Here is a 576,716-nt window from a genome sequence, read left to right as displayed (position 1 = left end):
CAAGCATACTCTATGATGTAAACATACTCTAGGATGTTTGTATAAGCATACTCTACAGTGTTTGTGTAAGCATACTCTAAATTTGTGTAAGCATACTCTACGATGTTTGCATAACCATGACATCACCTAATGATACATTTTTCAGAATGTATCCTATTGTTAAACACACATGACAGTATTTAACAAATAATTAAATGACTACTGTATTCCAGGCACTGTACCATATGTTGGGGATACAAAAAAGAATGAAAAGTATATTTTAAATTTTTTGATGTGTAAAATTTAGTGTTAAATGATTGCAGATCCTAAAGCAAGTTATCATCTTAATGAGGAGAAAAATCACCTTTAGTCCAAGATGAACAGGAGCTCTGCCTCAACCCCTGGTTTATGTAGAAAGAGACTGCACAAATGTATTCAAGGGGAGTAGGTCCTTGCATACCTTAGGGGGGGCCATGGGTAGAAAGATGAGCCAAGTACTTGAGGGGACAGATTGAGGAAAATATAACTGGATTGAAGGTCATTCAACAAAGCCATTTTCAATCCATTTCAATAGATTAAAATGATAAAGAAAGGCTTCCATAGGAAATATTTTAAATAAAAGGTAAATAGATATTAAAATCATTATACAGCTATTTTAGCTATTTTAATTACATTTAAAAATATTATATGATGAATTAGGATTTCTACTCCTTGCAAATACTATTTATTTTGAACAATATTGTTAATAAAGATGTAAATTTGTATACTGTTTGAAGCATGGCTAAAATGATTTCATTCTTGAAAATAAGCCCTGAAGGAATTAGAGCTACTGTATATAACATTATCAAGTTCCCAGGAATTTAGTTACGTTTCACAGAAATAATTTTATTTCCCTCATAGAAAGGGTTAGCTAAAAATAAGTTTTAGGTAATAAAGACCAAAAAGGACACAAGGGAAAAATGCCATGGGAGAAAACTGGGTTTTAGTTCTGGCTCCTTCAGAAAATATCAAACTGTCGGGCTACTGAACATTTACTTGTCAACCTGAAGGTTTCTATGTGTATAAAGGGGAGTGGGGATGTTTTTGACTAAGTGTAACAAAAAAGTTACATACAGGCCTCACAAATTTATCTCTTCCATGATGATGATAGATGCTGCTTCAGGATCATTGGTCTCTTTTTCACTGAGGCAGAGTTGGCATGCAAAGTGACAACCTATGCCAACCCTAGACTAGATGATCTTCAATATTCTCTCAAGCTGAAGAATTCTATGAATCTACAATTTTTGAAATCCAAATGATATAATTGAATACAAAATGAAATTTAGCCTCTTAAAATTGTTGGTTTACTCATAAGCTACACATAAACATTTTATTCACATTTTGATGGTAAATCAAAATGTATTTGCTTAACAACTATTTTTGATATAAATTTTAGCCACTATCTTCCGTCTTTGTCCAATTAGATCCCTACTTGTTTATACTTTGTTTGTTCATTTTTTTTTCAGAAAGAGGAATGAAAAAGCTTATTAGATATTTAGTATTCAGGTTTATTTGACCAGCGTTTCTCCAAAATAATATTTTAAAATATAGCAAAACTCCATTTCATACTTTTAATTAATAATATATACATTCTCTACTCTAGATATAATAAAATATTTTTGTTTTTTGGAATGCTGATAAACAGGTGTATAGTGCCAAAATCAAATATTACATATTAAAGGCCAACTGTATACCCCCATCCTGCTATATCTGTTTGGGTTCTATTAACCCATCAGTCAACATTGGACATGCTTCCTGATAGGGAAGAAACTGAAAATATGAGAAGTCAGTCAACCCTCCTTCCTCTTTGTCAAAGTTTCTTAATGCCTATCTGAATTAGACTTACAGAATATTTATTTGTTTTCCATTTCACACCAATGTTTAATTCCCAAATTTTCATAGTATAACAAATAGAATAAAATTCAAAAAAAGTTGCTTTTTTCAGCTTATTTACTGTATGTCATTATGGTGTGAATAGCAGTATATAGTTTATTTGTTATTTCTTTTTCCTCCACAATTAAATTCTTATACTACTCTGGGGAGAGATGTCTTTTATATTGTTCAAAATATTTGTCATCAAACTTGGCACATAAAAATACATTAATGGTTAATGAAAATTTAACAAGTAAAAAGTAGAATTTCCTTTTTAATTTTCTCTTAGTGTAAATATTTCTTATGGTGACTTTTGACTTAATTTTCGTGGAATGAATTCTTTATAAAACAATAGAAAAAATAGTAAATGTATACTAATACTCCATGTAATGTAGATAAAATACTGATTTAACAGATATATAGACTCATTTGAACTCTATACTTTCAACAGAAATTTATTATTAATGAAGAAAAAACTGTTTAAGTAACAAAAATGTTCTGGGAGTGAGATTATAGTAAAAATTATAGTAAAATTATTTTGATTTTTTGATAATTCTTTTAGAGCAAAGCTAAAATGTTTAAGTCAAGTCTTTTTGGGGCCTTATAGTAGGTAGAGTTCATGGAGGCTCACAGGGTCTCCACACAGGCATAAATTTTACTTCTAAATATGATCAAAAAGGACAAATAAGGGTATTACATAATAATAAAGGGTTCAATTCAGCAAGAAAACTTAACTATTTTAAATATATATGCACTCAACACTGGAGCACCCAGATTCATAAAACAAATTCTAAGACACTTATGAAAAGACTTAGGTAACCAATAGTAGGAGACTTCAACACTCCACGGACAGCTGGACAGATCATCAGGGCAGAATGCTAACAAAGATATTTGGGATCTAAACTTGACACTTGACCAAATGAACCTTATAGGCATCTACAGAACACTCCACCCAACAAAAAATAGACTATACATTCTTCTCAGATGCACGTGGCACATTCTTTAAAACTGACCACACACTTGGCCATGAAGCAATTCTCAACAAATTCAGAAAACCTGAAATCATACCAACCACATTCTCAGACCAGAAGGCAATAAAAATATAAATAAATACCAAGAAGAGATCTTAAAACCATATAATTACATGGAAATTAAACAATCTGTTCCTGACTGACTTTTGGGTAAACAATGAAATTAAGGTAGAAGTCAAGAAATTCTTTGAAACTAATGAAAACAAAGACACAACATACAATAAGCTCTGGAACATAGCTAAAACAATGTTAAGAGAATTTATAGTGCTAAATGCCCATATCAAAAAGCTAGAAAGATCTCAAATTAACAACCTAACATCCCACTTGAAGGAACTTGAAAAAGAAGAGCAAACTAAGTCCAAAGGTAACAGAAGAAAAGAAATAGCCAAAATCAGAACTGAACTGAATGAAATGGAGATGAGAAAAAAGAAGAGATTAATGAAAACAAAAGTTGGTTCTTTAAAACAATGAAGGTTGATAGACTACTAGTTAGGCTAATAAGGAAAAATGTGGAGAAACACAAAATGAACAAAATCGGAAATACAAAGGGGGCCTTGCCACTGATCCCACGGAAATACAAAAAACCCTTAGAAACTATTGTGAACACCTCTGTGCACATGAACTAGAAAACCTAGAAGAAATGGATAAATTCCTGGAAACACAGAACTTCTGAAGATTAAACCATGAAGAAATTGAGTCCCTGAACAGAGCAACAATGAGTTCTGAAACTGAATTAGTAACAACATACCAACCAAAAAAAAAAAAAAAAAGCCCTGGACCAGATAGATTCATAGCCATATTCTACCAAGCATATAAAGAAGATCTAGTACTATTTTACTATTCAAAAAAAAATCAAGGAGAAACCCTTTCTTACTCATTCTATGAGTCCTTCATCATTCTGATGCCAAAACCTGGCAGAGATACAATGAAAAAAGGAAACTTCAGATTAATATCCCTGATGAAGTTAGGTGCAAAAATCATTAATAAAATACTAGCAAACCTAATCCAGCAGCATATCAAAGAGCTAATTCACCATGAATAATTATGCTTTATCCCTGGGATGCAACATTGGTTCAACATATCCAAATCAATAAATGTGATTCACTATATAGACAGAACTAAAAACAAAAACCACATGATCATTTCAATAGATGCAGAAAAGTCTTTCAATAAAATTCAATATACCTTCAAGTTAAAAACCCTCAACAAACTGGGTATCAACGATACATACCTCAAAATAATAAGAGCCATCTAACACAAACCCAGAGACAACATTATACTGAATGAGAAAAAGCTGGAAGCATTCCACTTGAGAACATGAACAAGACACAGAAGCCCAGTCTCATCACTCTAATTCAACATATTACTGAAGTCCTAGCCAGAGCAAACAGGCAAGAGAAAGAAATAAAAGGCATCCAAATAAGAATAAAGGAAGTGAAACTCTCTCTCTTCACAGACATTATGAAACTATACCTAGAAAACTTCATACTATCTGCCCAAAGTCTCCTAGATCTAATAAATAACTTCAGCATAGTTTCAGAATACAAAATTAATGTACAAAAATAAGTAGCATTTCTATACACAAATAACATACAAGCTGAGCCAAATAAAAAATGCAATCCCATTCACGATATCCACAATAGAATAAAATACCTAGAAATAGAGCTAAATAAAGGAGGTGAGAAATTTCTACAGTGAAAATTACAGTATACTGCTGAAAGTAACCAGAAACAACACAGACAAATGGAAAAACATTTCATGCTCATGGATAGGAAGAATCAATATTGTTCAAATGGCCATAGCTCCCAAAGCTATTTACAGATTGAAAGCTATTTCTAACAAACTACCAACCACATATTTTAGAGAATTAGAAAACAAATTCTAAAATTCATTTGAAACCAAAAAAGAGGCCAAATAGCCAAAAGAATCCTAAGCAAAGAGAAAAAAAGCTGGAGGCATCACACTGCCCAACTTCAAACCATACTACAAGTCCACAGCATGGTACTGGTATAAAAAAAGACACATAGACCAATAGAACAGGTTAAAGAATCCAGAAATCAAGCCACATACCTACAACCATCTGATCTTCAACAAAGCCAACAAAAACAAGGAATGGGGAAAGGACTCCCTATTCAATAAATGCTGCTGGGATAACTGTCCTGCCATATGCAGAAGATTGAAACTGAACCACTACCATTCACCGTATACAAAAATCAACTCAAGACAGAACAAAGATGTAAATGGAAAATCTAAAAGTATAAAGGCCCTAGAGGAAAATTAGGAAGTATCATTCTGGAAATCAGCCCAGGCAAAGACATGAGGAAGACTCCAAACCCAATCGCAACAAAAACAAAAATTAGCTAGTGGGACCTAATTAAACCAAAGAATTTCTGCACAGCAAAATAAACTATCGGCAGAGTAAACAAACACCCTACAGAATGGGAGAAAATATCTGCAAAGAATGCACTCAACAAAGGTCTAATACTCAGAATCTATAAGAAATTCAAATAAATCTATAAGCAAAAACCAAACAACCCCATTAAAATGGGCAAAAGATATAAACAGACAATTCTGAAAAGAAGACATACATGTGGCCAATAAGCATATGAGAAAATGCTCACTATCACAAATTATTAGGAAAATGCAAATTAAAACCACAATGAGATAGCATCTCATACCAGTCAAAATTGTTATTATTAAAAAGTCCAAAAGTAGATGTTTTCAAGGTCACAAACAAAAGGGAACACTTATACACTACTAATGAGAATCTAAATTAATTCAGTCATTGTGGAAACCAGTCTGGAGATTTCTTAAAGAACTTAAGCGGAATTACCATTCAACCCAGAAATCCCATTACTGAGTATATACCCAAAGGAACATAAATTGTTCTACCGTGAAGACACATGCCCTCATATGTTCATCACAGCAAAGATGTTGAATCAACGTAAATGTCCATTAGTGGTAGACTGGATAAAGGAAATGTACATATACACCATAAAATACCATGCAGCTATAAAAAATGAGATCATGTTTTTTGCAGCATCATGGATAGAGCTGGAGGCCATAATCCTGAGAAAATTAATGTGTGAACAGAAAACCAAATACTGCATATTCTCACTTATAAGTGGGAGCTAAACATGGACAAGATGCACATAGACACAAAGAGGGGACCAATAGACACTGGGACCTATTGGAGGGTGGAAGATGGAATGAGGGTGAGGATCAAAAAACTTCCTATTGGGTATTATGCTGATTATCTGTGTGACCAAATAATCTGTACACCACCCCCCAGGTCACTTAATTTACCCATGAAACAAACCTGTACATACATGCCTTGAATCTAAAATAAAAGTTGGAAAGAAAAATAAATACTGTCCAGAGATGAACAAAGAAAAAAAATAATTGTATATGGAGGCTTAGTGTGAAGAAGACTGTACTGTATGTGTGTTTAAGGCTGGCACACTCTCTGAACCTTTTTGTTTACTTAATTGACAGTTTTATTTGTTTATAACAAATCTCCATTATCAAGTCATATGAAAGAATAAACATTCTTAATGTAAATAGCTCAATTTATGCTTGTGTGTATATATTTGTGTGTGTTTATGTGTATATGTGTGTATGTATATGTGTATACATGTACATGTACACACATACATATGTGTATATGCACATATATACACACATATGTATATACACATATATACATACATTATATGTGTGTCTATAAACACACATGTATATAAAAACACATATGTATATATACACACACATACGTATATATGTATACACATATATATGTGTAACAAAACCAACAAACAAAATCAAACCACTGGTTTAAATCTCATCTTCATAATTAACTATTTGCATGATTATTTTCTATTCCTGTTACAGTGAGGTAGGTAATATTAAGCTATCCTTCATTCTAAGAACAACTATCAAAACTGGATAAAGTTTAAGGGAAAAAGCTTATGTATGAATATATTGGAGAGCAGACAGTAGCTAGGGCTTGAGGAATCATGATGCCAGATAGAGTCAGAGATAATGTAAACACATTGAGAGGAACTATGTATTTATGCCAAAATTTTCTCCTCAGGGAATTTGTTTTTAATAGTGATAAATAGAGGCTGAACATAAAATAGTGATCCAGATATTGCAATGGTTTCACTGAACAAGTGAAACTAAAATTTGAATTTAAGGCTGCTAAAGCATTTATAACTTGAAGGACCAAAGTCAAAGTAAAGAGAAACACAAATAAGTAATCTATGAATTTTAATAAAATTTATTTTTCTTTTTTTAAATTTTTCCATAAGTCAGTGGGGTACAGGTGGTATTTGGTTACATGAGTAAATTCTTTAGTGGTGATTTGTGAGATTTTGATGCATCCATCACCCACGCACCATATTTGTAGTTTTTTATCCCTCACCTCCCTCCCACTCTTTCCCTCAAGTCCTCAAAGCCCATTGTATCATTCTTATGCCTTTGCAACCTCATAGCTTAGCTCCCATATATCAGTGAGAACACACACGATGTTTGGTTTTCCGTTCCCAAATCTCTATTCTCATCCAGGTCACTTCAAATGCTATTAATTCATTTTTATGGCTGTGTAGTATTTCATTGTATGTATATACTACAGTTTCTTTATCCACTCATTGATTGCTGGGCATTTGGGTTGGTTCCACGATTTTGCAATTGTGAAGCTATAAACATGCGTGTGCAAGTACCTTTTTTGAATAATGACTTCTTTTCCTCTGGCTAGATACCCAGTAGTGGGATTGCTTGATCAAATGAGTTCTACTTTTAGTTCTTTAAGGAATCTCCACACTGTTTTCCATAGTGGCTGTACTAGTTTACATTTCCACCAGCAGTGTAGAAGTGTTCCCTATTCACTGCATCCACACCAACATCTACTGTTTTTTGATTTTTTGATTATGGCCATCCTTACAAGGAGTGAGGTGGTATTGTATTGTGGTTTTGATTTGCATTTCCCTGATCATTAGTGATCATGGGAAAACATTTTTTTTCATCTGTTTGTTGGCCATTTGTATATCTTCTTCTGAGAATTGTCTATTCATGTCCTTAGTCCACTTTTTGATGGGATTTTTTTCTTACTGATTTGTTTGAGTTTGTTGTAGATTCTGGATATTAGTCTTTTGTCAGATGTATGGATTGTGAAGATTTTATCCCATTCTATGGGTTGTCTGTTTACTCTGCTGACTGTTCCTTTTGCCATGCATAAGCTCTTTGGTTTAATTAGGTCCCAGCTATTTATCTTTGTTTTTATTGCATTTGGTTTTGGGTTCTTGGTCATGAAATCTTTGCCTAAGTCAATGTCTAGAAGAGTTTTTCCATGTTATCTTCTAGAATTTTTATAGTTTCACATGTTAGGTTGAAGTCCTTAATCCATCTTGAGTTGATTTTTGTATAAGGTGGGAGATGAGGATCAAGTTTCATTCTCCTACATGTGGCTAGCCAATTATCCCAGCAGCATTTGTTGAAAAGGGTGTCCTTTCCCCACTTGATGTTTTTGTTTGCTTTGTCAAAAATCAGTTGGCTGTGTTCTGGTTTCTCTAATCTGTTCCGTTGGTCTATGTGCCTATTTTTGTACCAGTACCATGCTGTTTGGGTGACTAGGACCTTATAGTATAGTTTGAAATTAGGTAGTGTGATGCCTCCAGATTTGTTCCTTTTGCTTAGTCTTGTTTTGGCTATGTGGGTTCTTTCTTGGTTCCATATGAATTTTAGAATTGTATTTTCTAATTCTGTGAAGAATAATGATGGTATTTTGTTGGGTATTGCACTGAATTTGTAGATTGCTTCTGGCAGTATGGTCATTTTTACAATTGTTTTTACCCATCCATGAGCATGGGATGTGTTTCCATTTGTTCTTGTCATCTGTGATTTCTTTCAGCAATGCTTCATAGTTTTACTTGTAGGGGTCTTTCGACTCCTTGGTTAGGCATATTCCTAAGCATTTTATTTTTTTGCAGCTATTGTGATAGAGGTTGAGTTCTTGATTTGATTCTCTGCTTGGTCGCTGTTGGTGTATAGAAAAGCTACTGATTTGTATACATTAATCTTGTATCCGGCAACTTTGCTGAATTCTTTTATGAGTTCTAGGAGCTTTCTGGAGGAGTTCTTAGGATTTTCAAGGTAAACAAATATATCACATCAAACACGACAGTTTGCCTTCCTCTTTACCGATTTGGATGTCCTTTATTTCTTCCTCTTGTCTGATTGCTCTGGCTACAATTTCCAGTACTATGTTGAAGAGGAGTGATAAGAATGGGCATCTTTGTCTTATTCCCATTCTCTGAGGGAATGCTCTCAACTTTTCCCCATTCAGTATTATGTTGGCTGTGGATTTGTCATAGATGGCTTTTATTACATTAAGGTATGTCCCTTGTATGATAATTTTGCTGAGCATTTCATTCATAAAGAGATGCTGGGTTTTGTTGAATAATTTTGCTGCATCTATTGAAATGATCATGTGATTTTTGTTTTTTATTCCTGTTTATGTGGTGTATCATATTTATGGATTTGCATATGTTAAACCATCCCTGCATCCCTGTGATGGTCATGGTGGGTTATCTTTTTGATATATTGCTGGATTTGGTTAGCTAGTATTTTGTTAAGGATTTTGGCATCTATATTCATCAAAGATGTCAGTCTGTAGTTTTGTTTTCTGATTTTGCCGTTTCCTAGTTTTGGTATTAGAGTGGTGCTGGCTTCATAGAATGAATTAGGGAAGGTTCCTTCTTCCTCTATCTTGTGGAATTATATCAAAAGGATTGGTTCTAATCTTCTTTAAATGTCTGGTAGAATTCTGCTGTGAATCTGAGTGGTCCTGGACTTTTTTGTTGTTGGTAATTTTTAATTACCATTTTGACCTTGCTGCTTGTTATTTGTCTGTTCAGGGTATCTAATTTTTCCTGATTTAAACTAGAAGGGCAGTATTTTTTCCAGGAATTTATCCATCTCTTCTAGTTTTTCTAGCTTGTATGTATAAACATGTTCATAGTAGCCTTGAATGATCTCTTGTATTTCATTGGTGTCAGTTGTAATATCTCCTGTTTTGTTTCTTAGTGAGGTTATTTGGATTTTCTCTCTTCTTTTCTTGATTAATCTTGCTAATGGTCTATCAATTTTATTTATCTTTTCAAAGATTCAGCTTTTTATTTCATTTATCTTTTGTATTTTTATTTGTTTCAATTTTATTTAGTTCTGCTCTGATCTTGGTTATTTCCTTTTTTCTGCTGGGTTTGGGTTTGGTTTGTTCTTGTTACCTCTAGTTCCTTGAGGTGTGACCTTAGAGTGTCAGTTTGTGCTCTTTCAGTCTTTTTAATGTAGGCATTTAGGGCAATGAACTTTCCTCTTCACACCACCTTTGCTGTATCCCAGATGTTTTGATAGGTTGTGTCATTATTATTATTCAGTTAGAAGAATTTTTAAATTTCCATCTTGATTTTGTTTTTGATCCCGTGCTCTTTCAGGAGCAGGCTATTTAATTTCCCTGTATTTTCATGGTTTTGAAGGTTCCTTTTGGAGTTTATTTCCAGTTTTATGCCACTGTGGTCTTAGAGAGTGCTTGATATAATTTCAATTTTCTTATAACTTATTGAGACTTGTTTTATGGCCCATTACATGGTCTATCTTGGAGAAAGTTCTCTGTGCTGTTGAATAGAATGTGTACTCTGTGGTTGTTGGATGAAATGTTCTGTACATATCTGTTAAGTCCATTTGTTCCAAGGTATAGTTTAAATCTATTGTTTCTTTATTGACTTTCTGTCTTGACCTATCTAGTGCTGTCAGTGGAGTACTGAAGTCCTCCACTATTACTGTGCTGCTGTCTATTTCATTTCTTAGGTCTATTAGTTATTGTTTAATAAATTTGGGACCTCCAGTTTTAGGTGTATATATGTTTAGTACTGTGATATTTTCCAGTTGGACAAGGCCTTTTACCATTATATAATGTCCCTCTGTCTCTTTTAACTGCTGTTGCTTTAAAGTTTGTTTTGTCTGATATAAAAATAGCTACCCCTGCTTGCTTTTGGTGTTTATTTGCATGAAATTCCTCTTTTCATCCCTTTACTTTATGTGAGTCTGTATGTGCTAGGTGAGTCTCCTGAAGGCAGCAGACGGTTGGTGAATTCTTATCCATTTTGCGGTTCTGTATCTTTTAAGTGGGCATTTAGGCCATTTACATTCAATGTTAGTATTGAAATGTGAAGTACCATTGCATTCATTGTGCTCTTTGTTGCCTGTGTACTTTGTTTTTTTGTTTGGTTTTTGCTATTTAACTTGTATTTTTGTTGTATAGGTCCTGTGTGATATATGCTTTAAAGAGGTCTTATTTTGATGTGGTACCAGGATTTGTTTTAAGATTTAGAGCTCTTTTTGCAGTTCTTATAGTGGTGGCTTGGTAATGGTGAATTCTCTCAGCATTTGTTTGTCTGAAAAAGGCTGTATCTTTCCTTCATACATGATGCTTAGTTTTGCTGGTTACAAAATTCTTGACTTATAATTGTTTTGTTGAGGAGGCTAAAGATAGGGCCCCAATCCTTTCTAGCTTGTAGAGTTTCTGCTGAGAAATCTGCTGTTAAACTGATAGGTTTTCCTTTATTGGATACTTAGTACTCTGTCTCACAGCACTTAAGATTCTTTCCTTCGTCTTAACTTTGGACAACCTATTGACAATGTGCCTAGGTGAAGATCTTTTTGCAATTAATTTCCCAGGTGTTTTTTATGCTACTTGTATTTGGATGTCAAGGTCTGTAGCAAGGCCATTGAAGTTTTCCTCAATTATTCCCCCATATATGTTTTTCAAGCTTTTAGAATTCTCTTCTTCCTCAGGAACACTGATTATTCTTAGGTTTTGTCATTTAACATAATCCTAGACTTCTTGGAGACTTTGTTCATACTTTCTTATTCTTTTTTCTTTGTCTTTGTTGGATTGGGTTAATTTGAAGACCTTGTCTTTAAGCTCTGAATTTCTTTCTTCTACTTGTTCAATTCTATTGCTGAGAATTTCCAGAGCATTTTGCATTTCTAAAAGTGTGTCCAACGTTTCCTGAATTTTAGAGTGTTTTTTTATGTAAGCTTTCTATTTCCTTGAATATTTCTTCCTTCACTTCTTGTATCATATTTTGGGTTTCCTTGTATTGGGCTATGCCTTTCTCTGGTCCCTCCCTGATTAGCTTAATAATTAACCTCCTGAATTCTTTTTCAGGCAAATCCTGGATTTCTTCTTGGTTTGGATTCATTGCTGATGAACTAGTGTGATTTTTGGGGGGTGTTGATGAGCCTTGTTTTGTCACATTACCAGGGTCATTTGTCTGGTTCCTTCTCATTTGGGTAGGCTGTGTCAGAGGGAAGGTCTAGGGCTCAAGGCTGTTATTCTGTTTCTTTTGTTCCATGGGATATTCCCTTGATGTAGTACTCTCCCCCTTTTCCTATGGATGTGGGTTCCTGTGAGTTGAACTGCAATGACTGTTGTCTCTCTTCTGGGTCTCCCCGCTCCGGGCTGGTGCTGGGGGTTGTCTGCACAGTGCTCTGTGACGTGAACTATCTGTGGGTCCCTCAGCTATGGGTACCAGCACCTGTTCCAGTGGTGTGGTGGGGGTGCGATGGGCTACATGGGGGTTCTTAGCTTTGGTGGTTTAATGCTCTATTTTTTGTGCTGGTTGGCCTCCTGCCAGGAGGTGGTGCTTTCTGGAGAGCATCACCTGTGGTAGTATGGGAAGGAACTGGTGGTGGGCAGGGCTCTAGAACTCCCAAGATTATATGCCCTTTGTCTTCTGCTACCAGGATGTGTAGGGAAGGACCATCAGGTGAGGGCAGAGCTAGGCATGTCTGAGCTGAGACTCTCCTTGGGCGGGTCTTGCTGTGGCAGCTGTAGGGGATGGGAGTGAGATTCCCAGGTCACTGGAATTGCGTACCTAGGAGGATTATGACTGCCTCTGCTGAGTCATGCAGGTTATTAGGGAAGTGGCAGAAAGGTGGCAGTCATAGGCTTCACCCAGCTCCCATGCAAACCAAAGGGCCAGTCTCACTCCCACTGTGCCTGCCCCCTCACCCGCCAACAGCCCCCAGTCTATTTCCAGGTGGAGAGTGAGATGGGCTTGAAAACCTGCCCCAGGCTACCCACCTCCCAGCTGCAAAAGAAAAGGGCTTGGTTCTTCCCCAACCTGTGGAGTCTGCACACCAGAATCGCATCCTCCCCTGAGTTCTGGCCAGGAGGCTTCTCACCCAGTTAAAACTTTCATGAAGTTCAGCTAGAGATTTCCTTCTCCCTGTGTAGTTTTACTCCCTGCTCCTCTCCTGTTGGGTCCCTGTGGTGCCAGGCAGGAATAGCCTGCTACGGGACCCAGTGAGCTCCCAGGGAATTCTGCTGCTTCCTCTACCCCTGTATTTCACTAGGCTCTCCAAATTGACTCAGTTCCAAGTAAAGTTGGAAACTTCTCCTGCAAACAGACTGTCAGCTTCTCCAGTGGGGGTGTATATTCAGGAGAGGAGGGTCTCCCTTTCCCACTTCTGCCGTTGGGGCACTCGCAGTCTTGGTAGGGTCTCCTGGGTCCTGCAGGAGCAGTCTACTTCCTTCAGAGGGTCTGTGGGTCCTCTCAGGATTGCTGATTTGTTCTTGCAGTTGATGTGGAGGTAAAATTCACAATGTGAGCCCCCTCCTGCTGTTCTGTCCAGAGCTGCAATCTCTGATGCAATTTCTTCTTGAGGCATTTTTTTGTTTCCTAAATTGAACATGGGCAGGGCAAGATGCTCAGCTACTGAAAATAGTTAATCAATAATTTAAAAACAAGCAGATATTTTAGCAGTTTTACTGTGCTAGAGAGACAAAAAATTTGAGTTGAAAGCCTACCCAGGAAAAAGGTCCTGGTATATATGGAAGGCTTTCCAGTTATGAACCCAAGAAAAAAAAGACTTAGAAGTAATGGTACATTGGAAATAGACTGGTTAAGATCATGCTGCCCATTGTCTTCATGGGCTTGAAGAAAATTAGTTTACTACATCATATATACCCTTGATATTTTTTCATATAAATTTCTAAAATTCAATAACAATTGACGAGAATAATAAAAATAGATCTACATTGCTAAAAACTAAATTAAAAACTTAAACTTCTATAATTAATCCAAATATTTGTGTTATCTGATATGGTTTGGCTATGTCCCCACCCAAATCTCAACTTGAATTGTATCTCCAAGAATTCCCACATGTTGTGGGAGGGACCCAAGAGAAGGTAATTGAATCACAGGGGTCTGTCTTTCCCATGCTATTCTCATGATATTGAATGGGTCTCATGAGATTCGATGGGTTTATCAGGGATTTCTACTTTTGCTTCTTCCTCAATTTCTCTTGCCACCACCATGTAAGAAGTGCCTTTCACCTCCCACCATGATTCTGAGGCCTCCCCAGGCATATGGAACTGTAAGTCCAGTTAAACCTCCTTTTCTTCCCAGTCTCAGGTATGTCTTTATCAATAGTGTTAAAACAGACTAATACAGAAAATCGGTACCAGTAGAGTGGGACGTTGCTGAAAACACACCTGAAAATATGGAAGCAACATTGGAACTGGGTAACAGGCAGAGGTTGGAACAGTTTGAAGGACTCAGACGGAGACAGAAAAATGTGGCAAAGTTTGGAGCTTCCTGGAAACTTGTTGAATGGCTTTGCCCCAAAAATGGCTGATAGAGATATGGACAATAAAATTCAGGTTGAGATGGTCTTAGATGGAGATAAGGAACTTGCTGGGAACTGGAGTAAAGGCAACTGTTGTTATGTTTTAGCAAAGAGACTGGTGGTATTTTGCCCCTGCCTTAGAGATTTGTGGAACTTTGAACTTGAGAGAGATGATTTAGGGTATCTGGCTGAAGAAATTTCAAAGCAGCAAAGCATTCAAGATGTAACTTGGGTGCTGTTAATGACATTTAGTATTATAAGGGAAGCAGAATATAAAAGTTTGGAAAGTTTGCAGCTTGCCTCTGTGATAGAAAAGAAAAAAACATTTCCTGGGGAGAAATTCAAACCAGCTGCAGAAATGTGCATAAGTATCAAGGCACTTATTCTTAATCCCCAGGACCATGGGGAGAATATCTCCAGGCCATGTCAGAGACCTTCACAGTAGCCCCTCCCATCACAGGCCTGGAGGCCCTGGAGGAAAAAGTGGTTTTTTGGGCCTGGCCAAGGTTCCCCCATGCTGTGTGCAGCCTAGGGACTTGGTGCTCTGTGTCCTAGCTGTTCCAGCCATAACTGAAAGGGACAAAGGTACAGCTAAGGCTGTGGCTTCAGAGGGGGGAAGCCCCAAGCTTCCATGTGGCATTGAGTGTGTGGGTGCATAGAAGTCAAGAATTGAGGTTTGGTAATCTCCACCTAGATTTCAGAAGATATATGGAAACACCTGGATGCTCAGGCAAAAGTTTGCTGCAGGGGCAGAGCCCTCATGAAGAATCTCTGCTAGGGCAGTGCAGAAGGGAAATGTGGGGTCAGAGCCCCCACACAGAGTCCCTACTGGGGCACTGCCCAGTGAAGCTGTGAGGAGAAAGCCACAATTCTCCAGACCCCCAGAATGGAAGATCCACTGATGGCTTGCACCGTGCACCTGGAGAAGCCACACTTAATGCCAGCCCATGAAAGCAGCCAGGAGGGAGGCTGTACTCTGCAAAGCCTCAGGGGCAAAGTTGCCCAAGACCATGAGAACCTACCTCTTGCATCAGTGTGACCTGGATGTGAGACCTGGAGTCAAAGGAGATCATTTTGGAGCTTTAAAATTTGACTGCCCTGCTGGAGTTTGAACTTGCATGGGCCCTGTAACCCCTTTGTTTTGGCCAATTTCTGCCATTTGGAATGGCTGTATTTACCTAATACCAGTACCCCCACTGTATCTAGGAAGTAACTAGCTTGCTTTTGATTTTACAGGCTCATAGGCAAAAGGGACTTGACTTGTCTCAGATGAGACTTTGGACTGTGGACTTTTGGGTTAATGCTGAAATGAGTTACAACTCTGGGGGACTGTTGGAAAGGCATGATTGGTTTTGAAATGTGAAGACATGAGATTTGGAGGGGCCAAGGGCAGAATGATATAGTTTGGCTCTGGGTCCCCACCCAAATCTCATCTTGAATTGTATCTCCCAGAATTCCCATGTGTTGTGAGAGGGACCCCAGGTGAGGTAACTGAATCATGGCGGCCTGTCTTTCCTGTGCTATTCTTGTGCTAGTGAATAAGTCTTATGAGATCTGATGGGTTTATCAGGGGTTTCTGCTTTTGATTTTCCCTCATTTTTCCTTTCTGCCACCACATAAAATGCGCTTTTCACCTCCCGCTATGATTCTGAGGCCACCTCAGCCATGTAGAACTCTAAGTCCAATTAAACCTCTTTTTCTTCCCAGTCTCAGGTATGTCTTTATCAGCAGCATGAAAACAGACTAACACATCATCTATGGACTTTAACTGCAATTACAATAGCAAGGACATTGTATCAACGTAAGTGCCCATCAGTGATAGACTGGATAAAGAAAATGTGGAACATATACACCATGGAATACTATGCAGCCATAAAAAAGATCATGTCCTTTGCGGGGACATGGATGGAGCTGGGGCCATTATTATTAGCAAGCTAATACAGAAACAGAAAACCAAATACTGACTGTTCTCACTTATAAGTGGGTGCTAAATAATGAGGACACATGGACACATAAAGGAGAACAACATGCACTGGGTTCTTTCAAATGATAGAGGGTAGGAGGAGGGAGAGGATCAGGAAAAATAATTAATGGGTAGTAGGCTTACCTAGATGATGAAATAGTCTGTACAACAAACTCCTGTGACATGTTTGCCTATGTCACAAACCAACACTTGTACCCCGGAACTTAAAAGTTTTAAAAAAAGAAAAAGAAAAGAAATAGAAATATAATAAAATAAAATAATTATGATTAATATGTGGGTAGGAGGAGGGAGCAGATCAGGAAAAATAGTGGGTACTATGCTTACTTGGGAGTTGGAATAATCTGTACAACAAACCCCATGACACGCTTATATCCCTGAACTTAAAGTTTTTTAAAAAAGGAAATAAGAAATAGAAACAAAATACTATAAAATCATTGTACTAAATATGTTTGAGAGAATATATGGGAAAGATAATTTTATCAGAGAAATTGAATATATTAAAAATAAATCTAAAGGTAATGGAATTGAAAAGCAGAATAACTGAAATTAAGAATTGGATAGATTTAGCACATTTATAGAACAAATAATTATTGAACTGGGAGTTATGTTGGTAAAAAGAAAAACCCAGCTTAGAACATACATGAGAAAAAAAAGATACAAATTAGAAAAATGAGAGTAAAAATTATGTAGATCCCTGTAAAAATTTTTAACTTAAATGTAATTTGAGTCTCAGTAAGGAAGTAATAAACAGTAAGTGGGTCAGAAGCAATATCAAGAAGATAATCATACTAACTAATGAGATATTTCAACTCAGAGATTCAAGAAGCATTGCTAACCCAAAACAGAAAAACTTCAACGAATAACCATGCTTAGGTCCGTCATAGTAAAACTGGTGAAAACCAAAGGCAAGAAAAGAGCATCCAGAGATAGAAGATACACTAGCTTCAAAACACTAAAACTCACATGTAACTTTTCACTATAAACAGTGGAAGTCAGAAGATAAGAGAATGGCATTTTTAGAGTACTAAAGTAAAGAATATTTCTAATACGCTAATATTAAATATATAGTGAAAATATTTTTGAAATGAAGGTAAAATGGCCATCCTTGCCTGCTCCTACCAAGAAAACCCCACAAAATTAGGTTTTCAACCGACAGATTCATAATAAAGAAATTATTAAAGGAAATACTTTTTTTAATGTTTATTTGAGATGCTTTTTTATTTATTTATTTATTTATTTATTTTTATTATTATACTTTAAGTTTTAGGGTACATGTGCACAATGTGCAGGTTTGTTACATCTGTATCCATGTGCCATGTTGTTTTGCTGCACCCATTAACTCGTCATTTAGCATTAGGTATATCTCCTAATGCTGTCCCTCCCCCCTCCCCCCATCACACAACAGTCCCCAGAGTGTGATGTTCCCCTTCCTGTGTCCATGAGTTCTCATTGTTCAATTCCCACCTATGAGTGAGAACATGCGGTGTTTGGTTTTTTGTCCTTGCGATAGTTTACTGAGAATGATGTTTTCTAGTTTCATCCATGTCCCTACAAAGGACATGAACTCATCATTTTTTAAGGCAGAAGAAAACTAATCCCACACAGAAACATAGTAGTACAGTAAATGAAGAGTGCTGGTAAAAGTAAATGTATAAGCAAAACATATATCTATATATACACAAATAAAATGTTTAAAGCAACAATGATTTCGAAGGTAGAATAAATGTAAAATAAAATACATGAATAACAGTACAAAGATTATATTTGCATGGCTAAGAATTGAGAAAAATACTAATTTAAAGTAGATTCTTATTTGCATTTTATGCTAGTATTTATAATATTAGCATTTTTCTCATGTCTAGGGCAGCCACTAAAGGAGTAATTGAAAGATAGATTTATAACAAGTCAATAAGAGAATATTATAGACTACTTCATCCTAAAATTTGGAAAATGAGTAGAAATAGAAAAATTTCTAGAAAAAATAAAATTTCTCAAAATTGACACAAAAGAAATGAAAAATGTAAATAGCTCTAACTTCATTAAAGCTATAATCACAATCTACAGCCTTTCAACAAAGGAAACTCCTGGATTAGATGGTTGCACCTGCAAATTCTTCCAAATAATTAAGGAAGAAATAACACCAATAATACATGAAATTGCAGAAAATAAAGATGGAACATACACCAATAAATTTTTTGAGAGAAAGAGCCATAAATTGGAAAAACAGATGAGGATATACAATAAAGGAAAACCACAGACCTATCCATCTCAAAAGATGAAATAAAAAATCCTGAACACATTATTAGAAAATTGGATCTAGCAATTTATTGTATGTAAAATTATATATCACAAATAAATTGGACTTTCCAAATATGTAAAGTTGGTTTATTGTTTGGAAATATATCATTGTAAGTCACCACATTAGTAGAATATAGAAGATGAATCATGTGTTCATGTTGATTGATACAAAAAGAAATTGATAAAAATTCAACAGTCCTTCTTACTAAATTTTTTTAGCAAACTGGACATAAAATGAAAATTTGTTAATCAGTGAAAATTAAAGTTCAGAGCAATTACAATATTTAATAGTGAAATATTACAAACTCTTGTCCAAAGATAAACAATTTGACAGGATGTCTGTGGTCATTGCTTCTATTTAGCATTCTGATGGAAGTCTTCCTGGCTAGAGCAATAAAAACAAGACAAAACAAACGAATGAATTTTATAAGAATTTTGCAAGGAGCAGTAAAATGTTCATCATTAATAGACAAAATCATTGTGTATTTAGAATATTATGTATGTATACAGATATATACTTATAAATATATATCCAAGTATGTACTTATCTGAGTTTAGCATTGCTACTAAATACAAAGTCAATATGACACAATCAGTTTTATTTCTACTTGTAGCAATGGACACTGAGGAACAGATATAAAGAAACATGAGTGAGATCTCTATGAGGCATTGCCACCTTTAGGCAAGGGTCTAGCATCTTGTTTCCTAGTGTTAGTTAATCATTAAATGCAGGCTGTCTCTGCCTTTACTGCACAGTGGTGGTTTGGAGACAAATCCTCCCAATATGATCATTTTTAAAGACAATAACCTACAGAAGCAGCAGATGTGAGCAGTTATCAGCCCAAACTCACAACTATCACTAGCTGAAGTAGGGGTGCACTGGCTTAGTAAATGGGATTTGAAGGCATCCCAACAGAGTCCTTGGCATTTGAGTTTCTGCCAGTTGCCTTCCCATCAGAAAACAGTACTAATATTCCTCTCACCATAATTTATTATATCTCAATCAATAGTTTAGAAGATTACTAAGAGTCCCTTTTGATATGTAAGAAAATTTAATATAGAAGAAAATTTCATAAAGATGAGAGTACAGGGGTGAAATGCAGAAACAAACAGCATGAGATGCAAAAATGAAAGTTTTTGAAAATACAATGCTCATATTTTTAAAAATACTGTTATAATACAAGAATGCTGGGCTAGATTATTTAAAAAGCAGAAATAAAATTCAATGTTGCCCTCTTAAAGATAACATCTGACTAGCAGAATATAGTCTACAAAATAAAAACTAAAAATCTCATTACAAAACTAAAACATAGAACCATGAAAACAGAATCAAACAAAATTTTCTGTAATGATGAGTTTGAAGATATGAAATGAAAATCACCACCAGTCATTGAAGCTAAAACAAAATTTTGTTCTAAAGGAAATAAAATTTGGGGAAAGAGATGAGAAGACATCTTTGCATTTTATTTTTGTATTTTAGAAATCAAGATCTCCACCAAGAAAACTAGTTGTCATGATTTTAATCCCTTAAGGCATTTGTTTATTCTGTTTCTAGTAATGTAATAAAGAAATGTGTAAATAGATGCTAGCCCTCTTATTCTAGAATTTGAAATCAAGCAAGTAATAATTTGTGACAGAAAAAGTAATGGGGATGGTACTGTTTTCAAATTTTAGTTTTGAAATTTTAGATTTTTTCTCCGGCTTTCTGGCCAGAGGAAAATTAAGCATTATAGTTGGCCCTTGATAAACAGAAGGGTTAAGGTTACTGATCCCCCACCATGCAGTCAAAAATCTGCATATAACTTTAGACTCCCCCAGATCTTAACTACAGCCTATTCTTGGCCAGAAGCCTTATAAATAACATAAATAGTTGATTAACACATATTTGTATGTTACATGTATTTTGTACTGTATTCTTAAAGTAAGCAAATGAAAATAAAATGTTATTAAGAAAATTATAAGAAAGAGAACATATACTGTTGACCCTTGAAGAACATGGATTTGAACTGCATGCCACCACCATGAGTGCATTTTTTTTTTTTTTTAAGGTGGGTTCTCACTGTGTTTGCCTAGGCTGGAGTGGAGTGGTGCGATCGTGGTGCACTGCAGCCTCAAACTTCCTGCTCAAGCAATTCTCCTACCTCCAACTCAAATACCTGGGTCTACAGGTATGCATTTCTACACCCAGCTAATTTTTTAAAATAAATATTTTGTAGAGAGAAGGTCTCACTATGCTGCCTGGGCTAGTCCCAAATTTCTGGCTTCAAGCAATCTGCCTCAGCCTCCCAAAGTTTTGGGATAACAGATGTCAGCCACTAAGCCCAGCCTGGATTTTTTTCAATAAAAGTCAACGGGGTGGCCGGGCGCAGAGGCTCACGCCTGTAATTCCAGCACTTCGGGAAGCCTAGGCGGGAGGATCACGAGGTCACGAGACCATCCTGGCTAACACGGTGAAACCCCGTCTCTACTAAAAATACCAAAAACAAACAAACAAACAAACAAAAAACTAGCTGAGTTTGGTGGCGGGTGCCTGTAGTCCCAGCTACTCGTGAGGCTGAGGCAGGAGAATGGCATGAACCTGCGAGGCGGAGCTTGCAGTGAGCCGAGATCACGCCACAGCACTCCAGCCTGGGCAACAGAGGGAGACTCCATCTCAAAAAAAAAAAAAAGTTAACGAGGTGTTAACGGGGATCTCTTCTGCCTCATCTTCACCTTCTTTACCTCTTCTGCCACTCCTAAGACAGCAAGGCCAGTCTTACCTCTCACTCCCACTCCTTAGCCTACACAACGTGAAGATAATGAAGATGAAGACTTCTATGACGATACACTTCCATTTAATTGATAGTAAATATGTTTCCTCTTACTTGCAATTTTCTTTGTAACATTTTCTTTTTTCTAAGTTACTTTATTGTAAAAATAAGGTACATAATACATATACAAAAATATGTTTATGTTATTTGTAAGGCTTCTGGTCAGGAGTAGGCTATTAGTAGTTAAGTTTGGGGAGAGACGAAATTATACACAAGATTTTTACTGTGTGGTGGGTTGACGCCCTAGCCCCTGCATAGTTTGAGGGTCAACTCTGGGTAATATTTATTAAGTGGAAGTGGATCATCATAAAGGTCTTCATTCTCATTGTCTTCACATTGAGTAGGCCAAGTAGGAGGAGGAAGAAGAGGAGTTGGTCTTGTCTCAGAGGTGGCAGAGGTAGAAGAAAATCCACAGATAAGTGGACATGCTCAGTTCAAACCCGTGTTGATCAAGTATCAACTCTATTTTCAATTACTGACAAATAATTTTCACTTTTCTTAATTCAATCCAGAGAAAGCTGATGATCCCTTCCCTTAATTCTGTTAAGCCATATTTGATAAACTAGACACAATTTTTTTTTCTGAAAAGCTACATATTAATACATCTGCTGGCTCTCTAGCTTAAGTCCTGAGAGGAAACACTGATACCCAACCAGTAAACAGGAATAGAAATGAAGGGAAATGACAGTTTATGGCCAAGTACTATGAATGACTGAATCTCTTCTCATTCAAAGATGTGTAAACAGAAATACAGAACCAAAAACTGACCGTAAAATGATTATGTACTCAAGTCACAGAAAAAAAATAAGGAACAGAGCTTACTTTAAATATTATAAATATCAGTAACAAAAATATTAAAAATACATTTGCTTTGGTTCTGGAATATAATTAAATGAATTAAGAACTTTATAAATCTCAAATTTTGACAAAAATAAACTAAGGTTTTTTAAAAAGAGATGTTGTTGAATGGAGAATGGGAATACAAAGGCAGCCATTTTATATGTGGGATTATTAAAATAAAATTATTTATGGATGCACAGATACACGCAAACCAATACACACATGCAAAATTTTTTTAAAAATCATTAAAAACAGTAAATTTCAAAAACAATTTTAGAGGAAACATGTTTGATGATTTGTAAGATAACTTAGCAATAATTCCTAGAATACAGAAGTAAGAGTAATACAACAGGGCCAATAGGGAGAGAATATGATCACTATGGAAGAGTCAAAAGAAAACACAGATTGATCATGGAAGTGTTGCATAATAGACAAACTCATAATAGACAAACTCATAATAGACAAACTCATAATAGTTGCTAGTAGTGATAGTCAGTATGTTCATTTATTCAACAAATATTTAGCACCTATGATACATGAGGCATATATATAGATAACTGGAATACATCAGTGCAGGAAACAGTTAAAGATACCTACGTATGTAGTGTCCAGAGTGAGGAGACAGAAAAATTTTAAATATCACAATAAATGGTTAAAATATAAAGTCAGGACTTTCAGGGTGGAAGTTGCAGAAGAAAGAAGGTAATAAGGCTAGACTTCATTGAAGTCTTCATTGAGGCTTTACTTCATTGAAGAAGTAAAATTTGAGGAAAACATCGTCAGAGATATGGTAGACTCCAAGCAGGTAGCTGAGAGAAGAATAATTTACAAGAGGGAACTAAGAGGCTAGAACATGAATGTTGCATAAAAACAGCAGCCAGGAGGCCAAGTGTGTTCACAGCAGAATAAATGAGGAATAAAGTAGTGAAAGAGAGGTCAGAGCTTAAATAGTGGGCCACATATGTAGACCTTATAGGAATTTTGGCTCTTACTTTGATTGAAATAGGGAGCCACTAGGGTTCTAGACAGAAATTTAATAACCTTTCTAGAGAGAAATTTAATAAGGTGAAACAAGAGATTTGAAAACATTCATATTCATTGCTCTAGTAATTATATTTTATATAATTTACCCTGAAGACATAATCAGATATGCAGCAATGATTTATGTCCAATGATACCATAACAGCAGTGAATTTATTATAACGAACAATTGAAAACAACTTACTGTGTCAATGATAGGGTGGATTAAATAAAGTGTGGAATACTCTGCAAGCTTTATAAAAATATTGCTTTTTCCAAAAACAAAAGGAAAAAAATTTTAGAATAAAAGCTGGTAAAAATGGAGGTGGGCCTGTGTAAATATGCCTTTTTAAAATAAAAGGCTAATTAACATAAACAAATGAATTAATACATAAAGGGAACAAGAGGAAAATTCCAGCATAGTAGAAGGGAATGAATTGGGGTGCTGGTATTACAGATTTTTAAAATTTTTTTCTGTAGACATATTTATGAATTTATTTTTGGTAAGTTAGTATGCATATTTGAAAGAACCATTCTTCAAAATAAAAAAAGATTATGAAATAAATTACTTAGAAAAATCTATGTCAAGAGGTCAAACATGAAATATGTTATTTTAATGATGGGGATAGCAAACAGAGGTTTCTTATTATGATCCAGGCACTGCTTTAAATGTTCTGCCTTAATTAAGGCAATCTGCTTTCTGATCTGCTAGATTCAAATTAATTTTGTGGACTCTAAGGAGTTGTAGAAATCTATTTTATTTCATCTACTGGATCAAAAGAGGCACAACAAAGATCCCTTGATAGCATCTTAATGGCCAAAATTAGCATATTTTGCATGGTATTTCAGTCTAAGGCTCTGATTACAAACAAAATAAAACGTAACACTGTACCAACTATGGAGCATTTTTATGTTTCAGAGGTTTCATGAAATATTACCACACATTATAGTTTTTAATCTTTACAATAATGTGAAGTAAACATTATTCATAATTTACATGTCATAAAAGTGAGTCTTTGGGTGGCTACATTGTTCAAAAATATCTTAGCTGACAAATGCCAGAAGCAGGGTACCACCTCAGGCCATACCCAATACTCAATCTCATTTTTTTTTAACCGCTCCTCTGAACTTCCCAGGGCACCATTTTAACCCTTAAATTGCTAGATTTTCATTAAAATGTTGAGTACTTTTCTTTCACTAAATTTATCTAAGTTCATTAGCTTCCTAAACAATCTATTTCGTAATTTTTATTTTTTTTTTTCCTGAGGCTGTCTCGCTCTGTCACCCAGGCTGGAATACAGTGGCATGAACTTGGCTCACTGAAACCTCCGCCTCCTGGGTTCAAGAGATTCTCCTGTCTCAGCCTCCCTAGCAGCTTGGATTACAGGCATGCACTACCATGCCTGGCCAATTTTTGTATTTTTAATAGAGACGGGCTTTTGCCATGTTGGCCAGTCTGGTCTGGAACTCCTCACCTCAAGTGATTGGCCCACCTCAGCCTCCCAAAGTGCTGGGATTACAAGCATGAGCCACCGCACCCCGCCCTATTTAGTAATTTTTAATGACCACATTATATACTTAGAATTAGAGAATGCTAGACTCCAAAGAGAATTTATATATCTTGTCTAACCTGTTGACAACTCAGTACCAAAAATCCCATTTAAATATGCATCTGCTATGTCAGACCATAAATTATGATACTTCTGGTTAACGCTTCTTATTGGCATTGTCCTAACTCTACTTCCTGCTCAAATGGAACTGTTCCCACATTATTTTCAAGGACTGTTCTGTAGTTTCATAGCATCCTTCAAAGTTTTGGAAAATGTGAAGTGAGTTTAGACTTGGATATCTTTGCCTTTATAAGAAGGAGTGATATCTTTAGTAGCAAATTTAGTAATTGGGTAGAATATATTCAAATACCCAAATATATATTAAACACCTGAATGCACATGTGTGTGCACACATACCAACCTCTCGTACTCATTCATTTAGTGGCAAGTACAGGTGGCTAGAACACTTATAACATTCCAGGCAATATTCTAGATCCTAATGGTACACTACTAACAAAAAAAGGTGTGATGGTTAATACTGAGTGTTAGCTTGATTGGATTGAAGGATACAAAGTATTAATACCGGTGTGTCTGGGAGGGTGTTGCCAAAGAGATTAACATTTGAGTCAGTGGGCTGGGGAAGGCAGATCCACCCTTAATCTGGTGGTCACAATCTAATCAGCTTCCAGTAAATATAAAGCCAGCAGAAAAACATGAAAAGCAGATGATGGACCTAGCCTCCCCAGCCTATATCTTTCTCCCATGCTGGATGCTTCCTGCCCTTGAGTATCAGACTCCAAGTTCTTCAGTTTTTGGGTCTTGGACTGGCTCTCCTTGCCCCTCAGCTTGCAGATGGCCTATTGTGGGACCTTGTGATTGTTCAAGTTAATACTTGACTCCCCCATATATATGTATACATGTATATAGAAGATATGTCCCTCTGAGAGAACACCCCTGACCAATACAATAGGCAATGTTCCTCACCTTCAGACTTTAGGGAGGACACATGCCTGAAATAGCCAGGAGAATTTTTTGAATGGGGAAATGACTGGAGATTGCACAATTGCTAATAAAGCTAGACCCAAAGTAATTGTTCTGAAACTATTTAACTTTATTAATATAATTTACACTAATTTTATCTTTAGGCTGGTTGAGGCCAGGAAAATATGCATTATATTATTTTACAGAATTTTAGAGTTGAAAAGAACATAAATATCACCTATGCTCAATCTTCCTGCTTATTTGTAGGATTTCTTTAACTTTCTCCATTAATCTGGGTTCTGCCTACTAGACAATATAAGAACAAGAAAACATGACATGAGAAAGGTATTTTTATTATTACAATGCTCTATAATATAGGTCGGCATTCTTATTTTACAGATTTTATTAAAAAAAACGATGCTTAAAGAAGTAAATTTCCCGCCTAAGACATACAGTTATTAAGTGGAAGATCAGAGATTAGAGCACAGGTCTGTTTGTCTTGAGACCTGGGTTCCTGATCATACGATTCCCTCCCTAGTCAAGTTCCTCCAAGTTAACAAGTTCAGTCCTTCATGCAAAGACTCTGCTAGGTGACTTAAGAGAAAGAACTCTGTGTCTCATAGTGCCTGACTTCCAGGTGTTCACATGACAGCATGATCAACAGATATATGCTTGATTTTACTCTGCTAGATTGACCAATTTGTTAAAACAATTTGTTAAGAGATGTGCTAGGGGAATAGAGCTAAAAACATAATTAATGCCAAATAGGAGAAAATAGGCATGGTTTCACAATGATTATTTGAAGTTGCATTGAAGATAAATGGGATTTTGACAAATATAGATATGGTAAGGCATACCCTATAGTCTTATTATGATATAAAAAGTAAATAAGAGCTGACTTCCAGCTACCCGAGAATTCTCTACTATATTAGATCCATGCTGCCTACACTCGAAGAAGGACGAATATGACAAAAAATATGACTTTTAGTAGCAGGTCTCAACCAATAAGAAATGAGAGTTTGTCTTCTTTACTTCCCTTTTGGTGTTTCGTAGGATGTCTGACCTGCTAAACTATCTCATTTGAATCCTTGACTCAGGATCTGCTTCTGGAAAGCCATAAGAATTTACCTCCACTAATCTCAGCCTGCACACTAGAGTGGGTGGTTCTCAAGAGACTGAAGAGGCTACTGTCAGTCTCAAGGTCATCTAGTAAATTTCCCGTCAGTAAATTCAAAATCTTAGCAAATTCAAAGGCAAACTCAGACTGCAGCAGCCAAGAGAGTAGTTGTCAACTACTGACACCAACTGTGAATCTCAACTTTTGCCCATGTGGGGCCTCTAATATTGTCAAGACTGATTAGGTCCCTTGGTATTCTACCTTCCAAGTCTCACACTAATGCCTCCCTCAACACGTAATGCAAAAATTCTGAAAGCAGTGACGGTGATGTTGAATCATAAAAAAATCAGCATAATTTTAACCTAAACATTGTTTCACCATTTATGTGTATAAATACCACTACCTGCCACTGTTTTCATTTCATATCAACATTAGCCATGGTGAGATTTCTCACCTCTTCTTTTTCTCTCTGCAAAGAAAAATTTTACCCAGTCTTCAAAGTGCACTTTTATCACTCCCTTGTGGTAATGTTGGGCAGCTGGATGAGATTTGAATAAAGATCAGGTTCTCTTAGTGAGAATTAACAGAGAGCAATGCCAAACTTAAGGAAAATTAATGACAAAGAATTAAGGAATAAAAAGCTGAAGAGAATTAGGAAATTTATTCAAACCTATACGGCTAACTACTGATTTTAGAAAAGCATCAGCAAATATTAATGAATTAGCATTTTGAAGAGGTTACCAGCACTTTGCATTTCCTGTCTTTCTGACTCTGGGAGAGTTATCATTTCCAAAATGTTGTATCAGCAAGCTCCATCATTGAAATGGGAGCAGTCAGTGCTGCTGGAAAAGTTTTACTTAATTTAGTTCTGGAACCGAATATTGGCTTGATGACCTTCTTTGAAAGAATTTGAAAACAAAACCCCTTCTCAAACAATGGCATATTTTCTTCTTTCTGTTTTGTTTGTGTGCATAACCAAGGCATCTAACCAAAGATTTTCCCAAATTTTATTTGTCTGGGAAAAGCAAATTCAATCTTTAGATGTGTGTGTGTGTGTGGTGTTTGTGATGTGTTCCTCTATACACCAAAGGAAGAAAATATTTGAAATTATGCTCTGGATTATGTTCTTCTGATTGCTTGGGAATTGTGATAATGATTTCTCCTAAAAATTTATTACAGTTGTAAGGCTCTATGCCACGCTTCCATGCGTATTTTCTCTTTTAATCCTCACAATAAACCTATTGCATTGATACTTTTATTATCTTCACTCTTATAAACAGTTAAATAAGTTAAATAAGTTGTCTAAGAGCACAAATTATTAAGAGCTTGATTCAAGATCCAAGATTGTTTAGGTCCTGCTTTTAACCAAAAAATCTTCTGTCCCTAGAAGATATTTAATTTTGTTTAAGGGTTTATGGTTCAATATTGGAGTATTTCAATGACTCAGGCACAGGCTCTGAGGCCCCTAACATGGAAAGTGGACCAGGATGCTTGCAATTTTCTGTCCATTACCACACATGACTGTATATTAGCATACTAAACAAAAGCAGTAAACATCAGGCTTTGTTTGAATTTAAAATAACAGGATTTTCACCATAGGGACCAGACCTTCATTTTTTAAAGTGAAAATGTATTGAAATAGGTGGATATAATTAGAATCAACATTTCATATTTTGATCTCAAAGGCCACCATATTACCAGTTCTATCTGTCCTCCTTGAAATGGCTGTAGAACTTCCATGAACCTAGATAGGACGTGGTCAAATTACCATTTCCTGTACTAAATGTCCAAGTGACTGGAAACAAATAAGAACTCTCCAGATTATTGCAGTGGGCAGCCTTGACAAACTATGACTCTATGAGGAATTCCAGTGAGCAAGAATAAAGTAACCCTTAAGAACATGATTAAGTACTTGTTTGGTACTCCTGGATTTGATGACTATATACATGATAGTGTTCTGTTTGTGTTAAGCCTATAATATACAATCTTTATAAATAAAAAAGTCATATTGCAAAGTAGGGAAAGGAGTTGGAAGCCAAATCCAGGAAAGATATTACTACTGCAATGCTCACACGATGATAAGTCTGTACTGAGTGTATTATCTGCCTTCAGTAAAGTGATTTTTCAGATAGTCTTGATCCAGAAAGCATCTCTCTGCTTATGCTGTTTAGAGTGGTTACTATTTAAGTACATTTCTGCCTTAAATGTGAGCTTGGAAAGTTCAGATTACAAGAAAAACAAAGACAAAACAAGAAAATATTTCTCGGCCGGGAGCGGTGGCTCATGCCTGTAATCCCAGCACTTTGGGACGCTGAGGCAGGTGGATCACCTGAGGTCAGGAGTTCGAGACCAGCCTGGCCACCATGGTGAAACCCCATCCCTACTAAAAATAAAAAAAATTAGCCGGGCGTGGTGGCAGGCACCTGTAATCCCAGCTACTCAGGGGCCTGAGGCAGGAGAATCACTTAAACAAGGGAGGCAGAGGTTGCAGTGGGCTGAGATTGCCACCATTGCCCTCCAGCCTGGGCAACTAAAATGAAACTCTGTCTCAAAAAAAAAAAAGAAAGAAAAAGAAAAAATATTCTCTTTTTGGTACCTGTAAACAGGCCATGGATCATTTAAGCGTTGGTTGCAGTGACTAGAAGTAACATATACATGCATGAAATGAGATTGGTCTACTTGTAGAAAAAGAGAAATGCTAGATGTAAGGTCAACCAAGAACTGTTACAACAGTGGTTATTCTAAGTAAGACGGAATTGAATTATTTGAATGGAGCAATAAGTGAGACTGAGCTTCATTTAACACTTAATGAAGAGGTAACAAGGATGGACTGTCATAATAAGGTTTTACAGTGTTCATTTCTGGAGAATTTCTAAGCAATCCTGAGATTAATGGAATCGCAAAGAGAATTCCTGTTAAGAAAATAAATCTTAGGATATAGTTAAGAATAATCACTTTACGTTCTTGATTAGAAAGACGTCCCAGAATAAATGTATAAGGACCATTAAAGAGGAGAGGGGCAAAAATAATAACACCATTGAATCTATACTAGATTTTTAAAACCAAAAACACTTTGATAAGCTAAATAGATTTTTAAGTCATCTGAATTCTATTTTTCTTTAATTTCCTAGTGTTTTAGGAGGATAATAACCAATGTGACAGAGGCTTATCTTTGCTTCAACAAGCTCTTTAAATTGCAATGTTTCATTTAAATTTTATTTATATCAACCAGAACTTTAACAGCAGGGAAGAGAGATGTTTTATTATAAATTCTTATCCCTTAAAGAGACAACATATTTTCCTTTTGCCCAAATATCTTTCCTCATATTGTATTACCATGAGTTTCCAAAATATCTTGTGGTGTTGCTTATATTTGCACATGCCTGGAATTCCTTAACTCTATTGTCAGAGAATAAAGAATAATCACTGTTTAAACAGTTCTTGGTTGACCTTACATCTAGCATTTCTCTTCTGCTGCAACTATACCAATTCCATTTCATTCATTTATAAATTATAATTATTTTAAATATCAACCTTGGAAAGGTAGAAGTAAAATCATTTTAAGATGGTATGGTGTACATATTGTAATTCAATTGCTCTATTCAATTAAAAAATGCAGAATGAGAAATGACTATAGCAGTCTCATTTAGAAGAACAGATTCCATCTGGGAAATACAGCTAGTTAATTTCCCCAGGTTCAGCTGACTCCAATAGTTAAAAGCAATCCCTCAAGCTTCTCTCATCTCATATCTGATCTGTTATTCTTAATTTGCTTCTTAGGTGGTACACTCCATTTGTATCACGGTGACCAATGCCATTCTTGTATCAGTCAGTATATACTTTGGTAACAAGCAATGCCCCTATTTCAGTGGCTAACAACTTGTCTACACTATTTGCCCTAAACGTACAATAATAACCCTCCTCCATTCCCAGGATATGATGGTAGAAGAGACACAATGCCACTAGCTACTTGTGTTTGACAAGACCTCCAAATTCTTCTATATCTACCTCTTTTCTCTAACTTCATCTTCCTCCTCTCTACCTTATGGACCCTGTGCTATAGCCACACATCACGTGTTTGTAGTTCTTTGACTATAACAGACTCTTTATTAAACCCTGTTTTTTATTTTATTTATTTATTTGTTTATTTATTTATTTATTTGTCATATTGTTTCCTCTACTTGGAATGCATTTTTCTTCTCTGTTATCTGGCCAGTGCCTATTCATTCCTCTACACTCAGCTTAAATGTCGTCTTCTCTGGGGATGAATTTAGTCTGCCTTGCTTTCACACCAGCCAAATCCTTTGTGGGCCTCATGTGCCCTGCTGTTTCCTTGTAGCCTTCTTTTGGCCAATCTTTACCACAAGGATATGAATGCCTTGAAATCAGAAGTTCTACTCTTCTCTGAATTTGAGTACAGAATGTTATGTTTGCACAGCAAGAGTGTAATAAGTAAATAAGTTGGCATTAAATGTTTGGTGAGTTCCTCTCAGAAAAAGTGGCATTTTGATTGGGATTGTATGCTAAAAAAAAAAAAAACAAAAGAATGGTTTATGCCTGTCAACTCACAGGATAAGAAAGAGTCACATTCATGTTGTGACAAAAGGTTCCAACAACAGGAATCATAGGTCCAAAGAGATTCCAGACACTTTGTTAAAAAGCATAAATTACCTGTGTGCTATTCCGAAAAGATGAGTAAGTAGACAAATTTTTAACTGCAAAGATAACATCTTGCACAGTAAGCACTTAAAGTTTTAAAAGTTTTCAGGAAAACTGATGGCTATATGTTGGTAACAGAACTCTTTTTGTGCAAACAATGACAGTATGTCTAGATCTTCTAGTCTGTGAACTTAGTATTAAAATTTTCACGTTTAGAATTCTCGTGAAATAGAGTGTCCTGAGCAATAATATTTATTCATTGAAGAGTAATTTTGTAATAATTTTTTATATTTTATTCACTACTCTACATCAGTCAGGTTCCTTTAATATTGACAAGAACATTATGAAATGGAAATAATAATTATTTTTCACAGAGGAAAACTGAACTTAGCAGTTGTGTGAATGTTCACATTATATAATTACATTTTTTTCTACCATGTAGAATATCTTTGTAAAATGGGAAAATTATAACAATTTGAACTGGAAAATACCATTGAAATTATTTTTATTCTTACATCAAGCTAATTTCCTGCCTTGTGAAGAAGCGTTAAGTCTTGCTATTTGAAATAAATAATACTGTGTTCTTCACAAATATGCAGATTTATGCATTCCAGTATGTATAACTATTTGAAAAAAAACTTCTAAAATCATACTTTGAGAGTCACTAAATAGTCAGCAATGAATATAGAATGACAGAAACGAATATTTGACAAAATGATACTGGCAGCACCTTATCCTTATAGCATCCTCCTAGTACTGTGATTCAATTTTATGGCAATAAGACCTCAAAAGCAATTGCAGCAAAAACAAAAATTGACAAGTGGGACCTAATTAAACTAAAGAGCTTCTGCACAGCAAAAGAAACTATCAACGGAGTAAACAGACACCCTAGAGATTGGGAAAATGGGTTCACCAACTACTATGCATCCAACAAAGGTCTACTAATATCAAGAATCTATAAGGAACTTATACAAATCAACAAACATAAAACAAATAACTCCATTAAAAAGTGGGCAAAGAACATGAGTGGATACTTCTCAAAAGAAGACATACAAGTGGCCAAAAACATGAAAAAAATGTTCAACATCACTAATCATTAGAGAAAGGCAGACCAAACCCACAATGAAATACCATCTCACACGAGTCAGAATAGCTATTATTAAGCCAAAAAATAACAGATCCTGGCAAGCCTGTGGAGAAAAGGGAATGCTTATATAGTCTTTGTGGGAATGTAAAAGCCCCATTTCCACTGTGGAAAGCAGTTTGGAGATTTATCAGAGAACTGAAAACAGAACCTGTAATTCGACCTAGCAATTCCATTACTGTGTATCTACCCAAGGAAAATAAATCATTCTGCCAAAAAGACACATGCACTCACATGTTAATTGCAGCACTATTCACAATAGCAAAGACATGGAGTCAATCTAGGTGGTCCATCCATGGTTGATTGGATGAAGAAAATGTGGTACATATATATCATGGAATACTATGCAACCATAAAAAAGAATGAAATAATGTCATTTGCAGTAACATAGATGCAGCTGGAGGCCATTATCCTAAGCAAATTAAGGCAGGAACAGAAAGTCAAATACCATATGGTTTTGCTTATAAGTGGGAGGTAAACACTGGGTACATACGAACACAAAATGGGAAAAATAGACACTAGAGACTTTAAAAGAAGGGAGAGAAGGAGAGGAGAAAGGGCTAAGAAACTACCTATTGGGTATTATGGTCATTACCTGGGTGACAGGATCAATCATACCCCAAATCTGCGGCATCATACAATATCCCCATGTAACAAACCCACTGAATCTAAAATAAAAATTAAATAAATAAATAAAATACTTAGAAGTACATTTTTAAAAAACTAAATGTGTGGCTTATCAAAATTACACAATGCTAAACGTCATGGATATATGGGTTAATTTTGGAATGGCCCAAATCCTGAAGAACACATTTCAAGTGGCAATTCAGTGATGATACGTAACCCTTTATTTGACATTTGACATTCAAAGGATTTCCAGTGCTTTCGGGTCTTGATTCAATTCTGATTTCTGGTTCTGTGAAGGCATTTAGTTCCAACTAAAGGAGTGCAAATAGTAAGGGATCCAACCACAAGACAATTTTTTTTAACAGGCCAATTTTACCAATTTCTTTTTTTCTTCTCTCTCTCTCTCTCTTTTTTTTTTTTTTTTTTTTTTTTTTTTAGACAAGAGTCTCTGTCACCCAGGCAGGAGTGCAGTGGTGCAATCTTGGCTCACTGCAACCTCTGCTTCCCGGGTTCAAAGGATTCTTCTGCCTCAGCCTCCCAAGTAGCTGGGACTACAGGTATGTGACACCACGCCCCACTAATTTTTGCATTTTTAGTAGAGACAGGTTTTGCCATGTTGGCCAGGCTGATCTCGAGCAGATCTCAAGTGATCTGCCTGCCTCAGCTTCCCAAAGTGCAGAGATTACAAGCATGAGCCACTTCACCCAGCTCTTTTCTGGATTTTTATATTTCTGGCCTAATAACCAAATGTAATGAATAAAATTTGGTCAATATCTCCACCTCATTTCTTCTAACATGTTTTGCAAGATTCCCTAAGTAAGGTATTGAAGACTGAGACTATTGCAGCAAAGTCATGAGACCCTTAGCTGATCTCATAAAGTCCACCTCATGAAAGGAGATGATTCAACATCTCAAGCTAAGGTATAAAGTGTAGACATACAAAGACTTACAGGTTTTACACTTCCTTACATGTTACATGTTACTCCATACATATTACACATTATATAGTCAATGTCTCCTAATCCCTTCCCTGTTCAGCATGTCTCTCCCAGTTTGAATCATTGTTGCAACAACATTCTTTTAAAAGCAATGATGATTTCATCAGAAAAGAGAGAAGAAAAAACATAGAAATGTGGCCTTAGCCCTCAGTTCAGAGGTGTTTGCCCTGAAGGAATTGATTCTTGATATACACAGTGTGTGCATTGCAACTAAAAAGATTCAACTGGAATCAAAATCCTTTTACATTTTTGTACTGTAACTGCTTAGAATAATAATGCCCCCTACATTACCATTAGTTTAGCTTCATTCAGGCTTGCATAGGAAATAAAAGAGGAAAATAGCACAGCTCTAGCTACTTAAGTACTCTCTCAAGGTAATGCTGGGATTCACACTGATGGTAGCACTACCCAGAGAAAATAAGTGAGTGGAAGTAGACATTTTTCAAATTGTAATTAGGATATCTACTCACTTCCTGTCTTTTCCCTTAAACTGAAATTAAGTTAAATTTCATTTAAATAATTCTCTTTTTATGGTCATCTCCACTACAGATATTTGAGGATTATGGATGGTTGAATCCTGCTTAATCAAATTAAGATGCATCGTAACTGTGTACATTTACTTAATGAAAGATGGTCAAATAGGATAATGAGGGATTTGGACTGTTAATTGTTCACGGGGTTCCAGAGGGGATAAGACTAGGCATATTCAATTCTGAAGGTCCTAAAATTATGTACAAATATATATGTTTAACTATTTACATGAATTTTCTCAGAAGATATTCATTCCATAGATTTTTTTTCAAGGTATCAAAAGGATCTATTACTCAAAAGAGAGCCCTTAGTGACCTATAATATTATATGTTTTAACCTTTCTTAGGAAACAGAGCACTTAAAAGTCATTGTACTTATAGTGGGATCCCAAATATAGATATATTTTAGCTGTTTTATGAAATAAAAATTATTTTAATGGCATAAAGTATGACTTATGTACTACCCAGCTTCCGTCAGGTTGCTCAGGGTAATTCCTGTCTCCCATCTTAATACTAATGTTGGAACATATTAAGTGCAGTGACTTAAATTAGAAGCAAAAATACAACTATCCTGAGCAACATGGTGAAACTCCATCTCTACAAAAAATATAAAAATTAACCAAGCATTGGTGGCTCATGCTGATAATCCCAGCTATTTAGCAGGCTGAGGCTGGAGAATCCCTTAAGCCCCGGAAACAGAGGTTGCAATGAGCTGAGATCGTGCTACTGTACCACTCCCCTGGCAACTTGGGTGAAAGAGTAATACCCTATCTGAAAAAAAAAAAAAAAAAAAAAAAAAACAAAGCAAAAATACAACAATCTTTTGAATTTAGATTTACTTTTTACCACCTTTGGATTTGCTGCTTGTACTTGAAACATTCATGTCTTTCACCTATCCCTCTCTGTCCATAGTAATGCAATAATGTAAATATGGAACATATTAGGTAGTTTATCTTGATGATTAAGGGACAAGCCTAGTTGTGGGACTGAGAAAGGTATTTAACCACATTAATAGGATTGCTGTGGAGCTTGGATGAGATGATCCATGTAATGCATTTAGTGCAGTATACATTTTTAATCAATACTAGACATACTATTTTTTACATTGTAATGATTATATATGCCTCCTGTGTGGCAGTCACTTAGGTCTTATATTCATGAGAGCTCAACCCTCATGGACTAATGACCTTCCAAAGTCCCACCTCCAAATATCATCACATTGAAGATTTGGGTTTGATTATACAAATTTTAAGAGGACACAATCATTCAGTCCATAGAACATAACACATTTGTTATGGAAAACTACATTTGCTACAGTGTTTATTAGAGAAAAATATTAGTTGTTTACTTAGGATGACAAGCTATATCTGCCACAGGAGGATAATTTTTCCATCAAACTTAGTGATAATTAATGCAACCAACGTCACTAATCTAGCTCTAATTTACTCAGCTGGTTAAAAAAAGAATGTGAAAGTCCTTCAATTCATTAAAATTAGGAAATAACTGGAAGAATATTTAATCCTTCTAAAATATTTGCAAATAGAGGTAATTTAAAAATAAAGTGCAGAACCTAAATATTGTCAAACTAGTGAAATGTAATAAAAACATTCTGTTAGCCAATTAATTTTGTGAATTTCTGGGTTAATCAAAGTTAAGTTGGTTTCTTAATTACAGAGTTTCTCTGAGTCTTTAATTTAAATCTTTATGGTGCTTCTTAAGGTGAGGATAGTGTAAACTGCATTTAGTAAATTATCTGGACACACAATTCTTTTTCTTATGACATTCCCAAAGAATATGCTTAGGGATGCTGTTATAGGAATGTTTTTCATCTCTGTAATTCTACATTTTATGTCTTCAATTTACACTCTTAAGAATATGCCTGGAGAAGAAAAAGAAAAAGAGATAGACCCTTTTTAAGTTCTGAGGCAGGGATTTCAGCCTTAAACAAACAAGAAAAGAAAGGCTTTCAAATCTAGAACTATATGGAAGAGGACATATTCTTTGCACTTTCCTTTTCCCCAACCCAACTCTAAATTTGAAGTGTTACTCCTTTATGTAATATACACATAGGCATATGTGCTCTATCTCTGTCTCTCTTTCTCTCTCTTGCACGTGCGCGTGCACACACACAAACACACACACATAAACTTATCCTAACACTTGTTTGAATACAGATTGCTGAATATAGACAGCACAATGGCTAGTGATATTTTCATGACCTTGAAGGTAATCCAAAGGTGAACTTCGATATATAACTGTACACTGAATGTCCTTCAATAGGCAACTTTTAAAATTTAAATTCTAAACAAATTAAGCAGAATCTTTCCAGTGTGCACTAGCTCAAGTATCAAATTATATTAATTATTTAAGATGCTTTGTCAAGAAATGTGGCCAGTTTTAATTCATATTGCCAAATAAATTCAAAAGAACACATTCATTAAATTCTTCCATTATGTTCTTGTCATTGCTATTGGTATGAACGTTCTGACCTTTGAAAAGGATGAACAATTCAGAAATTCAACATAAAAAAGCAGTATTAAACTATGATTGAGGATACTGAAGAGGTGTTTTAGTATTATCGACTTTCAGAATTTGCTACCAGTTATTAATTTCATCTAGCCCTATCCTCAATAAAAATAAATAAGTAAAGACTAAGGTAGCTGTAAGGTTGATATATGGGCACTTTTATTGTAAAATCAAATATGAAGGCTGAGGAATTATTTTATAAATCTACCACCATGGAATAATAGCAAAACAAGTTCTGAACTCTGACTCATAGCATCTAGTCAGATGTCAGAGGTCAGGTTTTTCTATCTAACACGTTCTGCTGCCTTTAATTTGTAATTACCAAGCATCTACATAAGGGAGGAAGATGCTCAATTACCTTCTGAGAATCCAAAGACAAATGGGATGTGATATTTTTATCCAGGACCCACAGTACTTTTGGGTAGATAAACATACAAACAACTAACAAGTTATTCAAATGTTTAAATGGGGCATATTCATCAAGTGATGACATCACAGAAGAAGTGTTATATGTGGTTTTCAAGGAAGAATTCAAAAAAGGAGGTAATTTTAGTTGGGTTTTAAAAGATATGTAGGACTTCACAAGGGGAAATGGAGGTGGTGGGGTAGGGAGAAATGAGGGAGCTCTAGGATTGCCAGATTTAGTAAGTAAAAATATAGGATGCCTTGGAACTACTGTATTTTATTTGACATTCCAAATAAAGAGGAAAATGTATATATGCATGATTGAATAACATTAATGTTCATATTTAAGGAGTGATCTTGGTTAAATACAATCTTGAATTTATCAGTGATATGTAAAGCCAGTTCACCTATATAGAGTGAAATGGGAGTCAACAGGCCTATAAGTGTGTGTAGATTTTAAAAAATTAAAAACTTTAGAACAATCCTTATGGGAAAGGCAATGGTTAATGACTAGTATCTACTAAAAGAACGTCCTCTTGGCATTGAATTTTCTTCAAGTTAGAAATTCTGTCTACTATTTTAAATATTTATATACTTGATATAGTGTAAGAACACACAGAGACAAATATATAGTTTTAATTATACAGATGCTTTTTATATGTTTTATTATATATTGCATATACTTTATGATAAAATTAATACATATGCAATCCAGGACATTTAAAAATACATAATAGATAGATGTAGAGGAAAAACCATAATTATATCACCACACAGAAATAACATTATATTGTTTAATATATGAATATTAATAGATCTATAGATAAATGTTACATATATATATGTAGTTATAGATAGGAAACTTATACTGTGTTTGAAGTTTTGAACACTGCTCCTTGCACATAATATTACAGGGAGAGCATTTTATTTCATGAAAATATGAAAATATCATTTTTAATTGCTACTTAGTATTAGCATTGTTTGTATTGATCATTACTTACTTAAACAAGTCCCTATTGTTTAAGCCTTAGATTGCTTTTTAATGTGCACTGTTATAAATACAACACTGCAGTAAAAACTCTTTAGTGTAGAATTATCATTTTCATTTTTGATACATTCTTAGGATGAATTCCAAAAAGTGTAATTAGTTGGTTAAAGCATATGTGTCTTTTAGATTTGTAGATTCGTTTTGCCAAATTGCTTTCTAGAAAGGTTGTTTGAATTTAACTTGTTCTGGGAATGTAAGATAATATTTGCCTCAATATAAATTCACAAACATTCAATATTTTTAGAAATCTTGAGTATTTTTGAAATTTGCATTTGTTTATTGGAAAATTTTAATGTTTACATTACAGTAGGCATATATGTTTTTAATGTCATGACTTATCGACTCATGTTTTTCCAGTTTTCTCTTAGACTATTAAATTTCATTTTCTTAATGATTCACAATAAGTTTTGTTAGGTTCATTTAATTTATTGTTGGTCCTATCTTTTAAAATATTCCAAATTTGCATTTACTTTTTGTGATGTTTATGATATACAGTACATTTTTTTTGTTTTTTTGAGACAGAGTTTTGCTGTGTCGCCCAGTCTGGAGTGGTGGCGTGATTTCAGCTCACTGCAACCTCCAGGTTCAAGCAATTCACTGCCTCAGCCTCCTGAGTAGCTGAGATTACAGGCGCCCACCACCACACCCAGCTAATTTTTGTATTTTTAGTAGAGATGGGGTTTCACCATCTTGGCCAGGCTGGTCTTGAACTCCTGACCTCGTGATCCACCCACCTCGGCCTCCTAAAGTGCTGGGATTACAGGCGTGAGCCACCTTGCCCAGCCTACAGTAAAGTTTTATGTCATTAAATGTTTCAATATTTTATATCTTTACTACTTATATGCTCAGAATATACTTTAACCCAAAAGTAGATGGATATTTATTTGAAAGTCCTAGTGTTTTATGTCATATTTTAAAACTCTGAACCATTTTAAAATTTATTTATTTATTTATTTATTTATTTATTTATTTATTTAGATGGGGTCTCACTCTGCCACCCAGGCTGGAATGCAGTGGTGCGATCACAGCTCGCTGCAGCCTCGACCAACCCTGGGCTCAGGTGATCCTCCCACTTCAGCTTCCCAAGTAGCTGGGGTTACAGGTACATGCCACCATGCCCAGCTAATTTTTTAAAAGTTTTTTGTAGAGACAGGTTTTTGCCATGTTGCCCAGGCTGGTCTTGAACTCCCGAGCTCAAAGTGATCTGCCCATCTGGGCCCCTACTTCCCATGCCTGGGAATTACAGGCATGAGCCAAGGTGCCCAGCCACAATTTATTTTTTAATTTATCAGTGTATATGTAGATATAGATAAAAAAATATAGATACTACATTTGGGGGCTATGTATTGGTTCCTTTCATTTTATTATTATGTCTTGAACCAGTTCCACACTTAGTAAAATTGCCCTACCTGGGTAATATCAGATAGGTGCATGGTTATCAAGCTCAACCTCTGTCTCTGATATCATTACGCCTAAATGTCTAGAATAATTTTACTGTTGATTTCTTTTCCAGACAGCTTTTAGAATAGTTTTGTAAAATCCTTTCCTCGACAAAAGGAATTTTATTGAGATGACATCAGTAGTTAATTGGAATTTGGTAAGAACTAAGAATTTTGAAACAATTGTCTCTTCAAGGAACATAATAATAATAATTAACATTCACTGAGTGTTTATTATATTCTATCATTCTAAGTCATTCCCGCTTACTAACTCATTTTAAAAACAAATGCACTCACTTTGTTGGTGATTTGATTGAGTTCCAAGGCTTTAAATGCATTCTCTGTGAGCACATCCACATTTACTTTTCCAGTTATAAATACTCTCCTGAATTCTATTAAATGTATCATCTCCCTACTCAACACTTCCTCTTTGATGTCTAATAAGCATTTAAGGTTTGACATATCCCAAACTGGACTTCTCTGTTCCCTTCCCTGTCTAAGTTAATGGCCCAGTTTAAAAACCTTAGAGTCCGAATTCCTAACTGACTTTTCTCTTTCTTTAATACTGTGCATGCAATTGATCAATAACTCTACTTTCAAAATATATCAAGGATATATCTTAATATATATCCAGAATATATATCTGAATACTTTAGATATATTTGCTGCTGGATGCAATTCTCAAAAATTTCATTGCTACCATATTAGTCCAAACCATTTGTCATATATATAATGCTACAATAGCCTCCTTACTTAGGGATCTCCTTGCTTTGACCTTTGCTCCACTAGGGTCTTTTCCCAAAAGAATAGCTAGAAGGATCATTTTAATAAGTGACTCAGATAATGTCATTCCTATGAGAAAAGTGTCCTGTGGTTCCCCATCTGCTCACAGTAAAGCCAAAATTTTTACTGTAACCTAAAAGGCTATCTGAGAATTCTATGCAATTTTCTTACAGTTTTCCATGGCTTATTTCCTTTCCCTCTCAAGAATATGCTCCCAAAGGCAGAGATATTTGTCCATTTTGTTCACTGATATATCCAGGCACCCAGAATGGTATATTCTGGTTACAATATGTTGCTCAATAAATATTTTTCATAAATGCATAAACTTTAACATAATCTGATAGGAAATATGCTATTGTTGTTTTTACTTTTCTGATGAGGAGCCATAATTACAGCAAGGATATTTAGCAGCAATTTTAATAGCCAGGATTTGAACTCAGGTACTGTTTCTGGAGTCTGAATTCTTAACCTTTAGATTGGGTATTACAATTAGCTGTTGCGGGAAGTCAGGGACCCCGAATGGAGGGGCTGGCTGGAGCCGTGGCAGAGGAACGTAAATTGTGAAGATTTCATTTCAATATGGACGTTTATCAGTTCCCCAAATTAATACTTTTATAATTTCTTACACCGGTCTTTATTGCAATCTCTGAACATAAATTGTGAAGATTTCATTTTAATATGGACATTTATCAGTTCCCAAAATTAACACTTTTATAATTTCTTACACCTGTCTTTATTGCAATGTCTGAACATAAATTGTGAAGATTTCATTTTAATATGGACATTTATCAGTTCCCAAAATTAATACTTTTATAATTTAATTTACTTTAATCTCTTAATCCTGTTATCTTCATAAGCTGAGAATGTACCTCACCTCAGGACCACTATTGTGTTATCTGTACAAATTGATTGTAAAACATGTGTTTGAACAATATGAAATCAGTGCACCTTGAAAAAGAACAAAATAACAGTGATCTTCTGGGAACAAGGAAAGACAACCATGAGGTCTGACTGCCTGAGGGGTTGGGCAGAATAGAGCCATATTTTTCTTCTTGCAGAGAGCCTATAAATGGACATGGAAGTAGGGAAGATATCGCTGAATTCTTTTCCTAGCAAGGAATATTAATAATTAAGACCCTGGAAAAGGAATGCATTCCTGAGTGGAGGTCTTTAAACAGACACTCTGGGAATGTCTGTCTTATGAGGTTGAGATAAGGACTGAAATACACCCTGATCTCCTGCAGTACCCTCAGGCTTATTAGGGTGGGGAAAAACTCCGTCCTGGTAAATTTGTAGTCAGACCAGCTCTCTGCTCTCAAACCCTGTTTTCTGTTAAGATGGTTATCAAGACAATATGTGCACAGCTGAACATAGACCCTTATCAGTAGTTCTGTTTTATCTTTTGTCCTGTTTCCTCAGAAGCGTGTGATCTTTGTTCCCCTTTTGCCCTTTGAAGCATGTGATCTTTGTGACCTACTCCCTGTTTTTGCACCCCCTCCCCTTTTGAAATCCTCAAAAAAAAACCTGCTGGTTTTGCAGCTCAGGTGGGCATCACGGACCTACTGATACGTGATGTCACCCCCGGTGGCTCAGCTGTAGAATTACTCTCTTTGTACTTTATCTCTTTATTTCTCAGACTGGCCTACACTTAGGAAAAATAGAAAGAACCTACGTTGAAATATTGGGGGTGGGTTCCCCTGATAATTAGCCACCTTATTTTTCAGATAGATTGTGGTTAGTATTGTACTTCCTAAGCCTCTTTGAGATGAGGCATGGCATGTGCCTCGCTTTGGCCAATGAAATGTAAGCAGAAGTGGTACAGGACTCTGTTATGCAATCTTCCATCTTCCTTTTCCCTTGCCACAGATGCAGAGCATATCAATAGCCAGGACCTAAATGAGCACCATATGGAGCAGAGTTCTCTTCCAGCTAACCAACGATATGCAACAAGAATGAGAAATAAACCAAGGTTATTTGAGTAGGCTATTTGTCGCCACAATATAACCTAGCTCATTCTAAATAATACAAATATTTTATAGTTTTATTTTCCTTTTTTTTTTTTGAGAGATAGGGTCTCACTGTGTCACCCAGGCTGGGAGTGCAGTGGCGTGATAATAGCTTACTGCAACCTCAAATTCCTGGGCTCAGTGATCCTTCTGCCTCAGACTCCCAAGTCGCTGGAACTACAGGTATGTGTTACCATGCCCAGTTAATTAATTTTTTTTTTAGAGATGAGATCTTGCTATATTGCCCAGGCTGGTCTCAAACTCCTGGCCCCAAGTGATCCTCTCACCTCAGCCTCCCAAAGTGTGGGAATTACAGGTGTGAGCTACCACACGCAGCCTATAATTTTCTTCATGTAGATTCACACAGTGATATTCCTAGACAGTGGTTGCATGTATATGTACACAAATGATAGGTTGTTTTATGTTTTTTCATGATGGTACAATTTGAGGTTGAGAATGTTTACTTGAAAAATTTTTAACACATTTCAGTGATATAGTTTGGGTATTTGTCCCCACCCAAATCTCATGTTGAATTTTAATTCCTAATGCTAGAGGTGGGGCCTGGTTTGGAGGTGTTTGGATTATAGGGATAGATCCCTCATGGTTTGGTGCTGTCTTCATAATAGTGAGTTCTCACAAGATCTGGTCATTTAAAAATGTGTGGCACCTCCTCCCCACATAACTCTCTCTCTCTCTTGCTCCTGTTTTTGTTATGAGAGGTGCCTGCTCCTGCTTCATCTTCTGCCATGAGTAAAAGCTCCCTGAGGTCTTCCCAGAAGCAAATGCCATCATGCTTCCTATACCACCTGCAGAGCCATGAGCCAATTAACTGTCTTTTCTTATAAACCACCCAGTCTAAGTTATTTCCTTATGGCAATGCAAGAATGACTTAATACATTCAGGTACTGTATTTCAAGGATAGTAAAACATCTAAATTTTTAATTTTAATGTAGAATACAACCACTGTTCAGAAGATAAATTCAATCTAAAAGGTTGTCCGTCTTCCATTTACTTCTATACAATTCCACCACCTGCAAATAATGCTAATTTTGTCTCATATCCAATAGTTTTATCTCTGTCTCTTGCCTTATTGTTTTGGAAAGAACTTCAAGACAATGTTAAAAAATAATGATGTCTTTGTCTTGTTCCTGATTTTAATTGGAATGACTATAGTATTTCACCGTTAAGTATGATATTGGAAGTTGATTTTTTTTAAAAAAAATTATCATGTCAGGGAAATAATCTTTTGTCCTGGCATATCTACATGTTTCTTTTCTTTCTACCCAGAAGTGACTATTCAATGGCATGAAATACCTTTTTTGTTATTTATCGAAATCATCATTGGGTACTTTACATTAATCAGTAGAATTAATATTAACATATTAGTTTATTTCCAAATGTAGAGAAATGCTATTTCTGACATATTGTCCACTAGATGGCCTTTTCTTGGTGTGTGTGTGTGTGTGTGTGTGTGTGTGTGTGTGTGTGTTTACCCGAAGCCTTTCTACCATTAAGATGAGGGTAAGGCTTATAGCCCCAAAGAAGAATAGAAATACTGCTCTAGAAGGAGAAAAAAACATTAAAGTAGTTGCTTTCAGACCAGAAGGGGAGATGGAAGCCTCCGCTGTTGCAGAGATGAGTTTCTGGGGAGAGAGATGAAGACAGGTAGTTTCTAGGGGATTAGAGAGCACATGCTGCCAAAGATGCAGTTCTCACTATTCCATTTGCACAGATGACCCTAGGCATGGGGAATCAAAGCACTTTCTAATTCTCCAAAGCTTTATGTGTTCCTAGAATAAAATAACTATTTTTATTCCTCAGTAAAGGCAGAAGTTTAAAGCTTCCAAATGGAGACTACCAAATGTTTGCAATATAGGAGCTGAACGTTTTAACAGGCCTTTGTCCCTTATAATTTGGATGGTATATATGTTTAGTGAAGTAGTCAGAACTCTGGTTGCAAAAAACAGAAACTCAGCTTCAAGTAATTAAATAAGAAAGTTAAATTTGTTGGTTATATGTTTAACCTATTTGTGGTTTAATTTTGGGAACCCATCAATCTCCCTAATAGAACCAAATACCATTCAATTTTCCTCACTCTTTGCCCATTCTTTCTCATTGTTAATTTTCTCTATATATTACTTTATGTCTCCCAGGTCTCTTGTTATTATGAAAGTGACATCACGGCCACTGGTATTTGAATGTGGGGTGGAGGCAAGGAAAAACCAGTTGGTCTTGCTGGGGTCACATACCTCAATGGCATCAATATATTCTGTCCTGGAGATGAAATGCTGTGCAAATCGGTCATGTGTCTGTTCCTTTGACCATCGAGTTGGATTCTTTAATTGTTAGCTCCCACCTGAGATCTGTAAGTGGAGAGACTGCGGGAAGCATTTCACTAAAGTAATGGGTATGTGGTGACCGGGAGAATGCAGAAAGAGTTACTTGCAACGCAGAGCAGCAAATACCTATTGCAACTAGGAAATGGAAACCCATGACTAAATATGTTCTGATAAACAAAAAAGCAACATTAAAATGCAAAGTAAAGATAGGCTGAATTAACAGTTCAAGAAGGAGAATGTAATCAGTTGACAATTGACAACTGACAGTTGAAAAAGAGGAAGAAAAAGAATAGTGAGGTGTTGATAATACAAATATAATCGGAATTTGCCATCTGAATGGCAACAATGGAGAACTGAATCAAGAAATTGAAAACAATACAGTCTAGTAACTTAAATACTTATCAATAGATCTCAAATTACAAACAAATTTGCTATTAATGGAAAACAAAAAATACGCTATAAGGTTATGGTAATTTTCTGATTGAGAAAGAAAGAATACATGGAATCTTAAGGTGGTAATTGTAACTCTCTGCACCTGATTTGTGAGGAATCACAAACACTCCAGGCACAGGGAAGATACCCACAATCATGGCCTGTCACTACGGTCTCACCTGCCACTGTCAAGAGACCGTAAAAACAGAAGGTGGCTCATGGGGGATGGGTTAGCAATTAAGTAGTGATTTATTAATGAAGCAATTAAGTAGTATAGTTATTAAGTAGTATGTAATTATTGTTTCTATCATAAAACTTATGGAGATTAATATATTCAATAAGCATTTGAAGATATCAGGGTGACTTCATAGGAAAAGCTGAGATGAGCTAAGATTTTAAGTCAAGACAAACAAAGTATGTATTCAATAACTCTGTATCCATCCCCCATACTCTCTCAGCTTACCTGTTTATTCCAGCTTTTGCCATGGAATCCAGGTGTGCACCGCTGTAACCTTATAGCATCTCACCTCATCTGTACTCTGTAGCTCTCACTTTCTGCTTCCAAGCTTTCATTCAGCCATTTTGATGCATTTGCAAACAAATGCAATGTAGTTATAGGTCAACTTTTGACTAGTGAGAAACAGAATCTAGTGAATTAATACCACTGCTTTTCTTATCTTTGGACAGATAATTCTGAAGTGCATTCTACGTGTAAACCTCAGGGCTTTATAACAGGATCAAATCTCAACTACCCATGATGGGTTAGGCTTGCAACTCACCCTTTGGATAATTTTTCCCTCCTTTCTTGTTGCACACCTACTGGTACTTTACTCTTGTTCTCAAAATAAACCACCTGTAGAAAAGCCCCTATTTTAGGCTTTTCTTTCAAGGGAATCTAAAATAAGACAAATGAATACATAAGTGATACATATATGCATCATATGTAATGTACGTATATGATTGACACAAACCAATTCAAAGAGGCTAAGGGCCAAAACTGATAAAGTTTGCATGCTAAAGGGAAAAACTAATAAAAATACTGACTTTGTAAGTTATGATCTGGCCAATCAAGTGATAGTTCCACTGCTTGGTGAAAATGGTATAATGTTAAGGGATTCTAGTGGAAAAATAAGCCTATTTATTTTCAACTTTACTATGAGAAACTATAGTGCTTAGGACAATGTGACTAGGAGCAAGTTACTTGAGTTCTATTAGCCTCAATGTCCTTATCTGTAAAAAATAGGAATAATGATAATAAGTACCTTATTTTGCTGACATAAGAATGAAATTAGGTAATGACTATAAATAAGTAAGCTATTTTGAAAGCACAAGGGCCAATATTCCCTCCCTGAATGGAAAGAGAAACACCTTACATTACATTCTGATGAATCAATACCCACTCAGAAACAAGACAGACATTTCTCCCTACAGATGTAAAATCAATAATTTCAAGTTAGTTATCAGTTAGTCATCCTACCATTCCAAGAACTTCATAGAATATCCTATTGCTTTTACTAGCACTGTTTTTGCTTATACTCCCATCAAAACTATTACTAATCTATCATCAATGTACTTTTATTCACATTTATACTTCTCACATCTATCTAGTGTCTCACCTAGGTACTCAGTAAATATTTGTTGAATGTGTAAATAAACAATTTGCTAACTGTGAAGTGAAGAGTGGGAACAATTAACTTAAAGAAAGAGTTGATAGCTATACTGATGTGGAAAATCTTCTAGCAGCTTGGGCTCCTTGGTGGTACAAGTTTACTATAATGAAGACAAATATTAATATAGGGTACCAGAGCAGAGAGTACGTTATCATCACAATGTTTGTCTGCATCACAGGCATAGATAACAGGACATCTAAAGCTCAACTAGGAGGAGGAAGCATTTCCCATCCTAATATAACACTGTGTTGAAGAGTAGATAAACACCAAATTTACATGTATTTCACATAGTACATTTTAGGAAGGTAAATAATTTGATGACACTATAATCACAATTTAAAACTCTGAAATGATCTGAATCAAAAGCAGAATGTTGCAAAATGGCATTTAGCCATAAATACAACACATGTAGGCCTTTACCAGCAATATAACCATATCACCCAGGAACAAAAGGCAGTCCCCAGGCCAAGATAAAGGTGGTCAAACCATTGAGGCCAACTTAAAAATTTGAAAGAACACTGCTATCTTTCAAAGTCTCTGGACAACTTACAATTCTGTTTCTACCCAAATACCCTTATTTTTATTTTATTTTATTTTTTATTATTATACTTTAAGTTCTGGGATATATGTGCAGAACGTGCAGGTTTTTTACCTAGGTATACATGTGCCATGGTGGCTTGCTGCACCCATCAACCTGTCATCTACATTAGATATTTCCCCTAATGCTATCCCTCCCCTAGCCCCCAACCCCCTGACAGGCCCTGGTGTGTGATGCTCCCATCCCTGTGTCCATGTATTCTCATTGTTAAACTCCAACTTATGAGTGAGAACATGCTGTGTTTGGTTTTCTGTTCCTGTGTTAGTTTGCTGAGAATGATGGGTTCTAGCTTCATCCATCTATGTGGCCAACAAACACATGAAAAAAAGCTCATCATCACTGGTCATTAGAGAAATGCAAATCAAAACCACAATGAGATACCATCTCATGTCAGTTAGAATGGTGATCATTAAAAAGTCAGGAAACAACAGGTGCTGGAGAAGATGTGGAGAAATAGGAACGTTTTTACACTATTGATGGGAATGTAAATTAGTTCGACCATTGTGGAAGACAGTGTGGTGATTCCTCAAGGATCTAGAACCAGAAATACCATTTGACCCAGGGATCCCATTACTGGGTATATACCCAAACTATTGTAAATGATTCTACTATAAAGACACATGCACATATATGCTTACTGCAGCACTATTCACAATAGCAAAAACTTGGAACCAATCTAAATGCCTATCAATGATAGACTTGATAAAGAAAATGTGGCACATATACACCATGGAATACTATACAGCCATAAAAAGGATGAGTCCAAATACCCTTATTTTTAAGTCCCTTTAATAAAACCAAGTGTACATGAGAATATATTAAAAAAATAATGTGGTCACTCAGATTTAAAGGCCCAAATATATTGCATTTTAGTGTAAAAGTAAACTTTGAATTAAGATCTCAGTATCACGATGCCAATTTTGGAGAAACCATGATTTACTGAAGAACTGCCACGTGATTACAGACAGGCAGACATTTCACTGGATTGAAAGCAGAACAGAGGAAAATGGTGAAAAGTGTAATAAGTAAACCTGATGTCCAGCTTCAACAAAATTCTAGAGCAGACTGGTAAATACATACATACTAAACATTTAGAACAAAATGTGCCAACATTGGTTATCTAGGGAAAGTTATGTCAAACTAACCAAAGTGTTTAAACTATTGTGTTCATAATGTGCGATAAATCTAAAGTGCTTTAAGTTCATCAAAATACTTGATGAAGTGAGAAGACTTTGGAGGTGGCGATCCTAGGGTGAGCTGAAGCCTGAGTGATGTGAGAGTGCAGCATGTGAAACTCTGATGAAGTGTTTTTCAGTGAGAAAACAGCAAGGGCAAATGTCCTGGGGTGAGAGAATGCTGATTATGCTCAAGGAACGAGGACGTCAATTTGAATGAAGTGGATGAAGATTAGGTCAGAAATGAGAGGAGACAGACAAATTATGTAGGAGCATGATCATAGTACAGAGAATGTTTTTTATTTCATTGTGAGAGTAAGCCACTGGATTTTATAAGCAGAAGAATTAAGGGCATAATCTGATATTATTAAAGAAAGTTATTCTGGTTGCTAGGGGGAAAATAGATTATAGGGGGAAGAGTAAAATCAGGAGACAAGTTAGGAGGCTATTGCAATATTCTGATTTAAACACAGTAGTGCCATGGATATACTGCCATGGAAGTGGAGGTGGTGAGGAATTATTAGATTTGAAATCATTTTGAAGATCGGCCAATGGACTTGCTCTTAATTACATCTAGTGACAAGGCATATGGTTGGTCCTTGACAGATTTTTTTTAATTAATAAAATATTTTGTGATCAAGTGAAAGGGAAAAGTAGGAGCAAGCATCCTTCTTACTTTCAGATCTAACATGAATTGTAGAAAATTAGGAAAGAAGCAAACTTGGTTAGAAGAATCAGGAGTTTTACTTTAGATGCGTTAATTTAGAATATCTATTTCATATATATTCACCTGGGATGTCAAAGGGTCTTTTAATAAATAAACCCACATGTTTAACTAACCTTTATTCAGTGTCTACTAGTAGGAGACACTAAAGATAAAACATTCTCTCTGTTCTTGTCTTTACATTGGCAGATAAAATATATGCTCAGTGGGTCTAGAGGAGAAAGCCAACCTGGTGGGCTCAGTTCTGTAGAATTATTTCTTGTCAAGAATCAGAGCTACCAATTAGAGTAGCCCTTGAAATGTTCTGAAGATTTATTGTTTTTATAAAAGAAACAGTATTCTCTCAACATTTAGAGTGCTTCATTTCTTTAAACATTTCTTTCAAATGGTATTTTGTATTAGTTTCCTATCAATACTGTAATTACCATAAATTTGGTGTCTTAAAACAACTCAGCTTTACTGTCTTACAGTTCTGGAGGTCAAAAGCCCAAAATGGGTATCACTGGGCTACAATCATGGTGTCATCAGAGCTGTGTTCATTTTTGGAAGCTTTTAGAGGAGAATCCATTTTTTCTCTTTTCAAGTTCTAGAGGCACTCTTAGGCTCATGCCTCTCTTTCATCTTCAAAGCCGGCAATGGTGGTGGGAGTCTGTCTCAAAATACATCACCCTGACATTGACTCTTCTGTCTCTCTCTCTCTCTCCCGTATTGGGCTCAACCAGGTAATTCAGGATAATCTCCCAATCTTAAAGACAGCTGATGAGCAACCTTAATTTCATCTGCCACCTTAATCTCCTTCTTGCCATGTTAATATAACATATTCACAGGTTCCAAGAATAAGGATGTGAACATCTTTGGGGGATCATTATTCTCTCTATTACATATAAGTAATACCTGTACCTATTACATATACCTAAGGTTTCTCAGGTTGATATTGTAGAAAAGAAGGAGGCAGATATCAGGCACAGCTATTGCCCTATTGATTTCTGTGCATTTTATCACATTCTGGGAAAATACATCAAGAAAACCAAAACATTTGCAGCATTTTGGGGCATTTATTTAATCTTTATCAGAACATAGTCAAGTATTAATTACTAGATAAAGTGCATGGCTCAATATTGATCCATAGAAATGGGTACGAGTTCAAAACTTGGTTATCAGTGACACCACAAGGGTCAAGTTTGGTAGAAATTATCTCTTAATGGATATGATAATTTTCAATGGAATTTAAAACTATGTATGTTTGGCATTGGAAAATCCTTCTTGCACTCCTTTCTCTAATTTATACATGAATGACTTCATAACACTTTTGATAAGCAGGATGCATGATCCTTTCTTTTATATCCACTGTGAAAATAAAAAAACGAATGAATGTTACCTATAGATTTTTGTCACACACTCCCAGAACCACAGATCCTTATTTTAGTGAATGTTTCTGAAATTCTAAGCAGCAGCAAATATCAGATTAGATAGAGATGTTGTGTTAGGGTTCTCTTAGATGGACAGAACTAATAGGAAATCATATATGGGAGTTTATTAAGTATTAACTTACATGATCAGAAGGTCCCACAACAGGCTGTCTGAAAGCTGAGGAGCAAGGAGAGCCAGTTTGAGCTCCAAAATTGAAGAACTTGGAGCCTGATGTTCAAGGGCAGAAAGCATCCAGCCTGGGAGAAAGATGTAGGCTGGGAGGCTAGGCCCATCTCGCCTCTTCACGTTTTTTCTGACTGCTTTATATACGCTGGTGGCTGATTAGATGGTGCCCAACTGATTAAGGGTGGGTCTGCCTTCCTCAGCCCACTGACTCAAATGTTAATCTAATTTGGCAACACCCTCACAGACACACCCAGGATCAATATTGCATCCTTCAATCCAATCAAGTTGACACTCAGTGTTAACCATCACAGATGTCTTCCTTAGGGAAACTTTCTATGTGATCCTCACCTCTTGAGATTAGAGTAATTCCTTTAGTGGTGTCTCCTCATGAAACTTTGCACTTTTTCTTCATACTTATTACAGGTGGAAGGAATTAATTGTTTTAGTTATTATTTGCTTGATGTTTGTCTTCCCTGAGTTGGAGCACTGCACCTGTCTCATTGACCACTCTGCTTTATCACTGGTTCTTTGCACACTATCTTGCTACCAGATGCTCAATAATTATTTGGTGAATAAAGAAAGTCATCAGACTTAAGAATTAGGAGGTTTTTAAATTAAGCTAACTTATAGGTACTTTGTTTTATTTTGAATGTCATCTTGGGAATTCGGTAACATTTACTTTAAATAAAAGAAAACATCCTGACTAAAATTATTAGTCAGGTGAATTATTGTGGGCCTAGAAAAATTATTAGTCAGGTGAATTATTGTGGTCCTAGAACAGATAATTGCTACATATCTAAAAATGGATCAAAAATTATTTAGAAAGATTTTTGCCCTGCTGCATATCATATCCTTGGTTCACCCCATGTAGGCCTTCAATAGAGTACATCCCTCTTATTAAAAATACCTTTGCTGTCATAACTTACCTTTAGATATAATAGTGACTAACATTTATTGAATATTTACTATGGGCCAGGAACTATTCTGAATGTTTTTCATACCCATTTAATCCTGGCAACAATCCTACAATATAGGTATTATTATTACCTTTATTTTACATATGAACTGAGGCAACTGAGATGCAGAGAACGTACTTACCCAAGATTATACAATTGAAGGAGGTCCAGGATTTATGCCTGGTCTGATTTTCCTCCAATGTCCATGCTTTTAACTAATAAAATTTATTATCTATACTCGACCGTTAACGTGATAGAAATTGTCTTTATTTCAGGTATTTCTTAAAGGGTATAAACTCAGTGCACAGCTACCAAATAGTTTTCAAAGCTCAAAAATGGAAAACGATTTAAATATCATGTTATATTATAAATTAAATTGAGGACAGTCTAAGGAACCAATTGTCTGAGTGTTCCTTTAGATCAATGATTCTCAAAATGCAGTCCCCAGACCAGCCACATCATCATCCCATGGGAATTTGTTAGAAATGCAAATTCTCTGCCACATCACAGACCTACTGAGTTAGCAACTGTGGGGGTTGGGCCTAAAAAGTTTATCAAGCCCTCTGGATGATCCCGCATGTGTAAGCCTAGGAGCCTCTGCTCTCCTGCACAGTAAGCAAACGATGGCCTGTGGGCCAAATTTGGCATAGAAACTTACTTTTGTATCACCCATAAGCTAGAAATTGTTTTAACATTCATAAAGAATTTTAAAAATACAATGAAGAGTAATATTTTGTGATGTGAAAATTATATGATATTTAAATTTCAGCATTCATAAATGAGTTTTATTGAAAGACAGCCAAAGCTCATGAATTTACATATTATCAACGTCCGTTTTTACACAAAAAATGCAGAGTTGAATAGTAGCAGCCGAGACTATATAGCATGCAAAGACTAAGATATTTCCTTAATTAAAAAGTGTTTGATGGCCCATGGCCCAATGGAACATTGGTTTTCAACTGGGAAATCAGTGTCATGGTGATTCGAATCACCTGCGAGGCTTTGTGAAACTATAGGTGCAGCCAGCCATCCCAGAGCTACTGAATAAGAAACACCAAAGATGGGACTTAGGCATATGTTACTACAACAAAAACTATTGCAATCATGAGGTGAGTTTGAGATGCAGCCAGAATGGGAAACCCCGTTTCTAGAAACAGATTCATCTGTAGTATCTCAGACATTTCTTAAAATAATTCTGAGAGAGAAGTTATTTATTAATTTACTCCTTACTGATGGGAACACTCAAGTTCAGAGACATCAAGAACCTTGTCCAGTTCACATAATTGGTAGAGTTTGAGCACTGGATTTGAATGCAGGGCTGTACATCACAAAATCAATGTTTTAACTCCCTCCTTTATACTGCCTCTGTGCTTTTTTTGTTGAATGGTATTATTTCTGGGTTTCTTCCAAAGAATATCTTTAAATATTCTTTCACAGTCTCCTGGCTTCACTGCTTAGCAGGTGTCTGGTTGCCAGGTTTTTACAAGTTTTTACCATGTCTGAGTATTCCTTCTGGTTCTAAACTTACATTTATCTGTCCAGGCTCTGATCGTAATTTTCTGGCTTTGAGCTCATTTCCATTTGCCTGCTATTACCTGTAGATCCACCTTGATCTTGTACCTCTGTCAAGGTCAAACCTATTACTCTAGTTTTCAGCCTCAAAAGGAGGTGAGTGGTCCTTCACAAGGCACTGGACTGCTACATCATTGGTCGTACCCTCAGCTGATGTTTAAACACCTAGAATATATCAAGAAGGTTCTGTTTCCATTCAGAGGAAAGGTTGTTTCCAACTTGGATCTCAATCAGGATTATGACCAATCCTGCTGCAGAAGCACAAAATACTGCTTACAGAGTGATGGGAGAATAATGGCTACACAAACTGCATGGGTCAGAAAAATGGCATAGTACAGGAGTCTCATTTGTAGAGCTGTGCTTTACAAGGACTGCTGTTGGGAAGCACAGACTCCCTGAACTCAGGACTTGCTAGATTGATAGCTTTCTCTAATATATGAACTCTCCTTTTGTTGAGCACATAGTCAGACTATATTTCTCAGGATTTCATGAGTGAAGTGTGGCCATATGATTGTGTTCTGGACAGTGGAATGAGAACAAAAGCAATATATTCAACTTCTAGGCTTGACCCTTGGGAATCCCCATACCCAATCACGGTTTCCTCATCTGTCAAAGAGATAAATCTGAGGATCTAGGGGAGGGTAGAGACATAGCATGCTAGGAGCAGGAGTTTTGGTCTCTGAGTATCTGCATGGAGTAAACCCCAACACACACACACACACACACACACCCCAACAACCTGCCTTGGAATATGACATGAGCAAGAAATAGGATTGTGGCTGGACTCAGTGGCTCACACCTGTAATCCCAGCACTTTGGGAGGCTGAGGTGGGAGAATTGCTTGAGTCCGCAGGTCGAGGCTGCAGTGACCCATGATCATGCCACTGCACTCCAGTCTGAGTGAGAGAGTGACAGCCTGTCAAAAAAAAGGGAACGAAGGAAGGAAGGAAGGAAGGAAGGAAGGAAGGAAGGAAGGAAGGAAGGAAGGAAAGGAAGGGAGGGAAGAAGGGAAGGAGGGAAGAAGGGACGAAGGGAAGAAAGGAAGAAGGGAGGGAGGAACAAAGATGAGTGTGTTAAGCCACTATATTTGGGACTTCATCTGTCACAGAATCCAATGTTGTTCACCTTAAATAATGCTGTACTTGAAGTCAACTCTGAGTAATCCCATTAGTTGAGGTAATAAAAGTAGACGTCATAGCCTAGGACAAAAAAGTAACTAAGTACAGTACTCCCCTTTATCAGCAGTGTTACTTTCTTGGTTTTAGTTACCCATGGTCAACCATGGTCCAAAAATAAGTACCATAAGATATTTGGGTTGAGAGAGAGAGGTACTGATTTTCACATAACTTTTATTACAGTATGTTGTTATAATTGTTCTTTTTATTAGCTATTGTTGTTAAACTCTCATTGTGCCTAATTTATAAATTAAACTTTATCATAGGTATGTATGTATTAAAAAATATGGTATATATAAGCTTATTACTATCTGCAGTTTCAGGCATCCAGGGGGGTCTTGCAACATATCCCCTGTGGATACGGGATGACTGTTGTATAGATGACTCAAAGCAGAGAGACACTGCAGTTATAAAAACTTTTTATGTAATAACCTCTTTAATCTCCAAAGCACCTATTTTATGGATAAGGAAACCAAGACACAGGGAGGTTGAGAAACTTGTTTCAAGTGACACAGTTACAAGAAGCACAGCTGAGATTCAAACCCTGGTCACCTGACTCTAAAGTCTTCATTTATATTTGACTACTATGCAATAAAATATGCTATTATACTTTTGTAATCTTCAGATTATCCTGAGTTAAAGCTGGCTTCCACCACTGTTTTTAAAAGCCTGTTTCCTAGGGTGAGGTGGGTACAGTATTCAGTATTTATAGGTCTGATTTCATTGAATACCTTGTAACAGTGCTATTATCTCCACAGAAGAAACACTAAAGTTTGACAGTTTAATGGTCAAGATGCCAGAGCTGTTTTGAGCTGTTATTCTCATCCAAGTCTTCAGATTCCAGATCCTGTGCTCTCACAAGTATGCTCTGCTATCTCAAACCTGTCAAAACACCCCTTCTAGAACACTGTTTTCCTCCTGGCTGGATTCCTCCTCTCTAGAGGCTTGCTTTGTTAGTGAAATGACATAATATATGGGAATGTGTTCTGTAAACCAGGAAACACTGAACAAACATAAGGCATGATTATTACCAGTAGTACTTAAGACAGAGAACAAACCATGACAACCCAATTGCATGTACTTCCTTATTATTCAGAAAGGGAGCTCAGAGGAAAAGTCTTGCCTGGGGAATTCAGTACAATCTGAGTGTATACTATGCAGTTCATTCAGAAAACTGATTCCACAGTTCTCTTCCTAAGTTCTGCTTCCCAAGTAATTGGGTAATATCCACGTACGTGCAGTGCAGCAGGATCACCTCTGCCTCACGCATCCGTGCCTCATTTCCTCACTTAATGCCTTCTCAGTTCCGTTATTTATTTTCTTTAATATTACAGCAGTACAGCAGGATGAGTCACACTCCCTGCCATTCCCAGTAGCACCCTCAAAGGCCCACAAAACAATCCGGTGATTTATGAGGCCTTTTTCTACCCAAATAATACACAGTCACAGAAGCTGGCTTTTCACTGCCTCGGTCTCCAGATCAGGGACAGGTTTCAGATATCAGGTCAAAGAAGGGGTTTGGATCCTTTGGCGGAGCCTCTGCAATGGGGTCGTTCTAAGGCGGGGTGAATTGGATGACTGGATGGGGCAGACATGGTGTAAATGAGGGTTTGGAAGACAAGCAAATGCAGTTTCCAGGAAAAGGAGTCATAAACACAGGAACTCAGGCTGTATACTAATGCTGAGAATGAGAAGGCTGTATATCTAAACCAGTGATTCTCAACCAAGGAACCCTAAGGGGCACTTGGCAAAGTCTGTAAACATTTTTATTTGTCACTAATGGTAACAAGCAAAGTGGGTGTTGGTTGGGTACTGCTTACACTAATAGACAGAGGCCAGGGATGCTTTTTTTTTTTTTTTTTTGAGACGGAGTCTCGCTCTGTCGCCCAGGCTGGAGTGCAGTGGCGCAATCTCGGCTCACTGCAAGCTCCGCCTCCCGGGTTCACGCCATTCTCCTGCCTCAGCCTCTCCGAGTAGCTGGGACTACAGGCGCCCGCCACCACGCCCGGCTAATTTTTTTTTTCTATTTTTAGTAGAGACGGGGTTTCACCGTGGTCTCGATCTCCTGACCTCGTGATCCGCCCGCCTCGGCCTCCCAAAGTGCTGGGATTACAAGCGTGAGCCACCGCGCCCGGCCTGGATGCTTTTAAATTTATTTAGTTAACTCTATATATTTATAAGAATTATATATGTTTATGGCATACAGCATGATGTTTTGATACATGTATACATTTTGGAATGGCTAAGTTGAGCTAAGGAACATATCTACTACCTCACACACTTACTCTTTTTGTGTAGTGAGAACTTTTAAAACCACTTTTTTGGCAATTCTGAAGTATATAATGCATTGTTATCAACCATAGTCACCATCATGTTGTACAATAGATCTTCTGAACTGATCCTCCTTTCTAACTAGGATTTTGTATCCTTTTACCAACATCTCCCCAATCCCCAACCTCCACTCCTGATACCCAGCCCCTGGTAACCATCATTCTACTCTCTGCTTCTGTGAGTTTCAACTCTAGATTGCAGAAATGTGAGATAAGGCAATATTTGTTTTGCTGTCCTTGGCTTACTTCACTTAGCATAATGTCCTACATTTCATCTATGTTGTCACAAATGACAGGATTTCCTTATTTTTTAAGGCTGCATATTATTTCATTGTGTGTGTATATATATGTGTGTGTATATATATATACATGTGATATATATATATATATCATATTTTTTCATCTACTCATGGTTGATGGCACTTAGATTAATTCCACATCTTGAGAATTGTAAATAATGCTGCAATAAACTTGAGAGTACAAATATCCCTTAGACATACAGGATTGCTTTTAAGCTTTCTACAATGCACAGGACAGCCCTCTCACAACAAAGAATTATCCATCTGAAAGTCAATCGTGTGGAAGTTGAGAAAACCTGCTCTAAAACCAAGAGAAAGATCCTAGTTCCATTCAGACTTAGAGCTTGAACCATGGAACCATGATAAGGGGAGACATTGAGTCCCTAAACCCTTGGCAACACAAGTGTTTTCTTCTACCCAATGGTACCTGTTTCAAAAGTTTAATTATATCACCTTCTTAACTTAAAGATGGAGCTTTACAATTAAGCAAGAGGTGGTGACATTTGTGCTGGACAGACCCTAACTTGAATTCTTGGTCAGTTGCTTACTAGCTTTGAGACCATGCAGAATGTTTTTTAACCACTCTGTGTCTAAATTCCAACATCTGTACAATGAAAATAATAATAATTAACTTGCACAGTAGCATGAACATTTAATAAATTGCTGAAGTTTCAGATGTTTGCAGCTAAAGTTTAAGATCCTTGCCATCAGATCTACAGTCTAATATCCATGCCAGTGGAGAAGGCATTTTTGATGCTTGCTATGTGCTAGTGACTTTATACACATAATAATTTCACCTATTCAACAGCATTAAAAGTAGACTGTTGCAGTGGCTATAAAAAGGAGAGGATGGGCACCACATTATCTCATCTAGACTGAGGTTTTCCCAGCAGGGATCTTAATTGTACTTTTGTGATGAGGCATTTTCTTAGTGCAAAACAGGACAATATCTGACTCCTTAGAAAGACTGTTCACAAATTTTCCCTTTGCATCCTTGACATCATCCTCCCTCAGCTCCCACCTACCTCTTTTGACTTTTTTGTGTTTTGTTTGGTCAATCTCCTTAGATAATGCACTTTAAAGATTAATGTATTCCTGAAATTCTGTCCTTAATCTTCTGTACTTCTGACTCTCATTCATTCCTAATTAACACCCTCCCTGAGTGACTTCATATACATTCAAGATCTCAACTGCTTCTTCTAGGAGCAACATATCCAGAACTGATTTCTAGCTAAAAACGATTTTAAGTCCTACAGAGCATCAGCTTCACAAAGGAGGCAGTATTGTCTAGTGGTTAACAAATACAGGCTTGAAGATACATATAACTGTAGTAACGTTTGACTCTGGCACTTAACAAATGGAGCAAGTTAATTTCTATGAGACTTCATCTTCAAAATAAAAAAGAATAACACCACATTACATGACTTTTGTGATGATTAACATATGGAGGGTCCGGTAGAGTTTCTGACATTTAATTAACCCACAATATTTTTACTCAACATAGATACCTTAAACATAACTGTTCCCAATTGTAAATTACTTTTCCTGTATTTTCATTTGCCAAAGGAGAAATCCTTACTCTTTTTTAACTTCCACGTTGAATACCTATATGTTCTAATTCTAATTCTATTTTGGTTCTGACCTTTCCTTCCATTCTCAGTGTTCCTGACTTAGTTTGGGCCCTTATCGCTCCTTACCTGGATTACTACAATAGCCTCAAAATGTGTCTCTCTACCTCCCCTCTCCCCACTTCCCTAAATTCCTACTAAAAGAACTAATCACTTACATGAAAAAAAAAAAAAAAAAAAACTAATCGCTTACATTTCACAAACTCGTATTGGCTTCATTTGACTTTGAGAATAAAATTCAAACTGTTTAGTCTACAAGGTTTATGGTCTGGCTTCTGCTTTCTTCTTTAGCCCCATCACCACTCCACCTGATGAACTCTAATCTTGATTTTTCACTCACCTTGTAGCAGGCATTCTCCATCGCCTCCAAAGATAGTGAAGCGCGTCTTCCTTTATGTTCCTACACCACTGGAGCTCACCTCTGTCATAGTATGTATCACATTATTGTAATTATTTGCTCTGTGTCTTGCCAAATGTACTGAGTTCATACGAAAAATTTAATAAACATTTGTTTTTCAAAGGAATGACTGATGTATGAATTCGTCTTGCAATATGAAAGACAGCAGCTACTGGTATCCTTGCCCTTGGTGTGTAACTGTGATTTACTAGCCTGTATTGCCTATCTCTTTCTACTATACTGGACAAGTTAAATTGGGTTTATTCATACCTGAAGTTTAGAAAGAATATAGTAATAAGTCATGCATACATACATACAATCATATATACATACAGGTTCCCAGTATAAATGTAATCAGAGCAATTATTTGTTAAATAGTTATTTGATTAGTGAAATTATCTTTTGTATATGCGGCCTGCAAGTCCATTGGGTCATCAATGGCCAATAATTCTCCCTAATTCAGGCTTTAAAGGTGCCTTCATATTCTTATAAAACACATTTCTGAAAAAAAGACTACTGTATACGGAAAAGGTCAAATGCATCTGAAAACTAGCTTTAAGAGTTGTAGTTTCCTTTGCCAGGAAGGCTTGCCAGCACAGCCTGGTGCAGTAGAAGGGTCTAGCTTTTGCAGCTAGATAAGTCTGGATTCAACTCCAGATGCTTACTATGTGAACACAGGCAAGTTATTTAATTGCTTCCAGTGGCCTCATCTATAAACTGGCAGTATTAACACTTGTCTCAAACAGCTTTGTGGGATTCAGTTGCAGGGTTTCTTAACATCAATACTATTCAGATTTGGAGCTGTGTAATTCTTTGTTGTGGTAGGGGGACTGTCCTACGCATTGTAGGATATTTAGCAAACACTAGATTCATGACAGTCTGCAGACATTGCCAAATGTTCCCTAGGAGGTGGGTGGGAAGTGATTACACCTGGTTGAGAACCAAATTATATATGTTATAATATTTATGATATGCTCAGAATATAGTAGATGTTTCATGAATCTCCTTCTCCTTTCCTTCCCTATTGGGGCTAATGAAATTCCATACTTATATTTTCTTGGAAAAATACTTATATATAATAATAAGCACCTTCCTGTCAATGCTTAGTCTGAGATGTGCGATATATTTTTCAGCCTTACCTGGCTCTCCACAGCAGCTTTACTCAGAAAAATTTAATTACCAGTGCAAAGTCATGGTCTGAATTTTCCAGTGATGAAGCTGGGCTTCTAATAAGTGGTTTTTGTGAAGATGGAAAATATATACTCCTTTTAGTTGGAGAGGAAACAGAAGGAAAAGCAAAAGAAACTACAAAGCTGAAATAAATTTGAGGCTGTAGGTGTCATGGCAATGCAAGTTGAGAGATGATCGATTCCTCTAGATTCTGAGTGGCACATTCTGTGCACGGAGTGCTGGCTGACGTCAATCGGATTAAGTGGCCTCAATGCGAGCACTGCATGCAAGATGAGTGCAATGCAGGCCCCAGGATTTGTCATTGCCTCCAAAGGAAGGTTCCTACTTCATAGCAAGAAGAAGGACAGTCTGTGAATGAGTAATGAGAAGAGGCACGTTCTTGCTTAAGGAAAAGCTCTCCTGGTTTGTAAAATTGTTGCAATGCAGGTGAAATCTGAAAACACATAATTTTATTGCACATGCATTTATTCAGAATAATCGCTGCAGCAAAAATGGTGTACTTTTCTATTGGATCTGGGCAGTATAAGCTCCCCTGACTTCATTTTGTAAAACGGTGATAGATTTTCAAGGCAATATGACCTTAAGACATGAATTCAGGGAGAGCAGAGGCTCAGAGTTCAGTAATAGATGTTGCCACTTCTTCTAAATTAATAATTTAAGTAAATTAATCCATTCAATCCCTTAACATTGTGTTTGGCATAATACATTCTATATGAGTGTTAATTATTTTTATTACTATTACTTCTGCTACTGCTGCTACTTTCATTTTTTATAAAATACTATCCTTCATAGGTCATCTGAGGAAACATTTCTCAAAACTTCTAGGATGGATTAAGCTATTCTCTTCTGTGATTCCACAGATATAAGTTATCCCATTCATAACTTATTCTATTCTACTAAAATTGTCCACTTAAGCTGTTTCTCTTTTATTGCAATGACCTCTTTGGTTGAAAGGTCTTGTATTATTATTTTTATTTTTATTTTTTTGAATTTTTAGCATGAACACATTGCTTGGTTCACGTATGTTTGTGTAATTTATTGAAAATTGCTTCTCAGTAAGTACTCTTCATGATCTTTCTAGAATATTTCTTTTGTAAAGAATGCATGCCTGGCTAACCAATAAAAGTGAGAAGAATTGTTAGAAACTGTTCCAAAGCATCGTTGGCTTGCTTTTCATCAATGTCATTCATCTGAGTTGAACGGAGACTCTTTTTCCAATCCTGTGCAGTGAAGAATTAACCTTACTGAAAGAGAGGACTGGCCTTTTCCCTTAGCACCAAGAAGTGACCTCTAGGTCCCTGGAATGTTCTCTATAATAGGAGTGGTGTCTTTGTTGTCTGGGAGCTTTGGCCATCAGATACCCTGATGATATAATTTATGATGGGTACTTTGGGCCACACACTATTGGTTCTAACATCTGGGGTGATTCATAACTAAAGGAATTAATCTGACCTCTGGAAAGGGCTAGAAAGTAAGCCTGTGGATGGCATGTGGTCAAGCCCCAGTAAAATTGCTAGACACCAAAGACTCAAAAGTGCTTTCCTTGTTGGCAATACTCTTGTGTGTATTGTCAGACATCAGGGCCAGGAGGAGGTAACATTCTCCTCGACTTCACAGGAATAAAACAATTGGAAGCTCCATATTTGTACCCCTCCAAGACTCTACCCTATAAATCTCTTCTTTTAGGTACATTAGAGACACGCATCCTTTCCCTGTAATAAACCATAAGTGTCATAGCTTTCGGTGAGTTCTGTAAGTTCTTCCAGCAAATTTTCAAATCTGAGGGTGGTTTTGAGATACCCCTGAACTCAATGCCAGAAGTGAGGGTGATCTCATGGGTAATGTTCCATTTAACTATACAATTGGCTAAGACTACTGCATGCTGACTTGAGTTTGGGTCAATTAATGATGTTATCGTTTATGGTTTGGGTCAGATTGGTTTAGTATTTTTCTTGGAGATCATTTCTCTGTACCTAGAACCTTTGAGTCTACCCAAGACCTTAGCAGTAAATTTTTTCCCATCTGTTATTTGGCAGAATTGGGTGGGTACGGGAGTTGGGGTGCAGCACAGATAGAGTGAACACGTTATAAGGGTATTGCAGGATGGTTTACCTGAATTGTTTGCCCCCTTTTTACTTGAATGGATATAATCTTACAAAATTTCTTCACATGCATGTTATCCTTTGCTTGTGTTGTTCAAAGATGATCACTTTTTGCCAATCACTCAGGACTATACATTCATACTTAGATACATTGTTGGATAATAGACATCATTTGCCAGAGCTGAGTGAATCCAGGGACTGACAGTTGAATGACACAGGATAGTTTGCCAAGAGGAATAACTACCCCCCATATTTGGAAGCACGCGTTTTTTTCTACCTCTACACCTGAACCTTCTACCTTTCATCATCGGGCCACTAATAAGGCATATCCTTAGAATAAAACAAATTTGTAAGTCATGAATCAGAGAAAATCCTCAATCCTCAAATGGAAGTGTACAAGTATATAAGTGTACTTATGTAGTTACTTACTGATTCAACATAGCTTCTTTTTCAGGCCTTCATTCTCCTAGGCTGGAAGGAATCTTAAATCATTCTTTCCTGGGATATTTCATGATTTTAATGGGCACATGTGTAGTTCCAGGACTTTGTAAGAGATGACAGAAAATATATGGTCTTAGAGATATCTAGATACATAAGTAATCACCAAAATGTTCACATCTACCGTCAGTTTGGTGGCATACTCTGTTTCTGTGACACTCTGGGTCTGAAGAGTCTTTCTGTGAGCCTCGCATGATCCCATCTGTTTCAATTAAACAACTTTCTCTCTCAGATCTTACTGCCTTCAAGGGAAACTGCTGAGAAGTTGGTGGCTGCACTTCTTCCTCATTATCTGCCTCCTCTATGTCTTAGCTTAGAAGAAAAATTATTCTCCCGATGTTTAGCTCATACATACGTGTGTTCATGTATGTATAGAGTGTAATACATATATGTACACATATATACATGTGTATATGCAAGCATATGTGTGTATATGTATATATAAGAGAAACAAAAGTTTTTACAAAAATTCATACCTCTACTACATTGTATAAAGAGTATTCTTTAAAAAGGACTTATGTCTATCCTATTTTGTTATTGATGAGGGTCATTAACCAGATTGATTTTATGAGCACTGATGCATCACAACCTAGTGTTTAAAAAACGCTAATTCAGTCATGTGACAGTTCTGTTTTCACTGCTGAAATGAACTTTTGTGGGAGGTGCTGGATTCTCTTCAACTTTCAGGTCAGAGAGTCAGTGATCCATGAAACCATGCAATTGGAAGGATTTTCTTGCTGCGGATTACATTAAATAAATTCCAACTCCTATTAAGTCCTGTGATTCTGAGAATACATGTTTGGAAAACTAAAATTTAGGGCTTAATAATCATTTTTGAGTAAGTGATCCCAAGTCTCATGTAATCACTTCAGCACAGGTATCAGTGTTCCTATTTTATTGACAGAAGGAAAGAAAAGGGATGGGGAATGGGAAAGGGAAGGAGAAGGGGAAGGGGAAGGGAGATTCTGAGAGAATTAACATCCTTAGTGTCACACGGCTAATACATTTAAAAGTGGACCCAAATCCATATAATCAAATTACTAACCTCATTCACTTTATACTGTATCACTTTGCCTTTTCAAGGACTGTTAAGCTTTATAAAGTGCCTATTACAAGCTAACCACTATTCCAAGACCATTGCATGTAGTGACTAATTAAGCCTCACTGCAATCCTATGAAGCGTATGGAAATAATAATTTCCCCCATTTTATAGAAGAGGAAACTAAGGCAAAATAGATTAAGCCACTTGCTTGTTTGCTTGTTAGCATATCGCCTTTAAAAGATTGAACCAGAATTCAAGCTGAGATGGCTCAAGAAAAGCCTTTAGTGCAGAAGTCTGTAGGAAAAGTATGTTTACTCACTGGTCCAAAATAATAATAATAAAAAAACCTTGTACTTTCAAAGGTAAATTTTAATGTCAACCTGTGACTATGAATGTATATATATATATATATATATATACATATACTTTTTATATTTTGCTTGAGTACTTACACTTCATTATATATGCCTGTGTTTCACATATAGACAGAAAGTTTAATAAAATCTATATCATTAAATCATAATCTAAGAATGGTCAGGAAAAGGGCTGGACATTGTAATCCTAGCACTTTGGGAGGCTGAGGTGGGTGGAGTTCAAAACCAGCCTGGCCAACATTGTGAAACCCCATCTCTACTAAAAGTACAAAATAATGAGTCAGGCATGGCTGTGGGCACCTGTAATCCCAGCTACTTGGGAGGCTGAGGCAGGAGGATTGCTTGAACCCAGGAGGAGGAGGTTGCAGTGAGCCAAGATCACACCAATGCACACCAGCCTGGGTGACAGAGAGAGACTGTCTCAAAAAAAAAAAAAAAAAGAAGGAAAATAATGATAGGATAAATAATATATAGTTATTACGTAAGAATCATGATGAATGTCAGCCTTGGCCTTGACCACTTGGAACGGGGGGAGATGATTTAGTGCTGATATTCCCTGAAATTTTATTTTTGATTACAGACAGAATTTATTAAGTAAAATAAACTTCTATCATAATCTAACATAGAAAAGTGGTTCAGTTTATTAAAATGTTTGATTAACACCAAAGAGGATTTATAAAACTAGCCCAAAGACTTTATAGTTCTATGACTATATTAGGATTAAAGCCAAGTATTTAAAGTTTAAAAGCTAATAAATTGTTGGTAATATATAATAGGAAATAAATAGAAGTGGAAATAGTATAGATTAGAAATAGTATTGGAAATACTATTAACAGAGGCCCCATTAATTTAGTATAGCTGAGACTGGAAATAGACAATATTATATTATTTGGGTGACTTTAGATGAAGAGTTAATTCTGTAGACTGAGTACAGCAGCAGGTCTTGAAGCTTTTTTTGTTTTCGTCACCAATGCTTGCATAGCAATGATTCAGTGTTATTTGCAGATTTTGGTGAAACATCAAACAGTTTTTCAAAAAGTAAAGCATAGCAACAATTTATTATCTGAACCAGGAAAAGCTTGAAAATAAAAGAGGAGTTATTAATAATTACACTGCGACAATAGGCATTAAATGGGACTGTCCTAGGCAAATTGAGAGGTAAAGGAAGAACTTTCAGCCAGTATGGTTAAAATGTTGAAGTTCTTTTTCTATATCAGTTAGAAATTGTCCACAGACCCAAGTCTCCCAAATATCCCTCATTGTTTCTTGAAGCATTTCAGTCCTTCCCTTAGGACCCACCAGACCAAACCTTGATCCAGCAAATGAAGGGACAATGACTAGGCCCTCTTATAGCACTATACATCGGGGTCCTGGTATCCAAAAACAGGGCAACCATATTCCCAGTTTCTACCCTGATTTAACTATTAATAGTGCCCCCCCTTTAAATCACAAAAAAATGCTGTAAGTTGAATGAATTTGTTTTGACAGTCCTATCTACAGGACATTCTGAATGAAGGCAGCAATCCCGGTTGGAACAGGAAAAGAGAATGGAAACATTTCCCAGTTCCCAAATCCACCGAACTAAATAATGTAATAAGTACTCAAGTTGTGAAATATGGCATATAATAATAGCCTCCCAGTGTGAATGGTATCCTATGGTGTGGGTCTTGCAGCTTTACTCTAGAACACAAAGTTATTTGCCTTGAAGCTGTGGACTTCTTTGAATGAAGATGAGTCAGACGGTCCTTTGGGGCAGAAAAAGAGGATGTATAATACTGCACTGGAATTGATTCCATTTCCTCTGAATATTCTCTTTCCCAGAAACAGCCTTTTGTCTCCAATAATTATTTTATGATACTTTCTAAGTTGACATTGTGTTGGTTTCTTGGAACTTAAAATTGTGTTTATCTTGAAGCATAATGTATTTCAACCACCTATATATACAAATCTTATCAATGTCATACTAAGAGCGGTATTCTTCTGGAAGCTGAAAGTGATCAGAAAAGATTAAATTTGCCCATTCATAGATTTGGCCAGTGATTAAGTATTTATGAGTACCTCTTCTGTGTCAGGAACTGTCCTATGTACTTGGAACACATCAAAGAAAAAAACAGACAAAAGAATCTTGGGGAGAAGACTCTGCATTTTAAAATAAGGTGGCCAAGATACTTCTTATGAAGAAAATGAGATCTGAGCAATGAATAGAAAGAAGTGACAGATTTACCATTATGAAAATTCTGGAGAAGAGAATTCCCCAAGGTGGGAGTAAGCATTATACAGGTACTGAGATGAGGTTTTGGATAACCATTCAAAGAACAGCAAGCAGGTAAACATGACTGTAGCAGAGTGAACAGGGGAGAAAGTAGCAAGAGATGAGGCTCGGTGAGCCAGGAAACAAGAGCCAGATGATGTCAAGTTTATATAGGCCATTGTCATTACCTAGATTTTAATATAAGAAAAATGAGATTCCACTGGCTGGTTTTGTCCATAGTTGTGACATTACATGACTTGCATTTTATAAGGCGTACTTTGGCTATTGTGGGTTAGGAACAGGCTGTAGAGATGAAGGTTTGGAGCCCATGATAGTAATCCAGGAGACAGATGATGTTGAGTCACAACAGGGTAGAAAAAGTGGAGCTGGTGAGAATCGATAATATCCTCTCCACAGTTTGCAAGTTCAGAAACAAGAGTTCCTGAGGAATATGAAGTGTGAGAGAACGAGAAAAGGGAAAATTCAGCGATGATTCCCATGCATTTGTTTGTGTTACTAAGCATCTGGAAGGGTGTTGCTGCTATCAATTGATATAGAACAAATGGTAAGGAGGTAAGGATTGGAGGACTGAAAGCAGAACAAAAGTTTAAGTTATGTTTTGGACATCAAATTAATATGTCATGTGAGCATTTAAGTATATATGTCAGGAATTCAAAAGTTTCATTGTGTTCAAAATTGTGTTGTATCCTGGAGCATACAAAATTATGAAAGATACAATCTCTACTCTTTTTGATGCTGTAACTCCTTTACTACAGATTTATTTTTTGCCTTCACAGTCACATTCCTAAAAGGTAGTTTATACTTATTTTCTCTTCTTTACCACAGATCATACCACCCACTACAATAAGGCTTCTTCCTTTACCAGTTCCTTAAAACTAACCTTCCTAAGTTAACACAGAAGTTGTCACTCTAAAAGTTTTTATTTTGTTACTTGGCCCCTCTGTGATATGTGACACTGTTGATCACTTTCTCCTTGAAATTTGTCTTTCATTGATTAATGAGACAACTCTTCCTCTAGTCCCCTCCCATCTCACTATTATTTTTTATTTTCTCCTGATGGGTAGTTTTCTTCTGCTCATGGTTGAAATGTTAATATGGTCTCAAGTTCTAGTATTGGTCCTCAAATTCTCTAACTCAACGTAACTCTCTGAGAAATCTTTTTTACTGCCATAGATTCAATTTTCATTAGCTATGCTAATGGTACTTAACTATATATCTTTATTACAGCCTTTTCTCTTTAGCTGCAGACTCATTCAGACAACTCTTTGCTTGGTGTCTCCAACAATTTGTCCTATAGACACTTCAAGCCAACATAATTTCAATTTCCACACTCCCTAGACACACACACACATGCACACACATATGCACATGCACACACACACACACACACACAAATTTACCTTCTCAGCTAATGACATTTCCTTCATAAGAGGTCCTTCAAGCCAGCAAACTTAAGGTTACATTGATCCCTCCTTACCCCACTGAATTAATATTACCATATTTAAGTTTTTAATATATTCCAAATATCTCCCTTTCTGATTATTCTTTTAATTCAGCCTCACGTGCATACCTGCCAGATATTTCTGGACTTGTTACCTGCAAAGCTGGTATTATGTGCTAACTAGCTGAGATGATAAAGTGAATGCTAAGCTGTATTTGCTTCATTTTTCCATGAACTTCTTTTAAGCTCATGACTTTATTTTTGTTGCCCACTAGACATGAAAATTTATCATCCTAAGAAGAATGGTTCAGAGCAAAACCAAAGATCCCAACCCTGCACTTCTAATATGTACTTCACTTCTAATGTTTTAATGGTTTTATTTTTAATGATCAAAGAAGTCATCCTGTTATAGAGAGGATCAATTGTTGTAAAAATACTTCGTGAGTCTCTTTTTATTCTTTTCGGAAGTGATAAATACTCTCTGAGCTGGAAAAGAGATTTAGATGAGCGAGTAAATGAGTATGATTACTATGTCATCGATAGTTTACCTTTAAATACTTCTGTAAAAATGGTTTTCAAACTTTTAAAAACCTCAATTTATAGGTTGAAGGACTTTGTTGAAGTTCAGCATGCACAAACATGCAGATACACAAGTGTGTGTATAGTAACTAATATGAACATTTTAAGAAAAATATTTAGCCTTGTTTTTTATGTCCCAGTATTCTTTATTTTATATATCATTTTGTAAAAATTCTGTTCTTGGCACATGAAATTGTTTTCTTGACACATTAATGGGTCACTGAAATCTGTAATTTGAAAAACAATAGTAGACAGAGTGACACAGGCACATGTGTGTGTAGTTTAATTTTAATCTACAATCAAAAGGCAGCTAGTTAAAATTTGAATCACTGTAATAATTTATCTGCACTCATAGGTTGTTGATTAGCACACATAAAAAACCCTAATCAAGGGTCCATGTCCCTAAATTTTATAACAAGTATTTCAAAAACTTTCTAAAACTGCACTAGTATATTGGCTAATTAGACTAAATGATGTTGGAAATATATTTTCTATGTCAAAATAAATAGTATTCAAAATATGAGATGTCTACAAATACTGTTAAGCCATGTCTGATCTTGAAAACCTGTGAAAACCTGGTAAGTTCCATAGCCAAAACTTGGAATTGTACATTTGGTCTAAAAGTCCATGCTGTTCTAGGTTCCTACTCTTTCTCCTCACTAATGCAAAATCATCCTGTCTGATCTAATCTAACTAAAAGCATATCTGATTCTGCCACAGGGTCATTTCTACATTTACTTTGTAGTAAACATTTCACTCAAGGTGGCTGTTGGAGGGCTTAGGACAAAAATTTTAAAAATACTGAGGTTGTAGAACGGCTTGCTTGTATAACTGTCTTTGGACCTGTTTGTTAACAAATGTTTATGCCTGTGGCAGATTTCATTCTAGATTAGCTCACATTGTAAGAAAACACATAGTAGTGAGAAAGCTCAGGGAGCAAGAGCCTTCTGCACATCTAATCATCGGAGCACCCTCATATTACCAAAAAGGAACAACCTGAAACATGTCAATGGTCAATTTAGCCTATGTCAGTTTGCAATGTAGATATTAGCGGTGTTTGAGAAGTGCTACAATTTCTTAAGCAATTTACCCAAAGTCTCATAGCATAGACATAGTTATGTCTACATTAAAATTTGAATCTGACTTTAAAAGCCATCCTCCATGCTCCCACCTGATGTTGTCATGTTAAACAAAGCTGAACACTATGTGAGGAAGACTCAGTAGATTGTCTTAAGAATGAGGGCAAGTCGGCCAGTCATGGGGGATCACATCTATAATCCCAGCATTTTGGGAGGCCGAGGCGGGTGGATCACCTGAGGTCAGGAGTTCGAGACCAGCCTGACCAATGTGGTGAAACCCTATCTCTATTAAAAATACAAAAATTAGCTAGGTGTGGTGGCATCTGCCTGTAATTCCAGCTACTCAGGAGACTGAGGCAGGAGAATTGCTTGAACCCAGGAGGTGGAGGTTGCAGTGAGCCGAGATCATGCCACTGCACACCAGCCTGGGTGACAGACAGAGACTCCATCTAGGAAAAAAAAAAAACAAAAAAACACATACACACAATGAGGGCAAGTCATCCACACTACTTTTAGTAACATTTTGGAATATATGGAAGAAATAATTTACAACACCATTTTCCCAAAGGAAGTTCAACAAAGAAGTTTCAGAGATATTTTCAGGTAGAGGAAAAAAATGGTTTGAAGTAAAATCATATAAATATTTTTGCAGGATAAACAAGTAATTTTTAAGGTATAATTTTTTTTATAGCCTACCAGCATTAAAGTACACCAAGATTATATACTTCAATTAAAGCTGAACCAATAGAAATCTTCCTGCTTGTGTTTATTTTAGTAGATACCACAGAATAGTAAATGAATTAGAAATACAGGATTTGGTTGTTCCTGATTGTTATAATTTTTCTTGGAGTTGGAAATAAATTAATCTCCTTGGGAAATGCAGTAGCCTTTTATGAATACTGTACTCCACTGCAAAACTAATTTATCCTTTTTGGTTTATATGTAATTATTTAATGGAGGAAAATTTATGAATGGCCTGAACCAGTGTTATATTATTTATGTATCACCATAAGTACCTACTAAATGATTATACACCACCATTTATTGAAGCCAGATCATGATAAAAATTGCTCTTTGAGTTAGACAAAGCTATGAGTGGTATAAATGAATCACATATGCCACTTGGTCTGGTGCTTAGACAGACCTCAATAAACATTCTTAGTATTGTTAATGTTGTCATTTTAGTAGTAGTTGTTGCTTTTTTATTGTTATTTTACTATTATAAGGCACTAGAGAAAAATGATTCTATGGCATTTATATTCATAAAAATTATGTTTTATAGCTGTGGGTACCAACTTGGCATCATGATGATGACAATTATGATAATAATAATGATAAAAATATTAGCCAATTATTATTATTATTATTATTATTATAGATGGAGTTTCACTCTTGTTGCCCAGGCTGGAGTGCAATGGTGCGATGACTGCAACCCCTGCCTCACGGTTCAAGCAATTCTCCTGCCTCAGCCTCCCAAGTAGCTGGTATTACAGGCGCCTGGCACCATGCCTGTCTAATTTTTGTATTTTTAATAGAGACGGGGTTTCACCATGTTAGCCAGGCTGGTCTTGAACTCCTGACCTCAGGTTATCTGCCCGCCTCGACCTCCCAAAGTGTTGGGGTTAAAGGCATGAGCCACTGCACCCAGCCTAGCCCATTATTAATAATAATATATACCTTTAGATTTAAATATATTATCTCATGTCATTTTTACTATGATTGTATAAGATGCTTTTTTGTTAACTCCATTTGGCAGATGATGGAATTGAGGTTCATGGAAATTAAGATATATGTCTAATCTCATACAGCCATTAACAATCTGTTTCTGGGTCTCTTCAAGCTCCGTTTACTTTCCACTTCTCATGCTGCCTCTATTTTGCCAAAGTCCTTTAAATTCCCTGGGAGATTAGTCACTGGAAAGAGCATTCACCAGAAGAAACTCATGAGGCTTGAACTCAACAGTTTGACCAAACATCCCTATCGCCACCAAAATCAGTTTTATCGTTGCCTAACTATTCTAATCTTCTCTTAAGCAACCATTTGATGCCACCTTAAATACTCTCTACTTGGGAGATTTACTTTTTTGTTTTGATAAATTGTCTTCTGTTGCAGCAAGCCTTGCCTGCACCATTAGAAATGCTGCCAGCATATTTTTCACTTTTCAATAATCCTAACAAGGTTACTTGATGTTCTACAATAGGTACATTTATTCTTTATTGAGGAAAGGGGCTTGAGAAGAAAATGTTAAGGAGATAAACCCTTATTATTGCTTATCAAGTTTAGATGAAACAGTCTCACACTTAAAGTAAAATCGGGGCTTACTTTTTAAAGAGTTAGCATTGCCTTCAGATGATATTATAGAAAACTAGCCTCAGGGTTAATAAGCATAACAAAATCAACTCTATGTTTCTGACATCTTGTGGTACTATGGGTCTGAATTGCCCTTATTGTGAGTATCCATTCATCAGAGAACTTTAAGTATACTGGTAGCACTGCCATTCGCATTTTTCTCAATGCTTTTGTGAAGGTTGTGTCCAAGGAACCTCTTTGGGAATGGATGTGCGAGGTGAATGTGTTAAATCTACCACACTATTTCTCTCTCTGTCTTTAGAATCCTTTCTCTACATTATTCCAGGGAAGTTTTGATACATCAGCCTCATTCAATATAGGGCATTGCTGAATCCAAATTTCAATCAACAAACTCAGTCAAATGACAAAGTCACTTTTAGCTAAGTGAAGTCACACATTAATTCTGCAAACTCTAATATGTACACCCATATTAACACATTTAGCCCAGTGTATTATATTTCTTCTCCCTTTGTCTCTTACCCTTAGCATTTATTGATACATATTATCTAGTTTCTGCTGATATAGATTAGAAAATTCTTGCAAACTTTTTGGAGAATATTTCCTCTTATGTAGACATTGTACTACTGATCCCACTAAAGCATACTGGGATCTGACCCTGGTGTGTTTAGCGACAATGAACGATGGTTATAGTAGGTCCTGACAAGAAAGAGCACCCCTTGCAAGACAACTGCCCCAGCCAAGGTTAGAGCAGGGTCTTCAAAGAAGGAAAAATTGGCTTCTTCAGACATAGAATAGCAGGCCTCTTCCACAGACAAGGAAAGCTTTAAGTAACTCAGGGGTGCAGGATTTTCAGCTGCATGTCAGTCCAACCAGATACTCTTTTTCCAAATCTCAGGGTCGCACTCCTTCCTAAACAAAGCTCTATTTTGTACATGAGCAACTTGTGAGGCTGCGAAGTAAAACTTTCTTTTTTATTTTACAATATATAAAATCAAACTGTGTGTGATTTTCAATGAGGTCAGTTCCAAGCTTGCAATAAAAAAGAGTCTTCTAGGACCACCATAAAAACTCTCCGATTCTGTGATATTGATTGAGCTGAGACTGAAGAAGGAAGCTCATCAGTTTTTCTTCTGCAAGCTCTTCAGTGTTCAAACTCTACTAAGATGCATCTACCCCAACACAGTCTTTGTAGTAACTACTATTGCTCTATTAGTTAAACACAGCAATGACTTGATATGTGTAGACACTTACTTTTGTTGGCATTTCCAAACGCACAAAACACAAATAATAACTTTGTTAATTAGGATGCTACAGTATATCATGGATTACAAGTGTAGTGGTTTTAAAACATCCACAAGTTATTTGACTTTCTTCCTAAAGAGAGATGGAGTCCCCATTCCAATCTCTTAAATCTTAGCTGGGCTAAGTGACTTATGTGTAATCAATAAAATGCAAAATATTCTGCATGACTTCAAGGTTAGGCGAGAAAAAGCCAACCTGCTTCTACCTGGCTCTCTTGGTAATTAATTGACTTGTTGCTTTTCTGTGTGTCTCAGTGAAGACTGGGGTAAATATTATTTATTTATTTATTTATTTATTTATTTTTTATTTTTTGCTATTTTATTTTATTTTTTTATTATTATACTTTAAGCTTTAGGGTACATGTGCACAATGTGCACGTTTGTTACATATGTATCCATGTGCCATGTTGGTGGGCTGCACCCATTAACTCATCATTTAGCATTATGTATATCTCCTAATGCTATCCCTCCCCCATCCCCCCACCCCACAACAGGCCCCGGAGTGTGATGTTCCCCCTCCTGTGTCCATGTGTTCTCATTGTTCAATTCCCACCTATGAGTGAGAACATGTGGTGTTTGTTTTTTTGTCCTCGCGATAGCTTACTGAGAATGATGATTTCCAGTTTCATCCATGTCCCTACAAAGGACATGAACTCATCATTTTTTATGGCTGCATAGTATTCCATGGTGTAGATGTGGCACATTTTCTTAATCCAGTCTATCGTTGTTGGACATTTGTGTTGGTTCCAAGTCTTTGCTATTGTGAATAGTGCCGTAATAAACATACGTGTGCATGTGTCTTTATGGCAGCATGATTTATAGTCCTTTGGGTATATACCCAGTAATGGGATGGCTGGGTCAAATGGTATTTCTAGTTCTAGATCCCTGAGGAATCGCCACACTGACTTCCACAATGGTTGAACGAGTTTACAGTCAGACTGGGGTAAATAGTATTTAAACCTGGAAGTGGATATATTTCTTCTATTATCAAGTTGTTATTGTGAGGGTGTTGAGTCAATCTATTCAGGAGGTGTTTGGTTCAGATTTTGTCATTAACATTATTTCAGTATATTTTGTCTTTTAGAGGTAAACTGGTGTTGTTTTGTGCTTAAGATGAGCACTGGAGTGCCAAAGGGGTTGTTTTTAATGATTGTGCTCCATCTCTGTCCTTCAGCCATCTCTGCACATCCCTGCTACAGAAGAGATCTTTCTCTATGCTCTTGACTATAACCCAGCAGTAGAATATTATAGCTAACCTAGTCTCAAGGTGGGAGCTAAGAATTCTGTTAGTATAGTCCAACCTCTCTAGTCTGTTCCTGTGTCCCTGGACCTCTTGTGATAGAACTTTTTAGTATTCCTACCTCTCTTCAGCATAGCATCCAACTCTGCCTCGTATCTGTGGCTGGTCTCTAGTGGGTATTTCCTGCCCCAATGTCAACAGTAGCAGACCTTTGCTTTCTATACATTTAAAATATTGAACAGTTAAAGATTTCCTGCCATATGCCTCCTCCTCAATTAGATTTTTTTTCTACTTTCTCTCATGTGTAATGGGTCTTTGACATGCACAGAGCATGTTTGAGGTTGCTGCCTCTTCCCCAGCAACCTAAAGCTTTTTATTATTATTTTTTAAATAGAAAGAAAGTATCCAGGAAGTAGGTGAAGTGGGTACCTTTTCCTTAGCAGTTGCTAATTATATCATCTTCCTCAGGTGGGCGTTAACAAAAGGGATTTTTTTTTTTTTTTTTTTTGAGGTCTCCTATCCTATGCCCAATCTATCTTGTGAGCTTCTGGTGGATGCTCAAGGAAAACAAGTGTTGTGTGAGTGCAAGCTCCCCTGTGTCATGGTTTTCCAGCTCTTCTGGACTAACTCTAGCTCACATTTGGCCTTTAAAAACTCATTAAAATGTTAACTAATTTCCTCCTTTCCTGTTTATGTGGCAACCATGCGTTGGTTGCAAGTGATCCAGTTTATAAGTCCAATCTCTCCCTGGAAAGGCTTGTCTCTTTAGAAAAATTAATGATTTTTGTTAATTATTTATTTTAAGTGTCAGATTAGTATGTGTACATATTTCTTCCATATTTTTCTATATATGAGTGTCACAACAAACTCTATAGAATATGAGTGAATTGAAAATCATGCAAAGAAACTTAAAGTTCATCTAATTTGATGAACTATCCAATTCATAAAGGTCTATTACAGCATTCTACCAAGTATTCATATTGCCTTTAAATTTTAAAATAAACTATTTTACAACAGTTTTCGATTCACAGAAAAAATTACAAATATAATACAGAGACTTTCAATATACCAAAGGCCCATTTTTTCTATTTTTAATATCTTACGTATGAGACATTTATTATAATGAATAAACCAATATTGATACATTGTTAATTAAACTGAAGTTTATGCTTTTTAAGAGTTTCTTAGTTTTTATCTAATGTCCCTTTTCTGTCCCAAGATCTCATCTTGGATCCCACATTATATTTATCCATGTCTCTTTCAGCTTCTCGTCTCTGACAGTTTCTCAGACTTACCTTTTTTTGATGAACTTGACATTAAGGCAGCTCATGCATTTTATAGAATGGCCTCCAGTTGGGATTTTTCTGATGTAATCTCTTTTGGGGAAGAAGACCACAGAAGTATATTACCTTTTTCATCACATCATATTTAAGGTACATATAATCAACATGACATATTGTTGATATTAACATTGATCACCTGGCTGAGCCAGCGTTTGTCAGATTTATCCACTATAAAGACTTTTCCTCTTACTTCAGTGTACTTTTTTGGATGAAAGTCACTATGTACAGTCCACACCTAAAAAGTAGAGAGTGACATTCTACCTCTTTGAGGACAAAGTATCTCAATATTTAGAATTCTTATGCATGGGAAATTCATCTATTCTCCCAAATGTATTTCTTTTTCTCAATTGTTGGTATTATTGGATATCTGTATCAGTATATATTTATTTTATACTTTGGATCAAAAACCCAATATTTCTTTATCTAATCTGTTGATCAATATGTTCCATCTTTGGTCACTGGAAGCTCTTTCAGTGACCCCTGTGTCATTTTCCCTGCCTCCATCAGTGTTGTATACACATATGCATGTGTGTGTGTGTTTAGCACTTTCTACTTTTTGTCACTGCCAGGTGTTCCTGGTCATGTTGCATATTTCCTGCCCCAGTCTTAGATCAGCCATTTCTATAAGAACTTCTTAATCCTTTTGTGGGAACATGGAATTAGAAACCAAGACCTGAGTGTCAGGTGTGCTTGTTGCAACTGGGTTATCATTGCTTTTAGATCCCTCGCTTGACAAAGCAAGGAAATATATGTGCACATATTAACAAATGTATATATACACATCTATTAATATTAGTATATGCAACCATCTGTGTGTTTGTGTATACATACATATGAGCTCGAACATGAATTCAAACTTGTCTTCAACTCTAATCCGTTTACTCATGGATAATTCTAGATTCTTCCCCTTGGTTATCTCTAACTACTGTAACAGGGAAAACCTGGCTCACACATTGGCCATGTATTCACAAAATTGTTCAATTCTTGTATACATTTACAGTGTCAGAATCATGAAACTATACCTCAGTGGGATAATGCTTTATCAAGGAAAGTACTATTCTTACATACAATTCCTTTTCAATTTACTTTTAAAGATTTCTCTTACTATTACTTAGGTCGGTGCCTTTCCCTTCACCTCCTTCAGTGAGATGGTGTCACTGATGGTGTCACATTTTCTATATGGTTAGATTGTTTTGTCATTCTCTGCATTCCATCAAGAGATCCCGTAGCCTCCTAAATAGTTTTTTTTATATTTGCATACATTAAGCTTCCATCTTTGTGCTGTAAAGCAGTATGGGTTTTGACAAATGCATAATGTCATGAATACATCATTACAATATTATGCAAAATAATTTCAATACCCTACAAAAAATCCCCAGTGCTTCATCTATTTAAACATCCTGAAACATCTAGTTTTCACCAATAAATATGATGTTAGCTGTAGAGGATTTTTTGGTAGATATTCTTTATCAAGTTGAGGAGATTTCTCTATTTCTAGCATTTCTACTACAAAATTTTTATCATAAATAAGTGCTGGAGTTTATAAAATAATTCTCAATTATAATTTTTTTCTTTAATCTATTGCTATGGTGGATTACATGAATTCATTTTTGAATATCAAACAAGGCTTGGATAGTTTTTTTCTAACATATGCATTTAGTGTTATAAATTTCTCTCTAAGCGTTGCTTTCTAAACATCCACAGGTTTTGATAAGCTGTATTTTCATTTTTGTTTAAATTAAAAATATTTTATAATTTATTTTTCTCAAAGAAACTTCTATTTTGACCCATGGCTTATTTAGAAGTGTTTTCCTTAACTTTAAAATATTTGGAGTTTTTCTTGCTATCTTTCTGTTGTTCATTTCTAGTTGAATTGCACTGTGGTGTGAGAATATGCCTTGCCTAATTTCTATCATTTTAAATTTTGCTTAAGTATGCTTCATAGCCCAAAGTGATATCTATCTTTGTGAATCTTTCATTTGAGTTTGAAAAAAATTGCGCATTTTGCTGTTGTTGGAGGGAGTATTCTGTAAATGTGAATCAGGCCAAGTTGATTGGTGGTGCTCTTTAAGTCAACTATGTCCCAATTTTCTGCCTCCTTGTTGTATCATTTACTAAAAGAGGAGGGCTGAAGATATAAACTATCGGAGTTGATTTATTTATTTATCCTTTCCATTATATCAGATTTTGGCTCACATATTATGATACACTGCTGTTAAGGACATATACATTGAAGATTGCTATGTCTTGGACAATTTTCACTTTTATTATGATGTAGTAGTCCTTTTTAAACCTGATAATTTTCCTTGTTCTAAAATCTACTTTGTATGAAGTTAATATAGCTGCTCTAGCTTTCTTTTGATTTATGTTGACATGGTATATCATTTAATATCTTCTTATATTTAACTTGTTATTTTTATATTTAAAGTTGTTTCCTGTAAACAACATAGAGTTAAGTATCAATTTTTGTTTTTTTTTTAAATCCAATCTGACAATATCTGTATTTTAATATGTGTATTTTGCACCATCCCCCTTTAAAGTGATTATTGGTATAGTTGGACCATCTACCAAATCAGTAAATGTTTTCTATTTTTAGCATTTGCTCTTTGTTTATTTTTTCTCCTCCTTTTCTGCCTTCTCTGTTTTAGTTGAGCATTTCATACGGTTCCATTGTACCTTCTCTCAGCATATCAATTATGCTTCTTTTTAGAAAATTTTAGTAGTTGGTTTACAGCTTATAATATAGTTTTTTACCTAATGTATCTCCACTTTCAAATAACACTATACTACTTCACATGTAGCACAAGTATTTTATAATATAGTGTTCATAATTTCTTTTTATAGCACTGCTATCATTAATATCACTTGGACATATGCTATAGTGACCCAAAACATCATTAGTGCAATTATTTACACAGTAGTTTTTTAGATCAATTAAGATACAAAGAAAATACTTTATTTTACCCTTATTTTATATAATATGTTTACTCTGAGACCACCATGAGGGTGGTCTCAGGTGTTCCCATCAACACTCCCAGATTAACCCTCAGGTCATAGACAGCAGTAACTGCCAGTCATTAGAGAGACCTGTTGAAGATAGTGATTAGCAAACTATGGCCCACAGGCCAAATGGACCCTTTGTATATTTTTAACAAGTCCACATCTACTCATTGAAATATTGTCTATAATTGCTTTTGCACTACGATAGCAAATTAAGGTAGTTGTGACCAACTACTTGGTTTATAAAACCTAAATTATTTATCACTTTTCTTTTTGGAAAAACCATACACCTATGTTTAGGACCTCCAGCCTAGTTGAGCCTTCAGATGACTACAGCCCCAGTTGACATCTGACTGCAAGAGACACTCTGCAAGAATCAACTGGAAGACTGTTTCCCTAATTCCTGACCCACAAAATCATACATAAAACAAATTTTTTTATTGTTTTATACAATTAAATTTTGGAATAATTAGTTTCATGGTAATAGAAACAAGAACAATTTGTGCCTGGCTTCTGCTTATCAAGAAGCTTAGCATTGTGTTCAAGGTCAAGACCACAGTCTCAGGATCTTCTGTGAGGCTCTATTTGCTGCAACTGTTTTTGTTTGTATGCTTGTTTTTAGTAAATATTGTGTTATTCAGGTTTTAATAAAGAAAACAGGTACGCATGTGTTATTTTAAGAGCAAGAATTCTGAGCAAAGAATTGGCTGAAAGGACATGAAAGAACTGGAAATGCAAGCGAGGGTTCTGAAGTAACACAGAGACACTAACTGCCAGAAGCAGTTAGGGAAGTATACTTAGGGAAGAATGAACAAATAAATAGAAGAGACTATGAGAATTAGAACCTTACAGCTTAAAGGAGATGCTTTTCAGAACGTGGATTTTGACCTCAGAAGAGTTGGTGTTGTCTAATGCAGGTATCTCAGGAGATAGAAGAGACTGCTGACCGTGGCTCAATTTGAGTTGGTGCCTCAGGAGCTCAGAGGAGAGATTAGGCAGAGCTGGAGCTCAGAATAAACAGCAGGCACTGGTCAGCAGATGCTGCCTCTTGGGAAGGGCAATATGAAACTTGTTCTGTGAATATAAGAAAAACTGGACACAAAGAGGAAAAAGCCCTAATAGTATGAAAGAACAATTACTAGGAACCTGTTGACAGGGATAGAAAGCAAAAGATAGAAAGCAAAAGAGGAAGCAACAAGCCCCTCTTATCTCCTTCAACTATGTAGTCTCCTTCTAGCACCTCCTTTTTTTTTTTTTTTTTCTTTTTTTTTTTGACGAAGTTTTGCTCTTGTTGCCCAGGCTGGAGTGCAATGGTGCAAACTTGGCTCACCGCAACCTCCTCCCGCTGGGTTCAAGTGATTCTCTTGCCTCAGCCTCCTAAGTAGCTGAGATTACAGGCATGAACTACCACACCTGGCTAATTTTTTTTGTATTTTTAGCAGAGATGGGGTTTCACCATGTTTGCCAGGCTGGTCTCGAACTCCTGACCATAGGTGACCCACCTGCCTTGGCCTCACAAAGTGCTGGGATTACAGGCATGAACCATTGTGCCCGGCCCCTCTAGCACCTCTTATAGGCAGAACCTAGTAGGTAACAAGCTAGTGAAACACATATGCTTCATCAAGAACTCAATAAAGAAGGTGAGTTGAGTTTGAGCTCAGATATTATAACAATAAATATTATACTCTTATCATGGGACATCCAGCTCCTTCTCCACTGAAAGTATTCCCAGTTGTGTACATAAACAGTTCACATATCCTCTCAGGTACTATGTGACACCTACTACTTTTCCTTGTTTCTTGCTCTTTTCAGACATTTGCACTTGAAAATAAGAGATAATGATTTCCCAGATGCTATTGCTACTGGGGCTGCTTCCCAGCACTGGGTTACTTCTTACTGAAGGCTCACCTGGGATTTCAGGTGTGCTGATACTACACAGCACTAATGTCATTGAGCTGTGCTGGGATAATTATTGAGATAATTCCCATCCAGTCTACATTCATATTTTATCCCTTCTAGACCAATAATTTTTGTATATGTTGGGACTGTTAGGTTCAAGCCACAGGAACCTAGTCTTGCTAACTAAGGCAAATATGAATGCATTGGAAGAATATGGGAAGCCGAGGCACTGAAAATTCTTTTGGGTCTAGGTATTTGAAATTTGCAGTCTCTTTAGAGTAATACATGGCAATGTTAAAATAGTTTTCAGTTTTCGTGTCACATTGCTCAAGAATCAAATTCAGGCAGAAAATATCTAATTGGCTTAACTTGTTCATGTGTTCAAATTTTGGCCAAGGAGGATAGAGACACCTTCAATGACAGGTATAGTAAGATGATATACAACGGATGTGCGGTAGTTTCCTTAAGTAAAATAGGTATATTTCTTAAAGAATTAGAAGAAGAACTGGATTCTAATCTGACAAAAATAGCTTACCACCTCTTGGTTAGACACTTTGCCATGATTACTACCATATTTGCAAATGACTTCTTGTGGTATCCTTCTGTAGGTCTTTTTTGCCTTGTTTTCCATCCCTTTTCTCAGATAGACATGGTGTGTTCAATCTGATAGTACCCACACTCATACATTCATTTTGTCTTCCTACAACTGAAGCCCCATGTCTCCTATTAGTGATCTACCCCAAGTTATGTCATCACCCAATTTAACACAAGTCTACTTTAACATTTTACTTTGAAATTTTTTCCTTCTTTGGTGTTCCTGGATTTAAAAGGCCAACATTATCAAAGACATACTGTAGGCTGGGCATGTTGGCTCACACCTGTAATCCCAGTGCTTTAGTAGGCTGAGGAGGGAGGGTTGCTTGAGTTCAGGAGTACAAGATTGTGATGAGCTGTAAATGTACGTCTGCAATTCAGCCCGGGCAACAGAGTGAGACTCTATCACACACACACACAAAAAAGACACACTGTGAACACTATGAAAAGCATTTGGAAAAGTTAGAAAATTTGCATATGGATTGAGATTGCCACTCCTGGCCCAGAGTTCTTTCAGACCAGCAATAAATTTTGATAACATGCAAAAAACAAAAAAAAAAAGAATAAATGCTGGCAAGTTAATGGTACCTGAAAGAATGATGAAAATGTATATCAAACATGAGGGTCATTAGTTCTTTCATGAGCCAACAAAATTTTTTTTAGGCTCTGTGGCTTTAACACATGCTACCTTATTGCCAGATATTTTTCCTAATATGTCTGTCTAAACACTCACAGTCTCTCATTTTTCCTAGGTTTCTTCCTAAAGCAACATGACCATCTGATAGGGTCCAAATTTCTAACTAAGAAAATATTTTCTTTTCTGAAAAATTATTGGCTGAGTGACATATACATTTTGACTAAGCCAGAAACTTCCATTAAACGTTGATGACAGAATTGAAGAAGAAACAAATACATGGGAGATATTCTGTGTTAATGAATTGGAAAAATTGCTAATATGTCCATACTACTTAAAGCAATCTACAAATTCAGTGCAATATCTATAAAAATTCTATTGACATTTTTCACAGAAATAGTGAAAAAAAGAATCCAACATTCATGTAGAACCATAGAAGACTCACAATAGCAAAAGCAATCTTAAGCAAAAGGAACAAAGCTGGAAGCCTAATGCTACCCAATTTCAAAATATACTACAAAGCTTAGTAGTCAAAATGCCATGGCACTGACTTAAAAACAAACATCTTAACCAATAGAACATAATAGAGAGTCCAGAAATAAGTCCATGCATTGAATGTCAATTGATTTTCAACAGAGCTGCCAAGAAAACACAATGGGAAAAGGACAATCTGTTTAATAAACTGTACTGAGAAAACTAGATATCCACATTCTGAATAATGAAATTAGACCCTTACCTCACACTGTACACAAAAATCAATTCAAAATAGATTAAAAACAAAGTTTTAGTACAGGAAACTATTAAATCATTGGAAAAAACATAAGGGAAATGCTTCTTGACATTGGTTTAGTAGATACTTTTTTAGATATGTTTCCAAAATCACAAGCAACAAAACTGAATATAAGCAAATGGGATTATATTAAGCTAAAAAAACTTTTGCACAGCAAAAGAAACAATCAACACAATGCAGAGACAACCTCTGAAATGGAAGAAAATATTTGCATACCAGACATCTGATAAGAGGTTGATATCCAAAATATACAAGGAAACCAAATAACTCAATAGCAACAAAACAGGTAACCTGGTTTTAAATACGGGCAAATGATCTGAGTAGATATTTCTCAAAAGAAGACAGACAAATGGCTACAAGTATACAAATAAATGCTCAACATTACTAATAAAGAGGCAAATGCAGATTAAAACTACAATGAGATATCACCTCACTCCTGTTAGAATGGCTATGATCAAAAAGACAACAATGACAAGTGTTGGCAAGAATGTGAAGAAAAGGTAACTCTTGCACACTGTTGGTGGAAGTGGAAATTAGCATAGCCATTATGGAAAACAGTATAGAGATTTATTGAAAATTAAAAATAGAAATAAAACATGGTCTATCAATCCTACTTATTGATATATATACAAAAATGTAATTAGTATGTTGAAGATATGTCTGTATTCCCATGTTCCTTGCAGTGTTATTCACAATAGTCAAGATATGGAATCAACCTGTGTCTATCACTGAATGAAGAGATAAATAAAATGTGGTATTTATACGATGGAATACTACTCAGCCTTACAAAAGAAGGAAATCCTGTCATTCTGTCTGTCACTTGAGACAACATGAATGAACCAGAATGACATTATTTTAAGCAAAATAAGCCATTTAGATGAAAGGAATAAGTTCAAGAGATTCCATTCAAGAACACAACATGGTGACTATAGTTAATGACAATGTGTTGTATTCTTGAAAATCACTAATAGAGTAGATTTTAAATGTTCTCATCACACAAAAAACGATAAATATGTGAGGTTATGCATGTTATTTAGCTCAATTTAGTCATTCAACATGTATGCATACTTCAAAACATTGTGTTGTACACAATAAATATACACATTTTTGTCAATTAAAATTAAAAATAGTAAAGTAAAAAATAACATACATAATTGGATCATTAGAAAGAAAACTTCCACCTATTCCATTTTAATCCACAAGAACATATTAAGGGCAATAGTATATCAGGTACTGTATTAGTCCATTCTCACGCTGCTAATAAAGACATACCTGAGACTGGGTAATTAATAAAGGAAAGAGGTTTAATTGACGCACATTTTCACAAGGCTGGGGAGGCCTTAGGAAACTTACAATCATGCCAGAAGGGCATATTTATCGCTTTTTGTGTGATGAGAACACTTAAAATCTACTCTATTGGTGATTTTCAAGAATACAACACATTCATTAACTATAGTCACCATGTTGTATTCTTGAATGGAATCTCTTAAACTTATTCCTTTCATCTAAATGGCTTATTTTGCTTAAAATAATGTCCTTCTGGTTCATTCATGTTGTCTCAAGTGACAGACAGAATGACAGGATTTCCTTCTTTTGTAAGGCTGAGTAGTATTCCATCGTATAAATACCACATTTTATTTATCTCACTCAGTGATAGACACAGGTTGATTCCATATCTTGACTATTGTGAATAACACTGCAAGGAACATGGGAATACAGACATATCTTCAACATACTAATTACATTTTTGTATATATATCAAAAAGTAGGATTGATAGACCGTGTTTTATTTCTGTTTTTAATTTTCGATAAATCTCTATACTGTTTTCCATAATGGCTATGCTAATTTCCACTTCCACCGACAGTGTGCAAGAGTTACCTTTTCTTCACATCCTTGCCAACACTTGTCATTGTTGTCTTTTTGGTCATAGCCATTCTGACAGGAATCAGTACCCAGCGAAGGGGGGACCCTTTATAAAACCATCAAATCTCATGAAAATTAACTCACCATCATGAGAACAGGATGGGGGAAACTGCCGTCATGATTCAGTTATCTTCACCTGGTCCCTCCCACACACGTGAGGATTATGGGAACTACAATTCAAGATGAGAAGTGAGTGGGGACACAGGCAAACCCTATCAGGTACTATGATAGAAACTAGGAAAATAATGATGCATAAGACAGATATACCCTCTCCCTTTTAGATCCTAGAGATAGTGCAAGAGAAAAATATTAAATAAAAATTTCCAAGTCTGCTGGATCTTAGAGTTGCCAGATTTAGCAAATAAAAATACAAGACACTGTTAAATTTTAACTTCAGATAAGACCATATATTTTTAGTGTATGCCCTTTGCAGTATGTGTGACATACCAAAAAATTGCTGTTTATTGGAATTTCAAATTTTACTGGGCATCTTGTATTTTATCTAGCCACCCTAGATAAATGTTACAAAGAAAGAAGTATAATTTGAGGTATGTTTTCTAACAAGGACTGATCTCTATATCTTAAAGTCCTATTAAAATAATAATAAGAATCAGCCAGCTTGAAAAAAGGATTATGCAGTGCATTTCCATGGGACTTTTGTTCCAAATTTACATTGAGATAAACAATCAAAAGGGTTATCTTTTCTTTAGGAGAAAAATCTTCCCTGAAAAGGACATAGCATTCTACTTTATGAAATTCCATACAGCTTATGGAGTGTTGTCATCTGTGAACATTGTTGAAACTAACCATAAGCCTGCAAAGACTACCACATCAACACAGACACAAACTTCTCAATCAGGATGTGAAAACCTCAGCGTGAGAAACTGGAAAATTGGGATATAATGAGAAATGCAGTTGTACAGAAAGATAAAGTTCTGTACAGTCCCATGTTGTAAATGGATGACAGTCCCATGCTTTTCCATGATAGTCCATGCACTGACTGCCACTGTCTCACACATGGTAGGCTGTTGAGAGCTGTTGACTTTTAATTTGGGCATCTGTGTCTTTCTATGTCTGTTTCTTCTTGTACTAATTGGTAAAAGTGTATTAGGATTTACCTCTAAGATGTCACCACCCAGTAACTAGATTGTAGGCCTAATCCTACCAGTCTATGAGAATTGCCTGGTTTTATTTGAATGCATTTAATAATGATTATCTCTGACTTTTTTTTAGTGCTTTATATGTGTTTTGTCTAAAGCTAAATATTTGCTTGTATGCAGTATTTTAATCTTTACAGAAACATTAATACATAGAAACTATATTATCTCTATTTTACAGATGAAAGAACTGAGGTTCAGAGTACTTATTTGTCCAACATTCAGTGACTAAGAAATGATAGATATGGGATTAAAACCAAGAGAGTCTGATCCCAGAGCATGTACTTTTAATCACTGTGAATTCAGTCTCCAAATGATAATAACTACCAGTTTTTCAGTGCACCGAGTATTTTATATGCATCGTCTTATTTAATCCTAACAAGAACCCTATGAGAACATTAGCTTAAGGAGATCAAGTAACTTTTCCAGGGTCACACAATAAATAAGTAGCACAGCCAGGATTCAGTCCTAATCTTTCTAATTCCTAAATCATGCTCATAATGACTACTAAATGCAAACTATTTCTTCTTATGTAGGAGGAAACTGAGGATCCTGAAAATTAAGTGGCTGACCTACATTCACATAGTAACAGGAATGGGACTAATAAATACACCATCTCTTGACTTCTCATTCAACAAGCTTTTGATTATTTCTCTGACATTTTTCTCATTTAGTTGCTTTCAGTTGATGCTCATTAGTTATCAAATTTAGAGAGACTCTTTCTCTAAGTGACACTTTCTCCAAATCATGACTTCTAATAGAAGTCATGATTTCTGCCATAATCCTCTCTCCAGCAGACAATGGCCTTTAGGGACTCTGCTGACCTTGCCAGATTGCAAAATTACAACTTATGGGCTTCAAAGGGGCCAAGTGCACAGTTATAGAGTGCATGTATAGCCTGAAATCATGATTTTAAATAAATTGTCTTCCTGTTGCTGGTGATAAAATTTGGATATTGTGTCCTCAGAAGTTAGACATAGATATCAAAAATCTTTAACTTCCACTTATAATTGATTCTGTATCACTGGAAAATTTGCTTAAATGAGAATTTCCAAAAGTCATGCCATAGAATATTAGTTATTCTGCTAAAAAGGGAATTCACAGCCAAATGCATTTGAAAAATATAAGATGGTATAACCATTTGTGTAGACTGATGAAAATATTGGAAAGCTAAAGTGTTTGAGAAGTCTGAAAGTTAAGAAACTTGTTTAGATTTATTCAACCCATTGTTTTCCAAACTTTTGATTGATCATCACATTTTTACCATTATTGCCATTGCTGTGCAAAACCTAATCATTCAATGAATCTAGTGTTATACTCCAATGTTTTGTAAACTTTAAGTTGCTAACAATTCACAGGGATCTAGTTTAAATGCCAATTTTGATTTATTAGATCTAGGGTGGTCTAGATATTCTGCATATCTAATAAAGCCCTGGTGATGCTGCTGCTGTGGGTCATTTAGGTAGCAAGGTTCATTAGAAGGTACTTTAGAATAATGTTGTAAAGCACTCTCAAATTGATTAATATTTTCCATTGTACTATATAGAGTGAAAACCCGAAAAGTCAGCAATGCAGCTAAAAATTGTAAAGAATTTGACTTTCACCAAATGCTCTACTCCAGAAAATGATACAAGGCACAGCTACTCAAATAATTATGCCATTTAGTAAGGTGTATTGTAATTCTCAATTAAGCATATCTTAACAACAGAGTTAGGGTAGTAATTTTGCATGTTTTGAATTTTAATAATTTGCTTCCTAGCTAACATATCTGGGGATAATAAATAATGTAGAACAAGCAACCTTTTTCCCACTACCTTGCTAGCACTCTTAATACTAAATTATAAATAAATTTGATAGAAATATTTCAATATATTTTGTTTAATACGCCGAAACAACCAGATTAAAGTAAGTCCTAATACAATCTTCACTTTGAAGGTGAAACAACTGGTGAGAGATTACGTACCAAAGATCTCAGATACTACATTGAAACCCAGGTCTGCTCACCCTTAATCCTAATCATAGCCACTAAGAAAATCAGTAAATTGCACAAGTAATAAGGTATTTTATCAGAAAATGTTAGTGCTCATTCACTAATGTCACTTATGAAAGTGCTATAGAGAACATGTTTTTCATCCAGATTTTCTACTCTGTGCCGAGCTACTGGTGTCTGATTCTCATGCTCTAGCTTGCCAAGAACTGATCTGAGTCCTCTTATACAAGCTTAATAAGACCTGTGTTGGTATCACATATGTCTGACCCCTCAGCCCTTACTTCTTTTCATTCAAACTTAGCAGCCCAGTGTGGGAAACTCTTAATTAGTTTTTAAAAATCTTTACTTAATGAAGAAAAATCGAGTGCTTGTTCCCTAAGATCATGAAACAAAGTAGGATGTCTGTTCTCATCACCTCCATTAAGCATATCCCACTGCAATTTCTAGTCAGTACAATAAGGCAAGAAAAACAAATAAAACTGTAAATGCTGAAAAAGAAATAAAACTGAACTTATTTGCAGATAACATGATTGTTTATGTAGAAAATCCCCCAAATATAATAAAAACTGCTAGAGCTAATAAGGATATTCAGCTAGGTCTCAGAATACAAGATCAATATACAAAAATCAATTGCACTTCTATATGCTAACAACAAACATATGAAAACCAAAATATAAAACAATACAGTTTGCAATTGCTTAAAAGAAAAACCTAACAAAACTGGTATATAATCTTGCTGTTCCTTGTAAAATGCTGATGAAAGAAATCTAAGGAGACCTAAACAAATTGAGAGATATACCATGTTCATCTATGGAAAGATTCAATATAGTAAATAAATCAGTTCTCCCTGATATAGCTATAGGTTTAATTTAATTATTACTAAAATAAAAGGAAGTTTTTTATAAATGTAGACAAGGTTATTCTAAAATTTATATGGAAAGTCACAGGGTCTGAAATACTAAAACAATTTTGAAATAAAAATAAAGTGGGAGGAATCATTCTACCTGATGTTAACACTTATAGCTATAGTATTCAAGAGAGAAAAATATTGGCAGAAGGATAGACATATAAATCACTGGAACTAGAATAGAGAAGTCACAAACAGATTTACATAATATGTCCAGCTGATTCTTTTGTTTTTATTATTTTATTAAAAATAAGAGCATTATTGAAATATACTATATACCGTAAAACGTACTTTTTTAAATAGTGAAAAATTATGTTTTGTAGAATATTCATATGGTTACATGACCACCACTACTATCCCTTTTTAGAATATTTTCATAATCCTCAAGGAGAACTCCATATCCACTAGTCATCATTCCTCATCTTTTCCTTCCTTCAACCCCTAGCAACTCTTACCTACTTTATGTCTCTAAGGATTTGCTCATTCTGGACATTTCACATAAATGAAATCAACCAATACACAGTATTTTGTGGCTGGCTTCTTTCACTTAGCACAGTATTTTCAAAGTTTGTCGTTGTTGTAGCATGTCTAAGTACTTCATTCATTTTATTGCCAAAATTATACCACTGTGTAGACATACCATATTTTTTTATTCATTCATTACTTTGGATTGCTTTCATTTTTGGTGTTCTGTTTCTCATGCTGGAGCATATAACTTTTTGTGTCTATCACAAACCTTGCTGCTTTTAACATTTCTGTACAAATTTTTATGTAAACTTTTTTATGTGTTCTCTTTTTCTTGAGTATATACTTATGAATAAATTGCTAGGCCATATGCTATCACACTATGTTTAACATTTTGAGGAACTGCCAAGCTGTTTTCCAAAGTGGTTGCACCATTTTATAATTCCACTAGCAATGAACGAAAGTTTTAATTTCTTCATATCCTTGTTAGTACTTATTATCATCTGTTTTTATTTTATCCATTTAGTGTTTGTGAAGTAGTATCATATTGTAGTGTTGATTTGCATCTTTTTCCAATGATTCATGAGTTAGAATATCTTTTGTGTTTATTAGCCATTGTATATTTTCTTTAAAGAAATGTATTTTCAAATCTTTTTCCTGTTTTTAAAAGTGGGTTTTTTGTTGTTGTTGTTGAGTTGTTGCTGTTCTTTATATTTTGAAGATATAAATCTCTTACCAAATGATTTGCAGAAATATTCTCACATTCTGTGTGTTGTCCTTATATTTCTTGATGATGTCCTTTGAAGCACAACATTTTAATGTTGATTAAATTGATCTTTTTTTTGTAATTGTGCTTTTTGCGTCACATCTAAGAAAACACTGACTAATCAAAAATCATAAAGATTAACATTCACCCTGTGTTTTCTTCAGAAATTTTTATATTTTTAACTTTTAAGTTTAGGTCTCTCATCCATTTTGAATTTGTGCATATTGTTTGAAGTAGGAGTCTAACTTTATTTTTTCTTAGTGTAGATATCTACCAAATGATTTTTTTTTTATAGTTGAACTGCTTTAGCTGAACAAACTTTTCAACACATGATGCTGGCTGGAGCAATTGAACATCCATAGGCAAAAAGAAATGAATCTCATCCTAAACCTTATATCTTACATAAAAATTAACTCAAAATGGATCATGGACTTATATGTAAAATATGAAACTAAAAAACTGGTAGAAAAAAAAAGACACAATAAAATATTTGGTATCTAGACCTGGAAAGGAGTTTTTAGAAGAGAGAAAAGCATATCTGATAAAGAAAGAAAATGTTAAACTGGACCTCATCTAAATTATAAACTTTTGCTCTGTGGAATAACCTGCTGGGAGCATAAAAGCTATAGACTAAAATAAAATATTTACAAACCACATATCTGACAAAGTAGTCATGTCTAGGAAGATATACAGAACAATACGTAAAGAATAATTCAATTAGATAATGGGTGGAATACATGGCAGACATTTCACTGACGAGAATAGGCAGATGGCAAATAAACACTTGAAAAGGTGGTCAATGTCACTAGCCATTAGAAAAATATAAATAAAAACCACAATTAGATATCGCTATAAACATATCCAAATGGAAAAATAGTAAACCAAGCAAATGCTGGGGAGGATAAAGAAAAACTGGATTATGCTTTGCTGGGGGAATGTAAAATTGAATATCCACTCTGGAAAATTATTTGGCAATTTCTTATAAAACTAAACATGCAATTTACATAGAGCCCAGAAATTGCTCTTTATTGCATTTGTGCCAGATAAATAAAAATTTAGCACTTGCAAAAAATACAGGAATGTTCATAATGGCTTTATTCCTAATAGCCCACAACCGAAAACAGTCCAGATGCCCTTCAGTGTGTGAATGGTTAAACATACCGTGGTGCATCCATACCATGGAATTCTACTTAACTATTTAGCCATAAAAAGAACAGTTAAGACCACAGTAACTTTAATGGATTTCAAGGGAATTCTGCTGAGTAAAAAAAAAAATAAAAATATTTAAAGAGCTACACATGATCACTTGCTACCTACTTATATAACATATGTGAAATGAAAAATTATAAAGTAGAATAGATTACTGGGTGCCAGGGATTATGGATGGGGGAGGGAAAAGATAAGTAGTGAGTATAGCTATAAAAGGGTAGCACAAAGGATCTTTACTGAGAAGAGACTATTCTTTATCTTGACCGTGGTGATGGTTACATAAATACACACATGTAATAAAATTTCATAGAACTAAATACACACTTGAATGTATATAAGTCTAATAAAGTCTGAATAAGATCAGTGGATTGTAAAAATACCAATATTCTGGTTGTGATATCATCTTGGTGTTATTCAAGATGTTAGCATTGGGAGAAATTAGATGAAGAGTATATGAGGTCACTCTATATTATTTCTTACAATTGTATGTGAAACTATATTTTCATACAAAAAAAAAAGTTTAATTGAAAAAATTTTCCCAAACTGGATTTTTTGATCCTGCCGTAGATTATTCCAAACATAACAAAAGTTTTTCTATTTCTGTGCATGATTAAAGAGAAGATAAAGAGTGCCTCTATTTCCTCTGAAGACAGAATAAACTATTTTCTTTTTGGTAAGAAGACATGCAAAATACCACTGAAACAAGTCCCACACAGTTTAATCATCTCAGAGAAACCAGTGAAATCTTTCTAAAATGTATTTAGAACATATTTATCTTATGCTGAATAATCCCCACTGTTTTCCCATTGCGCATGGAATAAAATTCAATTTATTTGCTATGGCATATAAGGTCCTACATAATGTGACTCCCTTATATACTTTGATCTCATCTCAATTTCTTTTACTCATTTATTAGTTATCTATTGCTGTGCCACAAGCTACTTTAAAATTTTGCAACTTAAAAGAATGCACATTTTTTTTATCTGCAATTTCTGCAAAGTAGAAATCTGAGCATAGCTTAGCTGGGTCTTCTGCTTTGAGGTCTCTCACAAGGCTGTAAACATGTCAGGTAATACAAAAGTGTTACCTGAAGGCTCAATTGGAGAAAAATCCACTTCTGAGCTCACCGACGTGGTCATTAAGAGGATTCAGTTCCATAAGCGCTGTTGCACTGAGAGCTTCCATTCCTTGCTGGCTATTGGCAAGAAGCTACCCTCAGTTTCTTGCCACAAAGGGCTCTCCAACACGCCCCTTGTTTCATCCAGGCTAATGAGACAGGGAGAGAGAGAGAATCCACAAGCAAGACAAAGTCAGTATCTTTTGTGACTTAAGTAGAAAAGGGACATCCTCTCAATGTTGCTGTATTTTATTGGTTACAAGATAGTTACTCTAGGGGAAAGCATTACACTAGGTCCTGAGTAACAACAGGTGGGGTCACTGAGGGCTATATAAGAGCCACCCTATCAAACTAGTCTTCTTGCTGTTTACTGTATATCTGATCCAAGATTGTTAGAAAGCTGACTCCTTGTCATTGGTAGGTCAGAGTTAATTGTGGAGAAGACTCAAATTCTATAGAAGTGGAGTTGGAAATAGAGGTACATTGGGCTAATTGGGAGCTGGTAAGCTACCTGGGTGTGTAGGTGTGTCCGCAGATTGGTAAATTGAGTTAGGCTGGCCTGACGTGAAGATTGCCAAATTCAACACAAATGTGATAGTGAAAAATTAGACAAGGAAATATTCATTAAATATCTTTTATGACTCAGCCACCATGTTTGTTATTTTGCACACAAAATGTTTTACAAAATTATCTTGATGATATCCTAATCTTTTAAATAATGAAATCCAAGGCAGAGAGATTAAGTATCTCCAAAGATTACACAGTTGAAAAATAATTCAAACTCCAAGTCTTTCTAACTTTAATGACCGTTCGTTTTCCACTGTCCCACAGTGGCTTCTGAGATGTCAGGGACTTCTCAGAGGAGCTGGTGGCCCAGGCTCCTGCTTTAGCTGGGCTCTCCTGTTGAGCTTTCTGCAGGCTCCAGCGATGCTCCTTTGCATTCTGCTGCTCCCTTATGGCCATGACTGTAATTACAGCTAAGCCTACGGCCCTGGAAGAGGTTTCCAAGGGAGGGAGGCAGGAATCTGAAAGAACATTGGAGCATCGGCCAAGAAAATAAAGAATTTGCAAATGGGGAAAAAAAAGAGAGAAGAAAAAAGAGAAAAGAGGAGGAGGATGGGAGTTAGGACACGGAAGAGCAGGAGGAGAAAGAGAATGGTATGCTTTGGCCCTGTCTCCACCCACATCTGGCCTGCAATTGTTATCTTCATAAATCCCCACGTGTCAAGGGTGGGACCAGGTGGAGGTTATTGAATCATGGGGGTGGCTTTCCCCATGCTGTTTTCGTGATAGTGATTGAGTTCTCAGGTGATCTGATGGTTTTATAAGTGTCTGGCCTTTCCCTCTTCCACTCTCACTCTGTTCTGCCACCCAGTGAGGAAGGTGCCTGCTTCTCCTTTGCCTTCTGCCAAGATTGCAAGTTTCCTGAGGCCTCCCCAGCAAGATGGAACTGTGAGTCAATTACACCTATTTCCTTTATAAATTCCCAATCTTAGGTATTTCTTCATAGCAGTGTGAGAACAAACTAATGCAGAGGGGGAGCAAAAGCAGAAGAGGAGGGAGGGAGTTAAAAAAAAAAAAGATTGTGGTTGGACTGCTCCAGGAATCAGACAAGTTTATGAAAAATAAACTTTCTTCTCCTAGCCTTAGAGAATACATGAAAGCTTGATAGAAAAGCCAAGTATCTGCTAAATAGTGAGAGGATGGCCATGCCTCTTATAATAAAAGTATACTCAGTAAAGCTTAATTATAAAATAACACCTGTAAATATAAACAATGAAATGAATTTTCATTTTATTTCAGATGCATTATTTCATTTTATTAAAAGAAACCTGTGAAATAGGATTCTCATTATCCCTATTTACAGATGGAGAAATTGAGGTTTGGGGAAATTTAGACTTGCCTCTAGGGTCACTCAGCTAAAACGTAGTGGACCCCAATAGTACTTCATATCTTTTCATGCCAAACTCTGTCTTTTGCTTTTATATCATATGTCTCTGTTGTACCTATCTTTCAGTTTTAAAGATTCTCCCAACCTACTGGTTCTCCCTCTAGGAGGTCTTCTGGGTTTCCTAGATCCTTTTTGGCTTCAGTTCATAGTTGCATTATCTTAGTCTTTAAATTACAGGAATTGCTCAGGTACGGTACATTTTCACATCCAGACCACTAGTTCCATGCTTTTCCCACTCACAGATGATGCATACTTAGAACATTTGAGGTCATATTGCACGGACCTTTTAAAGAGAAATATCAGTGAGTTTTTAAAAATCTATGTCTTGATCTCCTGCAGGTGGTTGTGGGGGGAGGGCACGTAATTGAGAGTTAATTGATTGCATGTTTTCCCCACTAGAGTTTCATTACCATCCTACACTTCTATTATATGGGTCTTGAGGATCAAGACTTCCAAGGCCATCATCGATGATTCACCAGATTAATACAGACCAGAGCTAGTAATCACAGCTTGGAGATGAGGGAATGAGAGCACACTGATAGAAGTAAAGGGCAGTTTGGAAGGGAGGACCAGGGCTGCTTCCTCATTGTTTTTCCTGTCTGTCTGCAGTTCATTGTGTTCTTGAAAATGTTACTTTTCCAGTACCTAATGAATGATACATCAAGGCCTGCCATGAAACTGTAGGGAGAAACTTTATGGTATGACTCATGAGCCATGCTGAATTACAGATCTTTTCTCATTAGTCTGATTAAAAACCTAAGCTCATTATGGCTCAGGAAGTGATTTAGTTTCAATGCCTTTTGGTTATGTTCCTTTTTTTATTTTCCAGGAGTGGATATTTTGGCTAAGAATTCATTTTCTATTTTAAATGGTTCTAAATTTCAATTCTTAAAATGTGTGTTCATTATCATATCATTCAGACCTGTAAATGTTCTTTTTATATTTTAAGAACTATTATTTATGAGCAAAGTGATTTTAATTTTATCTCATGTAATATTTTTCTTCACAAATGAGAATCTTCAAGAAAGACTTTTGGCATGTTTTTTTTTGACTTTTTGAATAAAATACTGTTCCATAATATTGGAGAGAGAATGTTGGCTTTGAAGTTAGATCTAAGATGGATGCATATGTCAGTCATTTCCTATAGTCTTATATTGGACAATTCATTTAAACCTATTAAGTCTCAACTTCTTCATCTTTTAATGAAATTGGAATAATACTAGTGGCTTAATAGCATTGATATGAAGATTAAATACATTAATATATGTAAAGCATGTGAAACAATAGTGACCCAACAAATGTGAGCCTCCCTTCCTCCCTTTACTAATATGTCAGTGTAGGGATTTTAAATTTTAGTGCTAACAAAAAAAATAAAGAGGATGATTAATTTTGAAATATTGCATCTCTGATAGGATTTAAGTGTGTGTTCACATGTCTCTGGGGTCCCATGTGCCTCTCTAAATGTTAACAAGGAGTTAATAGCTTAAAACTCTTGGGATTATTTTTCAGAAGTTCTGTTACAAAGCAGGCAAATGAATCACGGTCTATATGTTAACTGTTAACAGTTAACGCATGTTGGAAGGTGCTTACTGTTGTAGCACCTCAATGAAGAAATTCTCAAAACAAACAACTTTATCTTTGAACATTGGAAACAGCCTGATGATAACTACAACAGTGTTTTCTATCTCTTGATACCTGGGATTCCATATTAGGTGTATCCAACTGATCAACTGAAGGGACATCAAGACCTTGTCTGGCATAAAAACATGGCCCTTGCCAATTATGACTGAGTAGTTGTCCCTCAAACAATAATAAATGGTTCTCACTAGAGGATGGGCAATTTTTGCCCTCCAGGGGGCGTTTGATAATGTCTGCAGACTTTTGTTTATTGTAAAAAATGGAGAGGTAGTACCGGCATCACATACAAGAATACTTATTGCTGAATGCCTTATAATGCATAGGATAGCCCCTCCTAACAAATAATCGTGTGGCACAAAATTTCCATTGCACTGCTATTGAGGAACTCTGGCCTGATGAAATCACCATTTTCCTCAAGAATATTCCTTTTTGTATCCTGTTTTTGATGTCATATAGAAACAGCCAGAGGCTTACAAAATCTGAGGGGTTGTCATGGCTATTGAGTAGAGATGTGACCAGCTGTGCTTTCTTTCCATTCAGGACTGATCAAGTGAAAATAGGTCTGAGGTACAAGAAACCTAGTTTGAAATGAGGAAGAGCTTCCTCTGAGTAAGGAAATAGAGTGCCATTAACCTTTGTATTGGAATTTTCATGTAGACTATGTGAATTGCTTCCCTTGTAATATCTCACATTGGAGGTCATTATATCTTCCAATATCCTAAGTTTGTCACAATCAGATAAATTAGTTAAATGGCAAAGGAGCCTGGTGTGGATTCTGTAAAGTTTTACTACCTGATACTTCTTGTGAACCCTACCATTTTAACTCTTGGGCTTCCCAAAAAGTACCACTTCATCATCATTACAAAATTCTAGATTAAATGCATTTTTTTCTTTTCTTTCTTTCGTTTTTTTTTGAAAGAGGGTCTCTGTCACCCAGGCTGGAGTGCAGTGGTGCAATCATGGTCTGCAGCCTCCATCCCCTGGGCTCAGCTCAAGCTATCCCCCTACCTCAACTCCCCACAACTTCCTGTCTGGCTCAGTAGCTGGGACTGCTGGGAGTGTATAGCTCAAGCAATCCTCCCAAAGTGCTGGTATTACACACATGAACCTGGCCAAGCTTTTTTTTTTTTTTTTTTTTTCCTTGAAGTAATGCTTGATTGTTTTTCTCCCGGCATATGTTTTTAACATCTGTACTATTGCCAAACTTTCTGTATCCATGGAAATCTACAGAAGGCTCCTAAACAAAAGGATACAAGGATACATGTATGGTTTGTGCATAGAAAATATTTCTGAAACTTTGTTATTGTTTTGATTGTTATAAAATTCATAATGAGAGACAGCAGAAGTAGAATGGGGTACAGTTGGATAAATATTCATAGAAACTTGGGCCTAAAGTCATCAAGGTGGAAAGTTTTAATTATTTTAATGGTTATGGTTGATTATTCCTCTTCATCTTCACAGTTTTAGATCACCCTTAACTTATAAAGAGCTTATTTTATGATTAAAAACCTATAATTCCATGGCCTAATACACTGTAATCTTAAGTACTGGTTTTCAAAAACGTTGTTTTCCAAACAATGTTTACAAATCATTGTTATCAATGATTTTTGTTAATTAACTGCCTCAGAGACTCTAAACACTTATGCCTTAAAAAATCTACCTATAAATCAAAAGGGCATTGCTATTACCTTCTCATATTCAATTACTATGCTTCCTTTATGTGAGTTATCTCACTAATCAGAGTATTAAGTTTAGGCGAACATAGAGGCTAATTTCACAGGTTAATGAAACTTTTCACTGTATGGAAATATTAAACTTCAATATGAGGATACTCCTTAACTGTTAGTGGATGTTTAAATTGTAAAATCTTTATGAAATAAATTTGAAAAAAATATGCCAACATTTAAGACAGGCATTTATTTGATTCAGCTATGCCATTAGTAGAAATCTACATAAATACTGAAAAAGTACACATAAATGGGTCTGCAAGAGCATTGTTTGCAATTGAAATTAAGCTAAATGTACGTCAATTAAGTAGTAAAACAAATTGTAACATCTATACAATGGCTGTCTAAGTAGGCATCAAAAGGACAAGATGATTTATACGTATTGGCATTGAAATTTCTTCACATCATATTAAATAGAAAAAGGCTGCCCAAATAATATGGTTTCACTCATGTAAAAACTACATACACACCACAGAAAAAGACTGGAAGAATAGTCCTTTAAATGGAAATAATCACGTCTTAGGAGAGAAGTAGGGATTTTGTCAGATTTTTATTCTTTACATTATATATTTCTGTATTGGTGGAAGTTTTTGCAATGAGTATGAAGTCATTTTATAATAAGACAAATAATTACAATAGTTCAATTTTGAAAAAGTAAATTAAAAAATCACAGTGAGACAGAAAATTACCATGGCTTACATTCATTTGCTCAACAAATGTTTGGGAGCACCTGCTGTGCATTGGTCACTGTGCTAGCCATGAGTGAAATGCTACTTTTCAAATAGAACTCCTGTGTAGTTTGTAGTGGGAGAGATGCATATTGAAGTACTTACCACTCATGCTCACCTCATATTATGGTGGCATGCAGTGGTCATTTTTCTTAACATATTGAAAGTACATGAATGGTAAACTACACTAGATCACCTCCAAGAAACCATTCTTAAAAAGTATCCCAAAACAAATGGAGTTTGAGATCAATGAAAGCAATGGACTTAATGACACATTAAAAATGTGCAACCATTTGGGTACAATCATAATGACAAGAATGTAACTTCAAAAATATACAATTGGAATTTGAATATATTTCTGAAAGCTACAACTTTTCAAAAGAATTAAGTGACCTGTTTAAAGCCCAGAATGAAGAGGAGGCTAAAAGCAAGATTTTTGTTGGTGTGTTTCCCTTTGTTCTGGGAGAAGCCTTGTGCCCTGATCATTTGCATTCTATCTACTTGGAAGGTATATTCCAAAAGATGGACACGTTGATTCAACTCCTTTTGCTAATACTAATATTCCACGAATATTAAGCAACTTTCAGATTATAGTTTAGTTTCTTTTATTACAGTATGCTATAGGACAAGAACATGCTACTCAGCTAACCTGGGCCATCCTCGTAAGATTTACGATTGCATTTAACATAACATTATTAAATGGGCATAGTTATCTCTTCAGAATGAATCCCTCTGAATCAAAGGATTGATCACTTTTGAACAGACATGACAAAATTGAGGACCAAACTGGAGCTTGGGGAACTCAAGTATTTTCCCTGTAAACCCTTCCTGAATGACAAGGTATTACCCCTTAGGCTCCCAATCTGCCTTGAAATTCATGCTACTAGCAACTACAAGTTAATAAGCCAATCATCACAGAAGAAAAATATCATGATCCATGTAATCTGTGTTTACAGTCCCTGAAAGCCCAGTCAATTGTTTTGACTGAAAGTTACGGTTGGAATTCTTCTAGTAGCCAGTTGTTACCAAATAAACAAGTAATTCAACACAGTCACTAAGAGCACAGTTTGTAGAGGTAGATTCCCTTAACATTTGAATCTAGCTCTGCCTCTTGCTAGCTGTGAGATAGTGGGCAAAACAATTATTGGAGTTTAGGCTTTACAACTATAAAGGAAAATTTTGACTTTAAATAAACACCAATAGCAATCGCATGAAATAATACATCTGAAGTTCATAACAATAGTGTCTGATGGAGTATGTCTTCCATAAACAATAACTATTATTACTTTATTTTATCCTTCAAAGCTCTAAAGTCTTACCTCTAAGGATCTCTAGATAGATTATATTTCCCATGCTTACAAAAAAATCCTCCGCACATGATGCTCTTGTTTGTCTACATTGCCAATATTTTACTTCTCTGTTTCATGTGTTCTCTGATCAGCCATATTTTCCATGGTGTAAAATAGAGACATCCTCCCTAAACTTGTACAATTATCACATGCTTTAAATTCTAAATCTTGGAAAATATGCCTGGGACACAAAATGGATGTTTGATGTTGATGATGGTAAAAGGAATTTAATGAGTATGTCTTACAATTATATTCCAATTTTTAAAAAGCCAGGGTCTATCACCAAAATGAAGAGAAAGTAAAATCCCTATCAAATGCCAGGACGTTTTCTCTTTGATTTGCCACGTATCATCCATGCTTGTCTTGAGCTGCATGCCAGCTATATTGCAGGCGATACTCATGCTCATGAAGATGAACAGGTGCAACGGCTTATCCCACAGGGAGGGCAAAGATTAATGAAGTGTGTGTGTAAATTCTAGGAATACAAGAGACAACAGTCAGCCTTTTAATAATACCTTAATTAACACTGATATAATGCATTAACTAACCCTCAGCAGCACATTTTAACTCATTTGCTAATCTTATTCCTTACAGCAGCTGTTAACTATATCCAAAAGCATTTTTTTTTAATTGGATGTTTAAAATCCCAGAGCCATATAAAGGAGGATACAATCTTACCATGCTTTTTGGCTGACAGTTGGTTGTCAGTGAAGACAAAAAGAACACAAAACGTTGAAAGTCTAAATAAATTTTGAGTTATTGCCTACATCTTATGTCATATGGATTTTTCGGGTATTGCAGCAAATCAGCTTTTACATGGAATTTCCGTAACAATCCCTGACATTTTACATCTTCTCTCTTGGTTTATGCTATTTGCTAGCCTAGAACAACTTTCACCACTTTTTTTTTTCATTATTCAAAAGCTAGGTCAGATTTCACTGTTTCTCTCCATATTTATATATTCTTGTCAGATCACCTTCATTCGTGCTTCTCTTACCAATTTATTCTCTTCTTACATTGGCTACACTTTTATCTGAAAGATAAAAGGTTGAAAATAAACAGATTAAAGACTGGAAATCCATAAAAGGTTGATCTGTTTAAATGTATCTGAAAACCCATTCGATTTTTGAGTATTGGTGGTTAAGAATGTGTATTTATCCTTGTATCTCTAGAGTCTGGCACAGTGGTTGGTTTCTGTAAGCCCTCCAATCATACTTGTGATATGAATAAGTAAATTATGAGTTATTAAAACATTTGATTTGAATCAGTATTCTTTTATATCCTTTAGTTTCAACAATCCACAAGATTAATGAAAATCATATTTTTAAGAAATATTGCCTATTGTATTACCTAAGATAGAAAAAATGAATTTAGTACTAAAACTATAGCCTCATATGCAAAGACAGGGAATAAGAGTTCCTCCCATTCTGTTTACCATAACAAATCATTTTGACTGCCCAATGGCTATTATTTCTGCTGAATGTCATAACTAGGCAACAATTAAAAAGGAATGCCAGATTTTAGAAAACAGGGAAGTTGCTCTCTCAGTGAATTTTCCAATTCTCTATGCCTTTAAAAATACTGTTCTCTTTTTCTAGATCAGCCACTCTATTACTTCTTTGCAAGCTTAACTGTTTTCCATTTTTCAAACTCAGCTTCACTGAAGCTTTGAGATAGACCATCTATTACACTGTGTACCTACACCCATCCAAGTATATTATGCGTTGTTTTATTTAGGAGTATGTTTTTCACTAATCTATCGACTTTTAGATCACTGGGGCCAATTATTTTAATCTCTGTATCCCTTCACAGTGTTTGGAACATGGTAGGTACTCAAATATTTGATGAATAAAAATTGTTATTTAATCTAAAGAGTGGCTTTGTGTTATGACTGTGTTTAGTTTCCATGATGATTGTATTTTGGTAAAAACATTTTCTTGTCAGTGATAAATATATTTTAAAACATAAGTGAATATGAGAAAAGTTTCTAAAGCTTGGCTTGTGTCCTGCTGCTCCATCTTTCCTATGTCATTCTTGAATTGAACTCATGAGGAGTTTAGTGCTTTGAGCACTATATCACTCTGTAGCTTATTTGATTTTCTGGAATAACTCAATGCAGTGTTCATGTCTTTAAAGAATGGGTCACCCAAAACAACAGACACTCTTGGGAAATAAACCTAATAGAGACTTTTATCTAACATCAGTTCTGGAAACCCTTTCACCATGAGGTGATATTTTGTAGTGCAGCATTGCTACATCAGGTATGTGGAGATTTAAAAAGATAACTCCTTAGATTTTCCAGAGCTCTTTCTTTGGTTTCCAAGAAATACGAACAGTTACGGGATATGACAAATCACAAGCTCTGTGTGATGTTTGTTATTATTTATGGTGGTTGGGTTTGAAAATTTACCATATAAGTTTGATTCACTTCCACATCCATTGGAGTTGCTTCCACCAGTGAATAGTGCTCTGAATGTTTACAGTTACAGTAAGTTTGCAAGGTTGAGTTAATGATTATTTAAACTATTTACTACCTTGACTCTCTTACTAGAGTCAGAGTTCCTTGATATAGACTTTGTCTCACTCATCTTTGTATTTCCATTTCCTTAATGCATAGTACCAGACAAGCATTAAGTATTTAATAAGTGCTTGTTGTTGGAAACTGTTGTTGAGTTCCCAAACACTTCTATACTTTTTTTTTCTACTGTCACACAGACATGTGCACACACATTCAAAATATTCTGGGCCTACAGGAAATTCTTGAAGGCTAAATTACTTAAATTACTGTGAATTGAATCTTTTTCCTATTACTAATTGCTAACGTTACCTGCACATTCTACATTACATTTTCTATTTTCTGAATTGTGACTATTGAAGACACCTTTGTCCCTTGGTAGATTCCATGCAGCTCATAATTTAAAAATTATTTTGATATCCCAATGGCACAAAAGATACAAGTAACAATTCCTTCTGCAAAACTCAACATTGTGAGTTGCACAATGGGGGACCACATGGTTGCTAACATCAGACTGACAAGACTGCCAGGATTTGCTGACAAATGGGATGAGATATGAAAAAAAATGACTTCAAGTTTTGTTGTTTTGTTTTTAGAATGGAAGTGTCATTTATGAAGATGGAGTGACCATGGGAGGGCCAGTATCTTACAGGAAGCCAATTATTTGTATAAATTAGTTTTGAGATGCCTCACAGATATCCAAGTTAAAGATGTTGAGTAGGCAGTTGGATATGTCTCTAAAATTCAGAAGAGAGAGGTTTTCCACTAAAAATAAAAATAAGGAGTGAAAATAGTATTCCAAACTAGAAGATTGAATTAAACACACCATAAACGTTGGAAGTTATTATTACTGTAGTTATAATTGTCATTGTCATCATCATCACCATCCTCATCAGCAGCATTATTGTCATTATGTTAGCCCCATTTTCCTTTGTAAGGGCATCAGGACTAAGGTTCTCTTTGGAGATATGGTCTAGTATAGAGATTGCGATGTTGCAAATAGTTTTTCTCTATTTAGATAATTAAGAAAAAGCAGACATGAAGGTGGACTGGGAATCCAGAGTGCTGTGATTTTATATAATATTGCTGAAGCAGGAAAGATTTTGGGGTTGATTAAAATATTGTCAGGCCTAAAGGTCCTTTGAACCCATTTACAAACCTGATCAAGAATAGTGAGAACAGATTAAAGCTGAGCAATAAGACAAACACTTGCATGTCCCAAGGAGAGACAGGTTGAGTAATTAAAGGCAGGTCTGCACTTTTATTTCATTAGCATAATATTTGTATTACATATTAGAACTCTATTAATCTGACAATTAGTTTTTTGGCTCACAATTCCCTTTCTTAGGCACTGATACCGAAAATGATTCAGAAACCACATGTAATAAAATTCCTTCAGCAAAATTCAGCCAACCAAGGCACCATTCAAAATCAATCCATCCACTTGGCCATTTTCTTCTAAATGTAGGTTGAATTATAAACAATTGGTAGCCTACATGGTGAAACTCTGTGTACGGAATAGAAATTAAAATGCCCAATTCTGAAGTGGGATTTATGTAGTCTTTACAACAACATGCCTCCTATTTCATTTTTTAAATTTTATGTATGTATGTATGTATGTATGTATTTATTTATTTATTTGAGACAGGGTCTTGTTGCCCAGGCTGGAGTGTGGGGCGCTATCATGGTTGACTACACCTTTGACCTTCTGGGCTTAAGCCATTCTCCTGCCTCAGCCTCCTGAGTAGCAGACACTATAGGTGTGCACCACCATGTCCAGCTATTTTTTTATTTTTATTTTTTTGTAGAAATGGGGTTTCAGCATGTTGCCCGTGCTCGAACTCCTGTGCTCAAGCGATCCACCTGCCTCAACCTCCCAAAGTGCTGAGATTACAGGCATGTGCCACTGTACCTGACCCATAAATTCTATTTTAGATTTAAAAATAATTCTTCAGTATATACTATTATTAATATTAATACATTAATTTCCAATTATGTGACACCCACTATGCCAAATACCCTACTAAACCCTGGGAGAATATCAATTAATTTAATTCTGACATAACCTTATACTGAAGCCATTATCCCTGCTTTATAAATGAGAGAAGTAAAAATAAGAGAATTTAGGGCAATGTTTCTCAAAGTGGATTCAAATCAATTGGTCTAGAATGAGGCCTGGGATTCTGCATTTCTAACAAATTCCCAGCCTTAGGGAACTTGGCTTTAGGGATTAACAGAATTGACCTAAATTGTTTGTCTGATGCAGAGCTGCTGCTTATAACCTACTTATAACATATATTTAACCAGCTATATTTCATTGTAAAAAGTTTTGCTTCTTACAGCTGAGTTTCTTCCTGCAGTATCTATCCTATGGCAATGCAGCCCTTGCAGGGAGAGCAGCCTATTTCATGTTTTCTGTATATTACTCTGTGAATGTGACCGAATACTTGGACTTAATACATCTATAACTGTTCCTTCCTTCTGGCTACCCAATCAAATCACAGGTCCAAGTTCTGCTTTTAGAACCTGTTTCCTTGACTGTGGTAAAGGCCATGAAATTTTTCCTTCTCTGCCCAGTCTCTAAGGATCAAATTCAAGGGCTTCTCTAGATTGCCTAAGTAATTGCCCACCCTTTCTCACCATTCCTTTCTCTTCTGTCTTTCTAGATTAATTATCACATACAAGGTGTGGAGGAGTAAAGAACTCACTGTTCCCTCTATACTCTCACCTCCTACCCTATTCCCTACCATGCCTTTCTCACTTATATTCTCACTCATGCCATTCATTATTCTTGGAACAACCTTTTACTTAAAGTCTACCTTCTTTCCTCTTTTTCAAAGGTTTTCTAAATCTCATCTCCAACATTAAAGTCTTCCAGAAATAAAGCCAATGATAATCATCTTCCCAAGGCTGATGAGTGATGAGTAACTCTCACATTTTTCATCCCACAAACCACAAACATAGAAACTTTCTTTAATGAAAATGTCTATTTAATTACTTGAGTCTTTTCTATAAATTTTTTCCTTCTACAGCTGTGTATATTATAGATTCATGATGTTAAACCTAGAAGCTACCTTAGATTTGATATGGTTTCAGCAAAAACTCAGTACAGTGTTCTGCAACTAGGTAATTAAGCATAACAAAGCATAGTTCATTCCAATGGTAGGTTTAAATTCCAACCCCCACTAGCTATGTGTCCCTGAAGAAGTTACTTAACATTGTAATATCCTTAGATTTATTTTTCCATCTGTAAAGCAAGAATTTAAAAAGTTACCAAATGCTAATACCATTGTGAAGATTAAGTCAGAAAAAGAATGCTACATGCATACCCACGTAAGTGCGTGCCAAGGGTTGAAAAAATAATGCTAAAACAAAATGTTAATAGCAAAGTTTATGAGAAAAATTGCTGGGAACAAAAGTGGTTCAGCACTCATTTACTTCTGTTTCCATTCAACCATATTGAAATTAAAGCATTTTCAATTTCAGACTTTGAAAATAATGGTATAAAAGGAAGTAGCTGCATTTTTGGGACTCAAGGTAATGGGATATTCAAATCTTTCTTTGGCCTCTACAGTTAAGTTGCACCTGTCTTTCAATATTGGTAGAGGATATATGATCAGAGAGCATTCAAAACTTTTTAAATCCAAAGGAAGGACAGAGCAAGAGGGACTTAAATGTGTAACCTTCAATTAGTCTAATTAAAGGAATAATAGTGACCATAAGGCATCATTAGAGCCACTGCAGCCCTAAGTTCACCTTCTTCAGTTCCACGGATATTGGAATCATCTCCCAAAGTTGTCCTATAAACTTTCAAGGGGAAAAATCAGGAAAAGAGAAAGGAAATAGTTCTTACTATAGTCCAGACTTTCTTTTACACAATTTAAAGCTCTAATTGCCTGTTTGATGTAACCATCTTTGATTATAGGTACCTGAAATTGGGCACTTCTAAAACAGAACTTCTCATCTCCTAATCATTCTCTACCTCCCTTGTTCTCTTAAAATCATTGGCTCTGCTTCCTCAGCCAGGGCATTTGATGTCATTCTTTATACTAACCCCCTCTATATCCCATTCTTTCTATTTAAACCATATATAGAGTATCAGTTATATCTAGAGATTTTTTTAGATCCATTTCCCATATCTATCTCAGCGCCCAATGTGTTAAATCCCATCCTTCATCATCTATCACTTGAAAAACTGCAACTACAACCAAATGCTCTGGGTACAATCCAGTTTTCTAAATTGTCACAAATTTTTACTCCCTAAAACAAGGATAATTTTATCACCCTTTGGACACTATTTGCTACTGGATCTTTGTCTTTTGGATTAGACCTCACCTTTCTAATTAGCAGGGAAGCTCTTCTGCAATCGGGCACAGCACAAAAATCTGTCTCTGATAATGTTACATAATGATCAGCGAAGAACACTGAACTGAGTCTTAAATACTAGAAACCACACATTTGCGATTATTTTTGTTGTTTTTTAAATTATTTTTATTATACACAAGATCCATAAGTCTTTATCAAACACATAACCGTCAGCCAACTGAGCTGAGTCCCAGATACTAGGAATCAAGGATGTGCAGTTATTTTTATTTGGTGGTTTTTAAGTTTTTATTATAAAGACTAAAGATCCATAGGTCTTTATAACGAAACACAGAAACCTTGAACCAAAACAAAACCCCAAGAAGTCAGAGTGTAAAAGTTTACTCATATAAATATTGGGTGACATTCACTTTTTAAAAGGATGTAAGGTCTTCATTAGTTCCATCTGGTAGGTTGACTATCAAAGCATTTAGTTCATGTTTTTGTGTATCTATCAAGTGTTCTCGGTCTTTGTGGAATATATGCTTTTGTGGGTTAGAAAATATTTTAATTTCAATTGGTTATCTGGTAAGATTTTAACCAGACACAGGAAATTTCTATGTGTGCTATTTGATAATAAAAGAAAACTTCTTAGCTTTAGAGAATTATTTTACTTTAAAAATTGCTAGATAAAATATCACAAGAAAGAATAGTTTCTTGGCCTGCTTCTATGAAAACTTCTTTGGGTGAATACATTTGCAGAGACATATAAAAGCATTCATTAGAAATGAATCATGGTGTACTTTCTTCAAATAATTTTCCATTCAAGTAGCACTTAATTCATAGTTTATACATTCAGGGCCAATAACTACACAATCCACATTCCATAAGGAGTACCAAAAATTTATAAGATGCTCTAGGCTTCCTGAAAATAGAGCATATTATGTCTACACAGATGATAAGAAGAGGAGTGAAATGGTGAGATTGTCAGCATTCCTTTGATGTCTTTTAAACAAAGATCCTATTGAACGTTGACTCATTTTCACTCCATGTGATCTTATGGAAGAAAAATGTAGTTTGGGTCTTGAGATCTTAGGCATGCGATGAACCTAGATTTCATTCAAACATTTTTTTCATTTTTGTAGTGGAAATATTTTTATTCTTCAGATTTCAGCCTCATTAAATTTGCAAGCTACAAAGACACATAAATAGCATTCAGTGCATTTCTAACTGTATGACGGTCTCAATAATTTCAAAACGTCTTCACTAATTTACCATTCTATGCACTCAAAGTAGAAAATTAATCTTCTGTAAATTGTGTAACTGCTAATGCTGGATAGCACTGAAGACAGTTATCTTCAATATGTTTTTAAATGCAGAAAACATATTTTCCTAAAAGAAATAAACAAGGACTCAATTACTCTGTAAAATTATTCATTTGCTGGGAAGTGCCATCTTACCTCCATTCATATACCATTTAGAAAGTAAGTTTTTTTGTTTTTATTTTAATTGCTCTTCAGTTGTCCTGTTCAAATAGGTTCTCCATTATGTAGGTATTCCCCTGAGATGGAAAGTTAAGTGTTTTGTTATATGTGTTTAAGTCTTTCAGGCTACCAGAAGGATAGCAAGAGTTTGGGAGAGCTATTGAAGGAAAGGTTCTTTATGGTGGGGCTTATTTAAATTACAATAATTTTATTTTCTTGGGACTTCTTCAAGGACGTGTCAGGTAGACTGAGAATTACACATCTGAATAAAGAGAGACAGAAAAGAGAACAGTAAATATAGCAAATGAATATTCCCATGGAACAGAAGTATTGTTACAAAATATTTGCAGATAATTTATTCTTAATATTTATCAAAAGTTTTCTGCTTAACATGTATGAGGTTTTGGTTTTCCACCCAACTATCTCTTCCATAATCCCACAAACAGTCTTTTAAAAAAGAATTATGAAGAAGAGGTAAGAAAGGCTGTTTCTGTCCCTTTAAACCTCTCCTGTCCCCAAACTTCATAGAACGAAGACTACTTAAACTCCTTTTTGAATCTATAAGGGAACTGAGCACCTCTCTGACATTTCCTAGTGGAACAATGAGAAGAGCCTTTTCCCTCTGGACATCTGCACGTGCATCTGAATGTATACAGAGGAGCCAAATATGCCATGTAACATTAATTCCAGTGAGACGGGGAGGGAAATATTTCTAGTGATCCTCCAAATAAGGCTTAGAAACCCTAGCAACACTAACTACAAAACTCCCTTGACAACACAGATGTCAACAAACAATTTATAATATGTTGAAAAGGAAGCAATCTAGTGGATGATACCAATCATTAAATCTTCTCTAATCATTAAGTCAGGACAATTCCTTTATGAAATATTGTGGTGAGAAATATAGTGACCATGATGTTAGTACAATAGTCCTACAGAATATACAAATACAGTTCCAATAGATTCCATGAGATTCCAGAGGTCCTTAACAATGGTCAGAGAGAGGAAATTATAAAAACTACTACTGATGGTCTGAACAAGAAGGTGTTGCTGCTTGATTTTAAAGCCCTTTGTGTTAGACAACAAACTGTCTTCCATATCAGGCTTTTAGGATCAGGTTTCCCACAGCAAGAGCCGTTTGATCATAAGATGCAGTTTGAAACTTGCCATCTGTTGTCAGAACCAATCTGAACTGAAGCCGAAGTTTTTGTTTTTTACTTTTTATTTATTTTTTGTCGGTAGTACAGTCTACCTTGGTTCAGTCCATTCTCTTAAACTCAGATAAATTTGAGTTTGGATATCAAACTTGGAACTCACTGCTTGCTTTGCTTTGAGTAATTTACTTGTCCATACTGAGTTATGGTTTTTTCATCAGTCAAGTAGAGATGGATGGCAACTCTCTTTGGGATTTTGGAAAGAGTAAACCTAATTCCTGAACAGTAGTAGTAATGACAATTCTGCATCAGTTATCTTTACTGTATCTAGAGCAAATCTTCTATTCAAATATGAAAGGTGGGATATCGCTTTACTTCTGAGCTCTAAGCCATACTTTAATACTTATAAATGGTCTTGTTCCTTGGCTTTTACCCTTATGAACCTGTTTTGCTGATTTGCTTAGGACCTGGATTCCCTAGTATGTGGAACCCATCCTTTAACTAGAAGTTCCTTGTTAGAACTAAACCTCAAACTATGACATGCCTTATCTAGAATTCCCTTAAGTAGAAGACAGCAAGGCAATAGCCCTGATGAGTTGCTGTGTATAAGCTTTCCTATGTGCTGACCTAACTTACTGTTCTAAGATGGTTCCTGATAACTCGTATGAATTGTGCCTAGTTATTGCTGTGTTTCTTGGGCACTAGACTTTGTCTGCCAGCAGAAACTCTCGCTTAACTCCTGTTGTTTGGCCAGTTCCCCCAGAATCTGTCCTTTCTGGTGAGTAGGTTTAATTTCAGGGCTACTCTCTAGGCCAGTAATATTTTATTCTGAGAGAAGCAGGGAAATGCATGGCTGAGTTCCAGGATATGAAAGCACAGGTCATTGACAAGATGTTAGGAGAGTGAGTTGACTTCCAACAATGAAAATATAATAGAATAATGATCATTATCGATGGAATAATTTCTAGATATATTGTACTTGCTGCTTTACAGATACTATCTATAAGCCTCAGAATAAACCTAAATGGTAAATATTATTCTCATTTCACAGATAAAAAATATTGGGTTCTAATACACTAAGTTACTTGCCCAAGAATAGATTGTTAGTAGAAACCAAAATTGAATTCAAACAATTCTGAGTCAAAAATCTATATTCTTTTTACCACGTCATGGTTCCTTACACATTATCATGAATTAGGCCACTATTTTGATGCTGTTAGAGAAAAATTCTAGGGTCCCTGATAGTTTTGTTTAACATAATGAAGATATTCTTTTTCAGAACAAAGTAGGCAGTTTACACTAATATCTATCACCAATATCTATGGAGACTGGTCTTTAGTTCACTAACACTAACAATTTGAGTTTTTCCTTTAACTTGGGGATTATATTTATATGATTATAAAAATTATAATTATAATTTATATGATTATAAAAATTATAATTATTTATGATTATAAAAATTATAATTATAATTTATACGATTATAAAAATTATAATTATTTATGATTATAAAAATTATAATTATACATTTATATGATTATAATTAAAAATTATATAAATATATAATTATAATTTATATAAGTATATGATTTGTATAATTATGTAAATTATAATTATATAATTATATAAATTATATTATGGTGGCTGTTTTACAGTAAGGCTTTCTTGAGCTTGGTGGCCTTTGGCATAATTTGGTTATATTTTTACCTGTTTAAATTGGTCAAAGCATCCTGCTCTAGCCACAGCCCATATCTCTGCACACAACATCAGTCTCTTAATTTAATGCCCTTCTAGAAAGTGACCCTAGAAAATAGAATTAATAGGTATAACGACTGGAAGAATCAATGCCTTGTTTATAAGTCTCCATCTTCAGAATAAAGTTGGGGAACTGAGGCAGTTATTTCTATGAATTGCCCTCCCACTGGGACTGGGGCTGAAATCACTAGCACCCTATCTCTAGTTTGCCTATGCTGACCTTGGTTAATACTTTCATTGGAGCTGCTTTGTATTTGGATAAAGGGGCACATCATGGAGCATACATCTTAACACTATTATTCATCCTATTATAAATGATGCTAACAAATGTGAAGGAGGGGCCCACTTAGGATGTATTCATGACACACTCCTTTTCCACCATCCCACGTCTGCCCGCCTTGACATTTCTGATCCAAGCTATGTAGTAATTCTTGTCCTCATCCTATGTTTTCCACACATTCTTTTAGGTCAGTACACAGATGCTTTTACTTCTCTGAGTTTGAGAAAATAAATCATACTCCCACACCCATTTATAAAAGATTATTCAAGGTCATGACGATAACAACCCTTTCTTCCTGTGCAAAAAAGAATACCTTTGCTTTCTTACAATGAATCTTCTTTGGTGTTTGTCTTAAAATACTCTTGGGGTAAAAAAAAAAAAAAATAGATGGAGTTTCCATTGCTATTCATGATTTCAAAATGGCCTGCTATATGACCTAACCCAAAATATCTTAAGAGCTTCCCAGGTACATTATAACGTCTAGACCAGTTAGTTTTTAACCTTGGATGCACATAATAATCACCTAAATCACATTAAAAATATTTTTTAACCTCAGGCTCTGAGGTTTCATATTCTGATTAAAATAATCTAGGCTAGGTCCCCAGCGTGATTATTTATTAATATTTTCAATGTAAACCAGGTCAAAATACATCTAGACAATATGACACAGGGGTTATTAACACAGACTTCATAGTCAGACAGACTGCAGGTTGGATCTTAGTTATCTCATCAGCTATTAAATCCTGGGAATTTGCTTAACCTTCTTCAGCTTCAGTTTCTTCGTCTATAAAATGGCTTGATGATGCTCAAAAGTTGCTATGGAAACAGAATAAGAATTAATATAACATACTTGAGTGCCTGATACTTAGTTATATCAATGCATATATATATATATGCATTTATAAATAACTATATATGTATATATATGTGTGTACACACACACACACATATATATATATATTTGCTATGTGATTAGATTTTTCAAGATTTTGAGATGTATGTCTAAGGTAATACATGAAGCAGGAAACAAGTATTTTTGCTGACTAAAATTTTACTTAAATCTCCAAATTCAAATGTATCACAAATATTAATGATAATAATTGGGAACATTTATTCACTACAAAAGTATGTGACAGGGTCTGTGTTGAATGTTTTACATGAATTACATTTTCAACCTGTTCAAAATTTTAAAATCTGTTTTACTACATTTTTAAAACAGAAGTCATCAAATTTGAGAGCTTAAAATCTTTTCTCAAATTATCTAGTATGAAGAGTTGGGATTTGAACTTAGGTCTATATAAATCTAAACTCAGGTTTTTAACCATTACACTCTGTTGCCACCAGAGCAACAGATCTGCATAAGATTTACACAGGCTTTTTAAACTAATGACCCTTTCGCATTAGCTCCCTGACTAAATTCAGATAATAAAAACCACAGTCATCTTCATAGGCTGTAACCACACAGTTATATACACAACTATATAGGCTGCCATGCTCAAAGGGCTCCACTCTTGGGATATAATTCTTTGCAACTGTTACCTTGAAATTCTTAATAATTTCATTTTTTAATTTATGTTTTATAAATGAAATCCGATAGGCCAATGGAGGATATACTTACATAACTTATATTTCTGTTTTCTACCATTTTTTTTTTTTTTTTTTTTTTTTTTTTTTTTGAGACGGCCTCTTGATCACCCATTCTCCACCCTATGTTGCTTGGACTCCACTAAGCTTCCCCTTGCAAGTTCCCCCTACTTCCTCCCCATCTCCTACATGGGTGTCTCAGTCACATTAATTGGGGAGAAGGCCTGTATTTCATGCCAACTTTTGCCCTTGGAAGGGGCCTAAGTATGGGTACAAGAGAGTCAAATTTAGGCATGCACCCTACTGGATCTCTGAGGAAAGCAAGGAGGCAGTCATCCTCAATCTTCCCTGACAATGTCATGGCTCATTCAGCAGGAAACTTAGTAGAGGCTCTTACCCACCATTTTTCCAGGTACCAAGTGTCTCTTGATGTAAAAGTTGCAATACCTTAGAGGTCACTCATCTGCTTTGGGTTGGAGTAGCAGCATGGCAAGGGGAGATTTACTTCCCCAACCCCGACTGGAGACCTGCATTTTCATTTTACATTGGCCCCTCAAATTATATAGGTAGCCCTGATGAAAATAAATGACAAAATACAGAAAAGTTCCACAAGGAGCCAGTGGGGTTTGGTGTATTTGGAAAGGAACAAGGCAAGGTGAAGCTACCCAAGCCTGGTGAGACCCAGGCTGGATAATGTGTGTCCAAGAGTTTGGAATCATGGGCTCTGGAATTTAAAATATTCTTGCTATAAATCCCAGCTTTGCCTTTATTTGTTGTGTGATATTAAGTAACTCACTATCTCTAAATTTCAGTTTGCTCTTCTATAAACTTAGCATAATAATTACACTAACCTCATAAACTTGAGATAGGATCAAATAAGACAATGTGTGTGAAACAATTGTTTACCAGTGTCTGGGACAAAGTAAGCACTGGATAAATGTGGTTTTTGCTAGCTGTTTTAATTTTCTTCTTGGCTGAATATCTCTGGGTTGGGGCCATGTTTGTTGCAATGACTTGACCCTATAAAGAAGAAAAGATTGCTAAAATGAATGCCCCTTCTTATCCCCCAACCCATACTTTAGGTCCTACTGAACCCATATAAACCTATTTTATTTTCTCATTCAGATGTAAGAAAATTGTAGTTTCTTATATTAGCCATCTCAGAAAATAGATCGTGTCTGAAATTAGAAGTCTGGGTTTGCTTCTCTTCTTTACACTCCCTGAAATGCCATAATTGAAGTGGGATAGAAATATTGAAGGAATAATTGTCTTCCATCCTCTACCCCAATAAAACCCACATAAACATCCACATATTCTCCTCCCTTCTTGCTCTCCTCGCTCTCTCCTGGGATATCCATTCCCATACACATGCTAATGTTCTTTGAAACATTTAAGATGCATTTCCAAGTGACAGGAAGTGCTACCATACAAGAGCATCATCTTTTTTTTTTTTCTTTTATATTATTCTCCAACACATTAATTGGTTGAATTGATTTTCTGGATTAGGAAGGAGGGGAGTTATGCATTAAAGAAAGATTGATAGGATAGCACAATTGTTTGTGTTTCAAAACACAATTTTCTCAGAAATAAATATATAGGATATTGAGCAGCCTAGAAAGATCAAGGAGTACATTTCTTGCCTTAACTCATCTAGGAAAAGATACAGTTTTCTGCATGAGAAATTGCATTAACAGTTATTAACCAGTAAGTCATCCAGAGGAAGTGTAGGAGGAAAATAAGGACACAACAAAATCTAATCCCATTAATAATTGAAGTTAAAACAATAGTATCCCTCTTTGCATTTAAAAATCTAACAGACTTTTAAAACGATTATAATTTTTTTTGGAGAGGGTAAGTTGAGGTAGATACCCTTATAAATTACTAGTGAAAACATAAACTGTAAACCTTTCTGAATTGTAACATAAATATATTTCCAGAGCCTCAAAACTGTTAGGGCCTTCAGTTACAACTATTCTAATCTAGGAATGCTGTCTCAGAAAATTATAGGAAATCCGGACAAAGATCTATACACCAAAATGTATGTTTGTATCATCATTTGTAATAGTAAATAATTGACCACAAGCTGAATTTCAAAATATAAGAGATAAATTATTTTTAGTTCCTCTCCTCTAATTTCCCTGCTAGCAGTTCTACCCTTCCCCTTTCACTCACTGGATATTACTACCTCTTCTGATTTGATAACGTTTTTCTGAGGGAGAAGAGGCAAATGAGAGGAAGATTCAACATTACTGGCATAACCTGCATTTGCTCTTTTCTGAAAGGCATTTGTGGGCTATGGGAATATGACTACCATTGGGGATCTTACACCTTTCTTCCTTCTGGGATGCATTTAGTTACTGAAAGTCCACTTGGCGAAGACTCTCTGTTGGAGATCCCATTACTTTTCCCGGCATTACACTTACGTCAATTCTTTTTTAAATGGGTATAGGAAGACTATTATATCGTCCATATTTGGTCCATAAGAAGTATATATCCTTTCCCCTGAAAATTCTAGATATCCTTAACTTCCGCAGTAGAATCACCTTTCCTTTTCCCACCTTCACAGTAGTTACCAAGACCGAGTCTCGCGATTTTACGCTTTTCTAGGAAAGAATTTGGCATCATTTGAGGTACCCCTGTAGACACTAGTGAACACAGATCAAGATGACCAAGTGGTCTTATGGAATCGTCTCTCATTGGTCTTGAAGGGACATGGAAACACACCCTCCTTGCTCCATGACAAACGATTTATAGTCTTATTGCAAATTGTTTTTCCAGATAATTTTTTTCTCTCAGACTTAACCTCAATTCTTTATCCTTGAATGGGTGCTAAGCTAAGGTTGAAAACAAAGATATGGTTTACCTCCTTTGTCAATTTCTACAATGATAGTGTAGCAATGCCTTTGGAATATTAGAGTAGGCAGCAGCAGTTATCTTTCAAGTTCTGCTCAAATTGAGACTAAAATCGGTTTATTTTTTCTGCTACATTGTGCAACATTAATGGATGAGATATACAATAGTATGACAGAACACAAGAGATACATCAATTCAGACCTAGCATCAGGGACAACTTTCCCAAGGATGCAATCTCTAAATGGAAAGCTAAAGTATAAGTACAAGTAAGCATGAGTGGAGCAATAGTGAGACCGGAAAAGGACCAGCATTAAAAGAGAATATAGGCGCGGTGCCGTGGCTCACGCCTGTAATCCCAGCACTTCGGGAAGCTGAGGCGGGCGGATCACGAGGTCAGGAGATGGAGACCATTCTGACTAACACGGTGAAACCCCGTCTTCACTAAAAATACAAAAAATTAGCCAGGCATGGTGGCGGGCGCCTGTAGTCCCAGCTACTCGGGAAGCTGAGGCAGGAGAATGGCGTGAACCCAAGAGGCGGAGCTGGCAGTGAGCCGAGATGGTGCCACTGCACTCCAGCCTGGGCGACAGAGCGAGACTCCGTCTCAAAAAAATTAAATAAATAAATAAATAAAAAGAATATAGTGAGAAGGCAAAATGGTATAGCCACTTTGGAAAACAGTTTGGCCATTTCTTACAAAACAATGCAAATGTTCCTTACCTGTGAATGGAAAAACTGTGGTACATCCATACAATAGCATACTACTCAGCAATAAACTGGAACACATTACTGATAAAAACACTGACATGGATAAATCTCAGAAGTATTATGCTAAATAAATGTATCCATATTCAAAAGGTTCCACGCTATTTGATTCTATGTATCTGTCTTTCTGGAATAAAGAAAACCATAGAACAAAATAGTGATTATTGGTTATCAGAGACTGCAGGTAGGGGGAGTGGCTGACTAGAAAAGGTCATGAAGGAATTTTGGGGTGACAGAAACGTTCTACATATTGATAACGTTGGTAGTCTTCTGTACTCATTTATCAAAGCTATAAATTGTACAGGGTAAAAGGTGAATTTTACTTTATGTAAATTATAACTCAAAAAAGAGTTCCTTTGAAATACTGAAAACTAGTTACTACAGAAATTAAATGAGAAGCAAGGAGTGTTAAACAATGAAGCAGGAAAGATATATGGGTAAGAGGTCATTAGGTTGTTGTAAATTATGCTCAGAAACCGAGACTTTATCCTTAAGATAATGGTGAACATTGAATGGTTTAACTTGATTGCAAACTATTTAGAGGGATCACTCAGCCAGTAGTGTGAAAGCAAGAAGACTAATTGAAATGTTAGGCAGAAATGTAGTAAACTTGGTAGAATACATTGCTTTCCTGAATTAGAAAAGTGTGGTGGGAATTTATTCATTGTTTACTAAATGTGCAAAATGTCTATTACATTACAGACACTGAGCTGGTTCATTGAGATAAAACGGTCAACAAAAACCACACACATACTCAGCCGTCTCTGAGATCACAATCTGCTGGTGAAGACAGTATTCACATAAGCAAATACATAATTTTATCTATGGTAAATTCTATGATAAAAAGGTATTATGAAAGTGTGTACTAACAGGGACTGTGTTAGACATAGTTACTCACCTAAAATCTGTCTTCCCTTGCTTAATAACAGAATCTCTGTTTTTGTTTAGGGCACCTATGTGTTAGCATTTAAATAACAGGATTTCCTAGCTTTCTTAGCAGTTAGGGCTGGTCATGTGACACAATTCTGGCCACAAATATATAAGTGGAAGGATGTTGGATATTTCTAGGAAGATTTTGTCTTCCCGATTATAATCTCTTTCTGCATCCTTTCCTTTTCCTGTCTAGCAAATGTGATAACAGTAGAATTGATGGCAACATAAATGTATGTGTTGCTATAGCACAATTTCAATTAATTTTAAAATTTAATACATGATGATAATTATTGATTGTTATTTTTAATTTTTTTTTTGAGACGGAGTCCCGCTCTCTCGCCCAGGCTGGAGTGCAGTGGCGCGATCTCGGCTCACTGCAAGCTCCGCCTCCTAGGTTCACGCCATTCTCCCGTCTCAGCCTCCCCAGTAGCTGGGACTACAGGCGCCCACCAGCACGCCCGGCTAATTTTTTTGTATTTTTAGTAGAGACGGGGTTTCACCGTGTTAGCCAGGATGGTCTCGATCTCCTGACTTCGTGATCCGCCCATCTCGGCCTCGCAAAGTGCTGGGATTACAGGCGTGAGCCACTGCGCCCGGCGATTGTTATTTTTATAAGACCTGTGTTTGTTATTATCCCTCTACTGCCTCCCCTGCCTAATAGCTCAACAGAAATGTAGCCCAAAATTCCCTCATGCATGGCATGGTTCACCCCATTAAATTTCAGTCTCTTACCTGTCACGCAAATATCAACCCTAGAGTACCTGGGTACATCATGTCTGGATCAGGGTAAAGTTAGTGTTTCGGAGTTGTTTTTCTTGGTTATTGTTATTTTTTGTGTATAACAATGCTAATCAATTGGCACTACCTTTTCCCGAACACCATCTACACCCAGCTGCAGCAGGAGAGAGCTTTTTTTTAAATAAGTAATGTCTGCCATGTACACAGAAAAATTGCAACAAGTATATTTTATTAACATGATGGAAGCCTTCCCTTTGAAAATAAGGAAGGTGAGAAGATGTTAGAAGATATTATAGATGTTGCTTGGTATACTCAAGGACACAGAAACAAGATTTTGGAGCATGCATTAGCCTAACTTACATAGTTGCTGGTCTCTGTAGATAGACCTAAGGACAGTGAAGCCTCTCCCAGGGACAAAGCCCCAAGGTGCTTTGTGGCCAGCACATGTGGCCCAGGTAGCATAGCCCTGTGGTACCTGTGCCACATGTGCCACCCTATCGCTTTGTAGCAAAGAGCTATGCTACCCATGCCACCCTATTGCTCTGCCCTAGCCCTTCATCTATATCTGCCTCCACAGAGGTGAGCTCTCATGCCCTTTGAGTTCATTTGCCACACTTGGAAGCCAGTTACTTCCTGCCCAAAGGAGGTGAGGAGAGGTGAGGAAGTGGAGCATGAGTGAAAGCAGCCTTCTTTGCCAAGCAGTCAGGTTGCAAACTGAAAGGAGAACAAGCCATGAGGTTAATTTTGTCTGGTCTTAAGTACAAATTACTTTATTTTAGTTTGGGGGGAAGTAAAATGAAGCAATTCAGAAAGAAGAAAGAATTCCGGAAAGAAATTCTATTCTTACCAACCCAGCAGGGATGTACATTTCAATTGCTGAGAGGAAACAATATTAGATGTAATACTAGAGGCTCATTGGAAGCGGAAACAGGAGCCCTAATTTGAAGCGGGAGCCATTCATAAAATGACTCACAAACTTGCTCACAAGAATTAAACCAAGTTTATGAAGAGTAATTCTTGTTTGCATTTTTTTTTCATTTCCAGCAAGTAATGAATAGCAATGTGGCCCATACTCAAGGTTACATCATTCTTTTTCTGATTTTCAAATTATTGTTAGAGCAGGAGACAGACACATATGTTGAGTAGCCAAGGACTGACTGAAAACAGAAGGTGAAATATCAGAAAACCCTGACTCCCAGTCACACACTGGATTAATAAGAGAGCAGTTAATGGTATTTCATACTTTAGGTAAATCTGAGGCCCAGATTCCTCCCACAAAGGACATTAGGCAGCAGTTGAGCCAGTGACAAGCCTTTCATAAGCTAGCATGGCTGCCTCAAGGGATCAGCATGATGAAAGCAGGCGATTAACAGAAATCATGTTTTTCACTGTGGGGCTTTTACACATTTCCTGCCGGACAGCTCTAGAGTCAGATGGCACCCTTTACCAAATTAATTGATCAGATTCGTACCAATGCCATGCTTTGTTTTGTGTTCTCCTCCACATTCATGTATCTCACCTCTATCTGGGACAGAAACAGCTTTGCAGGCAGTGGATGCCAGCAGAGCTTCCGCAACTCAAAACCAAAAGAGTAATATCTTCTGACTCATTTCTCAAGACTCCTGACTCTTACCCACTTTGTATCACATTATGGGGTAAGCAAGCTGCTTTGGATCACAGAGTTGCTATGCATTCCAAACTTCCTCCCCAAGAGGAAAAACACAATGTAGTGTAAAGTCATGGGTCTGAATGAATTTCGATTCTCCCCACAGATGGCTGTTGTCTTGCCTTACTACCAAGGGGAATGAGCCTATGTCACTTGTTTCTTAAAGCTTCCCTATTGCAGTTGGGGCTTTACTTTCAGAGAGAGAATTGGACATTTACTTCCCTGGGAAATCTAATTCCAGTGTCAAGCTTTCTCAGCTGAAAGATGGGTCAGATGTTGTCTATCCCTCAGATTGGGGGAACTTAACCTCTCTTATTGGTTTCAAGTTCTTGTTCCTCCTCTGCCATTCTCCATCTTCCTCTCCAAAGACATAATTTCCAAGGGTCTTAGGGGGAAAAGTGGGTACATTGTTATTTTGTAGGGCAATAAAGTTGGGAAAATCATTTTAAAAACCAGTTAACATTTATATACCACAGTTCCTGTGTGCCTTTCTAAGCAATTTATTTATAATATCTCATTCAATCATTATGCAAACAATGCTGAGATCAATATTATTTCTATCTTCATTTTATAGGTAAGGAAACTGAGGCATAGAGAAGATAAGAAATTTGCCTAAATTCACAAAGTATTAAATATATTGTATAGCTAGTGTTCTAATTGAGGTAGTATGACTCCAGGGCATAATTAAGTAGCTTTTGCACAAAGACTTACTTGTTATGTTAGCATGTTTCTTGAAGTATTAAATTGATGCTATTAAAGAGTTTTGTGCTAATGAATATCCTTAGCTAATGGAAGGTGCCAGATAGAGAACTAATAGGAACTGCATGAAGGGATGCGTCATAAAAGAGAGACATATAAAGACTCTTCTCTGAATCACTTAAGAACTGTCTATAGCTGTTCCACATTTAAGTGGAAAAGAAAGATGCATCTATTTTTATATAGTTTCAAAAATATAAACAAGGTGGGTATTGACTATTATGGAATTAATAGGCTAAGAATGCAAAGAATACTAACAGAAAACAAGAGCAAAATAGAAAGCAGGTAGATGATGTTCTAAGAAGAACCTAGGACTTAAGAAAACTTCTTAAGCTCATTTTCAGTGTTCTTTTACTTTTAGCTTTCTTTTCTTTTCTTTTTTTTTTTTTTTTGAGACCGAGTCTCGCTCTGTCGCCCAGGCTGGAGTGCAGTGGCGCGATCTCGGCTCACTGCAAGGTCCGCTTCCCGGGTTCACGCCATTCTCCTGCCTCAGCCTCTCCGAGTAGCTGGGACAACAGGCGCCCGCCACCACGCCCGGCTAAATTTTTTTTTTGTATTTTCAGTAGAGACGGGGTTTCATCGTAGTCTCGATCTCCTGACCTCGTGATCCGCCCGCCTCGGCCTTCCAAAGTGCTGGGATTACAAGCGTGAGCCACCGCGCCCAGCCCTACTTTTAGCTCTTCTAAAAACCTAATACACAGGCAATGGCTATCAGGCTGACTAGAATATGAACTCGTGCATTCGTGTATGTATTTTTTTCCTTTACTCAGAACATGCCAACTACATGTACCATTTCAGAAAACTTTCTTCAATCATTCTAGGACTTACTTTCTTGATTTTTTTTCAAATGGAGATACTAAAAGTAAATATCTGATAAGCTTTTTTGTGAAATTTAATTGAGATATAGCATGTAAGCCATAAGCACAGCTTGGCCCATAGTATTGTTCAATTACTACTTATTTAAAACCATGGTTTTACTACGGATTGGAAAAAGAATAGGAAAAGCAAGCAGCTAATATTAGTTGAGCCGTAACCATGTACAGGGCCACTGCAGCTAGAAAACAGGGTAGTTGCAGTATGCAGAGATCACATAAGCAGAAATAAACAGGCATGCTATCTATTTCTGCTTACATGATCTCTGCATACTGTCTTCCTTTTTCATCCTATCCATTCTTCCGCCATTGATTTTTATGCCTTTGGAGCGGGGCAGTTTGGTCATGGGCCAGTTTGTGTCACTACCTTCCTATATATCACTTTCTCCCCTGGCTCATTTCACACTTGGTGTATTTTCAAAGGTCTGACTTTTCTTTTAGACTGTCTCTCATGATCCAGAGCCTCATTCAGTTCAATCCAATTTAATTCAGTTCAGTTTGGTTAAAAGAAAAACAAATCATGTGTTTTCTACAACATGATACGGAGATGATTAAGGCAAAAATCCTGCCTCAACTTTTTTACAACCTTTCCTTGTTCTGTCTCAGGTCATGCAGTTGATAATCTCCCTTTATAATTGGAATTTTAGCTCAGTCTTTATCATGCCACCTTCTTATTTTTAACATGCCTAAGCAAGTCAGAAATCTGAAGACAGCTGACCCTAAAGGTGCAAGAATGGCTGTCTCTGAGACATCATTCATTATGTGCAAACTGCACAAGCGCTTTTTCAAAGGAATGGTTAATCTTCCACTGCATAAAGAATTTAATAAAGCTCTGTGAGTCGGGTAGTTTTCAAGGCAATAATGAATATAACATTAACTGGCCTTTCTTCTTAAGAGCAGAGTACATTTTAGTTTCCTTTTTCTAGTGTCTATCTATATGAAACTAACTCAAAAAACTTCCATCATGACCAATGTATTCTTTTATCCTCTAAATTTCCACTCTTTCGTTAACAACATCATTACTCCAACTTCATTTAGGAGTGTAAACACTTCCCTTTGTTTGCATTAGGATATACCAACCCAAATACCACAGCCATAAAAGAGAATTGAGTCTAATAAAGCAGATAGGTATACATTCTGCCCAGTTGCCATTGTTTTCCAGTGAAGTAACATGTTTATTTGAGTCTAATGCAATACCCTGACCATGCAAGGTAAAGTGCAGACTTCAAAAAAGCCCATTAGGCTAAGACTCCATTATGTCCAGAACTGATGTGACAACGAAAACAACAGACAGATCAGAAAGAAGGGAAAATGAGATGCCAGAAATGAAACCCAACTATTTGGTAGTATGGCCATATTTTGTTTCTTGTGCTGTAATAAGATATTATGGAAAATTACTAAACTTCCCATGACCCTGATGCCATGACCCTGATGTTAAAAAGTCATTTTAAATATTGTGAGTCCCTCATGTGCTGCCTCCAATACAGAAACAGCTTCTTTGTCCTTATAGAGTGATTTGTCAATTTTAATATTATTTCAAAAAAACCACCTATGGACTTTCTGTGTCCTCTTTATTGTGCACTTATTTTCTATTTTGTTAATTTATGCTGTTATGTTATTTCCTTGATTTAATTTTTTGGGGTTTAATTTCCAGTTTTTCTAAGTTATCGAGCTCTTTGCCTAGATAATTGATTTTCAGCTTTTTAAATTAATAGTACATAGTTTCCTCTAAGCATAGCTATAGCTGACTGCTGACTCAAAAACAGTAATAATGGAAATTATAATGGAAATAAATAATGGAAAATAATAATAATAAATGGAAATAATGCTGCCAGAGCAGCAGTGTCTGATGAAAGATACCTTGACCTAAACTTTATGGTTTAGAAAGCAGCCAACTGCCATGATTCTTTTAGTGTTGAAGAATGGGGGTGGGGGGTGCTGATCAGTACATTCCAGTCTGTACTGACATTTTTGACTTCTCACCCTGATTATAGGGAAAAGACCACTGTTTAAACAATGCTCATACTTTCTGTCCTTTACCACCTCTTGTTCCTAGGATTAGGTATAAGGAGGACTTTGTTCCCCTCAGTAAGAGCTGAACTATGTTTGTAAGGTCCTAGGTGTACTTTCCATTTGGATTCTTCAGCCACTCTTAGCTCCCACTCATTTTAATGCAAAGTCTCTTACTTTTCCAAACTGTAGCCCTACCCATTTAACCCTTAAGCATCATATTTTGATCATGAATGAATCTTCCATTGCTTCAAAGAGTGCAGAACTATATACATGGCTACAGTATACATCTAGAATACACAAGTTAAAGTAGGATATATATTTTAGAAACCAATACCAATAAGAAAACACAAAATCTGTCCTTCTACATCTTCAAACTGTACCCCCATGAAATGCAACTACTACATTTCCTGGCCCCAATGCTTACATTTTTTTCTTTGACTAAAACAAAATGAAATGAAAACCTATGAAGAGGAAAATAGTTTTACTTACAATGTCTCCAGAAGGCCCAGATACTCAGAGGAAATGTTTTTAGCCAACAGGAATTCCATGTACCCCATTTACCTCTCAACAGATCCAGTATTATTCAAGTAATAAGCTGAAATTATTGATATTTGCAAAGTGAGGAGCAACTGCAACTTCGGGGCAATGAAAATGTAGAAGGACATTTTTAGAGGTTATCTGGGAAATACTTTCTTTTCCAACAAATTACAGTTTTTTTGGAAAACGAAAATCTTTTTTTTAACTTTTTCTAACTTTCTAGCCCAGGTTCCTCCTTTTTCCTCAATTCCTGCCTTTGTCCTGGAGCTGGGGCAGCCATCTTCTGACTGTGGTGCAGTAAGTTAAGAGTGAAAAGTCAACCCACAAAGAATGACAGAGAAAATGTAGAAGTGAGCCTTGATGAAACTGTTGAACAGCTGAGTCACTGCCAGCAGCCGCCTACCTCTGGTTTTCTTATTATGTGAAATCAATAAACCCCCAGTTGTTTAAGCTATCATTAGTAGGATATTCCATTACCTTTGGCTAAAATGGATTTCTAACAGATAAACAACTTTACCACCATCCACACTAACTAGAACTATACTTATTTCCTGAGTCCCAAAGCCTTCGAACCTACCCTCTGACTAAACTGGCAAACTATTTTATACACAAAGCATTCATGGTTAATGGTGATTTAATGAGTTACATTATGCCAGGAGGCTTTTATGTTTTAAAAGTTGGCTTCAGATGCTTAAATAAAAAAGTATGATAATAAGGGAATAGTTGAACTAATAGGAAGATGTTTTTGGACCAAAGAGTAAACTCCTTTACCTCTCAAAACATACCTTTGCTGATCTGATCTGTTTGAAGTCAGCTTAGATAAAAGGAAGTTGACTGTGGGATTTATGAAATTGAACCTCGCTACAATATGGTCAACAGGTGGAGTCATGTGTCAAAAATGACAAAAGACTAAAGGAAAAGTGATTATGAAATTTCCTCAGCTGTTGGTAAACGTCTCTGAATTATTATTAACAAAAGACAATCTCCATGCTCAACAACCAGTAGAGATTGAAGAAGGCAACCCTTTATTCTTTCAAGAGAAGAGGAAAATTCAGATAATCAGTTTCTAAGAATTTTCCATGGGCGTCTCAAACTCAGTGTTTTCAAAACAGAATTTAAAATTATTTTACTGAAACAGTTTGATCTTCGTCTTCTCTGATAGGCTCCCTGCTGCTTGTGATCATTTCACCCCATTCCCATTTAATTATGTTATCAAATCTAGTGAATTTTTCTTCTTAAATTAATTGCTTGGAATTTACCATCTCTTTTCACTCTAATTGTTCTACTTAAGGCTATTTTATTTCTTGTATGACCATCTGCAAAAGCCCCCATCCTTACTTGCTTTAGAGCTCACTGTCTTTCATCCTGTATTCATAGTATTATCTCTAAAATTCAAAGCCAGTTATGTTACTCCCATGAAAAAAATTCTTCTATAGTTCCCCAGATGTCCCTTATAATCTAGACTTCATTTGCTTCTCTGATAATGTTTCCTATCATTTCCTTTATATACCACATGCCCCAGCCATACCCAAATCCTGGTGGTTATTCATCCATGCCACACTGTTTTATGCTTTGTATCACTTAAAATATATTATTTTGCTGGGAACCTCTTTCTTTCACTTCTAATTCCCTTTCAGCTTACAAGAGGATGACATGAAGTCATGGAACAATGGGGCATAGTTGGAGACTGCTCAGATGTTATTTCTTTTTCTTTTCTTTTCTTTTCTTTTTAAGACAGAGTCTTGCTCTGTCGCCAGGCTGCCCTGCCATTGGAGTGCAATGGCATGATCTCAGCTCACTGCAATCTCTGCCTTCCAAGTCAAGCGATTCCTCTGCTTCAGCCTCTTGAGTAGCTGGGACTACAGGCACAAACCACCATGCCCAGCTAACTGTTTTGTATTTCAGTAGAGATGGGGTTTCACCATGTTGGCCAGGCTGGTCTCGATCTCCTGTCCTCATGATCCACCCCTGTTGGCCTCCCAAAATGCTGGGATTACAGGCGTGAGCCACTGTGCCCATCCCAGATGTTATTTCTTTAGACAGGCCTTCCTTTTACTCACAGTTTAAGAGGGTCTTATACTACCTGATATTTGTTGACATCAATAGTCTACTATAGTATAAGATAATACAATTATGTATTACTTTCCCAGTAGACAAGTGGTTCTCAAGCCTAGCTTTACAATCTAGAGAGTTTTTAGAAAATGCTGATCCTTGCTCTCTATTTTCGACCACTTGCTATGTTTTGTTATAGAACAAGTGTCAGATATTTGGAGAGCCCATTCTTTTACTTCCTGTTTTTTTCGACATGCATGGAGTGCTGTTAGTTGGCAATCTGACTCAACTAGTCTATGTACAGTTCTCAATTCATTTTGCCAAGTGTGAATTCAGAGTCAACTTTTAATATCTGTGGCTGCCTTCTCCAAGCTTGGAACCTCTATGTAGTTCTGTCTGGCAGGGCGCGGTGGCTCACGCCTGTAATCCCAGCACTTTGGGAGGCTGAGGTGGGTGAATCACAAAGTCAGGAGATCAAGAATGTCTTGGCCAACATGGTGAAACCCTGTCTCTACTAAAAATACAAAAATTAGTCAGATGTGGTGGTGCACACTGGTAGTCCCAGCTACTCGGGAGGCTGATGCATGAGAATCACTTGAACCTGGGAGGCAGAGGTTGTAGTGAGCTGAGATTGTGCCATTGCACTCAAGCCTGGGCAACAAGAGTGACACTCCATCTCAAAAATAAAATAAAATAATGTAAAATAAAATAAAATAAATAACTTCCACCTCTATAATGCTTGTGTGCTGTGGAACTGCAACTTCCTCCATTCTGGTTTGTTTTTCAATGAAATACAAATTGCTTTTAGTCTCACAGAAATTATTCAAGTTCTCCTGCCTTGTGTTAGCTTACCCATTCCTCTTATTATTGGAGCTTCTATGTATGTCTTCTCTTCCGAGTATTTTAACTGTGGTTCCAATGGGATGTGAGAGGGAAGGAAGGAAGCATATTTACAGAGGCTGTCATTTTGTCTTCAATGGCAACTTTAGGTACCTTATTTTAATATTTTGTAGTACTAGAGTTAGTCACTGTATCCATTAGGCATGGGTTAAGCTGCAAGTAATAAAAAGTATTAGTTGATGGGTGAAATAAAGGTATAATTTTGAATATAGGAAATTTGAAAATAAGCAATCCTAGATGTCACACATTTCCCCTTGTGTCATAAAAGGCCTATCCTCAAGACATCTAATTTTATAAGATGCATTTACCCCTCCAAGAATCACATCTATATTCTGGGCTAGAAGGAAAAGAAAAACAGAATAAAGGACACACAGCTATATCTCTGTCCCTTTTATTAGAAAAGTGATAGCTTGCCTGGAAGCCCCTTCATCGTATTTACTATTGCATGTACCTCAGCATAAAAGGATACTGTAAAATTTACTATTGGACTTTCCAGCCTCTGAGTACAGAAAAGCAAAGGAGAGGTGGTAAGAAATTAGTATTTGGTGCACCAGTTTATGAGTCTAATACAACTTCTGACTGTTTCTTAGATTACAGGCAGTTAAAATGAAATTCTATAAAATAAGCATGTTTGTGTCTAGTTGAGAGAGAAGTTGCGAATTGATTCACTGGTTTGGAGGAAGGAGAGGTTCATAGAGAAAAAGTCGAGTGGTAGCAGTGAGCCAGAAAGCAGTTAGATGAGTAAAAAGCAGAGCATAGGCAGCTCATCCCAGTCTTTAAAGACTTCCCATGCTTTAACTTTGATAGTGGTAATGCAGGGTCCACATACATGCACATGTAATTACTCCTGAATTTATTTCTCTGTATCGTTATTTTAAGTTGTATTTAACTTAGAAGCTTTCCTTCAAAGAACTAAAAGTCTGAAGCTTCTACTTTTAGATTTTTGAAAAAAACTCAGTAGTTATACCTCTTTAGTACTATCAAAGACCTTGTTTTCAACAGATTACCAAAAAGACAACTTAATGATGGCTTAAATTTACATTGTAAAAAGAAAGAAATGGTTTTCCCTTTTATGTGTCACAGAAAGGCTCATTTCTCATTATTTCAGCATGGACTTCTGCAGTTTCCTTAATGTAAACCCTAAATACAAACTAGAAAAGCTGAAGCTGGTCCTCACAACCTTAAGAGGTGTCCTGGAGTTCCCTCTTGTTGCACTGTTATAGTAAACACACTGTCAGCAGTGACAATAGACTGGCAAAATACTCATGATATGATTGTGTGTCACTTACGAATAGTCAACTAAAGTGGAAACTCAGCATAGAAAGTGTGAAGTTGTTTTTCTCATAAAGACCAAACTAGAACATGTCCTGAGGGCAAAGCCATAAACCTTCAACTCATAAAAGTATGTTGCTGCTGAAGGTTCTGATCCAACATGTCTCTGGAACTTGAACAGTTATCTTTTTGTCCCACTCACCCAATATCATCTAGTCAACAGTTCTGCTCTCAGTAGGGCTCTCTCACTGAAGTCCCTTTTCCCTGCCAATCAATCTCCAGTTTCCATCTCACTTCTTTATCAACATCTCCACCATACCAAATCTATTCCTCCACACCAAAAGCCCCATTGATTCACAGTTATATATTAGGAAATGTCTTTGAAACATTGGCTGAATCCATTAGCAACAAATAAACGGGTCTACCCTCAAGGTTATGAAATTCAATTTCTAGAGGGATTAGCTTTTTTCAAATTTGAGTTAGATTTCCCTAGTCCATAAAAAGATCTACAGGCTCCTTTTATTGCATTTAAGGAAAAGTCAAAACACACAACAAAACAAAACAAATATTTTGAATTTTCAGATTAAAGTAATTAGCCACCATGAGCAAGGTCACAGTTATTGACATCTTCTATCTGTAGACATCTGATTTAATTTTATTCCTGAGCTAAGGTACTGAATGATCTTCTTTCCACAAGTCAGGTGAGCTCTCTGGGCCTTCCTTGGTTTCCTTCATTTGAAATGTGAGACTGGAAACATGGCCGATTACTGAAAATCAAAATTTGAATATATCTTTTATTATCTTTTATTAATGACCCATTTTTGCAAATTGTAAATTTTAGAATGCCTTTCTTATGCTTTTAATGAAAAAATATATGAGGAAAATATAGGAAATATTCATTCTCACCACTTAGAATGTAATTAGTAATATTAATTACGTTAATGTACATAGAATGTACATTAGTAATATTAATCTATATTTTTATATTTTATATTTTTATGTAATTTTTTGTAATATTTTATGTAAATTTTTAAAACATAAGTATAAATCAAGGCTTCATTACCCATATTTCCTTAGTAATATACACATTTCCTCTCCTTAAAGGGTAATAGAGCTCTATTTCATGAGCTTTAGCTATCTTCCATTCCTAAGCTTAGAGTATCTTTACTGTGTTAGTTTGCAAATTAAAAGGCAAAAAATATTAGTCTTGTTTTCCCTTTCTCTCAGAAATTACTATTAGAGTATATGTAGTAACTGTTTTGACTTTGGAGTCAAATGTTTATTGATATGATGCCTGACTCTATTACAAACTACTTCTGACAACTCAAATAAATTCATCTTACTGCTCTTGGTTTCCTTATCTGTGAAAATAACTTAAGTAATAACCATAATTATTTCATAAAATTATTTTTATTTAAATAAATTGGAAAATGTGCTTATATCAATGGCTAAATAAGTGTGCTTGAGTGTGCATTAGTACACACACACACACACACACAGAGTCTGTGATGTCTTGTTTGTATTCTCCTTGATGCAAAGCTCAACAAGGAAGAAATTCGTTCAACTGTGTGGATGATGTGATCTTATAATGTTTAGAAATACATACCCAGATTCTAGATAATGTTCTGATTTTCTCTGGCTTATTTATGATGACACCATGGAGATCTAGATTTTCCCCAGTTTCACCATTTTATTTTATTCTCGGGTAATATATAGCTGGTGCTCAATAAATTCATGTTGTTCTGAATTGAATCGGTCAATGGGTTTAAATGACCATATTTCAGAGAGGCTTATCTAATATTTTTAAAAGCCAGAATGTGTTACATAATGTTTGAAAGCTTTTCCCACAATGAACTATTGAGAACCTAAAAAATCCTTCTTTCTACTACATTTGTATTTCAAACACACACATATCAAATAGCAACTACCAGAAACTGGAGAGTTTATAACTGACTCAAAGGCAGCATAAATGAAGAGGGTGCACTAACAAGAAATGAATACAAACTAAATCTCTGGCATTAACTTACATGGAGACTTTCATTCCTAGAAATTCAAGTATCAAAGCAGCTAGATCTTGTAATTGTTATTGTGGCTTGGCATAAATGGAAACTTTCTTTAAGAGAAACAATAAATTAGGAATACTTGTATTTTTATTCTTTTTTTATATATTTATTTTGAAAGTTAGAAGCCCCCAATATTGTCACCTTTAGGAATACTAATAAAGTAATATGATGAAACTGAAATATTCATACTTATTATGAACATGTATTATTCTTAGACATCATCAAGCCTAATACTGCAATGACTAGAACCATGAAAGGTTATGGAGCACACAGTCCAAGTTGATACATGGAAACTCTTTGTACTATCTTTGCAATTTCTCTGTAAATATAACACTGTTCTCAAATGGAAAGTTTATTTTAAAAAGTAAATATACCAAAAGTTTTATGTTCGGCTGCTGTAAGTACAAAATATTCTATCAATATTCTTTCTCATTTTAAAGACAGTATACAATTAGCACTTTTATCTACAATTTATAGAGTTAGTATTTCTCTGGGCACAGCTCTGCATTTGTTATACCAAATTTTGTTTACAGATCATCTACATTTAAATAGAAATCACTTACAATATTGAACATTCTATCCAGATGAGTTGAAAGGATATAAAATAAAATATACATAAATAATACAGCCATTAAAATGAAAGCAAAATATCAAGACTGTACAGAAAGGATATGAAAGAGAAATATAGTGTTTAAAGGACAGAAGAAAGCAATGTCCTGTTTCATTACTGTACTAACAGTAATGAAATTATGCACTTAGGAGTGTTGCTAATATTACCTTAAAATTTCCCTTGACTGCTAGATTATTTGTAACTCATATTAATATATTAAACACTTTTTTAATATATCAGTTGTCACTGTTTTCAAAGTTGTGGAGTTGAACAGATGGAAAATATTAAATACTGTGGGTGGCTTACTTGGCTTGGCATTGGAAATTGAATTCTATAACTTGAAAAAAAAATTCTGTTGAATTTAATTTTACCTATTCTACCAACACCCCCACCAACCTGCTACTCTGCCCAGAAGGGGATAGCGTGACAACTCAAGCCTCTTATACATACATTTGTCACATAATTTCTTTCACTTTCCAATTCCACAGTCCCTCAAAATAAAATTAAAAGTGAAGCATGTGGGTGGTTTCACAATCTTCTCATTCAAACATTGAAACCAATATCAAATTATTGACTTATGGAAAAGAACAAATAAAAGAAGGGAATCCCATCTCATTAAAAATGAAAGAGCCTTGGTGTATGGGGAAGACTAGGATAGAGTCTACATATGAAATCAGTTTGAAAAGAGAAGTGCTCCTTGGTGTCACCATGGTTCAATTCGCAGACCATCTTTAATGTAACACTTATTACAGGTATCCTGATTTCTCAGTGCCTTTGGGCCAGCAGTATCCTGACAGGAAAACAAAATTTTGAGAACAAGAAAAAAATACGACAATGCTATGTATGGCATCAGACAAAAACCAGGCTTAATTTCTAACCCTGTCTCTTACCAGCTGTGTACATTTGGGTAAATTACTTCATTGCTCTGAGCTTTACATTCCTAATAGGTAAAATGGGAATAATAATATAAACCACATTGAAATTGTATAAGAACTAAATTAGATATTATAAGTTAAATGCTTAGCATTATGTTAAAATTTCAGCTTGAGTTGCCTAACCAGAGATGTGGTCCACACACCTACATGCAAGCACTTCGTGATTCATTTGTTTTTGTATTGAGTTTCCTGGCACAAAAACTGGGGTTCTTTGTTGTGATATAATATCTCCTGATAGCATTCTCTGCAACACTTATATCCCAGGATCTTATAAAAGTCAGTGTTTTATTAGTAAATTAAAATACTCCTGAGAAGAAACCCTTTGAAATATCATTTAATATTGATTGTGTTAATGTAGTTTTCTCTGGTTTCTGGGAATTCCATTTGCGGGAATGTAATAGGTGGTTCAGCTCACCTAGTACAAGCTGTGATTGTTGGGTGTGGTAGCCTGGCTCACAGTATCCATCTCCATCTAGGTGCCTTTTTGTATTTCTAAGTCTGGAAATGTAAATGCTACCTTTCTAAGTTTCTCTTGTAGTTATGATTCTGGATAGAGATTGCATTCTACCAATTGGATATGTTTGCCTGAAATCTGGAAGTTTGTTAATGAAATGAAACCTGTTTTTCTTCAGTTATAACTCTAAAAGCAAAATCAGTATAAGACTTAAGTGTTGAGAGTCAGTTTTAGCACTTAGGATTGAAGTTTGCTTCACGGGTGTTGAGTGCTGATGGTAGTGGTGGCTCTGGATACATGATCATTCACATATACTGGAATTCAATAGTCCTGTAGCTATTCCTGAACTCCCTGTCCTCCAGCATTTCCAATAATTTTGTAAACACCCAATTCTCTTTACAAAATCTTTCTGTGGGAACTAACTAGACTTCTTTCTGTTTCCTGCATTGCACTCTGACTGATCAACTGTAACCTTCAGAAAGACTTTGTTTTGATTTCTTAATTTCCTAGATGGGAGTAAGAGCAGGAAAATGAAAACTAGATAACTTTTAGGGTCTAGTCAAGCATTAAAACTGCTACAACCTCAGTGACCATTGCCATTCTAGAAGATGGATATCCATTTCAATTTGAGGTTCATTTGTGCTATATATTTTCTGTTTTCCCCTTCAGATCCATTCCTCACCTTTTATTATCCTACTCTGTGTCACAAGAGGCTCAACTTTATACCTTTATGAACTACATCCACAGACTCCACATTGTCTCGCTGCCGGTTGGGCTTAGCCAATGAAAGGCACTAGCAAAATATTGAATAGTGAGGGGAAGGGAGTGAGGCTGGAATGCCTGTTTTTTTCAGCTTCCTCTCTTCCGAGTGGCCTTGGGTTGACAGGGTCTAAGTGAGAACAATTGTTTCTGTAGGCAGTCCTCTTCTCAACTACAACCATTTGAACCAGATTCTAGTAACTATTTCCCTTCATAATTTAGGCCTAAATGTACGTTCTTTGTTGCATCTGTGCTTGGAGTACTACACAATTCGTTGCTAATTTTTCTTAATCCCACACCTTTTTAAATAGTCCTTTTATTAAACTATCCTCAATATTAGTAGGCCATCAATGTCCTATGGGACTTTTACTAATACAAATGAGAAAGTAAATGAATACTGTGACTGTAAAAGTGCACATGTACCCTAAAACCCTAAAGTATAAAAAAAAAAAAAAAAAAAAAAGTAAAATCAAAACAAAACAAAAAAATAAACCTCCCACAAAACTCTGACATAGGGTACCACATTAAACCTTGGGAATATCATATTCTTATATCATAATACAATCTGGCTGTATTTTCCTCATTTTATCCACATACCCAGCTATCACATCCCTACCCATAGTCTTCTATGCTTTACTGAATTAATCTTCTTAGATTATTTTTGTGTACTGTCAACTTTATTTCAAATTTCAGGAGCTCCTTATTACCTCAGAATCATATAAACCTTTTAAACTTGGCATTTCAAGTTATCTGTGCTTCTCTGGAATATTCTTATCCTTATGTTTTATGCCATTCTATCATTGAAGAACCTTCTGTGATTTTTCTGCTCCTGAGCCTTGATCATTCTGTTTTCCTTCTCTACAATGACCACCTTGCCTTGCCTTTCAAAATTCAATTCAGTTACCAAGGGCTAGCTCAAGTCCTGTCACCTTCTTGTTTACTATCATGAGCAGTGTAATTTCTTTCTCAACTGGTATCAGTATATTGGAAATGAGAACGTATGATGTATTTTGTATTATTGAATTGTACTCTAAGTTGATTTTTCTTTTGTCTCTTTATAATAATGAAAATAATAGTTAACATTTATTGAATGTTTACCGCATATTAAACACATCACATACAAATGTTACAATAACTCCATGAAGTAGTTACCAAAATCTCTTTTGCTAGATCTTGCTAGCTGTGATATGTGTTCGTTAATCAGTTTTCACCTCAGTTTTCTTATTGTAAAATGAGCATTAATGATCATTCTAACCACACAGACTGTTGTGAGAATTAAATGAGTTAATATATAAAAATATTTAGATGAAAAGCTAATACATTGTGAGCACTCTACAAATACCGGTGATTATTAAATTATTATTATTACTGTATTCTGTTTTACAGAGGAGAAAACTAAAACATAAAGACATTAATTATAAGCTGTAGAGCAGAAATGTGAGCCTAGTAGAGTAGTTAGATTCTGCACTCTTAAACTACTCAATTCAGCCGCTAGATTATATGTGGTTTGAGAATTTGTCTTGTTCTTGTTCTTATACAGAGGGCAACAAAGAGTAAAATCTTTTAAGAACTAATTATCATAGAAAATCTGACCTCTACTGAAAAACTTGTATGTTTTCTTTAGTCAGGTCATGGAAATGACATTATCATTTGTTACAGTCTTTACCTTAGATGTGTCAGAAAGACCAGAATAAAATGTAATGTTCAAAAACAATAGTTAACATTTGCTAGGATATTGATACAAATTATTCCTCTTCTTTCAATATAATTTGGGTAATATATCTATTTTATTAAGGAAATAGGATATGTGTATTACTGCAAAATAAATTTTGGACCTAGATGAATAAAATTTACAAATAGGTAATTTATAAATAAGTATTTTACCTCTATAATATCATATTGCCTAATCCGGTGTATTTTGTGTAGCAGACATACAATATATATTGTTTGATTAGGTCAACCAAATATTTGGTTTTACTAATATAATGCACAAAAAAACTTAGCATCAAATGCAGCTAATTAAAATTCAACCAGATTTCTTGGATTTTTAAATGAGAAAAGTCTCAGGGAGTTAAATGAACTTCCGGTAGAAATGTAAAGTTTCAATTCACATTTTATTCGGTATCTCTTTCAAATTTTCCTGCCAAAACTATTGTATTATGCTACAATTATGCAGAGGTGCTATTTTACACTTGGATTATTATTTCAGAAGCTCTGCTTCCGATGTCTAATAAGGTTTCCACATATAACTCCCACACCCCAGAGCTACCTTCAAAGGTCATTTTTCTATCCCGTTCTTTGCCGACATAATTGCACCTGCCAGGTGAACTGCAAAACAAGTCCCAGGCGCACACGGTGAGTCAGTCGCTGTCATCCAAGCTGCTTTCCTGTTTATGCTCATCCCGAGCATTATGGGCTGGGAAGGCTCTGGGGCCATTTGTAGCTTCTCTTTTTGATAGCCAGAATTTTCCATACATTGGCTCTCAATTCCCAATCTCCCTTAACAGGAAGTCGAAACAGACTTGATATCAAAGAGGAGAGTTTAAGATGAGCTCAAACAAAGAGTAGAAAAAGAGAGAGAGAGACCCCTAACGTTTTCAAAACAATCCAATTTGAAGAGGGAAATATGTCATGTTCCTGAAATGGTTTAAAAAGGCATGCAGCTGACTGGCAAATCTTTTGCTCGCGTTTCTCTGTCATGTTTACCTTTCTTGTAATCTCCCAGGGCCTCTTTCAGTTGAAATTCACAGCATTTCCTTATTGCTAGTTGCAAGTCTCATAGCAAAGTCAAGTATTTCTCTGTGAACAAATAGATGTACTTAGTATTCTCCCATTTATCTTTTCAATTGGGGAAATAAGTGAATATTTTCAAAATCCTATCCTATCATTGCACTATAATTTAGTGATATGACCTGCTAACAAGTATCCTAAAAATAAATAATGTTGTAAAAGGTATAATTCTATAGCCAACAATACCACCTGTTTGCAGTCAACAATTATGTTTTTAAAAATATGAGGTATTTCTAAAGCCTTGAAAACATGAACATAAATAAGATATTCCTTGTGAAATAGAGTTTTTTTTTTTTTGTTTAAATCTTGGAACTGAGAGTAGATTATTCAAATATAGAGTAATATTCAGTAGAGCATTAACTGCTGTAATAATTCAGATGCTTTCTTTTCATAGCATTCAACATAGTGCTTTCAGTATTTTTTTAAATCCCACTGGGGAAAGGTTTCAGGTAAAATGACCCTATGAATGATTAAAGAGTGCTGGGTACTATGCTGAACTCCTCAGCTCCCCTGGCATAATTCCCCTGAGATAGGTATTCCTATTCTCAATTTATATGTGAAAAATACATTCAGTGGTATTTTCTGCATAAATGATACAGCTAAAAATAAATTAGTGTATACTATACCTCAGATAAGTCTGACTTTAAACCTTATGCCCTTTTCTTTATACCAGAGCTACCTAACAGAAAACATTGTATCATTAAAATAGTATATAGTATCACTATAATAATTATATCATATATTATTGAACATTATAATTATTTGATCTGATAATCACAATAGCAATATAATGACTCTGAAGAAGGCCATGACTAGCCAGGAGAGACATTTAGAAATGAAGCCTAACTGATAAGAAGCCAAATCAGGGCACCCTGGGGATGACTATACAAATAACATAGGAAGACAAATGCCTCTGTAGATAGCAGCAAATTTCAAGGGCAAGGCAAGCAATGGAAGAGACTTGCCTACCTGGAGAACTCATTTGGGACAGAAAGCAGCATGAGGTAGGGGTCTTTCAGAAATCCATTTCTGCATAGGAATGTCACTTTAATTACTTTTTGGAACCTGATGATATGGTGAGCTCCTTGTTTAAGCATCAGGATGAACACTTCATAGGTCGAATTATCACAAGTCACTGACTGATGAGATGATCACAGATTGACTTTTGAAACTACAATAGTTTGGATACTCCATTGCTGGAGTCCCTGAAGGGCATTTGATACCCCATTGGCTACTTTTACTTCTAGTTCGATTTGGTTTCCAAGCCCAGTCTTAGCCCTTTTACAATAAATAAATAAAATTGCTAGATAATTTTTCCTTCTCTCTTCTCATCCACATTTTAAAAATACAAATAAGTGAAAAAAAAAAGGATTAGTATGTATTTAAAACTAAGTGTAAACAAGAAGAGACGGTGATGTCATTTGGGGAGAGATTCATTACTCATAATTTATAACTTTTCAATCATATTCTGACTTATAGTCTCTACCCCATTCAAGCCATTCTCTATGCTGCCTTAACTATGATCCTTATAAAATGAAAATATTATATTAACTCTATGCTTAGAATCCATCAAATGGCTCTGCCTCATATCAGAATAAATTACGAATCTTTTAAGATTGCAGGCAAATCCTTTTATAACTTGGACCCTGTTTTCCTCTCCAAATTCATTGCTTTTTTTTTTTTTTTTTTTTTTTTTTTTACATTTTAGCAATGCTAGAATATATGTGGCTCCCTGAAGATGCCAGCCATTCTGTTTTATTCACTGCAAGCATTTGCATTTGCTACTTCTTTGGTTTCTAATGCCTTTCATCTCTCTTGTCCAACATATGAACCTTTTTAGAGTAAATCATTTTTTCTATGCTCTTTCTGTAGCTTCTGCAAAATTATTGTTGCATTTATTATACTATAGATAGATAATATGTAGATAGACCGATGGATGAGAAGAGGGTTTATTACAGGAATTGGCAATCATGCAATTAGGGAGGCTGAGAAATCCCACGATATGATATCTGCAATAATTATTTATATAATCATTTGGTGACCTTTTGGAATTAATTGCTAGACTAGTGGGATCTTTGGAGTCAAGTTCATGTCTTACATGTTTCCCCACAGCTATTCTTAAAGCATGGAAAACACAATTATGTTAGTTCTGTTGCACTGGATTTAATTGTGTCCCCAGATCATTAGAGTCACTGGAAAATACGTACGGAGGCCAAGAAACTGCTCTGGGTTACTGAATCTTTGTATTCTCTTGTGGAGTGTTAGGTTCCTTTCAGACAGCTACCACCTGACTTTCCTGTCAAGCTCAAAAATCTCCAAATAGAGCCCATTTGTAACTTGGACCATATGAGGTCTTGCATGAGGTGTTGATTTGCATTGACAGAGTCATGGAAGTATATTTCAGAGCAAATGCTCCCTTTTCCTTTTTTAGTACTCTAATTTAGTGTGCCTACTGTCTATGTCAATGATGGCAAATGTGTGACACAAATGTCACCACTCTCATCTCCTGCAAAACTGATTGCCATCTGAATCTATTGGAGAGTTCCTTCTTTGGAAGGGAAGGCTTGATTTATTCATTGGACATCTGGTTTTAGCTGAGTGGAATATTTTACACCATAATACCTACCCTGTTCACTTATGTAATATATTTGAGATAGCAGAATTTTCTGGCTTAATTTAATAATTTATTATATGATATTAATTATCTTGCAATTCCTGGTTAATTTGGGGATTTCCAAAAGGGCCTTCAAGAAATCGCATTCTCCTTCTACCTACCTGAATCTGAAAAAAATGAAGATAACATCAAAAATTAAACATGAGTGCCAATATATCACCTTTATAACTGATAGAAGCTGAATATGAGCATATGACTTTAATCTGATGGCAATTGGCCTTGGTAATACCAAACCCAAGAATCAGGCACTTCTGCACCCAGTATCAGTTACTACTGTACTGGAGTAGGCATGCTGACTCTGTCCAGGCAGAATTTACAGCATGAAGGAGTGAAGAACATGTGTTCCTTGTGAACATTTGCTCCCAAGAAGGGCAAAGCTAATCAGACAACACAAATGTATCTCTGCAAACTTTACCAGTTGGATAAGTCACTCCAACCTCTGAGTTGGAGGTAAGATTGAAGCAGGAAACAGAGTCAAAGCATAGACTTAAGAAAAATTTCTCCTCATATGATATGATGGTTAATTTTAAATATCAACTTGACTGGAGTTAAGGAATATTCAGATATTAGGAAATGCACTATTTCTAGGGATGTCTGTAATGGTGTTTTTGGAATAGATTGGCATTTGAATCAATGGATTGAGCAAGGAAGATCTACTTTCACCTGATTAAGATGCACACAGTCCTACCAGTTGAGGACCCATATAGAGCAAACGACAGAGAAAAGGTAAATTTTCTTTCTCTTCTGGAGCTGGGACACCCATCTTCTCCTGTTGTTGGATATCAGATTCCAGATGTCTCGAAGATTTGGACTTCAGGTCTTGTGGCTTCCTAGGTTTTTAGGCTTTTGGCCTTAGACTGAGAATTATGCCGTTGGCTCTTTTGGTTCTCAGGCTTGCACTGAACTAGGTCATCAGCTTTCTTGGTTCTCTAGCTTGCAGATGGCATACCGTGGGATTTCCCAGCCTCCCTAATTGCACAAACCAATTTCTATAATAATAAACCTTCCTTTCATCATCTATCTATCTACCTACCTACCTACCTATTTATCTATTATCTCTCTCTCTCTCTATGTATCTATCTATCTGTCTATAGTCTATCGTATTGATCTGGAGAACCTGGACTGATTCAGAGAGTCAAACTTTGGGGAAGAGAAATTAGATTCTATCACTTAGTTCCTAAAAATTGTACTATGATTTAAAATGTCTAAGAATTTGTCCATATGTAATATTCCTTAAAACTGACACACCTCTATGAGTTAGGCAGGTCAAGTACTCTTATATACATTGTCTAAATAAGAAAACTGAGAACTTTTTATAAAAAGACTCATGGTGGATTATAGCCAAAACAAACATTTTATCTTAATCCTAATCCAAAGAATTTCCATTATAATATACATTATCTGTCTGGTTTTATTTCTAAATTAATCTCATTTCCTTTAGAGGAAATTTATTTTTACTAATGTCTATATTTTTATGTGTCTAGAGCAGTGTAGGAACATAGTAGGCACTCTATCAAAATTCATTCAATGGTGCCAGTGGTTTCTTATAAAAAGCAAGTTTAGTGCACAGGGTTTATTTTATATTAACATCTTTGGTCTTTCTTAGCTATGGATTTTCTGTCTTCCCATGGCTCTTGAACAATTCCAGACAGTAGTTTTGTGCTCAAGAAGTTTTATTGTCGTTAGTATTATTATTCATTAAATTGAATTTTAAGGTAGATATTTGAACAATTTATCTGCTTAAGACAAATAATGATTTAAAGTTATGAATATCTGTTGTAATGTTTAAATTTTAAACATGGATATAATGGTATGTCACTTCCTCCTTTCTCTATTAATTCAGCTAAAAATTAAGCTTAATTGAATTAATTCTAGGTTTCTGTCAATTTTTGAAATTCTTTTTACAGAGAATTTTGCAAAATTGCAAATGTGCAAGAAGTGGCATATTTTTATTTTCACTTTATTTTCAAGTCTTATTGCACAAACTGCTTATTTAGCAAGTAATTGAAACTTAATTATTTTTGGATTCTAGGACTATGCAAACTTCTCAATGATTTATTTAACCTCAAGGCATTGATGGTATTCCTCCATCTATTACTTGTTAGTGTCTACTGGCTACAACCAAGACCAACATTGTCCAGTTCACTTTGCCCTTCCAACTCCATAGCTTTATAGTTACTGTGTTAATCACCTTCCTTATTCTTATTGCAATCACCCATTGCCACCACCTTTACATAATCTGTCATCATTTGATCACCTCCCCAGTACTATTATTATCATAAGTATCTTTGCCACATTGCCAATAATATCCACCAGCAGCACCTCGTCGTCGTCCACATTGCCACGCCATTTTTATTGTTAATTTTAGCACTAGCACTAAATTAACATCACAGTCATCATTGCCATCACGTGCTTCACCACCACCATTAACACATTCTCAATAATTAACAATGGCAAAAGCATGAACACTTTTATCCAAATGTGGTGTTTTGATTTCACATTCCAAAGATAATTATTTCATGTATTTTCTACTTTTCTCATAATAGCTTTTTAATAATTAAAACCTTCATATTAATTAGGATAGGCATTATGGAAAACAGTATGGAGATTCCTCAAAAAATTAAAAAAAAAATACTTCCATATGATCCAGCAATCCCACCAGCAGGTATATATTTAAAAGATATGAAATCAATATGTAGAAGAGATATCTACATCCATATTTATTACAACATTGTTCATAATGGTCAAGGTATGAAACCAACCTAAGTGTCCATCAGTGGATAAATGGTTACAGAGAATGTGGTATAGATACACAATAGAATAGGACTCAGACTTAAAAGAAGGAAATCTGGTCATTTGCAACAACATAGATAAAACTGGAGGGCATTATGTTAAGCAAAATAAGCTTGGCACAGAAAGACAAATGTGGTCATGATCTCATTTATATGTGAAATCTAGAAAAGTTAAATTCAGCAACCGAGAGTAGGATAGCATTCACCAGAACCTGGAGGGTGTGCAGATAGGGGAGATGTTGGTCAAAGGACACAAAATTTCAGTTAGACAGGAGAAATAAGTTCAAGGTATCTACTGTACATCAGGGTGACTATATTTAAAAACAACATATTATTGACTATATTTAACTTATATGTTGGTAACTATATTTAATAGCAATGTTTAATAACAACATAGAGTATTGTTATTGACTTGAACGTTGATAAAGAAACCGATTTTTTGTTCTCAACACACACACACTCATACACATACACTCACAAAACCTTCACTTTAAGCTGAATATTTGAAAATAGCTAAGGCAAGCTATCTAATCATTTCTTTCAAGATTTTTAGCTTATGTTAGTAGGTGTGCTCATCGGACATAGTGTCTCAGATTACTTTGAATGCTATATGAATGATCTCCTAAAGAAAGTAATTTCCTGGAATATCATTAAATCCATAAATGGATATCTAATAAACAATTCCAGTGTGCCCAATCATTTGCTAGTTGGAAAATGCTACATATATCAATATAAAATCAATCCTATAGCCTCAAAAGGCTGACATTAGTTCCTTAGAGATCAAGCTTAGACAAAGGGAATTGATATAATTCTGCCATTTATAGAGTACTATTTATGTTCCAGGTACTGCACAAATTATTATAAAGAATATGAAGATGAATGTCATTGTCTCTATGGAATTTATTGCTTGCAGTTTAAAATTCACACTGTCCTGCTTTTCCTACCTTCTATAATAGGCTGTGATCAAATAATGGGCAGAAATCTCTATTTACATTTCAAAAGCATCTGGCATAGCAGTTCTCTCACAGTAACCACTAATTTTTTTTTTTTTTTTATTGAGGGAATACTGTTTGGATGAATTACTTAACATAACCAAAAAAGGGTTTGTACAATCTAAATTGTGACCACTAAAGGTTATAACAAACTTATGTAGTAGTTGTTTAACTTACCTACAGCTATTGGGAAGCTATATAAAAATAACTTTAAATCCCCATGCATAAATTGTAAGGTATGATGTGTGTTGTGAAGCATTTTAAGATGCAGAGGAAAATTATTCAGGGCAAAGTGCATCTATTATCAATTAATGAATGTTTCCTTGAAATGAAAATTGAAGCACCGCCTTACTTGAACTTCTTGGAACTAGCAGCACACAGGAGATACTTGAGATCTCCAGATAGCAATCCCACCACTACCATCTGTTGAATATGACCTCATTGTCTACTTTTTTTTTTAAATTTTTATTTTGTAAGTTAAGGCCACCAGGAACAAAGATCTCTGTCATGACTCTGGAAATTTGAATTTGGAGAAATCTTGAAAGAATCCACAACTTATTTTATTCCTCTTGATCCTCTACTGTTCTAGAAACTCTGAGGTTTCTGTTCCATCTTTACTTCAACTTCACTATTTTCACTCACACTTAAATAGGTAGAGAAACTTCATTTTAAAAAGGTTTTGGAAATCTCCACATTGCCTCAAAATTCTTCAAAGTTAATCTGTCTAATCAGAGATTTCCAGGTCACTGGTCTTTTCTTTCTACTTTTACTTCAGTTTCTGTCACCCTCTTTTTTTAGACCACTAGGTTAATATCCCAGGTTTAAATATATTGTACTGGAAGAAATGATGGTGGCACTTAAGAGGCAAGGGAAGGACATGAGTTTTGAGAAATATCTACTGTAAAAACACATACCTTTTAGAATATTTCCACTGTGTGTTATGAATAAAATACAGCATTTGAATAAAGGTTGAAGAATTGGATAATATGAAATAAAAGGAGCTAGCCTGGATATAGAAGGTAATAACATAAAAAAAAAGACTTATATAGAGAAAATATAAAGGAGCTGAAAATTCAGGCTTTTAATGAGCATTAGAAAATAGAAGGCCCAGAATCTACGCTGCAGGAAACAACAACAAAAACACAATGTGAAGAATAAGTCAGCCAACTTCCTATAAAATAAAGAGGTAAAATACTAACTAAATAGAATAAGAATAGTAAGAAAATAATACTGACATAACAGAGAGTTGGCAATGGGATAACAGAGTGAAGAAATTGAATTGATAAAATGTGTGTTTCTGAAGAAAAAAGATATTCACAGAAATTTTATAAATGGTAATTAAAGTATAATAAAGTCAAGATTTTCTGAGCCAAAAAAGACCCTTTCTAAATCACAGATACCCATTTGAAAAGGTTATATAAAGTAAGCAATGCTTACAAATGGCCCAGTGAAAATTTTGAAAATCGAGAATAAAGAAATTAGCCTGCAGCCACTTAGGCTAGAAAATGAAAATGAGAATGGGACATATTACTTGCAACAGAAGAAAAATTGGAGGGGCCAAAAAATAAAGTCTTTGTGTCCCTAAATTTAAACTCCAGAAGACAATGGAGCAACCTCCAGAGAGTTTCTATACTCAATTAAACTTTGTTTCATGGAGGAAATAAATAAAAAGCAAAAAAGTCATACAAGGCCTAAATATGAGGACAAACATGTTCTTCCTTAAAAAAATACTCAAGATAAATTTCAGCCAAAGAAGAGATAGTTAAAAAAAATAAAAATCATGGGAATTTGTAGTATAAAAAAAAGTGTGGGTACTAAATCTAAAAATTATGGAACTAAGTATAAATGATTGTTTTAAATATGACCCCAACATGATAGTAACTACTTAATTTCAATTATTCACTCATTTATTTCAAAACATTAAATACTTAGTCTTCTGATAGCTGGGGTACTGCCCTTAGGAATTTATTTTGTAGTTTGGAGATCTACTCAACAAACTGTCAATGAGAACAGCCACACTCTAAAATATTTGAAGAGATTTATTCTGAACCAAATGTGAGGACCATGACCAGTATGAACAGACCCAGGAGATCCTAAGACATATGCTCAAGGTGGTGGTGTTATAGATTGGTTTTATATGGAAAACATATAAAACAACATGATAGCAATCAATTCAACTAGCAACAATCAATTCAATTAGCAACACAATAGCAATCAATTCAATTAATACATGTAAGATATGCATTGGTTCAGTCCAGAAAGGTGGGACAACTCGAAAGGGTGGGAAGAGCCTCATAGGTCATAGGTGGATTAAAAGATTTTCTGATTGGCAATTGGTTGAAACACCTGAAAGTTATTATCTACAGACCTGGAATGAATAGAAAGGAGTGTCTGCTTTAAGATAAGGGGTTGTAGAGACCAAGGTTCTTATTAAGTATATGAAGTATCATAGGTGACCACCCCCAGAGGCAATATATGGCAAGTTTTTTCCATTCAGACCTTTAAAAGGTGCTGCATTCTGTGCTAACCTCTTCAGGATCAGAAATAGACCTGGAAAGGGATAGAAATTCTCCACAGAATGTGGATTTTCCCCACAAGAGATAGTTTCTCAGCACCACTTTAAAACATGACAAAGAAATATATTTGGGTGTAAAATACTTCAATTTTCATCAGGGCCTGCTATCTGTCATATGTTGCTATACTAGAGTTAGGTTGGAATTTGGTATCTTATCACTACAAAGAATCTGTTTTGTCAGTCTTAAGATATCTGTTTTTGTAGTAACACTGGTCAGCTGCAGCTGAATTCCAAAGGGAGGAAAGTATAATGAGCCATGTCCAAGCTTTCCTTCCCCTCATGGCCTGAACTAGTTGTTTCTAGGATTCTTTGAAATCCCATTGGCTGAGAGGAGGGGTCCATTCAACTGGTTGGGAGACTTAGAATGTAAGTTTTGGATGATATAACCAAAAAGGACATATGAAAAATAAAGTTATAATATGCATATGATGAAAAAATTCATCATATGATATGTGATAATGACTTAAGGAAACTTTAGATTGGGGTGCCAGTGAAGACCATTTTAAAAGGTGATATTAGGGTGATTTAGGGTATATAAATGTCCAAAAGATGCTTTTTATGTAACAATCTAGAGGAAAAGCATTCAAAGTAAAGGAACAGTTAACTACAATAGCCTAAGACAAGAAAGAATGTGATGTTTTGAAGAAACAGAAGAAAACAAGTGCATCTAAACATATTAACCAAAGAGGAGAATAATTATGGGACCATACATGTATCTGTTTCCCTTGAATACACCCAGTTTATACCTGTTGCAATGTATTTAGTACCGCTTTTTACTTTCAACTGTGGCCTAATTTGGACAATAAATTATGTGGACACCTACAAAAGGGTATGAAGTGAAATCTGAATGTTATTCAAAATCAGAGAAAATTATTCACTCCTACTCTACTCCTTCCAAGGTTTAGTTTTATTCAGCAATAGATCAGATAAGAGTAGAATGGCAACACAGATGCCTAAAAAGTTTATTTACAGTATCTGACTAAGGTCAGGGTGAGTACTGTTAAAGCGTTAGGTCTTCTCTACCTTATTTTCCCATTCGTGGTTTTGTTTTTTTTTTTTTTTTTTTTTTTTTTGATGTAGTACTTCTATAAACCCTTCCATATACCTTCCCCCAAAGAGTAGCTACATAAACCATGCTTTGATCTCCCTTGAATTTGCATGTGGCTTTTCTACTTATTGAATAAATATCATTATACAGGCACTTCATCACCGAAGCAACAAGATGTGGAGCATGAGCCATTCAACCTTTGAAGATAACTCAGATTAATTTGGCCAGCCTCTCCGTCTGAGAATCTGAGATCATAAGAAGGTAAACATTCTGTAATTCCTAATTTTTTTTTAGAGTGACTTGCAGGTGAGTACATTTCACCATGAATCTACTTGTTTATTTTATTTCTATTAACTTATGGTGTTGTGCTTTCCTTCTCTAATAATGTTCCCTTCTGATCAGTGTTCAGTTGGATGAACACAGTACCCGAATAAAATGCTGTAGGGGCTTTGAAAACCAGGCAAAAGGATTTAAATTTCATTCTGAGTGTCATAGGAAAACCATGGCATGTTGAAAGCAAGAAAATGATATGACTTGATGATTGATGTGACTATAGTTCTAGGGAAGTAAATTAGAGGAAAGTAAGAGTAGAAACAGAGGGAGCAATTACAGGGTTTTAACAATATTCTAAGTGAAAGGTGACTGTGGCTTTCAATAAGATGGGGCATTACAGGTAGATAAAAATGAATAAATGTAAGATACATTTTGAAGTTACAGTTAACAGATTTGCTAATGAATTGGTGGGAGAAGAGAAGATTCAGTGAAGTACAAACCAAAGGAATAGTCTTCATTTTGCCCGGTTATTTGAGTAGAAAGTGTGACCATTTATTTATATGAAGAGATAGAGGTGTGTCAAGAATACAGTTTTGAACTCATATTTAAAATGTCTGTAAAATAGCCAGAAAAGTTAAAGAAAATGCAAGCCTGGCATGAAAGGATGAGGTTTGGAGTCAGCAGTATTAAGACATTATTTAAAACCCTCAAATTTAATGAAATTGCATATGAAGCAAGCATAGCTAGAGATGAGATGGGATCTCAAGGCTGAGCCAGGAAGTATTCTCATATTTAGAGGATCTACCAAAATAGGAGCCAGAAGCTCCTATTTTATCCAGCAAATGGATGAAAGACACCCACATGACTATAGCTACTATAGAGATAAACACATAAATCATAACACCTTATTCTCCTGACTACAGAGCTTGGTTTAAGAGAAAAGGGAGGAATAGATATGACTCTAGTAAGGTCTTTAAGAGTTATATCTATTTCTAACTGGAATTTTCAGGAAAGATTATACTCTCTAGTTTATGAAAATGTGAGGATTGAACCAATAATTACCAATATAATCAGATTTCCTACATCTTGGAGGAAAATGGTTTGCAGGATGAAGCTTACGCTTACATTATTCATTTAACTAACCATTATATACTGTATTAGCCCATTTTCACACTGCTATAAATGAATACCTGAAACTGGGTAATTTATACAGGAAAGAGGTTTAATAGGCTCACGGTTCCACATGGCTGGAGAGGCCTAAGGAAACTTACAATCATGGTGGAAGGTGAATGGGAAGCAAACTTGGACCTTCTCACATGGCAGCAAGAGAGAGGAAAGTGAACAAGAGATAACTACCAAACACTTATAAAACCATCAGATCTCATGAGAACTCACTCACTATCACAAAAACAGATTGGGGGGAACTGCCCCTATGATCCAGTCACCTCCCACCAGGTCTCTCCCTCAACACCTGGGAATTTCAATTCAAGAAAGGATTTGGGTGGGGACACAAAGCCTAATCATATTATATACCATTTAACAACACCTAAAAATTATAATTTTATTTTCTATCCCCCTCTGCTAAAATAAAATGTCCCTGGGGGAAAAGACTTTGTTTTGCTCATGTGTTTTTAGTCCCTAGAATGGTGTCTGGCACAAAGCAGATGCTCAAGAAATACTTTTAAAGTGATGTAATATTTATAATGTATATTGCATTATCCAGAAAAGACAAAGTTCTAAAAAAGTTTTGCTTTACCTAAATGAAACAATACCTTCTCTTAAGACTCTTTGTTCATTAGTTTATCGATATATGACTAGTCTCATATTATTTCCTGTCTCCAGAACACTCTCCCTTTCATTTTTCTATATCTGTTTAACGCCTCCTCTCCTCCAAATCCAAAGTCAGATCCTTCTTGAAGTATAGCTCCATATCCATATCCCGTAGGGTGTTATTATCTGTGTTACCTAGTAGTTAACATCTATTTCCCTGCTATTTTTGTCTTCTTTTCTTATGTGAATATAAGCTTTCTAAGGATCAGTATAATAGACATATTTGATGGTCATATTCAGTGGCCCCAACTACATCTCTTTCTAAAGACCTAGTCCTTTCATAGTCCAGAGAGAGACCAGGGATACATATTAGAGACCAAACCAGGCACATTTGCAATTCAGCCCCTGCTGTCTGGAAACAGATAGGCACCTTGCCCAAAGTCCTTCAGTCTATTTTCTGTCCGGAAACCATCATATTTTCTCTGAAGAGAGAATTTCAAATGAAAGACTGTGACACATTTTCCTCTGACCTAATGTTTGTATAGCCAAAGCTGGAACCAGCACCATTATAAGGCAAAGTCATGTGCTACCCATTTTTATAGGAGAACGAAGACTATGACATAGGTGCATAGGAGAAATGTTAGCCATACAGAGAGGTGTTTCTTTTGTTCCTAACAGTTTCCAGTTTCCAGAAGGCTGATTTGTACTTTGTTTTCTGTCCTTGGTGTTATATGTCATTCGTCTGTGTTCCAGTCAATGGAACCCCCTTATTTGACCTAGCTCAAGTGGATTTCTTCTTCTTGAGGAAATCAGCTTTGACTGAAACCATAGAAACTAAATTCTCTACTACTTCATTTTCTTTAAATCTGCCCAGGTGCTCTGCACATAGTAGGGCATCGTGAAATTATTATTTTTCAATAAATCTATGGCATTGTGTTTATCTTTTTACACCCTACACTTCCTCCTTTCCAATAATTAGTCCAGTATTTGCCCACAGAGGTCAATATTATCTTTGTTTCTTACCTCAAGCACTTCATTCAACAAATAGAAGTAAGTCCTATTCATGTTTGAGTCACCAGATTGATAATGTGCAACTTCAACCTGTTGTTTCAGTTGTTGGTGATAAAGGATGAGTACTAGATTTTACAAGAGCAGATTAAAAATATTTCTTTAAAATGTCAATGGGAAAAGATGCTTTGAAATGGTCTCTTCATACAATATGCATCTCCAGATTCCTGCAGTTATGGTGCCACCTTTACTTACATACAAAAGGATTATTTTAAGTCAAGTTGTTTTCCTCAGTGCTGTCAATATTCACCAGATTTATTTGCCCAGTGAAGTATTTTTTTTTTTTTTTTTTGTTCTTCATCAAAACATCTCTCATCCTTGCTGGGCTGATGGTCGAGGATCAGAAAGCAACATTCCAGCTGTTCTTAAAACCAGCATTTCTTAGCAAGGTTAAGCAGTGCCTTTTTAAACTCCCAGTGCTGTTTGCGTCATCTCCTGGTGAGTCAAACCTGTTATGTTAGTGCATCGCACAGAGAAAGGCCAGCAAACTTTAAAACTTTGAAAAAGCAGCTTTTTTGTGTGGTCTGCCTAAAGTAGCTTGAAATGTATTTATCAGGACTCCACCTGCCACTTTATACTCAATAAGCCCTTTCTTTAAACAGCTGATGCCACTTCCTATTCTAGGACACTGAACTGCCACTACATCCCTAACCTGGAAGATATAAGGAAAGAGGATATAGAATCAGAGGCTCTTTTGGGAACAACTCACTTGGGCGAGTTCCCATCTTTAAGAGTTTTCCTTTGAGAGAAAGCCCTGAACAACGAGGCAATGACCCTTTTCTGCCTTAGCACCTGATACCTAATTACGTTTCCTGACATTTCAAATGCCCTAGATCCTAAACTTCATATTTCCACGACACCAAAAAAGGACATGCCCTAGTGTATTTATTGATGGAATACAAATAAATGGAGAAGAGGTATTATAATGCTAAATAATTTGGGAAATGCTGAGCTAAACAAAGCTATGGGCCTTTTTATTGCAGAAATTCTGTTATCTTTAAAATGGTAAAATGCGTTCTGCAATTTCAGGTGGAAGACATTAAATGCCTGTTTTCCAGGTTGAATTGACCACTGAACTCTAAGTGGTGTGAAATATACTAGGGTGTCTCTCTTTAGTGCAATTCTTGGCCTTGATCCCTTGGACTTCTGACTATGGATTGGTATGGGAAATCAGGTTCCTATCTGGATCTTTGATAATTAGAGGGTTTCATATTCTACTTTTGCCCAAGTCCCTCATGTCTCCATTCATCTCACACTCATCCTTCATTTAGGTTCCATCATTCAGTACCACTAGCTCTTATTTACACCATCATGTATATATTATTTACATCATATCAACCTAATACTTCTCTATTCAAAATTATTGTATTCCTTTTCTCTCTGGCAAAACTCAAATTTATCTTTTAAGTGTCAACTCAAATGTTATTGCCCGTGTCATGGACTCATAAAATGATAGAACTGGAAGAGATCTCAATAATTCTGGTCCAAATCTCTTTCTGATGAGAAACATTTAAGGAAGGCAACGTAATTTACCCCAGGTCACAGAGGAAGAGAGTGCTTCAACTGGCATACTGACCAGACCTCATAAGGGATAAGGTTCCATGAGTACTATAGTTGATTGAGAAATCCTAAAGCACGGGAAGAAGAGGCAGAGTTTGGGCATTGTCCCCAAGAATCAAATGAAATCACATATTAAGTTCAGATGATCAAATATACAAAATGTGATAGAATAAGGAAAAGCAGCACTGCCCATGGTCAAATCATAGATTATATAATTATAATGCATAGCATGGGAAGACCAGAAGTTCTGAGGTATTTGAATTAATTAATCAGTAAGAATTATTCCTTGAAGATCCAAATTTCAATTCCTATGATATAAATCTCTGGTACTTACAGAGAAAGGCCTTTCACTTCTTCCAACTTCACATCTGACAGCTAATGCTAATACCTAGGCCTCTTGACTCGAGAACTGCTCCTTTTCACTATACCATATTTGTTCACTAAATGGGAATTTGCTAGAATTTCAGGGAAGAAATTCATTGGGGTTGGAAGAGATGCGGTAGGATAGTGAGATAACTTTTACTCCAGCAGAAACTACAGTGTAAATTTTGCTTTGCTAGGTATGGGGAATAATCTTTCCTAAGTCATCCTTATTCTCTCATATGTTTCACTTATGAACATAGTTTTTTAAAAATCTGCTAACTTCTTTTTTTAGAGTTGAGATATACCACATCAATGATTACAATATATTGCACATTTCAAATAACTGCTTTCTACACACTCCACAGTCATTTTTTACAGAGATGTTTGATTTCTAATGCTGAAGACCTGTTATTTAATTATTCTTTGAAATGGAACTTTGAAAATGGTTTTTGAGGTCAACATTGCTTTGATGTGCTCTGCAGGTTAGACCACTTGTCTAAATTCCTTATCTGTACACGTAAGTGTCACTGAAGATTTCTACTTGACAGACCATTGGTGTTTAACATTTAATGCTTCCAAAGTAGAACACCTCTTTCCTCTGAAACATGCTTTTCCTACTGCATTTTCTATCTCAGAAAATAGTATCTGCATCCTCTACCCAATAGCCCAAGCCCAACATATAGATTTTATCATAGATTAGCCTTTCTTTTTATCTCCATATCTACTTAGATCTTAAGATATGTTGCTTTCTTATCTTCAGTGTTTCCTGAATTCATTGCCTCTTTTCTACCCCAGGACTATGGTCTTTATCCAAACCCTCATCATTCTAACTTAAAGTATTATGGTATTGTCTTTGGTGATCTCTTTGTGTCACATCTTTACGTCCCACCATTGCTAGGAATGGTCCATCTGAAATGATATCAGAATGTGCTGCTTCCATTCTTAACATCCTATAATGAATACCTTCCTATCACATGTGGGACAAGAGATGTCAAAGATCTCTACTATTGCCTTCTCTCATTCTTTTCTCATCTCTCGCTATATCTCATATCAATATATTCAATTATCTAAAACTATTTGCAATTTCCCAGGTTTCTGTCTTTCCTCCCCAACATTGCTTTTGTTTTTCCTTCTGTCTAGAATAATGTTTCCTCTTCCTTACTCATATTAAAGATTCACTTTGTATTTTCCTTGTTCTAATAAATTTCCCTTAGACCATTAAGATTAGATTTGTGCTCTTGCTTTGCACCCTATAGAACCAGGGAATGTACTTATTGGTGTGTTAATAACTGCCCTATAATCAGCCATTTATATGCCTGTTCTTTTGAGGGTTCTGCAGGTCCCAAGATCACTCTCAGTTTCCATGATCTGCTAGAAAGACTCACGGAACTCAGAAAATTCATCATAATATTAGGATTTATTACAATAAATAATACAGATTAAAATTAGCATCAAGAAAAGCACATGGGGCAGTGTACAGGAGAATTCCAAGCACAAGCTTCCAGTTGTTCTTTACCGGGGTTTTGCAAAGAGCACTTACTTCTCCCTGCACAGAGTATTGCCAAACAGGAAGCTCAACTGAGCCTTCAGTCCAGAGTTTTTATTGTGAATCAGCCATGTAGACACAGATGAACCCCCTCATGACTGATCTTAGTCTCCAGCCCATTCAGAGATAGAGCTGATACAATTTGGCCCAAGGCCCATTGTCATAAATCACTTTGTTAGCATAGGCTATCTGCCATGGCCCAAGGCCTCCAGTTAAACAAAGATATGCTTATTATGAAGACTATTTTAGGTTTACTTTTGTGAGCCAGGGACAAAGTCCCACACCATTCTCTGGCAATGTTAATCTCTACTTTACATCTTCCTACCAAAGTTTGATCCCCATAAGAGTAAGGACTGTGCCATGTTCATTTCTGAATTCTCATTGTCTACACATGTTCAACCTAGAGTAGGAGCACAATGTACGACTTCAGAATGAATAAACAAGTTGACGAATACGAAGAATTAAAGTGTTTTTTAACAACTCTTCAAAAACACCCCAACATTACTACCACCTTCTGAGACTTTAACTTAACTATTATTAAACAGATCCCTTTACTTATACCTCAACAGATATCTGATGTGTGTCTGTTTTATCTGTCAATACAGTGTACTCTGTTAAGAAGGGAAAACTAATAGTCAAAAGAATAGACCCAGTCTGCTACCTTCTCTCACACAGACCAAATTATATAGACCAGCCCTAAAATGGAAGGTGGGAAGAGTACTGTTCCTTCACCAGAGATATGCAGACAGGTTCCAAAAGAGAAAACATGTCTGCCTCTTCCTTGTGTACGGCCTCTCCAATGAGTTCAGTCAAAAGAAAGTTGACTATCACATATTATTCCTGTGGCTGTAAGAGGGCTTCTTTGTTTCCAGATATCTACTCCATAGACATCTCACTTTGTCAAATATCTCACCGTTAGGAATCTATTTCTCTGAATATGTTTTTTTCTTTACTGTTTCATTTCTTCTAAAAAAAATGTGGGATACATGTGCAGAATGGGCAGGGTTGTTACATAAGTATACATGTGCCATGATGGTCTGCTGAACCTATTGACCCATCTTCTAAGTTTTCTCCCCTTGCCGCCCACCCCCCAACAGGCCCTGGTGTGTGTTGTTCCTCTCTGTGTCCATGTCTTCTCATTGTTCAAGTCCCACTTATGAGCGAGAACATGTGTTGTTTGTTTTTTTGTTCCTATGTTAGTTTGCTTACTATGATGGCTTCCAGCTTCATCCATGTCCCTGCAAAGAACATGATCTCATTCCTTTTTATGGGTGCATAGTATTCCATGGTGGTATTTGTATCACATTTTCTTTATCCAGTCTATCATTGATGGGCATTTGGGTTGGTTCCAAGTCTTTGCTATCATTAATAATACTGCATTAAACATACATGTGCATGTGTCTTTACAGTAGAATAATGTATAGTCCTTTGGGTATATACCCAGTAATTGGATTGCTGGGTCAAATGGTATTTCTGCTTCTAGATCCTTGAGGAATCGCTTTACTATCTTCCCCAATGGTTGAACTAATTTACATTTTCATCAACAGTGTAAAAGCATTCCTATTTCTCCACAGCCTCATCAGCATCTATTGCTTCTTAACTTTGTAATAATCACCATTCTGACTGGCATGAGATGGCCTCTCATTGTGGTTCTGATTTGCATTTCTCTGATGATCAGTGATGTTGAGGGTTTTTTTTTTTTCATGTTTGTTGGCCACGAAAATGTCATCTTGGGAGAAATATCTGTTCATAACCTTTGCCCACTTTTTGATGTTTTTTTTCTTGCAAATGTTTAAATTCCTTGCAAATTCTGGATATTAGACCTTTGTCAGATGGATAGATTGCAAAAATGTTCTCCCATTCTGGGGGTTGTGTTACTTTGATGATAGTTTCTTTTGCTGTGCAGAAGCTCTTTAGATTAATTAGATCCCATTTGTCAATTTTGGCTTTTGTTGCAATTGCTTTCGGTGTTTTAGTCATGAAGTCTTTGCCCATGCCTATGTCCTGAATGGTACTGCCTAGGTTATCTTCTAGAGTTATTATTGGTTTGGGTTTTACATCTAAGTCTTTAATCCATCTTGAGATAATTTTTATACAAAGTGTAAGGAAAGGATCCAGTTTCAGTTTCCTGTATATGGCTAGCCAGTTATCCCAGCACTATTTACTAAATAGGATATCCTTTTCCCATTGCTTGTTTTTGTCAGGTTTGTTGAAGATCAGATTATTGTAGATGTGTAGTGTTATTTCTGAGATCTCTGTTATGCTCCATTGGTCTATGTATCTGTTTTGGTACTAGTACCATGCTGTTTTGGTTACTGTAGCCTTGTATTATAGTTTGAAGTCAAGTAGCATGATGCCTCCAGCTTTGTTCTTTTTGCTTATGTTTTTTTGGCTATATGGGGTCGTCTTTGATTCCACATAAAATTTAAAAAGTTTTTTTTTTTCCAATTCTGTGAAGAATGTCAATGGTAGTTTGATGGGAATGGAATTGAATCTATAAATTACTTTAGGCAGTATGGCCATTTTCACAATATTGATTCTTCCTATCCATGACGATAGAGTGCTTTTCCATTTGTTTGTGTCTTCTCTTATTTCGTTGAGCAGTGGTTAGTAGTTTTTCTTGAAGAAGTCCTTCACATCCCTTGTTAGGTGTATTCCTAGGTATTTTATTCTCTTTGTAGTGATAGTGAATGGGAGTTCATTCAAGATTTGGCTCTCTAGTTGCCTATTGTTGGTGTAAAGGAATGCTTGTGATTTTTGCGTATTGATTTTGTATCCTGAGACTTTGCTGAGGTTGCTTATCAGTTCAAGGAGTTTTGGGGCTGAAATGATGGGGTTTTCTAAATATAAAATCATATTGGCTAATTTTATTTCTTTCTCTTTCCTGATTGCCCTAGCCAGAACTTCCAATACTGTGTTGAAAAGGAGTGGTGAGAGAGGGCATCTTTGTCTTGTAACAGTTTTCAAAGGGAATAATTCTAGCTTTTGCCCATTCAATATGATATTGGCTATGAGTTTGTCATAAATAGCTCTTATTATTCTGAGATATGTTCCATCAATACCTAGTTTATTGAGAGTTTTTAAAATGAGGGGATGTTGAGTTTTATCAAAGGCCTTTTCCACATCTATTGAGATAGTCATGTGGTTTTTGTCTTTGGTTCTGTTTATGTGGTGGATTATGTTTATTGATTTGCCTATGTTGGACAAGCCTTACATCCCAGGGATGAAGTCAACTTGATCATGATAGATACTTTTTTTGATGTGCTGCTGAATTTGGTCTGGTAGTATTTTATAGGGAATTTTCTCATAGATGTTCATCAGGGACACTGGCCTGCAGTTTTCTTTTTTTGTGTGTCTTTGCCTAGTTTTGGTATCAGGATGATCGTGGCTTCATAAAATGAGTTATGGAGGAGTCCCTCCTTTTCAATTGTTTGGAATAGTTTCAGAAGAAATGGTATCAGCTCCTCTATGAATTTCTGATAGAATTCAGCTGTGAATCCATCTGGTTCTGGGCTTTTATTGGTTGGTAGGCTATAAATTACTGCCTGAATTTCAGAACTTGTTATTGCTCTACTCAAGGATTTGATTTCTTCCCAGTTCAGTCTTGGGAGGCTGTATGTGTCCAGAAATTTATCAATTTCTTCCAGATTTTCTAGTTTATTTCCATAGAGGTTGTTTATAGCATTATCTGATAGTAGTTTATATTTCTGTGGGGCCATTGGTGATATCCCCTTTATCATTTTTTATTTTGTCTATTTGATTCTTCTGTCTCTTCTCCTCTATTAGTCTATCTGTGGTCTATCTATTTTGTTAATTTTTTCAAAAAAAAAAAACTGCTCCTGGAATCATTGATTTTTTTTTTAGAGGGTTTTTCATTTCTCTATCTCCTTCACTTCTTTTCTGATCTTAGTTATTTCTTGTCTTCTGTTAGCTTTTGGATTAGTTTGCTCATGCCTCTCTAGCTCTTTTAATTGTGATGTTAGGTTGTCAGTTTGAGATTTTTCCTGCTTTCTGATGTGGGCATTTAGTGCTACACATTTCCCTCTTAACACTGTTTTAGCTGTGTCCTAGAGATTCTGGTACATTGTCTCTTTGTTCTCATTGGTTTCAAAGAACTTTATTTCTGCCTTAATTTCATTATTTACCCAGGAGTCATTCAGGAGGGGGTTGTTCAATTTCCATGTAATTTTATGGTTTTGAGTGAGTTTCTTAATCATGAGTTCTAATTTGATTGCACTGTGGTCTGAGAGACTATTTGTTATCATTTCAGTTCTTTTGCATTTGCTAAGGAGTGTTTTGCTTCCAATTATGTGGTCAATTTTAGAATGAGTGACATGTGTCACTGAGAAGAATGTATATTCTGTTGATTTGGGATATAGAGTTCTGCAGACGTCTACTAGGTCCACTTGATCCAGAGCTGAGTTCAAGTCCTGAATATCCTTGTTCATTTTCTCTTGTTGATCTAATACTGACAGTGGGGTATTAAGGTCTCCCACTATTATTGTGTGGAAGTCTAAGTCTCTTTACAGGTCTCTAATAACTTGTTTTATAAATCTAGGTGCTCCTGTATTGGGTGCATATATATTTAGAATAGTTGGCTCTTCTTGTTGAATTGTTCCCTTTAGCATTATGTAATGCCCTTCTTTGTCTTTTTTGATCTTTTTTGGTTTATAGTCTGTTTTGTCAGAGACTAGGATTGCAATCCCTACTTTTTTTTTTTTTTTTTTTTTTTGCTTTCCATTTGCTTGGTAAATTTTCCTCCATCCCTTTAATTTGGGCCTATGTGTGTCTTTGCATGTAAGATGGGTCTCCTCAATATAGTACACCGATGGGTCTTGACTCTTTATCCAATTTGCCAGTCTGACTTTTAATTAGGGCATTTAGTCAATTTACATTTAAAGTTAGTATTGTTACATGCTAGTTTTATCCTGTCATCATGATGCTATTTGGTTATTTTGCACACTAGCTGATGCAATTTCTTCGCAGTGTCATTGGTCTTTATATTTTGGTGTGTTTTTGCAGTGGCTGGTACCCGGTTGTTCCTTTCCATATTTAGTGCTTCTTTCAAAAGCTGTTGCAGGGCAGGCCTGGTGGTAATGAAATTCCTCAGCATTTGTTTGTCTGGAAATGATTTTATTTCTCCTTCACTTATGAAGCTTAGTTTGGCTGGATATGAAATTCTAGGTTAAAAATTCTTTGAGAATTTTGACTATTGGCCTTCAATCTCTTCTGGCTTGTAGAGTTCCTTCTGAGAGGTCTGCTGTTAGTCTGATGATCTTCCCTTTGTAAGTGACCTGGCCCTTCTCTCTAGCTGCCCTTAACAGTTTTTCCTTCATTTTGACCTTGGAGAATCTGATGATTATGTGTCTTGGGGTTGATCTTCTTGTGGAGTATCTTAATGGTGTTCCCTGTATTTCCTGAATTTGCATGTTGGCCTGTCTTTCTAGGTTGGGGAGGTTCTCCTGGATAATATCCTGAAGTGTGTTTTCCAGCTTATTTCCATTCTCCCTGTCTCCTTCTGGTACTCCAATCAATTGTAGGTTCGGTCTTTATATGAAGTCACATATTTCTTGGAGACTTTGTTCATTCCTTTTTATTCTTTTTTCTCTATTCTTGTCTGCATGCCTTATTTCAGCAAGGTGATCTTCAAATTCTGATACCCTTGCTTCCACTTGGTTGATTTGGCTATTGATTCTTGGATATGATTCATGAAGTTCTCGTGCTGTGTTTTTCAGCTCCATCAGGTCATTTATGTTCCTCCCTGAAGTGGTTATTATAGTTAGCAATTCCTCTAACATTTTATCAAGGCTATTAGTTTCTTTGCATTGGGTTATAACATGCTCTTTTAGCTCAGCGTAGTTTTCTACTACCCATCTCCTGAAGCCTACTTCTGTCAATCCATCCATCTGATCCTCCATCCAGTTCTGCTCCCTTGATGTAGAGACACTGCAATCATGTGGAGGAGAAGAAGCACTCTGGCCTTTTGGGTTTTCTGCATTTTTTTGTTGTTGATTCTTTCTCATCTTTGTGAGTTTGTCTAGTTTCAGTCTTTGAGGCTGCTTACCCTCAGATGGGGTTTCTGTGGGGAGCTTTTGTGTTGTTGTTGATCCTGTTGTTACTTTCTGCTTGTTTGTTTGTCTTCCAATGGTCAGGTCCCTCTTACCTAGCTGCTGCAGTTTTCTGGGTGTTCACTTCAGGCTCTATTCATCTGATTCACTCCCGTGCGTGGAGATGTCACTCAAAAAGTCTGGAGAACAGCAAACATGGGTGCCTGCTCCTTCTTCTGGGACCTCTGACCTCAAGGGGAACCAAACTGATACCAGTAGGATCACTGCTATATAGAGAATCTGACAACCTCTGTTGGAGGGTCTCACCCAGTTGGGTGGCACGGGGAACAGGACCCATTCAATGAAGCACTTTGTCTCTTGGTGGAGGGGGTGTGCTTTGCTGGGGGGAAACCCAATTGTCTGGGCTGCCCAGATTTGTCAGAACTACCAGGAGGAAAGGCTAAGTCTGCTGGTCTGCAGACTGTGGCCTTCCCTCCCACCAGGGGCTCAGGCCCAGGAAGATCCAGGTACTGTCCCTGAGCTTCTGGTTGGAGTTATTGGAGTTTCCGCAGGGAAAGCCCCACCTAGTGAGGAAGGATGGGTCAGGGTCAGGCCTGAAGAGTCACTCTAGCCAGAGACTGCCACAGCCAGTGTGTTTGGTTGTGAGAGACAAGTCTTGGGACCAAGCCATCCAGCCTCTTTGGCTCCAGCTGGGGAAAAGCACAGCCTGGAGCTGTAGAGATGTGTGCCACCCTTCCCCAACCCAGAGAATTATCTGTGTTATCAGAATCAACTTCTAGCTCTTAAAAGTGGATTATCCATTTATTCCTTAATAGTTTACTTAGATAACACTCTGGTTCCAAATTTCCATTTCCAATGTTACCTCAGTGTCCAACGTCATTCCATATCCCTTTCCAATATGCTTTTTTTAATTGCCCTTTTTTTGTTAGATATAATGTTATCCCTTTACTCTCAGCGTTCCATGTAGTCTCTATTTGATTGATCTTTTAAAAATGCAAATTGGTTCACAACATTACTACTCTGTTTATAGCCTACAGTGAGGCCCCTATGCCATTTAGAATAAAATGTGTTTTTGGCCGGGCGCAGTGGGATCATACCTGTAATCCCAGCACTTTGAGAAGCCGAGACGGGCTGATCATGATGTCAGGAGATCGAGACCATCCTGGCTAACACAGTGAAACCCCGTCTCTACTCAAAAGACAAAAAAATTAGCCAGTCGTGGTGGCACGTGCCTGTAGTCCCAGATACTCAGGAGGCTGAAGCAGAAGAATCATTTGAACTCAGGAGGCAGAGGTTGCAGTGAGCCAAGATCATGTCACTGCACTCCAGCCTGGGTGACAGAGTGAGACTCCATCTCAAAAAAAAAAAAAAAACAAAATGAAAGTGTGTTCTTGCTATGGCCTACAAGACCGTGAATCCCACATGATCCACCCTCTGACTGCTTCCCGATCTCACCTACTCATTTTAGTATTTCGGTTTTTTTTGTTTTGTTTTTGTTTTGTTTTTTTTTTTTTCTTTTTTTTTTTTATTATACTTTAGGGTTTTAGGGTACATGTGCACAATGAGCGGGTTTGTTACATATGTATCCATGTGCCATGTTGATTTCCTGCACCCATTAACTCGTCATTTAGCATTAGGTGTATCTCCTAATGCTGTCCTCATCACTGGCCATCAGAGAAATGCAAATCAAAACCACAGTGAGATACCATCTCACACCAGTTAGAATGGCCATCATTAAAAAATCAGGAAACAACAGGTGCTGGAGAGGATGTGGAGAAATAGGAACACTTTTACACTGTTGGTGGGACTGTAAACTAGTTCAACCATTGTGGAAGACAGTGTGGCGATTCCTCAGGGATCTAGAACTAGAAATTCCATTTGACCCAGCCATCCCATTACTGGGTATATACCCAAAGGACTATAAATCATGCTGCTATAAAGACATATGCACACGTATGTTTTTGTTTTTCTTGACAGTATCTCTCTGTCTCCTAGACTGGAGTGCTGGAGTGCAGTGACACAATCTTGGCTCACTGTGATTCTCCTGCCTCAGCCTCCTGAGTAGCTGGGATTATAGGTGTGCACCACCATGCATGGTTAATTTTTTTGTATTTTTATTAGAGATTGGGGGTTGGGGGGTAAGTGGTTTCACCATGTTGGTCAGGCTGGTCTCGAGCTCTTCACCTTGTGATCCTCTCACCTCGGCCTCCTCAAATGCTGGGATTACAGTTGTGAGCTACCATGCCCAGCCTATTTCATTTCTTAGTAGCAACTTACAACTCTCTAGCATTATCTTATTAATGTCTATATTCTACTTCCCTCTGACTTGGATGAAAGCTGCATGAGCTCAAGACCCTTAAATATCTTGCTCACTGTTTTAGGCCCAGGGCTTAGAATACTGCCTGGCACGTGGTCGACTGTAATCATTCATATGGAAGCATTAATGGGTTTTACCAGAAGGTGAGAGAGCAGCTCACTGAATGACTTCTACTGTAGGAAAAGTGGGGAAAATACATACAACTGATCAATGCCATGGGAACGCTAAGCATGATGGAGGTTTGAGTACCCAGAAGTGTGCAACACCATCACACTCAAAAGCAGGCATGTTGCCAAAGAATGTGAGAGGAGAAAACACAGGGAATAACTAATACCACTTCCACCTTTCTAGCCTCTCTCTGAGTTTAGTGCCTTCTCTATCCACTCTCAGTATCCTTACTCCACCACTCCCATGATGCTTCTGGTATCTAGGAACAGAAGAAAATAACATAAAAAATGTCTCCTCTCTTATGTGTTAATACCTCATTGACACCCAGAAATATCTAGTTTTTTAAATATCTTCAGTAGCTATTACCTGCAAGCTAAGACACCTACAAACTGTAATTTATGAACCTAAGCTATGATTGGTGGTTCAACTGTTGTCACTATTCCCAATTACCCCGTGCACGGAAGAGCCCTTTCTATTACTAAATGGTGTTGATGGCAGCCAGGGAATAGAGTTAAATTTCTCCATCTCAATGAGGTAGAAACACTTGAGAAAATATCAAAGAAAGGCATTTCTCCAACACACCATGGTTGTAAAGGGAACAGAATAAACGATCAGTGGAAACCTACTTTATGCTGATAACATCCTGTTTTACAAATGAGAAAACAGGTTTTAGCTAGAATAGAAATTAAGATATCATCGTTCTGGTTAAGTAACAAAACTGGTTTTAAATCCATGTCTGCCTGTCCCCAAAGCCCTCCCTCGTTCAGGTACAGCAGGATGCACACCTAGGGTGAACCGCAATTAAAGAAAGCGCATTTGGAGGAATTTTGAGACTGTGTTAATTAATATTGATGTTTAGAAGACCTTTCTTCAGGCTCAGAATATGCATACACACTAATACAGCAGTTAGGATGTTTGAAAGCCTCACATTACGCATTTTACTTATTCTTTCCTTGAAGAAGAGCAAAAAGAATCACCTAATCTGGTCCACTGAGAAGGAAACATGCTTAGTTATTTCCCTTTCTCCATCTTATAAGAAAGAGAGGCAAGAGAGCCTGTGCTTGTGGACAGAGAAACAGCTGTCTTTCTGCAGGACACAGGCTCCTTAGTTTAGCAAAGGAGACAGGCAAGCAGCCCAGAGCTAATCAAGAGAATCATCTTTCTCCAGGTTGCTAGTGTGAGACCCGCAAAGGGTTAAGGATGGCAGACTTTTTTTTTTTTTTTTTTTTTTGGTTGCTATGTGCAGCCAGAGAACAAGCAGATTGTTCCCGACAATTCCAGGAGCACCCCCTTAATAGGTGAAGGGTGGACTCAACCACAACGCACTCGCTGACGTGCAGTTGATCCCCAGAGACTCGAGGCTGTTTTTGTGTGTGATCAGTGTAATATTCCACTGCTAAATTTAGGAACTCTGCATCCTATGAAAATGGCACCTCACCATGACTAATTAGCAATGAAAACTGTGGATGGTGACAGGTTTAATTATTTAATCTCCAAGGTTTTGATTAAACTAAAATCTTTTCTGCAGGGCAAAAAAATTTATATGTACACAAGTTAAGATTATAAAGTAATGAGGCTGATACCACAAATCACAGGAGGAAAAGGGTTTCATGACACAGCCTGTCTGTGTGTATATGAGATTAGCTACCTGTGTATTTGTGTGTGTATAAAACCCTGGAGATGACTGTGTATATATGTTATAGAGGATATTGGTGTGAATTTGTGTATAACATGAGAGATGTATATGCATATGCATTTCCGAAAATTTATGGATATATAGGGAATGTGTATACATTACTGGGTATGTGTGCATGTGTGTGTTATATGTAGGAAAAACTCTGAGGATTCATATGTGTATATCCAATACTAAAGAAACACCCATGTATGTGTGAACAACACTGGAACTGCATGTGTATATACAACACTAGAAATGTGGCTGTTTGTGTACAGAACTCTATTTTGTGTATTCAATAGGTGATATGTGTGTATGTGTTGTGTGTGTGTGTGTGTGTGTGTCCACTTTTGGAGAATGACTATGCTGAACTTAGCATAGTCTGGCAATGTGTGATTGCCAAAAATGTGTTACAGAGCTGCAAATGTAGACAAAGTTGTACAAGATATATATATATATATATGTACACATATATATATATACACACATATATGAAGTTTCATGCATTTATCAAATATTTCAGATACCGTGTGTGTCCAAATGTAAGAGAATTGTCAATATATATATTACATTGCCATTCTACAAATTTATATGGGCATTTTTACAACATACAAAAATTCTATGTGGATATATGAAAATGGTGTGTGGATATTTTATATGTAATGTATGTGTTGTATGTATATATATTATGTAAATATTCAATATACAGTGATACAAAATGTTTTATGTATACAATGAAAATACATTATATATAATACATTAAAACATAGGTGTGAATATATCCCACGATATACAGGTATATTCATAAAACATTTGAAATATAGTTGTGAGTCCTACTTGTTAACACTGAAAATATCCATATGAATTTATATTTGATGTTGAAAGTATGTGATATATAAAATACTAAAGATAGGTGTGACTATGTTTATCATATTAGAGATATGTGTATAAATATTTACCATACAGGAAGTGTGCACAACACTACAGATATGTTGTGTTTGCATTCAATATTTTTTAATTGCATAAAAAATGCATAGCAAAGTTTACCATTTTAAGTGTACAGTTCAGTGGCATTAAGTACATTCACATTGTCGTGCGACTATCCCTAGTATCCATCTCCAGAAATTTTCCTCTTGCAAAACTGAAACACTGTACCAATTAAACAGTAAGTCCTCATTCCTCCCTACCCTCAGCGCATGGAATTCACAGTTCTACTTTATGTCTGTATGATTTTGACTACTCAGAGTACTTCATATGAGTGCATTCTTGCAGTATTTGTCCTTTTGTGGCTGGCATATTTCACTTAGTATAATGTCTCTGAGGTTCATGTCTGTTGGACCATGTGTCAGAATTTGCTTCCTTTTTAACGCAGAATAATATTCCACTATGTACATACTACACTTTGCTTATGCACGTATCTGTAATGTATACTTGGGTTGCTAGTGCCTTTTGGCTATTATCTTTTGGTTATTGTGAATAATATTGCTATGAACATGGTTGTATATATATATATATCTATTCATCTCCATGCTTTCAATTTTTTGAGTATATATCCATAAATTGAATTTGTGGACCATATGGTAATTCCACTTTTACATTTTTGAGGAACTGTCATATTGTTTTTCATAGAAGCTGCACCATTTTGTAAGTAATATTTTTATGTATGTGTGTGTTCACTATATGACACATCTACAACTAGGCATTTATGTTTTCATTTATAGAAATGTAGATATAAATGTGAATAAAAAGCACTGACTATATAAGCCCATATATAACACTGAAGCTAGATTTCTGAATACAGTTGAGTATTTTCTAATCCAAAATGCTTGCAACAAAAAGTATTACAGATTTCAAAGTTTTTCCGAATTTGGAATATTTGCATATGCATAATGAAATATCTTGGGGACAAGACCCAAATCTAAATATAAAATGCATTTATGTTTTATATATACCTTATACACATGGCCTGAAGGTAATTTTTTACAACACATATAATTGTGCATGAAACAAAGTTTTAACTGTAACCCATCTCATGAGGTTAATGTAAAATTTTCCACTTGTGGTGTCATATCAGTTCTCATTTTGAGGTGTGTGTGTGTAATACTGATGATTTGCATTCAATGTACTTCCCTCACTAACAATCAAATTGTGTCTTAATGACCTGTATAAAAAAACACTCCAAATGTAGCACCTTAAAATAATAACAATAAATTATTTTGCTCATAAACCTGAAATGTTGCCAGTGCTCGGCAAGGACAGCTCTTCCCTTGGCAAGGACAGCTCAACCAGCATAACCTGGGGTGGCTTGATTGGAGCTAAACAATTGGGTTTTAGGAGGGCCACTCACAAGGCTGGTCAATTGATGCTGTTACTTGAGGACTCCGCCATGGCTATGGGCCTCCTTCTGGGTGGGTTGGACTTTCTTATTACATAGTGTCTGTGTTCTAAGTACAAGTATCTCAAGAGAACCTAGTGGAGAATGTATTGATTACTATGACCTAACTCTGAAAGCACATGGTGTCACTTCTGTCCCTCAGATTCAAGAGGATGAAATGTTGACCCTGCCTCTGGATGGGAGAAGTGTCTGAGCCACGTTGTAAAAAGAATATGTGGGATGGGAGACGTTGTTTTGGCCATTTTTTAAAAAGGACAATCTGCCACAGTCACAGGTTATTATTTCTAAACAGTTTGAACATTTATTTTGTTCATGCAAAAAATATTTATTGAATGCCTACTATGTGCCACTTCTTAGAGTTCAACAGTAAACACACACACACACACACACACACACACACACACACACACACCACATAGTCATTGCCCTTGTGGGGCTGATATTCCATTGAATAAAATAAGAGGAAAATAATATCTATAATATCTGCCATGTCAGATGATAAATATTATTGTGTTAGGGAAAAAAGAAAACCAATGTAATGGGGAAAGGAAACGTTGGGAATTAGAGAAGTGCTATTTTGTATCGCATGGCCTGGGAAATAATCTCTAATAAGGTGACTTTCGAGCAGAAACACCCGAAGGAGAGTGAGGGAATGAGGCTTGAGGGAAAAGGCATCAGGAGGTGGTAGTTCTAAACAGAGACATGGCTAAACAGTTTAAAATCTAAGGATGTTTGCTATGTGTGAGAAATAGCAAGGAGGCCAGTATGCCTAAAGTATGAGGCGGAGAGTTGTAGGAAGTGAAATCAGAGTGGACACGGGTGCCAGATCATGTTTAAGTAATAAAGTGTATATTTCTTTCTATTGCAACAAGAAATTCCCAAAGGAAACATACCAATAATAATTCTTTTTAGCTGCATCGTCTTTGTGTTGATCAAATTCCTTCCACAAATACTGAATACCAAAGAATAAGCCTTCATGTGATCCGTTAGGGGCATCAGCTGTTGTCTGAATCAGTGGGAAGTTGGCCAACTGATTGAAATTGCTTCTAACTTTGGAGATGAAAATTCAGGTCTCAGAAGACCACGAGACATCCCTTCTTTCTGAATCTGTTCTCTCCACCTGCTTCCTGCCACATCTGTGCACATAAAACACCAACATATTCACTGACCTGGAAGGCAGAGGTAATAATAGTGTTGGCATTTAGATGTTCAGGTTTGTAATCATGAAGGGAACTCACTGAAAATATTGAAGGTTGGTTTGATTGCCCTTCTGTGCATTTCCCTACTCTCCAACTCCCTGATAAAACTGGGAAAATCCTTCACCTTGACATCATTAACATCAGAAGTAATAAATGGAGAACAGCTGCAACCAAACCGGCCAAATACTTGGTACAATTTAAGTTATTTAAGAAGTTGCCTCAGTGGACAGTTTTTTTCAAACCTGACTGAAGATTAGCAGCATCTGGGGATCTTTGCCCACCTCAAAGCTCTGGAGTTGGGCCCAACTCCATAGCGTTTTTTCTTTTTTTTCTTCCCCGGGTGATTCTAACACGCAGCCATAGTTGAAAACCACTATTACTATAAAGCTTTGCCTTACTAGATGTCATAGGATGACTCAGATTTTATTATGCCTTACACACCATCATCCAACAGAAATTAACACACCTGAAGACTGGAAACTATTAAAGTTCTAATTTCCAAATGGTTTATCTGAAGGACCATTCTAGGTATGTGCTGCGTTTATAAATATCACTGGAAATGTTTACAACAGTTCTTGTCCTATCCATCACCCTACTCTTTCCTCCCAAATTGCATTCTTCGTATTATTCAAGATAGCAAGCAATATCACTTCTTTATTTTAATAATTCCTTCTGAATAAGGCTTGTCCCTTGCAAAAGTCCCTAAGGCTATGTTTTCATATGTTGGAATAATGATACACACATATTGATAAATTTTTTAATGTGTCTTCTGTGTCACTTTTCTTTTTACTTTTTCTTTCCCAACTTTTCTATTGGCATGTGATATAACTTGGATATTTGTCCCACCAAATCTCATGTTGAAATGTAATCTCTGAAGCCTCTTCCTGATCTGGAGCCACAGTTTGTCTGTCTTCCAGTTCGTCTGTCTTCCAGTTCATCTCAGTCCTCGAGAAAGGCCCTTTAAATATGTCACTTTCCCATTTTCCTTTAACCATGGGTTGTGTGAGCCAGAAAGAGCTTTGAGAAAGATGGCTGCTTCCACCAGGGTGGAGGCTTCTAGGTCTGCATGATGATGGGGCCCGTTTCTGGCCAGAGGGTGGCTCTGGGAGCAGTTGTGCCGCGGGCTTGCTGGGGGAGCACTCTAACTCTTGTGGAAACAGAGCTTCGTGGCTTGCTTAAATTACTTAGCTGGAATATTTTGAAGTGTCAGATAATGTGACGTACAAAGAGAGTATGCCGATGCATTTCATTGTTTTTGCATTATCTGTATCAGTATTTCCCATTGCTAGCCCGAATAATCAAGACCAGACTGTTTCTTGTCACTGGATTCTGGAAGCCTTGCCCTTTCAACTGGATTTATGTTTGTTTCTGCTGCTGTGAAACCCCAAAGTAATGCAGTAGGTTTTAATTGAAAATTGTTTAATTCTATTATTGATAATTATTTATTGTAATAAAAGTAAAAATAAATAATTTTTAAATCCTTTAAAAAAAAAAGAAATGTAATCCCCAATGTCAGAGGTGGGGTTTGGTGGGAGGTGTTTGGTATTGGGGCCGGATCCCTCATGGCTTGTGATCTTTGAGATAGTGAGTTAGGTCTTGTGAGATTTGATTGTTTAAAAGTGTGTGGCACCTCCCCTCCCTCTCTCTCTCACCATGTGATATGCCTGCCCCTGCTTCCCCTTCTACCACGAATTAGAGCTCCCTGAGGCCTCCCCAGAAGAGTGCAGATCCCAGTGTCATTCTTGTACAGCCTACAGAATCGTAAGCCAATTAAACCTCTTTTCTTTTTATATTATCCAGTCTCAGGTATTTCATTATAGCAATGCAAGAATGACCTAACACAGCCTGGTAGTTAACTTGTTTATTCTATCAAATGAGATGAAAACATTGATTAAATGGATACTCATGTTCTTAAATAACTTTATAGGTTATGAGGACAGGTATCAGTGATTTGAAAAGGAGATCCACCATGAAAGCATTTCCTCCATAGGATTTCATACAATCATCTTCGATTACCTCTTGTCATTTTTATTTTCCCCAACAATAAGGCAGGGACGCTTCTTGAGGAACCACCTGCAAAATATCGTATTAGGATTACAGTTGATAGTCTTCCTTACTACTGAGGAATGCTCTGGCATAATGGCCTACTGGATCTAACACTATGCAAAACCAAAGTCTACTTCTCTGTCATCTACCCCAGGTATGAGGTTAGTCAGTGATGTCGCTTTAAGCACAGTTTCTAAACTAGAATCCACTGGAGTTATCATCTACTCAAGTGAGTTTCAAACATTTTCTAAAGAAGAGTTTCTCAAAAAATAATGTTTATCAGCATAGTAAATAGACAAAAATAAAAGGTTTTTCTTTATGGCTTTAGAGACTAAAAGCCTCATCATTTTTGCCTCCCACTTTCACCCTGATTACTGTCCTTAGGATATGTCCATGGAACACTAAGTGATTTGCAAACTACTTCTCTGCGGTAGCTTCTCCACATGCGGTCAGTTATCAAAGCCTGTAATCTTACCTCAGAGTGAATGCCTGGATGCAGCAGTTCTTCCTCATCACTACTAACACTGCCCATCTCTCATCTGGACCGTTGCAATATATTTATCTCCTTTCTCCAGGTTCCTCTCCTCTGAATCCCCTTACCAATGATTTTCTCTTTAAAATAAAGTATATCAGGTCTTGTCGCTCTTTGCCTTTAAACCCCTAGTTGATTTCATACTCTTGATGGGACGTTGGCCAAAGACTAAGGTTAGAGCCAAACTACACTTCATCTCTATTTTCTACCGTATTCTCTATTAATTGACTGTCATTCTCTCAAATCGCATAATGCTCTCATCAACGCTTGTTACTTAGAATGCCATTAAAATGTTAAAAATCCCCAAATTTGTATCTTGAGACCAGCACACTCTCTGAGTCCAAAGATATTTTGCCACCTCCACTGCTGCTACCATTGCTTTTTGCCTAGCAAGACCTTCTTGCGTCTATATTCTGTTTTCCATGGGACAACCATATCATTTAGTCTGATCAGTAAATACCTCTGCCTAAAACTCTCCAGTAACTTCCTCTTTCTTTCATAATAAAAGGGTATTCCTTCCGACTGCATCCAAGGCCCTCATTATCTGGCATTATTCGGTCTCACTCTATTCTTACTCCCCCTCTCTCACTCTGCTCTTGCCATACTGGCCCCTGTGCTATTTTTCCAATGCAATAAGCATATTTCAGTCACAGAGCATTTGGACTGTTTCCTCTGCCTGGCATGTTTTTCGAAAGATCCACCTGACTTTCTCCCTCGTTTTCTACAGGCCTCTGATCATGTCACTTCATCAATACTGTCTTCATTGACCATCCTTTTCACTATGCCCAACACTCCTAGCTATATACTTTCCTTCTTTTAATTTTATCCATAGAGCTTTTTACCATCTGATATACTCTATTGTTTTTTTTTTGTTTTACACCCACAATTAGAATATAAACTCCACAAGAGCAGGAAGAACAGGAATTTTTATGTTCAGTCACTAGTGTGATGAAAATATAGAATAATGCCTTTTACACAGAAGTTGCTCAATAAATACTGTAGGATAAATGAATGAATAAATGTACCCTGAGCTCCAGCCACATAATTTTTCACTATTTTCTGAACATACTAGAGGTACTTCTCTAATTTTTTATTCGTATACAAGTTGTTCCTTCTGCTTGGAAAGCAATTCCCACTATAAGACCTCTGCTGCTACCTACACTATGAAACCTCCAACTCCCTCAGTCTATTGTGGATTGGATTAGCTGTTGTGGTCCAATAGCTGTTTGTCTATTAGCATAATTATTAGAAGTATCTATTAGAACTTTGCAGCATGGTCTTATAATGTTTTGTTTCTATGTCTATGTCCCTTACTAAAGTTCAGGATTCTTAGGGATAGTAACGGTATTATTTGTCTTTGAATAGGCAGCATAAAACTTAGAATGTCAATGCATATTTTCCAAATGCAAGAATCAATTATTCAACAGTCCAGATCTGTATATCAATCTGTGACTTTCCAGGAATGCTGACTAGAAACAAAAAGAAAGAGCAGCAAGAAGTTAAAGATTACAGATAAAATTGCATCCAAAGAGTGGAGAGTGTTTGTTCTGCGCATTTCATTTACGTGAAGTGATAGGAAATAGATATTAAAATGAAAACCAGCTAGTGGAATTTCTAAAAACAAGTCAGGGTCAGAATTTGGCCTTTTTTTTTACTTGCCAACAAAGATGCTGTCTGGTTGGAACAAGGCAGGAGAAATGGCTATTGGAAGATGTCTATATAGTGCTACTAATGAGATCTGGGTCACAGGTGAAAGCAATTTTCCAATAGTAGCACAGGCTATCTCTTCTGTCTTCGAAACTGTGACAGTGATTTTTATGATTCTAATTCAGGAACTCTAACCAAGCTCAAAACTTTGCCTGGGCAGACAAAAACTCAGATGTGATTGCTCTTGCAAATAGCCCCTTTAGTGTGCTGTAGGTGTGAGTATGAATGTGTATTGAGGGGTTACTTTCTAAGTCCCTGCCATGACAAGATGAGTGAGGGAAATCAACTGGGGCTGAAAATGCCAGCACTATCTCTGATAGTAGCAAACAGCAAAGCCACTGCATTGGAGATGACATCATACCCATCATACCCATTTATAGCTAATATTAAACTTAATGGGAATAAATGGAATCATTCTCTTTGTAAGATCAGATCCATGATAAAATTAAAACAACAGCAGCAATAACAAAAGATTATTTTGGAGGTCATAGCCAATGTAGATGAAGAAATAGAAACACATAATTAAAAAATAAAACTGTCTTTATTTGCAGAGTGATGGTCACTTTCATAGAATAAACTAAGAAATCTACAAATACCCATATTATATATCCACTGGAGACAGACTCTGAAGAACCATTTCCTGTTGACCCCTCTACATGTTCTGAGACCACACTTATGAAAATTGCATCCATTTGTGTAATTCAAAGCTATTCTAATTCTTAGAACTAGAGCTAATAAAATCTTTGTCAGCACTTGGTTTTGTCAGCTGTTTGTTTGTTATAATTTTAGTCATTCTTGTGAGTGTGTAGTCCTATCTCATTGTGTTTTCATTTGCATTTTCATTATTAACAATGTTAAACATTTTTTCATAAACTTTATCTACTCTTTGTATATCTTCTTTGGTAAAGTTTCCTCTAGACACTTTTGCCCATTTTAAAAAATTCAGTTTGTTTTCTTAGTATTGAATTTTGAAAATTCTTTACATATTTTGGATATAGTACCTCTAGCAAATATTACTCCCATTCTGACTTTTTATACTGTAACCTTGTCAAATTTATGTATTAGTTCTAGAAGCACTTTTGTAGATTTCTTAGTTTATTCTATGAAAGTGACCTTCACTCTGCAAATATAGTTTTATTTTTTAATTATGTGTTTCTATTTCTTCATGTACATTGGCTATGACCTCCAACATAATCTTTTGTTATTGCCGCTGCCGTTGTTTTAATTTTACCGTGGATCTGATCTTACAAAGGTAATGATTCCATTTATTCCCATTAAGTTTAATATTAGCTATAACTTTGTCCTAGATGAGCTTTGCCAATTTGAGGACATTTCCTACTAATCCTAGTTTGAGGATTTTTTTTTTAGTGTAATGTCTGGGTAGTGAATTTTGTTAAATAATTTTTCATATTTCTTGAAATGATCGTATAGATTTTTTTTCCTATATTGTGTTACTATACTAATATATTCCTGTATTCAATGTGTTAGGTATTGTGTCCATGTTCATGAGTGATGTTGCTCTTTACATTTACTCTCTTGTAATATTTTTGTTGAATTTTTTTATGAGGGGAACGCTGATCTCATGAGTTAAGTGGGAAAGTCTTAAATTTTCTTGAGGATTTTGTTTAGAATTGGAATTACTTCTTAAAGTTTTGAGAGGAGTCATTAATGAAACCATATGCACCTGGAATTCTCTTGGCATAAAGCTTTTTAACTGCAAATTCATTTTTAATATGTCTAGCTTTACTCTGATTATCTCTTTCTTCTTTAAGAAGACTTGATAGTTTGTATCTATCAAGAAACTTATGAAATTTGTTCATTATGGTACCTTATACTGTTAACAACTGTAGGACCTAATAGTAAAGTTGTCTATTTCATTTCTGGCATTGGTAATATGTTTCTTCCATTTTGTTGTTATTGGGTGTTTTTTGTTTGTTTGTCTGTTTATTTGTTTCTGAGACGGAGTCTCGCTCTGTCGCCCAGGCTGGAGTACAGTGGCGCCATCTCGGCTCACTGCAAGCTCTGCCTACAGGCTCCTGCCATCAAGCCTGGCTAATTTTTGTTATTTTTAGTAGAAACGTGGTTTCACCGTGTTAGCCAGGATGGTTTAGATCTCCTCACCTCGTGATTTGCCCGCCTCAGCCTCCCAAAGTGCTGGGATTACAGGCGTGAGTCACTGCGCCCGGCCTTTTTTTTTTTTTTTTTTTTTTTTTTTTTTTTTATCAATTGGACCAAAGATTTATCCATTTTATTGATCTTTTCAAAGAATCAAGTCTTGTTTTTATTGATTGTTCTCTGTTGTGTGTGTTTTCAAAAATAAATCCAGTCTCCATTACTTCATTAGAGGCAGATGTTGAAGTCTCATACATTATAGTGTGATTAATTCTATTTTTAGCAGCCTTACTCTAAGTGTTCTCAAATTGTTTTTCAAAAGTTGGTGGACTTTTTGTTTCCAATTAAAATGATATAGAAGGGATGCTAAAAATAAATCAAGAAAACTAAATTTGGAATTTGAGTAGATCTACTGAGTCTTAAAGTAACAGAGAATCATAAACTTTTGAGATAAACTTGTGTAGCTATGAATTTTTCTCCTCTGTCCTTTATCTGTATTAATTTAACAAATGCTATTTTGACTGTAGAACACTATTAGAAATAGGAGAGTAGGGATAATAACTAATACCTGACCACTGCTTTAGAGTTATTTATAGTCAAGCAGGGAAGATGAAATTTAAGAAAATATCTACAATGCAAGGTAGAATGAGATAACTGTGGTGACAATATATGGATAACCATATTAATAGAATTTCGTTTTACTATTCTTGAAAATAGTTTTCCCATGGCTATAATTAATATGAGAATCAAAGGGAATTTAAATATTTTCATTATAAACTCTAACCTGTTTTTTCTACAATAGATTAAAAAATACTAGGATTCCAGAGATATGTCTTACTACTTACATGTAAAGAACAGAGACTGGGTGCAGAATTAAGTAAAGAACTAGAGTATGGTAGGGAGAAGCAGTGTCATTAATGCATTGTCTTGATAATGGTTACTCCACTTTGGATGATGTATCTCAGATGAGTGTGATGTATCAAATAATTGCCTTGCAAAAAACTCTTTTAGATAGAATATACTTATGAAAATAAAGGTGGGTCCTGAATTGAAAATGAGTTTATAGTAACCAGTTTGGTTCAGAAACTATTTTCTGGTTAGTAAATTATAAGATATTTCAAACATGATGCATATGGAATTTATTGCCTATTATTTTGTTGTTTCCAAACTTCAGGGGAGGTATGAATGAGAATCAATGTTTATGAGATGAAAGTGCTAATATTCCACTCTATTATTAAGAGAAAAAAAATCTAACAATTAGAATTTTAGAAAAGTTTAGCTAGAACATGTGACCTGCCCTGTGGTATCATATTATTATCATATGGTATCATAAGTGGCAATACCTTACTGAAACAAGAAATTGTTTGGAAATAGGTTTACCACTTCAAAGCAATTTCTGTTGTGTTGAAACTCTAACCATAGCTCTATAAAAGAGACAAATTAGAAAATTAGACAAATTAGAAAATATATTTAAATATATATTTAATTCTTTTATTGTATGAAAAAATGATTATAATAAGTTTACAAAACAAAATAAATAGTGTGATTGAAATTGCTCTGTAAAGAAAAATATATTTAAAGGCTGGGCACGGTGGCTCACACCTATAATCCTAGCACTCTGGGAGGCCGAGGCGGGCATAGGATGGATTGAGGTCGGGAGTTCGAGACCAGCCTGACCAACGTGGTGAAACCCCATCTCTACTAAAAATACAAAAATTAGCTGGGCATGGTTGTACACATCTGTAATCCCAGATACTTGAGAGGGTGAGGCGGAAGAATCACTTGAACCTGGGAGGCGGAGGTTGCGGTGAGCAGAGATCACATCATTGCACTCCAGCTTGTGAGACAGAGTGAGACTCCATCTCAAAAAATATATATATATTTAAAAATAGATTAAAAGTATACTTAAAATATTACCAATGCTTATCTCAGGGATGGTAAGATAAGTAATGATTTCATTACTTAGTTGAAGTTGTGTGTGTGTGTGTGTGTGTATATATGATTATATATAAATAATTATATATAAATATATATTATATATTAATAAATATTATATATTAATAAATATATAATTATATAAATAATTATATATAAGAAGTTGAATTATATTCAACTTCTCTCTATATATATAATTAAACTTCTCTTTCTAGATACTTAGATTTTTTCTAAAATTGAAAATATCTGTAAAGTTATCATTTTTAAAATCTAACAGTAAATAATAAGCAAATTAGATAAAGTGGATTATCATGTTTTAGAAAAATAATTATGAAAAATTTCTCATCTTAATTTTGACAGGATATCAGGATCATAAATTGTATTTACTAGATGATAATTCTGTAGCAATGATCTCACTTCTGAATTTATAAATTCTGCCTTATGTATTTTGTTCAGCTTCAAATTCTAGTGCTAATTTTACATCTTCACCTAGATTATAAGTTCCATCTAAATTTACTGAATTTGAGCTCTCTTTTCAAACCTTCTGGGACATATGCAGTGTTCTGTGTGGTCAGCAATGAAAAAATGTTGATCATCTAATCCTTTCCTCCTTCCCAAAAGAATCCTGATTTTATCCAGTGGTGTTCCCATTTGACATGTGCACCTAACATTTCCTTCTTCTGGCAACAGCCATAGATTGAGAAAATGACTTGGCCCAGCTGGAATCAACCAGAATGAGAGTTTGCTGGGAGCTTTTGGGCAAGCACCCTCAAGAAAGATGCAGGAATAGAGAACCTTTATTATTCTGCTTTTTGTGAGGAGTGGATGTGGATTGCAAAGGTATCATCCTCTCACCCACTTAAGAATGAAGTCAGCACACTGAGGATGGTAGAAACAAGCAACTCACAGGACATTGAGCCAGAGCCACTTGATTAAGTCCATTTTAACATCAGACACTTCTCAACTTTCTGTTAAATTAGTGAATACATTCCTAAATTTTTTAACCAGTTTGATTTGAATTTCCTGTCACTTACAGCCAAAAGCCTCCTGAGCAAACAGGTAGAGCTATGCTTAGTAGGGCCCTTTCTTTATGAAGCAGGTAGTTGGATTGCCTCAGAGCCACCCATGCTGCTGATTTTGTTCCTCAATCATTGCTCTCTAAAGTTGGTCTCCTTTTCTGGTCACCAGATTTCTTTGCCAGAATGATAAAAAAGGATACTCTATGGGTGTTACTGAGAATACACTTTTCTCCTAGTCATACAAATTGCCAATCTGAACAACTTTTAGTGATATGTATGTGTTACACATCTATTTTATTAGCCATGGGCAATGGTTTAAATATCTCCTCCAAAGCTCTTGAAAATTTAATGGCCATTTTAAAAGTATTAAGAGGTGGAGCCTTTAAGAGGTGATTAGGCCATGAGGGTTTTATCCTCATGGGTGAGATTGCTGCCATTATAAAGAAGTGTGACCTTCTCTTGCCCTCTCTTGGCCTTTCTGCCTTCTACCATGGGAGCAAGGAGGCCCCTGCCAAATGCTGGCAGTATGATACTGAACTTCCCAGCCTTTAGGATTGTAAACCAATAAATTTCTGTCCATCATAAATTACCCAGTCTATATCATGCTGTTGTAGCCGCACAAATGGACTAAGAAAATTGGTACCAGAAAAGTGGGGTGTTGCTGTAACAGATATATAAACCTGTAGAAGCAGCTTGGAATCTGGTAATGAGTAGTGGCTGAAAGAGGTTTAAAGTGAATGCTGGAAAAGACCTAGATTGCCATGAACAGATAATTAAGGGTGATTCTGGTGAGGGCTCAGAAGGAGAAAATAGCTATAGGGAAAGCCTGAAACCTCTTAGATATTACATAAATGGCCATGATCAGAATGTTGGTAGAAATGTGGATGGTAAAGGCAATTCTGATGAGGTATCAGATGGAAAGGAAGAGCAAGGTATTGGGAACTGAACCAAAGTCCATTCTTCTTATAAAGTGGCAAAGAACTTGGCTGAATTGTGTCCATTGGTTTGGTGATTTTATAGAAGACAGAATTTAAGACTGATAAAGTAGAAATATCTGAGCAGCAAAACGTTCATGGTGCTACTTGGCTTCTTTAACCACATAGAGTAAAATACAGGAAGAGAAAAATTAAAGAGAGAATTTATAATTAAAGGGGAATCACAGTGGAATAAAGAAATACCTGAGACTGGGTTAATTTGTAAAGAAAAAAGGTGTAATTCGCTCACAGTTCCACAGGCTGTACAGGAATCCTGATGCTGGCATCTGCTCAGCTTCGGGGGAGGCCTCAGGAAACTTATAATCATGGTGGAAGGTCAATGGGAAGCAGGCATTTTGCATGGTTGGAGCAGAAGCAAGAGTGAGAGAAGAGGTGTTACACACTTAAATGAACACGTCTCATGAGAACTCATTCACTATTGTGAGGACGATACCAAGAGAGATGGTGCTCAACCATTCATATGAATCCATCCCCATGATCCAATCACCTCCCACCAGGCCCCACTTCTAACATTGAGATTACATTTCAATATGAGATTTGGGCAGGGACATACCTCCAAGCTGTACCACACAGCATAAAGATTTGGAAAACTGTCAGTGACCATTTGATAAGATTAGTACAGATAGAAGAACAAAGCCAGAGACTATTCATCAGGATAATGGGAGAATGACCCCAAAGGCACTTCTGAGATTTCCAGTATGGCCCCTTCCACCACAGGCCCAGAATGATAAGGCCTGAGGCAATAAACTATGCCAAAAGAGAGGTCAAAAGTACACTAAGGACCTTGGGGCACATTGCTCAGGGGTACCTCAAGTCTCCACTCCCTGCATTCTGGTACTCTTCATCTACCCCAGCTATCGCTCAGGCAGGTACAGGTGTGGCTTGAGCAGCCCTTCTGGAAGTTACAAACTGTAAACCTTGGCAGTGTCCATTTGGTACTAATTTTGTGGTGCACAGAATCCAAGACCTGTGGGGACATGGCTTCCTCTACCTAGATTTCAATGGATGTCATGGATAGCCTGGAGGTTGGGACAGAGATTTGTGGTAGGAGGGCACTGCAGACAACCTCTACTAGGACAGTGCTTACTGGGGCCATGTGGGTGAAGCTGCTCCTGAGACTCTAGAACAGTAAAGCTACCATGTGCAACACCAGCTGGGGAGAGCTACAGGCACAAGGAAACTTGTGAGAGCTACTCATTTTGCTGGGTCAAGCAAAGCCGTGGATACCAGGCTTTCTGAGCCCTTGGGGACCCAATCCCTATCCCAGTGAGTGTGGAAAGCTGGACATAGTGTCAAAGATTATTTTCAGGCCTTAGGATTTAGGTTGTTCACCCTGTTGGGTTTTGTACTTCCTGTGACCTATTTCTTTTTTCTTTCCTATTTTTCCCTTGGAAATGGGCATGTTTATTCCATGCCTGTTACAGCATTGCATTTTGGAAGCTCCTAACTTGTTTAATTTCATAGGCTCGCAACTGGAGGGAAATATGCCTCAGGATGAATTGTGCCTTGAGTCTCACCCATATCTGATTTAGATGAGACTCTGGACTTAGCTTTTGAGTTAATGGTGGGATGAGTTAAGATTTTGGGGCTATTGGGATGGAAATAATGCATTTTGTATGTCTGAAAGACATGAGTTTTGAGAGACCAGGAGTGGAAAGCTACAGTTTGAATATTTATCCTCTTTAATACTCCTATTGAACTTTGATTGCGATAATAATGTTACTAACAGATGAAAGTTTAAAGAGGTCATTAGACCAGGAGGGCTCCCCTCACGGGTGGGATTGGTGCCATTATAAAATGGCGGGTTTGGCCCCCTCCTGCCTTCTGGCCCTTCTGCCTTATGCCATGGGAAGGCGCAACAGGAAGTCCCTCACCAGATACCAACAACTGGATATTAAACTTTTCAGCCTCCAAAACTGTGAGTCAATAAATTTCTGTTGAATATAGATTACCCAGTCTTTGGCATTTTGTTATAGGAGCACAAAGCAAACGAAGACACCATGTTTCCCAAAGAAGCTTTAGAAGACCAAATTGGCATTTACCAATGTTTTCCTCAGGGAGATTGAACTGTACTGTGGTGTTTATCAATGGAAAGAGTTTATAAAGTAAACTCAAGTGAATACCAGCTCAGTCAGCTGCTAGCTATGTGCCCTGAGCAAGTTATTTTATCTTTCCATCTTTAGTACTATTCTTGTAGTGATAATATTACCTACTCACATAGTTGTTTACAAGTTTAAACGAGTAACATTAAATTTAGCATCTCAGATCCCAGCACAGGCCGTGAACTCAGTGTTTGCTTCCTTTTCTTATTTCTTTGCTTATGAGAAAAAACCCATGAGTAACTCATCATCTGATTATTCCTCTACTTCAGAAATGTAAAATCCACAATTCCCATAATCCTTTCAAAATTAGAAGGTCCAATACTTAATTTCTATAGTGTATTCTTTTATTTTTACATATTGGAGCTCTTATAATTTTTCTGAACTTAAGGCAAATTCCTTGGCACCATCCATTAAGTTTATTTTTTTTTTTTCCTGAGGAAATTAAGCAACTCCAAAGGAGTTCTAATGCCTCGCAGAGAAGAAGTCTTTCAAGCAGTCTAATTAAACAGAGGTAATCAATAGAGAAAAACCTAATCCTATCACTATCCTTTTCTCTAGCAATATAAATCAAATTCCCATGACCCATCTGCGTCTGCAAGGTATAAAGATATTACATTTTTTTGGTCTTGTTTTCAAGAATCTAAACCCATCCAAATACTGTGCCTTTCAAGAACATTTTGCATATTTACGTGCAAGTCCTACAGTTTCCATGACTTTGCAGTTTGCTATTAACATTTTGTGTAGACTTTGTCCTAGCTAAAGATGTATGAACACATTTTACATAGAGCCCAAATGCTAGCCAGACCTTCCTTATGCATAAAAGACAGATCTTTCCCTTGGAACTAATTTTCCCCTAAGATATATTACAGAATGTGCTACATTTTTCCTGGCCAAGAAGAAAACCACATTCTATTCAATATCAAATGAGTAAATTGATACACTAAGAATTTTCAATAATCTTGGGTTTCCAGACTAGTAAAGAAATAGAAGCATTTTCAATTTCTAAAAATCTACTTAGATTTTCAGTCTGGTATGTGAGAAACTTGAAAGTTCCACTCCATCCTAACAACCAGTAGAAAGAAGAACAGCCTGAAAAATAAGCAACTCATTTCAGGTTTGCCAGAGAAGTAAGGTCACAGGGCCAACCACTGCCCACCACTGCCCTCAAAATTGGAGGGACAGAGAAGCCAATACAGAGAATCTCAACTTACCTGAGCAAAACCCACAAGCAGTGATTTCTGTGTGAACCAGTGCCCAAATAAAAAAACCTAAACTGTAATTGCTGAATTGCTGGAAGTTCAGCATGGACACGTTTGAGAGTTAAAAACTCCAGGGGATCCAGTAATGGAGGAACACATTTTTTGAGTTTTACCTCCAGGAACTTGACCAGGTTCTCACTGTAAATATCAGAGAAAAATCCCTTCATGCTTCCAGCAGAGGGAAATAATAGAGGATCATTTTAAAATACACCACAGCATTTTTTCCTTCCTTACGAGAGCTACCCTGGGACAATACTATTTAACCAGAACCTAAACTGCTGGAGATTTATCAGAGCCTAACTAACCTGGAGGAAAACTCAACTCTAGCTGGCTCCAGTTAACATGTTCCATCTAAGGCAGGAATGAGAAGCATACTAAAGTTCACAATCTAGAGGCACAGGCTGACTAAAACATTAAGTCCTGACGATGGGACTATAGAATGCTTCCTTTCCCCCATTCCTTACCACCACATGACTAAAGGCCTATTTACTGCAGTTCCTTTTACGTAGTATATTTATCATGTCCAGCTATAAATAAAATGTTAAACGACATTAAAAGGCAAAAAGTTCAGTTTGTAAAAAATAAGCAAGCATCTAAGTTAAACTCGGATAGGAGATATATATTGATATTATCTGGGAATTAAAAAAACTTATGATTAATATGCTAAGGATTCTAACAGATAAAGTAGATAGCATGTAAGAACAGATGGGCAGTGTAAGCAAAAAGATGGAAATTCTAAGAGGGAAACAAAAAGAAATGCTAAAGATCAGAATCACTGTAACAGAAATGGAGAATTTTTTGATGGGCTTATTAGTAGACTGGACACAGCTGAGGAAAAAATCTCTGAGCTTGAGGATATCTCTGAAAATAGAAACCTCTGAAAAATCAAAAAGAAAGAGAAAACCTGAGATAAAGAGCAGAATATCCAAGAACTGAGGGTCAACTAGAAATGGTGTAACATACACATAATGGGAAGCCTAAAATGAGAAGAAAGAAGAAAAAAATACACGACATATTTGAAACAATAATTACTATTTTTTTTTTGAAATAAGACCCCAATCTGCAAATCCAGGAAGCTCAGAGAACACCAAGCAGGATAAACGCCAGGAAACTTCATCTAGGCATAATTATTTTCAAGCTATAGAAAATCAGAGATGAAGAAAAAAAATTGTGAAAGGAGCCAGTGGGGAAAAACACCTTACTTATAGGGGCACAAAGAGAAGAACTGCATCTGACTTCTTCTCAGAATCCATGCAAGCAAGAAGAGAGTGAAGTAAAATATTTAAAGAGTTGGGAGAGAAAAACAGTAACAATTAAAAAAAAACACAGCACCACCAACCTAGGATTCTGTAGCCTGAAAAATTATTCTTCAAAAGTGAAGAAGAAATAAAAGCTTCTCAGAAAAATAAACATTGAGGATATGTGTTGTCAGTAGACCTGCCTTGTAAGAAATGTTAAAAGTTCTTTAGGGAGAAGGAAAAATACACAGGTCAGAAACTTGGAGCTATATAAAGACAAATAATTAGAGAAGAAATAAGTTAATGTAGAATAAAAACTTGTAAATTTTCTATTATTCAATTACCTAACATATAACATTTTTTTCAAAATAATAGCAATGTAATAATCTATGTGTTTGTGTGTTTGCTTATGTGTAACTCATATAAATGACAGCAATGATACAAGGGATGAGAGGAAAGAATTAGAGTTATTTTGTTTCTATAAGATGCGCACACTGCCAGTGAGGTAGTATTGTGTTACTTGAAAATGGACTTGGATTAGTTGTACTAGTTGTGTATGTTTATTGCAAACTAGGGAAATCACTAGAAAAAGTTTTTAAAAGCAATAATTGATATACTAAGAAAGAAGATAAAACGAACACACATAAAATGCTCAAAACGAAAGACTGAAAAAGAGTGAAAGGTAAAAATGGGCTCAAAGACCAAGGGAAACAAATAGAAAACATCAACAAATAATCCAACTATTTCACTAACCAATGAATGTTAATGGTCTAAGTGAACTAATTAAATGAGGTTGTCAGAGTGAATCAAAAAATAAAACCCAATCATACGTTATCTATAAGAAACCAACTTTAAATATGAAAACACATATAGATGAAAAGAAAATGGATGAAGGAGGATACAGCATGTAAACACTAATCAAATAGAAGCATGAGCAAGTTTATTAATTTCAGACAGACCAGACTTCAGAGCAAGGAAACTTATCAGAGATGAAGAAGGGCACTGAATAGTGATAATGTCTATTCTCTAAAAAGACATAACAGTCTTTAACATGCATATCCCTTCTAACAGAGCATCAAAATAATGCAAGGCAAAAACAGACAGGACTGCGAGAAGGAATCTATAACTCCAGTATTATAATTGGAGACTTCAACGCCCTTCTATCAGAAATGGAGCGATTTAATAGGCAGAAAATCAATAAGAACACAATACCATCCATACAGAATACAAATAACATCTGTAGACCACTTCATTCAATAAAATCAGATTACAACTCCTCAAGCTCACATGGAACATTCACCAAGATAGACCACATTCTGAACCATAGAACACACCCAACAAATTTAAAAGAGTAATCATATAATGTGTCTCTCAGACCATGATGGATTTAAACTAGAAATCATAACTGAAAAGCTGGACAATTCCAAAATACATGGGCATTAAACAACACACTTCTAAACACATGAGTCAAGGAATAAATATCAAGAAAAATTTAAAAAATATTTTGAACTAAATGAAAATGAAATAACTGATTAAAATTTGTGGGATGTGACGAAAGGAGTGCTTAGAAGGCAAAGTATAGCATTGAATGTACATAAAAGGCATGAAGAAAGATCTAAAATATACTCTAGGCTTCTGCTTTAGGAAACCTGAAAAAGAAGAGCAAATTAATTCAATTAAGCTGAAAAAAAATCAGAGCAGAAATCAATGAAATTGAAAACAGAAAATCTATGAAATCTAAACGTAGTTATTTGGAAAGATCAATAACACCAAAAAGCATCTAGCCAGGCTAAATGAAAAAAAGAGAGGACAAAAATTGCTAATATCAGAAATGAAAGACGGTACATTATTACACATCTCATGGATATTAAAAGGATAAAAGTCTTTTATGGACAACTCTGTGTCCACAAATTTGGTAGCTTAGGTGTAATGGGCCAGTTCCTTGAAAGATACAATCTGCTACAACTCACAAAGAAGAAACACAATCTGAATCAGTTATATCTATTAAATAAATTTTATCAATAATCATCTCCCAAAAGAAAAGTGTCAGGCCCAGATGGGTCCAATGATGAATTCTACCAAATATTTCAGGAAAAATTATACCACTTCTTTATTATATCCTTCAGAAGACAATCAAAGGGAATACTTCCTAACTCATTCTATGGCATTAGTATCATCCTAACAGCAAAACCAGACAAAAAATTACAAGAAAACTACAAACTAATGTCTGTCATAAACATACATGTAAAACTTCTCAACAAAATATTAGCATATCAGATCCAACAATGTATAATAAGAATTACACGTCATATATAGTATTTATCTCAGGTATGGAAAGCTGAGTCAAGATTTAAAAATCAATTTGTAATTCATCACATTGACGGGATAAAGAAGAAAACTCACATGTTCCTATCAATAAATGCTAGAAAAGTATTTCACAAACCCAACACCCATTCATAACTAAATAAAAAACTCTCAGTAAACTAAGATTAGAGAGGAATAAACTCAATTTGATAGAGAATATCAAATATCAAATCCTACAGTTAACATTGACTTCAAGGTAAAAAACCCAAAGCTCTCTTATTAAAATTGGGAACAATCAGTACTTTTCAGCATCATAATGGAAATTCTAGCTGATGCAGTAGGACAAGAAAAGGAGAAAAATGGTATACAGATTGGGAAGAAAGAAATAAAACTGTCTTTGTTCACAAATGACATGATTGGCTATGTAGAATACCTGAATAAATTCACAAAAAAACTCCTGGAATTAATGAATTATTATAGCTAGTTTTCAGGAGACAAAATTATATATAAAAGTGAATGTCTTTCTTACATACTAAAAATGCACAAGTGGAAGTTGAAATTAAAATGCCATACCATTTATATGATCATAAAAAACTAAAACACTTAAGTATAACAAAATATAGGTTAGTTCTATATGAGGAAAACTGCAAAACTCTGAAATGAATCAAGTGCTAATGAAATAAAATGAGAGATATCCCATGTTTGTGGATGGGAAGATAGTAGTGTCAAGATGCAATCCTGCCCAACTTTATCTACAGAGTCATTGCAATTCCAATCTATAAAGAAAAAGACCCAGAATAGCCAACACAATATTGAAAAAGAAGAACAAAGTTGAAGGACTGACACTACCTCACTTCAAGATTTACTATAAATCTACAGTAATCAAGACAGTATGTATTGTGAGAAGAACAGACAAATAGAATAATGGAACAGAATAAACTGCCCAGAAATAGATCCATATTTATATAGTCAACTGATCCTTGACAAATGAACGAGGGCAATACAGTGTTGAAAAGATAGTCTTTTTGACAAAGGACGATTTGACAACTGTATTTCCATATGCACAAAAAGAAAGAAAAGAGTGAATCTAGACAAAGATCTTAATCCCTTCACAAAAATTAACTCAAAATAGATCACAGACCTAAACATAAAATATAAAACTATGAAACTCCTAGAAGATAACATGGGAGAAAATCTAGATGACCTAGGGTTTTGTAACAAATTTTTAGGTACGGCACCAAAGAAGTAATCCATGAAAAAATGATAAGCTGCATTTTATTATTTTTTAAAAATATGCTCCACAAAAGACACTGTCAAGACACTAAAAAGGCACAGGCTAGGAGAAAATATTTCCAAAACATATATATATATATATTTTTATATATATATATATATAATTAAGGCCTGTTATCCAAAATATAGAAACTCTTAAAACTCAACAATAGAAAATCAGATTTTTAAAATGGGCCAGAAGTCTAAATAGGCACCTTACCCAATAAGAAATACAATGGCAAATAAGCATATGAAAAGATTCTCTACATCATATGCCATCAGAGAAATGTAAATTAAAGCAACATTGTATATCACTGCATACCTATTACAATGGCCAATATCCAGAACATGGACAACAAATACGGCAAGGATGTGGAACAAAAGGAACTCTCATTGATTGCTGGAAGGAATACAAAATGGTGCAATGACTTTGGAAGACAGTATCGCAGTATCTTACAAAACTAAACATGCTCTTACCACACAATACAGCAATTGTGCTCCTCAATATTTACCAAAGGAGGTAAAAACTTATGTCCATGTAAAAACTTGCACATGAATGTTTATAGACACTTTGTTCATAATTACCAAATCCTGGAAGCAACCAAGTTGTCCTTAAGTTGCTGAATGTACAAATAAACTGATATATCCACACAATTATTCAGTGCTTAAAGAAAGTGAGCTACCAAACCATAAAAAGATGTGGAATAAATTTAAATGCATATTACTGAGTCAAAGAAGACAAATTGGGAAGACCACATATTATATGATTTCAACTGTATGACCTTCTGCAATAGGTGCAACTATGGAGATGGTAAAAAGACCAATGATTGCCAGGGATTAGGAAGGAGGGAAGAATGAATAGGCAGAGCACAGAAAATTTTTAGGGCAGTGAAACTACTCTGTATGATACTATAATGGTGGATACATTTGTCTAAACCCGTAGTGTACAACACCATGGGTAAACCTTAATGTAAGCTTTGGACTTTGGGTGATAAAGATGTGTCAATGTAGGTTCATCATTTGTAAAGATTGTACTACCCTGTTAGGAAATTTGATAATGGGGAGGCTGTGCATGTGTAGGGACAGGGGAAATATGGGAAGTCTCTGCACATTCTGCTAAATTTTACTATGAACCTGAAACTGCTCTAAAAAACAAACTATTTAAAAACAAATCTTATTCTATTACTAGGACCAGATTAATGAAAAACAAAAACAGCAACAAAACCAATATTTGAATATCTGTTATGTGCCAAGTGTTGTACTCTGAGTTTTGTGTCCATTTCTCAATTAATCTTTAAAATATTCTGTTAAGTGTGCACTATATGTTGTGCCAATCATAGAAGACAAAACTGAAGCTTAATGAGGTTAACAAATTGAACCAAGATGACTGGGCTAGAACATGGAGAAAGGAATTTAACATATTATGACTAAAATTATATCTAATCTAGAACTAATATTGCTGATTTGGATATGATCTACCATTCTAAAAGATGGGTTGGGTTTATACTTTGGTTTAAAAACATGATCAAATAATTAGTCCAATTTGAGATGCACAAAAGAAATGGATGGTGTTATTGTTTGGCTCTCTGTCCCCACTCAAACCTCATGTTGAATTGTAATCCCCAGTGTTGGGGCAGGGACCTAGTGAGAGATGATTGTATTATGGGGTCGGATATCCCCTTGCTGTTCTCATTATAGTGAGTGAGTTCTCACAAGATCTGGTTATTTAAAAGTGTGTTTCACTTCCCCCTTCGCACGCTCTTGCACTCTCTCTCTCTCTCCTATTGCCATGTGATGATGTGCGCACTTCCCCTTTGCCTTCTGCCATGATTGTAAGTTTCCTGGGGCCTCCACAGCCATGCCTCCTGTACAGCCTGCAGAATCATGAGCCAATTAAGCCCCTTTTCTTTGTAAATTACCAAGTTTCAGGTAGTTCTTTATAGCAATGTGAGTACGGACAAATACAGATGCCAAAGAATTGATGAATGTATTCATATTTCATTTATAATACATGACTTTTCTCTTAGTCATAAACATAAACATTTACTAATTTGAACAGCATTTAAAGACACCTCTCCAGCATACCAGATGTGTATTTCCATATGTTTCCCAATGAATTCTTCCCATTGAATTTGGAAGACCAAATTGACATTTACCAAATTTCAATTGGTTTACTTTATTGATTATACGTGACACTGATCTCACATTTTTCCAGAAAATCATATATATTGTATCTAAAAGATTCATCACTGGAAACTTTGATTTTGAGTTCTCTTCAAACTTTATTTTCATAAGCTTGTAGAATATAATCATTGAACAAAGACAGTTTAAAAGAGGCTCAAGAATTAGAATGATTATTGGCTTAGATTATCATAAAAGCTGTAAATTTTAAATTGTAACAGAGAAACATCTTTAGCTCTATAAACTATTAGCCAGTAGTTTGAAAGAGATAGTTAAACTTTTCAGGTAAAAGGGAGAGACTTATATTCTGCTTTGTTATCACCAATTCATTTATGTGTTCATATATATATATATACACATAAATATACATTTATGTATATATATATTTATAAATGCATATATAGCAATGTATATAAATTTATATATATTATACAATATTTATAAATATATAAAATATATAGCAATATTTATAATTATCTCTACATATTTATGTATATATATGAACACATGAATTGGTTATATATTATTTATATATAAATATATTTTTATATAACAACACATTTATGTTTAAATATATATATTTACTTATATATAAATATATGTATATAAAACCACTAAGCCAGTAAAATCAATTTGAAACCTATCTAGTAGTATATCTATTTTAGGCAGAAGACTATTGTCAGTCTTGATTATAGAACTATATTTTTGTAACCTATGCAAAATTGACCTTTACCAATCAATGTTGTTATAAGAATTACTAAGAGATCCCCAAACACCTAGACTATCTTTCTCACTCTTTCTGGTATTATTTAATGTTTTTCTATTGGATCCATAATGTAATAATCAAATTATATTATAATAAAGTCAATCAGATGTTGTCTGATGTGTATAAAGTATATCTGTGAAGTAAAGCCAAGATATAATTCTAACCAAGAAATATCCTCAACCAAAGATTTTCCAATTAATAATACAAGGCAAATATTCTCAGTTTTATGCCCTTCTTTACTGATAGCCTTAGCATGGCACATGTATTTATATTACATAAGTGCATAGGGACTGGTCAAGACCCATAACAAAATGCTAGGAAGTCTAGAAAACCTCACTCTTATAATTAAATTTCACATTTGAAAAAAAAAAATGAGACACCCCCAGAAAGTTAACTTCCATCCCACTGTTACATTTGACATTGAGAAAATGAGACCTCCCCTCCCACAAAAGTTAACTGGTCATTCTCCATTTTTTTGCCACCAAAGTAATTAATAACAGAGAAAGGACTGTGCCGTTATAGGTCATTAATGTATTAGTTTATTAAATAACTTTCCAATGAAACAGGTGAAGGCAAGGTTTTGAGAAAATGGTGCATATGTTTTAACAGGGGAGGTAAAAGTTTTTATTATGTAAATCTAGCCATTATCTTACAAATACCGTTTCAGAAGTGGGATGCAACTATCTTCCCATGTTAAATGAAGAGAAAATTTCAATGGAAATAAATACCCCAACCAAATGTTCTCCAACCCACTAATCCCATACCTATGCTTTCTATTGGCTGCAGTCAACCAGAAGCTAGGTGACAAATGAGTTAACTGAAGCAGTCCCTGAGGATCATTCCTCTGGAATAGCCCCTCCTGGGGTATGCAGCATGGAGAGGAAGCAGGGAATATGGAAGGCAAAGATCAAAACTAAGCATATCCAACAAAAGATCATACTAGAACTGATGAAGTTGTGATATTGTCTTATTTCTTACACAAATGTATTTATATTCTTCAATTTATCCTTGAATTTAATGCCTAAGGTGGTACTACTACTTTTCCACAAGCCAGTTTGTTTCCTCTTAAAAAATAAATATAGAATTTTGCATAAGATAGAACCTTATAGAATTCCAGGGGAAGACCATTGCAGTTAGAAAAAGAATGCTTACTAGCTCTTTCCTTCTTCTGCCAATAAGATGGTGGGAACATAGCTTTAACAAAAGATTGCTAAATGAAGAGTACAGTTTTGAAAACCTTACCATGGATTTGGAAAGAAAGTGAGCTAGTGGTTAACATTTGGCACATATTCTGAACAATTGTGTCAAAACTGGAATGAGTAGAATGAAAACAGCATCTGCTGCTGCTGATTTGCTTTTCCCCAGAGACTGGGCAACGTTTGAACCTGTGATGAAAAGACAACAGGTGTGTCACACAGGATAAATCATCCAAGCTCTCTGTTAACCTTTAGGAAAACTACCAGCAAAAATAATAAATAGAACCATGTATGAACTATAGGCATACGTTGTAAAAAAAAAAAAAAAAAAGTATTCACTCGGTTGGCAATGGGCTACCACCTGGATAATTAAGAATGGGTTGAAAGTCAGGAAGGACAAGATGTTTTAGTTCTGAGCTCAAGTTGCAAAGCACTAAAATAAAATGTATTCCCATGTGGGACTAAAGACTGAAAGGCCAAGATGGTAGGAAAAACAGAAGTGAACTTGCTCACATGCAAACCACCACAGACTGAGACATTAGTGCACTCTTTCCTGTGTAATCTTATACAGAACTGGAAAACACACCACCATTGCCTTGGCATTTTTCTTTGTTTATTTCAGCTTTTATTTTAGGTTCAAGGGGTACATGTGCAAGTTTGTTGCATGGGTACATTGCATGATCCTGAAGTTTGGGATATGGATGATCTCATTATCCAGTTAGTGAGGATAGTACCCAATAGGTAGTTTTTCAACCCTTGCACTCTCTCTCCCTCTCCCCTCTAATGGTCTGCAGTGTCTGTTATTCCCATCTCTGTGTCCATGTGTACTAAATGTTTAGCTCTAACTTACAAGTGAGAACATGTGGTATTTGGTTTTCTATTCCTGCATTAATTTGTGTAGGATTATGGCCTCCAGCTACGTCCCTGTTGCTACAGAGGACATTATTTCATTATTTTTATGGCTGTGTAGTATCCATGGTTTATATGTACCACATTTTCTTTATCCAGTCTACCATTAATACACATCTAGGTTGATTCCATGTCTTTACTATTGGGAATAGTACTGTGATTGAGTGCAGTTGTCTTCATGGTAGAACAATTTATTTTTCTTTAGGTAAATGCCCAGTAATGGCATTGCTGGGTTGAATGGTGGTTCTGTTTTCAGTTCTTTTGAGAAGTCTCCAAAATGCTTTCCACAGTGGCTAATTTACATTCCACCAAAATATATAAGTGTTTCCTTTTCTCCCCAACCTCAACATCTGTTATTTTTTTAGTGGGAGGTGGTGTCTCATTGTGGTTTTGATTTGCATTTCTCTAATGATTAGTGATTTTGAGCAAGTTTTCATATGTCTGCCGGCCATATGTATCTCTTCTTTTCAGAAATGTCTGTTTATGTCCTTTGACCCCTTCAAAATGAGGTCAGCTTTTTTGTTTGTTATGTTTGTTTGTTTTCTGCTTCTTGAATTAAGTTCATTATATTAAATTGATTCTGGATATTAGATTTTTGTTGGATGCATAGTTTGCGAATATTTTCCCCCATTTTGTAGGTCGTCTTATTACATTGTTGATAGTTTATTTAGTTGTGCAGAAAGGAGTTTTTAAGTTTAATTAGGTTTCACTTTTATTTCAGGTGTTTGTTATGATTGCTTTTGAGGACTTAGTCATAACTTCTTGGTAAGGCTGATGTCCAGAAGGTATTTTCTAGATTTTCTTCTACTACTTTTATAGTTTTAGGTGTTACATTTAAATTTTCAATCCATCTTGAGTTAATTTTTTGTATATGGTAAAAGTTAGAGGTCCCATTTCATTCTTCTGCATGTGGATAGCCAGTTATCCCAGTACCATTTATTGAATAGAGAGTCTTTTCCCCATGACTGTTTTTGTTGAATTTGCCAAAGATCAGATGGTTGTAGGTGTGTGGCTTTATTTCTGGGTTCTCTATCCTATTCTATTGGTCTATGGGTCGGTTTTTGTACTAATACTGTACTGTTCTAGTTACTGTAGCCTTGTAGTATAGTTTGAAGTTGCGTAGTGTGATACTTCCAGCTTTGTTCTTTTTGCATAGAGTTGCTTTGGTTATTCAGGCTCTTTTTTGGTTCCATATGAATTTTAAAATAGTTGTTTCTAATTCTGTGAAAAATGGCATTGGGGATTTGATAGAAATAGCATTGAATCTATAGATTGCTTTGGGCAGTGTGGCCATTTTAATAATATTGATTCTTCCAATCCATAAGCATAAAATATTGTTCCATTTGTTTGTGCCATCTATGCTTTCTTAGCAGTGTTTTGTAGTTGTCATTGCAGATATCTTTCTCCTTGTTGGTTAGACATGTTGCTAGGTGTTTTCTTTTGTGGGGGGCTATTGAAAATGAGATGGTGTACTTGATTTGGCTCTCAGCTTAAACATTATTGGTGAATAGAAATGCTACTGATATTTGCATATTGATTTCGTATCCTGAAACTTTACTGACGTTGTTTATCAGTTCAAGGAGCCTTTTAGCAGAGTCTTTATGTTCTTCTAGGTATAGAATTATATCATCAGTAAAGAGAGATAATTTGGCTTATTTTACTTTTTGGATGCTTTTTGTCTCCTTCTTTTGCCTGATTGTTTGCTCTAAGACTTCCAGTACTATGTTGAACAGGATGAATGACAGTGGCACACTTCTCTTGTTCCAATGATCAAGGGGAACGTTTCCAGCTTTTGCCTATTCAGTATGATGTTGGCTGTGAGTTTGTCATAGATGGCATTTATTGTTTTTAGGTGTTTCTTCAATGCCTAGTTTGTTGACTTTTTTTGTCATAAAGGGACGTTGAATTTTATTGAAAGCTTTTTCTTTGTCTATTGAAATTATTATGTAGTTTTGTTTTAATTCTGTTTTTGTGGTGAATCACGTATATTGGTTTCCATGTGCTGAACCAACTTTGCATCTCAGGAATAAAGCCTGCTTGATCATGGTGAGTTTTTATGTGCTGCTGCATTCAGTTTGCAGGTATTTTGTTGAGGATTTTTGTATTTATGTTATCAGGCATATTGGTCTGTAGTTTTCTTTTCTTGTTGTGTCTTTGCCACATTGATGCCGACTTTATATAATGAGTTAAAGGAGTGTCTCCTCATCAAGCGTTTGAAATATTTTCAGTGGATTGCTGCCAACTCTTCTTTGTATGTCTGGTAGAATTTGGCTGTGAATCCATCTGTTTTAGGGCTCTTTTTGGTTGGTAGTTTTTTTTTTTTTTTTTTTTTTAATACTCAATTTTGATCTCTTTGGGGTTTCAATTTCTTCCTGATTCAGTCTTAGGAAGTTGTGCGTTTCTAGGCATTTATCCATTTCTTCTATATCTTCTAGTTTGTGTGCATGAAGTTATTCATAATAATCTCTGAGGATCTTTTGTATTTCTATGGGATCAGCTGTAATGTCTCATTTATCATTTTTGATTGCATTTACATGATTCTTCCCTTTTTTGTTGTTCATCTACCTGGTAATCTATAGTTGTTGTTTATCCTTTCAAAGAACAAGGTTTTGGTTAATTGATCCTTTTTATGGAGTCATGGGTCTCAGCTTTATTCAGTTCTGATTTTAATTTAGTTATTTCTTCTATTAGCTTTGTGGTTAGTTCTCATTTTTCTAGTTCCACTAGGGGTGATGGGGTGATGTTAGATTAATTTGAGATCTTTCTAACTTCTTGACATAGACGTTTAGTACTATGAATGTTTCTCTAACACAGCTTTTGCTGCATGCCAGAAATTTTGATATGTTGTGTTTCTGTTTTCCTTTATTTCAAAAAAAAAAACTATTTCTGCCTTAATTTTGTTCTTCACCCCAAAGTCTTTCAGGAGGAAGTTGTCTAATTTCTATGTATTTGTATGTTTTGAGAGATCTTGGTATTGATTTTTATTTTTATTCTACTGTGGTCCAAAATTATGGTTGATATAATTTTGATTTTTTTGAATTTTATAGAGACTTGCCTTATGATTAGAGCACATGATCCATCATACAGTATGTCCTGTGTACAGATAAGAAGAATGCATATTCTGTGGTTGATGAATGGAGTGTTTTGTAGATGTCTATTAGGTCCAATTGGTCAAGCGTCAAGTTTAAGTCCAGAATTTCTTTGTTGTCTGTTTCAATGATCTAATTCTGTCAGTGAGGTGTTGAAGTTTCCTGCTATTATTGTGTGACTGTCTAAGCCTTTTCATGGATCTAGAAGTACTATTATAAATCTCAGTGCTTCAATATTGAGTGTGTATATATTTAGGATAATTAAGTCTTCTCGTAGTATTGAATCCTTTATTATTGTGTAGTGCCTTTCTTTGTCCTTTTTTCCATTGTGGGTTTAAAGTCTGTTTTATCTAATATAATAGCAAGCCCTGCCCTTTTTATTTTTCTGTTCGTGTGATAGGTCTTTCTCCAACTCCTTACTTTGAGCTATGGGTGGTGGTATTTGTGATGGGTCTCTTAAAGACAGCAGATGGATGGATCTTTTTTTTTTTTTTTTTTTTTTTTTTTAATCCGGGCTTGACCATCTGTGCCTTTTAAGTGGGGCATTAAAACTGTTTACATTCCAAGTTAATATTGATATGTGAAATGTTGGTCCTATGATGTTGTTAGCTGGTCATTCTGCAGTTTCTGTTGTATAGTTGCTTTACAGGATCTGAGGGCTATGTATTTAAGTGTGATTTTGTGGTAACACATATTGTTCTTTCATTTCCATGTTTAAAACTCTCTTAAAGATCTCTTGTAAGGCTAGTCTAGTGATAATGAATTCTTTTAGCAATTGCTTGTCTGAAAAGGATTTTATTTCTTTTTTACTTATGAAACTTAGTTTGGCAGGATATGAAATTATTGGCTGGAATTTCTTTTCTTTGAGAATGCTGAAAATAAGTCCATAGTCTCTTCTGGCTTGTAAGGTTTCTGCTGAGGAGGCAATGGTTAGTCTGACGAGGTTCCCTTTGTCTACCTCTCTAGCAAGATTAGAAACATTTTTCCTGAACTATTGTTGTGTACAATTTCTCCTTCTCTCTCAGGAATGCCAATAATTTGTAGGTTTGCAGGCTTTACATAATCCCATACTTCTTGGTGATTTAGTTCATTTGTTAAGTTATTTTTCCTGAATTTAGTCTGACTGGGTCTATTTAAAAGACCAGTATTATAGATCCGAAATTCTTTCTTCTCCTCAGTCCAGCCTATTAATAAAAAATTCAATGTATTTTCAGATTCCTTAAGTGAGTTGTCTATATCCAGTAGCTCTAATTCATTTCTTTTAAAGATGTTTATCTCTTCTTTCATTTTCTGGATTGCTTTAGAAATATCTTTGTGTTGATTTTCAACCTTGTCTTGAATCTCATTGAGCTGCGTTGCAATCTGTGCTTTGAACTCTTGATCTGTCTTCATGAGTTTCCATTTTTTGTTAGGGACCACTGCTGAAGATCTAGAATGGTCCTTTGATGGTGTCATAACAATCAGATATTTTATGGTGCCAGAATTCTTATGCTGGTTTCTTATCACCTTAAGAGGAGTGTATTGGGTAGAGTCTTTTGGTTTTACTTCTATAGCCCCATGTACTTTCTGTTGGCAGGTTTTATATTGGACTGTACACTTCAACCTACAGGCCAGTAGATGAAGCTTGTGAGTAAGAGCTAGCTGTGACACTAGCAGATGGGTATGTACCTCAGCTTTGTTTACTGGGAATCATTTTCTGTTGCTTCAGGTGAAGGGCTGGACAGTGGAGTGCCTAGTGCCCTGAGCTTCCTGTTCTGTGGGGTTGGGAAGACCCCACTGGGCAAATCTGAAGCTCCTGTCTTGCCCATGAATGCCCTGATGTCAAGTGCAGGAACCAGTCCTGATGAGGATGGCTAGGAGAAGCTTCTGGTGAAGTGTGCTAAGGTCTCTGCAGGAAGGTCAGGGGGCTGCAGTAGCTCCCTGTCCTAGATAGGTAGGAGCCTGATCTGTTTCTCTATCACACCACTGTTCCAGGGCTTGTGACTCCCAGTTCAGACACACACTGTAGTCTATCTCCAAACCACAGTGTGGCTGAGAACCACAGGAAACACCTGTTTGGTGATTCTGTGGGAATAGATTCAGGGCATAACTTCATCATGCAACATGATACAGATTGCTTTATGGTCCACCTGTTCTCCAATGTGATAGCATTGCTGCTTCTTGTAAAGGAGCAGGCTCTATTTTTGGGCATGTTGAGTGGGTGTTAGTTGTGGTGGTATTGGCTGGTTGGGTCAGTCTTACTTCAGGCACTGGGGAAAGGGGTCAGGTGCCAGTAGAGTTGTAATGGGGTAAGTGGTTTCCCAGTTTTCAGGCCCCTAGTTGGCCTACTGGACAGTGTGTATGAGTCCTGAAGGGCTGGACTGGAGTCAGGCTACCCCAGAGTTTCAGTGCTGGCTGTGATGTTGAAGGGTGGACTGATCTCTGGGTCACCAGCTGAAATTTTAGGCTGAGGTAAGGTGGAATGCATAGGTGGTGAGAGCCTGAGAATATCACAGGCAGGTGGGGATTGAGTTTTCAGAAGAGCTCTGGACTGCAGGTAAAACATTCAGACAGGGGCGGGGCATTCCTTGACTTTCTTTCTGATGATTGACACACATTTTGTCAGCTTTGTGGCAATGTTTACTAAACTATGCATCATCTTCACAATGCGTGCTCTCCTTATTTCAGTGTTACATCCTTAATACCAGCATGCCTAAGTACTGCTCTAAACCAAATCAATCCCTCTCCATCATAGTTTGTTAACTTATACTATTCCAATTGTTAAGAATGGCTCAAATATCTTTTACAATATTTATAGTGAACAAAGTTATTCTGAAGTCTAAAATCATAAGAAATACATTTCTACTTTTATCATTCTAGGCAGCCAGGGAGTAACTGACTGTTAGAAGGACTTACATTTTGTACATCTTGGACAACTGTGCTTCTTGATGATACTATTTTTGATATTTCTTTTATTAGTCCTGTCTTAAGGCAATGTGGATAATCAACAAGAATGCTGTTCCTGATTTCTGATTATTTTATGCTGAACTAGTGCCAGCAAAATTTGACCTGTCATATACTTACCCGTCTTTACCCATTAACTGTAATGTCTTCTCAAAAATTATGTGAAATGGTTTTGTTCCCTTACTAGATATGAAGCGTTAAGCTGACACTATGGAGCCAGCATACCCTCTCAACCTCCCAGCATTTGGGTGAAAAAAAAAGAGGATTAAATCCAAGCCAGATTGAAAGCCAATGGACATAAAGGTTCCCCATTGTAATCTTTACATATTGCTAAAAATTAGAAATGGAATAGTGAGACGTGAGGTGCAAAGTTTTTTAAGTGAAAATACTTAGATGAATTTGCCATTTTAGCCCACTCAGCCAGCCAAGAGTGAGGGTACTTAGATGTTTATACATTTGTTTACTCATTTGTTTATTTATTTGTTCATTTTAAAATATGCTAGATATTTGGATACACAGACACAATAAACTTCTCTCAAGAAACTTTTAGTAATTTAGACTCGTGATTCCAGACGTGAGTTCAAATCCAAACTCTATCATCTAAATTTTTGAGCATTTGGGCAAACTATGGCCTCTGTGGATGGTTCCTTTATATGGAAGATCACATTAGATCATCTTAATAAAGTTCCTAGCAGTGGTATCTGGCACATTTTGGGCTTTGTTAATGAGAATTATGATTTTGTGGTAAAGAGTATAAAATCTGAAATCAGGTCATCTCTACCCCTTGTTCTTTAACAAGACAGTTTTTTGCTTTGTGTCTCCAGTTTTTTTCCATATAAAATGAGGGTGATAGTAATACCAATCCCACAGGAAAGTTATGATTACTGAAGGAGTTAATGTATGCAAAGGACTTAAATGGTGCTTGGCTTGTAATTAATGCTGGTTGAGTGTTTTCTATCTCTTTTAAAAATAAGAATAGTCATTCTCATTATTGTTATTACATATGATCTGTATACAAATGACTATAATACAAAACAGAAAATAGTGATTCAATTAGAGATCTATAAATAATTATAGGACTTTTTAAAGTAATATTTTAGGCTGAGAGGTGGTAAAAAATTTCCAGGAACTATGATAGTATTAGGCATGCTATGTTGAGAGGTCAAGAGAAAAGCCTATGGATAAATAAAAGAATGTAAGCAAAATGATGTGTAAACTGTGGATAGTTCCATTATTGTACATGGGAAGACATTATGAGTGATGTAGTTACAAACATAGGTTAAAGCAGATCATGAAAGAACTTGAATGCAAGCCATAGGCTATCAATTAATTTTGTCAGCAATGGGAAATCTCTGAGGGCCTGTGGCAAGCAAGACCTATCTTGTAGAATAATTTGTAGCGCAAAGAAACAAGAAATAGAAACGCCAGATAGGAGATTTCTGCACAGCTCAAGCTAAATGTACAGAAGAACTTCACTAGGTTAGAATCAAAGGGAGATGGAATGAATGTATGTGTTGAAGTGAATTCCTAAACAAAACAGTTTGACTAAGGGTTAGATTGGATTTTTAAAATGAATACAGCACAAATCAAAATTGGTCTTCTCTCTTGTCTTCCCTTCTCCACTACCACTTTCCCTTTTTGAGAAAGAGATACAGCTTCTATCTGAGGCATTTGAAAACTTAGATGCTTACAAAAATCAGGCAGATAACCTGGATAAATAAGGCTGTGGAGAACTTGGGGTCTCATGACCCATCTCAACTGTGAGGTAGTCTTGGGGCTCCAGGCAACTATTGCTATGGAGAAACATTGCCCAGCACTGCCAGTTATTCTGAGTTTTCCAAGAGAACTAGGAAATCTGGATCTTCAAAATGCGAAAACTACCAATTTTTACATGTTGGCAACTACTTTGAAATTTTTAAAAAGCCTCTCTAGGCCAAACAAAACATGCCTGTGGCCAAATGTAGCATGTGGGTCACCAGTTTGCAAAATCTGTCTAACTCTTGTTATCTGGCAAGGTAATGAAGCATTCTGGTTAGTCAACATTCTAACTGAGTTTCCACATACGTTATATAAGGCTTTTGAGCCTTCCAAGAATCGGGATACATCAGCTACGCTGAACATGAAAGTTCTACTTAACATTTACCAAACTTTCTCTTGTTGATTCAAACACTTATTCACTCAGCAAATAATTATTATTTAGCTATGTTTCATATGCAATGATAATAATTTAGAAATATATAAATATGAAGGAGATAATGCTGACCTTAAGTAGCTCAGTTTGATGAGGGTATAAACACAGGTCACAGATACTGATAGTACAATCAGTTTGACAACTCAGAATCACTTAATATCTCAATATCATCAATAGTCATGTAAAAATATTGAGAATGGCATAGTGTTTTCCAACTGATGGATATTCTAGAAGTTCTGCTCTAGAACTCTAACTTTCAGCACTTGACATTTTCTCAGAAAGACCATTTCAGACTCTCAAGCAAGCTTCTGTACTAGCTCCTGTCTTTGTTCAAAATGCTTTTTCTTAAGATACCTCTTTCAAAAATTAGGGAATGGGATCAGTCTTCCAAAGATAAATAATCCCATTCTAAGATTCCTGGGCTCGTGATTTAAATTCCATAAGTCCGAAGTAGGAAGAGGAATCACTCTGGATGGTTTATGGGGAACACTCTATTTCCATTTAATTCATATCAACAATTTCCTTCCTAATGCAACCCCTCCTTGCTACCCTGAAGAACAAGGAACACAATGTATTCCCCCGCTGAGGTTAATATTTTTCATCAGCTTGAGAGAAACTATTAAAGAAGTAGCTATTAAAATAAGTACTGTATCATTCTGCCTCCTCTAGCATACAGTTTCTTTGGTTACATGATGATCTTTTTTAAATATATAAAATTAGTGACTTAAATGCATTTCTTCTTCAGGTACTAGAAGGGAAGGGAAGACATACATTTACATATTGAATTTTAGACAAATATTTGGGGAAAAGCTATAATTGTTTCCCTCTTACTACAAACTCAGTGACTCTCACATAACCCTTTCCCCTCAACTACCATCATTTGGTGTCACTAAAAGGCTGTCCTAAAAGGTCACATTTCAAAAAGAAATCATTACTTTGTTTTTATAATTGAGATATCCAAAGATATGGGCAGAACTATTACAAAGGAATTTATAGGTTAAAAAAAAAAATAAGACTTAAAAGTGTAAAATACTTGGTTCCACTGTATATGAAATAACTATTTTTCTCATTAGGTGCAGTGGTATACATAACATCATGTACTTTGAGTAGCACAGAGAATAAGAACTGAATGATACAAGATTAATTACGACCCCATTGTCATCTCTAGCTAATAACAACATAGAGATTAACCTTGCTGTTAAAGTCTCCTGGATGTATTTGTTTGCCAGTGGCATAATTAGGGAGGCATGTGAGTAGAAAAAAAGCACACAAAATAAAGTTTGTGTCTTGGGAGGAACAGAATTTGTTTATTACTTTGTCACTGCAGGCAACAGGGTGTGAAACCAGCAAGAAATCAAGCCAGTTCTTGACGTCAGTTATTCCTAATTTGGAGCAATTGAGTGCATCTTTGACTTATGTGCCAGGGCTGATCATTGATTAAGCTGCAGGGGTGTTTCCTACGGTGTTCCTTTGGCCTTATTACTGTGACTAGCAATGCGTTGTCAGATTGCTTTTTGTTTTGTTATTTTCCTTCTCCAGAAGACCCAGAATTAAAATATTCCTGAAGTTAGTTATAAGTAAACTTAGTAATTTCCTAAGTATTAAGTACACCCTTGATTTTGATCTTTACCTTTGGAGAACCAAATGTCACATTTTGGACGTTTCATAGTTACCGAAAACTTTTTTAACCTTGTGTTTTTAAGTTTGGATAAATGGTACCAAAGCAATCCTTTGGGCAAGCAAAATGAACTTCTCAATTATTACACATTATTCATTAGACTGTTTCTATTTAAATAAAATATTGCTTGAAAGCCAAAGTGATTCAGATCTTTCAGGGTTTAGAGAAGCTAAAGGCCATTTTAATGCTTGATAAAAATGAACAACCATTATGAAACTTTAAGGAAATGGCCAACATCCTGAGGTTGCCATCCAGAAAAAAATGGAAAGAATCTACATTTCCAATGACTTTATAGAACTCCGGAATTAAAACTCTGTCACTGTGGACTCTAATCATATTTGTTATGAGACTATTTTGCTTTAAACAATGAATTTTCTACTTTAAAAACTTATCAAGAGACTAGACATGGTGGCTCATGCCTGTAATCCCAAGCACTTTGGGAGGCCAAGGCAGGAGGAAAGCTTGAGCCCAAGACTTTGAGACCAGCTTGGGCAACATGGAGAGATCCCATCTCTATGAAAAATTTAAAAATTACCTGGGCATGGTGGTGCACCTGTAGTCCCAGCTACTGGGGAGGCTGATGCGGGAGGATAGTTTCAGCCCAGGAATTTGAGGCAGCAGTGAGCTATGATAATGCCACTGCAAACCAGCCTGGGCGACAAAGTAAGACTGCATGTCTAAAACACACACACACACACACACACACACACACACACACACCATCCCACAGAATTGTATCTGCATTCTAGATGCCTGCTAAGGTCTCTCTGACTTTTCAGTATTTAATTAAAATGGCTTGGAGACTCGCATTTCACTTTATCTGAGAAGTCTAATATCTTCTTCAAGAGTTCTCAGAATATTTTCTTGTTTTGAGATACTAACCTTGCTGGATTCTGTCACTTGCATGAGATAGCTCTTTCTTCTTTCTGGTTAGTGCCAGCTCACATGTGAAAATTGGCCTCTTTGTGACATGTGTGTAAATCATGGAAAAAAGGTACAGGATGCATAGAAGATTCTGCTGAGGTTCTGAGATGGAGAGTATTTTCTTTGAGCAGTAAAGAGAACTTAAATGTTTCTTTTTCATAAAATGCCCTCCATCAGTCTACCACAAGAAATTAACTATCTGCTTTGTAGAAAATTTACATGTCTGATTTCTACTGTATCCTCTCCCATCCTTGCTCCTCTTTTAACTTCTTCTCTCTAAATTTTATAAATACTTTTCATATGTAGTACTTTAAATACATTATTTCAACTTAAACTCACCTAGCCAGGCACTCCTTTTACTAAAGACATTTCCCTCCACAAATGCAGCATTGTGCAGGTTGATGTGTATGTATATATATGTGTGTATGTGTACATATATATATATATGTGTGTGTGTGTGTATGTATATACATGTGTATGTGTGTGTGTGTATATATATATATATAGTGCCAGTTGATGTGTGTGTATATATATTTAATCTGCTATACATGTCTAGAAATTTCTCTACTGTTTTTGTGAGGTGTGGTATGGGAATTGAAAAATACAGTATTTACATCTTCACTTAGGGCAAACAACTAAATCAATGTAGATAGATAATAAAATGTTAAGATATATAACCTGAAAATAAATAACCTGAGTTGTTAATTCCTTAAGTCTTACACACTTAGGTGACTTACCATTCTCTTTCTCAACTCCTCAGGGACCAGCTCCACTACCATTGAGATATAAATATTTTTGGATTCACAAAATAAGTTGATCATTTATTACTGGACAAAGTAAATACAGTTTTTTTTTTAATTTAGTATCTGATCTTTTATAAGTATAAGACAACTCTACTTACATTCATTCTTTTAATTCATTATAATGAAATTTGGAGAAAGGAAGTATTGCTACAAGATGACCAACTCTTAGGTGGGCTAATAAAATTGCTTAAATATCACAGCAATTAAGTATTAAATCCAGCATTTCAAACCAGCTCTGTTGGACTTTGAGCTCATGTAATTCCATTTGCTGATTCTGAGCACAGTCATCCTTACTCATCTCATTTCCAATGTCTTTTAATAAGAGGGCAGAGGTGGGAAATGAGATTTTGCTGAGGCCCTGTTATTTAACATAAATGTGTTGAGTTAATAAACTAAGTTATTTTTAGGACAGAAAAAAATTGTAAAAACTGCTTTACATGTCACAAGATTAAAGGAGAACGGGAAAACAATGAACAAAGGGTAGGCAGAGTGACAGATGCTGGGACAGATTGTGTATCTTCTCCCAAGCCTCAATCTAGCAAAGAAGGGAGGAAGGGAGAAAAGGAAAAGGGGAATGAGAAAAAACAAATCTGATCCAGTTACACATGGGCATTTTAGGTCTCTTCTGGCATAGTTGATGTGCACCTCTCCTAAAAGTACATGGCAAATGTTCCATCGTCTGCTGTACACCTCTCCTGTTGGCCAAAATATAACAACTGGCTCCTTGCTGGCTCTCTCAACTTTTTTTTTTTTTTTTTTTTTTTGAGACAAGAGTCTTGCTCTGTCGCCCAGGCACTGGTGTACAGTGGCGTGATCTCAGCTCACTGCAAGCTCCGCCTCCCAGGTTCACGCCATTCTTTTGCCTTAGCCTCCCAAGTGGGGATTACAGGCGTCCACCACCAAGCCCGGCTAATTTTTTTGTATTTTTAGTAGAGACGGATTTTCACCGTGTTAGCCAGGATGGTCTCCATCTCCTGACCTCGTGATCCGCCTGCCTCGGCTTCCCAAAGTGCTGGGATTACAAGCGTGAGCCACCCTGCCTGACCAATGTTTGGTTACAATTATCTCAAACAAATTCCATGTTTTCCTCTGTGTCTGCATAAAACGGGCTTAAGATGTGCAGAAAATATAATGTAAACATTTAAAAGCTTTCCCCCATATTCTCACTTCCACGTTTGGGAGGTATTTTGAATTTTTCTGTCATTCTTCATGTGGGATACCCAGTAGTTTATATGTGGGTTCTCTTACTTTTTATCACTTCTTTCTTGCTATGCTTACCTCCATGTTTGTTTTCGAAGTCATCAAAAAGGAAAAAAAATAAAACCATCCCAGTGTATTAATTGAATAAAAGACTAGGAAAAAAATAATTGTAAACAAGACTGAACACGGTCATTAGGATGTGAAAACATCTGGCTGCAATGTGAAAAGTTTAGTCAATTGATGGGCTCTTTTTTAAAGATATTATGTTTTTGCTTTTGAATTTTGGGGGCCTGTTTCTGGATTCACCAAATCTGTGGGTTGTCCACACTGGCATAGTATAAACTTATCCAATGTTTGATTTTGATCTTGTAGATAACTTGCAAAATATGAGGTAACTAGAGCTTCATTTTATTTTATTTTACTTTATTTAATTTTTTTATAGAGACAGGGTCTCTCTCTGTCACCCAGGCTACAATGCAGCTGTGCAATCATAGCTCACTGCAGCTTTGAACCCCTGGACTCAAATGTTCCTCCTGCCTCAGCCTCCCAAGTACCTAGGACTACAGGTGCACATCACTACACCTGACTAATTTTCTTTTATCTTTTTTTTTTTCCTTTTTTTTTTTTTTCTTAGAGATGAAGTCTAGCTATGTGGCATAGACTGGTCTGGAACTCCTGGCCTCAAGTGATCCTCCTGGATTTGTCGCCCAAACTCTTGAGATTACATACATGAGCCATCGTGCTTAGCCAAGAGCATGCTTTAAATACATCTAAAGGCCGGGCGCGGTGGCTCATGCTTGTAATCCCAGCACTTTGGGAGGCCGAGGCGGGCGGATCACGAGGTCAGGAGATCGAGACCACGGTGAAACCCCGTCTCTACTAAAAATACAAAAAATTAGCCGGGCGTGGTGGCGGGCGCCTGTAGTCCCAGCTACTCGGAGAGGCTGAGGCAGGAGAATGGCGTGAACCCGGGAGGCGGAGCTTGCAGTGAGCCGAGATTGCGCCACTGCACTCCAGACTGGGCGACAGAGCGAGACTCTGTCTCAAAAAAAAAAAAAAAAAAATACATCTAAAGAAGAAGAGAGAATTGATCAATTGATTACTTGATCATTTGTTATTTTAGAAGTTTTACACTTAATAACCTTCTTTCATTTTCCAAAGCAGTCAGTGGGAAAAAGCATGTAATATTTTATGATTGCCACTATAGAAAATACTCTAATTACCTATCTATTGTAATATTTACAATTACGCTATGAAGTAAATGTTATCCACAATTTATGAATGAAATGTTCAGAGAACGTATGGAATTTCAGCTGCAGATTTAATTAAAATGTGAAGCTAAAGTTGAAATTTCATCTCTGGAATTTAAAAACCTATGCTTTTTCCACTAGGGCAGTATAGTGCTATAAAATCATGTCTCTGAGCCCACACAAAATTGAATTTACAAAACATTTATCTTTTAGTTATTTAATAAGGATCTTTCCAATACATAGTGGGTGAACAAAAATCACACACTTCTTAACAGACGAAATAAGAAAAAAACTATTGAATAGTAATATTTTAACGCATCACTTATTTCAGCATAATTTAAAATGCTCCAGCCACATCTGAAGATCTTAAATTAATTATTTGGGTCCTGAGGGGAGAGAGTTTCTGAGAGGGCAGGGTAGAATTAACTTTCATCAAGCATCTGATATATATGAGGTGGTATCATTTATTTAACTCTTTTTTATAGGCTGGAACCATGAGAAATGCTAAGCATTCTACATTTAATACATCCTTTAATATTGTTAATAACCCTGTGTGGCATGACACATTAATATTAACCTCATTTTACCCAGTAACAAATTGAAGTTGGTCAGTAGTAAAGGTGAAATTTGAACCCAGGTCCTGTTTTTTGAACCTATGTACTTTCTCAAATAATTGCTGGAAGACACATACAGAGCCAGTAGTACTTCCAAATAAGTTCTGCTTAGAGTAACTGCATAGTTGCTTCTTACACCAGCACATGAGCAGATAATTTTTATCAAAGATTCGTTACTTGGGATTTCCATTCATTTATTTAATGAAGTCATTCCTCAGCTAGTGTTAGTATTTGGCCAGGCTTCTGCAGTCTCTCAGCCTCTTTGTGTTTGTGGACAGGCCAATCAGTGGAATAATTTTCATTTGACAAGCCCCAGTTGAACTTGTTTCCTGGATCATTAAGCACATTGGCATGTATATTAACAACCATTTTCTGCCTTGTTGGTTTCCATCTATTTCATTCACAAATTAATAGGTACATAAAGAGAACTCAGTTAACGCCTCTTTGCATACCACCACCAGCCTTCTTGGTGGGTGGCAGGTATTGAAGCTGTGATGTTGAAAGAGACTGAAAACAAGCAGAACTAAGACTCAAATCAAGATTCATTTATCTTTTTTGGATCAGAAAACTATGCTAATAGAAATGAATCACAGATTCGTAAAATAAAATTTGCTTTTGATGTTATCAAGATTCCCTATCAAGAACCTTCTAATCAAGGGTTTTTCAACCTCGGCACTATTGACATTTGGAGCTGGATAATTATTTGTTGTGAGGGCTGCTCTGTGCTTTGCAGGCTGTTTAGCCACATCCCATCCTCTACCCACTGGATGTCAGTAGCAGCACCATCCTCTTCCTTGAAAATTAAAAATAAATAAATAAATAATAATGCCTGTAGACATTACCTAATGTCTCCTAGGGCAGCAGAATCACCCCACTGAGCATCACTAGTCTGTCCTCATCAAGAATTACCTCTTTGTTTTACTCCCCTGGATTCCGGAAGAACAAGTGTTAGACATCACGTTCTTTCTTTTTATTTATTTATTTACATTTATTTATTTATTTAGAGATGGAGTCTCACTCTCTCACCAGGTTGGAGTGCAGTGGTGCAACCTCAGCCCACTGCAACCTCCGTCTCCTGGGTTCAAGAGATTCTCCTGCCTCAGCCTCCTGAGTAGCTGGGATTACAGGCACGCATAACCATGCCCAGCTAATTTTTGTATTTTTAGCAGAGATGAGTTTCACCACGTTGGTCAGGATGGTCTTGATCTCCTGACGTCGTGATCCGCCCGGCTCGGGGATATTTGATGAGCATACGCTGTGTGCCAAGACATTGTGGAAACACTAAGAGGATCCTCATGAGAAAATTCCTGCTACTCTTCTTTTTAAAATGAAAGACTCAGGAAACGATCTTGCCCCAAAACTCATATATGCTAAGTTGCCTTGTAAGACCCAGGTGTGGGAAACCAGGTTTTAATATAGACATACCTCAATATGTATATTTTAAAATAATTCTAAAGATTTGCAAATGTTTTTATTGAATATTTACTATCTAAAATGAAAATCAGCTCTAATGGATTCACATGGTCACAGTAGAAAAATATTTCAGTTGCCCTCAAGTTCAGACAAAAGGATATTGAGTTGTCTGCAGTCATAACTTAGTTGTGCTTTTCCAGTTGATATCATTTACTTCTTTATGTTTAGCATGTTTGTATCATTGTTATCCTCATCTTTTCCTCCAAGATGCTATTCTTCGTGGGTCTCCGGTATTTCTTCTGCCAGGTCTGGGGACACTACCAACCAGTTTCAATTTGCTTAATTTTAGCATCTTTAATATTATCTTATTGCTTGTTTATATAAACATTTCTTAAACAGCTTTGCAATTAGGGAAGACAGAAAACCTAATTCAGATCTGGTACTCTACAACATTGCAACCCACTGTACAGATATCTGAGATCATTAAGTGTTAAATAATTTGATAATTGGCATTTTAAATGCAGTATTTGATGCTGAACTCCTAGCGTTAAAGCATGTTTTAGTACTATTTGGTGAACTTGTTCAGCGCTTTTGGATGGGCTGGAAATACTGTATTTTACCATTTATATAGCATATGAAAATTCAATAGCCAAGACATTCACAAGAACAGATTAGATATTATCTTGAGAGATCTTTCTAGTCCTTTTTCTAAAAGTATCCGGGATCTTTACACTTTTCATGATCTCACAATAACTTATTTTTCCTGAAATTTCCACCTTAGTTAACCTCTACTCTTACCTCAAACTTAATGCCAATGAAGAGTATATGTGGAAGCTTTAAATTACAGATTTCAATTCTTTGACTGCCTTGTCTTCAAGATCAAGGTTCGTGTTCCCTCCCTGGGAATCCAGGAGGGCTTGTGGCTGTTTTGACTGATTTGTCAGAAGTGATGTCATATGACTTCTGAGACTAAATCATAGGCCATGTAGCTCCTGCCTTGGTCTCTTGGAAAGCTCATTTCTAGACATTCCCTCTGGAGATATTCCATCTAAGAAGTCAGGTTCCATTATGTAAGAAGCCTAAGCCACATAAATAGTTCAGGAGTAGTGACTCTGATCAATAGATTATTTAGCTGAGGAAAGCTTTGGGTAACCCCAGGACAGGGAGCATACATGTGAGTGAAGAAGCCAACTTAGATATGGATCCTCCCACTTCAGATGTTTGAACTCATAGCATGTCAGTCACCCTATCTCTTAGACTTTGCAATTCATGTCCCAGATGTTTTGGAGCAAAGTCAAACTATCCCTGGTGTGCTTAATCTGAATTCTGGACCACAGAGTATAATAAAATGGTGTCATATCACGCTGCTAAATTTTTGAGTGGTTTGTTATTAGGAATGAATAACTCAACCATTGCATATAGCCTGGCCCATTCCCTCTAGATCCTGGTCTCTGATAGAACATGATAGAAAATACCTATGACCATCTGGTAGGTCTCATGTATTTTAACCTAGTTAAAAAATAAGAAACTTTTTCTACAAAGTAGCCTACTTGTTAAAGATTTCAGGCTGAACATTTATAAAATTTTACATCAGAGCATTTTAAAAAGTAGGACTAGTCACTCCCTTTATAAATTTCTAAGGATACAGAAAAGAATGCAAAAGTAAGTCCTAAGAGATATAAAGAAAACAAAAATGAGAATATGAAGATAGAGAAATGTTTTGAGATTGACAATATTAAAAATAAAAACTTTCATTGCAAGTTTTTGATCTGAACAGGTGAAGCTGACTTTCACCGTCAAGGGGCAGCTGGGCTTCAGTTGTATTGTACAAAGTATGCTTTTCAAAATAATGGTTCCCACAAGGTAGATGTAAGTTTTATTTACATTCACATACACAGTGATGGTTAAATATTTGTCTAGGTGTTACTATGAAGGTGTTTTTTGGATGTAACATCTACAGTCAGTTGTCTTTCAAGATTACCTTCAATAATGTGGGTAGGCCTCATTCAATGAATTGAAGACCTAAAGAGAAAAAACTGAAGCTTTCCAGAGAAGGAATTCTGCCTCAAAAATGTGACATTAAAACCCCTGCCCGATTTTCCTGTCTGCTAGCCTGTCTTCAGGTTTTAGAATTGCCACCCCCCTACTCAAGTGAGCCGATTTCTTAAAATCATTACCTCTGTCCCTGTCTGTATCTCCATCTCTGTTTACCTATGTATCAGTCCATTTATCTACCTATCATTATCAGTAGGATATATGTGTGTGAATGTATGTGTGTATATATATGTATGTGTGTACTATGGATTCTGTATCTTGAGAACCCTAACCAATAGACACACTTAAATATACACATGCATATTTATACACATATGCATATATACACATGTACATACATATACAAGAACTGAAATTAAATAAGTTAGGAAAACACCGAGATAAGCCAATATCTATAACAGAAGAATTTCTCTAAAAGTTGCCATGCATGTCACCATATTTCATCATGTATATAGTATTTATCAAACTTGTTTTTCCATGGAACTCTTGTTACAAAGCGTCCTCTGAAACTTGTGTTATATAGAAACAATTTAGACTTTTTGCAATGGGTTTGCTGCCAGAACACAGGTGTCCTGAAGATGACTCCTAAAAGCCAAACTGGAAAAGAATAGAGTCATATCAACATCATCATCACTGGACACATAGATTTGGGCCAGTCCACCACTGCTGGCCATCTGATACACACACGTGGTGGCACTGACAAAAGAAACATTGAAAAAGCTGAAAAAGAGACTGCTGAGATGGAAAAGGGCTCCTTCAAGTATGCCTGGGTATTGGATAAACTGACAGCAGAGCATGAACATACTGCATCATACCACCTCATCCAACTGCAAGCCCCTTTGCTGCCTCTCCAAGCTGTCTCTAAAATTGGCGAGAACGGTACTGTCCCTGTGGGCTGAATGGAGACTGATGTTCTCAAACCCAGCATAGTGGTCACCTTTGCTTCAGTCAATGTTAAAACTGAAGTAAAGTCTATTAAAATGCACCATGAAGCTCCGAGTGAAGATCTTCCTGGGAATAATGTGGGCTTCAATGTCAAAAATATGCCTGTCAAAGATGTTCATTGTGGCAATGTTGCTGGTGATAGCAAAAATGACCCACCAGTGGAAACAGCTGACCTCACTGCTCAGGTGATTATCCTGAACCCACCAGGCCAAATCAGTGCTGACTGAATCTGTACTGGATTGTTATACAACTCAAATTGCTTGCAAGGTTGCTGAGCTGAAGGAAAAGATTGATTGCAATTCTGGTAAGAAGCTGGAAGATGATCCTAAATTTATTAAATGCTGATGATGCTGCCATCCTTGATATGGTTCCTGGCAAGCCCATGTGTGTTGAGAGCTTCTCTGACTGGCCGCCTCTGGGTTGTTTTGCTGTTTGTGATATGAGACAGACAGTTGCTATGGGTGTCATCAAAGCAGTGGACAAGAAGGCAAGGTCATCAAAGGTGCCATCAAAGCAGTGGACAAGAAGGCAAGGTATTGCCAAGGAGCTGGCAAGGTCTTCAAGTCTGCTCAGAAAGCTCAGAAGGCTAAAGGAATGTTATCCCTAATACCTACCACCCCAGTCTTAGTCATCGGTAGAAAACATTCTCAGAACTGTTTGTTTCAATTGGTCATTTAAATTTAATAGTAACAGACATATTAATTATAAAATGCATTGTTAAACCTTCAGAAGGAAAGAATGTTTTGTGGACCATTTTGGTTTTTTCTGGTATGTGGTCATTTTAAGTTACTTAAAATGGTATGTGGTCATTTTAAAAATTGGTAATTTTTAGTGGAAACAACTTAATTTCTGGTATGTGGTCATTTTAAAAATCAGTACTTTTTAATGGAAACAACTTAACCAAAAATCTGTCACAGAGTTTTAAGAACATTAAAACAAACTTTAATGAGAAAAAAAAAAAATTGGGAAATTCTCAGTTAGCATTTGAGGGAAACAGAGAAAGCTTGGAGTAGCTGCCCCAGGGAGGTGAATGAAGAGTCAAGGAGGGGTAAGTCAAGTGTTTTTTACAAAGCATCCGTAACTTAGATATTTTATGGAGCACAAATATTGCACAATTGGTTAGTCTATTTTATTTGCTTTCTTTATAAATAAAGTAGATATTGAAATATGCAAAGTTTTGGGTGTTAGCAAAAGTTAGAGGCAAAAATCAAGAGGGTATGTAATACTAAATCATTTAAAAATTATATGTATAAAATGGTTAGACTATGGAAATATTTTCTTCCATGTATCCACACTATTTACCTCAGCTAGATGACTGGCAATTTTATCTAAATTTCTCCCTCATCATCTCACATCAGGTGGGTTGCAAAAGCATATCATTACACTTCTTAATTTCACTGATATCTATATCCTTGCCTCAATCTTTATTGCTTTAAAAGGGCCAGTTATTTTCAAGTTACATTTAAATAATAGCTTCTATGTTTGAATGTTTGTGCCCATTCACCACCTTGTCCCTATAATTCATATGTTGAAATTCTAACTTTCATGCTGATATTAGGAAGTGTGGCCTTTGGGAGATGATTAGGTCATGAGGGTAGAACACTCATGATTGAGATTAGTGCCTTTATAAAAGCATCCCTAGAGAACTGGCCCATCCTTTCCATCATGTGAGTACACAGCTGGAAGGCACCATCTATGAACCAGAAACAGGGTCCTCATCAGACATTGATTGCACAGGTCAGTGCCTTGATCATAGACTTCCCTGCCTCCACAGTGGGAGGAATAAATATCTGTTGTTTATTAACCACTCAGTTTATGTATTCTTGCTATAAAAGCCCTAATGAACTAAGACAATAGCCTTACAGGTTCTCCTCAGTTCAATCATCAAAGGATTCTCCTTGCTGTAGCCAACATGATAGTCTTAGAAAATGAATAGGATCTAATTACTCTGAGGATTAAACCTGTTACTTTAATGATAAGATCGAAACTCAGACGGTCCATGATGTGGATATTAATAAGCCATGGTTCTTCTCACTTTGGATCTTATTATGAAAGTAATGGAACAAATTGAGTTAGGATCTTCCTTCAGATCTATCCTTTACCCTATCCCCACATCAACCCTTAATCCAAACAACCAAATATTATTCTGTTTCCTCACTCAGTTTTCTCCAATAGTAGATGCCTTGCTTATGCTTTTCTCATTGCTTGGGATGCCAGCCAATAAGCCACTGAGATGCAAAGGAGGATCCATGTCTAAAAATTGTACCCAGACTCAGATGAGTAAAAAGAAAGAAAATAGATCTAGGCCATTAGAAACCTGTACAATTGCTTCAAACAAAGGATGGGGAATTCAGAAATATATTTCCAATTAAAAATTATACATACATAAGTATATGGGATATTTGTGGTGTACTTGCAAGTTTTAATTAATTAGGGTCAAATGCTAATAAGTGATGCCGTATCTCCATTTTCTCTTTTATTTTTTTTAACATTACAATTTTAAATGTATGTTAGTATACTCTGAAGCTAGACAGCTTAGTGAATAATTACTGCAATTGAAATAGTATGTGTATACTTATGATAAAAAGAGACAAATATGTCGTACTAACAATTTATATCTTAAAAACCTAAACTTATAACCTTTCTGCTACTCAATCAGTTCTTTTTTCTCACTTAAAAATTTAATTTTCTTATTATAATTGTAATATGACTTTTTTATTTAAAATTTAAAATATAGATATGAATAAAAATAAACCTGTGTTCATATGTGTATTGAAAAATACTTGTTGCTAACATTTTATTTTTGCTTATGTCATTCTATCCTTTCATTTATGCAAATGTAATCTTTTTATTTATAAAACTGGATTGAACGATAATATTACATTGTAAACTGTTTTTAATAAGATATACTATGTTTATCTTTCCATGACATCACGTATTTTTCATGGAAAAATATTTTTAAAATATTTTTCAAGGCTGCATAATATTGCATAATATGAGACTGCTATAATTTAATACATTTTCTATGACTGGACATTAAATTTACTTTCATCGTTCCATTATTACAAGAAGTAAACTACAATAATATCCTTATAGCCATATAATTGTAAAAAGCCTTCCTTCCGCCTTTACAATTCATTTGTACAGGATAAATTGCTACATCAAGAGGTATGCAAGTTCGATATACTAATAATGGGTTGTCACATTTGTCTTCAGAAATACTGTAACAGATTTACTTCCATTAACAAGAAATGAGAATCCCTGTTTTCTGCACTATTGCCAAATTTAGCTACCTAACCATTTCTAAAATGATTCTTTAGATATTTTTCAACTTCTATTTGCAACCAAATTCCGTAAGTCCTTATCTTTTCTATTCTGGTTTTCTTTTATTTAAATAAAATAAACTTCCACATGGAAAATATGACTTGTAAGAAATAAGTCCAGAAGCAACTGAATAAGCCTAGAATACAAGAGCAATGAAAGGGAGGCAGCTCTTGCAAAATTTCTAGGAAGGAAATAACAACAAAAAGATACAAGAACTTAACTATGTGATTTTACAGTGCCCATGCCTATTATTTTATTAGCCAGTTAGGTAGTATAACAAAATCAGAGAAGAGTGTGTGATTGTGTTTGTTCATTATTTTGGTCAACATAAATTACCTTTATTAAAGAATAATTAGGTTTACAATCAGATAAGGTAAACGTGCGGTGAAATATTAAAATAGAAAATGATAAAATTCTACAGGATGTTGAGGTTGGACCTTATAGTCAAGTGGATAGAACACTTAAAAAGTAAGGGAAAAATAATAAATTCAATTGTCTGATTTTTAAAAATTAGTCACAAAAATAATGATACATTCACAAATCCCTATAAGCAAGAACTATTTAACTAAGCAAGCTGACATTGACATTCAGCTGATATTGGCAAACAACAGAAACCTGACTATGGTGCATAGCGGGTTAGAAAACACAAGACTGTCCTTGTGTCCGTTTTTACACCTATGCAGCCTCACTTCACACAATCTCACAATACCCATCTTAGTTTAACCAGGCAACCTGTACATTCACATTTCAGGAGTTTTCTAGATCACCACAAAGGGCACTATTTTGCGGAATGAGTGTAATTAAAACATTCCATTCTTATCATCTACATTTTCCTCTCTAGAAAATACAATTGTTTCATTTCAGTAAAGCCTGTGTGTGAAATGAACAACAACCCGATGAATTCTTTGTACTCAAGAAATATTACATACAAGCTTTTCTTTCCCTTTGGGAATTTCCCAGGATTAAGGAGGGCTTCTACTCTGCCTGGTCAGCTAGGAGAAATGCTTGTCAGTGAAGCAAAAGCAAGACATTTAATTATTTTAACACAAGATGGTAGCAGTAAAGGATAAGAAGAAAATACCGTCATTAGCTGAGAAGGCAGCACTCTTCCTCCAGCAAGAACTGATCACTGTCATAAAAATATAAATGAATTAAACAGGTAAAAAGTATGAGACAACTGAAAAGGTGGTATCATGTGGTCCTCCATCATTTCTTTAGAAATGCGTAATCTTTTCCAGTTAAAGAGTGATCAGGGAAAAGGGACTGAGGCTGGTGTGAAGAGAAACAAGTTCGAGACAAAACCTGAGATTCTTAAGCAGGGAGACATTTTCCACGTGTGCTCTAAAGCAGCTTCTCACAGGTTTCTCCATTGTTGGAGCTGGACTGGAGAGAGACAAAGAAATGACTCACTCTAGATTCACACTGAAGAAACCCACCCTGGTTTCACATTAATTAGCAGGTGGTATTTTCCATGGTTAGGTAAGAGTATAACTTTATTTTCTCCACTCTACTCATTTTATTTTTTAACTCTTTGAAAGTATGCTAAACAGCATCCTAGCAATTGTCAAAGTGCTGTATGTGTGTGTGTATATGTATGTGTGTGTGTGTGTGTGTATGTGTGTGTGTGCACGTGTGCATGCATCTGCCTGCTTGTATGTATGAGTGCGATGCTACCTGTGTGTAAATATTCTTACAGTGACATGGTACTTGACCATTGCTATCCTCCATGAGCCATATTTATAGGGAAGATTAATTAAGCAGAAGCCTAATTTTTATAAATGATCTATGTTCCTTTTACAACACAGGGGTTGTTTAGAGTTGCTGTGTGATCACACATTTGCAGCTTTATTCCTCAGATTTTAATGCTGAAACCAGGCTGTCATTAACACTTGCACTCTCTTATTCTGATAGAGCATAACAGTTTGCAGTTTAATTAAAGGGCTATTGGGGGTGGTGACAGTGAGGGTGGTGATGGTGTGGATTTTAGAACATCAGGGTATCCAATAGCCACAAACACATGGTGCTATTTAAGTTGTACCTTTAACCAATTGCAGTTGGCAACCATCAGAACACAAAAGAAGCCAGAAAGGGGAAAAAATGACATATTTTAAAAAGAGTGAAGGGATTGATTTTTACATCAGTCACTTGAATGAGTGATTCTCTCCAGAGGGTGCAGGGAGGAGGCGCCTCTCTAAATGCTAGGAGTGTCTATGGATTTGAATAATGGATTAGGAAGTACACAAACATCACGATTTTCAGATTTCTCCTGCTGAATCAGGACAGCTTGTCCAAAGCTTCAGGGAGAAAGCTATTCTTTACCTTGGAAACACTGCGACAGGGGGCCTGAATAATGACTTTGCAATAGGGAGAGGGTCCCCAAAGACCAATGTTGGATGCGTGTGAGTTACAATGATCAGAGGTGGTTTGCTCTAGGTGGGTGGGCCTTGGAGCACTTTCCTGCTTGTCATTTTTATTCCATTAGGGTGTGTGTGGGGGAAAGGAACTGCAAATTCAGAATGCTTTGGGGAGAGCAGGTTGTGAGGGGAGGGCTGGGGGAGGGATCTTAATTATTTCCTTGACTAGATTGTTTAATGGTGCCGTCCTTAGAGACCTCCTTGCTGCCAGCTTGTTACTCATTCCCAGAGTGAATATTACTTTAGTAGATAGAGTTCTGAAGTTTGTATGGCATCTGAATTGAAAAATAGGAAACATTTCTTTAAAAAATAATGACACTCTTCAGACTACAAGAATTGGGGATTCGGTTAATATCCACTCTTGTATTTTAGGAAATAATTACATACTAAGAACATGCTACAGGGACCGATGTAAACAATCAAGGCCTCTAACATATTCTTTGAAAATAAAATATACATATACCTTTACCTTGACCAAATAAGGGAAAAGGTGAGCGGAAAGTTCAGCTGTTTGGCAAGAAGAGGAGTAAGTAATTGAGTGGGAGGGGGAGCACAACGAAGTCATTTTCCTCATCAGTGAACAGCACCAAACAGTTGCAGGATGGAAGCCGACAGTGTTTTTAAAACAAAAAGCAGAGTGAATAGCCATATGTGAGGCTATGTAAACAGGACACTTTTGATCCCAGGAGTTAACAAAGACAATGCCAGAAAAATGAGTCACTCAAGCACTGCCACAAAAGCCAAGGCTGAGGTTGGGGCTGAGTCATCTCATAATCAAATCTAAACTCATGTCCCTGCCTCTTTGTCCAGGTCCCCTGCTTTGGGCAGGTGAAATGGAATCCTAGCTGTGTCTCCTCTCAACATGGACTGGGTGGATAAATAAGCCAGAAAATTTCAGGATTTTTGAAAATTACTTTAACTGTAACTTTTCTCACTGAATTAGTCAACCCTTCTTTTCAGGTTGGTATCTATATTTGGGGACAAACTGTACTGAAAATGATAGCATACTCCAAGGACTCCTCAATAATAAACTCAAGGAATTATTCACATGCACGTCTGGCCAAATCACCATGATTTGGTGAATAAAAATGTCTACAGAGAACACCTGTCCTCTGCCTCCCTCAGGAAGTCCTTGCATCTTGAAGAGCTGACTTTGGTCTCTGACATCTAGGTTTAATGCTAAGCTTCGTCAGCCAATGTGCCTAAGACAAGTCATTGGCTAAGACACACACATGACCTTCAAGGAACTAGTAGGTTTTTTGGTAAGATAAGCTATAGAAACATATGACCTTCAAAAATAACAGTTAAGTAAAATATTTTATTTTGATTCTGTGAATGAATGTATAGACAATCAATATTGTAGAAGTGGCAAGGAGATCATTTAAAATATATACAATATATAAACATATATATATGCACACAAGTACAGAAGATTTATGTGCCTGTGTATGTTTGGTCTGAGATGTATTTCAAAAGGAAGATGGATGATCCTGAATCTCTTCAAAATGAGTGGCATTTAGATAGGTAGAAAGAAAGAAGGAAGAGATTCTATTCACATTGAAACACAGGTAAGCCTTCAGTGCAAAGACAATACTTGTCTTGACTCAACATTTAAGTAGGATGCAAGGCAGTTAAAAACATTCCTTGAATCCCCAGAACTCCTTGCAAACTTTATACATAGACACTCTTGAGGATGGCCAACATGACACGTTAGTAGAAGAATCAGAATTTGCAACCAAGTGTTTCCTGACTTCAAAGCCCACAGTGTTGACACTGCATGTACTAGATTAAGGTAGATAATTTGAGAAACTGGCAGCTTCGACTTTCTCAATGACTTAAAAGCATGTAGTAAAGTCAAGTAGATGACAGACGTGCCCGTTATTAGAGACCTTTTACGTGCTCAGAATTAAAACATAGAATGTTTACTTAAATTTAGAAATACTTTTTCATACATGTGCTTTCATTTGTTCTTTTAATTCCAAAATCAAATACTGTCATCCAGCATAACTTCAATGAGAATTCAGTCAAGGCTAAAGAATCATCTCTTTCAGCAAGCCTAATGACTTTCACCTTAGTCTCTATTGTATTAAGATAAGGGAACCTACTATTTTATTTCTAGCCTCTACCTTCATTTTTCCTTTATTTTTTTTTAAATTTAATGGCAAAACATAAATAAAACACTTAATTACACAGACACCATTGCCATAGTTGGTGACATGGATCAAATTGTTTTGTTGGCCAGAAAAAACAACACCTGCATGGGACAGTTAAATGTTCGTTTGGGAGTTGCCCTGTGGAAGTCCCAATGTTGGGTGTATAAAGAAACCTCAGGTTGTCAAACAATGCACACGTGAAAAAGTAAGGGTTGCAAAGATCTATAGTAATGCTAGTGTTGATTTTTATAAAATGAGTCCCTGCATTTTTAACATTCTGGAAATGTAGAAAGTAACTTATTCTTTTTCAACATAGAATAATTTTGAATTAATTCACTCATGAAAGATACTCTGTTGAGCATGTAATCCTGAACAAAACAGGGTTCCTGCCTTTGTTTCTCCAAATTAGAATTTAAAAATCTGTTTATATTATGTTTGACATATGACATGTTGCATATATCAATTAATGGAATTATATTTTTTGCAGATTTTGTATGATATTTGAATTCTAATTTTTTGGTAGCCTTGGTAGACTAATGGCTCCCTTTGGAGCAATAAAATTGCCTTGGGATATAGTTGAATTGGAGATAAATAATAAAATGTATGAAAATAAATTCTAAAGAAATAGTATAAATAGTTCTGTCTAAAGTGAAATAGCTATGACTAGCACTCACAGTAGGACAAAAAAACAACTTTAGGAACAGAAGTATTTTTTACATTTATATTCTGAGGAATCTTTATTATTAATAGTGGCCTACATTACTCAAGGCTAAAGATCTCTATATATCTACCTTTTAACCATATTTCCAGAAAAGTACAGATGTAGATATGTATGTAAATATATGTAGGAGGTATGAATTTCAGTCCACAATCAGAAGAAGCAGGAGATATCATAGTTTTTTTTTTTTTTTCTCTTTAAAGTAGATTTAATACCTCAGAGTTCTTACCAGTGAAATACAGGAATTTCACTTTGAGTAATTTTGGGTTATTTTCTTACCAGTATTTAAATATGGAGGTGACAAATCTTAATTGATGGAGGCTGTCATTTTAAAAATTGCTCCTGTTACCCTATAATGCCGTGGTCAGTTGGCAGTCCCTGCCCTCTGGCTATTGAAAACTGCTGTTCTTTCAGCTTTGCAACAACATAGATGAACCTGGTGGACATTATGCTACATGAAACAAAACAGGCACAGAAATAGAAATACCGTATGAACTCACTTATACGTGAAATTAAAGTGCAACTCATAGAAACGTGGTAGAAGGGTGGTTACAAGGAGTTGGGGAAGTGGGAAAAATGAAAAGATGTTGGTCAAAGGATAGAAATTTCTAGATATGTGATAATTTTTGAGACCTAATATGCAGCATGGTGAGTACAGTCATCATGTATACAACAATGTGTTATATGCTTGAAATTTGCTAAGAGAGTAGATCTGAAGTATTCTCACCACACACATACACATAAAAGGTAACTATATGAGGTGTGAGGGTACGTTAATTAGCTTGATTGTGGTAATCCTTTTACAATGTATACATATATCAAAACATCACTTTGAATACTTTAAATATACAATCACGCATTGCCTAGCTACAGACATGCATTCTGAGACATTTGTCGTTAGTTGATTTTGTCTTTGCACAAACATCATCATGTGTACTTTCACAAACCTAGATGGTATAGTCTACTACACACCTATACTATATGGTATAGCCTATTGTTCCTAGGCTATAAACCTGTACGACATGTCACTTTACTGAAGGTTATAGGCAATTGTAACACAATGGTAAGTATTTGTGCATCTAAGCATATCTAACATAGAAAGGGTATGATAAAAATACGATATGAAAATCTTATGAGAACACCATTATATGTGCAGTCTATCATTGACCAAAACATCTTTATGCAGTACATGGAGTATATAATTTTTATCTGTCAATTATACTTCAATTAAGTTGGAAAAAAAAAAAACAGAACAAAACTTCTGATCTAAGCTGGTTCTAAGACGACCCTTAAATAATCTTTCCTATTGGCCTGATAGTCCACATCTGGGATGCAGGGACGTGCCACCAGCCTCTGCCACCCTGTCTCTGTCTTCTCATTAAGGAGAGGTTAAAACTTCCTCTCTTGGATGGAAGCTTCTACCTCCCTTACCTCCACTATTCAAAACACTTCTTTCCATCCATCCCCCTCATCTTCTCCTTTCTGGGCCTTTAGAAATACAGAAACATTCTTAATTTCCTCTGTTATATAAAGAACTTACATACTAGATAATTTGGAAGTTTATTTCTCACTAACCCTATTGTGAAAAATATTTGAGGAAGTTTTCTCTATTGAACAGTGCCACGCAAGCTATGAATGTACATTAGATCAGTGCAAATGTGAGCATGCAATACTTAGAATTTATTTTTAACTATGTCTAACAGGCAAATCAATTATATTCCAGTCATTTAAAACAATCATTTAATCCAACAATCACGGTTTTGTTGACTTGAGTTCCTTATAAGCTTTCCTATCATTTCCCTCCCTTCTACTTCCTGGTCAGAGATCAGGCACTGGACAAGCTCATGCGATATGTATTTTTTTTTTCTTAAATGAATGCTTTGCAATTGAATCATCCAGATAATTAAAATGATCAAACTTCTCGGTGTCAGATAGACATATCCCTTTTCAAAAATCATTTGATAGTAGATACAAGGCATCTCAAAGACTTACAGTAGAGAAAAGAAAAAGCGGTTGTTAAAATAGCCTTGTACAGTCACTATAAACAGAATTTTTAACACAAAAACATACAAGGAGTACGATGTTTACAATCCAAAAAGATGCTTTAAATAGAATATTTCTGTAATGCAACATCTTGTGTTTTCATATTTCCCTCATATTCAAACATATTCTTCAACATAAAGAAAAAGTCTAATATATTTGCATAGTAAGAAGAGTTGAAAACGTCAGATAATATTAAGAAACTGAAATAATAATATAGAGTGCTTTTATTTCTATATATTCTAAAAGTGGGTATTTATACTTATAAATTGATACATAAAGAGTTACTATCAAATTCATATTTTAAAATATAAAAAATACCAATGCTCTGTTTAAATGCTGGCATCACAAGGATTAAGCTATAATTATTTTCTTGAGGACCTGTGGGTTTCGAAGTGATACATATGCTTATGTACAATTATATATAGCCAGGGAAAAAGACTAAGCAAAGTAGTATAAAAATATAATGAATCTAGTAATAGCTAAAAAATTAAGGCCTTGTTTGTACATCTATAGATAAGCAAACTTCACTTTTTAAAATGATGTCTTGCTTTCTTTAGAATCACTCATACTCAAAATGATTAAGCATTTTAATTTTTATAGCTACACTTGCATTTTATCCATGTTACACTTCCTTGCAGAAATAACAGTCTTGGGGAGAGGGAGAAGTGGTTTGGGGTTGCTTCAGGCAGGATTTTCCTCATTTATTTGATAAATATTTATTGTGTTAGTTACTAAGCATACAGCTGTGAATAAGACACAGTTTAATCCCTCACACAATCAAAACCAGGTCATTATTAAATTAACAATGATTATGCTTCAAAGCATATATAGACACAATTTCTTGATATTGAATTAACCAATTGTTTTTCCCGGATGTGCATACTAGGAACACATAAGTACACAGACATTTTATTTCCAGCAGTAATCTTGGCTATACATTAACTCTTTCACTACATATTTTGCATGTATTGTCTCCATGGTTTTATTATTTAAGGAAACCTAGACGATTCTTCTAAAGGTAACTGGATAATTCAAATAAGAAAATTCAACAAAAGTTGAAAATGGATATTTTACATTTAAAAATGGGTCATAGTCAGTTTATTGCCTACTCCTAAAGTTCAGTTTAAAAAGGTAATTCTTTTCTTATACACTCTAACAGTACTATTACAGAAAGATTGCCAGTTTATAATATTTCGAGAATAGAATAGAATAGAATTAGAGGTTGTTAAAGTAAGCTATCACTGTACAACAAAACCAAACTTAACTGTATAAGACAAAAATCATTTTATTATGCCCATATGTTCTGTGGTTTATGACTTGAGAAAAGGCACAGTGCAGATGTCTCTTCTCTGTTCTACAATGTGTGAGTTTTTGGCAGGGAAGACTAAAAGATAGGAAGCGGCATGAAGTCTGGGACTGTAACCATCCGAGCACTCGCCCTCTCATAGGTCTAGATGTTGATGTTGATGTTGACTCTTAGCAGGAATTCACTGGGGCTGTCAGACAAAAAAGGAACATGAGGTCTTTCCACATTGTCTTCTTCACAGTCTGGTGACCGAATTTCGCTAGTGAGCTTCTGGTCAGAAGTTGTATCTCCTCTTATGACCTAGTCATGTGGTTTCTATCTTGCCATAGACACAGCCCTACACAAATACAAAGAGACCAGGGACCCCATATTTTAATAAAAGGATGTGAATGGCACAATGTCAGCAGAACATGGAGAATAAGATATTTTATTGTAGCCACATTGGGAAATCCAATCTCCCACAGAAACACCTGAAAATTAAAGTCTTGTATTCTCCTCAGGTTTTGTTTATGGTTGTGCTTGATTTTTTTTGAAAGACTAAAGTACTTAACAACAAGTACTATAGTATAATAATAATATGTGAATGTAATAAATAAATAATTATATTGTTATTTTACTCTTATTTTAGATTATAGCTAGAATAATTATTCCAGAGATGTGATTTTTATGACTCAGTGGATCATAAACCAATTTAGTAGCTAAAATCTTAAAAATAGTGTTTTTAAATAATGGAAATTTTATATGTTAGAATAAAATCTGAACTATTGGAATACTTTGTACATAATAAGATTTAAGTATTGCTTCAGGAAACCTTTGTTTCGAATTTGTGTGTATATGTGTGTGTTTGTGTATTTGGATATGAGTTCGATGTATCATTTTAGTTTTCAGTCAAAGATGTCTGAAAGCCACTTCTCTAAACTACAGGAAGGGGCTTCTAGAAAAATATTATAAATTGTGAATTAGGAAATGAAGTAATACTATTAACCAAGGTTGTTGCATATAAACTGGATAAAATGGTACTATTTGTTAGTAAAAATTATTTTACTTTTAAAATAAATTAGACCCTTTCTCCTACAGAGACCACAAAAAAGATCTACTGTCTACTCAGGATGTCTTAAGTTTAGTGATAAAACCAAATTATTTACAGATATATCCATTTTTCTCTTCTTCACTTCTGCATAAGGGAAGAGAGATAGGGAAGAAAGATAAAAGCAACTTGAAATTGTCTAAAGGAAGAGTACTAAAGAACAAGGTTAAAAGGATAGAGAATATAGCCCCTGTTTTATTATTTCTGAAAGCGCATTCCTACTGGATCTGTCATTTGCTGGGATATCATAGGACATACTCTTTATGATCACTTATAAATGGGGATCTGATGATGTGTTTTGTCACTTTGGCCCATAAATGAATCCTGTCCAGAGTTAAATGGAAAGGGGCATCAATGAATGTTACATATAGTTGATGGTGTTCCCAGTGGGCTTTTCCACATAAGAAAACATTTTTTAAAGTAGTCTGTGATAAACAACATCCAGGTCTAATCTACTCTTCATGCAAAACATTCGCCTGAGTTCCCTAGATTGAAACTTGCTATTAAGTAGCTGTCTACATTTGGAAATACATCCAATAAACTGCAAGGCCATGACTTTGAAAGACTCAAGACGTGGTCCTTCCTCAGGTGAAATCAACTCTACTCTAGAACTGATTGCAATTCTGGTACCCTCAGACAGAGTAAATATGAGTTAGTTAATTATGATCATTCATTCATGTTTTTATGTGTTCAACAGTTCATCAAATGCTTACTAAGTGCCTACTATGTGACAGGCGTCATGCCATAACTAGGTAATGCAATAGTAAACCGAGTAATTTTCTTACTCTCATGCAGTTTGCATTGAAAAGTTTAATTGTAGAGAATAACTATGACAGGCAATATTTCTGTAATATTTCAAGTGTTTTTTCTTATCTCTTTGTGCACATAAATGTTACTGTCTCATAAGTTTTGTATCAAAACAGTCATCAAGCCCCAGTGTGTAATGTTTCCCTTCCTGTGTCCAAGTGTTCTCATTGTTCAATTCCCACCTATGAGTGAGAACATGTACCCTAGAACTTAAAGTATAATAAAAAAAGAAAAAAAAAAAAACTACATGAAAAAAATAAACAATAAAAAATACTTGAACTATAAAAAAAGCAGTCATCAAGTCACCAAGAGTGACACTGCATATGTATTCTGATAGACTAAGTTATATGAATATCTTTTTGTTTGTTTAGTTGTTAAAACTTATGAAGTACTTTAAGTGAAATGAGTATCAGCAAAATAGTTGATAATTCTATGGAGAACTTTTTAGCCAAAGCATTAACTCATATATTTTGATTTTATGTCACTAACATCATTTATTGTTGTCAACTAAAGTTTTTGGCCTTGTTTTGTTATTCTTTTGAAGAGGAATTATGGGGACATTATCAGGTGTATCTTAGTCGTTGTTTAAACTTATATAATTTGTATCAAGGGAATTCTTTAATAGAATTTTGTTTAAAGAGAAAGTCCTGCTTCTCAGAATGAATGAATTGCTTTTACAGTTTATATACAAAACGAGGAGGAATAATTTTCAGAAATAAAATGAATGAGTGTGTAGACAGGGAAAGATGAATTCACTTATTCTTATGTTTTAATTCTGAAATTGGTATTGCTGTTATTGCAGGTTTTTTTTCTGGGGAAAAATTACTTAGTACCAATTTTTAAATACTTATGAGTGAAGGTCACATCAATTAATAGACATTTTATCCTGATTTCAAATATATCTACAGGATAGTTAATGAACAAGGTGATCATACCAGTTTTCCTTTTAGAAAAGCTCCAATTTATATCAGTATTTTCAGAGTAATTATGAAATCTGTCTTTTTAAATTCTTAAAACCATCCTTATTTAGGCAATGAATCTTATGGTCATCTTACTAGTGAGAGACTGGGAAAGTTAAAAGAAAAGTTTAATGTGAAAAATTAAATTCTATATAATTTTATCTTTTGTGCAAAAGAGAAGAAAGAAATTGCCGATGATCCACAAAAGAATAACTTAGCTGAGTTTTAATTGTGAGGAATGTTTTCTACATAGAAACTTCTAGATTGATGCTCTGATCTGCATAATTACTAACATTCATTTTGGTGAAAGCAAGTAACAGTGAGAGGAGAATCATTTTGAGGCTAAAATTTTGGGATTGCTAGTCCCAAAAGTTCAATCCTCTAATTAAGTTCATATATAATACCATGTCTTCCTAAACAAAATAAAACCAGAAGAGGCACTGCTGAATCTTAAAACTTCCTAGTCACAGGAAGATGCTGCATGATGAGATGGTGAAGGTAGGGGAATCAGAACCTAGATTTTAATCCTCACTTTGCCAATGGAAGTGGAGTTGGATAACTTTGGAAAATTACTCATCTCTTTGGGGCCTCAATTTTTTCATCTTTTAAATGAAGAAGACTCCAACCAGAATTTTCAATCTTTGTATGTGTGTTTGCGTGCGGGGGGCAAGGGGGACGGTGTCAGAATATCTAGAAGCTCTTTCTTACAACTCTATCTCAGGAGAATTCCTCAAGCGGAGGAAGTTGATTAAAGTGAGCTACATTGATTGAAAGGGAAGCAGGGGTACCTGGAACTCTGTCCTATTGGACTTCTCCTTACCTCCTATAGTAACTTGTGAGAGCTCTAAGAAGCACAGATTTTTTAAATGCTAGACAAAAATAATAGCTAAAGTGCTTTCTTTATCAAAGTTTCCTAAGCACGGAGATTTTACTCTGTGCAAACACTGAAGTGTTCCACTATGTTTTTAAATGGTTCATCAGGACCTCAACCACCATTCATAACTTTAAAACAATGGTAAGAAATTAACGGTTCTTCAGTGATTAATCATAATGAGGCACTGAGTTTATATAGCACTTATAAACTCACTATACACTATATTGTATCTTTTTTGAACCTCACAGCAAAAATGGATGGTTGATAGGGAAAAAGGAAAGCATGATTATTTCTGCTTTACAGATGAGGAAACTGAATCTCAAAAGTGTAAAGAAGTATGTGCCATGACAAACAACCATTGGGTGAAGAATGTACTTCATGTTGTTTCTCTATCAAAAATATCTTATTTCATAATCAAAAGAATAAAAGAATGTTTTATTTGATTGAAGGGCCTAAAAGAGATAGAGTTAAATACCTTATTGTTTAGGAAGATGATGAGTTTCCAAAACCACGAAATCAGTGGCAAAGAAGGAAAATCATGGGAGTTTTAAAATTTTCTCTTGCAGAAAATGTAACATAACAGAGAAGGTACAGTTGATTGCTAATCAAGTAGATAAGGAAGTCATATGAAGACGTACATTACAACAAAGTCAGTTTTAATACCGTATTACAAAAGATAACATAAGTGGTATCAGTGGTTACTCATTGTGTTTTCTTTTCAAAGATCCTCCTTCTATGGAAATATAATTTAGCAAGAGAAATAGTGCTATATATTGATGTGATAGGGAAGTGAATACGGGAGAAAATGGAGGTAGAATTAATACTGAAGTGGAAACAACAATATATCAGAGGACACAAAGCTTAGATATGTTTTGCTACAAAATAACTCAGTAGTTTGAGGACAATGTCTCTAAATTTTTATAAATCTCAGTTTCCTAATTGGATTCAACAATTTTTACTCCCATTTTAGCGCAAATACTTTCTCATTTTTGAGTCCTCTTTAAGTAACTTGAAATGTCTACTGACATAACTTAGGAGATCCAAGGGAAAATGCCAAGAAGTTTTAACCATGCTGTAGTGACACATATTTGGAAAAATGCGTTCACTTCCTTGCAAGTAATATCAGTGATCTACTTGGTGAGACTAAGATGCATCTTCTGTCAGGAAATCTTGCCCACCCTTCATTATGCTTATGCTGGTCAAGCTCTTTTGGTGGCAAATGATAACAAGCACAGCTCAAAACAATCAATAAAGGGAATCCATTGTCTTACATAAAAAAAAATCTACGGTAAATATGTTAAGATTTAAGAGGGAACTCCAATAGTGTCATAAGAAAATCATCTCTATTCTTGATTCTGCTTGTCTCTCTGTGGCATTTATTTTCAGGTTATACAAGGTCTTAACATGGTGGCCAAAGTCTTCAGTCATGAGTTATTCCAGATTCAGATTTCCCAGAATCTTCCAAGTAGTTCCAGTACAACTCCCCAAATTCACAGAAATTGGAACGTTTGGCTTTATGCTCTCATCTATTAGTCAGTCAATATTGCCTGGGGAGTGAATTACTCTAAGTAGCCAGGCCTACTACAGAGGTCAATATTAATTTTCATGGACTATACTGTTACTAATCAAGCAGGTGTCAATTTCCTAAATTGATTTAAAATTGCAACAACTCCTTGGGTAGAACTTTTCATAAATAAAGCATTTCCTGCTTTATCATCATAGCATCTATCATTACCTAATATACTTATTTTGAGTGGCTGATTGTCTATTCTTTTTCAACTAGACCATAAACTGCATGAGAGCAGGGATTTTTATCCCCGACCTAGAAAAATGCATGACATTTAGGAGGGGCTCAATAATGAATAACCCTGGAGAGAAACATATATTATTATTCACAATTTATGGTAAGGACAGAAAGCTGAGGCATAAAAATGTTGAAGTGTCCAAAATTATTTATTTATTTAGTAACCAGGAAGTCTGACTAAGGAGATCAGAGACTTCACCATTAACTTTTATACTAGTTGCCAGTAGATGTTAGTTTTTATACTATGTCTACCATTTGATAGCTTTCTGAATTTTATTAATGACTAAGGGACTCTGGACTCAATGTTTCTACTCTAAAATGAGGTAATATTAGCTCTGCTAACTTCACAGGAATATGAAAATGCTATTCAAATTGTAAATGAGTTTATAAATATGAGCCATTATTGTTTATGTTGCTAAAAAGTTCAGGTATCATGAGAGGTCTTAATAAAAAGAATTATGTCATTTTGATAAAGGAACAATCCAGCTTCCCTGGTAATTAGTTCAAATACTGGTATATTTGATGTTTGCACATCAAAGTTTGAAGTGAATATTTAAGCCAAATCAGTATCATTAACTTTCACTTGATTAAGCTCAGACATCCCTAGGTAACTTTCTCAAACTTCTCCCATTCATAGATGACACAGCTGGGTAGAAATTAGTCTCTAAAAATACTTTCACACAACCGGCTTGTTTTCTAGTCACTGTCTGCTTATGTTATGCTCATTCCATCTGTCAATAGATGTGAGTCACACATTCGACCTTTCAGCTTCACTTGCGCACATAAATTTCTTCCAATTTCCTGTGAAACAAACACTTTTAACTCTTTAGGGTTTTGTAATTTGTACACAGGTCATTCAGAGATGATTCAAAGAACAAAGTAAGCCCTTGACTGTGTGACAAATTTGGCTTGAGCATTCTATAACTGGAACAAATGTTCTTTTATTGTTTGACTAATAAATGTAGGTCTATGTAGAAACACAGACATACATATATTTGTATTTGTATTTTACTTGTATATGCATAAACTAAATCTTCTGGTAGGTTTCTATGATGTAGGACAACTAAAAGTAAAATAGTTTAAAGGAGGCCCATGTATGGGCTAAAAAATTCTTGTTAACCTCCCTCCTTAAGTCAGTAGAGTTTTATCTTCTTACAATTCATGTGAAGAAAACACTTGGATTTTCAAGCGAAAAAGCAAAGTTTATTCCTTTCTAATGTTTACCTGTGATCATGACTGTTATATCAAATTTGTCTAATCTTTTTGACTACACACAAGAAAAATGATATGTTGGTAGAAACACATCTCTATTTTGAGAAATCGTATTTGGACTGAGCTTAAATTAAGACTAGTTTCATGATTTAACAGAAGCTGCAAAGCTCTCCCCAAAGTCTTTTATGATAAAAAGTACACAATAACTGAATAACAAAATGATGGAATCAACAAAGGTAATAAAAATAAATGTATTCTTATCTCAAAAGCTATTCTTACCCAAGACAAAAAAGGAAGAACAAAACCTTTTTCTTCCATTTCCTCCTTGGTTACCAATCTCAGAGCAGCTAAAGTGATAATGGGGGGATGTGTCTTTCAGCACTGTGGAAGAGAGCCATACCTGCAAAGCTCCAGGAAAAGGGAAAGGTATTCTAGCTTTCTGCCAAAATGTTAAGGACTACTCCTCCAGGCCCATTTCTGTTTTGCTTTTTGTCTCTCCTTTTTTTTGTTTGTTACTTGGCAAATCTATTGTCTTCAGTCAAATTTTCTAAGTGTACTCCCTAATTTATGGATACAGGCCTGGGACTATACAGACAGAGTTACTCCGGGGGAGATCCGTGATTATTGGTAGTATAATTGAACCACTTCATCTGAGACCAACTGAGATTACGATATTTTCCCCTTCACATACCCTAAGTGCAGAACCCAGAGATCCTGATTCACTGACCAGTGACCATTAGGTTTTGCCACACTCTATGCCATACCTCTGATCTCGTAGAAGTAGGTGCTCTGAATCATGCTAGCAAACAGTGTAAGCCATAATTTATTCATAATATATAAATCCTGAATGCAAGTGTGATTTCTCTTGAAAATTTTTGTTAGTTTTGTGATTAAGTCTGAAATGTAGGAAGAAGGATAAAATGGCCAGGAACCTAGCAGTAGCTTATGGCAACTGGGTGCCACAATTGCTTAAAGGCTCCCCTAAACATATAGGACTAGATGAGAGCTGAAGGAAATTTTATTATGGACCAATACATAACAGGCATGGAAAAGTGAAGGCACAATACATTCCAGCTTTGTTTGCCTGGAAGTGAAAGGAGACAGAGCTCCATGAAGTTTAATAGAACTCTTTGAAATAAGGCAGATCTGAGATTTAATTTAACCTCTGCAGCAGAATGATCTTGCCCAAATGGCTCAACTATAAATGGGATGAATGGAGGACAAGGGGTAGTTATAAATATCTTGAATTATGAGGATTAAATGATATGGAACACTGTCTTATTCACCATTATATTCCCAATTTCTTCGTGCTGCCAAGAAATTCCCCCCAATTCCCTGAGTTTGGCACATAGTGGAAGCCAGAATTCTATAAGTTGTTCATTTTTACTCTCTCTAAACTTCCTTTTGTTAAAAACTAATGTGTTTTCTTCCAGTCCTATCAGTTCATCCTCTTGGGAATGTGTAGAAATGGAAAAGATAACTTATTATTAGGGTATCCCTAATAAATAGGAAATCATAAATGAAGAGCAAATCTGGAACAAAAAATAATGGAGATGTTCAGGAGATCAGAGGAGACATTTAATATGTGACAACACAACCAGTCATAGGGTCTGTTGTTGTAACTCGATCTTATTAAGGACACAACAATAATATATACCTATATAGGCTGGTCAATAATAAGTTCGAGAAAACTTGAATTTCATTTTAAAGACTAGTGAAACATCCTAGGCAAAGAACAACTCTCAAGACCCAAGCTAAGGAGAAAACTTTCTAGATACAAAATGTGTGCAAGGACTTTGTAGCACAGAAAGAGCCAACATCACGGCAGCTATGAATTCAGGTTTATCAAGAAGGCATAACCATTAAGAATACCAGCTTCTTTCCTCAGGTCAAACAAAACAAAAAATCCAAGAAGACATAACCAGAAACTGAAGAAAACAAAATGTTGGTTGAAAAGAAAACTTCCTAGCAGGACAGTCTATCCGAACCATGATTCTTTCCAAGAAGGTGATTCAGCCAGCCTCCCCAGAGGCACATGAACCCAGGTTTGCACAGAGGAATAGGAAGTACACCACGGTGAACAGCCTGCTCCTCTAAGTCGCTAGGTATGCCCTGGCTGCACCAGTGAAGGCTTTCCATCTTGATTCTCTGTGATTTCAGGACAAATTGCTTTTGGGGTTCCTGACCCCTGCTGGAATTTGCAAAGTTGCCAGTGGGTGACTAAATTAGTGGCAAAGAGAAAAGTGAGGAGGCTCCCAAATCAGATTACTGTGTAAATATTAGAGATGCTTCAGAGGGCCCAGTGTATTTGGATGCTGGCTTCTGATTCAAAAAGCAAATTTGCTTGGCAGGTACCTGTGTCTATGGCTCTTGGCCTACTGTCCAGTTGTCAGTGTTTTAGACAAATAACTTTCTAAACTTTATTTCATGACATCTAAGTCACATTGCAAGGTTATTCTCAATAGGTGGTGAGTCAAAGGGAGGTCGCAAACAACCTTACCATTTTTACAGCCGCTTTCCTTTGGCTACAGCTTCTGAATGACAGGAAAAATATTCAAGATAGTCACTCATATTTCTTTCTCCATCAATTGATATTCTAGGAACTCTATTTACACCCTGTCTGAAACAAGCTGGCGTGTAACAGAATAATGAAAAATGATGCTCTACTAGTAAGGAAAACCACTTCTACAAACTACAAGCAAGAAAAGGGCAGAGAAATAGAGACCTTAGTGTCAATTATATTGGATACTTTTCCAGAAAAATTTTCATAAAATCAAGATTAAATAAACCCAAACTAAATCAGATTGGCCTACGGCCAAAGTAAATGGAAGGCTGGACACACAATCTGAAATTTATCTTTCACATTTTATATTTGCTCTATTCGTTTTTGCCAGTGTGTACATTTCAACAAGGTTGCTCCAAAGGTAATTTGGATACATCAAATCTCATTTAGCCTTTATTATCTATATAATTAATGGAACAGCAGTCACAACTATAATGAATCTCAACCAAACAAGTAGAAAAGCAGTAGTATACTTAAAATGGCTGGCCCCGTTGCAAGTTGGGGACTATAATCCTAAAATAAGAACATCTAGTGTCTGTAAATGCCTTTTCATTGTCAAAATGTGTTAACATGGAGTCCTCTCCAATTTTTAAATACAGAGGAAATGAACTGCCAGGGAAGTTCACTGAAATGGCCAAGGACAGGAGAATGATGTGAACCCAGGAGGCGGAGCTTGCAGTGAGCCCACATCACGCCACTGCACTCCAGCCTGGGCGACAGAGCAAGACTCCATCCCCTACCCCCCCAAAAAAAAGAAAGAAAGAAAAAAAGAAATGGCCAAGGAGACACTTACTCAAATGACCAGTACACTCCATCGTGTGGTAATGGCAGCCCACATAGTGATGACTGTTTTTATTTTAACATCATTTTGCAGCCAATCTTTCTGTCATTTGTTTTGTTTCAACACCACATTACCACTCCAGATAACAGGGGTTTCAGACCCCGAGTAGGTAAAATATCAAAACAATGTAGTAAGGTTGCCTTGAGGTCACTTCTTAGTGCACACCACTATTTATCTGTCAATTTATTTGACTGCTCTTAACTCCTGAATCTTTGCTTCCCTCAATAACTTTGTGTAAACAGATCTATGTGTAAATCAAATTTTAGCCACTTAAGAGGAGTTCACTTAACTCCTCTGTATCTTTAAAATGGATATCATAATAATGTTCGTTGTTGTTTTGAGAATTAAATGAGGGATAATGCATTTAGACACATCCCACTGACAATCAGTAAAAGTTTTCCTGTTCCACCCATTCCCTATTTTATCTAACCCAGATGCACATCTTTCAAATAAACAGAAATGAGATCTTGCCAAAATATACTGCCTTCCTCCAATCACCAATGGCTTGCTGTATCTTGAGGGTCCATCCCTATTAACTTAGGAGATTAGTATACAAACCCAATTATTGCCCAAATCCTTTGTCACAAAGACATTGCTCTAGAAGACATTGTTTTATTATTTTACTGTAAAATTATGTCGCAAAGAAAAATGCAAAAGAAAAAGTGTACCAAATGAGAGGTATAATGCACACAATTGTATAATTAATTCCTTTGTCAACATATAGAACATTGCTATCAACATAGATGTTCTTTTGAAGGTATAACTCTTTTAGAAACAGTTATGCACATATATGGAGATGAATTCTTAAATGGTGGGAAAGACTTAGGTTGTAAAATGACACAGGCCTGGGATTAGTCTTGTTTCCCTCACTTATAAACAGTGTGACTTTGGCCAAGTCACTTTTATCATTAGCATCCACATCAGATAAATGAGAGTGATAAAACTTTTCAGTATAGCTGTGAGGTTGACATATGTATACACATACACACACACACATATATACACACATGTGTGTGCACAGGTATGTGGGGGAGTAATTATATACTTACTCAATGAATAGTAACTATTCCCATTAGTAATCATGCATACTTCAAAGGTATTGTGGCTTCAATGCATGACAAGTTTATTAATTCTAGTAATTTAAATAATAAACATTTGCATTGGCAAAAATTTGTCTTTACAATGATTCCAAGCTGGAAGAGTGCTGATTTCTTAAGCAAATGGATATTTTAAATCAGAATATAGAAGACTTATTTAACAAACCTTTAGATATTGTGTGTATGCACTGCAAATTGAAAATATATATTAAAATATACCCAGCAGTTTCCAATTACATTGTACATTATTTACTAAAATATTAAGTGATTTTTAATTAAAATGTTTAAAATTCAGATTTTCAATTAATTGACCAAAATAATCATCTCCAATAATCTGATTTAAAAGTAATTTGGTGAATTATTATAACATTTTTGTCAGTCTTTTGTAACAACACAATATCTAAAATATCATAACTAAATCAACTGGATTATTAGACTGTCACTTTATGGATTATATCTCATATCAGAATATTCTAGCACTCCATTCTTGGGAAAACTTATACATAAATTAATACAATGAGAAACATAGTCCTAACTTTCCTAGAATTCTCAGGAATTACATCATCTTTGCTTAGTTGACCCTAGCTTCTGTGCCAATAAGAATAAAAGGAAATTTAGGTTCGTTTTATGACAGCAAGATTAGAAAAGAGCGAATGGGAATTGTACTTATTAATTAGCATTTAATCCTTTATGTTTTGGGGGGCTTTTTGTTTGTTTTGTTTTTTTGAGACAGAGACTCACTTTTGTTGTCCAGGCCAGAGTGCAATGGAGTGATCTCAGCTCACTGCAACCTCTGCCTCCCAGGTTCAAGCAGTTCTCTTGCCTCAGCCTCCCAAGTAACTGGGATTATAGGCGCCTGTCACCACACCTGGCTAATTTTTGTATTTTTAGTAGAGATGGAGTTTCGCCATGTTGGCGAGGCTGGTCTGAAACTCCTGACCTCAGGTAATCCGCCTGTCTCAGCCTCCCCAAAGTGCTGGGATTACAGGCGTGAGCCACTGTACCCAGCCAATCCTTTGTTTAGTTTTGAGTTTTCCACCTGAAAATAGACACATGGGAAATTTTATTTCCTCACAGCAGTGAATGCATGTGTACTCGTGTTATGTCTTGGGTTTGATTCTCATCTCTGAAACTCTTTCTATCTGATATTGTGTAATTTCTTAATGTCTTTTAGCTTTGGCTTCCTCACCTTTAGATTGAAATAACGATTTCATCCATACCTACATAATATATTTATATTAAGAATAAACTGATAATATATGTAAAACTACTTTTTAAAAAAACTATAGCTGCTATACTAATGAAAATTATTACTATTTTCTCATCAAGCCAGAGTTTAGTTAATGCCAGTTTTACAAGTTGTGATATTCTTGAGTTGTATTATTTTACAAATCCTACTTCACTGTTTACCTTACTTCGGGAATGTCTTTAGAATATAAAAGGAAAAGTTATGTTTATGGATACATACTTTGTGGATTAATGGTTCTAAGAAGAATCTTGGCTTTATCTTTTTGTTAGGTCAATTGAATGAGACCTCACCACTCAGGAATGCATTCATTGTGATTCAAAAACTTTCAGGATTCACTTCTAAGTTAAAATGGGTAATACTGATTTCTTTGACCAAGACTGTAGCTAAGATTATTCATTAAATCATCTGAAAACAGAGTAAGTGTGGTTACAGCACTAGGTACATGAAGCACATACAGGTCCCTCAAGGCAGATTCTGTAACATGCTGTTTCCTCTCCCTGGAATGCTCAAACTCTTCTTCCCATCAAATCCTGACACACACTTTAGAGTCCAGCTCAACTGTTCTTTTTTCAATAATGTTAATTCCCCAATTGGAATCAATTTAATGCCTCGCCTCATTCCCTAAACACTGCCTCTCTTCTATATGATTTATGCTGCTTGATTCTGAAGATCAGGAATCTAGTCTCACCTGTTCTTCTGTCCTTTGGGTTATCATAACACCTTTCATTCTTTCTCACTGTGATGTGAATGTTCTCCCCAATTATCTGATATCACCTATTTTCTCATATTTTCCATTTGGATATGTGGCTGCCTGGAATAACAACCATATTTCCAAATCTAAATGTGGTCACATAACAAAGTCTATCTTGGTATTGACTTAAGAGCAGAAATGATACAGGAAAATTCTAGATAGTACACCTTAAAGAAAAATATTGTTCACTTCCCTTATTTCTTTTCTGTTCGTTATGAGTGATTTTGAAACACCCAGAACAAGTCAATATTCTAGGAATCATTGAGCAATATGATTTAAGGAGACTTGAGCCCTCAACACCGTGGAACCACCATCTCAACCTGGGATGACACTTTGACTGTTACATGAGAGAAAAATCAAACTTCTTCCATGTTTAACCTTGTATTGCTTTTGGGTTTCATAACTCATTGCTTTTGACTGTTATGCCCTCTGGGCATTATTCATTGTAATATGCTCTGTTAACTTACAGGTCATCTAGGTTTTGGGGTAAAGATACATTTGGGTTACTTGTGTTATTAAAATATTTTGTTGTGTTTAACAGGTGTCTCTTTCTTATGGTATAGGATTCTAAAAGAAGATTGGGGAAGGAATATAATTCACTCTTTGATACAGTTTTGGCTATCAATATAAATCTAGGATATATTAGACCTCGTTTTGCTCATTTTCTAATTTTCACATAGGCTGTTCCCATTGTCTGGGAAGCTTCCATATTTGGAATTACTTTATATCCTATTCATATTTTGATCTCAACTTAAATATTGTTGCCTTTGGAAAAGGCTTCCCTGACCTTACAGACTTATTAAAAGTTAATATAATATTGTCTCATATTTTATAGCATATATTATTAGCACTACAATTATATCATAGTTTGTATAGCTTTTAATTTAATTATTGATCTTTTACTAAACTATAAGTTCCATGAAGGCAGAGACCATGTCTGCAAAATTTACTGATGTAGCCTAAGGGCCTGGAATAAGGAATATTCTATGTATTCAATAATTGTTGAAGGAAGGAAGGAAAGAAGGAAGGCGGAGGGAGGGAGGGAGGGAGGAAAGGAAGGAGAGAAAAGAGCGAGACAGAAAGAAGAAAGCTACCCAGCCATGAAAAGGAAGAAAACAAGCAGTCATTTTGGAATCTGATTGTTTAGATTTAAAAACCTCCACTTGAAATACTTATATAATGGAGGAAAATATGTTCTTTAGGAGAGGCATTTGAATCATTGAGATTAATTTTTTCAAATCTCTTCATTCTGGATGAGGAGTTACAGTAGGAAAATAGGTTGCCTTTATTTTTTCATTTTTTATTTTTTGAATTTTCTTCTAGGTCCAAATAAATCAAAGCTTGAAAACTTTCTATATTTGGAAACCAGTAGTTACTTCCAAAAACTTCTCTATAGTATTTTGGGACATGTGCCCAGGGTCTTCCATTTTCTCTTATTTCTTGAATAATAATTTGCCAGGAGGGATTTGATCAGGCCCACCTCTGGTGCTGCCAGCCTGACTGAATTTCCTGGTCCTCTAGGTGGTTTTGGAAATGTCAACTAGAAGGAGCACTGCCAAGTTAGAAAATCACTGTTTATGACTCTACATACAGATAGGGACAGGTGTCTTCATCTTTCTGCTGGCAGGTTCTGTGCCATGAGAAGTTTCTGTAATAAAAAAAAATCAATAAAGTTTCTTTTGAAATATGGATTTAATTTCCAATACATTTCAAATCAAAATTATTTGACATAATTGATACTCCTACTCATTGATACAGTTTTTTCACTTGGCTGCCAAGACACCATACTCTGCTGGTTTTCTTCCTACCTCCCTGGTCACTTCCTCTTAGTCTCTTTTATTCATTAGAATGTCCCATGACTCATTCTTAGGACCACTTCTCTTTCCTACTGCATTTTCATGAAGATTTCATCCATATTCACAGTTCTGATTATCAGCTATGCTAATGACTCTCTCAATTTTGTATCTTCAGCTATACTCCAGACCCATGTGGCCAACTTGTATACATGACAATTTCATTTGCCTATCCATAGTCACCACAAATCCACCGTATCAGAAATGACCTTCTATCACACCTCCAGATATGCATCATCTCAGCTGATTGAAATTCAGGATTCCAGTTGTGAGAACAAAAAGTGGTATTTACGAGTGTCAGCTTTGATAGCCCTCTTTCACTGCTAATCCATCAGAGCATCCTGCCTACTCTTCATCAAAATACAGGCACACTTCGTTTATTGAACTTTGCTTTACTTGGATTCACAGATATTACTTTTTTTTTTTCACAAATTGAAGGTTTGTAGCAATCCTAAGCCGAGCATGTTTATCAGTGCCATTTTTCCAACAGCACATGTTCACGTCATGTCTCTTTGTCACATTTTGGTAATTTTCACAATATTTCAAACTTATTATATCATTTATGGCAATCTGTCATCAGGGATCTTTGGTGTTACTGATATAATTGTTTATTTTGGAGTGCCACAAACTATGCCCATATGAGAGGTCAGTAAATTTTGTGTGTATTCTGACTGCTCCACTGACTGGCTATTCCTTTGTTTGCTTGTTTGTTTCCTTCCCTTGGCCATTCCTATTCCCTGAGACACAATAATATTGAAATTATGCCATTTAATAACTCTACGACGGCCTCTAAGTGTTCAAGTGAAAGGAAAAGTTTGATGTCTCTCACCTTAGTTAAAAAACTAAAAAGTATTAAGCTTAGTGAGAAATACATGTTGAAAGCTGAGATGGGCCAAAATCTAGGCCTCTTGTCCCAGTTATTCAAGGTGTGAATGCAAAAGAAGAGTTCTTGAAGGAAATTAAAAGTGCTACTCATAAAAAGCATTCATGAATACATGAATGCTTAAGAAAGCAAAACAGACTTATTTATGATATGGAGAAAGTTTTAGTGCTCTGGAGAGATCAAACCAGCCACAACATTCCCTTAAGCCAAAGACTAATTTATAGCAAGGCCCTAAATCTCTTTAATTCTATGAAGACTAAGAGAGGTGAGGAAGCTGCAAAATTGAAACCTAGCAGAGGTTGATTCATGAGGTTTAAGGAAGAAAGTCATCTCCACAACATAAAAGTGCAAGGTGAAGCAGCAAATGCTGATGTAGAACCTGCAGCAAGTGATGCAGACGATCTAGCTAAGATCATTGATGAGAGTGGCTACACTAAGCAGCTTTCTCAATGTGGACAAAACAGCCTTATATTGGAATAAGATGCCATTTAGGACTGTAATAGGTAGAGAGGGAAAGTGAATGCCTGGCTTCAAAGTTTCAAAGGACAGGCTGATTCTCTTGTTAGGGGCTAATGCAGCTGGTTACTTTAAGTTGAAGACAATGGCCATTTACCATTCTGACAATCCTAAGGCCCTTAAGAATTATGCTAAATCTACTCTGCCTATGTTCTACAAATAGAACAACAAAGCCTGATGACAGCAAGCCTATTTCCAGCAAGGTTTACTGTCACTGTAGAGACCTACTGCTTGGAAAGAGAGAAAAAAGATTCCTTTAAACTATTACTCCTCATTAGCAATGCATCTGATCACCCAAGAGCTCTGATGGAGATGTACAAGGAGATGAATGTTGTTTGCATGCCTGCTAACACGACACTTATTCTTCAGCCCATATATCAAGGAGTAATTTTGACTTCCAAGTCTTATTATTTAAGAAATATATTTCACAAAGCTATAGCTACCATAGGTAGTGATTCCTCTGATGGGTCTGGGTAAAGTAAATTGAAAACTTTCTGGAAAGGATTCACCATTCTAGATGCCATTAAGAATATCTGTGATTCATGGGAAGGGGTCAAAATATCAACATTAACAGGAGTTTGACAGTCGTTTATTCCAACTCTCATGCATGACTTTGGGGGTTCAAGACTTCAATGGAGAATGTAACTGTAGATGTGGTGGAAATAGCAAAGACCCAGATTCGAAATGGAGCCTGAAGATGTGACTGAATTGCTGCAATCTCATGATGAAACTTAAATGGATGAGAAGTTGCTTCTTAAGGATGAACAAAAAAAGTGGTTTATTTATGTATTTATTTTATTTATTTTTGAAACTGAGTCTTGCTCTATCACCCAGGCTGGAGTGCAGTGGCGCAATCTCAGGTCACTGAAACCTCTGCCTCCCTGGTTCAAGAGATTCTCATTCCTCAGCCCCCTGAGTAGCTGGGATTACAGGTGCCTACGACCATGCCCGGCTAATTTTTGTATTTTTATTAGAGATGGGTTTTCACCATGTTGGCCAGGCTGGCCTTGAACTCCTGACCTCAAGTAATCTGCCTGCCTCAGCCTCCCATAGTGCTGGGATTACATGCATGAGCCACTGCGTCTGGTCGAACGTGTTTTTTCTTGTTGTTGTTGTTTTTGTTTTTGGTTTTTTTTTCTTTTTTTGAGATGAGATCTACCCCTGGTAAAGATGCTATGAACAATGTTGCAATGACAACAAAATATTTACAATATTGTATAAAATTAGTTAATAAAGCAGTGGCAGGGTCTGAGATGATTGACTCCAATTTTGAAATTCTATTGAGGGTAAAATGCTGTCCAAAAGCATCACATATTACAGAGAACCTTTTCATGAAAGGAAGAGTCTGTCTATGCAGCAAACCTTACTTTTGTCTTATTTTTAGGAAGTGCTACAGCCACTTCCACTTTCAGCAACCACAACCGAGCAGCCAACACCACCAAGGCAAGACCCTCCTTCAGCAAAAAGATTATAACTCATTGAGGGTCCAGATGGTCATTAGCATTTTCAGCAACACAGTATTTTTAATTAAGGAATGTACAATATTTTAAAGACACAATGCTCTTGCACACAATAGATAATAGTATAGTATTAACATAACTTTTATATGTACTGGGAAATTTAGAAAAACTTCTGTGCCTTCCTTTATTGCAATATTCAGCTCATTGAGATCCAGAACTGAACCTGCAATATCTTCAAGGTATGCCTGTATGTATGTGCTGTGACCATTTCTCAGTACTTCCCCTGCCACCACCCTGGCTGGAACCAGCTTCATCTTAATCATACATCATTGAAATAATCTCCTATGTGGTTGCCTTGCTTTTACAAACTCTTCAGGCCCTATCATCCAAGTTTCAAATAGCAACCAGTGTGCTCCACTTTATTTTGTTTTTGTTTTTATTTTTATTTGTTAAAGGTTAAGACTTGCTATGTTGCCTGGACTTGGAACCAGCTTTATCTTAATCATACGTCATTGAAATAATCTTCTCTATGGAGATCCCTGCTTTTACAAACGTTTCGGTCGCTACCACCTAAGTTTCAAATAGCAACCAGAGTGATTTATTTTTTTCATTTTTATTTGTTAAAGATGAGGTCTCACTATGTTGTCTGGGCTGGAGTGCATTGGCTATTTATAGGGTAGATCATAGTTCACTGAAACCTCAAATTCCTGGCCTCAAGCAATATTTCTACCTCAACCTCTCCAGTAGCTGAGATTACAGGGGTGTATCACTGCGCCTGGCTAGAGTGATCCTTTAAAATGTCAGGTCCTGTCACCTTTCTTTCAAAGCACTATAATAGTTCTGCATTCTTCGCCAACTTATAGCTGAAGGCTTTCCTCCGTGGCTTTATGTGGCCTGTCCTCATGACCTCCCTAACCTCATCTCTTCTTTTTCTTGTTACTTGCTCTGCTTTAGACACACTGGCCTGGCTGCTGTTCAAATGCATCAGGCACACTCTTGTAGTTGGGCCATAACACTGGTATTTCCTCTGCCTGGAATGCATTCTTCCCAGATATCCACAAGACTGACTCTCTGACTGACTCCAGACTCTACTCAAAGATCACTTCCTCAATGAGGTCTATCCTGCACCACCCCACTAGCACTTGGCACTCCTAATCTTTCTGATTTTACTTATTCTGTGCTGTACTTTCATTGCATAAAATGTTAGAATGTATATTAGAATTAGAATATTAGAATATTTCACATTCTAATATTTTATATAAGTTATGTATTTATTATGTGTATTATATATTGTATGTCTCTCCCACTAGAATATAAGTTACATATTGTCTTATTTAATGATACGTAGAATAGCTTCTACATAGTAGGAGATTAATAAATATTAACGGAATAAGTGATACTTTCTTACTAAAAATAGGAACAGGGCAAGTTTTCCTGCTACTACCACTACTTCTCAGTATTACAACTGATATGTACAAATCAATGCAAAGGGACAAAGAGAAAAGTTATAAATAATTTAAGAAGAGTCAAAATTGTGACCATGTGCATACAATGTGATTATCTACCTATAAAACCAAAGACATTACTCTAAAAGATGGGAAAAACCAAACTGCTTTTTCTACTCTCATGCTAGACACAGAGCACTTTTATGACCAGATGTGTATTTTTTTTTTCCCTGCACATTGACCAATTCTCAACACCATCTAGATGTCCTATAATTCGATTTAATTCTGACATTAACTCGAATGAGTATAGACTCCACATGTTAAGGGCTCAGTATTATGAAACTGCCCCTCTCCACTTCAGATGCTAAGGGAAAGTCCCAGGTGGTTTTACCTGTGATTCTGACCAACGGCCTTTAAATGGGTGGTTCCCATAAATCCCTCCTCAGGTTCAATTATTATAGAGTTGCTCACAGAACTCACAGAAGCAATTTACTTATGTTTGTTCATTTATTATAAAAAGATAAGGATGAACAGCCAGATGTAAGGGATGCTTAGGCAAGGTATGGAGGAGGGTGCGGAGCTTCTATGCCCTCTTGTAGGGGGGGCACCCCACTCCTATCTCCTCTACGTGTTCAGCAACAAAGAAGCTCTCTGAACTCTGTCCTTTTGGTTTTTGTATGGAGGCTTCGATACATAGGCCTGACTGATTAAATCATTAGCATTGGTGATCAACTCACTTTTCAGCCTCCTTCTCTCCCTGGGATTGGTGGAGGTAAGGAAAATTCCAACTCTCTAATCACCTGGTTGGTTACCCTGGCAACCAGACCCCATCCAGAGGCTAGCCAAGAGCCCCCAACCACCAGTCATCTCATTCTCTTACAAAAAGACTCTTCACTTCAGAGATTCCAAGGGTTTTTGGAGCTTGTGTGCCAGGAAAAGGAGAGGAAGATCAAATCTATAGTTTTTATTATAAATCATATTACAGTCACCTAAAGAGATCTGTGAGATCTAATGACAGAATTCTATAAAGAGGCCAAATTCACACTTAATATAATTTTTTTACAATTTAACAATTTTTTTATGTTTCATCAGTAACCATATTTTAAAAAATAAATTCATGGACAGAAAGGGATCCTATCTGCAATATCAAAAATAGAGGCTGGGTACAGTGGCTCATACCTGTAATCCCAAAGCTTTGGGAGGCCAAGATGGGAGGATTGCTTGAGGCCAGGAGTTTGAGACAAGCCTGGAAAATAGGGAGACCTTGTCTCTACCAAATATATATTTATATATAATATATATATATTTATATAAAATATATATTTTTAATTAACTGAATGTGGTGTCACATACTTGTAGTCCTAGCTACCTGGGAGACTGAGGTGGGAGGATTGCTTGAGCCCAGGAATTCCCAGCTGCAGTGAACTATGATAGTGCCACTGTACTCCAGCCTGAGTGACAGAAGGAAGCCTTGTCTCTTAAAAAAAAAAAAAAAAAAAGAGAGAGAGAGAGGAAAAAGAATGCCTAGAAATACACCTAACATAAAAGATTCAAGACTTACGTTAAGTAAAGTATCACATTAAATATTATGAATAAATTGAGTAGCATATCAACTTGATGAACAGGAAGATGCATTCTTATAGACATATATTTTTCCCAAAGTAATTGATGATTTAATGCATTTTAACCAAAATATAAAAAGTAATTTATAGAATTGGACAATTTTTAATTCAGATGGAAGAAAAATATTTAAGTATATACAAAACACTTAATTATTAAGTATATCCAATACAAGATATGAAGTATATCCAATACACTTCTACCAAAGGTAAAAAGAAAAATATAGCATTATTAGCACAGGAGTAGACCAGATCCATAGCCTTTCAATCTCTTAGAAGAAGAAGTACTGTTAAATCAATCATGTTCAGATAATTGACTATTAAGCAAATAATAAAGCAAGATTCTGTAATTCAGGCATATACCAAGTTTAATTTCCTATGGCTCAAAGAGCTAAAACTAGAGATATGTTGTGAAAAATGTAGGAGAATACCTTATAATTTTATTGTAGGGAAGGGTTTCCTAAGAAAGCACAAAACATAGAATGTCTCAGAAATTAACTACCAGCTTTGCCCCTATAAAAATGAACACAAAACAAAATAGGTTAGCATAGGCATCATCAAAATTCTGGATTAATTTTCAGGATACATAAAGAACTCCTTCAAGCTGGTAGAAAAACATACAAGCTTCTGAGGGTAAAATATATGAAAATATGTAAGAGAAGAAGAAAAGACAAATATGAAAAGACAATCTCACTGATAATCTGGGAAATACAATACAGCAATGTTTTCCACACCTAACAACTAAAAAGTTTAAAAGATTGCAAAGATTGAGCACTACCAAAATTTGGGGAAATAGAAATATGTCAGACACTCTGATTTAAAGGGTGAAGACTTTTTGAAGCCATTTATGTAATGAGTCCCCTGCCACTTACTTTAGAATTCTGTCTAAAGTGAGAGAAGGAAGGAGATGAAAATAGCGTATAAAAGACACTCTCATCTTTATCATTCTATTCATTTGATTTCAATTTCTCATGTCAATTCAACCTACATTTATCAAATATATCTCCAAATTATATGCACTATAGAAAAAACAAAAGTGTATCAGAATCAACCCTGTTTGTTTTCTGAGATGTACAATATGTTGGATGAGAAAGACTCTTTCAAAAGTATCTCATAAGATTGTTAAGTGCTCTGATAAAGGCACCTACCAGGTGCTATGCAACCATGGAGAGGAAGAGATTAATCACTACCGTTACCACATTTTAACATCAATTTATCAGGTTCTCAGCTTTGCAATTAAAGGAAACTTGCCAGGGCACTTAAAACAAAAGTATCTGTATATAACTTTCTTTCCCCCTTTTACCTCTCTACTCTAGGCCATTCCACTCAGTGGATTACATACAATCAGGATTTTCCTCTTGCTACTTACTGGTTAAAATATGACTCAGAATGGGAGACTAACTCTGGATACAATATCAGTGCCTTATATGGCTTCACTCTTACCATTTGTAGTTCCAGAAATACCGTACAATAAAGGTCATTCATTTTACCAGCATGACAAAATTGTTTTGAGAAAAAAAAAATTGCCCATATTAAATTTATGAATTCTTTATTATCTAAAATTTGAAACGATTTCTACTAGTCACCTCTATGAAAGATAGTGTTTTCTTGATTATTTCAATTTTCCTATTTGGTGCAAATTATATCATTTATCCAAATTTACCACAAAGCACTAGTAAAGTAAATTAAAGACAATAAACTATTTTCATTATCAAATAACAAATAACATTTCTTCTCTTTTTTTCATTAATTCTTTCAAATAATAATTGTGGAGCACCTAGTAAGTTCAAAGCATTCTTCTAGGTGCTGAGAATACAGAGGTAAGCAAAATAGACTAAGTGTTTGACCTCAGAGGACTTCTTTTGTCATAGAGGAAACCAGCAACTAAACTTTAAAACAGAGCACGATTGAAGATAATAATAGATGTCAAAAAAAGGACAAGGATAGATTTTGGAGATACAAATGCTAGGCATCAAGGCTATTCTAAGGTGGACTGGTAAGGAAAGAATGACATTTGAGCAGAGTTAAAAGGTGAGAACACATATCACACAGAGGTATGGGGAAACAGCAATTTACATAGAATGACTAACAAGCACAAAGACCCAGAGAAAGGACTGTGGATGTTCCAACACATCTTGGAAGTGTAGTGAGCAGCCTTCTCACTTGCTGAAAACTGAGTGTGTCTCAGGATACTGAGCTTTCAATGCTGAAATTGGAAAAATCCTAGGAAAAAAGGGACAATTTGGTCATCCTACTAGGAAAGTCACTCTGACCAGAGTGGATGAGAGGTTGGGCAATGTAGTGGGAGATGGGTTCAGAGAGGTAGGCAGGAACCAGATAATGAGTGACCTTGAGAATCTGGTTATATAGTGTGGCAGAAACATTTGCAGAGAGATTGTTAGAAGAGCCATGTGATCGGAGTTATATAAAGCCCTAATTCTTATTTGCTGTATTGAAATAAGTAGGCATCCTCTTTATTGAGAAGACTTCGTTTCTTTACAAGTCAGGACAATAGAGAAGTTTGATCAGACACCTGTGAGGCAAACCAGTTCTGAAAGTCAGTGTCGAAAACTTGGGTCAGAAAATTCATCTGCCCTCAGCATCCTTTCTAATGATATATTCAGAAATAAATTTTTAAGTGCCTTAGGGCAACTCTGTTGAGAATATAAAGAAAATAAATAGCCTTCTCATAGAAGAAAATGTTGAAATAATCTACCGTGTCTTTGTGGATATAGGTAACAGATCGCAGACTGCTCGTGAGCCATTCATCACCTCTCAGCCATTCTGAACTGAAGGTGCCAATGTGATCACTGATGTGATTTGAGCTCAGGAGCTCTTTATTCAGCAGAAATACTAAAGGCTTCTCTCACTATATTTTCTGCACTGATGCCTTTAAAAAGTGTCTTTCCTGGAAAGTCTCAAAGCAATTTCTCTAAGCTAGGAAAATATCCTTATCTTTTGGCTCAAAGGGAGACTGTATACCCCTTCATCATTAGGAATGGCTTACTGTGTTCAGCCCAAACTGTAACAGCAAAATACCGAAGACCCACCTCTCTATGATGTTGTGATTCTAACATGTATTCTACCCTTTGCCCACTGTGTAACCTGATAAGTGTATCAGTGAAATCCACCTCTCTATGATGTTGTGATTCTATATGATGTTTTGATCCACTCTACTTTATTTTGTCTGAAGCATAGATGCAGAGAGAAAATGAAAAATTAAAATAATTGAAGAAAAAACAGGTGGGAGATTACAAGCCAAAAAAGTAAACAACACAAGAGCAAAGAAAGATGAAGTGAAGGCAAGACAAGGGATTACAAGTGTAGGGCTTATATTATAAAAAATTTATACAAAGAATAACTCATGTATGATTGTGTTTTCCAAGTAAGGCAGATAAGAATAAAGACAGGCAACCTAAAATATATAATTATGTATACAATCTTAAGAGTCTTTATACTGGAAGCATAGTTTTAAGACAGTCATTAAAGCATCTCAAAATGAGATATCCAGTGTCTTGGAAAGAAGCAAGAGAAATGTGAAGAGAAGATGGGACCAAGTTAAGGTTTGGTATGATGGGGACATTACCAGAGGTCTATCCTATTTTATTGCACAAACTTAGTAATACTCACCCAGGCATATGCTCAGCACCAAAAGAAAGAAACAGGGAAGAAGTACTGGATCTGTTAGAGGAAATGAAAATAAATTATCATTTATCTAGCAACTTTTATGTTCCAGATTCTGGGCATTTCCAATGTATTACCTCATTTTATTCTCACAGAAACAACTAGGGGCATCTTAGAAAATTTAAATGACTTTTATAACAGAGATCGTTAGTGCTCAACCATATCCAGTTCTCTTCTTCCTGGTGCACAGGAAGGCTACAGTTCCCAGCTACCTTGACATCAGGCAGGGTCATTTGACCAATTCTAGCCAATGAAATGCAAATGAAAATAAAAAGGGTCATTTTTCTGGACAAGATATTTGTGAACTTGTATAATATCTATATAACTTTTTTCTTTATAACTTGGAGCCAACCTATGGAGATGGCAGAGCCAATAGAATGGAAACCATCTGCCTTATTGAGTCATTGCTTGAAGGAGTTTTCAGAGTGTCAAGAACTACCCAATCCATACTGGACTCAGTATGAGTAAGAAGCACATATTTCCTTCATTAAATCACTGAGACTTCAGAGTTTATTTACTATTATAGCAAATTTGAACTTGTCCAGACTGATAAACTTATCGAGTTCCTCAGTGATTAAAGGGTAGACATCTATATACATATTGAAATCTATGTTTGCCTAACTCCAAATCCAAGGCCTTTGCACTCTATCATACTACCTCTAATAAGCAATGCAAATTCACTGCTAATATATGGTGATTCAGAGCCTACAAGTTCTGTATGCTCAGAATAAAGTTCATATCATCTTTAATGCAAGGTCATGGAACATGATTGCAGGTTACTGGGCTTTGACTTGGATTTTGAAATGAATGTTGGAGAAGGAAGGAAATTATCAATAAAAAGAAAAGGAAGCTGTATAAAACCAGATCTTAGAGGTGGCCATGAGAATGGCATATATGAGGAGAAGATGCATACAATGGGAAATCATAGAATATAAGATTAGAGTATAAAGGAGCTATTTTTTGAGACTCTCAATACCAAACTGAGGAACTTAGACTTGGAGACAGGGCAACATGGTGGACAAAGCACTAAACCAAGAGTCAAGAAATTTCCAAAATAAAAATATCTGCTGTAGCTACATCTCTGCTGACCACAAGCTCCTCCTTTTAAAAATGCAAGGTGTGCCCTGGATAATTTCTAAGATCTGAGTTCTATATATTTTTTACGCCTGCCTCTTAAAGTCTTTTGTTATGGATTCATTAGTTTTTTCTATTTAGGGAATATCAGAACTAATGACATTGAATAATCATGAACTATTTAATGAAGTGGCCACTAATCATCTAGATTTAGCAATGTTCTTAGGCCAGAAGTTACGAAGATTTTCACGCTGATTTTGCCACAAGAAGTGGTATCAGAAGAATGACTACTGATGTAGTGATAGATGTTAACCTTTCTATAGGCAAAATTAAATAGCTACTTTTTTCCGTTGCAAGGGGACATTGCCATCATCGCCTTCTGTTGGGAAAAGTTTATTATCTCCAATTTCCAGGAACTCCATTACCAAGTCTTCTGTCCTCTAGTTCTTACTCCAACTCTCTTCACAGCATTTCCCTCTTCAGAAGCTCCTCTGTTCAACGATAGTGGGAAAGGTAGCATAAATGACTGCATATGAGCATAGGCATACATTGACTGTCCTATAAATGCTAGCAATCTGTTGAACACTGAAGATTATATAAATCTTAGCAGCTTTACTGATGCTTCATACACAAGCAGCTGTTGTTTCTTGGTCGCCTGATTAAATATGCTGCAAAATTTCTCCCAAGAAAATCTCACTAAAGTTGATTCCAGCAAATCCTTCATAACATCCCTGCTAGCAACTTCATTTTCTAAGCAATTCAAAGACAAGACCCAATCAATGGCATTTTTTTTTTTTTTCAAAGGGTCTGGTCTTTCTCCTTTGAAAATGAGGCATTTATAACATCAGACCACATATTCTAGTCTTGGCTCAGCCTTTAACAGGCAGTCACTCAACATTTCCAAAATGAAGTGTCTGTATATGACTATTTCTAAGACATATTATGTGGATTGAAATGTGTTTTTGACAATATGCCTATCTCTTTATATATGTGTCTTTTTATATCATATTCATATATCTATATGTCTCTGTCTCTCTCTCTCTCTCTCTCTCTCTCTATATATATATATATATATATGAAATAATTATGGCATATTTAGGAACAAAGTTGGGAAATATGTTTTGCTAAGCCTAAGACTATCATATGAACATTAAATGCATAAAACTAACCATCTGTAAAACAATTCACTGGGAAAATCAAACCAAGAGTATGCCTACAATGTGATTTTCAGGACTGTTGACCACAAGAGTAGGAATCTGTCTCAGTCTGTGCAAGAGGTTTGAGGGGCTTCCTGATGTCCAGGGTTTAATCTGTCTTCACATCTCAACTTAGAAATTACTTCCTCCAAGACTTACTTAATTTTTCTAAATGTGGGTCATGTGCCTTTTATTATGCTTCTGTGGTCCCCAGTACTTGCCATCATCATGTTTGATTTTCCATTAAATTGTACTTTCAGGAAATGAACCATACCTGCCTTGATCATTGTATCCTTAGCAGTCAGTACAGTGCTTGATACAGTATGTTCTCAATTTAAAAAATAAGTTGTTGAATGAATGATTAAAATGTTGTACGTAAAATGCATTATAATCTCAGGGGCACTGCATGTAAATTATGATGTCACATTCTAATGACAGACATTTAGTGAATGCACTATATTTGTTTTCCTGCAACAAGACTTTTATAAATTCTATTTCTAAGCCTAGAGAAATCTTTCTCTGGTGTCTTCCTAGTGGTTGCTACTCCCCATTCCAACATCTGGTGATGCAGTATTTCTTCAGGTGCACTTCTCTGACCCCTCTGACAAATCCATCTTCTCTTATTGCATGCTTTCATATATTCACTACCCTCTCTCACAGCACTTTAACCTTCCTAATTTTGTATGTCATTGTATAAATATTTGTTTAATGTATGCTTTTCTGTCTAGATAATAAGCCCAGGGGCCCTGAATGATTTTGCTATTTACTGTATCTCCTCTACTATTTTTTATTTTATTTATAGATCAGTTCTTTGAGTTTAGCTACTGTGAGATGATAATCCAGAAATAGGCAATATCCATTGGAACATCCCTTCATTCAGACGTGCATTCATTTTTTATTCTTTCTAGAGTGCCTACTCAGTGCCAGCACGGTGCCAAGTATTACTCTGGTGTACCTAGCTGTGTATAAAGGGTTAATATCAGGCCTGGGCTGATAAAGAACTGAAAACTCAGTGTCTGTCTTCTCACAGCCCTGTTTCCTTGGAAACTACAGAGTTAAGATAAATGTGGAATGTTGTGTCTGCCTTATTCGCCGTTTGGGACTACACCTGGATTGGGGCAGCTGGGATTTGGCATGAAGACCTTGGTCCTATGTAAATACAGTTATAAAAGATGGCTGGGAAATAACGGAGCAGTTTATCTGGGTCTAAATGACCCAGATACATCTTGGGTTTTAACAGAAGCAACCATATGTGTCTTATATGGACACAGGGACTAAAGAATCTGTGAACTCAGGTAGCTGACGCCTTCCCTTCAATGAAGATAAAATAAATGCTGAACCTCTTGACCTATATAACTAAATAAACTTAGATTGAAGCCTCTTTGTGCCTTATGGGACTGATTGTCTTCTCAAGCTTGTAACACCTGTGGTGGATACACTGACAAAATCTAGGACGGATCCTCCAAAGCCTAAACTATGTGTTCACCTGAAGAAACTACCTTCATAGCACATGCTCCTTCTGAGGTCCCAGTTCATGTCTTGCTAGCCTTTCTCTTTTGCACTGTTTACTCTGTTGCAGCCTCTGATGTGCTTAGGATGTCATGATGATCAGCATCACAGTAGGAGAATGACCAAGGGTCATCTCCCAGACCAGTCACTTCCTGGCTCCGTGGTGTTGGCAAATGATTTAATTTTGTACATCAGTTTTTTTTTTCTTCTGCAAAATGAGCTCATACTGGAGAAGTAGTAGAGCAAACTCGTTAAAAATGCACTCTCTGCAGCCAGGCCTCATAAGATGAACTACCATTAGTAAACAGTTGTGTATCCATGGCCAAGGTACCAAATCTCTCTGGCCTCTGCTTCCTTATCTACAAAATAGAACAATTAAACCTACCTTATAGAGATATTATGAGAATATAAAAAGTGTATGTGTTTGTATATATTCTCATAGTATATATAGATATATTCTATATCTATATATAGAATATCTATATCTATATATATATAGAATATCGATATCTCTATATATCGATAGATATAGCTATATCTATCGATATAGATATATAGAATATCTATATTGATATATAGAATATCTATATCGATATATAGAATATCTATATCGATATATATATCTATATCGATATAGATATAGATATTCTATATATATTCTATATATATTTATATGTAAAATATATATATTATATATCTAAAATATATTATATATTATATATAAAATATATATTATATATAAAATATATATTATATAAAATATAATATATATTATATTTTATATAATATATATTATAATATATATTATATATATAAAATATATTATATATATTATATATATAAAATATATAATATATATAAAATGTAATATATATTCTAGATATAGATATTCTATATATAGATATATATCGATATATCATATATCTATGTATCGATATATCATATATCTATGTATCGATATATAGATATATCTATGTATCGATATATAGATATATCGATATAGATACTCTCTATATAGAATATCTATATCTATATCTAGAATATATCTATATATAGAATATCTATATATATCTATGGAGAAACATGTATGTGTATATTCTCATAGTGTGTATATATATAAAACTACTCTATATAGAGAGTTACTATGAGAATACACACATACACACACATCTCACATAGTTGGTACAATGTGCAGAATATAGTAAATTATCAACAAATGCCAGCTATTAACTATAATTATGATTACATTCAAATTTCAATATAACGCTGCTTCTTCCACTGTTTTTACTTCAAAAATAATGAAATAGGTCATTAGCCTGGGAAGATGAACTGGTCAACAAAGAGCTACAAATTCCAAATATTCATGAGAGAAAACAAAAAATGAAACACAACTACTCCAGAATGGTTACTTTTACTTTCCTAGACGGGAGAAACAATGGAATTATGACAAAATGAGATAGCATAATTCACAAGCAGCAGATTATTTGAAAAAGAGCAAGAAAATCAGGACACATATGAAGTCGCCATGGTGACCCAGAAAAAAACATTTGGATTGGCTCTATTTAATATTTATTCCTCCTTATTTTACAAGAGATTTTATACAAGTGGATATGTCTTGTCTTTTCTCTAGAGGCCTCATTTTCTCTTCTATAAAATGAAAGATTCAAATGAAATAACTTCTACAGCCATATTTAGTTCTAAGTTTCCACTACCCATTCAAGTTAAGGAAAATCAAGCTAAGAACTGTCAAGTCTCTGATACTACTGAACAACAATATATTTACAGTCAAGTATCATTAGGCCATTCAATTGGGTGAACATCAGAGTGTACTTACACTTACCTAGATGGCATAGCCTACTACACATCTATGTTATAGGGTATAGCCTAGTTCTCCTAGACTGCAACCTATAATGGCGTGTTACTGTGCTGAATGCTGTAGGCAATTGTAATACAATGCTAGTTATTTGTGTTCCTAAACATAGAAAAGGTGCAGTAAAAATATGGTATCATAATCTTATGCGAGCACCGTCATATAGTCAATCCCTCCTTGACAGAAACGTCATTATGCAGCCCATGACTCTATATCTTTTTCTTAGCCAAAAATAATGTGCAACTGAACTTCCTTTTCAATTAATCATACCAGAGATTTTTATTTTAAGATTCGTGTAACTTAAATTCTTCATCTGCTTATTTTAAGTTTTGTGAAGAATTTCCATTTGTCTGTGTGGAAACTGAATATTGAGCCTCTCCCAGAATCTAAAGTCATGTTTGTCTCCCACACAGTCCAATTCTGAAATGTTTTCGTGACATTTTCATTGGTTCAATAAATTACTCCGCAATATATACTTGCATTTACTTTTCCCCCATCAAGCATAAATAAATAAATAAATACAAATGAACCCTGTCTCAGCTGTGAAGACTTTCCTACTTGCCTCACCCACACTCACCAAACTCACCTGGCAGCTGTTCATACAGATCATTTCAATTAAAAAAGAAATCACTTTTAATCAGGGACCCTGGTTGGCTTTGTGCTGTCTTGTGGTAAAGTTTTCTCAAGTTCCACAGATGCACTGTGGATGATTCAAACTCCTTCGTCATTCATTATGTTTGTACAAGAGTTTAATGTGAGGGGGCTGGTTTGGAAATAATTAATTGCTTTTGTGAGCTGGGGAGGAGTCCCTCAGATACAGCTCTCTGGGGCTAGAGGACACCATGGCAATGTTCTTAGCCAATATTCTAGTGAAAGAGCCTATAGACAATTCAAACCATGGGCTGGGAAGTCTCATGCGTAACAGGCCTCAGTACAACAACTGATTATCATAACATCCCTCTATTTGTTGAGGGTAGAATCAGAGCTGGAAGTTAACGTGATGTCTAGGTATGCTGTGCCCAGCTGTCATGGAAATCAGAAACTATAACGCCACAGGGAGGAGTATGGGCTTTGGAATTCAAATGAGACATGCCCTTTACAAGTTACGTATTCAATGTCCTTGAGATTTAGGCTTCACATCTGAAAAACGGGGAAAAATATAATCGACTTTATAGGGTTGTTACCAAAATTAACCAAGACATTCTGTGTAAGGTGTTTAATATTGTGCTCAATGGATGATACTTCTTCTTAGTATTATTCTTAGGCCCAAGTGATGGATGTGATTCCCTTTGACTCACTAAATTTCATGTGGTAAAATACCCACCCCAGAGTTCTAGGCTAATTTTCCAAACACATGCTTTTAAGTATTGTAAGAGTCTGCACAGAGTCAAAAATAAGAGCATGCACACCGCTATTTCTATAGAGACATCTGAGACTGAATATTTCAGAGAATGATGTATGGAATCATTTTAATAGATTTTATACCCATGTGAAGGGCAATGCATGGTGTTTTGTTGATGCACAAATGAGTTTGAAGATGATCCTTAAACTCCAGAAAGACTAATGTAAACAGGAAAAGTGAGGAGATCAAGAAATGTCCTCTGCTGTGATAGACAAGTAATCCTCAAATGGTTTTAGAGCTTACAACAGTGCATTGTTAGCATATGGGGCTTTGGCCATTACAGGGCTGCTCCAATTTATGATAGACCACACCCTAAAGCTAGCTAGAAAGGATGCACTCTGAGGTTCTATTAATATTTTAATCTACATATGGCAACAGTACCACTTCAACCCAAGCATAATTAGTCAGGCAACATTCTTCAAATGGCAGTGTAATCTGGTGGGAACTATTCCCTTCCAAATGTACTGCTACAGATGCTTCTTATCCAAAGCTACCTAGGAGACTGAAGGCAATTTTTTAAACAGTCATAGAGAGAAACAGTGAAGATTTGTTAAGCTATTAGAGATATCAGTGTATTTACATAGTTTTAAGCATAACAAAATAGTTAGCATACAGTGTATGTGAGGAGATCTAGTTCATTGTGCTTTTTTATGATTTTTAAAGGGGTGATAAACTTGAACATCTGTGACAATATTGAAGCTTTCGTGGCACATCTCTAGCATGCATTGGCTGAAGAAGGATAGTGGATTTCACTTTCCAAGTGTGAATTATTCATCTTGACAGATGAAATATTATTCTTAATATTCATTATTAAATATTGTTTCATAAGACACAGAATTATTTGGTACTTCTATATTCAACACACTAGACACTTACATTTATGTTCATTCCATTTAATATTTATTTCAGTTCTAACAATGTTACTATCCCCATTTTAAGGATGAAAGAAAGCCATGCACAGATGATGGTAATCAACTTGCTCATGCTCTCGTAGCTAGAATGGCAGAGTTGGGTTATGAATTCATTAATTGAAAGCCTGATATTCTCTTTCCTAAGTTAAAAATGAGGATAATAGTTGAGAAGTGGGGTCTGGGGGATTCCAAAACCCTGCCAGGACTGCAGAGCTCCTCCTTAAAGCAGGCACCTCTTCCAACGTAGTAACAATTGTAAAAAAATGAGGTTCCTTTTTTCAAACATATCTCTACTTAAAGAGCACCTATGATTTGTCCAGCATGTTTTAGATCCTAATAAATAAAGCAAGAGAAAGAGAGGAGAAAGAAAAATCTTTTAAAATAAGCTTATCACCAACAAATCTATCTAAAGAGTGGCTCCATGACTCAGTTTTTGCAAAGCAGTGGTTAATCCAAAAATCTGCTTTGTGCTCATTTTGGAAGCAGTTCCGTGACCCACAGCATGAAGTGCTGGCCATACAACTGGACCAATGCTCCCAAAAATATAACTGAATTCTGTTGTGTTACAAACTTTGTACCAGGGGTGTACAGAACAGGAGTAACATTAATACCTTTTTGTAATCTTGCTCCTGAATGAAAGACTTGGTTGAGATCCAGAAATTAAATCATTTAAAATGCCAATTTACTTTACTCATTAAATCATTTATATGATAACCTACAAATTATCCATTTTGGAAAAAAAAACTTTACAAAAACATTAAGCCCCTCTAACAAAACTGAAGCTCTTAAGATGAAAAAAAATCACTACACCATGGAAACAACTATCAAAATAGACCTAAGTATGTAGACTTAATTACTGATTCTTGTAAAGTATGTGTATAAATAGTTTGACTTTGTAAATAAACGCTGATATCTGACAGCTACTTAGTAAAATAAAACACAAACTCTTAAATTTTCTTCATTATGTGTTGTAAATACAAAAGAGGAAAGGGAACAACACGAGAACCTCTCATTTGATCAGGAAATTGTTTATATTCTTACAAAGTGAATATGAGCTGTTTTTTGTTGTTGATTTTTCTCCCCAAGTACTTCATGTCTTAGTTCTAGGTTTGTTTTTCTGTAACACAGTTTTGATCTTTTTTTCAGGTCTTATTACTTATATACAATTACTAATCCTTCAAGGTCTTCTTATTGGCAAGGTCATCAAATCTTCCCTTGAAGAGTTGACATTCAAAGTCTTCTACCATTAAGCTTCCTTTCCAACATTATCGTCCACTCTCCCCTTTCAAATGTGGCCTCTGTTTTGATATATTATTATTTGCTTATATTGCTCATTCCACATATGATTTTCTTCTAAACCTACCCATCCTGAAATGCAGTGACAAAACCAAGTAGGGCTCCCATGAGCCAAACACAATCCCCCATAATATCCATTTGTCCCCATAAATGAGTCTAAATAAATACACCTTCTAAATTGGGATAAACCACAAAGACTGGTGAAGGTTAGGAGACTGATGGTAGACACTCAGCTTCAATGTGAGGTTATTTGCTTAAGGTTACTATTCAACCTGCAAATAAACAGTTCAATGGAAACACAAGATCAAGTGTACAAGTTAGGGGACAAGGCCCTGTAATGCCTTTTCTGTTTTGTAGAGATGTACACTGAAATTTAGGCCATTAGTTAGCCCATTAGAATGACAGATATGCCTAATAGAGTAAATCAGAGCCACAGACTCATAATCTTTGGCATTTGTGGCTGGATATCAGACCATGTCAAGGGCCAAGGGTGCAATTATTGGTGTATCTGAGTTTATTACTATGCCAGAGTTACACACTATTTCATTCAATACCTTCCTGCACTATTGAGTTTGTAGCTGGCTGGGCAGTGGCCTATCATATAAATAAGATAGCATGTGCTTTTTCTGCACACATAACCCAAAGATGACACATAGGTGGGGGCACCCTCTCAGCTAACCCTCCAACCTCATCACTACTCATAAACCACTTCTAAGCTGTTTTGAGATAATGGATAATGTTTCAAGGCCAAACTGAAATACAAACAATGTGGAATATTTTCTAGATATATCCATTTTCTTTCTACAACTGAGAGTAATGTTTCACTTCAAAACATCAAAAGCGCCTTGGACTGCTCTTGGGATTCGCACATTCTGTTTTCCATGAAAACCACGGGAGTGTGTATCTCGTTTCCTTTACCAGACTGAAAGCTCCTTGGAAACAAAGATTCAAATTGGATTAATTTTTTATTGTTTCCCGTTTGCTTAGCACAAGACCTGGCCAACAATATTCTTTGAATTCATGAATGGATGAAAAAAAAAGTCAGTCACATCTTGTATCATGGACATAAATATATCACTCAAGCATTGGTATTGGCCAGAGACTTTATTATGCTACTTATTAAAAGGGAAAAAATAGGTGGGTAAAAGAATATTGATTTATTTTGCTGCTTGGACAAGATAGTTAATTCTCCTTATCCACATGCCTGTGGTCCTTGCTCAACTCTGGATCCTGACTTTTCATCCCCACCAGCATCATGAAGAGAGAAGCCAAAAAGAAAACCACAAATGCTTTCAGATGTCAAATGAAAGAGCTACTTACAGAGCAAATGCACATGCTTAGCCCACTGTTATGAGAATGGTCTGAGAAAAATGCATTTCTGCATCTTTAAAAAAGTAGAATAAGGCAAACTTGATTTTGTACGATTCTCAAATGAAACAATCAGTGATATAAAATGGCAAGGATTAAAAAGATGAAAGTTAACAAGTGTTGGCAAGAATGTAGAGAAAAGGGAACTCTGGTCCATTGTTGGTAGGAATATAAATTAGTACAGCCATTTTGGAAGAAAACATGAAATTTCCACAAAACACTAGAAATAGAATCACCATATAATCCAGCAATCCCGTGCATGGGTATACATTAAAAAAAAAATTAAAATCAATATGTTGAAGAGCTATCTACACTCCCAAGTTAATTTCAGCATTCTTCACAATAGCCAAGATATGGAAACACCCTAAGTGTCCATCAAGAGATGAATGGATAAAGAAAATGTGGTGTGTTATTAATATCTATTAATTTAGTCTATGTTATAATACAGTCTATATTATAGTAATAGATATTCCTTCTTTATAAATGCTGTGTAGTCTTCCATTGCCTCTGGAATATATGCAATATATCCATCACATATTCCACATGCAATGGAATACTATACAGCTTTTATAAAGAAGGAAAGTCTATTATTTGCAATAACATAGATGAACCTGGAGGGCATTGTGCTAAGTGACATAAGCCAGGCACAGAGAAACAAACACTGCATGATCTCACTCTTTTGTGGAATCTAAAAATTTGAACTCATACAAGCAGAGAGTAAAATAGTGGTTAAAAGAGGTTGGGGTGAGAGGTGATGGGGAAAGGGGAGATAATGGTGAATGGGTACAAATTTCATTTAGAATAAATAAGTTTAGTGATCTATTGTACAACATGATCATAGTTAATATTATATATTTCAAAATGTGAAAAGCATGCATTTAAATAATCTCACAAGGTACATGAGATGATGAATATATTAGTTAGCTTTATTTAATCTTTCTATAGTATGTGCATATATTAAAATGTTTAAAATGTCACATTGTACTCCATAAGTAGATACAATTATTTTTGTCAATTAAACATTTTAGGCTAGGCACAGTGACTCACGCCTGTAATCTCAGCACTTTGGGAGGCCGAGACAGGTGGATCACTTGAGGCCAGGAGTTCGAGACCAGGCTGGCCAACATAGCAAATCCTCATGTCTACTAAAAATACAAAAATTAGCTAGACATGGTGGCACACACTTGTAATCCCAGCTACTCAGGAGACTGAAGCCAAAAAAAGAAAAAAAAGAAAAGAAATATCAGCTTCTTCCAAAATGAAAGATAAAATAATAAAACTGAGAGAATAAGAGAACAAAAGAAAAGCATTGTCCCTTCCATTTCTTTATGTGATTTATGTATCCCCTGAACAGAAAGGGAATGAATTAGCCTTCAGAGCATGTAACTGTGTTCTGGGTACTGAAGGCACTTGATGTTGCTTATCCAGTGAGGGGCCCTGACAACCCATGAAATCTCCATTCCACCAATGAGGCATCAGAAAACAGAAAGGAACTTGCCCAGAGTCACATAGGTCCATGCATCAGAGCTAAGACCCAAACACAGACATCTCTGTCTCTAAAGTTCATGCTGTCTAGTCTCTCTTGGCTGAACAAGTACAGGACTATTTTGTGATAATTATGTGAGGGAAGCATATTACAGAATGACTATTTAAGGAGAAAAGTGCAACTGTTGTGAGAAACCAAAAACGGACTGATGTTAGCAAGAGGTTCCAGTGCCAAGGAGGTTAATTAAAAGTAGATATTTAATAAAGTTTACAATGCAACAGCAGAATGGCAGCTGTAATCAAATCCAGGAGAAGAATAAAATATACAGGCTCCCAGTGTTGTGAAGGACAGAGCTATTTCTGAAATCAAAACAGTAACATGAAGAGATTACATTTTGACCCATTTTCTGGCATAAGAACTTGGTATTTCCAGATTGCTTCAGAACACCAATAATCTTACCACAGCTTGAAAATATTATTTAGGATCAACAGATTGGCAGACGATGTTGGGCATGGATGCTGAGGCACTTGAAACAGATTTATCTATTACTTAAATTAAAAAAGTTATTTATGTTTTATGTGCAGAGGTGGCCTGGGGGCCAGATGGCTATACAATCTCATATTACAAAGCTCACAAAGTACATTTGATTTGGGTTTTGAACTTATAGTTGCCGCATTTTAGAAAGGAATTTTATTAAAGCTGCACGTAGACCCCATTCTCAGTAATTAAAAATGGCTTTTAAACACTTCTAAAAAACTTGTAGCAGACAGAACGCAGATTTATTTCTAGGATGATTTGTGAGGGCAAGTGATCTGGCATGAATGGTTATTTCCCTCACACATTTATATTTTCCTTTAATGCAAACTAAGAAAAGTCAAAACGTTTTTAGTTATTAGGTATTAAGCCCTATTTCTAGAGGCTTCAGGCCACTGTTTCTAAGAAAAAATTGCTTTAGGAACACATGAAAATTTTTATCTACAAAATGACAAACGATTCCAATAAAAAGCAAAAATATTATTTTTCAAATGTTTGAAAACACCTTGATACTTGTCAAAGTATAGCTTCTGGAAAATATATTTGGAATTTTGTATGTGAACCATGGAGAAATTATCACTTTTATTTGAATTAATAATAGCTTTCTCTGAAAAGGAATATTCAGTAATGATCTTCAAAAAATGATAAGAAAAAAGTAAATAAGATATCACCCTTAAGAGACACTGTAGTGCTGAACACCTTAGATTTTGGAGTGATGCAGACCTACGTTTACAACGCAGCTTTCCTACCTAATAGTGATTTTATTAGGGTAATTATTATTATTTTTTGAGACGGAGTCTCAATCTGTCATCCAGGCTGGAGTACAGTGGTGCAATCTCAGCTCACTGCAACCTCCGTCTCCTGGGTTCAAGCAATTCTCCTGCCTCAGGCTCCTGAGTAGCTGGGATTACAGGTGCGCACCACCAGCCCCGGATAATTTTTGTATTTTTAGTAGAGATGGGGTTTCACCATGTTGGTCAGGCTGGTCTCGAACTCCTGACCTCGTGATCCACCTGCCTCAGCCTCCCAAAGTGCTAGGATTACAGGTGTGAACCACCACGCCTGGCTGGCAATTTATTTTAATTTCTCTAATATTGAATATTTTAGATTATAAAATGAGAAGTTTACATAATGTGTGGAAAGTAAGTACATAAGTATTTGAAATATAACAACTAATAAATGTTAGCTATTTTTATATGTGGATGTTCCATGTGAAATTGCCATTTCTGTAGGGCAAATGGCTAAATATTGGCAGCTAGATATGATATCATAAGGTTCAACTCAGCATTATAAATGCCAAACACCCTGAAAGGGAAAGTAGAAAGTGAACATGTAACTTGCCCAACTAAATCAAAGTAGAAAAATTTCCCAAAATATGAGAAAACATCCAGCAATACTTATAGACATACAGCAATACTATAAGCTCAGAAATTGCATTGGGTTTTTAGAATGCCAAAAAGCACATTAAAGGATGTAATAGAGGGAAAATTCTTTGATGAAATGTGGAAATTGAAGATGATGGGGAAGTAAGTATCCATATGCCTATTATTTTTGCCGATGATTATTTTTTAAAAAGTATTAACAGATCAAACTAGAATCAAAGGAAAACAATGCAGAAAATAATAAATTCAGAATACTTTCTTGGTGAAGTATAAGTTCAACTCAGCAAAGATAGTTCAATAACAGCAAAGAGGATTCTTTCTACCTGTCTATATTTTTTCTATTTTTTAAAGCTATGATTGAACATGTTTTCTTGGTTTTTCACACCCTCAGAAAAGTTGTGGAAATACTTTTAAAATTATTTAAAATTACCAGTAATGCCTATTTTACTTTCATGTGCTTTGAAGTTATTCAAGTGATCAGATTATTTTCTGTAGTAGTTGCTGAAAAAATACCAAGCAAATTTAAATTCACTTAATACGGACCAAGTATCCTCAAAACCTTGGAATAGCCTAGAATTCCCATTGTCTCTGCCTACATCCTCCAATTCTCATCTTTTCATGTATTCATCTTCATGCCAACCTTCAGGTAAAAATGTTCTTCAATTCACAAAAATGAATATATCTCTGAGATTCTTGATTATAATGAAACATTATTCAAATTGAATGTGTTTCTTAAATATATTTACTTCCAAAATGTAAGGCTTTCCAAAAACTGTACAATGCAAACTAGACACATTGTACCAGCCGTACATTCACAAAAAAGAATAAGTATGCATCATAATGAAAGGAAATTAAAATATCAAGCAGAACAACCACAAAAAATTCCCACAGAATATGCTACGGGGCTCGGAATTTCTCTTCAAGTACTCATAGAATCATTCATTCATTCATTCATTCGTTCAACTAAGACATAGTGAGCTTGCTGAAACTGGGCACGCCACTGTGAGCAAAAATACTAAAAAGTAGTGGTTTTTATAGATTTTGCAGTCTGGTGGGAGAATAGGTGACAAGACAAGTGAATGTGAATAAATGCTTCAAAATGAGATAAGTGTTATGCAGGAAACAGTGTGCTAAAATGAAGTCTTTTTATTGTAGGGGTTTATGAGTTTCTTCCCTAAGGAAGTAGCATTTGAAGTAAAAGATGAAGGGCGAAGGAGTTAACAGGAAGGGAGAGTGTGTTCAAAGATTCTGATGTTGGAAAGAAAATGGTCTGTCCTAGAACTTGAAAGGCCAGGGTGGCTAGAGCACAGAGAATGAAGAGAAGAAATAGGACTCTAAGATGAGATTGGAGAGATGGACAGGACCCAGGCCAAAAACCTGAAAGCCATTGTAAGGCTTTTACTATATTTTTTCTTATAGGAAAGATGGTTTAAATCAAGGAATGGAAAAAATACATTTCTGGTTTAAAAATTGTACTCTTCGGCCAGGCGCACTGGCTCACGCCTGTAATCCCAGCACTTTGGGAGGCTGAGGCGGGTGGATCACCAGGTCAGGAGATCCAGACCATCCTGGCTAACATGGTGAAACCCCGACTCTACTAAAAATACAAAAAATTAGCCAGGTGTGGTGGCGGGTGCCTGTAGTCCCGGCTACTCGGGAGGCTGAGGCAGGAGAATGGCGTGAACCCGGGAGGCGGAGCTTGCAGTGAGGCTAGATTGCGGCACTGCACTCCAGCCTGGGCAACACAGTGAGATTCTGTCTCAAAAAAAAAGAAAAAAAAAAAATTGTACTCTTATGGGAGGGTGGAGAGTAGCATAGTACCAGGTCACAGGCCAATACCGTCATTCTCCCAGGAGATAGTGGTGACAAAGAACCAAAAAACTATCAGGACCAAAGACACAGGGACAGTTTCCCCTACTTCATAAACTCAGCTATAAGGAATTTAGTATTTTGAGTTGACTCACAATAAAAGATGCCTTCTAAATTTTAGTTCATTGGGAACAAAGGACTGTTGGGGAATCTTTGACAATCAGCTCAAGGAAAATGTAAAAAGATGGGGAAAGAGTGGCTGTAAAGACTCAGAAAACCACGTGTGGCATTTGGTTGAAGGAAGTATAAGCAGTGCACGTAGAAACTGGAAGCTTTTCAGATACCTATACTGTATATCTTTCTGAGTCTAAATTTTTTTCTCGCATATGATATTTTCTTTGTACACGTTCCATTCTTCTGTCTGCAGACTGAATTCTTCTGCTTATTCATAAAATTAGTATCCCCAAACTTCAAATTCTTTATGGCTTTGGTTTGCCAAAGTGAAGCTTCTACTTTGACACGGGGTGCCTTTTCCACCCTAGAGCCCTCTTCCTTCTGGATTCAGGCTTTTTGTCTCCTGGTCCATGTTCTCTCAGGCCTCTGGATGGGTAATTTCAGTCTGTGGTTGCTTTCCACTTGCTTCAAGTATCCATCCCAGAAACAATTCATTATCACAATGGGAGAGTTTGGTAAGCGTGATTGCTCATTTTAGAGGCTGTCGTCAAATTGGATTAATTTAGAAACGAAAGCTAAGCCTAGAAGAAACTGAGTTCATATCACAAACTTAAAAAAAAAAAACAATACTTTTACACTTAGAAAAACTAAAACAAACAAAAATTGAGTTTCCACACTAACCAACACCACTAGAACAGAATATAAAAAAGGCAGGTCAGGCTTAATAACTTATCTCTTAACTTCTCTGATTAAGCAAGGCTTGAGCATGGGAAATCTTTGGTCCATTTTGTGCTGTTACATCTTCTAATAACCCACAACCACCTAAGTTATGAAATGCTATAAAATTTAAGGACAGAATGTTTATTCCCACTTTCAGCATTCATATATCATCTGCTCAAAGCTAGACTTTAAAGTTTGGAATGTGGAGAAGACACATGCTTTATTGGTCTGAGGCATTCATGTTTTCTGTTGGAGACACCATCACTCTTGAAAGATGGAGGAGAGAAAATGAGACATCACCTCTGGTTGAGTGGATTTCAATTGCAGAGGACCATGGCTGCGGATAGCTTACAAAGTGCACTCCAATTTTCAAATCTCTGGCCTTTCATGTGCAGGTAGACCCTCTGGAGCCATCTAGTGGCATAACATCATTGAAATGAGAAGAGCCAGGGTTGAGAATTGAGGAAAAGTCCAAATGTAACTCCAGTGTAATCTAGCATTGTCTCTCTCACATGGATCATGATTTCAGGAAGGTAACTGATATGGCAAATGCTCTGGTTCTGGGAAGCAAACTGACAACCTATGATCCTGCCTCATTCCCTGTGACTACAGTTTCTTCTAGCACTGTTCCTACATGTGCATCACCTGGTGACCTAGATGGAGTGGAATTTATGAGCAACAGTTATTTTAATTAATCCATTAGAAACAAAATACAAGACTGCATTTAACCACTGCAAATTGTAACATGTCAGTGACTTTACAATTGTCTGTTAATTAGCTCCACCTATTTTCAAATAAGCAGCTTGGGGCCGAGATAGAGTTTCAAAGCGTTATTCAGTGGTTTTAAGTTGTTAAGGTAGTGCTTTATTTTGACTGATATTTATGGGGCTGGAGGAATAGAAGAACTGGAGGCATTTTTTTCTTTCTCTAAAACTGAAAGCCAATTCTCTCTATGATGATTTAGACTGGAGCTAAGATATAATACTTGGAAGAGGTTTTCCTTAGAAAGTGCACTACTACACTGACAGTGACTTTCTATTCATACCACTTCATTTCTTTTACTTGGTAAACTAAATTAAGCTCTAGGACACTTGTTCTCAAACTTGAACATGCATCAGAATCAACTAAAAACCTGTTAAAATGCAGATTGCTATGCTTTATTGGAGTTTCTGCTTTAGATAGGTCTGGAGTAATCTTCAAGAATTTGCATTTATAAAAACTTCCAAGGAGATACTGATACTGTTGGCTGAGGGACTGCACTTTGTAAGCTATTGCTGTGGAAAATTAAGGCATGGATGTTCACCTTTTATTGTTTTACTGACTCAAAGACAAAGCCTCAACATTCTTTCTGGGCTTCTCAATGAGCAATAGGATTTTATGGCAGGTAATCGTTTATTTTTTAGACTAGATCTGGTTCTTCAAATGAGATCCTTCATAGAAACTCAATGTATGAGACAGGTAAAAATAGAGCTACTTTGATTAATGTGAAGGTGAGAGAACAGCACCTCTTCTGTCCTTCCTCATAAATTTCCATAGCAGATACCGGCACCACCTCAGCAGAAACTGGGAGCCAGCATAGAGCATGGGGAAAACCAAAGCGGGTAATACTATCATTGCTGACTCTTTAGCTCCCTCTTATATGGTCACGAGATGCTCAGAAGTTTCTGTTCATCACCCAGATTGTTCCATTCCAGCCTCAAATACTATTTTCTACAAAATTCTTGGTTTGCCCCTCACTGATATATTCCACTGGGTCCGGTGCACTGTAGTTATAATATGAATAAAAGAGTGTGCATTGTTCTTTTCAGGATAACACTTGATTACAAAATTTTTTTTGTAATACCAGTCCATGAGATATTGGGAATGGTGTAAAATACCCATACTCCATGAGGAGTGTCTGTGCACAGCTAAATTTTTCAGCACTTCTAGCAGCATGACATTCAGGTCCCCATTGCCCTGGCTGTTGCCACTGTTGCCAGGACCACCGTCAGGCTTCCCACCAACCCCTTCCACAATTGCAAAACAGATAATTGTATTGATACTTAATGTATCACTTATCACAAACAATTACAAATATTTATTGAGTAACATTTTTGAACTATATCCTTTAATTCAGAACTCTCTCCTTCGATAGCTCAAAGATGGTTGATACATAGCAGACAGAAGCCAGGTTAGGAATTTTCACCAACTTGCAGATGTTCTAAGTCATGGCTTTAATCAATTTACCTATGGGAATATGTAACTCTATGAATATTTTCCTAATTTAGATATTTCTTTGTAAATAAGTTCTTGAATCTAAACTACTACTCAAAAACAGAAAAGTGGAAAGTTCTATATCTCTTAGTACTGGGCTTTCCTTGTAATGTAAGTCTAGAATCAATCCGCTTCAGGCTGAAGAGATTTGTTTTACTTTCTGGGAGATAAGAATCAAAGATAAATAGTCCTATGGTTTTCCCATAGGAGATAAGACCCACTTTGACGATCAGAACAAACAGACTAATTCGATTAAGGATAGGTACAACTTTGTTACTGATCTACCAACAAAGTGTAGGAAAGTTTCAGAATAAAATAAAACCACTGAGAGCTGTATGTCCACTTTTACCTTGTCGTTTTTTAATGTTCGTTGACTGAAGGTGAATTTCATCAAGAATATTTGAGATACTCAATTTTCTTTCTCCAAAAATTTACAATTATAGTCCTTATGCCCATTGGCAAGAAACTGTTCCCTAATCTGAACTAAAAAAAAAAGGAGTCTGATTTAAAATCACTGCTATTTATAATATCTACTCCACACTTTGTTGGATCTCCTTGTTGGCTTCAACAAAGAGGAGACTGTCTCAAAGAGGTGAAAGGAAAAATTAGCTAATGTACAGTGGAGATCCGAAAGTTAAAGGAAGAATTATACAAGTGAGTCTAGGTCATAGTATACAAAACAAACAATACAATTTTGGTGACCCTATGTCATAGGTTGGTGTTTTTTGGCATATGTATTACAGTGCATATTCAGAACACACAAATAATATCTATCATTAAAATTCCCAACATGTTTTTGTACACTCTTTCCTATTTCTTAGAATAGACACACTCCAGATTCCTGAAGAGGGGTGTGACAACCAAATTTTTTTCAAGGTGGCAATAATGGAATGATACATGGAAAAAGTATGGTAGCATTTTTTATCTTCTCCAATCCCTTAGATGTTGGTGTAAACTATTATATCACCCAAATTAGTTCACTCTGAGGATATAGAGCAAACAGAAGTGCAAAGCAAACCCTACAAAGAAATTCTTCCAAATACATTCATCAAGGGCTTTTTATACAGACAGCTTAGGGACTCTGCCTATGGCAGGGAGTGAGAGATGTGACATTAAGAAACAAAGATTAATTGCCCAACTTCATATCACAGTGTGAGAGTGGAATCTAAAACATCTCCCAAGGTTTACGGTTCTAGTCTAATCACCCTTTCTTTCTTATAATCAGAAACTATGAACAATTCTCTCTGTATCTGCTACTTTTATACTTAGGAAAGGAAAAGATAAAAATACAAATAAAAAGAGTAAAAAAAGTCTACATCCCCCTGGAAGCAACTGCTCAATTTCCTATGGAAAAAAAAAAAAAAAATTAAGGTACTTTAATAGTGCACTAAGGACATTTGGATAGTCGTCCAAATAAATCCTCCAAACCGACAGACTTGTGATTTGTCAAGGTTTGTTACAAAGACTATGCCCTTAAGCCAAACAAGCATCATCTTTGGGGAGATTTTATTTGTGTTATCAATTCATATCTGGACAGGTCTTCTGCTGGTTGGCATAGCAACAAACTGAAGTTCATTGAACTTTCAGATGTGTGTGCTAACAGTCTAAAGCTGATTTCCCCCCATGGGGACCAGAAAAGGCTTTCTTTGTTAAACCTCTCCAGTTGCATTCAAAAATACATCATTTTTCTCAAGCCTACAAACACACATATTTGAAATTTAGAAAATAATATTAGGAAAATTGTTTCTATCATGTAATATCATAACGGTTTTCCTCTATTTTCTGAAAGAAAGGCTAAAGTTTAACATTATCATATTTTCTGTCCATTTCTAGGTCTTTCAATAGTAATCTTAGGGAAATTCTTTCCAAGAATTTATTTTTTTTGAAGATTTTGTTGAGAACATCTGGGTAGAGATTTTGCAGAGTGTTGATATTTAGCATGGCCTTGTTAAAATTTTAGACATGGAAATGTTAGGCCTTCACTTAGGTGAAGATCACAGGTAACTTGCTTTCATGCTATGTTGGTTAAGCAAAGATTTAACCAATGTTCATTTAGAGAGGAAGCAGTGTCAAAACCTGTGCTAAGCACTGTGGGAGACGAAGAGCAACAAGAGATAGCATTGGCTTTTAAATTATTTATAATACGATTTCAAAACAGGAACTAAAGGATAAGGAATATTAGCGAAGAAGATGTCTCTACTTTTGGGAATAGTAGAAAAAACGACTAAAAGGGACAAGTTTGTAGTTATACCTTTGCCTTGATTAGTTACCAATTTTGGAAGTCATATTACTATGAGAATTTAAAAAGCTTAAATACAGAGTAAATGTTTTCCCCAGAAGGATGTAATACTTATGTGTACTTTATTATTATTTAATTGAGATGGAGTCTCATTCTATCAGCTGGGGTAGAGTGCAGTGGTGAGATCTCGGCTCACTGCAACCTCTGCCTCCCTGGTTCAAGCGATCCTCTGGCCTCAGCCTCCTGAGTAACTGGGACTACAGGCACACACCATCACGCCTGGCTAATTTTTGTATTTTTAGTAGACATGAGGTTTCACCATGTTGGCCAGGCTGGTATTGAACTCACCTCAAGTGATCCTCCCACCTTGGCCTCCCAAGATGCTGAGATTACAGGCATGAGCCACTGCACCCAGCCAACTTATGTGTACTTTAGATAATCTAATATTTAAAGATATGAGAAGTAAAAGTCACTTTTTGAAAATCTGCCCTCCCTTTATAAAGTAGGAATGCTATTCCAAATATTGGTTAAAGAAGTATACTTGCCTTTTGCTTCCTAATTAAAGTCTGTAAGCAATACCTGAGTTTTCAAATTTCAGAAAGATTTTGTCTCCTTTATTTTTCGGAAAGTATAGAAAAGATGTATCAAGCATGATTTTGTACTTATTTCTTCTTACTGGATCTGTTTAAGGCTCCATGCTCTGATTAGATAATTACCATCCCAATACTCATGAAAACTATTTTCTTGTATATTGAACCTGAGCCAATTCACTGCCAATGAGGCTATTATACTTCAATGACTTTATTGATTAACAGTGATTAGGTCAAGGTTGCTGACAATGGGTAACCAACCACTGCTATTTATAGACAACTACTCAGCAGCCCTGAACCAAGAGTTAGTCGCATGTGGTTTTGTGGGCAGCTGGACTCTGGCCTCCTGTGTCTGGGGGTCTTTTATAATGAAACTGTTGTATCATATGGATTTTTCATTCATAGACCTCCTCTTTGAACTGAAGAGGCTGGCTTTGTTTAAGATTAAAAAGGGGGAAGTGAGAAATATTTAGAGCTGAGTTACAGGAGGCTGCGGGTACAGGGGAGAGAATTGAGTGGCCAATTCTGAACAAAACCCCACTCATTCTGAAGGCTGTATGTGCTGAGGTTTAACATTAACTTATACTGCCATCATGTGGATAAAAGGAGAAAGTTTTATTCTAGCGACAGCTGCAACAGCTGCAGATAACTTAATGATAAATGGGTGGCCAAAGGCTGAGGCTCCAGACAATGCATGTTTAATTAAAAATATCTGGAAGCCCATGCAACTGTTTCAAATAAAACGTTTTGGTTCGTTTTCTACAGTGTCAAAACAGCAGTGCTCTGAGACTTCCAACAGTCTCTAAGGGCCCGAGGCGAAGCCTCCCTTATACAATGGAAAGTCTGAGGCTCCTTTGTACAGTCTCATCAGCCAAGTAAACACAAACAAAACCTTCTAAAGGTTAGACTAGAGAAAAAAATAAAAACAAGAGCCATAAATATCAATAACAAATGAGCATAACCTAAAGAAACAATAGAAGATAGATTTGAAGCCAGTGACTAAATTTGTGTCTACACCCTGATAATCATTTACTGAGTCCTCTTGAATGAATAATTCTTTCATTCATGCCAAAGAGAAAATGCACTGGATAGCTAAACATGCAAGGAAGACATTATTCAAGACTATTGCATTAGAGGTCAAGAGCTTGAGGAAAAGCACTGTGGATTTTAGGGGAAGGTTGTTCAATGTGATGTGACCATCTAGGTTTGCTCATTGCCGCTTATGGAAGTTAAGTTCCTACTCTCCCACAGAGACTGGCAGATACAGGCACTGTCTTTTTTGATTATTATATTTGAAAAAAATGGCTCCCAGATCCTTGAGAAAGAGATGACTGGGTTGTAAAACTGGCAAAAGAGTCTGAGAAGATTTCTGTGTAAAAGGGAGAGATACATTATTCACAAGCACAAGTTCTTTAAAGCAAATGATCTAAGAAGAAGGAGGTCAGGGGCCTAAAGTCAGGAAAAAAACTTGTCTAAAGTTTGACAAAGGTAGGGGGAAGATTAAGACCATATTGGTGAGCCCCAGTCTCCTAATCTGTAAAATGGCCAGAGTAATCCCAGCTATCCTTATCTACAAGAGTGAATATGAGCACTAAAAAAAAAAAAAAAAAAAATAGGGAAATATGTGAATACGATATAAACCCAAAATGCAGTAGATGGTAAAGTATGGCTACTACTTTTATCTATACTGTTTTTAAAGTATGCACAAATTCAACTTTAAAGGACTAAATTGTAAAAGAAAAAAATGTTTTCCAAAAGCAGAGCAAGTCTAATAGAAAAATCTCAGATTCAGGCTTTGCTCTGTAACTTACTAACCATGGAGCCTTAATAAAGTCATTTAATCTTTTTGAAACTTAAATTGATTGCATAATGCCTACCTCTTATTGTTGTTGTAAAATTGAAATGAGAGAACATGCAAAGCTGCCAGCACAATGTTAGCACTTAGTGAATACTAGTAGATGCCAAAGTTGCATGTATTGTAGCTCTGTGTTGTGGGATTTTTCTTGATTTGATTGGTGTCACTGCCAACTATTTTCACCAAAATGTGGTACAGCAAACAACCTTCAACCTCAGTGTTTTACAAAATTGAGCATTTATTTCTTGAATGAAGGTATTGAAATATATTGTAGGTCTCACGGTTCTTCTGCACAGGACTGGGAATTATGTGATCCAAGCTGGGTTTGCTGTGCTTTAATCCAGGCTCTGGGTTCATTTCAGGTCTAATCCATTTGCCTCTCCTTATTCTGGGGTGGTATGTCCTTCTCATGGTGATGACACCTGTGCAAAAAGACAATGCTTATGATATATTTGCTAAAATTCAACTGGCTAAACAAGTCACATGGGCAAGCCCAAAGGCAAGAGGTGGAAAATGCACTGCATAGAAAGAGCAAGAGGGTGAATCTATACTATCACCTCATAGAAGCAAAGGATTAAGACCAATCATTCCGTTTACAACCCTATCTCATCTATCATCTGCATATATTGTAGCTTCTCCCTCTCCTACCTTGTTTTCTCAAATCTTGAAATCTTCAATGGCAATTCATTGTGACAATAGAGAAAGTGTTTGAAAGTAAAGCAAAATCCTAGGAGAAAGGTGGGCAGGCTTTTAGCATATTCCCTACAATAATTTTGGAGGAGAAAAAATTAGAGGAAAGCGTGACCTAAAGAAAATCTTGTATCTTTTGCAAAAGATTTTATTATGCAGATGTCTTATATTTTTCAATTTTGTTTAAAGATTTCCCCTTATTGAAAAATATTCCTATGACAAATTAAATGAAATGGAGATGCTAGGTTGAGGCAAAGAATTTGAAAGAGTTTGAAAAGTACAGGGGAAATAAATAACTATCAGAAGGTGAGCAAGAGATGGATAAGAATGAATACTTGTCCCCTCCTTTTTTATCTCCCCACCTCCTACTCACACCCCAACTAACAAACCTGCGTCATTTGAGCTGAAAGAAGAATTCATCTCTGAATATAGATCTGAGTTAAAATCATTTTGCAATGGTCCTACTGTGGTTTTTGAGAACAATGCCGTCTCTTAAAATAACTGTTTTCAATCGTGACCTTCAGTGTGTCTGAAAGTTTGTGATGATGAATAGTGAATGCTGAATGGCATGCTACAGAATGCAGCCCCTTAATTGCTCACAGAGAAGTCACATAGGATTTTCAATCCTTCTGTTTATGCCAACGCTTGGAAAACATCACTGAGTTCGGATCTGTGTTGAGCTACCAGACTGAATCAGTGAGAAAATTTTCCATCTGAGCCAGCTACTCAGCCTTTGGTGAAATAATGTGGAGAGGTTGGGGAGCAGGGAGCACAGTGTGTAACTATGTTGTGCACAGACTCTGGCGTCAGACATATGTGGGTTTGAATTGTGGTTTTACCATTTCATGGCTGTGTGGCCTTGAGCAAGTTCATTAATTCTTTTGTTTTTCTCTCACAGTATCTGCAAAATAGGCATCATCATTCCTTACAGGGTTGTTATGAGGATTTAACATGCTAATATATGTAAAATATTGCATACAATAAGCACGCAAGAGAAGACAGCTGTTGTTGTAACTATTATGATGTATTATGAATTTGTTTTCAGCAAAGAGTAAGGAAGGAACCCAGCTCTGTGGCAAACCTGAGGCATGGACAGGGCAAGGGTGGAGGCTGTGGGATGGGTAAGGAAAGGGTCTGATAAGACAGGTAGGTGGGTGCTCAGGGAATATAGCTAAAGGAAATGCAGACCAAAACCAATGAAAGGGTGATAAAAAGACTTCTTCTCTTTAAGCTGCCTCTTCTTCAAGGCTAAGCATTTAAAGTTCCTTCCTGGAAAATCATATTCATGTTAATGACCCTGAATTTAGTGACTGCAGCAGTGCACCGTGTATTTTTCAGCCTCTAGAATAATAGAGGGAAGGATGTGATAATTAATTTTATGTGTCAACTTAACTGAGCCACAGAGAACCCAGATATTTGGTTAAGCATTATTCTAGGTGTTTCTGTGAAAGTGTTTTGAATGAGATTCAGATGCATATATATGTACATATACATTATGTATATATGTGTGAAGTATGTATACACACATATGTATATAGTATATATACGTACATATGTATATATGTGTATATAGTATATATGTACATATATATGTACAGATGTATGTATGTGTGTATATATATGTGTGTGTATGTGTATATATATATATATATAGAGAGAGAGAGAGAGAATATACATATACATTCTATTGGCTCTATTTCTCTGGATAAACCAGGCTAATACAAAGGCTGTTGTACTTCTTGACTTTTGCTTCTAGAGAGTATTTCTGAAACAGTGCTGAAAGCCATCTGGGCTTAAGGTGTGAGGCAAATTACACTGGGAATTCTCCTCCAACTTCTGTGTTCCAAGGAAAGCAAATAATGATCAGGTAGCGCTAAAGGAGAAAAGAAGAGGGAGCTATCTGTCAGGGATTCCACCTAGGAAAACCTTTGGATGGCATTGCTGGAACTAGAAAAATAAGACACTTTCTCTACAAGTGGATTGAGCATGGCAGTGGGGAGTCACAGAGGCAGCATGGTGAAGATTCTATAAAGCAACAGAGAGACTTCTGAGAACAAATCATGAGTCCAAACTGAGTTAGAAGTGGTAGTGTATTAGTCCATTCTCACATTGCTATAAAGAAATACCTGAGACTTGTAATATAATGAAAAGAGGTATAATTGGCTAATGGTTCTGCAGGCTATACAGGAAGCATGATGCTGGCATCTGCTTGGCTGCTGAGGAGGCCACAGGAAACTTACAATCATGGTGGGAGGTGAAAGGGGAGCAAGTACATCACATGGCCAGAGCAGGAGCAGGACAGAGAGAGGAGAGGAGCCACACACTTTTAAACAACCAGATCGTGCAAGAACTCACTCACTATCATGACAACAGCACCAAGGGAATGGTGCTAAACCATTCCTGAGAAATCCACCTCCATGATCCAATCACCTCCCACCAGGCCCCTCCTCCAACATTAGAGATTACAGTTTAATGTGAGATTTGGGTGAGGACACAGATCAAAAACATATCAGCTGGCCGGGCGCGGTGGCTCACGCTTGTAATCCCAGCACTTTGGGAGGCCGAGGCGGGCGGATCACAAGGTCAGGAGATCGAGACCACGGTGAAACCCCGTCTCTACTAAAAAATATAAAAAATTAGCCGGGCGTGGTGGCGGGCGCCTGTAGTCCCAGCTACTCGGAGAGGCTGAGGCAGGAGAATGGCGTGAACCCGGGACGCGGAGCTTGCAGTGAGCCGAGATTGCGCCACTGCACTCCAGCCTGGGCGACAGAGAGAGACTCCGTCTCAAAAAAAAAAAAAAAAAAAAAAAAAAAACATATCAGCTAGTGAGGCAAAGAATCTTCACCTTGGAAACGAATGGAATTGGCAACACCAGGCTTCAGCCTTGTCAGAACATGTTTGGAACTAAGAAATAAAATTAGGCCTCAATTCATACATAAGGTACAAAATGGTATGTCGTTCCCTGAAACCAGGGAGAAGCCTGGTCACTAGGGCTAGAACACAAGGCACGGGATGACTAGAAGCCAATTTGATCTGATGAGAGGCACCTGAACTGCTAATGCGAGTTCTACCAAAGCTGTTTTTCTAGATGAAGGACAGCTATGATCCAGGCTTCTGTGCTGCCTTTAAGACAAGGGACCTTGAAGAGACTTTTGTAATGATCAGACTGTTGGTAACTGGGCTTTGGAACAATGAGTCTTTCCAAAACTCTCTCTTCCACATTTGTGGAAAGGAGGAGGTCCATGTCTGTCTCCATCCTTGTCCAGGTCTTCAAAGTCATGAAGCCTCACTTGGTGAAATTCCACAAGACAGGACTCCAACATGCCTTCAACATTTCAGACTGAATCCTAGGATGGGCTCAACTCTTTCTAATCATAGTATATGTGTTAGTCTGTTCTCATGCTGCTAATAAAGATGTATCTGAGACTGGGTAATTTATAAAGGAAAGAGGTTTAATGGACTCATAGTTCTACATGGCTGGGGAGGTCTCACAATCATGGCAGAAGGTGAAGGAGGGGCAAAGGCACATCTTACATGGTGGTGGGAAAGAGGACATGTGCAGGGGACCTGCCTTTCATAAAAGCATCAGATCTCATGAGACTTATTGACTATCATGAGAACAGCACAGGAAAAGTCTGTCCCCATGATTCAATTATCTCCTACCAGGTCACCCCCATGACACTTGGGAATTATGGGAACTACAATTCAAGATGAGATTTGGGTGGGGACGCAGCCAAACCATATCAGTATTATCTTACACTGTTTTTTAATCCCTGAGTGGTGACCTTGTTACTGACTGTCTCATCTTTAACTTTACTACATCTTATACTTTGGACTTAATACCCAATACTGCTTTTTTAGAACCATCCTTGGATACTTCCCTTGGATTTGTTAAAAACTAATAAGTGCATAGCAGTCTAATTATTAAAATAGCATTGGAAATTAACTTTTTCTATCTCTGACAGAAGTCTGGAAGATAGATTTATTGATCAGGCACATGCACAAGGAATTAACCTTATTCTACCAATGATTTAGAATGTGTCTGAAAAACACCAAACTCTGGAAAGCAGCCCCTGTAACACATAAATCTATATCAAAGGAAGAATAAGATTATAAGTAAGTTTCCTTGAAAAAAAAATGTATGATTTCGCATTTTTTTAAGAGTTAGCATGGAGTACAAAGTAGCATGGCAGCCGATCTCTGGAAAATCAAAACGAGAAGTCAGACCTTACCAAAGTGAAATGGTTGCCACACTAGACTGTCTCTCCTACCCCATAGATATGAGTAATCACTGTGTATGTTGCAGATCATTTAAATTTGAGAGAGGAGATATGATAAGTTATTGACTTTGGGGAGGTTTAAAATTCCTCATAAATACTTCTGTCTTGAAATTATGCTTGGTGGGAAACCTTTAAGATTACAAGGTTATAGAGGCAAAAAAATACCTTAAAAGTCAGCAAGCCAAATAGTTTCTGTCCTCATTGCTACTACCCTAGCTTTAATGTAGAGATGTGTTGTAAGGATTTCTCAGGCTGCCCCTGCTACACACTTTTCAGAGTAACACCAGTGCCCAGGTGGTCCTGAAATGAAGCAGTCTCTGCTCTACCCCTCTACTATTTGTCCCTCTCTTACTGAATTTGTTCTGAAGGCTCATTAGAAAACAAGACATCAATTCTTTACCATCACCGAACTTCAGGAGGTTGGAAGTTACCAAAGCAATTTGTATACTCTTTCTAGTTCTTGCCCTTCATCCATCTCTCACCCTCATTGTTCAGCTAGTTAAGATAAAACAAAGGAAACAAACAAATAGGTTGTGAATGAATTCTATGACTTGATGCAAGAGATCCTGTTCCCAGGCTGTCCTTTATCTGGCAATAGCTAGGAAGCCTACTTGAATGTGGCAGGACTGGTCAGGGTTGATTTATCAGGCCTTTCCTAGGGTCGTCTTTGAACTACTACTTCAAAAGATAAGGGCATCATGAACATGGAAGTATGGTCTGACTTCATGGTGCCATATGGTATCAAGCATCCTTTCCTCCCCTCCAACCCAGGTACCATAAAGACTATTAATACCCATTTTCTTTGATATACTCACCTTGTTCTGAGACCAACTGGGCTCTATGCGAACTTATATAAATGCTGAAAGCAAAACAGCTAAAATGAGTGTTTTAATGAGTTTGAGCTGCTATAAAAGAACACCATAGGCTAGGTGGCTTATAAACAAGAGAAATTTATTTTTTAAAGTTCTGAAGGCTGGGAGGTCCAAGGTCAAGAGGCTGGCAGATTTGCTGTCTGGTGAGGATTCATTTCCTGGTTCATAGACAGCTGTCTTCTTGCTATCAGCTCACATGGCAGAAGGAGAAAGGGAACGTTCTGAGGTCTTTTTAGAGCACTAATCCCATATATGAGGGCTCTGTCCTCATGACCTGTGATGCAACAATGAATTAAAAGAGAAAAATATCAATTCACTGTGGATTTGCTGTTCTCACACCCCAAACTCACTTTAATTAATTTATTCTGCCTAAACAAAGTCAGTAGATCAAACATGAGATGTCATTACACATCACAGCATTCCAGAGACAATATACTTCCTGAGCAAAATATTGCATACTATACTACGTCCCAGGTGAGCCACAAAAAGGCAGACAAATTCAGTAGATTCAGTTTTACTATCAAATACATATAACGGATTATCTCTGAATTCAAGATTGTTCACAATTCCCCAAGAGGTCAGAAGCACGAGGACTGAGAATGATGTCTAGATATTGCTTAGAAGCACTAAGAACTAGGAAGTGACTGAATAATTGAAAATTAAATGACTTTTCTGAAACTGGAATGTAAACTCCAGGTCTGACTTAATACAGAGGCATTCAGAAGTAGTTAGCATTATTCTCATTTTGTAGATGAAAACACTGAAGATCAAAAAGTATAGTGGCTTTCCTTAACTTACATATTTAGTAAGTGGCAGAATTGAGGTTTAAAATCTGGTCCTACGACTCCAGACCACAGAAAAGGGACAGAGTATACAGAGGTATAAGCAGTTCTAGACTAACAGGCTGGAATGGGGGGGCAGGGAGAAGAAACGAGAAGATGCAAGAAAATGGAGAAAAAGAATTCAAATTTCTGTCTATCTCTAAACCATATAAACCCCAAAGGCCCTCTTTCTCCTCCTTGTATTGTCCACATTGTTTTCTTGAACGTTCCTTCCAGGTTTGGCTGTAAAACATGTTGTAGGCTAAAAAAAAGGCTTAAGATGGAGTAACTAAATAACAGGTATTCTGGGTGATTTCTGAACTTTCAAATTTAAATAAGAATCTCCTTATTTAAATCAGACACATTCTCTAGAAACTGTCTCCATTATTTGAGCAACGTGAGGAGGATATTAGTGTTGGCAGGGTTAGTTTGATGGTAAACTGAATAGGCAGCCACTCAACTTCAAAATGATTTAAAGGGATACATGGCTTCAAAATGTGCCTGGAGTGTACCAGGATTTACAATCAGAAAGACAAGGTTTGAAATCTAGACCTGACCAGATGAGTAAAACTGAACAATTCACTTTACCTCTTTGGACATAGAAATAAATGTCTAAGATAGATGCTTACCCAAAGACACACTGTAAGATCATGGAAGAACTGGGCTTGGAGCCCAGATCCACTGATACCTAGCCAATCATGTTAACTATGAAATAACCCACAGTAGACACCAAATACTTGATTGTTGCTTTCTAATTTGCTTACCTTCAGCCTGGACCCTGGACTCTTTGCCAGGCTGGATAATCACAGAACTATTATTTGTCAAATGGTAAACCCCGAGGGCCCTGAAACAACTCCTTGCAGTTCCTAGCCCCCACCACCATTCCCTCACCAGGCTGCAGCCTAGATAGAAAATGAATGCAACTTAAAAGGAAAAGGAGGGGCTTTTTAAAAATTACTCCCCCGAGTGTCAAACTTTATGGTGTTTGGATGTTATCTCATATCTTAATGCCCATTGTTTTATGTCATCTTACAAATTTGTCGTGATCATTATTATTCTCAATTTAAAATTGGGGAAACTGAGGCACAGAGAGGTGAAATGACTTTTCTAATATTGCACTGCTAAAGAGTGGCTAAAACAGGGTTTAAGGTCCATGCTTTTTCTCTGTCCCAAGCTTTCCTCCATGAAATATTGAGAAATGGTTTTATTTGATGAGAGAGGTGTTTATTGACCTACACGATATATAGCCACTCTAAGCAAGCCCTTAGCTCTCAGAAAAAGGATGAGGGGAGAACCCTGTGTTCACAGTGGTCTACACTGTTCTCATCTTTCTCTCTGTCCTCTACCATGATGGGGAGGTCAAGCAGCTTCCTTCTTTTTCACTTTGGAGACCCAATAAAAGAGGAACAACCACAAGACTAGCAGCTCTGCTCCCTGGAATCACATGCACTACACGGCGGGAGGAGACCCCTGGGCTCCCCCATCACAGTCTGAGTCCCATTTATTTCTTACCCAGGCATCTCTACAAAGATCGAGCTGAAGGAATGCTGGTGTGGCTTTCCATTCCTTGCCCTTTGTAACAGAATAAAATTGATTCTACTTCAGCTACCTCACAAGTGAAAATCTTCTACAAAATTGCATTAGGAAGAAAAAGCAAGCCAATCTGGCAGAGGGCAAGGGCAGCAGAAATCCTGTGTAGGTGTGTGACAAACGGGTTTATATGAGTTCCTGAAAAATAAATACATACATAAATAAGCAAACAAATAACACTAGGCTGCCTCCGTGCATACGCAGTGCTCCGCTAGGTGGCAGCACACGCTCCACCTGGCTTCCTGCCTGCTCCATTGGAGAGCGGAGCATGCCCACTCCATAGGCAGGAGAAAAGGGCAGGACAGAAAGCGGAGTGTAGCTAATATTTCTTGAAGGTTATCTGTATGCCAGGTCCTAATATAGAAATTTTGAAATATATTAGTCCATTTAATTCCCACAACAACATATTGGGGTAGATGTCTCTGTTTTAAAGTTATTCACAATAACATTGGATTTTGAGGAGTTACTCTATGCCAACCACTGTACTATGTACTCATTACTTCATTTGACTCCCTTAATACCCCTAAAAGTGATTCTTATTTTATCCCTCTCTTACAGATAGGGAAACTGAGGTTTAAAGAGGGTAAGTGGCTTCAAACCACACAAATATTAAGCCAGGACACTGAAATCTGAATTCTGGAAGTAGGATATCAGCATCTGTAAACAACTGGGAATGACATTCCCTGAGTATATGAAAGATCAAGTATCTTCAAATATAAAAAGTGAGACTAGTAACTAGTGCCAGTGTTCCTAATGATGATTTTTTTTTAGTATAAAATGTATATATATATATTTTATGGAGAAATTTTACATATAAGATACTGAGCAAAAGATTGTAATTATCATCTATACTGACACAATCCAGAGATAACTACTATTATTTTTTCCCATTGTACTTTTGCCTGTGTGCATGTGTTTATAATTGTTCCTGATATGTTTTGGCTCTGTGTCCCCACCCAAATCTCATGTAATCCCCACATGTTGAAGGTGGGGCTGGTGGGAGGTGATTGGATCATGGGGGTGGATTTCCCCCTGGCTGTTCTCATGATAGTGAGCGAGTTCTCATGGGGGCTGATGGTTTAAAAATGTGTATCTCTTCTCCCTTCACTCTCTCTCTCTCTTCTGCTACCATGAGAAGAAGGTGTTTGCTTCCCCTTCACCTTCTGCCATGATTGTAAGTTTCCTGAGGCCTCCAGTCACGCTTTCTGTTAAGCCTGTTGAAATGTGAGTTGATTAAACCTCTTTTCTTCAGAAATTATTTAGTCTCAGGTGGTTTGTTATAGCAGTGTGAAAACAGACTAATACAGTTCCAATCATATTGAATATAAAGCTTTTGATAATTAATTATACATATACTTGGGAATTTGGATTGCCCAGTTTTTTACTACTCTAACTTCTGTTGTAGTACACAGCCTTGGCTATGAATCTGAGCACACATCTCTACTTTTTTCTGTAGACAAGTTTTCTATAAATGGAATTGCTGGATCAAGGAATCTGACCACATTTAAGTTAATACCTATTTCCAAATTATTTTTTAGAAAGATTTTATCAGGTTTTTTTTATGATTATTTATTTACGCAAGCCCTGTATAAGATTCTCAGTTTCAATTGCTCCTGCTGATGCCTTGATCTTGGACTTCTTAGCCTGCAGAAATGTACGAAATTAATTACACTTGCTTATATGCCACTTAATCTAGGATATTTTGTTTTAGCAGCCTGAAGGAATAAGACACCTGCAATTAGAGTTGAAACTTCTCCACTCTAATGGAGTAATCCTCATAATTATCAGCTTGTGTGTATAATTTAGCACCATCAAATTTTGTCCCAGGATTTCACTCAGTGAGAGTGAAATCATTTTCATTTAGTCTGCATGACATTGTACTTCCCTGTTTTTGTCCTCTTTCTGACTAGCATTTTCCTCCGTCACTAGAACCTATTGCTCCATGAAAATCTTCACATGATTACCAGAGTCTACTTTTCCTAGTCCTAGCTGACTATGTAGCTTGGCTGTCCTAATATAAACACAAACTTAGACTTTTAAAATTTCTCAAGTAAGCATAGCGTTCATCCAAGTAGACAGAAAAGGCAGGATACAGAGACACTATTCAAGGCAGAGTAATAGAGCAAAGAATGAGGTAGGGATGTAAATACCACTCCCAAGAATGACTAAAGTAGTGTTTCTCCCAGAATTCCAGGGCATTTGACAGGTGTTGCTCAAAATGAAAGAAGGAACACAGAGAGGGTACTCAATTATCATTCTAGTTTGAGAAATATGACATGTTCTGCCCCCAATTTACCGTATAAATTTGCAGAGTAAAAAGCTCAGAAAAGTCCTACAGTATGAAGACCTATTTAATCCAGGCTTTCTTATATTTATTTAACTATCGGACATTTTGTGGCAAAAGGTCTAGTGAAATGTAAGTGTGGGAAATTCTGAACTAGGAAGATGAGAGGTTTAATCAACTCACACTTCAACAGGCTTAACAGAAAGCATGACTGGAGGCCTCAGGAAACTTACAATCATGGCAGAAGGTGAAGGGGAAGTAGTGACATTAGTAAGATAGAGAAAAACAGATCATGGCGGATCTTAGCTGTGCTTAGCTGCCTGGAGTTGCTGGAGGGGTGTCGTAGGTGTCTTGTTCAGCTTTGGGGACTGAGTAACAGTGTTTGATCTGTTCATCAAGTTGGATTAAGTGATTCTTCTTGAATAGTTTATGTAATGCATTTACCCAGTAGAAGAAACCATGCTTTGTACATAAAATAAAGTAACATTTCTTTAAACTTCAAAAAAATTGGAGGGGGCAGGGAGGTATACAAAGTTAGACAGGAGAAATAAGTTGAAGAGAGCTATTGTACAACATAGTGACCATAGTTAACAACAATGTATTGTATTCCTGAAAATCGCTCAAAGAGTAGATTTTAATTGTTCTCGCCAAAAAAAAAAAGTATGTGAGGTAATGCATATGCTAATTAGCTCAATTTAGCCGTTCCACAATTTATACATATTTCAAATCAATATGTTGTACATAATAAATATGCACAATTATTTGTCAATGAATTACTTAAAATATATTTTACAAGGCAGAAATCTGATGAACATTTTCTTTTGTAAATAGATAACATTTAGTGTGATATGAGCAAGGGTCTGAAGCCAGGTGATGGATTGAGAGGACTTTGGAGTTGATAGGACTTCTCGCCTAGGACAGATGCGGTGCCTAATTCTCATAATGATGTTGTGAGTGGAGAGAAAAACAATTCAAAAAGGAGAAGGAAGGACCAAAATTCTGCAATTGATTAACAGAGGAGGTGAAGTAGAGAAAGGAATCAAAAGATGCTCATGTTTATTAATTCATTTATTTATCCAGACAGCAAATATCTGCAACGCTAGTAACTGTAAGTATCAATTAAACCTTCCATAGGCCAGGCATAGTGGCTTATGCCTGTAATCCCAGCACTTTGAGAGGCTGAGACTGGAGGATCACATGAGCCCAGGAGTTTGAGACCAGCCTGGCCAACATAGTGAGACCCTGTATCTACAAAAATTAAAATAAAAAAACTAAAAAGATTTTTTTTAAAAAACACTCCACAGCCCCTACTTGTATTCTGGGAATACAAGAGAATGTGCAGAAGGACTTTCTCTCCCCAACGCCTCACAGAGATTGAACAATATTAACTATAAGGAAAATATAAATGCACATAATAATTTTTATATCAGATATATATATACAAATAAAATATTCATTTTCTATCAGCCAAGTTCTATTATGTCTGTGTATGTGTATTATATTGAATGTATAGTGAAATATTTAAATGTTATAAGGAAACAAGATAAATCTTGTGATCCAGGCTAATAACTAATATTATCACACCTCCCAGAACTCATGCCCTGATGTTGATGCAGCATCCAAAATTCAGCTTCCAAATCACTCAGACTATTGTTTGTTATTTCATTGCACTGTTCCTTTTTTTATTTCTGTAATAATGATAGCAACCAACTCATCAATGCCTGGTGAGCAGAGCATTCAAGCAGCAGAGAAAATCTATCCTGAAAGATAACCAGTTTCTCTAAGCTGAAATGATACCAAAAAAAAAAACACACACAGTCAAGCAAACAAAAAAAAAAGAATAGAGCATGCAGTGTCTGAAGGGAGAAAACTCACTCTCTTTGCTGTAATTTTAGAAAATGAGATATAACAACCTCTTTTGGTGTGGTACCTGTGCATGTTTCAATATTTTTATAGAAAATGGTAATATAATTTCTAGTCTCAGAAGTGAGCTGACATGACCAGTAATCTTTAGTGCCCTCTGAAGAGAAGGTTAGACAGATATAAATTACAGCTTTTAAGATATGTCTATACTTACCAGCATTATTCACTGAAATAAAAGCTAGAATATTATCTTGGAATTGAAATGAGTCGGAAATGGATAAAACACTTGTTCTCACAAGATTTTGCTCTTCCTGGATAAATAACAAATCAAATTGTCAAGTGTATACTTCGCTGCCTAGTTGAGGGAAGCTCCATGCTAAAAAGGCTGGGAAAACAGTAACGTAAGAACAAAAGTTCTGAAGTCACATCGATACGGGTGTGATACCTCACCCCACCCAAGTTACACTGACTAGCTGTGTAACTTGAGCAAGTTGTTTGACCTCTCTGAACTATGATTTCCATTTTGGAAAAATAGTTATAAAACATATTTTATAATTTATATAATTTTTTAAAGTGACAATAAGTGTGTGCTGTAGAAAAGAGGCTCAAAAACTATTCATTATTTCACCTCACACAACGCTCTTATTGGACTAGAAGGTCATATTGCACTCAAATACTTTGAGAACAAGGATGTGGCCCCTAGTCTCAGAAGAGTTGCAATGTAGTTGCCAAAAAAAAATCAAAAGAGAAATAGACTAAACAATTTTTATGAGGCCCGCTCAAGAAAAAGCAGTGAGCTACTTCTCCGTGAGTCTCATTGTGTAGTGCGAGGAGCAGATGTTTCAGGACTGAGTTAGTCACCCTTGATATACCTTGATCTAGGTGTTAGAGGGTTAGGATGCCACTAGTCATGGAACATCAGGAGGGGGCCCTCCAGGTAGGCAAAGGGTTTCAGCAAATATGACGGCATAAAAACATTTTAGACTATTAAACGACAGAAAATTCGTTACTCATAATTAATATTTGACTATCCAGTATTTCATCTTCTACAGCTGAAACAAACTTCCATTTTAGGCATCACTGAAAGGAGAGTTCAATAATGAAAAAGAAAACAGAGAAATACCTTTAAAATACCTTTACTAGAAACAAGATAAAGGATCTAGCCAAACAAATAACAAAAGTACAAAAGACTGATATATATTTTTAAAATATTAAGCCTTGTTAGGAAAGAAATACAAACTAAAAAATTAGAAAACCATGGTTAACTATTCAAATTTCTAAATATTGCAGAAAAAGGGGGAGGAGGAGAAGGAGAGGGGAAGGAATAAAAGTGTTGGTACAAGTATAGGACAAGAGTCATTCACAAGGATTCCTAGTTGACATGGATTGGCACAATCTTCTTGGAAGTCAATTTGATATTATTTATCATAATTTTAAAAATTATGAAATTTAGCCCAGCAATTCCCAAGAAATTTATGTTAAGCATATAGCTACAAGAATGTTCATGACAGCTCTCAGATAATAGTGAATGATTAGAATAAATCTAAATATCTACTACTGACTGATTAAATGATTTATATCATATCTATTCATGGAATCCTATAAAATCATAAACATTATGTAATACTTGTCTAAGTAATGGCTATGTTATGAAGTGGAAAATGATATTCCAATATAAACCATTTTAAATATGACCATAAATATATACAAATAGAAAGAACAAATGTTATTTTGAGAGTGGTCATTATTTGGTAGTACTGTTTGTATCACCAAGTAATACAAATGTTTTAGCTTGTTCATTTGTACCTTCTGAATTTCCTGCAGTTTTCCGTTATTTAATGAGATGTTAAAAATAAAAAATAAAAAAACACCAAAGCAAATGAGAAAATATTATTCAATGCGATGAGAACTAATTTTTCAGGATCTACATACAGGATAAAACTCTGGAGGAAAATACAGTGATCTCTATGGGCACATGTAGAGAGAGAATAAATTCTAAAAAGTAAGTGGACCAGCGATGGCTAAATTCAGCTTTGTCGTAACTTATTCAACAATGATTACCATGTATCTTGAGAACTATGCTGATTTTGACTACGGTAGTATAATGAATTGTACTGTTAGTGACCATTATACAAGGTCTTCATAAGGGCAGAATTTGGGAGAAATTTGGCTTTTCCAGTGTAAATCATCCTGAGAAGAGGTATCAATACCGGACACAAAAGAGTGATTGAGAATAATTTTGCATATAAATATTAAGTATTTTCAGGGCTATTCCAAACAGATAGCTATTTTTATGATATGGGAAAGTCTTTGTCTATAGTTTCTAAGAATAGCTGCATCTTGTAGGAATTGTGAATAACTTTCCCTATTGAATTTCCCTTCTGTTATTATTGAACCTGTAATGATATTCAACTATGATTTGCCTTAGCTGTGTGAGGGGCATTATGACAAATATAAGATTAGGGTTATAAAGGTCAGCTGAGTCAGGGAGAACAGTGTTCATTAGATGGAAAGAAAGACAGCTGATGAAGTGCCAGATTCCCAGGAACAGTGATAAGCAACAGCAATGACAGATGTGTAGATCATGAAAGCATCTTCAGGGTTTTTAAACAAATTCTGTGCACTTGAATTGAAGATTTACATTAAATTTACCTAAAATATAAATGGTGAGTTTAAAATCAAAGCATTTTGGATATTCAAAGTCTTTGTAAAGTTAACAATACCTGGAGAACTCAGACTGAGCCCTAGGTGACATGGCACAAGCATGTTCCCAAAAATACATCAATTGACGCCAACTCAAGAGACACCATTAGTTCCTGACGCATACTAATCATAGAAAGGACTTAAGATCACACTGTGGTTTCTCCAGGCTTCACCAAGATATAAATACAAATGAAGTCGCATTAATGGTAATAATTGAAATCCTGCAAGACTACTCCTTAACTACACAATGGATAACCTCCAGCATCTTTTTAAAAGTCTGCCCCAATCACTTCTAAAGGCCACCATAAGAGTCACTTACAATTCACTAACCTTTATGCCATGTTTTTACACTGTTAAAGAGTCAGTTGATGATAGCGCCTTGATTCTGGCACTGCTGCTAGTATCTATTCTTCATTGCACTGGGGTTATTAATTTATTCAAAAAATATTTGTTAAACAACTCCTATATAATAGTATCTGTTCAACTGACTGTATAAAACAGAATATTAATAAAACAGAAATGTTCTTATTATCTTAGGTCTCAACATGGCAGGAGACAGAATACATAGGTAGGCAAATAGACATACAATAGGCTAGGTTGTGATAAATGCAGTGATGACAAATAAATCAGAGTAAGAAAATGCAGTGTGATGGAGGTGAGGACAAGCTTTTTAAACAGGGGAGTCATGGAAGACTTGTTTATGCAGAGAAATGTTTGAAATGAGAGAGCAAGCCAGGTGGTTATCTGTGCAAAGATCAATCAAAATAGTGGTAGCAGCGAGGGCACATGGAGATTCGTGGGCCCTTTCTGTGGCTAGTGATAATGTTGAGACTGGGGAGAGGCTATGCCAAAGACATAATTACTAGTACACCCAAAGCTATATTATCAAATATAAAATTATCAAATTATCACTAAATGGAGGCAACTCATATTTCATGCCAGAGAGGAACAATGCCCATTCTTACACCCTATATTGAAATTTGTCACTAGAGGCATTGAAGAAGCATGACTTTAATTCAGATCCTCAGAGTCCCCGGGGAAACAACTCCCTCTTTCAACTTTTCCTTGTAAAATCTCTCTCTTGAGAACTAATGCATGAATCCAGGGATCAGGTTAAAAGTTAGACACAATGCTATCTTGTCCATCCCCTCCTTCCCTTCAAACTCTATAGCACATATCTACCATCCTAATCCCCTGCCATGCTATAAAAATGACTCATACAATTCATGTTTTGTTAATAATTTATCTCTCTCATGTAGCATAGTGTGGGAGTTCACAAATACCCCAAACAAAATTTGAAGAAACAAATTAAACCCATCAATACCATAGCCATGTCCAGATATATCTGAATGCCAGCATGGGCACAGATGAGGCTTGGATTCTGATTTTCCCAAAATTTATGGAAAAATTAATCTGTGAATGAGACAAAGGGAACAGGGAGCTGAAATAATACTATTTTCATAAAGCATTTCTCACGTTCTGATGGGAAGAGATTGGCTTCCAAACCAAATAGATACAGATTTAAAATGTTTGTTTTTCTGTGTGTCTGCCCTTAGACAAGTACGTTCACTCATCCATTCTTCACTTACTAGGCACTTATTGAGGACATACTGCCTTTTGAGCCCTGTGCAGGCACAAAGTATGCAGAGATGAATCAGGCTTTTAAAAATTCTCTTGTTAAGAAACTCATTTACTAGTGGGTAAGACAGATAAAAACAAGCATGTAGTTATTCCAGTTTAGTGTCTCTAATCCTCAGTTTCATTAAATCTAAAAATGAAGCACAATACCTCCTTAGCTAGATAATTACAAAGATTAAATAGTTGAAATACATCAAACACCTAGCAGAATGTTGGACTCATAATAGGCACTCAATAAGTGTTAAAAAGCAGCACAAGGCAGAAAAAAGAACATTCAGTAATTCAGTGGATCTCAAACTCTAGGGAATTTCAGAATCCTTTGGAGGGCTTGCTAAACAGACTGCTGCCCACCCATCCCCTACCACCAGAGATTCAGATTCAGTAGATATGGGGTGGTACCCAAGGATTTGCATTTCCTGTAGTTCTTAGCTGATGCTGATGCAGTTGGTCCAAGAACCACATTTGAGAATCACTGGCTTACAGAATCAGATGTACTTGCAATGTCATTCCAAAGCTCTCCTATACAACATCTGTGGTCATGGATGAGTAACTTAAATTCTCTTAGTCTCTGACTACACATCTCACAATTGAGGATACTAATACATATATCACAGGACTGCTTTGAGAGGACTCACTAATATAGTTTGGCATACAGTACGGGAGCAAGAGTTGTAAATTAGCTCTCGTTTAGTCTGTTTTCATTTATCTGCACTCTGAAATTACTATTGAAACTCCTCAGAACTTTCTAATTTTCATGAAAGTAATTTTATAAGGTTATCTTTTCTGCTGGACAGAAAGCTCCTCAGGAGAAAGGATATGATTTTCTACATTCTTCATCTAATATGGAATATTAGATATGCCTGGAATATGACAGATATTCCCACAATATAAGTATATTGTCTTTATTATAACTGGATCTTTCTAAAGATACTGTATGCCTTCATTATTTTACCCTTTTGCTTGTTTTCCAAAAAAAGGAAGTTCCAATAAATAGAAAGTTGCAGAAATTTTGCTGTCTTTCAAGCATAACTCACATACCGTTGTCTATTGATTAATCAGACAAGCTCTGGTTCTAGCATTTAAGCAGCTGTTTGAAAACAATTACATAAACTTTCTCAGATATGATATTGACCTTTCTTCTTGTTCTCTGACCAGTGCTCATGGAAATGCTGTTTGCAATTATTTCTCCACAACCTTGATCTTGGTGTCATTCTGCTCACTACCTTTTAGTGGCCAAATTTGTGTCACCTAATAGTATTGTGGTACTCAGGGTCATCTTGATAGATGTGCAACCAGTGCAGTCAAACAGGGCCCTGGGCTTAGAAAGACTCTGTGCTTTGTTTAATGCTCTGTGATTATCATCTTTAAGGTCTTTAATTTTTGGACAAGTGACCTGAATTTTTATTTTGCACTAAGCCCTGCATATTATGTAGCTGGTCCAGCTGGCACCAAAGCTGGGATTCCAGGGAAATGCAGATGCCACATCAACAATTAAAAAAAAATCTACTTCTTTCATCTTTTGCCAACTCATTTGTAGGTTTCTCAAAAACTACATAACCTTGGGAAGATCACTTCAATTCAATGAGTCTGAACAACCTCATCTTAAATGGATGCTTTTTTATGTACTTCTCGTTCTGAAACACTATAAATTTGTTAATTTCTAAATACAGAGTACTTTACAACTTAAAAAAAAAGGAACTACTACTTTAAGGACACACATTTGCTAAATCCATCTAAATCCATTCAATGTCTTTTAAGATGAAAAGCAGATGGTGAATGTATCCTAAGATACCATTACTTCTGAATTCATATAACTATATACCTTGCATTTCCGTGTAATTTCCTGGGGATAGTCAATCCAAGAAAGCTTCCTATACCTTAGCCTGAAAAATGACACATCAACAGCATGCTGAGCCTCCCCATTACCGGGAATGCAGGGCCCATTAAGCTGTGAGGATGCATATGCACACCTAATTACGTTTATGCCTCCTTATAAATCAGCAAAGTGAAAGCATATGCATGCTGAAAATTACCCATAATTAACTTTCCTAATTGCACCCAAATAAAGAGGGAAATAATTCACTTCAGAGTATGTTTTCATCCTTTGGGCAAAGCCTACACTCATCTTGTTTAGGTTTTGAAAAATTGTCTCCTTGTTCATAAATGGAAATTAATTCTTTGTATGCCAAACCACAACATAGTTCTTCCCTGGGTGTTGAGCCAGAGAAAAAGAAAAGATTCAAATATGAATGTCAGAGGACTAGAGCAGAGATCTAGGCAGCAAAAAAGCATACAGAGGAAATTCCAGGTAAATGAAAACAATTCCTTCATTCTGATGAAGAGGGCAATGCAGATGGTGACAGGCCAAGCACAGATACAATAGGAGGCAACAACCAGGGACAGATCCTCAGGGAAAAGAAGCATTCAATTTAGATGTTGGACAGAAGACTCAATTTCATGACAGTAATTGAGATCAATTGGAGCACTGTCTGTTTTTCTTACCCACCATTTCCCTTGTAGTTTCTCTGAACAATTACTGTTCTATTACTGGCAGAATTAAGACAGGCAGGAGTTGTGCATGCCTAATTGGGCTTCCAGATATGGTTTATTGCTATCCTTAGGGACAAGAACCAGAAAGAAAAGGTGTGGAAAGGGAGGATAAAAAACAGGGCTTTTGATATTCACAAAAAGAGAAATCATTGTTCTGCTAACTCGGAAGTGCAGAGCCCTGAATAAGAAGTCTGAGTATCTGCCTTCTGATCACTCTCTCTGGGTGCTTTGCATTCTTTGTGTCATTTAGTCCTCATATCAGCACCATTGTTGTCTTCATTCACTATACAGATGAAAATGGGGATAAAGAAATCAAATAAGATGATCCAATAATAAGTTGACGGAGTGAAGTTTCAAACCTCAGATTGTTTCTTATCCCTAAGCCCTTGTTTTAGGCTACACTGCCATGCAATTCAAGGGAACCCAAATTCCCAGATTGAATCATTTGCATTTTGGCAAAGATGTAGATGGACTTTTCTTTTTACTATATTAACAATTTTAAAATATAGAACAAATGAATTAATGACTTTAAAATAAAGTCTGTATCATATGACTTTACTGGCTTCTGTTGACCTATGCTAGGACAATGTTTTTATTTGAGCCTACCTACTATCTTTGAAAGCCCTCAATTTCAGTTTTCCCAAATAATAAGTCTAGCTTTCCCAAAGGAAAAGGATAGAAAATTTGCATCTAAACTCTAACAATAACACTCACTTTTGCAAAATTTTCATGAGAACTAAATAACTCAAGGAAGTCATGTGTTTGGACACTGAACTTCAGGAAAGCAGAATGGTGAATGAGACCAATTCTTTTTTTTTAATTATTATACTTTAAGTTCTAGGGTACATGTGCACAACGTGCAGGTTTGTTACATATGTATACATGTGCCATTTTGGTGTGATGCACCCATTAACTCGTCATTTACATTAGGTATATCTCCTGATGCTATCCTACTCCTTCCCACAACCCCAGGACAGGCCCCGCTATATGATGTTCCCCTTCCTGTGTCCAAGTGTTCTCATTGTTCAATTCCCACCTCTTAGTGAGAACATGCAGTGTTTGTTTTTTTGTCCTTGTGATAGTTTGCTCAGAATGATGGTTTCCAGCTTCATCCATGTCCCTAACAAAGGACATGAACTCATCTTTTTTAGGGCTGCATAGTATTCCATGGTGTATATGTGACACATTTTCTTAATCCAGTCTATCATTGATGGACATTTGAGTTGGTTCCAAGTCTTTGCTATTGTAAATAGTGCCGCTATAAACATAATGTGTGCATATGTCTTTATAATAGCATGATTTATAATCCTTTGGGTATATACCCAGTAATGGGATGGCTTGCTCAAATGGTATTTCTAGTTCTAGATCCTTGAGGAATCGCCACGCTGTCTTCCACAATGATTGAACTAGTTTACAGTCCCATCAACAGTGTAAAAGTGTTCCTATTTCTCCACATCCTCTCCAGCACCTGTGGTTTCCTGACTTTTTAATGACTGCCATTCTAACTGATGTGAGATGGTATCTCACTGTGGTTTGGATTTGCATTTCTCTGATGGTCAGTGATGATGAGCATTTTTTCATGTGTCGGCTGCATAAATGTCTTCTTTTGAGAAGTGTCTGTTCATATCCTTCACCCACTTTTTGATCGGGTTGTTTGATTTTTTTCTTGTAAATTTGTTTAAGTTCTTTGTAGATTCTGGATATTAGCCCTTTGCCATATGGGTAGATTGTAAAAATTTTCTCGCATTCTGTAGGTTGCCTTTTCACTCTGATGGTAGTTTCTTTTGCTGTGCAGAAGATCTTTAGTTTAATTAGATCCCATTTGTCAATTTTGGCTTTTGTTGTCATTGCTTTTGGTGTTTTAATGATGATGTCCTTCTCCATGCCTGTGTCCTGACTGGTATTGTCTGGGTTTTCTTCTAGGGTTGTTATGGTTTTGGGTCTAACATTTAAGTCTTTAATCCATCTTGAATTAATTTTTGTATAAGGTGTAAGGAAGGGATCCAATTTCAGCTTTCTACATATGGCTAGCCTGTTTTCCCAGCACCATTTATTAAATAGGGAATCCTTTCCCCATTTCTTGTTTTTGTCAGGTTTGTCAAAGATCAGATAGTTGTAAATGTGTGGTATTATTTCTGAGGGCTCTGTTCTGTACCAGTACCATGCTGTTTTGGTTACTGTAGCCTTGAGGTATAGTTTGAAGTCAGGTAGCATGATGCCTCCAGCTTTGTTCTTTTGGCTTATAATTGTCTTGGCAATGTGGGCTCTTTTTTGGTTCCATATGAACTTTAAAGTAATTTTTTCCAATTCTGTGAAGAAAGTCATTGGTAGCTTGATGGGGATGGCATTGAATCTATAAATTGCCTTGAGCAGTATGGCCATTTTCACGATGTTGATTCTTCCTATCCATGAGCATGAATGTTCTTCCGTTCGTTTGTGTCCTCTTTTATTTCGTTGAGCAGTGGTTTGTAGTTCTCCTTGAAGAGGTCCTTCACATCCCTTGGAAGTTGGATTCCTAAGTATTTTATTCTCTTTGAAGCAATTGTGAATGGGAGTTCACTCATGATTTGGCTCTCTGCTTGTCTGTTATTGGTGTATAGGAATGCTTGTGAGTTTTGCACATTGATTTTGTATCCTGACACTTTGCTGAAGTTGCTTATCAGCTTAAGAATATTTTAGGCTGAGACGATGAGTTATTCTAAATATACAATCATGTCATCTGCAAACAGGGACAATTTGACTTCCTCTTTTCCTAATTAAATACCCTTTATTTCTTTCTCCTGCCTGATTGCCCTGGCCAGAACATCCAACACTATGTTGAATAGGAGTGGTGAGAGAGGGCATCCCCGTCTTGTGCCAGTTTTCAAAGGGGATGCTTCCAGTTTTTGCCCATTCAGTGTGACATTGGCTGTGGGTTTGCCATAAATAGCTCTTATTATTTTGAGATACGTCCCATCAATATCTAGTTTATTAAGAGTTTTTAGCATGAAGCGCTGTTGAATTTTGTTGAAGGCCTTTTCTGCATCTATTGAGATAATCATGTGGTTTTTGTCTTTGGTTCTGTTTATATGATGCATTACATTTATTGATTTGCATATGTTGAACCAGCCTTGGATCCCAGGGATAAAGCCCACTTGATCATGGTGGATAAGCTTTTTGATATGCTGCTGGATTCGGTTTGCCAGTATTTTATCGAGAATTTTTGCATCGATATTCATCAGGGATATTGGTCTAAAATTCTCTTTTTTTTGTTGTGTCTCTGCCAGGCTTTGGTATCAGGATGATGCTGGCCTCATAAAATGAGTTAGGGAGGATTCCCTCTTTTTCTATTCATTGGAATAGTTTCAGAAGGAATGGTACCAGCTCCTCTTTGTACCTCTGGTAGAATTTGGCTGTGAATCTGTCTGGTCCTGGACTTTTTTTGCTTGGTAGGCTATTAATCATTGCCTCAATTTCAGAGCCTGTTATTGGTCTATTCAGGGATTCAACTTCTTCCTGGTTTAGTCTTGGGAGGGTGTATGTGTCCAGGAATTTATCCATTTCTTCTAAATTTTCTGGTTTATTTGCATAGAAGTGTTTATAGTATTCTCTGATGGTAGTTTGTATTTCTGTGGGATTGATGGTAATATCCTAATGAGACCAATTCTTAATGGATGACAGTGTCAGTGTTTATAGTGTCTAGTCTTTGACATCCCAGGTGGTGTGCCATGGTACCTGAAGTGGGGTTGCACATTGATTTCATCTTTAGGGCTCAGTACCTACCTCTCTTGGCTTCTGGAGATTTTATAAACTACCTAATGCTCTTTAATAAATCCCTTTTCTGCTTTTAGTAGCCAGACTGGATGCTATTTTTTGCAACTAAAAATTGTAATTTTGACACCATCTTAAATATAAACTCTCTTACCTGGCATCCATCAACTTCACTCAGAAAAAAAAAAATTTTTGGTAACATCACCTACTACTTGTCCACAGCAGCGTTCTAATCAGTGTGATTTGTACCAGGCATTCCCTATACTCAGAAAGCAATCCTATTCAATTAGACACCTCACTAGGCTTACTACACTGGAAATCATAGGGTGATCAGTTTCAAGGATCATTTATTTTATATACAAGTACCTAGACTAAGCCCCTACCCATGAGTAAAAATATAAGGATCATCCAGCCACCAAAGAAGTTTGCACAAAAAGAAAAACAGGGCAAGCTCACATCAAAATCAGTCGATCCCCAAGCAGATCTCTTCTGCATTCCTGCTTGTTTCCTACATTTGAACACTGGAAATGGCTAAGTGCTAGGAAACCTAAGGGTCATGTTTATCTTCATACTTTCATACCTCTGATTTTCACATTTTTATTACAGAATTCTGTGACCCACTCCCATTACTTACGTTAAAAACTTGTTATTTTTTATTGTGTCTATGCCATTAGTTCCTGAATTAAATTCAGTTAATTGTATCTACTTCATATTTTGTCAAATTATTCCTATGTCCATCTACTCATGACTTATATCAGCGGCCTCCTGCTGGTTTTACTTGCTTCCAGTTTCCTTGCTGTTTTTTTGTTCTCCATAAATATTAGGAGGGATATTTTTCCAGAACACAAATATGATCATGCCACTCCATGCCCTAAAACTCTTTTAATCACTCATAGAATAAAATCCCAACTTGCCAGCAAATAGGACATATACGATGTGGTAAAACCTGTCCGTCCATCCTCATCTGCAGTGCTCTCCCACCCACACTATAAAAATCAACCCTTGATAAACCACAGAAACACATGTGGTTCTCCAAACAATCTTGCTTTTCATTCCCATGCATTTATCACATTGTCCCTCTTAGCAACACATCCTGTATAGAGTGGCTCAAAAACCTCAGCTCTAAGGACCCTTCAATGTCTCTAGACTAATTTGAGTTTTTCCTCTGTGCTCCCACACTCCCAAAGTGTCTTATTCATTCGTTCCACCCTCCATTATGTGGTCATGATTATCTGTTTGGGGTTCTGTCTCTTCATCTAGTTTCTACTTCCTCTTATCACTGCCTACAAAAGGAGTCAGATTTGATGCCTATCTTGTTGGTCAGTGACTGATGCTTGACAGCTTGTGTAAATTGGATTCTCTCATCTGACTTCCATGAATTATTGTTGCTGTTAGCATAGACATTCTTAGGGCTCATGAATTCCTCAGAGAACCTCATGTTACTCTTCACTGAATACACCTGTGTCTAGTAGTGGATGAGACACATAATTATTTTAATGGTGATTATTAACAATAATAATTATTAGCTACTAGTTACAGAATGTTACTGTATAGCACCAAGTCATTTAATCCCATCACAACACTATGCCAGAAGTTATATCATTGTCACCTTGTAGATGAGGAAAATGGAGTGCAGAATAATTTTAAACATTGCCAGGTGTCATGAAACCCAAAGAAGGCAAAGTCTGCAAATGAACTACACTCTGTCTGATTCTAAGTTTTACATGCGTAATCATTTAACTTTGCGGACCAGAAGTGGCTCACTTGTTTAATTGGACTGAACTGCATTTGCCTTGCTTCTTTAACAGCTTTATTCACACAATTCACATACAGTACAATTCACTCACTTAAAATATACAACTCAATAATACTTTCAGATGTATGCAATCATCTCCACAGCCCATTTTAGAAATTTTCATTATCTCACAAAAGAAATCCTGTATGTTTTAGCCATCATTTCCCATCCCTCTACCCTAAGCAACCACAACTTACCCTCTCTCACTAGAGATTTTCAGTTATTGATGTTTTATATGAATACAATCATATAATATGTGTCCTTTTGTGTCCAGCTTCTTTCAAATAGAATAATGTTTCAAGTTTCATTCCCTATTAGCATGTATAAGTACTTCATTCCTTCGTGTTTGCCTTGCTTCTTTTGGCTGGTTTTCTAGTCTGTTCTTATCTGAGAACAGTAATTTCCTTATGCCAGAGCAAGAAGGGCTTCTTTCCGGACTTTGTCCTTGAAAGGCACTTCTCTGTCCCTTCTCCACCAGTGCCCAGTGCCCTTTCCTATGAGGCAAGTCCTTAGGTCCAGGTACCTGGGGCCCAAGAATATCCTGACCAAGTAGCCCAGGGTATGCGCATCTTCTCAGAGACAATTCTTCTCAAAGTGAACCCCACCCCACCATTGGTGAGGCCACCATTTGTTGTGAAGTATGAATGGGACTTTGACATGAGGGCTGGGGTGTCCATATACATGCAGACAGGGTGCCTCACACAGTCCAGTGGAGCTGGGGGTGGGAAGAAAAGGTGAAGTGCAGTTGAATAACACAGAGAAATTTGAGAATGCCTAGCTTAAACCTGAACTTGCTATACAAAGCTGTATTTGTTAAAATAAGAGAAAAAAGAAAATCTTTAATAGTTTCTAGTTTATAATTGACTTTTAAATATTTAGACATATGGTATGTTGACCTCTTATTGTACTCATATAACTGACCTTGCAAAATTTTAGAAGTGGGCCTTTTTAAAGCACAAACAGATCAATGAATAATTCCACATCACATCATTCATAAGAGCAATTTTACAGTTTTGTCTCAATGTCACAGGTTTTCAAGACTGACAGGTTAGTCTTTCATCTTCTTTGGAATCTTATTTGTGTCTACCATATGCGATGCCAATCTGTACACTGAGATCCTACAGATGTCTCACTAGGTATACTTAGTGAAGAAACCAATTCGATGGGGTCCCACGCCTCTCACTGTCATACTCAGTGTCCATGTTAGATTCCTAAATCACTTTGAGCCTCACTGCCTAAGTGTGAGAAAATGTTTACCCTTCACATAGCCATTCTTTTGGGTGTAACTCCTGCCGGCCTTCAGGAACAGCACAACCATGATGCAATTCAAGGAAAGCAATCTCCCAAATAATTAGCATGCATAAGCCCCAAAGAGACAAGTTATATTTTTCCTGTTTAGTTTAGGACATAGCTAACAACAATTTTCTAAAACAGTTCCACGAGAGAAAGTAGAAATTGTTATTTATATGATGTGTCATAATATTACCAGCCGGCATTGTTGAAAGCAGGGAACAAAGAATTATTTTCTCAGCTGATGAAATGACAACCAATTATTATATCTTCTTGAAGTAGTATGTTATGCTCTCCCAAAATACCAGAAGTCATTCGTTGTTCTTAACTGCTGCTGCATGTTTTTAATATGCTGGCTAAGAAGTTACCAGAGGTCGTAGTCAAGCTCAGGAGTGGCTCATGATCATTGTAGGGAAGGAGCTGCCTAAAATAAATGCGCAAACCCATACTTCATTGACCAGCCAGCATAAGTGTTCATGAAGAGCCCCCATGTGCCCAGCTTTATGCTGCATAGCCCACTCTCTTTGATAGGCTAGCACCTTCTCCAGACATTTCTTAAAAGTCTCTTGTAACTTAAAAACTATGTTTCTGTTGACTTTTTTATTATTATTATACTTGAAGTTCTAGGGTACATGTGCACAATGTGCAGGTTTGTTACATATGTATGCATGTAACGTGTTGGTGTGCTGCACCCATTAACTCGTCATTTACATTAGGTATATCTCCTAATGCTATCCTCCCCCTTCCCCCAACCCCACAACAGGCCCCGGTGTGTGATGTTCCCCTTCCTATGTCCAAGTGTTCTCATTGTTCAATTCCCACCTCTGAGTGAGAACATGCGGTGTTTGGTTTTTTGTCCTTGTGATAGTTTACTCAGAATGATGGTTTCCAGCTTCATCTATGTCCCTAACAAAGGACATGAACTCATCCTTTTTTCTGGCTGTGTAGTATTCCATGGTGTATATGTGCCACATTTTCTTAATCTAGTCTATCATCGATGGACATTTCGGTTGGTTCCAAGTCTTTGTTATTGTAAATAGTGCCGCAATAAACATACATGTGCATGTGTCTTTATAGCAGCATGATTTATAATCCTTTGGGTATATACCCAGTAATGGAATGGCTAGGTCAAATGGTATTTCTAGTTCTTGATCCCTGAGGAATCACCACACTGTCTTCCACAATGGTTGAACTAGTTTACAGTCCCACCAGCAGTGTAAAAGTGTTCCTATTTCTCCACATCCTCTCCAGCACCTGTTGTTTCCTGACTTTTTAATGATCGCCATTCTAACTGGTGTGAGATGGTATCTCATTGTGGTTTTGATTTCCATTTCTCTGATGGCCAGTGATGATGAGCATTTTTTCATGTGTCTGTTGGCTGCATAAATGTCTTCTTTTGAGAAGTGTCTGTTCATATCCTTCTCCCACTTTTTGATGGGGTTGTTTTTTTCTTGTAAATTTGTTTGAGTTCTTTGTAGATTCTGGATTTCATTCTCTTTAGAGATGCTTCATCATTATCATCATCATTGTTTTTCTTGCATGTTGTTAATATTCAGTGGAAGGTCTCTCGTTCAGAAAGTTTAACCAACTTGCCCAAGGTTACCAAAACTCACGTCTTCAAATGCTCAGTCCTGTGCTATATACCACACTGCTTTCTGGTAGAATTTAAATTATATTGCACCTTGTATATTACTTTAAATGTATGTTCTGATCTACCACTCCATTATCTTTTCAAGCTATTCAGTTACTTACTAATGCACAAAAAAAGTGTTCGCTTGCACAAAGAAAATCTTTATTCAAATAAATCCTAAAGTGGATTATTTAGTGAAGCAAGATTTATTTGTAGTCTCTCCAATTCATATTTCATTTTATCTTTATCGTGAACATAAACAATTGTATTTCAGTATTACATTAATTTAATGAGGCTTACCTGTCACGTATAATATAGATTTGTGTGTTTCAATTTCTTTACCTTGAATAGGGCTTTGCAGTGTTTTACTACAGTTTAAAAAAAATAGTCAAAAAAAGGCTGTACAACCACAGCACTTGAATTCTTTGAACCAGAGAGGCCTTTCAAATTCTTGTAAAAGCTCCAAATTCTCCTCTCTGGAAGAAACAGATACATACACCTGCAACATTTTGCATATGATTTTCTAGGGTCAGTGTAACCAAAGAAGCCTGTAAGAGAACTCCCTTGGTGTCCAGGACCCCTGATTAAGAACTTTGCCTTCTCAAGTGCCTGCCAATCTCTCCTTCTTTGATAAGAAGATTACAAGGAAGGAGATGGTGGAAAAGAAAAGCTGATGTCCCAAAGAGCAATAATTTAGATCTAGGGAAAATAATAGGAGAGAAAAGAGGGAGTAGGGGTATGGATGCATGAGAATTTAGAGATGAAATTGGCAGAATTAACCAAGTAAATTTAAAGATGTCTTAAATTTGATATTCAAATCGTCCTCTGTGTCTCTTAGTCAGGTAAGCTCCTCCTAGCTCTAATCCTTAAATCTCCAGTGAAAGCCTCCTGTGTGTGACTGCCTCATAGGAGATGAATTTGTGGGTAAAGAGCTCAAGTAGTAGCTCTTAAATGTCTTCAACATTTAAGTCAATGACAGGGCAGCAACAGAGAAACAGATGCAAGATGCAGAAGCCAGAAATCACAGCCAGACAGATAAGAAAAATAGTTTTTCAGAAACTAAAGACATCTTGGCATGCTAGATTTCCCATAGGATGTAGAATTGACTTTAGAGCCAGTTTTATTCTTAAGTGGGTAAGTAACTTCAGCTCTTATTTACTCTGACTTATGACTAGCTCTCAAGAATTTGCAAAAGATAAGCACAATAATTTTATCTACTTGGAGAGCCTACAAGGTGGGTTTTCCCCCCTCACCTTTACAAATGAGGAAACTGAGGCTCACAGTATAAAATAACCAAGATCACAGACTTGGCTCAGAGAGCTGTCAGGAGCTCCAACCTCTCTCCCTAACTAACCTTGTGCCCTTTCCTCTGGGACGCACTGCCTATTTGAAAGCAAATGCTAAATGATGGCTTGCTAGTGCCTGGTCTTTGTTGCCACTTCTTCCCTATTGTGCCTGTATATACTCTTTCCTGCTGAGACCAGTTAGAGCCTCAGTCTGCTACTAAACACACTACTCCAGGGGTCACTATCATCAGTTAAGAATTGGCAGTCGAGGTGAAATCTATTTAGCATCCCTGTCTGCAATGACTTGGGTCAGACTTCTCCCAGAAGTCCATTGAGATTGGGTGAAGAAATCAGAACTATGAAGATTTTAAAGGAATAATTTGGCCATCAGTGTTTTTACTTCCAGTTTTGTCTTTCACACTTGTGTCCCAGTTTCAAATTTTCCACAAGACGTTCCATGTGAATACACTTGTAACCTGAATATTCCCCAGGTAAGACGGAGAAGCATATTTGCAGAAGTCCAAGTTATACTGATCACTCACTCTTATTTGTCTTATATTTCCCATTACAAAACAGTTTTGAGTGTTCAAATAAAGATCCAAAAATTTTCCCTTGTGAGAGTTGCATTTTCTGATTTTCATGTTGATTAGGAGAATGTTTGTTGTGGGGTAGTACCAGGCTCCTGCACATTTGAGTGAGTAGCCTGCTTCCTTTGACCATTGCAGCTAAAGAAAGCCCTTATTGGCCGGGCTCGGTGACTCTTGCCTGTAATTCTAGCACTTTGGGAGGCCGGAGGGGGCAGATCACTTGAGGTCAGGAGTTCAAAACCAGCCCGGCCAACATGATGCAACCCCATCTCTACTAAAAATACAAAAATATTAGTCGGGCATGGTGGCGGGCAGCTGTAATCCCAGCTGCCTGGGAGGCTGAAGCAGGAGAATTGCTTCAACCCGGGAAGCGGAGGTTACAGTGAGCTGAGGTCGCACCACTGCACTCCAGCCTCGGCAACAGAGCTGACTGAGACTCCCTCTCAACAACAAGAAAGGAAGGAAGGAAGAAGAAAGGAAGAAAGGAAGAGCGAAAGAAAGTCCTTATGAGAGAAGCCTCTCCTCCCTCCTCTTTCTAAAGCTCATTAGCCCTGTCCCCACCCCATTATCCTCCATCACAGCTCCTAGTTCTTTTCCCTCTTGTTACACTTATCATGAGTGGTAATTAATTAATTACTGTTTAGTGAAAATCACTTCTGCTTTACTATGCCCTCCAAAAGACAGGTATCACATTTGTTTTGGGTACTATAGTATCTCCTGGCAGAAGGAATAACACATACTAGATGCTTCAGTAGTATTTGTGGAATAAAAGAAAGTCTATAAAATGTGCTCATGAATAAATGAATTGCAGTGCCATGTCAGCTGAAGACTAAGTCCAATTAACTATACTTCCCTTACATCTGTACACACAATCTTCTGGAATGTTCCTCATTCCTACAATTATTCACCAATTGTAGCAACAATGTTCCTCTCTCCCTGAGTTTTTACCTTGGACTGCTACCTGGGACTGACTTCTGCTTTGCATTTTCTAGTCCTCATAGAAACTGATTTTATGTCCCCAAGTGTGCCACACTGTTTGGGATTTGCTCGCTGTCATTTGTTTGCCTAATCCTACTGTGTTCTGTCTAAAATAATGCTTGTTAATTTTTTGCAAAGACAGTGAAAGTAAGGCAGTTATTCTCAAACCTAATCAGCACAAATACCTGAGTTTTTTCATATGATTGCTTTTCAGGACCAAATCTTATAGAAGGATAGTCTCTAGGGTTAAATACCTGTAAGGTAGTGGTATTTTATAACAAGCTCCTGGAGTGACTATCATGATTCAGGATTAGGAGCTACTAAGGTAGAGAAGGGGCCACCAGCTTTGGAATCATATGTGGATTTGAGTCTTTGCTCACAGATGGGTTAACTCTATGACTTCAACCAATTAATTAATCCAACCATGTTTCCCAATCTGTACGATGGTAAAGAGGCCAATGGTAGAGAGGTGGTTTTTACCCCACCTCCACCTTCAGTCTGTTCAGAAGCAGACCAACTTTTCATACTAATTTTCCACAAGGGCCAGACCCGATATTTTTCACTTAAGCAAATAGCTTTTCTAGACATTTTCTAGAAAAAAAAAGTATTCAAATCTGAGTAAACCAAGTAATTACACTTAGACATAAAATACCTCATAATATATGATATCTTCATCATTTATAATCAGTAGCTGAAATGATATTATTGATGTACTATTGCTATTCCTTCCAGAAGCCCCTTAGGTTGCGCCATCAGGACCCTGTCACTGGTTCTACCTCCCTGCTGCAGGTCTCATAACCAGTTGTCTACAATCTTCTAAAAGCAGTAGAGGGTATAAAATCTTCTAAAAGCAGTAGAGGGTATATCTCTACTGCTTTTAGGCCTGTGGTCATGCTGATCTAACCCCACTGGGATCCCAAGGCCAGTAGCTAATAAATATCCCCAGTACAGCACCAAAGGAAACCCCACTTCTGCTGCAGATGTAATCTTATCACTCTGTGCGGGAGTCCCAAATTAATCTCTTCTTTGCAGTAATATTACAAATGATGCATAATATTTTAAAGATCACTGTGAGTAGTGTCATAATTTATTTATGGTAAAAGTTGAAGCAAAATTAGTGGCATTTTAATCCCATCGAATGTATACTTTCTAGTCCTGGCGATAGGACTAGCACCGTTTCTTTGCATAGGTCGTGTTTAGTGCTACTTCCTGCTAACCTTGACTCAGTGGTCAGGTTAAGGTCTATCATTTTCAGTGCTATATAGGGTAAGATATGCCTCTCCTCCCTTAACTGGACATGACATAGGTGTGTCTTCACCTGGGGACAAGGACTGTGAGCAAGTACACATCTCTATCTCCTATTAAAGACGCTTCCCTTGCAACACAAAACTGAACAAGTCTTCTCAGATCCCTGGGAGCCACTCACTCCCCCTGAGTTAGACTACTCTTTTTTGTGTTCAAGCATAAGATACTCGATCCTGCCTTCAAAGACAACTCTGTTTTTTAGTGCTGAATTTCTGAACATAGACATGGGTGGAGTTTTCTTCAGGATATCCTTAGGGGCTGGCGAGGGGGGTGTAAAGAAGAATTTAATGTGATCAGGCATAAAGGTTCAGTAGACCCAGAGGGTAACAGTGAAAGGGAATGAAAAACAAAATGTCTTTTTATTTTTTGTCTCTCTCTTCCAGAAAGAAGAATGAAATAGAAGTTAATTTCACTGTATATTTATTTCCTTGCCAAATTTAAATCAAACACATATTTGTAGTTCTCTCCAGTGTCTCATGGAAATAGAAGGAATATTGAAGTTACTAAGGATACAGCTAACACTAACCAAAATTATATCAATATATCCAATATACGTATATCATTAAAATTATTTTCACTAGATCATCAGTTTTCAAAACATCACTGGGGTAAATACTATTCATAATAAGTATGTTTTATCCCAAGAAAGGGCTTGTTTTTACTGTTAACATAATTCTAGGAGGCAGTGTCTGATTTACTTTCCTCTTAGGGAAATGTTTTAAAAGACTCTTCTAAATCCTGATGTAAAGAACATTATTGAACCTTGTTTTCACCCATTGTTTTCCCATTTTATTTATGACCCTACAGCTTCAGGAAGAGCCTGAGCATTATTGATCTTAGAGATTATGTTAGTATTTTGAACATTCAAGTTGAAAAAATAATATAACTTCCTTTGCCCCCTCCCTACCATTTTTAAATGCTCGTTTGGGGCTTGATAACCTCTCTTCAAAGATGCCATGGAGATACCAGCAGAACCCAATTCCTTGGCTCCAATCTCTGTCGTGTTGACTCTGAGGAAAGAGATTGAAATTTGGAAGTAAAAATAGCTTGAGAGATTGTAAATAGCAAAGGCAGAGGGAAAGGGAGGCAGTAAACGATAAGAGATGTAGCTAAATATTTATATATACAAAAAATGAAAACATGAAAAACGTTCCTTCTGAAATACATAATTAAGCTCAAGACAGAGTAGGCAGATGGGAGTCAGTAATTACAGGTTCCTAATGTATCCAAAATTCCCAGAGAATGAAAGTGTTGCTACTAATTTTGTAGCTTCACAGTTTATAGCTTGTTGCTGTTTATAACAGGCGCTGCTCCATTAACACTTGACATTCCAGTTAAGATAGTTTGCATTTAAAAATAAAGCTAGCAGAGCAAACCCACACAATTTCTGACCTACTTAGACTATTTATGTGAAAATGCCATGTAAAGTAAGGTTATTATGCATGTCTTGCAGTTATTAGCATTACCACCATCCTCATTATCATTACAGGCATTTCTGGTGTCATAGAAAAGACTCTGGATATAGGACTCATTTCACTTCTAGAAATATAGTCATGCACCACCTAATGACACTTTGGTCAATGACAGATGACATATACGACTGTGGTCTCATATGATTATTATACTCAAAATTTACTGTACCTTTTCTATGTTTTTTTAATTATACTTTAAGTTTTAGGGTACATGTGCACAATGTGCAGGTTAGTTACCTATATATACATGTGCCATGTTGGTGTGCTGCACCCATTAACTCATCATTTAACATTAGGTATATCTCCTAATGCTATCCCTCCCCCCTCCCCCCACCCCACAAAGGCCCTGGTGTGTGATATTCCCTATCCTGTGTCCAAGTGTTCTCATTGTTCAATTCCCACCTACGAGTGAGAACATGCGGTGTTTGGTTTGTTGTCCTTGTGATAGTTTGCTCAGAATGATGGTTTCCAGCTTCATCCATGTCCCTACAAAGGACATGAACTCGTCATTTTTTATAGCTGCATAGCATTCCATGGTTTGTATGTGCCACATTTTCTTAATCCAGTCTATCAATGTTGGATATTTGGGTTGGTTCCAAGTCTTTGCTATTGTGAATAGTGCTGCAATAAACATACGTGTGCATGTGACTTTATAGCAGCATGACTTATAATCCTTTGGGTATATACCCAGCAATGGGATGGCTGGGTCAAATGGTATTTCTGGTTCTAGTTCCTTGAGGAATCACCACACTGACTTCCACAATGGTTGAACTAGTTTACAGTCCCACCAACAGTGTAAAAGTGTTCCTATTTCTCCACATCCTCTCCAGCACCTGTTGTTTCCTGACTTTTTAATGATGGCCATTCTAACTGGTGTGAGATGGTATCTCATTGTGGTTTTGATTTGCATTTCTCTGATGGCCAGTGATGATGAGCATTTTTTCATGTGTCTGTTGGCTGCATAAATGTCTTCTTTTGAGAAGTGTGTGTACATACCCTTTGCTCACTTTTTGATGGGGTTTTTTTCTTGTAAATTTGTTGGATTTCATTGTAGATTCTGGATATTAGCCCTTTGTCAGATGAGTAGATTGCAAAAATTTTCTCCCATTCTGTAGGTTTCCTGTTCACTCTGATGGTAGTTTCTTTTGCTGTGCAGAAGCTCTTTAGTTTAATTAGATCCCATTTGTCAATTTTGGCTTTTGTTGCCATTGCTTTTGGTGTTTTAGACATGAAGCCCTTGTCCATGCCTGTGTCCTGAATGGTATTGCCTAGGTTTTCTTCTAGGGTTTTTATGGTTTTAGCTCTAACATTTAAGTTTTTAATCCATCTTGAATTAATTTTTGTGTAAGGTGTAAGGAAAGGATCCAATTTCAGCCTTCTACATATGGCTAGCCTGTTTTCCCAACACCATTTATTAAATAGGGAATCCTTTCCCCATTTCTTGTTTTTGTCAGGTTTGTCAAAGATCAGATAGTTGTAGATATTCGGTATTATTTCTGAGGGCTCTGTTCTGTTCCATTGGTCTATATCTCTGTTTTGGTACCAGTACCATGCTGTTTTGGTTACTGTGGCCTTGTAGTATAGTTTGAAGTCAGGTAGGGTGATGCCTCCAGCTTTGTTCTTTTGGCTTAGGATTGACTTGGCAATGCAGGCTCTTTTTTGGTTCCATATGAACTTTAAAGTAGTTTTTTTCATTTCTGTGAAGAAAGTCATTGGAAGCTTGATGGGGATGGCATTGAATCTATAAATTACCTTGGGCAGTATGGCCATTTTCATGATATTTATTCTTCCTACCCATGAGCATGTAATGTTCTTTCATTTGTTTGTGTCCTCTTTTATTTCATTGAGCAGTGGTTTGTAATTCTCCTTGAAGAGGTCCTTCCCGTCCCTTGTAAGTTGGATTCCTAGGTATTTTATTCTCTTTGAAGCAATTGTGAATGGGAGTTCACTCATGATTTGGCTGTTTCACTGTTATTGGTGTATAAGAATGCTTGCGATTTTTGCACATTGATTTTGTATCCTGACACTTTGCTGAAGTTGCCTATCAGCTTAAGGGGATTTTGGGCTGAGACAATGGGGTTTTCTAGATATACAATCATGTCATCTGCAAACAGAGACAATTTGACTTCCTCTTTTCCTAATTGAATACCCTTTATTTCTTTCTCCTGCCTGATTGCCCTGGCCAGAACTTCCAACACTATGTTGAATAGGAGTGGTGAGAGAGGGCATCCCTGTCTTGTGCCAGTTTTCAAAGGGAATGCTTCCAGTTTTTGCCCATTCAGTATGATATTGGCTGTGGGTTTGTCATAGATAGCTCTTATTATTTTGAGATATGTCCCATCAATACCTAAATTTATTGAGAGTTTTTAGCCTGAAATGTTGTTGAATTTTGTCAAAGGCCTTTTCTGCATCTATTGAGATAATCATATGGTTTTTGTCTTTGGTTCTGTTTATATGCTGGATTACGTTTATTGATTTGCATATGTTGAACCAGCCTTGCATCCCAGGGATGAAGCCCACTTGATCATAGTGGATAAGCTTCTTGATGTGCTGCTGGATTCAGTTTGTCAGTATTTTACTGAGGATTTTTGCATTGATATTCATCAAGGATATTGTTCTAAAATTCTCTTTTTTTGTTGTGTCTCTGCCAGGCTTTGGTATCAGGATGATGCTGGCCTCATAAAATGAGTTAGGGAGGATTCCCTCTTTTTCTATTGATTGGAATAGTTTCATAAGGAAGGGTACCAGCTCCTCCTTTAACCTCTGGTAGAATTCGGCTGTGAATCCATCTGGTCCTGGACTTTTTTTGGTTGGTAAGCTATTGATTATTGCCTCAATTTCAAAGCCTGTTATTGGTCTATTCAGAGATTCAACTTCTTCCTGGTTTAGTCTTGGGAGGGCGTATGTGTCCAGGAATTCATCCATTTCTTCTAGATTTTCTAGTTTATTTGCGTATAGGTGTTTATAGTATTCTCTCATGGTAGTTTGTGTTTCCGTGGGATCGGTGGTGATATCCCCTTTGTCATTTTTTATTGCATCTGTTTGATTCTTCTCTCTTTTCTTCTTTATTAGTCTTGCTAGCAGTCTATCAATTTTGTTGATCTTTTCAAAAAACCAGCTCCTGTATTCATAGATTTTTTGAAAGGTTTTTTGTATCTCTATTTCCTTCAGTTCTGCTCTGATCTTAGTTATTTCTTGCCTTCTGCTAGCTTTTGAATGTGTTTGCTCTTGCTTCTCTAGATCTTTTAACTGGGATGTTAGGGTGTCAATTTTGGATCTTTCCTGCTTTCTCTTGTGGGCATTTAGTGCTATAAATTTCCCTGTACACACTGCTTTGAATGTGTCCCAGAGATTCTGGTATGTGGTGTCTTTGTTCTCATTGGTTTCAAAGAACATCTTTATTTCTGCCTTTATTTCGTTATGTACCCAGTTGTCATTCAGGAGCAGGTTGTTTAATTTCCATGTAGTTGAGTGGTTTTGAGTGAGTTTCTTAATCCTGAGTTCTAGTTTGATTGCACTGTGGTCTGAGAGACAGTTTGTTATCATTTCTGTTCTTTTATATTTGCTGAGGAGTGCTTTACTTCCAACCATGTGGTCAGTTTTGGAGTAGGTGTGGTGTGGTGCTGAAAAGAATGTATATTCTGTTGATTTGGGGTGGAGAGTTCTGTAGATGTCTATTAGGTCCGCTTGGTACAGAGCTGAGTTCAATTCCTGGATATCCTTCTTAACTTTCTATCTCATTGATCTGTCTAATGTTGACAGTGGGGTGTTAAAGTCTCCCATTATTATTGTGTGGGAGTTTAAGTCCCTTTGTAGGTCACTAAGGACTTCCTTTATGAATCTGGGTGTCTGCACTCTCAATTCTATTGTATTCATCTATCCTTGTGTTTATTATACACCTTGTTTTGATTGTTGATGCTTTGCAGTAAGTTTTGAAATTGAGAAGTGTAGCTTCTCCAACTTTGTTATTCTCCTTCAAGACTGTTTAAACTATTCTGGATCTGTTAAAATTGTATATAAATTTTCTAGTCAACATGACAATTTCTACAAAGTAGTCAACTAGTCAACATCGTTTTTCTGATGAAAATTGTATTAAATCTATAGGTCATTTGGGCAATATTGTTATTTTAACATTGCCAATTCTTCCAGTCCATGGATGTGGATTGTTTTCCCATTTATTTAGGTTTTCCTCAACATCTTTCAAGACAATTTTGTAGTTTTCAGAATATAAATTTTGTTCTTCTTTTGTTAAATTTATTCCTAAGAATTTTATTTTTTTGATTCTATTGTAAACAATTGTTTTCTTAATTTTGTTTTTAAATCGTTTAATGAATGTTATATAAATACAATTCAAAAACTTTCCCTTGCTTTGTTTTTTCTTTTACTTATTTATTTGTGTTTCTGACACATAGGAGAGTATTTCCTGCAGACAACATATAGTTGGGTCATATTTGTTTAATTTATTCTTATAATCTCTACCTTATGATGAGATTATTTAATTCATTCACATTTAATATTATTGATATATATCTATCATTTTACTTTTGTTTTCTAAAGGTCTTATGTCTTTCTTATTGTTCCATTTCTCCTTTACTACTTTACTTTTAATTGAGTGCATGTTTTACAATGTAGCATTTTTAGTTTAATGCTCTAGAATTTAATATATATTTCTTAATTTGTGAGAATGAGATTCATATTTATAATAGCTCAATTAAAACAAGATAGAGATATTATTCCTTACACTGATATGTTCCCTCTCCCACTTTTGTGTTATTATGGCTATATATATCTAATCAATGTTACAACTTAACAATAGATTTTTATAATTATTACTTCACCAAATCCTACCATTTTCTTAGTCTATTACACTTTTTCTCCAACTCACTTCTGTTGGCAAATATATTATGTATCTATATGTTACAAACCCTATATGATATAAATATCATTTTAAACAATTGCCTTTAAGTAAACTAAGATAAAAAAAGAAAAATATGCCTTTTATAATTTCACTGTTACCTTTACAGGTGCTCTTGTTTCTAAGGATTTAAATTACTGTCTGGGGTCACTTGCTTTCATCCGTAAAAACTTCTTTCAGTCTTTCTTTTAAAGCAAGTCTGCTAACAATACATTCACTCAGCTTCTGTTCATCTGGGAAAGTATTTTGCCTTCATCTCTGAATGATAGCTTTGCTGGTATAATATTCTTAACTGACATTTTCTCTAATACTTTGAATATGTTACTCTACTACCTTCTGATAGCCACTGTTTCTTCTGAGAAGTCAGCTGTTAATCTTTTTGAGACACTTACAAATCCCACATTATTTTCCTCACCAGCTTTAAGATTTTTCTTGTCTTTGACTTTTATAAATTTTTCTATGATGTGTCTGGTTATGGGTCTTTTATATCCGTCCTACTTAGAGTTCACTGAGTTTCCAGGATGTATAGGTTATTGGCTTTTTAAAATTTAGGGAACTTTCATTCATATTTCTTAGAAAAATTTTCTTTTTCTTTTTCTCTCCCCTATTCTGATAATTCCATTACCTGTATGTTGGTGTGGTTAATGGTGTCCCACAATTCTCTGATGCTGTGTACATTTGTCTTTATTCTTTTTCCCCCGCTGTTCTTCAGCTTACACAGTTACTATTGATCTATATTCAAGTTCACTTTTTTTAATCTACCAGTTCAAATCTAATGCTGAGCCCTGTTACTGAATTTTAATTTCAGTTATTGTACTTTTCAACTCCAAAATTTTCATGTAGTTCTCTCTTATAACCTTCATCTTTGTTATTTTTTATTTTTTGACATTATCATTATTACACCATCCTTCTTTAATTATGAATTTTTTTTCAATTCTGTTAACATATTTATAATAGCTACTTTGAAGTCCTTTTTTTTGTTGTGGTTAACTCCAACATTTGACAGACATCTGGTGATTTCTGTTACCTGCTATCATTCTGCGTATGTTATACTTTCCTGTTTCTTTGCATGCCTCATAAATTTTGTTAGAAACTGAACATTTTGGATAACATGTTACAGCAATTCTGAATGTTAGTCCCCTCTCCCCGGAGCTTGTTAATTCTATTTGTATGATTATGTTTTATGACAGGCTAGATTTTTTTTTGAAGTCTATTTCCTCTCTATAGTGTTAAGACTCTGATATTGTTCCTCAAGGAGGCTCAGTTTTGTGTATGCTCACAATCTCATTGCAATGACAATAGTACTGATTGATAGGGCTCTCTTCCATTCTTTCCCTGATCACACTCAGCTGTTAAATCTCACAAATTTCTAAGTCAATTTGCTTTATTGTTGTCAACATTGTCCTAGGATATGAATTTATATACTAACTAATCCAACTGAATTGTGGCTTCTTTCATGGAACAATTTCTAAGTATTTTATATTTGTTCTGACTCTGGGAAGGCTTCTCCCAGCTCTTCTATTCTTCAGTTCTCTCCTTCAAACTAGCCAGACTGCAGTCTTCTATGTATTTTTATTAGATTGACAGTATCCTCCCAATTGACTTTCACCACAGACTCTACTGTTTTTGAGAGTGTGTTCAAGTTTAAACTTATTCACATTATTTTTACTAATGTAGTCCGTTCTAAATTTTTGTAGACGCTCTTGAATGCATATTTCTTTATTTGTTATTTGCCCTTGGGACCATTTCCAGGAGCTTTAGTTTTTTTTTTCTTCCCTAACTTTCACCAGTTTTACTGAGGAATGAGTTAGCAAAGCTCCTTGTGCTTTCATGCCATAAGTCATGCTCTTCCAGTCTTATATGCTTATAGTTAATGTTTTTATAAACTATAGTTAATGTTTTTATAAACATTATAATGTTTACATAATTTATATACTATAATAGTGTTTATATGTTTATATATAATATACTATATAAAAACATGTTTTATAAACATTAACTATAGCTAATATTAACTATATTTTTATAGTTAATGTTTAAAATTTTTAGTTTTGCTTCTGTTGTAAATAATATTAATTTTTATTTATTGTACTTATAGAGAAAAGCTATTGATTTTTGTACACAGATCTTAAATATAGTCATTTAAAAAAATTTTATATAGTCTGTATATTTTTAAATAGCATTTGAGTGTTTTTAAGTTATGGTGAAGTCATTCTAAACAAGATGGTTTTCCTTTTTCTTTTCCCATGTTTATGCTAATTATTTTATTGTCAGGCCTATTTCATCCAATAGCATATAGAAGGCAGCATTGAGTGACAATATAATGAGAATCCTCGTATATTTTCTGATTGTTATTGGTATGATTCTGTTGGTTTCCATTTCAATTTATGTTTGGTATTTTGTAAATAGTCATTATCATTTTAAGTAGATTTCTTCGTATTCTAACCTATTATTTATAGCTGCTGAATTTGACAAATGTCTTACTATCATCTAATAATATTATCTCTATACGCTTAATTAATAAAATTAGATTGCATTGCTGTATTTCCTGTAATTAAATTACACTTTTCTTTGAATTGAAGTTCTACTTGGTCAATACTTAATGTATTATTTTTATGAGGAAGCCAACTGTTCTTCCAGCTTCTATCTCTCCAACAACAGTTACTTACAGGGTGCATAGATGTGTTCTTGGAGTAAGCTAAATCCTTTTTTAGTGGGGGAGAATCTAAAATCTCACATTCTCTGGGTAAGCCCGCCCAAACCCCAACCTCCACATTGTCATTAACAACATGGATTTCTGTTAAATTTAAATTTACTTGTTAAATTTACAACTCAATAATCAGGAGACAGAAGTGTCTTGAAAGCCAAATAAATACAGATAGCGTTTCAAGAAAGAAGAAATCATCTCTTTGAGTCAAATTTTATTGAGGGTCAAGTGGTGGGTGAAGTAAGATGAGAACTTAAAATTGACCAGTGAATGATTTAATCTTGGTCACATGGTCATTTTTTAGTTTCTATCTTACTTGCTATATTTGGCTTCCAAAAAATCTTCTGTCACTTGTTGGTCTTCATACCTAAGTGTCCAGTCCTTCTCCATTGTTGTTGGTTCTTTCCCATTCTCTTTACCTCAATATAAAGTATAATAATAAAAAAATAAAAAAAGAGTGCCCCAGAACTCAAAATACACTACAAATTAACTAATTCTTTTGGTAATCACACCTAATCCTTTGATGCAAATGCTTATGATTTATATTAAATATGTTACAAAATTTATCTTTCTGACCAGGACTTTTATCCTGAAATCTAGAATATTGTGAACACACAATTTATGTATCTAAATGCTTACTCAACAGCACCATTTGAATGTATAAAGAACAAGTTCAGAACATACCCCTAATCATTTCCTCCAACCCTTTAGTCATTCAAATTTCAGGAATGGCAGTTCAATTAATTATTCTAAGCACTAAGAAAAAAATATTTAAATTGTATCTAACATTTATCGTTCTCTGTGCCCCACATCATTCCTGTTTTTTTTTTTTCTTTTAAATAGCACATGGTGTACATAGCCATTCTCTCGTTTCCTTAATCATGTTTACAACAGATTTGTCTGTTTTCTCGGTCTTTGAAAAATGCTAAATTTTGAATTTATTTATCCTTTAGGCTAGTTTAGGTTTTTATATTTTACACGTTTTTTAAATCTTTGTATATTTTCTCTTTCCAATATTTTATTTTTTCTTACCTTGTAAAATGAGTAATAACTTTATATTTCATTTTTTATTCACTTATGAATAAATTTAAAGCTATACAATTTATTTTGAAGATATCTTTTGCTGTATTTCATAGATTTTGGTGGGAAATATTTTTATTGTTTATTTCATAATCCATAATTTGTTTTAATATTCTGTTTAATTCATGGGTTGTTCAAGAGTTTAATTTTTTTTTATTTTTGTACATTTGTATCCTAACTTTTGATTAAAATTGTCTTTCTCTTCTAAAAACCTCTATTAGCTAATTCTTTTAACTTCTCTCATCTTCTTTCTTTTTCTGTTTGTCCACTTTAGGAAATATGAAATTAGTCTTTGTCCATTCACTATAGTAAGAGGAGATAGTTCTGTAAATGGTTAAAGATTGGGTGGTCTGCCATATGTACAGGCTAATAAATCACCAGCCTTCTGTTTACTCTGTTTGTAATCTATGCATGTCAAAAGTGGGGATAACTCCTGCCAACCTGCGAAGCTCTTTCTAAATTCTTTGAAGGCCAAGAAAATGGGGAATACTAATACTAGGTGTTGCTAATTTCTTTCTTCTCTTCCTCCCCTATCTGGGACCTAAGCAACTTCTGAGATTTTCCCTTCCCAGGACTCTGCTGTACTGATTTGCAGGCTTGCATAAAGGCTGGAGAGAAAAAAGTTTTCATCTCTGCATCACAACTTCCAGGCTTTTGCTTCCTGTTAGCATCAGCTGCTATTTAGCTATGTAGAGCAAGTAAAATGGCTGCTTAGGAACTCACTGGAACTGAAAGGCAAGCTGGAGACATTATTTTGGCATGGGTCTAGATTTCCCTTTATACCTTTTAAATAAAGTTTTAATTCTGGAAGTTTACAAACTTATCTTTGGTTTGCGAGAGAAGTAAGATAGTTCAGTACGTACAGCAGAATGGAAATCTGAATGCCGGGCTCTCTGCAGTTTCAGCTTTATCCTTGATTGGCACTTGTCCTTAAATCTAAATTTTCTGAAATCCTAGCTTCCACAGCTTATCTTCTTTGTTGCAACTGCAAAGTCAAACAAGCAAGCTTTAGTGCAACCACATTACAGATATTCCATTGTAAAGCACCAACACTTCTTGCATGGCAATATTGATAGCCTCATTTCCTATCTGGTGTTTGAATATGAGTCACTGATGATTTAGAACCAGTAGGTAAAATAATAAGGATTGTAGTGGCATTACTATTGACCTGTTCCAGCCTTGCCCCTTCTCTTAATGATCTCCTAAAAAAAAAAAATCCTTCCTTCATGTTGTTTTCAGCATGATTTTCCTGAATTGCAAACATACTCATGGCACTCTCAGGTGTAAAACACTAAAATGCTTCCTCATAGCTTTTAGAATTTTTCGTTGTCACAAAAAGCAGCTATCTGATTTTTATTTAACACCATAGTGCTGCCTTTGACTGCCAGAATATAATTGTCAATTTATATTTATTTCTTGAAAAAGTAGTTCACCCAAAGCAGTGGGAGCAGTTTTGTTCATCTTGATGACAGGAATTGTGCCTAGTTTTATGTGTCCACACCAAACTTGACACCTGCTATGTCTTCCATAAATATATATTGAAGAAAGTAATAGATGAAGGAATAGATACAGATATGTGTTTTTCTGAGATTTTGAGGGGAATTATCCTTATTGTAGTACATTTAGATATGCTCATCTGAATATAACTTAATTTTTTTTTGTTTTTGATACACAGCCTTGCTCTGTCGCCCAGGCTGGACTGCAGTGGCACAGTCTCTGCTCACTGCAAGCTCCACCTCCCCAGTTCACGCCATTCTCCTGCCCCAGCCTCCCGAGTAGCTGGGACTACAGGTGCCCGCCACCACACCCAGCTAATTTTTTGTATTTTTAGTACAGACGGGGTTTCACCGTGTAAGCCAGGATGGTTTCGAGCTCCTGACCTCTTGGTCCACCCACCTCGGGCTCCCAAAGTGCGGGGATTACAGGCGTGAGCCACCACACCTGGCCAAAACTTAATTTTAAACTAGAAATACCATTTGACCCAGCCATCCCATTACTGGGTATATACCCAAAGGCTTATAAATCATGCTGCTATAAAGACACATGCACACATATGTTTATTGTGGCACTACTCACAATAGCAAAGACTTGGAACCAACCCAAATGTCCAACAATGATAGACTGGATTAAGAAAATGTGGCACATATACACCATGGAATACTATGCAGCCATAAAAAAGAATGAGTTCATGTCCTTTGTAGGGACATGGATGAAGCTGGAAACCATCATTCTGAGCAAACTATCACAAGGACAAAAAACCAAACACCACATGTTCTCACTCATAGGTGGGAATTGAACAATGAGAACACATGGACACAGGAAGGGGAACATCACACTCTGGGGACTGTTTTGGGGTAGGAAGGGGGGGAGGGATAGCATTAGGAGATATAGCTAATGCTAAATGACGAGTTAATGGATGCAGCACACCAGCATGGCACATGCATACACATGTAACAAACCGGCACGTTGTACCCTAAAACTTAAAGTATAATAGTAAAATTTAAAAAAAGAAAATTTTTTTCCTAAACTTATTTCTTCTGAAATGTCCAGAGTACAAAATACTGTGTTCAACACAATGCAAGAACATACAGTCTGTACACAATTGCATTTTCCTCACCACTTCCCTCAGCAGTCATATTCCTATTTATCTAGATCCACTTGTCCCTGAGGTGCAACTAATCACTATTCTTTATACAGATCTGAGTACAAAGCCTTGCAAATACTGATACTCAATTAATTCTTAGGAAGTGCTTTGGTGAACCCTTTTACGATAAAAAAGAATAAAATGTAGTTAGAAAGGGCCTTGAGTTACTTAATTTTGTATTCTCCCAGTTTCCTGAAGAACACAAAATTTACTCCTGTAGTCTAACATGAATCTTATTTTTAAAAATATTGTTTTAGTGCTTTGCTTAGTAATCCATTCTATTGTCTATTAGTCAGATTATCCTAGAATCTAGTATCTTTAATCTAGGTGGCCTTAGGTATGTTCCATAAAAACGATAACATCAAATTTCTTCATCAGCAATATGGAAATAATAGCTGTATCCTAATAGGCTTGTTGTGAGGATTAGAAATAAAATACATGCTAAGTATGTAGAACAGTGTCTGGCACTGATTAAGGGCTCAGTATATTTTAGTTATGTTTTTGTTGTTATTCCACATAATATCATATTTTAATTAGTTGCAAGCTCACAGGAGAATGAATATGGCACCACAGCAGCCAGGGTCAGTGTAAAGAGAAACCTCCAAGTGAGGAATGATTAAGGTTGCCCACTACACTTCCTTCTCCCTTAAAAGTGCCTTTTCTGTTGCATATGTTGATCAAATGAGCAGCCCATGACCCAAATTCAAATTGCGTGTACCTGAATTTTAAAAAATGCATGTATTTAAAGATTCCTAGCACTTCATAGCTAGAGGAAATGTTGATGTCTATAATGTCTCCCCCTAATTTTACCAGTGAGAAAACTGAGAACCAAAGAGGATGATTATTTTGATTGAGGTCATGAATAAGCATTCTGACTCCTCACCTGATTCTCTTTCTGTCTCTTTCATATATTGAAAGAATATTATTTTGGAATAGTTTTAGATTTACAGAGAACTTACAAGAACAATACGGAGTATGATGCACACCCAGTATCCTTGTTATTATCATCTTGCATTACTATCGTATGTTTGTCATAACTAATGAACCAACATTAATGCTTTATTAACTATAATGCATATGTTTTCAGGTATCATGTTTTCTCCATGATATCTTTTTTTTTTTTTGGTTGTGCCTCAACATTGTCCACCTTTCCAAACCAGAATTGCGGGGGCTCCCCTTAAAATGTAAAATAACTAAAAAAAATGCATGAGAACAATGTCTCACCAAATAGAAAATAACACCAAAAAGTTAGAAATTATTTCAACAAATAAAATGGAAAGTGTGCAGTTGAAAAATACAATTTCAGTGCTAGAGGGGCTCAACAGTATATGTGACGAGACAGAAGAAAGTAAAAGCAAACCTTAATGTAGGCAAATTAAGATGGTCTAATATGGAACAAAAATGAAAAAGAATGCAGAGACGTCAATAGAGCTTCAGATTCCTGTGCAGCATGGTTATCGTACTGGTATACACATGATAGAAGTCCCTGAAAAAAAAGAAGGGTGAAACAGAATAATACTTGAAGGAATAATGGTCAAAAGCTCCCTACATTTTATGAAATACATTCATGTAAACACCTAAGAAGCTCAATGAATTTCAAAAAAGATAAACTCAAAAATACCTACACCTAGACATGTATAATTAATTTATCAGAAACCAAAGACAGAAAATTGAAAGCAACAAGAAAAAAGTGTCCCATGATATACAAGGGATCCTCAATAATATTAACAGCAAATTCCTCATCTGAGACCATGGATGCCAGAAGGCAGTGGGATGACTGAAAAGAAAATGAAGAAATTAAGACATTACCTGATAAACACCAGTTGAGAGAATTTGTCACTAACAGACGTGCCCTACAAAAATTACTAAAGAAGAGTAATTCAGTCTTGAATGAAAGGTCAAATTCAGATCTATATGAAGAAATCCTGTAATCCAAACCATAAGCTGTAATCCAAATCCATATGAAGAAATAGAGTACCCTACAACTACTGATATAAGTAAGTATACATATATATATATATATACACATACACAAGATAGTTAAAAACATTTCATGCAGAAATTTGTACATAAATATTCATAGCAGCTTATTCACAATAGCCAAAAAGTGGAAATAACCCAATTATCCATCAACTGATGAACAGATAAACTATCATATAACTTCCTTCAATGTAATATTTATCTATAAAAAGGAATAACACACTGACACAGGCTGTGACATGAATGGACTTTGAAATTGCCGTGCTAAGTGAAGGAAGCCAGGCGCAAAAGGCCACACATTATATAATCCCAGTTATATGAAATAACACGAATAGACAAATACATAGGAACAGAAAATAAGTTAGTGCTTGTAGGGGCTGGGGGAAAAGAGGAATGGGGAATGATTGCTAATAGTCACAGGGTTTATGTAAAATAACAAAGTTCTGGAATTAGACAGCGGTGATGGTTGCACAACCTGTGGACAGGCTAAAATCAATCGGTTTGTAAACTTCAGAATAGTTAATTATGTTGTCTTAAATATATCTCAATTTAAGATGCACATGCATACAAAACAAAGAGTAAGTAAATTATAGAAAAAGCTAAAGAAATAGTGGTATATTCATGCAATTGTATACTATTTGGAATTATAAAGGAATGAACTAAAGATTCTGACAAGATGAATTTCAAAAAGATTTTGAGGAAAAGAAGCCAAACAAGAGTACATTCTGTGTTATTCCATTCAACTGAAGTTTTAGTGTAAGCAAACAAAACTATAGAAACATATTAGACAGTGGTTGCTTGAAGTAGTGGTGGGAGAGTGGACTGAGAAAAAGTATGAGGCAACTTCAGTGACAGTGATATTCTTTATCTTGATTTGTGTGGTGTTTATATAGATGTATACATTAATTAATTAACCAATTAAGGTGTGCACTTAATATCTGTGTATTTTGTGTAAATTATAAGTCATTACAGTTGACTTATGAAAAAAAGAGCGAGGTAAGAAGTAGTAAGTCCACTTCTGCTGGATTTTAGAAAGCTGGAAAATCTGATGTTGGCAATTAAGCCAAATGTATTCATCTACTTCACAGGTTTGGGAAAAGAGAAAGTTGTCATTAAGTTGACATCAAACAACCATAAGACAAATTGGCAAAAAGCAGGAATTTATGTCCTTCAGCTTTTGCTAAGATATTCATGCCATTATATTTGGCCTATGTGAGTAAAGTCTGTCTCTTTTGTTATCTGTAAAATTTATATAAAATATCAATCTATAAAGATTAAGTAATCAAAAAGGTCCAGCTGTGAAGCTGCAACTCCTTTTTTCTTGGTATGATGTCCTTGGGGGAGATCTTTTCTCTTGAGATCTAGGAAGTACATTAATGTATTCTGATACTATTTGCTACCAAGATATACATATTCTAGCAGGATGATCCTCAGTTTGCCCTTGGAATACAAGTGAAAGAAGAATTGAATGTTTATGCCAGAGAGGATGTCAGATACATTTATTGGGTACCTACTATATGTTTAGCATTTTTGCTATATTCTAATTTATTCCTCAAAACTAACCAAAAAAGTGAGTTTCTATTTAACTTTATATAAAATACACAAAATATAATATATATTTTAAAATATTCCATTTCTATAAATCCCCATGGCATAGGCTGAGGTTTAAAGGGATTATGTAACTTATCAAAAACACAGCTGTAAGTAGCAGAATTTATATTCAATGCTAGTTTTGTTTGACTCCAAAATTTGTCCCCTTACCGCTATATCAGGTTCCCTTCCAACTGAGGACGTCTTCTCATGGAGAAAAAAGTTACGAACAAGAGAAGAAAAGTGCCTTGCTCAAGTACACGTAGCATAAAACTAAGTGACTGAGCTGGAATACCAACAGCAGCCTAATAACTTTAGTCCAGTGATTTTTCCACCAAAGACTCATCAGCAACTGATAAGTGAGTAGTACTTCTTAACTCTGGTATGGTTTTTCTGGTGTTTATTCCATGCCTAGATGTTTGCTGATTCTGCAGCCACATCTCTATGGCACCATGTCAATGCTGCCTCTCAGGGATTACAGATCTTCCTTTGTGTATCAATTGACCTTAGGAGCTTTTCCCAAACCAAAGGAAATAATAGAAGAAAAGGCTAAATATTCTATTTTCAACTTACTTCTCTTGGAAATGAAACAAAGAGATTTCTGTAGTAAGAATACATATTCAAACATATAAATCTTGCCAGGTAGTTAGATGTTTTCTTAAGAATGATTTGTAAACATGGACCTCTAATTACACTGTCATAGAAGCTATAGTTTCTAAAATAATTGAAAATTAAAGTCATCCATTCAGTATAAATCACCAAATTTGATCCTTTCCAGAAAACTGAGTCAGAATTCAGTGTTCTCTGTCACCTGGGAATTTTTTGTGAGGATTAAATTAGACAATGCAGGTCAAGCATTAGAACATTTCATGGTATTTGATAAAACCTCAAGAAGGATTAGAAATAATGGCGATAGTAATGAGGATGATGATGGTATTGGTAAGGTTCTTCTCAAAGAAATTATAGAAGAGTGATGACAAATTAATTCAAAGAAAAAGAAATCTAGGAGGCAGAGGTTTCAACATTAAATATGTCCATTGCTTTAGAGCTATTTTCTCTGTGCGTTATTTTTAACCCGCTGTCACTCTTAGAGTCTAGCTTCACATAGAAAGAACAGTGAGTTAGGAGAAACAGGTATGTAAAAGGGAATAGAAGGAACACAGTTATTGCAAAGAGTTACCAATTGGCCATTGTACTTGATACATAAATAAGAAACAACTTTAGTTAATATTTTGATCCCGGTGAAATTATGTTTGGTTATAGGGGGAATAAAATAATTGAAAGAGAAATATAGAAAATTTGAACAATTTGCTTTCTCTAATCTTTTGTATGTATATACTCACAACAATCTTACATACATTTAGATATATTTCATTGGGACAAATACATGTACATATTATATAGATTATAACCCTTCAGGGCAATTTATAAAGAATCCCACCAATTAGGATACTAATATATATTATTTATATATTAATATATAAGAACTTATAAAATATAATATGTAATAATACAGCCTCACAGTTGTATCTTTTTGATTACTTAATCTTTATAGGCTGAGAGTATATATAAATTTTGTACATAACCAAAGAGACAGAATTGACCCACAGCCCAAATATCATGGTTATATTATAATATATATACACACATAATATATAATAATATATACATAATATATAATATATATAATGAATATATGTTGTAATATATACTATACATCAGATATCTACTTATATTTGTTAATATATAACATTTTCTTATTATATATTTATATATTATGTACTAAATTCTCTATATATTTTTATCTAGTTATATATATTTTTGTCTATAATTATAGATAAGAATATGTGTATGTATACATGTGTGTATATAGATATATATACATATATACATATGTGTGTATATAGATATACACACATTAGGATGTATGTATGTGTTTTTGTGTGTATAGATATCTATACACACATTAGGATACTAAATTTTATATCTCAGGGTCCTAATTGATTAGATTCAATATTAATAAAAAGCACTTTGTGCTCTAAAGAATAAAATAGTCATTGAAACATATGATTATGATACTAATTAAATGAATTTATGAAATTATAATATATAGCACATTCCTAAATAAATAGAGCTTGTGTTAGCCTTGTTTTGATAGAATGCTTGCCTAGTTCTTTTACCAAGTAGAATGTTGAACCATCCGAAGAAAACTGTGGATCGTTACAGTTCTATTAGTTTATGTTTCATGTATTTTGTTCTTGCGTGCACATACATTTAGGATTGGCGTGTCTTTTTGGCAAATTGATCCTTTATCACTGTGTGATGTTCCTATTCATTCTTAGAGTCTTTCTTGCTCTGAAGTTTTCCTTGATGTTTATATGGTCATTCCATCTGTGGTTGACTCTCAATGACTCACATACTTGTATCATGTCCTCCCTTGAGGCTGAGCAGCAAATATCATGAAACTAGATTATGTTCTATGACAAAAATTAAGGGGTTTTGCATATATAACTAAGGTCCTCAAAGAGTTGATTTTTAGTTAATTAGTTAAGCAAAAGGGTGATTATCTGAACAAATCAGGCAAACCCTTAAAAAAAGAGAAAGGAATTAGCAGCAGATTGTCGATTATCTGAACAAATCAGGCAAACCCTTAAAAAAAGAGAAAGGAATTAGCAGCAGATTGTCCACTAATAGCCTCGATAAGGCAAATTGCCATGTTGTTGAGAACACCATGTGGCAGGAAATGGCAAGTAGCCTTCAGATGTTGAGAGCCTCAGTCCTACCACCACAAGGAGCTGAATTATGCCAAAACCAGTGAGCATGGAAGGGAAACCCAAGCTTCAGCTGAGATTGCAATCCTGGTAGGCACCTTTATTTCAGATTATTGAGTCCCTGAGCATAAGATTTAGCTAAACCATACCGGGACTACTGACCTACAGACATTGTGATGTAATAAATTTGTTTTGTTTTAATCCACTAAATTTAAGATAATTTGTTATTCCCTGCTAGAAACTAATCCAACACTAGTTTTCCTTTGTTCTGTGTTTTCATGGTATATCTTTTCCATCTTTCTTTTTATTTTTAAGGTACCCATATTACTATACTTTGTATTTTGTTGTTGATAGCATGTAGTTGATTTTTTAAATTATTCTGACAATTTTTGTTTTTCAATTGGTATGCTTAGGCCACTTATTTGAGGTACATCAAAGTAATTATTTAGGTTTGTATTTATGTCTACAATTGTATTATTTGCTGTTTATTCTCTGTTTTTTAGCTGCAATCCATGGGAGAACAAAGGTACAATATGAATAATTCATCTTGATCAAAACAAAATCAAGAATCTGTTCACTTTTAAATAATTCAGAAGAAGAAAATAATTATATTTACTAATGTATTTACTTTTCTAGTTATTTCTGTTTCTTCCAGTAAATAAGAATTTCCATTTGGTGTTATTTTCTCTTAGGCCAAAAGCCTTTCAATTGTAATTTTTTGCATATGAGTCAGCTTCCAAAAACTCCTATTTTGTTTTGTCAATCTAGAATTATCTATATTTTGCTTCTATTTTTGAAAGTTATTTTAACTAGCTATAAAATTCTAGGATGGTGATTTTCTTTTTACTGCATTTTGAACATGTTCCATTGTTTGTAGACTGCCTTTTATTTTTCTATTTTTCCTCCTGATGTTTTTTTTTTTTTTTTTTTTCAGCATGGCTTTCATCAATATGCCTAGGTATGGTGTTCTTTGTATGTACTCAGTTGAGATTTACTGAGTTTCCTGGATCTGATACATATTCAGATACACATTGTTCTTATACTCTTCAACCGATCATCCTTTAGCACTGTTACTGTTCTTTCTTACAGAACATGGTTTACTACTCTGGCCATGTTCTTTTGTAATTCATTATTTAATCATTTCAAATTTTATATTAGATTTAGGGAGTATATGTACATGTTTGATACATGGGTATATTGCATGATGCTGAGGTTTGGGGTACAGATCCTATCAGCCAGCAAGTGAGTATATTACCAAATAGGTAGTTTTTCAACCAATTCTCCTTTCCCTCTCACCCCTCTCCAGTAGTCTGCAATGTCCATTATTCTCATCTTTATACTGATTTATACTCATTGTTTAGCTCTCACTTATAACTGAGAACATGCAGTATTTGGTTTCCTGAGCAATTCCCTTAGGATAATGGCTTCCAGCTGCACCCATGCTGCTGCAAAGGACATGATTTTGTTCTTTTTTATGCTGCATAGTATTCCATGGTGTGTATATAGCAAATTTTCTTATCCAATCAACCATTTGGGGGCACCTAGGTTGATTCCATGTCTTTCCTATTGTGAATAGTGCTGTGATAAACATACAAGTGCATGTGTCCTTTTGATAGAGTGATTTATTTTCCTTTGGGTATACACCCAGTAATGGGACTAATGAGTCAAATGGTAGCTTTGTTTTAGGTTCTTACACATTCTGAGACTAAGCTCTTCATGTTTCTCTAAATATGTAATATGAACACCTTTGAGTTTAGAAATGAGAACTTTAACTACAAAGTTCCACTAAGACCTGGACAAAAGATTTCCTTCTTCTATGGCAGACTAAGGAGTGATATAACACTTCCCTGAAGAATGTGTTAAAAATTGCAACAGAAATATAACAATCCTCCCCAACCCCATCGCCTGGCTCTAGATGCATGCATGCATTCATTCATTTCAGAAACACTCATTAATAAGGCCATGTCCTGTAGGCACTGGGTCCGTAGTGATGAATAAGACAGACAAATCTGTGGGTCAGTTTCATAAATAATGATTGCTAGCAAGGAAATAATACAGAATAGAGACAAAAAAGAAGGAAGCTACTTTAGATTGATCAGTAAAGATAACTTTGAGGAGGGACCATTCGGTTAAATGGTGAGAAGTAGACAGTAGTGCAAATATTGGAAAGAACATTTAAGCTAGAGAAAGTAACACTGTAAAAATGCGTAACTGACAAATCAAAGAAATTTTAAATATCAGAAGGAACTCTTTTGAACAACTCCATGTAAATACATGTAACCAACTAGATAAAATTGATAATTCCTTAGGAAATTGGTAGAGATAATAAATAGAGCAATCTCCGTAAAAGAAATAGAAAATATCATAAACTCCCCCTCAAATAAAAATAAATAAATCAAAATAAAAACTACCATGTCCCGATAGTTTCAGAGGGAAATTCTATGAAGTTTTTAAAGATCAGCTTAGCCTAGAGCTGCTTACATGGTCCAGAGTACAAAAAAAGAAAAGCTTCAAAATTGAAAAATGATTTTCATAAAATTAATATAAAATTGACAACAAAATCTGACAAATATTGAAGACACACAGACACAAAGCTCAGACTCATGCAATTTATGGCAGGTACCGTATGCATATTTTGTTTCATTCTTGGAACAAACCTGAAAAGTTGGAGTTATTATTTCATTTTACATGTGAGAAAATTGAGGCTAAGTAAAGTTGCCCAGTGTTTTAGAACTTGTAAGGATGCAACAAATTTTACCATGTTGACACAGCATACTTCCAGGGCTATCACTCCCATGTTGTCAACTTCATCTATTCATTAATTCATCAATTAATTCATTCTACACACATTTCTTGAATGCCTACTGTGTATCAGGAACTGTACTAGGTGCTGAAGGATAGACAACAAAATAGAATAATATAATAAACAAAAAATAGAATAAACAACAAAACAGACAAAAATTCCTGCTTGCATGGAATTGATATTCTAGTAAGGGAGACAGACTATATGCAAAATAAAAAGTAAAACATGTAATTTGAATGGTAATATTGTTATGGAAAAATAATGTGTATACCTGGTTTGGACCTTTACTCAAGCATGTCAATTGTAACAAGACATCTCAAGAAATCGAGAAATTTGAACATAGACTAATATGATAATTAATTTTATTAGATTAGATAATGGCATGTGGAGTACTCTAAACGGAAGTGAGACATAAACGCAGAAAACCTGCTCTTGGATGAAGTGAAAATCAAAATTTCAAACTTTGGCTTAAGTAGCAAATTCATCTTTGGCAACAAGATGGATACCTCCTGTGGCAGTCCCCCATGGGACCCTAAACTCTTCCAAGGCCAAAAGTATGATGGGTTTGAGGTTGATGTGTAGAACTTGGGAGTCATATATACACTGGTCAGTGGAGCTCTGCCTTTTGATGCACAGAAATGCAAGGAGCTGTGAGAGGAAGTACTGAGAGTGCAATACCATATTCCCTTGTACATATCCATGGAATGTGGAAACCTGCTCAAGAAATTTATCTTTCTAAATCCCAGCAAGAGAGGCCATTAGAGAAAATAATGAAAGATTGATGGATGAATGTAGACCATTAAGATAATAAACTAAAGCCAGATGTAGAGCCATTCCCTGACTATTAGGACTCCAGTGGACTGACTTGACAGTGTCTGTGGTTACATACTGGAAGAGACCCAGGACTCACTCATGGGCCAGGAGTACAATGAAGTGATGCCACCTATCTGTTCCTTAGCTACAAGAGGTCTGAGTTGGAGGACTGCACCATCATTCTGAAGCCCCAGTTTTCAGTTGATTTGGGCAATAGCAGTGTACCTTTCCATCCCATAGAGTACAGCACAGCAACTCTGCCAACCCCATACAGCTGAGTTCCAGAAAGCCTGCCAATTCCCACCTTTAATTCCCACTCTCAAAGTAGCAATGCAGAAAATCAGTGGCCTGTGGAGGACCAGGAGTCAGGGAAGAAGACCAACAGCATAGCCAGTGGGTCTGCCAGGCCCCTCCATGGTCTAGAGAGGAAGAAAAAAAAACCCCTCCAAAGCAATTTCTCCACAAGCACAAATCAAAGCAGAAATTTACAACTTTTGGACAGGGCCAGCCTTGGTGAGTTATCCACCCAGAATGGCAAAGACTGCCTAACTATGCCGGGGTTTGGGTCTCCATGGCTTCTGCTTCCACCATAGTGTCCCCAATTCCTCTCAGCCTGCACCAGTGCCTTAGTGCATTATGGCCACTATAACCAAATACCTTAGACTTGGTAATTTATAAACAACAGAAATGTATTGTTCAGAGTTCTAGACACTGGGAAGTCCAAGATCTACGGTGGTAGCAAATCCAGTGTCTGGTGAGGGCTCATTCTCTGCTTCATAGATGGCTCTTTCTCACTGTGTCCTCAAATGGCAAAGGGACAAACAAGCTCCCTCAGGTCTCTTTTGTAAGGGCATGAGTCCCATTCATGAAGGCAGAGCTCTCGTGATCTAATCAATCACTTTCCAAAGGCCTTATCTCTTAATACTATTGCATTGTTTGTAACATATAAGTTTTAACATTTAAATTTTGGGAGGTCACCAACACCCAGACCATAGCAACCAACAATTAAGATGGCCTTGGTTCAGCATAATCCTGCCTCAGACCTGACCCCGGGAGAATAACTCTCCTTCCAGTGCAAGGCCCCAGGATGTTCCTGGGTTTTGGCCGTTGCTTCACAAACAGCCTTTGCAGTAGCGGTGGTTTCTGACAGAACCAACTTTCTCAGAGTGTGTTCAAAGGAAACTTCCTTCTCACTGGCATACTCCAATAGATGCATGACCTGCAGAATTTGCCATATGATATGACCCCAGTCTAGGGCCAGCTATTGGGAACTTCTTCAGCAAGTTCTCCTTCAAATGCATACACAGAAATCTCAGTTTCACAATGAGAACACATGGACACAGGGAGCGGAACAACACACACTGGGGCCCGTTAGGGGATGCAAGGGGAGGGAGAGCATCAGGACAAATAGCTAATGCATGCAGGGCTTAATAACTAGGTGACAGGTTGATGATAGGTGCAGCAAACCACTATGGCACACGTTTATCTATGTAACAAACCTGCACATTCTGCACATGCATCCCAGAACTTATAGTAAGATACAAAAAAAAAAAAAAAAAAAAAAGAGGAATCTCAGTTTCAGGTTTGCTTGAGACAACCTAAAATAACCAGAAACCAAAGACCAAGTGAAGATATGGTCTTATGTGGTGGGCAGCAAAGGCAATGATAAAGAAAAATAATTTCTCAAGGCCAAAATGTGTCCACCACACCTTTCATGGAGAACGAAGATCATAAGCACCATGGAACCTAAGGTGGAGCAGGTGCAGTAGGTAAATGGCAGTGTGTGAACTGTACAAGGAGTATGTGCCATTTTGCGTGCAGGGCTTGCTGGGCCAAAGGCACTTCATGCAATGGAAGGTGGAGGTGTGTAAACTGCCCTGGTGATCTCTCTGCAGAGTTCAATTAAAGCAGGTATCAAGCGCTTTCATGGCAAAAAAAAAAGGAGTGGAATCTTTAAAAGCCTTCCAAGATCCTCCTGGGAGACAAGAGGAGGAGGAAGCTGGCATAGCTACCAAGCCTGCCACTCAGTCCCTATCTGGGAGAAACTGTATGGATTAAATTGATGGGCTTCCTCCGGGGGCACTTCTCTCCTCTCTGCCCTCCTCTTTCATGTTTGTGAGGGAGAGAAAATGATTTTGTAGAAATAAACATAGTGCAGATGAAAACAGGCTACCTGGTCAAAGTTGCCAGAGCAAGGCAGTCAGAGCCCATCACTTGCCTTTGGCAGAGATTCCAATGTAGGCAGGGCAGTAGGAAAGCTTTATACTAAAAGAGGAAGGCTTCGGAACTCATCAGAAGCTGTTGGCATGAGGAACCTGGGGCTTCTTATGTCATTGGTATGTGGAGCATATTTGAGTTTTTCTGGTTGCCTCAAGTTGGGAAGGGTTTGAGAAGACAAGAGCAAAAAAATTAGACGACTGGCAGTTATTGACCAAGTTCTGACTTTTCTAGGCCAATTACTTGCAGAGGTTGTAGTTTAGCTTCCTAGACTTATTGCCGCGGGTATGGTGAATCAGACTATGTTGAGTCCCTCAATTCTTTACCTGCGCAGAAATCTACTTTTCTTTCCTCTTACTAAAAAGAGGCAAAAGAAAGGAAGGTAGAGTGGGTAAAGACAGAACACTCCTTGAATACTGCAGGTGCACAGAATTTTCCACCTAAAGTAGATGTTTTTTAATTATCAAAGAAAAAGAAAAAAAAAATTCTGTGGCCACCTTTCCTCCTTGCCCCACTGAAACGGCAGAGACGGCTTATAAGGTTTCCCAGGAAGGTGGCTCATGGCTTGGAACACTCTCAGGCTGGAGTGATGGAGCTCCCTGTTAGGTCTTCCCAAGGTGCGCCTTTACCGTCTCCTCTCCTTTACCTTCTCCTCTCCTTTCTCCTTTCCAAGGGAAGCCAGAGGTGGCCTGCTCCTGGGCTCAGGCTCCTGGACTTAAAGCCTGGTTGGCTGTGGCTGGGTATAGGGTAGCCCAGGGCAGGTGGGACTAGCGAGACTCACTCTTGGGCTGCAGAGATGGGAAGTGATGGGCTTTGGCCTCCCTCTATGCTGAACCCTCTTTCCTCACTCCTTCCACAGAGCTGGGCACTTCCTCCTGCAAGCTGCTGTGCAGGAGGTATTTGCTCCCCTCAGGAATGCATGCCATGCTTCCTCTGTCAACCTCATGGAAAGAAGGAGGGGAGGGGAGGGTACTACAGGGGCATTCAGCTTCTCATGTTATAGTAATCACATATCATCATGCATCTGATAATTTTTAAAGTTTATTGTGGTCATGTTACATTAATAAACAATAAAAGTTAAGCAGTAGATTTTGAGGGACATAATATCTTTAATCACTCTTTTAGGACCTTGGTATTTAATCACCAATAAGCAATAGCTTCAAAGTTTTGAGCTCACCAAGGGACAGATATCTTTCTTCTTACCAGAAATTGCTTTAAGTAGAGTAGAGGCATTGTCACAGCTTGAGAAAGTCTCACTTCACCTCTGGCTTCACTCCAAAATTTTGAGACCACCTAAGGACAGATATCTTTGTTCTTAGCAGAAATTGCATTAACTAGGGGTATTGTTGCAGTTTCAGGTAGTCTCGCTTCACCTCTGGCTTCGGATGTTTGAAGGTGACTTAAAGCATCTTTTTTGAGGAGTGCAAGTTTCCTAGATCTTGAACTTGCTAGACTGAGACTAAAAGATACCAGGTCTGCAAGTCCATAAAATTTTAAGAGCACGAAACCACAAGATTCAGAGAAAATGAGAACTCAAGCCTGTGAAACTGCAAAAGAGCAGCCAGTAAGAATGCAGGAGTGTGGTATCACCATGAGACTGGGAGACCACAAGACTTCAAGGCCGTGGGACTGGCATTTATCAGACATTGAAATTGGGAGACCGAGACTGCAGATCTCTTTCTGCTTTCCAGCTGTGCTTTCAGTCTCTGCTTACTCAGCAAAATTTCACTGTAAAGGAATTCCTCATTGCAGAGAATTGCCTTTGCATTTAAGTCTTCTTTAGATTCAAATTTGAAACACCAGCTTGCAGGCTTGTCAACATTTTGGGAAATTTACTTCTGAGCAAAGAATTCCCTGACAAGCTCAATCCTCCACCTGATCTGTTCCCAGCCTCAGCAATTGGCCCTGTTTGTGAATGCATCTTCTGTTATCACCTATGGAGCACTTACTTCTCAAGAGTTAAGATTTCTTAGACTCCTTCATGTCCATAATTATCAAATGTCTTTGAAGAAAAGTATGTATTTATGCTTTAGTAAGAAATTCTAGTTGGGAGGGAATGAAATCCTTATCTTCTCCATCTTAACTAAAAGTAAAAATTCCAACTTGAATTCTGGTAACTTTAGGAAAAATTCTGTCACATCTATGGCTTTAGCAGTGAGTAAGTGGTCAGGGATATACTTGGGTAACAATCTATTAGCTTTGGAGAAATTAAAACCCTTACCCAAACAGAAAGAGGGCAGGGGTTGGCAGTGTGGGTCATGGATTAGAGTTTTTGGGCAATCTCATTGTTGCAGAAGCTCTCTCTTAAATCCCTGTCTTGAATCAACACCTGGGAAAAAAAACCGAATCTACGTACAACAGTGGGGAGAGGTGGTGGGTTTAGGATAGACCCTGGCTGTCTTCCAAAGAGATAATAAACTGAGACCACTTTTATGATAAATGTCATGGTGCTTTTGCAAAAAAAAAAAAAGATCTCTGTTATTAAAAAATTATACACCCCTTTTGTTTCAGAGTTAGTTGGCTGGGATTGATTTTTTTTCTGTTGCTATAAACATAAAATAAAATATGAACCCATGTAATCTGAAGACTTTCTAATGAAATCCTTTAGGAGTCAGTGCCAACATTAAATGTAAGTCAACTTATTTCACTCCACTGCACTTCAGAAACCAATTTCAATTTCTCTCATATTACAAGCCAGGAACTTTGTGATGACAAACATCGTTTGGGGTAGGATCTCCCTGAGCCTCTTCTCCAAACTCACATCTTACAGTTCTGCCATTGCAGCCTACCTCCTACTATTACTTAAGAGGCCAGACTTTCACATGGACTGTCCCCTCTCCCCTTGTCACAGATTTCCATATGGCCAATTTCTTAGTCTTTGCCCACATGTCATGCTCTCCATAAACATTCCTATTTATAAGCCTATTGACTTGGTACCATCTCCTTTAGGAGCATTTATTACCATCGAATATCCTATATATGTTACTTGTTTTGTTTATTATTTATTTCCTATCTCCCCAACTCCCCCTAAAATGAGAGTCCAATAATAAAAGAAATCTTAGTCTTTTTGATTCACTAGTGTGTCCTAAGGGCTCAGAAAAATGCCTAGCCAGTAGCAATAACTCAATACAGGCATGCATCACTTAACATTGAAGATAGATTCTGAGAAATGTGTCATTAGGTGATTTTGTCATTGTGCAAATATAGAGTGTACTCACACAATCCTATATGGTATAGCCTACTACACAGTTAGGTTATATGGTATAAACAACTATACATCTAGGTTATACACTTTAGCCTACTACACACCTAGACAATATGGTTTGGCTTACTGTATACCTAGATTATGTGGTGTAGACTACTACACACCTAGGCTATATAGTTTATCCTACTCCTCACCTAGGCTGCATGGGATAGTCTATTATATACCTAGATTATATGGTTTAGCTTACCACACACCTAGGCTATATGGTTTAGACTACTAAACACCTAGACTACTTGGTTTAGCTTATTATACACCTATATCATATGGTATAACCTATTACCCACCTAGGCTATATGGCTTATCCTACTACACACATAAGCTATATGGTTTAGCTTATTACACACCTAGATTGTATGGTGTAGCCTACTATACACCTAGGCTATATGCTTTATCCTACTACACACATAGGCTATATGGTTTAGCTTATTACCCACCTAGGTTATATAGTGTAGCCTACTATATACCTAGGATACATGGTTTATCCTATTACATACCTAGGCTATATGGGTAAGCTTATTACACACCTAGGCTATATGGTGTAGCCTACGACACACCTAGGCTATACAGTTTATTTTACTACACACCTAGGCTACATGGTATAGCTTAATACACACCTAGGTTATATGGTATAGCCTACTAGGCTATATGGCTTAGCTTACTATATACCTACATTATATGGCATAGACTACTATACACCAAGGCTATATGGTATAGCCTTCTACACATCTATTTTATAGTAGCCTATCACACACCTAGGCTATATGGTTTATCCTATTACACACCTAAGCTATATGGCTAAGCCTACTATATACCTAGATTATATAGTAAAACATACTATACGCCTAGGTTTAGCTTACTACACAGATAGGTTATTTGATATAGCCTACTACACACCTAGTTTATATGGTATAAATGATTGCACAATGAGGCTATATGGTTTAGCTTAATACATACCTAGATCATATGGTATAGCCTACCACACAGCTAGATTATATGGTATAGCCTATTGCTCCTAGGCTACAAACCTGTTCAGTGCTGAATATTGTAGGTAATTTTAATATAGTGGTATTTGTTTATCAAAACAAATCTAAACACAGAAAAAGTCAACATACCAGAATCTCTGGGACACATTCAAAGCAGTGTGTACAGGGAAATTTATAGCACTAAATGTCCACAAGAGAAAGCAGGAAAGATCTAAAATTGACACCCTAACATCCCAGTTAAAAGAACTAGAGAAGCAAGAGCAAACACATTCAAAAGCTAGCAGAAGGCAAGAAATAACTAAGATCAGAGCAGAACTGAAGGAAATAGAGATACAAAAATACATTCAAAAAATCAATGAATCCAGGAGCTGGTTTTTTTAAAAGATCAACAAAATTGATAGACCGCTGGCAAGACTAATAAAGAAGAAAAGAGAGAAGAATCAAATAGACGCAATAAAAAATGATAAAGGGAATATTACCACCTATCCCACGGAAATACAAACTACCATCAGAGAATACTATAAACATCTCTATGCAAATAAACTAGAAAATTTAGAAGAAATGGATAATTCCTTGACACATACACCCTCTCAAGACTAAACCAAGAAGTTGAATCTCTGAATAGACCAATAACAGGTTCTGAAATTGAGGCAATAATTAATAGCTTGCCAACCAAAAAAAGTCCAGGACCAGATGGATTCACAGCTGAATTCTACCAGAGGTACAAAGAGGAGCTGGTACCATTCCTTCCGAAACTATTCCAATCAATAGAAAAAGAAGGAATCCTCCCTAACACATTTTATGAGGCCAGGATCATCCTGATACCAAAGCCTGGCAGAGACACAACAAAAAAAAAGAATTTTAGACTAATACACCTGATGAACATCGATGCAAAAATCCTCAATAAAATACTGGCAAACCGAATCCAGCAGCACATCAGAAAGCTTATCCACCATGATCAAGTGGGCTTCATCCTTGGGATGCAAGGCTGGTTCAACATACACAAATCAATAAACATAATCCAGCTATAAACAGAACCAAAGACAAAAACCACATGATTATCTCAATAGATGCAGAAAAGGCCTTTGACAAAATTCAACAACCCTTCATGCTAAAAACTCTCAATAAATTAGGTATTGATGGGACGTATCTCAAAATAATAAGAGCTATTTATGACAAACCCACAGCCAATATCATACTGAATGGGCAAAAACTGGAAGCATTCCCTTTGAAAACTGGCACAAGACAGGGATGCCCTCTCACCACTCCTATTCAACATAGTGTTGGAAGTTCTGGCCAGGGCAATCAGGCAGGAGAAGGAAATAAAGGGCATTCAATTAGAAAAAGAGGAAGTCAAATTGTCCCTGTTTGCAGATGACATGATTGTATATCTAGAAAACCCCATTGTCTCAGCCCAAAATCTCCTTAAGCTGATAAGTAACTTCAGCAAAATCTCAGGATAGAAAATCAATGTGCAAAAATCACAAGCATTCTTATATACCAATCACAGACAAACAGAGAGCCAAATCATGAGTGAACTCCCATTCACAATTGCTTCAAAGAGAATAAAATACCTAGGAATCCAACTCACAAGGGACGTGAAGGACTTCTTCAAGGAGAACTACAAACCACTGCTCAATGAAATAAAAGAGGATACAAACAAATGGAAGAACATTCCATGCTCATGGGTAGGAAGAATAAATATCATGAAAATGGCCATACTGCCCAAGGTAATTTATAGATTAAATGTCATCCCCATCAAGCTACCAATGACTTTCTTCACAGAATTGGAGAAAACTACTTTAAAGTTCATATGGAACCAAAAAAGAGCCCACATTGCCAAGTTAATCCTAAGCCAAAAGAAGAAAGCTGGAGGCATCACACTACTCGACTTCAAACTCTACTACAAGGCTACAATAACCAAAACAGCATGGTGCTGGTAACAAAACAGAGATATAGACCAATGGAATAGAACAGAGCCCTCAGAAATGATGCCGCATATCTACAACTATCTGATCTTTGACAAACCTGACAAAAACAAGAAATGGGGAAAGGATTCCCTATTTAATAAATGGTGCTGGGAAAACTGGCTAGCCATATGTAGAAAGCTGAAACTGGATCCCTTCCTTACACCTTATACAAAAATTAATTCAAGATGGATTAAAGACTTACATGTTAGACCTAAAACCACAAAAACCCTAGAAGAAAACCTAGGCAATACCATTCAGGACATAGGCATGGACAAGGTCTTCATGTCTAAAACACCAAAAGCAATGGCAACAAAAGCCAAAATTGACAAATGGGATCTAATTAAACTAAAGAGCTTCTGCACAGCAAAAGAAACTACCATCAGAGTGAACAGGAAACCTACAGAATGGGAGAAAATTTTTTGCAATCTACTCATCTGACAAAGGGCTAATATCCAGAATCTACAATGAAATCCAACAAATTTACAAGAAAAAAACAAACATCCCTATCACAAAGTGGGCGAAAGATACGAACAGACACTTCTCAAAAGAAGACATTTATGCAGCCAAAAGACACAAGAAAAAATGCTCATCATCACTGGCCATCAGAGAAATGCAAATCAAAACCACACTGAGATACCATCTCACACCAGTTAGAATGGCCATCATTAAAAAGTCAGGAAACAACAGGTGCTGGAGAGGATGTGGAGAAACAGGAACACTTTTACACTGTTGGTGGGACTGTAAACTAGTTCAACCATTGTGGAATTCAGTGTGGTGATTCCTCAGGGATCTAGAACTAGAAATACCATTTGACCCAGCCATTCCGTTACCGGGTATATACCCAAAGTATTATAAATCATGCTGCTATAAAGACACATGCACATGTATGTTTATTGCGGCACTATTCACAATAGCAAAGACTTGGCACCAACCCAAATGTCCAACAATAATAGACTGGATTAAGAAAATGTGGCACATATACACCATGGAATACTATGCAGCCATAAAAAATGATGGCTTCATGTCCTTTGTAGGGACATGGATGAAGCTGGAAACCATCATTCTCAGCAAACTATCACAGGGACAAAAAACCAAGCACTGCATGTTAACACATGCACACAGGAAGGGGAACATCACACACCAGGGCCTGTTGTGGGGTGGGGGGAGTGGGAAGGGATAGCATTAGGAGATATACCTAATGTTAAATGATGAGTTAATGGGTGCAGCACACCAACATGGCACATGTATACGTATGTAACAAACCTGTACATTGTGTACATGTACCCTAAAACTTAAAGTATAATAAAAATAAATAAATAAAAATAAACAAAAAAAGAATTGAGAGTGCAGAAATAAGCTCATATATATTTATGTACAACTGATTTTTGACAAGGGTGTTTGAACCAAAAAGCATGAAGAATAAAGGAAAATAGATAATTTTTACTTCAACAAAATTAAAACACTTGTGTTTAAAAGGACACCATCAAGAAAGTGAAAATTCAGAGAAAATATTTGCACATCCTATACCTAAGGAACATGTATCTAGAATAGATAAGGACGTCTTCAAACTCAATAATAAGAAGACAACTCAATTTTTTAAATGGGCAAAGGATCTGAATGGATATTTTTCCAAAGAAAATACTCAGATGACTAATAAACACATGAAGAGGTACTCTGTCATTAGTCATCAGGACATGGATCAAAGCCACAATGAAATATCACCTTATTACCCCAGAACTACCAGGCAGCTAGAATCAGAAAGTCAGAGAATAACAAGTATAGTGATGATGTGGAGAAAATAGAACTCATTCATTTCTGGTGAGAATGTAAAATATAGTAATGTAATTTATTAAGAATAGTTGGAGTATGGGAGTACTAAGGACCATCCAGACATAGTGCAAGTTAATCTGCAGGACTTGACTACTCTGGGATAATGTGTGTCTTCTGTTTGAAGGAGATGCTTGAATTGACATCTGAAGGATGATTACCATTAACTTGGTAAAGGAGAGGAAGACCATTTCAAGCAAAGGGTATTATTTGCATAAATACTCTGAGCATGAAATGAAAATGATGCATTGGACAGGCAGAAGAGGGAGTTTGCTTGGTTGAAAAGCAGTAAGTAAAGTTACAAATGGCTGATGTAAGGCTTGTGGTACAGACAGGGAGCAGATCGTGTAAAACTTGGTGCTTTATATTAAATAGTGCATTTAAATCTGATTTACTTTCCATACTGATATGCAATACTTCTCTAACTCCTTGAACCATGATTGATTAACCTATTCTCATTGACCTACCTGGAGAGGATGCATTTGAAGTGCAATATTTTAACTCAGAGGGTTTCAAAGGATTGTAATTTTATTATTTTTAAACTTAGAAGTTAGAAATGCTCGCATAGTGCTTCTTATACTCCTAGAGAGACGTTTAATGGAGTGGATGAGGCTCATCAATAATTAGCAGCAACATTTGCATATAATTAGTTCTTTGATGCCTTATAAACCAGTTTCTCTCTTAAGTAAACTTCAGAGTTATGTTTACATTGTCAATTTTTTCTTCAGAAAAAACGTATTTCAAAAAAGGAGTGAGCTGAAAAGATTTTACCAGCATCATTTTGCTCCTTTGGGAGATTCTAAATGCATATGCAAGATCTTCTGGAAGAGAATCTGTTTTGATCAGAAATCAGTGACGGAGGAAGCCTCCCTGAGGTTTTAGACACACACACACACACACACACAGAGCATGAAGAGATTTTCAACATGGCAAAAATACAAATGTTGGGATCGGGACAATCGGAAGAAATACAATGACCTCTTTAAATCAAGTGAAGGAAATATATATATATATATATATATATATATATACACACACACACACGTACACACATGCACACACTTATTTAAATCAAATGAAAGAAATATATTTAATATATATTGAAAATACATATATAGAAAAAACGGGAAATAAGTAGCTGTAGGCAGACCTTTCAAAGACAAATAATTTATACATACATAAAAACATATAATTTAGATGTTATAAAATTATATATGAATATATGTTTTAAAATTATATAAAATTATATGTAAATATATGTTTTCTAATATAATTATATATTTTATATAATTAAATATATATTTTTTCTTCACTTAATTTAAAGAGGTCCTTGTATTTCTGCCCTGATCCCAAAATTGGTATTTTCTCCATGTTGGAAATTTCTTTATGCTCTCTGTACCCTAATTATATTTAGAGCTACACAATGGGGACAGGAAAGGGGAATGGGAGGGAGAGTTGAAAACAAAAATACGAAACCAAAACCAAAAAATGTGCTGGTTTCTCATACTTGCTCCCCAATCAAATGGTAAAATGTATGTGATTGTATATGGGGGAGGCATGGATGTATAAGGTTCGTGGACATAAGGCTGTTGAATTTGAGTATTTTTTGTGTTTTTGTGATTTTACATTTGAATCATTGTGAGAGATGTGAATGTATGTGATGTGTATATAAACTTGTTCATAAAACTAGTAAACTGAGACTTTTCTGGTCTATGTATTCTAAGTCATTTTTTCTTTGGATGTCTGCCTGTGAGCAGCTTGTGAAATGGAGACTAAATTACTTGTCTTTGAAATGCCTGCCTACAGCTACTTATTTCCTTTTTTTTATTGTTACTGGTCAACCTGTTAGTCAATTAACAACATTTGTTGATTTTAATATGCTAAGCAGAAAGAGGTGCTAACTATAGAGACAGTGGCTTTAGAGAACTCATAGAAACAAAGAGAAATAGCAGGAATTAAATGGCTAAATATAGTCTAGTCTCTTGAATAAACACACGACAGTAGTTCTTTTTAAGAGCACTCAAGAATAAAAAGATGATACAGAACAGAGCCTTTTCAGAAAGCGTTATGATTCCTATTTTTCTATGTCTCATCTTATGGGCTTCAAATGTCAAAAGGTTGTTGGTTGGTTGGTTGGTTTACATTTTGAGCCATTGGACATCTCATAAACTCCCATTCTCTATTATTTCTCACTAGTGAATACTGTTGGATATGACTTTTATGGGCCAATTCTTTTACTATTTGCCACTCTCAGTTATACATAAAGAAAAACATAAGAAGTGAAGGAAAGGAAGAAGAGGTGGACCCAGAAAAAAAAGGCCCCGAAGGATAGTCAAAAGATAAGAGCACTAGTGTAGGAAGCTAGAGGCCTAAATTCTAGTAATTACTTGGCCATTCAGTAGTATATGCAACTATATCTTCTAACCTTACTGTTAGTGGACTTAAGTGGTTGCCCTAAGTTTTCAGAATGTGTTCTGTGGTAGTACTTCACAGGTCACCTTCGAGGATAAGAGATAGGATTGTTACCTATTTTATGATATACATTTAATTAGGAAAAGACTCTGGCCCTAATAGCAGCATGAAAATTATTGGATAGAATATTCTCTCAGACCCTTCCTTGTTGAAAAATTCTCAAAATTCAGCACTCAACTAGGAAGATTGGACCTGCTAGGTTGTGGCTTCTGGAAACTACAAAGCGGCACTGTCATTTGAGCACAGACTGGTCTCTTGAAGGTGGCAGTTTTCTCTCACAGTATTCAGAAATTCAGAGAGAATGATATGTTTAAAGACCACAGAGAGATATTTTAAAGATTTCAGTAATCTCTGACTACAAAGTGTTCTTTTTCCAATGTAGTTTTGTTTGGGGAGCTTCCACATTCAGCAAGAGTGTCAGAAAGCCATACCATAATGTGCCTAGAGAGGAAATTAATAGCAACATGGTGAGGACTCACTGTAAGAACCATAGTATATACTAGTTAAAGTAAACGCTAATAGATATAACAGATATGCCTCCAAAATCTCAGTGGATTAATGAAATAGAAGTTTAAGTTGCTAACGTAAAGTGCAGAAAATGCATTTCTGATCAAAAGATTGTTCTCTACCAAGAGGTCATTTAGGGATAAAATGTCTTTCCATTTTCCAACTCTGCTGTCTTCAATCTACAGCCTCCCAGGTCACTGTGCTCATCAGGAGAGAAGAATGAAGTTGTCATGTGGGAAGTTTCTATGAATCAGTCCTGAAAGCAGTACACATCTGTTCTGCTCACATTCCACACTAATCTGTCACATGACCATTTGATTACTGCAAAGCATAGTGGGAGAGATAATCTGTGTGACTAGGAGAAAAAAAAAAAGAATTCAGAAGTCAGACTATGCTTCATAGCACTAAATCATCAGAAGACATCTATAACATAGATCCATTATTATGTCCAGTCTATAGCTGAGAATATGGGACCACAAAGAAATTAAATAGTAAGTTCTAAATATGGGATTTGAATCCATTTCCCAATACTGCCAAAAATACATTTTCCCAATAAAGCATGGAAAATTCAATATAATTCAGAAGGCCCTTTTCTCCACCTTCAATGCTTCATTCTTTGTAAATTATTGAATACTCTATATGTTAGAATTCTTTGCTTTTCTGCAAATCTAGTTGAAACTGGGTAGAGGGAAAGTGGCAACATAGTTAAGACATAATAGCTACAAAACAAGAGAGATGCAAACGTTACATTACGGTCAAAAATGTAAAACACACATAGAAGATGACTGGAAAGAAATATGCTCAAAAGATCAATCGAAGCTGCTCTGTGGGATGACAATATGGAAACACTTTATATCTTAATACAATGTACTTTTCTATGTTGTTTTAATTTAGAAAATTGATATGTTTGCATTTATAATAAAACATTCACTATAAAAAGAAAGGGTGCACTGGAACAAGGTCACTGTAGTTTTATGGTGATGGGATAAGCAGCATTTGCCAAATCCATTACCATTTCCCTCAGTGAATAAGACATGCATGGACTCTGCTCTCACAATGGCACACAGCAGTCCTGTGGGGAAGAGGGAGGACAGCAAAGGCCCTGATTGGGTTTCTCTTGACATCTGCTTATTTATTGCTGAAAACTCCATTTACCAGTTACCAGATACAATTGTGCACACCAGGAGGTCACGATTAATGATTTAAGCTCCTTTAATTTGTATTTCTAATTATTATAATCTGGAAGCTTTAAAAACATAGAGTATCTAATAACTTGTTGCATCACAATTCCCAGAACTGGAAAAATGTAATCAACTATGATGGTCGAACTCCTCTGTAGAAGTTACTCCAGTGACTTAGCTTTACGTGACCACCTCATCTGTGCAGAAATTCTGCTTTTAGAGTCCCTGTAAAAGAGACTGTGATCCAAATGACTCTACACCAACCCAAATGGGCACTGGATTAAGAGCCTATGGAACTGCCTGACCAGAGACTAACAGGTTTTTATCTCTTGAGAACCCAGACAAAGCAAGAGGACTGCAGTGAGTCAGTTGCTGCTGGATGTGGAAAATGTACGATTGTAAAGCACTGTGAATGCTAATGGTGTTGTAGAAACCAAAGGCCAAGAGGAGGTTGATGTTATGGGAGTAAGATCTAGGACTCCTGCCTAAAAGTCAATCCTTAGAGAGACAAGATGGAAGCAGCTGCACGGCAGAGATGAGAAAGAATTATGGCACCCAGCAGGATTGAGGCAGAGAGAGAAAGAGGAGCAGTCTGATACCTTCCTGAGTCCCAGGGGACTCCCTCCAGTTTGCTTCCATGATGTATCACTGAACCTGTACAACTTGCCCCCTAAAAAAGGGGGGCAGTGAGTGATCTAGGAAGCCTGTTGCAGTGAAACATACTGCACTAGTTCAGAAATCTCTCTAGAATCACATTTCTCCGAATAAATTTGTTACTTTTACAGCTTTATTTGAGGTATACTATACAAAACATAGAATACAACACACAGCATATATTTAAAGTGAACAACTTTGTAAGTTCTGACGTAAGTATTTACCTAGGCAACTATCACCAAAATCAAGATAATGAATGTATCCAGCACCATCCAAAATCTATTTTTGCCTCTTTGTGATATCTCATTCCCAATCCTCCCTACCTCTTCCTCTCTTCAGGCACCAATTGATCTAATTTCTGTCACTAGAAATTAGTTTTAATTTTCTAGATTTTTAAGTAAATGGAATCACATAGTAGTTGCTTTGATTCATTGCTCTAGTTTCTTTTGCTTAGCATAATTATTTTGAGATTCACCAATGTTGTAGCATGATTCCATAGTTTATTACTTTTTATTGCTGAGGAGTATCCCATTATACAGATAAACCACATCTTAAGAAATTGATTCATATTTTGAAGGACTTTTGAGATATTTTTATTTGGGACTATTAAAAATGAGGCTGCTATGAACATTTGTGTACAATGTTTTGTTTGAACATAATCTTTTATTTATTTTTTTCTTGACAAATTTCTAGAGGCGGAACTCCACATCATAAGATAGGTATATGTTGAACTCCTTGAAATGACCAAACTCTTTTACAAAGGTTTGTGCCATTTATATTCCTCCCCAGGAATATATGAGAGTTCCGTTTTCTTTACATTCCACAAACACTTGGTTTGGTTATCTTTTTCTTTTAATTTTAGCCATTTTAGTAATACTACATTGTGGTTTTAATTCCACTTACCTAAAGGTAAATAGATAGCAGATAGATAGATAGATAGATGATAGATAGATAGATAGATGATAGATAAATAGATAGACAGATAGATAGATAGATAGATAGACAGACAGACAGATAGAAGATAAAGGCGGTATTTTCCCAGATATGTGCCTATGTAAAACTTATGAAATTGTCTACCTTAAATATGTAGACTTTTTCAAGTTCAGTTATGCCTTATTAAAGCAGTGAAAAAAAAGTAAAAGCTATATCTGGGGGAATGTGATTCTAAAATATATCTTTATACAAATATTTTCTAGATTCTGCTATACTGATTTACTTTTATACAAATTTGTTACACTAAATGCATACTGTGCTCCTGGCTGTAGCTTTAAGTTTTGGCACAGAATAGGGCTAGGCTCCCAAAGTTATTGCTCCTTTTCAAGGTTGACTTGGCCCTTCTAGGTCCTTTGATTTTCCATATGAATTTTAGAAATAGTTTTTTAAATTCTACAAAAATGGCTTGCCACGATTTTGCTTGGAGATACACTGAAAGTATAGACTGATCTTAATACTGAGTCTTCCGATTCATAAACATAACAAATATATACATTTTTAGGTCTTTTTCTTTCAGCAAGGTTTTTGAGTGGCCCATCTACAGGTGTTACATATATTTTGTCATATCCCTAAGGATTTCATATTTTTGGTACTATTGTAACTGGTATTGTTTTTATAATTTTCATTTCAAATGTTTATTGCTATAAATATAATAGTTTTTTTAAAAAAAACTTACATCTTGTAATCTTGCTAAACTTATGTTAGTTTTAGTGATTTTATTGTAGGTTTCATCAGATTTTCTGCATATACAATTATGTAAATAAAATATTTTTCTATAGTGTGAATTTTTTTATTTTTCCATTTCTTAGTTTGCCTTATTGCACTGATTAGAACATCCAACACAATGTGAATAGAAGTGGCGAGAGAAAATTTTGTCTTGTTTGCAATCTTAGGGAGAAAGAATTTAGTCTCTCAGTATTAGGTATAAGATTAGCTATAGGTTTTTTGTAGATGCCTTCTGTCAGGTTGAGGAAATTTTTTTCTGTGGCTACTTTGCTGAGAGTTTTCAAAAGGAATAGATGTTGGATTTTGTTAATACTTTTTATGCACCACTGATAAGAATACATTTTTTCTTTTTTAATTTGTTAATATGGTGAATAATATTCATTAAATTTGATTGCCACACTAACCTTGTGCTCTTAACATAAATTCCAATTGGCCACAGTACAGATTTTAACCACAAAATCAATTTCTTGAGTGATATTTTCTAAGATGATTTAGGTCATCTATCTCTTCTGAGTGAGCTTTGATAATGTCTTTCAAGGAATTTACCTTATTCATTTCAGTTGTCAAATATATTGCCTTGAAGTTATCGATACTATTCCTGTATTATCTTTAAAAAACCTTTTTATTTGAAATGAATATAGACTACTGTAGGAAGTTGCAAAACTATAGTCCTGTGTACACATTACTCAGCTTTCCCCAATGGCAACAACTTCTGTAGCTATCATTCAATGTCAAAACCAGAAAATTATTTCAACTCGACCTTATTTGGTTTTTACCATTTAATCTGAATTTATTTGCATGTGTGTGTATGTGTAGTTCTATTCAATTTTACCCTATGTATAAATTTCTATAACCTTTACCACAATCAAGATAGATTGTTCCATCACTGCCAAAGGACTCCTTTGTTCTACCTCTTTATCCACACTCCCTACTCCATCCACCCTGTCCCAGTCCCCTGACAACCAATAATCTGTTTACCATCTATATGATTTTGTCATTTTGAGAACATTACATAAGTGAAATTACAAAGCACATAGCACTTGTAGATTGACTTTTTTACTTAACATAATGCATTTGTTAATAGTTCATTTCTCTGTATTGCTAAATAATATTCTGTCTTTATGGGTATATTAGAGTTTGTTCAACCATTCACCCCCTGAAAGACATCTGCACTATTTCCAGTATTTTTCTGTTACGAATAATGCTGTTTTGAACATTTGTGGGCAATTTTTATATAAACTTTTTTAAATTCTCAGATGTAATATCTAGGTAGTATGGTAAGTGAATGTGTAGTTTTGGGGTTTTGTTTGTTTTTGTTTTTCAGAAACTGACAAACTATTTGCCAAAGTGACTCTGCTAATTTACATTTCTACTAACAAGGTATGAGATATCCAGTTTCTCTGCATACTTGCCAGCATTTGGTATTATCTCTATAATATTTAATATTAGCTATTCTAATAGAAGTGCAGTGATAGTTCATTCATTGCAGTTTTAATTTGCACATATCAAATGGCTAACAATGATGAGCATTGTTTATGTACCTTACTTGCCACCTGTAGCTCCCTTTCGGTGAGGTATCTGTTGCTTATCCCTTTGATAGCTTTATAATCGGTAGCAGCATCATCTCTCTGATTCCTTATAGTGAAATGATGTCATGTTGGTTTTCTCAGTCTAGACATATGTTTATTAACATTCCTTATTTTTTCAAATGAAAGATCTTCCTTGCTTTCCTATCTGATCTTTCTTATTATCCTTCTTCTGTTTACTGTGGCTATATACTTTTCTTCTTTTTCTTGTTTCTGAAGGTGGAAGTTGAAGTTGTTTGAGATATCCTGCTTCTCTGATGTATCTTTTTTTCTAATATTTTTATAGTATAAATGCCCCATTAAGGACTGCCTTAGTGTTATCTAACAAATTTTGAAATACTAAGTTTTTTGATTGAGTTAAAATTATTTTCTAACCTCTTTTTGATTCCTTCTTTGATATATGGATTATTTAGAAATGTTCTATTTAGTTACCAAAGATTTAAAAATTTTTATCTAGAGATATTTTTGTTATTAATTTCTAATTTAATTCCATGGTATCAGAGATTAAATTCTGTAAGACTTAAGTCCTTTCAAGTTTATTGAAATTTGTTTTATTGTACCAAATATAGTCTGACATGATAAATGTTCTAAAAGCAAAGCACTCAAAAATGAAATGTATTTTCCTAATTTTGTGTGGAGTGTTCTATAAATACACATTAAGCCAAATTGGTTGATTGTGTTTTCCAAGTCTTCTTTGTCTTTAATGATTTCCTGTGTACTTGTTATATCAATTTTTCAGAGAGATATTGAGGTCTCCAACTATAATTGTGATTTCTCTATTTCTCTTTATTTATGAATTTTTGCCTCATATATTTTGAAACTCTGGTATTAGGCATTTAAACATTTAAAATTGTTATCTCTTCTTGATAAATAGAACTCTTTATCTTAATGACATTCACCTCCACATCCCTGGTAATATTCTTGGATCTGCAATCCACTAAGTGTGTTGTTCCTATAGCCATCCTAGTTGTGTGTGTGTGTGTGTCAGCATAGCATATTATTTTTCATACTTATACTTTAAATCTAAAGCTATGAATAGGTTAAAAGTAAAATTCTTTTTGTTGTTGTTGTTGTTGTTGTTGTTTTTTGAGACAGAGTCTTGCTCTGTCGCCAGGCTGGAGTGCAGGTGGTGCAGTCTCGTCTCACTGCAACTTCTGCCTCCCGTGTTCAAGTAATTCCGCTGCCTCAGCCTCCCGAGTAGCTGGAATTACAGGCGCATGCCACCATGCCTGGCTAATTTTTTTGTATTTTAGTAGAGAAGGCATTTCACCATGTTGGCCAGGATGGTCTTGATCTCCTGACCTCATGATCCACCCGCCTCAGCTCCCAAAGATTTAAAGTATAATTCTTATAAGCACCCTATAGTTTGGAATGTCTAAAAAGTTAATAAATGTTATTGTTTTGAATAGTTTTAGGTTTGCCAAAAAAAAAAAAAAATGAGTGAAAAGCACAGAGTTTTCATATATGCCCTCACCTCCCACAATTTCCTCTATTTTTAATATATTAGTGTGGTACCTTAGTTCCAATCGATGATGAAACTGCATACATTATTATTGACTGAAGTTCATAGTTTACATTAGGATTCACTCTTGGTGTTGTATATTCTATAGGTTTTGACAAATGTATAATGACATGTATCTACCACGTCAATTGAGAAAAATGGCGAGACAAGTCTCAATCATTTTAGGAGGTTTATTTGCCAAGTTAAGGATGCACACCGGGGAGATAGGACTATGCCTTCCTCTGAAGATGATTTTGAGGGCTCCATATTTAAAGGGGAAAAGGTGGAGCATTGAAAAGTACTTAATTTTCATGTAAGAGAGGTTAGGGAAAAAATAGTCATTCATGCCTTCGTCTGGCTCAGTGTATCTGCATTCGTTACATAAGATGACACAGACAAATGGAGCAGAGAAAAAACGTAGGTAATCTGCATTTTTACATAAGATAACATAGACAAAATGGGGCAGGGGAACAATTAGATATCATTTATATCTGGCGGGCAGGGGAGGTGACTGCACCTGTAAAGATAAACTATGAATGTACATTGCCATGGTGACATTTTAACAGATACGCCTTAGAGTAAAGATCTTGGAGCTCACTAGGAATTTCCTTGTGGGCAAAATATGGGGGAAGTGTGTAGCTTTTCATATTTTAGCCATCTTATTTAGGAGCCAAAAGGGGAGGAAGGTTTGCATGACCCAGTTTCCAGCTTAACTCTTTCCTGCGGCTCAATGAGTTTGGGGTCCCTAGGTTTATTTTCCTTTCACAACCATACAGAGCAATAGTTTCACCACCCTAATAATCCTCTGTGCTCTACGTATTCATCCCTCTTTTGCTCTCCCCAACTTCTGGTAACCACTGATATTTTCACTTTTTCTATAGTTTGTCTTTTCCAGAATGTCATATACTTAGAATCATTCAGTATGTAGCCATTTCAGTTTAGCTCCTTTCATTTAGCAGTATGATTTAAGATTCCTTCATGTCTTTTCATGGATGGATAGCTTATTGATTTAGTCACAGAGTAATATTTCATTGTGGATTTACTACAGCTCGCTTTATCCATTCACCTACTGAAAGACATCTTGGTTGTTTCTAAGTGTTACATTATGAGTAAAGTTGCTGGCATTGTTTTTTACTTCTATCTTTTTGTTAGATTGTTTTACATTTCATTTACATTTAATGTAATTTTTAAGATTTCCATCTATCATCTTATTAGTTTTCTATTTGTGTGATTTGTTTATTGCTGTTTCTACCCCCTCCCCCTTGCCTTTTGTTGATAAAATCAGTCTATTTATGATTATATTTTAAGCATTTTACTTATTATTTATAATTTTTGTTTTGTTAATTTAGTAACTGACTTAGGGTTTATGGAACACATATTTAACTTATAATTATATGCCTTCAAGTAACTTTGTACTATTTCATATGTAGTATAAGAACCTTGCAGTATCTTCTCTCAGCTTTTGTAATCTTGCTGCCATACACTTTACTTTTATATATGCCATAAAGTACACAGTAAGTTATTATTTTTATGTAAATGATAAATTATTTTGGAAGAAATTTAAATAGAAAGAGTTATACATTTATCCATCCCATTACCATTTTTGGAGCTCTTCTTTTATATGCATCCATGTTTCCATCTCCTATAATTTTAGTTCTGTGCTTAAAGGAGTTATTGTAGTACAGGTCTGCTAGTGATAAAGTCTTTCAGGTTTTATTCATGTGAAGCCTTTACTTGTTCATGGTTATTAAAAGGTACTTTCATTTTCATTGGGTATGGATTTTTTTTTTTTAATTATTGAGACAGAGTTTCACTCTGTCACCCAGGCTGGAGTGGAGAGGCGCCATCTCGACTCACTGCACCCTCTGCCCCTTGGGTTCAAGCAATTCTCCTGCCTCAGCCTGCCGAGTAGCTGGGATTACAGGTGCTTGCCTCCATACCCGGCTAATTTTTGTATTTTTAGTGGAGATGGGGTTTCACCATTTTGGCCAGGCTGATCTTGAACTCCTGACCTGTGATCCACCTACTCAGCCTCCTAAAGTGCTGGGATTACAGGTGTGAGCCACCACGCCCAGCCTGGATATGGAATTTTAATTCTAATTTTAGGGCAATTTTATTCTTTCAATACTTGTAAGTGTTGTTTTATCTTACATTTGTTTCCAGTAAGAAATTGCTTGCGTTCTTCATTTTTTAAAAAATCTCTGTATATAGGCCTATTTTTATTCTGGATGCTTTTAAATATGTTTTCTTTTCATTTTTTTTTGGAGCAGTTTGACTGTGGTGTGCATTTATGTAGCTTCATATTTTGCGTGCTTGGGGTAAATTGAACTTCATGGATCTGTGGAGTTTTACTTTATATTTAATCTGGAAATTTTTCAGACATTATTTTGTCAAATAGTTTTTCAGTCCTGGACCCCTCACTTCTGGAACTCAAATTGTACTCATACTATGCCACTTCAAATTGTCCTAAAGCTCACTGGTGCTCTCTTTATTTTATTTTTCTCTTCTTTTTCTCTATGTGTTGCGTTTGAAATGGTTCCTATTGTTGTGCCTTCAGTTCACTAATCTTTTTATTGCACAATGTTTAATGGGTATAATTCTCAATCAGTATATTATTCACCTCAGATACTGTAGATTTATCTTTTAAAGTTCAATTAAGTTTTTTGTAATAACTCTCATGTTCCTATATTAGCTTTTTAATATGATAAATATTGTTATAAAAATTATTTTCATGTCCTTATCTACTCTTTTTAACATCTGTGTTCATTCTGGTTTATTTTGATTATTTGATTGTTTTCATTGATTATATATGGCACTTGATAGTGGCATTGCAGGACAAGAAGGGATAATGATTGATATTCTGGAATGGTTCTGGGGCATTTGGCTTTGCATATGAAAACTTTCATGAATAAAAGTACATATACAATCTAGGTTTGTGTAGGTATACTCTGTTATGTTTGCACAATAACAAAATCTCCTGAAAATGCATTTTTCAGAACGTATCCTCATCATTAAGTGATGCATGCTATACTCCAATCCTTTAAAATGTTTTTTTTCTTTCTCAGACTCCGTCTTCTCACATATATACATAAATTGAACCATACCAAATAGCTGAGAATGATGTCTAGAATTCTCTGGAAAAACATCTCTGTATGCCTAGTTCTGTTCTCTCTAGCCGTCTTCTCTGCAAATTCTTGCCTGAAGTTATCTTTGTCTTCTCAATTCAGAAAATCTGCCAGACTCCACTTGGTTTCATCATTCATATGCCATTACTGAGTATTCTCTCCAGGCAGAAAACTGCGGCAACCTTAGCTTTCACTTTATTAATTTCTCATTTCTCAGAAATCTCTGTCCTTCCATCCCCAGTATAGTGTCTTGAAAATCATTGCTTCATGTATTTTTCTGATTTTGCAGTGTTTCAGTTGCAAGGGTAATCATATATATATATATACACATACAGATACACACACACATACTTTAAGTTCTGGGATACATGTGCAAAACGTACAGTTTGTTACATAGGTATACACGTGCCATGGTGGTTTGCTGCACCCATTAACCTATCATCTATATTAGGTATTTCTCCTAATGCTATCCCTCCCCTAGCCCCTACCTCCCTGACAGGCCCTGCTGTGTGATGTTCCCCTCCCTGTGTCCATGTGTTCTCATTGTTCAACTCTTACTTATGAGTGAGAACATGGAGCAATTGGTTTTCTGTTCCTGTGTTAGTTTGCTGAGAATGATGGTTTCCAGCTTCATCCATGTCCCTGCAAAGGCCATGAACTCATCCTTTTTTATGGCTGCATAGTATTCCATGGTGTATATGTGCTACATTTTCTTAATCCGGTCTATCATTGATGGACATTTGGGTTGGTTCCAAGTCTTTGCTATTGTGAACAGTGCTGCAATAAACATATGTGTGCATGTGTCTTTCTTTATAGTAGAATGATTCATAATCCTTTGGGTATATACCCAGTAATGGGATTGCTGGGTCAAATGGCATTGCTGGTTCTGGATCTTTGAGGAATTGCCATACTGTCTTCCACAATGGAGGCCAATAGTAAGTGTTCACATAATTATGGAATTAAAGTAATGTTAATTTTAATTTTAAAGTAAATTTAATTCCTCTAAAGGGTAATCTTTTCCCTTTTACTCCATCCTAATAAATTATAAGTCCCCTAAATTATTTTTCTTAAAAAAAAACATTAGGGGAGGGGGGAGGGACAGCATTAGGAGATATACCTAATGCTAAATGACGAGTTAATGGGTGCAGGAAATCAACATGGCACATGGATACATATGTAACTAACAAACCTGCACCTCGTGCACATGTACCCTAAAACCTAAAGTATAATAATAAAAATAAAAAAAAGAACAGAAGGGAAAAAAAAAACATTATTCCTCTTAAAATAAAAAAAAGCCAGAGTTACATAAGTTTAGGAAGTATTAAAAATTATCAAGCAGGTGTCTTTGCTATAGGTATTTTCAGAAACTTGAATTTTCTAATGTAATTTCCTTACAAATATCAAAGGGTACAAAAATAGCAGATGCTATTTTAAACTATAAGCACTTCACCTGCCTTGTGGATTAACCAATATGCTTAATTCCTTCTGGAAAACATTATGAACAATGCCCTCAGTTTGCTGTAAAATACGTGACGAATGACTTCTTTTAAGCTACTTGCTTCAACTACCTCCAGCTGTGTATTTATCAAAATTCACATTTTTTATCTGTTTAGGTCAATAGTAACTGCTCTTACAATTATGTAATTAAATTAATTAAACATTACTTTTTAAACACCATGAAATAAATGTGCAAATTTTCAAGGAATATTATTTTACACTAATTAAGTAGGCTGTCTTGATAAAAGTTATTGGCAAAAAAAAAAGTTGATACTGATTTAGTCATAAGGAAGAAATCTAAAATACAGAGTAAAGATAATAGTAAAAATCTAGACTATTCTTCAGAGATTTTTTCACAGAATTAAAAAATATTCTCACATCACTCACAAAAATTTGAAACTAGAAAAATGATTGACACTGCAATCAGTGGACTCAAATAAAAGACTTTGGCTTTACAGCAAAAGACTGGCAAATAAATGCATGTTTGTATGCTTTATATTTAAGTAAAATTCTAAAGATACATAAACATTGTTTTAAATTAAATGTTTTTTTTTTTTGCCTTAAGGACATTTTTAATTACAAAGCTAAACACAAGTCCTAATAAGATTGGTTTTTAAAGCTTCTATTTGAGTAGTTTGTTCTCTACTTTAGTAATTTTCTTAGTCTATTTAATTATGTATTTTTTTTAGATTATTGTTTCTCATTGTTAACCAGCTTTGGCTGAAAAATATTCTAAAATACTCGCTTTTGCAGCTTTCCTTCATTTCCATGAGTAATAGAGTTAGATTGACAGTTCAAAGCAACTTAAAATTATTTTGAGCCACTTTTGTCTGAGAATTCCCATGTAAAGCAGGATAAATACCATATATAATGAATTAAACAGGTAGGTGGAAAAGTTGGTTACTGATGAACCAACACGACCCCCAGAAGATGGGCATTAAAAATGTTCTTCAAATGTCTTTCGACAATAGGGCAGAGAAAGAATGAAGATAATTTTCAAAATCACACAAAGGACATTTTGTTTCCAAAGATCACTTTAGAAACAAGAAATCAACCCCATCAAAAAGTGGGCAAAGGACATGAACAGACACTTCTCAAAAGAAGACATTTATGCAGCCAAAAAACACATGAAGAAATGCTCATCATCACTGGCCATCAGAGAAAGGCAAATCAAAACCACAATGAGATACCATCTCACACCAGTTAGAATAGCGATCATTAAAAAGTCAGGGAACAACAGGTGCTGGAGAGGACGTGGAGAAATAGGAACACTTTTACACTGTTGGTGGGACTGTAAACTAGTTCAACCATTGTGGAAGTCAGTGTGGCAATTCCTCAGGGATCTAGAACTAGAAATATCATTTGAGCCAGCCATCCCATTACTGGGTATATACCCAAAGGACTATAAATCATGCTGCTATAAAGACACATGCACACGTACGTTTATTGTGGCACTATTCACAATAGCAAAGAGTTGGAACCAACCCAAATGTCCAACAACGATAGACTGGATGAAGAAAATGTGGCACATATACACCATGGAATACTATGCAGCCATAAAAAAGGATGAGTTCATGTCCTTTGTAGGGACATGGATGAAACTGGAAACCATCATTCTCAGTCAACTATTGCAAGGACAAAAAAACCAAACACTGCATGTTCTCACTCATAGGTGGGAATTGAACAATGAGAACACATGGACACAGGAAGGGGAACATCACACTCCAGGGACCGTTGTGGGATGGGGGGAGGGAGGAGGGACAGCATTAGGAGATATACCTAATGCTAGACGACGAGTTGATGGGTGCAGCACACCAACATGGCACATGGATAGATATGTAACAAACCTGCAGGTTGTGCACATCTACCCTAAAACTTAAAGTACAATAATAATAATAATAATAAAGAAACAAGAAATCAAGATTGAGTCTTGCTATATTCCCTCTGTCTATACGATTTTAGTATTCAGATCAGAGAATGTCTAGAACTTACTGGAACCTAAATGACACCAGTCTTTTAAGCTTTAGTTTTACAATACAGAGATAAGACATTGGGAAAATAAAATAGGATTACAGAGCCCAGTACTCTGAATAGCTAAACATGAGATAAAATCTCATTATATTTACTTATTTTTTGTCTTGTTTTCATTTTGTCTGACTATATAAACAATAAAACTCTCTTGGTTTCTAATAGATTAAAAATATCTTTAACGTTGAGATACTGTGTCAATTTAGAGCTCTTAAATCAGACCCTCCTATTAATTTAAAGTTCCCTTGTTTTCAGTTAAATCAAGGGAGGCAAAATATTCACAAAGCCTCCTTTGTAAGTTCCATTGATCATCCCATCTTTTTCTCACTCTCCTAGTGTCTTCATTTTATCTTTACCACAGATTGAATTTCATAGTCAGTCCATTTAAACACTGCTTTGCATTTGTTTCAACCTCCTTGATTCTATCTCTAGGTTCATTCTATTCTGTTGTTAAAATCACAGTCCTGGTTAAATGTAATTCCTTACCTACTCAGAACTGCATCTGTATAGCTTGATGTGGCTGGATAAATACGTATGACCACGCAGGTTAAGATCATTACCACAAATCTCAAGCCCAACCTTTATTGCTTGGCAATAAAACTACATTTATTTAGTCCACTCATTGACTTACTTGTAAGAAGATTATTTTATGCATTCCTTTTTCTGTTCAAACCCCATTCTCATTTGGGTTTCTACTTCATTAAGGAAATTAAACTACTTGAGAAGAATTTCTACAAACTTCCACTACTGAAACTACTAACATATTAGCATTTGTGTTTATACACTCGCCCTTCTTTCCTATGTATATACAGAGATTATGCATGCTCCTATTTAAAGCCAATTCTCCAAATTTCCACCATATAACACCCTTTTATCTATTTAAGTACATTCATGTACTGCATAACGACATTTTGTTCAATTACAGGCGATATACACCAGTGGTCTCATAAGATCACACTACCTAATGTTTACTGTACTTTTTCCATATTTTAGATTTGTTTAGATACCCAAATACTTACAATTGTGTTGCAATTGCCTACAACATTCAGTACAGTAACCTGCTGTACAGGTTTGTAGCCCAGGAGCAATAGGCTATATTATATAGCCTAGGTGTGTAGTAGTCTATGCCATCTAGATTTGTAGAAGTACACTCTGAGGTTTGTACAATGATGAAATCACCTAATAATACATCTCTTAGAATATATGTCCATCCATAAGTGATGCATTACTGTAATTCATTAAAAAAAGTTCCCCTCTCTCCAAATGGATGGAACTAGAGGCTGTTATTCTAAATGAAATTACTCACATACAGAAAGTCAAAACTTGCATGTTCTCACTTATAAAAAGGAGCTAAATAATGGGTACACATGGACATATAGACAGGAGGGAGTGAGGTCTGAAATGCCCCCTATTAGGTACAATGCACACTATTTGGGTGATAGGAACACTAACAGCCCAGTCTTCAGCAGTATGCAAAACACCCATGTAACAAAACTGTACTGTGTTTTAGGCCATTCTTGCACTGCTATAAAGAAATACCTCAGGCTGGGTAATTTATAAAGAAAAGAGGTTTAATTTGCTCATGGTTTTGCAGGCTGCCCAGGAAGCCGGTGCTGGCCTCTGCTTATGGTGAGGCCTTAGGAGCTTATAATCATGGCAGAAGGCAATGAGAAGTCAGCACATCACATGGTGAGAGCAGGAGCAAGAGAGAAAGCGTGGAGGTGCCACACGCTTTTAAACAACCAGATCCCACTTAAACACAGAGTGAGGACTCACTCATTATCATAAAGACAGCACCAAGCTACTGATGAAGAGTCAACCCCCATGACCCAAACGCTTCCCACCAAGCCCCTCCTCCAACACTGGGAATCACATCTCAACATGAGATTTGGAAGGGGAACCTCCAAACCATATCAGATTTGTACCCCTAAATCTATAAAAATAAAAAGTTTAAAAAACGTTCCCCTCTCTCTTCCGTATCATTATTTCTTTCTTTCTTGAATGATTACATCAGCATTTAAACATACTGCTACTTCTTCTATTTTAAAAATAAAGTCCCCTGACCTCACTTGACCTCCAACTACCATATCATTTTTCTATTTCCATCTATAAAAAACTTCTCTCAAAAATATTTTCTATCATGTTTTTCCTTCCATTTATTTCAATCCACTTCATTTAAACTCTCCACTGCCGCACTGAAACTGCTCTTACTGACGTTACCAATAGTGTCCATATATTAAGTCTAATAATATATTCTCATTTTTCTTGAACTTCTATCAGCGTTTCACACAGTTTATTACTTCCTTCTAAAAACTATTTGTCTGTTTAGCTCCTAGGATATCACACTCCTTCCTGCTTATTTGTTTCTTTTCAATCTATTTTGCAGGTTTTTCTTCTTTCTCTAATGTTTTAGCTTTGACGTAACCCAAGGCTCAATTCTTAGACCTTATCTCCTCTCTCTCTACACTCACAGCTAGGATGAAATCATCCCCAGTGTCATGGCTTTAAATACTATTTACATGCTAATAATTCCCAGCCGGGTTGTCTTCTCTGAAATTACAATATACAGAGTCAGGTGGTTGCCCCTGAAATCTAAACTGCTGTATTAACTATCATGCCCAAAACAAAACTCTTAACTTTATACCCCACGTTCAAATTTACTCCACATACCTTTTCCTCCTGTCACTTAATGGTAGACAATTCTATTTATTTGCCTAGATCAGAAATCATTGCCTTCTTAATTTTTCTCACACTACACATTTGGTTCAATAGATAGTCCTCCACTTAAATTGTATATCCAGAATCACATGACTTCACACTCCTCCAGCCTGAGTCACTGCTTTCATGGATTACTGCAATTGATTTCTAACTGGTTTACTACCTTCACCTTTGCTCATCTATAGTCTATTCTCAGCACAATAGCCAAGATAATTATATAAAGAGTAACAGGGTCATGTCATTTTTCTGTTCAGAACAATGCAGTCTTCCTCCACGGCACTGGGAATAAAAGCCAAAGTTCTTAAAATAGCCTGTGAGACCCTATTAGACCTGACTTCCTATTATCTCTCAGATCTCGTCTACCATTCTAACTCAGCACTGCATGTCCACCCTGGCCTCCTCACTGTACAAGTATATACCAAAGATGAAACTCCTTAAAAACTTTGTAAGCCTTTTCCGTCTTCCAGGAATTTCTCTCTCAAATAGCCACATGCCTCACTACCACATATCCTTCAAGCCCCTGTTATACTATTAATTTCCCAATGAAGCCTACTCTGACCAACCCTGTTTAACACTGCATGCCACTATCCAGCCCTCCCAAAACCAATGCCTTTGTATGATTCAGATAAGAAAATAAATCACACCATATTTTAAAAACAGAGAACATTTAATATAAGGAATCGATGACAAAGCTGTAGAAGAGCTGAGAAGCCAAAAAGAGGATGGAGAAGCAGCCTGGGCATTAGCAACAGCAAGAAACTTCTACAACAACCTCATAGGACCAGAAGGCCTAGCAAAGGGAATGATGCTACCAGAACCCTGAATCCAGGTCTTCTGGAGGGAGCTAAAACCATAGTGGAGGTTGTTCAGCTAAACCTCTACTGGAACCATAGAAGAGGGACTGTTCGGCTGGATGTCCCCAGAATCACAGAGAGGTAGAAGGAGAAATACTCCAGTTTCTGTTCTCCCGAGCTCTTTTGTTTCACATTGGGTAAACCCACCTAAAGTCCAGAAGGCCATGGAACTTGAGTAATGTAATTCTCTGTAATCCATGGTAAAACCAAGATAGGCAGATGGTAGCAGGTTGGTGCACTTACTATCTCCTTTGTGTACCAAATAATGCGACTGGTTTATTATCTCTTTGCCTTAACAAGATCAAAGGTGAACAAGGGAATGGATATCTGTTTATTTTATTTACTGGGATATCCCTAGCATTTAGAAACATGTCTGCCACGTAGCAGATGTCAAATGTATTTGTAGAATGAGGGAATATGGTAGAATATGAGGGTTGAGAAATGGATTTGCTTCTTACACCCATCACAAAACTTTTATTTTTATGAATTAAAATCATGTACCTATGTGATCATTTACATCCATTAGAAATTACTCATAAGGATTTATTGTAGAAAAAGTTATCAGAGCAAAAGAACAAACGTTCAAAATAGGTGGCACACAGAGGACAGAAGCATGGCATGACTGCCTCCCACAGGTCACCTGTAAGAAAGTGGCGTTTCATGACTTTTGAAGAAAGTATAAAAGAGGAATACTTGTTCAAGTGCCAAAGAGAGTTTGAAGGAGGGATGGAGTGAAGATAAAGAGGATTTCAAGCAGCTGCGCATAAAGTTTTAGAGTGATGAATAAGGGATAGAGAAATTTTAGGACATTATCTTGGACTAGGAATTGGATGCCCTTTAACAGTTTGTCAGTGATGACTATAATGATAGAAGAACCCTTAACTATCTGTTTCCTCGGAACCGCTTCTTTGAATTTGATAGTACCAAGGCTGTGGCATTAGTGTCCCTGGGATTTATAGGGGTTACAGCTTACCTAAATGTGTGCCAGTCCTGCTCACAAGATAAACGTAGCTTATCTTAGTAGCTGGATGACACTACTGCCTAGTTTAGAAAATTAGATCTTCCTAGATAAACCATATATTAACCAACAAGAAATGTCTATATGAATCTTTTTTGTTCCTATTAATTTAATATGTATTTACAAATGCTAGAGATACAGCAACACGGACACAATTCTTGCCTTCAAAAGTAATGCATGTTAAGGTATATGGGACAGAAAAAAAGAGATGGAAAGTATAATATGATAAAGCATGGTATAAACTATAAATGCTGTGAACTATTCTTGTCTCATGAGATAATTTCTAATAGTGACCTTCAGCTAGCTTGTAATTACTGTCTAATTACGAACAGTTCCTTTCTCATACAAATCAAAATTTGAGAGTTAAGGTGGAAATTGTTATTTTTTTATTTTTTAACTTAATCCCAAATGCAATTGTAGAAAATTATTCTTTAAAGAGGAAAAAATAAGTATTATCTTCTTCATGGTTCCAGTGGAGACACAGCCTTAAAAACTCTTTGTCTACAGCTAATGGCAAACATTTTTTTCTTTCTTTTTTGGTTCTTCTGAACTTAGGTCCTGGAATGGTTAATGTACATCCTTGAGTCTTTATGTATAAGCTTTTGTGAGAATATAGGGCTCAACTTCACATTATTTTCTGAAATTCAGAGACTCAAGAGTTTAAATGCTATAAACACTCTGCTACAAATACTCTTCTATGAAACATATTTTTTTTATTTTACCACAGTTATATTTTTTTTATTATTATTATACTTTAAGTTGTAGAGTACATCTGCACAACGTGCAGGTTTGTTACATATGTATACATGTGCCATGTTGGTGTGCTGCACCCATTAACTTGTCATTTACAATAGATATATCTCCTAATGCTATCCATACCCCCTCCCCACCCCATGACAGGCCCCAGTGTGTGTTGTACCCCATCCTGTGTCCAAGTGTTCTCATTGTTCAATTCCCACCTATCAGTGAGAACATGCGGTGTTTGGTTTTCTGTCCTTGCGACAGTGTGCTGAGAATGATTGTTTCCAGCTTCATCCATGTCCCTACAAAGGACGTGAACTCATCATTTTTTATGGCTGCATAGTATTCCATGGTGTATATGTGCCACATCTTCTTGATCCAGTCTATCATTGATGGACATTTGGGTTGGTTCCAAGTCTTTGCTATTGTGAATAGTGCCGCAATAAACATATGTGTGCATGTGTCTTTATAGCAGCATGATTTATAATCCTTTGGGTATATACCCAGTAATGGGATGGCTGGGTCAAATGGTATTTCTAGTTCTAGATCCTTGAGGAATCGCCACACTGTCTTCCACAATGGTTGAACCAGTTTATACTCCTACCAACAGTGTAAAAGTGTTCCCATTTCTCCACGTCCTCTCCAGCACCTGTTGTTTCCTGACTTTTTAATGATCGTCATTCTAACTGGTGTGAGATGGTATCTCATTGAGGTTTTGATTTGCATTTCTCTGATGGCCAGTGATGATGAGCATTTTTTCATGTGTCTGTTGGCTGCATAAATGTCTTCTTTTGAGAAGTGTCTGTTCATATCCTTTGCCCAATTTTTTATGGGTTTTTTTTTTTTTTAAATGAATTACGGTCATCACCTTCCTCATTCTGCTGTACTTCCCTGCATTAATTGATGAGGGCATTTTTTCCCCTCATTCAGCTGTTACCTTTTTCTATTTTCTTTTCTCTTCCATTCCCTAATTTCCTCTGTTATCTCTTTTCCTCCTTTTTAAACTAATCTCCTTTTATCCTCTTTAACTTTCTTTTCCCTACACTTCCTCTCCACATTTATTTCTGAGAAGCTTATATACTCCTGCAATTTGAATATTGCTGTTATGATGACAGTGACAAAATAGACATATCTATCACAAAACTCTCTCCTGGCTGCAGGCCCCCATTTCCTACTGTCAAAGATACAGCTCTGCTGTGCTACAGGCTGGAATTCACTTTCCCAAATACCTTCCCTGTAACCTCACTACTTATTGCACCACGCTGTCCTATGAGCAGTGGTAAAAGTAGGCACAATGGATTCATATACACTGAGCTTCTGATCCTGGCTCAACCACTTGATTGCTGTGCAACTTCAAGAATAATTTCAAACCTATTTGAGTTTTTGTCTTATGCAAAATAACTTGATAATCCTTACCTCATAATTTTGTCATGATGATTAAATATGATGGCACTCACGTAAAAAGCTGAGTTATTCTATCCTTAGGGGTTCATTAAAATGGATTAAACATAATCCCACATGTGGTGGGTTCCTTAGGATGCTTCTTTATCTCTTTAGGGATTCTAGGGGAATTTGGTACCTGATTTTCCTATTATATTTGGTTTTGAGATCCTACTTTCAGTGAATGAGAGCAGATAATAGACTTATTTTGGTAGTAAGTAAAAAATATGGCCACAAATTTTTTGCAGTAACTTTCATTAACAGATGTGCTTTATTTCCTTATCCTTTGAATTTGGGGTGGCTCTGTGACTCTACTTTGACCAATAGAATATGACACAGTGACACTGTGTGATTTCTGAGCCTAAAGCACAAGAGGTCTTGCAGCTTCCACCACTGCTGTCTCAGAACACTGAAACTCACTAAAAGACGATTTTCTTTTCTGTGAAGAGAGATATCGAAAGTACTGTCCTCATTAAGAATTTTTTAAGGATTACATGAGATGGTATAGGTCAAAGGTTCAGCACAGGGTAAGTATTTGGTAAACGTAACTTTTTTCCTCTATTGTTTCCTCATTATTATAAAAAACAACACTATTTTAATTGTAAAACTCTCTCCAAGCCATAGTGAATTCCAGGTCACTCTTCATATTGTATATACTCTCACCTCCTTGCCATTGTGCATTATTACCTCCTTCTATAATGTCTTTCTTCACCCTGAAACCAAATTTTATTCATTGTGTTCGTTCCTACTCATTCCCTAAGGACGAATTTATGAATTATCTTCATGCATTCTTCTTTTAGCCTTCCTTCCCCTAAACTAAATCCATCACTCCCTTTTTCCCAGCTGCACACCCACAATACCTTGTATGACTCTCTACTCTCATATTTTCTACATCAGAGTAAATTCGTGTTCATTTTTGTGTGTCCAGAAAAGACTGATATTTTGGGGAGCAGGCATCATACAAATATTTCTTTATATTATCATTATTGTCATGATTGTGGCCACAATTTATTCTGGGTTTCCATGAGATAGACCTTACATTAATCACGTGTTTCTGATGCTTTGACATCTGATGCCATACTGGCCCCTAAGATACTGCCTCTCACAAGGCTAGACTATTTCTAGAAATAGTGAACAACTCACCTGGGAGCATGCCTTTCATATGCAAACCAACCAATCCAGAACCCAAACCGCAATCACCTCTTCATGTTGCTCTTACACACTAGGCCACTCTTCTCCTGTCCTAATCACCTCCGGATCAGATACCAGAAAACTAGGGACAGGCGCTATGCCCTGGAGCGCCCCACAGTTATTTAAGAGGGACAATCCTAAGCCTGATCACCCTGCCTTGCCTGTTTCTTCCTGGGGAAACCAGAATAAAGACTCTTGCCAACATTTTCTCCTTGCTCCCTCTGCCTCCCAAATGACCCTGGTGCTTCCTCATGTGGCCCCAGTGATGTGTCATGCCCCTTCCTCTTGGAATCTGTGACTATAACAAGCTATCTTTTTAAAGGTAATCATCTCTTGAACTGTTGTCCTTGCCATGCCCAAATAACAATAATACCTGTATTATTATTGTTATGATTTTGAGACGGAGTTTTCACTCTTGTTGCCCAGGCTGGAGGGCAATGGCACAATCTCGGCTCACTGCAACCTCCGCCTCCCAGGTTCAAGCGATTCTCCTGCCTCAGCCTCCTGAGTAGCTGGGATTATGTGCATGTGCCACCACGCCTGGCTAATTTTGTGTTTTTTAGTAGAGACAGCGTTTCTCCATGTCGGTCAGGCTAATCTCGAACTCCCGACCTCAGGTGATCCGCCAGCCTTGGCCTCCCAAAGTGCTGGGATTACAGGCATGAGCCACTGCACCCAGCTAATAACACCTATATTTTGAAAGAGATTTTTAACATCACTTAAATTTTCTTACTGTAAGCATATGTGGTTGACTTTTTATAGAGATAAGAAAACTATACATAGGGAGGTTAACTTGTTCAAGGTCACAAGACTATTAGGCAATGTCTATAATTCAAATCCTGGATACTATTGTCTCCAGATTCTGAGTTCTTTGCTGCTATTTGGTACAGCCTGTAAGACTTCCTCAATCACAGCTGTCCCCTTCCACAGGGTTGACTAAGACAGGGGACCCCCAACCCCTGGGCAATGAACTAGCACTGGTCCTAGCTTTTTAGGAACCCAGTGGCACAGCAAGAGGTGAGCACGAGTGAAGCTTCATCTTTATTTACAGCTACTCCCCATGGCTGCATTACCACCTGAGCTCTGCCTCACGTCACATAAACGGTGGCATTAGATTCTCATAGGAGCATGATCCCTATTGTGTACTGCGCATGTGTGGTTGCCCAATCCTTACGAAAATCTAATGCCTGATGATCCATCAGTCTCCCATCACCCGCAAATGGGAACTTCTAGTTGCAGAAAAACAAGCTCAGGGCTACCGCTGATTCAAGATTATGGTGAATTGTTTCATTATTTCATTATATATTACAATGCAATAATAATAGAAATAAAGTGCATAATAAATGTAACACGCTTGAATCATCCCTAAACCATCCCTCCATCTCCCCGCCCCTGGTCCATGGAAAAATTGTCTCCCACAAAACCTGTCCCTGGTGCCAGAAAAGGTTGGGGACTGCTGGACTAAAACGTATTTAGCAAAGCATGTTGCCTGGTGCTAAACATTGATTCAAGGTGTCTATTAATATATCTTAATTTCATACTTCTATTTTCTCAATGCATCCTCTAATAATAACAAAATCTACTTCCTTTTAATTATTGAGAGTTGGGAAAACATATGGGAATTTTTTTGAAGACCAGTTACAAAATGATTTAAAAGATATTTCTAAATGGCTGCTAAAAATAAGTAAATTGTGAAATAAAGTTTGAAACAAATATTAATTCATTTGGATAAAGCTAGTTTTAGATCAGTGTAGAAATTATTAAAATAGATTTAAGCAACTCCTGAGTAGCTATGAGATCTGGAACTATTCACTTTCTTTCTTTCTCTGAGTCTTTCTTTTCTCATCTGTAAAATGAGCTAGGGTCGGATAAAGTAACTGTACCGTCGAGTCCTACCGACACAGTCCAGATTGTTTACGTTTTTCTCTTTTTAATTTTGGATGGTACCACCAGGTGGCAGCAGGAATTTAATAATACTTATCTTTTCCTTAGTTTTCTGGTTTCCGATAAGATATTTTGCTTGAGTAGGAATCATTTTGGAGAATACTACTACTACACCATACCACCACCACATTAAACACAACTAAAAAGCAGTATCTAAAGCACACAATAACGAAAACAAACCACCTCAAACTCACCTCAGCATGTCACTATCTTATGAAATACATTATCACAAGGTCTAAATTTTTATTATTTATTACATATCTTAATTCTATGAACTCTAAACATGTATATACAACTACCAGCTCAATATTTCAACTTGGATGTCTAATAAGTACCTCACACCTAAACACAGCCAAACAAAACTCAATTTCTCTCTTGCAACCCTTATACTTTCAAAGCTTTTGCCATCTCAGAAAATGAAAATATTATTTCCCACGTTTCTTAATCCAAATATCTAGGAGACATAAATTAATTGTTTCTTTCGCTCCTATTCTACATCCCACCCGTCACAAATGCTTTGACTTTACCTTCCAAACCCATTGCTAAAGTTTCCATTTATGTCGGTCTTCACTGCTGCCATTGCTTTCTCTTGCTGGAATGAACTCAAAACCCACTAATTGGACTTCCTATTTCTCTTTTTGCCCCTCTACAATCTATGTTCTATATTTTAACTAGAGTGATTGTTTCGAATATAATATAAATAATACCAACGCGGCCAGGTGCGGTGGCTCACGCCTGTAATCCCAGCACTTTGGGAGGCCGAGGCGGGCAGATCACGAGGTCAGGAGATCGAGACCATCCTGGCTAACACGGTGAAACCCCGTCTCTACTAAAAAAAAAAAATACAAAACATTAGCCGGGCGAGGTGGCGGACGCCTGTAGTCCCAACTACTCGGGAGGCTGAGGCAGGAGAATGGCGTGAACCCCAGGGGGCGGAGCCTGCAGTGAGCCGAGATTGTGCCACTGCACTCTAGCCTGGGCGACAGCGAGACTCCATCTCAAAAAATAAATAATAATACCAATACTACTCTGTGGTTTAAAACTCTCCGCTATAGTGTGCATTTTTGTTCCCTCAAAACCTCATGTTGCAATTTGATCCTAGTGTTGGATGTGGGGTCTAATCAGAGGTTTTGGGGACATGAGAGTGGATCCCCCCCTTATGAATAGATGGGTTGGAAGGAGTGAATGAGTTCTAGCTCTATTAGTTCCAGTGAGACCTTGTTAAAAAGAGCCTGGTACCTCCCACTTCTCTGTCTTATTTCCTCTCTTGTCATGTGGTCTCTCTGAACTGGCTCTCCTTCACCTTCCGCCGTGAATGGAAGCAGCCTGACACCCGCACCATATCTTCAGTCCTCCAGCCAGCAGAATCATGGGCCAATAGGCCTCTTTATTTCAGTTTGGTGCAAAATTAATCTCAGTTTTTGCCATTACTTTCAATGATAAAAACAGCAATTACTTTTGCACCAACCTAATGCATTACCTAGCCTCAGTAGTTCCTTTATAACATCACTAAATGGACTAAGACACTCTCCAAAATATTCTCGTTGCCCTTAAAAAATATTCCAACTCTATGACATGATCTGTGCATGTTTTCATAATCCCGTGGCTTCCTACCCTTACAGTTTACGCATTCACTCACTCTGCTCCAGCAACACTGAGCATCTCCCAACCTACAAGCACACACACACACACACACACACACACACCCCAATCCCTCCTGCTTTAAGTTGGTTCTTCCCTCTGTCTGGAAGGCTCCAATACTACCAATGCCTGGCCTCTTTTCATCCTTCAAATCTCAGCTTGTAGAAGTCCTACCTGCCTAGACCATCTGTGGTGCCAATGGACACTTTCTTTACATTAGCCTAATTTGTTTTCATTTCAGCAATTACCACTCTTTGAATTATCTTGTCTGTTCGTTTGTTTACTTGTTTATTATCTTTCCTCACTAAAATGTGTTACTTAGGCCAGAAATACATCATGTATTCAACACAGTGCATGTATTTCAAATGAAGTATGGATAGAATTGGATTTTTCATGAAAGGTTAAAAGGGTACACAAACATCACAGGGAGAAACAGGATTTTCCTATGGATCTTTGGTCTTCACTCAATCTAGCCATTTAAAAGCACTTATTTTTCCTGTGAAAATCCTCATATTACAAGCATTTTTGGTCTTAATGTTTTTTTCTCTCTCAGTAACCATTTAACAACAAAATAATGTTATTTATAGCCTCTTAGCAATGACAAAGTAACCTTCACAAGTTCCAGGGATTGGGTTGCAGATATATTTGGGGGACCATTTATTAAGCCTCATCACACACCACCATTGCTAGCCAGTGATAGGGAGGAGATACTGGGGTGTCATATGCATGACCTAAGTGACTTGCCTCCACACACCAGTCTCTCTATAAGTAATTTAACCTACTGCTTCAGCAAAATTACAGAATGCAGAACATCATGGACCTTTGACTTCACTCACAAATAATTGATGGTGAAAATGCCTGTGGTATACTATATATTGATAATAAACATGCCTGCAAAGTGTTAAACACAAATGTTGAAAACTAAGTTCTAATGCGTTCCCTTTCTACCTCTTAAGAATCACTCTGACATTCTACAGATAATTATTATTTGAAAAGGGAGAATACTCTTTATGAGGTTCAAAAACCTTTGCTTATTACAGATATGACCTAAATGAATTAACTTAAAAAAGAATGCTGGGCTTTATTAAACCAGCTCCTCGATGCCAGTTATTAAAAAATGATATTGGCAAGCAGTGAAATACCTTGTAAAGTACCCAGTTGCATCTATAAATAAATTTACAATTCACTTGGGATGGAAACAGTAAAGAGGAAGACTAGAATATATCAATAGGGCTGTAAAATGATGCTTTTGCTTCTATTTACTTCTGATCTCTCAATTACAAAGGATCCTCAAAAGAGGGTAGAGGGTCACCCCCCGCCCCGCGATTGCTGCTCTCAGCATATCTGGCAACACACACCTTCCGTTGCAACTTTCATTTCATTACATCCCTGGAGGCAGAATAACTTTCCAAGTCCAAAGTGGTTCTTTAAGAGGAATAGTTTAAGCACAGGATCATCTGCAATCAAGGCCAAATTGTCTCCGTGGTACACTTTTTTAAAAAGCCACTGTAACTGAGAATTTCCATTTATTTCTCTTTTGCAAAGAGATGAGAATATATGATACTACTAGGAGAAATTGTAATTTTGCTATAAAGAAGCATTTTTCAAATTGTTTCTGACAAAACCTAAGATCATTTTGTAAGGAAAAAAAATAGTCCTGTTTGAAATATTGTTGACAAATGTTTATTCTATGGTTCTCTTACAGGAATTTGAAATACTGGAGTAGCTTAATAAAGGCTCTGAGAAGTCCTGCAATAAGGAAGTATCATTAACTTTGTTGAACATTTTTTACCGTTGACTCCATGATATAGTTTGAATATTTGTCCCCACTCAAATCCCATGTTGAATTGTAATCCCCCATGTTGGGGGTGGGGCCTGGTGGGAGGTGTTTGGGTCATGGGGGCAGACACCTCATGGCTTGGTGCCGTACTTGCAACAGTGAGTCAGTTCACATGAGATCTGGTTAACTGTTTGGCACCTCCTCACTCCTACAAGAGACGTGCAGGAGTGCCACGTGATGTGCAAGCTCCTACTTTGCCTTCTACCACGAGTAAAAGCTCCCCGAGGCCTCCATAGAAAATGAGCAGGTGCCCGTGTCATGCTGGTACAGCCCACAGAACTGTGAGCCAATTAAACTTCTTTTTAAATTACTCAGTCTCTGCTGTTTCCCTATAATAATGCAAGAACGGCCTAATACACTTCCTTACCTGCATATGATGTATCTCCATTTTATAGAAGGATGCTTTGTGGCATATGCCATAAGAAATACTGCTCTAAAGAGTTTTTGTAGATGAGATGGCTAAAGTATCACAGAAATGGTAATGTGAACAACCATTCTGAAATGGGTGGGGCCAAGAAATAATGATCTAAAAATTCAGAAACTAAAATATTTGTCCCATGAAATACTCTCTAAAGGAGTTCCATGTCCATGTAAATTTAGGCAACATTGCACATTATATCCATTTTCTTAGAGAGTAAACATGCTGGAAAAAAAAAAAAAACAGCATTACTTTATCTAATTAAATTTTAGAAGGTTTATTTGAATATCAAAATTCATTTCCCCCCAGGAGTAATGATAAATACTAGGAGAACTAGTGTGAAAAGTGCTTTGGAAAAATATGATATGGTAGCAAGAAGAGATTGAAGATTCCAACCAATTCAGATTTAATTTTTGGCTCTGCTACTTGCCAACTGCCTGACTTTGTATAAATTACTTAACTGAGATTTATTTATGTGGGAGTTCCTGAAGATTCCCATGGTAAATAGTATTCCTCTTCCCTGCTTAGGTTTTGAAGAAGTTGAAGAAATAATTAAATTTAAATGTTGATAGCATAAGATGACCTTTATCGCTAACAGAGGTCAGGTTTTAGGACATGGCCAAAAGCCTGCTAATGCTGGTGGACTTGCTCATAAAGAAAGAACACCCTTGCTAAGGAGGAAGAAGAGGGAAGATATGTCAATCATGTCCATATATGGAGATTTTAAATAAGTTCCTCTATTTCTAGGGGGGCTGAGGGATGGAAGGAGTGAAAAGAAGCCAGCAGTACCACACCTCTAAAATTCCAAATTCCCTTCAACAAAAAAGAAACATGAAACATCTCCTTCAGACATGTAACCCCATCTTTGAAAAGTGGAGATATCATCCACACAAAAGCCTTCACATGAATACTTATACCAGCTGTATTCTTAATAAGCCCAAACTAGAAGGAACCAAGATGTCTTTCAATAGGTAAATGGATAAACAAACTGTGATATGGCCATACAATGGGATATTATCCAATGATAAAACGAAACGAAATACTAAGCCGTGAAAAGACAGGAAGGACCCTTAAATGCATATTGCCATTTAAGGAAGAAGCTAACCTGAAAAGCCTACATGGCATTTTGGGAAAGGCAAAATTATAAAGAAAGTTAAAAGATTGGTGATTCTATGGGTTTCAGTAAGAAGAAGAGGAGGGATGAATAAGTGAAGCATAGGGGATCCAAAGCGTGTGATACTATATGATATCATTTTATATGACACTGTATTCTATGAAAGATTATAGTTCTATATGATACTATAGTGGTGGATAGATAATATTGTGCATTTGTCAAAATATATAGGACTGTAGAACACAATAATAGACCTTAAATTATGGGCTCAGTTGATGATAATATATCAATATTGATTTATTATTTGTAACAAATACTCCACACTAATGTAAGTAATAATAGGGGAATGTAATAATAGGGGAAACAGTGTTGGTGGGGAGGGAGGCATGATATATATGGTACTCTGTACCAATGCCCAATTTTTTGTAAATTTAAAACTGTAATAAAATTAAGTATATTAGTTATAAAAATTAAAATAATATATTAAAAACAAAAAATATATTAATATGTAATTCATATGGCTGCTCAAATGATGGAACAAATATGTGTACCATGTATATCCTCTATTTAATCCTAATTGATATCCATAGCCATCCTATTGAATCTATCCATCTCATTTAAGACTTACTTTCTATTTTCTGGATTCAGATTATAATCAGTATTTTTAATCTCTGCCTAACTGGGCTATTTCCCAGTGACACATTCTCACAAGATGGAGTGTAATAGGAGCAAAACCAGATTCTTCCTCTTATCTTCTTTAGACCCGCTGGGAGATGAAAGAGAAGATTCCCAGCCAAGATTGAGAATGAGGTGTTGAATGAATACACAAAGTGGTTGGCATATGCTGATAACAAGGAAGCGGTGTGAAGAAATAGCTGATAACAAAGAAGGGGTGTGAGGAAATAAAATGGGCAATCTGTTCTTCACCTAAGAAACTGGGCTCATCCTCATCTGCTTGGGGAATAAATTAGACTTTGACTGGCAGTTCTTAGAGGTAGAAAAAAACTGTCAGGGACCCAGTTTGTCTTCTGTTGTTTCAATCTATCTGCCAGAAATTAAATCACCATGCTTTCTTTATTATGACCAGCTATGTGTAGTACTGATTCTTGTCAAGAAGGAGAAAGCATTTAGGGACTAGGGTGCCTAGACAAAGTAATCCACCAATTCTCTTAAAAAAAAATTAAGAGCTATTTGTATTAGCTTAATATTGCTGTGTAACAATTTACCACAAATTTAGCAGCTTAAAACAACAGCCATTTATCAACACTGCAGTTTTCTAGGTCAGAGTCTGGAAGGCTCAGCTTGTTTCTCTAAGTTTCAAAGGACTTAGAGAAAATGTCTACAGGGGTGTGTTCCTCTTTGGAGGCTCTGGAGAACAATCTATTTCCAGGATAATTTATATCATTTGAACTGGGCACAGTGGCTCATGCCTGTAATCTCAACATTTTGATAGGCCAAGGCAAGAGGATTATTGTTTGATCCTAGGAGTTTGAGACCAGCCTGAGCATAGAGTGAGACCTCATCTCCACAAAAAATTTAAAAATTAGCTGGGTGTGGTGCCACATGCCTGTTGTCCCAGCTACTTTACTTGGGAGGATGAGGCAGGAGCATTGTTTGAGCCCAGAAGGCAGAGGTTACAATGAGCCATGATCATGCCACTGCACTCCAATCAGGGCAACAGAGACAGACTCTCAATCAATCTCTCTCTGTCTCCATATATATACATACATACACACACACACACACACACACACACACATATATTTGGCATAATTCAGTTCTATGTAGTTGTAGAAACAGGGTATCTGTTTCCATGCTACCTGTCATCTAAGGATCACTGACAGCTTCTAGAAGCTGCCTGCCTTCCTTGATTTTTGCCGTCTTTTACTTCAAAGCCAGCAATGGTGGGGGGAGTCCCTCTCATACTTTGAATCTTTTGCCCTTTTTCCATTTCATCACTCTTTCTCTTCTCCCTCCCTCTTCCACTTTTAATGGTCTATTTGATTACATCAGGTCCAACTGGATAATGGTGAATAACCTCTGTATTTTAAGATGAGCCAATTCGCAACCTTAAAGTTCTTGTTGACATACAACAGAATATATTCACAGATGTAACGTCAGGGGATAAAATATTATGAGGAATTAAAATGCCATCTGCCACACAAATTTTATTAAAAATGTATGTATGTATATATGTATGTATTTTTTAATAATTTCATCCTTTATTATAAATTAATGGGTACATATACAGATTTGTTACACAGGTATATTGTGTAATGCTGAGGTATAAATGGTCCTGTCACGGAGATAATGAGCACAGTACCCAATAGGTGGCTTTTCAGCCCTTGCCCTGCACCATATCTGCCCTGTCTAGTAGTCTCCAATGTCTATTGTTCCCATGTTTATGTCTATGTGTATTCAATATTTAACTCTCACTTAAAGTGAGTACATGCGGTGTTTGATTTTCTGTTCTTGCATTAGTTTACTAAGGATAATGGTCTCCAGCTCCATCCATGTTGCTGAAAAGCACTTCATTTGTTTTTATGGTTGCATAGTATTCCATGGTATATGTACCATATTTCCTTTATCCAGTCCACTGTTGAGGGGCACCTAGATTTATTCCATGTCTTTGCTATTGTGAATAGCACTGCAATGAACATACATGTGTCTTTTTGATAGAATGAATTATTTTCCTCTGCGTATATACCTAGTAGTGGAATTGCTAGGTTGAATGGTAGTTCTGAGTTCTTTGAGAAATCTCAAAACTGCTTTTTACAATGTCTTAACTAGTTGGCATTCCCAGCAACAGTGTATAAACATTCCTGATTATTTCCTTCTTGCATTGCTATAAATAAATACCTGAGGCTGGGTAATTTATAAAGAAAATATGTTTAATTGGCTCATGATTCTGCAGGATTTACAAAATGCATGGTTTTGGCTTGGCTTCTGGCAAAGCCTCAGGCAGCATTCAATTATGGCAGAAGGCAAAGGGATAACAGGCATATCACGTGGTGAAAGCAGGAGCAAACAGGAGAGTGGGCAGTGTGGGGGCTGTTGTTAACACCTTTAAACACTCAGATCTTGCAAGAACTCACTATCATGAAGATAGATAGCACCAAACCATGTGATATAGTTTGACTGTGTCCCCACCCAAATCTCATCTTGAATTGTAGCTCCCATAATTCCCACGTGTCATGGGAGGGATCTGGTGGGAGGTAATTGAATCATGGGGGCAGGTCTTTTCCATGCTGTTCTCGTGATAGTGAATAAGTCTCATGAGATCTGATGGTTTTATACAGGGGAGTTCCCCTGCACATGCTCTCTCTTGCCTGTTACCAGGCAAGACATGACTTTGCTCCTCCTTTGCCTTCTGCCATGATTGTGAGGACTCCCTAGCCATTTGGAACTGTGAGTCAATTAAACCTCTTTTCTTTACAAATCACCCGATCTCAAGTATGTCTTTATTAGCAGTATGAGAACAGACTAATCCACCATGAGAGATCTGCCCTCATGACACAAACGTCTCCCACAAGGCCTCACCTCCCGCACTGGAGATTACAATTAAACATGAGAATTGAACAGGGACAAATATCCTAACTATATCATTCTGCCCCTGGCCCCTCCCACATCATGTTCTCCTCACATTGCAAAATACAATCCTGGGATTCTGTATGAGAGCTCCAACTCCACATTTCCCTTCTGCTCTGCCCTAACAGAGGTTCTCCATGAGAGCCCCATCCCTGCAGCAAACTTCTGAAATCTAGGTGGAGGTTCCTAAATCTCAATTCTTGACTATGGGTCTGTTCACCCACAGGCTCAATACCATGTGGAGGCTGCCAAGGCTTAGGGCTTGCACCATCTGAAGCCATGGCCCGAGCTCTACGCTGGCCCCTTTCAGCCATGGCTGGAGTGACTGGGACACAGGGGACCAAGTCCCTATGCTGCACACAGCTCAGGGAACCTGGGCCTGGCCCCGCAAAAGCACTTTTTCCTCCTAGGCTTGTGATGGGAGGGGCTGCCCTGAAGGCCTCTGACATGCCCTGGAGAAGTCTTCACCATTGTCTTGGGGATTAACATGTGTCTCCTCATTACCTATGCAAATTTATGCAGCCTGCTTGAATTTCTCCTCAGAAAATGGGATTTTCTTTCTTATCACATTGTCAGGCTGCAAATTTTTCAAACTTTTATGCTGTTTCCTCTTTAAAACTGAATGCTTTTAACAGCACCCGGGTCACTCCTGGAATGCTTTGCTGCTTAGAAATTTCTTCTGTCAGATACCCTAAATCATTCCTCTCAAGTTCAAAGTTCCACAAGTCTTTAGGGCAGGAGCAAAATGCTGCCAGTCTCTTTGCTAAAACATAACAAGAGTCACCTTTGCTCCAGTTCCCAACAAGTTCCTCTTCTCCACCTAAAACCTGAACCTTATTGTCTGTGTTGCTATCAGCATTTTGGGCAAAGCCATTCAACAAGTCTCTAGGAAGTTCCAAACTTTCCCACATCTTCCTGTCTTCTTCTGAGCCCTCCAAACTGCTCCACCCTCTGACTGTTATTCAGTTCCAAAGTCACCTTCACATTTTCAGGTATCTTTTCACCAACGCCCCCCTCTACTGGTACCAATTTACTGTATTAGTCCATTTTCACACTGCTGATAAAGACATACCCAAGACTAGACAATTTACAAAATAAAGAGGTTTAACTGGACTTACAGTTTCAGTTGGCTGGGGAAGCCTAAGAATCATGGTGGAGGCACTGACCAGGGGAGCTGTGAGAAGACAGCCACTGTCCTCCAGACCCCAGAATGGTAGATCTACCGACAGCCTTCACTCTATGCCTGGAAAAGCTGCAGACACTCAACGCCAGCCCATGAAAGCAGACAGGAGGGAGGCTTACCCTGCAAAGCCACAAAGGCAGAGCTGCCCAAGACCATGGGAAGCCAACACTTGCATCAGCATGACCTGAATATGAGACATAAAGTCAAAGGAGATCATTTTGGAGCTTTAAGATTTGACTTCCCTGCTGGATTTTGGACTTTTATGGGCCCTGTAGCCCCTTTGTTTTGGACAATTTCTCCAATTTGGAATGGTTGTATTTACCCAATGTCTGTTCCCCCATTGTATCTAGGAAATACCTACTTTGCTTTTGATTTTACAGGCCCATAGGCAGAAGGAAATTGCCTTGTCTCAGATGAGACTTTGGACTGTGGACTTTTGAGTTAATGTTGAAATTAGTCTAGACTTTGGGGGACTGTTGGGAAGACATAATTGGTTATGAAATGTGAGGACATGAGATTTGGCAGAGGCCAGGGGTGGAATGATATGATTCCACTGTGTGTCACCACCCAATTCTCATCTTGAATTGTACTCCCATAATTCTCACATGTTGTGGGAGGGACCCGGTGGGAGATAATTGAATCATGGGGGCGGTTTCTACCATATTGTTCTCATGGTAGTGAATAATGGGATCTGATGGTTTTATCAGGGGTTTCCACTTTTGTGTCTTCCTCATTCTCTTTGCCTGCTGCCATCCATGTAAGATGGGGCTTGCTCTCCACCATGACTTTGAGGCTTCCCCAGCCAAGTGGAACTGTAAGTCCAATTCAACCTCTTTCTTTTATAAATTGTCTAGTCTTGGGTATGTCTTTATCAGCAGCGTGAAAACGGACTAATACACTAGTTATCAAACTAGTTCATAAGCAAGCTGGTATTATCTGCCTTGAATTTTGTTTTTTTTTTTTTTAAATTCTCTGGAGCAAATGCTCCAATATATGAACAGGACCATACAATGAATGGGAACCTGTAAAGATACAGCCCCAGAGTATAAACTTTGTTTGTGAAGTACTCACAAACAAAGCAAATGGAAAAAATAAAATAAAATAAAAAAATAAAAATAAAATAACTGTTCCCTATAATCCAGGGAAATTAAATAGTTAATAGGGAGAAATATCCTGGATGCTATGTGATCTGAGGCATAGCATCCTAATTTTTGATACTTGGTTTTCTTATTTCTGATAAGAAGTTAAGATTCTAACTTTCTCTCCTTACTTTATCATTCTGTAATTATAGCAGAATCCACAACAAACCCTTTTATTATTTTTTCCCTTTTAAAGCATCACATTAACAGTTTTAAGAAATATTAACCAGGTACTTCCTCATAGACTGATTGTCCTGGAACTATGAGGGAAATGTTGAGCCAGATCTAAGGAATTTCAATTTGAAAATGAGAAAACGGGCAATGAAACATATACAAATGACCACAATACAGATAAATATATTGAGTAGAACTGTCATGAAGGTGGTGACACTGAAACAGTTATGAAAACAGCTGTCCAAATCTACCTAATTCCAACAAAATCCTTGAGAAAATATCACTTCAGGAACAGTTGTAAATGGAAACAGTGAGAACTTATTTCATCATAGGAAGTTTCTGAAAGTCTCAAAAAAGTATTTAACTTTCTGTAATCTTTTTGGAGACTGATGACACTCTGGTAGACTGATAGTCCCACTATTTTGATGGACTCATTTTAGTCTGGTTTGCTTACACAACCTATGTGCCTTAAAATAGGCCCCATAGCAGCAGCTGCAAATCAGTCCTGTAATTAAGGGGCCTGTGGCTGAAGGACATTCAAGACAATAACATGTGTGTAATGAATATCCTCTTGCTACTTACTTGAAAACATTAACTAAAATGCATGTAGCAATTAATGCTGAAAATTTTGAACTGAATACTCAAAAATTAAGATCAACAAAGAGTCTGTGATATTCATACTGAAAAATGGCCTGTTTTTAGTTTTCTCCCTTATTAAAGAAAATAATTCCCCTGCCATGCTCCAAAGGACCAGAAGAAGGCAGAAGATGCACATGGTTGAGAGAACCCAAACAGCTCTGGATTCTGTTATATAAAGTAGCCTTTCAGACTATATCTTACTTATGCTTTGCTGTAGCTTAATTGTTTTAGTCTTCATTCAAACTTTTTCCTAAGAAAATTAAAATATGTGTGCAGGTTTTAATTTTAGCATATATTGTCAATTCTAAATATTAATGATTCTACATATTGAAGAATGCTATATATTAATTCCTAAGGTATAAAATAGCAATATCCAAGTTATTAAGTACTTAAGTGAGTGGCAAATTTTCTAAGTGCTTCACAAACACAATATAGTAGGCAGAATTCTAATATATTCTCCAAGATTTTGCACCTGCTAGCATACATATCTTGCATAAGGGCATGAATTGTGAAATGAATTTGATGGATTTTATACTTGTGAATAGGTTATATTTTACAGTATGGCACGGAGTATAGGTAAAGAGATTTTCTGGGTGGACCTGACCAAATCGCCTGAACCCTTTAAAAGAGGAATTTTTTATCTGGCCAGTAACTGAAGGAAGTCAAAGATTTGAGGCATACAAATTACTTGACATCATCATTGGTTTAAAGACGGAGCAGGCAGTGCACCAAGGAATACAGGTGGCCTCTAGGAGGTGAGAGTGACCCCCAGCAGAAAGCCAAAAAGGAAACAGGAATCTCAGTATTATAACCACAAGAAGCTGACTTCTGCCAGCAAGAACGAACTCAGAAGCAGATTTTTCCCTGGAGCCTCTAGCAGAGCGCTCAGCCTGCACTGTGGTTTGATCTAAGCCTTGGGATAATACCCAAATGATAGAAGTGAATTGTGCCATGCCATGCCTCTGACCCACAGAAATGTTGAGAAAATAACTGAGTGTGGTTTGAAGATTCTAAATTTTTTAAATGTTTGGTAATTTGTTACACAGCAATAGAAAAATAATATAAATAAATTCATTTGATTCTCATAATAGCCATATGAATTAGGAACTATTGTTCTTATTTTAAATCTGAGGAATTGGAGATACAGAAAAGTATAATAACTTGTCCAATATGGCACAAGTAGTAAGTGGAAAAGGCAAGATTCAAAATAAGGCAAATGAATCCTGTATTCTCATACCCCAAGCTTGCTTGCTTTCAAAGGGAAATGCCAGCAAATTCCAAGCAAAATACTTGAAATATTTAAATATTTCAAAATATTGAAAGCCAGGAAGCAGGGCAAAATTCATCATAAGTTGACAGAAAGCCTTCCAGCACACTTTTGAAACTTATTTTCAAAATAAAGACTTAAAAGATGTAGTGGAAAGTAACTGGCATGTCCTTAGGGACACACAGACACATATGTCCTTAAGAACAAAGGCATCAGGCAATCCTGCCTTCATCATTTGCTGCATCAGCTTGGGGAAGTCACTTCACCTCTCTAGATGGGAATATGGTAGCTGATACGGTTTCCTCTGTGTTCCCACCCAAATTTTATGTTCAATTATAATCCCCAAAGCTGGGGGAGGGACCTGGTGGGAGGTGATTTGATCATGGTGGCAGATTTCCCCCTTGCTGTTCTCATGATAGCGAGTGAGCTCTCATGAAATTCGGTTGATTGATTGAAAATGTGTAGCACTTTCTCCTTCACTCTTTCTTCCTCTTGCTGGCTGTGTGAAGACCATGCCTACTTCCCCTTTGACTTCTGCCATGATTGTAAGTTTCCTGAGGTCTCCCTAGAAGCAGAAGCCTGTACGGCCAGCAGTAGAACCATGAGCCAAGTAAACCTCTTTTCTTTATTAATTACCCAGTCTCAGGTATGTCTTTATAATACCGTGAGAATAGGCAATACACCACCCATAAATAATACTATGAAATCATTGTTGTGTTAGTCAGAAACTATTGGATATAATGGTACCTGTAACAAATATCAAGAATGTTTTTGAAGATTACTTAATGAAACAGTAAACAGCTCTGATAAAATATTCAATAAAATCAGTATTTACAAATATGTTACATATATATATATGTAATGGGCTCACCTATATAATTTTAAAAAGTATATAAACATACCCACTGAGGTATTTGGGAAAAAATTAAGGAAATACACTAAAACATTAAACTCTTAGTGTTTTAGGGCTACACATGATTTTTAAAATCTTTGTTATATTCTACAGAAATATCTGAACCTACTATAATTAATTCAACAAATATTTATTGAATGTATGCTGTATTCTTTGCTTACATGAGTATTTTTAGAAAAGATTTTGTATCTTTCTGAAAGTTTCCTTCTATCCCTTCAATATCTATACTCAGATCTCCAGTACTCCTACCATGTTTTTTCCCATCTAATACCTGACAAGCCAATACCTTTATGCTCATCTCCCCCAGTAGATTGTGATAATCTTTTTTTTTGCGAGGGACTATGTCTTGTCCTATTGTATTTTTAGCACCTGGCACATAGTAGGATCTCAAAAAGTCTAAGTTAATTTTCTTTCTTATTTGAATAATAATAAAAATCTTGAGAAATAAAGTCAGATAGTTCTCAGGACTTGTTGAATTTTTGGTTATGTTTTAAGAATAAAGATCTTTCCAATGGTATAGTTGTTTGCTGTTTTCTGGAGCCTACTATCACAATGAAAAGACTGGCTGGTCTCCCATAGGAGCCCCTGCTAGCTTCCTACTAAATACTCATTCCTAAATTAACCACAAGCATGCAGATTATGTCTGTAAACAAAGTAGTAAATCTAAAAGTAAAAGTAATTATCCAATTAAAATGAAAAAGATAATAATTAATTTAGAATGCATTCATTTTAATTGAGTAAAAGAAAAATATGATGGCAGTATAGAGAAGGTGTTGAGAGAGAAGGTGTTGAGAGAAAAAGAGGGAGGGAGGTAAGGTGAAAGGCAAGTGAAGGGAAGAGAGAGAAAGATGGCGCTGATTTAATAAAGACCTCAGTATTTAAAAGTACCAGTCAGAAATCAGAGTTTAAAGCATATCATAGCCACGTTGGCATTGACCCCACATAGAAGAGTTGAAAGCATCTCATAGATGTGATGCCATTGCTCTTAGTTTTTGGCTCTTGGTGAAGAAAGACTATAGGATCAGCTGATGAAAAATTATTCCATAAAGAATATATCAATAGGTATTTTATAAGGCTCCTTTCCTGAGAAATGTCATAAATTGACATAAATTTTTGAAGAGGTATCAAAATTTTCTTTAGGTCATATTTTTCTGATTCTATAACATTTTGATCAGTGGTCACATTTCATCACACAAAGATAAGCAGAAGAATGACAGGTAACCAGAACAGATTTTGAGTGGCCTCAAGGCTTTGCTTGTTAATTACTGTCATGAACTGAATTGTGTCCTTCCAAAATTCATATGTTAAATCCCTAAAGAGGTAACTACAGTTAAATGAGGTCATAAGCATGGGGCTCTATTCCAATAGGACTAGGGTCCTTATAAGCAGAAGAGATAACAGTGCTCACTCTCTTTCTTTCTCTCTCTCTCTGTCCTCCTCTTTTTGTGTGCAGAAAAAAGGCTGTATGAAGACCCAGAAACCTTCAGGCCTGAGAGAAAATTAGTTTATGTTGTTAAAGTCACCTAGTCCGTGGTGTTCTATTGTAGCAGTTTAAGCTGACTAATAGACTTAACAAAGATCTTTGTGGTAGCAAAATCTCAGTTCAGTGAGCAAACTGTGATCAGCTATATTTTGTCAGGCAGAATGATTCAATGTGACTTGTCTCCTCTTCCTGCCTCATTTCCTAGGCTAGAATCAGACAGACACTGCCAAGATCTCTTTACTTGATTGGCTCAGAACTGAAACACAGAGTACCTAGGGGAGTTAAGAGGAAAGGCTAGGGGAGGTAAAGAAAGAGTCACTTTCTGCCCCTGTGTCTCTGCTCATGAAGGAGGAGGGGCCAACCTTTCAGGTGGTTGGGAAGATGCCCAGGAAGGACATAACTGGAATCTGAAATTTCTTAAAAATGGCCATATCCTTGAATGTTGAAAACTTCAAAGAGAGACCCAGAAAATATTTCAGGTCTATGAACACCCTATATTTGTCACTGATATTAGACAACCTACCCTAGCATAGTTTCCTAGTCAACTGGAAGAGATAATATGGAACCCACAGGAATATTTTTTATAAAATAGACAAGTCAAGCAGACTGAATCAGACCTCTTTCCTCTGGGCCCCTCTCTAGTTTCCAAGATAGAATTCTAAGGTGGATGGGATGGTGGATGCCTCCAAGTAGGAGACCCCTAGACCCTTCTTACTATGCTAGCCACATGAGAGAAGACAAAAGAGTATGATTCTACAAAACTAAACATTAAAAAAGAAGGATCAGATGGATTACTCTTCATGGCCACAGAAGACTTTTTACCTTTTCACAGATCACATGGTATATGAAAGGCTTAGTCTTTTAGCTTTAATGGCATAATTTTAGCACAGCTTGTCTTTGGTATGAGTGGTTAGAATTGTAATATAGAATACATGTTAACATTATGCACTCAAAGAGTAATAATATTGTATTAGTCTGTTCTCACATTGCTATAAAGAACTACCTGAGACTGGATAATTTATAAAGAAAAGAGATTTAATTGACTCACAATTCCACAGGCTGTACAGGAAACATGGCTGGGGAGGCCTAAGGAAACTTACAGTCATGGCAGAACACAAAAGGGAAGTAGGCATGTCTTACATGGCCAGAGAAGAAGGAAGAGAGAGAAGGAGAAAGTACTACACACTTTTAAACAACCAGCTCTCATGAGAACTCACTCACTATCATGAGAACAGCAAGGGAGAAGTCCGCCCCCATGATCCAGTCACCTTACAACAGGCCCCTACTCCAATATTGGGGATTACAATTGGACATTAGACTTGAGCAAGGACATGAATCCAAACCATATGAAATATTGTATTGAGATGGTTCAGTTCACCCATGTGCTGATCATTTTGCCATAATGTCTTATATAAGCCATAGAGAATTCCAGGATATTGTGGCTCTCTGCTATTTTTGCATGCTAACATTCATTCATTCTGACCTGTTTTAAAAACCTCAGTTTCCTTCTGGGAAGCTATCTCTTTTCCACTTTGCTCTTTAACTTTCTGTGGGTGGATGGTAGAAGTGAAGCATGAGACAAGTCTGAGCCAATCAGCAGATCATAAACAATACAGATGATGAAGATATTTTCCCTGAAACTTCTCAGGAGGAAGCACTCCTATTTTCCTCTGTGCCTGAACTGAGATATACACTTAAGAATTGCTGGTTTGGGTTGTATTAACTAAGAGAGTAAACTGCTTATAATGAGTCAGAAAAGGGTAAAGTGAAGCTACAAAGTAAAGAGAGAAATTGGATCCAGGTAATTTTGTTTGAATCCTGGATCAAGCCTCATCTGAATTCAATGTCTATCTTTGATCTGTTCAGTTATGTAACATTTTTTAGAAAGTCCGATTAAGCCAGCGTAGGCCAGGTCTTTGGCATTTGCAACAGAATTCTCACTGCAGCATTTCATGTTACACATGAGTCCCTGAATCTTATGGAAGTTAAATAATTTAACCTAAAGCAGTATTTATATTAAGTAACAGAAATGCTAAACCCCATACCCAAACACTTGGAGAACTTGGATGCAATATTTCCCATGTCTAAACTGAAGATAATTTACCATGAACTGGCTCATGGAAGCAATGAAAAGAAACACATTTTGAAGAACATTGATCTGACATTTACTCTTGTTTTTCACATAATGAGTACATGTCAAAGTAGGATTCCATCCTGAGTCTCACCAACTCTATAGCCAATACCCTACTGTACTTTTTTATGTAACAGAAGTAAGAATAACATTTTATGTCACAGAGAAATTGATTATTTCTTAATAAAGCCATTGTAAGAACAGGTGAAGCATAGGGGGAAAGGTTAGAATTGCTCTATGATCAAAGTTTGTTGGCCTGAAACAGACATGCTATAGAAAGTTGTGAGAGCTGCCTTCAGGAATGTGTGATGTAGATCCTCCTTCCTTAAACCACCAGGAAACAGACAAAGATACTGGTTATGGAAAGAATCTGGGTCTTGGTGAGAGATAGTAGAAAGGAACTGGCCATTGATATTAATTGAAATATATACATGTATTCCTAAACTATTTTCTCCCCAAATATGTTCCTTTCAGTACTGCTGTTTGACATGCTCTCTAAACATATTTTTGATTGTAATCAACAGAAATTGACTCTATAAAGGAAAAGAGGAAGGTACTGAGGGACAGTCATTAGCGCCTAAGTTGACAGTGGGCTGAGGGTCTGCCTCGGCTAATGGCCGGTTCCAATAGTGGCTAGAAGCACTATAAGGTCACTGTCTACTAACAGCCTTGTGAGTGGGAAGCTACTGCCTGCTACTGGATACTAACTACCACTACTACCACTTAGTGGTCATCAGATATTGTCAGCACTGCAGAGGAAAATTCTATATTGTCCTGCTTGCTTTCTTTTATCATTGGTTCCCAATTCAGAGTTTCTTGTAGGAGAATCCTATTGGCCAAGCTTAGGTCACTTCACCAAAATCCAACTGCTTTTTCTCGAGGAAAAAAAAAAAAATGTCAGGTATTTTTGGCTTCTATGATGTGAGGAAGATCTTTAATCCACATAAAGATTTGCCCCAAATTATCATCTTTAAACATAAAAATGAGCAAGTGAGTAAGCAACAAATATCTGCTCCACCCAGAAAAACGTTCTTTAGAAAACAAACAAAAAGCGCAAAAAATGAGAAGTACTGTTTACTATAATTTTATCTTGGAGATTCACAATTTATTTAAGTGGTCAAAATCTCTAAGAATTCTTACTGCACAACAAACAAAAAACCCTGTTATTTTTAGGATTTGTCATTCAACAAACTTATTTGAACATGATACCTTTGATTATAGAATATTTGAATATCTCTCGTATTTTTCCTCAAGTTGTAATTTGAGAAAAGTTGTCTTGAGCCTTCTCCAGACGTCTTATCTATGTCCTCCCCCAGCCTTTTATAAACATACCCCGAAATGGCAAACTAAATGCAGGAGCTAAAAAGTCTCATGTTCCCCTTTCAAACTATGGTTATATTTAATACCAGAGTCTTTTAGAATCCATTCACGGGACTTGAATCCTGGATCTGAGTTTGCAAAAGAAACGAAGCTAATGAAAGACAAGGAACTTCTGGTCTTAGTAGAGATGCAAAAAGAATTTCAAGGAGAAGTCAAGGAACAAAAAACAATGGCCAAAATCGTGGTGAGTAAATTACATCCTTTACCCTTGTGAAGAGACTTCAGCATACAACCACATTTGTGTCCTCCTCAATTATATTGTCAATATCTCAAGTCTAAACCCAGGCACACGTTTCTGTTTTCTTTGAAACATTCCCTCTTCTGCTTGCTCTGGCTGATTTCTTTTCATCTTTCATCTTAAATAGGTCTTCCTCACAGAAGACTTTACTTGCTTTCCCCACCAACTGAATTTGAAATCACCGTTATGTGCTCCCGTGATACCTTTGTAAGTTCCCCCTTAACTAATATCTTACATTATGCGATTGATCATTTGATTGTGTCTCCACAGGATGGATTATAAAAGAAAAAAACTATCTGTTTTATTCCTTCTTCGTATAGAACTCCATGAATTTCATCCACCATATAATAAGGTAGATGATATTCATTTCCTACCAGGTGAAAGGTAAGTGTATTAGTTTCCTAAGGTTATTGTTAAGTATAAGAAACTTGGTTACTTAACAGAAATTTATTCTCTCACAGCTCTCAAGTCTAGAAGTCCTAAATCAAGCTGAGGGCTGAGCCACGCTTCTTCCAAAGCTTCCAGGAGAGGACCTTTCTTTGCCTCTTCCAGCTTCTGGTAGAACTCAGATGTTTCTTGACTTGCCAGAATAGCACTTTGATGCCTGCCTCTGTAGTCACATGACACTCTCCTGTGTGTGTCTGTCTCTGTTTTTCCTTTTTTTTTTTTTTAGGACACCAGTTATATTTGATCAGGGCCCAACCTAAGGACTTCAGCTTAACGTGATTATACCTGCAAATACCTTATTTCCAAATAAGGTCCTATTCACAGGTACTGGGGATTAGTACTTCAACATATCTTCAATCCATAGTAATATGGTTTATGTCCTTTTTGTTCATCTAATGCATGCATAACCTCTTCTCAGAATGTTAAGGCATGGTACATAATAAATGGCTACTTGCTCTCTCTCTTTCTATAAATAGTGTGAGAGAGAGAGTAACAAAAAGTTCAACATTTGAGAGAGGACTGTATAAGTTCCAATTGCTATGTTGATACCCAGGGAGTTGGGATGAGAGAGAGGAATGGCTGGAAGGAATACAAAAACAAATCTATGGTAAATCCCTACTGTGAAGGAAAGTTAAGAGAGATAGACTGTATTTCTTACAACTAGAAGAGGTGGGCATGTGGAATAAACTTGGGTTTAACTTTAAACTGATATTGTAATCTGGTGAGATAAAGCCTCAAAAAGAGAAAGAGGCAGCAGCAATCTTGCCATTGTCTCAGGAGTAAGAATATGCAGTCATGTTTTCTCTTTGTCTTTCCTCACCCTCTTCTATTTTTCCTTCTCCTTTTGTCTTTTTCCCCAATTTCCCTAGAACACAGTATTTTCTCTACCTACCTGTCTCTTCTTTGCAGGAAATCATTTCCATCTGGCTTTCTTCTGTCTGACTTAAACAATGATTTTCCATCCTACCTGAACATTATAATCATCTGGAAGAGTTTTCAAAATACAGATGCTATTGCTACACCCATGGAGCTTGTGTTTTACCATCTGATATGGTTTTGCTGTGTCCCCACTCAACTCTCATCATGAATTGTAGTTCCCGTAAGTCCCATGTGTCATGGGAGAGGCCTAGTGGAAGGTAATTGAATTATGAGGAAGGTTACCTCCATGCTGCTGTTTTCATGATAGTGAGTGAGTTCTCAAGAGATCTGACGGTTTTATAAGGGGCTTTTCCCTCTTTGCTCTGCACTTCTGCCTGCTCCCACCACATGAAGAAAGATATCTTTGCTTCCCCTTCCGCCATTACTGTAAGTTTCCTGAGGCCTCCCCAGCCATGCTGAACTGTGAGTCAGTTAAACCTCTTTCCTTTATAAATTACCCAGTCTATGGTATGTCTTTATTAGCAGCATGAGAATGGACTAATACAGCATCTGTGATTCTATTCCAGTTTAGGATGAGATCCTCTGGTCTCTAAGATGCTTCAAGATAGCAGGTGCAGCATTAACTACTTCAAGTGTGAAATCCTGACAGCTAAATAGTTTCTTTCATAAACATATCTTAACCATTTAGTGGCCTCCTTGTCCTTCAAGATTGTCTTAAGTGCTTCTTTTCATACAATATGTTAGCCTTGTATTATATAACCTGGACAGTTTAATTCAATTCTAGTCGACTTTCTCCCTACTCCCACCTCTACTTTTATCTCTGTTTCACTTAGACTGACCCCACTGAGGATGGGGGCTGTTGCCTTCATCTCTGTGTCCCAGTTATCAACTACAGGGCTCAGCACACAGTATGCCTTTAATGCATTTAGTAAAATAATGACTTACTTCTCTAGTTTGAGTTTTCAGAAAAAGGAAATTTCTCCTACTCTCAATATCTCATACTGGCCTGAGCCCTCAACCAATTGAAAGCAAACAACAACTAAATTTCTCACTACATCTCCCATGCTAACTTAAAAAAAATTTTTCCTTTGATCTCAGCTGCTGAAGGAGAGACTATGAGCTAACAGAATTTTCTGTCTTCTTTAGCGAAAAAAAATATGGTACTAATGCCCAGGAGGGATCTAAGGTTCTATTTTTATCCCTTCTCTGAATTATCAATTTACTGTTAGGCTTTGTTTTGAATCTCAGGGCTCTGACAGAGCAGGCTCTATCTTTCAGAGCTGACTGTTCTGCAAGATTATTTTAAAAGTAGCTTTATTAAAATAAACACATTTAAAATCAAAACAACTCTGGTGCTTCTAGAGATATTTCCTAGAAAGGAGTGTGAAAAACAAGTCAACTGCTGAAGGACCATTTTGTTACTTCTAACTACAAGTAGTTTTTTCCATGCTATAGTCACTTTTGAGCAGAGAAGCAGGGCTTATTTAAAGAATTCTTCAAGCTTTCCAGGTACCATGGAGTCTTGCTCTTTTGCTTTCTGACCTGATGCCTTCAGTGTCCTTCTCAAAAGGCTCTCAGATCACCTTCAGCTGCTCTAGACCTTGTACTGCAGAGTTGCTTAACTTTGAATTTTCCTTAAAATTGTATTTAAGTATAAGAAACCTTCAAAATATTTTTATTGAATTTATAATGTGGAAATAAAAGCCAAAGATGAAGGGAGGCATTGTGATGCAAAAGGAAAAGTCATAGATTTGAGCATCAAAGGACCTAAGTCCCTGCACGACATTAATTGTATGACTTTTAGAAGGTCATTTTACCTCTTTGAATTTCATCTCTTTCATCTGCAAAATGAAAGTACTGAGCTCATAGCTTATACATACATTTGAGGGTTAAAGAGGACCAGCATAAAGTACTAGACACATTGCAGTTAAGTGTTCAGTGAAACAGGATTCACTCCACTGCTCGTGATTGTCCTTTTCCTCACATGTCAATTAAAATATCCACTGTAACAATCTTTTCTCTGTCAAAACATTAGCCTGATGAACTAATCCTCATCCTCCATTGCATCTATATTCTTGTTGTAATTGCTGTGAAAAACAACTCATGTAAATGACACAAAGACCCAGCTAATGAGGAAATGCCAAATATTAATTCACAAATACATTCTGAAAAATGTCATTTTTACTTTAATATGTTTTTGATGTATCTCCTATATGCCTGGGTTTATGCTTATTTCTATTAACTGTTATATCCCCTCCTCAAAATACGGGCATTCTAGTAGGTTAGACATTATTATAAAAAGTTCCTGTATGAAATTGACATTCATGTATACCATGAAGGAAGCATAGATAAAGACTAGTCATTCAAAAGAAAAAAAAGAGAGAGAGAGAGACATTTATTTCCTTTGTGAGAGAACAGTAAAGGATTCTGGAAGTAAGTAGAATATTAGCAGTGGCATAAAAAGTTAATAGAATTTGGAAATGGAGAAACTAGAAAGGAAAGCATCATCCATGATAATAGTAACATGAACAGAAACATTCAGGGGCCAGCAATGGGTGCATTTGGAGAAGTGAAAATTCAGTTTTGTTGGAACAAGTAGTTCACAAAAAGAGAAAGATTAGTTTTATATGTGCATTGCAACTTTAGAGCACTATGATAATGCAACTTAAAATACTAGTAGGCGTCTGAACTGGCCTTAGATAATTTGGAGTTGGAAACATGTCTTCCTATATGGTAAAACAATTAATTTTGGCTTAGAGATTACTCCTTCTTGACTAAAATCTAACTAAAACTTGAATTGAGTATATATATATATATATATATGCACACACACACACACACACACAGACATACATACATACACAGAGAGAGAGAGAGAGAGAGAGAGAGAGAGAGACTGAGAGAGGCACAGGGAGAGACAGAGAGAAAGAGTGCTAAATGGATAGATGACCTATACTACTTGACTGAAAATACCATGATCTGGGTCAATGCCATCCTTTGAGAATTTCCAAAGCCAACGCTTAAACAGTGAAAACATGAGAAAGGCAGTCCCTCACCTAATCAGTTATATAATTAGTTATTTGAAACCACAACATCAAAAACAGGCTTTTGTCTTGATGTGCCTGCCTGTAAAAACTTTAACCAACATTTTAGACCCATCTAAAATGCCAGTTCTTCCATTAAACTTTTAAAATTTCTTAATACTGACTCAAGGTTTTTCTCTTTTATTCTCTTCTCTTTATTTATATTAACACTTTTTGTGATCTTATGAAATTCAGGGCTTTAAATATTGTCCAGTTGACTCCTAAATATATATCTCCATTCCAGACCTATGTCTTAAGCTGCTAATGTATTAGTCCAACTCACTCAACATTTCTACTTGAATGATTAGTTGATATCACAACTTAACATGTCTAAAACTGAATTTCTGATATTCCTCCCCAAAGATGCTCAATTGATCTTAGTTAATGCCAAGTCCATTATTCTATTTTCCCTTATCCAAAACCTCGAAGAAATCTCCTCTCTTTCTCTTATACCATCCAAATATTCAATTGACCAGCAAATTCTGTTATTTCTACTTTCAAAATCCAAAATACTTCCAAGTATCATCACCTCTCTAGTACAAATCATTGTCATTTTCTCACATATTATTACAAATAGCCTTCTAAATGTGGTCCTCTTGCTTCTATGCTTAACCATCTTTCTAATAACCAGTCTAATCTCAGGACAGCAGCTAGAATAATCTTTGTAATACAAAAATCAAAGCATATCACTCCTCTTACTCAAATATTTCATTTAGATCATTATTTCACTCAGATTAAGAGCCAATGACTTTACAATGTAAGATCCCTAGAGGGCTTGCAAATTTGACTGTTGAGGTCATTTATGTTTCCTAAGTGCCTGGAATCATGTTGGCACACCATACATGCCCAAACGATAATTAATAAATAAAATTGATGAAAAGATATTTCTCCTTTTTTACCTTCTCTCTCATTTTACTTAGTTCTTGATACCAGCAGCTTCTAGTATAATTCTTTTCAGTAAACGTAGCATGAATTCAATTATATTCCACATTTCAATGGCTTTAGAGCCATAGAGTCTGCACATTAGCAGGATGGAAAACAAATCACAATTTGCTTATATCTATTGATGCTAGTGGAAAAGATCATCTGCTCTTAAAAAACAAATACATCTATATTGTTAGCAGCAGAATCTGAAATCTGAATTCCCTGGATTAGTGGTTTTAAACTGCTTTTCACATTCCTCTTGTGGTTCTGAAAATGTGCTACAAGTGTTACTGGAAAGGTAAAAGTCATGAGGCACTTTCATCCCAACCCATCAAGAGTTGTATATGAATTTCCCCGAGTTCCTGCTCTCCCAGGCCAGCTCTGCTATTCCTGTTTCCATATTCAGATTTTGAGTAAGATTTTGTTGAAAGGAAAAATTCCAGAGCAAAAGGAAATTTTGAAGACAACTAAATTAGGTCATTTTTTCCAACTCTCAACTTATTTTCATCTGTATAGACACAATTTTTGCTTTCAACCATTGCCAGCTCTGGTGCTAAAGGGAATTTAGCTCACATTGAATATCAAAATATAAGATTTTTTTAAAAAATTTCAAACTGACACTTTCTATTTTTATTTAAAGTAGGGCAAATGAATTTTTCTTATCTTAAGAAAAATATTTACTTTTCTAAACTATCAGCAGTTTATTCATTTATTTTGCCATTCTTTCTTCCCCTTGGAAGACTGAATGGCTGAATGATAAATTGCTACAATAGTGTCCAGGAAAATTCATGTTTTCTATTAAATAAAACAGAGAAGGAAGATAGGAAATCAAAATGACAGAACTTATCATGTCATAACATATCACACTGTCAGAATCTTTAATCTGATGTCTTTAAAAAAAAGCCCCCACCTACAGATGTGCTACAACTAGCAATTTTTAGTCATCCGGGAATATTTAACATCTACCCATATTCCATTACCTTGCTTGATGCTTTTATTTTTCATTTATTTTTAATTTTTTCTTTGGTTTATTATTACAGTCTACAAAAATATATCAATATGTATCACATCCTTTCTTATTTGTCTGATCCCTCTTTTTCTAGGAAAAAGAAAAGTTAGCATTTTCTAAGTTATTTTTGTGATTCTTCTCTATCCTCTCTTTGAGGCATTGTTAAGTGGGCATTTAGTATCTATATACGATTTAATACTTTCAGAAATCTGAAATAAAGAGCTAAATCTATTGTACATTTTTAACTACCAGCCAGAATGCAGATTTTATTGGCCAAGTATGATAAATATTTCATAATCTTATAACTCCTTAAGCCAATGATTCTTGACTTGCTACACATTAGAATTAACTTAAGAGCTTTTAGAAGACATGGATGCTTAGTAAGGACAAATTAAATTAGGATCTCTTAGAGTGAGATCTAGGCACTGGTATTTTAAACAGTACCTGGGATCATGCTGATGTGTAGTTAATGCTCAAAAACCACTTTTCTAAGAGGACTACGTAACTAAAAGGGGAGCTATCAATTTATTTTAAACTTGGTTTCAATGCATAATACTTGGAAAACATGGAAATGCAATAAGGACTGAATTTGCTGTTGCTTTGTTAGTTTGATATGACCTGGAGTGGCTTAGAATGGAACCAGAGGTAAATTTACCATGAGCCTGATGAAGCTTAAGCTTCAGTATCCCTAATTGCTTCTGCCTCTGTGAGTGCTGGGATTTGTTAAGATTTATATAGTGTTCAGGTAGGATAAATCAGGCAGCAACCAGAAAGCATTTCTCAGGAGTACTTGTAAATTGCTTAAAGAGGTCTCAGAAAAAAGGGACTTGAGTTAGTCCACAGAAATTCATTGGAATGTCTTTTATTATTTTACATTAATATTCAATTTCAAAGCCATTTGTATGTTTGTAATTTTGCACTCCTTTTCTCAAAGACGAACTCAAAATTGTGTATGCTTGAGGCCTCCCAGAACCTGGATTTGTCTCTGAGTGTGACATGCTTTAAAAAAGTAGAAGAGGTCATATTCATAACTACAGATTTAAATGTTAGAAATTCACAGTGAAGAAAGGCACATTGATTCTTGCCTGCATAATGATAATATATTTCAAGTAGATGGTGACTCTACTTTTGAAACAGACTTTAAAAAATATTTAACTTAAAGAATGTGTTATTTCAGTTGCCTTTCTAAGTTCTTTTGAGTAACTTTAATATATATTCTTAAATGCCTTTCTGAATGAGAAACAACGTAATAATTTCTGTTTAATAAAATTCCCTAATTTTCCCTAAAATTGTACAAATTTTAATTTCTGCAAGAGTTCTTTTAATCCAGTCTGCTTTCCTAATTTTCCTTGGACTGATACGGAGAAAATAAGGAACCTCTTGTTCATGGTACCTAATTTTATCACAACCAACATTGCATTTTCTTGTATTAGCAGCAATATATACGCCTATTATTACTTATATAATTTTACCCCAGATATTTGTCTATATATCTTGGTGTATGCTTTTGCAACTTCAGCAAGAATTACGGGATCTATGAAGCATTCTGCAAATAATTGAAAAAATGATTTTGTTCTAGAAGTCTTTTTAAGGGAACTCTTTGGAAGGAAGTGTCACAACCATTTTACTTAATTTCTCTACTCTTAATTTCATGTAGAATGTGAGGGAATTTGAGATGAAACTAAGAAATCAAATTAAGTGGATTCATTTTCTTCAGCTAGTGGTTCCTGCATCCTTCATAGCTAGGTGCTTATTTCTCTTTGACGGTACTCAGTTAGTGCACTTTCCATTTGAAACCCAGTGTGGTAAAGCCATACAAAGTAGCTGACTGTTAATACTGGCAACATGTCCATCCTCTCTTAGTGTTTAAATATTCACACGCTCATAATGGAAATGATGATCATAGAGAAGAGGTGGGAGCCCAGGGTTATACCTCAATCTGCTTTTACATATACCTTTATAGCTGTAGCTTGCATTTAACATCTCTGGAAAGCACCAAAGGAAACCTAACCAAAAACATTTTCAAAATTCAAGAGAGGATGAAATATTTTAGAAAGTGTGTGCTCACAACCTTATTGAATTCTTATCATTTATAGCATTTCTTTTTCAGTTGAATCTCTTGGATTTTCCAGGTATACAATATTCTCATCTGAAAATAGTGATCATTTTGCCTTCTTTCAATTCTTATACCTCTAATATTTATCTGCTTTTAATGACTAATACCATAACAAAAGGTTACCTAGTATGGATGATGGCTGGAATCTTTATCTTATTCCTGACTTTAGTACTTCCCTATTGAGCATGAAACTGGTGGTTTTATTATTATTATTATTATTGGAGACAGAGTCTGGCTCTGTCTCCCAGGCTGGAGAGCAGTGGCGCAATCTCGGCTTACTGCAACTTCCGCCTCCCAGATTCAAGCAATTCTCTGCCTCAGCCTCTTAAGTAGCTGGGATTACAGGCACTCGCCATCACACCTGGCTATTTTTTTTTTTTTTAATTTTTTGTAGAGACGGGGTTTCGCCATCTTGGCCAACCAGGCTGGTCTTGATCTCCTGACCTCATGATCCACCCACATCAGCCTCCCAAAGTGCAGGAATTACAGGCGTGAGCCACCACGCCCAGCCGAAACTGGTGCTTCTTTTGAGATAAACATAGTTTATAATACTGAGGGAATATCAATAAATCCTTTTGGTATTTAGACTTTTAAAATCAAGAATGTGTGTGAAAATTTTGAAAATGTATTTTCAGCATGTAAGCATGTGATCATATGTTTTAATACATTAATTCATGTATTATATCAATACATATCCTAATATTGACCTAATACTGCATTCCTGTTATTAAATACATTTAGCTAGGATATATCAATTTTTAATGGGTAACTAAATTCTATTTGCTAATATTTAATTTGTTATTTTTAAATCAGTATTCTTAAGTAAATCCATAATTTTCTTTTTATGTTGAGTGTTATATTTTCATAACAATTTTAAAGAGACTTTTAAAATAACCCTTTTTAAAAATGTTCAAGAGCATGCTCCAATCTGGCTATCACTGAACAGATAATATTGTCTGAACTTGAAAGATGTGACAGAATTCCTCTATAAAGACTTCTTGGCCTTTTTCTTTTGGGAGTGGGAGGTGGTGGTGATTATTTCATATACTACTTTTGCTATTTTTCTCATCCTAAATAATTTTGGGAAGACAGAAGAGTGACTAGGGGCCTAACAGTAAAGTTCCTGAGATTTGATTATTGATTACCAAACGGGAAAATGCGGAGACTATTTATTAGGTGACTATAAAGTGCTAGTCCTTCCATTTGTTTAACTAAAAATCAGTTAGACGAATATCGGAATATATGTTTTACAGGTAGAAAAACGAAGCTCCAAGATGTTATATAACTTTTTCAAGAACATAAGCAGCACAGCATGATTCAAATGCTTATCTCTATGACAACGAAGCCCAAATTTTGTAGATTGCACTATTCTTTCTCCTGTTTGCTTTCTAGCCAGATATGTGATGCAGAATGTATAAATCGGGAGGTATAACTATCTCTTAGTTATTAAGGTGTGTAAAATCTAATGCTCAACAGCTTTATAGCAACACAGGTTGTAGTCTATGTGCATGTAATCAACACACCAAACAAGAAGGGGATGCTGAGACCCTCAAGGCATTAAATCCATTTAGCCAGGACATATTAGTTTTTTAATGGGTTACTAAATTCTACTTGCTAATATTTTATTTTTGATTTTTTAATCAATATTTATAAGATAAATTCTTAATTTTTATGTGCATTGTTTGTCACATTTTCATAGCAATTTTAAAGAGACTTTTCTTGTTCTGATTTGGAAGCAAGAAAAAACAGAGCTAGCCTTTGCTGGTAGGCTTGGGATATGTTGGGCTTTTTGCCCCAATACTGAGTGATTCTCTCATATAATCATCCTATCATCTCTTTCACAGCATCAGATTGGACAAATTTCTAAAGACTTGATAACATTTTTAAAAGCATTTTTATAAGAAATGCAACCTGTGGTTGTGCATATTTTCTTAAATAAATCTCAGGTTCTTCTAGTGAACAGAATTGTAGAAATACTTTATTGACATGTTAGTAATGAAACTCAGAATAGTGAAATATTAATAAAAAAATAAAAGCTTCCCCCAAATCTCATATGGTTTTATCCCTTTAACCAAAAAAACATATGGACTACAATCACTCTTTATTTGAAACTACTAATTCTAATTCCACAATCAGCCTAAAGTTTTTTCCTTTTGAACTTAAAATATTTTTGATGTTTTTCGCCATAAATTATACAAACTTCAGATTAACCTGTAAGCCCCCAACAGCATGTTATCAAGTTATATTAATCTGAAATAATAACTGAAGTGAATGTCAAAATAAGTGACCTTATTGCAGCACAAATCACATATCACTGTTTTCTACTTATTCTATAGCTGCTAATTGTCTCAGATTCAGTAGCAACTTTGCACATTAACATCAATAATTTTATAGGACATGCACTTATCTATGACTATGGAGGGAAATAAACCAATATTTATACATTAGTGAATTCATATCCAGTGTCTTCCATTCCAATTGATGAATATCAGAGAAAAATAAAACAAAATCAACTTACCTTGTTTATATTTAATTAAATCCGTAAGCCTACTAGTTCAATTAACTGAATATGATTAATAGCAGCTTTCTATCAACATACATATGCAGATACAAAGTCATATGCATTACAGAATTTCATATAATTCCATATTGTGACTAATTCCCATATTATTAATTAAAATTGGGGTTTTAGACAAAAGAGATACTAGAAATAAAATTGTCAAATAATTTTTAAAGCATTAGCACCATGACTCTTCTATAAATATAAAGTAAGCCTGTTTTTAAATGTATGGAAATACTACTACATACAAAATAGAATCGACAAAATATTTTTTAAATAACTGAAGTAAATGCTGGTAAGGCTATGGAGCAATAGGCACTCTCATTCATTGCTGGTAGGAATGCAACTGGTACAGACACTTTGGAAGACAGTTTGGCTGTTTCTTACAAAACTAAACATAGTCTTACCACCACCCAGCAATCCTGCTCCTAGGTATGCACCCAACTAATTTTAAAATTTGTGTCTACACAAAAGCCTACATAGAAATATTTAGAGTAACTTTATTTATAATCGCCAAAAACTGGAAGCAACCAAGATGTCCTTTGATATGTGAATGAATAAAAAAACTGTCCCATACAGTGAAATACTACTCATCAATAAAAAGGAATGAGCTATCAAGCCATGCAAGCACATGTAAGAATCTTAAATGTATATTGTTAACTGAAAAAAGCTGGTCTGAAAATCTACCTACTGATCCATTTATAAGACATTCTGAAAAAGGCACAATTGCAGTGATGATAGATCAGAGCTTGCCAAGAGTTTGAAGTATGTGTGGGGTGTTGAATAGTAGAAGCACAAGGATTTTAGTGTAAGTGAAACTATTCTGCATGGTACTTTTAATAGTAAATACATGACACTATGCATATTTCAAAACCCATAAAACTTTACAGAACAAAAATTAAATTTAGATGTATACAACTTAATAAATTATTTAAAAGGATGAAGAATCCCAAGATGAAATGCAGATTGTGAAAAAAGAATCTAACTGTTACAACTATATAAAGCAAACTCAATAATAGGAGTAGGGATTAAAGGTGCTGACCTGAGTAGGTTTGAAAATGAGTGAAATCTGAAATACTAAAGGTAAAAGGAACCGTACATACACTCTGTATTCTAATTCATAAAATCATTTCCCATGGGGAAGTGGGTTAACGATTTTGAAATAACTCTATATGCATAGTAAAATTGAATAACAATGTAAATGCATGGTGGATGGTGAGAGCATGATTTCACAGTGCTGAAGTAGGATCTAAGATTTTTATAGGAGTAATACTCTATTTGATTCTTAAAGGACATATAGAATTCTAGCATCAAGGAAAAAGAATAGAAAATATATATATTTTTTTCATAACAGGTGCTGGAGAGGATGTGGAGAAATAGGGACACTTTTATACTGTTGGTGGGACTGTAAACTAGTTCAACCATTGTGGAAGTCAGTGTGGCGATTCCTCAGGGATCTAGAACCAGAAATACCATTTGACCCAGCCATCCCATTACTGGCTATATACCCAAAGGACTATAAATCATGCTGCTATAAAGACACATGCACACGTATGTTTATTGTGGCACTATTCACAATAGCAAAGACTTGGAACCAACCCACATGTCCAACAACGATAGACTGGATGAAGAAAATGTGGCACATATACACCATGGAATATTATGCAGCCATAAAAAATGATGAGTTCATGTCCTTTGTAGGGACATGTATGAAACTGGAAACCATCATTCTCAGTAAACTATTGCAAGGACAAAAAACCAAACACCGCATGTTCTCACTCATAGGTGGAAGTTGAACAATGAGAACTCATGGACACAGGAAGGGGAACATCACACTCCGGGGACTGTTGTGGGGTGCGGGGAGGGGGGAGGGACAGCATTAGGAGATATACCTAATGCTAAATGACGAGTTAATGGATGCAGCACACCAACATGGCACATGGATACGTATGTAACAAACCTGCACCCTAAAACTTAAAGTATAATAATAATAATAATTGAAAAACAAACAAACAAACAAAAAACTAGGAACAGAAGGAAACTTCCTCACACAAAAGAAGGTACTTACCGAAAAACACAGAGGCAACATAATGCTCACTGAGGAAGGACTGCAATCTTTCCCTTTCAGGTCAGGAAAAAACAAGGATGTATACCTCCCCTACTACTAATAAACCTTGTACTGGAGGTTCTGACCAAGGCAATTAATCAAAAAAAAGAAATAAAGATTACTGAAAATGGAAAGAAAAAAATAAAATAAAATAAAATAAAATTTATATATTTGGTATATAATAATGCAACATCAAGATTTTAAATTAAAAAATTAAGAACTTAATGTGTTTTTTTTTTAATTTTATTTTAAGTTCTGGGATACATGTGCAGGACATGCAGGTTTGTTACAAAAATAAACATGTGTCATGGTGGTTTGCTGCACCTATCAACCTATCACCTGGGCATTAAGCTCCACATGCATTAGCTGTTTATCCTGATGCTGTCTCTCTCCCTGCCCCCTCAATGAGCCTCAGTGTGTGTTGTTCCCCTCCCTGTGTTCACATGTTCTCTTTGTTCGGCTCCCACTTATAAGTGAGAACATGCAGTGTTTGGTTTTCTGTTCCTGTGTTAGTTTGCTGAGAATAATGGCTTCCAGCTCCATCCCTGTCCCAGCAAAGGACATGACCTGATTCTTTTTATGGTGCATAGTATTCCATGGTGTAAACGTACCACATAAGAAAATGTATTTTAATGAAAATGAACAAATTAAGTCAGTAGTACTAAAACTTTTAGGTCTTAGAATCCCTTGACACTCAGAAAATTACCTAACATCAGAAAGGATTTGTTAAAATGTGCACTATACTCATTGATGTTTCCATATTTTGAATTAAAACTGATATTTTAAAATACTCATTTACTAATTTAAAATAAAGTAATAAGCCCATGCATGTCGACATAGACAACATATTTTTATTAAAAAAATTTACAAAACCAAAGCATTTAGTGAAAAAAGTGTCATTGTTTACATTTTTTTTTTTTTTTTTTTCAAATCTCTTTTGTGTCTATCTATCTTAATAAGGTGGCTGGGTTTTCATATCTTATGCATTCAATGTGTTGCAATATTGCATATCTTACAGTCTCTGGAAAACTCCACTTTATACAGTGATACGAGATTAAGATTTTAGAAGGCAAGTAGCATCTAAATGTTACTGTGTACATAGTTTTAGTCTTGAAAACCTTGCAGAGTATCTTAGGGAACTTAAGTGGTCTTTATACCATACTTTGAGAACAACTGGCTTAAGCAAAGGCACAGAAGAGAGGAAAAACAGAATGTGTAGGGAAATAAGGGAAAGAAGGCATAGGTTATTAAAAACAGAATCAAGTTCAAATGGTAAGAACCACAAAAGACCCCAAATAGCCAAAGCCATGTTAAGCAAAAAGAGCAACGCTTGGAGGCATCACATTACATGACTTCAAAATATACTACAAAGCTATAGTAATCAAAACAGTATGGTACTGGCATAAACACAGACACACAGACTGGTGGAACAGAATAGAGTGTCCAGAAATTCAAATATTTACAGACAACTGATTTTTTGACAAAAAGGTGCCAAGATACACAATGGGGAAAGGACAGTCTCTTCAACAATCATGGAGGGAAAACTAGATATTCATATGCAGAAGAATGAAAATGGACCCTTATTTCACCCTTTATACAAGAATTAACTCAAAATATATCAAAGACTTAAATATAAGACCTGAAACTGTAAAACTACTAGCAGAAAATACAGGGAACATGCTCCATGGCATTAGTCTTAGCAGTGATTTCTTGGATATGATCCCCAAAACACAGATAACGAAAGCAAAAATAGACAAATGAGATTACATCAAACTAAAAGTAGCAAAGGAAACAATTCACAGAGTGAAAAAACAACCCATAGAATTGGAGAAACCATTTGCAAACCACGTTTGACAAGGGTGTGATATAAAAAATATACAAGGAACTCAAACTACTCAATAACATGAAAATAAACCTATTAAAAATTGGCAAAGGAACTGAATAGACTTTTTTTAAAAAAGATATGCAAATGGCCAACTGATACATGAAGAAATGTTTGACATCTCTATCAGAAAAATGCAAATTAAAGCCATAATGAGATGTCACCTCACACCTGTTAGAATGGCTATTATCAAAAAGGTGAAAGATAACGTGTTGGCAAGAATGTGGAGGAAATGTAGCCTTTGTACGTTGTTAGTGGGACTGTAAATTAGTACAGTCATTTTGGGAAACACTATCGAGATTCCTCACAAAAACTAAAAGTAGAATTAACACATGATCCAGCAATCCCACTTTTAGGTCTATATCTTAAGAAATTGAAACAAGTATGACAAAGCAATGTCTCCATTCCCATTGCATGAATGTTTCTGCATTTTTCACAAGAGCCAATATATACAGACAACCCAAGTGCACATCAGGGGCTGAATGGGTATAAAAAATGTGGTATGTATACATAATGGAATACTTTTCGGCCTTAAAAAAAGCGGGAAGTTCTGTCATATGCAACAATATAGAGAAATCTAGAAGACATTATGCTAAGCAAAGTAAGTCAGCCTCAAGGAGACAAATGGAATATGATGTCACTTATATGTGATATTTACAAAGTCAAACTCAGGGAAATAAAGAGTAGAATGGTAGTTACCAGGAGCTGGAGTGGTGGTAGGAAAGAGAGTAGACGGCGAAAAAAAAGATGTTGGTCAAAGGATACAAAGTTTCTGTTTGATAGAAAAAAATAAATAATTCTGGTGAAATGCTGCACAGCATGGTGATTATAGTTAATAATAATGTATGGTATATGTCAACATAGCTAAAGGAGAACATTTTAAACATTCTAACCACAAATAATAAATATTTGAGGTGATAGATATACTAATTACCTTGATTTGATCATTCCATGATGCATGCATTGAAACGTGACATTATACCCCAAAATACAGACAATTGTTACTTGTCAATTATAAATAAAATTAAAATAAAAAATGTAGTTATATATGAAGTAGTGGATATGTTAATTCTTTTGGCTTAATGATTTAATAATGTATACATAGATCAAAATATGTTGTGATCAGTAAATATATATATATATATATATATATATATATATATAGGTTTTGTCAGTTATGCCTTAATAAGGCTGGTAAAGTTTTTTTTTTTTTAAAGTTTCAATGGTGCAACATCATGGCTAAATTAAGAATTAACTAAAACATAAATTGAGATCTATTGGAAGGATTTCAATGTCATGGAAAGATTGATTGCTTTTTTAAAAAAACTATCATAAAGAACAGGCTTTGTGTAGAATAGTGACAATATTTAATTTCTAAAGGAAATATGTTTTAATAACAATATAGACTATAATTTGTCTGGCTAAAACATTGGAAGTCAGAGATCAAAAATCAGAGGATGTGATTTTAATAGTCGAGGTGAATCATAACGAGAACGAGTAGTGATTTTAAAAGGGTGCTAAATTTTATAGACAATATAAATGTAGGATGAAAAGCACTTAGGAGCTAATCAATGTGGGGTAGAAAGAAAAAGAGAAAGATATTGGAGAGGAGGGAATTTGAAAGAGGCCCATATAACACTATATATATTCTGTATCTATACCTTACAGAGAAAACTTATATTAGATTTTACAATTACAGTAGATATTTTTTTCCAGAGACGTTTTAAACAATAAGCAGAAATCTTGGCAGTAGTATTCCCCTTAGGAAGATGGATGCATATCATTGATAAATCCCTTCGATTTAGGGCTGGGATCATACAAAGGGCATGCTAAGAAAGCTATGTGGCTGCTCATGCCTGTAATCCCAGCACTTTGGGAGGCTGAGGCAGGCAGATCATGAGGTCAGGTGTTTGAGACCAACCTGGCCAACACGGTGAAACCCTGTCTCTACTAAAAATACAAAAATTAGCCAGGCATGGTGTCTGTCAAGTAATCCCAGCTACTTGGGAGACTGAGGCAGGGGAATCGCTTGATCCCAGGAGGCGGAGTTTGCAGTAAACCAAGATCACGCCACTGCACTCTAGCATGGGCGACAGAGCAAGACTCCATCTCAAAAAAATAAAGAAAAAAAAATGTGTGGACTCTATACCAGGTTATTTGTTTGTTTTAACTTTGCCTTGGAGTAACTATGTATAGATTCTTATAACTTAATTAAGATGTTACATTTGGTTAACTGCAGGGGTTTATGTTTTGCTGAGTGGGGTTTAAAGACAGAAATACAAAGCTGAATTTATTAACATAGAAAATATTGAAAAGATGGTGTTTATGGGCTTTAAAAGATGTTGTTTATGACTTGTGGGCCCATCCCAAATTATATGTTGAAACCCTATCAATGAATACCTCAGAATATAACTGTATGTGGGGATGGGGCCTTTAAAGAGGTAACTAAGGTTAAATGAGGTCATATGAGTGTGCCCTAATCCCTGTGATTGTACTTGGAGATAAGACCCTCACAGGGTGACTAAGTTAAATGAGGCCTATAGAGTTGGAAACCAATCCTACCAGACTCCATATACGAAGACATAAGCAAATACTGTATGATGTCACTTATGTGTAGAAATTAAAATAGTCAAACCTATAGAAGCAGAGAGTAAAATAGTGATTGCCAGTAGCTGGGGGGTAGAAGAAATGGGGAGGTGATGGTCAAAGTGTACAAAAAGGATTTCAGCTATGCAAGATAAGTAAGTCTTAGAGTCCCACTATACAACATAGTACCTATAGCTAACAATACTGTATTTTATACTTAATATTTGCTAAGAAGGTAGATTGTAAAGTTTTCTTACCATAAAAACTAAATAAAGATAAATAAATAATAAAGGGGGCAGGAGGAAACTTTGAGAGGTGACAGATATGTTTATAGGTTTAATAGTGGAAATGGTTTCACAGGTTTATATGTATCTCCAAACTCATCATGTTGTATACATTAAATACACACAATTTTTATATGTCAATCATCACCTCAATAAAGTGGCTTGCGAAAATAAACTTTAGTGATAGACTCCCAACAAATGATAATTTATGGGTGGTATGAATTTCAGAAAAAGGTCAGACATAGTACTATTTACTATAATAAAATAAAAAACAAAGCCAGTCATTAATTATATTCCTTGGCTTCCTGCTTTCTGAATGTAGAATTTCTATACCCCATAAAGGCTGAATGTGGTTACATAATATGCTTTAGCTGAAGAAATGTAAGCAAAAGTGATTTGTGTCTTTAGAATCAAAATATTTAATTTTTTTTAAAATTTTAGGTTCAAGGAGTCCATGTTTGTTTGTTTGTTACATGGATACACATTGCATAATGGTGAGGTTTGGGTTTCCATCATCCAAGTAGGGAACACATTGTATACAATAGAAAATTATTTAACCCTCATCCCCTTTTCAAGCTCCCCTCTTTTGGAGTTCCCAGTGTCTATTATTTCCAGCTTCATATTTTAACATCCATTTTTCTATACTGTGTCCTTTCTATTGCCATGGTCACCAGCAACATTGAAAACAGTGGTTGCTCCAATAGCCCACAAGGAAATATAGAGCAAATGCTCCAGCGGAATCATGACATACATAAAACACGTGCAATAAATAAACCTTTGCCGGTAAAAGCCACTGAAATTTGGTGGAGGGGATTGTTACCGTGGCATAATACAGTTATTCTGATTGGTGGAGCCAGCTTGTTCAACATATAAATGAGGTATCTGTCTGTTAGACATATAAACAACTTCTCTCTCTCTGTTTAAAACTAAATTTAGTCTCTGACAACAGTCTTTTCTTCAATCACAATCTTATAGAACAGAAGGGTTTATCCTCTCAGATTATTATAAAAAGCATTTATCAAGCATCTAATATAGAATGAAGATGTTTTCACATGCATCTTGTTATATATCTCTTAAGTATACATTATTGTTTCTATCTTACATATATTGGAACTAAAGATTAAAAGTATAATAAAATGTACAGATTGTAAAACTAGGAAAGTAATAGACTCACTTTGAGCCAGCTTCTAAGTTTGATATAGTTGCTCTTTCCATATGCTGCAATGCCTTTGGTAAACCTAAAGACAGAACATTGACTATTGCTGGGTAAAGGAAGTTTCTTATTCTCCCTATTCTCTTAAACATATTTAGAAACTCATTCAGTCAATTTTCCAGATCTTCTAGAAATAGTTTTAAAAGAAAGGTGACCTTTTCTTCTACATTTTGAAAACAATTTCCTCTTTAGATTCTTATGCCCTAGGTGACTGAGTTCTCCCAAAACAGAAGGAGTTTCAGATAAGTTCTAAGACAACTTGATCCTCTTGCTTTATGGAACAATGAAGGAAATTTAAAAAAAAAAAAAAAAAAAGATGAAGAGCTATTTTTATGTCACTCAATCAGGTAGACTGTTTACCCATTTCAAAAAAGGTAGACAATTATAATCAGACTAATCATTTTTCTTTTTTTTTTTTGAGACGGAGTTTCGCTCTGTCACCCAGGCTGGAGTGCAGTGGCGCGATCTCGGCTCACTGCAAGCTCCTCCTCCCGGGTTCACACCATTCTCCTGCCTCAGCCTCTCCGAGTAGCTGGGACTACAGGCGCCCACCACCACGCCTGGCTAATTTTTTTGTATTTTTAGTAGAGACGGGGTTTCACCGTGGTCTCGATCTCCTGATCTCGTGATCCGCCCGCCTCGGCCTCCCAAAGTGCTGGGATTACAAGCGTGAGCCACTGCGCCCGGCCTCAGACTAATCATTTTTCTAGTCTTTCCCTCAGGAAAAAAAAAAGATCAGTGATGTTTAAATTAAAAAGAAAAAAAACTATTGTCAATTTCATTTTTTTTTCAGTTCCTGGAAGTATAACTTGACTTAGTCAAATAATCTATTATTATATTTTCCTATTTTTAAAATAAAAATGATACCTCTCTAACAAGGTTATAGCAAACATTTTTTAAAACTACATAGCGTAACCATAACAGTGTTTACCATAATGGTGATTACATTTTCTTTCCTTCAGATTCTCAAATAAAAGGAACCACAATATTCAGATATTTTCCTTCAGATTTGCAAATTAAAGGAACTACAGTATCTGTCCCTTGAAGCTCCAATTAGACAAACCTTAACATAAAGGTCTTAAAATATATACCCTGTTTCATCTGGATTGAACAGACAGTTGAAAGTTGCTTCATCCGTTTTACCCATAGAATATATCACAGTGGAGAATTCTGTGTTAACTTGGCCATGGGGAGCATTATCTACTTTCAAGTAGGCAAAACAGCCAGACTGGATACTTTATGCTCCTTTTATTTCATAAATCTAGAGAAAGCCTTAGCTAAAGGAATGTAAGTTATGTTTAAGTTATCTTTACGTCCATTTGCTAGTGTTCTGGGCACTGATCATAGACACATAGACACAATGATCCTAGACACACAGTTGAAACCTCACAGAAGCTTCCAATCCCAAGCCAATATACCTACAGATAGTTGTAGGCAAATTGTTTACTCATTTTGATGAAAATAAGAGGAAAGATATGAAATGGCTTTACTTTTTAACAAACTTTATATTTTCTTTTTTTTTCACAGACAGGGTCTCGCTCTGTTGCCCACAGTGAATAGGAAGTGGTGTGATCATAGCTCACTGCAGCTTTGAACTCCTGAGCTCAACTGATCCTCCTGCCTCAGCCTTCTGAAGAGTTGAGACTAGAGGCATGGGCCACCACATCTGGCCATCTGGTTAATTTTATTTTTTAGAGATGGAGTCTCCCTATGTTGCCCAGTCTGCCCTAGAACTCCTAGCCTCAAGTGATCCTCCCGCCTTGGCCTCCCAAATTACTGAGATTGCAGGTGTCAGCTACTGCACCCAGCGTGTATTTTCTAATTAAAAAAAACATGTACATATTCATTGTGGTGAATTTAGAAGACATAGAAAACTAAGAAAATAGAACAAGAAATTATATAACCTTGAACAAAAAATAGAACAAAATTGAATGTTGAAAATAGAACAAAAAATTATGTAACAAAAAGGCAACACTAAACTTTGATTACAAATTTTTGTGAAGTGGAAAGATATTAACTGATTTTTTTTCTCACTAAAGACAAACATTCCTATTTATATTTAGTTATATTTGCTGAATTTATATAGACATTAACAAGCAAAATAAGACAATACTGTATATATTGTTGATTTAGTTTTTTGTTTTGTTTTTTGAGACAGGGTCTTTGTTGTCCAGGCTGGAGTGCAGTAGCACAATCTGGGCTCACTGCAGCTTCAGCCTCCTGGGCTCAAGTGATCCTCCCATCTCAGCCTCTCTTCCCAGCTAATTGAGACTACAGGCATGTGCTACCATGCCACGATAATTTTTTGATTTTTTTGTAAGACAAGTTATCACTGTTTCCCTAGGCTTAAGCCAACTTCCTGCCTACTTGTTCAAAAGTGTTGGAATTACAGGTGTGAGCCACCATGCCCAGGCTTGATTTGCTTTTTGATTCAATTAAACATAGAAACATTTCTAACATTTTACTAGATTGCATTTTAGTGTATACTCTATTAGATCTGCTTCTGAGACATTTAAATATTTTCAATATTTTCTTTTGTTCTAAACATTACCACTATGAATCTGTTTATTCATATGTACAATTTATTTAGCAAAAATCTAACTGAATTGGAGAATCTTAACCAAAATTTCTAAAATATTTTAAGACTTTTAAAATGTAGGTCAAATGTCCTCTGGAAATTACATAAACATTAATGTTAAATAATACTATCTCTATAAGAAAGTGTTCATTTTCCTAAACTCTTGCCAATATTAAGGATTATCAATCTTTTAATATTGCATATTTTGTCCATCTGATAGCCTAAAACAATAGCAACAACATAAACCAATTCTAATTGTTTCCTTTGAAAGTTAATGACTTTGACCATAAATATTCTTGTGTTCATTATTCATATGTATTGGTTCTTTTGGTTGTCTGTTGAAACTCTTTCTCTAATTCTCTTTCTTATCTTTTTTTTTTAATTGTTGAATAATAAATCCTGGATTGATGAACAACTTTTTTCTTTCAGCACTTTAAAAATATTACTTCATTGCCTCCTGACATTTCATCTATGTTTTCCCCCAGTAAGATGTTAGATGTCATTCATGTTGTTATTTTCCGCATGCAATGTGTTGTTGTTCTCTTCTGATTGATTTCAATATTTAATCTTTACTTTAGCTTACAGAAATTAGGATGTAATTTGCTTTAGTGTGGTTATCTTTGTCCTTATTTTGATTGGAGTTGATTTCTTGAATTTCTAAATCAATGTTTTTTGTCACATTTGGGAAATATTTGACCTCATTTTTTTTTCTAAATTTTTTTCTGCCCAATTGTCACTTTCTTGTCTTTCTAGACTCAAATGGAATTTACGTTGGACCATTTGATATTAGTTCAGAGATTGTTGGTACTCCTTTGTCTTTAGAGGGCTATTTTTTCTTTATATAGCTTCACATTCATTTTCTCTTTCTTCTGCCATGTGCCATGTGAAGTGAAGCACATCCAGTAATGTTTTTTTAGTTTCACTTATAGTATTTTTACATTCTAGAATTTTCATATAATTATTTTTCACTGTATTCATTTTCTGTTGGTATTCCTATCTGGTTACTTATTAAGATCAGGTTTTCTTTCAATTCTTTAAACATATTTTCATTTTTTAACATACTTAATCATTGCTCTTTCAAAAGTCCTTGTCTACTGTAACCAATTTCATGCCATTATGGGGTTAGTTTCTTTATGTTTCTATGAATTGTCATTTTTAAAAACTATTGGTTGTATTTTTCTGTTTCATTATGTTATTCATTATTACTCATTCTATATTGAACATCATGAATTACTGCAGAGACCAGAAATTCTGTTGTCTTTCTCTGAAGAGTACTGGCTTTTGTTCTAGTAAGTAGTGAAATTGCTAAATATTTACTTTGAACTTGAATAATCTTGGTGAAACCCAAGATGCTTACCATGCTTCTTTAATTTATTAAGATTTACCCTTCAAACTCTGTGTTCCCATGTGTGTCTTCTCAGAGATTAGTTTTAGTCTTAGTCACGGGGGAGTAATAGAATTTATGTCACTCTAGGGCATAATCCTTATTCATAAAGCTTACTGGTTTTATGTCTCAACTGGAATGGGATGCTAAAGATATTAATAAGGACTTAACGTTTCTTTCCTCTGGCTGGACCCCAATCCCCATGGGTATAAAGGCTACTCAGCATTTAGTATTTTTATTCCAATTACAATCATATAGTAGTTGCTCTCTGATAAGTCTCTGGTAGTCTCCTAGGTATGAGAAGTCCAGTCCTCAGCCGAGGACTTGTAGAGAATCCCCACACTGAATTCTGGAGCTGCCTCTGCATATATCTTTCCTTTATTGTGCTTTACCTACCTAAATCCAGTTGTTTTAGCTCTTCTCTGAACTCTAATCTCTGCCTTCTGGAGCTCTGAATTTCAGTGTTGCTTGAATTGCTGCACTGGAATTATGAAACATCCCTCAGGTCAAGGCAAACGTAGGGGTTATCTTGAGCATTTCACTTTTCTTAGAAATTATAGCCTCATGTTGCCAGTTTTCCACTGCCTGACAACGGGCACCATACACAGTCTGTTCAAGTTTATAGTTGGTTATGGCAGGAAGACTAATCTAGTAACATTGACTGCATCATAGCCAGGAGCAGAAGTTTTTGCACGTAACAAATTTTAATTTTTTGGCACTTTTTAAATGTAATTTTATTTAAGATGTGATTATCATGTATATAAAATTTGTAATCTTTTTATTTTCACCTAAAATTAGATGTATCATCCAATATTTCTTATGAAAATCATTAGCCATCTGAAACACTTAATAAATACAAATAATTGGATTAGCAATAATTTTTACTTTTAATAGCTAATTCAGAACTGTACAATTTTTCTGCTTTGTAACTAATCATGTTTTATACCATAATTATTATTCTTTCATAACCTTGTGATTTAATCCTTGCTGTCAGTCGCCCTGGAGCACAATATGTACAGTTCTCTCATGAAAAACAGCTCAATTACAAATCTATGCTTGCAATCTGGGATGGAAAATGTGACTTATCACTAGTAATGGCAAATATGACACTCATAAGTAACAGTAGGTAATTGAAAGTGAAGAGGAATGTAAATGATGAATGCTTATTCCTGCCTACTATTGTTCCTCATTTTAGTGCATTTGTAGCCTACCATCTCTTTAATGTACTATCCTCATTAAGATTTTTTGTGGCTTTGGTGAATTAGTAACATTATAAGACAACCTTTCCATTGATACAGCTTATGCTTTTAGGCTCATCTTTTCAGGTATTGATAATAGTGGAGTAATTCAGACATTGATTCAAAGTTACATTCCTTAGCACATTTGAATTGAGGTTTTCTTGAAACCACTATTTGCCTTCTCTGTCCATGACATTTCAATATATATGTAATGTTTTCTCAGATCTGAAGTCATATGTACCTCATTCTAGAGTTCGGATTCAATTCCAGTAAAAGCTTCTGCCTCTCTCAATTTGCAACAGTAGGCAATAGTATACTAGTAAGTGTTCAAAAACTGGCTCTCCGAAAACAAAACAAAAAACCTGATTGGAAGAATTGGCTGTTGGGAAAAGGTGTGCATGATTGGCTTCCTCACACCACTCACCCTAGGGTCCTTTTATTACCTCCTGTGAGATGACTGACACCTCGTTGGGTGTGCAAACATTCTTCCTGTTGGACATAAACAAATGCTTAACGAGTGAAGTTTTTCAGAATGGTTGCCAAACATTGGTTTTATTGTAAATCACTTGCATGTGTCCTAAGGTCTTTTTTTCCTAATGAATATTTAAGCAGCCATCTCTTTTTGCATTAAATTCAGGAAATTTAAGACTTTTTTTAGCTCTTGAATGTAAGCTTTAGTGTAGATATTTGTTGCTTTTAGAATGGCTGGCTGGCTGGTTTGTTACATAGATACTCAAATACATATTAAAACAGACACACACATATGCAGTATTTCTTTAGTTCAAATTTTCTCAAATTTTTTATTTCTTCAGCTGATAGAATTAAGAGCTAAGAGATGCTATAAAACCAAATTTATCTACTGTCAGGATGGCTATTTGGCATAATGTATTTAAATATACTGGACTGCAGATGAAAATAAAATTAATAATCATTTTGTTATTTTTAGACATGATTTTTCTGACCATACCTATCATTCCCTATTACCTTTTTTCAATCAAAATATTTATTAGTACCTAATATATTAAAATATTATTTATTGTTGTATCCATAGCACCTAGAACAGTACATAGTCACAAAATGACGATTTTTTGAATAATTAAAATCTTAAAAAAAATTAACATTTGGAATTTTCAGCTCCTACCAAAAATTTCCATCAAAATAAAATAAGCTGACATAGTGTTATATACATGTAATCCCTGCTATTCAGGAGGCTGAGGCAGGAAGATTGCTTAAGCCCAGGAGTTTGAGAACAGCCTAGGCAACATAGTGAGATACTGTCTCAAATATATTAATTAAAATAATTACATTAAGTAAATTCCTGAACTTTATTAATTAAGACAGTTAAAAATTGGTGTGATAAAACCATACAAAATAAGAAAGTAATTGAGGAGCTAAACATAGCAATTCAAAATTAATTTTATGTGCTCCATATGGTTCATCTTTTACCTCTAGATTTGCTTAAAATCTATTTAGTGTTTTAGCCTGCATCAACAATAAACAGAAAGATATACCTAGAGATACTGTTTAAATACATGATTACAGAAAGCTTTTTCATTTATATTAGAAGTTCTTCTGACAATTATTTTAAATGGTTACATATTTTATTGCAAAAGTATGTAACTTTTTAGGAGTACTTTCTAGGTGCACAGTAGCCTACTAGAATCCATCATAAATTCCCAAAAGCATCCATGGGTACTAGACTAGTGCAGCAATCTACAGTACAGTGGAAAGGAATACCTTTCTTGTGATACACTGAAGTACTGTTGGTTATATTCTGATAACAGAGAAGTGTATCAGCTTTAATTTAACTAATGATCTTCATCCTGGAAATACACACAAAAGCCCATGTGAATAGACTTCAGCGTATTCTCCAATGACAGATTTAGAATTAACCTTCTCTTTGGTTCTAAGACTTTATTACATGATGCAGGCTTGAGATATTTGCTTTGTTTTCCCCACAGAATGAGTTATTTTCCAGCTCCATCCTCAGTGACTCATTCAAATTGATTTCTGATAACACTTCCTTTTTAAAATTCTTTTCCCACCAGTTTCTCAAATATAATCACAAACTTGAGTGTCACTGTATAACCATTAGCCTAGTGTTAAACAGTGAGTGGGTCAAAGCTTTCCCCCTATTGTAATAGAAATCTTGGGGTCTAAAGCTGTTTCAGTGTTAGACTTTGTGTGCTTGAAATGAATTCTGTGAAAGTGTTATTATTTGGGCAAAGGTTCTGAAAAGTTATAGGATTCCTAATATGTATTTAAGGTAGATATTACTATCTGATTTTTGCTTATAGATAATCCTGTTTCTAATTTCAAGAAAGCAATTTCTTCATTAAGGAATTTCCATGGCAAAATAACAACTGTTCTTCAAAAACACCTGCATCACTTGTTGTAAGTGTAACTAGCATACTCATAATGTGTCACACAAAAACATCAAAACATTTTAATTTAAAAAACAGTCAAAAACTTCACTTCAATTTCCTTGCTAGCAAATATTATTTTCACCAAATATTGTAATTGTGTAAACTTTCAGGTTTGAATGTCAAGGTTTAGGGCCAATCTTTGAAATCTTATACCCATAAATTTTGAGATATATACAAAAAAGTGCCTCTGGTCTAACATGAGATATCAGTGGCCTTGATAGCATGTCATACCCTGGTCTTATCAGCAACTGGAAGTTGAATGAGTTGCAACTTTGAAGAATTTCCATGAGGCCATGGAAAACAATGTTAATTGTATTTATAACCATCTCTTCTTGACTCTGTACTAATCAGTTCTTACCCTCTGAGTCAGTGAGTTGTACTTGCCAATGTTATTCTTGTCCTTGCCTACATCAGTGTGCCAGGTATTGACATTCAAAGTGAGTTTTTGTAATGTATGCATAATTGCTAAATAATTATTTAATTCTCTCATCTATCTTCTGTCTCTCACTTTTTACTCTAAAAGCAAAATAAAACCTATTTAATAGGTAAATCTGTGTGTGAATATATAGATAAAAAATGTCCTAGATGAAATCGCCAACGGATTTGGAAAGCATGTTAATGTAAATATTTTTAAAATGTACCTAAGCCTGTCAAAATCTAAAAACAGGTCTTCTATAGGACTGTACATGTTGAATAAATATTTTTTATCTGTTGATTTTTTTTAAAAAGTACCATGATCAACTTAATCATCATCCTAATCACCCTATATATGATTTGTTAAATGCTTGCCAAGCATCAGATAATGTGTAGGGGACTTTTCTAACAGTATTAGTTTCCTAGGCCTGCTGTAACAAATAACCACAAAACTTCGTTGCATAAAACAACAGAAATGTATTCACTCACAGTTCTGGTGGCCAAAAGTTCAAAATCAAGGTATCAGCAGGGTTACACTTCCTCCTGAGGATATACGGAAGATTCTGTTCCTTTCCTTGTCCAGCTTCTGGTAGTTGCAAATTTCCTTAGGTTTGTGGCCACATGTTTTCAATCTTTGCTTCCATGGTCACTTACCCTGTTTGATTGTTTGGACAGTCTTGCTCTGTTGCCCAGGGCTTGAGTGCAGTGGCATGATCTCGGCTCACTGCAATCTCCACCTCCTAAATTCAAGCAGTTCTCCTGCTCAGCCTCCTGAGTATCTGGGATCACAGTTGTGCACCACCACGCCCAGGTAATTTTTTGCATTTTTAGTACAGACAAGGTTTCCTTATGTTGGCCAGGCTGGTCTCGAACTCCTGACCTCAAGTGATCCACCCGTCTCGGCCTCCCAAAGTGCTGGGATTACAGGTGTGAGCCACTGCACTGGCCTATTTATCCTCATCTGCCACTTTGTCGTGTTTCTTGTAAGAGCAGTTGTCACCAGATTTAGAACCCACTGCAATAATCCAGATGATCTCAATTTCTTTACTTAATTAAATCTGTAAAGATCCTTTTTCTAAGTAAGGTAACATTCACAGGTACTGGAGGTTAAAACGTGGACATATCTTTTTGGGAGTCACTGTTCAACCCGTTCCTCTTAACACTGCCTCTAATTGTCATAAACATAGAGATAAATTGAGAGTGAGAGAGGTTAGCAATTTTCCTAAAGTTGCACAGATTAGGAGTGGTAGAACTAGGATCTGAAATAGAAGCAGAACTCATCCCATTGAATTTTAATTGTTCATTCTTCCATTTGTATCCCTGCCTAGGTCCAGGTATCTTGGTGGTTGAGACTTATGACATATCCCTAATGCCATGCTCTGGCCTTTGATACAGGCTAGGCACTAAATAACCAATTGTTGAATCAACCGAATACATGACTTCTCACCAGCAAGTCCTTTACTGATAAACAGCCAAGGCCAATATCCATTGCAAATGAAAATGTATCTGTTATTTTGCAGCAATTTTATCTAAAGGTTATTAAAATTCAGTAGCAAATATTTATCTCTTTCCAGAGTTTAGTATGAAAATTTAATTCTTTAGACTTATTTACTCAAAAACTAAGCTCCACGATATAAATATAGAAGTAGCAATTGGCCACATACTATCTCCTTCTTCTCTTTTCTTATTATGTGTATTTATTTACATAATAAATATATATGTATATATACATACATATGTATATATACACATATGTGTGTGTGCGTGTGTGTGTGTGTGTGTATATATATATATATGTATGTCAGGAGTAACTAAAAGAGGAAAAATACCTAGATAAATCACCAGTTTATTTGGTTTTTAAGCACAACCACTGCCATATACTGGCTGATTTGTGAGTTTTATTGAGCAATGAGATCCAATTTGTTGCCTAGTTATTGCTGGTCACTGAATATAGGTTTTTTTTTTCTAGAAAAATTGAGTGGTAACTGAGGATGGCAAAACACCGCATCAGAATGACTCAGTCACAGCGGCAATTGTTTTGTGAGTGAATCATTCAGCCTCTCTTTCTCTCCTTAAGGAAATTTTAGTTGCTAATTTCAATAAGCAACTAAAATTTTGGTAATATACAGGCCCAGGATTGAGAATTATAAAACAGGATGTATAAGAAAAATAATGTTTTTAAAGTTACCCTCTCTCTCTACACACACACACTCTCTCACTCTTATATTTTCTGAGCTATTTCCTCTTTTTGGTCACTCGTTCATTAACCATTCTTATGCCAGAAGTATCTACCTTCCAGATGAATCTTCAAGTTTTATGATAGGCCTCTTATTCAGTTTAGATGTCCTTTCCTCTCCAAGTGCCCCGAGATTAGGATTTCTTGTCTACTCTCTAAACATTCCTAAGTCTGGCAAGGAAGCTTCAGGCATGGTAAGGATAATGATAACCAAATTTCTGTTGTAGGTCACTAAAGAAAATTGATGCCAGACTTGTGGATGTGAGGATGCATGCAGTGGTTTGAAAGAGCAGAATTCAAGGACACTAAAGAGTTATGATTGAAATATAATTGATTTGAGGTATGCCACTGAGGCACCCAGTCCGATATACATTCAACCACAAGAAATTAAACCTCTGTATATTTGATGTTCAATTTCCTCATTTCTAAAATGTACATTGTAACATATTTCAACTAGCATTCATATGAATCTTAGATGAATCTGGCACAATGCCAGAAATATATTAGTTGCTCACATATCATTATTTATAAGAGGCTAAAAAAAGTCACATGATTTTAGGAAGTTTTCTCCTTATTGTTTGTGGAAATTTTATTGTGTAGTAATTAATTTAATACCTTTGTGAACTCTTCAGTGCTCAATGCTTACCCCCAAGTATACAAGATCAAAAAACTAACTTGAGTGAGCAAATAAAATTTTCAGGAAAACATTGGCATTAACAAACTTATGACACTGAAGTATAAAATCAGAATGCCGATCAATTAATTTTCTACTTAAAACATAATTGTCATTCTTTTAAAACATGAGTCCTTATTATTTTATCTCTGTTGGTAGATGTCATGGGAAACCAAACCATAATTAGGATTCTATGTGGAATCTGAACAAGGAACACTAGGTGAGAATTTTAATTACCATTAGGTTTATAAAGTTTAATAAATCCACCTCTACAACACGGGTGCCCTCGTTAACAAGACTGCTGCATTTAAATTTCATTGTTTAATTTTCTCTTTCCTTAGAATGTTCGTTGAACGGACATTCCATTTGTTTGCTTCTATGTCTAAACTTTTATTATCAACCTCCTGGCAGATTGACCTCTTTTTCCTTCGGAAATATTGATGTTTTCCATCAGAGTAGTCAATTCTTGCTCGCCAGGAACAACTCTCCCTTTACAAAATATTCTTATCTCTCAGCTCTCATTCATTGTGAGTTGATATTACAGTATAAATAGTCGAAGAAAATCTCATTTTTTTATTTCCAGGATACTTCAGTCACCTCTAACTGAAGATGATATTTAATTTTTTGACTCACTTTTCTCACTAAAAATCAAAGATGATAATAGGATCTTCCTCATTTGGTTTTTGAGAGTGTTAATAAAACAATGTTTTCAAAGTTCTCAGTACACTACCTGGTGCAAGGAATTGGCTCAATAAATATTTTTAAAATCTATCATTACCCCAACATTTAACAGTGTTTTGCTATGACCTGACTTGTCATATAAAGGGAGCCCTGTTATAGTAAGACCTTTCATAATAAATACAGCCCACTCTGCATGTCACATAACAGTTTTACTCACTATCATGTGAAGAGTAAAGATTCTATTTTGACTGACTCACAGCAAAGTGATGAATATTTCAGAACTTTGCTTTGTAAAAGTATGTGGAACATGGAGCTTTAGATCCCTGTTTTGAAGAGTTAGGCACACCGATCAGGATAATGCACATGAATGTTCTTTAAAAATGGCAAAAACACATTGTATGTAAAGAGGGGAATTATTATTATTAGGGAAAGGATGGTAGCCTTGCAGAGAACTTGGGAGCAGCAAATGGGACGATGAGGCTTATTGGAGTTTGTGAAGGGACAAATTCCATAAACTTTTATGCAGTTCCTCTGTTTAAGAAGTCTTTAGCGATTACTTGCTTCTTTAACAATGAAATTATCTTTTACAATGAAAAATTATTGAAATAATCTAACAACATAACAAGACAAAATGCTCTGGCTGTTAACGCCTTCAGGTGACATCTCCTAAAAAGGAGAATCCCCTACAGAGATCAGAAAATGACATTGTTCTTGCTTCACTATTTTCATATGCAGCAATAAGAAACTACAGGCTAATAAATCAACAAGTCACTTACCCAGCCTCCTCTTTTCAGCAACATTACTTTAAATAATCTCTTATTTGAATTATTCAGTAATTCCACCAGCAGCACAGCAAGGATTATTAGTCAATCTTTCCTACACCAGGCATGGTTGGAAGGCTTAATAGTTTGAAACTCAAAATCATTTCTTAGTTATGTAAATCCTTGTCATCTATTATTTGTTCATGAAATGGTGAGAGGCTGAAATAAAACTTGAAGTTTAAAACAAGAAGCCAATTACTGTAAGAAGAAAGCAGCCATGGATTTATTAAGTAGATAGCAACCACAAGGCCATTAGCCAGAGGCATAAGTATTAGAATATACAAACACTGGAATTCTTAGAAAAAAATGGATCTCAATGCAGGCTACTTCTACCCAAATGTGGCCATCTCTCTATTAAATGCAAGCAATTAGAAAGTTATTTAAGATCTACTTTTCCAATTGGAAACACCACATTTTATATATATATATATATAATATATATATATATGTGTGTGTGTGTGTGTGTGTGTGACGTATGTATGTGTGTATATATGTATATAAATTTTATGTGTATATGTAATTATATGTAATTAAGTCATACATATGTAATTAAGTTACATATATAATTTTTGTGTATGTAGCATGCGCGTGTGCACAGGCACACACACACACACACATACAATGCATATGCCTTTGATCCATCAATTCATATTTCAAATTTCCAGTATAGAACAGTTGTCCTAGGTCAGATATGCCTTGGGAATCTTGGGAAGAATCAGTTTGATCTAGACTTTCGTCCTAACTCACTCTGATTGCCAACTGCTTCTGTTGCTCACAACATCAGATTGGACCTAAGAAAGTATTAGCAGTTTACTTCTTCAGAAGTTCAGGTCTTTATTCCTATCTGCTTTCCAAGTGCCCATGGTTGATTTGAACCATCTGGAGAAGTGGTCTTTGTTCTAATGAAATTACATTTGTTAAATCCTTTTAGGTGCAATATGTCATGGTGTTACATTGCAGGGGAGCAGACACAACATGCATGTGCTCTGGAATCAGAGCAGGAGAGAGAAGCAGACAGAACGTAAGCAGTCCTTAGTAGCCAAAGAGGCCTAGGCTAAAAATTTAATTGAAAATCTTGCTTTTAAGTAAATGAATTATATTTTCTTGTAGGTAGTTTTTCTAAAAAAATCTTTACTTAGCAAACAAAGAGAAACAGCGCTAGACATCTATGAAATAACCTCCAAGCTTTTTATGCATCATGCATTGATTTCAGGAGCTCAGTTAGCTTTGCTAAGTGTGGTTATGTGCTGTAATACAGTTGGGTATCACTTGGCTCCTCTCATCATATCACATATACTCTATGGATGCACAACCTTGCTTGAAATTAAATAGAAATAAATAGAAAACATATAATTTATTATTTGTCAGATTAGAAACATTTCAAAATTGTGTTTAAAAGCCGTTGATAATGGCAAAAGTTCCCAGCAGGAGTGTTAATTGGTACAATGGTATGATATTTGGGATACATTTTTTTTTGTGTGTACATATATACGTATGTGTGTGTGTACACATAGGAATTGTGATATATTTAATAAGTTATACATATGTAATCAAGTTACACATATAATTTACATATACATATATAAATTTATATATAGCATATGTTTGTATATATACACACATAGCATGTGTATGTATATATGTACATATATATGTATATACATATATATACACATAGCATACATACATATATATGTACATATATATGTACTCACACATATGCTGTATATATAATGCATACACATTTGATCCAGCAATTCCAATGGTTGAAATTTAATCCAATAGATATACCATAGGGCTCATGACTACATTGTTTGTAATACTGAAATTCAAGCTTGTACTCTCTCTCTCTCTTTCTCACACGCACACACCCCAAACTGATGGTCCATTAATGGGATCAACAATAAAAGACTATTACTAAAGACAGTGTAAGAGCCAGGCTCCCTGGATTTGAAGGTCAGCTACCTGTGTGATATAACCTTAAACATGTTACTTTACCTCTGCTTGCTACTTTTCTTTCATTTATTTCAGCTGGGATATAATTGTTCGTACATCATATGGCTGCTTTGAGGATTAAGTTAATATATGTAAAGCATTTTACAAAAAGTCTGATATGTAGAAATGATTTCCTAGTTAGCTATTATTTTATGGTCCATTCAAATAATGAGTTCAAATTCTTTAGGCTGATTTGAAAAGATTATTAAGATCTATTATTAAGCAAAAATAAAAAGAAAATTAAAAATTATATCATGTACATTTTTATATCATTTAATTAAAACGTAAATTTTTATAATTAAAAATTATAACATTCTGATAAATGCTAAAGATTGTTGGAATAATATACCAGAAATGGATAAGTAATCGTTAGTGGCAGTTACCTCTGAGAAATGGTAGAGGAGGTCTAATGCAGGACAGGGATATTACTTTCATTTTAATCCCTTTCCTATTATTTAAAATGTTTAGCAAATGTTCCTGTCTTTTTATAAATTAAGCAAAAATTTACAAACATAACTTATTGTTTTTAAATGACAAATTTAGTGACTCTTTGTTTTCTCACCTCATTTGTCTTTAACCTGATTGATATGGTTTGGCTCTGGGTTCCCACTCACATCTCACCTTGAATTGTAATAAATCCCATGTGTCATGGGAGGGGCCTGGTGGGAGGTAATTGAATCATGGGGGCGGGTTTTTCAGTACTGTTCTCGTGATAGTGAATAAATCTCACAAGATCTGATAATTTTATAAAGGGGAGTTACTGGCTGGGCACAGTGGCTCACACCTGTAAACTCAGCACTATGGGAGGCTCAGGCGGGCAGGTCACCTGATGTCAGGAGTTTGAGACAAGCCTGGCCAACATGGTGAAACCCTGTCTCTACTAAAAGTATGAAAATTAGCCTGGCGTGGTGCTGTATGCCTGTAGTCCCAGCTACTTGAGAGGTTGAGGCATGAGAATCGCTTGAACCCTGGAGGCAGAGGTTGCCGTGAGCTGAGATCACACAACTGCACTCCAGCCTGGGTGACAGAGCCAGATTCTGTCTCAAAAAAAAAAAAAAAAAAAGTTCCACTGCACATTGCACATGCTGTCTTGCCTGCCAGCATATGTGAGATGTGACTTTGCTCCTCATTCACTTCACCTTCAGCCATGATTGTGAGGCCTCCCCAGCCATGTTGAACTGTGAGTCAATTAAATCTCTTTTCTTTATAAATTACCCAGTCTCAGGTATATTTGCATTAGCAGTGTGAGAACAGACTAATACAGTGACTTAATATTCTAGTCGGTCACTCATGGGAAGGGTTAACCTTAGTAAGACCTTGTGCTCATACCCACCAAGGTGACATAATATAGCTGGTTCCATCAGGTTATGTTCTGTGTACCCTCACATGATATGCTTTGCAGGTAGTTACATTAAAGTACCTTCATAATTCTCTTCTACTTTAGCTTGTGACTGGTGCTTGAACAAAAGTATGAAGTCCATGATAGAAAAGGAAGAATGGCAACCCTGCTCAAAACACACAGAATAACCAATAGTCTTTACTTTCGTTTTCAAATGGCACATATTTATCTTCTAGAGCTCAGGTTTATTTGGAGAAAAACTGGAAAAATGATGACCTTTGGCTCTTGAATTGTTAAAGTGAGTTGCACATTATTCCAACATTGATGCCATTTCAGCTCTTTTCAGAAGAGTTTATTTATTTAAAATGGTAATTCCCCAGGAATTTTCAGGTTTCACTGACTGTCTCTACGTTATTTTAGAGGGGTGATGAAAAATATCAAGTAAATTATGTCTAAGCACAAATGTTTGTATAGCTACAATATTGAGAAATCTCTTCAAGTTAGAGGCAGGGTCTTCAGGAAACAATGAAGATGTGATGGTGTGAGTTTTCTTTTTATATGTAAAGCGTTTGCCCAAAGATTTAAAAAAAAATCCAAGGCTTATTTGGCCAGGAAGGAAACAAAATTTGTGAATACTATAATATTTTTGGAAACTATGCAATTGGGGATTATATATCCCATCTAAAAACAGTCAAACAAAAATTAAGCAGTTTGCATGGTGAAGAACACTAGACTATAGCCAAATTTGACCTCAGGGGCTTCTACCTACCCATTTCTGCATGGCTTTGTCTTTCAAATCATACTTCCAGGTTGTCTACCTGTTTCGGCCATACATTATTTAAGAGTGAACAAAGAAACATAATTTGAGTAACACGTAAAATAACAGTACTCTTAAATTCTTATTCTCTTTGAAGTGGCAAAGCCCTCTATCATCCCAGGGATTAAAACAGGACCACACTGTCTAAAACTGTTTAAGGTCCTAGTATGTGTCTGGCACATAGATAATCAATAAATAAATGAACACCTGAACAAATGATATTCAAATTATTTTCTTGCTAGTAAAACAAAGGTTAAATGCAATACTTTCTGTGGTGTCAGAGTTTGGGCAGAGTGTCTGAAGGTGGAAAACAGTATAAAATATGTTAAGCAGTCTGTCTTCTAAAGCCAAGCTGGAGATTACCCATGTAAGCCTTAGGCCGTTAATCATATCATGGGTATAAAACAGATGAAGAGTCAAGAGAATTATTTTAGGGAGTTGTTGGAATGCTCTGACATTTCTTTCCTCCTTAATCAATAATGTGACTCAAAAGATTCCAAGAGGACCACTGGCAAATCAGCTCCTTGGAATTTAGGGAACGTAGTGCTGTTACCTAAAATTCCTTGAAATTATCTAAAAGTAAGAGGTTGATGGTCAATACTGAGTGTCAACTTCACTGGGTTGAAGGATGCAAAGTATTGTTCCTGGGTGTGTCTGTGAGGGTGTTACCAAAGGAGATTGACATTTGAGTTGGTGGACTGGGAAAGGCAGACCCACCTTCAATCTGGGTGGGCACACCTAGCTGTCAGTGCAGCCAGAATAGAAGCAGGCAGAAGAACGTGAAAAGACTAAACTGGCTTAGCCTCCCAGACTGCATCTTTCTCCCATGCTGGATGCCTCCTGCCCTCGAACACCAAACTCCAAGTTCTTCAGCTTTGGTACTCAGACTGGCTTCCTTGCTCTTCAGCTTGCATACAGCCTACTGTGGGACCTCACCTTGTGGTTGTCAATAGTCCTTAATAAACTCCCCTTTATATACACATATATCCTGTTAGTTCTGTCCCTCTAGAGAACACTGACTAATACAGAGGTTGCAACTAGGGCTGTCTCTGTTGGCAAGTATGGCAAAGAGAGGTAAGTGCATTACAAGGGAACTGCATATCTCTGTGTACAAAAAGCTGGTGTGTGTGTGTCTGTGTTTGTGTATTCAGAGGAATAAACGAATGAGATCTTTGTGGAAGTGAATCGCTGAATTGTCTTAAGGAACCTCTCTCAAGACAATGCCCTAGAGAGGCAAAAGGACCTCAATGTATGTGTGCACTTCCTTTAAATGACAAGTTTAGTGGCTCTTTGCTTTCTTAACTCATTTGTCTTTAACGTGACTTAATATTCTAGTAGGTCACTCATGGGAGGGGTTAACTATGGGAGGGGTAAGATCTTGTGCTTATGTGCAATCACGGTGGGTATCATGCTATGAGAAGCCCACTGGCTGATGAGAGAGTCAAAATCAGGTGCCTGAGGAGGCATAATCTATGATGAGGTAAGCACTTGGAGTTTCCTAAATTCTAAGGAGAATTTTAGAAAAAAATCCACGTAAGCAATTCAAGAAAAAAAAAGTACTGACAGACTTGTTTTCACATTTAAAGGATACCAATATCAGATTTCAACCTCATGGCCAGGTAAAACCATATTTTTTCCCTCTAATTATTGTTTTTTTTCCTATCCCAACAGGGAAGGTGTCAGAAATACTTGTGAGAAAGGTGCACAGTAAGAAATGAGGCATAGAAAAAAACTGATTACTCTCCCCACAGTATTTCAGGCTTCCAGAGCTGAGCCAGGCTAAACTATGGAGGGAAAAGGGAAACTCTACATTTTAAATTAAGTGAGATTAGATTGGACACTTTATTATCTAAGAGTTACTGAAAAGGCTTTTGGATCTGCCCACATGTTTATTTAGATGTAGAGAAGAGTGAGTCCATAGAGTAAGTTTTATGGTGAGAAAGAAGAAAAAATATGAACATTAACGCAAATTTCTCTTATCAAGTGCACCTTATTCAATAAACCTCTTACACACAGAACAGCCCTTGATCAATGAATAAATGAATAAACTAATATTTTAAAATATACAAGTTAGTTTTTTGAAAACCAGATGTGGTTTAGTAATATCATAGGAAGAATCAATGCAGCTTTAGGAACTACTGTAATTAAAATTGGATCCAGCATGCCCCTCTTTCACATGTAAGTAACCCTCTTGGTTACTCCCTGGATAGTGGTTTTATTTACTAAGAGGCCATATCTTTACAACTTCATTTCCAATGAAGAAAAGGAACTTGGAAAAAAATTCCAAAGGAGGACTCTATTAGCTTGGTTTTGGTCATGTGCCCGTAGTAAGCAAATCACAATGGCGAGAAGGGATGACACATGTGGAGATTGGCAAACCCACCAAGAAATATTCGGATGCAACAGGGAAAGAGTATTTTTACCGCAAAAAGGGGCAAAAGAACATGATTCTGGAATTCCAAAGCACTAAAGGTCTGTTTCCTATGTCCTCCAAATTTATTCTTTAAAAAATGAAATGCTGAAATGACTGTTTTTTGTCAGTGACTGTGATAACTTACTGACAGCCACAGTTAACAAAGATCTTAGAGAAAACCAAACTAATAAACGCTGTGAAACAGGCAGGCAAGCAACACTTCATGATAAAACACAATGTTTTAGGTGAGGAAATGCTGTTCATTTTTTAGAAACTCTAATTAGTGATGCGAGTGGAGAGTTCTTCAAGCAATTCTAAGGAATGGTTTGTTTATAAGATTACTTTAGATATTCAAGCCTGAAAAGTTTTGGGCTTTCCTAAAGCACACCATAAAAATGAAAAAAAAAAATTCGATATTAACATGGATGGCTATAGTGACAGTGAATTATGCAAAGAAAGAGAAATGAATTAGAAAATATTTGTGAATTAGAAATCACCATATAGATACTGATACTGTATTTTAAACGAAGATGCTGTTTCTAGCAAGGAAGCCATAGGCCTCAAACCAAACCAAGACTTGGTGCGACATTTAACAATGGGACTTTGGGCAGGTTACTTACTATCACTGAGACTCATTTTAGTCACCTGTCAAATGCGAAAACCGGATTTTGTCTCCTTGGTTCTCTTAAATCAAGACACATAGCCCAGTATCTCCATTGAGACTCCCCCCACCAACTAATGCCAAATGAGTACAGACTATAGATTTGCCGCAAGTGTTGATCAATTCTTGAGAGTGTTTATGTCACAGTTTAAAAAATGGCAGTGACCCCCAAAGAAAACACTTTTGATTAACATAAATTATCTTTTTGGTCTATGGTAAAATTAAGAGAAAAAAGGAAGCTGCAGTGCAGTTCTTCTAGAAGACACAACAAAATACGCTAAAACAGCTGCATGAAAAATGTTCGGTTCTCTCAGTCATACAAAGGTTTGTCATAGAACAGGTCTAGGATCCAGATATTCAGCCAGAGTTAATACTTTGTATTCATATGTTTCAGTACTATATAGAACTGGTGTTAACACATTTCTGTTCTTTCTTAGACACTTTAGTTTATCTTTTATTATTTTGAGGACTGAATATTTTAATTTATTCAATCTGCAATGAATCACTGGCTAGCTTATATTTTCTGTCCAACCATAATGAATATTATAGTGTTGTTTTGTAATCATAGCATCTGTTTCAAAAAAAGTTACGGTTTCATAAACAAAGTTTGAATTTGGGGGCTTTGAAAAATTAATTTCAATGATAAAAATTTTATAACACTTTGGAGAAAATAAAATTTGAAAAAACGTTGAGGCAGATAGCATTTACATTTTTGGAACAGAGGTTATCCATGAAGGCTCAGTTTTGATGTCTCTGAATTGGTAAGTCAGTTTAACCTGGTTCTCTGGCTTAACCCAGAATCCACTGCACACTATGCTAAGAGTTGTCTTAGAGTACTAGCCACTAGGTAACAACCACCAAATCTCCCCCCAGTTAACAGGCTCCGTAAGAATGCTGCTTTGTTGCCACTTCATTATTCATACTGTTGATTTTCATATGTACCGAGAATATTGCAATTTTTTCATCATCAAATATTCAGCTAATAAGGTATCTCAGAAAAGCTGCATAGACTATGTATAGGTAACTGCTTATTCACCAATATACTGAATCACCATAACATGCTTCCTTCCCCCTCCTTCTGTCTTCTTTGCTGGAATTTCAAATCAATCAGGTGATAGTTTAGTGTTAAATTAATGAATACAACTGGTTTGTCAGTCCAAATTTTCCAATGTTGCAAATAGAATACAGATCTGTGATAATATAATTAGAGTTGCCACTGTAGTATATTGGAATTGTTATTCAATTAGAAATTAGGAAACTGAGATTGTAGTTCTGTTTTATTATTAACAATATATGTAATAAGAGATGTGCAGTTTATCCTGTTGAGTTTTAATTTCCTTATCTATCAAGTGAGGAGTTGAGAGAGGTGGTCCAAAATGTGCCTTAGCTTCCTGTTGTATATTATGTCTCCCGCGACATAAATAGGAATAGCCTGGGTCAGGCGCAGTGGCTCACGCTTGTAATCCCAGCACTTTGGGAGGCCGAGGCGAATCACGAGGTCAGGAGATCGAGACCATCCTAGCTAACACAGTGAAACTCCATCTCTACTAAAAATACAAAAAATTAGCTGGGCGTAGTGGCGGGCACCTGTAGTCCCAGCTACTTGGGAGGCTGAGGCAGGAGAATGGCGTGAACCCAGGAGGCGGAGCTTGCAGTGAGCAGAGATGGCGCCACTGCACTCCAGCCTGGGAGTCAGAGCGAGACTCCGTCTCAAAAAAAAACAAAAAACAAAGGAATAGCCTGTACTTGCTTTAACTTAGATTTTGAATACATATTTTCCTTCCTCACTCTCATCATTTATATATTTTTTCTTCATAAAATATAGAGTTACTGCATAAACAATTCAAAATGTCTCTAGAGTCTCATGACAAACATCACAAGAACAAGGGCTCTCTGTGGAGTTAAGAGTATAGTGAGGGCTTTAAATATATTTAAGTTATCCAAATGTGGAAAACCTAAATTAGTTGAATACTGATTGTGAATTTAACATCCTGGCTATGCATTGAGGATGGGTGAGAAATATTATTCCATCTAGGGCTGCTTATACACAAATAATTTTTTAAAATATATAATTTAAGTTTTTATAAATTATAAAACACTTTAATTATAAAGTACCTACTTGTTTTATTTATAGAGCCAATTACAAATTTAATAAAGCATCAATTTTTAAATCTCTTTCATTTCTCATTTTAAAAAGTTAAAAAAAAAGAAAAAAATGCACTTAAGCAAAGAAGTCTAGAATGAAAGGAAAAAGATCCCGAAAGAGGCGAATGAGAAAAATCCATAAAGTCTGATGTGGCTGATCATAAGGGAAACTGATTTTTTACACACCTAAATATTAATTCACTGAGATAGTGAGTTTTAAAGCATAGCTGAATGTCACTGCCCTTTGAAATGTCAATTTACCAATATCCACAGTTCATCAGCTGAATTAATCCTTAATCTTTGGAGGCCTTTAAAAGGCACAACTCAACAACGAAAAAAAAAAAAATCTCTTCTAGAGACATAGCAGCCATGAAACTTCAACTATTATGGAACAAGGTATGTATAAATATATGAAATCAATCATGTATGTGTGCAGGAGATGTGTGTGTACACACATAGTAGAATATCCCGGGAGATAAATGAAAACATTTATAGAAGTTATCCTTGGATAGGAGATTATGGGTAACTTTCATAAGATGCTTATTTTTTTAACTTTCTAAAAGGAGTATGAATTACATTTGAAAAATGATAATTTATTAATCAATTAACTAATATATAAGTAGGAGTTATTTGAATATTTCCTCTGTTTCTTCAGCAACTGGACTCTAACCATCTGGAAGAGTAAATATCAAATTTTGCTGCACATCAGAATTATCTCAAGAGCTTCAAAAAATTTCTTTTGCTTAGGTTGCACTTCACACCAATTAAATTAGAAGCTCTGCAAATTAGACCTAGACATCAGTATTTTAACACAATGCCCTATCCATGTGATTCCAATATTCGGCCAACTTTGAGACCCAGTGATGTAGAACACAGACAGATGACCTGGCCACTTAGACTTTCCCTCAAGGACTCTGAATTATGGAAAAATAGTAAAATGATGCAATCTTACAGTAATACGTATTTGGCGATGGCATGCTTAATTAAACTTTTTGTGACCTTTTGGCTGACTTTTCAATAGCCTATCCTTCCTTGATTCATGTCTGTTTTCAAACCTGGTTTGGAAACATTTATGTCAATCTTGTGAACTACTTGATATTCTTCCAATAAATTTTCCTTATTAATGGAAGCTACTCAGTTACTTGCAACCCAAACCAAGAATTGCTATATTTTTAATGAATTATTAAGGGAGAGAGTAATTTGAGCTATGTAAAAGAGAAAATAAGCAGCTATATTGGCAAAATGAAATATTTATAAAGAAAAAGGTAGCTCAATACTGTTGAAAATAACTACATATATACTGGATATCAAGTACATGACACTATGTTTTACATGTATTTTCTCCTTTATTTTCTCACTAATATTATAATGTAATTACTATAATTATACTCATGTTGTAAATGAACAAGCTATATTTAATGAGTCCAAAGGTGTGAAACTAAGTAGTTATTCAAAGCTTATTCTTTTAACCATAATGCTATACTGCTTATTAATGGATAGGGGTTGTCATGATGGTGGAAAGAATATTGAGGTAAAATAGAGGTGACCAGAAAATAATTACAAAGCCAGGAGAGTCTTGAAATACATAAGCTTTCATAAATGCATAGTCCAATCACATGATATTGGCATATTGCTTTACTTACTTCAACTGTGTTAATAAAACTCTCTAAGATTCATAAAGTTGAATTTCTAATTTATGACCAAAAAATTAAGACATATAAACCTCTTTATGTGTGATAAAAGAATACTACTGTTTCTGCTTAATTAATACCTTAATCATCTCATTATGTAACCATGAAATGGTATTCCACCCCTGATAAAATAAATGGTGGAATTACCTAAACATCTTAAAATCAGGATCTGATTTTGATTCATCTTTGCACCCCTCATGACATCTGAATATTAAAGGGCTTATTCAGGTTTAATCCCTGGCTTTATAGATGCAAAATTCTTCTATGCATTTATAATTTCTACATATATTCAATAGAAATTGGCAATATTTAGAATGTGGAAACACAAAACCAAATGAAACAATCCCTTCCCTGAAAGAGTATTCTCCAAAAGGAATTTGAGGAATTTGGGGGTCCAAATATTTAAAAAGTAGGAATAATGTTACTCTATTTAGGATAAGTATTAAGTCAGTCATTTTGCCTCCAGTGTCTACCCAGGAAAACTATCAAATTTTTTTTCTCTATTCTTGATCTTTCTCCTGGACCTCAGAATTCAACTTCCTAACATCTCCGTTTGAATGTTTAGACTTAAAACAATAAAACCGAACTAATAGTTACTGCACTTAAACCTGCTCTGCTCTACTCTGTCATCACTTCCTCTTCTGCTTCCTTAGACCACTTTGCCATCATCAGGTTAGGACTATTGAAATGTCCATTGTAACTGATCTTCTAATGTCCACTCTTATGCCACTAAGTGTATTCTCCAAAAATAATCTAGAGTGAATATTTAAAAATTTAATTTTGATCATATACTCCATTGAGTCCAGAATACATTGTATTTTTTAATCTTCATTAAGACGTTAAATGATCTTGCTTTAACTTTTTGCTCTCTCTGCTGTAGCTACACTAGACGATTACATTTCTCACATTGATATATCAAGCATGATTATACTTCAGAGTTTTTGGAGTTACGGTTTCTTCTGTCTAAAATGTTCTCCCAGATACCAAAGGACTTATGGTTTTATTTCATTTAGTTTCTTTCTCCAATAGATACCTTAGCAGACATGTCTTTTCTATCCACCCTATTCAAAGTAAAATCACTACATTGCATACATGAAAATACTCTCTAGGACCACATTTAAATGCTAATTTATGTAAACCTCCTCCTCAGAACTGTACAGATAAGAAAATACAATGAAACGGAATTTTTATCTCCCATACACACAGCCTAAAAAGTATATAGAGAAAACTACAAATGTTATTTGTCTGATGTTATTCGTTCAGAAAAAAATCTAAAATAAATGAAGAAAAGTAAAAAGATTCTAGAATCTCTGCAATGTTACTAGATTACAAGAAAAAAAAGAGAGAGGGTAAAATGCTTCAGCAGTTTTGTAAAAGCTCACACACAAAAACATACACCAACCAACTACAGAGTAGAAGATAATGTTACACAGCACTCTGATATAAAGTAAATATAATCAAGCAATTTTACATTTAATGAATTCTGAAATAAGAAAATTTAAATCGCAGATTAAAAAATTAGAATAAAAATTGATAAGTAACAGAAATCTGAAATGGAAACTCATATTACTCAAAAAAGACCTTGAAGAATATTCCAGAATCTTCTAAAAAATACAGATTATATGACACCAAATGAAAGAAAAGCCATGACCAAGTGTACAAAGAAGGGCATATGGTTTGGGAATGGGATGGTTAAAATGAAACAAAAATAAAGATGTAGGTAGAAAGTGCTGATGAAAAAGGATCGCACATAGAAAAGAGGCAATGGATAAGCAATATGTATATAATTGAAACTTCTGAAGTGGAAAAACAAAGCAATAAATTGAACTGGTATTTGAAACTTTAATTTGAGAAAACATTCTTGAGATAAAAGAATTTTCTTATCTACATAGTTAATAATCCAGTCATGTAGCAGGAAAAATTTCTCAAGACATTTAACCACGACATATGTCAGGAAAGCTTCAATTCAATGAAAAAGGAAAATAAAAATAACTCTCATATGTGCATGTAGTCAAAAAAAACGACATTAAAAAATGAGAAAACAAAATAAAACAAAAGAAATTTGGTTTGGCCTCAGACATTTTAATGTCAACACACAGAACAAGAGAACATAAGAAACAAACACGTTTAAGAATGCCAAGGATAAACAATGTGAGACAATTGCTTTATATTCAGCCAAGTATCCATAAAGGATTTATTAAGGCTACAATCAACCAGATTTAAATATGCACTAATGCAGAAAATTTATGAAAAAAAGTATTCCAACAAGCCTTTCTTGGAACCTACTAAACATAAGCTTCATTCAATCAAGAGTTTTTTTAAGAAAAATTAATAAAATTATTTTAACAATTGACTGTACTTATTTGTATACAAATTATTATTTATAGATTAATATATTCAAATATATCTAAAGAATTGAATCTATTTGTCAAAAAAGTGAGGATAACAGTGGGACAATATACATAAAACTTAATGCTCTGACAAATTAGAAATGACACTTGGTAGAAATTGGAGATGAAAACAAGAAAGTATAATAAGAGTCTGGAAGTTTTCATAGGGAAAGGTGAGAGTCTAGTGATATAATTTATAACAGACAAATCAAATAATAGAAGCTGAAGTAAGCTAAAGGTGAATTAAAAAATAGTGAAAGAAAGAAAAAGAGAAAATCAGCCAATGGACAGTAGTAGTGAAACAGACTACATTGACAAAGATACACAATAATTGTAACACAATACACAGTAAGTGTATCATAAAGTTATCTGACTAAATCCAGATTCCCAAAATGACTGATTGATTATATCTATCTATCTATCTACACACACACACACACACACACATATATGTGTTAGAAAGTGGGTTTCTGATTGGCTTATAAAACAAAGTACAAGCCAAGTTATGTACAAGAGGTAAAGTTATTTTAAAAAGATAAGATAAAAAAGATGTGCAAATGTATGCCATTTAAAAAGAAGCATTAAAATCTACCTTGATATTTAACAACATAGATTACAAACCAAAAAACGCTAAATAATATCAAATATACATGTTCTAATGTTCAAGACCACAATTCTCAAAGAAGGTATAGATAAAATAGCTATGAATATTCAAGCACTAAATAACACTGCAACAACCTTCATATAGAATAAATTATAGAATGTGAAAGAAAAAATAAAAATATATTAATGTAAGGGGATTTTAACAGAATTTTATCCATTCAACTAAGTCAAAGGAGCAAAATTAAGTATGGATATAGAGGATCTTAAGGAAACATAATAAGGAAAATCTAAGGTAGAATATTTATCAAAAGGTGTACCTCCAATAAATAGAAAATATACCTGCTTTCAAAGTATAGTGATAACAGTCATAAAAATTTACCACTTAATACCATAAACAAAATATCAATACATTGTATCAAGAAAAAATGATATAAACAAAATTATCTGATTCCAATTAAACAAAAATTCACAGGAAAATTAAACAGAAGTCTCTTCCCTTTAGAAATTAACATATAATACAAGGGAATATTTAAGAAATTGTATAAAGTAATGTTAATAAAAATGGTATATTCTGGAATAAACATGATTTAGCAAAAGAAATGTTCCGATAAAACTGCATAACCTTAAAACATTATATCAGTAAAAACAAGAAAGCGAAAGTAAATATTTAAAAAGAACAAAATAAAACAAAATTAAGCATTATAAAAACATATTAGTAACAAAATAGAAATAAACAGTTTACAGAATAGAAAGACAAGGAGAAATGAGTAAATAAAAAGTTCTTGGGGAAATAGCAAGAGAAAGGAAGAGCAAAGATATATATATTCTATCCTCAAAGGTGACTGTCACATGAATTTCTTTCTCTAAATAAACAAGACAAAGTATTATTTGCCCTGCTTTTTCATGAGAAAATGCAGCTCATTAACAGCTGAAAAGGAAACTTTTGTTAAAGAAAAGTATGACAGCTAATAAATAATGTATAACAGATTTTTTAAACCACCATTTTTGACATCAAGTAAAATAATTGTGTGGGGCAAAGATCATCACTGGATGATAAAAGGATGCAAAAATTATGTGGACAAAATATTTTTACACTGCCAAAATATCACCACACAAATCACTCGACAATTACAAAGTGAAACTTTTATTTTTACAATAGAGAAGTTTGGCAGAAAACACCTTAAACAAATGACCCAATTTACCATCACTAATTGTAAAATTATTTAACTATATATCCTGCTTGATATAATATATCATAAAACAAACACCTCTTAAAACTATTCCTGGCAAAAGAAATAGTTAACCTGAGTATAATCAAGCTATTATATCTAACTTGCATTTTAAAAGAAATATATAAAGAGATGTAATGACCCTTAAGGAAACAATGAAATATCAAAATAAAACAAAATTGGTCTTATTTCTTTAAAAGTGAGTGCTATTAAAAAAAAAAAAAAATGATAAGCCTGGTAGAGTGGCTCACGCCTGTAATCCCAGAACTTTGGGAAGCTGAGGTGGGAGGATCACTGGAGCCCAGGAGTTCTGGCCAGCCTGGGCAACAAAGCGAAACTCTGTGTCTACAAAAAAATAAAACAAATTATCTGGGCATATCATGTGTCTGTGGTCCCAGCTATATGGGAGGCTGAGGCAGGAGGATCATTTGAACCTATGAGGTCCAGCTTAGGTGGCAAAGTGGGACCCTGTCTCAAAAAAAAAAAAAAAAAAGGAAAAGAAAAAATAAGGGAAAGAAGAAAGACAATTGTCTTAGATTAAAAGAGATTTCAATCAAATGCAAACTGGAAACTTGACTGGATTCTAGCTTGAAGGAACTGATAATAGATTATTTTCAATTTCTCCAGGTATAATAATTTTATTTGATTTTCAGGAGTATGTCTTCATTCACGAAAAATTTATATTAGTTAATTATCAAGATTTCTGCAACATTTATTAAAATGGTCAGGAAGGAATTTGAAAGGTGGAGACAGAAGACAGATAGCAAATGAGCAAGAGGAGAGCAAGAGCACAAAGCGTTAACAAGTGTTGAATGGCTGTGTGAGTGGGTATGAATGAGTGTTGAATGGGTGTATGAATGGATATAAGAGTGGGTATATGCTGTTCATTACCATAATCTCTTATAGTTTAGAAATGTTAATAATTGATAGTTGAAAAATAACCTGCTATAATGTTTTGAAAAAAGAAAGTCTAAAAAAAATATAATATTCCACCTAATTCTTTATTCTCAATCATGGCCAAAAATGTTCTTTATAACTTGGTAGACTTCATTTTTTCAAAAGCTGCAATATGAAATGAGCACTACTAAAAAATTTATGACTATTTTAGCAACTGCAAACTGAGTTAGTAGAATTTAAAATATTTAATAGTCTTACTTGTTAAAGAATCCAGAGTTTTTTGAATAATCATGCCAGTAATTCCACAGCAATAAAAATTTTTAAATAAACCGGTCTTCAGTCTAGACAGTTAAATTTTTGGATCCCTGTACTTTATGTTGACAAAGGCTGTAAGAGTGATTCATTACTGAGTGAGAAAGGGGCAAACACAGATTATTCTTGATTTCCTCCCCTCCATGAAACTTGTCATCTATGATAATTGTATGAAGTTCATGACCTATAAATTCAAATTGGTCAAGAAATTAGTTTGGTAGAATGTATATACCATGTGGTTGTTGGTAGTAGGGAATCCATCTATTCATAATTTTTCTTTTCTCAGAGGGTGGCATTTGATGATTTACAATGATAGTAGCCTTCATCACCGTGGTTTATTATTGATGGTTTTTTTTTCTAAATTTTTATCCATAAAATTCACACCTTCATTTTTATTTCATTTTGGGTTCTATGATCCTGGCTCACCCGTGCTACTTTGAGTGTGGGATGACCCTAGCAATATGGTATGCCAAACATTACTAGTATTCACCTAGACTGGACTTTCCTCTCCTTCCTGGGCACATACATAATAACATTTTCCAGTTGCTTTCCAGTTAAGGAGAATCATGTGACTAGATTTGGCCAGTGGGCAGTATAAAATAATGTAAATCATTCCCAGCCTGAAGCAATGTAAACTCACTAAGAGAAACTCTAGGGCCGGGCTCAGTGTCTCATATCTGTAATTCCGGTGCTTTGGGAGGCCGAGGCAGGAGGATTGCTTGAGCCCAGGAATTCAAGACCAGCCTGGGCAACATAGTGAGACCCTGTCTCTACCAAACATTTTTTTTTTTTTTTTGAGCAGTAGCAAGGTTTATTGTGAAGAGAGAAAGAACAAAGCTTCCACAGCATCGAAGAGGACCCAAGCGGGTTGCCCCAAACATTTTTTTAAAAAAGAAAAATTAGTTGGACATGATGGTGCATTCCTGTGGTCTCAGATCATACCACATCACTCCAGTTTGGGTGACAGAGTGAGAGAAAGAGAAAAAAAAGAAAGAGAGAGGAAGGGAGAGAGAAAAAAAGAAAAAGAGAAACTAACAACTGTGTCCTCTTGTTTCAGGATCCGTAAAAGTCAGGGTAGAACAATTGCCCTCCCTCTTTCATGATCTATTAGTACAAAATAAGCCTTTTTGTTTGGGCACCAAATGTTGGCACAGCACAATCTAGCCCATCTTGCCTAGTACACAGAGCTTCTTCCTTCCCCTGTGAGCAGGGATTTTCACTTGGTTGCTAAAGTTCCTACTGACACTGCCATTTAATTTGGAATTTTTAGGCCTGTGAAACCAGCTCTTTAGGGAACCTTACAATCATCTTTCATTTGTTTCAGCTGGAAAATCACCCTTCACAGATTCTTGAACTGAAGCTGCAGCTGCTCCTAAAATCTGTATTTTAGGCACCTACTGAGGGATAATACATCTGGCGTGAACCCCTAAAGACTCTTCAGTTGCCTACCTCAGCTACTGTGATGTGCTTTGAGCAGCCTTTGTTTCTGCTGTACTTCTTTTGGCAATAGTAGAGTCTATTTTCCGGTTCCTTTCAGAGAGGTCTGACTTAAGTTTTCACAGTTTAATCTGCTTGTTTAGTTAGATCCACTCCTCCTCAAACATACCTAGAAGTCATATTTGTTTGCTGGAACTCAATGCCTTTGTCCTTTTCAGTTTCCCTTAGTTTTCTGGAGCATATATTTGTTCTTCATATATACTCCCCTAGATTTTGAAATATGTAGTCACCCACAGTAAGATACATGAAATCAGTGACTTCTGTTCAGAAAAATAATGTTTTTATTCATCTCTCTGATTTAGATAAGCCTATCCTGGAAGGCTCCTACATCAACTTTAGTACTGGCCTGACTGGCTCCTCATTGATATTTTTTATATTTGCTGTCTTTCCTTAGAGTCCTAATTCTGTAACTTTCTCTGGTATGTTCTCAGTAAGTAGAGACAACTGTTAAATTTCCACCTACAATAACCTGCTTATTATACTTTTTCCCTTTTCTTTTTTTTTTTTCTTTTTTGGTTTTACTTTTGTTGCCCAGGCTGGAGTACAATGGCGAGATCTTGGCTTACTGCAACCTCCTCCTCCCGGGTTCAAGTGATTCTCCTGCCTCAGCCTCCCGAGTAGCTGAGATTACAGGCACCCGCCACCATGCCTGGTTAATTTTTGTAATTTTAGTAGAGATGGGGTTTCACCATGTTGGCCAGGCTGGTCTCGAACTCCTGACCTCGTGATCCACCCACCTTGGCCTCCCAAAGTGCTGGGATTACAGGCATGAACTACCATGCTCAGCCTTCTCTTTTTTCTTCTCTTCTCTTCTTTTGAACCTGAAGACACCCACATAACTTCATGCCTGGCCTTCCTACTGACCCTAATAGCCACTCAGCTCAGAAAAGATGATTGTTAATTAGGTTGGGATAAGCAGGAGAGGGCATCCTAAAAACATTCAAGTCACCATCTTCCCAGAATTCCCAAGTTACATTCATTTGAAGTGCCTACCCTCTGATGTGTTTTTTTATATATATATATATATATAAAACAATAATATATATATATACATATATTGTTTCAATAATTATTTACAGAAAGCAAATTAAGCAACAATAGGTTCTTACCGAATAGGTGATGAAACAAAAGTTTTAAGAGATTCAACAATTTTCTCAGAGTTGCATAAATAATACATTCTGGACCAAAACCTAGAAGGTTCAGTTTCTTCATTCTCCTTCTATTATATACCATGAATTTGGGTTGCGTAGTTGTGTTAATACCTGGCATAGACACTGTCTTAAGCTGGAACTGGAGCCTAAGGAAGCTGTTAACTTAGCAACAGTTTCCATCCTTGTTAAACTGTCCTCTTTCTTTCAATCAACTCCATGACGGATGAGAGCCTAGGCCCCAATTTTAACAGGAAGTAGAAAGATACTGTATCTTCCTCCTCTTACTACCTGTGAGGCTGACTTACCACAGACATTGGGCAGGTACTGCTGAGATTCTGATTCAATATCCAGCAAATATTTTCCAAGTAACAGAAAAGAAAATCTCAACTTCAGACCTTAAAATATATCTTTCCGCATTGTAGAAAAACCCATAAAAGAATATTTAGAAAATAAGGGGAAAATTCTTACCAGAAAGAATTCAAAAGATTCACAAAATAACTCCTCTCTTGTTTTCTGCTGTGAAGCACTTGAAGTTCACCTTAATTTCGGTCTCACAAATACCCTACAGCATGCAGTAGCCTTTGATGTTTTATTAAACAAATAAATGCTTTGATGATCTACTCATGGGCCAAAGGATTGTTCCCCCACCAGCCAACATCCCACCAATTTTGCCAAAACATTCCCACTAGAAGCTGAAACTCTAGCAAAAGTTTGGTCTTACCTTGGCTCTCTTTACCAGCTCATGATAAAACCAGAATTTGAAAAATGGTCCATGAGGAAAAGCGTAGAGATGATTTGTTAGATAGTAATTAAGAAAGTTTAGTTATTACCTAGGAAAATGTGCTATTGTTTTATGTCTGTGTAAAACAAAATGTTTCTCCAAAATCTTTATTAACGGTTTACTCTTGGAATAATTTATCCATGCTAGCTATTTTTATTGGCCACTCTGGGTCAATCCTCACTCTTCTTCATCCTGCTCTGTCCCCAGCATACTGACTTCTATTGATTGCATATAAAGACTCCTTAGCTCATTGGTTTCTGGTTAGTTTGTGTGAAGATAAGTCATGAGTATAGAGCAAAAGTACTAGGAGGCTGAAGGACAGTAAGGTTAGGGTATTTACTACCTCTGTTCCCTTCTTGGCAATATGGGCTGTTTCTTTTACCAAAAGCTTCAGTTCCTATATAGTAGCCCTTTTCATATAGCTATCCCCTTTGGGTAACAGTAACTGCTTCCTTTCCTTCTATCTTCAGATTTAGCATTTGTAATGATGTCTTACTATTGCCAGTATGGGAAACTTACTGTCCTTTGCTGGTTTCCCTACTCCCTACCCACATATCTTTCTAAATAGTTCATTTGGTGAACTCTCTTAACCCAGAATGGATATGCCATGTGGTACTGATTCATTGTGTAAAAGTACTCAGATGTGGATAGTCTAATGTTAATAAGTGAAAATTTAAAGATTAATTACAATCTAAAGTCAAAATACTTGATCTTTAACTGAGACCACAGTGCAATCAAACTAGAACTCAGGATTAAGAAACTCACTCAAAACCGCTCAACTACATGGAAACTGAACAGCCTGCTCCTGAATGACTACTGTGTATATAATGAAATGAAGGCAGAAATAAAGATGTTCTTTGAAACCAATGAGAACAAAGACACAACACACCAGAATCTCTGGGACACATTCAAAGCAGTGTGTAGAGGGAAATTTATAGCACTAAATGCCCACAAGAGAAAGCAGGAAAGATCCAAAATTGACACCCTAACGTCACAATTAAAAGAACTAGAAAAGCAAGAGCAAACACATTCAAAAGCTAGCAGAAGGCTAGAAATAACTAAAATCAGAGCAGAACTGAAGGAAATAGAAACATAAAAACCCTTCAAAAAATTAATGAATCCAGGAGCTGGTTTTTTGAAAAGATCAACAAAATTGATAGACCACTAGCAAGACTAATAAAGAAGAAAAGAGAGAAGAATCAAACAGATGCAATAAAAAATGAAAAAGGGGATATCACCACAGATCCCACAGAAATACAATCTACCATCAGAGAATACTACAAACACCTCTACGCAAATAAACTAGAAAATCTAGAAGAAATGGATAAATTCCTCGACAAATACACCCTCCCAAGACTAAACCAGGAAGAAGTTGAATCTCTGAATAGACCAATAACAGGTTCTGGAATTGTGGCAATAATCAACAGCTTACCAACCAAAAAGAGACCAGGACCTGATGGATTCACAGCCGAATTCTACCAGAGGTACAAGGAGGAACTGGTACCATTCCTTCTGAAACTATACCAATCAATAGAAAAAGAGGGAATCCTCCCTAACACATTTCATGAGGCCAGCATCATCCTGATACCAAAGCCTGGCAGAGACATAAACAAAAAAGAGAATTTCAGACCAATATCCTTGATGAACATTGATGCAAAAATCCTCAATAAAATACTGGCCAATCGAATCCAGCAGCACATCAAAAAGCTTATACACCATGATCAAGTAGGCTTCATCCCTGGGATGCAAGGCTGGTTCAACATACGCAAATCAATAAATGTAATCCAGCACATAAACAGAACCAAAGACAAAAACCACATAATTATCTCAATAGGTGCACAAAACGCCTTTGACAAAATTCAACAACCCTTCATGCTAAAAACTCTCAATAAATTAAGTATTGATGGGATGTATCTCAAAATAATAAGAGCTATCTATGACAAACCCACAGCCAATATCATACTGAATGGGCAAAAACTGGAAGCATTCCCTTTGAAAACTGGCACAAGACAGGGATGCCCTCTCTCACCACTCCTATTCAACATAGTGCTGGAAGTTCTGGCCAGGGCAGTCAGGCAGGAGAAGGAAATAAAGAGTATTCAGTTAGGAAAAGAGGAAGTCAAATTGTCCCTGTTTGCAGACGACATGATTGTATATCTAGAAAACCCCATTGTCTCAGCCCAAAATCTCCTTAAGCTGATTAGCAACTTCAGCAAAGTCTCAGGATACAAAATCAATGTACAAAAATCACAAGCATTCTTGTACACCAATCACAGACAAACAGAGAGCCAAATCATGAGTGAACTCCCATTCACAATTGCTTCAAAGAGAATAAAATACCTAGGAATCCAATTTACAAGGGATGTGAAGGACCTCTTCAAGGAGAACTACAAACCACTGCTCAATGAAATAAAAGAGGATACAAACAAATGGAAGAACATTCCATGCTCATGGGTTGGAAGAATCAATATTGTGAAAATGGCCATACTGCCCAAGGTAATTTATAGATTCAATGCCATCCCCATCAAGCTACCAATGACTTTCTTCACAGAATTGGAGAAAACTACTTTAAAGTTCATATGGAACCAAAAAAGAGCCCGCATCGCCAAGTCAATCCTAAGCCAAAAGAACAAAGCTGGAGGCATCACGCTACCTGACTTCAAACTATACTACAAGGCTACAGTAACCAAAACAGCATGGTACTGGTACCACAACAGAGACATAGATCAATGGAACAGAACAGAGCCCTCAGAAATAATGCTACATATCTACAACTATCTGATTTTTCACAAACCTGACAAAAACAAGCAATGGGGAAAGGATTCCCTATTCAATAAATGGTGCTGGGAAAACTGGCTAGCCATATGTAGAAAGCTGAAACTGGATCCCTTCCTTACACCTTACACAAAACTTAATTCAAGATGGATTAAAGACTTACATGTTAGACCTAAAACCATAAAAACCCTAGAAGAAAACCTAGGCAATACCATTCAGGACATAGGCGTGGGCAAGGGCTTCATGACTAAAACACCAAAAGCAATGGCAACAAAAGCCAAAATTGACAAATAGGATCTAATTAAACTAAAGAGCTTCTACACAGCAAAAGAAACTACCATCAGAGTGAACAGGCAACCTACAGAATGGGAGAAAATTTTTGCAACCTACTCATCTGACAAAGGGCTAATATCCAGAATCTACAATGAACTCTAACAAATTTACAAGAAAAAAACAAACAACCCCATCAAAAAGTGGGCGAAGGACATGAACAGACACTTCTCAAAAGAAGACATCTATGCAGCCAAAAAACACATGAAAAAATGCTCATCATCACTGGCCATCAGAGAAATGCAAATCAAAACCACAATGAGATACCATCTCACACCAGTTAGAATGGCCATCATTAAAAAGTCAGGAAACAACAGGTGCTGGAGAGGATGTGGAGAAATAGGTACACTTTTACACTGTTGGTGGGACTGTAAACTAGTTCAACCATTGTGGAAGTCAGTGTGGTGATTCCTCAGGGATCTAGAACTAGAAATACCATTTGACCCAGCCATCCCATTACTGGCTATATACCCAAAGGACTATAAATCATGCTGCTATAAAGACACATGCACACGTATGTTTATTGCAGCACTATTCACAATAGCAAAGACTTGGAACCAACCCAAATGTCCAACAACGATAGACTGGATGAAGAAAATGTGGCACATATACACCATGGAATACTATGCAGCCATAAAAAATGATGAGTTCATGTCCTTTGTAGGGACATGGATGAAACTGGAAACCATCATTCTCAGTAAACGATTGCAAAGACAAAAAACCAAACACCTCATGTTCTCACTCGTAGGTGGGAATTGAACAATGAGAACACATGGACACAGGAAGGGGAACATCACACTCCGGGGACTGTTGTGGGGTGGGGGGAGCGGGGAGGGACAGCATTAGGAGATAGACCTAATGCTAAATGACGAGTTAATGGGTGCAGCAAAACAACATGGCACATGGATACATATGTAACAAACCTGCACATTGTGGACATGTACCCTAAAACCTGAAGTACAATAATAAAAAATAAATAAATAAATAAATAGAATCTCATTTCTGCCAGTTTCAGGAAGTTTTCTAACAATTAGTAGGACTCTCCAAACCTTAGTTTTCTCAAAGGTAAAATAATTTCTCAGATAATTGTTTTAATATAAAGGATAAATGGAACAGAAATTGGTGCAGAGCCTGGAAAATGTGATGTTGAAAAAATATGTGTTGTGGTAGTTTTAGAGCTATGTCAATATCAATAATTTCTTCCCTGGATGGTTCTCTTAGGGTTGGCTCCAGAAGAAGTCGGCATGAGATTTGGGAGGCAAAAGTGAAGCAGCAGCTATTTAGCTCTGAACATAGATACAGGGCTAGGGGCTGTTGTAGAGCACACATAGCTTTATTAATCTACTGGCTCATTTTGTTGGTGTTGGGAAGCATTTGCATCCATAGCTCCTTCAGCTTTCACCAAGTCTGTCTTTCTATTTGAGTCCTAAGCCAGGTGTAAGGATGCCACCTTCTTTTGCAGATTGCTCAGATCAACAAGGTTGTAGGCATTAAAAGACAGTGCTGTTTGCAATTTGTCCTTATGGATTGTAGTTTGTCCTCACTCTTTTCAACTTTATGTCCAGGTTTTCTTGCAAACTACTGGCTCTGCAGATTTATGGCATTTCAAGCTCCTACCAGACAGAGAGGCGATTTCCATAGACTTTTTCATTGGCTTCCACAGTTGTGGATGGTCTAATTCCTGTTATAGTCCCTTATTCCATATCATTCATAGTAGCTCTGCTTACCTAATTGAACGCTAACTAATACATGGGTTCTCTTCTCTTCTTCTCTTATTAATGATATGATCACAAATATGACTAAGAATGTAACACAGAGTATCAGGATCTGTTCTTCGGTATGAATGGAGAATCCAGAATAATGTAATAAGCATTTTACCTTCTGGAATCATGAAAGTAAAAAAAAAAAAGATAAAAATGATACTAAAATTTAGAAGTCTTTATTTCAGGAATTAAGCCCACCCCTCCTCCTTAGTTCCAGATTTTCAGGAGTAGCTTGGAGTAAAGTATTTGTGGCATTGTTTTTCTCTTTTCTACAGAAATGATACAGAAGCTTTGTTCAGTGATAGGCAAAGGAGACAATTAATGATTCTTAATTTTCACTAGGGTTATTAAGCAAACCCTATGTTTCTTTTCTCCCCCAAGATTTCTGTCATTATCTAGTAAGGTTTGCTTCCAAAGGTTTGCTTCCAAAGCTTTGCTTCCGTATAAAATTTCGTGCTCATTTAGCACATGATACATTTGAAGCTTACAGGAGTGATCCACCTGGAACGGCCCGGCAACACTATGCTTAGTCCCAGAAAGCTACAGAAATAGTCTTCTTTGTCTCTTTGATTCTCTATGGGTCATTTAATGGCAACAGCTCTTCTTTATTCTTTTCCTTTTTGAATGGTGCTTTTGTGAGTTGGAGTCTTGATGTATCTGTCACAGACCTTCCACTTCAGAGATTAAACTGCAAGATCTAATGAGGGGAAATTATTTTTAGCTTAGCCTCTGGCACTATAAATTTCAGAAAATTTTTGAATTAAGCTTTATAACTTTATAGGAAAAAATAGCAGGCTGCCATTTTAACTCTTTCTCTGTCTCTCTTTTTAACTAAAATCTCAGTAGGTAGTTTTTTAAAAAATATTATATTTATTTTGGTAGCAACTGCATGACAATTTAATCCCATAAAAATTCTCAGATGCTTCTTATGTTTCGTGTGTTTTTTTTTTTTTTCTAATTAGGCCTCCATCTCTGACTGCTGACATCAGACTAGCAAAGTGTACAGTCCACAATCAATGATATGTGAGTGTGGATGGTGCTGTGTTCTGTTCACAGTGGAACAAAGAATTTACCCCTTAGGTCTAATATTGGGACTGAAGAAAAAATGTGCAATAACTTTATTTTTAAAATTTGAATTATTTTTCCTGAAGTAGAAATCCATCCTAATGGAGAGTCAAGAAATAAAATAGAGGCTCAATTTTTTTTGGAAACAAGCCCAGTTGTGAATTACTCAGGGATTTCTCCCCTGTAATATGGTTTATTCAAGCCACCAGCCTCACATTTCTGAATCTCACCTTTGGTCATTTCACTGCTTGTTAACAATTTCATCCAAGAGAAGGTACTAGAAGAGACAAAGTAAAACTGAAGACTTGTTAGTTGGGCCAATGGTCATGAAAGCAAACTATTTATTATACTAACCGTTATGAGCAAGGCAATGGAAGATTTTTAGGGATACCAGGTTTATTACAGACTGGCTTGAAAGAAAGCAACAAATTAAAATTATTTAATTAACACCACTTGTTAATAGTGTTCAAAGTGGGCTTTTATTGTAAAAGAAATTTTAAACATCGTGTGGTGGGAAATGGTGGTCCTCATTAGGAACTCAAGGAGGAACTGAAGCTACTCTCTAATACCAGCAAAGGGTGCTTTCCGGGCAGATATTGTGGCGATATTGGAAAGTCTTGGTTAAAGTAGCTATGTGTATTCTGTGAAAACTGTGTAACTGAGGGTGGATATGTACTGGGAAGCAAAGATAATCTCATGCAAACAAGATGGACAGCTTGGGGTCTTCCTTTAAATATTATAATATGTGCCCATATATGGCATTTCAGCTTAGTAAGACTATTAGTCATGGTGATGATAAGGGTAACATTGTTATTTCTCTATGTCCTATTATTTATATCTTTATTTTCTATGGTACTGTGCTAAATTCTTTACATACATCATCTCACATATCTTCAAATAAATATTACTACCACCATTTACAGAAGAGGAAATGGAAGTTCAAAGGATTTAAAAGCCTGACATCACGTAGCAATGTGTGGAAAATCTTAGACTCAAACCTTCAACTCAAACCTTAGAGCATCTTAGACTCAAACTTTGATTTCAGAGCTTGTGATTTTAATACTGAAGAGAAAGAGGATGGCTCAGACAATAGAGCCATTGTAACACTGTGAATTTAGACAGTAAGATTAACTTTTATGGAATCTTTAAGCCTTGAAGGATGAGCAAGGCAATGGAAGATTTATAGGGATACCAGGTTTATTACAGACTGGCTTGAAAGAAAGCAACAGATTAAAATTATTTAATTAACACCACTTGCTAATAATGTTACAAAGTGGGCTTTTATTGTAAAAGAAATTTTAAACATCATGTGGTGGGAAATTGTGGTCCTCATTAGGAAGGTAACATTGTTATTTCTCTGTCTATGTTCTATTATTTCTATCTTTGTTTTCCATGGTGTTGTGCTAAATTCTTTACATATATCATCTCACATATCTTTACTTGAAGATATGTGAGATGGTGGTAGAGAGACAGGGTGTCCTACGAGAATGAATTGCACGAATACAGTTATACAGACAAATGAAGAAGGAATCTGGGAGCAGTGAATCGCTGGCCTGGATTTTCTCAAAACATTTTTGGATAAATAACATTATGTATAGATGCAATTTATCCATGAAACCATGCTACTGCAACATTTCATTGGTATGCTATCTAAATTTGTAGATATTTGTTATAAAAGGCCATCTCCTGGAATCTATTAGATTGAAAATATATAAAAGATGAAAAACCATTTGACAATTTATTACAAATTTCTAAGTGGGAATCCTTGTTGTGTTAATGAACTAATAAATGTAAATGTAAAACCAGGTAAATGTAAAGTTTTATTGCTATTAATTCTACAATTTTTTTTAATGAATGAAGTCCTACAACTTCTCCAGAATAGGACTAAGTTTTCATTTGCAAATATTTATAAGGCTATTTTGGAATGACAAAGTTCAGAATGGACTTAGAACCAAATTCTATTCAACTTTTGTGTTTACCCAATTTTCCTTTCCCTCCCCCCTTCCCTTCTCCCCTCCTCTCCACTTCCCTTTCCTTCCTTCCTCTGTCTCTCACTTTTTTTTCTTTTCTTTTTACTTCATGTCTGTCTTCAGCAGAAAATCCTTATATATGCCAGAGAAGCAGAGACACATAAAACTTTGCTGTAGAGAAAGGAAAATCCTCATGCCTGTAATCCCAGCACTTTGGGAGGCAGAGGTGGGCAGATCACTTGAAGTCAGAATTTGAGACCAGCCTGGCCAACATGGTGAAACCCCGTCTCTACTAAAAACACAAACATTAGCTGGGCATGGTGATGGACGCCTGTAATCCCAGCAACTCAGGAGGCTGAGGCAGGAGGGCTGCTTGAACCCAGGAGGAGGAGGTTGCAGTGAGCCGAGATTGCACCATTGTGCTCCAGCCTGGACAACAAGAGTGAAACTCAGTCTCCAAAAAAAAAGAAAGGAAGATCTTTATGACATTTTGACGGTAGCTCCACTGTGGGGTAAAACTCATGATGGAAAAAGAGAACCAAAATAACAACTTTAATAACATGTACAACATGTACAGAGCTGCTGTAAGCAAAGTAAGGTCACAGCTATAAGAGCTCAGTGTATCACAATTTCAATGCTCCTGATTCAAAATTGCTGCCAGTGTTGCTTGTTAAAGGTCGAAGGAACCCAGGAATGAGAACATGTCATGGCAATAGTTCTAGGGGATCTTTGGGTCTTTGCACTTACCTTACATTCTACAAGTCAAATTGCAGAAAAACTCATTTTTTTCGTTTCTAAAGCAAGCTTTGTCACATACTATTAAGAATTTTTAGTACTCACTTGACCTATTTAAACAATAGCAGAGTCTGTTTCTAGTAATCTAGAAGTTGTTATTAGCCCAATGAAAAGGACTGTGGTTATAGATGACACTACATTTCCTTTGTTTTGGAAAAGGTAATTTTCTGCTAAAGAATTTAGAGGTGAAGACAGTTTCACAACATGAAAGATGAAACACAGTGTGCTACATTGATTTTCTGATGTTTTATGTTAAAACATTTTATTTTTTTCCTTAGAAGATTGTCCAACACGCAGACTCACAGACTCATATCTGTAAACTGACACTAGAACAGGCACTAAGATCCACAGTCTTTCACTTTTTAAAAAAATCTGGCTCAAATTGGATTTAACTCACAAGAGAGTGCAGGTTAGTGAATCACCTGAAGTATTTAAGAAAGAAACTCAGTGCCTATAATCATAGTCAATGAAATTCTTTTAATTGTCGACTGTGATCACACAACTGGAGTAATCATTAAAAATTTATTTCCTTAAAGAGGCAATTCATGGAATTTTTTATTTAACATTGACAGGAAAAAGTATGGAAGTTTAGAGAAAATCATCATTTATTATTTTTACTTCATGTTAAATGATACTTACTGAGAAACACAAATAATGAACTATAACATGGTAGGTATAAAGTCATTTACTTTCCAATTCTCAAAAGTCAGATTTCCGTGCAAGTTTAAAAGTCAAGATAAGCATGGATGGAACAGGGAGTTAGCCTCAGCGTTACTGGAGATCAAAGGTCAAGTGCAAGCCTGGCAAAGCAATATTACAGGAGAAGGCTCTCAATGGGTCAGAAAGAACCTAAATCAGAGGGATTTTTATTATCAAAGCCTAACTATGCTTTGTTGTTGTTGTTTCCATATATATAAAATCTTAAAGAAGCCTTGTAACCAACTGATGGTTGGTTCTTCCTGCCCTCTGCGCAAAGACCACAGCATTGCCATAAAGAAAGAGTTTAACTGATGTGAGGCCAGCTGCACCACGCAGGAGACAGAGGTATTAATCAAATCAATCTCCTGAAAAGTCAGAGACTAGAGTTTTTAAAGGATAATTTGGTGGGAAGCGTCCAGGAAGTGGAGCGTGTATTGTTGATTGGTTGGGTCATAGATGAAATCATAGGGAGTGGAAGCTGTCTTGTGCTGATTCAGTTTCTGAGTGGAGGTCACAAGACAAGATGAGCCAGTTTATCGACCTGGTTGGCGCCAGCTGCTCCATCAAGTGCAGGATTTGACAAATATCTGGAGCACCAATCTTAGGTTTTACAATAGTGATATTATCCCTACGAACATTTGGGAAAGTTTAGAATCTGGTGGCCTCTAGATGTATGACTCCTAAACCATTGTGGCTAATTTGTTAATCCTACAAAGGCAGTCTGGTCCTCAGGCTAGAAGGGGGTTTGTTTTGGGAAATGGCTGGTATCATCTTTGTTTCAAAAATTAAACTATTAACTAAGTTCCTGCCAAAGTCCTACACCCAGGAATGAACAAGGACAGCTTAGAGGTAAGAAGCAAGATGGAGTCGGTAAGGTCAGAACTGTTTGACTCTTACAATTTTCTCAGTTACGATTTTTGCAAAGGTGTCTTCACCATTATCCTCTTTTATTCTAAGTACTCAGGTATCACCTTCATTTTACTGTATTTTCTGGATTAACTGGACATCTCATGAGGGACTCTTACAAGAAATATCATGAGATAATCTTACAAGAAATATCATGAGATCTATGAGAAAATCTACTAAACATGAATACATATCTACACTCTCCTTGGCATTAAAAAGGCATTTTTTGAACAATAAACCTTAACCTCTTTCCATCTCACCTTTCACCATTTACACAGCTGAGAAATCACACACAAACCCACTGGTAACGGCGCCTCAAAAGTGGTAGCCTTTCTTAATAAAGATCAGGTGTACTCATTTTGATGCGTGTGAATAAGGATCTCAGAGAGAATGAGTAAATTGGAAGAGCACTGCAGATGATTCTAATACATCTTAGAAAAATGAGAACCGTTGTTTCCTTCCTCAGATGCTATGGTGAGGATCTTTTGCCTGGAAGCTCCATTTTTCCCAAGCTGGTATGTGGCTAACCATAAGTTTAGGCCAATGCAAGCATAGGCAAAATATAAAGAAAAGAAATTTAATATTTGATATTATTTAAAGTTTTGACATGATAATTATTAAAAATCATAGCTCTAAATTCCGTACACTTATTTTAGGGTATAGCTTTGTCTTCACTTTGAAATACGCTGCATGTGGCCAGAGTGATGGGAACACCTTTATGGTTTTTATTTTTCAAGTGGTAAAGTTATTAATTTTGTCCTTCTTTAGGATCACAGGCTCAGTCCAGAGCAAGACCCTGATAGATTCTATTCAGATCATTTCTTTTTAATTAGAACTGTGATAATTCTGGTGCTTCCCCAAGAACAGACAGGCCCCAGACACTTATTCCTCTGAATAAGTTGGTGTACTGAGATTTGAGAAAGCAAGCCATGACTCAACCTTTCCCAATTTGAACTTTATAATTATAAATGAGTGCTTCCCAAAAGACAGCATACAAATGAAGTATACAATAAAAGGTCACTTGAGATGATTGGATAACATTGTATTCTACCTCAGATAACATACCTTGCAACTCTGTCATAACCTGTGGGCCAACATGGTGTGGTAGAGTGATGAGATACCAATTCCTAGATTCAGCTGACTTTTAATAGGCCCTTAGCTGAGAGTATATTCTTGCTTTTGCTGTCCCATATAAATAGTATCTGAAGAAAGGCAGTCATTAAGGGGGCTGAGAAACAATCTCACCCTTTTTGTCACACCAGACATTGGTATTTTTCCCCTTTCACTTCTGGGTACCATGTGTCAGTATTTACAGATGCTCAGTGAGGCGAAAACCCAACTTGCAAGAATCCAAAATAAAAGGAGAACGTTATTTTCTGGAATATCAGTATCCTTGTGATTTGTTCCTCTGTTATTATAATTTTTACTTTCAAATCATTTCAGTATTGCAGAAAAGCTGTAAGAATAACATAAAGAACTACTGTATAATACTGCCATCCAGATTCCGCAGGTATTAACATTTTGTCACATTTGCCCTCATTTTGTGTGTGTTTATGTGTAATTTTTTTCTGAATAAATTCACAAAATGTGGCAGTCAGAATGCCACTTCCCTGCTAAATACTTCAAAGTAAATTTCCTAAGAACAAGGATAGTGTCTTATATAAGCACAGAACAGTTATCAAAATAATTGTAACCAAAAGTAGCACAATCTATTATCAAATCTACAGATCTTTTTCAAATTTCTCTAATCTTCAGAATCAGCATCCTTCATTGTATTTCAGGATCCAATCCAGAATAGATTTGTCAGATCTTCTTTGTCTTCCATGAAATTCGATTTTTGAAAAGTAAAGAACAGGTCTTTTTTTTTTTTTTTTTTTTTTTTTTTTTTTTTTTTTTTTAAAGTGTTTTTTGGTTTGGGCTTGACTGATGTTTTCCTGTAAGAAGATTTAGGTGACTCATTTTCAGAAGGAATATTCCAATGGTGATGAAGTGACTTTCTTAGTGTATCATATCTGAAGGTCCACAGTATCATTTTGTTCCATTAATAGTGATGTTAAATTTGATCTGCTGGCTGAAGTGCTGTCTACAATATCTCCACTACAGTCACTAGATTTTTCTCTTGTTGTTGATAATTAACTTTTGAGAAGATACTTTGAGACTATGTAAATATCTTTTTTCTCATTAAATTTTACCCATGAGTTTGATGATTTTGCTTAAATAAATTCTTAGAATGATAGTTGCCAAATTTTAATTTTCTAACTTGACTGTTTCTTCTATAAGAATAGCATTTTACTATAAAAAAGAAAGGTGTTTCTTGTTCGTTTGCCATTTATGTGCTTATAATTAAGAACCTTGACCTGGATGCTAGGTGTAGTTACTACTACGTAGGTGGCATAGTTTCTAAGACCTGTCTGGGGAGACATAGCTAGAAAATATATGTAATACAGAGACACACACACATGAAAAAACACACATATCTATCTAATCTATCTGAAAAACCATAAATCTGTACTGATACCTTTAGTCTGAATCCAATACCACATGCTTAATTTGAGGCTTCTCTCCTTATGCTTAACTTTTTAAAATTACTTACTTGTTCATTCCTAGAATACACAAAAAGTTGCTTCAGAAATATCAACCCATACCACAGCTACAAACAAATCTAGCAACTAGAGTTCAATATTTGTTTACAGTTCTTTAAAGCTTTCGTCTAAGAATATACAGTAAAATGTTCAAAAATTATTTTTTTAATTAGCTGTCACACCATCAAGTGTTATGACTTTATTTATCTGAAACACAATTAGGCTTATGAGTCTCTGCTTCTATTTCAAATACTCCCCCAACAACTTTGTGGATCCGTTATTTACGTTTAACTATGCAAATCATTAACATGTTTCCAAAGTAAGAATTATACAAAAAGATAACAGAAAAGTATCAGGCCCGCACCAAAATCCCTCTGCTTCACTTTCAAACTCTCCCAAGAGATAATCACAAACATTGTTTCTGGTTTATCCTTCATGTGAGTGTCCATGGTGATGTTTTTCTGTTTTTAAAAATATAAGCAATACATGTATTTTTTTCTTATTTTCCCTTTCTTGCACAATAGGTAATATTAAATACATGCTTATATGCTTTTGCACTGTTTTTTTTTTTTTTTTCCACTCAACAATATATCCTAGAATCACATAGTGTCATTTTTCATTACTTGTTGCAGCCACATGATAATCTATTGTCTGGGTGGGCCACAACCAAACTTTTATACATGAGCATTTGGTTACTTCTGATATTTTGTAATTCCAAACAATGACTCAATAACCTTGAATAGATCTATTTCATATTGTTGAATGTGTACTATAGGGTAAATGACAAGAAATTGAATACTGGGTTGAAAGTGTACATAGTTTTGACAGATTTGCCGAATTTTCCTCCACAAGTGGTGCACCAATTTGTATTCTCACCTGCCACGTGTAGGAATGTCTGTTTCTCTACAGCTTTGCCAATAGAAGAGGTTGTCAAGCTTTGATATTTCCAGTTTGAGAATTTCAAGACAATATTTCAGTATAATTTCAAACCACATTTCTCTGATTATAAATAAAGTTGAACATCTTTTTGACATCTTTAATACCTTTTATGTAAATTGTTCATTTCTTTGGCCCATTATTAATATTTGAGTTTTTTCCCCTAAATTTAAAAGAATTCATTTATAAAGAATCCTGAAGAAACTGAAAAACTATATGAAAAATAATAAAAATTTCCGCAAATGTTAAAGAATTTATGTCTACACATACATTACTTACATATTAATATTTATATTAATATACACATATGTATATAAATATATCTACATATACAACTCTATATGCATATTAATATATATACATATAGACTTATATATGTAATAGACATTTATACATGTTACACATATATATTTGCAAGTATATATTTTTCAAATATGTATTAGAAATAATATGTTATACATCATATATAATATGTGCAGTATATATTAGGGATAAAGAGTACCATTTGCATATTAATTATAAATTAATAGGACCAATATCTCATATATTGATTTATGATGGACATATGAAATATTAGCCCTTTATGTGTGATATATATTATAAATATTTTCTCCTGGTTTGTTATTTCTCTTTTGACTTTGCTTATATAGTTTTTGCTATGCAAAGGTTTTTGTTGTTTTAATCTTATGAAGTTGCATTTAGTTCATCTCCATTTTGACTCAAAATCAATATCCTTTTCTACACCAAGGTTATAAAAAAATTAACTTAGGTTTCTGCTATTACTTTCATGGTTTCATTTTTACATTTAGCTCCCTGATCTACTTGGAGTTTATTTTTGTGTTTAATGTGAAGTGTAAACCAAATTTTATTCTGTTCATATAGTAATCCCATTTCTTCAGAACTGTTTAGAAAATGTTTATATTTCCCTAGTTATTTAAGATGCCACCTATATTCCTGTGTACCTAGGACTATTTCTGGACTTTTATTCTATTCCACTGGTATGTCTGACTATTCTTGTTCTAATACCACATTGGTTTACTAGATTGTGATATCTAGTAAGTCTAGTGTCCCTAACTGCTTTCTTTCTCAATTTTTTCCTAATTATTTGTTCTTGTTATTTTGCCATATAAACCCTAGTAACTAGAAAGTTTGTGATATAGCTACTGATATTTAGTGAATTTATAATTTAAGGAAAGCAGAAATATTTTTCATATGGGTTTTATATATTCCTTGTTTATTTGTAAATATTTTTTCTTTTTTATTTCTACTGTGTGTATGATTTTCTTTACCATTAAATCCCCTAACTGGTTATCATTTTATTAAGGTTATAGATTTCTTTATGTTAGGTCAGCTACCTTATTAAACTCTTACTGTTTGAGTATGTTAGTTTTATTATTGCTTCCCTAAGGTTTCTTAAGAACACTTCCATGTCATCTGAAAATGGTTATTGATTTCTTTTATATAGCTGCACTGGCTATTAATTCAATATTAAATTGTAGCGGATATGGTGGTGCATTTTTGTCCTGATCTTAGTGAAAATGTTGCTAGGGCTTCCCCATTTCTTACTATCTTAAGATGCTGGCTTTATGAATGAGGTTAATGCATTTTATCAGGCTAAGGAAGTATCCATCAATTCATTCGTGTAGTTTTCCTGTTTTGAAATCAGCAAGGAGTGTAGAATATGTCAAAGTTTTTTGTTTTATTTTGTTTTTCTCATGCATCTATGAAGATTAATCTTGTTATAAGTGATGTTTTTCTGTAATTTTCTTTTTGTACTGTATCAAATCGTTGAAGATTTGGTAGAATTTATTTGTGTGTTCATCTAAGCTTTCTCTATTTATTTTACAGAAGTTAGTAAGTTTGGGAAAATAGGCAGCCCTAATATACCCTCTATTTAACCTATAAAAGCAGTCAGGCCTCTGTGATTGGTAGGGCCCAGGGCAATGGAGATCTATATAATGTCTCTAAATATTTCAGAGTTATAAACTAAGCAATAAGCTGTGAATAATGTGTTTTGTCTTTCTACTTTGATACATACATCTTCATATGGGTCTGTAAGGCCAAGTTTGAGTTTAGAATTCTCATATTCCTCACTGTTTTGTTCTGGATCATAACGGCATAGAGAATGGAAATCACAACCAACTCATTTGTTTTGCTTTTTCTTCTTCCTGTGGGTAGCCACAGTAGATGTGTGTGTACATCTGAGACCACGTGACCATTGTCTTCTCATGTCACTGTCTCCACAAAGAGCTGCCTATTGTCCACTCCATGGGCAGTTTGTCCTTAGGAGTACTAGCCTGGGTTGGGGGCCTCTAGAATCTCTGGAAATGCGTTTAAGTTTATTTGAGCATGATATTTCAGAGTGCGATGTACTCAGAGCATGGTCAAGAAGGGGTAACATGGATTTGTTGTGGAAATTCCACTTGGCCCTGTGAAATCCTTGTCTCTTGGAGAGAGGTAAGTCTTGAAGAATGTCAGAGTGGTCCCATAAGTATAATAGGCCCTCATACAACCTATACAAGGTTACCTGGGTCCAAAGGGAGTAGTATTCAAGAGTAAAGCAAAATGGTTTTGCCTATCAAATTTGTGTGTTTTGCATTGGAGCAGAAAATATAAAAAGAAAGAACAAGTTAAAGGGAGGAGCAAGTCTTCTCTTGCTAGGCTGACTCACCCCAAGACCTAGCGATAGGCAGCAGAGCTCTGAAAATGATTTAATAACATTATCTGCAAAACCAGAGCCCTCAAGGAATGTGCTCTAGAGCCCCCTCTCCTCCCAGTTAGGAGCAAAAAAACAGGTTTTTTTCCTCTCCCAGCTGCCCTCCTTTTTGTAAAACCTTCCTTAGTGAAACTCAAGGTTACCTCACAAAGTTTTACAGATTGCTGTTTCTCTTCTATATAACATAACAAGGTCACAAGACATGCTTGAGTAAGACAGGTACCAGCTGTAAACCCTGCCTTAGCTTGATAAGTTCCTGTTTTTCCTCAAGTTGCAAAACCTGTCACTGTATGATTAACTGCCTTTGTTCTGCTTCCATAAGCCTGTTTGCCTGCCCTGTAAGTTTTGGCCACTAGATGGCCCACCCCTTCGGTTGCATCTATAAAAGGCAAGCCCTGTCTTTGTTCAGGGCTCAGCTTTTTCAATGTGAATCTGCTGGACCTGAGTGCACTCAATAAATCAGCCTATTTCACCCGTTTGGTCTCTCCAGTCCTCTGATTCCTGCAGTATTTTTTCTGGGGGCTCCTGTGGGATTGGAGATGACAGGTTTACTGACTCTTTCGCCTGTGGGACCTGAACCCCAGGCAAGGGGAGACCCATGACCCCTGGTGCCATCAGAAGAACTTCAACCCAGAGAGGAGAGTGGCTGTCCTGCAACCTGGTGCCCTTCTCTGATAGTGCAACGAAACCTAAGGGGCTGTAGGACAATTCTTGGGACAGTGTGCTTCAGGACCATGGTAAAATTTGGGGCCCAATGCAGGACTCATTCCATAAGGATGGAAGGGGAGCCTGATCACCTCCCGGGGTGTAACTAGTGGCCTGACACAGGATGCGAGAGTGGCTTGCAAAATTGGGGAAACTTACACCCCACCTGACCCAGGATGTGAAAGTGGTTCACAAAGTTGGTCAAGAAAGGAACTGGGAGTAGGGAAGTGTGTGACTGCTTATGAAAGAAGCAGTTCCAGGAGGATTCGATGTGGGGAGTGATGTGTGGGGGGCACAGGTCTCTTAGCATAGACTGTATGCTCCAAGTGAATTGTGGGACCAACAGGGACTAGTGGTGATCTGCATATGGCTTGGGGAGGTGCCCCACAATTTAGTAATTTTGGGAAATTAACAAACACTCCAAAGCTAAGTAGTGTCTGAAAACTCCTGCGAGGGGGGTGGTCTAATCCATCTGAAGCAAAAGAGAGAGAGAGAGTGTGTTGCACCGTAACTGGGAGAAATGGGAGGGAAGTCATCAAAACCTACCCCATTAGAATCCATGTTAAAGAACTTTAAAAAAGGTTACAAGGGGTATTATGGAACCCAGTTGACCCCCTAGAGGTTAAAAACTCTGTGTGAAATAAAATAGCCTTCTTTTGAAGTCGGATGGCCAGCCAAAGGGACAGTATATAAAGGAACAATTGGCCATGTACATCGGGTGGTAACCAGTGTCGGAGGACAGCCAGGGCACCCAAACAAGTTTCCCTACATTGACTCATGGCTAAATGTGGTCCAAAACCAACCTGCATGATTCCAGCCCTGCCTGGTGTCTTACTGCAAGATGCTCATAGCCCGAGCTGAGCCTAAAGTGAAAGTCAAGTCAGCTTCACCGGCAGCTGTGGAAATAAAGGAGGAATCACCCAAAGGGCAGGAAAAACCACCATTACAGGAGCCACCAGAGGAAACAGAAATCCCTCCTCCCTGTACTCCATTATCCCCCATTTGCTGAGACCAACGGCCAGTGTGGAGTCAGATTCAGAGGATGATACACCCCGAGCTTCACCCCACAGGGAGGAACTAGAGCCCCCACCCCAGGGGATCAAGGAGGAAAGTCAGGACGATCAGGCAAGCCGCCTCCAGTCTGGCCATACTCTGGCTTTGCAGATACCCCTCCAGGAAATATGGGGACCCCTCTATTATGATGAATATGGCCAGATTCAAAGGGGGCAACAAAGCTTCATTTATCAGCCTTTCTCAATCACTGATCTCCCCCTCCCACACGGAGAAGCCACAGGCCCTCATAGATCTAATGCAGTCCATCTTCCTGGCACACAATCCAACCTGGCCAGATTGCAAGCAAGTCCTTCTAATGCTGTTTAATACTGAAGAGTGCTGAAGAGTGATCCAGGCAGCCCTCCACTGGCTAGAAGCCAATGTGCCAGAAGGCACACTTAATGTCCGAGCATAAGCTCAAGACCTATTCCCAGAAGCAGACCCTCACTGGGACCCAAATGACGCAACCCAGTTTCAGCACCTGCAGAAGTACCAAGAAGCACTTCTGCAAGGGCTAAGAGAAGGCAAAAATAAGCCAATCAATTTAGGAAAGGTCTCAGAAGTACTTCAAGGAACTGACTTTGTGAGGCATTCAGGCTTTACACTCTGTTTGACCTTGAGGCTACTGAAAATCAGTGCATGGTAAATAGAGTGTTTGTAGGACAAGCCCAGGGGGACATCAGGCTGAAGCTGCAAAAGCCAGAGGGTTTTGCAGGCATGAATGCTACTCAGCTTATAGAAGTAGCCACCAAGGTGTAAGTCAACCATGACCAGGAGGCAAAAACAGATGCTAATCAGAGACTTAGGAAAAAGGCTGATCTGCTTGTGGCAGCCCTCACAGAAAGAGAAACTGGCATCATCAGGGGATGCAGACGTGGGCACGAAAGGGCCAGGCTGGGCAGAGGCCCAGAAGCCCACCGAGGCTAGATAGGAATCAATGTGCACGATGTGAAAAGAGAGGACACTGGAAAAATGAGTGTCCAGAGGACAATGAAGAAGATAGCCAAGGCTGTGAGACAGGCCACCAGCCAAGGGCCGCCACACGCAGAGGGAACTGGATACTGAGCTGATCAGGCCAGCAGGGACTGGAGGATATGAAGACTAGGCCAGACCAGGCTCCATCACCATAGGCCCCCAGGAGCCCATGGTCACAGTGGAAGTGGGGTGCCAACTGATGGACTTTATGGTAGACACCGGGGCTGAACATTCGGTGGTGACCTAGCCCATAAGGCCACTATGCAAACACCATACAACTGTTGTTGGGGCTACAGGGGTCCCAGAGAAAAGGCCATTTTATCAACCAAGGAGGTGTGTCATAGGAGGACGAGAAGTCTAACATGCGTTCCTATACCTCCCAAATTGCCCAGTTTCCCTGCTGGGAAGAGATCTACTCCAAAAACTGTAAGCACAGATTATTTTTGGGCCACAAGGAGCTATGACTTTAAACCTGACACTCCCAAAGGCCATGGTGATAACCCTTACCATCACATAGACTGACAAATGGAGACTATACACACAAGAGTCACCAGAACCAGGAATAAATGAACTGTATGGGCTACTTAATAAAATTCCTGGAGTATGGGCTGAAGACAACCCACCTGGGCTGGCTAAAAATCGGGCACCAGTAGTAGTAGAGTTGAAACCAGGGGCAACCCCAGTTCAGTTTCGCCAGTACCCGCTTTTCCAAGAAGCCATATGGGACGTTCGCAAACACTTAGAGCAACTCTTCAAACATGGAATCATAGTCAAATGCCAGTCACCCTGGAACACTCCTCTCCTGCCGGTACAGAAACCGTCTGGTGAATATAGGCTGGTGCAGGACTCATGTGCTGTGAATGAGGCTACAGTGACCATCCACCCAGTGGTACCTAACCCATATTCTTTAATGGGACTTATTCCAGCAAGTGCTGTCTGGTTTACTTGCCTAGACCTGAGAGATGCATTCTTCTGTCTTTGCCTGGCACCAATTAGCCCATCTTTGCATTTCAATGGGGCAAATTGCAGTTTACCTGGACAAGACTCCCACAAGCATACAAAAACTCTCGCACAATCTTTGAAGAAGCACTGGCTTCAGACCTCAGGGCCTACACCTAGCCAAATGACAGTTGTGCCTTGCTGGAATATATAGATGACCTGCTTCCAGCAGACCCAACCCAAGAGGACTGCCTCCAAGGAATCCAAGGCCTCCTCCACCTCCTGTGGAAAGCCAGATATAAGGTGTTCAGAATGAAGGCTCAAATCTGTTCCAAAACAGTCCAGTATTTAGGCTTCAAAGTGAGTCAAGGGGAATGATGGCTAGGCAGTGAGCCAAAGTAGGCTGTTTGTGTACTCCCAACTCCAACCACCCGGCATCAAATAAGATAATTTTGGGGGGCAGCATGGTTCTGCCGCATTTAGATCCCAAATTTCTCACTGATGGCCAGGCCTTTATAGGAAGCCACAAAAGAGGGGGAAGGGAACCCCTCCTCTGGGAGGCTGACCAAGATAGGGCATTTAAACAAATCAAAGAAGCATTAACCCAGGCCCCAGCCTTAGGACTTCCTGATCTAACTAAACCTTTCTTTCTGTATGTCCATGAACAAAAAAGAATGGCAATAGGGGTCCTAACTGAAGTCATAGGATCATGGTATCATTCAGTGGAATATTTATCCAAGGAGTTGGATCTTGTGGCACTAGGATGGCCTCCATGCCTTAAAGCACTAGCTGCCACAGCCCTACTGGCACAAAAAGCTGACAAACTAACCCTGGGACAGCAACTGACCATCCAGTACCACACTTGTTATAATTTTAATGGATCAGAGAGGACACCATTGGTTATCAAATCCGAGAATGACTCAATACCAACAGCTCCTATGCGAGAATTCTCGCATAACTCTAGAGACAGTAAATACCCTAAACCCAGCTACCTTGCTCCCAACTGAACTGGGACCTGGAGCCCCCCTTCACTGCTGTGTAGATGCAGTAGATGAAGTATTCTCAAGCTGGAGGGATCTCACAGACCAACCCCTCAGGGATCCAGATGTAGAATACTTTACAGATGGAAGCAGTTTTGTGCTAGAAGGGGTCTGGCAGGCCAGGTATGCAGTAGTAACATTAGACTCAGTGATAGAGGCTCAGTCTGCCTACTGGAACATCAGCCCACAAAGCAGAGCTAATAGCCCTGACAAGAGCTCTCTGGTGTCAAAAGACAAAAAGGTCAATGTCTACACAGATTCCAAACATGCCTTCGCCATGTTGTATGTTCATGGGGCTATATATAAATAAAGAGGACTCATAACTGCTGGGGGTAAAGAAATAAAATATAAAGAAAAAATTCTACAGCTTTTAAATGCAGTATGGGCCCCAAAGAAAGTGGCAGTTATACATTACAAGGGGCACCAAAGAGCAGGAACACTAGAGGCCAAAGGAAACAAAAAAGTAGACAGAGAGGTAACAATGGCTACCCTACACTGTGAAGAGGAAGCCATAGCTTTACCTCTCCTCCCAGAGCCTCCCCTTCTAGAGGTCCCAAATTATTCTCCAAATGAAAGGGCCTGGTTTGCCAAAGAAACTGGAAGTTACATTAAAGGAGGATGGTGGAAATTCTCCAACAGGAGGCTAGCCATCCCTGAAATAGTGGCCCCTAGATTTGTGAAGCAATTCCATCAAGGAACTCATATAGGAAAAACAGCACTAGAAACGCTACTGGAGCGTCATTTCTATGTACCACGGCTCACTGCCATCCCTCAAGCTGTTTGTGAACAATGTCTAATCTGTGTCCAGAATAACCCATGGCAAGGGCCCACTCAGCCCCCGGGAATTCAAGAAATGGGAGCCACACCCTGTGAAAACCTAGTCATGGACTTTACTGAGCTGCCCCGAGCAGGGGGCTATTGGTACATGTTAGTACTCATCTGCACCTTTTCAGGATGGGTTGAGGCTTTCCCCACCGGAACAGAGAAAGCACGAGAAGTAACGAAAGTGCTAATAAGGGACATTATCCCTAGATTTGGACTGCCCCGGATTCTAGGGTCAGACAATGGGCCAGCATTTGTAGCTGAAATAGTTCAAGAACTAACACGACTGTTAAAAATAAAATGGAAATTACACACAGCCTACCGGCCACAAAGCTCAGGAAAAGTAGAACGCATGAACCAGACACTCAAACAGCTACTGAAAAAATAGTGCCAAGAAACCCATCTGAGATGGGATCAGGTCCTTCCCATGGTTCTCCTCCGAGTCAGGGGTACCTCCGAGTCAAGCGCTCTATGAGATCTTGTTTGGCCAGCCACCCCCAATCATAGGTCAGATTAAGTGTGATCTCCGTGAACTAGGGAAATTATCCTTGAGAAGGCAAATGAAGGCTTTAGGAATAGCCATGCAAGAAATTCATGGCTGGGTATGGGAAAGAATGCCCATAAGTCTGACAGATCCAACACACCCCTTTAAACCCAGGGACTCTGTTTGGGTTAAAAAATGGAATCCAGCCACTTTGGGACCCATATAGGATGGGCCCCATACTGTAATCTTGTCCACTTCCACAGCTGTTAAAGTTGCAGGAATTTTACCTTGGGTCCACCATAGTCAGCTGAAACCAGCAGCTCAGAAATAGTGGACCAGTCAGCAGGAACCAGACCATCCCACTCGGCTGATCCTACGGTGAGACCAGGTTGCCAATGGAGCTAGCAACTGCCCTGCTCTGGTCCTTCTGGAAGCTGACCAGTCTACGCACAGCTGAAGCTTGAGGTGACAACCGCCCTGCTCTAGTCACCCCAGGAGCTGACTAGCCTACACACAGCTGAAGCTGGAGTAAAGTCATGCTGTTAGAAATCTTAGGTCTAATAGTTTTCCTTGTAATACTAGTGGTTTTTCTATTGTTCTGCCACTTTAGTCAGCCTCCTCCACCAGCAGAAAGCCTTTTCTGTCCCTGCTGGGTATAAGTATGTCACTCTTTACCTTGTTCTTGCTAATCTCCTTATCTATGTTAAAAGGAGAACTCTTGGAAGGATTGGAAGGCTGCCCCCAATGTACTCATACTACATGGTCAGGGAGCACTATAATCAGAACTCTATCGTACCATACTCATTATGAGTGTACCGGAACCCACCTAGGAACCTGCACTTGCAATCAGACCACCTACTCAATCTGTGACCCAGGGAATAACCAGCCTTATGTATGTCACTATATCTTTGTACTTTAATGTCTGCCAGGCAACATTTAAAGACTTCATTGCCCCTATAGCAACCTGTCATATAAATTAAGAACACCCCTGCTTGCTCCACTTGGGACTGTGCAACATTGGCCACTAAACAAAAGCAGGTCATGTTTACCCAAATCCAAGCAGACCTAAACTATAAAACAAATGCTTGCAATCTTGTAAATTTCACAATCCTGAAGCCAAATTTACCAATATGGACTACAGGAATAGGAGCACCAATAGGACATTCCTATTTAACCAAGAATCCAAGGTGAAAAACTATCTTAAAAAATAATTTTATATGTATTATAAAGAAAGCTCGGGCCTGTTCAACCCAACAATTCTGAGTTTTCAAGTCATTCTATGAGCAGGTCAACCAGAAATTGCCTGAACCCCCTCCCATAGCCAAAAATCTATTCACCCAACTGGCAGAAAGCATAACCAGCAGCTTACCCATCTCTTCATGTTATGTCTGTGGGGGAACAAACATGGGGACCAGTCGCCATCAGAGGAAAAGCAGCTAATGCCTCAAAATAGCTTTACTCTGACAATCCCCTCCCCCGAACCAACACTCACAAAACTTGAGCATCTGCCTTTTAAAAACCTCTATTATCAAGAGATTCTGCATTGCTCACTGGGGAAAAGCCTTTACAAACCCAGTAGGAGAATTAACTTGCCTAGGACAGCAATATTACAATGAGACACTAGGAAAAATTTTACGGAGAGTCATAAAGAATGACTCCAAATCACCGCATCCAGGCCCATTCTCCCGTTTCCCTTCTTTAAACCCCTCCTGGTACCAGCTTGAAGCTCCAATACCTGGCAGGCACCCTCTGGCCTCTACTGGATCTGTGGGCCACAGGCATATTGACAACTGCCAGCTAAATGGTCAGGGGCCTGTGTACTTGAAACAGTTAGGCCCTCTTTCTTTCTAATCCTGCTAAGGCAAGGAGAAGTCTTAGGGTACCCTATCTATGATGTAACTAAAAGGAAAAACAAGAGGGGCATAACCATAGGAGATAGCATAACCATAGAGAATTGGAAAGACAATGAATTGACCCCTGAAAGAATAATCCAAGACTATAGCCCAGCCACCTGGGCAGAAGATGGAACGTGGGGATACTGCACCCCTATATACATGCTCAACCGCATCATAAGGTTACAGGAAGTACTTGAGCTAATTAGTAATGATGCTGCAAGGGTCTTAAGTCAGCTAGCCTGGCAAACTACACAAATGAGAATGCCATCTACCAAAATAGACTGGCCTTAGACTACCTCCTAGCTCAAGAAGGAGAAGTATGCGGAAAGTTCAACCTAACTAATTGCTGTCTAGAGATTGATGACAATGGAAAAGTTGTCAAACAATTTTGGATTCTGCCAGAATCCAGAAGTTAGCCCATGTCCCAGTGCAGACTTGGAAAGGATGGTCTCTGGATTCACTCTTTAGAGGCCGGTTTTCATCTCTTGAAGGATTTAAAACCTTAGTAGGAATAGTTCTGGCCATACTAGGGGGCTGCCTCATACTTCCTTGTCTTTTGCCCCTCCTTATTAGGAACATGCAGTCAGCTATTGAGATTCTTGTAACCAGGCAAACTACTACCCAACTAATGGTTCTAACTAAATATCAACCCCTGCTGAATAGGAAACTAGCACCTCATGAAGGGATAAATTTTGAAGATGATGATGCTTTCTATTAAACATTTATAAGAAGCATCAAAGGGGGGAATGAAGCAGAAAATGTAAAAAGAAAGAACAAATAAAAGAAAGGAACAAGTCTTCTCTTGCTAGACTGACTTACCCCAAGACCTAGCAATAGGCAGCAGAGCTCTGAAAAGGATTTAATAACATTATCTGCAAAACCAGAGCCCTCAAGGAATGTGCTCTAGAGCCCCCTCTCCTCCCAGTTATGGGCAAGGATGAGAAAACAGGTTTTTCTCCTCTCCAACTCCCCACTCCCTTTTTGTAAATCCTTCCTTAGTGAAACTCAAGGTTACTTCACAAAGTTTTACAGATTCCTGTTTCTCTTCTGTGTAAAATAACAAGGTCACAAGACATGCTTAAGACATTTACCAGCTGTAAACCCTGCCTTAGCTTGATAAGTTCCTGTTTTTCCTCGAATTGCACAATCCGTCACTGCCTTTGTTCTGTTTCTGTAAGCCTGCTTGCCTGCCCTGTACGTTTCATGCCACTACATGGCCAACCCCTTGGTTGCATGTATAAAAGTCAAGCCCTGTCTTTGTTCAGGGCTCCGATTTTTAGATGTGAATCTGCTGGGCCTGAGTGCACTCAATAAATCCTTCTATTTCACCTATTTGGTTTCTCCAGTGTTCTGATTCCCACAACAGCATGTGTAGGTGTATGCGTGTTTGTGTTCCGTAATACTAGTGAAAGTGTGGACAATGAGACTTTCTTTTCATTACTAGTAATAGAACCATTTGAAAAGCAATTTGAACATATGTATATACTTACCTAGTAATTACACATTTGGGAACCTAGTTTTAAAAATTAATGTGAAGAAACTAAAAGCTTTATTTTGGAAATGATTGTTGTAGAATTTTATATGATGGTCCCAAATTGGAAATATTAAAAATGTCCAATTCTAAGAGATTAGCTAAGCAAACTATGATCTTTTCACCAAGTAGAATATTACTTAAACATTAAAATGATTATTAATATTATTTTTTTGAGAGAGTCTCACTCTGTTACTCAGGCTGGAGTACAGTGGTACAATCATGTCTCACTGAAATCTTGGACTCCTGGGCTCAAGCAATCTTCCCACCTCAACCTTCATTGTAGCTGGGACTACAGGCATGTGCCATGAGGCCTGGCTAACTTTATTTATTTATTTTTTTTTGTAGAGACAAGGCCTTGCTATGTTGCCCAGGCTGGCTTGAACAGCTGGATTCAAGCAATCCTCCTGTCTCAGCCCCCTGAAGTGCTAGGATTACATACATGAGACATCTCACTTGGCCTATTATTTGAAATACTATATAATCCCATAGAATAATGTTTATGATACAATATTGAGTAAAACATAATATACAAATTATATATAGTTATACAATTATATACATATAAAACTATATACAATGTGGTTTAAACTGTGTTAAAATAGTTTTTTCATAGAAAGAAAAAACAAAAATACTGCACTGTATATTGTGTTTGTGTTTGAGTGTCAGGACTAGAGATGAGTTATTTTTCCTGGTTTTCTTTTCAGAGTTTTTGTGTTTTCTTTCCTAAGAGTGTATTACTATTATAATGTATAAAATATGATAAAAGGTCAGACTCACTTATCTCTAATGTCCTTTCCAACTCTATCATGGAATAATTTTTGTCCCTGTATAATCAAAAGCTTGCTTCATCTTTCACACTTTTTCTTGTCTCTACCACATGTATATTAATCCAGGACTTATAGTTTATGCTTATCTTGAAATACCTGAATGTTAGCTAAGCTTATAAATAGATCTTAACATTTTGAGGCAGATTGCTGTTTCAACAGCCAATTTTCACATAGTAAGCATTCATTCAGTGTATCCAAGATAAATTTTGAGTGTAAGCACGCTGGACCAAGACCCTGGCCATTAATGTAAACTTATATTCCCTGCATTGCTAGATATTTTTTCTGGCTTAATAACATATTGATTGCAGGGGCTTATCTAGAAAGAGTTAGAATTGTTTTTGCTGGCAATGTGATTTTGCATCAGCTACTCTTGTACTATCTCTTGCTCCTGATGAAAAATAGAATTACCTTACTAAAATATTTTAATATTATTAAAATTTTGAGTTTCATGACATATTTTCTGGGATTTTAAAACCTCTGAGCTAAAGTTCTGTCTGTAGCTTGAATCTATATCAGAACTTAATATTTATAAAACAAAGAAGATCCTGACACACCCTTGCATGAAAACATTGCATGATTCTAAGACCTGAAGTTAGCACTGAACAACAATGGATGTCAAAGTTGACCAGAATTGTGTTCAGATGGAAGCTTTATCATTTACTATCTATGCAACTTTGACTGATTAACTCTTCTGAATCTGAGATTACTCCCTGTAAATTGTGAATAATATTGCTTAACATGTAGGCTTGTTGCAAATGTTACATCACACAATGTTAGAAAACACATAATAGGAATTGAATCAACTAAAGTTTTAATTATCATAACTATCTAAAGATGTGGTTTACAATGTTATAACCTCAAAAGTCAATATTGAAATGCTACATTTTTGCAGAACACAATATGAAACTATTCCAATAATAGAGTCCACTGATGGAGAAAATACATGTCTAAATATGGATTCTTATATTGACTCATAGGCTTAAAGCTCAAACATTAAGAAACGTTAATGTAGAGAAAGAATGGTGACATGATTGGTAGCAATAAAGTTTGGAGCCGTGAAAATATAATGCTGGCTATGAAGCTGAAGTAGGAAAATAAAGGATGCTTTGTAGCAAAAATGGCAGGAAATTCAATATATAGATATATAGTTAGATTTAAGAGCCATTTGATTAATAAACCATTATTGGTTGAGAGAAGAACTTGTATTTTAGGCAACAGGTTATAATAGAATTTTGTCCTTGCTAATCTTAAACTTGATTGACTTATACTAAATGGTTACCTCCTTAGTTCAATTTTCATATTATAAATTGTAGGCAAACATAACTTCCTTATAATTTTACTAATAGTAAATAAAATTATGTATTTAAAGCATCAAGCTGAATACTTCATACCTGTATGTGCTCAATTATCATAGCTCCCTCTATAACATTCAGAGCAACTCTGGAATAACATCCCTTCATTGAAGATAGATATTGAATGCTAAAATTATTCCACGGTATGTTAGGCAGTGAGAAAATCTAAAACAATGAGGGAAATTTCTGACTCTTCCTGGGTGCCAGTGTTTTTTGCTATAGTGGCCTAAACACTCCTTCCTGGGGTTCTGGGGACCATCAGACAGGACTGTGACAATGACAATAAATCATCCCCCAAGCTGCTGCAATTTCATCTGGGGGATGCTGCCAGATGCAGTTATTACCTACATGTTGCACAGTTAGGAAAATCCAGAGCAAAGCAATGTGACCATATTTTAGCCAGAGATTCTCAGACCTTTCCAGTCCCAGATACAGAAACTCAGACCAATCTACGGAACCATGATTACATGGATACTTTTCTGAACTTGTCACTTTAAGGAGCTTTCTGAGAATCCCCTTGAGTGTCCTTAGGATATAAGCTGTGTTTACAGATGCAAAGAGGAGCTGAGGCCCTTATAATCTCTGGCCTCATGTAAGTCACTCAGCTTCTCCAAGTCTCATTTGGGAACCTGAAACGAAATTTCCTGTCCTATATGCTGCAAAGGGTCATGAAGGCCTAATGGGATAAGGGATCTAAAAATGCTGTAGGGAAAACAAAAAGCAATGCGCTTTATAACACAAACTAGGATTGTTATCTCCAGAGGCAAAGAGATTACATAGTTAAAGTCTTTTAAATAATGTTAAGAAATGATGACCTTGCAAACATAGCCAATAGGGAACTAACTAATGGGGACAGCAAATGAAGTTGCAGAGACTGATAAGGATATAATTGAAAGCCTTTGGAAAACATAAACTCTGTTTGGGGTCCTTTTCTGTTGGCATCTTACCTTGTTCCTTGTGTTTTTTGGATTCAGCCGCTGGATGCTTGATTTTGAGATGTTACCACGCTACTGCCTCCATCTGTATCTGTCTGGGAGAAAAGCAATAAATAGTGAAGATGAGAAAGAAGAAGGGAGGAAAGAGAAAGGGGGAACAGAGTTCTGCATAGTGCTTAGTGCTCCAAGGTCCCAGCATAAGAGGCCCACTGTGACCTTATCCATTCTTATATTTTAGATCCTAGGAACCAATGATCATTTAATCAAAAACATGTCTCTCATAGTGAGGGAAATTATATTCTTTTTTGCCCAGTGGAAAATTTACATGTTTATTGGTTATATTCTAGGATGATATTTATTATTCACTGGAAGTTTCAAGGGCAAACAAATACACTAGAAATTTTGGAAAGACTCAAGAAACGATAAAATATTACCCTTTGACAGAACAATATTTTATAATGATATTTTGTCTGGTGGGCATGGTTGTCTGTATAACAAGAAGATTAAACCTTGGCTGGCAGTGAATTTTTATGTATTACCAAGGTCAGAAGCATAAAAGGCCCTTCTAAAGAAAGTAGTGTCTGCGTAAAGTAGTTCATACACAAAATGCCTGTGGATGGTGAGTTGAAATAGGAAGAAGAATAGCCAAGTTCAGGGGCTTCTGGAAAGGTAAAAGATTACAGATGTTGTCATGGGAAATACCCACAGAACATGACAGGCTACATTCACAAGAAGCTATCCACGCAGAAAGTGAATTCTTAGAAATTGCTATGGGAGCCGTAAGTAATGACATTTTCACTCAATTGCCATATAGCTTCAACAAGTGTCAGATTACCACTGACTTATTAGCAGAATAACCCCAAGGTAAGGATCATCTCTTACAAATACATGCTGTCTCTATAAAGGGCTACAATTAAATAACCTTTCCCAATGTACAGGTGAAGAAACAAAGTTCAGAGAAGTCATAGAGCAAACAGGTGTGGGTGCTAGCCAGAGGGCAGATCCAAGCCACTTAAGCTCCAAAGTCAATTCTCTTAATCAGCTTACTATAGTATGTAAGTTCCTATTAATAATGAAGTGTGAACCAAGTGGGAACAGAAGGTTGTGAAACCAGATTTTCTTGATCTTAGTGTTTTTATTTTTTGAAAGAAATTAATAATAATACCCAAGGCCATAACATTCAATAATGATAGGAAAAATATTTTTCCAACTTTTGTTCTAGCATTATACAAATCTTAGCAGATAATACTTTATTTATAGCATCAGAAATGTTGTAGACATTCAATAAATTTTACCAGCTTAATTGAGTCAAGTATCTGCAAATGCTTGTTTTCAGGCATGAATGGATTAATCCTAAACAGGATGAGGACTATGCTAAGAATTAGGAAAAGACAAAACAAACAGAACATGGTATATTGGAAGATAAATACAGTGGTAGTAGTAGTGGAGACAAGAGATGCATATCCCCATAAAATGCTGTTACTCTCAATACTAAATTCTTATGTCTGAGAGGAAGGAAATTAAAACTGTCCAAAAAATTTTAGTGCCTTAAGACCTTCAAAGATATGTAACTCACCAAAAATATGAAAGTATTATATTGTTCGACATGTATAAACAATAGCAATGTTTTATTCATATATTTCTTCAATCATTTTATTTGTGTTAATTTGCCTAAAAGTGTGCTTGGAAACAAGAATGAAGAGACAAATGTGATTCTTGTCCTAATTGAGTTTACATTTTCATGCAAGACTTAGACAAGAAAATAAATACCATATTTATAATTTATGATTGTGTTAAGTGCTATGAAATACCAAAGAGACAGTTCTAAGCATGATTGGTATCTTAGTATGTTCACAAGGTGATTTTGTAGTCATGAGACCTGATGGCTATAATATTCACAGAATCATTACCAATTGTTGGCTATAATTAGACTCCCACTACAAAGGGGCAACTTAACATCCTTAACTTCTTTTGACAAGGTTCAACTTTTGTTCTTAAAATAATAGAAAGGGTTTATTTTCCCAAGAGTCAGTTATTCTGAGCACTACAGAGTTCAACTATAGTTCAAGATGCCAATGTGATACATTTTGACTGGGAAAATATGGCAAAGCATGATTTCTAAGAATTAATTATGTCATCCAAGATACATGATAGCAGGGGTTGCTGGTATAAATATCGTATCTGACAGAATCCATATGACAAGCATAACATAAAGAGACCATATTATGTTTAACATGTGTATAATATAAAGAGAAGGCAATGATGGTGCATCGAACAATTTACAGAATTAGCAGATAGCCCAAAAAGCTTAAGTAAATCATTGTATTTGATTGAGCCTCATTTTTCTTATCTGAAAATAAAAAATGTTGATAATTAATGGTGGGAACAAATGTTTCTTTGCTAATTTTGATATTTCCTTGCAGGTGATGAGAACACAATTAGGGTAACATTCCTAGCTTCTAGGTTTTACTTGTTCTGCTCCAGAAAAATTGGAATAGTATGATTTGAATGGTAAATTTATGGAGAATAACATGAATGCGCTCTGTTCAGCACCTCTCCTTTCTTTTTAGGAAAAGGCTGTAAAAAGGGCCAGGTCTTCCCTTAGAGAGGCCCCATTGAAGAGCCAATTGCCAGGGGTGGGCGAGTCTGTCAGTTTTAAGAAGCTGGATGATATTCTTAGATGACTATAATTAGGCAATAAGGCAATAACATGCTGATCTGCTTAGAATTTTATTTCATTTTTCAATTAGTTCAGACTCTGATGTGGAAAACAAGTTTTATTTAAACCGTCAGCAATAATAATTTGTGACTTACAAATTCTGTTGTGAAAATCAAATGTAGTGATGAATTTGAAATGGATGTATAAATTCAAATCTCTACATAATCTTGTGCAGTTTTTTTAATTCAAGCAATATACCTTATAACTAAAACTCAGCTCTCAAAAGTAGAAATGTGGAAGGATAGAATTGAGGCTCAGGAATTTTCCAGCACTACTAGCGTATTCCCAAGATGCCTGAGCTTCAGGCAAAGCTGTTTCTATTGATCCACACAAGGCTTATTTCCATCTCTCAGTTAATTGTTTCTGTTTTGAGTTGGATTGTGTCACTCAAAGAAAGCTGTGTTGGAGTCCTAATGACTGGTGCTTCTCAACATGATATGTTCTGAAAATAGAGTCTTCATAGATGTAGTCAAATTAAGATGAAGTCATATTGGAGTTTAGGGTGGGCCCTTAATACAATATGAATGGTATCCTTGTGAGAGAGAAGATGCATACAGACAGTCACACAGGAGAAGGATGGCCCTGTGATATACATAGAAGCAGTTAGCAGAGAGATGCATCTACAAATCAAGGAACAACAAGGATTGATGGCAAACACCAGAAGTTAAAACAGGCCAGGAAAGATTCTTCCCTACCATTCTCAGAGGCAGCATGGCCCTGCCAGTGCCTTGACTTCAGACTTCTAGCCTCCAAAAATACAAGTCAATAAATTACTGTCATTTGAAACCATCCAGTTTGGGGTACTTTTTATGGAGGCCCTAGGAAATTAATGCAGTGCCCTTAAGTAGTGACAGGAAAACCTGGATATCATTTTTACTGCTCCACTGAAAAGACTGGTACTCCTTGACCTCAGGGAACATAAGAAAGACCATGTCCCAGTTGGCCTCTCTTCCTCAGCTGCTGCTGAGCCCAGGACTATAAATAATAGTTCCCAAGCCAATGTTGGTGAAGTAGTGTTTTGCCCAGGAGCTCTGCAAATGGAAGAGTCATGGATGAGCAAGTGGATGACTCAGTGGAGTATATGTGTGCTGACTCCCAAACGCTGGAGAGAACCAAAAGTAATCCTAAAAATTAGGTTCATTTTTTTTTGGTATGAAGTAGTTGTATTGTTGTGGTTTACCAAATTAATTCCCAGATCTGAGGCACCAATGCTTGAAAAACCATGTGGATTTAATAGCTAATGGATCTACAGTGTCTCCCAGTACATGTACTCCTGATCTCTCAGCTTAACTTCTAGGACTTAATGTCTCTAAAACCTTGGACCCCATGCCTCAGACATGAGTCTTGGCCACTTTTATTCTGACTAGTCTCTTGATCCCAATAGTATGCCTATTTTTATCTTCATATTTACAGCTGATGATGTTTCTGCAATATAAAAATCTCCCTGCTCCTATTTGCCCCTAAAAATTTAACCTTTCAAGGCCTGACTTATAATCCACTTCTATTGCAAAAACCGTGCCAGTGACTGTAATCAAGACCAACCACTCCACTACCTTATATTCCTTTCTGGTACTACTGTGTTGGTGGAGTGTGTGTGTGTGTGTGTGTGTGTGTGTGTGTGTGAGAGAGAGAGAGAGAGAGAGAGAGAGGATTGTGGGGAGTGGAGAGAAAGTGGCAGCCTTGTCTTTCAACAGGATTTTTTAGCTCCTTCAATGTATACATTACCTAGATTTCATAATTTTATTATTATCTTCAGTACACAGCACAGTGAAGTGTTCACTGGTTGATCAATACAATTTTAACTTGATGACACAGAAGTCTAGTGCTATTGTAATTTTTTTAAATGCAACTAAGTTGTGGATGCAGAATCTGGGCAAATCATGGAATTCCATTATTTCAATGAATATATGTAAATCTTGGTCAGTCCTAGATGACAGAAAAGAGTAAAGAAGAATTACTATTTATTGAGCCACTGAATTATGTTTCAGATACTGTACTAAGCAATTTACATAGATAATCTCTCTTAATCCTCAGAGTAACTCTTTGAGTTCAGGGTCATTATTTCCAATTTTAAAGTCAGAAAATTGAGAATCAGAGAGCTTCTTGAAGAAACAAGATTAAGCAAAAGGCCTTTGCATAATACTATGCCCTCTTTTCTCTTTTATCATTATATCTTAAGACATTTTGAGGAGCAGAACAAGAACACCTTTGTATCCTACATAGGGAACAACCTGGCATGGTGGCTCACACCTGTAATCCAAGCACTTCTGGAGGCTGAGGCAGGAGGACTGCTTGAGGCCAGGAGTTCAAAACCAGCTTGGGCAATGTAGGGAGACTCACCTCTACCAAAGAAGATATAGACATTAAAAATAAATAAATAAATAAAAATAAATGGACAGGGAAACCACCACGTGTCTATGCCTGGACATCTTGGTTCTTGGTGACATGAAACATACCACCTCAAAGGATGTGTTCCATATAGTACCTTTGATTCACGAAAAGCATTAGAAAAAAAAAAAGTTTCTTTGAGGGAAAAACATCTGCTGTTAAAGTCATTTCAAAGACATTTTAAATAATTGGTTTTATTCTTGAGGATTGTGATTAAAAGAAAGCATTTAACTATTAACCTGCAAATTGACCTTTGTGATCTTGGAAAAGACAGGCTAATTATTTTTGAATGTTAGATTTTCTCTCACATTTCCAAAAAGAAGAATGAATGAATGACTAGAAGAGTATAAGAATTACAGATATTCCTCATCACAGTTGATAATTACTTAGGGTCAATGGCAGCCCCAGACATTGGCATAGTAGGTAGGTGAAATAATTAGTTAAAATATGTTCCTTTTCAGCACAGTGATTAGGATGCATATCTAAAATATATAAATGAATATATAAACATCTTACTTTTAAGTATGACCAAGTATAGTGGTTAAAAAGAGAGATGCTGCAACTAATCTGATATTTTCTAACTCTGGCTCTACCTCTTAAAAGCTATGTGACCTAGGTCAAATTACCAAACTTCTATGGGCTTCAGTTTTTTCATTCATACTACGAGGATAATTATAGTGCCTAGTTTATAGAGCTATTATGGTTAAAAAGTTCATATGTATAAAGTTCTTGCAACAGTGATTATAAGTGCTATGTTTGTGTTTTATATAAAATAAAATAAATTCCCAATAAAATTATTTATGGAATCATAAAAAATCATTTTCTTGGAAATCTTTGAATCCAAATGTACATTTTATTTTTCCTTTGGAGACAGCTATCTTGCTCAAGGTCACACAGATAAAACATGGGTGGAGTGAGGGCTAGAACTTCTGACTCTTAATGGCTATTCTTTTCTCAAGCCATGTTGCATACTCAACATTTGCCAGCCATAAAAATATGCTATTAGCACTTCTCTTTTTCCTGTTAGGCTGAGAGATTCTCAGTCTCCAAACCTGACTAGAGACTGTAGTAGTAAACTTCTTGAGCTTTAAACCCTTTCTAGCTCTAGAATAAGCTTGTCCAACCCATGGCCCTTGGACTGCATATGGCCCAGGATGGCTTTGAATGTGGCCCACCATAAATTCATAAATTTTAAAAAGCATTATGAGAATTTTTGCAATTTTTTTTTAGCTCATCAGCTATCATTTGTGTTAGTGAATTTTATGTATGGCCCAAGACAATTCTTATTCTTCCAGTATGCCCAGGGAAGCCAAAAGCTTGGACAACCCTGCTTTAGAGGCTAAGAACAAGGAGAACAATATTCTTCAGAGCTTTTGAGTTAAGGAAATATTTCTACAGCCCCTGACCTAATTGTTTATTGCACTGAGGCATCAGACAAATCTCTTCTTCCTATGAACCCCTGATCACAAAATATCTTATCTAACAAAAGTACTTATGGCAAATAGGACAGGGAAAGTAGATTATTATGAGATGAGTGGCATGGGTAGCAAATGACAGGTGTGTTGAGGGTAGGGAGTGTGTAGCAGAGTTCACTGAGGAAGAAAGAAGAAGGCAACCTCTGGAGCAAGAGAAATTGACAATGTATATGGTGCCTTGATATAATTTGAATGTGGTTTCTCTTACCTTAGGCATAATATTAATTGGGAATGAACAGAAATGATGGAAGGGCAAAAAGGATGAAGAGAAGTTGGAAGCCAGTGCTTATTGGTTATGTGCAGGTCCTGTGCCAGCATTTTCTTCACAATAATTCTGTGAGGCAGCTGTTTTTAATCCCATTTTCTGGGGAAACTGGGTCTAAAATTGGTTTTAAAACTTGCTTATCTAGTTGACAAGAATTAGAGCTGGAACTGAAATACAGGGGTGTTCTCTGGAGTTCAAAGTCCTTTGGCCACGATGTCTGACTCTCCAATATAATAACCCCTTTTGTTTCCTTCTACTTGCTGAACCCAGTTGAATGAATTCTCACTGTGGAACATTTTTATTCTGACTACTCTCACTGCCAAAAACCCATCACCCTGTATTAGAAGGTACTTGACTATGTGTCAAAAAGAGAAATTGCTCTTCTTCAGTTAACTATTTTTAGCACAGATTATCTGACTAGCAGGTTTATCTTAAGTGATGCTGGCACTATTCATGGGCCCTGGACTACCACTAAAAATACAAATGCTAATTGTGCTGACAGCACTCAGCACAACTTTGGCTTTCAGCTCATTCTAATTGAAAGGCTTAGGCTTTGTTTCATGTAAATGTGCATGAACTAGATTATTTTCTTAAATTCTCAGCTTTACCATCATACTCTGCTATATTTAGCATGTTTGCTTCCCTGAATAACCCAGTTGCCTCAAAATTTATTTCATCTATATTTATTGACAATAGAGAAAGAAGTCATTAAGTACAACATTAGAATGGACTTTGGAGGCTCAGTTATACTGAGACATATCCTCTGGTACCTGGTTCAGAATGTGGTACTTTGTACAAAAGAATCATGAATGAAAGAAAGTGATTTCTCATATTTGGAGCTCTCCAAGTGACCCAAATGACCCCAAATAAAAGAAGAATGGTATTCTTGGCTGAAAATGAAGACATTCACATTCATAATTACAATTTTTATAACCAAAACAAGCATTATTGCTATTGATAGATGTAGTCAGAACATGAATATCAGCATCGATCCATAGATTTTAATACATAACCAAGACGTTTTTCTTGAACCTTCAACAACTATCAGTTGTTTTTGTGGATAGAAGTTAAGAGTTCTTAAAGTAATGGTCTTGGAAATAATGTATTGTGCTTTTGTGTATTGTTTTGTTTTTGGATATATTTTCTGTTCTTCTGTAATTACTGTCTCTCCTCTGAGGCACCAAAAGATGTCATTTATTAATTGACAGTAGTTAGTACTGAATATAAGCACAATATAGTGAAGGATACAAGAAAAAGAAAGTAAGCTTCCAAATCATTTCTGGCTCTGTCACTTCCTAGGAAACAAATGACTTTCAGCAAGCGATTTATCTCTGTAAGCAGCAGCTTCCTCAACTGGTAAGAAAACAAATAGAAAGAAAAATACTAGAAACAGTCCTACTTAAAGGGAAGTTTGTGGCAAGTAAATAATATTAGTGGGAGTCAACACAGTGAAAGGCACATAGCAAATGCTCAAGCAATGGTATTTTTAAAAAATAACTATTATGTACAATAGTAAAAAAGGAGCAACTTTTAATTATTTATCATTTTATTATTTTCTGTAAAATAAATTAGATATATGTTTTTCCTTTGACATGATAGCTTTAGATATATTTTATTTTCTCTGTTTATTGTTTCTGTTTACAAAACATACTTATGACATTTGCATACTGCCTTTTAAATTTAGCATAATTCTGTCATAAGTACATTTACATAGTATTATGTGCTCTGGATTTGCATTGTGTTTCACGCAGTACAGATAGCGTATTACATTTTGGTCCCTAGATGTGGTGAACAAATTATGAAAGTTGGAAATCCCAGTGCTTCACTCATTCCTCGCTCAACACTAAATCCTACTAGTTTTAAAATCTGTCCACTTATCTATCCTTACTGCTGTGTTCCTTTTTTAGGCCATATTCTCCCCGTTTATATTTAACTTGAAGATAGTAACAGCTGCATTACTGAACTTCCTGTTTCGGAGCTTGCCTTCCTTTCTTTCAATCACCCCTCACTTTGTAAACAAAGTAATGTCTGTAATTTCAAATATGACTATTTTTCTTCTGTTTTTCAAAGCCCTCTCATTTTCAACCTCAAGAAATGCATTTAAACACACCGACCTCAAGAAAAGATGCAAACTCCTTGAGATGCTTATGAGGACCTTTAAGAGCTGGTTGTTTTCTTTCTGAATGCACTGTTTCTAAATATAAATGAATGCAATTCTTCACAGAATTCAATTTAAAAAGCACTGGGTAAAATTAATGTAGTTATCATGGAAACATAAACATCTTCAAATATTCATGAACGTTTTTAAAAATTAAAAAATACTAAAAAGGATGTGCTTTTTGATACTAATGGTTACCTTAAATTCAAAACTATATAATAAATGGCTCAGAAATCAATTAATAAGTTGTTTTAACAGAATTCAGAAGCAGTAAAGAGAATAAAGTAAATATGAAAACTTAATATCTAACAAGGAGGGCAGTTTACGTCACAGGAAGTAAGGAAAATTAATAAGTTTTGCTAGAATAAATGACTTCTCACTAGAAAGAAAAAAAAATCGATTTTGTTGTTCACATAGTATAGGAAATGTAAGACTACAGACATTAAGCGTTAAAATAAGTAAGACATTTTAAGCCAAAATATAACATTGTAGTCTATAGAAAATAGACTTTTTGTAAAACTTGTGAGTGGGAGACCTTTTTGTCTTTAACAGTGTACCCAGAATCCAGACATATGTATACATTTTAAGAATATACCTTTAGTGTGCAAAAGTCACCTTAGAAAAGTTGTAAGAAAAATAATAGCAATGGAAAATATTTACAATAAAATATATGACAAATAAAATTTATTATATTAACTATTTGAAAAATCTCTCCAATGATTTGGAAGAAGACAAATATTTTTATAATAAAATTGTCATTGGATACAAACGGGCAACTCACAGAAGAGGAAGTCATGTCCACAAAATATGTGCAAAGATGTTTAATCTCACTTGTGGTAAAGAAAATGCTAAATAACAGTTTTTAACAATTTAATGATATTAACAATTTAAGCAATAATTAAATACATTTATATCAACTTGGCAATAATTATAAAGGGCAGTACTATTCATTGTTGGCAACAGCGTGAGTAAACGTATCTCCAATACATTGATGTTGGAAACGTGAACTGATAAAATATTTTGCTAAAGTACTCATTTTGTGGTTTGTCAAATGAACATTACAGAAGACAGCAAGTAACAAAACAACCTCATTTATGGTATGTTCTCCTATAGTATATCACAGAAATAATGTAAAATTACACACACACACATACATATGCACACACATGATTGAAGTTGAAAAATGTGGAGATGTGAAATATATATGTAAGAGAATGTTTTAGATAAAATTTAAAAATACTCATTTTATGGAATATGATACAAGCATTAAAAAGAATAAACTAAGCTTTTTGGACAAGAAGAGTAATTTACTGTACATGCTTTCCCCTCCCCTAGTAAAAATTCAACTAAGTAATAATAAAGGAATAAGTAGATACAAACCAAAATAAAGACAAAAGAAAGCTTTAAAAGACGAAATGTTTTATCAAATTTCCTCAAGACACCAAGAAGATGAAATAGAAATGTTATAAAAGAGATCAAAGAAAGCTACAGCAAAGAATAGAGATAAAAGGGACTTTAAAGGTGAGAGAAGGATGAATATCCTTTCAGAATGCTAGAGAAATCCAGAATTTAAGACTTACAGGTACAGTGCTGGTGCAATTGATGCTAACAAGAGGTAGGTTACATAAAAGCTATGTACAGAATGGATACCATCTTGTCCTTGCTGGAAGAATACATACAGTACGTGGCCATTATTTAGTATGCATATAGTATCAGATGAAATACTATATTGAAGCCATGAGAGAGAAAAACAATTGTGAGGGAAAGGATATTTTTGATAAGACAATTGAATCAAGTATAATAAAAAAAGAGTCTTGAGATGATTAAGAAAGGCTGGGTAGACTTAGTAGACTTAGGTGCCTATGAGTAAAGGCAGTTTCACACCTCGAAGTCCCTCAGAATAAAGGATGTTTCCCTACCTCATTACTCTCATACTTGGATTGCTGGTTGGTCAGTTTTTCCCTATAACTTTTTTATTTTTTATAAAGAAATATTGGATGAAAAAGCAAGACTCTCCAGACATTGATAAATTCTGTAATATAAAAGAAAATTCTTTATCAAGCAAAAAAAAAAAAAAAATGCCTTGGAAAGATTAGTTCAAGAACAAGAAAAAGCTTTAAAACATATACTTAATTTATCCTCAACAATATTTAGATAAGAACTCTATAAAACAAGAAGAGTCAGTATGAATAAATAAGTATCAAGAAACATGAAACAGCTATAAGAAATTTAAAAGAAATATTTTTAATTAAAAACATGATTTATGGCCGGGCACGGTGGCTCACGCTTGTAATCCCAGCACTTTGAGAGGCCGAGGTGGGCGGATCACGAGGTCAGGAAATCGAGACCACGGTGAAACCCTGTCTCTACTAAAAATACAAAAAATTAGCCGGGCGTGGTGGCGGGCGCCTGTAGTCCCAGCTGCTTGGAGAGGCTGAGGCAGGAGAATGGCGTGAACCCAGGAGGCAGAGCTTGCAGTGAGCCGAGATTGCGCCACTGCACTCCAGCCTGGGCGACAGAGCGAGACTCCGTCTCAAAAAAAAAAACATGATTTATGAGATAAAAACCTGTAAATCACTTAAAAATTAAGACAAAAAGAAAAAAAAGGATATTTGAGAGGAAAGACACAAGACAGAATCAATTTGAAGATCAAATATCAAAATATGAGGAGTTCCCCGAGATCAAGTTTGGAAATACAAATAATTGAAAAGTAAATCAAAATATCTTTTTCTTTTTTCAGAAGAAAAGGATGTGCTTCAGCTAAATGAGACAGCAATTCAATAAAGAAGGCATAGAATTCAAATATCACTAGTTTCAAACTACAAAGTAATTTGGTAAAATTTCAGAATGTCACATATGTCTTACATCTAATAATCAGATCAGAATGGCACATAAAGATAAATGATTTATCTTGGGGAAAATATGTGTGTGGGTGGGAGTAGTTTGGGGAGAATTGGGATTTAAGAAATTTCTGACTTGAAAAATAAAGTTTTTTTTTTTGTTTTTAAATGTGAAGAATAAATCAAACAGCTGATTAGAGTCAGATTAAAGGAAAAGAATGTATTTATTTGGAAGGTAGAATTGAAGAAAGTATTTTGAATACAGTTCAGAAAGACACAATGATAAAAGGGATATCATGGGACAGATAAAATACAGTGAGAAGAAGAAATATACATCTGATCAGAGCTATTGAACAAAAAGAGACAATGGATCAGAGATAAAATGTGAGTACTTAATAGTTAAAATGTTTCCATAATTGATTGAATACAAACCTTCTAAAATCCAGGAATCTCAACAGAGGCCAAAACAAATCTTTAAATAATAATAAATTCACACTGTGATACATCCTAGTGAAACTTCAGAATGCTGAAAGGAGTAAACTATCTTAAAAGTAGCACAAGTAAAAAGATTGCCACCAAAGAAAACTCATAGATGACTCAGAGTCAGTGAGAGTGGAAACAGAAAACAGAGGGGTGACACCTTGTTTTCAGAGAAAATAAATATCCATCTAGATTTATTATGTTCAGTAAAATTATTTTCTAGATTGAGAAGAAGTAGCGACATTTTTATACTAAAAGTAAGTACCTGAGAGTGTACATAACCAATAGGTGATATTATATTAAAAGAATATTTATAAAATGTTCTTGAAGAAAGAATACCAGAAGGAACATATCAGATGAAAGAAATAAGCTTGAACAATGATAACTGTAAACTCCTAAGTAAATCTAAGTAAATATTGGCTGCATACTATAATAAAAATTTTTAATTTATGAGTTTAGAATTCAATTTCTTTTAAAAAATCAACTGTCTCTAAGCGAAGGGTAAAGGAATCAGATTTAAAGCCTTTTGAGAGTCATTTATTGTAAAGCGGATAGGTAATGATATTTATCAACTTCATTAAATTACATATGCACGTAACGCTGCTAGACTTAACCCCTTTACAGATGAGAAAATGTGTATAACTTCTAAATGAGTGGAGTGGAGAAATAGAGGGGAATACAAGGAAAACAAATCACACTAATCAACTCAAATAAATATGAGAGAGAAGCAGGAAAAATACAAATAAAAAATTAATTTGCTAGAGAAATAAATAAAAAAGTGTTTATCGTGAGAACAATGTAACATCAACTAGTTTGTACAGTTCAGGGACAAAAGTAGACAGATTGGATTAGAAAAATTCTCCAAGTACATGCTATTTAAAATGTCACACCTAAAATAAAGGCTGAACATAAAAGACTAAAAAAAATTCAACAATTACTATCTGAAAGAGATAGTAAGAGAAAGTTTTTAAATAAAATTAATAAATACTGAAAAATTGGAATAGCTCTATTAACATAGATAAAAAGACTGAAGGCAAAAACCATCACCAGAGATAGAGTCACAACATAATAGCTTTTATTCAGGAGGAGATTATACATTTTAAATATAAATTATAATGACAGTTTCAAAATATACAAAGACATGATTGAATTAAAAACACAAATTTGCAAATTAATCATAACTGGAACAAATATTTCAAACATTTATTTTAGTGTGGTTGAGCAATAAAAGTGAACAGTAGTATTTAAAGGATTTAAATAACTTAGTAACAAACTAGCAAAAGTATCTAATAACTATATGCAAAACACTGCCTCCAAGAAGGTGGAAAGTACACCTTCTTTACAGGCATAAATGAAACAATTTAAAGAATTGAACATGTTCTAGGCTATAAAGTAAATCTCTACTGATTTTAAAGGGTCGGTGTCATATTCATCATATTCTCTAACCACCTCACAGATGAATTAGAAGTCAATAATGAAAACAACTTTAAATTGTGCATACATTCAGAACATTCAACAAAAAACACTTCTAAATAATACAAGAGACAAGGAAAATATTAATAAAAATTAGAACATTTTGGGGATAAAGTCAATTTTATATATATATATATATATCAAACACGTATGATGTAAACTTGTATGATTACCTTTAATGATTAAATTAGGAAAAAAAGAGAAAGGTTAAAAAAATTGATCTGAGTGTCTAACTCAAAAAATCAGTTGGAGGCCAGGTGTGGTGGATCACACCTGTAATCCCAGCACTTTGCGAGACTGAGATGGGCAGATCATGAGGTCAGGAGTTTGAGACCAGCATGGCCAATATGGTGAAACCCCATCTCTACTAAAAATACAAAATTAGCCAGATATGGTAGTGCAGGCCTGTAATCTGAGCTACTCGGGAGGCTGAGGAAGGAGAATTGCTTGAACCTGGGAGGCGGAGGTTGCAGTGAGCCAAGTCATGCCACAATGGGCAACAGAGTGAGACTCCGTCTCAAAAAAAGAAAAAAAAAAAAAAATCAGTTGGAAAAAAACTAGAGAATGACCACAAATTAAAAAAAGTCAGCAAAAAAATAAAGATAAAAACAGACATTGAAACAATGGTACATTTTACAGAAAAAAAAAAAAAAGGCCAAGAATTGGTAAACCTAATAAAGTTTTAAAAATTGGCAAAAAAATTAATCAAGAAAACAGAAGGAAGGCACATATAAACAATAATACAAACAGAGTCAAGGTATAGGCACATATGAAGCAGGCATTTATATCCTGATAATAAGATAATAGAGAATAATATGAAAAGGTTCATGACAACAGATTTGAAATTTAGATGAAATAGCACATTCCAAAAAAAAAAAAGAATCACAAGAAAATAGGAAATGCAATGCTTCAGGATACCTACATATGTGGTTAAATACTATAAAGAAAAGTAAAAGTATCATTAATATAAATTTTAGAATTATGGCTTCTTTGGTTTGAGGAGAAGGGGCTGTATTAGGGAGGGGACATTCTTAAACTACATGGAGGGAAATGTTTGTTCCTTCTGCACATATTCCTTAAAAAGTGTACCAAGTTAGATATGCACTCTTTAGTATGTCATATGTATTTGAAAATAACAAAATAAAATATATAAAAAGAAAGCGCAAACACTACACATATGTGCATGTGTTTAGAGGAAGAGCGGAAAGATATTCATCTGGTCTGAATAGTTGATTACATCATTGGAGTCGAGATAGTGGGAAAAAAGTAAGGGTATATTAAAGTTAATTTTTTACTCTTCCCTTCTTTAGAATATTTTTCAATTAAAACAAACATGTTTATTTTAAAAATTAAATGAAATAAAAATGTGTTACTTTTATTATGAAAATTGTAATACAGAAAAATAAACTATGCTATAAATGTATTACAAAGCAATATTTTGTTTCATGTTTTCTGTTTTTAAATATCATAAAAATTGAATGTTGTGGTAGGTTTTCTCCTGTGCTTTACCTTTTTAAAGAATATTATGCTTTTGAGATTTATCAGTGCTGATGTGTGTAGCAAAAATTCCCTCATTTTTACTGTTGTGTGACATTCAATTTTATGAATATACCACAAAAAAATTAAATTATCTACCCCAGTTTTTCTCTCCAGGTTCCTCACTTTCAGTAAAAAATTCCATGTTCTAATCATAGTGAATTACTTTTAACTTCAGTAATTCTCTGTGTGGGATGACATTGATATTTTTATCGGCCAAATATTGTTAAATAACACTCATTTCATATAATTCGGCCCAAACTATATGGTACTATCTAGAATTTATCTGAAATTTAACTAGATTATATTATTAGAGCAGGGTTCCCCAACCCTGGGCTATGGACTGGTACCAGTCCACGGCCTGTTAGGAACCAGGTCACATGCAGGAAGTGAGCAGTGAGTCAGCCAGCATTGCTGCCTGAGCTCTGCCTTGTGTCAGATGAGCCATTAGATTCTTATAAGAGTGCGAAACCTATTGTGAACTGTGCATACAAGGGATCCAGGTTGCACACTCCTTATGGGACTCTAACTAATGTCTAATAATGCCTGATGATCTCAGGTGGAACAATTTCATCCCAAAACTATACCACTTGCCTGCCATCCCCACTTTGCCCCCATCGGGAAGAACTGTCTTCTGCAAAACCAGTCCCTGGTGCCCAAAAGGTTGGGGACTGCTGGCTTAAAGGGTAAAAATTGTTTCTCTACATTTTTCCTTAAATCTCCAGTGCCTTACTCAGTCTTTTATACATAAAAAGAACTAAATACATGTCCTGAAACAATTAGTATTTTAATTACTTTAGAATAACTGCCTTTTCTAATTGTTTCAAAAATGAGCTCATCTCTCCCTGTATTTTACATTAACTTTCAAGAAAAAAAGTAAAAATTGAAATATATTCTTTAGTCATAATTACCAATAAATATTACTTACATTGTTATTTAAGTTATCTACAGTACAATGGAAACATATTTTGTGCTATATTCACATAAGAAAATATTATGTAACATTGACATTTAAAATATTGCCACACTTCTAACACTGGTTAATCTACCTTCTATTTAGGTAAATGGTATTACAATCATGACAAAAAGTCTCTCATCTTTAAAATGCATCATTTCCTTCTCATTAGAGCATCCTTCTTGTCATGGACAAAAGAAACCATAGCCTGAATATTGTAATAATAATTTTCTTGTCTTATGATTTTTAGAATATACTGTCTACTTTTGCTAATTTTTCAAAATTTTATAAATGGGCTTATTCTTTATGCATTTACTTGTGCATTGCTTTTTGTTCAATGTTATGATTTAATATTATGCTGTTTCAGTTATGAGTCTAAAGTACAGGTTCATGAATACAGACTTCATTCTAGGTGCTTGAGCCTAACATTGATTTATTGATTCATTCATTCATTCATCAAAAAGTTACTGAGTATCAATCTGAGCTATGAACAACTTTATACAAATAATATTCAAAACTTAAGAGTGACAGATAAATTCCCAGTATAATGTTTAGGTGACTACGTTATAGTCACCAAAACTGAAATGAAGAAAAATAGAAAAACTGAATCATTGAAAAAAATATATTAGTGGTGAAAAATCTTTTCATCAGTAAACAACACAAATAGAAGATTTAGTTCCCTAAATAGTTAAAGAACAAGTACTTCTAAAAAATACTTCTAATGAATACTTTATAAAATAGGAAACATTCACCTACTCACTTTATGAATATTCATGTAACAGACACCAACTTTATTAAGCAAAATATATCATTTAGAAATCATTTAGGAATCTGAATCTCAGAGAAACCTCATATTACTTTCCAATTTTTTAAAATTAAGTATTAATGTGATGAACCATATCATATACTTCCTTCTCCAGAAAAGTTAAAATTTATTATAAATAATAGAAAATTAACTTAAAGATATTTGAAAATCCATCATCAATTGCAAGAAATGCCTCTACTATTCTGTTGAGATTTATCAAGTCAATGAGCTTGGAAGTTAACAGAAATTGAACAGACATTATGTATGCAATAAATCAATCAAAATGCTGCAACTCTACGCAGGCAAGATTAAATAAGGGAGATGGAAAAAAGTAAGATTCTTGGTTGTTTGTCCCTCAAGAATTTTAAAAGTTGGCCAGGCGCGGTGGCTCACGCCTGTAATCCCAGCACTTTGGGAGGCCGAGGTGGGCGGATCATGAGGTCAGGAGATTGAGACCATCCCGGCTAACATGGTGAAACACTGTCTCTACTACAAACACAAAAAACTAGCCCGGCATGTTGGTGGGCGGCTGTAGTCCCAGCTACTCTGGAGGCTGAGGCAGGAAAATGGTGTGAACCCGGGAGGCGGATTTTGCAGTGAGCCGAGATTGTACCACTGCACTCCAGCCTGGGCAACAGAGTGAGACTCCATCTCAAAAAAAATAAAAATAAATAAAAAAAGAAAAGAAAAGAAAAGAATTTTAAAAGTTATATATATAGAAAGAAGTTACTGAAAATGTAGCAAATAATACCACACAATGAATGATACAGATAATGAGAGTCAGGGAAATTTCACAGGGATGAAAAATTCCTGTAGGCTGGCTGGGACAATTTAGTCTTCACAGAAGAGGGGAGGCATTGGTAGGTAAGCAAAGTCCACATTACTAATGTGAACACTGAATTGAAATGACAACCTAGTTACTCAAGCCTACTTGTTATTCATGGTATCCTACTTTTTCAGATTTATAGTATGGACATTTAACGTGAGATCTACTATCTTAAAAATTTTTAAGTGTAAAATACGGTGTTGTTAATAATAGGCACAATGCAGTACAGCAGAATGTTTAGAACTCATTCATTTTGCATAGTTGAAATATTATACTCACTCACTGAACAGTAACTCCTCATTTCCCCATTGCCCCCAGGCCCTGGAAATCACCATTCTACTCTCTACTTCTATGAGTTTGACTATTTTAAATACCCCGAATAAGTGGAATTATATAGTATTTGTCTTTCTGTGACTGGTTTATTTCACTTAACATAACGTCCTGGAGATCCATCCAAGTTGTCTCATATGTCAGGATTTTCTTCTATTTTTAAGGCTGAGTAGCATTCATCATATTTTCTTTATCTACTTATCCATCTATGAACATTTAGGTTGCTTTCACATCTTGGCTACTGTAAATAATGCTGGAATGGACATAGAGGTGCACATATCTCTTCAATATACTGCATTCATTTTTTTTTTTTTGAGGTGGAGCCTCACTCTGTCACCCAGGCTGGAGGGCAATGGTGTGATCTCAGCTCACTGCAACCTCCACCTCCCAGGTTCAAGCGATTCTCCTGCCTCAGCCTCCCGAGAAGCTGGGACTACAGGCGTGTGCCACCACGCCCGACTAATTTTTTATATTTTTAGTAGAGACAGGGTTTCACCATGTTAGCCAGGATGGCCTCAATCTCTTGACCTCATGATCCACCCACCTCAGCCTCCCAAAGTGCTGGGATTATAGGCATGAGCCACCGTGCCTGGCCAATTCTTTTTTATAAATACCCAGAAGTGGGATTGCTGGATCATATGTAGTTCTATTTTTAATTTTTTAAAAAGCTCCATACTGTTGAAAATACAGTCCAAAAATAGCTGCTGCACCATTTTAAATTCCCACCATCAGTGTATAAAGGTTCCAATTTCTCCACATCCTTGCCAATACTTGTTATCTTTTGTTTTTGTTAATGGTAGCCATCCTAACAGGTTTGCTGTGGTATCTCATTCGGGTTTTGATTTGCATTTTCCTGAGGATTAGTGAAATGAGCATCTTTTCATATACCTGTTGGCCATTTCTATGTCCTCCTTAGAGAAATTTCTATTCAAATCCTTTGCCCATTTTTAATTGGAGAATTATTTTGTTATTAAGTCATTGAAGTTTCTTATATACTTTGGATATTAACCCGTTATCAGATGGATGGTTTCCAAATATTTTCTCCCATTTCATAAGTTGCCTTTTCCCTCTGTTAATTATTTCCTTTGCTGTGCAGAAGTCTTTTAGTTTGATACGGTCCCACATGTCTATTTTTACTTTTGTTGCTTGTGCTTTTGGTGTCATATCCAAGGAACCATTGCCAACCCTAATAACATGAAGCTTTCCCCCTGTGTTTTCCTCTAGGAGTTTCACAGTTTCAGGTCATGAATTCTATCTTAGTTCACTCCTGCCACTATATAAAAAAAAATCTTAGACTGGGTAATTTATAAACAACAGAAATTTATTGCTTACAGTTCTATAGGCTGTGAATTTCAAGATTAAAACACCAGCAGATTCAGTGCCTGGTGAAGTCTCATTCTCTGCTTCATAGATGGCATCTCTTGCTGCCTCATCACATGGAAGAAGGAGCTAACACTTCCAAGGATCTTCTTTCCTAAGGCCATTAATCCCATTCATGAGGATTCTGCCCTCATAATTGAATCACCTCCAAATGGCTTCGCCTCTTAATACTATCATTTACTAATTAAATTTCAACTATGAATTTGTAGGGGGGTCTCATTCGGACATAGCAGTAATCATTTCCAAATAACAGTATTCAAAAATTTTAGCAGAGAAGGCACTGTGAACAAACCACCACCCTCCATAGTTTGTAACTGACTTTTAAGAACTCAGAGATTTTTAAGAAAGATGAGGATCTCAAAGAGCCTGCGAAAATATTATTTCAGAAATAAAAGTAAATCCGACCAAAGGAGGTTAATTTAAAGACAAAATGTTAAGCTCAAAGAAAAGTCCCAATTTTTCAAGGGGACTGAGAGCTGAGAAGTGAATACTTCATACAAATGAAATATAGAGCTATAAAACCTGGGGGTTTTCTGAAAAATATTATTTGTCAGTAGATATTCACAGTTATATGCTTGATACTTTGTTTACCTTAGGTATGAATGTGCACAAATGCTTATGTTGCTTTATTTTTCTAAGTCTAAATTGAAATCAGTTTTTCTTTGTCTAGCTCTGTGCTGTTTCTTGCCAAAGTTGACAATTTATCCATACTAGTCACTGTTAGTGAACACCTCTCCTTTTCCAGGATTGTCCAAGTGCCCTGGAGTTTATACTACCCAGAACATTTGGAGACAAACTTCTGGTCTTCGGGCACTCATTCTCACTGCTGACATGCCCAGGCTCACCCGGACCATTCAAATGCATCATACCTAGCTCTCTACCTGACAGTCTTGGGAAGCGAGAGCTTTGACAACAGCCCCCAACTCCAAGCATCAGCCTTCATTCCCTATGTTTCTGACCAATTGAGCTTAATTTTTTTTCTGTCAGCCTGAAACACAAAATATTTATGCTTCTCTCTCCCATACATACACATGTGCTCAGGCCTTAGAAATATACTACCGTCTTTTCCCCCAGAATATGGAGTTGAAAAAAAAGAAAGCTTTTTTTTCCAACGGTGACTCAGTATCACAAGAGAAAGGCAGAACCCAAGGTAATTTTTATTTTAATATTTCAGCTTCTAACATTTCAACAATATGTTTTCAATTAATGATTTGAGCATAATACTATGAAATGGAAAATGGAAATATAAAATGATTCATGATTTAAAAAATCTTACAGAGCTCCTTTGTTTCCCCATTTTGTTTCTTGATTTGTTAAATTACAATTGGCAAAGTAATATCAAAAGAACTCTAAGGGTCCTTAGGATTCCAATCTCTCTTTCTGGGCACATTTGGACATAGGCAGAAGGGATTCTGGATTTAGGCTGAGAGAGGGAGAGTGAAAATCTGTGTCAAGTCTAATGGCTATCAATGCCACCTTTTTACTAAAACTACTTGGTAAAACACTTCAGTAAATCATCAATCCTTTGGGGGTTTCACACTGGGTATCTCTTTTTAAATCTTGGGTTATAAGGGATTTAGAAGAGGGAGGTCTCAGTTATACCCCATCCATAACTTTTAAAGTGATGTTTTTGTACTGAGTAAAATTGCTACAATAACACAAATCTTGATATAAACTGACTATTCTTCTTATACCATCTCAGGAAAGATGATGAAAGAAGGGCTAGCCTGAAAGAAACTTCTGCCTTCTTTGGAAATGAGATGCAAAAAGCATGGTTCCCTGCTGCAACAAAATGGATCCCCCAAGGAGGACATAACTGGAATTGCTGTCATTGTTACCCCTTCGGAAATCTCAGCCAGCTAGAGGACCAGAGACATTCTCATCAAGGTTAAAGCCAGAGCAACCACCACCAACAAATGATGACAAATCCCTGCCAGGATTGGAGTGGGTTTGAATAGCATAGCTGGCCCCTGGTACTCCTGAGTGGTTAGATCATCAGTCTTACCTGCTCATTTTCTTAACCTCATAGTAGTACAGCAACATATTTTACTTGTTTGAATTGTTTGGGTAGAATCAGGTATTAATGTTGTAGGCAACATGGATAACATATTTCTGTAGTTCAACATAATTTCTATTTTAAATTCACAATTTATTAGAGCAGCAGAAAATAATGTCAATAAAATTGAAGCCTCTTTTTCTTAAGGGATTGTGCCTAACGAGCTTACTTAATTCCAAGACTGGGTATGTGGTGAGGAGGGGAGAAAATGGAGAGGACGCTATTCCTCATTATTCCCTAAGATGCCCATCATTCCAAATGATCATCCTTCATTGGTCTTAAGGTCACTTTTGTCTTCTGGTCTCTTTGGGTCCGAAAGATCTCTGCTATGTCCATTATTCAGATGGGGGTTTGGAAATGACTGCAACCTATCTAAAAACTCATCTGCCAAATGAATTTCACAACAATTTCCTATGTGGGGGCATATCATCTTCCTGAGACTCTGCCTGAGGTAAAGGCACAGAGCCTCACTCCCTTGATCAAGCTTCCTTCCATCCTTCTTACTCCAACCTGTTTTCTGTTTGCCACAGAAATCTCACCTTCTTTCAGAGACACAAAGGGAACTCTACCCCAAGACCAATTTTATAAAGGCTCATAATTCCAGTTCTCTCTTGATAATACAGCAGTCTCAAAATCAGTTACTAAACGTAGGGTGGATTAATTTTAGATCTTGTGTATAGGACTTGGTCTGAATCCTTTAAAATTGTAGGTATATACTTTAGATAAGCCATACCCCAAGGGCAGCCATAATTTTGTTTCAACCATATTTTGTAGGCTGGTGAGTCCTGCACCTGCCCCAAGTTTCATGCAATTAACTTGACTGTGGTCTCCTGCCATGCTCACTGAGCTTTAGCTCTCATTAATCTGTGGGAGACAAATTCTAGCTTCCTCTAGACTGAGAACCAGTAGGCCTAGCTCCAGTCTCTAATCACTAACTTATCACTGTGACATTTTTTTCCCTTTCTAGTCTGTGGAGATATTTCTCTTCTTTTGAGTTTACCATATCTTAGTCATTTTGCCATTCTTTAAAATTATTCTTTGACTGCTAAGCTTGGAGTTGATGAAGATGTTCAAGCCTCAACTCATAACGTCATCCTGACCCTTGGTCCCAAACCGTTAGTATCTGATTATCTAGTTCTCAGGGTGAATTTGGATATTTGTAGACTTGAAGGCCCAGATAGACAAGTGGACACTCCATGTTAATCATAGCCCAACTTATTCTAGAAAGAAAATTAAGTTTAATTAAGTTTAAGTTCCTCAACATATTTCATCTAAGATGCAAGAACAAATAAACCCTGAAAAATATTTTTTATAGTGAAGCCCTTGCTCAGAGAAAAATACAGAACAAAACCTCAAGAACTGTGATTAATTATACTAAAGGATATTTTCAGGCATGGACTTGTCTTGAAAACGTGCTGTTGGGCCTAATTGTATTTACAGTGCAAACTCATATATAGAGCACTGGTAGACCAGTCAGAGAGTGAACGATTATAGTCCTATTTTCTGCTTGAACATTCATCAATGTGTGAGCGTTGGCAGGAAAGCCATTACACTTTTCACAGTATGTCTCCTCATTGTAAAATGGAAATATTAATTCCTGCCATTATTGTAGTATGGTTATGAAGAACAAACAAAACACAGCCAAATGATGCTATAAATTTGTTTTGATATTATCCCTTGCACATTTACCTAGTAAAATTTTGCATTCATTTTGCATAGTAAAATGAATTGTTATTTTAAAAGAGGGTAAAAAAAGTAATCTAAGTATTTAATTCAAGGATCTGAAAACAACTATAAAATAAGCAATATATTAAACAAATGTTAAAATTACTTAACCAAAAAGAAAGCTATTTTGTTTAAAAGATTAGTAGAATTAAGACAAGATTTTAAATATCTCTTTCTACTGAGGTTAATGCTAAAAAATTGTATCTTTGGGTTTTTTTTTCTTTTTTTAGAAAACGATATGGAAAAATTTTTATCAGAAGAAAGCTTGAAAGCATAGGTAAAATTAGCCTTTGTTTCTAGAGAAAATATAAGTATCAAAAATGACAGAAGGAATAGATCAATTAAATACTATAAAGAGTATATAGCTAAAAACAATCAATTCCCAATGTCTCAAAATTCAGCTTATAGTACTAATTATAGCTGTGGCCAAATCTCCAAGGTACAAATAATCCTTATATATTATGACCTTTCCAGACACTATAAAAAGAGGACAACCTGTCAAGAAAGTTTATTACTGTCTTTGGTTTTTCATGTTATGATTGTTTATCTGCTAAGAAATTATTGGAACTGTTATTACAGTTTGTTATTATTGCCAAAAATTAGATCGATATGCAAAGGCCAATGGAAGAAATAGTTAGCAACAATAAGAGAAAAAAGGATAGAGAGAAAAAATATCTAAAATATCAGAAAAACCTTTATGATATCAAAGAATCAATAAAAGAAAAACCATTATAGAATAATAATTTTTAAAATATTTGTGAAAGATACGTATGAATACCAAAACAGGTGGTAAAAATCTTGTTATGGATAAGAAAATTCACTACCATAAAGCTGTCAATTTTTTCAAAATTAAAGGGCAACCTTCCTCTAGGATTTTTAATGTACATATTAACTTGGTGCAAAAGTCATTGCAGTTTTTGCCATTACTTTAATAGCAAAAACTAGAAATAACCAAAGTGTCTGGTAGGGGGTCTGCCTGAGCAAGTATTAAAACATAAGTAACAATAATTAAAGCAGCATTATATCGGTACAGAAATAGGTATGAAGGAATTAAGAGCTGAGGTAGAGTCTTAAGTTTATAATTTTTTATTGTTAAACAATTCTATGGAGATAAGTTTTGCATACAAAAATTTCATGTTTAAAGAAATAATTTGGTGTTTTGAGATATGTATATATGCATGTTAAAAAATCGATCACTCACAAAAATTTCCTCCACTTTGTACTCTCTTCCTCAGAGTGCTTCCCATTCTAGGAAGTCAATGATTGTCTTTCTATCATTAGAGACTAGTTTGCATTTTTAAGCATCTTATATGAATGGAGTAATGCAATGCATACTCTTATTTTGTCTGGCTTATTTCACTCAGCGTAAGAGATGCCTCAAACCTGTTGCCAACAATTTTGTATCAATAGTTAATTCTTTTCATTGCTGAGTAGTATTCCATTGTATAGATGGATCATAATTTATCTGCTTACACACTGATGGACATTTGGATTCTTTCCAGTTTTTGGCTATTATAACAAAAGTTTCTTGAAGAATTTATAAAAGTCTTGGTATGAATATTTTCACTCATTTCTGTTGGGTACAAACTTAGGAGTGGAGTGTCTGGAACATATGGTAGATGCATGTTTAACATTTTTTTTTTTTTTTTTTTTTTGAGACAGAGTCTCGCTCTGTCGCCCGGGCTGGAGTGCAGTGGCGCAATCTCGGCTCACTGCAAGCTCCGCCTCCCGGGTTCACGCCATTCTCCTGCCTCAGCCTCCGAGTAGCTGGGACTACAGGCGCCCGCCACCGCGCCCGGCTAATTTTTTGTATTTTTTAGTAGAGACGGGGTTTCACCGTGGTCTCGATCTCCTGACCTCGTGATCCGCCCGCCTCGGCCTCCCAAAGTGCTGGGATTACAAGCGTGAGCCACCGCAACCGGCCATATTTAACATTTTAAGAAACTGCCAAATCATTTTCCAAAATACATTTATTACTAGGATAAGTTAGAGTGAATTATCTCCATACCCTCTTGAAATAGGCCATGTCAATCTATTTTTATGTAGTCATTATACTGAGTGTGCAGTGGTACCTAATTTTGGTTTCAATGACTAAGGGGTTGAGCATCTTTTCCATATATATAAACTATAATGTTTCCGTATATTATATATTATATTTTCTTACTGTTGTGGTTTTTAAAAAAATTTTCTTGAAAATGTTTTCCAAAGAGCAGATGAAAGCTTCTAATATGAAAGATAGAGACCGAAACATATAAATGTTAAAGCGACTTGAGAGAACAGAAATCAATGTAGGCAGATGAAAATTTTAAAAAAAAGTTCATTAATATTCTCACATCAATAAGAGAAGATAGTGTATTCAAGTAAAAAAGAATATGATGCTAGAGAAAAATATTCAGAGAACAATAACTCATAATTTATAAACATAATAGGTGAAAACAGTTATTAAAAATAGAAGTATTAGAAAATAAATTTCAGAAAATATCCCAGAATCAATAGAGAAATGGGAAATGGGAGTGAAAAAATTAACAAAATTAGTGTATCAATACAGGTGGTCCAAGATCTATACAATAGGAATTCCAGAAAAAGGGGACAGAAAGAACAAGAGGATACAAACTAAAGAACAAAATAATTCAAGAATATTTCCCAGAACTGAGTGACTTAAAAGACACACTAAGGACATACCAGTCTCAATGGATGAAAACAGGGGCATACCAAGGCCTATCACTGTGAAATGTCTGCACACTAGGAACAAAGGAAATGTTATAAGCTTTCAGAGGGAGAAAGAGAGAGACATCAAAATTCTGAAGTAAAAATATTTCCAATTCTATATCCAGGCAGAGAAAGCAATAAAGAATAAAGACGTTTGCAGGAATCCGACCTCCCCACCCTGCAATAAAGTGCCATCTCTGCAAATGATAAAAGAAATCTATAAAAAGGATGTTAGGTGATAAATATAACTGGAGATTCAAAACAGGAGCGCTTAATGAGACATCTTAGAATGACAATGGTGCACATCAGGGCAGAGCAACTGCAGAAACACCAACGCATACTGAGGGCTGTCATCACTCATAATGTTTTGTAAACCTGATGATAAAATATCAAGGTGATCCTTGCCCAGATACCTTATCAGTACTCAGCTCGTCTTCACCATGTGTGCACGGAGTTCCTGCTCTCTACTCTAGGCTTTTCTGCTTGGACCAATTGTGAAGACTCCTTCTACCTAATATGAAGATTTCATCTTTATTTTCCTATCAGTTTTTGAAGATAGGCCATAGAAAGATTAGAAGTTGAAAATACCAAGCAGCAACCTCTTCTCAATTTTCTTCCCAGGGTCTATTACCTGGCTTGCACCCTTGACCTGACCACAGTGAGCCCCATGTTTCCAGGCCTCCCTTGGACCTTACCTCTTCCAGGAGATTTTACAAATTACCAGGGAATTGTAGCCAGATTCTGACCTGGGATCTCTTCTCAGGGCCTTCATCTAACAATAGTAATCCTGCCCTTTGATTATACAGCCATATTTGTGACTCCTACATAACACTAATTATCTGAAATATTCATTTATTTCTAAATGGTTGTTATATAAATATGCCAAAATAACAAATTTATTTGTTACAAATAAAATTTTATCCATTTTAGGAGGAAGATACATATTTTTTAACTTTTTAAAAAGTTTTTGTATAAATCTTTACCAAAATATCAAGAATAAGAAAATATATATGCATATACTTTATGAGCTATAAAGTGGTTTATAAATGTAAAGTGTATATTACTATGTATACATCTTCCAGATACCAATGATTCTAAGCTTCTAATATTGACTAGTTATAGCCTGTTCATTCCAATTTTCATATAATATTTCTATAGATCTAGCTAGTTGTGGTAACAGATGGTTACCTATTTTGATGTAATCTTTAAGTATAAACATGTATTTCAAGTGAAAAATACTTCCAATCAAAAATTCACTATCCACTGAAATGTTAGTTCTACCTTTCAATCAATGCCCCCCCTTTGATTATGGTTCCCCATGCTTAATAGTCACTGCTAAAATTGAGGATATTTCTTAGGAAAAGCAATACTTGTGTTGGGGCAAGACAGGAAACATATGTGTGAAGCTGTGGGATTCACAGGATAGTGAATTAGTGTATTAGAGGATAGTGGGAAATGTAGTGAACTTGACAGTGTGTTCTCTGCCTATCAAATTTATTCATTTCTAACACTCCAGAGTCATGCCAAACAACTTCCAGCGTCTGGCCCATGAGTCACCATTTTGGAATATTGTTTTAGCTGAACCAATAAGCCATCTTTAAATAGCACCTTATGATAAAGTGAGATAGGAAAAGTAAACTCTGATGAAGAACAGACTGGAAAGAAAAACAGATTTACTCTCTAGAGCAAGGAGCCCAATATTCCTCGGTTTCCACCAATGCCATTAAACTACTTTGCTTCCAGAGGCAGCATGAGTCCTCAGGCTTCTCTGATGGGCAGAACTGAGTTCATTACCTTGCATAGAAAGGAGTCTAGACCTGTCCCATAGCCACCTCTGTATCTCTTTCACAGATTCTTTTAAAAGTAGTAGGCGTTGCACTTTTTTACTGTCTTCTTAAGCATCTCACACACGATTATGCGTAAGACAATACTGAGGAATTGTTTCTTGAAATGGATTGAATTTGCCATTTTTATCTCAGGTAAGACCAAATTTCAACTTCTGGCCTTTAACATTGACATTGTGCATAGCAAGCAGAGAAGACAAAGAAGCTCAGAAACCTGCTGAATATTAGCAGCATTCTTTCTTGAATCCTGTTAAGAACAATGTCAAGCTATTGTGAAATTTGAAGGTTTTGTAACTATTATTATCACTTTGTTTAACATTTGAATCAAAGTTTTTAGATAGGCAAAAATGTATTATTTTCTTCTATATTTTCATCAATTAAATTTGGGATGTCAGCAAATATTTGCCAATCTGTGTAGGCTACTGCCTATATGGAAAATATTGAACTATACGCCATTTTTTTTAATTCTAAAGAGCGCTTGTCTACATTTTTGAATACCTAAATAGTTATTAAAAGCAGCCCTTTGAGAAAAGTGTCTTCATATTAGTGTTGAAGGATCTAACCTTTAGGGTATCTTATTTCCAACACAGCTAAAAATTGACAGAGCCAGCACTTGAACCAAAATATTCTGACTCCAAATCAAATGCTCTTTCTGCTATACTCTGCTTTCATTTCTTGCAGCAATACCTCTGCCAGTGAAGAAAGTTCCTGTCTACCACTGAGCTGGTGAATATCACTTAATTAATTTATTTAGTTATTCACTAAAAAATATTTGTTTAGCCCCTGTTGTAGTTCAGGTGTTAAATAGGACCAATTTGGTGCCTGCATGACATTTACTCTCTGGCAGAGGCAAAATACATGAAATTAAAAAGCTACATCAAGAATTGGTTAACTACAATTTGAATAAATTGTTCAAAACCAGAAATGTAGAATTCAGCAGTATATGAAAAAAGGAAGTTAATTTGTTTTAGGATAATAAGATTACTCAAGGAACATTTAAGACCTTAATGACAAGTAGGTAGTTTCCAAGAAGTGGTAATGGAGACAGACAATCTTCTCAGGAAGAAAGAAGACCTTACACAACAGCTCTAGACACTAGAGGGGAAGTACATTAGAGAAGAAAATGAAGTCAAATGCTGTTAGACTATAATGAAAGAAGGGCGAGGTCATGCTTTTGGATGAAGAAAAGCTCTGCTCCACTTTTAACTTCCGAAAAGCCACTCTTATCTCCATGATGTAGACCTGCTTCCTGGTACACAGGAGCGGTGATTACCTGGAGCAGCTGTTTCCCCTCAGTGTTGAGAGGCATTTTACGTTTCATATATAGGTCGGGCGCGGTGGCTCACGCCTGTAATCCCAGCACTTTGGGAGGCCGAGGTGGGTGGATCACAAGGTCAGGAGTTGCAGACCAGCCTGGCCAACATGATGAAACACCATCTCTACTAAAAATACCAAAAAAAAAAAAAAAAAAAAAGTAGCTGGGCGTGGTGGCAGGTACCTGTAATCCCAGCTACTTGGGAGGCTGAGGCAGAAGAATCCCTTGAACCCAGGAGGCGGAGGTTGCAGTGAGCTGAGATCACACCACTGTACTCCAGCCTGGTCAATAAGAGTGAAATTCCATCTCAAAAAAAAAAAAAAATTTCATATGTAATTCACATCTTGCCATTGCAAACATTGCTGTATAGATGCCTATTATGGTGCCCAGAGATAGAGAAATGGGAACAGATAAGTAAGCTAACTGTAGAACTTGGGAGCACTGTGTGAAGACTTAATTTCTTCTAGATTTCCATAGAGAGGAGGTTCAAAAATGGAAGAAAAATGTAGCTACTGTGAAAAAGAAGTTAAAAAAAAAGATATACATGTTTTAAATTAGAATGTCTTTAAACAATTCGCTTTATAATCTAGCCAAGTGCTAAAGTCCCAGCAATTCCAATGATCAGGGACTTGCAAAGGTGCCAGCTGCTGAGGGGAAAAAAGTACTTTTTGTCCTCTTTTCTCGTACAGTAAAACCTTGGGCCTTAGCTGTTATGTATAGTTCTCCATTAGTTCCCTCTATATTTGGGGGCCAGAAGACTTTGACCTTATTTAAGTTACTTTTTATTGACATTGTCTATTCTCTGAAGTCTAAAGTCTGTGACTTTCTATATTTAGCATTTATTCTCTTCATTATTAGGAATTCTAGAAAGACATGACAATTTTCTTCTGAGAATCACCATTTCTCTAACCAGTTGTCTTTTTTCAGTCTTGTTTAGGACTAATTTCAGTGAAATAATTGTATGTATATATTCATATACCTTTACACTGTAGTCATTGTCATAATTCCACAAAAGAACTATGTATAGCCTAACTGTGTAAAATTATTGGTGATGAAAGTGTTAGCTTGGCAAAGGCTACTACTTGACAAATGATTACATATTCACCTATTAATTGGATAAGAAAGTGGCATATGCTAGTACCTATTAATAGCAACATCTGCACTTCTACCACTACAATGTTAAGCACTTATTCTGGAATAGAAAAACAAATTCTTTGAAATAATTTGTGAGTGAATATTGCATATAACGTATCCATCTGGCACATTAGAAATTGACACAAAACTAGAGAAAGCTAACACTACCAGACTTCAGCATAAACCATTCACATCTACTACATAGCATCAAAGGCCAAAGAGATAAGTGATTAGTTCATATTCACATGACTAGAGTAATCCCCCTACACTGTCAGCATTTTTATGCTAACTTTTGCACTTTAGTATGAATTTTCTGACTCGCTATCTATGACATTAACTCTGATATGGATTTTCTATTATTAGGGTTAGTTTTGAACTTATTCACTTATAACCATTCCAGCCTCTGTCATAATAACCCAACATTTATGGAACCCTTCCTATGTGCTGTACAAGTATTTTCCAAAGTGTACCACTTTTATCTCAAGTAGTATGCTGTTTGGTTTTAGGTAACAAACCTAAAAAAATGATTTAAAGTGTATTAGAAAATATACTGGCATTATGAGTTCAGAACTTAATGCTATGATAAATAGAAATTTTAGAACGTAAGTGAAATGAAAAGACAGTATTATAAATGATATGCATTTGGCAATGGTTGTGGTATTGTACTCTTACATCAAGAAGAATAAAATGAATACTCTCTTTTAATGAGGTTAGAAGCTGTGAATCCTTAACAACTAGATCCATTAATTCAGGAAAGTTTTGTTAATATATAGGTTTTGGTGTTTATTCTGATCCTTTAGTTTTTTTCTTTGAAGATAGATGGTGAATCTTCATCATCTATCTTCAATATTTTCATTTTCTTTTTGTCTCTTTTTTTCCTTTTTTATTTTTTTCTCCTGATTTTTGTAAGGCATTATGATAGGCAGCCTCTAAGATGATTCCCAGTGATCCTCTCCTTTGGGTATTCAGATGTCTCTGTAATCCCCTTGCCTTGAGTATAGGCTGGACCTAGTGACTCACTTCCAGTAAACAGAATGCACCAAAAACAATGGATGCCACTCCTGAGATTAAGTAACAAAAAGATTGCTTTCCACTTTCATCACCTTCTCTTGCTCTCTCATTTGTTCTCAAGGAGAGGCCCACCTACCAAGGAATCCATGTATCTGGCCAACAGCCAAAGAGAACCTGAGGCCTCCGATAGAATAAATAAGCTTAGCGTTAATGATTGAATTAATGAATATTCATTGGATTCATTGAATAAGCTTAGAAGCTTACCCTCCCCACAATGAGCCTTGAGATGACTTCAGCTAGGTTCTTATCATCTTGATTTAAGTCTTGTGAGACACCCTGTGCACCATTTAAACTATGAAGAGTTTTTGACTAGCAAGCATGTTAATGTATTTTGTTTCATCCGAATACATTTTGGAGTGATTTGTTACATTCATCAAAAGACGATTAATGAGCATTATTTCTGTGTTTATTTAATCTTAGGTTTCTTATACACTTAGTATTAATTTATGAAATTATTTTTTAAATTTCTAGTTCTTTCCACGTCTGACCAAATCATATCCAAGTTTTCAGAATTATGATTGATACTGTTCTTTTATGTTTTATATAATTTCCTCAGTGTCTTTTTAGAGTAGGTTACAGTTTTTATGTTTCGAGTCATGACTTTCTTCATGCTTCCTGTAAAGATATTTTGTTCCTTATTCTGTCTCTCTTTTTATGTTAAACTTACTATTTATCTGATAGACATTTTCTTGTGAAATTAGTTTTCCTGAACTTTTTAAAAGCAAATTTAAGGTAGCTTTTTTTTTTTTTTTTTGATACGGAGCCTCGCTGTGTCGCCCAGGCTGGAGTGCAGTGGCATGATCTTGGCTCAGTGCAAGCTCCGCCTCCCAGGTTCACGCCATTCTCCCGCCTCAGTCTCCCGAGTAGCTGGGACTACAGGCGCCCGCAACCAAGCCCGGCTAATTTTTTGTATTTTTAGTAGAGACGGGGTTTCACCGTGTTAGCCAGGATGGTTTCTATCTCCTGACCTCGTGATCCGCCCGTCTCGGCCTCCAAAAGTGCTGGGATTACAGGCATGAGCCACCGTGCCAGGCTTAAGGTAGCTTTTCTACGTTCATAAAGATTAATCTTCTTTTGTTTTCATGTAGTTAAAAAAATATAGCAGCTTGTTTTCTAAGCTTCTTGCCTCTGTTCTCTCTCCATCTGTACCTTCTCTTTTCTGCATCTCTATTGTCCCTCCTGCTCAGTATTTATTCTACATCCAGCAGTTTATCTGAGTACCATGTCTTAGCAGGGAGCCCCATGTGGTCAAGTTTCGAGAGTTCCCAAACTGTAGACTGGCTGAGCCCTGCCAGTACTTAGTGAAGGCCCCATGTACTTACTGGCTGTGGGACTAAGTAAAACCCCTTCAGTTTCAGTGGCCATTTGCAAACTAGCCCACCAAATATTCTAGTAAATCCCTCTTGGCTATTTTAGGGGTTTTCTTGTTTTTAGGTCCATAGTATCCCCCATTGAACTCTTCTACTTTCTGATACCAAATATTTTGTAACTATTGGTGGCTTGTCCTTATGACTTGTATCTTAAGGTTTATGGGAATAACTTGTAGCTAGTGTTGCCGTAAGTGTCAATGGCTTTTTGACTTTGCCATCTAGCTCCTTTTTTTCTGTATTTATGCAGAAGTTCAAGAAATTCAAAAATGATGCCCTATCACTGCTGCCATCTTCCCACAATCCGCACAGATGGTGTTTTCAAACCCCATCTGCTATATCTCCTTGTGACCAAGCATATACTGAAAGAGGTAAGTGAGGGGTGGGGCAAAATGGAAGGAAGGTAAGTTTGTTACAGTGAGAAAATATATCTTTTTCTTATTTCTATAAAATGTAGTATATATAACTAATAACAATTGGCTATAAAATGCCTCTTCTCTTAGTCCCTCTGCTTATATTCTCCATGGCCTTCTTACTGCTCTGTAAACAGGCTCTATCTTTCGAATGAGTCTATTGAGAATAGAATGTTAATTTGTTTGTTTAGGGACGCAGATTTCAAGAATGTCATGGATATATATATGTCCATTTATTGCAGATGAGGGACCACCTAAGTCCTGATAGAAAAATCCAGGTTCCTACATGCTAATTCCATTAATACAGATGGAACAGGTCTAAAACTCAGAAATTACCATCTAAAAATAGAAAGCAGAGCTGAACTGGTTTTTCTCTTCTTATTCACTGATATGAGATTATTTTAATGAGTTAGTAATGGTATTCAATAGGTAGTTAGATGCTGTGCTACATTTTCTTAGGCACCCTTCTTTATGATAAAGTGGCTGAGAAATGGATACAATACTCAATTACCAAAGTCAAGATGCATAATTAAGAGCCCTCTAGGGAGCTGACCATAGCCCTGGAAAAGACTGACTTCCTTGTCTTCCTGTACTTATGAGCTGCTGTTTAGAATATAAAACCTGCTTTGTGAATTCATTAAGAGCTAATAGGAATGAAAAGAAGAAAACTTGTTCCAATGAAAATGAAATGGACATGCTTTAAGACCAGTTCTGCTTTGGTGAATGTATGTATAAGAAAAATAAGGCTATGAGCAACACAATGCTTAGAGTTCAAATAATAATCTAGATTGATAAGCATTTTCATCTAAAATGCTCCTTGGCAGTCACATGTATGTTACAAATAGCTTTTATTTTTTAAAACAATATGGGCTTAGAAGTCAGGAAAATTTAAATACGTGTTTATTGTCTTTGTATTATACAAGTGTGTGTATGTGTGGGCACATACACACAAACACACATACAGGCATATATATCTTTATCCTTGAAGCAGGCCATGGAGAAGAAATAAAACAATGAACCCCTTAGAACATTTTGATATTCAGCTATTTAGGAATTTACTTTGTTATCTTTAAAGGAAATGAAAGATATGACATATACTTTTCATTTAGTGAGTATCATTCTATAGATCATGAGGAAGTGCTCATGTTATTTTGACAGATTTTATTTTTCTTTTTAACTGAACTTAGGTGGAAGACAAGAGAAGGGCAGTACTATATAATAGAGCAACTTCTGCTAGTAACATCAGAGATATTTAAATGTCCTTATATGTTTATTATAAAATTAAGCAAAACAAAAGGCTAAGTATTATGTACTGCCAACATTAATAATCTTATTTTAATATTACAACTAGCATATTTACAAAATTAATAGCAATAGCTATAAAAACAGGAAGTGCTTGCTCGTTAACTAAACTGAGGAATAGAAATGCAGAGATAAAATTCAGAGACATCGCTATACACTGACAACAGTTTTGAAAATTCATGTTTGGTTTTCAAAGATTTAACATTGGCCGGGCGCGGTGGCTCACGCTTGTAATCCCAGCACTTTGGGAGGCCGAGGCGGGCGGATCACGAGGTCAGGAGATCGAGACCACGGTGAAATCCCGTCTCTACTAAAAATACAAAAAATTAGCCGGGCGCGGTGGCGGGCGCCTGTAGTCCCAGCTACTCGGAGAGGCTGAGGCAGGAGAATGGCGTGAACCCGGGAGGCGGAGCTTGCAGTGAGCCGAGATTGCGCCACTGCACTCTAGCCTGGGCGACAGAGCGAGACTCCGTCTCAAAAAAAAAAAAAAAAAAAAAAAAAAAAAAAAAAGATTTAACATTATCTGAAGTTTCCATTTTAATAGGTATTTTGATATATAAAGACCTTCATGTCAAACATGCATACACACACACACACACACACACACACTCTATTTGATCTTTATATATCAAATAGTAAGTGTTCAACAAGTATTTGTAAAATTATTCAATTGATAACACAGACATATGTAAAGGAATTCTTATTATCCAAGAAAATGTTTTCAACTCCTTACAGTGAAAAAATTGTGCATGGAAACAAATGTTATACATAAAAATAGTAAGTAATGACTGATCAGTTATAAAACTAGTCTTTCTTTACACGTTGCTCCACAGGGAACAATAGATACGATCTTCCATACACGGTCTCATTTCTACAGGTCAGTCTCTCTTGTATTTAGCTATATAATGCAGATATGAGTCAAATGAATTTCAGAGTGAAATGTTAAATCTTGCAAAGATGTGGAATTTTATAAAATCTCTGAAAAGAATGTTGGATATGATTGTTGAGTTTGTTTAGTGATGAATTTGATAAAAATTCAAATCTAGTAGAACTCTATCACTTAATTGAAGAAAAAAATTGACATGAATGATGACATAGTAGGTACTTCAAAAGAGAAATAACTAATATCAAATAAAATTTTGTAAAACTCTTACTCTAACAAAATTAATGACTTTATAATAAAGCTGTAAAAGTTAAAAATAAGAACACTTCTTTTTTTCATTTTAAACATTAGCTCATAGCCTCATTTAGAATCCAAATTTCAACTTACTTTTGTGATATTTATTCTCACATATTAAAGATAAAAGCTCGATAATTTTTTTGTCAAATCTAAAATATATTCAATTTTGTTGTAATGGAATCCTGGTAGGAAGATTTTTCTTATTAGCTGCCCTCAGATACTGAGGATTTCCAGGATTTTCCACGATGTCCATTGGGAAGCCACTCAATTTATCCAGTTTTCCATTTTATTATTATATGGATTATTAGATAAAGAAAGCGATTGGCCCAAATAATATCCAATTGCTCTTTTAAATCTAGATATTTAATTATATAATCCTGTCAATTATTTTTCATTATGTTTCCCCTCACCTAAAACTTTTCTGTACCTTCCTACAACCACCCCTTCAGTCATGCTTAGACTACTCTACTCCATATCTCATATTTAATATGCATTTGCAAAATATTTCAAGCCAATACACAAACACTGCAGAGAAATAGGCATACACTAATACAATTACAAGTAATCCCTCCTACTTTAATTATTAATCATCAAAAAAATTTTGAACACCATTGCACAGAAGCATAAGATTTTCTTTAAGCTACAGAACGGTTCAGGGAAGCAGTTTATTCCAATAGTTGAAAGCATGGGTGTTGGAGTTAGAAAAACCCTAAAGCCCATGTTGATGCTAATTAAATGGTTCTGTTTTGGTTACTAAAACAAAACAAGTTACTAAATCTAAATAGATGGAAAAACAAGTTCTATTTTTCTTATCTGAAAACCTGGGATATAATAGCACACCATAAATATGCTGAGTGAAGAATTAAATAAGAAACACAGTAACTGCCTACTTCATAGAAATTATTATATAACTAGTTAGAGTGGGCTTCATGTCAAAGCCATGACTATGGCTTCTTTTTCTTTCTTTTAATTTTCCTTTTTTTAAAAAATTATACTTTAAGTTCTGGGATACATGTGCAGAATGTGCAGGTTTGTTACATAGGTATACACATGCCATGGTGGTTTGCTGCAACCATCAACCCGTCATCTACATTAGATATTTCTCCTAATGCTCTCCCTTACCTAGTCCCTCACCCACTGACAGGCCCAGGTGTGTGATGTTCCCGTCCCTGTGTCTATGTGTTCTCATTGTTCAACTCCCACTTATAAGTAAGAACATGTGGTGTTTGGTTTCCTGTTCTTGTGTTAGTTTGCTGAGAATGATGGTTTCCAGCATCATCCATGTCCCTGCAAATGACATGAACTCATCCTTTTTTATGGCTCCATAATATTCCATGGAGTATATGTGCCACATTTTCACATATGGAATGAAGTTGACCCTTGAAAAACTGGGTCCTTACATGGGATTAGTGGCACCAAAGTTTATGTATAACTTCTGACTCTGCAAAATGTTAATTACTAATAGCCTACTCATAACCAGATGCCTTACTCATAACATAGTCAATTCACACATATTTTGTATATTATGTGTATTATATACTATATTCTTCCAATAAAGTGAGGTAAAAAATGTTGTTGAGAAAAATGTAAGGAAAGGAAAATATATTCACTATTCATTAAGCGGAAATGGATAGATATTAAGATCTTCATTCTCATTAGCTTCACATTGAATAGGCAGAGGAGGAAGAATTGGAGGAAGGGTTGGTCTTTCTGTCTTGGGGTGGCAGAGGCAAGAGAAAATCTACATATAAGTGGATCCTTCAGTTAAAAACCGCTGTTGTTCAAGGATCAACTGTATTTGTAAATGGACTGTTTCTTGCAGGGGGATGTTGAACCAAGTTGAGTCCAGTTGATTTGAATATGATAAATCTTCAAAATTAATTTGAAATACACTCCACAAATGCTATGAATTAAAAGAAAATCATTACATTAAAATTTCAATAATATGGATTTTAAGGTGTTTCTGGTTTCAAAATGGTAGCATAAAAGCAAGCTGACTTCACTCTTGCTTCACAGAAAACAAAAAATAAATATACAGCACGAAGATCATCACAAGCAATATCCTAGAACTTGAATATGAGAAGGAGACAGCTCTCATAGCCACATAGAAGTGAAAAAATTCTGAGCAGATAATAAGGGAATTGAACTTCCATATCCATGATGCCCCTCCCCACAACCTTCTGATATTCTGGGATTCAAGCACTCTGAAAATGTCTTCCTGACTCATGGTTTCTACACTGGAACACATGATCTGAAGGTAGACAACCAGCTTCTCCAACATCTTAGGTTTCCTGGAAGGAGACTTGTCTCTGCCTCAACCCACAGGAAGCATCACAAGCACCCAAAGGGAAAAATATCCCTGAGGACAGCCAGAAACGAAGGGGAAAGATAAGACTGGTATCCCCGGCCCTGGAAACTCTGCTCTCAACTTGGCCAAAAGAGATGTCAAATCAGAGCAGCTGTTCAGCAGCACTATGCCATAGGAGGACCATTTCACAAGTCCCCTGGGCATGAACCCCCAGCCAGCCTGCCCACGCTGTCAGGATATTCCCTGTGGGACCTCCCCCATTCTGGACAGGTAGCTCAAGTGAATCATGCTGGATTCCTACGGGAAGTAGCACAGTCACCGTCGTGTTCTAGAACTGAGGCAAACCTGGGCTTAAGGCACATGAGTAATATGTATCAATTTAACCATGGTTATATTCAAAATATTTCTCAACAGATTCCATGCCAATCAGAATGGAAGGCAGTTACGATCAACCATATGGATATATGAATGCATATCAACTGAATATCAGCTTTGAATGTTACAAGTATATAATTTCTCACCTCATTATTACTGACCACTTATATTACTCATTGCTTTTATGTCCAGTTTTCTTAAATGTTGGAAGTCATGTGTAGTTAATAGTCTCTTTTACCTTGAACATAAAGTTAAGATATCCCATTCATTCAAGCGAATAGTATGTTAACAGAAGTGAATCATGCTGGGTTTCTGCAAGAGGTAGCACAGTCACATTTGCAAGAAAATTACAAGGAATGAGAGCCATGAGGCTATTAACTGCAAAGCTGCTAACTCCCCAAGGCCTAAAGAAGCAAGGGACAGGAGGTACCTAGCATCTGATTGGAGAGAGTCCTGTAGAGAAGACTATCCTGGTAGGAGCAGTGACATTTCCTGGAAAAACTCAGCTAGCCTGATGCAAACTTCCAGGTAGAAAGCCAGGGGACATAGCCTACCTTCTGCTTCTCTCCCTCTGATGACTTGCCAGGGCTTCTTATTAGCTAAACTCTGTCAGAAGCCAGAAAGTAAGGGGACATTCCTCCATCTAGTCCATAAAGCTTAGACTTCTGAAGCAAAATACAAAAGGGAGATGGCTGGAGAATGAATCTGAAAGGGCAAAAAGTATATACTGGCACAATTAGCCCATCTCTTTTTACCTTGTCCTCGTATCAAGTATTTAACTCTGATACTGTATTAGTCTATTTTCACATTGCTATAAAGAAATACCTGAGACTGAGTAATATATAAAGAAAATCTGTTTCATGGGCTTATGTTTCCACAGCCTGTACAGAAAGCACTATGTTGGCATCTTCTTGGCTTCCGAGGAGGCCTCAGGAAAATTATAATCATGGTGAAAGGCAAAGGGGAATATTCCACAAGTCCCCTGGGCTTGAACCCCCACCCAATCCCACACTGACAGGATTCTTCCTGTGGGACCTCCCTGATTCTGGACAGGCAGCTCTCCTATTGTTTACTAGAATCGAGGCAAACCTGGGCCAGCATTTCACATGGCTGGAGCAGGAGGAAGGGAGAGAGAGGGAGCAGGTGCTACAAACTTTTAAAAACCATTAAGAGTTTGTCTCTTATGAGAACTCTGTCATGAGAGCAGCATAAAAAGAATGGTGCTAAACCATTCATGAAAAATGCACCCCCATGATCCAATCACTCCCCAACAAGGCCCCACCTCCAACATTGGTGATTTCAATTGAACCTGAGATTTGGATAGAAACCCAGATCCAAACCATATAATTCCACCCCTGGCGCCTCCCAAATCTCATGCCCTTCTCACAATGCAAAATACAATCATGGTTTCCCAATAGTTGCCCAAAGTCTTATCTCATTCATTCTAGCATTAACTCAAATGCCCAAAATTCAAATTCTCATCTGAGACAAGGCTAGTCCATTCCACCGATAAACCTGTAAAATCAAAAACAAGTTGGATACTCCAAAGATACAATGGAGGTATAGGCCTTGAGTAAATATTCTTATTCCAAAAGGGAGAAATTGGCCAAAAGAAAGGGTCTGCAGGCTTCATGCAAGTCTGAAAACCAGCAGGGAAGTCATTAAATCTCAAAGCTCCAACGTAATCTCCTTTGACTCAATGTCCCATATCCAGGGCATACTGATGCAAGGGGTGGACTCCCAAGGCTTTGGGCAACTTTGTGCCTGTGGCTTTGCAGAGTTCAGCCCCCACAACTGCTCTCAAGTGCTGGCATTGAGTGCTTGTGGCTTTTCTAGGCACAGGATGAAAGCAGCCAGCCAATCTACCATTCTAGGGTCTAGAGAACAGTGGTCCTCTTCTCACAGCTCCACTAGACAGAGCCTGAGTGAGTACTCTGTGTGGGGGCCCAACCCCACATTTCCTCTCTGCTGTAGTAGAGGTTCTCCATGAGGGCTCTGCCCCTACAGCAGGCTTCCGCCTGGACGTACAAGCTTTTTCATACATCCTCTGAAATCTAGGCAGAGGATCCCAAGCCTCAACTCTTGCACTCTGTGCATCTTCCAGACTTAACATTACTTGGAAGCCACAAGGCTTACAGCTTGCACCCTGTGAAGCAGCAGCCCAAACTGTACCTGGGCCCCTTTGAACCATAGCAGGAGCTGGAGTGGCCAGGATGCAGGGAGTGGTGTCCTAGTGTCCTGAGGCTGTGCAGGGTAGTGGGGCCCAGGGCCTGGCCCATGAAACCATTCTTCTGTCCTAGGCCTCTGTGCCTGTGATGAGAGGGGCTGCCTTAAAGCTCTCTGAAATGCCTTCCAGGCCTTTGCCCCATTGTCTGGGCTATTAGCACTTGGCTCCTTTTTACTTATGCAAATTTCTGCACCCTGTTTGAATTCCTCCCCTGAAAATGGAATTTTCTTTTATACCACATGGCCAGGCTACAAATTTTCCAAACTTTTGCACTCTGGTTTCCTTATAAGTTCTAGTTTTATGTCATTTCTTCATTCACATATATGAGCATGGGTTTTTAGAAGCAGCCAGGCTACATCTTGAATACTTTGTTGCTTAGAAATTTCTTTTGCAAGATATCCTAAATTATGACTCTCAAGTTCAAAGTTTCACAGATCCCTAAGACAGGGGCACAATGCACCCAAGTTCTTTGCTAAAGTATAACAAAAGTGACCTTTGCTCCAGTTCCCAGTAAGTTCTTTATCTCCATCTGAGACCTCATCAGCATGGTCATCTTTGTCCATATCACTATAACCATTTGGGTCACAACCATTCAACAAGTATCAGGGAAGTTCCCAATTTTCCCTTATCTTACTGTCTTCTTCTGAGCCCTTCACACTCTTCCAACCTCTACCAATTACCCAGTTCCAAAGTTGCTTCCACATTGCCAGGTATCTTTATAGCAATGCCCACTCCTCAGGACCAGTTTTCTGTATTAGTGTGTTCTCACATTGTTATAAAGAAATACCAGAGACTGGGTAATTTAGAAGGAAAAGAGGTTTGAGTGGCTCCCAGTTCCTTAGGCTGTACAGGAAGTATGATGCTGACATCTGCTTGGCTTCTAAGGAGCCCTCAGGGAACTTATAATTATAGTAAAAGACAAAGAGTGAGCCAGAACTTCACATGGCTGGAGCAGGGAAGAAGTGGGTAGTGCCACACACTTTTAAACAATCAGATCTCATAAGAACTCTATCATGAGAACTGCAGCAAAGGGATGGTATTAAACCATTCAGGTAGGATGCACTGGCAATGATCCAATCACCTCCCACCAGGCCTAACCTCTGACACTGGGGATTATAATTGAACGTGATACTTGGGTGGGAACACAGATCCAAACCATATCAGATACCATAGAAATCAAAAGATGGTTTTGACCTGCACTATACTCTGATCTAAACCCGTACAAAAAGGCAAATATTTTGAGATTTGAACAAATATGTTATACCACTATTATCAGACTCCATTATCTGAATTTTTCCCTTAGAAAAGTTAAATTTCTACTGTGTTTAATATTGAAACATTGTATATACATTCTTCAGAGTGACGCAGGAAGAGTTAAAACTTGTAACCTCAAGCTTACTACAAAAAAAAATGTATTTTTCTTAAATCAAAAAGAAAGTTACTGCACACACAGAATTGAGAAGTCACACTCAATGCTCACATGAGTAATTGGCTCTGATGCTAATGACCAAGTGCTCTTAGAAAGTTTATAAGACATCATCAATTCTAAATGAGAGCAACAAATGAGCTAAGGTTTATTATTTAATGTCAGCAGCTAACTCTACACTGTCCCCTGTAGGGAAATAGCTACATATTGAAGAAATATCCTACTAGGAAATAAAGTTCCAAGATCCAAATAAAGGAGTTAATGTAGCAGGAGAAATTTCTAATACGTGCTGAACACAGTAACCATCTCCCCAAAACAGTGATAGCCAAATATTTTCTTGGAATCTAGGCATAACTGGTCTTGGGCAGAGCTGTTTGTCTGGGAGGGGACAAATGAAACATGCCTGGAATCTCCAGAACAAAAAAATATTCCTTCTGTGAGGTCCATGGGGCACAGGAGCAATTTTATTAAAGACACTGTCAGATGAATAAGAAAATTCAGAAGTTAGCAAAGGCAGTGGGGTGCCACAGGACCATTCTACTTGTGATTAGTAAAAGTATGTTTTGCCATGCATGGCAGCTCATGCCTGTAATTCCAGCACTTTGGGAGGCTGAGGCAGGTAGATTGCTTGAGTCCAGAAGTTCAAGACCAGCGTGGACAACATGGTGACACCTAGTCTCTACAAAACATACAAAAATTAGCTGGGTGTGGTGGTGCAGGCTTGTAGTCCCAGATACTTGGGAGGTTGAGGCAGGAGGATTGCTTGAACTCAGGAGGCAGAGGCTGCAGTGAGCCGAAATCATACCATTGCACTCCAGCCTGGGAGTGCAATAAACAGTGTGTTTGTAATGATAATCAGATAAGTCTCCTTAGGGTCTGGAAATCTCACAGTAAAATCAAATGAGAGAAGTGTCTCTAGACCTCATGAATACTCCCAAATAAATGATATAAGAAAGGTTAAATTGTCAGGCTAAACATCAAGGAACCAATATTTATGATACGTTGTCAAAAGATGGTTTAACACTTACTACCCCAATAATTCCATATTGTAGGCTTTTTTTGGAGCAGTCATACTTTTATTTCCTTACGGAATAAACTGTCTATTTATAGAAAATCCAAGTAGAATGTTTGAGAATCAAGATATTATTGAAAGTTCCATTTGAGGATATTACATATGTGATGGAATTTTCACCACCAAAATTAAATAAGCTGCACTATCTGTCATGAATGCTGACCTCTTCTTATAGAACCTCAGAGACTCGTTGCTGACCCAGTGATATCACTCAGAATTAACATGCTACAAGAAGGGATGTTTTCATTGAAAGCCGACTTCGACAGCAGGTTGTCAAATATTTTAGTATAACTCTAGGAAGGCAAAAATCCCGTTGGGTCCTTCCAAGTGTTCAAAGCCTTCATTTTCTTTCTGTCTTATTTAATTTTGAAAGAAGGTCAACAGGATGGAATTTACTAGGGTAAGCCCTTGATTAATCCTGTCTTCTTGAGCTCATGCCAACTATAGTAAAGTAAAATAGACTGTATAAGAAAGACAAAACTATCTGCTTCCAACAACCCGAACTTTCTAAAAACTTACATTGGGGGGGGACTTAGTGCTATAATTCTAAGTCTTAGAAGAAAATATTTTCAAGCTGTTTACACGATCAGTTTCTGATATAGAAATCTTAGGCAAAAAAGTATACATGTAAGGATACTTTGTTTCCAAATCCTGAAGTGACAGCAGCCACAGGATGAAACGAGAGAGACAAGGTGGAAGAAAACCAAAAGGGTTTAGATACCAACCACAAGGAAAGCCCAAATAGAACTCTAAATATTCAGTACCAAATGCGGAAATCAAAAAGGACATTCAGAAATACCCATGTTGCATAGAGCATGACATTCAAAGCAAACTAAAGTCTTTACTTTTTTGAGAGAAATTTTTAAAGCCTATGCGACAAGACAGGAAATAGTAAAAGGTTGCTAAACCATAATTTAACATTTTTTAACAAAGTCAGTGGTAGACCAATCCATACTTAATAGATTTAATTGCAACTAAGATTTTCCTGGAGAAGATAGAGACGTAGCCTATTTCCAGAGCTAAGCAGAATTCCTGTGCATAAAGACAACTTAGTGGATATCTAATTTGATGGTTCACAGTCCCCACTGTGCATCAGAATCAGCTTAAAATATTTTTAAAAATATATCCTGACTCCAATCCTGGATATTCTGGTTCAATTGCTGTAGGATGCGGCTGGTCACTGGTATTATTTTTTCCCCAGGTATTTTGGTTGCTCAATGAGAGCTGATAACCGCTGGTCTGATTGAACCTGAATCACTTATTTTATTGGTGAGAAAAGGGTAAGAGATGTTATGTGATCTATACAAAATCACCCTGTTAGTCTGTAGAAATAGCACAGGATTTGTGACCAGAAGATATAGGTCTGTTGTGGCTCTCTTATTGAGTAATTGTGTAAAATTGTGCAAATTATTTAACTCTCATTCTCTGGAAATTTATTTGGAATATGAAAATATAATACCTACTTAACTCACAGGGTTGTTGAGAGAATCAAGTGACATCAACTATGTAAAATTACTTTATAAAATGCAAAATACTATATACATGCTAGGAGTTGTTTTTGTTGTTATTTGTAGTAAAGGCAAGACTAGAACAGAAGTCTCCTCTGTCCCCTACTTCACTACTGTTAAAATCATTCTCTATTTCATTGAAACTATATTATTATACAACCAGTTATCAGGCATTGTGTAAACGAGCACATAGTATTAACTAGCTTATTCCCCTGCAGTAGCAATTAATTTACATATCCATGACCTAAGCGCTCTACAACTTTGCTATTCAAAGTACGCTTGGTCCAAGAATGAACAGCATTGGCATCACAGATTACTAGAAATGCAAATCTCATGCCTCACTTCAGATCCACTGAATCTGAATCTTCATTTCAACAAGATCCCCAAGCAATTCGGATACACTTTAAAGTTTGAAAAGTACTGTTCTGTGAGATTCCAAAATGTCTTTGGCGTGATGGAATTAGGTCCAGTGCCATTTGAGTTCTTTTTCCATTTTTTCAAAATCTAGAAATTCATATGATTAAATAGCTATGTACAGAAGTGAGATTCTATCTAAATCTATCAGATTAGAGAAATGTTCCCTTCTTCTGTTTAGGCTGAATAACAGCATTCATCGCATTAATTTTCTCAGACTCTCTTTATATTTCTCCTCATAATAATCAATTATTCACAGCAATTTTGATTCATTTGAACTAATCACTATTAGGTCCTGTGGAAGCTTGGCAATTTAACATTCTCATTTTCGATGAGATTTTTTTTTTAACAGGAGTGATTAGACTGTATATGATCAAAGTTCCCCAATTGCCTATAACATTACTTTTTTCCCCATTCTTCAAAGCCACAGTTCATTTTACTCAGTGAGGGTTGAAAAGACTTATTATTCTTAGCATTGGCCAATGGATGCAACTTATTATTTGTATCACATATTCTTAGTTACAAAAGACACATCCTTGGTTATTTTAATGTAATCAGAATACTGCAATTTGAGGAGAGGTAAAGTGACAAGATCTAGTCTCATTATCCAGACATTTTTGAAAAAAAGGAAAAGAAGTAAACAGATTTGTCCTTTTTTTTTTTCCTTTCAAAGATGCTAGGCTTCAATTAATTGCCCTGTCTTAAGTCATTCCCTAGGCTCTGCACAAATTAAGAGTGTCTGAGTGGAAATTAAATAAGGTAAAATCTTAACAAATGGCAGCTGCATTATTTACTCAGCCACCACATAAACTCTGCATACTGAGCAAGGGGAAATTTTCCTGCAACCCAAGATTTACCTTCACATCTAATTAGGTGTAAACTGCTGCCCATTTATATTTGATCTATGAATAGTTGTCAGTCCCAAAGTGTCATGGACTTGAGGTATATTGCAAGAGGCTTATTATGAATTTGTTTCCATGAGAGGTAATGATTTTTTTTTTTAAGTGTGGCCACAGAACTTGAGCAGGGCAACGTGATGTGGCAGGAATGATGCTTCCTAGAACATCTTGTAAACTTTTTGTGAAATGAGACAGCAGTAAGGAAATGCAAAGTGATCCACAGGGCTTTGGTTGAGGAGAATGGAGGCTCCCACTTTGTGCAACTGTCAATTTCACTTCACAAAGCGAAGTGAAAGAATGGAGGGTATGAGAATCAAGAGAGAGACGGGAGAGAAAGAGAGAGAGAGAGATGGCCCCAGACATAAACTAACAGCTTGATAGAGAGGATGTATTTTCTTGAATAGATTGCATCTCCTCTACCCCAAAGAAAACCATTGATTGTCAGCTATTACACATAGGTAACTACTCAACATTTTTGCATAATTCTCTGGAATGCAACTTGTAGTGATTGGATTAAATAGCGCAAAATGTACAACCTTAGAATTAGAGATAATATAATCAGTTACGTATAGGGCCAAGCCTGTTTTACATTAATTCAAATAAATCTATATCATATCAAGTGTTCTTTTCAATTTAATGTTACATGGGGATTAATTTTTTTTTCTACTTTCTAAAGGAATACTATATGCTAAGACAACAATAAATGCTCAGTAGTGCATTCATCAATATTGTTACTTTGGTTAGATTCTCAGTGTCTCTTCCAGTGGAAGTATTTCTCCCTGTGGTTCTTCATGTCCATTCAAGTCATAAGGACTCATATCCATCAAGGATTTATAGGCAGCCTGTGCAAGTTCATTCTTTACCACTATAATCATGTTCCTTCTCAGTTTATAGGCAAAGAGATGATCTATTAAGTATTGTTCTTGGGAATGATAGAATGAATATTTACAATTTACAATAAATAAACGCAAAATACCAACACGTTTCCCCAAAGATGGAGAAGTTTCTAAAAGTTTCCACTTTTCAGTGACTACTGCACATCGTGAAGAATTTAAGACATTTTAGGTCGAGTTCACTTTAACTAGCTAGGTTTCATGGGCCACTAAAACGCTTAAATATGCTAGGCTTTGGTGGAATGTAAGAGAAAGAGAATCAGACAAGCAAATTATAAAACCCGGTTTTGACACTTATTTACAGAGAAGCCTCAACTCCTTGGATATCCTCATCTGTAAAATGTCTACCTTAGTGTGTTCTTGCAATGATAAAAATCAGAGAATATAACACACCTAGAACACTGCCCACCATAGTAATAATGTTTTAAATAAATGTTACCTCCCTTATTTTCTTATTTTAATAATAGTTCACAATAGTTTCAAGAGGATCAAAGCAGATAAAATGTGGGCACATAAGCAGTTTAACATAAATATTTGCTATTACAATATAGTAAAGGGTGGAATATGAATACTCATATGGTTTTTGTGATTGATAACTCTAAGACACCATGGTGGTTGATTTGAGTTTCCAAGTGCCATTGAGAAATGAAGTGTTGCACAAACTCGACCTATGAATCTAGATTTTGTCTAGAACTTCTTTTCTGTCAATTCATGTATCTAGTACCTTATACATTTTGGAACTGTAAGCTTCTGCTGTTAGAGAATAAAATACAACTTTGATCTGGAATATTTTTAATCAAATTGCTTACCTATTTCACCTACAGACAATATCTTTTGAGACACAAGGATATAATAATACTCAAGCCCCTTTGCAGTACTTTTTACTCATAAATACAGCATGTCAGCACAATGTACCATGTATATCAATATTCTTCCTTATGTATTAATAGGGCTGTACCAGTAACCAAATAAATACTGAAATACTGCTACACAATTGGTAAAGAGCTACTTACTACCTGGAGCACTTCAAGGGTCCTCCTGTTCCCACTACTCCTCCCCTGAGACCCCCTGCATATCCCCACAATCCATCAACCAAACACATTTGAGCTTCCAAATTCTACTCTGGCACTAGTCCTGGGGTCTGTTTTTCTTGATCAGTGTGTGTCATACCTACAATTAAATTGCATCTCTCATTCACCCGTGCCAACATCTTTGTCCTTCTTGTTCCCCAGCACAGCATAGAAAGACACTCCAATAGAGTACAGAAAACAACCACCAGCTTATCTCCACAACTGCTTTGATTTCTGCTGGCTCCACTTCCTCTCTCGTTCCACTGACCCTTGACAATCACACTTCTGATAGAACCCAAAGGTAATCTCCTCTTTTCAGGCCTAAGCTTATCTCTTCTGAGTCACTCCGGACCCTCCTCTCCTCATACAGGAGAGATGTTAGACCATTATCATACTTTAGTGCCACGACGTTGGCCTGCCCTTTGACATCTTCTAGGCTTCCTTTGAGTCTGACTGCTCTGACTGCAGCCCACTGTAAGCATTCCCAGGCCCACTTCTACAAAGAAGACTCGGTTAATAAGAGGTTTTATCTCAGTGCCACAGCAGGCATCCTGCCTGGTGTGGTAACACTTAAGAAGTGCAAGATACTTTTTCAATGGGACAGCAGAGAGATTCAAAAAAATGACCTTTGGTGACTTTGCTACTATAGAATATCTTCCAGAATGAGATAATACAGGATGGATCATGGTCAATGGTAGGAATGAGTTCTAGACTACAGCTGTTCGAAGTTTATCATGGTTTTATATTTCTTATTCTTTGGGGGATGTAGATGATGAAGCGCTGTAGAATGGTAAGAATACTTGAGAATAGTGTAAGACCCAAGGCTGAATGTCTCCATTCCAATTCTCCATCTTCCCCTCCAACTGACCCAATAACTAAAGAAGTTCCACTTGACCGAGTTTTGCCCCAGCTCTCTCACCTGCCTTCTGCTTTATTTCTTGTCAACTTTCTTGATTTTCTCATTCACATGGCTTCTAATCTTTTTATTTTGTCTCTATTTTACCTGCTCCTTCAAATTTTGTAACTGATTTAGTTTCTCCCACATAAATCATTTCCCCCAGGTTTTCAGAACAGAGATCCAAATTTTCTCTATGCTTTTATCTAATTTCTGTGACTCCTGGAAACTATGCAGCCCTCTTTTGCTTTCCATTTATTCCACTGGTTTCTGTATGACTATAACACAGCAAAATATGGAATTGCTTGTATTTATTATAGAATTAATCAGCATCAGAAAAATGAATATAGGGCAGGCACAGTGGCTCACACCTATAATGCCGGAACTTTGGGAGGCTGAGGCAAGAGGATCGCTTGAGGCCAGGAGTTCAGAAACAGCCAGGGCAAGATAGTGAGACCTCATCTCTACAGAAATCTTATAAAATTATCTCAGCATGCCTATATGTGCCTGCAGTCCTAGCTGCTAAGAAGGCTGAGGTGAGATGATTGCTTGAGCCTAGGAGTTCAAGGCTGCAGTAAACTATGATTGTGCTACTGCACTCCAGCCTGGGTGGCAGACAGAGGTCTCATTTCTAAAAATAAGCACAAATAAATAAATAACAATTATTTAATTTATGTAAATTAATCTTTACCATTTTAATAAATAAACGATTTATAAATATTCTTTCAGGGTATGGGGAAAAGCCACAGAACCTTGACTTCTAGGTATGTCCTTTAATTGGTCCATTAAGCATTGTGTATGAAGGATGATATTTCTCTTTTTCAAGTGACTAGACTTCCATGGCAAATCAATTCCAGTATTGAGCCTCTTGCTAAGGCAGCATCTAGAACCTTTGGCCAGAAACTTCAAACTTAAGAAGAGTGGAGGGATCTTTTGCACTCTGCAATAGAAGTAAGTGCCATTGAACTATGGAAGCATGGGGTTTTTAGGTCCTCTTATGAGGAAATGCCTTCCTATCACTGGTTCTGTTTTTGCCCTTGCTGTGATTTTATATGCAAAGTAGCTATTCAGCAGACACAGTCAAACCTTAAATGTCTATCAGTCACTTTATCAGAAACACAGACCAAGAAAATATAATAGAAAATATGGAAACAGGCCAAAGTGCATGTGGTAATTTAATATTATAAAGAATATAATCTCAAATTAAGGATGAGGGAAGAGAACATTTTAAGAAATTGTATTAGAACAAAGAGATAGTCATTTGAGAAAAAAGATACATTTGGATTTATACCACACACATTGTACCATATACTGGGTAAGTGCAAATTGATCAGAAATCTAAATGTAAAAATAAAACCATACAAAAAGTGAAAAAAAATCAGTGTATTAGTTTTACAGTATTGAAGTGATGAAACCTAAATTTGATCTAGAAATAATTATAAGAAAGATGAATATATTATACTATCTATTTTTTTTAACTTTTATTGGTAAACCTACAACTATAAAAATCTTGAAAGACAACCCAGGTAATATCATTCAGGACATAGGCACAGGCAAAGATTTAATGATGAAAATGCCAAAAGCAATTGCAACAAAAGCAAAAAATGACAAATGAGATCTAATTAAACTAAACAGCTTTTGCACAGCACAAGAAACTATCAACAGAGTAAACAAACAGTCTACAGGATGGGAGAAAATGTTTGCAAACCATGCATCTGACAAAAGTCTACTCTTCAGCAGCTATTAGGAACTTAAACAAATTTACAAGAAAAAATATAACCTTATTAAAAAGTGGGAAAAGGACATGAACAGACACTTTTCAAAAGAAGTCATACATGCAGCCAACAATCATATGAAAAAAAAACTTCACATCACTGATCATTAGAGAAATGCAAATCAAAACTACAATGAGATACCATCTCATACCAGTCAGAATGGCTATCATTAAAGGGTCAAAAAATAGCAGGTGCTGGTGAGGTTGTGGAGAAAAAGGAATGCCTAAACACTGTTGGTGGTAGTATAAATTAGTTCAACCATTGTGGAAGACAGTATGGTGATGCCTTAAAGATCTAGAAGCAGAAATACCATTCAACCCAGCTATACCATTGCTGGGTATACACCTAAAGGAATATGAATCATTCTGTTATAAGGACGAATGTATGCATATGTTCATTGCAGCACTATTCACCATAGCAAAGACATGGAATCAACCTAAATGCCCATCAATGGTAGACTGGATAAAGAAAATGTGGTACATATACACCATGGAATAGTATGCAGCCATAAAAAAGAACAAGATTATGTCCTTTGCAGGAACATGGATGGAGCTGAAGGCCATTATGCTTAGCAAAATAATCCAGGAACAGAAAACGAAATACCACATGTTCCCACTTATAAGTGGGAGCTAAATGATGAGAACATATGGATATATAGAGGGAAATAAAACATACTGGGGCCTTTTGGAGGGTGGAGGGTGGGAGGAGGGAGAGTATCAGATAAAATAACAAATGGGTACTAGGCTTAATACCTGGGTGATGAAATAATCTGTACAATAAACCCCCATGACACAAATTTACCTATGTAACAAACCTGCACATGTACTGAACTTAAAAGTTAAAAAAAAAATAGGCAAAGGACATGAATAGACATTTCTCAAAAAAAGTCATACAAGTTGCCAACAAACATATGAAAAAATGTTCATCATTACTAATCATCAGAGAAATGGACATCAAAACCACAATGAGATGCCACCTCACACCAGATGGAATAGCAATTATTAGAAAATTAAAAATAAAAATAAAAGATGCTAGTGAGGCTGTGGAGGAAAGGGAATCTTTTTACACTGTTGGTGGGAATGTAAATTAGTTCAACCACTGTGGAAAGCAGTTTGGAGATTTCACAAAGAACTTAAAGCTACCATCTGACCCAGAAATCCTTTACTTTGTATATATTTATATACCCAAAGGAGACTAAATCATTCTACCAAAAAGACACATGTACTTGTACGTTCATCACCATGCTATTCATAATAGCAAAGTCATGGAATCAACCTAGGTGCTCATCACTGGTAGATTGGCTAAAGAAGATGTGGTACATATCCATCATGGAATACAATACAGCCATATAAAGGACAAAATTCTATCCCTTGTCACAATACGGACACAGTTGTGGATACAAGAACCGAAAACCAAATACTTCATGCTCTCATTTGTAAGTGGGAGCTAAACATTGAGCACCCATGGACATAAACGTGGAAAGAAAAGACACTGCAGACTACTAGAAGGGGGAAGGGGAGGATGGGATGAAAAACTACCTATTGGGTAGTATGCTGACTCTGTAGTTGACAAGATTATTCATATGCCAAACTTCAGCATCATGCAATATACTCATATAACCAACCTGCACATGTATTCCCTATATCTAAAATAAAAGTTTGAAAAAAAAAAAAAAGAAAGCAGATGGCCTCATCACATTGACCAGCCTTCCCCTAACATCCTTCAGCACTTTTCACTAGCTCACTTAGTGCTCAAACTTCTGCCACTTTTTGTTTGAGGGTAGTTGAATTGAATATCCATATTGCAATAGCTGTGAATAAAGTTTTCCTTTCCTGTTTAATCCTGTCCTATGTAATTTTTCTTTGGCAATAAATACCATCTTGCTAAGAGCAGATCACTCATGATTTGGACTTAAATTCCAAGCTTCCAAGAAGGAGAAATTAAGAGCGCACTGTCTTATTTCAACACTACCTGTGACATTTTTATAGCCAGACTGGGCAGTTATTTAATGATTGGGACCTACTTCAACAATTGACCTTAAGAATAGAAATGTGTTTAGGAAGACATCATGGCTTGGTAATAGATCTTCCTTATCTATGTTTTTATCAGTCAGCATTTTCAGTTTTTCAATTGTGTCATGTGGGGAAAATAAATTGCTAGCTTTCTGCATATGATCATATACCCTCATGCCCCACCTCCATAGGAGTCCAGTAAAATCAATTTTCTATGTTTTCCATTTTTCTCTGAAGCATCTCTGGCTGGTTACTTCAGCAGATGAACAGGCACACCTGAGGGACAACTGGTTGTGTGGCTCTTGCTCAACCTATCACTTTGATACTAACACTGAGGAAAAAGATCCCAGATGACAGGAACATTTATAGACAGATGGTTGTCTCTACTTTTCATTTGCATCTCTTTGTTCTCATCATCAAAGACACCAGGATAACTGTAGCCATAAAGGAGATACTTCTACTTGCTCATTATGTGCTTCTTCCCAGGGTAGCATCATAGCTTCATCTCGCTAAATTGCAAAAACTCTGATTTAAAGCACTGCCCTGGGCAAATCCCTTATCCAGCCTCAGGTGAAACTGAGTCTCCCATTTCTTAGAGGTTTCTTCATGTGCTTTGTATGAAGAAGCCTTGAAACAGAAATAAGCTGTGTGCACTCACTAGCAACACAGGGGAGATGGAGTAATGATCTCTCCTTAATCAAGACTGAGGGGAACTTTGATTAGACCCACTTTCCCACAAGAAAAAGCCACGTTAGACATGTTTGTCTGAAGTGAAGACTGAAAAAAAAAAAAGCTGTTTATTAAATCATAGATGACTGATAATCTGTTTTTTAGCATTATATTATTATTGTGAATTGGTAGAATTTGAAATCTACAGCAATTTCAGAGTGCGGAATGAAGGCTGGGAGTGTTGCCCTCAATTTAAGCAAGAGAATTTTGATAGTTAAAATACATAGAACAAGGTGCTTTGGGAGAGGATGAGGTTATTACAAAGTGAATTCATGTGTGAAAGAACCAGTGCCATCCATACCATTTCTGAAACTATTTGATTCTTTTAAAATTCCAACAAAAGTAAATTGAAGGCATGAATGAAGTGCACCCACAATCTACACAGATTCTATGGAATTTTTTCAAGGCTTCCCTTTTAGTAAATTTGAAAAGGGCTTGTATAAAGATTGCCATTATTTTTCTGTATACAGGTTGTACCAAATTACACTTCCCCTAGTGAATTATAAGAAGGCCTGTTTCTCTACAGTGTGGCAATCCACAGTATACAATCAAGCTTTTTGACCTCTGCCAGTCTGAGAGGTAACTATGAAAACTCTGTGTCATTTTAGTTTACATTCCTTTTATGATGTGTGAGGTTGAACAGATTTTGTGTGTTTAAGCAAGAATCATATTTCTTCTACTGTGAACTGTTGGTTCATATCTTTTGCTTATTTGCTTCCTGAACTCTTGGCCTATTTCTTACAGGGTTTAGAACAATTTGTATGCGATATGATTAGCAAATGCTCCCCAGAGTTCCAAGACTGTCTTATGGATTTATTGTGTTTTTCCAATATAAATTTCAGAAAACTTTTTAGTGGAATTTATCTATGTTTTTTCTTACTTTTCTTCACCTCTGGACATCGTGTTATACTAAGGAAAATATTTTAAAACTTGACCAATCTTTTTAGTGTTTATATTTCATGTTTAAGTCTGGAGTCATTTAGGCGTGAACTATGGATTAAACTTCATTCTTTTCCAGGTGCCCACATATTCCAACAACATTTATTGAATAATCTATCAGTTCCTTACCAACATGAAATGTCATATTTACCTTATACTTAAAATCTCATATATAGTTGATTATGTTTCTTAAATGTATGTGGTATTTCATTGATTGGTCTATACACATGACAACACTATACTGTTTTAATTATTTTAGCTTTATAGCATTTTAATATCTAGTAGTAATAAACTTCCCCATGAATTAAATAATCTCTTGTATATTAATTTTTTCATATAAAATTTATCCAGTAAGAAAACAATGGATGAAAGTTGTATTGATACTATATTCAATTTACAGAATGAATAAGTGAATATGAATTGTTAGCATTATTAATATGAGAACTTCCATGAATATAGTATTTCTTTTTGTTTGTACTTTGGGTCTTCTGGTAGTTTTCTTCATTTTCTCAAGTAGAATGAACTCTTTTCCATGTATGTGTTCACATCACTTCATTCAGACTCTTTCTCTACTATAACCCGTCCACTTTCTATTACAGCTTATATTGTTGTTGATGATTTATTGTTTTACTTTCTCAACCAACACCTTTGTATCCTGAATGTCCAACCCATAGTTGACACTCAAATGCCTGTTATCTGCTTAACTGGCTTCAGGCAGTACCTCTGGCCTCTTTTGTAGCCTGTGCCTGCTTTCCTGTTTCACCAAAAATCAATACTAGATCCTATAAAAGTCCCTTATGTATATTTCCATTGTGCAGCTTGAGCCCAGAGGGCAACATGTGAGGATGGGGTCCTGTACTCTTGGTTTTATCTCTGGTTCACTCTAGAATTAATCAAAGCAAAATATCTTATCTGTAGACTCTGGTGTTTATGCCACAGACCACTGGCTGTTCAAATATTAGAAAAACCAATATTTGATTTTGCTTCATTCTCTTCTGTATTGGCTCAGTATTCCTCTGAGGTATTATTACCACCTTGCCAAATGTTAAATTCAGAGACCAAGAAATGAAGACAGCATCTTTAAATAAGTTACTTTCTACAAGACACACATGGAGACAATGCAAGTGGAAGACTTTTGAAAACTGAAAAACTAGAACTTACTTCTTTCTTGTCTCTGAATGGAGATAATATTTTTCCACGCTCACAGATAGATGAGATGCATAGATTTTAATGTCTTATTTATACTTTTAAAATTTCTACCAGAATTATGATTTTCTCTTTAAACTTTTTAACATAGTCTCAAAATCAGATCCCCATATATTCCAGATGTGCTTATAGATATTTGCAATTACATTTTGTCATTTAATATTCATAATAATTTTGTTAATTAAGAACTATTCTCAACATTTAAAGATGAACAAAGAGTCAGAGAGACTAAAATAATTATGCTTCCTATGTTATACATCCCTACATTTTAGAATCCTGAGTGAAACCTAGAGTTAATTCTCTTTCTCAAAAAATATTTTAGTTCATTATTTTCTATAAAATGAAAGGATGAATTGTTTCCAACAAGTATTTGGACTTAACATTGTGGTAGGCGTATTTCTAAAATGGTCCTTGCTATACACTGAATATTCATACTCCCTCCAATTTATATGTTGACATTTTAACCTCTAATGTGATGGTATTAGAAAGTGAGGCAATTGGGAGGTAATTAGGTCATAAGAATTGAACCCTTATTAATGGAACTAATGGCTCTATAAAAAGACATAAGAAAGCCTGCTTTCTCTCTCAGCTTTCTACCATGTGAGGATATGATGAGAAAACAGCTGTCTGCAAGCTGAAAGGCCCTCACCAGGACATGATCATGCTGGCACCCTGATGTCTGACTTCCAGCCTCCAGAACTGTAAGAAATAAATGTCTGTTTCTTTGTAAGCCATCCATCCAGTCTATGATATTCTGTTATAGCAGCCTGAAGTAAGACAGTCCTCAGTGACCCCTGCCTCTTGGTATTCCAGTCTTTGTGTAATCCCCTCCTCTTGAGTGAAAACTACATCTTGTGGCATTCTTCTAATGAATAAAGTACAGAAAATGCAATGGGATGTCATTTCCATGATTAGGTTCCAAAAGATTTTGACTTCTGTATTACTGGTAATTTTTCTCTCTTGTTGTCACTCTCGCTTGCTTTCTTGCTTGCTTGTTCTGACTTGAGATGTTATATGGAAAGGCGGGTGGGGCAAGGAATGGAAGGAGTCCACTAGCCAACAACAAGTGAGAAGTTAACTCCTTAATTCAACACTCTTTGAGAAGGTGAATTTTGCCAACAACCATTTAAGTAAGCTAAAAAGCAGATTCTTCCCAGTTGACCCTTGAGACGACTATTATCCTAGCCAACACCTTGATGCAGCCTAATGAGAGACCTTGAAGCAGAAGACCCAGATAAGCCATGACCAGATTCTAAACACACAGAAACCTAGGTAACAAAATGATGTAGTTTTAAGTTACTGATTTTGGGGTCATTTGTTATATAGCAATAGATAACTAAGATGCACTCAGTCTCTGTTCTAATTATCTACAGTTGTATAACAAATTATTCCAAAATCTTAGTGGCTTAATAAACAACCGTCACTTATTTTGCTCCAGAATTTTCAATGTGGGTGGGTCTCATGGAGGTGGACTTTTGTCTGCTCAACAACCTCTGGGGCATCAACTCTAATGATTAGGTTTGCTGATGGCGGGAATAGCTGGCCGCTTGCTGAGCATCTCTCTCTTTATGTAGTGTCATGATCTCTTCATGTGGCCTCTCCATCTGGTGTCTCCAGAGTAGTGGCCACAAAGTAATCACATTCTTAATTTGGGAGCCAAGGGTACCCAGAGAAAGTCTTGTAAGAAATCACACCAAAAACTACAAAGCTTCTTATAATCTCTTACGAGCCCCAGAAGTCACACAGTGTCACTTCTGCCATATGCTGTGGGTCACACAGAGCTAACCACAACCTCTGTGAGAGAAACCTACACAAAGTGTGAATACTGGGAGATGAAAATATCTGGGGACTATCTTGGATTCTGCTACCAAACTGCTCTATATTTGTGTCTCTTCCTCATCTCATCAAATGTTATGAAATGCTTTAAAACAAAAGAGGCTTGCCAGTTAGAGAGCTGTGCTGCTTACTCTCTTTTTTAGCTTTTACCTAAAACATTTAACCTGTATGTACTCTAGTTTCCTGATGCATACAATTAGAGTAAATATCTATGCTCTAATTACGTTGTGATACAATTGAGTAGGGTAAAAAAAAAATGTAAACTCTCAAATAGAGTGCTAGCATATACTAGGTCCTCCAGGCATAGTGGATGATATTCCTACTTTTCTAATTCTTATATCATCCCTAGCCCCATTTTTCCTAATCCTCTTTGCTAGGGCTTTCCACATCCTGCCCTCTGTTATAGTTGTTTATATACATTTATTATCTTGCTTAATGAATTGTAAAAATACTTTAGAGGCAGGCTTTACAATTCCATTAACTTAGCACCTGGTAGGTGCTTAATAAAAAAACATTGATTAAATGTTCACTACTTACCCTTTGCACTATTCATCTAGCATTATTTATTCATTGCCTTGTCCTCCCATTAAGGATAAGCATTTAGTGGAAGTGATCATGCCTTGTAAGTAACTCTTAAAGTCTCCATCAACAACCCCTAGGCCTTGTTCAAAGTGTTCGTTAATGGAAGTCTATAAAACAAATTTTAATATCTACTGTCTATTAACACATTCACTTATTCCTTTGACAATTGAGCAATTGTCAGCAATTTCCTACGTTCTGGCAGGAAGCAGCAGGGAAAAGTGGGAAAAGGCAGTAGAATAGAGGTTAGGCACTCATACATGGTGGCCGGACCACCTGGTTTTGAATCAGATTCAGGCAGTAACTACATATAGACCTTAGAAATTACTTATTATCTGTAAGCCTTCTTTTGTCATTTGTAAAATGGAGAAAATAGTTTTTCCTCATAGGGCGGTTTTGGGAATAAAATGGGATAATGTATATGTAACATGCAGCACAATGCTTATACAAAGTAAGTGCATAGTAAACCTTCACTTTCATTAAATGTCTCCACTTCCATGAAGTCTAGATTGCCTATGCTGAAACTCTGCTCAGAACACCTACATGATTTTGTTTGATTTTTTCTTATGGAAAAATGTCTTACTCATCTTTTCAGTAGTGAACTATGTGGTTTGTTTTATTGTCCATGCTAGACTTCAAATTCTTAGACTATAACATCTGGAGGCGATTTGACATGAAGTCCTGAACATAGCCCAGGTGAGGAATATTTCTGTATCTTTCCCCCACATTTATACTTCTGCCTGTCTTTTTGTAACAGTTATACAGATAGAAATAAGTTGCTAAATTATTGGTTGATATCTGGTATGGAGCCATTTTTTTTTAACTAGGCAGCATTTTTTATTAAGCCTGCCACTCTGATTACCATTATTTTAGTAACTACACCTAGGGCAACCAGCATCTTTCTCTTTCAATTTTTCTCACCACAGACTTAAGAATATGTCCCCCTACAATCTTTACATTCCTTTCTTTTTCCTATTCTCAGAGATGAAAAGGTGAGTAAATACCTAAACTTCATTTAACAACCCAACTTTCACCACAGTGCCCTACTTTGGACATTATTGGGCACTTCCTCAATATTATTCACTCTTCCTTTGTTCTGTGTGTATATTTCTCTCAACCCAGAATTCCACAGGGAGACAAGGTAAATGGAAGGCAGGATCTGGCTGTATCTTTGGTCTTGGAAGTAATAATATCAAAATCCCATCTCTTGACTATCTAGTTCACAGTGACAGCAATACTAATAACAGTAATGGATGACATGCACTGAGCTCCTCATGAGCCCTTCTAAATTTTGTGTATTTGCTAGTGCACATGATCCACAGAACAATGAAGAGAATTAAGTTCTGAAGCAGAAGTTAACCACTTTGCCTAGTGTCAGCTGATAAGTAGCAAAGCTAGGATACAAACCTAGAAAATTTGGCTTTAGCAAGAGACAGCTCTTATCCTGTGTCATATACTGCATCTCACTGGGGGCTTATAAGTAAGGGGGGGACACAGAAATTGTACTTCTCCAGCCTACCTCACTATCATTACAAGGCCTGGTACTTGTACATACAGAGTTACAAAGTCTATTATAGTAGCTGATGCACAGTAAGTGCTCGATTAATGATTGTTGAACAAATGAATGAACATTAGATGAAAACATACTTAAGCACATAAACCAATTCAAGTCAGATGAAATTGAGAACTACAGACTATCAATTTACACACAGAAAGGGCTCTTTCATATTTTATGAGTAAATGATGTGTGTGCATTACAGACACATATTCCAAACATACACACATGTACTAATACACTTAGCTTCTCCACTTGCAACTCAACTGTGATTTTCCTGTCAGAGAGTAGTATTTTCCTAGATTCCAGAAATAACACTAAGGGAACATATTAAATGGTGTGTTATACAAATGCTAAGTACCCCACAAATTCAGTCAATTGGTTTAATTGAACTGTCAAAGTAGGTCAAACTGAAAGGGCAGAGATTATATATAAATAGTCCTATGTCTGTCAGTCTCAGGGAGCTAGTCATTAGATGCCAATCTGATCATAATTAATATGTTATTAAAATCCTCACAAAATAAATTGACTTGATTTAAATCAAAGAGTTGAAGTCATGCAAAGGCAATGAAGAGAAAAAAATGTTAGGGCAAAGTTCTGTACTTTCCTAAAATTTCAAATTTGGGCAAACCAACATGGGCTATCTTATTTTTCTGCTTGGAGAAAATAAGAGATCTTCTCATTTAATAATCTACTCATATTTTAAAGTCGTGGAAACTTAGAACATCCTAAATTTTTCTATATTAGATCAGAGTCATGATTTTCTCAGCCCAATATTGTGTCTCCAATAAGAGGAACAAGTGAAGCATTTTGCCCACCTGCATATCATCCTCAAGGTTTAGGTATGTTCACAAAATATCTGTGTGCCTAGCACAGTGCTTAGAACAAAACAGAAAAACCAACACAAAAAATATTTGTTAGAATGAATTAAAATTCTTGTTCCCAAGAATAGAATATTCATGCATTTTCCCAAAATTGTTCTAAATTTCATTTTGCTTTCTGTCTGAATCTACTATGAAATTATGCTGTCTCATGTATGGAGTACAATTTTTGTAATAATTTTTTAAAATTTTATTGAATATTTGCCACGTGCCAGGTATAGTATCTTATTTTTAACCTCACAACAACCTTATGAAGAAGGTGCCATTGGAATGCCCATTTTATAGATGAGGAAACTGACACCGTGAGAAATGAAGTTGTCCAAGTTTATGCAGCTAAAACAAGAGAGAATTAGAATTTAAACAAACTCCTTGTGTTTCCAAAACGTCAACGCTCCTTAACTCCAACTTTACAATTAAATGCACTGAGAGAAACAGCCTAGCCCCTCTTCCCTCAGCATAGTGCTTCACTGTATTCTGGTATTTCCTGCTTCATAATCTTCAGGGCTAGAACGGGGGTTGAGCAGAAGTCTTGTTAAAAATGCAAATTCATCTACATCACCCAGGACTACCGAAGCAAAATATTCAGACCTACTGAAGAAAAGTGGAGCCCTGGAATCCATCATCATCATCATCATCATCATCATGTTACACTGGAAGGAAGACGAAATAAATGACATTTTGTTTATATATTAATAAATATAAATATTACCGATATTTTCAGAACTGGTTAATGTGAAAGGCAAATATATTGTGTATTCATAACTGATAAGATTAATTTCAAAGGAGAAGCTCAATGACTTCAAATGCCACAATTACTCATAAATACAAAGGTTAACAGGTTAATAGAGAAAAAGGTCAGTACTGTTGAATGCATGGTAAAAATTCATAAGATAGGAGTAGGTAACTAATTTTCAGACTTCAAGGGTGACCTTGAATACATTATTTAAACCTCTCTAAGCCTCAGTTACTTGTGTTATAAAATGAGGAAAATAACATGTATAATGGAACAACAAAAATACTGTAAGTAAATATGTGTAGCCAAGTGCCCGGCATATAATAGGTACATAATTAAAAATATCTTTTTCTTAAAATAGCTAGCTTCTCCTGTGTGGATATCCCTAAAATTTCTGTGTATTTGTATAGCCATCTTTTTAATTTTGATTACATACTTAACTAGAAGGTGGATTCTACAGTCCAATAACTATCCTGTAAGGCCACCTCCCAGGATCAAAAATGGAGAAACATGGAGTTGTCTTGTATGTCCCTTGGAATAGCAATGCATTCATTTTCTTACAAACCAAATGCTCTTTTCAAATACTGACCAATGCAAAGGTCCTTTTGCCCCATGTGTTCTAAAAATGGCATAAAGACATTTTTAAGTTAACTAGCCAGCTTCTTTATTGGGTCAGCCACATAACTTTGAAAATAAAACATCAAGAGTTATCTCAGAAAAATTCAGCAAGCATTTTAGAGTTAGTTCTGCTGGGTAGAGCTTGCTAATAAGAACGGGGTCAGAGGTTCAACCCCTTTGTGGGACCATTATATTCACTTTCTTACAAGCCCTCCTTGGCAGTATAATTTGGGCCAGCCTTCTCATGCTGGCATAGCAATGGCCACAGGAAAGATGCAGGAGAGGGCAAAGCTTCAGCAGAAACCACCTCAGTTCTTTAAAAATATCTGCACAGTAACTGGGGTGGGCATTCTGTCATACTCTTTCAAGACAGACACCAACCTTGCTTTGACTCAAAGCATATTCTGAATCTGTCTTCATTGCAAGAGAAATTTTAGTGGAAGTGCTCTCTGGAATCAATGATTGGGGTGGTGGATGGGGGAAGGATATGTGTGTATAATTTGAAGGGCAAGGACACAGGGGTATTAAAGTATTTGTATTTTCACGAGGTATACTTATATAATGGAATACTGTTTAGACAAAAAAATAAAATACAGTCATGCCTTTTGCATCTACATGGATGGAACTGGAAGCCACTGTCTTAAGTGAAACAACACAAAAAGTCAAACACAGCATGTTCTCACTTATAAGTGGAAGCTAAAACGTGTACACATAGACGTAGAGAGTGGAAAAAAATGAACATTAAAGATTTGGAAGGATGGGAGAGTAGGAGGAGAGTGAGAGGTAAGAAGTTAGTTAATGGATACAATGAACGTTATTCCAGTGATAGTTAACAGTAAAAGCCCAGATGTCATCACCATGCAATATAGCCATAGAATGAAACTGCACTTGTTCCCCTTAAGTTTATACAAATAAAAAGAGATTTCTTCCTGGTGTTAGAAAAAAAGTAAAGGGGAAAGGTGCTAGGAAAGGAACTCATATTTATTAAGCACTGTGAGAACTACTTCATATAAACCTTTAATTTGCCTACTTATTAACTATTTCCAGGTGTTAGGCTCTGTGCTAAATAAGCACTGGGAAACAGGAACAAGGCAGACAATATTCCTTGTTTTTATAGAATGTACTGTCTGATGAAGGAAACAAATGCTGAACATTAATTACAAATATGATCCATTTTATAAAGATAAGAGCAAAGGGCACTATCGAGACATATGGCAAATGACAGTTTCTGAGTGTAAAACACAGAAATCATTTCTAATTAAACTTAAGCTAAACTGCTTTATTAAGGGACTTTGGTAATATTAAAACTTTAGGTCATTTAGATGACAGAGTACACAGAGTGTAATCTCAGACTCTCACAAACAAGACATTGTGGATCTATTTGGGGATCCTACCATCACATGACTGCGCCCCAATCACTGTGCTCCAACAAATATGATTATTTTTGAACTTGTGCCCAACTGTGGTCAAGGTGTACAGAATCTGTTACCAAACAGAGTGTGGGGTGGAAACAAAGCAGCTATGTTCTACAGACGAAAATATCCAAGAATCTCACTAAGGTAGTAGAATCAGGAAGTGAAATTTTAACTATAAGATACATATTATCATCTCCATTTTATACGTGAGGAAATTAAGATCCAGAAAGCTTTCATGACTTCTTTAAGAACACAAAGCCATTAACTTAAGAAGATTGGATGGGAACTCATGACTTTCAGTTGATAAAACTTACGGCTTTTCCATTATATCATATTTTCCCAATTTATATGTCATTAATACAATTAAAACATGGGATCTTAAAGATATTATGGGCTAGTTTTTGAATAATAAATTTTGATGTCACTGGCATGTCTAATTAAAACAAACACCTTTCACCTCTAAATATGGGTGTATTTTGCACAAAGTCTGTTAAAGCTGCAACAAAATCAACCTTAGAAGATAGTAGTGGCATGATATACTTACTTAATAAAACCACAGGGAAATCAAACTTAGAGGGAAAATTCAAGATATCCTTGAATTCTGCTAATTACTGTCAAGACGGCCAAAATCAAGGATGGCAGTTGAAGCCATCGTTAACATATTGGTGTGGGGGATGGGATATTTTTAAAGCTACTCTGCTTTTCAACATCAAAATGTGTGCAAAATAATCCTTTTCCCAATTTACTACAGCAAAAGCAAGTGAATTAACAAATTCTGAAATGGCAGACATGATAGTTGGTGAAATACCCTATAGAGAAGCATAATAAATAAGACACAATGTCAGTTTTGAACTATTCCAAGCACTGTCTGTAACTTTACGACTTTTCCTCCTACTCAAGAATACCAGTGATGAGAGTGATGTTGAAATGAGGATAACTTGGAAGTGACTCTAATATATGTAAAATTTAAGCAATCTCATTTTTCAACTTTATTATGAGACACACTCATAACTGATCATGATACAAAGTACATTTTGATAAGATTGTTGAGAAAATGAATTACTCCTTTAGAGTCCAGATCCCAGTTCACCTACTCATGTATTATTTCTGACTATTGTGATCTACCGTTTTACTATAAAAGACCTATTCCACTCTGAATCACATAACGTACAGCATTTATTCAGAATATGCACTATTTCACAGTTTTCTAATTATTTCATGTATTTTCTTCCCAGCTGGATGAGAAATGCATTGAAGATATTAATCAGCTCATTGCACAGAGGTAGGTACAATAGATTTCTCTTTTGTAATTTTGATCCTCGAAGTCACAAAAGTAACTTTATAAATAATATGTAGAACCTTGAAAAATTTTATTAACTTGCAGAAGCTAACAGATACCACAGGAGCAAACTACAGGTTACCATATGCCCATTCCCAAGTGATATGGTTTGGCTGTGTCCCCACCCAAATACCATCTTGAACTGTAGTTCCCATAATCCCCACGTGTTGTGGGAGGGACCCAGTGGGAGGTAATTGATTAATGGGGGCAGTTAACTCCATGCTGCTGTTCTCATGATGGTGAGTGAGTTCTGACAAGATCTGATGGTTGTATAAGGGGCTTTTCCCCCTTCTGCTTGTCACTTCTCCTTGCTGCCACCGCATGAAGATGGACTTGTTTGCTTCCACTTCCACCACAATTGTAAGTTTCCTGAGGCCTCCCCGGCCCTGCAGAACTGTGAGTCAATTAAACCTCTTGGCTTTATAAATTACCCAGCTGTGGGTGTATCTTTATTAGCAGCATGAGAATGGACTAATACACCAAGGAATATATTTTTGACTAAGACTTAAAGCTAAAGATTTGAGATAAACCCCACAAGGCCATGATATATTAGCCCTTTTATATATTACTAGATTTTATTTGCGAATGTTTTTTATATACCACTAAATTTGATTTATTAATGATTTTTTGTTTATGTTCAAGAGGACCATTCATTTGTAATTTTCTTATAATGTCTTCATATGGTTTAGAATCAGAATAACTCTGGCCTCATAAAACAAAATAGGAAGTGCTCCTTCTTTCTCTGTTTTCTGTAAGAGTGAAAGATTAGTATTAATGATCCCTTAAATGTTTGATAGAATTAACCAGGGAAGCTATCTGGCCCAGAGTTTCCTTTGTAATAAAGTTTTGATTATGGGTTTCTATTTGTTCTTAATCTAGTTTTAATAACTTGTGTCTTTCAAAGAATATGTTCACTTAATCTAAGTTGTTAGCATTAGCATTTGGGTGTTTATATTATACCTTAATATCATTTTAACATCTGAAGACCTGTAATGCTGTCCCAGTTCCTATTGGTAATGTATGTCTCCTTTGGTTTTAATCACTGTAACTAGAAGTTTATCAATTTAACCCTGCATATTAGTCATGGATGCTCATTCTTACATTGAACTGGAATTATTTTGTAATTAATTGTTAATTTTTTCAACATTGAACTGAAATTACAATATAATTAGGCTAGAAGACGAAATAAAAGGTATAGAGATAGGAAAGAAGCAGTAAAATTGCTTTTGCCGATGATTTGATCATTCATATACCATCAGCTCTCTATATCCTATGGGTTCTATATTAACGAAATTTTCATCCATGGGTTCCACGTCCATGGATTCAACCAATTGCAGATCAAAAATATTTTTTAAAAAAGATAGTTACATCTGTAAAGAATATGTACAGATTTTTTGTTCTTGTTATTATTCCCAAAACAATACATGAGGTCAGGAGTTCGAGACCAGCCTGACCAACATGGTGAAACCCTGTCTCTACTAAAAATACAAAAAATTAGCCGGGCATGGTGGCACACTCCTGTAATCTCAGCTATTCAGGAAACTGAGGCAGAAGAATTGCTTGAACCTGGGAGGTGAAGCTTGCAGTGAGCCAAGATCATGCTACTGCATTCCAGCCTGGGCAAAAGAGCAAGACTCCCTCAAAAAAAAAATATTACATGGTATTTATATTATGTTATATATTATAAGTAATCAAGATGATTTAAAGTATTTGGGAGGATATGCATAGGATACATTCAAATATTATACCATTTTATACAAGAAACTTAAGCACTCATGGAATTCAGTTTCTAGGTTGTGGATTTTCATTCTAGGTCGTGGATTTTCAAACCAATCCCCTATGGATAACAACTGTCACAGGTGAGTGGTGACTATCTGGGGCTGGTGGCACAGGGGTAAGAAGAATCTACCAGGACAGTTGTAGATAAAGAAAGGCAGATTTATTAGAGAAAGTATGAAAATACATTGCAAGGGAGCAATGGGCAGGTCAGCAAGAGAGGAGCTAACTGAGAAAGAGACAGAGGCTTGTTGGAGATTTTATAGAACGATGTGTGAGCTGTGTGCTAAAAAAAAAAAAAAAAAAAAAAAAAACAACTTTGTGTAGTACTGATAATGCCAAGGTTGCAGTGAGCTAACTTGTAATTTTTATATCAGCCAAGGATCTGGTGACAGCTGGGTGCAGGAAGATTGTGCATTATTTGCACAGGAGGGCTATGTGTTGTGGACCATGAAGAAAGGCAGACCTATAGCTTATTTGCTTTCTCTTTTTGCTCTCCCTTGGTCCTCCCAGCCTGACTCCACCCCACCCCCAAAATTAGGACTCCACACCAGTCACCCATGATATACACTCAGGACTATAAAAATCCTAAGAGTCTACAAAAAAAAAAAAGGTGACTAAAAATAATAAGTGGTAACAACCTTTTACCAGTGTTGCAGGATACAAGGTCAATAGGCAAAAACGAGTAGTATTTTGTGTACTAAAATAAACAATTGCAATTTAAAAAACAATATAATTTACAATGGCATAAAACCTTGAAATAGTTAGAAATAAATTTAATGTAACTAGTATAATGAAAACTACACCACATCACTGACAGGAATTAAAGAATAAAAAATAAATGAAAGCCATCCTTATAGATACAAAGATAAATGTTCCCACATAACAATCTGTAGAGTCAGTATACTACCATTCAAAATTCTAGCAGGAATTTGTATAAATTTACAAACTGATTCTAAATTGTATATGGAAATGTAAAGGATATGAATGAACCAAAACAACTTTGAAAAAGAACTAAGTTGGAGGATTTACACTACTTAATCTCAAAATTTACTGTAAACTTATAGTAACTAAGAAAGTGTAGTATTGGCCGGGTGTGGTGGCTGACACCTGTAATCCCAGCACTTTGGGAGGCCAAGGTGGGCGGATCACCTGAGGTCAGGAGTTTGAGACCAGCCTGACCAACATGGTGAAACCCCATCTCTACCAAAATACAAAAATTAGCTGGGCGTGGTGGTGGGAGCCTGTAATCTCAGCTACTTGGGAGGCTGAGGCAAGAGAATTGCTTGAACCCAGGAAGGTGGAGGTTGCAGTGAGCTGAGATCAGGCCATTGCACTCCAGTCTGGGCAACAAGAGTGAAACTCCATTTAAAAAAAAAAAAAAAAGTGTGGCATTGATAAAAGAACGGTCATATAGATAGATGATGTATAATATAAATTTCACACATTGGGCCAGTTAGTTTCCACAAAGGTACCAAAATAATTGAATGAAAAAGGAAGATTAGCCAGGTGCGGTGGCTCAGGCCCATAATCCCAGCACTTTGGGAGGCCAAGGCAGGAGGATCACAAGGTCGGGAGTTCAAGACCAGCCTGGCGAATATGGTGAAACCCCGTCTCTACTAACAATACAAAAAAAAATTAGCCAAACATGGTGGTACATGCCTGTAATCCCAGCTGCTTGGGAGTCTGAGGCAGGAGAATTGCTTGAACCCGGAGGCAGAGGTTGCAGTGAGCTGAGATAGTGTTACTGCACTTCAGCCTGGGCAACAGACCGAGACTCCATAGCAAAAAAAAAAAAAAAAAAGGGTGGCGGGGGGAAGAAAAAGGAAGATCATTTCAACAAATCGTGCTGGAACAAGTAGATACTCATGTGGAGAAAAAGTAAATCTCAAACTTTGCCTTATAAAACACACAAAATAATTCACTTAAAAGGACCATTAACCTAAATATAAAACTATAAAATTTTTTAAATAAAATAGAGGAGAAAATCCTCATGACCCTACTGTCAAAAAAGATTTCATAGGATATATAAAGCAGAAACCATACAAAGAAAAAATCTTTAAAATTGGATTTCACCAAAATTCAAAGTCAGTCTTCTCATTGAGAGACAATGTAGAGGTTATTAACAGGAAGCTGCCAACTGAATGAGAATACTCACTATATGTATATCTGACAAGCACTTATATCCAAAGTACATAAAAAACTCTTCCAACTCAATCAGATGACAAAAGAAAAAAAATCAATAAAAAATGAACAAACAGCCGGCCCCAGTTCCTCACGCCTGTAATCCCAGCACTTTGGGAGGCCGAAGCAGGCAGATCACTTGAGATCAGAAGCTCGAGAGTAGCCTGGCCAACATGGTGAACCTCGTCTCTACTAAAAATACAAAAATTAGCCGGTGTAGTGGTACGTGCCTGTAGTCCCAGCTACTCAGGAGGCTGAGGTAGGAGGGTCACTTGAACCCAGGAGGCAGAGTTTGCAGTGAGCCGAGATGGCACCACTGTGCTCCAGTCTGGGTGACAGAGCAAGACTCTGTCTCAAAAAACAACAAAAAAAGCAAACAATATACACAATTGTCTAATAAGCTCGTGAAAAGACATTTAAGATCCTTATTAGAGAAATGTAAATGAAAACAATGAGATACTACTACATACACATTAGAATGAATAATATTAAAAGAATTGACAATGCCAAGTGTTATCAAGAATGTGAAGTCACTGGGATTCTCATAATTCTGCTGGTAGAAATGTAAAATATTGCAATCATGTTTGTGAGCAGTTTGCAATTGCTTATAAAGTTAAAGGTACAATTGCTATATACTCCAGAAATTTCTCTCTCAGGAATTTATGACAGAGACATTAAAGCATACATTCATACAAAGACTTGTATATGAATATTTACAGGAGTTTAATTCATAATAGTCAAAAACTGGAAACGAGCCCAAACACTCAACAATTGGTGAATATATAAACAAATGTAGTACAGCCATACAATGGAATATTATTTAGTAATACATAAAAATGAACTACTAGTGCACAAAGCAATATGGATAAATCTCAAAAATGTGCTAAGCAAAAGAAGCAGATACAAATGAGTATATAATACATGTTTTCACTTATATATAAAACTATAAGAGGCAAATCTTATATATAATGGTAGAAAGCAGGCCAATGGTTATCTCGGGCACAGGTTAAATTTGGGGGGCAATGTTTTATATTTTGATTGTGGTAGAGGTTACACGTCAATATCAACTTGTCAACACTCAGGAATATACAACTATAATACATGCATTTTGCTATAAACTGTATTTCAATAAAATTGATTTTAAAATTATATACAACTCTCATTGTGACAATTCTCATCTTCTCCCAATTTTCAGTCCTCTCCAAAAGCCATCACACATGGTAGAACATGACAGGAGTGGAGGAAACACATTATCAAGGGGGATAAGTGTTGTCAGCCTGTCAAAGGACCTTTAGCACCTTCTCAGTGGCCTTTCCTCTTCTATTTGTTCTCTGTTAGAACTATGTGACCTTCAGAAGCTGCCCATAAACACTTAAGCATCTCAACCTTAGTGAGCATTTAGCACTAAACTTTACCTGAATTGATACCCCAAGTCCACATCAATACATCAGAGAAACACCTAAATTTTATAGATATGCCTTATCAACCAGGGAAGAGGGGAAGATGATTATAGGGAAACAAAGGAATGCTGCTTATTTCCTCTGTTCCACTAATTGGCATAGATACAGAACGGCAAAGGAATGACAGTGAGCTGTACAGAAGAGCAAGGAGAGAAACCAGAGCACCCAGACCCCAAAATTAGCATCTAATTGGAGACAAAGCCTGGAGTGTGGGGGTTGCCTTCACGAAAAAGGCGCAGAAAACTTGAGAACCACTGTAGTGTACAAGAGACCAAAACAGAATTGGGAGAGATGACATTAAAAGTTTTGCTTAAACATGAATTAATACGCCATTTCCTGTGTTTTGTGAGAATCCAATATCTGAATTGAACTTTTAATTATTCTTGGTTATTCACTGGTATAATTGGAATGATATAATTCCTACAGATATACTTTCAAAGAGCTTTGTGGCTTATATAGATTATAAAAAAAAATTACGTCCTCAGAAGGCAAGAAGAGAAAACAGGGTAGAAAAATGGCAGCATTTGGGTGCCATCTTTGAAGATGAGATCTTTTCCCTGGAAAAGCACAAGATTCTTAAACCAATTTTGGATTTCTATCATCTGAACCTTCTGCCACAATGAGACTCTGAGGATTACAGGATGCTTAGATCCCTTCTTACAAGCCCAGTAATAGTTAAATTCAAGTTACAACCCCTTCCAGTTGTCTTTATATTGATATATTTTTAGTGTTTTTAGTTTAGGGAAGTAGCACAACGGCTTTTTTACTATTTCACAAATTTTGAGACCCAGAGGATAGCACAAAAATAAACTTATCCCAGCTACCATAATGATAGCTACCATAATGATGGGAGAGAACAAAGCATATAATATATACGTGTGTGTGTGTGTGTGTGTGTATGTGTGTGTGTGTGTTTTACTTGAGCCCAGATAAGCCATCAGGCTCACACATAAAATAGCTTAAGTAAATATGGTTTTAGGATATGTGTACAGGCGTACAGTGAATCCACAAGAAGCAGTGGCTCAACAAATCAGATAGTCTTTGTAGAGGCTGTGTTTCATTTCCTATGGGACAACTGAGGAGTCCATGTTTTAAGTTATTTTCATATTTGTGAAGTTATGTGAGAAACAGCCTGGGATCTCTAACTGAAGATGTTACAGAGCTTGGTCACATGGCACGAGTAATAACAAAAGCCAACTAACCTTGAGTAATTAGTATTAACATGATTCCACTTTCTAACCTGGGATTGGGCTTGGTTGGTCTGAAAAAAACTCAAGACATATATTCTACGATTCTAAGTTACCTCCAACATTTTGGCAAGTAGACAAAATATGTTAAAAAGAATAACACATCCTTCTAAAATTTAAATGTTTCCTCTGTTACACCCCCTTAATCCAGATGGCCTCTTTTGAAAATTTCATAAATTCTTGTATATACCCAGAAATTCTGGGTAACTCAAAACTGACTTTCGCTTCTCCTAAAGAGTATTTCCAAACTTATTTCTCATCGTTTCTATAAAATTGTAAGCTGAAATTGTCTTCGAAAATAACAGAAAGGATTTATCTTCTATTAGATTATAAATGATACCTTCTTCTCACTTACTCATATAAATGGGAACATCCAAAACATGAAAAAAATGAAAGCACCGATGAAGCCAACAAGAGTCATTAACAGAACAACAGGGCCTTGCACTAACTCCCCTTAGAGACAGATCATAAATCACGAGGACCTCTGCTATGGTCTGAGTTTTGTGACTGCCGAAGTTTATATATTCAAATCCTAACCTCCAAAATGAAAGCATTAGGCGGTGAGGGCTTTGGGAGGTGATCAGGTCATGGGGGCAAAGCCCTCATGAATGCAATTAGTGCCCTTATTAAAAAAAAAAAAAAAAGGCCTGAGGGAGACTGAGATTCCTTGCCCCTTCCACCATGTGAGGACACAGAGAGAAGGCAGTGTCTATGAGACAGAAAGCAGGCCCTTTCTAGACACTGAATCTGCAGGTCCCTTGATCTTAGACTGCCCACCCTCCAGGACTGTAAGAAATAAATATTTGTTGTTTATCAGCTACCCAGTTTATGATATTTTTTTATAGCAGTTTAAAAGACTACGAAGGCTTCCTTTCTCCCAATTTGCACACAATATTAAATAATGAAATATAATTTGAGTATTCGTTGTCAAAGAAGGCTGTCATGGTCACCTACAGAATTCAATGCCATATCTATCTTTCTAGACAAGCATCACCTTTTGAAAATATTACCCAATATTTCGAACCAGAATTTATGGTAAAACAGAATTCAACCCCATATCTATCTTTCTAGACATGCATCACCTTCTGAAAATATTACCTAATATTTCGAACCAGAATTTATGGTAAAACTTTAACTGTAGCACAAAGGCCTTGAATCAACCATAAGCAAATCACATTTCCTTGAAATACTCAGTATTTAAGATTTGGAAGGAGAAATGCCCAACTACCTTTATTTACTTTCACCCATATCAACTCTCCTGAACTTTCATGCTATCGAATAATTCTTTTTTAAGTTTCATTTATTTTGTATATTTGTTTATTCTTTTGAAGAATATTTTATGGGAACCTACTTTGTGCCAGGTATTGATTTTGGTATTGAGGATATAGTAGTAAATGAAACCAAGGAAAGCCTACCCTCACATGGTTTACATTTTAATTGTTGAGGATTTCCCTTCAAGAAATGTTATTGGGAGTTTCATGTGAGTCCATTTGTGTTGTGCATACAGAGATAAGTGCAGCAAGGCAAATGACAAATCCAGATGTTCTCTTTAGAAGGAATCTAGAGAGATCCTGGTGGAGACATCTTGCATTTTAAAGCAAATGCATGATCTCCTTATATTAAAAATCACTTTTAATTTCCTACTATGCTTTGGTAGAGAATGAATTCCGGGTCTTGGGATACCAGGTGACCTTGACACTGAAGCAGCTGGTTTAAAGGAAATATGGGCTTTTTTTTTTTTTTTTTTTTATTATACTTTAGGGTTTTAGGGTACATGTGCACAATGTGCAGGTTTGTTACATATGTATCCATGTGCCATGTTGATTTCCTGCACCCATTAACTCGTCATTTAGCATTAGATGCATCTCCTAATGCTGTCCCTCCCCCCTCCCCCCACCCCACAACAGTCCCCGGAGCGTGATGTTCCCCTTCCTGTGTCCATGAGTTCTCATTGTTCAATTCCCACCTATGAGTGAGAACATGCGGTGTTTGGTTTTTTGTCCTTGCAATAGTTTACTGAAGGATCCCCTATTTAATAAATGGTGCTGGGAAAACTGGCTAGCCATATGTAGAAAGCTGCAACTGGATCCCTTCCTTACACCTTATACAAAAATTAATTCAAGATGGATTAAAGACTTATATATTAGACCTAAAACCATTAAAATCCTACAAGAAAACCTAGGCAATACCATTCAGGACATAGGCGTGGGCAAGGACTTCATGTCTAAAACACCAAAAGCAATGGCAACAAAAGCCAAAATCGACAAATGGGATCTCATTAAACTAAAGAGCTTCTGCACAGCAAAAGAAACTATCATCAGAGTGAACAGGCAACCTACACAATGGGAGAAAATTTTTGCAACCTACTCATCTGACAAAGGGCTAATATCCAGAATCTACAATGAACTCAAACAAATTTACAAGAAAAAAACAAACAACCCCATCAAAAAGTGGGCAGAGGACATGAACAGACACTTCTCAAAAGAAGACATTTATGCAGCCAAAAAACACATGAAGAAATGCTCCTCATCACTGGCCATCAGAGAAATGCAAATCAAAACCACAGTGAGATACCATCTCACACCAGTTAGAATGGCCATCATTAAAAAATCAGGAAACAACAGGTGCTGGAGAGGATGTGGAGAAATAGGAACACTTTTACACTGTTGGTGGGACTGTAAACTAGTTCAACCATTGTGGAAGTCAGTGTGGCGATTCCTCAGGGATCTAGAACTAGAAATACCATTTGACCCAGCCATCCCATTACTGGGTATATACCCAAAGGACTATAAATCATGCTGCTATAAAGACACATGCACACGTATGTTTATTGCGGCACTATTCACAATAGCAAAGAGTTGGAACCAACCCAAATGTCCAACAACGATAGACTGGATTAAGAAAATGTGGCACATATACACCATGGAATACTATGCAGCCATAAAAAATGATGAGTTCGTGTCCTTTGTAGGGACATGGATGAAACTGGAAATATGGGCATTTTGTAGTCAGATTGACCTGCTTCAGAAAATATCAGAAACTGGGAGGCTTATCAACAACGCACATTTATTTCACACAGTTCTGGAAGCTGGGAGGTCCCAGATCAAGGTGCCAACAGATTTGGTGACTGGCAAGAGCCCACACTCTTGTTCATAAATGCTCCCTTCTAGCTTTTCCTCACATGTTGGAAGAACAAAAAAGTTTTCTGGGATCCCTTTCAGAAAAGCATGAATCATATTTATGAGAACTCTGTCTCTTTTACCTAATCACCCTGCAAAGGCCCTTTCTCATGTTGGGTTTACTATTTCAACATATGAATTTTGGGGGGAAAGAAATATTCAAATCATAGTAATACATATTAAAATATTTTAAATCAAAAGCTAGTGTTAGACAACAATGTGAATATATTTAATGCCACAGGACCATCTAAGAATGGTTCAAAATGGTAAATTTTATGTTATGTGTATTTGATCATTTATCTTTATTATCCCATTTAACTGTCACAAAAATAAAAGGAGATGTAAACTATGATTTTACTCTTTACAAATGAAGAAAATTATGACAAATGGGGTTAAATAACTTGTCTGAAGTCATGTAGCAAACAGTAGAACCAAGACTGGAACCCAGGTTTGCTTGATGTCAGTTCCTATGCTCTTAACTACTGTCCTATAAAAGTTACTGATTGATAGTCCTACACTAATATATTCCAGTGGTACTGTACTTTAAAGACTTAAGAGAAGTAATATAAAGATTTTAACTAATAACAACTAAACCTAAAGTCTGAAGAGCCGAATTACAGATCTGGCTCTTGTGTAGCACATGAATCTGAGCCAGTGACCCACTTTCCTGGGCCTGCGATTTCTCTTCTGTAAAATGAGAGATTGCATCAACTGAGTCAAAATCCTCTACAGCTCTGCCATTCCACAGTTCCAGCCTCTAATTAGATGTCTCTCCTCTTATCCGCCTTGTTAACAAGAAGAAATACAAAAAGCTATTAATTCTCCATAGAGCTTTGAAGTTGTCCTTACATCCCTATCTCCCTCTTCCTTGTGCCTGGGTACAATCATGATGTGATAAAAACTCTTAAGGAACTTTTTTATGTGCAACCCAGATGATCCAAGGTCAGGCTGTAGAAGCCGTTGTGCAACTGTTGGTTGAAAATCAATAGTACATGTCCTGTATTCAGGGACATACACCCACAAATAAACACAAATCACTTACGATGACATCTGGTCCTTTGATTTCATAATGCAAATGCCAAAGGGTTATTTTTTTTTCCAATGTCATCTCATAAAGGCAACGTATTCCCTGAGACAAGCTTTGGACCCGAGTATGAACAGGGTCATTATTGTTGAATTTTAGGATTCTCCCTGGGAATTTAGGTGTCACTAAAGCAGCCATGTTGTCTTTGGCCTTAAGCAACCAATTGATACGCATACACCAGTTCTTTTTGTCACTATGACCAGTATATCGGCTCTAATATTATTGATATTTTCATCATCCAAATTAGTTTTCAGGATTTACTGCCAGACTGGAAATACTGGGTTAGAGATTGTGCATTCCATTGTAGTATTTTAACATAGTAGACTATTAATAAAAATAATAATACCTGTACTATTTATTTAGTCTGTGCAGGCACTGGGATAAGAGCTTTATAAGCATAATCTAATGTTATGGCAACTTTATATGTTAAGTACTATTATTTTTATCTTTAATTTATATTATGGAGAAACTTAGGCTTAGAGAGGAGAAATGATTTCCCCAAAGTTACATAGCTAGTATTGAAGGCCTGTGTGACTTCAGGCCTTATTCCCTTAACCCCTTCATTATTGAGATAATGACTCCCATTGAGAATCAGCCTGCCTAAAATATACATGAAATAGAATCTTATTTAGAAATTCTAACAGTGTAGCAGAGCTCATCCTCTTTCATTAGTGAAGAAAGGTTCTTTTCAATCTGAGAAAGCCATTCATTTGACTGAGTTTCAGGAAGGAGAGACACATAGGGATATACCAAAATTAGCTGGCTAGTGTCAATGAGGCATGATCAAAGAGTATATGGGGACAGAAGCAGTGATTTAACTTCAGGTTCAGTCCCAGAGGCAAAGACTGAATTGAGGACCAAAGCCAAGGTCACTTACTAGGTACATGAATGGAGCATGCCAAGTGAAGGAAGAAGTCATTAAATTATCAGTTAGCAATGACAAAAAAACAAAGTAGCTAGAAATTGGTCCTTTTAAAAAACTAGGTAGTAACCAGTCAGAATGGCTATTATTAAAAAAATGAAAAATAATAATTTACGCTGGCAAGGTTGCAGAGAAAAGGGAACACTTAGGCACTGTTGGTGGGAGTGTAAATTAATCCAACCATCGTGAAAAGCTGTGTGGCAATTCCTCAAAGAGCTAAAAGCAGAACTACCATTTGACCCAGCAATCCCATTACTGGGTATATATCCAGAGGAATATAAATCATTCTACCATAAAGACAGATGCATGCAAATCTTCACTGCAGTGCTATTCGCAATGGCAAAGACATGGAATCAACCTAAATGCTCATCGATGACAGACTGGATAAAGAAAAAGTGGTACATATACACCATGGAATACTATGCCCTCATAAAAAAGAATGAGATCGTGTCTTTTGTGGGAACATGGATGGAGCTAGAGGCCATTTATTTAGCAAACTAATGCAGGAACAGAAAACCAAATACCCTGGGTCCTCACTTATAAGTGGGAGCTAAATGATGAGAACTTATGGACACAAAGAAGGAAACAACAGACACTGGGGTCTACTTGAGGGTGGAGGTTGGGAGGAGGGAGACGAGCAGAAAAAATAACGGTTAGATACCAGGCTTAATACTTAGGTGATGAAATAATTTGTGCAACAAGTCCCTGTGACATGAATATAACTACATAACAAACCTGCACATGTGCCCCCAAACCTAAAAAAACAAAGTTAAATGAATAAAAATGAAAATATTAAAAATTGGATAATAAAAGTAGCGGGATTTCAGTGGTCCTACTTAAAATCAGAAGATGATCTTACTTTGAAGGGCTTAAGTCATGCCTAGTCACTAAGATATAATTCTGTACCTGAACTGATGAGCTTAAAGCTAGTATGGAAGAAATGACTAGACTTCACGGTCCAGTGAAAAAGCATTTAAAAAATAGGTACAACACAGAGACAGAGAAAAAACCAGACTGATTCTAAATTAGATGATCCCAGATTTTGAAACAAATACCTGCAATAGGGAAGGGTAAATCATCAGGCTTATAAAACTGTATAGATATATTTAAATTGCACTCAGTATGCAATAACTTCATAATTAAACCCTGCTGGGTAAGCTCACTCACCAAAAAGCAGGTTGAGAGTAAACCTGTTGAAAGGGTACAGAGAGTCTTACTTGCAGACACCAAGTTCTGATTGACAAAGATTTCTCCCATTACAAAAATTGTATTTATTTATTCCTATTTATTCAGTAGAAAATATTTTTCATGTACATTTTGAGTTCTAGACATAGAGTGGTAGGCATAATGGACAAGATCCCTGCCCTCACTGAACTTACACTCAATTAGAAAAAGTAAGTCAACAGTCAGTAACAGCACAGTGGGATAATGCAGGGTGCAAGGGAACCTAACCAGAGATATGGGGACGACAATGACTTTCCAGAAGAAATTATACTTAATTTTGGACTAAGGGATTAGTGGGAGTGATTCTAGAAAAAAGAGGCAGGGGGCAGGGTATTCTAAGATCAATGAATAGCATCTGGAAAGACCCATAATCTACTGGAAGTATGATCAATTTTACCAAGTGTCGAATGTTCACTATGTTCAGAGTATCATTTGCAAAGGGTAAGTGGAAAGACATGAGGTTGGCTAGGTTCACAGGAGATAGCACAGGAGAATTTTGTAGGTTAACATATTAGTACCTTTCCTGAGACAAATGGGAAGACATTGATGGGTGCCATCGATGAGTGCCAAGGAAGAAAATGAAATGATCATATTTACATTTTAGGAAAAGTGTTTTGGTTTAGCTCCAGGCTATGTTAGTTTGAATGACATGCGTTATTTCCCTGAAAACAACTGATAAATATCTTTGGTCATCCCAGAATGAGCTAATGAAATTCACTTTCTCAACCTATAAAGCTGAAGCAATCCCCTGAAGGTGACACCACAGATAGAAGCAACTATGTAGTTTCTCTTTTATTACCAAAATATAATATACAGTGACAGTGACTTAGAAATCTCAAGTATTCCATTTAAAAATCTACATCCTCTCCATTTAGTTAATTCTGATTGCAAATTGATCACTAGCTCACATAACTGTTGTTTGTAGACAAAAATGGTGGTTCAAAATAACAAAGATAATGGACATTAGCCTTTTTGGACCAAAATTTTTGGTGGCTTTAACCTTTTAAAATAGAACTTCACATAATAATGTCAACTGCTCATTGAATAGGTTTCAGAAAATATTGTAAAGACTTCATGTGCATTATCTTATAACTTTATGATAATTCTTTGAGGTTAGCACTGGCATTATCCTTACCTCTCAGATAAGAACACTGAGGCTTAGTGAGGTTTCAGTAGCTTGCTGAGGGATGTAGTTACCAACTGCAAGCTTGCCTTCAAACCCATATCTGTCCTATTGCAAAACACATGCTTTTAACCATGATCCAGTTCTGCTTCTTTTTCATAGAGTGATGTGAGAAATGTCACAGTGCAAACTATCTTATCTGGTAATGAAGAAAATCATTGAAGAAAACTGTCCATTTTAACATCAATTATGTTGGAGCTCAAATGTGAATGGACTCTAGAACTTGGTAGAACAACCCTGTTGAAAATGACAAACATATGTAACTGTTTTTAATACCTTTATTTTCATCCTGCACAAGCAAGGATCTGGAAAATCAGACTTAGATAGGGATTTTAGGATTTAGAATTAAGTGACTATATGTATGGGAAGTTAGCCCATAACTTCAGAACAAGAGGTTAGAAAATACGGTAAAAATAGTCAGAAAAAGCACTTAACGAAAAGAGACTAGACAAAATTTTAGTCAAAATTAAAGATGAAACACTTGGTGTCAGCAAGACTGAGCAAGTTCTTATGGTTAAGAAAGTAATGAGAGGCAGAGAAAGAGATTCTGCAGGCAGTTCTTAAGACATAGACCCATATGCCCTGTGTAGAAAACAGTAAGCTGGTTTGGACTCAGCCTCCCATCATATGTAGGAGTTTTATCCATGATAGACTGATAGATTTATCATTCACCTCCACTTCAGGAAAGACACTTCAAATAGATTAGAGCCTTGAGTAGACCAAGGCATTCTCTAAATCCTAGAAAGGCCTATACTGTAAGAGGCACTATAGGAGAAGGGTTTGAGAACAACTTTCTAGAGGTAGACTCCTTAAGTTTGACACACAGTTTCAGCACTACCTGTTTGTCCTTCAGAACCTGCCATATTCTCTTTATGCTTCAGTTCTCTCATCTATAAATTAAGATAATAATATCAATATCTACATCATAAAGTTTATATAAGGAATAAATGAGGAATCCAGTGGAAAACCTATCACAGTGACTTGCACAAAATCATAACCTAAAAATATCATCATCATTGTTATTATTACCATCAACATTTTCATAGTTACATATTTGCATTCTGTAGTTATTACGATACTGCTTCAGAAGACAGAGTTTTTGGTAAATGGAATAGAATTTCAAACAACAATGATAAATAAAGCCTTTGAAAAGCTCAAGGATCTTGAATAAGGCCAGTGTAAACTAAAGTACCAAGCAAATGAGAAAGTGCTGATGAGGTGGTAGATGTAGCAGAAGTCTAATCAGGCATGCCTTGCAATTCTAATGAAAAATTCAGTGTTATTCCAATGGCAGCATAATCATCAATAAACTAGGTTCCTTCCCCAAAGGGGCAGGTGGGCAAATAAGTGGATATGTCAGTGCACTATGATAGCTGTGCTAAAAATTAAAACAGGAGTTTTAGTGCAAAGAGAATGGAAACTTCACTCAGCCTTCAAGGAGCCTTCCACACCTTAAAAGAGAGAGGGAAAATATATCTATAGCTACAATTCCATAAATGGAAAGAAAATAAGGCCTTGACTTGCTTCATGTCTTATCAGAAGATGTTTCCATCCTCTTTCTATGCAAAATGCTTAACATCTGGGTCACTATTACAAAACAACGGTAATTTTATGGAATAAAATTATGAATAACAAGAGTAAATTTGTATTAAGTCCATGCCACTGTAGAATATCAGTGTACATGTTGGTTTCTTTAATTTTCCCACCAACAAATCTCTTGCCAGGAAGTCCCTGCTTTTGAAAGTTTCAGGGTTGAAGACTTTTCATATCATGATAGATTGGAAGGAAACTCAAGTCTATTAATGGTCAGCTGGGCAAAGTAGCGGCAAGCAGATGTACATTTTCACAATACCCTCAAAGGAGAAATTTGAAATTATTACTTATCTCCATTGATGGAGAGAATGGTTTGTAATAGGCAGAGATTTTATGAGTGTTCCTGAAATTCTGAAGCTCGGAAAGTGCCATCTTCAGACTTCTTATATCTTGTCATTTTGAAAGCGTAGTTCAGCCAAGTATGTTGGCAGTTTAGCTGGAAACTTGATCTCAGGCTCAGATGCCAGCTAGTATGGTCCCAGGGTCCAGAGGACTGGCAAGGTTATCATAATGAACGACATCTGGCTCTGGCATTAATGAAAAACATTTGAGTTTTGGACTCAGCCAAAGCCACTCACTGAAGACATCAAGCAGTTTAAATATGTCTTAATGTCAGGAGGTAAGTATCTGAGGCTCCCAGTAGTAACAAGATCCCAAATCATGTAGAGATGTCTTACACAAGAATTCAGCAAACATTTTATTCTTATTGCTCACCACCTGCAATGAGCCTTCCACTCCAGACATTTTAGCTTGAGTAGACTTCCATATATGACAGGTACAGTTTTACTCTCCTACCTGGACTCCTGCTGGTCAATCCTCCTCTCTAGTTCTCAAAATCCTGACAATCCTTTTAGATCTGGCTCCAGAGCTATTTCCTATATGGAAAAAGGACTTAATTTCTCCATCCTACAGTAGGGCAATTGCCTTCCTCAGAACTCCCTCATCATGTAGTTTCTAGGACTAGAAGAAAACCTCAACCATACCTACGATGATGTAAGTTAATACATACAAAATAGCAACCATAAATGTGTATTCACAAAATAAGCTGTCAGACAAAATTAGCAATTTTCTAGCTTTTTCCATTAAATATATGGTTACCAGATAATGTTCTGTCTTCAATGAGCACTTTTATTAGCACATAAGAGGTATAGGTATTAATGGTTTGGTTAAAAAATGTGTTGAACAAAAGCTTCAGTTAATAAATAAATCATTGTCACTTTTAGTATTTTCTGGGAATTGGAGAAATGCCAACTTTGAGATATTTTAAATATGAGATATCTCAGTATATCCTATAGAATACCAGCGTTTGCCCTTAACATATTGGGACCCAGTGACCTAGATTCTTTAAGCCTGCGTCCAGATCTGTCCAGTCATATTTGTTATGCTTCATCCAGATACGGACTGAGCTTCCTGCCCCTAAAGTACCTGCATTTTTGCCTGACTGATCAGTTGGCAGGCAGACAGGCTGTTGGACTTTTTGATGGGCCAACTGTCAAGTTCCACTGGAAATATATAAACTCAATAGAAATAGGTAAAAATATAGTATTTTAGTAAGTCCTGGAAAGAAGACCTCTCTAGAGACAAGAGTAGAATGTTTCTAGCATTTTTTTGAGGGGAGGGGACCCAAAATTGACATTCATTTACATATCATACATGGTGGGAGATACAATGTTGATGTTACAACTATCTACCATGATTGAACTGATCCATTCCAGGATTTAAACTAACACACGAATGTGTTTTCCTCATTAGTTATTGGCATGGACACATGACAAAGGGCTGCTTGTCATGTGGTTAGGTAGAATGTTGTCTTTGCAAATGGCTGCTCAAACCAAATGCTCTCCCCACCCCTCCTGCTCCACCCAAATCCCAGGAAAAATACGTCTGGTAGGAAGGATATGATCAAAGATAAAGGATTTAAATACACATAGGTACACACACATACACATGCATGCACACACCACACACACACTCACATATAACCTGAGGTTTTGTCTTAAGAGAATTCAGTTCTTTTTAAAAAGTACCATCTTTACACTGAACAAAACAAATAAGATTAGGGATTTGTGTATTTGCTTTTAACAGATCTTCCTAAAATATACATTCTCTAAATGTGGAAGAGGCAACTAGTAGCATCTGTGCCCACAACATGAACCTGGTAACATAAAATGTGTTCATGGACAAACAGGAGGAGCTTTTATTGAAATCCATAGAGTGCCCTGCCTTGGGGCTGAAGGAAGTAGCTAGGACCTGTTGGGGACCTGTGGCTCTTTGTCTTGTCAGAAGGCCAATTAAAGTTGGAATTCAGAGTATCTGTGGTCTCCAGCAACAACTCAAGGCTGACTCTTGACTTAGGACTCGGTGAACTATAGGAAACCAAGGGTTAGACAGAAATCAGTTGGCAACTTGGCTGAGACATTGCTCCTCATCAATCAACTCCCAGAAGCATGGAAGGACATTTCTTCTCTACTTCTCATATTTGGTTTGAATCAATTAATTTGTAATACTCCAGGACCAGGAAAACAGGCTAAACATTTTATTTTTTTCAGCCACAGCTTTTTCTCCTAACCCTCCATCTCTCTATCTTGAAAACATAATATCTACCACATTTTCATCACATTACTCTACCCAGATGATAACTCAGTGGTATAAGTGCCATTCCAAGTATCATTTAAAATAGATGAGTATATGTATTTGATAAAGGATGATTATACAGTTATATATAGTATGGAATCTAGAGGCATGACCCTTGGCTGGATTAAATTGTATCCTCTAGTATTTTTGAGAAAGTCATTTAAATTGCATTGGCCTCTATTTATCTGTAATAATAGGAAAAATACTTTCAGATCTACTGTTAGGGTAATAATTAAATGAAGTCATAGTTAAGAATTATTTTTTAATCGAAGCACCAAGATAATAAGGGATTATCATGAAAATTATAAAACAAAGATTATTGAGAATGGTTACGATATTCAGTTCTAGAGGTTCTCATCAACAGCACTGAATTCAAGTCCTAGGACTGTCTGCTTCTCATTAGCTGTGTGAACTTTATAAAGTCTCCAAACTTCAACACTGGCTGCCTCATTTGTAAAAAAGGAATGATAATAATTCTACCTCACAAGAGTTATTTTATCAGGTTTAAATTACATAATGAAATTAAGCTCTTAACACAGTGCCTGGCAAGGAGTAAGTGCTTAATAAATTATCAGCTAGTATCCTATTGGGAAACATATGGCTCATACAGTTTAGAATAATTTGAGGAAGGTTCAGTAAAGGGGCAATATGCAAAAAGTGCAGAGCTGTTAGGTAACTACAACAGATAGTGCAGAGATATTACCATCACTATATGGGAAAAAATGAAGGTGTATGGAGGTACCTGACCCAGAGGAAGGGATTAAGAGAGAATTGCCTTAAGAAGAGCTAAGAACTTTGATGGAGGGACATTTTAGCTCAAAGAGACCTTGCATAGACCTCAGTCTTTCCTCTTCTTGTAATCTCTAGCTCTGTTCTCCATTGACCAATAAAACTGGAACTTTGAAGGCAAGGAAGCCTAATGCAGTCCAGAGTTCAGTAACTTTTTTTCTGTAAAGAGTCAGATAGTAAATACTTTTGACATGCAAGTCATGGTCTCTTGAAAACAGCCAATGACATTATGTAAATGATGGGTGTTACTGTGTCAATAAAACCTTAATTACCTAATGAGGCAACAGTTTACAGACACCTGATATGGTCCATACAAATCGGATTCCTGATGCAGAGGAGAAAACTGGAAAATTGATCAGAGGGGCAGATGAAGGATATCCACTTCAAGATAATGATAGCTGTCTTAACTGTTATGCAGGCTCTATTATGAATATCATTTTAACTATACATGAGTTGAAGACATTAGCATCTTGTTTCAGCTATATAATGGCTTTTGTTTAACCATGCCAATTTTATATGGGTGTACTACAGAAAACTACAAATAATCAAAGCTATATAAGCTCCATGAAGGTAGAGACTACATTTTATTCACAACTGTAAATCCTAGGCCTAGCTCAGTGTTTTGGTGTATTGCAGATGCTCAATAAATATTGGACAAATTAATGAATCCCAATTTGTACTAGATGTCCTGAAAAGGATGAAGTCATCATCATTTTTTATAGAAGTATAACATACATAGAAAAATACACACATTTTAAATATACGGGCTCAATAAATCTTGACAAAATTAATACACCCATTTAATTATCATTCAGATCAGAAAAGAGAGTAATACCAGCATCTCATAAAACTTCTTGACCTTCTTCCAAGTCACTATCCCTTTTCCCCAAAAGTAACTACTGTTTTTATTTCTATCATCGTAGATTAGTTTTGTCTTTTTGGTTTGTATCAGGTTTCTTTCATTCAACATTGTGTTTGTAGATTCATAGGTGGTGTTGTAACGAGCAGCAATTTGTTCATTTTCATTGTTGTATATTATTTCATTATATGACAGAGCACTATTTATTTTTCTAGTCTATTATATGGGCATATGAGTTGTTTCCAGGTTTTAGCTACTACAAAGATGGCTTCAATAAGAATGTTTGTGCGTGTATTTGGTTGCCCATATGACTACATTTCTATTGGAGATACGCTTAGCAGGGGAGATAAGTTGGAAAACATGGCAGGAGCTTGTTTGGCTTTGGTATATACTACTGTAAAGCCCAAATAACAAAGTGACTGTCTAAAAGAAAATGATATTTATTTGGGATTGAGCATTGCAGTGGGAATATAATGGATACATTCAGGGAGGTAAAGGAAGACAAGAGTTTTTAAAGGAAAAATGAGGAGAGTTACATGAGTTGTTTTGAAACAATTATCCTTGGCTATAAGGATTAATAACAAGTTTGAGGTCAGTCCAAGTTTGAACAGGCAGTTGCTGGGCAGATATCCTCGTAGAAGCATTTTTGTGTGTGTGGAAGGGTTGCTGTGGCATTTGTGCAATGTTGTGGTTTATGCAGTCTTTTGTGAAAGTTCCTATTACTAGGCATACTTGCATGAGACTCATCCCTTCATGGCCTTGCCTGTTCCTATTTTTCAGGGTTTTGATACAAGTGGCTCCATTTGATTCTGACAATTTTCACACTACCAAATGGTTTTCTACAGCAACACTAATAATTTGTGCCCCACTAACAAGTGTATAATATGCTTTACATCTCAGCCAATACTTAGTATTATTCAACTGTTTAATTTTAGCCATTCTTTCAGGGATGTAAGAGTAACTTTCTGTGTTGTCTTTCCCTTTTGAGTAATGAGGATAAAATCCCTTCATTATGCTTGCCGGCCGTGTGGATAACCTCTTTTGTGAAATGCCTCTTCAACTCTTTCTATTGAGTTTTCTGTCCTTATCTTAGTATTTAGAGGCATTTAAAAAAATATTTTGGATATGTGTTTTTATTCATATATATATATTAAAATATCTTTTCCTACCCTGTTTCTTGCCTTTTGACTTTCTCAATGGTATATTCTGAAGATCAAAAATTTTTATTCCAATGTTGCCTGATTTACCAATTTTTCCTTTATGGTTTCTTTTTATGTGCTCTAAGTATTTGTATACCCTAATAATGTTAAAATATTTTTCTACGTTAACTTCTAGAAACTTTATTGTTTCTACATCACCCCCAAAATATATTTGTATGTATGTGTATATGTGTGTGTGTGTGTGTGTGTGTGTATATGTATATATACACACACTCATTCTAAAGAAATATACTTTTGTGTATGGCGTGAAGTAAGGATCAAGAGTCAGTCTTTTCTTATGCATATCTAGTTGACTTCTAATCATTTATTGAAAAGACCATTTTTTACTCATTGTGCAGAAATCCCAGCTTTATCATAGATCAGGTGACTGTATACATGTGGACTATATCTACATTTTTTATTTTGATCAATTGGTTTACTTGCCTAAGTTACACCTTAATTATTAAACCTTCATAAGTATCGATATCTCAAACTCTCTTGATTTTCTTAGCAATTCCTGGCCCTTGGCATTTCCAAATATATTTTAGGATCAGCTTTTAAATTTCTATCAAAATATGACAAATTGTTTTATTATGATTACATTGAATCTTTAGATGTTTGATAAGAAGTCTTATTTTTGTGGTAATAATAATGAGACTCCTAATACTTGAACATGGTATACACCCCTTTATGACTTCTTTAATATTTTATAGTTTTCTGTTTACACATTCACAATATATTATAGATATTTCTAGGTATTTGGTATTTCAAGTACTATTATCAATGGTATCATTTAAAAATGTTCATGAGTTTCTGCTTTCAGTCTATCAGTATGAAAGTGATTTTTGTATAGTGGTGTAATGTCACGCAATTTTACTGAATTCAATTACTACTTCTGTAGAGCCTTTTAGATTTTCCATGATGATTAGTCTGTTTGAGCTGCCATAACAAAATACCACAGACTAGGTGGTTTAAACAACAAAAATTTATTTTTTCATGCACTGGAAACTGAAAGTCTCCAAGATTAAGGTGCAGCCCTGGTTTCTTTCTAGTGAGCCTCCTGGCTTGGAGACGATGCCTGCTTGCTATGTCCTCATGCGGCCTGTCCTCTCCATGTACGTAGAGACAGACAGAGTGAACAAATGGCTCTGGTTTCTCTTCTTCAGGGCCCCACCATTATGACCTCATTGAATCTTAATTACCTTCTCAAAGCCCCTATCTCCAAATATAGTCATGTTGGGTGTTAGGGCTTCAGTATCTGAATTTGGGGAGAACATAAGTCCATGACACATGTGTACAAAACTTTCACTGGTAAATAATGACAATTTTTGCTTTTTTCAATCTTCATGCCTTAGTTTACTTTTTTAACTTATTGCACTGGCTAAGGCCTCCAGGATAAAGTTGAATAAGAACAATGAGAGCAAATATTTTTGCTACCTACCTAATCTCTGTGGTAAATCTTTTAATATTTTCATTCAAATGATGTTTGCTATAGATATTTCATAGATACTCTTTATCAGAAAGTTTGCTTTCATACCCAATTTGTTCAGCACTAATGAGTATTGAATATTATCACTTTTTTATACCTAGTGAGATGACCATAAGAATTTTCTACTTTCTTTATAAAGGTTATGAATTTTATTGATTGTTTGAATGTTAAGTAATTGCATTTCTGTAATATAGTTTGGAATATAGTGAAGTCAGACACTATTCATTATCCTTTTAATACACATACAGATTCAATTTCTTAATATTCTGTTGCAGTTTTTTTGCATTTTTTATCATGAAAAATTGTCATGTAAGTATCTTTTTGCAGTAATACTAAGAGTATGCTGGCCTCACAAAACAAGAGCTGTTTCCTACTTTTTCTAATCTCTGTGTGTATTTGAGTAAGATTAGAACTATTTCTTTTGTTAAATACTTGGGGGGGAAATGGCCCTTGAAGCCACAAGCACTTGGAGATTTCTTTTTGTTAGAGATTTTAGTTACAAAATTAAATGTCCCCAAAGATAGAAGACTAAACGTATTTCAATTTCTTTTTACATCAGTTATACCAGTTTGGGTAAGTAATGTTTTCCAAAGAATTTTTTCCATTTCATCAAACTTTTCAAATATCAGCATACAGTAGTTAATAATATCTTCTTCTTATCGTTGTAATATTTTAAGGATCTGCAATGATATCTTTTTACATTCCTGATGTTGGTAATTTATGCCTTATTATTTTTGGTTGTTTTTCATCAGCCTTGCTAGAACTTTATAATCTTTGTAATCTTGAAGGATGACTCCCCAAAATACTTTCATATCTTAAACTCTTTAAAAGTGACTTTGTTTGGACAGAGGTAATTAATTAAGGATCTCAAAATGATATCATCTTAGGTTATCCAGGTGAGCTCCTAAATCCAATGACAAGTATCCTTAAGTAACAGAAGAAAAGACAGAAGACCGTGTGAAGAAGGAAGCAGATTGAACTTATGCAGCCATAAGCCAGGAAAAAACTGCAATGCTCTAGTTAGATTTTTAAAGCCATTTCTAGATCAGTTTCACAATACCCAGATAATACACTTTTAAATCATTTCAATCCACTAAAATCTGTTGAAACTTCATTAATGGCCAGCACATAATTAGTTTTGATGAGTATTCAATTAAAAACAATGTATACTGCATTCTGCAGTTACAGGTTTTGTTGTTTCTATTTATACGTGGTAAAGTTTGCTAATCATGCTTTTCAGATCTTCTAAATCACTGTTGATATTTTGGATTATTTGTAATGTCAGATACTGAGAGACCTGTTAAGCTCTCCAACTCTGATTTTTTTTTTTTTTCCTATTGGAGATGGGGTCTCACTGTTTCACCCAGGCTGGCATGCAGTGGTGCAATCTCAGCTCACTGCAACCTCTGCTTCTTGGGCTCAAGCCTTCTCCCACCTCAGCCTCCCAATTAGCTGGGACCAATGGCATGTACCATCATGCCTGGATTTTTTTTTTTTTTTGGCAGAGACCATGTTTCCTCATGCTGCCCAGGCTAGTCTTGAACTCCTGAACTCAAGTGATCTGCCCACCTTTGCTTCCCAAAGTGCTAGGATTATAGATGTGAACCACCATGCCCCACTTCCAAATCTGATTTTAGATTTTTCTATTTCCCAGTTAGTTCTGACAATATCTCATTTGTGTATTTGTAGGTTTTATAATGTGCATAAAAATTTATAGTTGTTATGTTCTCTGGACAGACCTTTTATCAATATGAAAACAATCTTTTTGTCTTTAATAAATGCATCATACCTTAATGACTTACTGCATCTGATATAAACATATTCACACAGTTTTCTTTGGTTAATGTTTGTGTAAAACTTTTTTATATCTATTTTCAACATTTTTATACCTTATCTCTGTAAATTTCATTTTATAATTTATTCAATATTATAATTTTTGCATTTTAATTAGAATAATCTTTCTAAATAAAATGTAGTTCCTAGGGATTTAAATTTACCTTGTCACAATTTGATCTGTCCTTGACTCATTCCTATTATGTTCTTTCTCTCCTTTCTTGCTCACTTTGGAGTAGTCAGGACTATTATTATTACTATTACTATTATTCTTTTTAGTGTATTTTCTGTTCTACTAGCTATACACTACATATTATTTTACCACTACTTCAATAGTTTACCTTACAGAAGTAGTTTTCAAAGTGTCTTATTTAAAAAAATGGCATCTGCAATTTTTAGCAGGAATGCAAACTTTTGACCCCACCCCACCCCTCAAAAAGTTAAATGAGAAACTTTGAGGGTGGTGTATAGCACTCTTGAAGAAGCCCTTCATATAATTCTAAACAACTCTAAAATTTGAAAATCACTGCCCTGCAGATTAAATATGTATCTTTGACTTATTAGAGTTTAATATAATACATAAGGACGTTAACAACTTAAGGTCTATTTATCCCTTCTCTATCCTCTTGTGTATTATTGTCATATATTTTAATTACACAAACATTTTAAACAGACTCATTTAATAGAGTCTGCAGTCATTTGGAGTCATGCACACATTACTTTGTTTTTTCTCTCTGTATTAGTCTATTCCCACATTGCTATAAAAAATAGCTGAGACTGTGTAACTTACATTAAAAGAAGATATTTAAATGGCTCATGGTTCTGCAGGCTATACAGGAAGCATGATGCTAACATCTGCTCCGTTTCTGGGGAGGCCTCAGAAAACTCACTGTCATGGTGGAAGGCAAAGGGGGAGCAGGTATGTTACATGGCCAAAGCAGGAGCAAGCAAGAGAGGGAGAAGGTGCTATGGACTTTTAAATGACCGGATCTCCCACACACACAGGTACACACAGAAAAATTTCATTAAGTATTGTGAAGATAGTACCAAGGGGGATGGTACTAAACCATTCATGAGAAATCTACCACTATAATCCAATCACCTCCCACCAGGCCCCACCTTCAACACTGGGAATTAGATTTCAATATGAGATTTGGGTGGGGACACACATCCAAACTACGTCACCCTCCATACTCACAATTACCTGAGTGTCTTCTCACCTGCCAAACCTCTAAGGCTGGGCATGCACAGCATTAGAAATCATCACATAAGAATTGTATGTAAAAGATGGAGCTCAGGTAGACACAGAAAACGTAAGTAATGTTAATGATTAGGAGACTCGTGCTACTAGACATCTATCCCTGTTGCACTGTCTTAGCTCCATTAATTTATTCTCATAGTGTCATGAAGAGTTGCTTACCATCAGTTAAAGAGAAAAACCTCAGGTATACTCTACAGATAATTTTGCATTATATGCCAGTGCCAACTGAAATTCAATTCGTCTAGTAGAGTCCTACAACCCAAGCATGAGTGTCTCTAAAAATACAGTAGTGAAAGGATATTTTTCGTTTGGAGAGAATACTGATCAATGTATTTTACTGCTTATTTTATCTAGACATATAGTAGCAGAAGCATGGATATATTGATTTCTGGACATTATAGAGATCTTAAAATGCCTTAATTTCCTTAATTGTATTTTCCCTTTTGCAGTGATATTAATGTCATAATAATAATATATAACAACAAACAACAGAGTAACCAACAAGCTTAACACCTGAGAAAAGATAGGTGCCTCCAATAAGAAACAAATATGAGCACTTGATTACCTAGGGCATACATAGCACAGACCAACATATAATCACCTTGAAAGTGGATGAAAAGAATGCAGCTGAGACATTTATCAAATTACTGAAGACCAAGTGTGAACACTAGTGAAGATCAATTGTGGTTGGAGAGATGAAGAACAATAAAACTCTAACCCCAGGACAGGTACAAGATTACTGAGAAAGCTTCACCCCACAAACTCAGGGGTGAGCCATAACGACAGAATTTTCCCGCTGTTAAAGCAAACTGAATATGACCTGAGAAGGACTTCTATATTTGAGTCCTTGTGGACTAACTGCAACCTAGCTTAACAGGTAAACAAGATTGAAAACCCAACTTAGGAGTATGTGCCTGTAATTATAGCTGAGTCTTGGCCAATTGCAGTGTAATAGAAACAAGCAAACTGAATATGGCCAGAGAAGGACTTCTATATTTGAGTCCTTGTGGACTAACTGCAACCTAGCTTAACAGGTAAACAAGATTGAAAACCCAATTTAGGAGAATGCGCCTGTAATTATAGCTAAGTCTTGGCCAATCGCAGTGTAACAGAAACTTTGAGAATAACCTTCTACCAACCCATCCCCCACGGAGAGGATGCCTGGCGGAATTTGAGGCATGTGGTGCACTGAGAGCAGCCACTGTAACAACCAAACTGAAACCCAACTCAGTAGTGGGGGATTCAAACTCCCACTATGCTACTTCTGATTCCTTTCTGCATTTCTGTTCTTCCCTTTGGAATTACCTCCTCCTCCTCCTCGAAGACCATATGTTAGTATTTAAGTGTAGATCTGTTTCCAATTATTTCTATAAGATTTATTTATTTTTATCTGAAAACAGCTTTATTTATTCTTAATTTTCAAAATACTATCCTGCATGGCATCAAATTCTGCTCTTACAGTTACTTTATTTTAGGATTTTAGAAATGCCATTTTCTTCCAGCATTCATCATTTCTGTTGACTAATAAGCTATAATTCTTATGGTTACTCCTTTGGTAGCAAGATAACTTTTCCTCTGGCTGCTTTAAGATTTTATCACTGTCTTTGTTTTCCATAGCTTTACCCCTGACTGAGGTTTATAGAACTTCTTTGGTTTTTGAGTTAAAAGTTTTTTTAATTATTTTTGGAAAATTATCTTTCTTCATTTTTCAAATATTATTTTCACTTCATTCTCTCCTTTCCGCTGGTACTTTAATGTCATGTAGATTAGGCCTTTTCACTATATGCTAAATGCCACTAATGCTATTTTGTATATTTTATTTTTTCTCTGTGTTTCAGATCAATTTTTTTTCTCTGTTCTATTAATCTGTATTACAGGTAACTAATCTTCTCTTTGGTTTGTCAAATCTGGTATTACAGGAATCTTTACTTTCTTAATTTTAGTTATGTCATATTTTGGCCTCAAATTTTTATTTAGTATTTAAAATATTTATTGATCGGGCATGGTGGCTCATTCCTGTAATCACACTTTGGGAGGTCAAGGCAGGCAGACCATCTGAGCCCAGGAGTTCAACACCAGCCTGTGCAACATGGCGAAACCTCATTTCTATAAAATATAGAAAAATTAGCCAGGTGTGCTGGTGCATGCCTGTAATCTCAGCTACTCAGGAGGCTGAGGTGGGAGAATCCCTTGAGCCATGGAGGTAGAGGCTGTAGTGACCCAAGATCACGCCACTGCACTCCAGCCTGGCTGACAGAGTGAGACCCTGTCTCAAAATGGAAAATAAAAAAAAAAAAAGATTTCTATTCACTTGTGACATCCTCCATCTTGCCATCTGCTTTCTTAGACATATTAATCATAACTATTTTTAAGGACACTATTTCTCTCACCTAGTTTTTTTCTATTAGTATTATCTTTTTGTGTCTTTTGGTTAGCTTTGTAATTTTTAATGCACTTATTTTAAATAAAGTAGTTCCAGAAGTTCTAGATGAGTCTTCATGTCTAAAAGTCAAAAAATAAGTCACCTTAATCCAATAGAGCATAAAATATTTCAAAGTTGAATGTCATTTTTTTTTGTCAGTTCTAATCTATCTCTGGTTTACTTTTACTCCTATGATGTAATCTTTCAGGGACCCCAGCTGAAAGCTTGGGTTATCAGGGTCCCTCTTCTTAGTCAATAAAACTCCAACATTTAGGTTTATAGCCTGTAAGACTTCCAAAAATTCCAATTATCTCCTTAACTACTTAATTACCCCCCTTTAACTTGACTTCTTCATATGTAAGTCCATGTTGCTTATGTTTGGCAAATGTGATGAGGATGAGAGAAGTTTGGGATGTCGACTTCACTTTTCTGTGCTTGCTTTTTGTCCTGTATCTTGATTCATCAAGTTTGAACTGCTTAGGCAGCCCTGAGCTTCATTTTTAAAAAAATATTCACAAACGCATGAGACTGTCAAAAAGCTGTTTTGAACTTCTTAGCTTCTTAGTAGCAACTTACTACTCAGCATCTCAACCTCTTGAGTCATGGCTTTTAGGCATCAGTGAATCTCTCAGAAAGACAGGGTAATATGTTCCATTCACTTAGCACACTTCCTTTCTCTGAGATGTAATCCTTCTATGCAGATGCCTTAATATTTCTCTGATGCCTTAAAACAATGTATTTTAATTACTCTGTCCATCTTTTTCTGTTGTTTTTGATGGGTGGATTCATCTCCTAGCTAGAAGTAGAAATTCAGACAAACTTTGATTGGGAAGTTCTTGAGAGAAGAGAGAGAAAATTGGAGCTTAGTAATAATTATGTAGCATAAAGATAGTGAGAAATATTGCAAAAAGGTGAATCAGTATTGAAAAAGTTTCAGAGGCAAAACTAAGTCTGTCGTGGTAAAGGGTATGTGTTAGAGACAAGATGTGGCAGGCAGTCAGTTATTGATTGAACACCAGCTACTGGGCTACATGCCAATAGAATATAAGGACATAGTGCCTTGCTTCTGGGACTTGTATCATTGGAGAGGAGATAATAGATGTTACCAAACAACTGTAAAGCAAGGTTTCATAGATATATGTCTTATAATATTTAATATATTTTTTTATTTTAAGGGAATTCTGATAAGGGAGAAAACAAGGATGGCATTTGAGATGGGACAAGAAAAAAATGCTGTTTTTACCAGGCAACAAGGAAGGAACGCAGAGCATATAGGATAAAATAAGGAGAGGGGACAAAAAGTGTGGTATAGTGTTTGAGTGGTTCTCAAACTTCAGCATGCATTATACTCACATGCAGGGCTTAAAATAAAGACTTCTGGGCTCCATCTCCAGAGTTTCTGATGCAACAGGTCTGGACTAGGGCCAGATAATTTGCATTCCCAACAAGTTCCTAGGTATTGAACACTGGTGTTCAATCATCAAATGCTGATGCAGTTGATGCAGCTGATGCTGCTGATCTGAGAGCCACATTTTGGGAATCACAAAATGTAATATAATAATATTACATTATAATATAATATAATTATAATGTAATATTATTACATTATATGTAAATAATAGCTGACAGAAAGGCAAAAATGAATTTTTTAAAAAGTACTTGCTTCAAAGAATTTATAATGTGCTTAATTTGGCGCAAGCACGGGGCATGGGAATAGAGTTCTGCAGGTAGGATCATAAGTAATTTGTGATGAGAAAAAAGAAGAAAATGTAATTTGCTAAGAAATGTGATGGCCGTGCAACTAGTAAGAATAATTACTTTATAAATCATATTTCCTGAGCCAGCATCTCGTTATCTTGATAACTTTGTAAATAGTGCAGTTTTCCTATCCAGTATTTCTACTGAAATCCAGGCTGATTATTTTAAGAGTTGTTAGTAGCACTCCATGGTAATTGAACATATTAATAATTATGAGGAACAGAATAGCTATACAGCATTTTTGCTTTAATTATACACCATGTGACTGTGACTGTCCACATTACTGGGACAGGTTTAGTTGAACTATCCCTTCTGATGTAATGAATCTAGGTGAAACAAACTTCCTTTAATATTTCAGAAACATCAAATTATACTTAGATATAGCAAAGTACTTATATTTGAAATCAACTTCAGAAACATCAAGTTATACGTAGAAATAGCAAAGTACTTATATTTATATGTTTACAGAAAATGAAAAAAGTATTGTTTTGGTGTTAAAATTAACAATAAAGGAAAAACAAATAATCAGCACACTTCTCTGTACAATTAAAAGGTGAAGTTTATTTTAAACATTGAATACAAATTTGATTGTGGAAAAAATGGCCAACTTCCTATTCTTCCTTCTTTGCTTGGAAAAGTCTAAGTGTCTTCGATAATTATAAAACTATTTTCTTTAAGTAAAATGCATGTGATTGTTTTAGGAAAGCATGGCATCTTTAAAGAAGGCACAAATATTCTAGCAAGTCTCCTAGCTTGTCCTTCCAGGCTAGCCTAACAGCTGGTGATGGGTTAACCTTCACCATTTCTGAAAATTCTTGTATAGATAAAAATCACAGTGGAAATCACCAGAACTCAGTACATTAGTACATTAACAATTTGAAAAAGGTAATGAATCTGGGGATAGAATAGATGAAAACCTGGGGAAATGTCAATTGTTGTAACATCAATAATGAAATTCATTCTATTCAGATATAGATGAGATTCAGTGAACCAAGTCTCAGCTCTTCAAAATGATTCTAAAATGTCCAATAGTTTCCATCCCCCTCAACCTGAGTCTGATCTGCTAGCAGTGAAGGAAAGGCAAATTAGATTTTTAAGCTTTAAGTGCCAGGTCAGCAAATCCCTTATTGGTTCTTGGCTATTTTAAATAATTTAATGTGTGCTTTTATTAAGCAGACATTAAAGACACAGGAAGTAAAATACTCCCTGGAATGAAGAACCATTCTTATTCAATCAAAATAGAATGTGCTGCTTTTTGTAGTAAATCATCAAATTGTTTGTGGTTACATAGAAATAATTCAGAGAGTCCTAGAATTTACCACCTCTTTCAACACTGTATTAAAAAGCACATTGTGTCTTCTCAGAATGTTCCAGTCTTTGATGACCAAGCAAACACAGTCAGGCCTCTTGGGGTTGATGGGGAACTATTCTCTCTGGATCACAGCTCATGAAGCTGTCTGGTAACATTCCTGTTATCATTTTCCCACAGGAAAAGCAATCAATCTATAAAATAAAGTTTCCTCTCACTTTCTATAGCTTAACTAGATGTGTTAGGGAGTTGAACTGTATGTTTATTAAATTCAACATGTGTTGAATAGTCTTATGTTTTACCTTCTTTATATATAAAGCACATTAAAATATGAAATTTTTTTCTCTGCCACAAACATTGTTTTACTAGTGTAGAGTCCTTGATGAATGTTTTCTATGAATGAGAATTCTTTAATATGCAAAGATTCTATACTCTGTCAATTCTGGATATGGCAAACTAGTTTTTTAAAGGGCTAGACAGTAAATATTTTGAATATGTAGCTATACCATCTCTGTCATAACTATTTAACTCTGCCACCATAGCAGCATTGAAATCAGAATCAGATAGACTTGAATTTGGCATCCAGTTCTCCCATGACATAACTTAGGCTAAGTTATTTACTGTCTTTGAGCCATAATTCATCTGTAAAATGGAAGCAAGATCTTTCTCATAGGCTTGTTAAGGAGCTTGCTACTGAGTCCCTAGTATATGCCAGGGACAGCACCACACAATTTCACCAAGTACCTCATTCTCACAATAGTGGTGTGTGAGGTAGGATTAGCTCCTTGGAGAGTTATGGCAATAGGTTCAGTGAGATTAGCTCTGGGTCATACCACTAATACAGACCTGGGGTTCTGAACCAACATTTCTGAGACTTCAAAGTCCTTTGTTCCTTTTAATCTGTGTTACCTGGTTGTCACTATACTGCCTATTAGGAATGAAAGGGCATATTAAAAAAAAAAAAAGTGACTAGCACATTTTGTACCCTGTGTTAGATGCTAAATAAACATTGGTTTTCTTTCCCTCCCTAGAGAGGCTACCAAAATTTGTTAATGGCAGCACTACAAAGACAGCCTGATAAATCTTCCTGAGGAGAGGAGAGAGGGGGGAAGATACCTATCACATAATATTGACAGCAACTGAGTAGAAAATTCAGTAGTTGTCTAGCTCTCACGCAAGAGCAGTTTCTGATGGGCAACAAAATAGGGCTTGAAACCTGAAGCCTGGCTGCAGCCACAAAGTCTCCACAGAGAATATGTGTCTGTTAGATTTTAAATCCCAGATCCCATATCAAGCATATAGCATTCTCATTACTTTCAGCAGCCTTGGTTCAGCATGCCCAGGAATTAAGAATATGCTGTTCTCTCCTAAGCTTGTCTTTTGCTGAAGCAGCTCTGAGATGAACCAGAGTATATGGCAAGGGCAGTGGAAGAAAAGGAGGCTTATAGATTCAGGCCCCTGAGTACCAGTGGTTCTTCTTAACCCTGAAGAACATCCTCTTGTTCTTTGCTTTTAAAAAGAAGACTTTTGATGGGTTTGACATTCCTTCTTAGGAAGCATGCTGTGGGGCTCCAGAGAACATAATTACAATTACACAAGACAAGTGGACATTTTTAAAGGACTATTACAAAGATGCCATACTAGTCATGGGGACTAGACCTTGTTGTGCCAACAAAACAGGCCTGAAATCTCAGTGATATGATAAAACAGTTGCTTCTTGTGCTTGTAAATTCTGCTTCCAGCAAGTGGAGTGACTCTGGGGAAGCTGGTTGTGGCAGTGACTCAGGATCCAGGCAGTTTCCATACAGACTCTTAGATGCTTTGGTCCAGAGGCGATATGCATTACTCAGATTTACAGCCCTTGCCCGGAGTCACTTGACCTCTCCTCATTACAAAGAGAGTCAAAAAACAATGGAGAGTAAGCGAGCTGAGACTAATGTGTGGAAATTCAGTCAGCCATAAATGTCTCTGCTAGAGATGAGCCTGCTAACTCTCAGTGCAATGGAAGTAAACCTTTTTCTGAATACAAAACCATTCAGTGTTCTTCACATTGTCTTTAAATTCCAATAGAGGACTACAGTGTATGACGAAATGCTATTGAGTAACTCATTATGGCAAACATGAATCGCCTTAGGCATGGGTGAATTTGCCCTAACTCTTCTTTTCTGCCCAATGCCTTAATACCTGAGAGGTGGCATGTTTGTGTTGTTCCATGAGGCAGAAGCAAGACCAATGATATTACTGGGAGATAGGCTTTGCCTTTATGTCAGTGAAGAAAGTCTACTTTGAGCCTAATTCATGTTTTGATTGACTAGTGGAGAAATAGCAAAGGGAACTCTGGACTTAAAGCTTAGGTTCTGAGCACATTTTTTTTTTTTGGTGGGGGAGGAGGATTGTTTTTGTGTTTTCCTAGTAGAAAGGCAGGAGGGTCTGACTGGATCACCAGAATCCTCAAAGACAGGGCTAAAGGAAAAGAGTTTGTCTTCTACTCTTCTCTGGTATAAAGTTAGGTAGGTCATTCTCAGGATTTTATCTGAAAGACAGTGTTAGAGAAAAACACCCAAAGTATCTTCTAGGCAAGAGAACCAGGAGAGAGTTGAGGAATTGGGAGGAGCTCAATGTTAGAATGGGGGAATCTGAACAAATTACTCTGGTGGACTAACTTTCTCAGCTTTTTCTTTCTTTTCTTTTGTTTGTATAGGATAAGACCATTTAAAGGGACCAAAAATGGATGAACATACTGGGCACTATGAACTAAAAGATCTTTGGCTAAAGAAGAGATGAAGACTCATTCAACTCCTACAAGTGAGTTAAGGAGCTCTGAGAAGGCAAAGCCAGCCCAGGAGGGTGGGCAGATTAAGAACAATGTGCCTTGTCTTGATACACAGTTGTGGTATAGGTAACAAAATCTGAGTATCCAACCTAAGATGTTACCCCTCACCAGAACACCTCCAATCCCTCCCTGGAAACACAGTATAAATTCCTATAGAAAGTTATAAAGCAGAAAAACAAGGTATCTTTTGTGGAGTAAAGAATGATTATGGAGGAAAAACACCATTAATTGTCACAGAAATAATTGTGCCATTCAGCAGAATGGTAGCTCTAAGGAAGGCAGCAGCAATACTCAACATACAGCCATTCTTCTGGAATGAGTCCCACCAATCTGAAGCTGGAGTCAACGGTGGCGACAGTGAGGAGATTACAGAAAAGTAAGAAAGTTGAGGGAGGGATTCAGGAGAAACATGGCTGTTGGAATTAGACACCTAAGATCTAAACTAAGTGGGATTAGTAATGATAAAAGGATAAATGGTTGATTTCTCCCATCACCACTTTGCCTGGAAATATAGAAAAGGAGGAACCCAATGGTATGGTTGAATTCTCTAGAGCTAGTAACAATAAAATGGGCTGCAACAACAACCACACACAAAAAAAATTCCCAGTGAGATTCTTGTTAATAGGGACATTTAGGAAAGGGTGGGATGCTCACTAACCCAGGTTATTGCAGAAAACATCCTGCTTTGACTGAGAAATTGTGGAGGATGCCTAAGGTCACTTCTCACATCTATGGAATTGTAAAGTCTGTTTCCCGTGGTATAGTTTTATCAGATTGTGACTATGTATTTGTGTATGTATTGTGTATGTATATTTGTCTTCCTATTAGCCAATGCTCTGTCAACCCATGGTTGTTTTGAGAATCAAAGAGATAACATGCAGGAGGATGAAATGGGAACAGATTAACACAAGATGTTCACACTGCCTAGTAATCACAGCTTTCTCCCTATTTCCGTCCCTGTCATCAGGCACAGGTATTCTATTAAATAGCTACTCTCAAAACACAATGGAAGCGCTTATTTTAATGTCTGTCTAAACCTGGATATTGATTGGGAGCAAGGTTGGAGATTAGTTGATGAAGCTACATTTTGTGTTTTTTTTCACTAGAAACTGCAACAGGCAGAGACAAAGTTTGCGAATCCCAGTGCATCCCTATCGGGGAACCTGCCCCGATAGTCATGTAGGTTCTTTTCTATTTTCCCTAAGCATCAGCCAGTTTGAGAAATAAAGGGACAGAGTACAAAACAGAGAAATTTTAAAGCTGGGCATCTGGGGGAGACATCACATGTCGGTAGGTTCCATGATGCCCCCCAAGCCACAAAACCAGCAAGTTTTTATTAGAGATTTTCAAAAGGGGAGGGAGTGTGCGAATAGGTGTGGGTCACAGTCATCAAGTACTTTACAAGGTAATAGAATATCACAAGGCAAATGGAGGCAGGGCGAGGTCACAGGACCACAGGACCGGGGCGAAATTAAAATTGTTAATGAAGTTTTGGGCACCATTGTCACTGATAACAACTTTATCAGCAGACAGGGTTTTGAGAGCAACCAGTCTGACCAAAATTTATTAGGCAGGAATTTCCTCTTCCTAGTAAGCCTGGGAGAGCTATAGAAGACTGGGGTCTATTTCACCCCTACAGTCTACAGACCATAAAAGATGGGCATGCCCAGGGGTGCCATCTATAGACCTATACCCGCAGGCACGTATTCTCTTTCCCAGGGATGTTCCTTGCTGAGAAAAAGAATTCAGCGATATTTCTCCCATTTGCTTTTGAAAGAAGAGAAATATGGCTCTGTTCCACCCGGCTCACCAGTGGTCAGAGTTTAAGGTTATCTCTCTGATTCCCTGAACAATTGCTGTTATCCTGTTCTTTTTTCAAGGTGCTCAGATTTCATATTGTTCAAACACACATGCTCTACAGTTTGTGCAGTTAATGCAAGTATCACATGGTCCTGAGGCGACATACATCTTCCTCAGCTGACAGGATTAAGAGATTAAAGACAGGCATAGGAAATCACAAGGGTATTGATTGGGGAAGTGATGTGTCCATGAAATCTTCACAATTTATGTTTAGAGATTGCAGTAAAGACAGGCATAAGAAATTATAAAAAGTATTAATTTGGAGAACAAATAAATGTCCGTGAAATCTTCACAATCCACGTTCTTCTACCATGGCTTCAGCCGGTCTTTCCGTTTGGGGTCCCTGACTTCCCGCAACACATCTCTTGACAGGCAAGCCTCTAAGCTCTCTCTGAAGCCTTCCTCACTTCAGCTCTTGAGATAACACGATTCCCTTCCCCACCCCAGCCAGGTGTCCCATCCATTACCAACCTAGAACAGAAGGAAGCTGGATGTTATAACTTCCCTTCAGGCTGGGGCTGACTACAGAGTGGTTCTCCCTCTTCTCAGTTCTAGAACTCGAGCCTGCTCTGCAGCTTCCATTGGAATAGCTTATGTTTCCCTTTCAGGCCTTCCATGGTGAGGCCCTGCTCATTTGGATGCAGTGCAGCCCACCTACTGCCAACATGATTTTTATTCCATCCTTGATCAATAAGTCACAAGCCTATTTGGCCTTTTCCCAGCAATGAGAGATGCATGGCTTGAGGTCAAAAGGAAAGAAGGCCAAAATAGACAGCCTCTGCCTAGCATTTAACTCCCATATAACGTTCACCTCCTCCACCATGCCCAGGTGTTTTCTTACTCCAAGGCTAGAATCTACATCAAAGGGAGGAAAGACTAGAGAAGAAAAAAAAGAAGAAAGGGTGGGAAGAAGGAATGAAAAGACAGAAGGATGAGAGAGGAGGAAGAGAATGGGAGCAAAGAGGGAAGCAATATGTTGAATTGCTTGAATAAATACAGAAAGGGAGACAAAAGAATTATCATTCTAAGCTGGAAATAGGGTCATATACTCTTATTCTTCCCACTGGCTGGAAGCAGAAGCCACAGCCTAAGCCCTGTCCTAATCCCCTTCACAAGCCCTCCAGCTCCCTCTGCTTGGACACAGCATCCCCAGTGAAGCCCCAATTGTAGATTCATCCTTAGATTCACAGGTTCCCAAATATGGAGACAATAGTTGACTGACTGCTTGCTTGATTGACAAAGAGCTGGCCAGGCATGGTGGCTCACGCCTGTAATCCTAGCACTTTGGGAGGCCAAGGTGGGAGGATCACGAGGTCAAGAGATCAAGACCATCCTGGGCAACACGGTGAAACCCCGTCTGTACTAAAAATAAAAAAATTAGCTGGGTGTGGTGGCACGTGCCTGTAGTCCCAGCTACTCAGGAGGCTGAGGCAGGAGAATCACTTGAACCCAAGAGGCGGAGGTTATAGTGAGCTGAGATCACACCACCGCACTCCAGCCTGGTGATAGAGTGAGACTCTGTCTCAAAAAAAAGAAAAGAAAAGAAAGAAAGAGCTATTAGCTGTTGTCTATTGTTTGCTCCCTATGATCTGGGCTCTATTCCAAGTGTTCTTGCCTCTAGTCGTCCTCATCTCATGTAAAACTTACTATTAGCTTCATTTTCTGATGAAGAAACTGAGGTTAAATAAGTTGCCTCAGGTCATACATCAAGAAAGATGTCATGATTCAGTCCAGAATGGTCTGCAGCTGGGACTCATGCTCCTCACCACCCTGTCCCCTGCCTCCCCATTCACCCAACACTGCCTCCCATAAAGGAAAAGACAGGCAGGTCAAATGCTTATCTCAAACTCCTAATTCTCCTAAGCTACTTCATCCTCCAATGAGAAAAAGTGAACTTTCTCAAAATCAGTGGGGATTTGGGAGATGCAGCTCCCTCATGGAGGTACTTTGGAGCAAAGTAGAGCAGGAGCTTGGATAAATCATAGTACTGGAAAAAAAATGTATCCAAGCTGTTTATTTTACAAATGAAAACCCTAAGGCCCTCAAACCGGAATGAACTCATGAGATAACTTTGCTAAGTGTAGCTAAAACCAGAGCTGTTGAATTGAAGAACCTTAGAAATAGAAGATATCTGATATTCCATCAAGTCCAAGCTACTTGTTTGTATCTCCCTCTATTTTAAAGATGTGTGCAGTAAGAAACTTCAGTATTGGTCTGTCTTTGAATTATAGTACCTACTTTTCTGCAAAATGTGGAAGGAGTTAGTGGCAGATGTCCTGGCCAATTTTAGAGAGGTATTAGTGTCTACTGCAGAATAGATGGTGACCAGAATAATGATCAGGCCAAGTGAGGAGGTCTGCATATATGGTGTCTGTATATAGTAATCAATCAATAAAGAGATGTTAAAAGCATGAATGAATGAAATTTTAAAAGTAGAAGGAGAAACAACTGAAGACTTTTTATGACGTTCCAAATATGCCATCTTAAAGTCTTCCCTGATGACAAGAAACTTCTATAAGACAAGTTCTGGAAGCTTCTGTGTTAAGGAACTCTTTTGGTAAATAGAGTAAAAAGAACACTTTTGATGTTGGGACAAAAGTATGAGTGGGCTCCAAGGTTTTTATTTGATTTGCAGTTTCATCAGCCTTCACTAGTATGGCAAATTGAAATGGGAGACAGACTTTAATTATCCTAGTGACCTTTAGAAAAGGCCCCAGAGTCTGGTGCTGTAGGTTGCCATCTGAATGGAGCCTCATCAGAGACACCCTCAGGGTTTATGAATTGCTCTGCTTGTTTTATATTTATCCCAAATCACCTGGTACTGTTAGCTATCATTTTATTTATGTCTCCACGAATGAATACTTTTAAGAAATGCTACCTCACAGTATAATATAATGGTCAGATAGAATCTTGGGCTCTAGGGAAAGGCAGCTCTTATTATAATTGTGTCTCTATCACTTAATAACTATAAATAATATCACATTATTTAATCTCTCTGACTTCTGTTGAGAGCTCATCTATAAAATAGGTGGGGATAATAACATTCACTAACTTAACAGGTTCTTAGAGCAAAGAATGAAATATGCAAGTATTTTGCAGAGATCTTGTGTCTAACCTTCAAGAAGTTGCCCATGCAATCCAGAACTGACCCAAGCAACTCGTCTCCCGACCACTAGTGGACAATAATATAATTACTTCATCTCCCTTCCTCATTTTACTTTTACAAAATAAACTTCTCTGGTTGACCATTAAGTTATTTAATCTCCAGGCGCTATCAAGTTGAAGTCTGAATTAAGACTGTTACCCAGCTTTAAAAGACAATTTCAGGCTACAGTGAAGACAAATTACTTGAGAAAAGAGGTTTGATTCAATTTATACATATATTGACTGTCCGTGTGGTCAATGAACAGGGTCTCATTTAAAATTCAATTTGGAGAATTATGGTGCTTCTGAATGAGACGAGAAACGTAAATGAAATGGGCCACAAAGTGGCATTAATCTATTTCATATGGGTTAGACAGAGCTTGGCAAATAAGAGAAGAGTCTCTCTGAGAGGTCTCTGCAGGAATAATCCTGGAGGAAGAGTGAAAATGGGAAAAGAAGAAAGACAGTTTCTCTATATATTCTGACCAGTACTAGGGAGCCCTCTCTGGCAGCTTCCAGAAAGGAGAGGAAGAAGGTATGACTGGAGGGAGGGAGAAGTCAGAGAAGCTCTGTGTTCCCTTTTTCTTAGCTAGACAGGAACCAAAATGATGCAGTTATTCTCAGAGATGCTACATTAGACCACTCACCAAAAGTTGCCTTGGGTCACAGAGAATTCTCCTTTCTATGTATTCATAAGAATTTAATATCTAACTTCAGCCCCTTGTATTTGAAGCTGCTCCTAAAACTCAGCCCTGGCATTTGATCCCTCTCAGGAGGGTCAACTAAAGAAGGACTACTAATGTTATTTTTTTCCCTTTCATGGTACAAAAGGCAACTCACATGCACTGTGGAGTAATAATTAAAGAACCAACTCACTTCTTGCAGAAGCTATGAAGGAAGAAAATATGTTCAGAAAATAGAATTCACACAGGAAAAGGGGAGCAACATTTAAGCATCCATTCTGCACCTGGTTTTCTATATATCATTTCACATAGCACTCATCACAGCCCCTTGACATGAATGTATTATATTCATTTTAAAGATGGGAGAACTGAGTTTCAAACAGGTTAAATAGCTTGGGTCACATAGCTGCTAAGTGGTAAAGTCAGGTTAGGAATTCTAACCTGGCAAACAGTCCTAATTCAAACTCCAATGCCATGGGGTAGTACCTGGGGATAAAATACTTTAACAGCCAACTAACACCCTAGAGGAAGAGCTTGTTTTGCCAAAATGCAACTTGGAAAAGAACATAAAATTATTAGATCATTATTCATGTATGGTCCTTGTTCTTGACAAATCATTCTCTTTACTAAGCAGAAGAATTTCTTCTTCTTCACAAGGTTTTTAGGTTGGTACTAAATGATTATGGCTAGTGAAAAAGTTCTCCTTTCTTCATATACACAGATACACACAGAAAATATAAACATACCCATAAAAGAGTTTAGGAAAGGTAATCAAAAGAAATTTTACATACTCATCTTCATCACCATCATCTTCATTATCATTATCACAGAATAAAGCTTAAATAGGTAAGGAATTTCCTTAACTACCAATTTTAACAAGCTCTTCCTTTACCCTCAGTGGTTTTATAGTATTTGAAACAGAACTCTTAGTCCATTCTGAAAACCAGAAAAAAAAATCCACTCTTCCAAATGCTTGTCTTTAAAGTAGAACCAGACAACAAACTATAAGTTCACTAATGCATATTTTTAGAGCAGACTTTTGAGGCCTTTAATGAATGTATTTATTTATTATCCCCCTCTATTCCTTTCTCCCTTCCTTCTTTCTCCATTCCCTTCGCCCTTCCTTGCTTCTTTCCCTTCCTCCTTTCTCCAGCAAATGTTTACTGAGTGCCTATGATATGTTTAGCACCGAACAAAGCCCTGGGATAAAACTTTCATCCAGGCCTAATGTCCACTGAATGGAGCTGTGTGATTAGTGGAGGAGACAGAAATTAATCAAGTGAACATACAAACCATTGAGCAATGGCAATTGCTGCAGATGTACTAAAGAAGAGGTGCACGGCGCTCTTTGAGAGACTGGCTGCTCAGGGAGGGCAAGGAAAGCTTCCTTGAAGAAGGGATGCTTGAGTTAAGATAAAAAGCCAACTTTTCACAGAGGTTAGGGAACACGTTTCAGGCAGATGGGGCAGCATGTGCAATGGTCCTGTGACAAGGGGAATGTGGCATATTGGAAGGAATGAACAGATGCCAGTGTAGATGAAGGACAAATGCTGAGGGTAACTGTAGCAAGATGAGGTTGTAGAGATGAGTAAGAGCATAAAGGGACATGTATATCATTGTAAGGAGTTTTTCATGAAACCCTCACAAGGGTTATAAGTAAGAGATGACTTGATCAGGTTTGTGTTTTTAAACCTTCATTATTGCCTAAATGTGAAGAATTGATTATGCAGGGCATGTGTTTTGTAGGGGACACAAACAAGTTCACCAGCCCACCTTGAACTCTGAAGTTTTGTTCTCACTAGATTTCTATCACCCCATTTACCTACATGCATCCTGTGGCCACAATTTTTTTTTTTTTTTATCTCTTGGTCCCCACACTAGACATTGCCCTGTTTTCTTTAGTTCTCTAAACACTGTCAACGTAAGGCAGCATGTAGCATGTTTTCTATTGATGCTTAGTGATTACAGAAAAGAGTTTCAGCAGAGTGCAGAGCAGGTAAAAATATATATATTGAATAGGGAATCCTTTCCCCATTTCTTGTTTTTGTCAGGTTTGTCAAAGATCAGATAGTTGTAGCTATGCGGCATCATTTCTGAGGGCTCTGTTCTGTTCCATTGATCTATGTCTCTGTTCTGGCTAGCCATATGTAGAAAGCTGCAACTGGATCCCTTCCTTACACCTTATACAAAAATTAATTCAAGATGGATTAAAGACTTATATGTTAGACCTAAAACCATTAAAATCCTACAAGAAAACCTAGGCAATACCATTCAGGACATAGGCGTGGGCAAGGACTTCATGTCTAAAACACCAAAAGCAATGGCAACAAAAGCCAAAATCGACAAATGGGATCTCATTAAACTAAAGAGCTTCTGCACAGCAAAAGAAACTATCATCAGAGTGAACAGGCAACCTACACAATGGGAGAAAATTTTTGCAACCTACTCATCTGACAAAGGGCTAATATCCAGAATCTACAATGAACTCAAACAAATTTACAAGAAAAAAACAAACAACCCCATCAAAAAGTGGGCAGAGGACATGAACAGACACTTCTCAAAAGAAGACATTTATGCAGCCAAAAAACACATGAAGAAATGCTCCTCATCACTGGCCATCAGAGAAATGCAAATCAAAACCACAGTGAGATACCATCTCACACCAGTTAGAATGGCCATCATTAAAAAATCAGGAAACAACAGGTGCTGGAGAGGATGTGGAGAAATAGGAACACTTTTACACTGTTGGTGGGACTGTAAACTAGTTCAACCATTGTGGAAGTCAGTGTGGCGATTCCTCAGGGATCTCGAACTAGAAATACCATTTGACCCAGCCATCCCATTACTGGGTATATACCCAAAGGACTATAAATCATGCTGCTATAAAGACACATGCACACGTATGTTTATTGTGGCACTATTCACAATAGCAAAGAGTTGGAACCAACCCAAATGTCCAACAACGATAGACTGGATTAAGAAAATGTGGCACATATACACCATGGAATACTATGCAGCCATAAAAAATGATGAGTTCGTGTCCTTTGTAGGGACATGGATGAAACTGGAAACCATCATTCTCAGTAAACTATCGCAAGGACGAAAAACCAAACACCGCATGTTCTCACTCATAGGTGGGAATTGAACAATGAGAACTCATGGACACAGGCAGGGGAACATCACGCTCCGGGGACTGTTGTGGGGTGGGGGGAGGGGGGAGGGACAGCATTAGGAGATACACCTAATGCTAAATGACGAATTAATGGGTGCAGGAAATCAACATGGCACATGGATACATATGTAACAAACCTGCACATTGTGCACATGTACCCTAAAACCCTAAAGTATAAAAAAAAAAAAAAAAAATATATATATATATATTGAACCTTGGATTTTACTCTCTATAAACTCTCTGCATAATTTCTTCCAGGATTATCTCACCGAATTTCTTTTGCCTTCAGCTCCAACTCACTGCTGTCTTGCTACACCTTTTTTCCTACTGTAATCTCATTCCTCTATCTTCTCCAAATCTCAGGATTCCCCAGATCCCTGTATACCTCTTACCAGGCTCAAAGTTGCTGCTTCCATCTAAGTTTCCGCCATATATATCAAGGCAGTGAGGAACAGGACAAGAGACAGAAGACTTTGTTTTTCATATCAAACAAGCCCAGAGAAGGGTTTGTCATAATCAAAGGAGAAGACATCTTTCTAAAAAGAATTCTTTTTCCACGTACCCCAGCAGTTTAAAGTACAGTTGGCTTTTAAAATAGCAATTATTTTCTTTTCTTTACATGTGTCAGAGTCCTTTGCTTCTGTTTTACTTACCTGAATCTATCCAATTATGCCCTATCAACACCAGAATGCAAGATGTATGAGGGATGTTTTATAAAAAATGACTGTGGCAGAACAAAGCCAGAAGAGAAGAAATCAGATGGTCATTTCCAAATTAGGAGAGAGGAGATAGCAAACATGTCCTTAGAAGCAAGTAGACAAAATAGATCTGTGCATGAATTTGGGAATGGAAAAAAACAAACTAGCTGTAGGAAACAACAGCTCCCAAAAGACACTGAGAAGTGATAGCATAAACAATCATAGAGACAGAAAGGAAGACATAAAATAGGGAATGAGAAAATATGAAGGCTCTCAAGATGAGCAGAACAATTTGCCAACATGTATGTCATTTCTCTCATAAATTAACTTCCTTGATGGGCTTAATTGTTTGAACAAATGAGATGGAGCTATTTTCAGAATGATTATTTATTCTAATCACCAATTCCCTTACAGTAAAAGGAATGGCAGAGAAACCAGGCTTTTCCAAGCTTCATCATTTTAGTTAAATATTTACACATTCCAACTGACACTAAAAGTAGTTGCTGCTTCTTGGGCCTCTGAAAGATATGGGCTTAGGGTAATAGAGAGTTTAGGTATCTGCAGGTGGGTATCTCAGAGAAGAAAGCCATCTCTCTGTGCATTGTCTGCTGGCAAAGAGCTGGGTCCTTCTCCTCAAACTTGTTTTACCCATCACCAAGCCCAGAGTCCAATCAAACCTGCTCTCAGGACCCCCGATCAGTTTACCTTTGAATTGTATTGAACTTTTACTTTACTTCTTTTCTAAAATTCTTAATTTAGTACACCATACTGTAATAGAATGAGAAAGATGAAGAAAATATATATTTTATATTTATTTATTCTTTCATTAAGTCCATCTGAGCATAAATCAATTAATTTATTTAGGATTAAGAACTAGGCTTTGGCAAGAGAAGGTTTAGTTTCAACTCCTGACTGTATCACTGCCAAGCTGAATGACTTTATTTAAGCTACTTACTCTCTCCAAACCTCAGCTATTTTTCCTGTAAGATGGGGACAGTACTAGTTTCTATCTCATAAGGCTGTTATGATAATTAAATAAGTTAAAACTTTAAAACACTTCAAATTGTAGCTGTCACATAATAAACCTCAAAGGTATCAGTTATTGTTATAGTATTACTTCTTATTATTATGAGATATAGATGAAGTGATGTACTTTAAGCACAGTAATTCTTCCAGATATGTTTGTCTTCTTGTTGGTTCCTTCAAAAGTAGACTGAGACAAGGATTTGAGTGCAAGAAATTTGTGCGGGAAGTGCAGAGATAACCTTCAAGGACACCAGAAAGTGATATGAGGAGGGAAGGCAGTAAATACAAGCTGAGTTAAATCAGCAACCATGCTGGGTGGCTGAAGCTATTCTGTAGGGAATTTCCAGGAAATGATGGTGTATCACTTAAAGATGAAAGCAGTTAACATATTTATATGCTCACTAGCTTCAGTAATTAGTTGAGGGCACTAATTACCCAGCATTTCTAGCCTACTGTCCATGGCAGAGTCATTTTCTGGAAAAAGCCCTTAGGCAAAGAGATACATGTACTAGAAGTTGGATAATGTCCAAAGCACAAAACAGACATCTGAAATTAATGATAACTCATGGCATCAAAGACAGCAGCTCTCAGGATACAGCTCTGGAATAAGGCAAGCGACTTTCTTAAGTAACCCTAAAATTTAAGTGGTCTTGGAAATGACCATACCACCAAGTGGTTTCCAGCCAAGCTGTCACTTTGCAGAGTTGATCCAAAAGAGAATTATATCATTTTTTTCAAAAGCATTAAGAGAAGCAATATGGAATATAAGTGTCATTATAATACAGAAGAAATTAAAAAATGGGGGGTACAGAATTTCTGTATTTAAATCTTGACAGTCACATAAGAAATTTATGATTTTTTTTTAAGATGGAGTTCCACTGTTGTTGCTCAGGCTGGAGTGCAATGGCGCAGTCTTGTCTCACTGCAACCTGCACCTCCTAAGTACAAGTGATTCTCCTGCCTCAGATTCCCAAGTAGCTGAGATTACAGGTGCCCACCACACCTGGCTATTATTTTTATTATTTTATTTTTAGTAGAGATGGGATTTCATCATGTTGGTCAAGCTGGTCTTGAACTCCTGACCTCAGGTGATCTATCTGCCTCGGCCTCCCAAAGTGCTGGGATTACAGGCATGAGCCAAGGTGCCTGGCCTAATTTATCACTTCTTAACCAAATTATACAATCTCTTTGGGCCTCTCTTCTTACTTTATTAAATTGGAAATATTTACCATTCATGGTTTTTATATTAAAGTCATTTGAACACATCAAAATGCTTTACAGTAAGGTATTCTTACAATTGTCAGGTCTAGAGACTAACCACTTTTGTGGGCCATTTTTGATGGAAATATTTCTATCAGGTGAAAATACAAATCACCAATAAACTGTATTTGATAAATATTATTGAATTACTTCTCAGAGCTGTAATACTGCAACAGCAATGCTCTCCAGGCTAATGTGATACATCACACTATTTGCTTTTATTCTTTCTTTTCCCTCATGGCCCCTTCTTATTGCCATTAGTTTCTATGGCAACTAAGCTCATTAAAACAGTAACCCAAGTTAACACCTAATACTAACCAAATAAGTGCCAGCTAGCTTGAGGAGGTGCACCAACTGAAATAAGCTTGTGACTGCTATTTTTCTTGCTGCTCAGAGGAATTTTTCACTTAATTTCAGATTTTTTGCTGTATTTAAATAGTTGAGATTGCCAACAATCTGATCATTTTATAAAAAGTAGTGTTCTACTATACACTGACTGTGGTATTAAGGAAGATGGGGCAGAATGGGAGTGCTTAGACATTCCTCTAGAGGTACCGTATTCATTCATTCATTCACTCAATATTTCATCCATTCATTTATTCTTTCAAAAAATAATGCCCACCCCCAATGTAAACCGTAAATATAATAAATACAATAAGGAATAAAACATTTACCTCATCATAAAGAAATAGTCTAGAAATGGAAATAAACATGTACAACTGATTAGAATTTCATCATACTCTACATGAATCATGGTGTTTTAGCAAAATTTGTAAGTGTTATAAGACAGTTACAGGTAAAGTGCTTTGGAGTTTAGCATTCAAAGAGAGGAGAAAAATTCTTTTAGTTTAGGAGATCAAGAATGATTCAAGAAAAGAGTTGAAATAGTAACTCAGTCTTTGAGCTTGGGTAGAATTTGGATTCAGAGAAGGTAGAGAGAAAGGTCATCACAGGCTTAAAATGAACAAAGACATAGGAGCCTTTCCTAAGCGAATGTAGAACACAGAATAATAAGTGATCTGTTTGATTTGAGATAGATGCAAAGGAAGTTGTGGGAAATAATTTTTCTAAAGTAAAAGTGGCCTGAAAGTAGAAGGCATTGAAAACCTAACTAACAGCTTTGGACAATGGGAGACACTGAATGATTGTGAACAGGTATTGGATAAGGTCATGGCTATGTTTGGAGTGTTCTTGTATTAGGTAGAGCAGGGAACAGGCTGGAGTAGCAGAGACCAGTAAATAAGTGTTAGGAACAAGAGAAAAAAGAAATGAAAAAAGAATTATGGCCGACTGAGGAGAAGAAACCTAAATGGTGTCTTCTAAGAAAAAGACAGAAGAAGAAAGAGGAACAGTCTTGGGACCTTGACAAATCAGAGGGCCAATCTGTATCACTCAGCTCCAAAAATCATTTCTTTCTCTTAGAAATGAGGTCATCCATCATGAACTCATTCTGCTTTCTACTTGTCTGTCATCAAAACATTTATCTCAAAGTAATTGCTCCTTAGTCATCTCTCTCCCTAAAGAACAAGTGCATGAATCATAATTTCTATTTTACAGCAAGAAATAAGGAGGCATGAGAAGTTCTGAAATTCACTTATCATTCAAAGTTCAGGTAGGGGCTAAGATAATAACCCAGGATATTAATGAAGAAAAACAGGTCTAAGCAGAAGACAAAAAGTAGCTTATTCAAGTTCTAATAATGTATATGATAAATAATAGGCACCCAATAAGTATATTATAAATTAGTGAATGAATTAATGAGGGAGTGAATAAATTAATCAAAGAAGGCCATGAATCCTTGAATCACTTGACAAGTTATTGAAACAAGTTCTAGATGCGACAGCAAGGTTGTCTCAATCTTTTATGTTCATATTTTTCAGCAATTTTATATGTATAACAATCCTCAATCTGTTCAAGTTGAGTCAAACTTTATTCAACCAAGTCAAAATTATCTGTGTGTTATGATGAGATTTAACATACATTTGAACAACAGCAATGAGCCAACCAATGTGCTAGGCTCCATGGATATAAAGACATATAGAGGGATCTTGACTTCAAGAAGCTTATAATCTGGAGAGAAAAGTTATTAAATAATAATTATAAACTGTGATAGGAGTGAAAGTAGACTTTTTAAAGTTTGCAACATGAGTTCTGTAAAGCATAAAAATTGAATTCTATTTTGATCATTCTTTAATTTCTAACTTTTTTAAAAATCAGAGGATTGGCAATAATAACGTTTGACTATTTCACAGGTTTATTGTAAGGGATTTTCTGAGTTAAAAACTTTACATACCTTAATGTGAGATGCAATTATTATTATTATTTAGACATGTATGACATTATTGCCTCAACATTGCAAATAAGCTAGTAGCAAAGCTTTTCAGATCTAGAAACTGATGAAAGCAGTATCCATTGACCAAAATCTCAAAAAGTTCTCTCCAATTATAGAGTTTGAATGACTAGCTAAGCAGAAAATTCTGTCACCAGAATTTAAACTCACCCCAAAACTTTTCAGGCAGACAATTTTCCCTGAGAAATGATATATAACCAGTCCATTTAAATATGTCAGGCCACATAAGAAATTTAAAAATTCAACCACTTAAAATCAAATTATTTAAAATGGCATATAATACTGCAGTAAGCAGTAGCTCCTTTTTGCCTTGACTCAGATGACAACATTTGAATTCTGATTATATTCAAGGCAAAGAGATGTATTTTTCATACCAACCTTGAATTGCATTCCTACTCTGGCCTGACATGGAAAAATTGTTAGGGTTTATATACAAAAGCTCATCACAAAGAAATGAAATGCTTTTTAAATAAGTTTGCTTCTGGACAGAAAATGAAATTCATATCTTACCTCTGATGAAGGCTGAGCACAGCTTGAGTCTGGGACACCTGCAAGAGACAACAGCGGGAGGTGGATTTAGTTCATGGAATGTTTTCAGTGATACTTCACTTTGTATGCAAGTCTCAAACTGGATTCTTCACAAGGTAAGCTAGTAAACTGGATTACGTATTGCATGGATTTCTAATTCATGCTATTAAAAGATAAAAGTGAAGTAAAATTAAACAGAAAAAGCAACGTCTTGTTTTCTTATTGCAGAACTACACCCACCACAAGCACCATAAATACTGCATCCGTGCCCAATTATTATCCTGGAATTAACATGAAGTTTGGAACCAGGAGAAATCTTGAAAATCACCCACTCCATGATGCCAGTCCTGATGCCTTGTCATTTTTATTTTTTAGATGAAGCAATTGACAATAAGAAAAGTGAAGTTTCTGTCCTAAGAAATGGAAAAGAATATACAGGGTACTGAGCTTCTGCCATGTGCCAGACATATTATCTATGGGTGCTATGTGTCACAGATTAACCTCATAACGCCAGTTCCCCAAGGTCAAGTGGCTATTTCAATGTTTGCTCATCTTTTACATCATTTTGTAGTATAGGGCCTCACACTTAGTAGTTGCTCAATAAATATGTATGGCATGAATTAATAACTGTTTTATTAAAGACAAAGCCACAGAATAAGCCAATGGCAGAGTATAACTTAAGATTCAATTTTCCTGACGCCTAAAAAGCCCTGTCCTTTTTATTGTGTCACAAACTCATCTACAAATTTTCTGGGTGTTTGCTACCAAAGACAAGTCTTTGAGAGCAATGAGCCCCTGTTATATTTACTCCTGGGTAAATACACACAAAAAAGGTGCCTGTTTTATTTCAAGTTAAAACTTATTTTCCAGAGTTTTTGGTAATATCTGGTAATTGTTTGCTGCTCTATGTGTCTTTTAAAATAAATGTCATTAATAGCCATTACTAAAATGTCAAAAAATAATAGATGTAGGTGTGGATGTGGGGAAAAGGGAATGCTTATACACTGCTGATGGAAATGTGAATTAGTATAACCTCTATGGAAAACAGCATGGAGATTCCTTAAAGAGTTAAATTAGATTTACCATTCTATCCAGGAATCCCACTACTGGGCATCTTCCCGAAGGAAAAGAAGACATTATATTAAAAAGACACTTGCACATATATATTTGTAGCAGCACAATTCACAATTACGAAGATGTGAAACCAGGCTGGGTGCAGTGGCTCATGCCTGTAATCCCAGCACTTTGTGAGGCCGAGGCGGGTGGATCACCTGAGGTCAGGTGTTCAAGACCAGCCTGACCAACATGGAGAAACCCCATCTGCTACAAAAACAAAAATTATCCAGGCATGGGGGCACATGCCTGTAACCCCAGCTACTCAAGAGGCTGAGGCAGGATAGTCACTCAAACCTGGGAGGCGGAGGTTGCAGTGAGCCGAGATCACATCACTGCCCTCCAGCCTGGGCAACAAGAGCGAAATTTTGTTTCAAAAAATTAAAAAAAAAAAAAGATGTGAAACCAAACTAAGCACCATTGACTAATTAGTGGATAAAGAAAGATATATATATACACATATAGATATATATACGTATATATATCTATAGATACATAAATACACATATAGATATATATACGTATATATATCTATAGATATAGATATATATGTACATATATATGTACATATATATAGATATATGTACATATATATCTATATCTATAGATATATACACCATGGAATAGATATATAGATATATATATGTATATATATCTATAGATATAGATATATATATGTATATATATCTATAGATATAGATATATATGTATATATATCTATAGATATAGATATATATGTATATATATCTATAGATATAGATATATATGTATATATATCTATAGATATAGATATATATGTACATATCTATAGATATATATGTACATATATATCTATATCTATAGATATATACACCATGGAATACTATTCAGCTATAAAACGGAACAAAATATGTATTTTGCAGCAACTTGGATAGAGCTGGAGGCCATTATTCTAAGTGAAGTAAAC

General features: G+C 36.2%; 3 long non-coding RNA genes across 3 annotated transcripts; 2 read left to right on the top strand and 1 right to left on the bottom strand.

The window, feature by feature from the left end:
* Positions 1–94,847: 94,847 nt before the first annotated feature.
* On the top strand, positions 94,848–322,444 carry LOC134736997 (uncharacterized). The gene is made up of 4 exons (XR_010121512.1): positions 94,848–94,944; positions 147,159–147,269; positions 318,898–319,074; positions 322,421–322,444. It is a non-coding gene; the product is annotated as an uncharacterized lncRNA (long non-coding RNA).
* LOC129484297 (uncharacterized) lies at positions 313,381–574,668 on the bottom strand. The gene is made up of 3 exons (XR_010121511.1): positions 574,640–574,668; positions 461,261–461,343; positions 313,381–313,486 (listed from the first exon to the last, which is right to left on the bottom strand). It is a non-coding gene; the product is annotated as an uncharacterized lncRNA (long non-coding RNA).
* On the top strand, positions 548,254–559,908 carry LOC134736998 (uncharacterized). Its single transcript, XR_010121513.1, has 3 exons — positions 548,254–548,342; positions 552,064–552,491; positions 559,805–559,908. It is a non-coding gene; the product is annotated as an uncharacterized lncRNA (long non-coding RNA).
* Positions 574,669–576,716: the final 2,048 nt, after the last annotated feature.

Source organism: Symphalangus syndactylus, chromosome 6 (genome assembly GCF_028878055.3).
Source record: "Symphalangus syndactylus isolate Jambi chromosome 6, NHGRI_mSymSyn1-v2.1_pri, whole genome shotgun sequence".
NCBI classification, from domain to species: Eukaryota; Metazoa; Chordata; class Mammalia; order Primates; family Hylobatidae; genus Symphalangus; species Symphalangus syndactylus.
Note: the sequence above shows the minus strand (reverse complement) of the source record. Positions and strands in the feature narration are given on the sequence as shown.